This window comes from Ursus arctos, unplaced genomic scaffold, assembly GCF_023065955.2.
Source record: "Ursus arctos isolate Adak ecotype North America unplaced genomic scaffold, UrsArc2.0 scaffold_13, whole genome shotgun sequence".
Classification (NCBI taxonomy): Eukaryota; Metazoa; Chordata; class Mammalia; order Carnivora; family Ursidae; genus Ursus; species Ursus arctos.
The window spans coordinates 3,458,853-4,035,568 of record NW_026622797.1 but is presented as its reverse complement, the minus strand read 5'-3'; the positions used below and the strand labels follow the sequence as shown (position 1 = coordinate 4,035,568).

General features: G+C 42.3%; 2 protein-coding genes, 1 long non-coding RNA gene and 1 pseudogene across 4 annotated transcripts; all 4 read right to left on the bottom strand.

Moving 5' to 3' along the window:
- Positions 1-66,555: 66,555 nt before the first annotated feature.
- LOC123001371 (uncharacterized) lies at positions 66,556-69,917 on the bottom strand. Its single transcript, XR_006410187.3, has 5 exons — positions 69,802-69,917; positions 69,601-69,723; positions 69,267-69,492; positions 68,704-68,800; positions 66,556-67,294 (listed from the first exon to the last, which is right to left on the bottom strand). It is a non-coding gene; the product is annotated as an uncharacterized LOC123001371 (long non-coding RNA).
- Positions 69,918-111,310: 41,393 nt separating this feature from the next.
- CUNH6orf118 (chromosome unknown C6orf118 homolog) lies at positions 111,311-137,210 on the bottom strand. Its single transcript, XM_026504664.2, has 9 exons — positions 137,153-137,210; positions 134,287-134,960; positions 133,322-133,444; positions 132,454-132,513; positions 122,588-122,712; positions 119,934-119,992; positions 115,250-115,431; positions 111,986-112,039; positions 111,311-111,376 (listed from the first exon to the last, which is right to left on the bottom strand). The coding sequence occupies exons 1-9, from the start codon at positions 137,208-137,210 to the stop codon at positions 111,311-111,313; spliced, it is 1,401 nt and encodes a 466-aa protein (XP_026360449.2).
- A 22,084-nt stretch (positions 137,211-159,294) lies between these two features.
- On the bottom strand, positions 159,295-446,206 carry PDE10A (phosphodiesterase 10A). 2 transcript variants are annotated; one of them, XM_057310905.1, is made up of 23 exons: positions 445,339-445,406; positions 380,344-380,471; positions 331,045-331,173; positions 272,678-272,706; positions 246,809-246,929; positions 245,745-245,794; positions 234,512-234,652; positions 232,246-232,401; positions 230,945-230,995; positions 229,828-229,886; positions 227,933-227,984; positions 220,853-220,995; positions 218,295-218,387; positions 215,494-215,680; positions 209,098-209,240; positions 206,524-206,607; positions 204,801-204,951; positions 200,734-200,889; positions 191,039-191,211; positions 170,616-170,727; positions 167,104-167,184; positions 164,647-164,735; positions 159,295-162,311 (listed from the first exon to the last, which is right to left on the bottom strand). In XM_057310905.1, the coding sequence occupies exons 2-23, from the start codon at positions 380,378-380,380 to the stop codon at positions 162,194-162,196; spliced, it is 2,355 nt and encodes a 784-aa protein (XP_057166888.1). In that variant the 5' UTR covers positions 380,381-380,471; positions 445,339-445,406; the 3' UTR covers positions 159,295-162,193. The 2 variants fall into 2 exon arrangements, with proteins under 2 accessions (XP_057166888.1, XP_026360970.2); XM_026505185.4 differs by lacking the exon at positions 380,344-380,471 and having other exon boundaries at positions 445,339-446,206.
- Positions 446,207-532,964: 86,758 nt separating this feature from the next.
- On the bottom strand, positions 532,965-533,529 carry LOC125283650 (glutathione S-transferase kappa 1-like; annotated as a pseudogene).
- Positions 533,530-576,716: the final 43,187 nt, after the last annotated feature.

Genomic DNA, 576,716 nt, shown 5'->3' with positions numbered 1-576,716 from the left:
CATTATTATTTCAGCTATTTGCACTTTGAATAAGAGTTTCCCATGCATGTGAAATGGTTTCTCCATCTGCTTGATCTTCTGGAGATAAAAAGGAAATGCCCTGCCATAGATTTAAGAGCAGAACTTCAGCGTGGGGTCCATATGGCTCATGTGTGTCCTCGGCTGGGAAATAATGAGGCTGCTTCCGTTGTATTTTGTTTTCGTTATTGCTGATTTAACACAAATGGATCCAAACGGAAATGGGAGGCAAAAGAAGGAAATGCAGGTCAAAGAGAATTGGAAGCTTATTTTATGAGATGGTGTATTTTTAAGCCCTTTTCCCAAGCTGGCGTTATTGTTGGGGTCTGTTTGGCTAAAAAGCAAAAAATCATGAAATAATAAAAATAGAGTTAAATTGATTTAAATTATCTGCCCATCAGTTGAGACTTTGGAAAGGGTTCCCAGGACTTTTTATTTACTAAAGATTTTAAAATTTCAATATGTTGCCCATGAAGACAAGTTATTTCATGAATTAATCTTTCTAGAACATGACACTTCTTAGGAATGCCAGATTTTTCAGGTTTCCACTAAAGAAATTAAGCAAGGGTCAGAACAGAGTAAGCAGAAAGGAAGATATTTATGCATCACCGCAAAGAATATCCAAAAGCCGAAGGGCCTGTTTTCCAGCTGGGACTTAGTTTTGCAATCTGAATTTTATCAACACGCTCAGCAGTTTTCGGCTGCCAACAGAGATATTCTGAAAGCAGAAGGAGACCAAAGTCTGCAGGGGAAGAAACCCAAACTCCAAAGTAAAATCTCCAACTATCTCCAGCTTTGTCCTTTTCTTTTGAGTTTGAGAAAGGGTCAAAGAAGCAGGACCACGCCGTCTTCCCGTAAGTGCCTGAGGCTTGCCATCACTGACCTCAGTGGGTGGCTACTGTGTTTCTTACAGACAGCTGCATGTGTCACCCCCTAGCAGGAAAGAGGACCTTTGTCATTATCTCATAGATGACCGGGGGGGGGGGGGGGGGGGGCTGGGGCAGACCAATATGCCAACGCTTCAGTACTGTCACCTGAGCCTTCTCAGCTTTCAAGCTCTGTGCCTGTGACTAGGTTTAAAGCAAGAGAGGGACAGAGAGACAGAGATGGACAGAGAGAGACCCAAGCATGTCACTGGCATTCAGTCAGTAGGAAATTTAAAACTTTATCTTAAAAAAAAAAAAAGAGGGCCCCCTGAGCAGTTCAGTCTATTGGGTGCCTGACTCTTGGTTTCAGCTCAGGTCATGCTCTCAGGGTTTGGAATGGAGGCCTGCATTGTGCTCCACGTTCTGTGGAAAGCCTGCTTGAGATTCTCTCTCCTTCTCTCTCTGCCCCCATCCCTCTCTGTAAAATAAATAAATAAATATTTTAAAAAGCAACAACGACTTTGATTGTCACCTCTTACAGCCTCCGCTGGGGAAGACCCTTAAAAAGGAGGCTTTTGGGATTTGGAGTTAAGATGGCAGAGGAGTAGGGGACCCCTTTTTCAGCCGGTCCCCTGAGTCGAGCTGGAGAAGTACCAGACCAGCCTGAACATCCACGGAACCAGCCTGAGACACAGGAAGATGCATCTGGATCTCTACAAATGAACATCTCCAGCGCTGAGTATTGAGGTACGAAGCAGGGAGCCGTGAAACCACGCACAGATATGGGAAGATAAATGGAAAGGGGAGGGAACCGCCGCATTCGGGCGCTGGGAAGCGGTAGCCACCTGCACGGGGGAGCGGGCGGGCTCGCGGAGAGCAGACTGAGACCGTGAGCCGGGGAACATGTGCGACCAGACTGAAGCGGAGCTCGATGCGCTCACTGGAACCAGACTGAGACCGGGAGATCCGGGAGCGGCTGGCGGCGTTAGAAACACAAAGGACAGAGACGCGCCGGCTCTGGAAGTGAGGGCTGGGATGCCGGGTGTGGGGCACACATCCAAGGATGCTGCAGGGTTCAGCAGCACCGACAGTAACAGAGTTAAAGTGGCCGGAACATCAGTGGAGAACGGTCCGCGATCCCTCTGTTCTGAGACAGAGGCTGAGATTCGGCCACTGCTGCTCTGACTCTCAGAAGAGGCACAGCAAACCGCCAGGGAAAGCCGCCAGAGAACAAAAGCCTGGAAATACCGGCTCAGAGAGTGCCCATCCCCATCCCCCCTCGCAGGGGACACGGAGACTCTACCCAAACAGGGTTGCCTGAGTATCGCCGTGGCAGGCCCCTCCCCCAGAAGGCAGCCTGAAAAATCAAGAAGCCCACATCCCTAAGATCCCTATAAAACAAGGGCGCACGGCCTGGGTCCCGGTCAATAATTTGGGCTCTGGACAACCCCGCAACCTCTTCTCATCAGAATGACGAGAAAGAGAAATCCCCCCAGCAAAGAAAAGAAAATGGGTCTGTGGCCTCTGCCACAGAACTAATGGATATGGATATAACCAAATTATCAGAAATGGAATTCAGAGTAACAATGGTCAAGATGATGTGTAGACTTGAAAAAAGTATTAACGAAAATGTTAATGAGAATATAGAATCTCTAAGGGCGGAACTGAGAGTGAATCTGGCAGAAATTAAAAATTCTATGAGCCAAATGCAGTCAAAACTAGAGGCTCTGACGGCCAGGGTGAATGAGGCAGAAGAACATATCAGCGAATTGGAGGATGGGTTAGTAGAAGACAAACCTAAAATAGAATCTGTACTTTAAAAAATCCACACTCAGGAATGTAGGTTACAGGAGATTACTGACTCAATGAAACATTCCAATGTCAGAATCATTGGCATCCCCGAGGGGGTGGAGAAAAACAGAGGTCTAGAAGAGATATTTGAACAAATTGTAGCTGAAAACTTCCCTAATCTAGCAAGGGAAACAAGCATTCGTGTCCAAGAGTCAGAGAGGACCCTTCCCAAGCTCAACCATGACAAACCTATGCCACGTCACATCATAGTGCAATTCGCAAATATTAGATACAAGGATACAGTATTGAAAGCGGCCAGGGCAAAGAAATCTCTCACATACCAAGGCAAAGGTATCACAATTATGTCAGACCTGTCTACACAGACTTGGAATGAGAGAAAGGGTGGGGGGGGGGGGCATTTCTAAAGCTCTTTCAGAGAAAAACATGCAGCCAAGGGCCCTTTATCCAGCAAGGCTGTCATTCAGAATTGATGGAGAGATAAAGACCTTCCAGAATCGCCAGTCATTGACCAATTTCGTAACCACGAAACCAGCCCTACAGGAGATATTAAGGGGGTTCTATAAAGGTAAAAGATCCCAAGAGTGATACAGAACAGAAAGTCACAATCGATATAAACAAAGACTTTACTGGCAACATGGCATCATTAAAATCATATCTCTCAATATTCAGTCTCAATGTAAATGGCCTAAATGCTCCCATAACGCCACAGGGTTGCAGATTGGATAAAAAGACATGACCCATCCATTTGTTGTCTACAAGAGACTCATTTTGAACCTAAAGATACATTCAGACCGAAAGTAAAGGGATGGAATACCATCTTTCACGCCAATGGACCTCAAAAGAATGCTGGGGTAGCAATTCTCATATCAGACAGATTGGATTTTAAACTAAAGACTACAGTTAGAGACACAGAAGGGCACTATATTATTCTTAAAGGATGTATTCAACAAGTGGATATGACAATTATAAATATATATGCCCCCAACAGGGGAGCAGCAGGATACACAAGTCAACTCTTAACCAGAATAAAGAGACATATAGATAAAAATACCTTAATTGTAGGGGACCTCTACACCCCACTATCAGAAATAGACAGAACACCCATGCAAAAAATTGACAAAGAAGCAAAGGCTTTGAATGCCATACTCAATGAGTTGGACCTCATAGATATGTATAGAACACTACACCCAGAACCAAAGAATACTCATTCTATTCTAATGCCCATGGAACATTCTCAAGAATAGACCATGTTCTGGGACACAAAACAGGTCTCAACCAATACCAAAAGACTGAAATTATTCCCTGCATATTCTCAGACCACAAAGCTTTGAAATTGGAACTCAACCACAAGGAAAAATTTGGAAGAAACTCAAACACTTGGAGACTAAGAACCATCCTGCTCAGGAATGATTCAATAAACTAGGAAATCAAAAATCAATTTAAACAATTTATGGAGACCAACGAGAATGAAAACACAACGGTCCAAAACCTATGGGATACTGCAAAGGCAGTCCTAAGGGGGAAATACATAGCCATCCAAGCCTCACTCAAAAGAATAGAAAAATCTAAAATGCAGTTTTTATATTCTCACCTCAAGAAGCTGGAACAGCAACAGAGGGACAGGCCTAATCCATTCACGAGGAAGCAGTTGACCAAGATCAGAGCAGAAATCAACAAATTAGAATTAGTAGAGCAGATCAACAGAACTAGAAGCTGGTTCTTTGAGAGAATTAATAAAATTGACAGACCACTGGCAAGACCTATCCAAAAGAAAAGAGAAAGGACCCAAATTAATAAAATTATGAATGAAAAAGGAGAGGTCACAATGAACAACAATGAAATTGGAAGGATTATTAGAAACTTTTATCAACAGCTTTATGCCAATAAATTAAGCAATCTGGAAGAGATGGAGGCCTTCCTGGAAACCTATAAACTACCAAGACTGAAACAGGAAGACATTGATTTTTTAAACAGGCCAATTAATTATGAAGAGATTGAGTCAGTGATAAACAACTTTCCAAAAAACAAAACTCCAGGCCCGGATGGTTTTCCTGGGGAATTCTACCAAACATTCAAAGAAGAAACAATACCTATTCTCCTAAAGCTATTTCAAAAAATAGAAACGGAAGGAAAGCTACCAAACTCATTCTATGAGGCCAATATTACCTTGATCCCCAAACCAGGCAAAGACCCCATCAAAAAGGAGAATTACAGACCGATTTCCCTAATGAATATGGACGCCAAAATCCTCAACAAGATCCTGGCTAATAGAATCCAACAGTACATTAAAAGGATTATCCATCATGACCAAGTGGGATTCATCCCTGGGATGCAAGGGTGGTTCAACATTCGCAAATCTAGCAGTGTCTTAGATTTTATCCAGAAGGAAAAATTTGAAAATCATATGATTCTCTCAATAGATGCAGAAAAAGCATTTGACAAAATACAGCATCCTTTCCTGATTAAAACCCTTCAGAGTGTAGGGATAGAGGGTACATTCCTCAATCTCATAAAAACCATCTGTGAAAAGCCTACAGTAAATATCATTCTCAATGGGGAAAAGCTGGAAGCCTTTCCCTTAAGATCAGGAACACGACAAAGATGCCCACTCTCGCCACTATTATTCAACATAGTATTAGAAGTCCTTGCAACAGCAATCAGGCAACAAAAAGGGATAAAAAGTATCCAAATCAGCAAAGAAAAAGTCAAAATGTCTCTCTTCGCAGATGACATGATACTCTATATGGAAAACCCAAAAGACTCTACTCCCAAACTATTAGAAGTTATAGAGCAATGCAGTAATGTGGCGGGACACAAAATCAATGCTCAGAAATCAGTTGCATTTCTATACACGAATAATGAGACTGAAGAAAGAGAAATTAGGGAATCCATCCCATTTACAATAGCACCAAAAACCATACGTTACCTTGGAATTAACTTAACCAGAGACGTAAAGGACCTATATTCTAGAAACTATAAATCACTCTTGAAAGACATTGAGGAAGACACAAAAAGATGGAAAAATATTCCATGTTCATGGATCGGAAGAAGTAACATAGTTAAAATGTCCATGCTACCCAGAGCAATCTACACTTTCAATGCTATCCCGATCAAAATACCGATGACATTTTTCAAAGAACTGGAACAAATAGTCCTTAAATTTGTATGGAACCAGAAAAGGCCCCGAATCTCCAAGGAACTGTTGAAAAGGAAAAACAAAGCTGGGGGCATCACAATGCCGGATTTCGAGCTGTACTACAAAGCTGTGATCACAAAGACAGCATGGTACTGGCACAAAAACAGACACATAGACCAATGGAACAGAATAGAGAACCCAGAAATGGACCCTCGGCTCTTTGGGCAACTAATCTTTGATAAAGCAGGAAAAAACATCCGGTGGAAAAAAGACAGTCTCTTCAATAAATGGTGCTGGGAAAATTGGACAGCTACATGCAAAAGAATGAAACTTGACCACTATCTCACACCATACACAAAAATAAACTCCAAATGGATGAAAGACCTCAATGTGAGACAGGAATCCATCAAAATCCTAGAGGAGAACATAAGCAGCAACCTCTACGACATCGGCCAATGCAACCTTTTTCATGACACATCTCCAAAGGCAAGAGAAACAAAAGATAAAATGAACTTGTGGGACTTCATCAAGATAAAAAACTTCTGCACAGCCAAGGAAACAGTCAAAAAAACTAAGAGGCAGCCCACGGAATGGGAGAATACATTTGCAAATGATGCTACGGATAAAAGACTGGTATCCAAGATCTACAAAGAACTTCTCAAACTCAATATGCGAGAAACAAATAAACAAATCATAAAATGGGCAGAAGATATGAACGGACACTTTTCCAATGATGACATACAAATGGCTAACAGACACATGAAAAAATGTTCAAAATCATTAGCTGTCAGGGAAATTCAAATCAAAACCACACTAAGATACCACCTTATGCCAGTTAGAATGGCAAAAATTGACAAGGCAAGAAACAACACTTGCTGGAGAGGATGTGGAGAAAGGGGATCCCTCCTACATTGTTGGTGGGAATGCAAGTTGGTACAGCCACTCTGGAAAACAGTGTGGAGGTCCCTCAAAAAGTGAAAAATTGAGCTACCCTATGACCCAGCCATTGCACTACTGGGTATTTACCCCAAAGAGACAGACGTAGTGAAGAGAAGGGCCATAGGCACCCCAACGTTCATAGCAGCAATGTCCACAATAGCTAAATCGTAGAAGGAACTGAGATGCCCTTCAACAGATGACTGGATTAAGAAGTTGTGGTCCATATATACAATGGAATATTACTCAGCTGTCAGAAAGAACGAGTTCTCAACATTTGCTGCAACATGGATGGCACTGGAGGAGATAATGCTAAGTGAAATAAGTCAAGCAGAGAAAGACAACATATGATTTCTCTCATCTATGGAACATAAGAACTAAGAAGATCAGTAGGGGAAGAAAGGGATAAAGAAAGGGGGGTAACCAGAAGGGGGAATGAAGCATGAGAGACTATGGACTCTGAGAAACAAACTGAGGGCTTCAGAGGGGAAGGGGGTGGGGGAATGGGATAGACTGGTGATGGGTAATAAGGAGGGCACGTATTGCATGGTGCACTGGGTGTTATACGCAACTAATGAATCATTGAACTTTACATCAGAAACCAGGGATGTACTGCATGGTGGCTAACATAATATAATAAAAAAAATTTAAAAAATTAAAAATAAAAAATTAAAAATTAAAAAAATAAATAAATAAATAAGAAGAGGCTTTAAATAGATACTAACTTAATCCATAAATGTTTGTCTTATAAGCACTTCGTTATTGGCCATCCGTCAGAACGGTGATCTCAATTCTATTATAATAGATTCTTTAGAGTATTCAAAAGAATTTCATTTGTTACTCATGCTATCTTTTTTCTATGCCTATTAAATTTTGCATTAGTTATTATCTAAATATATGTCCTGTCTCTACCAACAAAAATGATATTATATGAGAAATTTAGAAGTTAAAATCATTCAGGAAAAAAAAAACTAGGGGAATCATCCAAATTATTGGGCTAGAAAACAATACATCCAAAAAAAATGTTTAATGTTAATACGAACTTAACATTCTAATCTATAGCTAATTCCCATATTCGTTGAGAATTTACTTTGTGCAAGACCCTGCGAAAAATGTAATGGATAAATAAAGATAAATAAAACTCACTATTTGCCCTCAAGGAACTCCCATTTGAATAGTAAATGTAAGACAAAGACATTATTCATCCTAACATGTGGTAGAATACAGTAAGAGCAAGGGGTGTGGTCAGCATGTGGTGAGTGGAAGTGGGAAATTGAGTAAGGAATGGTCTGAAGAGTATTTTACATCAGGACTTGAAAGGCCACAGTCAGAGCTGGTACAGAGTTCAGTGATGCAAACAGAAAACCCAAGAGCAGGTGACTGCTGTCCCAAAGGAATTCTCTAGTAGGACAGATAGAGAAGGATTGTGGCTAGCTTAGTAACAAAAAACCTTACTCTCTTCACCTCAACATGCAAAGAATAGGTTCTTTACATGGAACAACATGAACATAATTTTTAATTTATTTCTAATTAACATTTCTAATGAACATTTTTAAAATGCAAAAAATCAGATAAAGTGGTACAATGAACCTTCAATCACCCAGTTTCAATAATGTCTGTGGTTTTTTTTTTAAGATTTTATTTATTTATGTGACAGAGAGACAGCCAGTGAGAGAGGGAACACAAGCAGGGGGAGTGGGAGAGGAAGAAGCAGGCTCATAGCAGAGGAGCCCGATATGGGACTCGATCCCGGAACGCTGGGATCACGCCCTGAGCCGAAGGCAGACGCTTAACGACTGCGCTACCCAGGTGCCCCAATAATGTCTGTGTTTTTACCTTCAGTCTTTCATCAATACACTTTCCACTTTTCTGGTAGGAGAGAACATGTCTGAGCTATGTTACAATAAATCCCAGACATCAATATCATTTTACCCACATATGCTCAGAACCTATTCTCATATAAGAACATTTTTATAAAAATAAAACCACTATTAATGCACTTAACAAAATTAAAACATATTTCTTGATATCTTGTAATACCCAGTCTGAATTTAGATTTCTTGATTCACTCAAAAATAACTTTCAAATTTTTTTTTTAAGATTTTATTTATTTATTCGACAGAGATAGAGACAGGCAGCAAGAGAGGGAACACAAGCAGGGGGAGTGGGAGAGGAAGAAGCAGGCTCATAGCGGAGGAGCCTGATGTGGGGCTCGATCCCATAACGCCGGGATCACGCCCTGAGCCGAAGGCAGGCGCCTAACCGCTGTGCCACCCAGGCGCCCCAATAACTTTCAATAATTGATTTGCTTGGATTAAGATCTAGAAAGTCCCATATCTTACACTGTGTTGGTGTTTTTTAATCTATAACAGGTTCCCCTCCCCTCTCCCTGTTTGGACTGGCATTAAATTGTATTCCCTCAAAACTCATATTTGAAACTTTCATCCTCTGTACCTCAGAATGTGACTGTATTTGGAGAAAGAGCCTTAAAAGAGGTAATTGAGTTAAAATGAGGACATTGGGGTGGGACTTAGTTTAATCTGACTAGTGTCTTTATAAGAAGAGGAGATGAGAACTCAGGTATACAGAGGAAAGACCATGTGAGCACACAGGTGGCCACCCACAAGCCAAGGACGGAGGCCTAAGGAGAACCCAGGCCTGCCAACCCCTTGATTTCTGACTTACTGCTTCCAGAACTGTAAGAAAATAAAGTTCTGTGGTTTAAACCATCCCGTATGGTATTTTGTTATGTCTCCCTAACAAATTAATACACCCATATTCTGGACTTAACATGTGTCTCTATGCCCCATACTTTTAGTTGACTAGCTGTTGATGGTGCCGTGATGGTCCGCCAGGTCACCTCTACTGGTCCAGCAAACTCATCCCCCAGGAGCTGTGAGTGCAGCTGCTAAAGGCTCGCAGTTGTTCCCCTCAACACCTCTGGTCTGGTTTCTGCTGCAGTGCTCTCCCTCTGCGGGTCAGGCCACAGGAAGGACACTTGACCTGAGACCAGCTTGCTCAGCTTCTTCCCTGCCCTTCCGGGCTTCACGACCTGCAGCTCTTTCCTGGGGCACATTCCCTCAAAAAATCACACCCACTGAACACTGGAGTGGGAACTGCTATTAGGGAACTTGGTCTAATGTGGCTGGTGACAGTCGAGGTCCTAAGAAGGGATTCTGGATGGAATGGGATTCTGGAATTAGATGCCTGGCTGCCCTGAGACAATGAAATGGCTATGACTGGCGGTAGCAGGTATATTGAGAGGACCCATCAGGTGCATAGAAGTATGAGTGCTAAGGCCTCTGCCTGTATAAACTAGAAAAGGATAAACATCGAGGGAAATACACCAGCTCTTGCAGTATCTCCAGCATGTTGGGGGGGGGGGGACAAGGGGGAGGGGAAGTGGAAATTATAAGGACTGTAATTTGGGTGGATACTCCTAAGTGCCATTCCTTAAAGAGAGAAATGACAGACTCAGATCCATTAGTCACAATTTAGAGCACAATGTGAAGGTCAGTAAACTTCTTCGGCAGTATGTAAACGGATACTCATATCCTGCAGCCAGAGGCAAACAGAGCTAAACATCAGCACAGAACTTAATTTTAACAATGGAAAACTTCAAAGAAGGCTACTCTTGTAGTCTCCAAGAGCTTCTTTGCTTTCCAGCCAACAAAATGTCTAAAGCTTACACTGCCACAGACCCAGAACCGTCATTTCTCTAAGCATTCATTATTCCTTTCTGTGGGAAATAGTATTTAAGTTCCTCACTCAAAGTAAAGGTGCTCTGAATATGGATGGAAGTGTCAAATGCAATAAAGTCACACTAAAATCGGGCTTTTTAAAAAATGCATGTTGATGTAGAATTAGAACTACAGATCAAGTTTGAGGATTTTCAGTTTCAATATTTCATTTTTTTCCAAAACACAATTTTCAGAATCGAGTAGCTTAATACGATACCAAGTGACTTCCAGTAACCAGGTAAATTTAAGGGCATAATTAAATTGGAAATTCGAAAGAAATCTATTCCTTATTAATCCTTCATAAAATACTTAAAACTCTATGCATCCATGGAAAATGAATTTCGAAAGGAATAATAAAAGGTGTAAGAGACACGATGGTATAAACTGAAGTAACAGGACTGATGATGCAGGCGATCCCATTTACAGATGATGTGAGGTAAAATATAGTTCTTCATTCACCCTTTCTTCATTACCCTTACTATGTCTAGTATTTTCCTTAGAAATTGATACAGAAAAATCGATCATGATCAATACATTAGGACATAACCTCAGTAGGAAAGAGAAAGACTAAACATAAATTATAAAAGTCTCAGCATTGAAAGAAAGTGTAAATACAGCTACTGTGTTGGCAGTTGTCCATGGTTCTGATTGCACATGGCGGAGAAGCTGGGGGTAGGGAAACAGAGAGGGTCACAACATAGCCCCCACTCCAACCATGCACTATAACAGCTTAGAATCCCAATACTTAAGAAAAGAGTATGTACATTTATTGAAAATATGACAGAATATAAAATAGGATAGTATATGAAATCAGCTCAGTAAGTTGTACAATGCAAGTGACTACTTCATTTGTCCTATGAAAGTATAAACTTTATAAATATTATCATCAAGATGAAAAAATATCAATAAAGATAAAAGTGCAAACTTATGGACTAATGTCCCATTCCCAGATCAGATGGTGTCCCCAAGCAACCTCATAAATCCACTATCTAGTCAGAGCATCCTATATAACAAAGCTTTTTAGTGTCTTCCAGGGGTCACCCATTTTTAGTTTCAATATATGTGAAACAGTTTGAGGTATAGGAGCTTTTTCCCCTAACAAGATTTATTTTTCTAGTCAAACATTCAAAGTTTGCTCAGGTTTTAATTTGTCCCTTTTTGTGAGAAAATAAATGTATCAAATCATATGAGCTGTCTGTAGTAAATGGACTGTTCCTTAGGTACTATTTGGCACCACTTTTCCCCTTTCTTTTAGCTACAGGTTAGTCACATGTCTCCATGTTCTCATGAGCCATGGGAGGTGGGGGACAAGATCATTCTTAGACTTTTAACTAATGCATGAAAGCTAAAAAGCTGACACCAAAATCCAAGTCCTAGATTAGAGTCCAGTGACATAAAACATGAGGAAAGCCTTGAGAAACTAGCTCTAGTTGAAGTATAAAAAATATTCAATGTCTTCAAGTGAAAGCAATGACACTCAATTTAAAGGTGCAACAGTAATTCACTTGGGTGACCTGGCTGTGCATATGTGTGTGTCTGTGCATGCTTGTGTGTGTGTAAGTGTGTCTGAGTGTGAGTATGTATGTGTGTGTGTGTACAGATAACTATAAGAACAAAATACTCTAAATGTACAAAAATATTTCTGTACACAACTTAATTTGTGTTGCATATAATGACCAAATGTTATGTAAGAAAGCCCTAGTAGGAAGCTCTTCATTTATGTAATTAAGTTTATAGTTTCTGTGTTTATTTCAAGGTGAATTTCCTTAAGATTCATTTCCTAATTTGAGGCATTAGCACATTCAAACAGTGGTTGAGTTTCACACTTAATAAGAAATACAGTATGTGTGAAATGTGTATAGAAATACACTCTTTCTACCAGGAGAGGCTAATGAGAGGCATCAGGACGGGGCCCATTGTTTAAACACACAATTTACACTCATAAATGAACTGCTTTGAACCATTTCATCCATCAGTGGATGACTGAGACTGGTAACAGAAATATTCACTCGTGATTTTTTAATACTCTTGGCTCCATTACTCTTCTATTTTGAAATCTTGTTGCTTTCTTTATTCTAGCTCAAACCTATTCATTGAAGACTTGATTAGGACCTACTATACGCTTCAGTGTACTAAGGGTTTGAGGAAAATTCATATAAAATTAGGTCCCTTTACTCAGGGAGTTTTTTACAAATTACTCTCCTACAAGACACATGTAATATGTGCTCGAATGGAAGTACATACACGATCATAAGAGAATAAATGCAGAGAGAGTTCTGTCCCAGACTTCCTACGAGGATTAGTACGGGCAGGTTCACTGTGGCTCAGGGAGAAAGGAAGGCTTCTGGACGATTTTACGTGTGAGCTGGACCCTCCAGCTAGAGTGGAATTGGAGTCTTATTCATCAGTAAAAGAAGCTACTGATACAAAACACAGCAGGGTAGATCCCAAAAACATGACCGTGAGAGCAAGGTGGACAAGAAGGAACAGTGAAGTCCTAATGACAGGAAGGACATCAGCAGCGGCCATGGGCTGGGGTGAGGGACATGGGTGACTGTAAAGGTGTACAAGGGAACATTCTGAAGGGAAGGAAACGTTCCATGTCATGATTGTGGTGGGGGTGGGTACACAACTGTTAGTGCTTCACAAAACTCATTGAGGGCACCTGGGGGCTCAGTCAGTGAAGCGGCTGCCTTTGGCTCAGGTCATGATCTCAGGGTCCTAGGATCAAGTCCCGCACCAGGCTCCTTGCTCAGCGGGGAGCCTCTTCTCCCTCTGCCTGCCGCTTCCCCTGCTTGCACACTCCCTCTCACACTCTCTCTCTCTCAAATAAACAAATAAATCCTTTAAAAAAAATCATTTGATTTAAAACTCACTGAATTGTACCTAAAAATTGGTGTATTTTATTATGTGTGTAAATTAGACCTCACTAAATCTTAGTTTAAAAAATTAAAGAACAGGGGCGCCTGGGTGGCTCAGTCGTTAAGTGTCTGTCTTCGGCTCAGGGCGTGATCCTGGTGTTAGGGGATCTAGCCCCACATCAGGCTCCTCTGCTGGGAGCCTGCTTCTTCCTCTCCACTCCCCCTGCTTGTGTTCCCTCTCTCGCTGGCTGTCTCTCTCTCTGTCAAATAAATAAATAAAATCTTTAAAAAAAATAAAAATAAAAAATAAATTAAAAAAATAAAGAACAAAGACAGAAGCGTGCGCGCGCGCGCGCACACACACACACACACACACACACACAGATCTTCACCTGAAGCTCAAAGGGAGGTATGCATTCAAACATAAGTTAATAAGGTTTTCTCAGCATGTTAATATGATCTGATCTGCACACTGAGTTTATCTAAAATCACATAGTCCAGTACAGTAACCACTAATACCTTGGGTCCATTTAAATTTAAATTGATTAACAACAAAAAATATATAAAATTTCCTCAGTCACACCAAAAACATGTCGGGCGTTCAGTGGCCACTGCAGAAAGTTCTATTGGACAGCACTCATCCACAATTATGCACAAGGAAGACACACAATTTTGAGATCCAAATGGAGAAAGTTGTTATTTCTCCATTTTGTCCAGACCTATACTGATACTTACTAAGTAAAAATCCTTAGAGCATGTATGGAGGCTGTGTAATGGAAACTTAAAGCTTGCATTATTTTTGTTTTGTGCAAAAAAATGATGATTTCGGAAGGTTCTCAGAGCACAAGGCAGGTAATCATGGGAAGTAACCATTTCTTCCATGAAAGCAAGAGCCTGTAAGCAAAGACCTGTGGAGTTGCAAGCTGATTAAACATCGAGGGAGACACAGGAAAGCAGACGGGGGCAGATTCTGAAGGAAACATGCACCACGCTCACACGCCACATTTTACTGTCCACGTGGGCAAGGGATTAATTCCTCTCAACCTATTTTCTTGCTTTTTCTTTTTTAAATATATACCTGAGAGGGATGATATGCTCCCACCAGAAAGAATGTGTTTTTACTGATTCTCGTTTGCGGTAAGTTCATGGACAGAAATATTAATAACATGAAAATAACATTTCATAAGGACCTTCCATGGATTAAACATAAGCCCAGGCCAGAGTTAGGATAAATCCCTGTTGGGGGGAAGTGGGGAGCAGGGTCTAATAGTTACTGTCACATACAGCTCAGGTAAACTTCATGGGTGCTCAGGATTTGTATGTTAGTCGGCTCTCCAGACCTGTTTTCCATACGTCTCATGATACAAAGACTAGCCATTCCCATATTTTCCTTTTCTACCTGGAAGGGCTCTTACTAGAAATTGTTCACTTACAATGAAATTGTTTTGCTTTAAAGAGACATATAAGATTATTGTCATGGAGAAATTCTGTGAAACAATAGTATGTTACTGGGAAGAATTTAAATTAAATCTTTTATGCATTTTCTTGCCCATCAGTTCACACTTGTGGAGTGGCCCTCCTCATTAGGCCTTCCATCATGTATAAGAGGAAGCTGCCCTAGGAAAACCGGCACTTCTCAAGAGGTATTTATCAAGCCGTAGGATGAGTTTTCCATTTTTATTGCTGGTCATGCTCTAATGTGTTTGTAGAAGCGATAGCGAAATTGAAATTGGGCCTGTCCTATCTCTCCATGCCAGCTGAGAGCTAGCAGCCTGGAAAAATCGTGGTGTGTAGCTCTCACTCTTTTAAAGCAAAAGCTGGAGGTATCTTTAAGGGGATTTTTCTTAACTTCTGGAAAAAGATAGACTCCATCACCTATTCGCATATGTTAGAAGGGCCAAACTCCTTAACACACCACAGAAGGCCCTCTGGTGTCTGACTGAAAGTAGCTTTCTCAATCCAAATCCCTGCATAGAGCCCCATTTCTGCAGCATCCCCTTTGGTACCACCCCCTTCTCCACCTCCTTGCCATTCTCCATGCTCTACTCCTGACACTTTCCTCCTCCAGCCCTGCTCTGCCCATTGAGCTCCTTCAAGATAGTCTCCCATGGCTTTTTCCCTAGTAAATCCATTCATTAACTGATCACTAATTGTCATAAAAGGAGCATTTCTTAGTGATTCTATACTCAGCCATATATAATTGAGATTATCAACTAGTGTTCTTCAAAAATAATTTATTAAACAAGTGTTCTATGTCATATGCCATGTTGTGCTTGCATTCAGATATAAGTAACAGTAATAACAACCCCAAAAACCAAACAATGATTTTTAAAAAATAAAGATTAAGTCTTTCCCACACATAGGAATCCCAATGCAGAAATGATATGATGGTTCAACATTATAAAGAATTTAGGCTCTAGGACGCCTGGGTGGCTCAGTTGGATAAATGTCTGCCTTTGGCTCAGGTTAGCATCCCAGGATCCTGGGATCAAGCCCTGCATCAGGGTCCCTGCTCAGCAGGGGTCTGCTTCTCCCTCTCCCTCTGTGCTCTCTCTCTCTTTCTCAAGTAAATAAATAAAATCTTTAGAAAAAAAGAGTTTCAGCTCTATTTATAGTCCTGTTCCACTGTCCTTACTGTGGGACTGTCATGTTCATGGTAACGAGATTCTGCTCCAACTCCACATATGTCTTCGGCTTTCCTGTTAAGAAGAATGGAGAGAAGGGGAGGCAACACTCAAAATAGTGAAGTAAGAAAAACCTATGTTAATAAGAACCAATTATATTAAAATATGCTCCCCATAAAAGCAACCACAACACCAGCAAAAATGGCAAATCAACATTTTTAGAACTCTGGAAATTAAACAAAGGCTTGCAACAGTCCAAAGAGAATTTATTCCAAAGAAACAACATAGCTTCAGTAAAGGCAGGGGGGTTTTGGTGTTTAAATTGCCCTGTTGCTGTGTTCCTCACCGTACCTTTGTAGGAGCCTTGAAAACCAGCAACCTCAAGACTGCAGATCTGGAAACCAGCAGCCTGGGAAGGGAAGGAACTGGATTGGAGCCCCCCAGCCTCCATTCTCGGTGAATTGTCAGTATTCAACGGTATTCTACAAACTCTCTGGAAACCCCACTTTCGGAGCCTTTCTTTATTTGACCTTACTCAGAAGTAACATGCTCAGAGCTGCTTTCCTCCAGAGAGTTATTGAAAATAATCAGTGGTGATTATTTAACATTACAGCTGCCTGAAGAGGGGATAACAGTTATAAAACAAGAGGCTCACAATAAAAATGTTAAAAAGAAAATCTGAGGAATGAGACATCCATAGAAATCTTGGAAAATTCCAACATACTCCAGGATATCTAGAAACCCACATGTACGTGCAAAGCTACGTGCATTCCCAGGAAACAACTTGAAGGTCCGAAACACTCTCATCTTGTGAACCTTGAGGCTTCATGCAAGCGTGAGCTGAAGACAAGGCAGAGCTGGAAACGATGGAAGCACAGAAAGTGGGCCCCCAGCTCACACCCAGAGCCGTTCGCAGGCACTGGAGACTTTGCAGTTTGAAGTATTTAGAGAAATTTCTGTCTAGCCATAGCTGACCACCAAGGTAAATGAGGCAGAAGCTCCAGTGGTTTTACATAATAAACTTTACAAAATCAGTTCAGGCAAGTCATTAAAGGGAAAAAAAAAAAAAAACAGCAACAACAACAACAAAAAGCACCAATAACAAATTCTGAAGAGGGACAGGTGAAGAATCAGATTTCCAGAGCTGTCACATGGTATTCTGGCATGTTGGACTTACCGAGGATGTTAAATCAGCTATTATAAATATATTCAAAAATAAAATAAGCCATGTCTAAAGAACTAGAGGAAAATATGAGAAAAATGTCTCACCAAATAGAAAATATCAAAAGGAGAAAATTTTGAAAGGTACCGAATAGAAATTCTGGAGTCAAAAATACTTGACTGAAAAGTTCACTGGAGCAGTTTAACATAGATTTGAGCTGGCAGAAGAAAAAGTCAGTAAACTTTAAAATCAGTCAATTGATACTATCCAGCCTGAAGCACAGAAATAAAAAATAATGAAAAAAAATAACAGAGCCTCAGAGACCTATGGGACCATCAACTGGGCCAACATATACATAATGGGAGTCCCAGAAAGAGAAGGGAGAAAGAAATGGGCAAACAGAATATTTAAATAATGTCCGAAAACTTCCCAAATTTGACTTGTTAAAAATGTTAATCTACACATTCAAGAAGCTTAATCAACTCCAAGTTGGAAAAATTCAAAGAGGTCTAGACCAAAATACATCATAAAACTTCAAAGACAAAGAGACTTCAATCAGCAAGAAAGAAACAAGTTGTCACTTATCCTCAAAAATATTAACATCTGAGTTCTCCTAGGTGGCTCAGTCGGTTAAGTGTCTGCCTTTGGCTCAGGTCATGATCCCAGGGTCCTGGGATTGAGTCCCACATCAGGTTCCCTGCTCAGCAGGGAGTCTGCCTCTCCCTCTCCCTCTGCCCCTCCCATGCTTGTATTCCCTCTCTCTCTCTCAAATAAGTAAATAAAAATCTTTAAAATACCTATATATTAACATCTAATTTCTCATGGTGACCAGAAAGCAGTGGAATAACATATTCAAATGCTAAAAGGAAAAGAATGTCAAACAAGAATTCTATATCCAACAGAACTACCCTTCAAAAATGAAGGAGAAACGAAGATCCCCCCAGAAGGATAAAAACAAAACAAAACTGAGAACATTTGTCAGTAGCAGGCATCCCCAAGAAGTACTAAAGAGTCCTTAAGGCTGAAATGCAAGGACAACGGACAGTAACTCAATCCACGTGGTGAAAGAGAGAGTGCTGGTACAGGTGACTATGTAGGTAAATGTAAAAACAGCATAAACAGTCCTTGTTTGTAATTATTTCATCCTCCTAGCTGAACAAAAACTGCATAAAGCAATACCAGGAGAATTGTGCTGATGGATTATACGTGTGTAAAGCTGTGATTTGTACAATAATAACACAGTGGAAGGGAAAAAGTAAAGCTGAAAAGGAGCAAAAATTTTGTGTACTACTGAGATTAAATTGATACTAATAAAAACCAGATGGTTATAAATTAAAGTATTAATTGTAATTCCAGGGAAACTGATAAAGTTAGTTCATGAAATATAGTAGAAGAAATAAGGGAAATAAAATGGTACACCAGAAAATAATGAACGCAAAAAAGACCTTAAAAGATTCTCTTCCCCTGTTATATAGCTATTCATATTTTTCTTCCTTCAAGACCCCTTTTGATAGTCCATATCTTTCTGGAAATGACACTGTCATCTAGGTTTTATAATTCCTTGGCACACAATTGTTCATAGTATTTCCTATAGTCCTTTTTACTTCTGTAAAGTTGGTAGTGATGTCCCCTTTTTCATTCCTTTTTTTTTTTTTTTTAAGATTTTATTTATTCGACAGAGATAGAGACAGCCAGCGAGAGAGGGAGCACAAGCAGGGGGAGTGGGAGAGGAAGAAGCAGGCTCATAGCAGAGGAGCCTGACGTGGGGCTCGATCCCATAACGTCGGGATCATGCCCTGAGCCGAAGGCAGACGCTTAACCGCTGTGCCACCCAGGCGCCCCCCCTTTTTCATTCCTGATTTTAGTAATTTGAGTACTGTCTCTCTTTTCCTCTTGGTCAGTCTAGCTAAAGGTTTGTCAAAGAACAAAATTTTGTTTAGTTGATTTTTCTCTATTGCTTTCTATTCCTTATTTCACTATTTCCACACTAATCTTTGCTATATTCTTCCTACTGCTTGCTTTTTTTTTTTTTTTTTTTTACTTTTCTCATATTTTTCTAGTTTCTTCAGGTGGAAGGCTAGGTTAGTGATATGAGATCTTTCTTCCTTTTATTTATTTTTTATTTTTAAAAAATATTTATTTATTTGAGAGAAAGAAAAAAGTTAGAGCAAGGGGAGAGGCAGAGAGAGAGAGAGAGAGAATCCCCAAGCAGACTTCCTGCTGAGCACAGAGGCTGACATGAGGCTCAATCCCAGGACCCTGAGATCATGATCTGAGCCCAAGGCAGACACTTAAGCAACTGAGCCACCCAGGTGCCCCTAGATGTTAATATTTTTGAGAATAGGCGACAACTTGCTTTTTTCTTGCTGCTTTAAGTTTCTCTTTGTCTTTGATGGTTTATGATGTGTCTTGGTCTAGATATCTTTGATTCAAAGATGGGGGTCATGTTTGCTTTTACCATCATTTTATCCGCAGTGCCCAGACCAAGAACTTGTCACAAAACAATCAGTAAATAAATACATGTTGAAAGAATCCTAAATTAATGAACCTTGAGAATATTTTGATTGTCAGTAAAGGAGAGATTTTAAATAACCCCAGGGATGAAATTAAGAAAATGGAGAATCTATGATAGAAATAGCATTATACACTTCGAAATAGATTCTGTTGTTGACTTTTTAATTCTCTATTCTCAGAGTCCAAACAAGGGAACTATTGTACCAAAATTAAGTTTGAATAGAGAAAAATAGCAACCGTATTAAGTGCCCGTGAAGCTAAGCAGAAGATTGTTTCTGTGAGGGGTGTGGCTGGGATAGGGGTCTCCTTGTGAGAAGAGCAGTCAGGTGTGTGCCCATTAAGGGAAGCGTGGGTCCACCTGCAGTGCCTGCCAGCACACGCAGCTCCACTAGATGCCAGGATCTGCAGTAAAAACCAGTAAGGGAAGCCTTGCCAGCCCTTTTAATCCATGAATATTTTGCTCTTAAAGTCATAACTTCAATACATCTTGGTATGTTTTCAAAGTATTCTTTTTATGCCTAAGAAGAGCAAATTTACAGTATATTTTTACAGTTCTTATATATCTAAACATGATTTAAATGCCTTTTTGCATAAAAGACAACTTCTCTGGGCACACATTTTTTGGGTAACAGGCATTTAGCTCAAAACTGGTTGACTATGGCACAACTGTCTTCAAAACTGGGTACAGAGAGGATGATGGAGGGCAAGTTAAGTTTTTTCACCTTTGAATGTCAACTATTCATACTTCAATACTTCCAGAATCTTTTCAAGCTCTTGTAACTGAAAAGAAAAATAGCATAGTGGGAAAGCTGGGCACGTGTGGGGGCAGGGAACATGTAGGACCTCTTGGCACTTTCTGCACAATTTTGCTATGAACCTAAAACTGCTCTAAGAAATAAAGTCTATTTTTTAAAGGAAAGAAAAACACCTGTGTGGATTGAGGAATGAATCTCTTCTCACTTCTAACTCCAAAATACAGTCATCATTTTGTAGACGAATCTTTCACATTGACTTAAGTATACTATTATGCTTTTTAAATTTCACTACAGTCCTTTCTTCCCTCATGCATCTCTATATTTATTCTACCCTGTTGAGTTTTTATCCTCTCTCTTCTCTTCTTATGTGTTTCTTAGAGTTCATTCTGCCTTACAACCTATTAAGGATGTCAGGCAGTTTTCTACATTTTTCTTTTTTTTCCTGTAATAAAGAAATTGAAAGTTATGTTAAATTCTCTCTATGACTCAAGATGTTACTCACATTCCCTTTTGGTATTCCACAGAATACTTTGTTTATTTGTTGTTAAAATAAGTCAAGCTCTAAGCAGAAACTTTTTTTTTTTTTTAACCAATAGGCAGGGTTTGTATGTGCCTTGCTTTGGACCCATTCCCCATCCACTTGGATGACAATCAAAATTCCTCCTTGGATGTTCTGTTGCAGGACAACTTGATGGACCTAATTTCTATCCCACTGTCCTAGTGTTCAGTAGACATTCATCCAGTTGGGCTCTGTTGGGTCTTCTACAGTGGGTTCTCCTAATAGTCCCAACCAATGAAGCACAAGACCGACCACAAATCCCAGCATGCACTGACACAGAGTCTTCCCGATTCTCTCCCTCCCTGTGGCCCTTGACTTGTGAAGTCCGTGTGTTGCTATCAATTCTCCTCCTCCACCCCACCTACCTTCTGCCTTGTTCTTTTCTACCAGTGTAAAGAAATACAAATGTCTGATAAAAATACAGACAGCAACCTCTTCGACCTCAGCCACAGCAACTTCTTACCGGACACATTGCCAAAGGCGAGGGAAACAAAGGCAAAAATGAACTATTGGGACTTCATCTAGATAAAAAGCTTTAACACGGCAGAGGAAACAGTCAACAAAACCAAAAGACAACCGACAGAATGGGAGAAGATATTTGCAAATGACATATCAGATAAAGGGCTAGTATCAAAGATCTATAAAGAATTTATCAAACTCAATAGCCAGAAAATAAATAATCCAGTCAAGAAATGGGCAGAAGACATGAACAGACATTTCTCCAAAGAAGACATACAAATGGCCAACAGACACATGAAAAAGTGCTCAACATCACTCAGCATCAGGGAGATACAAATCAAAACCACAATGAAATATCTCATCACACCTGTCAGAATGGCTAAAATTAACAAGTCAGAAAATGACAGATGTTGGCGAGGATGCAGAGAAAGGGGAACCCTCCTACATGGTTGGTGGGAATGAAAGCTGGTGAGGCCACTCTGGAAAACTGTATGGAGGTTCCACAAAAAGTTGAAAATAGAGCTACCCTACAGTGAACCAGGGGCTAAAACTCAAATATCTTGTCTTGGTACTGCCACTGACTATTCTGTGCCCTTGAAAAATTACTTATTTTTCTAAGGCTTAAATTTTCTAATCTTTTTTTTTTTTTTTTAATGATGACCTATGGTCCCACAGCAGTAGGTTGCAAACATTTTTTACTGTGATCTACAGTAAGAAATTTAAGTCAGAACTCAATATTCGCACATATACATACTCAGAAAAAATTTCAAAAAACAATGCTTATCCTATGTGATATTTTCTATTCGGTTCCAATTCCCCCCACACACACACAGTGCTGCCTGAGACCTACACCAAATTGGTTTCATGACCCACTACCAGTCACAATTGCACTACTGGGTATTTACGCCAAAAATACAAATGTAGTGATCCGAAGGGGCACCTGCACCCCAAAGTTTATAGCAGCAGTGTCCACAACAGCAAAACTATGGAAAGAGCCCAGATGTCCATCAACAGATGAATGGATAAAGAGGGTGTGATTTATATTTACAATGGAATATTTTTCAGCCATCAAAACAAATGAAAGCTTGCCATTTGCAATGACATGGATGGAACCAAAAGGTATTATGCTAACCGAAATAAGTCAATCAGAGAAAGACAATAATCATTTGATCTCACTGATATGTGGAATTTAAGAAACAAGGCAGAGGATTACAGAGGAAGAGAGGAAAAAATGAAACAAGACAAAACCAGACAGGGAGACAAATCATAAGAGACTCTTAATCTCAGGAAACAAACTGAGGGTTGCTGGAGTGGAGGGGGTTGGAGGGATGGGGTGGCTGGGTGATGGACATTGGGGAGGGTATGTGTCATGGTGAGCACCGTGTATTGTGTAAGACTGATGAATCACAGACCTGAAACAAATAATACATCATATGTTAATAATTTTAAAAAGGAAACTAATTACTATAGATAGGACCCAAATATACTCGTAAATGCATAAAACATCTCAAAGATAATACATAAAAACTAATAAGAGTAGTTACTTCTGGAAAGAAGAACTGAATGGCTGAGGGACAAGTGTGAAAGGAAAACTAACTTTCCACTATTATTTTCTTTTAAATTATGTAGTGTGTACATTTATTTCCTCTTCACAAACAAAATAAAAAGTAGTATAATTTTAAAAAATATAGGAAAATTCCATCTTATCAGAAATTATAGAACTACAACTTGAAACAATGATACATTACAGTATATTTATCTCTAATCTTAGTAAAGATTTTAAAGCAGTTGCTTTGGGAATATGCATTATTGGTGACAATGTAAATCAGTGCAGGTTTTTTAAAAAGATTGTACTCTTTAAATCAGTAATTCTACTTCCAGAAATGTGTTACAAAGAAACTATAATAATATGTATCATTCACAGCATTATTTCTAACAGAAAACCAAAGCCCCAGTAATGGGAGAATGGTGAAAATACAAATCTATGCTGAGATTTTAGGCAGTTCTTTTAGGTTATTTTTAAAAATATATTTACTAACAGGGGTGCCTGGCTGGCTCAGTGGGTTAAGCATCTGCCTTCGGCTCAGGTCATGATGCCAGGGTCCTGGGATCGAGCCCCGCATCAGACTCCCTGCTTGGTGGGGAGCCTGCTTCTCCCCCTGCCCCTGCCTCTCTCTCTCTCTCTCTCTCATGAATAAATAAATAAAATCTTTAAATATATATATATAATATAAATCTTTAAATATATATATTTACTAAGATCTAAAAATGCTCATTGTATCATGTTAAGTCAAAAATATTTCATAACTCTGTCACACAATGTATCACATAGAGGGGTACCCCAATTTTGCTCTCTACATCCATATTTATATAAGCAAATCCTTTCAGCATATAAACAGTTTATATATGTGTATTTGCATAGAAGAAAACTGTTAAAAACAAATATAAATATATATCAGTAATTATTTTTAGGTAACAATTTATAAAGTTTTCCTCAATTTTTCCTATTTCTAATAGATTCTACTATGAGACTAAATTCCTTTTAAAATTATTATAGAAACAAGTAATATCATAAAAATATTTGTATTACTGTGAAAGAAAGTGATGAGTTAATGTCCTGATACAAAATTTGTATTTCTGGCTTGCATTTAATTGTTACTCAGACCTCAAAACATTATTGGGTGCATGGCACAGAATTAGACATAACCATGTTACCACAATAACAGAATGACCGCCCAAATAATGATAAGAAAAGAGGTTCAACAATTGATTTTCTCCAACAGTGAGACATATTTAGACACTGCTCAAAGCAAACTGTACTCAATGTGCTGTGAACAAACTTACAGAAGACTTTCTGGAACCATCTATAGTGCCAAAAGCAGCACTTTATGAAGCAGTACCCATTCGCACGTTAGAAATGATGAGTGCTTCCCAACATTTACTAAAACAAAAGATGATAGATGACTGATTGAGAGAGAGAGAGAAACATAAAAACAATACAAACTAGAAAGGGAACAAAATACAGTTCCAGGTGGAAGTCTCACTTACTTGATTTGTCCTTTTGTCACTATTATGCTCTCTCTTCTGGGAAGAGAACCAAGAATCAGAGTTTCTGAAAATGCATTCTCTGCTGGTCGATGGGCACATATCATGAAAGGCATCCAGAAAAAACAGCACATTGTTGAGTACTAGATTCTCAGCCTCAAACCTCCATAAACACTCCTAATGTGCTATCAGCAGGAAGTTCGGTTTTTCCTCCAGTGAAGCTCAGACAAAATGAGAGCTCCCATAGCCTATTCCAGGCTTACTCCCTCCTGGGTCCCCTGGGTTGACACCAGCTGGCTTTGTAACTCAGAGCTGGTAGAAGGTGGGTTGGAAGAAGTACTGTCTCCCATTTTGGAGGAAATCTTGGCCCACACCTCGTCATCATCTCAACAGAAGAGGGATACCGTAAAAGATGATTCTAAGTGGTAAAGAAATCGAGAAGGAACGTGGAAAAAATCTCTTCTAACCACTCAGGGTTTCCATCCAGAAGCTCTACTTACTGTATTTATGAAACGGTAAAAGTCTTCCTTGCTGGAAGACCACTTTCCCCATATTCACTGGCCTGACTCATCCCTGTGGGTGAAGGGGTTTGGGAAACTTCACGCCCCATAGACGTTATGCCGTAGCCACAATCACCCACTCCTTGGACCTTTCTTTAAAAATGAATAAAGTAGCAATTACTGTGTATTATGTTATATCCTAGGCACTCTGCTTATGCTGTCCATATATTATTGTACCTAATTCTATCAAACCTGTACAAAATCAGTCGTGTGATTGCTGCATTTTAAAGATGGGGAACTAGACACTCCAAGAGGGTCTCCCAGCTGGAGAGGCAGATCTGGGATTCTCACCCAAATGTGCCTGAAGCCAGAGCCTCCATTCTTCCCATCTCACCAGACCTCCTGGAGAACTGATCAACCTAACTAAATCAGCTTACTTTATATGGCGTAGAGATAGTTTTAATGGGCTCATGCTTTACTTCATCCCACATGTTCAGTGTAGACTTTAAGATCAGAGATATTCTAGGTAATTAGATGTCACCTGCTCTCTGCTTTTCTTTGTGAAACCAATGGAACTTGGGCATTTGTTTTTATAGCAATCGGCCTACAGTAACCAATACAGAAATTGTCATCTTGAAGTGGGGTGCTGCCCTAATTAAACCCTAAGATACATGGCACTGTTTTAGCGGCAGGCAGCAGGCAGCCAGGAGTAGTGGAGAGTCTGTTCGTGCCACGGCAAAACATTTGGTGAAACTGTGTCCTGAGCTAACGTGGTCGGCAGAGCACCGTGGGTCAGGAGGGAGTCACTGAGTTTGGGGTGTTTTGGTCTGCCCTCAGCAAGGTAGGATATTAGCTTGGGCAACACATTGATGGTTTTCAAGAAGAAATTAAAGGAAACACAGAACATTTGAACCAAAGGAAGTTTGGTTAGAAAAGCCAAGTGCTTCTGGACTGAAACGGAAGAGAATAAAACCAACTAGAGCTTTGGGCAACAAAGGCTAATAAGACTCGTTGGTTGACCAGTGACCTGGACGATCATTCAACACCAGACTTCACCCCTGAGCCTCTTGTTTAAGGCAGCTTTGAAATGGCCACCAGGAAGCACGGCCAGAGGAAGCAAGGATAAAAGGCATGTCCCGGAATGAACTGGGGTATGGTCATTCCCCCACACAGCCGACCAAAAATAAACAGGTCAGAAGCCCAGTTTCCGAGGGAAGAGTGCTGCCCAAGAAACCATGATCCTGGTCTAAAAAATCCATGATTATTAGGTAGGGCTTGAAAAAGTTTTCAGGAGCCAAACTTTGCATAAGCAGGAAGTAAAATGCATGTTATTCGGTCATAGTCCACACACCCTACTTCAACTGTAGCCAGGAAAAGGAAAGCAAGCTCCCAAACAGGAATCCATTTGGTATTAGTGTATAACAAGTTACCCCCAAAACTTAGCAGCTCAAAGAAATAAACTTAGTATTGCACACAATGTCTGTGGGGCAGGAATCCGGGGTCAGGAGTTTGCAGCCAAGATGCCGCAGGGGCTGCAATCATCTGGTCTCGACTGGGGCTGGGAGGTCTGCTTCAGGGGGGTCTGTCCTCAGATCCAGCAAGTCTGTGCTGGTGGTCACTGAGGCTGCACGAACCTCTCCACCGGGCTGTGTATGTGTCCTCAGACACAGCGGACAGCTTTCCCCAGAGAGCAGCATGCATGAGACAGCAAGATGGGAGCCATGTGTGGTCATTCCAGCAGTGTCCCCTTGGTCAGGCAGGCCAGCCCTGTCCAGCATGAGAGAAGACTGCACAGCACAAGTCAGGTGGCTTAAAACAACATTTTATCTCTGCTCTGGAGGCAAGAAGTCCAAAATCAAGATGTCAGTAGGGTTGCTTCCTCTTGGAAGGGAGAATCTCTTCCTCGCCTCTCTCCTAGCTTCTGGTGGTTGTTGTCAATTCTTGGCCATCACTGGTCTGTAGACACATTGTCCAATCTCTGAACCCATCTTCACATGGCCTTCTATGCTCTGCGTCTACAAACCTCCCTCTCCTAACATGGAGACCCACCCAATCCAGTATGACCTCATCTCAACTCAATTACATCTGCCAAACCCTATTTCCAAAAAACTCACATTCTGTGATACTGATGGACATGATTGGAGGGGGTGGGGAGACACTATTCAACCCAGCATAGACATGAATGCCAGGGGCTAAGAATCGTTTGGGGCCATGCTAGAAGCTCGCTACCATAGCCATTGATAGTGGGATTGTATTGGTGTTGCTGTTGACGTTGTTATAGCTGTTACTCACCTTACTACTCACCCTCTTCCCTTTCCACCCCACAAATCCTCCCTCGGCGATGTGTCGTACCCTCGTGGCTTCAGGCGCCACCACACTGGTGACGTGCAGACCCCGCCTGCTGCTCTGGCCTATCTGATGTGCTGCAAAACCACATTTGGATTTGTCTGATTAACATCTTGACGTGAGATTTTCCAAACCTTCAAAAACAGCCATCGCTAAGGAGGATTACCACATAGTCCCCACAGACCTATAAAACATGACTCCTATGCAGATATGTCACTAAAGCCCCTCAGACACCGCTCTAAACAATAATGAAGTCCCTTTCCTCACATCCATTCCTATGGGACTGCTGCCCACATTTGCAGCTGAACCAAGAGCCCCTCTCCTACCATCTTGCCTTTTCCAAATCCACGCTATTCACAGTCACGACCATCATGTTTTCATACATACGGAGCAAAGAACAGCACTCCTTTGTTATAAAATCTTCGGTAATTTTCTATTCAAACTTTTCACCCTGGCTTTAAAAGCCCCACAAGTTGATGAAGTTCTATTCCCCTTAACATAATTAGTCCTTTGTCTTTCTTGATGTAAGTTGTTTCTTCTGCATGAAGTATCCTTCTTTTTTTTATAATAATATTTTTATTATATTATGTTATTCACCATACAGTACATCCCTGGTTTTTGATGTCAAGTTTGATGATTCATTAGTTGAGTATGAAGTATCCTTCTTAATTTCATACATCTTCCGAGTGATCTCTCCAATTCCTCTTTCTTCAAGAAGCTATTCCACCAACTAATACACACACACACACACACACACACACACACACACGATAGAGAGAGAGAGATCTCCACAGATAAAACTGGCCTCTCCCTTTCTTGACCTTCCTTCGGATATCTGCATTGGAATAAATGCATTTACAGATGTGCCTGGCTCCCTGATTGGATGTTGAGACTGTAGAGAAGAGGGACAGACACTTGGTCATCTTGTTAATCTGAGGGCCTGACCAGGGGCACCTCCCCAGTTATAGGAGTTTGGTAAGTGCTGGCTGACTGCACGTTCAATAAAGTACTACTGAATTATTTTAGGTCCTGAAGTTATATGCATTGAAAACAAGTATTCAATTAAACACAGTTTTGCCACCAAAATCCAATTCAGCCATATTTATCTATCCCTTTCATTGTAAAGAATTTAAATGATCGTCACCTAAGTTGAAAATGTCAACACCCAACTCCATGATGTGAGAGAGAAAAATAGAAAGAGAGAAGGAGGAGGGGGCGGAGAGAAGAGAAGCCCAGCTGACTTACTGTCCTGTAATCAGAGGAAGACACTGATTCCAAATATTGGTGTTTAAAAAGTGCTATCCCTCAAGAGCAGCTCAGAACACCTGCACAGGTTGGGTCTTCACCAGACTGATCTCTTTTCTTCCAGAATAACAGTTGGGAGGTGCTGTTGTGGCGGTGATGCAAGCGTTTTCATTAGGTCCCTCTCGCAGATTTCGCCCCTTTCAGTCCTCCCTGTCTTTCTTTTCTTTTTTTTTTTTTTTTTAAGATTTTATTTATTTATTTGACAGAGAGAGACAGCCAGCGAGAGAGGGAACACAGGCAGGGGGAGTGGGAGAGGAAGAAGCAGGCTCCCAGAGGAGGAGCCTGATGTGGGGCTCGATCCCATAACGCCGGGATCACGCCCTGAGCGGAAGGCAGACGCTTAACCGCTGTGCCACCCAGGTGCCCCCTCCCTGTCTTTCCCACAGTGCGAGGTGCTCTTCCCTTCAGCCAACAATGGCATCCCAGAAAACACAGCTTCAATGTGTGTCAGACACTTGTCTTGAGCAGATCAGAGAGACTTTATCCAGTTTCCTGCTACATGTCTCCAGAAAAATCTATTTTTGTCCGAGTTAAAAATCACCAGCCTAGATCTGAACGAGCGATTAGAAAGGTGCTGTTTGTAATCCACATAAATGCCTGATGCACTGACGTATTATATGTGCAAACTCTATTTTCTGAAACCAGGAGAAACATTATCAATTCATTAATTCACCCTCTTCCTTGAAGGACAGAACTCATAAAGCACAAGCTCACCGTTAGGAACAAGCAAAAAGAGAGCCCCAGGCGTTGGAAGAAGGATTTCCTACAGAAAATGAGAGGGCTCGGCACACAGCTCTAGCGAGAGGCTCGCGGCTGCCTCATCCACGCTTGACTTACGGCCTCAGCTTCCTGTGTGTGATGCTGGTTCTTACTCCTCGTTCCCCCAACACCAGAGCGGCTCTGGGCAAAACAGTGAAGAGGCAGGACGGTGACTATGGTCTTCCGTCCTGCCACGGAACTGACCACGCTGCCCACTTCCCCGAGCGTCCAGGACCCTCACTGTCCCTTGCCTTGGCTTCCCAGCCTGTCCACCACTCCGCACTGTGCTCCACACACTGGGTGCTTAGTCCCAGTACTACAGAAGGCTGTCAGGGTGGGGGTCATGGTCTACACCCTCACTGGTGCGTCCCAAGCCCCCGAGGAGTGCCCCAGCCACGACAGGTGCACGAGCACATGCCTCCTTTTGAATGGACGGCACATCAGGAGCCCCAGACATCAGGGTGAGACACAAGAGTGAGGGAAGAGGTTCCCTTCTGGGTTTGCTGAGGAGCAAGAGGCAGCAGCAGCGGCCGTAGAAGGGGGCGGAGGCCACAGTGATGGTGGAGGCCCCCGGCCTTCGAGGGCCCGCGCACTTCAGCAGGTCCTGGACACGGCGGCAGAGGGAGGCCTGGGCCGCAGCAGACAGCACGCGACTGGGATCCTCTGTGTGGCTTCTTGGCTCCCCGTAGCGTTGGAACCCTGAAGGCTTCCAAGCCCAGAGAAACGCGGTAACCACGTGCCTTCGTAAAACAGAAAGAAGCAAAGATCCTCTTCTGTATAAAAACTACCTAGACAGTCTTCAAAGGAAGGCCCATTAATTTTTATCAACAATGAGTCCAGAAGATTCACCATCAGTGAATGAAAACAGTCCACAGTCTCTGCCAACGTAGAGCATTCGCTCTTTTACTTCTAAAAGCTGCCATATGATCGTGGCGTTTTAAAGGCAGTGAGCCATCCGTAAAAAAAAGCTTACACCACTTTCTAAACACGACCTCCCTCCCCTGAACATTTCGAGAGAGGGCTGTCTTTGCTCTGGGAAGTTTTCTTTCTTCCTTCCTCTTTAAAGAAATATGGGTACTATTTTTCTTCTTAAAAAGGAAGGGGTTTGGCGCTTGGAGACCAAAATTGTAGGGAGAGAAAACATCAGAAGGCGCTGAGTGAAACACAGTCCGCCACCTGACATCCCCATTCGAGCAGCTGCTATGTAAAATCACAATGTAGCAGAGAGAACGGCTGACCCCTCCAGCGAGCACAGTTAGACCGGAGCCCCTGTAAGGAACAGCACAGGGAGAAATTCTGAAGCACTGGCCCTAATACTTAAAATACAGAATATGACGGTCTCCTGGAGGGCACAGTTCTTAAGAAAGTCAATGAATTTCTCAGCACTTCTGAAAAATCTACTGAGGATCACCCAATAGAAATCTATATGCTCTGAATAAGCCCAGCAATAATCCTATTTAATGTGCATGGAAACCCTGTTCTCTCTGAAGAGCTGTATAGTTTCTCGTCTGCAGCTACACCAGCATTCAAATCAGTGGTGCAGTCGATTTTCAGAGAAATTGCTGGACCATGTGCTCCTTACTGTAGGCACAACCCACCCCCATGTCCACAGTGATCGTCACATCCCAGGACAGCAGGTGGTATGTTTATTGAATTAATAAATTGATTTGAAGTTTAATTGGAAATTTGAAATCTTACACCATGGGGTTATGAATTAAGTAGATGATTTTATTAAATATTTTATTCTTTTTTTAATTAATTAGTTTACTTTTTGGACTCTAACTGCCATCTGATCCCACTTCCCAATTGATGGAAGAGTATCCAGTATAAACCAGGGCCAGCCACTTTCAGCAGACACTCCAAGAACACAATAATTTGGTCTCCAACTGTCAGTATGACCACTGGTCGAACAAAGAGACCACCTCCTAAGTCAAAAAGCAGCATTTCAGAATAGGTCGGATATTCCAACAGAGAGGGGAACCAGGGCTGGCGTTCCTGTTTATCTCCCCTTTTCCTTTTCTCTGTGCTGTATAATTTTGTAATTGCTTTTTTGACCTGAAAAAAAAATAAAATGTAAAAGTTTCATTTAAAATTCTTTTCTTGGGGCACCTGGGTGGCTCAGTCGGTTGAGCATCTGCCTTCAGCTTGCGTCGTGATCCCTGGGTCCTGGGATCAAGCCCCACATCGGGCTCCCACCTCAGCAGGGAGCCTGCTTCTCCGTCTCCCTCTGCCTGCCACTCCCCCTGCTTGTGCTCTCTCTCTCTCTCTGTCAAATAAATAAATAAATAAAATCTTTTTTAAAAAATAAAATTTTTTTCTTTATAATTCTAAATGTGATCCTTACACAGTGAACTTGAGATGTCAACCCAAGAAAACACAAACATAATGCCTCTCTGCCTATCTATGGAAGAGCGAGCATAAATGAGAGCTGAGCGCATTAGTCGACCGTGCTGGACTGGACCACACCAGGCTTTATGTTCTTTACTCTTTCATGTAATCTGCTTTGCTCAAATACAAGGGGAGATATCAAGTGGCAATAAGAGTAAACTCACTGAGCAGCAAAGCAATCAATCAGTTAATCCATTGTTCCTGAGCTTAAGTCCCTTGGAAGGCAATGTGCTAAAGGTGGGAATGAACAGGCGGAATTGCTCCTCCTCAAGGAGAAACCATCGCTAACAGGGATGGAAGAAAACATACAGAAAAATGCAGAGAAGGAAACAAAGCCATGAAGGGGTGCACGGCCCCTGAGCTGCCTCACCCCACTGGGAGGTCCAGCCAGGCATCCAGGGCACTGCCCACAGCGGCCTCCAAATCCACCCCAACTTCAGCTGTGCTTTCAGCTCCTCGCGGCCGCCGTCCACCTTCCTTACCAACGGAGAGAATTTTGAGTCTTCTGGTTGGCTAGGACTTAAAGGCAGTGGGGAGACCCCAGAAATTTTCCTAGGGTTTGGCGCCTCCTTCCTTAGCCAATCTGGGGAACTTGGAGCAAGAGGATACAGAGACTATGGGCTCCCCATGCTCCCTGCACTCTTGGAGGGGGTCCTGCTGGGTGTCTCAGGGTCTTCAGGAAGGAGCTGGGCTGCGGGTGGGAGCTGGATGTGAACAGGCAACCAACCACAGTTGTGCTTCGCAGTGACAGGTGTGGTTCAACCTCTCTGAACAGTGCCTGGCACCTCACAAGGACTCGGTAAATGCATACATTATCACGCTGCAAATGTTCGAAGGAGCCTTATGGTCATAACTATGTGGACTTTATAAAAGTGTTTTGATACAAACTTTTCTTTTAGAGAGATCGTACCAATTAAAATTCCAACCAGCAGTGGGTGAGCATAAACTCATACCTGGTCAATGCTGAGTAGGACAGCTTTTCAAAATAGCTTCCAACCTAGTATTTGAAAACATGGTTTTCATTGTCCACGTCCTTGAACACGACTGGGGTGACCTTTATTTTTATCAAATGTTTACTGGTTGATTGCTGTTCTTGTCGTGAATTATTTGTGCTTGTCCTTTGGCAATTCTTCTCTCAAGGAGTCCTTTTCAACCCCGGGGGTAGACGAATCAGAGCGATTTGCAAGAAATGAACAGGAGAGCGAAGAAACAGTCCCATCTTAGGGCTTCTTCAGGAGGAAAAGCTGTTAGAGCTGCCGAGACTGCTGACAGTTATCATTTACTGAGACCACCGTGCTCCAAGCACTGGGCATTGTTTTACCAAACAGCGCAGGTTTGAACTGCACGAGTTCATTGCAACACGGAATATATATTGTACTGTATATATATGTACTGAATATATATATGTACTGTAAATGTGTGTTTTCTTCTGATTTTTGATGAGGGAAACAAAGGCAAGAAAAATGTAGCTTCAATTAAATCTCCTTGCAGCTTGCAGCCCCCTTCATGCTGCCGGAAACACGCCGAGCAGGACCTTCCTCAAGAACTCACGGCCGCCTTCACGCTGGTGTTTTGCTAGAGACTAAAAGTAACCTCAGCTTCACAGTACCGAGCCCCTGAAGGTCCTGAAAGCCTTGCTTCCAAATTCCTTCAAGACTTGAGACTTCCGCTGATTCTAACCACCACTAATGACAAAGTGCATAATGAGTCACTCCTCCAATCCCAGGGCAGCTCTTTCTGCCCACAGGTCCTGTCCCCATGCTATAATAAAATCACCTTTTTGCACCAAAAATGTCTCAAGAATTCTTGGCTGTTTGCTCTCAAACCCAAATTTCAAATCACATCAATGTTAATAACAGTTCCTCTCTAGTTTACTTTATTGTAAGACGACAGTATATGATATAGAAACTCCAGAAAGGTGTTCTCGACTGTTCATGTCATCAGTAAGGCTCCCACTCACAGTACGTTACTAGTAGTTAAGTTTGGGGGATCAAAAATTATATGTGAATATTCAGTTACGTGGGGGCAGGGGGGTTATCACCCCAACCCTGCATTTTTCAAGGGTCAGCTGTATTTTACAAATGGTAAGCTAAGAACCCAAGTCATGCAAGTAAGCTATTTTAAGGTAAGTTAAGGTCACAGCTAATCCACTAGGTCTTTCCTTCCACCTACAGAGCTAAAGCACACAGGTTCTGGGGCCAGATTGCCAAGTGTTGATTTCTGGGTCCACCACTTATTAGCTGTGTGTCCTTGGGCAAGTTACTTAACTACTCTGTGCCCCCAGTTTCCTCCACGGGAGATAAATTCCTATCCACCTCATAGGATTATCATGGGAACTAAAGGATTCAATTTATGCAATGGGCCAATTATCTATCCATTTCTTCTATAAGTTTATTAAAATACCTGCTATGTAGATAGATTTGTCGTGAGTTTAATAATCCACACTTTTCTGTTGCTTAAAATATTTTGAGGCCACAGGGTTAGGTGGGAAAGGACAGGATTTTCATATCTTCTTGACTAATTATTGCATTTATCATTAAGACTTTTTCTTCTTTATCCTTCTTCATGCGTTTCCCCTACCTCTTTTCTGAGGTAGCTAATATAGCTCTCTTTAAAATAATACCTTTGAGAGGCGCCTGGGTGGTGCTGTCGTTAAGCGTCTGCCTTCAGCTCAGGGCGTGATCCCGGCATTCTGGGATCGAGCCCCACATCGGGCTCCTCCGCTAGGAGCCTGCTTCTTCCTCTCCCATTCCCCCTGCTTGTGTTCCCTCTCTCGCTGGCTGTCTCTGTTAAATAAATAAATAAATAAATAAATAAATAAATAAATAAATCTTTAAAAAAAATAAAATAAAATAAAATAATGCCTTTGTGGTTTCTCTTTTGCCCTTTCCGTGTTTTTGACCCTTCTACATCCTCATGTTTTAGGTACATAGCTCTTGTAAATGGCATGTAGCTAGATTTTCTTTATTCTGAGAAAATTTATCTTTTAATAGGTGCATTTAACCCACTTAAATTAGTAAGTTGATTCCTAAACATATTATCTGCTTTGCTCCTGTTATGAATGGTGTTTTCGCCTTCATTATTCTGTAATTAGTTACTTTTCCTATATAGGAGTGTAATTGATTTTTGTGTGTAAAGTTCAGATCCTACCACCCCGATGGATTCTTTTCTGGTTTGAGTCAGTTCTATTATTGCTTCTCCAGGGCATGCCAGGCGTGCTATCATAGCAGCTGTTAGGAATGGTTTCCCTTTTGTTCCATGTTTATGCCCTAATTGTGGTCCCTTGCTTACTCGCATCAGATTTCGTAACCAGCTTAATATCCTTGCCTTGCTCCTGACGGTGAAGACAATGCCTCTCATCTCCCCAGCAAGAGTCCAGCCTTAATGCTGAGGTATTTATATGTCACAGTGTTAAAAATGTATCCATCCATACGTATTTTCTTGGAAGTTGTTAGTAGGACAGATGTTGAAATTTGCCAAAGTGTTTTTAAATTCATTTAGAAACAATCATAAGATTTTTTTTTTCTTAGACCCAGTAGCATGGAGAATTATATTTATAGATTTCCTAATGCTAATCAGATTTGATTCATGGTATAAATTCCACTTAGTCATGGTGTCCTTCTTTTCTTAATGTGTTTTTTCAATATTTACTAATACTAGTGTTTTGCATTGGTATTAATAAGCAACAATGATCTATATTTCCTTTTGGTGTATTTGTTTGTATCTAATCTTGATTCATAAAATGAATTAAATTTCTTGATTCATTTTCTATGGTCTGAAACAATGTTTTTAACTTTGAGATTATCTGGTCTTCTAATATTTGGTAGAACTCTTCTGTGACAGCGTTTGAATTTTGTGGGCTGGTGCCTTGATAACTTTCTACTTCTGTGGGAACTCGTGAAAGTTTTTTATTTGTAATGGGATCAACTTGGGTCAGTTTTATTTTTCTAAGAGACCATTAATTTCCCTGAGGTTCTCAAATGCATTTGCACAGTCCTGTAAAAATGGGGTTATTTCAAATTTTCCCCGAATCAGTAGATATTTTGTATATTTGTGTTTTCTCCTTTATCTTGGTGAAACTGGCTAGTGGATTTTCTTTTTTCTTTCTTTTTTAAAAATACTTTCAAAAAATATCTTCAAAGAACCAAGATTTTGAATTATTAATTTGATCTAATATTTTTTCTGTTCTGTACCTCATTAGGGTCTTTTTTTAATTTTTATTATTTTCTTGTGCTTTGCTCTATTCACTTGGTGCTTTGAATAACATTTCAAATTCCTAATTCAATCCATTTATTTTCACTCTTGTGCTTTTATTGCTACAGCTACTTTTTTAAGACTATGAATTTTCCTCTAGTCACTGCTTTAAATGTATTCCATTGATTCTGAGATGTAAATTCTTTTTTCCCAGAAATTCTTAAATTTCAATCCGTATTTCCCTTTTCTTCCTAAAGTTGCTTAATAGAAGGCTTTAATTTTCCAAATGAAAAGAATTTGGGGAGTTTTCATTTTTATAATTTTTTTTAAGTTTTAGGTTTTTTCATATTTTGATCAGAGTTTGTATTTATTACATGAGATTTACTAATGCTCTTTTGATGATCTAATATATGATCAAGATATAATTTTTGAATGGTTTATATGCAACTGTGAAGGAGGTGTCTTCTTGATTTTCAGGATGTAGTTACATATATACATTATATACTTTATTTCAGATACTTTCTAGATTCTTTATATTCTTACCTATTAATGCACTTGACCTATCTCATACTGAATGTTACAGTTTTCTACTATTTCAACATTAATAGTGGCCATTTGGTGAACAGATATTTGTATCTTCATTATGAGTTTTGACTCGTAGGATTATAAAATAGCCTCCTTTAATGCTCTTTTGCCTGAATTCTCCTTTATCTAAAATCAGAATTATATTGCCGATCTTCTCATTGTTTCCATCTGCCTGGTATACTTTTCTTATCCCTTTACTTTTAGCCTTTTGAATCAATGAATTTTATGTATGTCTTTCTTTACCACGTAGAGTTGGGTTTTATTTTGTGTGCCACTGTGGAAATAGTTCTGTTTTAATAGGTGAGTTAAGCCCGTTCATCTTGTATTGATATGACTGATTTGTTGGTTTACAACCTGCCATAAAATTTTCTGTTATAATAATTCTACATATTAGGTCATATTAATTGTGTTTCTTTCTTTACATGGTGAATCTTCTCGGTTCGTATTTTTCAAATTCTTTTGGTACTTTTGGAATTGCTAACCTTTTCCTCTAGTTGTTAAATGTGTATTTATAGCTCTTACAGCAGTTCTAAGTTACTATCTTAGTGAGGTTTAACTAGCAGTGTCATCTGTCTCACACCTATTTTGTATAGATTAGTTGATGATCTCATTCTACTTTTCCTTCTGTCTCTTTCTTTACTTGCACTTTCTATATGACAACATAGAACGTTCTTAGTTTAATCTTGGGTTAGCAGTTCAAGTATTGAATTACCAACACTCGTTGGTCCTTTGATCCTGTCACTGGCTGGAAGTCGGTCACCCTCTAGCCAGCGTCTCCTGAGCGCACACGCACTGTGCTTTCTGAGCTCAACACGTGCACGCTCTGTTCCCAAAGCCTTGCACTTCGAGGACAGCTTGGTCTCGAGCTCCTTCAACCATTTAAGTAAGTTTGTTTTGGAAAGTCTCAGCGTATACTTTGTATAGGCTAGGTCTCAGATTTAACAATTTTGGTTCAGTTTTCCCGGAAAAACAACAGCCCCTCTCACTATATACATTTATGCCTTTTCTCTTTTTTTCCAGAAGATTGCCTTAGAGTAGTATTTTAAATATTCATCCTTTCCTTTTATTTTATTTCTTCAAGAATTCCGATTATATCTATTTCCAGTCTTCCATTTCAACTGCTTTCCCTCTAATCATTTTTACTTTGGTTTATGTAATGTTCATCTTCTTGGTTGTTTTTCTGTCTTCCTTTAATGGTTCTTATTAAATTTTCATTCTAGTTGATTCACCCTAGGACATCCAATACTTTTTTCTTCACTTCTGTGATGGATTTTTGTCTTTTTCTTCCTCTATTTTCCTGATTTCTAGTAACTCTGGTTACACACACACACAGATTATATATGTTCAAATTATACCTATCCAGATTATATGTATACATATGTATATCAAGATTGTATACACACACACACATATTCAGATTACATACATATATATAATTAGATTATATATTCAGAATTTTGTATATATATTTGTTATCTATATATGTAAAATCTCAAAGGCTTGTTTGGAGGGTTTTTTTTTTAGAGATGGGGGAGGGGCAGACGAAGAGGGAGAGCCCTAAGCAGGAACCACACCCAGCACAGAGCTGGAGGCAGGGCTCCATCTCACCACCTTGAGATCATAACCTGAACCAAAATCAAGAGTCAGACGCTTAACTGACCGTCACCCAGGCGCCCCAGGAGCGTTTGTTTCTGTTTAGAGTGTTCTATCAGTTTTCTTTTGCCTCATGGTTGTTTTGAAGGGGAGACTTTTTACCAGTAGGAAGGTTATGATTTGCATTTTCTCTGTTTTAGAGAAGCTCTCTATGAAGCTGCTCTGAATTTGTTTTTTCCATTTCCAGACATTTATGGCGAGGGTTCGTCACCGGAAACTTCCTCCTCCATCAGGTTAGTAAAGCCAAGTTTATTACATGGAGACTTGGGTCTTGGTAGGACAGGGGGTGGTGCATCTTGTTTCTTTGTTTCTGCAAATTCTTTATTTTCCTTCTTTCTCTCTGACACATCTCTGAGAGGCACCCTTCTTACAGATCTCCTTCTCCCCAAGAGGCAGTGTTTCCCTGAAGCTACAAAACCCAGGGCTGCACATTTTCAAATCCCTATCCCTGGAGCAAGTCTCTGGCCAAGGCTGAGCAGTTTAGACTCAGTGTCAGACTTTCTCTGAGAGTGATTGCACCTATATGTCATTTTGGTTCCCACTCTCCTCTCCAATTGTTCACGGGTCTCTGGAGCCTCCCTTCCCCGTGTTCTGCACCTAATGCTTTGTAATTGTGATGGAAACTCTTTTGGAATTTGACATTTACTTCTTTAGGTAATTGGAATTTTTGGCATTCTCTACCTCGCTGCAATTAGGGTGCTGGGGCTTGTGCGTGACTTTACTTACGCTCCCTTATGATTCCTGTTTCTGGGAAGATGCGTGAAGTGCTTCTGATTCAAGTCATTCCCATTATTCACCTAACACGATAGCTCACCCATTTCGTTATTTTATGACATGTATTTCCCCTCAAGAGGAGACATTTCCATTGTCACTCCTTTGTAGACATTCTGTCTTTTCTCTTTGGTAGCTGTTTAGATACTTGTCTCTATATTTGATGGTCCACAGTTTTCCAAATAATGTACCTATGACTGAGTTTGGTTTTATGTGTTACAATTGAGACTTATTGTGTTTTTTCATACTCAAGATTCATCTCTGCTTTCAATTCCAGGAAATTATTTTCGGTGTTACTTTATAATCTCGTTCTAGAGCCCTTCCTTATTTGATACATGTTCAAACTCGATTTCTACCCAGTGTCCATTTTCCTTTCTTGTTATTAACAAAATCTCAAGTTTTGTTTTTTTTTTTTTTTTTTTTTTTTGTATACTGGGACCATAGCCATGTCAGTAAATTCTGGCCAATAAGCAGGGAACTTGAAAAACTTTCATTTCTGTTGCCAGTTTTACTGATTTATTGTGAGGAGTTAATAATGCAGGCTGATTAGATCGTACTTACTTCCGAAATAGTCATTCTGTATATAATTTCAAGTATCAGTAGCAAACATTCTATCAGCATCTCTTCAAATAGTAGCACATATTACCTTCTGTTTTACATGTAGAACAATTAATTGGGATAACATGAATTAGTATGACTGTAATCTAGAGGACAATACCACGCAAAGTCACGGAGCTGGGGAAACAGCTTTGCATCTGGAAAGACAGCAGATCCTAGTTCCATCCCAGCTCTGCCGTTCACTGCTTGCGTGACCTTGGCAAATTCAGTCAAAGTCTCTCTTAGTTTCTTCAGTTGTTAATTGGGGCTGTTTTAAAAGAATCAATAATGAAAATGCTTAGCATAGTTCCTGAAACAATTTTTTTCATCTGAAGAACTGCATCAGGCAAATTAAACATTGGTTCTGTGTGATTCTTCTCGTCCTATAGGTCATCAAGCTTCTAAATTCCCTCCCCACGACAAGATACGCAAACATCTCAAAGCAACGCCAAAGCTCTGAGAGCTTGACGGCATCCAGCGCGACACACTTGGTTTCCCAAGGAACAAATGAGCCGGTTCGTAGCCGAAAAAATAGGCAACACGCCTCGCTCTCCCAACTTCCTTCCCCGTGCTTTCCTTTGCCCTGCACTGGCACAGCTCCCACAGGCTCGGGACATGTACTCACCTATTTCATTTTTTTAAAGATTTATTTATTTATTTATTTATTTATTTGAGAGAGAGGGGAGGGGCAAGGTACAGGGAGAGGAAAAGAGAGATTCCTCAGGCAGACTCCCTGCTGAGTGCAGAGCCCCGAAGCAGGGCTCGATCTCACAACCCTGAGATCATGACCTGAACCGAAACCAAGAGTTGGATGCTTAACCGCCTGAGCCACCCAGGCGCCCCTAAAGACCTGGTATTTTAAACATGATTTTCCCACATCTGTTGTATTTTAAATAGCACACGGGTTTCATTCTTCAGTTATCCTGTTGTGCTTTATGAAATCAACATAGGAAACATCTATAAATGCCCGATGTATATAATTATATATACATCATGATATTTAACATATATACATACGTATACATTAAAGAGTCTCATTCACATCAGCAATGGGTGTTTACATAACTCGCTCCAAGAAAAGAAGGAAGCCAAGGTCTCCATTAACATTAAGGATTGAATATGTTCACATGTTCATTTTATTACATCAAACTCAATGTTGCTGCCCAACTTAGATGTTACTTTGAAACCCCAGCATCCTCCTGTAAACAGCCCAGCTGCCGCGGGGTCTTCAAGAGACACCGCGATACAGACAAGGAGATACAGACAAGGAGACGGGGTGGAAACAGTGAGCGTGGCTGTGCTCTTGTTGGCCAGAGCATCGCAAGTTTTTATCGTTACTCCCCTTCCTGTTTTAGAATCTCTTGGGCAGCTCCCCTCTCATTCCAAAACGGACACATCACAAATGGGAAATTAGGGGGCACCAGATAAGGACTTGCTAATGATGTGACTACTAGGTGGTAAGATGAGGAGCCTGTAATTTAAAGCAATCACTGACGAAGCTTTCCAATTCATAAAGGGCGGAAAAAAGAGTGCATTTGTGCTGACGAAATTGGTTTCTGTCCTCATCTGCAGTTATCCATAGACAACGCAGTTTCCTTTGCACATGTGTCTTGACTATTAAAACGTGCAAATGTATTTGGCTGAGAATTAGTCATTAGTATAAAACTAGAACACAGAGAGAGAGCGTGCACGCAAAACACCACAATTTGATAACATAATTATCTTATTATAAACAGTGTTGCTGTGGAACGTTAGATTTTTCTGACCAGGAATGACCCTGAAAACACCTTAGCTCAACCTTCATCTGCCCCAGCCATAATTCATTTTGTAGCACCATCTTGCTTCTGACCTATGCTATGAAATGTTCCTTTTATTCTCGATTCTGGAGGATGAAGAGCGTAGAACAAAAGCTCCAGGGAACTGATTTAAACTAACCCAGCCTTCCGGAGGCCAGGCCAGCAGATTACAACACAGAATGCCAATGTATTGGTTTATAAAGATGAGAAAACAGACAACTTTCTGACGACAAGCATACGTGTGCTCCGGTCCAAGAAACGTCCTGTCCCAGAAGCAGGCTTAGAAGACAGAATTGAACGCATTCCTCAACAAGCACCAGTGAGAGATGAAGATGATAAATACATTGAAATCTGCATTTTAAGGCATTTTTAATGGCATTCAAAGGGCATTTTTCAGCATGTTATGAAAACACTGCTATATAAAAAGAGACACTGTAAGAAACACTGGTGTTAAAGCCCATGATTAGACATGCATTTGGTTTGCATTAAAAAATAAAATATCTAAAAATCAAGTAAAAAGAGATTCCTTAGTAAATTTCATGGACTTCCCACAAAAATTAAAACCAAACAAAAAACATGATATTTTTTCTCTTTGATCTTTGTGTCCTACTTCCCCGACATCTGTGCCACCAGAGTCATGCACGATGGTATAGTTCTGAAAATTTGACAGAAACCTGCAATAATATATTTTTCCTGAAATCTCTGTATTCTTGGCATCTTATTGCAATATTACCATCAGAAGAGTCCCTAAGCTACCAAGAGGTAAAATTAAAGGTCAGTCCTATCATACAATAGAAATGATTGCTCCAAGAAAACAATAAATGCATAGAACATACTGAGATAGAAGTTATTGAACGGTTCATCCCTTCCTCACTGATATGCAGCAGCAATTTTAATATGTATTTCACTCTCGTATTGGTCTAGATCCTCACCAGCCCACGGGGTGTTAAATACTGTAGCTTTAGAGCACGTCTTGGAACCGTGTGAGAGCAGGGCTATCTCAGAGCCGGGCTGGGACATTCCATGCTCACCTCTGGGGACGCTCAGAGGGTTGTCCTGGCCGTTGGCCAAAGGAAGGCTAGGTGGGTTGGCTAACGGTTTGTCATGTGCTGTTTAAGGTTTGAAACTTCCCTGGAGACACCCTGTGTTCGTGTGTTTGTCTTGTTTAGGGGTGTACAGATTGATGCCGTGCACCTGCCTTACCCGGCTACACATTCTAGCTTCAGCTACGTGCCCCTGGATATGAAAGATGCCTTTAGAGGGGACCCTGGGTGGTTCTGTCAGTTGAGTGTCCAACTCTTGATTTCAGCTCCGGTCATGAGATCGGGCCCCACATCAGGCTCCACGCTCAGCCGGAATCTGCTTGAGGATTCTCTCTCTCTCCGTCTCCCCTCCCTCCACTCATGCATGCACTCGCATGTGTCCACTCTCTCTCTCTCACCCTAAAATAAATAAATAAATCTTAAAAAAAAAAAAGACGCCTTCAGTGCACTTCTACCTGGTCTCCTCTGACGTCGGGCGATATTTCTCAGTGGTTCACAAAGCACATCCTGTGAAAGCGGGAACAGGGTGGGGGAAGGAGCGTAGCTGCCCCTGGACAGTCTTCTCTGCTCTATGGTTATGCGCACCAGCACTTTCTCTGGTTTGTGGCGTCCTTTATCTTCCCGTGTGAGTGTACCCCACAGAGGCTGTAGTCTTTCCAGTTATCCTACCCAGGGTAATCAGCGCACAGTCTCATATGGCAAGGGACCCCGTTATTAATTTACGGATACATCTTTATTTGCATGCGTTTCCATATTATGAACTTCAGACAAAGTCTTGTCCAGTTCCAAAAGAAAATACGTTAAAATTTTGGTTGGAGTTTTGTTAAATATACAGGTCTACTTATTGAGTTGGAACCAACAATTTTACAATTTTTCCAACTGTCTTTCCTGCCTTTCAGTACAAGAGGGAGGAACACACACACAACAGTTAAAGATAAAAGAAACACAGCAGGGCATATAAGCAAGCGAGAAAAATGGAGAGGGAAAATATTGGTTTCTATAATGGGCAATTTTAAGGGCACCATAGACAATTTTAAAAGCTAACATCTATTATTTACTAGGCACTATTCTAAGCACTTTGCATGTAATAACTTGTTTAATTCTCACAACAACCTGTGAGGTACAGACGGATGATTGATGACGATAGATAGGTAGATAGACAGATAGGTAATAGATGATAGATAGATGGCAGATATCCACTTTTCAGAGAAGGAAACAGCCATAAAGCAGTTAAGTAAGTCGCTCAAGGTCAAACACGGAGGAGAGACAGTCTTCAGACACAGGGAGTGTGACCCCAGCGCTGGAGTTCTTAACCACTACACTAGACTTGCAGGCAAACAAGCGAAGAGTAGTCTAGGACAGACAGAGTCAGCATGAAGTAGTTACCCCTGCCTCTACAGTGTGTGTGTCTGTGTGCGCACACTTTCTTGCAGTAGGAGGAAGCACAAGATTTCCGGAGAGAAGTATTTCACGTGGTTGCAAAGGCCCAGTTTTGCTCGCAGAGTCCCCATCAGGACAGGGCTCCTCTCCACACCCCCTGTGAGGCCCCATGTGGGGGAGAATCCAGAGCATAAACCGGCAGCATTCAGAGAGGGGAACCCGAGGACACTGCCCTAGATGAGTATTCCTGGGGGATATAGAGCCAGGCCGCTCAGCACATACTGGAATATTCAAACCTCGACAGGAACCAGTCCCTAAACCTGCAGAGCCAAGGAAGCTTGAACACGCACCTAAGCAGAGGCTAAGGATTGTCTGCAAGGCTGTAAGGGCCTGAGACACGCAGCCTCCAGCACATCCACATCGGGCAAAACCCCGGGAGGGTGGAGGAAAGTTCGGGAGAACTTGGAATAACTGATCTTAAGAGAGGGGATGATTCCCTGACGATTGTTAAGCATCGGCCTTACGTCAGGTGGGACCTGAAGACCATCAAGACCTCCGCGTATCACCGTCAGGAGCAGTGGCACTTGAGCGCTCTGCACGTCTGCAAAGAAACACCTGTGCCTTTCTCACCCAGAAAGGGGTTGAACTGTATTCATACACGCTTGCCGCCTTCAGTGTTCTGATGGAAAGTGGCCACATTTGATCTGGACGGGGTGGACCCCGTCTGAACAATTACAGTCCAACCATCGAAATCCTAATGATCTCAGTGGATAAGTCCCAGTGTTTGTAGACGGTTGCTCTGTTCACACTGGATTGAGTATCCTCAGCTAAAACCTTGACCACTTAAGGATTTAAACAAGCACCAGCCACAGGCACACGTAAGCTGCTTTGTAATTCAGCAAACTGGTCCAAGTGTTCTCATCTCTGCTTCTGGAATTCAGATCTCTCAGGTTTGGAGGGGTCCTAATTAGCTGAAGTTAATACCATTTACTCAGATCTCCACCGCTGCGTAAGCCTCTTACAGCCTGAGGACAGACATGATCTCACGGAGTCACTAATCCTACCCTGCAAGGCTCTCCGTCTCATCCAATGCATTCGCGTTGGATCGGTCACCTGGCGGAGGCCTGCGGTGCGCCTGGACAGTGGCCAGAGCGGGAAGTATTTAGCCGGTGAAACGGTGTTTTGGGAAAACAACAAAAAGAACAACTCTCACAATATTTTACCCAGACTCACCCACTCAAGTCGATGTCAATTTACTGAAGAGCATGTTTCGGACCCATTTTCTCCTTGGTTTCCTTGTAAATCTTCTAGACAACTCCACGCAAGGGTCTTTCTGTCCACACCCGCCTGGACCCCCTACTTGCTTTGCTTCACCATCTGCACTGTCAGGACTCAGAGTTCAACGCTCCATGACGAGGGTAGTCTCGGCATTACTAGGATTCTGATCTCCTGCTTTGTCTCCGCAAAGGTGTTCCAGTCCTAGCCTCCAGCTTCGAGGGAGACATTCATAGTCCCACCAAGCTCTAGCAGTCCTCATATTCGGGGGGCTATGAGGGCCATAGACAAAGAGGTCCAAGTTTAAAAAATATATTCCATTTCATTATGAGGATTAAAAGGCATTTTGGGCATTGATCATTTATTTACTTCTCCATAAAAAAGAAGTATATTACTGCCTTTCTTACTTCCATTTCATGGAGCCAAAGAGGAAAAGAAGATGGGTCTCATTTTCCAAATACATTCTTTCATCAAATAGTCAGAGGACTAGAAGGATGTTGGTAGCTCTAAGAAGGTCCTGGTAGCTCGAAGGTGGCCCCAGTGAGCTCACCTCCGGTTGTACTGGGCTGGGCCCCTGTGACTAACAGAATACGGCACACGTGATGGTGTGTCACTTCTGAGATGATGGGATGAAAGACACTGCTTCCATCCTGCACATTCATTCTCTCTCTCTATCTGTGCCCTCCCAACACCCCCATCACTCACTCTGTGGGAAGCCAGCTGTCAGTCTGGAGCAGCCCACGTGGAGAGGAGATGAGGCCTCCCACCAGCAGCCATGTGAGGAACATCAGAAGCCGATCTCCCACCCCAGGCTGGCCTTCGGGTGACTGAAGCCCCGGCCAGGAGCTTCGCTGTGACCGCACAAGAACCCTGAGCCAGAAGCATCCCGCTAAGCCGCTCCTGGAACCCTGACCCTCACAAACCGTGAGAGGTAATGTATGCTTGCTGTCTTCATCCGTAGGTTTTAGAGTTATTCGTTATGTGGGAGCACACGTCGGCTACACAAGGTTGCTGGAGACGGTGAGAAGTCACCACAGCTTCCCACTCCACCTTTACCCCCTCACTCGTTCCTGGCTGCCCAAGTCCAGAGCTTCTGGGGCTGCCGCATTAACAACCATTACAAATGTGCGTTCTCCAGATGGCTACGATTACTTCAAAAACGTACCGAATTGCTAAGTTAAAATGTTCTTTATAACTTATATGCTTCTCTGAATAGGATACCTTGCATTTCAAAATAACCCTCATTGAGAAGGTTTAGTTAAACACTGAACAAAATCAACAAGAATGGCGTTTGTCATCTAAATAAAATTCCTGATAATAGGAATTCTTGGGTTCACCATGACATGGGCCTCAATCACAGTGAGGACTGCTGCCTCCATCCTGGCCTATTCCGCCTCTGCAGGTCGTACTAGGAAGGGCTTCCCCCAGGGACCTGCCTCGCACCCAAATTACCATGTTTACACTTAACCCTACCTGATATTCTCCTCCCTGAGAACCAAACTGATACGCCAAGATATCCGACAATTTGGGATGAACGATAACCACATTGAGTCTTCGCTCAAGAAATAACGCTCCATCCCTCATTTAAAAACATAAAATCAAACTAAATCCTGCCAAAATGCTTCCAGGCAACCCTGGAACAGAAAATGAGGTCACGTGGGAGGGTGGCGAGGACGACAGTGTAGTACTAGGTGTGGAGCCCCCTCTCTTCGTGTCCATCTGCTTTTCCTCCATTGCTGCTGTCACGCTGTGCCCTAGGAGCGCTCTCATTACCAAGCCTGTCTAGGTCCACATGCACGAAAACCCTCACCCCCCTGGTTCCCCGGGATCTTCATTCTGCCACAGAAGAGAGAGCAGGTTAATGTGATAAAGTTTCCTCTTCACAAAGCCCGTAAGAGTTAAGATTGCTCAGAGCCTCATCAGTGCAATACTCGTGTTTACAGACACAGGAGTTCACCAACTTCGTGACGAATATACAAACTCTAAGACATAGCAAAGATGTTCCTTTCATGCGGCTAATACAGGGACCACGTGATCTCTAAACATTTTCCAGTTTGATGTCTAGGCTAAGAATGAGAGATAATAGATTATTCTAAGGTAAGGTTTTCTTCTCAAAGTATGATGACCTGCATCAGAATCCTATTCTTGAGCCCCATTTCAGCATCTGGGGGGTGTATGTGTTGGGGGGCATCATTTTCCTGGTTCTGGAGCTGTCACGTTTGAAAACATGATACCCAAAGAGGTGACCCACATGGGGCATTGAAGGAAAAACACGTTTTCTACATATTCTGACATGATCTCAAGTTTAAATACGGTGAGTGGAGAAAGTAGCAGGAGATCTACATTGCATATTTTCAGAGCCTCTTAAAAAGAATTAGGATCTCCCCAGCCTTGGGCGTAAGGCTCATCTGTATCCTACTCACCTTGGCGGTCCCCATAGCTCCTAACAGAGCTCCTTGCACATGGCAGGTGTTCAAGATACAGGTGACGTATCAGCCCTTGCAGGAGGGATGCTGGGACCTTCTCCTTGTTCACTTGCCCCAAGTTACACCCAAGAATACCGTAATACCGACAGTATAACTGCAAGACGCAACAGACCAACACAAAAGTCTACAAAGGAAGAAATGCTTTCCCTCAGAAAATGCCACAAAGACCTCACCATCCCCGCCTGCCACCTGGAGAGGGAACTCCCACCCCGACCTCATCTCCAACCTGACCTGCTCTGACACTGGGATAGCACAGCACCCCCTTTCCCACCAATTCGTAATCAAGAGCTAACACTGACTGTTTCATGATCACAAGGTTTATTCAAATTCTGTCCCAAAGCCAGAATCCTCTTTCTCTTTCCAGGAATGAAAAACATATGAAATGGGGAATGGAAAATCGTAATTTCATCTGTCTCACTGTAGCCAGTCTGACACATTTAACCTGCTTAATGAGAAAAGAAAAAAAAAAAAAAGAACAACAAGAGCATGTATTTCTGGGCCCCTCTATTTTCCACAGTGACCACTAATTTGGTCCCCAGAGCCTCCACCATGAATTAGCAAGATCTGCATCACATGATGGAAACTCGGCACATATTAACTGGCTTACAGCAACTAAACATTTTGCTGTTTACTGTACAAAACTAGGGTTCCAGACTCAATCTCAGTCCACGTCTCAGGGTTTTTCTCCCAATGCTCTCGATTTAAAATTGGATAATCCCTGTATCCTTCCAGAAATGCATATTTGAATGAATTATGGGATGCTCCTTCATATTAGGACTTTCCTTGTCTCTGAGTCCCTTGTGGTTCCATGTCAACCATACTTTGCAAAGCTCACGTCACCAATCTTTGCTCTGTTTCAGAAATCCACAGAGTCACTGGCATGCATGTCACTTTTGATAAGCAGGTAGGGAAATGGTTTACAAGAAGATAATGCATTTAATGCATAAATTAGAAAATCATCAGATATTACATAAACTTATGACATGACAGCTAGGAAATGAAAAAGTAGTACTTTCACAGAGTTGGGAATTGACAGGATGTATCACGTTACTATTTTCACAATGTAAATGATTTCATATTTTTGGATCCATTGTCAACTAGCTGTGTTATCTTAGAAAAATCACTTCACATCTCTGAAATGCATCTTTCTCATTTTTGCAGTAAGGGGATTTGACTAGATAAACTGCCCCTAAATCATCCCCTACCTAAATCCTGTATGGGGCGAACAGTAGCTGGAGGGCGGCTCTGAGAGCGGACAACGAACAGTTGATAATCTATCTCTTGTCCTTTCATGAACAATAAAAAAAGCAGTGAATTCCCTTTCTTCTCACTTTTAGGGCTCCCCACCCCATGACTGCCGCCTCCGTAAGGTCTGCCTCACTGGCCCTGAAACGAGCTTGGACGGTCACGACACTGTTAACAGCACAGCAGTTCTCTGCGGGTGAGCACAGCCCACTGACAAAGCACACGTGGGGTTGCTCCAAGGCATCACATCAAAAATCCTATTTATGCAAATTGGCAAGCTGCGGATTGACAAGACACTTTGTCTGAAAGAGTCTTTATTCCCGTCTGGGAGCAGCCGGCTGACAGGTTGCATTGTCGGAGCTCCACTGTGAGGCCCCAGGCTCCTAGGCGTGGGCAACTTTTGTTCCTTCAGGAAGCACCACGCACAGATGAGTAATGAGTGATCTTAAGGAAACTAAATGGGGCCGTGTTCACAGCAACCCAGATCGGGCAACTGCTGCTGAACCCACGGACTGCATGTCACCTCCAACCCCAAGCGAAATGGACCGGTCTCTCATTATCGCCCCACCTGGAGTCTTCCAATTAACAGTGAGGGTAGAAGCAGGATGCCACGCTCTGCGTGCAACAGGCTGCAGGTGCAGTATCTCTGAACAGTTTGGAAAATCTTCTACATAAAAACGTAGAAGAGGGGCACCTGGGTGGCACAGCGGCTGAGCGTCTGCCTTCCGCTCAGGGTGTGATCCCGGCGATCTGGGATCAAGCCCCACATCAGGCTCTTCTGCTATGAGCCTGCTTCTTCCTCTCCCGCTCCCCCTGCTTGTGTTCCCTCTCTCGCTGGCTGTCTCTATCTCTGTCGAATAAATAAATAAAATCTTTAAAAAACATAAATAAAAAATAAAAACGTAGAAGATGATATTGGGTATGGTGTGATTAGTGGCATACAAAGGAGGAGACAGAAAATGTGATCCCTCAGTTGGCGATGTCAGGGAACCGTGGATTCGCAAAGTGGAAGAGACCGTCGCTTCCTGAGCTGCTGATTCAATCCAGAGGGAAGCATTGCACACAAGTGACTTCTGGCTCAGAATCTTTGGGACACAACGCAGGGCCAGCTCTTGAGTAAGTGTGGTCTACAGGTTTAGGGAGCAAAGCCTTAGAGGAGCAGAAGCTCGCCAGATGTCCACTGACTTGTCCCAAATCCTTTATCAAGCAATACAGGTTAAACTACAATACAGGTTTCCTAATTCCCAAACGAGTGGCTCTTCTGACGGCTTGCTAGCCAACAAAAGGAACTCAAGGCCATTCAGATCATCCTCTCTTTTCTAGACATTCAAAATAAATTCCTAGATCTAGAAAATCCCACAAAATATGGTACCCAAATTAAGTTTGTACACTGTAGAATTATTTCTACTAAATTTCATTTTCTTTGTATGGCATCAGCTTACATTGATTATCTTTAAAATAAACAACTCTGTCAAAATTATTGCATTTCTAGGGGTCCGTAAGTAGACAACCCTTGGCCATGAAAGCACAGAGCCAATTGAGAAATATGCAAACAAGCAAATAAGTGGAAATCCGATATATCATCCTTTGGCTGATGTACTAATATTAAAGGATCTTCAGGCAATAGGATTACTAGGATTAATTCTCAGAGCCAGGAGATGAGCCCACTGGTCATAAGCAATAATGAACTGGCATCTCTTTCCATCATACTTGGTGACAGTAAGAGTTCCTGCACAAGAGGTAATAGCTTAGAGGAGCAAAGGAAAGCCCATATCCCAGCAGGCACCTCACCCCCGAGGACAGGGAGAAGCAGCTTGCTATGCATGCCAAGTTTTTCTTTCCACCACGTCACAAAGAAAATAAAAGGGTGGAGAGAAGCCAGGAGTGTTTCTTTAATACAGCATCCTCCACATGGAGGGAAATTTCAGGTGTGGGGAAAAGCATCCCCTTGTAACAAAATTACTGCCATAAAGATACAATTAAAGATTTTGTTATATTACATAGAATGTAATTCTTTATTCTGAAGTCTGAATTCTTACCGTATATTAGCCCCAGATTAGTTCCAATTCCAAATATAGAAAATGTACATGTACATATTGTAAATATATAAATAAGTAAGAAATACAAGTAAATATGTTAAAATGTATGAGAGATATACATATAGATTTTTGTCACATGAGCTAGCACAATGTCTTAGGACTCACTCCTAGAGCACAAGCAGGCTTTAACAGGACACGTGGTTACCATTATCCTTGTCTTCAATTTGTTCCCATCTTTCTTCCCTCCCTCTCCTCTCCTCTCATCTTCTTCTTTTTCCTCCTCCTCCTCCTTCTTCACCTCATTGTCATCCAATCACTTAATATTCTCATACATTATCCATCCTTGAAAGCTACCTGAAGTACGTTTAGTAACCAGGTGAGGTACAAAATAAACGGATACTGGGTTTACCCCATAAAGCAGCTCTAGCCTGACAAATGATACATCAAAGTGGCATTTTCTACAACGACAGTGCATTCCATCTTGAGAGTTCTGATTTCCTGTCAAAATCAAAACAAAACACTGTGGTTTTCTTTCCATATTGGAACAACAATTCCACAAAAGCAATCACTCTTCTCTCTCCACTCTCAAGGTACATGAGTCTTAAATATATTTCTCCAGCTCAGATATATTTGGGTGCCAAATATCTATAATATATTTACAGCTGGGTGTCCACAGGCATTTCAAAGACAACATATCCTCAAATGAACTGACTGCCTCCCTTCCAAATCTCTCCCCAAAAAATTACCTTTTCAATGATCATGGACACTCCAAAGACACTTGAGCACCATCCCAGAATCTTCCAGATCCTTTACCCTTAAATGCTGTAAGTCAGCATAAGTAAACATGCTTACATCAACATTACCTGAGACTATAGAAGGCTCCCCTTCCTCACACCTCAGCATCACATGACTGAGGTCTTATTTACAGCAGTTCCTTTAGCTAGGCACATCATGTCCAGCTCTGAAGGAAAAGTTACAAAACACAGCAAAAGTCAATTGGAAGAGACAAGCAAGTATCAGAACTAGACATGGCAGGGATATTGGAATTATCAGACCAAAAATTTAAAACAGCCATAATTAATATGGTAAAGGCTCTAGGGGAATATAAGCAGAGGGACAGAAATCCTAAGATAGAACCCAAAAAGATATGCCAGAACAAAAATGAAAAATGCCTCTGATGGGCTCATTAATAGACTTGACACAGTAGAGGAAAGAATCTCTGAGCTAGATGATACATCAACAGAATCTTTAAAAGCTGAAAAGCAAAGAGAATGAAGACTGAAAATAAGACAAACTATTTCTAAGGATTGTGGGACAACAACAAAAGATGGAGCATATGCATAATGGGAAAAACATGAGAAGGAAGAGAGAAACAGGAAAAAATATTTGAAACAAAAATGACTGAGAATTTTCCCCCAAATTCATGTCAGACACTAATCCACAGATCCAGGAAGCTAGAGAATACCAAGCAGTATAAATGCCAAAAACAAAAACACACTACACCCAGGCATATAATTTTCAAGATACAAAAAAACAAAGATAAAGAAAAAGTCCTGAAAGAAGCCAGAGGAAAAACCACTTTCCCTGGAGAGGAGCAAAGGTAAGAATTATATCAACTTTCCCACAGAGACCATGCAAGCAAGAGGAGAAAGGGGTGAAATATTTGGTGTTCAGAGAATAAAATCACCCACCTAGAATTCTGTACCCTGAGAAATTGTACTTTAAAAGTGAAAGGAAGGGGCACCTGCGTGGCTCAGTCGGTTAAGCAGCTGCCTTCGGCTCAAGTCATGATCTCAGGGTCCTGAGGTCAAGCTCTGCATCCGGCTCCCTGCTCAGCAGGGAGTCTGCTTCTCTCTTTCCCTCTTCCTGCCACTCCCTCAGCTTGTGCTCTCTCTCTGTCTCTCAAATAAGTAAATACAATCTTTAAAAATAATAATAATAGGGGCGCCTGGGTGGCACAGCGGTTAAGCGTCTGCCTTCGGCTCAGGGCGTGATCCTGGCGTTCTGGGATCGAGCCCCACATCAGGCTCCTCCGCTGGGAGCCTGCTTCTTCCTCTCCCACTCCCCCTGCTTGTGTTCCCTCTCTCGCTGGCTGTCTCTATCTCTGTCGAATAAATAAATAAAATCTTAAAAAAAATAATAATAAATAAATAAATAAATAAATAAGAGAAGTAAAGACTTTCTCAGACAAACAAAAATTGAAGGAATTTGTTGTCAGTAGACCCTTCTTGCAAGAAACATTAAAAGAAGTTCCTTAGAGAGGAGGATAACGCTACAGGTCAGAAAGCCGGATCTACATAGAGTATAAAAGAAGGAGTAAGGGAAGTTAAGATAAAAACTTTTTTTTAACTTTCATTTTTCTTATTCTTAATTGATCTAATCAAACAGCTTGTTCAAAACAATAGTAGCAGTATATTCAATGATGTATGCCCATACATGTGTGTACATATGTACATACGTGTACTTATGTCCCCGTATTCTTATGTATGTTGACATATAAGTGAAATAAATGACAAGAATGATACAAGGGATAGGGGTGGAATGAGGATCATTTTGTTACCATAAGGTACTCACATAACACAGGAAGTGGGATAGTGTTATTTGAAAGTGGACTTGGAATAGTTGTAAATGTATATTGTAACTCTAGGGTAAGCACTTTAAAAAAGTAAAAAAAAAAAAAAAGTGATATAACTGATATGCTAAGATAGGAGAGAAAATGAAATCACATAAGAGACTCAGTGGAAACCATAAAAGGCAGAAAAAGAGTGAAAGAGACAAAAATAAGAACAAAGACAATAAAGAGAAAACAGTAACAATATGATAGATATTATTTCAAGTATATCAATAATCACTTTGCATGTCAATGGTCTCAATGCACCAATTAAAAGATTGTCAAAGTGGATGAAAAAATTATATGTTGTCTACCCCAAAAAACCCACTTTCAATATAAAGATACATACAGATTAAAAGTAAATAAAGAAAAGCGTGGCATGCTGACATGCATCAAGAGAAAGCAGAAGTAGCTGTATTGATTTCGGACACGGCGCGGAAGTTATCAGACGAAAGGGGGCATTACATAATGATCGAGGGGTCAATTCTCCAACAAGACATTATAAACGACTTCTAAGAAAAAGAAAAGCAAGCTGAAGGAAAAAGAAAATATTTCCAAAATGTATATCTGAAGAAGGCCTTATCACCAAAATATAAAAAGAAGCCTTAGGATTCCATAATAAAAAAATAAAATACCGGATAAAGAAATAAGCTAAAGATTTGAACAGACCTGTCCCCGAAGAAGAGCTATATGGGGACAGCAAACACGCTGACGTCATCAGTTATGAGGTCGATCTAACCTAACTGCAACCTGGTACCACTACAGAGCTGCAGGAGTGACCCACGCCTTTGAAACGGATGCCACCGAGTGCGGGCGTGGATGTGGGGCGGTCACCGCTGCGGACGGGAGTGCGCAGTGCGGCAGCCGCTTCGGAAAACACACCCCTCTTGGGTATTTACCCGGGAGAAACGAAAACACACGTCTGCACAGAGACCTGTCCGAAATGTTTCTAGTAGCTTGATTCAAATTCACCAAAAATCAAAACAACTCAAATGTCCATCAGCTGGCGAACAGATACACAAATTGTGGCCTATGATACAATGAAATACAATTCGGAGGGAAAAAAAGGAACAGCGCTCAGTACAAGCTACATCACAAATCTCAAATTGATCACGATGAGCGAAATAAGCTGAATGATTAAGAGACAAATAAACCAATTAAGACTTTGAGGAAAGGATTTGAATAGACCTTTCCCCAAAGAAGGTGTATGTGGCCAACAGCCCATGACAAGATGCTCAATATTGTCAGTCGTCAGGGAAATGCAAATCAAAACAGAGATGTCGGTCCAGAGAGCTGTAGGCACATAATGGTATATATTTCTATGCAGATGAAAAAATAAAATTTAAATAATTTTGTTTCCTCTTCACTGTCCTCAGGTTGACATCCATTCTTCACGTTGCGGCATTTGTGCCCCAAAAACTACGTCACCGCTCCACCCATTCAGACGTAGAACTTGGCTCATCTTCAGATTTGCCCTTAAAATGCATCCGTACGAAAGCACTGGTGAACGAGAAAATGTTGCCACAAACTTAGTCAGGAAGCAAGAGGGCAGCATGAATGACAAAAGGAGAAAACAGTAGAAACAAACCCAAAAAAGCCTTAAATATTTCTTTTGATCCACCAATGTCGCTTTCTCCAGAATGTCATGTAAGGGAAAGGGACAAAAATGATGAAGGAACTTCCTGCCTAATCATTCTTCTGCAGAGCTTCCCTAATGTTTTCCCCATTTTTAGACTTTTTCCCTTGAAAAGTTACAGTTTATTATTACTTTGTTTGAAATTCAACTTTCCCGTTCCTTTGGAATCCAGATGACAGGTGACATCTTGACAGTAGGTTCTTTTTTTTTTTTTTAAGATTTTATTTATTTATTTGACAGAGAGAGAGAGACAACCAGCGAGAGAGGGAACACAAGCAGGGGGAGGGGGAGAGGAAGAAGCAGGCTCCCAGCGGAGCAGGGAGCCCGATGCAGGGCTCGATTCCAGAACCCTGGGACCACTCCCTGAGCGGAAGGCAGACTCTTAATGACTGAGCCACCCAGGTGCCCTTGACAGTGGGTTCTTGATTTCATTCTTATTTATCATCACTGTTCTTTAGATGCCAATATATACCAGGAACACTCATTACTTACCATTTATTAACATGGTCCAATAGATCATTAAATGTTCACTGAATGAATAAGTGAATGAGTGGGTGGGTGGGTGGAAGGAAGGACTGTCTAATCTTAAAATCTGTATGAAGTAATCACTCTAGACCGGAGAGGTGAGTAGTAACTAATGCTATATTGCCATTTCTCCTGGGTCAACTGCACTGGACAAGCGGTATCATCACCGGCAGTGAACACGTATGCAGCATGTCTTGGACGTAGGGACCCATTATCACTCCGTTTCTTCAGCACCCACTACAGGGTCTGGCCTACAGCAAGCGCTCCATAAATGCTCTTGAGGACAAGCCAGTGAAACAGTCATCATTTCAGCTTCATTAAAATCACAAAAATATGAGCATTCATATTTTTCATTCATTCGAATGGCTGAGTTATCAATACTTGTTGAGGAAGCTCCAAATGTTGTTGATAAAATGCCCTTTGCTAAGATTTGAATTCTTTCTTGAGAATGACGCAGACGATCTTAGGTCCGAAAGGGGGTAGATAGTTATTTGTTGTCCTATAATAATGTTTACTTGTATTTTTAAAGCATCATACTCCCAACTGATGAAGGTGATTTAGCTAAACATAAGATGGACATTAAACATTTTTTAAAATACAATTTGTAGATTCTGACAGTACTCTCTGTGTAGTGGTTTTCAAGATTGGTGGATCGTATATCAAGAAACTAAAAATGCGTCATTATAGAAAGACAATCCAATGAAAAATGAGCAAAGGATCCGAGTAGATGCTTTCCCAGAAAAGATTCACAAATGCTCAGTAAGCACACGGGAAGATGCTCAGTAATGAGGGAAATGCAAATCCGATGCGCAGTGAAATACTGCTCCCTACCCACTAGGAGAGCTAAAATAAAGGGAGCAGGATGTGGCGGAAGGGGAGCCCTCACGCGTGGCTCGTGCGCCAGTGCACCCACGTGGGGGCGCCACTAAGCCAGCTCTCCTCCCTCTGGCCTCCAAACAGCAGGCGATCGTTCCCACTTCCTGTTGTTTTCCAACTTGCTCATCCTCTGTCACGCTGCTGCGGGATCTTCCAGGACCACTCTGCTTTCCAAAGTGATAGCTAACTTATTGTGTGTGTGTTAAGAGGTCTTTTGAGGGGGCACCTCAAAAGAGGTGATCAAGGTGATCAGGTCATGATCTCATGGGTCATGGTATAGAGCCCTGCACTGGGCTCCGCAGTCAGCGAGGAGTCTGCTGGACAGTCTCTCCCTTTGCCCCTCCCTTGGCTCTCTCTCAAATAAATGGGGTGGGGGGGGGGAAGAGGTCTTTGGAGAAGGGTAGCCCGTCTGCCATTACGAGATCTAGGTAAACACATTAAGTAGGGGTGATACTTTTAACCAAAGAAACAGTGTGAGCAATAGCGTGAACCACCAGTGATGCCTCGCACTCTCTTAAATCACGTTCCTCCTCCTTCCTTCTGAGCTGGTCCAGTGGCAAAAGGAAAAAAACTAGAGACAGAGAAATACTCTTAAAAGGATTGTCTGATACACTCTTCTTAAATGTTCTCTGGCCCATGCCGTGGTCAATTTCTAATGTTTTGGTTTTTTTTTTTTTAAGATTTTATTTATTTATGACAGAGAGACAGCCAGCGAGAGAGGGAACACAGCAGGGGGAGTGGGAGAGGAAGAAGCAGGCTCCCAGCAGAGGAGCCTGATGTGGGACTCGATCCCAGAACGCCGGGATCACGTCCTGAGCCGAAGGCAGACACTTAACGACTGCGCTACCCAGGCGCCCCAATTTCTAATGTTTTACATGGGCCTCAGAGCAGTGGTCACTCTAAGAAACTTTTTAATATATGTCTCGGGCAATAGATATAAAGAAGTTGAATCAAAATTATTATCTGCACTAAAAACCGCCCAGGGTGAGGAGGGTTTTGTAAGCTGGTGCACATGGCAGCTGCTCGAGTGAGCATGTAGGATGGAAAATTCTTTAGAGGCCTCCTGACACACTCTTGTAAGATATGGAGCATTTGTTCTTGTGACCGGGTCGGTTTTCAGTTCACGTCATTATATTTTGTGGACCTCATGATGCCATTTCAATTTTAGAATTTACTCTCGGCATCTTCACCTTGAGCAAAAATCGTAACAGACAGCGGCGTTGTACCGCTGACCCGGCGGGCTTTCTGCTCCGCACCGGCCGTGGCTGACCGCCGTCACTGCAGCCTGCAGACAAGGACACGCGAGCCGCTTTTTTGGTCAGTCGCACACGTGGAAAGTATTAATAATTGTCCCACAATTTGTCTTATTCCTGCGCCTACAATTTTTCTGCGCCTTTATCTTTCAGTGTTAGCGCATCTGTGGGCATTTAATGTTTACTGTACTAAAGCAGACCGGCCCATAGCACGGGGGAAATGAACTAATTGATAGAGATTTCAGCGTGGCTTCCACCATCCTAAAATCTTAACTCATACAGACATTTCATTTTTCTAAACTGGACATTCTGCAGAGATAAATGAAGACAGATGGCATCACCCGGGAGCTGGTTATCCTGATGAAAGATCTCAGGGACTCACAGCTGTAAGCAACTGTGACCTCTGACTTCACGCATGCAGACAGGTTCGGGGAGAGAGACAGCAGCATGTTCGCACAGCTGCTCCTGTGATGGGATCACGGACGGGGCTGCTGGGATTATTTTCTGTTTAAGTTCTGCAAACCATTAGTTCAGATGTGAAAGGCGGATCGTGTGACTCTAATGTATTCACATCTCTCCGAGGCGTCAGCAGAAGCCAGACTCTGGTGCAGCAATGCTAGAATCCAGCACGGTGCAGTCCGAATTGTCTGAGACCTAAGCCCTTATCATGCCATGCCATGTATTTTAAGAACCCAGTCAAGTTTGTTGTGTCAAGAAGTTTATGATCAACAGACAGTAAAGGTAATGAAAATGGGGAGATCTTAAAAAATACAAACCACTTGGCCCCTCTGTCTGTCAGGCTATTCAAGTAGAAAATCAATGTCTGGGGCCATTTTCCTGACACAGGAAAAACATTCCAATGGGCAATGAAAAATTGGAAGGTGAGAACAAAGTCCCTTATCTCTACATAGACTAAGAAGTACTTGACAAGGATGCTTACATTCTCTGTGTGTGTTCAGATAAGGAGAGCGTGACTGGTGTCCCTTGGAACGCTCCGCTGAGTGTTTTTGCTCACTCTGAATGAATATTTGCTCAGAATCCAGATACCACAGATTAACCTCATAGAAACAGATGTACAGAAAGTGCTAGAGTTGACGAGAGTGAGGTCGTGTTAGAAGGGTCTGAGAGAGGAGTGGGAGAAACAGAGCACATTGAGATGTCTGTATGAATTTTTATTTTTTAATGGCCCAGACTGGTAAAAACGTTAAATGCATCAGGATGGGAATTAACTAGAGTGGTCAGTTCCCTTTGATACTGAAAGAATGTATCCATCACCTGGCAGATGAGAATTCAGTGTGAAATGAAACATGAAAGTTAAAACAATTAACACGTGGGACATTAGAGTTAATTGCCATTCTACTCATTTAGAGTGCAGATAATGAACAAAGCAGTGTAGCTAAAATTATTTATCAAATTGAACACAGACAATAAAATACATATTTACTGGGTGATAATATTTTCATCAATGTTACCAACTAAAATATTTGTCCTCTTTTACCTAGAAAACAGTAAAAATAATATAACTGGTGAAGCTTCTGCTTCCTCATCTGTAAAATGAGAATAACAGTATCACAGACCATTGTTGTGAAAATTAGACTAATTATATGTGTTCTGGGCACATACTTGGTGCCCTGTTGTGGGCTTTCTTTGCCTAGCCCCCACCAGCGGACAGCACCCCTCCCACATTCTGAGACCTTCTTGTTAGCATGCTGCCTAGCCGTGACATGTTCAGGCCACCCCCTCAACCTCTCCCACCCCTGATTTGCTCGGCAATCAGATCTGAGCTACCCTTCAAGGAACTAAGTTGTTAAATGTTGAATTGGGCCTTTCCAGTCTGAATTTCTGCAAAGTAGTGTAGGTTTTAAGGATCCCCGTGTCCTAAAGAGATATGTTAGCCAAGACAAACAAGTCATGTGCAAGGTGAGAAAGCCCTTTGGAGAGCCTTCCCATCCAGGCAAAGGGTGTATTTCCTCTCACTCGAGCCAGGTAAAGGGGAGCATGACATTTACCCTGTAACCTTTAAGACACACAGAGACTGGGTGCTCAACCTTTATCCAGAAATGTTCTGCAAGCAAGAGGTTGGCTGAAGTTATGCATGATAGATGAGCTTCCTGGAGAGTGGCCTGCCGGGAGCTTTCCATGGGCCAGACTGGTCACCGTGGGTGACCACGGAAGAGCTTGGTGGAGGGGACATCAAAGGAAAGAGTATATGAGGTACACCCCAGGACAAAATTGCTTCATTTTCACAGTAGAAGCATCAACACGGGATTGCAAAGCCACCAGTCAAGCAGACCCTTAACTCTCCCGCCCCTCTCCTCTCTCCACTCACCGCAGAAAAACCAGAGGAAACAGCTAAGAGAAGAAAAAGGGCAAAGAGGAAAAAAGCAAACTATATTTTCTTCCTCACTATAGGCACATGGGTCAGGCCAGAAGATATGTGAAAAAGAGACAAAGTTTCAGTTGCATGAGAAGCTGAAGCTTTGATTTAGTTGGAGTGCATGAAATGCCATCAATGTGTGAAATCGACTAGAAATTTGCCGGAGCTTTTGTTTCCTGGGGGGAAGGGCCATGTGGCAGGAGCCAGGAAGAGCTGCTTCCTTCTTCACTATTCAGAGCCCAGAACATTCAATAAGCCTGTTGTGAGCATTCGTTTTTCATGTTTCCTTAATATATTTCCTCCCCCACTAGGTTCTCAACGCTAAAAACGAATGCTTGGAAGGGTTCTTCAGAAATGCTTTGCCCCTGTCCGGCAGCCCCAAAAGAAGGCTGTTTCTTCTGTATTTCTGCCACGTGTTTGCTTTATACATTCATTTATGCACAATTTCATTTAACACATATTTATTAATATCTTACGATGCATACATAAAGGGAGGGAAATGGCACAGCAGTTAAAAGCATGGGCTCTTGAAATCATCATTTTCCTCGTTTGAGCCCCAGTCCCCACCCCACCCCCCACCTGTGAAAACTCCACAGGGTACTTAACCTTTTGGTACTTGCGTCTATCTATCTGGAAAATGTGAATAATAATGCTGTTAGCATCAAATGAGATAACCCATGCAAAAAATATGTATATATATGGTAAATGTTCTCTCTGATCACGGGAACTCAGAAGCAGTTAAAACCAAAGAGAGCTGAAAGAAAAGTTTTCTAGACAGAGAGAACAGCAAGTTCAACCATCCGGATGAGGGAGCTGATTTGCCTATTAGAGGAACAGGAAGAGGGCTGGTGTTGAGGTCTATCAACCCACCCCAAAATTTGTTAATGTTTTTAAACAGCAACTATTAACGTGGTTTGCCTTTGCTGTGAGTCAACAACTTGAACAATTCGAGATGGACGGTACCTTTCCAGTCTCAGCCAGGCTCACTCTCGCGTCAGGGGTCAACTACCGGGTCTGCCTGGGGCTCCTTGCTCTCGGGCTGGCTCGGTAACCACAGCGTGTCTCTGCTCCACGTGGTGTCCCACCTCCAGCCGGCAGCCCTCGACATCTCTCCCACCACGTTCCTTTATTCAAGCTGGTCACAAGGCCAACCCAGTTTCATGGAGTAGAGAAACAGCCTTCGTCTCTTGATGAAAGAAGCTTCCAAGTCACATTGCAAAGAGTCACAGATCTGGGAAGGTCATATTCGGGGCTCTGGTTGCCATCTGGACCACAGTGGCCAATGCAGTGGGTGCAGAGAGAGAGATGGGCAGCCGCTGGGTGGGTCGGAGCATGCGGGCCATAGTAAAGGAATGGGGTCTTCTACTGAGCGCAGTGTAAGTCACTGGAAGCTCATGTGATGTGTGTTTCTGACGTATTACTTAGGAATCTTGTATAGGTAATAGGCTGCACAGGGTAAGAACACAGCAGAGTGATCATTGACAAGTAATTGCAGTAATACAGACAATATTTGGTGGTATCTTGGATGTGCGGCTGGAGAGCTGGAGAAATTTCAACTAATCTGAAATGCCTTATAAATAGGGCTGCTAGGGCTTGCTGATACGTGGACTGTAGGCATATGGAAGCAGACGGATCAAGCAGGACACCTAGAGCTTTAGGTGCTGGGAGGTCACAGTACTCTTTACAGAGAAGGGGGAAAGTGGAGAAGGGACGAATTCAGTGAAGCAATTCAAATGTCTCTTTGCACTCAGGGAGTTTCACACGGTGACATCAAGGAAGCAATTAGATAGGAGTCTGGAGGTCATCAGGTGTTCGGAGCTGGGGTCATCAGCACACTATGGTATTCTAAACCATGGAAACATATTTGATCATTCTTGGAAGGAATATAGGTAGAGAATGGGGTCCAGGACCAAATCTCATAAAAATCAAATATTTAGAAGTTATCTGGAACGTGAGAAGACAGCAAGTGAGACAGGAGTATCCCAGGCAATCATCAGGTATTTAGAAACAAAAGGTCATCTCAGCACCTTGGCACTTGGTGTTGACATGTTGGGCTGGGTAACTCGTTGTTATGGGGGGTTTGCTGGTCTCTACCTCCTGGACGCCAACAGTACCTCCCCCCATTTGTGACCAAAAAAAATGTCTCTAGACATTACCCAGGAACACCCTGAGGGCAAAAATCACCCCTGCTGAGAACCACTGCTCCAGAAAAACAGACAAAGAAAAGCTGTGAGCCGCATCAGGTCAGACTCAACAGCCCAGGGCACTGCGGAGAGGAGTGAACAGCGGGTTTGTCAAAGGGAGGTCATGGTGACCCTGCTGGCGTGGGTCTGGTCCTGAGGCTGGCAGGCTCGAGACAGGAAGAGCGAATATTTCAGTCTGTGAGATAAACGTAAACTTTGTGTGGTGACAGACAGCAACTGACTACCGTGGTGAGCACTGCGCGATGTAGAGAATGTTCGAATCACTGTGTTGTGCCCCTGAAACTAATATAACATTGTGTGTCAAAAGTACACCGATTTAAAATTTTTATAATTGAATATATATTTAAATATATAATTAATAATTATATATGAATATACTTAATAATTAATTATAATTAATTATTATATATAATATAATAATTAAATATATATATATATGTATACAGGTCTGTGCCTCCAGTTTGTGGCCCAGACCTCCTGAAACCCTTCTAACTTCCTCAGGGATAAGAGCACTGGGAGCATCTTTTGCTCTACTGAGGCGACGCTAGGTGGCCACCTGGACAAGCACTGGGCACCACAAAGAGCAGCCCTGACGTGAAGGCTGGACCGTCTGGCTGCACCCACACACACACACACCACACTCCTCCCGAGAGGACGGGGCTGGAAATGGCGTGAATAACTGACCGTGTCTACATGAGGAGGCCTCCGTGAAAGCCCGAGTATGGGGTTGGGTGACGTTCCAGGCCGGCAGCACCCATGCACACGGGGGGGTGCCGCCCCCGCCTCCATGGGGACAGAGCCTCGCGCTCGGCCCCTCCCAGACCTCATCCTGTGTGTCTCTCCGTCCGGCTGTTCCTCTCTACCAACCGGTAAGCACAAGGAGGCATCTCCCTGAGCTCTGTGAGCGGCTCTAGCAAATTAAGCAAACCCGAGGAAGGGCTCCCTGGAACCTCCGTCCTCGAGCCAGTTGGTCAGAAGCTTATGGCTGGAGTCTCAAGTGGGGAGGGGAGCAGTGCTGGGGGGCCGAGCCCTCGCCTGCGGGATCCGATGCTACCTCCGGGTAGACGGAGTCAGAACCGAGCTGAGCTGCGGACGCCAGCTGGGGTCCCAAAGACTTGCTCACTGGGGTGACCAGACTGTCAGTAGGGAAGTGTTTCCTGTGACAAAATCCTGTGAGGACAAAATCCCCTGGTTTTTTTCCATTAGACAGTTCAAGCCTAAAAGCAAGAGAAAAACAATTTCTTACCTGAAGACAGTCAGGCAGGAGGAATTCCCTCTTCTCGGCAGGCCAGTCCATTCTTCTACTGCACTCAGCTCTTCGGCTGATTGGAGGGAGCCCACCCACAGGGTTGGAGGCCACCTGCATTGCTCAGCCTCCAGCGTCAAATACTAATCTCATCCAGAAACCCGCTTGCAGACACACCAGAAGGATGTAGGACCAAAGACCCACATTATGGGGACCGCATTGCCCAGTCATGTTGACACATAAAATTAACCACCACAGGCATCATGGGAGAAAAAAAAAAAAAAGCCCAAGAGCCTCGTCTTTAGTCTCTCCTATTTAGCCATTGGTTCAGCTGGCTGAGAGCTTCACGATATGGGATCCAGGGACAGGACAGTGTGAGGACAGTCACCACTCATCCGACCTTCATTCTTGACTAATTGCTCCAACCCAAATATTCAAGTGACTGGCTATTAGTAATATTATTACAATTACATGAGCTTCTCAGCTGCTGTAATGTCAGACTTACCCAGCAGACACATGCTTCTACTCCGGGACATGTGCCAGTTGGTAACTCTGATATGGACAATTCCCCAAAGTTACAGGCATCTAAAACTATGCCATCCAGAATAAATCAAAGGAGGTGAGAGAGTCTCTCCAGGATCTACTCCACTTGAAGCTTTTACCATTATGCAGTCATCATCTGAGCGTGCATGTGCCCCGCCATTGCTCCCTATCTCTGGGGTTGACCAGATTTCCTTTCTGTCCACTTGCTTCCCTTGCTCTCACTGCCCCTGTGAGAGTTCTTGCCTCTCCCCACTCTGGTTTCACTTAGCAAGCTCAGACTCAGCTTTCCATTGGAAATAGTGCCCCAAGTAATTAATGTCAGCCCACAATAAGCTTATCTCAAATTAAGTATCCCTCCAGGTCATAAATATAAGCCTGAGAGCCAAAACTGTTCCTCCTACCCATCCAGGTCCACTGGGACTTACAACCACCAGGTCAACCTTGCCAGGCTTCCCACCAGGGAGGGAGACTCAGAAAATCAATAATATACTTGTTTCCAGCTGAAGATAGTTTCTCCCACCTTGTCCATACTTTTTGCCCACTTGGTTTTGTAATCAGCTTATAGTTTCAGTAGGTGGATTCAGGCTGCAAACCTTTCTCTGTAAGAAACAAGCTGGCCCATATTAGATGTGGACTGATGGTCATGGCATTGTTAGCCCATGTCTTACCCCCAGAGAGTTCACACCCTAAAAACAGTGCGAAAAATGTGTTTGTTTCACACTGACCTTGCACTGAGTTGTTCATAACCAAACCTACTCACCCTGACTCCTCTTTCTCATTCCCTACATTCTGTCCACCCTACCCTCCTGTTCATGTGTTTCTTCTCATAAGACTTATCGTCTTCTGACAAAGTACAACTTAAATATAGCATGTTCTGTTACTTTCTGTCTTCAAATCCCCACCACCTCCATTAGAATACGAACTCCAGTGGGCGAGAATCTTTGTTGTGTTTCCTGATGAATCCCATGTGCCAAGAACCGTGCCTGGAACACAGCTGGTATTCAGTTTAGGTCACATAAATGAATCAGAATTCTCCCCACAGGCAGTTTGGGGGAAGAGAGGAAAGAAACAGGCCAACCCAGGTTCCTGGATTCTCTTTCCTCTTAGAGAAAAGCAGGAAAGCCAAGGAACTTCTCCTACGCCTTTCCTTCCATCTGACTTCACCTTCACTTCCAATTCTAATTTGATTAACTGGCTTTAATCCAACTTTCTCCCCAAAATCTGTTTGCTGTTTGTTCATACTCGAGTGACAATCAACCATGTTGCATTTTTTAGATTACAGTTTCTATCTTTATACTTTCATTTCTAACTTGTCTCAAATCTCCTTAGCTATGTTACCTTTTTAATTCTCAATTTATGACACTGGGCTCTGATACCCTGTTCACATATGTCTTGATTAGAAGAAATCACACAGGCTGCTCAGGGTAACAGTGGGTTACGTCACTCTACCAGTCAAACCAGAGCCAAACCACAAAGCTGTTTGGATCAATTTCAGAACTTTTTTCTCCAACAGTGGGGGACACCACACTGGTTTTGAGCGTGTCTTTGCCACGCCCACATCACCACCTGATTGCAGTGCCACGAACTCGGTTTGCAGTGACCTTACCACAGGCACACACAAGCACCCCCACCTCTGCGTGTAGACTGTGCTGTACTTTGCAGTCAGAATACTCATTTGAGGGACACCTGGGTGGCTTAGTCGGTTAAGCATCTGCCTTCAGCTCAGGTCATGATCTCAGGGTCCTGGGATCGAGTCCCACCTCAAGCTCCCTGCTCAGTGGAGAGCCTGCTTCTCCCTCTGCCTGCTGCTCCCCAGGCTTGTGCGCGCTCTCTCTCTCTCACAAATAAATAAAATCCTTAAAAAAAAGAGAAAATGAATACTCATTTGAGAACCTCTTTTGATCCAAAACTGGCAACAGTCTGGTTCCCTGACTTCCATTCATTGATTTTCTTGGGTAAGTAGTTTCTCACACTACCTGAGAGATTGTTTTTTTTAAAAAAGTAAGAATTCTTCTCAAAGATGGAGCAGTGAGGATAGATGACACCACTTTCTTGTCTACCATGTTATCCCATATTTGTCCCACCCGCTGAAGTAGAATGCATATCATTTGTTGTTTCAAAATATTCTATTTTTTTTTTTCAACACAGTTCCGGGAAATGTTGGAGCAAAGTAGATACAGATGGGAGAGTCACCGGTACTCACTCACTTGATTCATCTCAATGAAAGTTTGAACACTAAGTAGGTCGGCTTAAGTCTTCCTTTTCAAATCTACCAGTGAATCACTACAGTGCTAAGGAGCTCCAGGAAATGGAAAAGATAGTATACACGGTTTTTGTTGTCAAGACGCCTCATCCAGTGAAAAGCATAAAGCATGTCTTCACGAAAAATTACCTTTTTATTTTTATTTTTTTTTTTAAAGATTTTATTTATTTGACACAGAGAGAGACAGCCAGCGAGAGAGGGAACACAAGCAGGGGGAGTGGGAGAGGAAGAAGCAGGCTCATAGCGGAGGAGCCTGACGTGGGGCTCGATCCCATAACGCCGGGATCTCGCCCTGAGCCGAAGGCAGACGCCCAACTGCTGTGCCACCCAGGCGCCCCCGAAAAGTTACCTTTTTCAAAAAGTTAACAGCCAAGGTTAACTATAACTCAGAGAGAAGGGAACAACTGTCGTCTACACAGGTTAGGACTGGGGTCATCTGAATGGAAGGGATGGGGGTCTGTGTCTCAAAAATTAGCTCTGCTTGATCGATGCCACGGAGGAGAGTGAGTGCTCACAGAGTAAGAGCAGAAGAACAGAGGCAGCGGGACTCCACGGACAAAGGTCTGCACAGACGGCTGCCCGGGGTCCTGGGGCTCATTAGCTCAGCCGTTCATTTATGAAGCCGCTAGTTCAGTGAGCGTTTCACTGAATGGTTTAACATGCAAGACCCTGCGTGGAGGGGGTCCACAGAATAAAAGGCCGAGCCAAACAGAGAGAATTGCTGCCCTCAGGGAGCCTGGGTGGCTCAGTTGGTGAAGCGTCCGACTTTGGCTTAAGTCATGATCTCAGGGTGGTGGGATCGAGTCCCACGTTGCGCCCCCGCTCATCGGGAAGTCTTTTTGTCTCTCTCCCTCCTCTCTTCCCCCTGCTTGTGCCGTCTCTGTTTCTCGTTCAAATAAATAAATAAAATCCTTAAAGAAAAAAAAAGAAAGAAAGAATTCGTGGCCTCCCGGAGCTTACACTTTAGTGCAGGAGACAGGGCTAAACCAGTCTGCTAGTACGTGCTGTGTGAGTGCGGGAGAGGAGAGAAGCGGGCGATGGGGCAGGGCGCCTCGGGGAGAGCCGGGAGAGCCTTCCAGGGCCAGCGAAGGTGCACGAAGCCTCTGCGGCACGAGGAGCGCACTGTGTTCTGACGACAACGTCGACGGAGTGGCCGCAGGCGGGCGAGCAAGGGTGAAGCAGCACAGAGCCAGGCACGGTGCCCGCAGGGCTTCGCCTTCTGCGGTTGGGGCTTGCCCAACACTGCAAGGAGCGCCAGGAGCGGGACTTTACCCGAGAGTCCTCGGAACCCTGCGGACCGTTCTAAGCCGGAAATGGACGTAATGAACCTATTAGTGCTCATGTGTGGGGAAAGAACGGAGGGGGCCTAAACGGAGGCCAAGAAACCCAGAGGAGAGATGCTGACTCTCCGAAGTGGTTTCCAGGGAAAGGGCCATGATTTTGGTGCTAAGAGGGATCCTTGATGATATTCCAGGAGAATGTTTAGCCATTTTTAGTCTTATGGGAAATATCTATATCTTATGGGAAATATCTTCTCTGTGTTTAAGTCACAGAGAAGGAGCAGAGGGAGGGAGAAAGTTGAGATAAAAGACAAAAGGAAAAATTAAAAGACTAAAATCCAAAAGGACATGTTGATGCCAAGTGGAAGGGTTTGCCTGGAAAGGAGGATTCTTCTTACTCTGAGATGGATGGAAGGGAAGACAGCCAACTGGCTGAGGACAGAAAGCATGAGCTGTGGTGCATGCAGGAAGCAGAACGCAGCGAGTGTCGTGTTCCAGGAAGACCCTCCATCTCTAGCCGGCACTGTGGGCCCTGTGACATGGCAGACAGGCTGGCCACGGTCCCCAAAGACGTGTCCAAATATGCTGAAGGTCAGGGGACCGGAACCATCGGGAATTTGAAGAGGGCAACATAATCAGATGGTGAGGATCTGAAGGGAAGGGACTGTTACGGAATCGTGGTGGGATAACCTTCTAGAAGCACAGAGGAGAGCCGAGAGCCTGACAGCTCGTCTCCTTTCTCAGAGCACCCAGATATGTGGAAAGGAGACACTCGATGAGAGGGATGCTCTAAAGAGTGAGGTCAGCACGGCCTGGCCAGTGTGGGATTGGACTGGAGCCAAGAACTAGCAAGTTCCAGACCTGAGACAAAGTCAGGGCTTCTAAGGCCAAGCCCAGTCTCCTTCCACAAGGAGAAAGCTGAGGCCAGAGTTGATGCCACTAGCGGGAATTGTATGCGTTGGGACTGAGTGGGTTAGAACATTTGTAAATAAAGTAGTGTTAGCTTGAGGGGGTCACAGGAGGAATAACAACGAATTTACCCTCTGGAGCTCACGGAGTTGACCAATCCTAAATTCCCTTTGCAAAATGGCCATAATGGGCTCCATAGGACTCCAACTTAGACTGTAGTCGGTCTCCCTGGCAAGAAAAAAACGAGCCAAACAAAATAGGGGTTTCCAAATTGTACTCCCCTGTTCATCTTTACCACACCTGGCTTCTTCTGAACCCTCTCTCCCCTTTCTCTCTCTCACCAAATTTTCAAGCCCTGTTTCTTCCATATCTGTCCCCAAATGTGCTACTCCCTAACAATCTGGAACTAGCACATCTCTCTGGAGAGAAGCCAGACCCCCCCCCCCCAAGTGCTCCTTGCTGGACCACTGTCTTAGAAAAAGAGCACCATCTATACTCGACTGAATTTCCTTGCCCCAAAACTACAGTGATGTGGGGAGGAAAGGGGTTTTACTACAGCCTTAGCTGATGATCGCTCTCAATAAGGGGAAATCAGTTGGCTCCATAAAGATTTTTGAGTTAAAATCTTGCTAGGCTGGTTCAGGCTCGACATTAGGACGTAACCCCTCAAGCCACTGTCAGGACACCCTCTTACCCTCCAGCTGGGTTTTACAGGGTCAGAGAACCATTTCAGCCTGGTTTAGACTACGTGTAATTCTTCTGCCACCCTGGGGAGCCTGGGTGGTGGCTCAGTCCATCGGGCGTCTGCCTTCCGCTCGGGTTGTGGTCCCCGAGTCCTGGGGTGGAGCCCTGAGTCCGGCTCTCTGCTCTGTGGCACGTCTGCTTCCTCTCCCTCTGTATTCTCTCTCACTTTCGCTCTCCTTCAAATGAATAAATAAAAATCTTTTAAAAGATAATAAAATCTCTTTAAAAAAATTATTCTGCCATCTCTTTGAAACTCAGTCATTCTTACAACATTGCTATCTCACCTTGGTTCAATCTAAAACTGGGGCTTTCTGGAAACGGTACACGACAGGTACCAATCCGAATGCCACACGGGCGCTGTGGTGGGTCTGGCGGCATGCGCTCTGTGAAGTAGAGTCCACTTAGTGCTGGAACAAGGAAAGGACTAAATTAGAATCGCGGTTGGCAGAAATAGTCCCCCATCTGGCACTGTAATTCCATACTACCTTGACCTGCCACAGTCCTTGCTGTTCCGAGCGCTGATTTAACAGATGTATTATTCAGAATATCTTCTTTACCTTTTTGAGAAACCAACTGTATAAAAATGTGTGTAATATGGCTCTCTCTGTCACGGTGAAGAGAAACTTTCAGTCGCCGATAAACATGATCACTTTACGGCTGGGATCAGCCAACAGGCTCCTTATGCCTATTTTCACCCATGACATCAGACATGATTTCAAGTAGGACACTATTTCAGTACCATCTTCTGTGACCTCGTTCCTGAGCCTTTTTTTTTTTAAGGGTCAGTCTTAGTTGCTGCTGACATGCGGCATTTTCAAAGACTCGAAGTGGTCTTTATTACAACCCTTGACTTCACCTTCTCTGCCAACAGGAAATTTTATACAACTCTCATCTCCCCATTACAGCAGTGCCGGGAAGCCGCGTCCAGGCACGGTTTCATACTGCCACCTACCGGCAAAGAAGGATTCTGTTCCCCTTCTCCTTTCATTTATTTGTTTCTGTTCTAACTGTTCTGTTTCCTTTAAAGCCAAAAAGATTTAGCCTTTAACTTTCTACTTAAAACTACGAATTGGGTTTATAATTCAATTAAAATCACCGTTTCAATCTCAGCTAGTCAAAATCTATAAGCTCTTGCCACTGAGGGGCACAAATCAGTGAGGCAAGCCTGGAGCTCTTTTTATTTCAAATGCAACATTGTAGCCATTTTTCAGTGTTTTCTCAGGGCCTGCCCTCCCGTTCATCCAAACCAGCTCCCCCCAGCCTTCCCTCTGTCCTCCTGTCCCAGACCCCACATTGTCCCAGCTGTAACCTAGACCCTGAACCAACCTTTAATTCACCTCAAAGGGCTACTGCACTCACCCGCAACCAAATAATCGGATTGCTCTGAAACAGACATTGACACTGATTGTCACTAAATATAACAAGTGCCTTATGTACATTTCATTGGAACCACAAGCTCAAATTAGCCTGTCAGAATTTCACTATTCCTCATGCCAGTGTGTCAAGTGACACAATTAGCTCAAGAGAATAAAGAAAAGGCTTGTCAGAGCCCTCAGCACATTTCTCTTCTCCGAGATCCTTCCCTTTCCGAGGTGCCTGATTTAATTCAAATTCTTTTCATGCCTGAAGCGTGTGTGTGTGTGTGTGTGTGTGTGTGTGTGTGTCTGTGTTACCCTTCAAACTTCAAAACGATCACACAGTAAAGAGTTGGGGTAAAATGGGTGTGTTTCACAAGGGCCCAAATGCAAGTTCCCCCTCTTACTTACCTTTTGCAAATGAGAATTGATCAAAGGCTGAATCCTAGCCCTTTGTGAGAAAACCAAAGGATGCTGAAAAGAAGGATGTGAACCTGGAAAGATCACAGCTTGAGGAATACCGGCCAACCCTACGTGATTAATACCCAGCAAACCCGAAGGCTTTGGGACCATCAAGAAGCAGCAAGAAAACAGAAATAAGTTAGTATTTAATGCTGACTCATAAGAAGGGTCCCTTTGGACCGGCCAAGGCAAGCAGAGAGGCGGGTGGTGCGGCTCACTGTGGCTTACACCCAAGAGGTCCCCCCCCCCATCCTCATCCTCAAGGCTTCTCAGAGGACACCTACGGTGGGCTGCAGGGGACTGCCACCAAGACAGAACCCTGTTCCCTGGCCCCCAGCTGGGACGGAGTGTGGTGCCATCGCTCCCGTGTCCATAACCCGTTCACTTGGCAAGTGCTCTTTAAAGGATCAATGGCGTGTGGCTCCAGGACACCAAAATCTAAGAGGTCTTGTGAATGGTCTTCTAGAAGCGGGCCGCCGGAGACAGCAGCAGGTAGGATGTGGTCCCTTCAGCCTAGCGACCGCCGTCCACAGGCCTGTCCGGACACGGCGCGGCGAGGCGGAATACTGCCCCGGGTGACAGGTGTTGCTCAAAGCACTCACAAAACCCCTGAAGTTCGGGATGCAAACGAGTGTGCACACTGGCTGAGGAGAAAGGACGACCGTGCGAGTCACACGTGCCGAAGGAACAGAGAATTCAGAACTTCTGACTTGGCTCAGAGAGCAAAGTAAGACCGGCCGTCGACCCTGACATGAGAATCAGTGTCCACGAACAGTCGGTCAGGAGAGCCAGGCTTCACACCCGGGCAGGACAGCTGGGGGAGCTAAGCCCGGGCAGCCGTGGGCCTAACTTCTAGGAAACAGATCGCTCCAGGTGAGCAAAATAGGGCATCGTGCCATTAAAATTTCTAAAATAGTAATTAGTCTTTGTCAGGTAGCTAGACCATGTTCTCTAGAGTATTTCTGTTTTTACTACTTTTATTTTTGGCCTGTATTTCTAACAGCCTTGTTGAGATATGCTTCATATTAACGTGCAGAGTTGGAGGATTTTGACAAGTGTCTATACCACAGTCAAGCTTATATAAAGCTTGTTTCTGCACCTTTGAAACCCCTTCTTCCTACCCCTCCCGCTTCACCTTCATCCGAAGAACCACTGGTCCACTTTCAATCATTACAGATAAATTTGGATTTTATAGAATTTTACAAAAGTGAAACCATGCAATTTATACCATTTTCTGTTCTGCTTCTTTTGTCCGGCATCGCTGTTTTGGAATGTAACCATTTGTGGCCTGTATCAATAGTGTATTCCTTTTTTACTATTGGCTAATATCCTCTTTATACGGATAGGCCACATTTTGTTTATTCATTCATCAACTGATGGACATTTGGGTTTTCATTGTTGTTGTTGTTTTCCAGTTTGCAGCTATCGTAACTAAAATAGCCAGGAACATTTGTGTAGAAATCTTTGCACGGACGTGTGTTCTCATTTCTCTACAGTGAATGCCAAGAGCAAGATGCTTGAGTCCTGTAAAGGTGTTTGTTTAAGTTGTTGAGAAACTGCCCAACTCTGTCCCTGGTGATGCACCATTCTGCCGTCACGCCCGCGGAAAATGAGAGTTCCAAGCCCTCCACAGCCCGCTCGTTCCTTTCAAAGTAGTAGGTGTGGCCAATGGTGGTTTTAGACTGCATTTCCCTGAAGTCTAGCCAGGTTAAGCATCTTTTCATGTACTTATTTGTCATGGGTTTATTGATTTTTTTCATTGATCGATGTCATCATCAACTATTAATAACATTTCTGGCTTTACTATCACAATTTGTAATTCAATTCGCATAGATGCCCAAGGTGCAATTTCCTTCCGATCTCTATTATTTACTTGTGGACCACACAGCATGACATTAATAGTCCATCAATTGTAAGACAGGTCTTCTAGGTAAAAATGAACCAAAACAGATGCTTAGAGCTTTATACCCAAATCCATCTGAGAGATAAACTTTCCATACATCAATTTATCAAAGAAAAAGATGTACTTTCCTTCAAGAAATGGGTTTATTTTCTTAATTTATATTTAATAAGTATTAGTTTCCAATCATTTGGAGAAGATGGGGAACTCTTATAGCTAACTTGACAACTTATTTTCTTAAGTATACTTTCAAAGTTCAAGGGCTTTTTATACAGATTTTTAGAAATAGTTTTCTGCCAATGTCTATGCTTTATCTCACCACAGTTACTACTTTTACAACATTTAAATACTCCATACTTACTCTTCTTTTTAATCTCGAAGTTTTCCAAAGGAAACAGAGTGTAAACAGAATAAATAAGCAAACTCTGTTGGCTAAATATTTAAATACATGTATCCCTTATATATGTGTTTGAACATGTGAGAGGAAAAAATAAAGAACTTATGCTTCCTTTTAAAAATATCATTAAACAGTATACACATCCAGGGGATGCCTCAGTGGCTGAGTTGGGTAAGCGTCTGCCTTCAGCTCCCGTCATGATCTCAGGGTCCTGGGATCCAGCCCCAAGTCCAGCTCCCTGCTCAGTGGGGAGCCTGCTTCTCCCTCTGCCTGCCGCTCCCCCTGCTTGTGCTCAAGCTCTCTCTCTCTGTGTCAAATAAATAAATAAAATCTTAAAAAACAAAACAAGTTTACACACCCAGTAAATGAGACGTTACCCATGTTGAATTCTCTACTAGTACACTATCCCCCCCCCAAAAAATTCCCAGATATATAAAAGCTCAAGTAAACTTTCATAATTGCAAAACATCTCAGCTACACCAATGATCTAACCAGCGGTGAACGGTCACATTTCTGCAATATGCCTTCCCCTGCTCAGCGATGGGCTGTCCTGTCTCTCATTGCATCACGTGGCTTAAAACAGAGGCGTGCGCTGAGAAGCGCCTGGGATGTCGGCTTGCTGTCGCTTACTGCTTTCACTAGAATAGTGCAAACTTGTCTGGCAAAGAAGAGAAATGAATTGTTCACCAGGGAAATGAAGTCTTGAAGCGGCGAGACATGGTGTGGAGGAAGAGGGAAAATCAGAGAAAACCATCAACAGCGAAAAAGGCGTCAGAACGTGAGAAAAGGGTTTAGTTAGTTGAAAATAAGTCTGTGGGAGAGAAACATAAGAAGAAAAGTGTCCAAGTATATTTTGAAAATGAGGCCAACACGGACTATTGAAGAGAATTTCCATCACCCAGCCGTGTGCTGGGGGTCCCCGCCCAGAGCCCGCCCAGCAGCCCCCTGCGCAGGGTCCTCTAGAAGCCACCTACGTCCTCACAGACCCCAATCCTTTGGGGACAGCCCAGGAACCCATTTTTTCACTTGAATTACCAAAGGCAAGACAGTTCCCCAAAACAAAAGAAAATGCACTGAGAATACGTCAACCACTAAATGTCTATGATGTGTGAGTGAACCGTGGGAATACAAGAGGAAATACTACGGGTGACGTCAGCGTGCGTCATTGCACGTGATGAAGTGCGTCATCGACAGGTAGGCCTGGTCTAATTGAGAAAATAAAGTATTTTATTGCCATGAGCTGAAATAATTAAAAGACATAATTAATATCTTGGTAGAACATACAGAGAATCCTTTCATACACTAATATGCTCTGAAGATCATCCAGGAAGAAAAGCTGGGACTGTCTTTAAGCAGGAAGTGTTAAGCAGCTGGAACCCGTTTTCTTAGCCATATTTAATCTGACCGTGTTTTTGTCTTTTGGAGTCAACTCAGAATTACAGAAAGCTTAAGTCTTGATTTCTTGGCCTTGTACACTAAAGATCAAATTTTGTCTAACAGCACTTGAGATTTTTGCTAAAATCTTATTTTAAAATTGCAGCGAATTTGCAAAATAGAGAAAAGTGGGAAGAAAGAAAAACTCACCTCTTCAGATGCGAGTCTTACTTTTCCAGTTATTACATAGTCTCCAAAAACATGATTTTTAATTGTTTCCCAATAGTGTATTATGTGAAAAATAGGATTTCTTGATACATACCTTTTTATTTATTTTTAAAGATTTTGTTTATTTATTTAGAGAATGAGCAGGGGGAGGGGCAGAGGAAGAGAGAAAATCTCAAGCAGGCTCCCAGTTGACTGCGGAGCCAGACACAGGGCTTGATCTCAAGACGGTGAGATCATGACTTGAGCCAAAATCAGAAGTCGGACCCTTAACTGACTAAGCCACCCAGGTTGCCCCAATACATCTCTTTTAAAAAAAAAAGACTTTTTTTACTTTAACATCATCCTTGCAAGGTAAGTGTGCCCCTCTGCAGTCATTTCATCAGAGATACTCCTAGAAGTGAATTTACCAAGTCAAAACCGCACACACGTTCAAGCTGCGAATCTACACTACAAATTGCTCTCCGGAATATTCGCGCTAATTTACATGGTTACCAGCAATATTTGGGCATGCCCTTTCTCAGCCCCTTACTAGTTTGCTTAATACAGATCATATACACTTATATCTGCTGTAGCTCCGAGCTAAGTGTATTTATAGCATGCTTGCAGTGGCAAAGGCATACCACACGGGCCACTCACCGTCCCACTCCCGCGCTAAGGGAGTCATTTCTAAGAAGCACAAACAAAATTCTTTTGTCCAAGTGGGATTTGCCTTGTAAGCCCCTCCAAGGATAATTCTCCAGGCAGCCCCTGCCAGTGGATGAGAACTGGGGCTCCGGGCACCCTGGGACCTGGTTCTTCTCCAGGACTCCCTGCAATGTGCACTCTCACCACTTCTACCAAAGACAGAGCTGGGAAGTTTCTGAAGCATGAATTGAGCTGTTCTTGTCCCGGAACACACTTTCCAGTGTGTCACCTTTCCTTCCCCTGAAACCTAGACCGCCTGTGATTTCAGGTTTTTCATGACGCTGCCCATTTAGACCTGGCCCCCTTGGTCAGCACCCCATGCCTCAGCTCTGTTCCATTAGATGACACATGTCCCCTGACTTGTGACTCTCCCTACAGGTCCTTGTACTTTGATGTGGCCATCACCTCTGCCACTTCACGCTCGGTATATGAACGACCAATGGCCTCAAGTGTTTATATTTTGGCGGAGGACTCCAAGAGCATATAGAAATAATAATGAATGACCAATTCTCTAATTTCTGGCCCCTTCGTGTGTGTGGACGCCACATTAGGCCAACGCAGGAGATAGGAATGTGGAACCCAAGGCGTTCTTTGTCTGACTTCAGACCCACCACTGAAATGCCTCCTGCCCACCTGGTCTGTGCGCTCTGGAACTTTCCTGTGATAGTCGGATGTGTTTTCCTGTTTCAGGTGCATCTCCTGGCTCAGGTAGACAGACAGACAGACAAACTGCACTATTTGCATATAAATACACACACATATACACTTAACTTACTGTATGTATTATACAATATATGTTTCTAATATATTTTCATAATTATATCGATAACTGATGAGGGAGCAGAGGGCTGGCTGAAGACAAAGCATGAGCTACACCTGCAACCCCCCCCACCCCCCCCACCCCCGGGTGGGACATGTGTGACATTCTTCCGGGAAGCCCTCAACCATCTCAATGCTAATGCCTTGTTGGAGGGAAAAACAACCTTCCCTTGACAATGGCAGGGCCTCAGGTATCCTGTGAGTCTTCTTTAACATATGAAAGTACTTTCTCAACCTCCCTGTTTCCTTACCTCCCCCAACCCCATAGCATATAATCAGCCACCCCGCACAACCCCAGGCAGCAGCTCTTTCTGCCCATGGGTCCTGTCCCTGTGCTTTCATAAACCACCATTTTGCACCACAGATGCCTCAAGAGTTCTTTCTTGGTCGTCGGCTCTGGACTCCACCCCACTGAACCTCACCTATATTCCAAAACCACATCAACAACCATGGAAGCATAATCACTCCATCATGGAATATTCTGGCATTGCTACTGATGTTTTCCTACACGAATCAAAAGTAAAAGCTAGGGGCGCCTGGGTGGCACAGCGGTTAAGCGTCTGCCTTCGGCTCAGGGAGCGATCCCGGTGTTCTGGGATTGAGCCCCACGTCAGGCTCCTCCGCTATGAGCCTGCTTCTTCCTCTCCCACTCCCCCTGCTTGTGTTCCCTCTCTTGCTGGCTGTCTCTATCCTGTCGAATAAATAAATAAAATCTTTAAAAAAAAAAAAAAAAAAGTAAAAGCTAGAACTCAGAGGCCTGAAGGGTTATGGTTCGGGTTCTCTTTCTGGGTGATGCTTCTGGTTCCAAACCATCCTTTGGTTCTCCATTAGCTCTGACTCCTTTTGGGCTCCTGCCGCCAAACACCGCCCTCTGCTGATCCACACCAGTGCCGGGCAAGTCACTGTCTCATGCTGGTAGGAATAAAACTCTAGAAAGCCTTCAAGCATCCTGTAATTGGCATGCCCGCTCTGTAACCTTGGGGTATATATACACTAACGTTTCTCTCCACTTTTTCACTTCATTTCTCAGGACCATGTTTCTTAACTGCAGGAAGTTTGGAAGCTGCAAGTGCTGGTCCACCTCCAAAGGACAGGGGCGGGAGAGGGGAGATACGGGTTCTTTCTGCACGAGGCTTAGACAAAGTGCTGCTAATACTGTTGCTCCTTGAGTCTTGCCGGTGACGCTGGATTTGGCATAATCCACAACACTCCTCAGTCTGGGATAATCCTGCTTGGCCATGGGATTTCTCAGGGGATGAAGCCCCCATTCCTTAAGACTCTTAACCTCAGATCTCACTAGTTGAGCCCAAGATCACGGCTCTGGAAGTTGCTCTTCCTGGTTGCACGCAGAGAAAGAATTTCTCAAGGTGAAAGCCAGCCCCGGAAGGACTGGCTCAGGGATGTCCAACACCTCAAAGAGCCCAAGCTGGCTTCCCTTTTCTCTCTGGAAACACCCTCCAAGGGGTACATCATCTTTCCTTTAAGTCCTCAAAAACCAAAGTATTTGGCTGTCCACCTTTCCGCAGACATTAGTTAGCTTACCCTTCCCTTCTAAGAAAATTGTCCTCATAATTCATGGGCGATTTCATCCAGCCTGCATATCAAAGACCTGGCATTCTCTATGCAGTTAACTCGTGGAAAGGCACCCCTTGTGTCAGCGAGGCCACGACATTAGCATCATGAAAACTGTCTTTCAGATACAAATGTAATTATTTTTACTCCCTATTGCTTTTGCTAATTCACTTCTCCTCTGTTACCCCCACATTTGGAAACTATGGCCCTTCAGGAGGTCTGGGAAAATCTCCAGAGGAAAGGAACGCTGGAGAATTTTTTCTACAAATCACCGTGGCTCTATTTGGAGATGTGTTGCTGTTGTTTAAATGTCTCTGACTCAAAGTGACATCAAGAACAACTTCTTCGCGGAATATTGCAGTTTCTCTTACTGTATGTTATCAATACCTATTTCCCCGGCTGCAAAAGCTAGGGGTATTTTTTGCTTGTTGTTGTGCGTTATTGATGAGGGAACAGAAGGCAAGCTGAGGACAAAGGAGAAACTGACACCCCGCACCCCTCCCCACCCCGGGATGTAGGTGACATTCCTCAGGCACTCCCGGCTGCTCTAAAGGAAAAAGAAATAGTTAACCTATAGAGACCACAATCCTGCAAGACTTGAGTCTCCCTCGGTTTACAAATGTCTTAGCCATCTACAAGAACAAAGCATTTCTATCAATAACCTAGCCTCTAGAAGGAAATGTAGATATAATTCAATGTCCTTATAACCTGCAGCCTCCAGGAAGTTCCCAACTATCTTAATGTTAATGCCTTACTAGAGGGGAAAACAACCTTCACTTGACAAAGGCAAGGCCTCCATACCTGTGAATCTTCTTTAACATATGAAAGTACTTTCTCAACCTCCCTGTTTCCTTACCTCCCCCAACCCCATAGCATACAATCAGCCACCCCCCACAACCCGGGGCAGCCGCTCTTTCTGCCCATGGGTCCTGTCCCCTGCTTTCATAAACCACCAGTTTTGCACCAAAGACATCTCAAGAATTCTTTCCTGGTCGTGGGCTCCGGACTCCACCCCACCGAACCTCACCGATATCCCACAGCCTCCTCATTATTGTTGTCGCTGTTTTCTCTTTAAAGATTTCATTCCCTCTTACATATGGGCTGGGGATGACTGACCGACCACCATGCAAAATAACTTCTGGTGCGGCGACAGCAAGGCTCTGTTCCGGTGCCAGAGGAGGAATAAGGCGCTACTATAGTCCCCCCGGCCCTCCCTTCCGCTGCCCGCCCCCGCCTCCTCCTGGAGGCAGCAGGTGTGAAGGAAGGAGCTTTGGGAACGGCAAGCCAGGGATCGAAGCATTCCAAGATAGAGTTTCGATTGTACCTCAGCCTCTTGACCCGGCTGCGGAAGACCTTGTGGTAACAGCAGCTCAGTGTGTATTGAATCAAGTTATTATTACATGCCTCCCCCAAATTCTGACTTTCTGAACAAGTGAAAGCCTCTGCTAAGCGCTGCCCAGCCATGGTAAGGTCTGCGCGTCTCCCCTGTCCATGCCTTCCGAGGCATTTGCTCAGCATTTGCAGGGAATAAAAATACAAGCACGACAGAAAGTCTCTGCGCACAGCTCTTCAAGTGGACAAGGCATGGCCGGAGACCCTGGCTGAATGCAGAGCTCTCTCCCTCAGCCTGCAGCCTGCTAGAGAAGTTTGCCATCCAAAACGTCAAGTAAACAGAATCCTTACCAGTTGTCTAAACACAGCTTTGCTGGGACCGCGGCGCGGTTTAAAATGGCATAAAGCAGGCTACCCTGCCATCTTGTGGCCAATACTAAGAAAAACACTCAATTATATCTGAAACTAATAATATGCTATGTTCATTGAATTGAATTTATATTAAAAAATTTTTTTAAAAAGAAAAGAAAACAGGCTATTTAAAATTGACACTCAAAACTTGATCCTTATCATTTGAAATGATAATGTCCATATTTCATATGGAATGTTCCAGAGAACTGAAATAAGAAAAGGGGCCCAACTTGGCCCAACTTCAATCACCCCTCTGGAGCTCACCGAACACTTATTTGGAACTTTGAATGAAAATTCATGAGTTAACAGTTGCTAATCAAATTTATTGATTCACATATTTTGAATGTATAGTTGAATACATTTTGACAAACATAAACAAAAGTGTTACCACCACTACATATAAAAATTTCCATCCCCCCCAAAATTTTCCTCTAGCCATCTTGCCAAACCACACTCCATACCAGCCTAACCACTGATCTTTTTTCTTCCATGTTATGCCAGTTCTAGAATTCTCAACCGAATAATACAATGTCTTCTCTTGACTTCCTGACTTCTTTTCACTCAACATGATTTTGAAATTTATCCATGTTTGCATGCAGGTAAAAGGAATTCAATCTTTTTTTTTTTTTTCTGAGTGGCATTTCAGTGGACAGATATATCACAATTTGTTTATTCATTCATTAGCTGGTACATATCAAGGCTGTTCCAGGTTGGGGCAATTACAGATAAATCAGTCTGAACATTTGTACACAAGCCTTGTGTGGACATACGGTTTTCATTTGTCTTGGTAAACATCTAGGAGTAAATTCTAGTGTTTATGATATGCATCTTTATTTAATCACCATCTACCTTCAAATGATGTCATAGCTCTTCACGCACCTGTAAAATATGTAAAGCAATGTACTTTCATTTCCTCTCCATTCTTTGTAATTGTGTGCTTTTGAACTTCAGCACGCTATAACCTCCACAGTGCATTGTCATTAAGTGCTTTCAACAATCAAATATCTTTGAAATAGATGAAAAAATGTAAAAAAACAAAGTGTTTTCTATTTGCACAACATTTACCATTTCCAGTGTTCCTCATTCTTTTGCATAAATCCAAGTTTCTGTCTAGTGTCATTTTCTTTGGCCTAAAGAATTCTGTTCAACGTTCCCAGCAGCCAGTGAGTATTCCCAGCTTTTGTTTTTATGCACAAGGCTTCACTTGAAAATATTTTGACTTTATATAGATACTAGAGTGACAGGGGTCTCCTGCTTCCCCCCAACTGTCAACATTTTTAAGAAGCTCCACTATTTTCAGGCTTGCATAGTTTCTATCAAGAAGTCTGTAAAAATTCTTACATTTGGTCTACCATACATAATGTCTTTTTTTTCCTCCAGCTACTTATATTTTCTTAACATTACTTATGTTAAGCAATTAGATTATGAAGTGCCTTTTTAAAAATACTTCTTAGGATATTTTTAGCTTCTTAAATAATGTGTATTTGTATCTTATCATTTTGAACAACTTTTGACCATTATTTCTTCAATAACTACCCTTTCTTCTCCCATTTCTTCTGGTCCTACAATTTCATGTATGTTAGACTACTTGAATTTTCCCACATCAGTGAGGTTCTATTAAGTTTTTTCAACCCCTTTTTTTTGTCCCTGTGCTTCAGTTTGAATCTTTCCATTCCAGTGTTTTCAAGTTTACTAGTTTTTATCTGCTATGCTGTCATTCCATCCAGCAAGATGGTATTTTGCACTTTTAGAAGTGACATTCAGTTCATTCCATGTTTCGCTTCTTTCCTCAATGTATTCCTGTTTTCCCTCAATTATATGAACATATTTGTAATATTTACAGTAGCTGTTTTAAGATCCTTGTCATTTCTGGATCTGTTTGTATTGACTGATTTTCTTCCTGATAATAGGTCAAAATTTCCTGTCCCTTTACATGTTGATAATTTTTTTTTATAAGAACCTGGATATTTTGGATGTTACATTCTTAAGGGTTTGGATTGTCTTTTGTCCCTTTAAAGAAGTATTGAATTTTTTTTTTTTCAGACAAACAGTGGTAATCCAGCTGATCCTTTTAAACTTTACGTTCAAGCAAGACCAACTCTAAAGCAGTCTTTCCTCTAAGGCTAATTTAGCCCTACTAGTAAGAAGTGGCCCTTCCATTATCTCTTCTGGTTGCTGCAAGAGCTCAAAATGTCTCTCACTCTGGCTGAGTGAAATTTAAATGTTTCCTGGCCCTATTTGGGGTGAACTCTCTTATAACCCCCAGCTGTTGTTGTTTTCGTAGCTTCATGGAGTTTCACACTACACATGTGCAGATGGGTACCTAGCAAAGGTTCAAAGAATCCATTAAGCAGGTTTCTGGAGTTTGTTCTCTGCGAGGCTCCCAGCTCTTCTGTACTTTGTGAATTTCAGCACCTTTGTCTCTCCACCTACTGTGTCTGCTTCTCCACTCGGTCAGTTCACTCACTGTAACTTCCCTCCTGCTCCAAGGGGCACCTCATCTGTTCTCTTCTCTCGGGGAACACAGTACAGCACTGTTGGTTGTCCAGTATCTGAAAGCAATTGTTTCATTATTTTGTCCAGTTTTCTAATTTTTTATAAGAGGAAGGTCTTTCTAATTCTACACAATCCACCAATTGATAGAATAAGAATTCCCGGGAAGTTTCTTTTGACACCCAGTGAAAACCATGGTGTATTAGCTCCCTGTGGTCACCATAACAAACTGCCACAAACTTGACAGTTTAAAATGACCAAAAGTTATTCTCTCACAGCTCTGGAAGCCAGAATCTGAAACTGGGGTGTTGTCAGGGCTGTATTCCCTACAGAGATGTTAGGAGAAAGTCTGTTCTTTGTTTCTTTCAGCTTCTGATGACTGTTAGCCTTCCCTGACTTGTGTCTACATCACATGGGGAAAGTTGAGAACCAGATTGCATTCTAATCCCCTGGTTTAAAAATATGGAAACTGGGGGCACCTGGGTGGCACAGTTGAGCGTCTGCCTTCGGCTCAGGGCGTGATCCTGGCGTTCTGGGATCGAGCCCCACATCAGGCTCCTCCGCTGGGAGCCTGCTTCTTCCTCTCCCACTCGCCCTGCTTGTGTTCCCTCTCTCGCTGGCTGTCTCTCTCTCTCTGTCAAATAAATAAATAAATAAAATCTTTAAAAAATAAAAAAAAAATATATGGAAACTGAGGCCCCAAACCATGACATAGATGAAATGCAAGACCCCCAGGCCTCACCCTCAGAGATCCGGAGTTAGTGGATTTGGACTAGGAACAGGGGGCCTAAATTTTCCAAAAAAAAAAAAAAAAAAAATCCTGATGCAGGTGGACAGTGGACCACACTGAGAAACACCATTCAAAGGGCTCTCACCTGACCAGAAATGAAGTAAATAAGAAAGCCCACAAGCCAAAGGAACAGAGTACAACACCAGAGCAGACAGCTGATTAAAGTTGCAACCTCAGAACCAATTCTAGATTGTGCTACTTTTCTTAGGCTCAAAGAGCTAGAGCTGATATTGTATTTTCCATAATAAAAATGATCTCTAGTTTCCCTTGAAACATTATCACTAGACATTTTAACTTGAATTTATGCTGAAACAGATTCCCTTCTTCTCTAAATCTGGACCTCTAACAAGCTGATCATAACAGAAAGGCGTTGCCATATTTGAGGGTGTTTTGCACCTATGAATTCACCAGGGAATGAGAAAACCCTAGAACACAAGTTCCCGATGAGTCCTCTAGAGCAAATTCCCATCTTTAGGCTAAAAAGTTATCCCCCAAAATGAACATGTTCCTACATTCCCTATGAATGACAGCTATAAAGTTGACCCCAGAACATATCCTAACCAGGGACTCCACAGCAAATATTTTCAGCTATTCTAATAGCTTTAAAGAAAAGGCACAAATGAAATTCACAATGGGCTTAATTTAGAAATTTGCCCTTGAAACCATTTCAGTATCCATAGATCAACAGGAAACAGGGTAAAGATTTTTAAAGTGGTCTGCAATGATGTTTTCAAACGTTAGAGAATAACGTCTACATGAAAGTTTACATGACTGGCGTGTTTAGCTAAGGATCAGCTTGAAAGTGATTTTTGTCTATGTGTTCTCACCGCCAAACCACCAGTCCATTCAATCCACCCAAATAAATTCAGAAGTCGCACTGGTTAGGAAAACAAAACAAAACAAAACAACCCTAGTGACGACTGAAGTTTCCACTTAAACAAGTTAAATATTATTTTTTTTAAAAGACACTAATGTTATAAGAGTTAGTACACAATGGCATAAGAACTTTTCTTTATATCCATTGAAAGAAATGAATAATTCAGCTTGAACCCTTGGCATTTACATTAGAAGGTAAACCAATAGATGATTTGGGCTGAGCCTCATTCATCACAGCCTGCAGCATAGAGAAGGGACTTAATAAATACTTGGGCCATTCTATAGGTATTCCTATGGAATAGACATGTTCTTCTGGAATAAAAAGATCTTAAGTTTTAATCAAAGGATTTTATTATTATCATTACAAAATTAAGAATGTAAAAAAATACATGAATTTCAAAATGAGATGCCGAGTGAAATGTAATATTTCTTTCTGCTAAATTCTCGTACTCCTGACCTGACAAATTAAACAGCAATAAATATCCTTTCTCCCTCATACGTCATGTACACGTGAGACTTAAGCCAATTTAAATAAAATAACATGGCTTTTCAAAGGTAAGCAATTACTTAAGAAAAAACACCTGTAAAATACTTTGAATGTAGTTTACAAACCTTCCAATAACAGCTATAGATATTTGACCTTTTAAAAATCCCCTATTCCATTCCATTCAAACAGTTACCACATAGTTACTGCTATTACCCATTCCCTCCATGGGGGACACTCAAGCAGGTGACCGCAAAGGGATCACACGCCATACTGAATAGAGAAAGTGAGATCTGGGCTGAATATTTCACCCTTTCACTATAAAGATTTCTGTATGTTTTTCAACTGAAGTGTCTCCATTGAAAGTCTTGAGTGAAAAAGGACGTGCAAATGGAATGCAAAACAGAAAATATTTTCAGCCATTTTAAATGACTTACTATGAGACTAAGACCACGCAGCCGGGGGCAAGGGGCAGGCAGCAGGAGGCATGGGGATGGGGATGATCCGTGGTCAAACGGCAGGAGAGTAAGCCCCAGAGTACACGCCAACGTTCTCAACAGCAATGATTTTCAGGAGCACATCGGCCCAGACTATTAGTGGAGATCCCTTGGCTCACTGTTTCCAGGGATAGGGTCTCCCCTCAAGTTCTAGAGGATGTTCCGCCAGCCCAAGGAGGGGGTCTGGAGGCTCGCTGTTCACGGAGGCTTCGCCCTGCAAGTACAACCAAGTTCCAACGAATCAGACATCTGTAAGTGACATAACTCCAAAGCGATGCCTGATAATGTTTAGGCTCTCACATGATTCGAAGGGCCTGTCAAGATTTCTAGATGCTTTAGGATTCGTTTTGCAAAAATGAATTACTCTATTCACAAAGGATATCAGAAGCCATTAGTGCAGGTTCATGGTGGGAGGGGAGTTTCACCTCCACCTAGCACGCGGAACACTGGAAAGAGGATTCCTCCTACCCTAGCCAGAAGAAAAGCCTACAGAACTGCAAAAGCCATGGCTTTTTTTTTAACCCATCAGAGAGCTGAGGTCACAGAGCAAATAAGTGGCCCGAAATCGAGAAAGAGAAGGCACGGTGGGGAAAGGCAGGGGGGCGGTGGCTCACCTGCAGCCGAGCGCGGGAGGGAGAGGCGCTGGAAAGCCAGCAGCAGACAGAGGACCTGAGCAAATGAACAGCCTCAAGGCCAGTGTTGGTGAGCCTGTGTCAGCTCTGGGAGCCAGAGACACAGGGGCCTCTCTACACACCTGCCTTAGGTGCTCACGGGAAAGCAGGACGTTGAAAGCCCTGTGCCCGATGCAGCCTGGAGCAGGGTGGCTCACTCCTGCAGACAAGGCACGAGGTGTCTCCTGGACTCTCCTCTCCCAGGAAAATAAAGCTCTAAGCCACTCGGAGAGGTGCAAACTCCGCCTTTCCCAGTGTGCGTTAGATGTCCCACAGCAGCTGGGGACAGGGTAAACCAGAGAAAGCTCTCTCTCTGCCTTTGGAAAGGCGAAGGAAACTCCTGGAGCCAGGATCCTAAACCACGAGAGTGGGACACTCCATCGCTGGGGGAGGAAAAGACCATCTACTCCACGCAAGACCTCTGAGAATCACCGAGAAAAAAACCCATGAGCCAGATACGTAGGGGCTGCCTAAGACGGAGGCTAACCGGGCACCACAGAGAAATATCCCCTCCCCAGGTCCCGCCACAGGCCAGTTGCTTAAGAAACAAATGACAGCAGCTCCCACTGGAAACCCCCTGCTGCGGGCTGAATTGTGCCCCCTCCAGAGACACGTGTCAGTCTTAACCGCTGGTACCTGTGAATTGTGACCTCATTGGGAAATAGGATCTTTGGAGATGGAATCAAGTTAATGGAATAATTGCAATCAAATAATTGAAATTGCTCTTGTCTTATATTAGTTGCCCTATATTCCATCTCAAACTTTCCCTTCCTTATTCGATCTTTTCATGAGTATCTAAGCACGTCCTATTTGTGTTCATTTCATTTCCAAACTGAAGTAATCTAAGTTCTCCAGTAAGTTCGTTTTTTAATTAGAAAAGAGTACACAATTTTTTTTAAGTAGTCAAAACTTCAGAAAGATTGACAGCTTTACGAGGAAAATCAGGTCTCACATTTCAATGTATATCATTCAATTCTGGTCTTTTGCATAAGGGGCTTATAATTCAGTTATACTAACCAGCCCCCTCAGAAAATCTTAGCTGAAGCTCCTACAATTGGCACAGTCTGGAGTCCACATGTCAGAGAAATACTTGTTGGTAAGTCTGAGAATACTTTTAAAAAATTCGATTTGGTCAAGGTTAGGACTTTTTTTTTTTTTAAGATTTTATTTATTTATTTCAGAGAGAGCGCGCAAGCATGGGGAAGCGGGGGGCGGGGGCAGAGGGAAAGGGAGACTTCCCACTGAGCGGGGAGCTTGATGCAGGGCTCGATCCCAGGACCCTGGGATCAGACCTGAGCTGAAAGCAGACATTTCACTGACTGAGCCACCCAGGCGCCCCTAGAAAAGGCCTTTAAATGAAATGTTACTGGAAATAAAGATCAAGCACATTTGACAACTAATTCATTCATTCATTAAATAGTATTAAATGCCCACTATATGCCAGGTATTTTCCAAGGCATTTGAGATACAGCAATGAACAAACAAAACAAAACAAAAATACCCATGCCTTCAAGGAGCTTACATTTTGGCCGAAAGAGACTAAGAGAGAGGTAAGTCAATGATGCAGCATGTTGGAAGGTGGTAAACATTCCGGGGGAAAAAAGCACACAAAAGGGAAAGTAGAAGGAGCAGGTCACACTGCAGGATGAAAACAGAAAAACCGAGCAGAGCAAAGTATGGAATTTGGGGAGGAAACACAATCAACAGATCAAATTAAATAATCCGTATTAACAAATCTGTTAAAATGTGGCTATTTCATCTATTTGATTTTTTTAAGTATTATTGACTGTGCTCACACTCGATGCTTATTGAGGCTTCAGCTATCACACTCAATAACCATCTACAATCAAATACTTGCCCTTACACAAAGTTCTACTGTGCATAAAAGTACGGACGAAGATCTTGCCAAGGTGGCAAGAATTTCAGCTGCTAGGATATATGGAATCCGGCCGTCTCTTCCTGGAGATCATTAGAGAAAGAGCAAACTGGGGGCTGGGCACAGAAATGTAACAGGGAGCAAATGAAAGCCAGAGTGAAGGCTTTTTACAATGAAGTCCTAGAAATAAAGGATGTTTAGAGGCTATGAGTCCAGGACTTAGAGTTGGGGGTGACCTCTTAGATCCGTCAAGAAGAAGGATGGTAAGAAATGCGTCAGAGGGACACGCACGCGTCTTATTTTAAATGTCTCTACATACGTGTGTTTCTGGAGCAAACTCACCCCTGGTGCATGTCCAGCGATGGAGACAGAACCAGACCTGAGCGGCGGACCGAGGCCCGGCCAGACTCCGAGGCTACAAGCCCAGCAGAAGCAGCATGGACTGGACGGCGGGAACTAAGTGGGGAGCCCCACGTCTTGAGGGGGAGTAGGGGGGTTGCGGACGTGCACTCTGCAGCCAGCTGCCTGCCCTGAGTACCAACGCCACGACCTCGGCTCAGCGTGAGGCCCCGCGGGGCTGCTTCAACTCTCTCCTGATAAACGGAGGGTAAGAACCGCACCCGCTGTCACTGCGGCATGAGGAGTGAACGAATGAATGCACGACAGGCGCACAGAGCGTCGAGGTACGTGCTTACAAGTTCCTCCGGCCCATCAGTGGTTTAGGCTGGGGGTGGGGGGCGGGGAGTAGACAAAACCAGCTTACACCCTGCGACTCTTGGAGCGGACATTCAGGCTGAGGGCAACAGGCAATAAAACAAATAAGTGACTTAATTCGGATATCACGTAGCATACACGTTTTGGAGAAGAATTCAGCAGAGAAGGGGCAGTTGTAACTTTGAGTAAGGGAGTCATGGAAGGCTGCACCAAGGCACCCTTGAGCAAAGGCTCAGTCCCCGGAGAGGGCCCTGACGATGCCAGGCCGACGGGAGGGTGCACGCCTGCAGGCCTGAGCGTCCCAGGGTGTTCTGGGTGGAATGACCCAGGAGAGGAGCCTGTAGGAGGAGGGGTCATAGAACAAGGGCTGGGAGGAGCCCAGGGGAGGCTGATGGCACCAGCACTAGGAACACTGGCATCCACTCTGAGGGACTGTGGCGCCAGGGAGGTCCCTGTGAGCAGGAGCGCTTGCCTCGGGTTTTAGAAGAACCCCTCTGGCTGTGGAGCTGGGGGCCGGAGTGAGGGGGGAGACCAAGGGGAGAAGCAAGGGGACCAGTAGGCAGTGCCCACTGTAATGCAGGCGGAATACGCCCTCGGCTGAGCGTAACGTGGTACCCAGGTGGCTTCGGCAGGTGAGAGTCCTGTGACTCCGGGTCTCCTCTGAGGATAAAGCGAGCAGAGTTATTTTTAACAGGGGATGTGACACTCAGTCCCTGTCATCGCTGTCCTGGTGAGTTCTTGTCACAGCAGACGAGCAAAGGTGGTGGGGGCAGAGAGCTAGAAACTGAAACGCTTTTCATCGTGCCTTTAAAATATTTTGCCAACTCAGATGTTCAGTCTCTGATTCTGCAGGTGTAGACGGTCTGCATGTCAAAAGCCCATGATGCTGCGTACACGTGGCAAAAGTAAGTTCAAAGTTTAATTGACATTTTTTATAGAGATCGCAAAGTATTCATATTTGCTACTATTAGGCTGAGGAAAGTGCGGTGAGTCAATAAGATAAAATCTTTGAATGCGAAGGCTGGAAACACAGTGGGTGCTGGGTGTCAGTCAATACTGGGCATGTCCCCATCCCAGCCAGCCAGACACTGGGGCAGAGACGAAATCTGCCCGGAAACCGCAACACGTGATTTGGGTGATCGCATCATTAGTCACAGTAGGGAAGGAAAATCACTTCCTCTACCCTTCAAGGTCTTCCAGCTGGACTAAGAATTAAATTTACATGAGACCGATTCACAGGAAAAAAACCCAAAGTCCTATTACCTGCACACAGAGTCCCAATAATGAAAAGGACCAGGAGAAGCAGTTTTTATACATTTTAGACAAAAACACAATATGTTTCTGAGGAATTGACAGGATAAAGAGAACAGTTGATGGGAAGCTTTAATTAGTAGGGAATACTACGGGGATTTGGGGCTGAGGTAATAGACTAGGAAAAAAGGAACAAAGCTTGTTTTTAGGGCTTTCTCAGCTTTGAAGTCCAGATCTCTGACAATAACGATGTCTTTTAACTTCTTAGTAAAAAGAAAATACTTTTCATGAGTTATTTGTTTCCTGTTTTCCTGCTCAGGGGACGGAGGAGGCTCTGAGTGTCCTTGTAACAGCTGCTGCCCAAGTAACTTTTATTTAAAACGATCACTATACCAAAGTGGCACCTTTTGGGGCAGCCTGTTCTTGGCCCCTACACAGGGGTGTAGCATTTGTCTCCCATTCTAGGCTCATCCTTTCACTGAAATATACAGAAATGGGAGCGGCTCCAAAGTTAGCAATACTATCAGAATTGCTAGACAGCTTTCTGCTGTCAACATCCACAGAGACTATTAAAAACAGAAATTCACATCAACTGCAGTATATGTGCTTTAGGTTAGATACTCAAAACAAGGTTTCTTTGGAGAGAGAATTATATCTACAAAAAGAAAGTCATCTTTCTCTGTGAAATTTAAGGATTTCTGGGCGCATGGTGCGGGGAGAGACGAAAGTACCAAAAGCAGAACAGTTTTTGGAGAGTTTCAGGGCGGACCCACCAGGATACAGAAGAGGCACCAAGAACCACCACCACCCCCCCATAGAGTGACGGAGACATTGCCCAACCCCCAGCCCGTAGCAAGCATGTGACAAGGCCAAGCCGAACCACACCAATGAGCTCTTCTCAATCTCAGTTACCAGTGTTGTGCTTTGTTGAGCAATAGATACATTTTTCTCCAGATGTGCTCCTTTTCAAGGAACTGAATATATAAATCTGAATTCCAAGCATATATTAAAACTCTTCTTTGTATATTAGCATCTCATAGTCCTTTTTTCAGGAATAATAACCAGTTTCAGTTTAAACAGCTCTGCAAGGTGTAAGTGACTCCGGACAATGTTATTAAGCTGTGTTTCCGCAGCGCTGGCCAGCACAGACTCAGGACTCAATCAAGGGTTAGGAATAAATGCTTGGATGCATGAAATCATAAGGACTCCCTGACCCGAGCTCTGTAGGGAAGAGAAATGTAGTCGAGCTGGCAAAGGAGAGGTTTTATGAGGCTGCCGCAGCCCAGAACTCCGACACACAAGGCCAGCATTCCTGGAGGAAGCAGGGAGCAGCTCTCAGCCCCCCGGGGCCACATCTGATCTCAGCCTCTGTGTGCATGTTACAGGATTTTCATTCCCCTAGTGCCTGAGGTTCTTGGTCACGCGGCTCCGAAGAATGAAGAGGTAGACCAGATGAAGAGTGGTGGGCAGCAAAGCGAAGTTTACTGAGCGACAGTATAAAGCTCCCGGAGAGGCAGGGCACCAGAGAGGGAGGCCGCGCTGGCATTCAAATCTACGGGTTTTTATAGCTCTTTCGCGGAACTCTCATGAGCATCCTGAGTGTGGGCCCCCGTGGACTGGCCGCTAAGATGTGCAGTCAGGGCTCTGATCGTGCCCCCATCTACCTAGCCGGTTACTGTTCACGTCTTGCTGGTCTTTTGGGCTGACATCTGGACACTAACTGCCTCGGCCTGTGCTAGTGACCGATGTTTTGGGGTTCACTGTTGTGTGAGGGATGTTCTGCAAAAGTCACTTCTGCAGAGCCTGCCAGACAGGATGCTCTGCGGTCTTGTCTAAGCTGTCAAACAGGATGCTAGTGCGGTTTCATCTTAGCTGTCCCAGCTCCCGTTTCCTTGCTGGGGACCCTGGCCCTGATGACCTAAGTGTCCAGTTAACTCCTAACGCACACACACACACACGCACCGCGTCTTCTCTGTCCTGCTTCTGGTGGGCTCTCTCTCTTCACTGTGCCAGTGTTACTGTCGCCGCCACCCACGACCCCTCCCCCCACACTGGACATCACCTGCGGCTTGACATCCAAGTCCCTGTGCCTCTCTCCTGATCTTCCTTTGGCCAGAGAGGCCGGCTGGCTCATGCAGTCAAAGATGGGACTGAACAAGTCACTTCCCCAGCATCCACACTCCTAGGTGGGGTCATTCAGAGCCTAGGTCTCCCCAAGCGTCCCAGCTGCCCCCAGCAGGCCTGCAAAGTGCTTTCCATTGGGCAACCACTCTAGGGCCCAGGGGCCCATCGGCGACATTGAGGGCTGGCACTTCCTAACCGGCCGCCCACCCCTGGCAGGAGTGGGGGTCCCTCAGAGGGGGATTGCCGTGGTGATGGGCATCTCCAAAGCGTGTGTCTCATGGGACTTGATTATCTCAATAGTTATCATGGATTGTGATCACCTCTCATTTTGAAAGAGGGAAACCAGAGGAAGTCAAGGCACTAAACAACTTCCACGACCCTCCGATCCCTGCCTGGTCCCACCAGGACGCACAGCAGGGACCAAAAGATCACCTGTCTCAACTTCTCCTTCAGCGACTGGACACTCCCAGTGGCAAATACTTGGGGTTCTTTGAAATATTGTGGATAATGCGCCAATGAGAGCTCCCAAAGTCATGGTTCTGTACACACTAAGGGGACTGAAAGTGCACGATTTAGACGAGGGGGAGCTGAAAAGCCATGCTCTACACTTTCCACACGAAAAGGAAGCACAGTAGCCCCTAGACTTCCCACAGTGTGGACAGGGGTGCCCTCAGACAGAATAAGCTAATAGTTCCGTTGCTGAAACAATTAGATTAATAAATGTTCAGCCATTTTACAAGAGCATAAACCAATTTTATTTGTGTGCAAAGTCCTTGAGATTAGAAAAATCAATAGAGGCTGTTTCACTTTACTACGTCAAGAGAATTTTAGCACATTTTGTCATTTCTGCCAAGAATTGTGAGTTCCGTATGTATTGAACGTATAGGAAAATGTGTAGCAAAGCATTGTCCGGAGAGAGGGAAAATCTGAATTACTTTCAATGAACCAAGAGGATTTGAAATGGAAAATACAGTGAAGCAAATAATTACTTTGAAACAGGTCTTAAATATGCAATCACTTATGAGAGTAATCACTTAAAAGAGCAGACAATAAGAAATCCAGGTGATGTGGTTCAAAGATAATTTTCTTAACTAAAAATGAAGGGTCTGAATTCACATATAAAAAAACCAGAGCCAGGGCGCCTGGGTGGCAAAGTCGGCTGAGCGTCCAACTCTTGGTTTTGACCCAAGTTGTGATCTCAGCGTCGTGGGATCAAGCCCCGAGTCAGGCTATGCACTCGGTATGGACTCTGCTTGAGTTTCTCCCTCTCCCTCTGCCCCCCTCCCAGCCCTGATCACTCTGTCTCGCAAATAAATTAGAAAAAAAAAATGTTACCCAATATTTATGCTATTTTGAGCAAGAGGGGCCTAGATTTGAACCCCCCACATAGTCCTCCGTGAAGCATGCTGCCCCTGCCCTTCGAGTGTCCCTGGCACTGGGGCTGGAGCTCACTGCCGTGGTTAAGGTAACTGCAGCAGACACACAGGGAGTCCTCGCTGCATTTCCCTAGGACGGCTGCCATAGCAACACAGACCGGCTTACACAGCAGAAACTTACCGCCTCGGGTCCTGGAGGCTGTAGGTCCGGGATGTGGGCATCACTGGGCCGGTGCATCCTCTGACGGAGCTGGGAAGATCCCAGCCTCCCTCCCAGCTCCCGGCGGTTCCCTGGCTTGTAGCAGCAGAACTCGCGTCTCCCACGGTGTTCTCCCTGTGCCCATCTGTGTCCACAGTCTCCTTCTCTAAGGACACCAGCTGCAGCGGGTTGGGGCCCACAACTCCAGTATGATCTCAGCTTCATCAGCTACAAAGACCTGATGTCCAAGGAAGGTCACTTCTGAGATCCTGGCCCTCAGAATGCCAACATCTTTTGGGAGGACACAGTTCTACCCATAACAGTCATTAAAACACATCAAGCATTATGAAGATTTTGAAGGTGCTGCAATGGTACTTGCCCTCAAGAATCAAACCCCTCTTCTGGGGGACACTGACCCATAAACAGCACATTACCGTATCTGTGATGATATATGCCCAGGAGGGGCTACAAGCCCACTCTGTGATGGCAAAGGACAGCTTCCTGGACACCGTGAACATCTGAGCTGGTTCTTAAAAATGAATCCTACTTAATGCAGCAAGAAGGAAGGGCAGGTGCTCTAGGCTGGGAAACCCTTCCCTGTCGTCCCTGGAGACGGCATGATGCTGGGGAGGGCCAGGGCCGTGGGTGCTCGCGAAGGCGGCAGTCACGTAGGATGGACGGGGGTTAATCGGAAAGGATCGCCCACTCTAGCAACGACAGCGCCTGCCGAGTGCCAGGGCAGAGGCCCAAGAGCAGCCCCTCTGGCTGGAAGTAGGAAGGCGGAAGGAAGGCAATGACCGTAAACTCCTTTTTCACGGAAGTTTGGAAGCGAGGAGAAAAGCAGCAAATGAAGGAGGCTCCAGCACAAGACAACCTGGCGCCGTGGCTCTGATGCGGCCTCTTCCAGGTGGAGGAGAGCCTTGGGGCAGGACCAGGGCCGGCAGCACGGGGCGCATCCCCCGGGACGGCTCCTCCCTGGGCCACGGGTGGGTCCGCCTTGTCTCTCAGCGCCCCTTCTCAGCGCTGTCCCCGTGGGCCTCCAGAAGCTGCAGGAGCCTGCTCCCAACTGCCCAGGAACATCCGTCCCTGTCATCTGGGCGGCGGTACGTTTCAGTCCTGATCCCACCCCAGGCCAGTAAGAGCCCCTGAGTTCCTAACCAAGCAGCACCAGCTCCCAGAGTCGAACAACTCCGGGAACTCATTAAAATGTCAATTGCGCAGGTGCCACTACTCTCTGACTTAATTGGTCTCAGCTGAAGCTCAGGCACCCAGTTTTTTAAAAATTTCCCCCAGTGGCACCTGAGAAGCATCTGCCTTCGACTCAGGTCACGATCCCAGGGTCCTGGGATTTAGTCCCACATGGGGCTCCCTGCTCAGTGGGGAGTCTGCTTCTGCCTGCCACTCCCCCCTGCTTCTGCGCCCTCTCCCTCTCTCTCTCAAATAAATAAAATCTTAAAAAAAAAAAAAAAAGAATTTCCCCCATATGAGTTAATCTGCAGACAACATTGATTTAGACAAATTTGGGATCCACTCTTGGAGCTTGAAGGAAGGTCGGGGCTGTGGCGTTACAAAGGCTACCATGCAGGAGAGGTAGGTGTTATGAAAAAAATAAAGAATGGAACACAATTTTAAAAACCCATTCTTCTGGAAGGCAGAAGTGGGTAATGGTTGCTGTGTCGGCAGCCAACACAGTAGAAGAATAAAACCAACGGAGGTCTTCTGTTTTGTCTCCCCCATGTTTGGAATGTGGCTCCCTTGGCATGTTCACAGGTTAAGGGAAAAGACCCATGGGGCACCTGGGGGGCTCAGTCCGTTAAGTGGCTTGCTCTTGGTTTCCATTCAGGTCATGATTTCGGGGTCATGATATCAAGCCCCGAGTTGGGCTCCCAGTGGGTCTCTATGCTGGGCATGAAGTCTGCTTGAGATCTTCTCCCTCTCCCTCCACCCCTCCTCTAATCCCCCTTCTGTCACTCTGTCTCTCTCTCTCTCAAAAAAAAGACCAGGAAAAAGGTGGGATTGAAGATAAAGGATAGAGGGCATACTCATAATGAAGTGAGGTCTGTCTCTCTCTCTCTCAAAAAAAAGACCAGGAAAAAGGTGGGATTGAAGATAAAGGATAGAGGGCATACTCATAATGAAGTGAGGTCAGTGAAGGCTATGTCTGCAGACTCAGGGTTCGCAACAAGTTAAATGGGCATAGAAGTTAGTGACGTACCTTGGGGCTCCCGCTCCTAAGAGTAGAGTCTGAGATGCAGAACAAGCTTCTCCTTAGCAACAGGAAGTCATGAGACAAGGTGGACAGGAGGTAGTGAGTCTCAGAGAGCAGTTCTGTGAGGCCCCGCAAACCAGTGGTTACCTCCATGGCCTTGGAGAGGGCAGCGCCCTTAACCCGATGACCTCTGCCCACTCGGGAACACGCTCAACTATTCAGAGTGCCCCGACTCCCTCACTGTTCCCAGCAGGAAGGAGACAAGAGCGAATCTACAACACATCCGACGGCAGAGTCTGCAAACTCCTCCTGGAATTTAAAATTCTCCTCCTAAACTTTGCCAGCAGAAAACATGGGAGAAACGACACGTCCGTGGAGCAGATCCAATAGTTCTTGAGGTAATTCACATTTTAAATGAATTAGATCCTAGGGATTTATACACACTTGAACATAAAACCTAATACTCATTTAAATATAATAACTGAAGCTGAGCAAACTCGGTTGATAAAGTAGTAATTTTAGAGCCAGTCTCTACAATAACAATAAATGGAGACTATGAAAAATTATAGCTTAGTCTTGCAAAAATATTCCTCTTCAGAATTTATTTTTACATTTATGAATGAATCTAAAGCCAATTAGAATATGGGACCAAATCCAAGTTAAGATATTCAGCATTCTGAAGATAAAGACATTTTCTAAATAAGTTTAAATGTGCTCACTAACTACCCAAAAAAATGTGCTCATTAACTACAAGTTCAAGTTAATTAAGATTATAAAAATAGTTCACAAAAAAAGCCAGTGGTGTTTGATTAAAGTTATTGCTGTTTCACTCCTTCTGTTGATTTGGTCAATGTCCTTTATTAGTGTTATGAATAGGGATATATATATATATAAATCAATGATTATCTTTCACAATTCTTTAATAGAAATACATAGTAACTGGGTACATTTGATTTAGTGGCAAATTATCCTTTGTGATAAAACATTATTGTAATCTTCTGAGATTCCATGCAACTCTAAACATCATCTAGAATTATTTTGGTGTTAAGACATTTCTATTCTGCTACTATTAATGCCTTATCCTTGAACATTTTCCCAGTTTCTTCCACTGCTGATTTCTCCTGTTCTTTACATGTTTCCCACATCACAGAGACAGGAGAGAAACCCTCAGGCCAAGGCTTCACTATGTCTATATACACACAAGACCCACTAGATGCTCAAAAAAAGAAAATGAGTTATTTTTGGAAAATGCTGCTCGGTACACTCCTTCCTAGAGACGGACAGTGTGCTGAAAGAATGGTCTAGAAGATGAGGTGATCTCAGACTTCGTTCTAATCTTGGACAAATCCCTTCATCTAATTGCTTTTTCGTTCTTAATCTGTAAATTAGGGCCTGGATTTAGAACTCACAGATGTGTAGAATTGGAAGGGAAGTTGAAAGTCATCTGGTCTGATCAAACACGTATTTCTATTTTATATGTGTGCATGTAATGTTATGAAAAGCTATATTTTTATTCTTAAAAAAGGATTATCTAATAAATGGTGCTAAAAAGTTGCCCACTATGGGAAAGCGGTAGCATGAGAAGACATTAAGCAATAATGTCAGTGAAAAAGGCTGCATAATTTATTTTTGTAAAAGAATGTGTAAAAAAACTAGGAAAAAAAAAAAAAACAGTGGCAGGAGTAAGTAAATATGCCCAAAGTATGAACATGGATAGCCTCTGGGTATACAGAATTATAGACAGTTTCCTACTTTTTTCCATTGTTGAGTATTGTCCAAAATTCCTAAGAGGTCAACATTACATTTAGAAGAGCAATACACCATTTTCAGAAAATACTATATACTGAAGTTTTATCCTTCTCCCCCCAGAGAAGCTCAACTTCCTAATTTCCAAACTAGGGGAATGTGGAGTAAGTGAAAATTATGTTAGTTGTTGAATCCATTTTTCGAAGATTTTCAAGATAGTTTAATTTTATATGAAAAGTGAATGAGTGTCAAGAGAAGGAGAAGGCAAGCCGCTGACTGAGACAGAATTTTTGCAAAAGACATAACTGATGAAGGACTGTTATCCAAAATATACAAAGAGCTCTTAAAACTCAACAACGACGACATGAACAATCCAATTTAGAAAATGGGCCAAAGATCTAAACAGACGCCTCCCCAGAGAAGTCATACAGATGGCAATAGCAGGTGAAAACACGCTCCACGTCACGCGCCGTGAGGGACATGCGGTGAAACAGTGAGGTAGCCGCAGCGCTGTCAGCACGAGCAAACGCCAGAGCTCGGAGCACAGCAAAGGCGAGGGTGTGGAGCAACAGGAACGCCCGCTGACTGCTGGTGCGAATGCACGTGGCGACATGGTGCGACCACGTTGGAAGATAGTCTGGCAGTTCCCTACAAAAAGAAATACACTCTTACCAAATGATCCAGCCACTGCGCTCTTTAGTATTTGCCGATGAGCTGAATACTTGCACCCGCACGAACCCCTGCATAGCAATGTTGATACAGCAGCTTTGCTCACGATTGCCAGAACTGTGGTACCCCCAACAATGCAATGTTATTCAGCACTGAAAAGAAACGAGCTATCAGTTCAAGAAAAGACATCCAGGAAACTTAAATGTGTATGACTGAGTGAAAGAAGTCAGTCTGTAAAAGCTACAGACAGTATGATCCCAACTATATGACATATTGGAAAAGATGAAACTATGGAGACGGTGAGAAGACCCGTGGTTGCTGGAGGTGGCTGGGGCAGGGATGGCTATGCGGAGCACAGAAGATTTTTAGGGCAGTGAATCTATTCTGTTTGATATTAAAATGGTGACCTGTCCTTATACACTTGTGGGGGCAGGGGTTACATGGGGAATCTCTGTACTTTCCGCTCAATTTTGGTGTAACCTAAAGCTGCTCTCAAAAACAAAGTCTATTAAAAAACTGAAAAGTCTATTTATAAATATAAATAAACTGCCTCTGCCCTTGGGATTTTAAATCATTGCTTTTAATGCAAAGAATAATGTGGAGATAGAGGAGAAGCCTGGGGAATAATCTTGAGGATCTATAAAGAGAACATTGCTGAAGCCATTGGATCCCCAACCCCCGCAACCATCCCCACCTCCCGCCCCCCACCCCCCACCGGATGCCTCACCCACCACTCCTGCCAGCATCCCGGGGGCCAAATACCTGCCTGGATTTATCTCTAAAACAGGCCAATAAGAGATCCTTTTTTTTTTTTAAACGATACTAATTTAAGTTGCTTGCTGTCCCTGGAAAAGAGGTCTGTACTTTAAAGAGTCCTAATGGGTTATTCTCACAAACACAAATTATCATAAAAGCCAAGTAACCTAGCAACTGAAACTAAGCTCATTGGTAGATGGGCTTTCAGCCTTTATATAAACTTAGTGCTCGCTCCAGGTCCACCATGTGGACACGGGGGAGACGGGGCTGCACCTGTGTTTGCGACAGACGAAACATTTCTTTTATGAGCTTGAAATGCCTACAAAACAGGCCCTTGCAATACTTACGATATTTTTATTTATAATTAGAGTTTGCATTTTATGTAAGTTGATCCGTAAACTTTGTTCTAATGTAAATCAAAAATTCACTGACTTCCTTAGAAAATCCATTCTCCCCTTTTCCTCGGGGCAGGGCGCAGGCGGTGCTCTTGCACAGACGGCTGAGGGGGCGGGGGAGCAGGTTTAGTTCCCAACCTCGGCACCCCTCCTTCACTTCCAGAACAAAAAACCAAGAGAGGGCAAGTCGGATGATGTCTTAACGGAATACACTGCAACGTGGACTAGGAACATCGTTCTCCAGGGGCACTCCCGGCTTTGAGCCACCGCTTCCGCGACGCCTCCACGCACCGGGTGAGGGTGCCGGCATCCCGGTGACACCTGCCCTCCTGTGTGGACACGTCCCGCCTCCTCACACTTTCTCCCAGGGACTCTGGGACTTTGGGGGAGTTCCTCTCCCCCAGTAGGTTTGGGGCTCCCCAAGGATTTTTGGCTGTGTCCCCGAGTCTGATTTCATCCCAGCGCCCCTGTCACCACATACAGGGAACATGCCTTCTACAGTTGAGCTACGTTCGGAACATCGAAGCCCCCCCCCCCCCGCCCCCCAGTGTCACCTCTGCCTGAGGCCGGCCACCTCTTGCTGTGCCTGGGGAGCACGCCTGGAGAGTCAGACACAGGCTTCTTCAGGGCTTATGAACGCACACCATGGGGCCCCATCCCCGATTCCATAGGTTGGAACCCAGAATGTGAATTCCCAACAAGTTCCCAGTGATGCCCATGTGGCTGGTCCAGAACCCCCGGTACAGGTTGCTGGCACATCCCAAGGCAATGAGGATGCCAAGCTGAGGGCACAGAAATGGGGAATGGGTTAGGAAGGAGACATAAAAAATAGTAATGCTGACACTAGCTGACACTGTTTAGTCCAGGCAGTATGTTAAGGGTTTAACCATTATTTTCCCATTTAATCCCCAATGATTAGATGAAGGGGGGATTAGCATCGTTGCCGGTTCACAGATGGAGACACACAGGGAGATGGAGAGCCCCTCGTGCAGGCTGTGGCTGGGACCCTGCTTGCCTGCGGGGCACCTGCTGCCCGCTGGCACTCCCCAGCTCCCGTGTCTGGGCTAGAAATACCAGATTCTCAGTTTCCCAGTTGTGCCCCATACCCTCCTGTGGGCCCTTTCCGACCCACTCACCTTCCTTCTCTGCCTTGCCCTGGAAAGACGGAGAAGCCCTGCCTGTGTTCTTCCTGCGGGCATCTGCTGCCGACTGCCGGCCGTGCTGGCGGGCCCAGCATGAGCGCAGGGCCGCAGCGTCCGCTGACCCTTCTCCTCGGATATCAGCCTGGGCTGCCTGTACCTCTGCTCCTCGCTAGGTCGTCTCTACTACATGACCCCTCCTCGGGGTCCAGTAACTGCTCTTTCCCCTCATCCCTTTGGCCTGGGTGTGCTGGCTCTCCAGAAGTACCAGCTGTGGGTACTGCCCTATGTGGGTCCCCACCCCAGCACCTCGGGAAACAGTTCTCTGTAAATACACTGCTCTGAGATGACCCTAATTTGAGAGTGCCTCCCTCCTGTAAGGACCCTGACTGTTGCACGAGGCTGTCTTGCTGTTTGGCCATCTACCACTCTGTTCTATGAGATCTGCTAGGAAGTCTGAGGACGGCTCCTGGGAAAGTTCTCTCCCTGATAAGAGCAAGGAATTACACAAAATGCCTCTCTTCTCTGGCCATGTACCATGAGAGAATAAATCTAAATATCAAGCCAAAATACGAGGAGGATAGCAGAACCAGGGAAGGAGCCTGGATACCTGACGCCGCCGGTCAACTCTGGAACTGCCTACCTCCAGGCTTCTTGACCTCTGTGGCTAAGGACACAGAGAAGGTCTTCCTTTTGAGTCACTGGCCCACGTCGAGGTCTTTTGTCTGTGAAAGGCACAGCGCTGAACTTCACGGTGATGCCTGTTGCTTGATTTCCAGTAGTAGGTTAAGGACATGGATTCCTCTAGTGCACCACTTTTTTTCCCCCTAAGTTTTTTACTTTAATTCCAGTGTACTGAACATGCAGTGCTGTCTTACTTTCAGGAGTACAATACAGCGAGTCAACAATCCTATACACCACTCGGTGCTCGTGGTGAGCGCGAGCGAGTCAACAATCCTATACACCACTCGGTGCTCGTGGTAAGTGTGCTCTTTATAGTGCATCACTCTTGACACCTGGGCCCTTAGCTCAGGCTGAGCCTCAGTAGTCTTACCAGTAAAATGGGGACAAATCATGATTTTCTTGAAAGAGGGGCTCACCAGATGCTTTCATGAAGGTCTAATCAGGGGCACCTGGGTGGCTCAGTCAGTTGAGTGTCCAACTCTTGATTTCAGCTCAGGTCACGATCTCTGGGTCATGAGATCGAGCCCCCCGTTGGGCTTTATGCTGAGCGTGGAGCCTGCTTGAGATTTTCTCTCTCTCTCTCCCTCTGACCCTCCCTAGCCCCACTCGCACATGCTCTCTCTCTCTCTCTAAACAAATAGATTAATCTTTAAAAAACAAAGACATTCTAATCAGCTCTGAGAATAATGACAGGTTGACACGCTCATTCCTCCTTCAGAGTCGGGCACCTATTTACAAGTTGGCGGTCCCCAAATTAAAGATTCAATCAATCATCATTCAACAACTAATTTGGACAAAAGGACTGATTTCTTGTGGTAAAAACCAGCACATCCAGACATACCTCATAACCCTACTCAAGCAGGCACGTGCCTTAGAAAAAACTAGGACCTTCTTTTTATTACAAATAACACAACTTCGACTTTCTTGTTGTTTTAATTAAAGAAACAAAGTAGCACGAATAGTATACAACTTGTATATTATTGACAGGTGAATAGATTCGTGATTACTTAGAACCTTGAATCCAATTGTCTCAATTGCTCTAATCCAAACAGAAATCAATGCTTTGTTTTGACGAATGCAACACAAGGTAGCAACTGCACAGAATTAAGATGAAAAACCCATAAAACAAACGGGTGTGATACAAATGGGTAGTCAATAAGGTATTAAAAATAGTTACTGAATATTTACTACATGCCAGAAAACACACAGAAGGGGGGAAAGAAAAGAGCTAATAAGTATATTTTAAGATGCTCGATCTTGTTAATAAGCAAAGAAATTAAAATGTTTTTAAAAGCATGAGTAAGAATCTTAACAAACAGAAGCTCATTATTCTCTCCCGCCCCCACTTTCATTTTTTTATTTGTTGTATTGAAGCCCAAGTTAGGGCAGCTGCCAGGATACACGGATCTTCACAAAGAAGAGAGTGCTCCAGGGAAGGAACATTTGGGGCAGGATTATACACATTTTTTTACATTAAAAAGTTACAAATCAAAACAAAGGACGTTTCAGAAAGTGGCAGACCTTATCTTAAGCCTCTAGTATATGCAGGGCTGTATGACTTTAATCTTATGGGAACCAGGGAGGTTTCTTCCTTTTTCTTATCTTGTATGTTCAGAATGCTCCTTTTTGTTGTTTTCTTTAACAAAGCAGACATGTAATGTATGCCCTGGGGCAGAAATAGAGCCCGGCTTTGAGGTTTTGCCAAGTCATTCTGACCTTGGTAAACATTGAAGAACAGCTTCCCTGGGAGCCCAGGAGCAGGATCCACAGACATGAAAAGCTGAAAAGTTCCTTTATCAGCTACAAAACTATAATCAAACAGTATGATACTGGCATCAAAATAGACACAGAGACCAATGGAAAGAATCAAGATCCCAGAAATAAATCCCCGCATACTCAGTAGTCAACTAATACTTGACAAGGCAGCCACGAAGACTCAATAGAGAAAGGATAGTCTCTTCAATAAACGGTGTCAGGAAAATGGAAAACCACATGCGGAAGAATGAGATTGGATCCTATCTTACATAACTCAAAAGAATTAGCTCAACATGGTCTAAAGACTTAAAGAACTGATACCATAAAACTCCTGGAAGAAAACAGGGGAAAAGCAACTTGACTTCGGTGTTGGCAGTGATTTTTTTTGGATAAGACATCAAAAGCATAAGCCACAGAAGTAAAAATTAATAAGTGGGATTACATCAAACTAAGAAACTTCTGCACAGTAAAAGAAACCATCAACACAAAGAAAAGGCAACCTGAATGAGAAAAAATACCCTCAAATCATATATCAGATAAGGGTTGATATCAAAAATACATAAAGAACTCAATAGCAAAATAACGAACAATCCAATTAAAAAATGGGCAGAGTTCTGAATGCTGCAGGAGGCATAGAAGTGCATCCATATTTTCAAATTACTGTTTCTGTTTTGAACACCATATGATTTTACTCACATGTGAAATCTAAGAAACAAAAGAAAAAAGCAGATGGAAAACCAGAAACACACTCATAAATACAGATAACAAACTGGTGGCTGCGAGAAGGAAAGGGGGTGCGTATGGGCAAAATAAGTGAAGGGCTTCAAAATGTACAAACTTTTCATTATAAAATAAATGAGTCACAGAAATGAAAAGTACAGCATAGGGCATAGAGTCAATAATATTGTCATAACATTGTCTGGTGACTACACTTAACCTGGTGAGCATTGAGTAATATATAGAATTGTCCAATCACTGTGTTGCACACCTGAAACTAATATAACATTGAATGTCAATTACACTCCAAAGGCGGGGGGAGACATAAGTGTTGGCAAGAAAGTGGAAAAACTGTTGGTAGGAATGTAAATTGGTACAGAAATGGAATGTAGGGGCACCTGGGTGGCTTGGTCGGTTAAGCGTCTGCCTTCCGCTCAGGTCATAGCCTCAGGGTCCTGGGATCGAGCCCCACATTGGGCTCTCTGCTCGGTGAGGAGCCTGCTTCTCCCCCTGCTTGTGCTTTCTCTCTCGCTCTCTCTCTCAAATAAATAAAATAAGATAGAATAAAATAAAATAAAATAAAATAAAATAAAATAATAGTGCAGAAATGGAATGTAAATTGGTATACAAAACAGTATGGACGTTCCTCAAAAAAATTAAACACTGGGGGCGCCCGGCTGGCTCAGTCAGTGGACTGTGTGACTCTTGATCTTGGGGTTGTGAGTTTGAGCCCCACATTAGGCATAGAGATTACTTAAAAATAAAATCTTAAAAAAACAAACATTGAACTACCATATGATCCAGAAATTCCACTTCTGGGTATAAATCCAAAAAATTTGAAATTAGTATGTCTAAGAGATATCTGTACTCCCATGTCATTGAAGCATTATTCAAAATAGCTAAGAAATGGAAACAAACTGTCAGTCAACAAATGAGTGGAATGAATGGAGATCTATATATATATGTATATATATGTATATATCACATCTTCTTATGTATATGTATATATATAATACATACAAAATAAAAATATATATAAAATACACATTTTCTTTATATATTCCATTATATATAATATACACATGTTTACATAATATATATCATATATAAATATATATACATACATAATATATATATTTTATGTTCCATGTGTGTGTGTGTGTGTATGTGTATATATACATATATATATCCCACAGTGGAATATTGTTAACCACGAGAAAGAAGGAAATCCTGCCATTTGCAACAACATGGATGGACCTTAAGGGCATATGCTAAGTAAAACAAGTCAGGTAGAGAAAGACAAATACTTCACGATCTCTCTTATATGTGGAATCTAGAAAAGCTGAACTCATACAGAGAACAGAATGATGGCTACCATCGTGGGGGTGGGGTGACGGAAAAGGGGAGATGTTGGTCTAAGGGTACAAACTTCTAGTTATAAAATGAGTAAGCTCCGGGTATAACGCACAACACGATGCTTACAGTTAATGATACTGTATTATATACTTGAAAGCAGCGGCAAGTGAACCTCACATGGGCTCGCCCCACAAGGATGGCAGTCACGTGGTGTGTGAGTCACAGCCGACTCCGTGGTGGGGATCATTTCCCAGGACCACATGTTGGACACTTTAAAGTTACACAATGTTATATGTCAAATGCAGGCATAAAATCTCAGCTCCCAAGTGTGTTGCCTGTGGCTCACTTAAACTCGTGCCCACCTCCACCTGCCCTCCTGCATGCACGGGCATGGGAGTCTGTCCTCTTCTCACTCGTCCCCCCTCCCTTGGTCCTGACTCTCAGGGCTCAAGGCTCTGGGCTCTAGCCCTGTTCGCCTGCTCTTCCCTCTAGAGACCCTCCACAGTGATTTCCCTCCTCCCCCGGTTTTCGCTCCCACCCGGTGCTGCTGACTCCCAAATGTCTCTTTCCAGCACCAGTCCACAGACTCAGCTCCACCAGACACCTCCCTATGGATGTAACTCCCTAGAGACATTAAGCTTCAGAATGTCCCCAAATGAACTAATCTTTGCCCTCAAAATCTACTCCTCTTCTGTGTTCCCTATTTTAGTGAATAACCACACGATCTGAGCTGTCATCCAAGCCAGAAACTGGGGAGTCAACCTAGACTCCCGCACCCCTTATATCTTCATCCAGCCCCTCACGCTGACTTAGACTCCCTTGCATTTGGTCCTTCTTGCTTCCTTACTGAGTTCCCCATAGCTCAAACATCACCTCCAGCCCGGTCACCCACAGCAGTCTCTTACTTGGCATTCCTCTCTCCAGTCTGACAATACTTTTTTTTTTTTTAACAATGATGTTAGAGTGAGTTTTCTAAATATTAAATTCGATCCCTTTACTGCTTAAAAACCTTCAACCTTATCTGACTCCATCCTTTCATTTTCCAGCACCACCAGCATCTGAAGACACACACACACACACACACACACACACACACACACACCAACACCACCATCATCACCATTATCACCACCATCACTATCATCACCATTACCACCACCACCAGCACCATCACCACCGCCATCATCATTACCATCACCACTACCACCATCACCACCATCACTATCATAACCATCACTGCCACCACCGTCACCACTGCCATTACCACCATCATCACCATCACTACCACCATCACCACCATCACCACCATCACTATCATAACCATCACCACCACCACCATCACCATTGCCATTACCACCATCATCATCACTACCACCATCACCGCCATCACCAACACCAGCACCACCACCATCATGACCACCATCAGCACCATCACTATCACCACCACCACCACCATCACCAATGTCTGGACCAATGCCAGTCTACTTGTTCTTTCACTCACATGGTTCCCTCTACTTCGAATCACCACTCCCCTCATGGGAATGTAATGGTAAAGAATAACTCACAAATTTATTTGGCTTTTCTGTCCTTTCTCCCCCACAGATAGTATTGAGTTCTGTGAGCTTATCTTTGTACTTTCCTTATACCATTTACAAATACTTACACCACATCTCCATGGTAAATTATTGCATTCATTACTTCTTAAAATATATTTAAATTGGAATTAAATTTTTTTATTAAATGTTTAATTTTATATTTATATTAATAATACTACCATGTATGTACTCTCCTGAAACTTACTTTTTTCACCCAACATACGTTTTTGATATTTACTCATGTGGACATATTTTGGTCTATTTCTTTTATCTGCTTTATAGTGTTCCATTTAAAGACTTGATTCCCAGGACCGTTACTACCCTACTCAGAAACAGTTATACTGCTTCTATTTTCTAGTATCAGAGTTATTCAGTGAACATCAATAGATTAAATTGAAAGAAGAAAGAAAGAAAGAAAGAAAGAAAGAAAGAAAGAAAGAAAGAAAGAAAGACAAAAGAAAGAAAGAAAGAAAGAAAGAAAAGAAAGAAAGAGAGAGAGAGAGAAAGAAAGAAAGAAAGAAAGAGAAAGAAAGAAAGAAAGAAAGAAAGAAAGAAAGAAAGAAAGAAAGAAAGAAAGAAAGAAAAATGGATGATGGATGATAGATGATAGATAGATGATAGATGATAGATGATAGATAGATAGATAATAGACACACAGACAGGACAAGATAGAGAACAAAAGAAAATGAGAAAGAGAAATCTCCTTAGGTTCCTGAACATGAGTTTCTTTATGGTAAACAGAGTAAATCAACATAGAATAGTTTATGCTGCAATAGCAAGTTAACCCTAACATCCACTGGCCTGATCCGACAGTTTGTCTTACACATGTCCTGTGTCCAAAATGGTGGGCTCTGCTTAAGAACTAGGTACACAGAAGATCCAGGGTCCCCATAGCCTGGAAGGAATACAAGCCTTCACAACTTCTACAACAAAGAAATATCTCTTTCACAGTCCACACTCTAACAATTCTCTTTGCTCACTTATTTCTTTGCATAAAACACAGTGCCATCCTCTCTAAGGGTGACAAATCCCACACAGTCACCAAGATCCCTAAAGGATACACAGCGCTTTCTCCATCTGTTGAGAACCAGGATAATTGCAATAAATTTATGAATGGATATCGTACAAAGGGTGAGGACACACACAGAGCAGTCCATGGTCTACAGCATTTCTGAAGCCCTACAGAGAAGACCAAGGAGCAGGGTGAAGTCTGCATTGGGACAGAGCTCTCATTATTGTCCTTGTCACTGGTTTGGCCCTCCTTTATCCTCCTCGGGCACATCAGAAGTGGGCTTTGGGGAATATGTTCTCTTAGGGGATAGACGGTTTCCTCAGCTTCCTTCTTGCTCCCCTCCATGGTTGTTCAGGGGACCCAGGGCTGCTAATGCTTTTGAGCAGCAATGGACTTACTTACCTTGGGTTCCTGATTGCCTGTAATAGCCAAACTCTCTCAAAAACTCAGTGCACATCCAATCCATTTGCTTCCAGTCAGTTCCATGTGCCCATGGTTTGCTTAGAGTTGCTCTCAGATCTCTTTCCTTCCTCCTCCACATGGCTCATCCCTAATTGTCCATTCAGACAGGAGGCTGTGGGCCACACCCATAATATATTCTTTACTTTCAGACGTATAATCTGGTTGTAGATTTTTAAAAATCTCGAATCTGTAAACTGAAATCAGTCAGCATTTCCCACACTGAGAAATCACATTTCTGATTCTCTATATTCCCCTTTACTTTTTACAAATAAGCTGATCTTTCCAGAGCGCACCCTTCTTGACATATGTTATCACAACCATCTCACATCGGCTCAAACAAGTTACATGGCCCTCATGCCAGTAGGCATGATTCTGCAGGATTCTGGGAACACATGGGTATTTGGTGAGCTTGTTGCCAAGTTACAGCCCAAACTGTTCACGTTGAATTACCCTTGCTCCAGCAGCGGGTAAGAGCGTGCCTCCCCACATCCTTGTAAGCCTTTAGTTTTATCAGGCTCTCTTTTTTGCTGTTGGTATTCTTTCCACAGGTCTGTACAAACTCTCAACTCCTTGAGGATTGGGGCCATGTCTTCGTTTCCATACTTCCGGCAACTAACAACTGTCTGAAATGTACCTGAAGGTTGATCTAATGAATGTTGCTTGAATACACGAATGAGTGGTAGGATTACTTAAATTGCTTTTTAAATGAAAAATGTACCCGTCCAAAGAATACCCATAACAAAGTGCCTGCTACAAGAATTTGATCTTGACGACGGTTGATTACAAGCGATGTCATATCTCTTCAAAAACAGTGCTTTTGTGACACCAGAATAAAGACCAAACAACCAAAGGACCTTCCAGCCCCCATCCCGCTCCCCAGAAAATCCACTCAGTCCTTAATGTCTGAAGTCCTCTTAAACAGAACAGGACACCCTTTTGCCTCTATATCAGGCCACCTCTGCTTTCTAATTGGGTCATCCCTGCATCTTGCCTCTTGAGTGAGTGGCTGTCCCTTGTTTGGCAAGCAAGTAAATTCAGCTTTGATTGTTGGTCTGTTTCTCCTTACTTCTAATGGTCTTTATGTCACGGACAATGTATAAAAGTGTTTCCCTCTATCTTGACCAGTGATATATATACAAATGCCACAGCATAATGCAGTGGTAAGAGTTTAGGAATTGAGCAAACCAAATCTGGAATTGGATCCCTGCTCTATTTTTCACAGTGTAGTTTAAACAAATCAATTCATCGCTTCACATTTTCATTCTCTCCCCCGTATAATGGGAAATAATGGTGCCTACTTAATAAGATTCTAGTGAACATAAATAACCAACAGAAGGCAACTTGAATGTAGAGAATTCAACAAACATTAATAAAGCCCAATTTATTTCTATATATGGTGAACATTTGCAGTTTCAGCTGCCACTATTTTATCTCTAAAAGCAGAATGAATCACACCCCAGGAAGAGCTACTGAATTTAAACAGAGCTGTCACGAACACACCGCCCTGACATTGACCTCCTGGTCCATTGGGAGCAAACCCTGCTCATCTCTCTCTCCCTCTCTCTCTCTTTCCCCGACCTCAAACTCTACTCTTTCAGGTTAGGATCAAATCCCTCATGTCTTCACCCTTACATTTGATCCTCACCACAGCCGCACACACAGCTGTCCAAAGAAGCTGGACTCGTATTACTCTAAGTGCTCAGACCAGATTACAGGCAAAGAGGGCATTAAAAAAATCCAAGTCACAATGCTGTCATGAAGCTCACAGTCAAGACACAAGTGTTGCCCAGCACCGTGGCACTGCTGTAACATTTCAGAGCACTGCATCAGTACAATCGGTAAAGTTTACTTAATTAGGTGAATGTTAATTATATGATTACTACATTTTAGTAAATGTTTATAAACTTGCACTGGCAAATAAGAAACATATTTGATCTGTGTTGTAGCAGTGCTGAATTTCTCATTTCTATCAAATAATTGAAAGTATTTCTCCTTGGAGAAAATTACTGAAGGAAAGCAGAAGATACTCTAAGAGCGGCTACTGTTACGGATATGTATACAAAAGTACAACTAATCACACGCATACATGTATTTATTCCAATATTTTGAGTAGAACACATATACTGCATTAACTTTATTAGCGACTAAAACCGACAAAAAGAGATGTATCTTCATGAATTTATACATCTGTAAACGTTCGTGCTATGCACATGGCAGCTGTGAATTTTCATGGGTCATTTTCCAGTCACTTGAGTTACTGTCTGTTTCCTTCCAGTTTACAAATTCTTTAATAAAATCCCAAAGGTTCCTTAAACGCAACAAATGAACACAATGGATTAGAAAAAAGTGCCTTAAGCACACGAGAAAATTTTAAAACAAGCATTTATTTTAGGACAGATTTACTCAAAAACATAAAATGAGACTTTGTAATCTTCCACTTCCATTTTAAAGGATTTCTAGTAGCATTTTGGCCTTGAATGCAGCAAAGACTCTCCCCGTATGTGGACACAGTCCAGACTAAGTAGAGTGTGGCCGCAGACACAGATTCACCCCGGAGATAATGATGTTTACCCTTTAGGTCCATTCGCTCTCTTGCCGAAACTATGGAAGGAACCTTCCCAATCTTGTATTGCTAATTCTATAAGCTTTTCTTTGAGGACACCCAACATAATGTCATCTACCTGTGGTTCACTCAGCCATTCTAACACCTTTCTCCGGAGACTTTCTCCACCATGTGAGCTGGAAAGTAGAGGGTGCTATTTCCTAGACTCCTTCATGGCTAAGGATGGTCTTGGGACACGGTGCTGGGCAATGAGATATGAGTGTAAGTCCCTGGAAGCACTTCCTCTTCTAAATAAAGCAGAAAAGCCTCCCGAGAAGCTCTTCGTCTTTTGTCCTTTCCTTCCCCCTTTATTCCCCTGTGGGATGTGGACCCATGCCTGGAGATAGCCACATTTCGGCCTCCAGGAGGAAAACCATACTCAAGGAAAAGAGAGAAGAAAGATAAAAGAACATTGGTTCCTTGATATTATCATTGAACTGAGACCACCTACAACTAAATGTCTTTTTACTGTTGTTACAAATTAGCACTATCCATACTTAAATCAGCAATGGTTTTCTGCTGCTCCTAGTCTTAACAAATCCTGAAATTTGAACTGTAGTACCAATTCTAAGAAAATTAACTACATAAAGCTAAATTTATGTAATCGATAATATAAATCAGCCATTTCATTTTTAAATTAAAATTGTCAGAGTAATACACGCACAGCATTCTTCAAAAATTTAAAATCACTAAAAGCCATATAATTTGAGAAAAGAAAGCCACCACAGTCACCTGTCTCCCCACCTTCCTGATCCCTGCCATGAGAATTTACCCTCAATCCTTCAGTTCTTTCCAAAGAATTTATTTCTACAATGCTAAGTAATATACATGGACTGAGATGTAAATCTTGGTCTAAGTATTCTTGAGCACAGGAAGGGATGTAACATATATTTAAAGTTAACACTCATGAATATAAACATTCCAGAAGCACCGTCTCATCGAATGTAGATTTGAGTGGATGGTTTTGAGAAGAGCATGAGATTATCCCACTGTTTTATCACATCATCAATACTCACTGCTGCTCTTCCTCACTCCTCTTGCTCTTCTCCACGATCTGCTTCACCTGGTTTTCAATAACCTACAAGAATAAAAAATCCTTTGGTCATGTATAATGGCATGAGACTGATCTTATAGGATAAGAAGACTGAATCAAAATGGAATGCCATTTCTAGAATCAGGCGTAACATACTAATGTATACTGTATATAATACAGAGGGATATATATCTAGATAGATAGATATAGATATAGATATAGATATAGATATAGATATAGATATAGATAGATATCTAATTGAAGCAGAATTACAATCTGTTAAGCAGCAAATTGTTAGTATGTATTCTGGAAGGATATCCTGAAAGTCATGAGAGGAACCAGTTCATTATAGTCCTTGTCACCAAATAAACTCATTACAATGCATTGTTACATATGCAAGGGTTAGAGAAATCAATTCTGATTGGCCACTCAACTATTAAAAAAGGATGTTTATTTTTTTTACTAATACATTAGCTTACACCTGTCCAGTTTTAAGCTAATGTCTGCATACTGAGATATTCTCAGCATTACAGAGAGTTATCGTTTAGAAAGATAATGCATATATTCTTATTTTGTTTAGGACACGGTACGAGAAGCACACCTTTCTCTAAAGGAAATATTTCTATTGAAAAACACGGAATCACAGAAACTTACATGCATTTTCTTCTTTAAAATTCTATTTGCTGTTTCCAACTTTATAGCTTCAGTCTGAAGAAGAAATGGTTTTAAAAGTCAGATGCTTGGTTAAGAATATTTGTTAAATACTTTTCCCCATTTATGGAACAAAAAGTATTATGTAAATGACGTTATCTAATTTCAAAACTACCCAATAGCACGCCATTTAAAAACAGATGAGTAAACAAAGCATGATTTGAAGGACATGGGGTAAAGACAGAAAGATCAATAGTCTCCTAGGTCAAAAACTAGAGGCAATAAGGGTCGATATTAGAAAAACCCAGAGAATTTTAGGGAAATTCTAGAGCAGTTCCTCAATTTTCATAATTAATAACAATTTGTTAAGGTGGCTGGATACAATATAAAATACCAATAATGCGGGAACCTGGGCTCAGTCAGTGAAGCGTCCAACTCTTGATTTCAGCTCAGGTCGTGATCTCAGGGTCATGGGATCGAGCCTCAGGTCGGGCTCCGGGCTCAGCGGGGAGTCAGCCTGAGATTTTCTCTCCCTCTGCCCCTCCCACCATGCTGGCTCGCATGCTCTCTCTCTAATAAATAAATCTAAAACCCCCCACATATCAGTGTTACATATATACCAGCAATAACTGATTATAAACTATAATATAAAATGTTTTAAAAGTTTCTATTAACAATAGTAACAGATGCCATAAAGTCACAATAACAAACATAAAAAATTAAGACCAGTGCATACAAATAAATTAAATAAACATAAAATGATCCTTGATGGGAGTGTTAATATGGTAAAGCTGTAACTTCTTCCCAAATTTATCTATAAATTCATTGTAAACACAATCAAAATATTAAGAATATTATTACTGAAACTTGAAAAGTTATTTAATGTGAACGAGAATATCCAAGATAATTGTGAGCAAAATAATGATGGGCAGGGGGTATAAAGATTTCCTCTTCCAGATATTCAACATATTGAAAATTATTAGCAATTATATCAGTGAAGCTGGATAATGCATAATTAAGAACCAAATGGAATTTTAATCTCACTTCTACTGCCTTCTCACTGTGACCTTAATCAAATTATTTAGCATAACTGTGCTGTGGTTTCCTTAGCAGAAAAAGAGGGTTAATTATATATAATAATAGCTATTATATATATCATATATATTATAAATATATAACATTATAATAACCATTTCTTAGGGTTGTTGGGAATTATATGTGCTGCGGTTAACGTAGAGCATGAAATCAGCCATAATACCCGGCTTGCTACAATGTAACACGTCCAAATTAGCATAACGTATCTTTCCCGTAAACAGATCCTCCCAGGGTCAGTAAGACCCCTTGTCACACATCATGTGCTTGGGGAACAGTGACAAGGATTTGTGGTTATCTTGAAGGACCAATAAAAGCGGCAGCAAAGAAGAGCAAAGGGTCTTCCTCTCTGAGCGCGTTGACCCCCTTGCCCTTTTCCTCTCTCATGGCAAAGTTTGGAGTAATCCTTCATCCATCGGTACAGGGATTGCTGGCCATGCCCGGCAATATGGAATAGTATTTTTTAACTGTTCACAGTAGTATCTGGCATATTATAAATCCTTGATACATTTAGTTATTTTTTATTCTGGTTAGAAGTCACATACTTCAAATCCAAAACCAGAAATCAATTACTTAATAGGATAATAAATGCAATTCAGTTGTACCTTCTAGTATTTGATTCCAGGAGCAAATAACAAATAATAAAGTAATATAAATTAGTGATACCGAACCCTTACAGGGATCTTCTATTTCCTAGATTCAGTCCACTTAAAGAAGTTTTAATTATGAAAGAAGTTTACATGGTTTTACATTAATATCATGCTCACAAGATTTAAAGCTACAACATGTTATTTTCAATGTTTAAAAATTCGACTGCAAATTAGTGTTCATTCTCGGGTCATTATCTCATTTAAAAAGGAACAGACTGGGGGTGCCTGGGTGGCTCAGTCAGGTTAAGCATCTGCCTTCAGCTCAGGTCATGATCGCAGGGTCCTGGGATCGAGTCCCACTGTGTCGTCAGGCTCCCCGCTCAGTGGGGAGTCTGCTTCTCCTTCTCCCTCCGCCCCTCCCCGCTGCTTGTGCACCCGCACACTCTCTCTCAAATAAAATCTTAAAATAAATACGAACAGACTGTAAACAAAAACACAGAAGGAAATCTGACATATTATTTTAAAAAGAGAAGTCAAAACAAGTTTAAACCACCACCACCATCCTATACACTGTATAATTCTGCTTTAAAAAAAAAAAGATTTTAGGGGCGCGTGGGTAGCGCAGTCATTAAGCGTCTGCCTTCGGCTCAGGGCGTGATCCTGGCGGCGTTCCGGGATCAAGTCCCACATCGGGCTCCTCTGCCGGGAGCCTGCTTCTTCCTCTCCCACTCCCCCTGCTTGTGTTCCCTCTCTCGCTGGCTGTCTGTCACATAAATAAATAAAATCTTTAAAAAAAAAAAGATTTTAAAAAGGTAGTGCTGGGAAAGTATACGTAACTAACCATGAGAAAAAGAACAATTGCACATCACTTATAAACTCTAACTAAGTGGTAACATTGAGTCAGATTCTGCACAAATAAAAATCAGTTTATAACATATAAAAAGTAGGGCAGCATAACATTTCAAAACACAGATTACAATCTACATTATATTGGTCATCAAAAAATGGGGTAGTAATAATTGTTAAAGACAATATAGCGGACTCTCCTTTCAATGGCAGTAACTAATTTCTATCTTCTAACATAATTGTACAACTCCCTGAAAATCTAACTGGAGTTCCAATGTGACACAATGAAAATAATGAGGGCTTTGGAGCCCAAAAGAATTAAGCTTGAATCCCAGCTTTGCTACCTGCAAACTGTGTCAAATTGGGCGGGTTACTCAAACCGTCTGAGCTTCAGCTCAAGCTAATTAGTACATATTGGATACTAAACATTGGCTGTCACTACTTTTATGACAAGCATTTTCTGTACAAAATTGTTAAACTGAGACATCAACTGACCTGAAAGAGATCCAATTTGAACCTTAACAGAGCTCGACAGAATTTTTATCACCTTTATTTTTGTTGTTTTGACTAGATCTCTTAATTATTCTACCATTTGCTACAAATGCTTTGTAATGAAAATATATTTGGACCAATTTTTCCATTATTGTTTACCCAGCTGCAAAATGAAATTGCTTCTTGTGTTTGCCAACATCTTCAAGCAAAAGAACAATGTAAACATTCATACAAATAAATTATATACCTCTATGCTTTTAATCCTATTTTCAGTGATTTGTGAAATTCCAGTATGAATCAAAGTTGTCTTAATTTCTCTTTCGAGAGCTTGAATTTCATCCCATTTATTAAGTATTTCACACCTCTTCTTTTCAACTTTCTCAATAAGAGTAAGGTGATCCTCGTCCATTACATCTTTCTTAGATAATTCTGGAAATATTTTTAAAAGCAAAGTATTACTGTTTAATATGCCATCTCTTATTAACGGTATCATGCATGACTAACAGTATTACGTATGACATATATAGCTACAAGATATAATGTAACTCAAGCTCCAAGCACATCAATAAAAAATTATCCGATCCAAGAATGGGGATATTCCTCCCCTATTTTATTTCTATAATCAAGTATTTATTGAGTTCCCAATCTGAGCACCTAACACAGTGTGGGGAAGGTACAAGGAGGACTTTGCAGGAGTGTGGTGAAGTTGACACCCGAAGGATGAAAAGGAGTTAGACAAGCGGGAGGGAGTAATGAAGGGGCAGAAGAGCACAACTTGGCACATTTGGGTAAAAAAGTTATACTGTAGGGTGAGAACATTGAGGGCCGGGGAGTGACATCACTGAATACTAGAGAGGAAGCAGGGGGAAGGTCTGGAAAGGTCTTATAACCTACGTTAGGAAATCAAAGCTGTTGAAGGCTTTTATTTTTTTTATTTTTTTATAATAATTTTTTATTATGTTAGTCATTGAAGAAGACACAAAAAGATGGAAAAACATTCCATCCTCATGGATCAGAAGAATAAACATAGTTAAAATGTCTATGCTACCCAGAGCAGTCTACACTTTCAATGCCATCCCGATCAAAACACCAATGACATTTTTCAAAGAACTGGAACAAACAGCCCTTAAATTTGTGTGGAACCAGAAAAGGCCACAAATCGCCAAGGAATTGTTGAAAAGGAAAAACAAAGCTGGGGGCATCACAATGCCGGATTTCAAGCTGTACTACAAAGCTGTGATCACAAAGACAGCATGGTACTGGCACAAAAACAGACACATAGACCAATGGAACAGAATGGAGAACCCAGAAATGGACCCTCGGCTCTGTGGGCAACTAATACTTGACAAAGCAGGAAAAAACATCCAGTGTTGAAGGCTTGTAGGCTGGGATCAGCACACACAATGGGCACTCTGTCTACAGTACCAAAAGTGGATGAGAAAGTGTGACGCTGGAACAGGATGACCAGTCAGAAAGCTACTACAATCATTCAAACAAGATCAGATCAGGATAGTACTGTGGCATAAAGAGAAGTGGGGAAATACAAAAACGATTTCGGGAACAGAAACAAGGAGGGCTTGGTAACTGACTGGATTTGGATGTAGAAGACAGGCAGGTATCAAAATAACCCCTAGGTTTCAGCTTTGCTACACCCGGGAACAGGTGCAGCAGGAAGGAAGGGAGTTCACGGCAGCAGAGAGGTAAGAGAGCTGGGGTCGAATCCCACCTGGGCCACTACCTACAAGCTGCGTTGAAGTGACTGATAGGGCGGGGAGGGAAAGATTTCTGCCACAGGCTTTCTGACTCGACTTCGATGTGTTTGGTGATGCCGTTCATTGAAACCGTTTAATCTTGGATGTGTTGAGTTGGGGCACCTATGGGATACTCAAGTGGCCTTATCCAGGAGACAGTTGGGCATAGGGATCTCAAGCCTAAAAAAGAGATGTGGGCAGGAAAGAGATTTGGAATCAAAGATGAGTGCATTGAACCAAAGACATGCTGGTCTCCAACGAACGTCAATATTTAAGGATTCGGAAAGGAGATGGAGACACCGAGAGTAACTCACTGCTAAAGGAACTTGATCATCAAACAGCACAGTTAGAGTCTGACTACAGTGGTAGGACAATTTTTTGAGAAAGAATGACTAATCCTTTTTGATAGGAAAGCAATTCAAAAGAGTCTCATACTACCCGTACCTGGTGAACGACACAGAAACCATTGCCAGCATTCGAACTTCCAAATTTGGAAGAAGGGAAAACTTCTGAAGATGACTTTTGAAATTTGGGGGAATTAGCTAAGCAGATACACAATGAACTAACCGAGGAGGCAGAAACAGCCAGATTAAGCTTCTACACAAACAGAAACTGTGAAGTCTGATCCCCACCTGAACCGAAGCTGAAGGTTTCAACCTACGACAATTAACCGGGGATGCAGAAGCCAAAAGGAGTGTAAGGACACTCCAATGAGCCAACTGTTGTTGCCTCTTTTCTACCTAAAGAGGAAGACTGAAGGGGCACCTGGGTGGCTCAGTCAATTAAGCATCTGCCTTTGGCTCAGGCCATGATCCCAGGGTCCTGGGATCAAGCCCCGCATCAGGTTCCCTGCTCAGCGGGGAGTCTGCTTCTCCTCCTCCCTTTCCTACCACTTGTGCTAACTGTCAAATAAATGAAATCTTAAAGAGAGTGTGAAAAAGACTGAGATACCAGACAGGAGAAATTCCCCAGAAAATACATATGTTTGGCGGAGAGGCTCCTGAATGGGAAAGTTTTAGGAAAAGAACAGAGGAGGATAAACACAAGCCCCCAGATTTCTTCGGTAGCACTGGAAAAGTGTCAGAAACAGCTAGAATCAACTATTAAGAAACGTTTACTACAGTTCTAGAAATTGGTAATATCCCCTTGTTTAGTTTTTCATCCCTGGTGTTTTATTCTATTAGCATTTAGCAACGAAGCCCTTAAAGAAAAGTGGGATAAATACCATATGATTCCACTCATAAACGGAACCTTAAGAACAAAAAGAATCACCTATGACTACAGAGAACAAATTGATGGTTGCCAGCGGAAGGGGGGGTCGAGAGAGGGGGAAAATGAGTGAATAGGAGACGAAGACTCAGGCCTCCAGTTACAGAACGAGTAAGTCCCAGGAGTAAAGAGCAGAGCATAAGGAACACAGTCAATGATACTGTAACAGCGATTTACGGGGACAGGTGGTAGCTACACTTGTGACGAGCGTCCCATAATGCGCAAATGTGTCAAATCACCGCGTCATACACCTGAAATTAATGTAACGTTGTGTGTCCATTATACTCAAATTTAAAAAAAGAAAAAGAAAAAATGGTGGGCCTGCCTTCGGAAACAGCAAGGGAACAGGAAACAGTGAGCCGGAGTCCCATCCATGACTTTCCTATAAGAGGAACCCAAGAATACGCAAAGTGGATGCAGGAGAAGGATGGACCCAACCTCCCTGTAAGTCCTGACATGGGGTCAGAAGACAAGCACTGGGCCAGCCTGGGACAAAAGAGAGGCCAGGACTCAGGCCACAAGAACCCCTTGGAAGATACCCAGCAGGTAAATCACACAGGGGTTGCTCGCAAGGAGGAAAGAAGGAACAGAAGGAAGCAAAAGACCCTAGTAAGAACTTTTGAAGCCAAGTTCCGCTAAGGAGTTAAAATAGGTTAGATCTGTGAGTATACCCTAAAGGCTGCTGGGAGGGGAGGGGTGATTCCAGTATGAGTTAGTATTTTAACAAACTTGGAGGAAAAATGGCATTTGGTTGAATCATTGCATTAACAGTATAGAACTTATTTTGATTACTTAATCATATTCTAAATTGTGTATCTAATTATAAAATAATTTGAATATTTAATGCATAAGTATTCATAAATGTATTAGATTCCCATAAACTGTATATTCTTCCTCACAAGCAGCCATGAGGAGGAGGAGGAATGGGCCGGGCCACTCCCCTGAGCCAGGCTCCCTGCTCCTACTTCCGTGGATTCTCACATTTAATCTCTCAGTGCACCTGAGAGGGAAGTACCATCATTATCCCCACTTAACAGGCAGGCAGCTGAGACTAATGGAGTCTGGGTGAACCACCAGCCCCGTGGCCTGCCAGGGAGAAGCGTCCAGCCCTGGCAGCCCTCCACCACCCGCACACCATGGGAGTGGGGCTGAACCCAACAGAGAATGCGTCTGTAAGACAGAGGACATCACAAACTCGGACACCCTGGGAAACGTATCGTTTGTAAATGCTGACTTCTTTGAGCTGGGAAAGGAGATGCAGGGGTTCTAGAATCCAGAATGGACTGTCTTCATCGCTGTTACCCTGGAAACCACAAGAGGCCACAGCCCTGCGTCCTCTGGTTCAGGCCCATGTGGGGCGCAGCCCTCTCTAAAGCCTGTAAGGTACTATTAGTCCTTCAGCACCCGGCACTACAGAACTGTTCCATATTTATATCACTTGCTCAATTTCTTAGGATCTATTCCAAATGTCTTGGTCAAAACTTGACATAATTCTTTCTACATGAGGTCTTGACTTAATTCACTATTCCGCTAAAAACCACAAAGATCTTAGAGAGGAATAACGTGGTGTACATGTATCGGGTTCCAGAGAAACTGAAAAACCAAAGGTGCCCGAAGCAACAGACACTGGAGTAGTAATCTCCACCCCGACAGGATCTATTAAGGAGATGAACTGTTTCCTGCACATTTAAGGTATTTCATTTAAACCACTTCAGAGCAAATGAAAACCTGCTGTATTTCTAAAGAACTTGATGGAAAAAATGTAAATGAATAAAACTGAATAAGCTCCCTGAAAAAAAACAAAACCCTTTCAAACAAATAATAACAGGAGGCCATAAATCATAATCATAGACGAGGACATGGAGATTCTTCACCCAAAGGTCAGAAGAACAACATGACGCAATTACTCGCCTGACTTCTCCTTGGCGGACTGCAGCAGCACGTGCTCCATGTCTAGCTCACTTCTGAGTCTACGGGTTTGGTGATAAAAAACAGTAAAATGTCAGAACTCCATGCATACCTTTCTTCTTTTGTCTATTTTATGCCTTAAGTCTTTCTTAAAAATTGAGAAATAGTGATCTCAGTTCTATCAAGAAAGGTAATTTGAAACTCTATATAAAATGAAAGCCTAAGTCAGTCAAATTAAATAAACTCTAGAATACTTTCTTCCCGAGATTGCATAAACCACTACTTGAAAAAGCTGGTTCACATAAAATAAATGATTTCCTATAGAGTTTATGGATATTATTTTGTTACTTGAAATTCTACAAGGGAGGCAAAGAAACTAGCATTTACGCTCAGAGATAAACAACAGATGAGGGGCAGTGGAGGCCCATTACTGCAGCTAGAATGGCACTGTGTGTTCCCTGGGCCTCGTGATTTCCTCCCACAGATGCAATTCACAAATCCCACTAGGTTTACACTAAAAATAAAATACGAGACGTTTTAAAAGAAGGAAATGAAAACATCTATCTCTTTGTATCCTCTCCCTGGTTAAAAAACAACAACTAAATCAACTGTCTTATTTCTAATACATTGGGGGGGGGGGAGGGAGTCTAATGCATATCGCTTGTACAGAGAAATCCTGTGATTTGGTTAAAAACATGAGCACCACAAATGCGTCTATGTTGCCTGTCCACAGGGACGTAATGGTTAAATAGCTTCACATACATTAGCTTATTTTATCAGAGATGAAAAGAAACAAAAGTATTCTGACTACCAATTTTAAGAAATTGAGATTAAATGAATTAATAATAACAATAACAGCCTTGTCAGTGTGCAGATTCAGGGCATTTAGTTTCCAGAAATGTTAAATGTGTTTAGTTTCAAATATTATGTTCTGTTCCATTGCTTTTTCTTCTTCTTCTGAGATTTTAATTATATGTAAATTGGATCTTCTTTGCCTGTCTTCCACTTCAACCAGTTTTTTTCTGTCTTTTATTTCTTTTGTTATATCATTTTCATTCTCTGGCTTGTTGTTTTTCTCCAGTGCTCCTTATTGTGCCATCACTCAAGACTATCCCTCCTTGGGTGTGTCATAATTTTGTCTGGACCTATGACATAATTTTGACTTTTTCAACTATCTTTCCTTAGTGGTCAAATCTTGCTTCACATCTTCCTTTTTATCCCTGTTGATTGCTGGGCTTAGTGTTTACATTTCTAACTCAAGGTCATTTCCATAGCTAGAAATGCTCTTTTTAGAATATTTAATTAAGTTTGGAGTGCTGTGGTATAGTTTTCTTCTCCAACTTTTTGTCGTTGTTAGATGGCAGGGATTTTCATCAGCTAAATTGTTTGGGTCCTCATTTTATGAAGAGAGACAGTCGTTTGTGCAGAGATCATTTGCACCTCTGCATTTTTGTGGGTAGGGATAGCAGCTAGGGTAATGTGAGGTTCCTAATTCAAGAGGACACGTTTTTGTCAGAATAGCAAAGTATGCTTTTGTTGTTGTTTTAGGGTATTTTTTATTTTTATTTTTTTTTACTGGATAACTTTTTTTTTTTTTTTTTTTTTTTTTTGGAGGAAAGAAAGATCAGTAGTGAAAAGGTCATGTGCCCTTCAATTTTCTCTTTTATGGGATTCTAAACTCCCCTCCCTTGCTTCTTTTTCTCTTCAATGCACAGTTCTAAAGGATGCTGATAACTTCCTTTCAAAGCTCTTCCCACCATATCATTATCATTTCAGCACTGGTTCCTTGCTTCCATGCTCACTTCAAGTCCTTTTCCTTCTAAGTCAGTGCTCTGATAGACCAGTAAACTCTGTGGTATTATTTGGGGAAGCTGCTCTTTCTCCCTCCCTCCCTTCCCCCACCTTCCACCCTCCCTTCCTTTCTCTCTCTCCTTCTCCCCTCCCTTCCCACGTCTCCCTCCCTCCCTCTCACTACTTCCTCCTCTCTCCCTCCCTCATCTCTCTCTTTCCATCCCCCCTCTTCCTCTCTCTCTCTCTCTCTCTCTCTGTGGCACTGGTTTTAGAACATGATAGGCCTTCTACCAGCTCCATTCTTCTCTCTCCCCCCACTGCCTTTGCTCTCACCAAGATTTGCAGAAGGAGAGTAGATAATGATTCACTGGCATTTGGTGTGTATTCTTCTATTTTCAAGTATTTTGAAGTTTTGATGTTTTTGCCTTGTACTTATACTGAAGGCATGGTTTTGTTTTTTGTTTTGTTTTCTTGGTCTTCTTTAAATTCTCTACAAAACATATGCCCTATCCAACTGTGATTTCATCTGAAAGACTACACAGAAAAGTTAAGAGATTTTTTTAAGTTAAAAACACAACAAGACCATTCACAAAAGGTGTCTTGACTTTGCAGCAGTGTCACCTATCCGTAGGTCCCCGGGGACCACTAAAGAAGATGAGATGCCTTCAGAAACCATCCCAAGCCACCCCCAGATTTGGTTGAATTTCCCAGTCACAGACGTGATGGCTTGTGAGAGGCCACACAGAAGGGTATTAGTAAAGGCAGCGTGCCTCACCCAACAGTGCAGAATAAATATAAATATATATGCTTGTCACATGGTTTTAAAATATTATCCCAACATATCAAATCAGACTGTTAACTCTCACTTGTCATTATGCTCCAGGGCTGCTTTGGTGGCCGTCACCATCTCCCTGAGCTCCTCCCTGGCCTGCTTGACATCTGCAGTCTTCACAGACCTCTTCTCCAGCCCCTTGGCATTAGCCAGCAAAGTCTAGGAAGGACAAGGCAGGCTATAATGGGTAAGACACACACAGGAAGGGTGAACATTTTCTTTTTTTGTTATTACAGTGTATTCAAGATATCCTGAGTCAAAACAGAAATTCTAGGTAAAATAGGTAAATAAAGAGGATAAAAGGGAGGAGAAAATATTGGAGAAGGGATAACTAGTCATGTAAAGACCTGGGTAAATATCATTTTTAAAATTTTAAGGTTTTATTTTCTTAAGAAAGTTAAAAAGTGGTAGGGGTTTCACTGTGGGTTTGTGTGGGAAAAAGAAATGCTGAATTAAATGCCCCAAGTACATTATCATGAGCACCAGAATTACTTCCAAAGTGGTGAGAAACCATTTGACTATTCTACATGGATATAAAGCAATGCTGAACTCAAACGTGGAGACAAAGATCTCTGCCTCATTAGGTGACAGGCTGCCACATTTCCAGAAACAGAAAGAAGGAAATGATGCCCTGTTGGCTCGGGAAGCTTTCATGCCAATATTTGTTTGGGATAAAGGTACATATGTTCCTTTTGGACTCAACCTCAAAAACTAAGGAACAGGGTAGACCCCCAACTAGAGCCTTTGTTTATTCCTGTCCAAAAAAAAAGCTTATTTTTCTGCAGCATGAAAAGCTCAAAACAAGGAAAACTTTGCACACATCCAAGTTTGAATTAAGCAGTAAGTCAGAGATAGGGAACATGGCAATGGAGTAGGACAACACCAGGCTCACCTCATCCCTCAAATACAACTACCTAACTATCAAATCCCTAAACACCCCCCAGAAATCGACCTGAACACTGGCAGAACAAACTCCACAACTAAAGGGAGACAAAAGCCCACATCAAAGAAGGTAGGAAGTGTGGAGACATGGTTTGGGAGAGAAACAGTTGGTGGCCAATGTGGTGGGGAGAGAGCTGTAGTCACAAAGAAGGGTGAGAGACAGACTAGCACATAGGGGAGCCCACACGGGGAACACGAATCCCCGTAACAACTGGCTTAGAAAACAAGAGGGGCTGAATTCCGTGAGTTCTGGCAACTAGTGGGGCTTAAAGCCTAGAGTTTTAAAGGTCAGCGTGCCAGGCTCAGAGAGAGCCCTGAGGGCTTTGGGGCTACAGCAGGAGAGAAGGTGGGGCAGGCAGACTGCAGACATACAGCACGGAAACAGCAATCTGAAGAGCACCTGGTGCACACAGTGGGGAGGTTATCTGCTCATCGTGGAGTGTGTCCTAGAGAGGAAGTGTTCACAAAGACCCCCCCCGGGAATGAAGGAACAGGCAGGCACCATTTCCTTTGCCAACCCTCAACACAAGCACGGGCCACATGTAGGAACCAGTGCCACTTGTCCAAATGGAACCCACTCTCTCGGCCACGTTTGCCTCGGTCCCAACACAGTGGGTCCTCTCCCCCAGAAGAATGGCCCAAACTGCACCAACACCACATCTCCCAACCTGGGAGTTTTCCAGGGCCTCAGTTCCAGTGGTGGTGGTGACTGGTCTCATTTCAAAAGCAGAGCACACCTAGTTAAAGTGCCCCACATTCAGGCGAGGGACCAAACACTGCCTGCAATGGCAAAGAAAGCCTCTGCAGACAACTGTCCTGAAGGATATAGTGGCCAGGATAAAACAGCAGAGTGCATGCAGCACACATTGGAGACACTCCCTGAAGTGCCAGGCCCTGCGGAACAGGGGGCACTACACTGCAGGGCACTACAGGACCTCTTCTTCATAAGGCCATTACCCTCAAGAACAGGAGACATAGCTGACTTTCTAAACACACAGAGAAACAGGCACTCTTAGATAAAATGAGAAGACAGATGAATTTGTCCCAAATGACAGAACAGGACAAGACCACAGCCAGAGATCTAAGTGAAACAGATATAAGTAACATTCCTGATGGATGATTTAAAGTAATGATCATAAAGAGACTCACTGGACTTAAGAAAAGAGTAGAAGACACCAGTGAGACCTTTAACTCAGAGATAAGGAATAAAACATAGCAGAGATAAAGGGTTCAATGAATGAAATGAGAAACATGCTTGATGGAATGAACAGCAGGCTGGAGAAGCAGAGGAATAAATTACTGATCTAGAAACCAGAGTGATGGGAAGTAATCAAGCTGGACAGAAGAGAGTAAAAGGAATTATGCAAAATGAGAACAGACCTAGGGAACTCAGTGACTCCATCAAACATAATAACATTCATATTATAGGGATCCCAGAAGAGAGAGAGAAAAGGGGGCAGAAAATTTATTTGAAGAAATCATAGCTGAAAAGTTCCCTAATCTGGGGAAGGAAACAGATACCCAAATCCAGTAGGCACAGAGAACTTCCAACAAAATTTTTTTAAAAAAGCAGATCCACACCAAGACATATTGTAACAAAAATGGGCAAAATGTAGTGATAAAGAAAAAAAGTTTAAAGCACCAAGACAAAAGTAAACAGTTACAGGGGAAACCCCATAATGCTATCAGCGGATTTTTCAGTAGAGACTGTGTAAGCCAAAAAGGGGTGGCATAGGGGCGCCTGGGTGGCACAGCGGTTAAGCATCTGCCTTCGGCTCAGGGCGTGATCCCGGCGTTATGGGATCGAGCCCCACATCAGGCTCCTCCGCTATGAGCCTGCTTCTCCCTCTCCCACTCCCCCTGCTGTGTTCCCTCTCTCGCTGGCTGTCTCTCTCTCTGTCTAATAAAAAAAAAAAAAAATCTTAAAAAAAAAAAGGGGTGGCATAAAATATTCAAAGTGCTGAATGGGGAACATCTGTAACCAAGAACACTCTATCCAGCAAGGCTATTATTCAGAATAGAAGGAGAGATAAAGAGTTTCCCAGAAAAAAAACTAAAGGAGTTCATGACCACTAAACCAGCCCTACAAGAAATATTAAAGGGGAAACTCTGAGTGGAAAGAAAAGACCAAAAGTGACAATATGAAGGTAGAAAACAGAAAAGCAGTAAAAATGAATATTTCCATAAAAAATCAATCAAGGAATTCACAAAATAAAAGGATGTAAATTATGATACCATATACCTAAAATGTGGGGAGGAGAGGACTAAAAAAAGGGTTCAAACTTAAAGGGCCATCAACTTAATATAGACTGCTATACGTAGATGTTATATACAAACCCAATCGTAACCACAAATTGAAAACCAGTAATAGATACACAAAGAACAATGAAATCCAAATATATCACCAAGAAAACCAACAAACCATGAAAGAAGAATCAGAAAAAAACTTCAGAAACAAAGACAAAATAAGAAACAAAATGGCAATAAATACATATCTATCAATAATTACTTTGAATATAAGTGGACTAAATACTCCAATCAAAGACATAGGATAACAGCATGGATAAAAAATAAGACCCATCTATATGCTGCTTACAGGAGATTCATTTCAGACCAAGAGACACCTGCAGATTGAAAGTGAGGGGACGGAGGAACTTTATCATGCAAATGAATGTCAGAATAAAGCTGGAGTAGCAATACTTGCATCAGACAAAATAGATTTTAAAACAAAGACAGGAACAAGAGACAAAGGACAATATATAGTAATGAAGGGGACAATCCAATAAGAAGATATAACAACTGTAAATATTTATGCACCCAACATGGGAGCATGCAAATACATAAAACAGTTAATAACAAACATAAAGGAACTAATTAATAGTAATACAATAATAATAGGGAACTTTAACACCCCACTTACATCAATGGACAGATCATCCAAACAGACGATCAACAAGGAAACAATGGCAGTGAATGACACATTGGTTCAGGTGGATTTAACGGATATATTTAGAACATTCTATCCTAAAACATCAGAATACACATTCTTCTCGGGTATGCATGGAACATTCTCCAGAATAGATCACATATTGGGCCACAAAACGAGTATCAAGAATTCAAAAAGATCAAAGTCATACTATTCGACTTTTCCGACCACATTGGTATGAAACCAGAAATCAACCACAAGAAAAAATCTGGAAAGACCACAAATACATGGAGGTTAAATAACATGTTACTAAACAATGAATGGGTTAATTAAGAAATCAAAGAAGTCCAAAAGTACATGGAAACAAGTGAAAATGAAAACACACAGTCCAAAACCTCTGGGATGCAGCAAAAGCTGTTCTAAGAGGCCAGTTTATAGCAATGCAGGCCCACCTCAAGAGGCAAAAATAATAATAATAAAAATAAAAACCCTCAAATAAACAACCTAACCTTAAACCTAAAGGAGCTAGAAAAAGAACAACAAACAAAACCAAAAACCAGCAGAAGGAAGGAAATAATAAAGATTAGAGCAGAAATAAATGATACAGAAACTAAAAAAAAAAAAAAAGAACAGATCAATGAAATCAGCCTCCAGCTCTTTTTTTTTTTTTTAACAAAATACCCATTTATTTGAGAAAGAGTGAGAGAGCGAGAGAGAGATTAAGAGAACAAATTGGGGGGAGGGGCAGAGGGAGAAGCAGACTCCCCACACAGTAGGGAGCCCAACATGGGATTCCATCCCAGGACCATGGGATCATGACCTGAGCCAATGGCAGATGCTTAACTGACTGAGCCACCCAGGCGCCCCCTTTTCCTTTTTCTCTTTCTTTCTTTCTTTCTTTCTTTCTTTCTTTCTTTTTTTAGACTCCAACTCTTGATTTTGGCTTGGGTCATGATCTCAGGATCTTGAGATTGAGCCCCATGTCAGGCTTTGTGCTCAGTGGGGAGTCTGCTCTAGATTCTCTCTTTCCCTCTCTCTCTCAAAACAAATAAATAAATCTTAAATAAATAAATAACAAATGAAAGAGGAGGAAGAACCACCAACATCACAGAAATACAAACAATTATAAACAACAAGAATATTATGAAAAACTATATGCCAAAAATTGGACAACCTAAAAGAAATGGTTAAATTCCTAGAAACATATAACCTACCAAAACCGAAGCAGGAAGACATAGAAAATTTGAACAGACTAAGTACCAGAAAGGAACTCTCCACAAACAAAAGAGCAGGATTGGTTGGCTTCACGGCTGAATTCTACCAAACTTTTAAAGAAGAGTTAATACTATTTTCTCAAACTATTCCAAAAAATAGAAGAGGAGGGAAATTTTCCAAATTTATTCTATGAGGCCAGCATTACACTGATACCCAAAGCAGGTAAAGACACCATCAAAAAAAACCAACCAAACAAACAAAAACAAACAAACAAACAAAAACGCAAAACAAAAAAAACTACAGGTCAGTATCTTTGATGAACATAGATGTAAAAATCCTCAACAGGGACGCCTACGTGGCTCAGTTTGTTAGGCGTCTGCCTTCAGCTCAGGTCATGATCCCAGGGTCCTGGGATCAAGTCCCACATGGGGCTCCCACTGAGGGAGACTGCTTCTCCCTCTGCTCCTCCCCCACCCCTGCTCGTTCTCTCCCTCTCTGACAAATAAATAAATAAATTCTTAAAAAAGAAATCCTCAACAAAATGCTAGCAAACCAAATCCAACAGTACATTTAAAAAAATCATTCACCACAATCAAGAGGGATTTATTCCCAGGATGCAAGAGTGGTTCCATATTTGCAAATCAATCAATCTGGCACATTACATTGATAAAAGAAAGGATAAAAACCGTAAGATTATTTCAATAGATGCAGAGAAAGCATTTGACAAAGTATAACATCCATTCATGATAAAAGGCCCTCAAGTAGGTTTATAGGGAACATATCTCAACATAATAAAGGCCATATACAAAAATACATACAGTGAACATCATACTCAATGGGAAAAAACTAGAGCTTCCCCTCTAACATCAGGAACAAGACAAAAATGTCCACTCTCACCACTTCTATTCAAAATAGTACTAGAATCCCTAGCCACAGCAATGAGACAACAAAAAAATAAAGGCATCCAAACTGGAGAAGTAAAACTCCCACTATTTGTAGACGCCATGATACTCTATGTAGAAAACCCTAAAGACCACCAAAGAACTGCTAGAACAGATAAAGGAATTCAATAAAGTTGCAGGATACAAAATCAATGTGCAGAAATCTGTTGCATTTCTATATACTAATAATGAAGCAGCAGAAAAAGAAATTAAGAAGACAATCCCATTTACAATTGCACCAAAAACAATAAGACACCTAGAACAAACCTAACCAAAGAGGTAAAAGACCTGTACTTTGAAAACGACAATACTGATGAAAGAAATTGAAGATGACATAAAGAAATGGAAAGACACTTCAGGCTCATAGATTGGAAGAACAAATATTGTTAAAATGTCTATACTACCCAAAGCAATCTACAGATTTAATGCAATCCCTATCAAAATACCAATAACATTTTCCACAGACCTAGAATTTTTTAAATCCTAAAATTTATACGGAACCACAAAGAAAACCAAATTGCCAAATCAATCTTAAAAAAGAAAAGCAAAGCTGGAGGCATCATAATTCCAGACTTCAAGTTACATTACAAAGCTGTAGTGATCAGAACAGTCTGGTACTGGCACAAAAATAGACACATAGATCAATGGAACAAATTAGAAAGCCCAGAAATCAACCCACAATTACATGGTCAATTAATCTTTGACAAAGCAGGAAAGAATATCCAATGGGAAAAGGACAGTCTCTTCAACAAATGATGTTGGGAAAACTGGACAGCTACATTGAAAAGAAGGAAACTGGACCACATTCTTACACCATATACAAAAATAAACTCAAAATATATTAAAGACCTAAATATGAGACCTGAAGTCATAAAAGTCCTAGAAGAGAGCACAGGCAGTAAGGTCTCTGACATCAGCCCTAGCAATATTTTTCTAAATACGTTTCCTGAGGCAAGGGAAATAAAAGCAAAAATAAACTATTGGCACTATATCAAAGTAAAGCTTCTGTATAGTGAAGGAAACAATCAACAAAAATAAAGACAATCTACAGAATGGGAGAAGATACTTGCAAATGACATATCCAACAAGGGGTTAGTATCCAAAATATATAAAGAACTTATACAACACAACACTAAAAAAAAATTGAATAGTCCAATTAAAAATGGGCAGAAGGGGAGTGCCTGGGTGGGGCAGTCAGTTAGGCATCAGACTCTTGGTTTCACCTTAGGTCGTGATGTCAGGGTCGTGGAATCGAGGCCCACATCAGGCTCCGCGCGTGGCGTGGAGAATGCTTGAGATTCTCTCTCTCTCTCCCTCTGCCCCTCCTGCTCATGTTCTCTCTCTCTAAAATAAATAAATAAATCTTTTTTAAAAATGGGCAGAAGAAATGAATGACATTTCTCCAAAGAAGCCATCCAGACGGCCAACAGACACGAAAAGACGCTCAACATCACTCAGCATCAGGGAAATGCAAAGTCAGAAGTACAATGAGATGTCACCTCACACCTGTCACAACAGCTAAAATCAACAACACAAGAAACAACAGATTTTGGGGGGGTTGTGGAGAAAGGGGAACCCTGCTACACTGTTGGTAGGAGGGCCAACTGGTGCAGCCACTCTGGAGAACACTACGGCCGTTCCTTCAAAAAGTTAAAAATAGAACTACCCTACAATTCAGTAATCGAGATACTGGGTATTTACCCAAAGAACACAACACATTAATTTAAAGAGATACATGCACCCTGATGTTTATAGCAGCATTATTTACGATAGCCAAATTCTGGAAGTAGCCCAAGTGTCCGTAGACTTATTAAGGGATAAAGAAGATACGCACACACACACACACACACACACACAATGGAGTATTATTCAGCCACAAAAAAAGAATGAAATCTTGCCATTTGCAACAATATGGATGGATCTAGAGGGTATTAGGCTAAGTGAAATAAGTCAGTCAGAGAAAGACAAATACCCTATGATTTCACTCATATGTGGAACTTCACAAACAAAACAAACAAGCAAAGGGGGCAAAAGAGAGAGATAAGCCAAGAAACAGACTCTTACCTACAGAGAACAAACCGACAGTTACCAGAGGGGACAGGGATGGGGAGCTGGGAGAAACAGGGGATGATGGGGATGAAGGAGCACACTTGTCCTGAGGACCACCGCGTGTTGTATGGAAGTGACATAATCACTCTATTGTACGCCTGACACTAGTATTACACTGTATTTAACTAACTGGAATTAAAATTAAAAATAAAATAATTCAAGATAAAAAGAAAAGAATTAAGGAGTAAATCAGAACTGACCTTGTAATGCTGTGAGTTTTTTCAAATACAAAGAAACTATACTTTCCAATTTATAAGATAGGATTTTTAAACTTCATCGAATTCAGAAAGTCAGAAGTAGTTTTAGCAGTGTTACATTCACTTAGTTTTCGGGACTACTACAGTTAATCCCGCAGGCTATTTTCCTTACTAGAACCTAGTGACCTACGCCCGGAGGGACTGCTGGGGGCTGTCAGTCAGGTGAGGATACGCTTCATGCTCTCCCTGAGGGTAACGACGCTCCTGCTCTCTGGCAGTCCCTGACCGAGCACCATTTACGTTCCCAAACTGTTTCTACGCGGTTACGTCAGTGCTTTGGGAATACAGTCAGCATGTCAGTCTGTGCCCCACTCCCATCTCTGCCTCCCACTTCTGTGTCTGGGACTAAATTCCCCTTTTCTTATAAGGACACCAGACACTGGATCAGGAAATCCCCCCAACGACCTCATCCTCATTTGATCATATTTGCACTGACTCTATTTCCCAGGAAGGTCACACTCACAGCTTCCAAGTGGACATAATGTTCTGGGGGACACTATTCCGCCCAGCACAGCTGCCTCATGGGGCAAATGCAGGCAAGGTGGTGATCCAGGCCACCGTGGGGCACCGGTGAGACGAGGACCTCACACACACACTAAGTAGCCAAAGTTCAATGAAGGACAGACTAAAAACAGCGTTGGAAACTCTATTTTGAGATATTAACAGGGCATTTTCTGAGTTTTATATTGTCATCATAACAAATTAACAACGACTTTGTGGCTTAACACAAACTTATCATCTCTATTCTTTGGGACACCAGTCTGGGTTCACTCTGCGGGGCCCTGCCAGGGTCTCACTGGGCTGAAATCAGGGTGCCAGCTGGCTACCTTCTTTTCCCAAGGCTCTGGGGCAGAATCTCCTCCAGGATCACTCAGGTCGTTGGCAGGACCCGTTTCTTTGCAGCTGTAGGATGACTGAGGTCCCGTCCTTGCTGGCCGTCAGCTTCTGGACACCTCTCTCTAGTCCCTGTACGTGGGTCCTCCAACCCAGTGCCCCCAACGGCCATGGAATCCTCCTCTCACTCAGAATCTCTCTGACTCCCCTTCCACCACTTCTCCCTTCTGACCCCAGCCAGAGAAGGTTCTCTTCTGTGAGGGACCCATGCGATCACATTGGGCCCACCCAGGTAATTCAGGATAATCTCCCTATTTGTAGGTCTGTAACCTGCCTGCCCTGGACACCGAAGTGTCCATGTCCAGCAGGAAGCCGGAAACAGGTACAATCTGGAACTCCCAGGAAATATCTGGGTGACATATACAGAGCTGGGGGTCATCGATGGAGGAGTCTGCAAGTGTATCTCACAACCAAGGGAGAGAGGGAGAAAAGAGACGGCCAAGGCTGAGGAAAACAGGAGAGGACTGGATTACACAGGGATGAGCCAGAGAGATCACTGACAGTGGGCGGCCAGAGACAAATGGGGCTTCTTGGATTCAGGATGCTTTCTCCTGCTCATGAAATAAGAAAATGAAGAAATAGGCTTTATTTACACATCTGGAGGATCAGCTGTTACCTTATACTGTGACGGGGACTGGGGGTGCAGAAGTATTGCCACGTAGAGTTCATATGCATCCTGCACAAAAAAAATCCATTGAAAATGTGTTGTATCACTACAATGTAAGTTTCTTTGCAGGGATAAATAATATGGAAGCTGAGGATGTCAGTTTAGATCATTTCTAAATGATATAGCTATAACATGTTCCTTCAGTATATAAACCAGTAATACACACAATGAAGTGTATAAAATCTCACCAACTTTAAAGCACATTTGAGTGTTAACTGTTGGTCACCTCAGAACAGCATCCTAAAATACCCTGACACACATACAACGTATGATCTCCTGCCATACAGATGCTCTGCGGGGCCCGCTGAGCTGCCAGGGATGAGCTCCCTCGGGATGGGGACATCCTCTGGAGAACAGGCCACTCTGCGGCTGCTCTTAAGTACTCCTTGTCTTTAGGACTTAGGCAAGAGCAAGATCTGGAAGCAACCTCATTTCAACTCAGCTTTGATATAAAGGTCACTCTCATCACAAAACCACAGCAAACTTATAATTCCATAAGAATGTAAATAAAATAATTATGCATAATTATAAACATTTATATGTTACATATGTACAATTTAGAAAAGCCTATAAATAACTGGGAAGCTTAAGTGGGGGAAATGGCCTTCAGGAGTGAGCTAGCTGGCTGTTTATTCCCACGGCCCATGTGTGATTTATGCGGCTCTGTGCACGTAACTTTGCGTCTGCGAGTGATTTTCGTCATCTCTAGGAGGGAGGCCATGATACTGGCAGAATTTCTGCGAGAACTGCGATCCTGTGTGCAGAACATCATGTGTGGCTTTCAGTGGTTGTGTGGGAAATAAACATTTTTTATTACCTTAACTTCCTTCAAGATATCACCAAATATCAGAGAACTATTGCAAATATCGTCAAAGACTTCTCTCAAGACGTGGAGCCTATTGAACTGCTGAGGGTCACATACGCACACTTTCTGGAGCTCCTGGTGGAAAAAAAGAACGAGCTATTTCAGGGTGTCTTCATTTTCCTTTCCAAACAGCTTCTCGGGTAGAGGAATGAGAATTGCCACGGGGCTTTCTATCAGAGGGTCCAGCTCCCCCCGAGTTGGGTCTAGGCAGAGCCAGGCAGCAAACCAAGGTGCACCTGATTCCCTCCAAGCAGTGTGAGGAGGTCAGATTGCACGGTTGTCAAAGGTGTTGGTCTATGTTCTCTTTATTCACTCCCTTCCACCCTGTCCTCGAGGATTCACTGCGTCCACAGTGTCCCCCAGGGTCTTCCTCTTTCCATTAGTCCTCTCAGCCAAAACCCTCATCAGGTTTGGTTCTTTCTCAGGTACGCTGCTATTTCTTCCCTTCCTGCATTCTCACCCTTGCATCACATCCAAGTCCCTATGCACGGCTCACAGCTCCTCCCATCACGCTAACCACCTTCCACAGACAGGGATGACTCCAGGCAGATTGTACCTACGTTACCTAACTGTCTACTCCCGCCTCACTCTCCCCGCACATGCTTCCATGGTGAGTTAGGCAAACCTTTTCTCAGATGTGTCTGCTATCCATGAACATAGTATGTACCACAGCTGCCAGGCAGCATCTGACGCTCTGCCTATGAAGTCACCTCCAACTGACCTGGTTCCAGACTTAGCCTTCCTTTACTTCTCCCTGTTATCATCTACATCATGTCAGATGTTCTCAGCAACTGGTAGGTACACTACTCTCTACCTGGAAATGTAAAGGAGGTGCCTGAATGTGGGTCTCCACCCAGCATTTAGACACCTGGAACTACAGCAGTGGGCCCACAGCACTGCAAAATTACCCTCCTTACCTGCTCCAACTTCTTTTCATGGTTTATCGCTGCCTTGCTCCCCGTGAAATCGTGCTTCATGAGATCTTGCTTTGCAAGAACTTCTTTTTGGAAACACAGGAACTTCTTATACTTGTCTGCCTTCGTTATGCCGGCTAAGTAGGAGCTGACGTACCGGTACTCATCCTTGGGTCGGGGAGACATCACACACTGACGGCTCGACTCCACTGTTCTGTACTTGAGAACCTTCATCTCTGGCAATCTCAGCTCTTCTCTCCTCCGTAGTTCTGGAGACGCCTCTTTTCCCGGAGCCTTCCTTGGAATGAAGTCCTCTTCTGAAGTCCGGGAAATATGCTCCAGAGGGTTCAAATACCTGAATAGTGGTGTGGTCTGGGCATCTTTAGGACTCAGAGCTGTATTGATGGTAAAATAAGCCAAAGCATCTTTCATCTTTGCAATCTTCTTATCAGGTGGTTTTTCTACTTTGAAGATTTTTTCCCCTTTTGGTCTGTTGGCATTGGGCCAGTGATAGAGGACTGTCTCAGGAGGCCTGTAGAGCTTATTGGAATTCAAGTGCCCAGAGGTGTAGAGACAGATGTCATCTCTGTGATCTTTCTGAAGTTTGTTCAGAAGTTTTGTTAGATTGCATAAATTCCTATCACCTTGCACCTCGCAGTGCTTCCACCTCACGTAAACTGGTCAGAAAAGATAACCAGATTATTGAATATTAGTTCCATAATAAGACAATAAGACAGCTGTGTGCATTTGCTGAGCTGACATAGCCCATTCCCAGAGGAGGAGCCGACAGACACAGACGGAAAACAGCGCACAGCCCATGCCTGGCTGCAAACGGGGGGCTGCTAGATATGCATGGTGTGCAGCTCTGGTCGGGAAGCCCAGGGCCCTGCAGGGATGCCTGGCCTGCTCGGGCCACAGAGCATGCAACTCTTGATCTTGGGGTTATAGGTTCAAACCCCATGTTGGGTGTGGAGATTACTTAAAAATAAAATCTGGAAGGGAGGAAAAGAGGGAGGGAGGGAGGGAGGGAGGGAGGGAGGGAGGGAGGGAGTGAGTCCAGGGCCCTTCAAAGCCAGGAAGGAGGAGGAAGAGATTTTTGATTTAACACAGGTTTCTTACCATAGTAGCAAAGGTTCTGAAAGGAAAGCTTAACTGTGTAATTACGATTCGTAACGATGGCGCTTAGAGCCATTCACCCCTAGGAAGTAAAGACAGGTGTTTTTCTTTCTCTCTTAGTACTGACATGTCCCAGAGTCCCTGACCAAAGTCCTCAGTGACTGCTGAGCCAGTCACCCCTTCTCCTCCCATGCCCACTTGTAGGAAGATAAGGAGCCACAGAGTAAAACTTGTGGGTACGCTGATGGGGAACCCAGCTCCTTCCACAAAGAGCCCTGCTTCTCATATGTCCTGGTGGTAAGGCTCCACTTGGGCACATGGTCCAGGACATAAAACTGTAAAAACCTGGCTTTTTGAGTCTGTCCTAACCATGTGCTCTCAAAGAGCTTACATAATCTCTCCGAATCATCGTTTCTTCCTCTGCAAGATCAGGATAACCACCCTACTCAAAAGGATTGATTGACAGCTAAATGGAATCACATTTGGCAAAGGAGCCCTTGGCCTGGAACAGAGACTCCATAAATGGCATCTATTTTCAGGAAAGGACTCTAGGACAGGTAACTCCTTATGAAATGCTTCTGGTAGAACGTGAGTTGTCCCTGACTTCAACATGAGGAGGCCACAGAGTAGCTAGCCCACAGCATCACCGTCCCAGAGAACCCTGGAGGAATGAATAAGCAGATCTTCTGTCCCCATGTGTCACGTGAGCTGGGAAGGGCACTGGCAGAAGAGTGGTAAAGCAGGCCCATTGGAGCCCTCGAGGGCCCATTCTTTTTTTTTTTTTTTAATGATTTTTTATTATATTATGTTAGTCACCTTACAGTACATCCCCGGTTTCCAATGTAAAGTTCGATGATTCATTAGTTGCGTATAACACCCAGTGCACCATGCAATACGTGCCCTCCTTACTACCCATCACCGGTCTATCCCATTCCCCCACCCCCTCGAGGGCCATTCTGAACTCCCACAGACCGGGCATTACCCAGGCCCATAGCCCTGTCACACCTGCTGGTCCTCACAATGATTCCACCTATAACCAGTTTTGTCCCCATTTTGTAAAAGGGAAGCCGAGAAGGAGTTATGGGGACCCGCTCAAGTCCAGACACCTCACAAGTGGCAGAATTTGTTCCTAAATACAACATTTTTACCCAAACTGCTGGATCATCTCTCTCATTCCATTAGCAGGGAAGCACTTTCTGGGACCCATGCCACATCCAAACCAATTTCCCTGACCAATCCATGTCTGAAGTAATGACAATAAATCAGGACACGTGATTTCCTCTGTTTTCACCTAAGAAAAGAAAGGCCCAGAGAATATGAAGACGTAAAACAGCTTCTATTTCTGTGTAACAAATTATCACAAACTAAGTAGCTTCAAACCCATGTATTAGCTCACTGTTCTATGGGTCCAAACCCCAGCATGAAGGGGTTGGGTTCTCCACTCAGGATATTATAGCATGGATACCAAAAGGTGGGCCTGGTGAGGTCTTGGAAGCTGTGGGAGAAAACCTGCTTCCAGGCTTATTTCTGTGGTTGACATACTCCAACTCCCTGTGGTTGTAGGACTGAGGTCCCCACTTCCTGGTTGGCTGTTGGTAGGGGTCACTCTAAGCTCCCAGTGGCTGTCCTCATCCCTGAACACACGCACCCCATTATCCCTGAGTCCCCTTCACATACTTCTCGTGCCCCCAACCTCTGACCCTCCTCTATGACCAGCTTCATGTGATTAGGTCAGGCCCACCCAACATGCTACCTGTCTTGAAGTCACTGGTGCCGTGGGACACAGCACAATCACAGAGCACTCTCTTCATGTTCAAAGTCTCGGGGACTATGCCAAGTATACACCAGAGGTCAGGGGAACTTGGGCCATCCCAGAGTTCTCTCCATCTCAGGGATGTTGCCAAGCCCAGAGCACAGTCTCTCCTTGCATGGTCCCATGAAGAGACAAATCATCCTTTCCCATCTGTGTGGTCAGATATTAGAGAAAATACTTCCAGCAGTGGGATTCTTGAGAATTTCTCCCTATTGATCAGCTTACTGCTTCAAAGAAACCACTTATAAAATGTTAATATATTAATGGAACCATTTTTCAAGACAGTTAATCATTATAATTCATCAAAGGCACAAACACTTAACAAAGGGACTAAATACACTCTGTATTTGTTGGGCTTCTCCAAAGGAAAGAACCAATAGGGTATATATAGAGAGAATATATAAAGAAATTTGTTATAAGGAATTGGCTCACATGGTTATGACCTCTGGCAAGTCCAAAATAGGCACGGTAGGCCAGCATGCTGGATACCCACTTTCTGCCCAAGGCTTTCTGCTACAGAATGCCCTCTTGCTCTGGGGAGGCCAGTTTTAGTCTACCAAGGCCTTCAACTGATTAGATGAGGTCCACCCACCTTGCAGAGAGCAATCTGCTTTACTCAAAAAGTCTATTGACATAAATGTTAATTTCGCCCAACAAACATCCTCAACAGAAATATCCAGAATGAAATGTGACCAAATATCTGGGCACTGTGGCCTGGCTAAGGTGACACCTAAAATTCACTATCACATGCATTATTCCAACTCTCTTTGAAACGTGGGAGGAGACAGCTCATTTATTGTGTTATCTTTTGTTTATTTTATTTATAAAAAAGATTTGAAACCATCAGAAAATTAGCAAAATAATTTTCCTACTTAGAATACTTTTCCTTAAATTGCAACAAGACTTGTTTCACTAGATTTAGAGAATCTGGATTCCATTTCTCTCTGCCAAGTTCTTACAATATGTATCAGGGATCCCATACTGGCAATAAGTAATTTAATTTTTTTTCTACCTGAAAACATTGTTTGTTATCTGCATATCCCACCATCTCAAGCAGAAAAAGAACAGAAAAGTTCAAAATAATTCATTGGAAAATGTGATTATCAAATAATTGGGAAACAAATTTGTTTTAAGTTGAACTAAACCAATGTTGAATAGATATTGATAAGACATAGTAACAAGTTTTTTGGACTAGGTTTAAATTAACAAAAATTTCAAACATCAGCATTTGACATTTTTAAACACAGGGTATTGTTTTTAGTGGCTCATCTTTTCCAGGACAGAAGCAGTAGGTCTTTAATGAATTATTACAAGTCACTCTCCCATGTTATGTGATCTCAGGGAACCTTGGAATCCCACGGACATTTTCTTGGGCTGTCTCCCTCACCTCCGGACTTCCGTCAGCAAACAACCCTGTGGCATGTGTTAGAGGCAAGAAAAGAGCAGGATAATCCCCGGCCCCACAGACTCCTTGCCCTGTGGGGCAGGTGTGGCCACAGGAGAGCCCCAGAGCCTTGGGGAGCAGGGCAGCCAGGCTGGGTGCTTGAATTCCTAATAGAATCCACACGGGGTGCCTTCTGTCTGTGCAGATCCTCTGGCTGCTTGGCCCTCCCCCATGTTAATCACCTGTAGGATGCTGAAAACTCTTCTCAAGATTGTAAGCTCTCTTTCCTGAACTCTGCAGATGGCCTTGTACTGGCTACCAACTGTAATACTCTTCCCCTGTGATTTCTACTTTTTCTCAAGGGAAGAAACAGTGTTTTATTAACATCAGCATCTTCAAAAAAAGACCAAGAGTAACTGTTTTGTTTCATGAATAAATGTGGAAAAGAAGTCATATTTTTAGAATTTTAAATAATAAGGGAAATTTTTACTCTGTACCACACTGCTGTCTCCCTCGGAGGATTCCCCAGTAGCAATGTGAAAGTCCAGTAGGGAATGAGCTACGTGATAGAGAGAACGTAGGAGCCGTGGGAGAAGCACACATCTATGATGCTCTTTGAGAAGGGAAAACACACCTTACCTTAATTATCTTAAAGTGGCTGGACATGGAAAGCAGATTAATGGGTCCACCTAATTCTATGTTCCTGGCAAAGGGACTTTGCAGATTTCATTAAAGTTATGACCTTAGAATAAAGAGATTTTGCAGAATTACCTGGGTGGGCCCAATCTAATCACATGGATCCCCCACAGCAGAGAAACTTCTCTGGCTGGGGTCAGAAGGGAGAAGTGGCAGAAGGGGAGTCAGAGAGATTCTGAGTGAGAGGAGGATTCCATGGCCATTAGGGGCTCTGGGATAGAGGACCCACGTACAGGGACTAGAGAGAGGCATCCAGAAGCTGACAGCCACAAGGACAGGACCTCAGTCCTATAGCTGCAAGGAAATGGGTCCTGCCAACGACCTGAGTGATCCTGGAGGAGATTTTGTCCCAGAGGCTTGGGAAAGGAAGGTTGCCAGCTGGCACCCTGATTTCAGCCCAGTGAGACCCTGGCAGGGCCCCGCAGAGTCAACCCAGACTCTTGCCCTACAGAACGGCAATGATAAGTTTGGTTTGCTTTGAGTCACTAAATCCGTGGTCATCTGCGATAGCAGCAGAAGAAAACAAATACAGCGTGTGGAACTAGGCGCGGTGCTTCCCAGGACTGGAAGGGCGGACGATGATGACAGTGAGGGGAGGGCTCGCGGTCCGCAGAAGAGGCAGGAAATCGGCTAAGTAGACTTAACTCAGGGAGAGCCAGCCCTGCAGCGAGGGCGGGGTGGGGGGACACAGCACACTACGACCCCCTCCCCCAGGGATCCCACATGGAAGAATGCAGTGATACCTCCCAACATCACAGACCAGAGGCTCATTTCTTTACTTGCATATTAAAGAAAGAGCAACCTCCCAAGGCTGGAAGACTGTAAAAGTATTCCGCCGACCGCTGCATAGCTGGGGTGCGGGTGCGTGGGCCCCGCGGCTGCGCGGTGCTTACCTTCGCACTGCACCCGATGTACTTGTTAGGGATTTATTCGGCAACTGAGGTTTCCTCCTGCTTTTTAATTTACAGAATATGTACTTATTACGAAATAGCAAAAGAAGACGAGACCCTTTTCTGTTTTCCAACCACCCTGTTGCACTCTGGGCCTAGGGCGCGCAGTCACCTCAGTTCTGGAGAGCTGAGTACCACGAACAAAGACGTCGCAAGGCAGAAATGGGCCGAGCTGTTCTGTGCACACAGGACCAGGTCTGTGAGCGCCCCCCGCTCACCTCCCGCTACCCAAACGCCACTCGGCACAGAGAGAAACAAGTGTTCTGCGCAACACTGAGGAATGGATGACATGCACGGCCCGAGAAAGACCTCACCGCGCAGGGGAAGCCACCGGGAGCCGAGAGGAACTTCGAAAGCGCTAGAACAGCATGATTGGAAAATCAATTAGACCACATGCCCGGAGACCAGACAGACGTGAGCATTCAGAGCCTTTGCAGAAAAGGGGTTTCCATACACACCGGCAGCAAGTGGAGTCACTGCAGGAGGAACAGGAGCCATGGTTGAGAAGTCACGGGAGAGGAGTGCCCTCAGCACCCTCACTTCACCGAGGGGGGACTGAGTCAGGGCTCCGGGGTCAGTCTAGGCCGGGCTCTCACCTGCCCAGTAAGCAAGGCGCGCAGGACAGTGCGCGATGCACTCGCAGGTAATGGAATTTCTTTCAAAATATGTTATAATTCAGACTATATTGCTTAATCCAATAAGCCTCTCAACTCAAAATTCCTCTGCACCAACAATCCCGTTTGCAGGCCACGGAGTGGTGGGAAAGCGACGGCTTCGGGGTCAAAAGAGCCGGGTGAAGTCCCCCTGCCTCGGGTTCGCCTTCGCGGGCCGGAAGCTAAATAAAGGCGACAGCTGTCCTGTGGCTGGCGTCTCCGGGAGGACTGCGGGGTGGCGGCGTGCCAGCGAGCGAGCCCCCCAGTAGGCGGCGTTTTAGAAAGAACACTCGCAACAGCGTCTGGAAAGCTCCCCTTCATCCCTCCTCCTCCCAGAGGACATACACGCATGCCCGCGCTCACGCACGCGTGCACACACACACACACACACGTGCGTACACACGTGTGAACACGCGACCTGGTTCCTTTGAGTGTGACTAGTAGGTTTTCATAGGCGGCACCGCATCCCCAGACCTAGACCCTGGTAACCCGAGGCTGAGGTGCAGCCCCCAGAAAGGTTTTCCTTATCCACACTGGGTTCGGAGCCACTGGGGTTCTGCGCAATCGCACATCCAACAGACCTCAGACGGCAAACACAGAGCGCTCAGCGCGCACTTACGCTCGGGCTCCGAGCGCCCCGCCATCGCCTCCGAGCCGCGGCGCAGACTGAGGCCGCAGTTACCGCGGAGACCAACAAACATTCGAGGCCCCTCCCCCGCTGGGGCGGGGTCCTCCGCTGCTGGGCAACCCCCACCCGGCCCCGCCCTCCGCCCCGCCCCCTCCGGCGCGCCTTCCTGAATGGGGACTACCAGGTTTCCTGGCTTATTTTACTTATTTATTTATTTATTTATTTATTTATTTATTTATTTATTTATTTAAAATCTTCCTAGTTTTTTTTTTTAAGATTTTTAAAATTTATTTATTCGACAGAGATAGAGACAGCCAGCGAGAGAGGGAACACAAGCAGGGGGAGTGGGAGAGGAAGAAGCAGGCTCATAGTGGAGGAGCCTGATGTGGGGCTTGATCCCAGAACGCCGGGATCACGCCCTGAGCCGAAGGCAGGCGCTTAACCGCTGTGCCACCCAGGCGCCCCTATTTTACTTTTTAAATTAAAACACTTTCTGTCATTTGAGAAACATCAAAATACCCTCATACTCGAATACTTTGCCAAAGCCTGGGGAGCAAAAAAGGCAACTGGTCTTTGGCTGGGCATCTTCTAGAGACATTCAGGTTGTACTCTGAACGCCTCGCGCGTTCTAGCGCATAGTAGGTGCCAGTCACTAAATTATCGTTTAGTTATTTTCCTTGTAGGGAGATGAGATCACGTGAGGTAAAATAACTTGGCCATGATCAGTTAGTTAGCAGAGTAGAAGAATGTAAATGCGTATCCGTTTGCAGTCTGTGCTCTTTCCTCAGGCTATGCCATGTGTCAAGGGAAGAGAAGCTAAAAATCTCTAAGTTTCCTATCTTTGAAAACTGTAATTCTATTTAAATTTCTTCCAGCCAGGGAGGATTTGAGTGTCCTGGCATGGTGGCTGCGATTCTCAGACGTGACTTCAGACAGCCCCTCACTGTTGCCCAGCTCAGGGATGAAGTGATAATAAGGCTAGACAGTGTGTGGGAGAAATTTGAGCACACAACCTTTCATGTCCACTGATGCTGGTCAGACACTTTGTAGGGCGAATGCTTTGGAAAGCATGAAGTTGCCCTGACTCCAGCATTGTTCAGGTGGGTCTGTAAATAGAAGCATTTGGATTTGACCTGGAAAAAAAATAACAAATGTTCCCTGGTTTTCTCTCTCCAACATTCACAGTATTTAGGCATCTGACCATAACTAGAAATGTTGACATGAAAATGCCCACACTGCCTAAGGATATCAAAGCATTGACCCAGGACTGGAAAAGCATTCCCCACATTCCCTTAATTATAAATTAGAGGCAGATGTGTGGCAATCCAGGTTTTGGTATTACCAACTATTAGAGATGAAGCAACAAGCCCTTCTGCTCCAAAGTGTTTAGTGATTGGGTGGCAGGCAGACAGGTGACAGAGGTATTCTCCTCTCTCCTTCCACAGATGGGCTTAGGGGACAGGGCTCCCTGGCCCTGGGAGAGATGACCAGGGGAACTGTGGGCCCCCAGGACCAGTGGGGCACCTCCTCGGGTTCAGCCAATGCCGTCCTCACACTGCTGAATTGGCAGGAGAATGGATCTCATTCTACATGGAATTACAGATCAGAAAGAAAATAATGTATTTTTTCCCAAGACCTAAGTTTCTCCCAAGTCATCCCTTATGGTAGGACACATATACAGCTAAATTCAACCATCTCATACACTAAAGATCAGGAAGTCAAAGGTCAAATCACTTCCAAACATTAAAACCCACTGCAGCTCTCCCCAGCTGCTAAATATTTCCACAAATTGAGGCAGAAAGACATTATTATCAGTGAAATGAACTGATCTGCTAAAAACAGGAGATGCTCCTTGAGGCCAGATTTCTATGCAGGAATCCCCAAGAACTGCTCACCCTACGCGGGAGCAGATATTTGAATTCGTATTATGCTATTTTGTTTTTCAGCTCTAGGTGGCGCTGTAACACACCTTAAAACACTTGACAGAGTTCACGAAAGCTGCCCAAGGATGAGAGGCGCTCATCCCAGCGAATTCACTCGTCTGCACACATCCTTTCACCCTGCTAGCATTCAAAGAGGAAACAAGTGTTGTGCTCTTTGCCACTTTGCTAAGAAGCAGAAACGCACGATTTATTCCCCGCTCTAAAGATGCTCAGTGGAGACAAACCACTTTAGGGCAAGACGCGGGGGGAGGAAGCAGGGGGAGACAGGTGCAAACTAGCGCAGAGGTGGGGGTGGCTGGGGGCGGTGCTCCGGGAGGACCCCACGTTCACGGTGCCCACGACCGGCCAGCAGCGGGAGGGGAGAGCCTCCCGTGCGCTCACAACAACCAAAGCATTGGAACCGTAACTGGACAAAAATAAACATTTAGTTACCGCCTTCCAGCCGTTAGAATGTGTGTAAAAATAGACAAAGTGAAGACAACTTTTAAAGCACCGTTGTGCTTTCTAAGCTCTAGAGTGACACCGAGTGACGCGTTTAAGGAAGTCCAGGTAGACTATAGACTGAAATCATTCGCCAGCCCGACAGGGAGACGCGGGATGTGACGGGAGTCGGCAGCTGCGAATGCGCACGGGGCCGAGTCCGGAGGGAACGTCGGGTCGGTCCTGCAGACGGCAAGGAGTTCATGAGGAACTCTAAACACACACACAGACCGCAAGTTCCCATTTTAGAAAGATAACCCTGTGGTTCACACCGTAGACGGTGAACGCGGGCGGTGATGAGAGGGAAGAATTGTATTTCGAGCTCTACACGCAGTTACACCCCAAACCCTCCTCCCTGCGTCCTGACGCGATGGAAGCAAAGTCTCCCTCCACCGAAGGCCCGGAGTGCCGAGGTCCCCACCCCGTGCCCTCCTGCTCCCGGAGGTCCGCACCCACTGGGAAGCGTCTGCCCCAGGCTCCCCCTTCCCTCCCGCTCTTCTTTCTCCCTCCACCTGACGGCACATTTCCCTGGCAACGAACGTGCTCTTGTTTTTCCAACCTTAAAAATGCATAAAAACCCAACCTTTGCTTTGACTCTGCGTCTCTCTAAGGCAAAGGCACCCTCACATTTACGTGACACCGCAGATCCTAGTCCGAGACCCGCGGAGTGCACGCGGCGGGTCTGCGCAGGTGGGCAACTTCCCGCAGCTTTGCCGGCGCCCCCGAGGCTGGCGGAGGGTCTCCCGCCACGCCCGCGTCTGCCGCAAGGGGCGCTGCCTCCGCTGGTCTCTAACCCCGGGCGCAGCCTCGATCTTGCCCGAAAGGTGCTATTCTGCCATTAACTTTCGTTTTAAGCGGCATTTGAGGACAAAATAACTACAAGGCGCAAGAAGGTTGAAAATGGGATGAAGAAAATGGTGTAGAAAGAACACAACTTCCCCCAGAAGGGCCCTCACGGCTCTCCCCACCCGTGTCCTCCCCGAGCCCCCTCTTCCTCCTTCCGAAAGTAAAATAAACCTTCATCCCCTCACAATTGTAGGTAAAACCGCATTTCTTTACCTCCAAACTGCCATTTACTACTTGTCTAAAACATTTCAACTGTGAAAATTGCTATCAGGTCAGGGTCAGGATGTTTCATTAAAAACAATGAAAATATCTTTGATGTAATGGCTTCTGGAAAACCGGAAGAATTTAAGCCATTAAATGAGGGATAAGTGGGTAATGAAAACTCCTCTTGCTAACCCCCCTCCCCAAAGCCTCTAGCTTCACTCCCCAAAAACAAACCACATCTGGTTTCTTAGCCTCCAAGAGGCAGGCCACCCACAGACAGGGGTCCCTAACCCACCCCCCCATGCCCCCATGCAGCCATGCCTTCCCTTGCACAGAGCATGGCCCACCACTCACCAGTTCCTGCACCCGGATTCTTTCTCTTAAAAAAAACATCTTGGGAATCATTCCACACCAGTACCTAAAGAGCCTGGCTTTTATTTATTTTTTTTAGATTTTTATTTGTTTATTTGAGAGAGAGTGTGCGTGCTAGAGAGGATGAAGGGCGGAGCGAGAAGCACCTCCCTGCGGGGCAGGGAGCCCAGCGCTGGGCTGGATCCTGGGACTCCCAGAGCCGAAGGCAGACGCTTAACCCAGGTGCCCCAGCCTGATTTTTTAAATAAATGTATTGCATTTCATTTTTATGTATAATCAACAGACAACTGACCAACATTTATTCTTTCCCAATCTTTTGTATTAAACTCCTGTGCTGACAGGTCACTTCTCAGGTGTGAGAGGAGCCAGGTGGCACCTGAGAAGCCAGATGAGCTCAAAGCGTTTGTGACCGGTGGCTATGCTGATTCACCCAGTACCCGCCGCAGTGAGGGACACGTGGGGCTGGGAGTGGACAGTCCAGGAAGATCTCTTGAGATGTTTTGGGTGCAGAAAAGGTGTTTTTATTGAAGCACAGGGATGGGACCCACAGGCAGGTAGAGGTGCACTGGGACTGTGAGGAGAGACTGATTATATACTTGAGTTTAGGGGCGCCTGGGTGGCTCAGTCGTTAAGCGTCTGCCTTCACGCTCAGGGAGTGATCCCCGCATTCTGGGATCGAGTCCCACATAGGGCTCTTCTCCCGGTTCTTCCTCTCCCACTTCCCCTGCCTGTGTTCCCTCTCTCGCTGGCTGTCTCTCTGTCAAATAAATAAATAAAATCTTAAATATATATATATATACTTGAGTTTATAAACTATATCATTTATCCTTATATAAATATATAAGTAAATAAATTTAAATACATAAACTTATGTATATGTTTGCATATACTTGCGTACATTTATAATTTAGTTAGTGGGTTAGGAGGGCGCAAGCAGCAGAGGAACTGGGAAGCAAGGCTTCCAGGGCCTTGAGGCTCGGGCTACTGTGACAATGAGGTCATTTACTACCGGCCAGGAAAACCCAGGTCTTGAGAGCCGTCACGTGTAGGCACCATAGGTTTGAAAGACGATTGCTAACAGATGCCTGGGGGGCGGGCTGGTGTTTACAGTGGTCAGAGGGAAGCAACACTATCAGGAGCAAAGCTCTAGTGGTAAAACATTAAAGAAAGGCCTTTCGGGGAGCGGGGAGCGGTAGGAGTGTGAAGTGCGCAGGCCTCGAGAATCCTGCCTGGAGACCTTGAGCCACAGCGAAGCCCGGCCCGTGCTCATTTCCCTCCCATCAGGGGTGCCTGTCCCCACTTCCTCAGCAGCAAACGTGTGGCACCCATCAATACGTTACCATACCCCTGATCTTGCCAAATATGAAGTTGCAAACTCTTTGGTGAGAGAGGGAAAATCCATAATTAAACAGTGGAAATAAATAGGATGTGATAATGTTTAAAGCAGTGGCAGGATTACTGTTTTAGGTGGACGGTCAGAGAGGCCTCTCCGTGTTTCCTGCGGCTGCTATAACAACCACAGATTTAGTAGCTTAAAACAATACGAATGTGTTATCCGAGAGTTCCATAGTTCAGAAGTTCCGAACAGACCTCACTGGGTAAAGTCCAGGTGTCCGCAGGACCGCATACCCTCTGAAGGCTGTGGGGAGAGTCTGCTCCTTGCCTGTCCCAGGTCTGGAGGCGCCTGCACACCGGGGCTCCGGGCCCCTTCCTCCACCTTAGGAGCGAGTGATGAGCCAAGGCTGCTCTTTCCATGTCACAGACGCTCTTGAGCCTCTCTCTCCCACGTGTGAAGACCCTGGGGACTGTGCTGGGCCCGCCCGGACAATGAAGGCCGCTCTCCTGACCCTAAAGTCAGCTGAGCCGCAGCCTCTGTCCACCTGCTGCCTCGGTTTCCCTCTCTCTCGCTTAAGCTGATATATCTACCTGCTCTGGGCATCAGGCCATGGACCTTTTTGGGGACCACTATTCTGCCAACTGCAGTCCCCCCCCCCCCCAAGAGGGAGACACTTAGGCTGCAGTCTGACGTGCGGCGCCCAGAGCCCAGGAGGAGACTGCTGGCTTCCAGGAGGCGCTGAGCTGGAGCTGACGTAGGGACCCACTGCCCCCAAACTTGTCGCTGACAGGATAGGAGACGTCAGGACTCTCTCCAGCAGCGGACCATGGATTATCGCAGACTTGGCTGGTTGAGTTTTGTTTGATTTGTTATGATTGGAGAGGTCTGATCATGTTGAAGGAACCAGGCCAGGGGAGTAGGGAGGGCTGAGGATCCACAAAACAGGGGCACGGGTTTCTAGACCGGGGCACCTCAAAAACATGCAGGCAACCAAATTCTCTGTCCCCGCAGGAAACAGAACTAAAATCAGACTTGTACTGGGCCTAGTTTGCCAGGCATTTCCCAGCCATTCTGATGTTCACGCAATTCTTGGGAAAAGTACAAATAAAAGTGAGCTGCACTCTCGTGCAGGTGCTTAAGGACACTAACATCTGGGATTATGTGGACGCAGTAACTTTAAGGCACAAAACCCTTTCCAGGATGACTTTTTGCAGCAACTGGAGACCCTGGCATTATGGCCTTTTAATTTCCCCAGGGTAAGGCACTGAGCCAGCCAAGGTCACAGAGATCACAGCATGAACCCTGCACCAGCCCAGCCCCCCACTGCAAATGAGGGGGGGTCGCGCCAGAGGACGTGTGATTTTCCCCCGCTTGTTTAAAACCTACTCGGCGTTGCTTTGCGTTGCTTGTATTTTCATTGGAAACAGTTGCTCACATTACTACTACTACTACTACTACTACTACTACTACTACTACTAATAGTGGCCTATTCGTCCCTGAAAGCAAGAGCAGGCAGGCGTGATCCCGGCTCGCTGGAGCTGTAGGTGTCATCGTCCCACTCCGCCAGCCCCACAACGAAGGCGGCTTTCCTCCCGTCCCCGCGAGCTGATGCTTCCTTGGGGGCAGATGTGGCGGCCGCGCAGGGAGACGCGTGAAGAGAAGGGGAGTTCTCGTGTTGTCTTTCCAGGGGGTATTTTCCTGGCAATGTGGCAGCGAAAGGATGATTTTCCTGAGGTGGGGGGAACACTGTTACTGCGATAAGAAAGCAAGCCAGAGTTTAAGTCCCTGTAAGAAGGAAAGGCGTGTAAGGGAGGCAGAAGGAAGCCAGGTCCGCGGTGCGGGGCCCTGCCGCCGAGCCTTGTAGTGGAGGCGGAGCCGCGGGGGGGGGGGGGGGCGGCGCTGAGAACCGTGCCCTGCTGGGCGCTCTGCACCACCCCCCTCCCCGCTAACCGCCCCCCCCCCCCCCGTGCAGGGCCCCCTCTGCCCTCACCGCTAAATACCCCCCCCCCCCGCGCTGGACACCCCCGCTGGGCGTCTGCTGCACCCCCCCCCCCCACGATGGCACGCACCTGCCCTCCGGTTGCCGCCCCGCCCCGCAGAGGCGAGAGAGAGGGACGCGTTACACCTGTTCTCAGAACACGCTAAGAAGAGTTCACACTCAGCACCGTGAAGATGTTGAGAATCTTAATAATTCTTTCTAGCGGCCCCAAACTTATTTGATGGCAGGGATTTCTTGTCTTCTTTTTCAAGGTACAACTCTGATGGGGCAACATGCTTTAAGAAGAGCTGAATTCGTTTGAGTCCCCTTCTAAGCCTCTTTGTCCTTAAAGGACACCAGCATGGTTGCTTTTGGGGGGATTCCAGGGTAAGGTAAAGCCATGTGATGTTTGCTCTGTCTTCTGGAGACTTCCCTTGCCCTCTCCCACTTCTGGGGAGAGTCGTGCTGCAGGCAGGGGACAGACGTTGTTTGCAATGACTCTCTTCTCTGGAGCTTGGCTTTTGTTTTGGAAAACAATGGCTTGGGAGGAAGTACGCTTGGGTGAAGGAAAGAGCCTCCGCAGGGGAGAAGCAGAACAGGAGAGAAAGCTGGGAAGAAACTTGAGACCAGATGGGGGTCGTGGGCTCTCCCAGACCCAGAGCCGAGCAGGAGATCCGAGCGGACACCGAATATCCAGGGGGCCCCCTCAGAATGCCCCGCATTGTTCCCTCTCCTGGCTGTCCTGGACATGGGGCACATCGTGGGGAACCCGGCTGGAGCCAAGCAGAGAGGCCTGCCCTGCCCTCACACCAGCTCGGAGTCCCTGCTGATACATGAGAGGAAGCTGCCCGCCAGCCAGCGGGAAGGGACTTACAGTGTGATCTGAGCTGTGAACGTTTACCATTTTTATCTTCCTGTGTTATAGAGTAAAACTCGCACCCGGCACATGCCGCTCTTTCCAACAAGAGCAGGAGAACGAACAAGCAACCACCCAGATTCGAAACCTCACATTCTGACGTATTTGCTCTATCGCTCTGTCCATCCTTTTGCGGAAACTCTGGAGTCAGTACGGGACATCGTGAGCCTGTGTCGCTGCCTGCTCGAGCGCACATCTGAAATAAAGTCCTTCTCCAGAACCACGGGCCGTTCTTACCCCTAAAATCAAGTCCTTACCCATTGTCTGCTAATACCCAGTCCAATACTCAAAGTTCCCAAATCATCCACAAAATATTGATGACAGCTCTATTTTCAAACAAAAATCCATACATTTAGCTGTCACGTCTTTAAACAGCTCTAAAGACACACAGTTTACACACCACACAGCTCACCCATCTAATCGTACGGCTCGGCGGATCTTAGTAGCACCACAGTCGTGCTCTTTTCATCGACAACAGCCCCACTTCTTCATCTTTTTTAAGGACACTAACATCTGGAGACCAGGCCATTTGTCTTGTCAACCACCCACTTTGGGGGTTTGTCTGGCTATTTCCTTTGTGCTGTGGTTGAACTTGCCCGCTGGCCGGGGCGTCTGTAACGGGGAGGTTGGGCGTCTGTTTAGTGGGCCGCGATGGGCCGCGATCTGTACCTCCCGTTATCAGGAATGTGAGATGGGCTCCCTTCATCACAGGAGGGGGGTTCCCACAGGTCTTATGCCACGAGGGTAGCTTCTTCCCTTTGCGACTGGGGAGTCCGCTGTGAGGTGACACTCGGTGCCCCAGGAACGTCCCCTCCGCGGGCACTGGCTGCCTGGGTCGGCTCCCGCGCCTTTCACGGCGATGAGATCATCCCGTGGAAAGAGCTTTCCCGCACCCATTTGGGACTCGTCTCCCAAGGAGGGACCTACTTTATTTTTTCCCCTTTCGTTGGTGTGGGAGTCCCCTCCAAAACTACCTAATGAATTCAGTCCTTTGTACTTCGATCTCATTACGGACATGGAGTTTTATCTCTGAACGTCATCAGCGGCGCTCGCTGCGCCCTTCATGAGACAGAACCAGTTAACATCCGCGAGACGCTCTTAGAGTGTGTCTCCAGGGGTCGATGGCACATTCACAATCGAACGGCTTGGGAGACGCTCACACAGGTGCCCATCACCACTCTGCCCGGGGACGACGTCGTTCTGGAACGCAGCCCCACGCAGGAGCAGTGATCTCTGCCCCCCCCCCCCCCCCAGCCCTGGCGGCCGCTGACCTGTTCTTCTGTCTCTGGTTTTGCCGGCTCCAGACATTTCGTGTAAAGGGAATCATGGAATATGCCATCTTGTGTGACGTTTCAGGGCTTCCTTCCTTTTTATGACCGAGTGATGGTCCATGGCGGGGACAGAACGCTCTGGAGTATCCGTTCGCCACGGACGGATGCTTGGGGTGTGTCTGCTTTCTGGATATTACGAGTACTGCTGCTATGAATGTGCACAACTTTTTCGTAAATACAGGCTTTCGTGTCTCTCGGACGTGGAACCGGGGGCGGAATGCTGGTTATAGGCGGACTTCCTGGGCAACACGTTGAGGAGCTGCCGAACTTTCCCCAAGTGGCCGCACTGTCTCCCGGTCCCGCGAGAAGCTCGTGCTGGTCGCGGTCTCTCCGCACCTTCCCCCACGCCTGCTATGCTCTTTTTTGTTTTAGTCGTTCCCGCGGATGCGAACGCGGTACGGCATCGTGGTTTGGGTTTGCATTTCCCTAATAACTACTGATGTTGAAGACCTTTTCCTGTGCTTATTGGCCATTTATATGTCTTCTTTGGAGAAATGTCTTTTCAAATCCTTTGTCTATTTTTAATTGGGTTATTTGTCTTTTTATTGCCTTTTTTTAAAAAAAGATTTTATGTATTTGAGAGAGAGCACACAGGAGCAGGGGAGAGGGGCAGAGCAGGCAGAAGGGGCAGACAGAGGGGAGAAGCAGGCTCCCCAATGAGCAGGGAGCCCAACTGAGGGCAGGGAGGGTGGGCGCTGGATCCCAGGACCCCGGGATCATGTCCTGAACTGAAGGCAAATGCTTAACCTACTGAGCCACCCAGACGCCCCTGTTGTTGAGTTTTAAAAAATTCTTTAGCTATGTTGGGTCATATCATATATACGATTTGCAAATATTTTCTTCCATTTTGTGCATTGAATTTTTACTCTTTTGATGGTGTCCTCTGAAGCAAAAATGTGTTTATTGTAGTGAAGTCTGATTTCTTTGTTTCTTCCGTCGTCGGTAGTTTTGGTGTCATATCTAAGACGCTGTTGCCTACCCCGAGGTCACTTTGATGCTAGGCCACCTCCTGAGCCTTGTTCACCTCTGTCCGTCACTCTCTCCTGTTTTCCGTCCCTGCAGCTGTCCCTGTCTGACACACCATGTACGTATCAACTGGCCTGCTCGTCGCTTGTCTTCCCACACAGTAGACTGTACTTTCCTTGAAAGTAGAACTTCTCGTTTTTATTTAGGGCTGGATGCCCGGTGTCTGGAGCAGAGCCAGGCTGGCGGTGGGAAGTCACACAGCCGAGGAAATGACGGCCAGGCAGAGGACCAGGCCACTGGCCCCATGCCAGGGTCAGCACCGCCGGCCAAAGGCTTCAGAGCAAAGCCCCTGGGCAGCTGGAATTCTGCAGAGCCCTATTGGAGGGAGGCAAAGGAGCCAAACCAAACCAAACCAAAAAATCACGAACACAGTTAAAGAGCAGAGAATATCTGGGAGGACCCTATGAGTTGGAGAACGTTGTACGAACAACAGTAAGTACCCTGGTGGGGAGAGCAACATCCTGGCGTGACTGTTGCTCCTACGGGTCAGCTGGCCAGGGGTCTGGCCGAGCCGTCGTCTGGGGGTGGCTGTGGGGTGCTGCCGGGTGATACCAGCATTCGAATCGCTGCGCTGGGCGAGGCCCACTGCCCTCCCATCCAGTCTGTTGGAGGCCTGACTAGAACAAAAGGTGGAGTAAGGGGACCTCATGCTTTCTCCTGTGTTGTTGTCCCTCCTAGGTCTAGGTGTGGCCACAGAAAGGTTGGGTCAGCTGGGGTGGGTGTCCTAACGTGAGCAGGGCGCTAGTCAGGTCCCTCATGGTGCTGCCCTGCCCAGTTGGGCTCACTAACTCTTGACGTTGGCCACCTGACCTCAGTGATGTTCCTGAACTGCGCTTCTGTGAGTTGGGTCTCACGGAGGCAGCGTGACCCCATTTGCCCCCAGCCACATAGCAGTGTTGCCATCCATCCATCGGCAGAGCGGAGGTGCGGGCTTAGACGACCTGGTCACCTTGGGCGGCCCATGCTCATTTTTGTCTCCTTGTCATGCCAGATGTGGCTTGAGACTTCCTGAGGGGTGCGCCACTCTCTCCAAGCTCCGGGAAGCAGAAGGCACGAGGACCCTCTTGATCAGATTCCCAAAACTGACCGGGGGCTTCCTCCCCTGCCCACCTCCCGCCCACCAAGGCTCTCCCCTCGTGGACAGCACGCGGCCCCTCCGGGGAGCGCACATTCACACCTCAACTGCTTTCTTTTCTGCATTCCTGCCTTCCCCAGCCCAGGCCACCCTTGTGCTGGGCACAGAAACCTGAAAACATCGTGTTTCACTAGACCGTCGGCTTATAAATAGCCTTAAAAGCTTCTTTTTCTCCCTCAAGATTTCATCTGCTACGAGTTTCTGAATCTCACTGTGAAACGACGTACCTGTGTTGGTCAAGATGCACCCGTTGTGAACAGATCCTGGAGAAGGTGCATTTCAGGGCAGCATGAGGCTTATGCAGGAGTCTCCGGACGCTGGCTGGCCTTTCTTATGTACCAGCTACTTCACCTGATTTTCGTGGTCCTCATCTGAAAATGGGGGTGATAACGTGCATCATTCAGAGAGTCGTTGGGAGCACTGAATTGGTAGGAGGGCCAGGCAAACCTAGATGCCCAATGCCTGCTAACGCCGGTCGTCTTGATTTGGGCGTGGCTCGGCGTTGCAGCCCGGTTCCCAGAGTAGGGGATCAGAGGGAACCCATTCGGGAGGGAGCAGATTACTGACTGAGAGGAATGAGATTCTCAAACACAGGAGGTAACATCTGAGCTTCCAAGGATGAGCTGATGAAGCAGAGAACAGAGTACGAGGTTAGGGACGTGGGCGCTCAAAGGACAGATGTACGTTCATGTGACTGAGCCACAGGAGATGGGGACACTGTAGGAGACATGCCCACCCTGCCAACTGAGGAACTTAATTTAACAATTTATTCTCAACTAAGTAAGGGCCCAGCAGAAGGTCACTGGCAAATTTCTAGGGGAGAATTGTTAAGAATAACTAGGCTCCAAAGCCAGTTTACATTTTTAGAAACTCAAAAAAGACTTGGTTGGGCATAAGGAGGAAGGATAGCTTTCTTCAAAAAATTGAGTTTGTCAGATAAAAGAGGGAGCGGACTTACCCATGTGCTATAAGCCAGTATCTTGGAATAGAAATTATAAACCTACAGATTTCAGGACAACTTCAGATAGAAGCTTCTGGCAACCAGAGCTGTCAAACAGTAGTCTGGTTTGCTCACAGTGGCATGTCCTCCACCCCGGACCATGACGGCAGAGGACCGTCTATCAGAAATGGCAAGTAAAAGATCTCATGTTGCAGCTACCAGGTTGAACCAACGCCCCAACAGTGAAACCAATGATTTTACATGGACAAAACTCAGAAACCCAGAAGGCTTAGGAAATGGGGTGTTTTGATGCATGCTTTTTTTTTTTTTTTTTTTTTTAGTTAATGCAAGGGTAATCAGGTAAATATTATTTCCTTTTTTTTAAAAAAAGGATTCTATTTATTTATTTGAGACAGAGAGAGAATGTGAGGGAGAGAGTGCACAAGCTGGGGAGAGGGGCAGAAGGAGAAGCAGATGCCTTACTGACCAGGGAGCCCGACGTGGGGCTCGATCCCAGGATCCTGGGCTCATGACCTGAGCTGAAGGCAGATGTTGAACCGACGGAGCCACCCAGGTGCCCCAGCAAATGTTATTTTCTTAATGTATATTAATTGTATTCACATGTCTTAGTTTTTCCGTATGCTTAAATGTTTGAATCGTTTTTTCCCTAATGACTTAGCATTCACTGTCCACTAAGAGCATTGTTCTGAGCAAGACTTCTACCTAATTAGTGATAATGAGTGAAACAGACATCAGAAAGACTAGACATTATCTGATCATGTATAATTACCAACTAAAAATTTGGAAGCTTATGTTTCAAATATGTTCCTGATTTTCTTTTCTGGTCAGTTTCCTTTTTCTCCACAACGTCAATCAAGGAAAAGTCTAAATCTGTGTGCAATGGGTGGGAGGCTTCTTTTTTATTTCCGACGGTGGGAGAAGGGTGTGGGGAGAGGAGGAAAGCAGAGTTCACAGAACAGCCCTTCTGTGTGGTTTCTGTTGCATCAGGCTTTGGTATTCTTATGAGAACGACAGCAAGTGTGTATTACTCGGAAAATGTTTAAGAATCGTCTTGTTAAACGTGTGAGACTTTCAGGTCTGCAAGTGTGTAGTTGCATCTGTCTGGGAGCCGTGACGGGGCAGCAGCAATCGCAGAGCAGGTGCTCGACAGCAACGGCAAAGCGGCAGAGGCTTCGGGGAGATGAAGCAGACGATTCCAAGCCCACGGAAGCGCCGTGTCCTGCCTTCTGCTCCCAGTTCCCTCCTTCCGCCTTCCACGCAGGAAGTGCCCGATAGGTACACTGAATGCATGTTTGCTTGGTAAGTGTTGCTTTTCAGGGTTCCTTTTGCTTCAGGACATAGACACGATGGAGAAATACGCCTTCTCCTCAAAGCTCTCGAGTCACAGGTTGATGGAAAAATCAGATGTGTGCATAAATAAGGGTTCGAATTAAGATTAAGTCTACAGAGTACCAATCTGCAACTCGAGTTACCAGGTAAGTTTACGGATATATTAATTCATGAAATTCATTTTAACACAGTCAACATTTTATTCGGTTTCACAGGAAATGAATATTTTAACAAAAATCCTGTCTCTAACACATACCGTGCTATGCAGTTTGAGGGCGTTCCATTAGTGAGAGTTGGTGGTGCAGAATTCCATTTTAGGGGCTGACTATACTTTTGTCTAATGAACAAGGCTGTGGACTCTCATATTTAACAATGTAACAGGTCTTTATTTTAGGAAACATTTATCTTGCTTACTCCCAAATTTAGTTCTAATACTTTTTTTGGTGAAGGAAGATCTGTGGATACAAATGAACTTCTAACTTTTTGGTCTTAAATATTTATCATTTGCCCGCCCACCTAGTGGTAAATAGGGATAGAGAAATAAACACCATTTCTTTAAGCTGAGTTGTCAAGATAAAGCCATGAGTATACTTGTCACGGTACACAGATGATGTGAGGTTTAACCCAGAACGTTTTCTTTACTACAACAGAGAGAATCCCAACACTTAGACACGTAAGCATGCATACAACGGGAGTCCTTCCTGCTCTTGGCCGGGTGAATCTGGACGGTGCCGGGGCCCCTGGTGGCCACGGGAGCTATTTCAGGAGTCTTAGAGTCAGCACTTCGGGCCACCAGCTTCGGAATCTGAAGCACTCGTTCTAAAAGACCAGTTTCTCCCAAATAGTCTTCGAACCTTTAAAATTAGACAATGGAGTTAATAAATCACGTGACACAATGTAACATCTCAGGTCGTCTCATCCTTTCTGCTAGGAAGTGGCTGACGCAGACACACCGCATCGCGCCACCGTGAACGAGGGGTCTTCTACGCAGACGGGGTCTGCAGTGTCAGCAGACACACTTGGATGGAGCCGCCGACCGCCTCCTCTACAGACAGAACATCTCTCACCTTCCCCGCAAACGAGAGCAAATGATAAACGTGAAAAATGATATTTTAAAAACTCTGTATTCAATTATTCACACCAAAGGATATGCATTAAAATTATGAACATCTCTACATATATTTCATGTATCATACATATATATATATACTTTGTATGTATAGTTACATATCAACAACAAATTCCTTGCTGCCCTAAGCATCTAAGTAGAACGAAGCTCGAGTTCGCAGTGTAACACCCACATATGCATATATACCGGCAGTCTGAATTATGACCTTATTTACAACTTGCCTCGGTTATAATAAATGATTGCTGTTCTATTATACAAACAACGGTAAAGGTTTCTTTTAAATACAAAGACTGCAAATGAATACATGAAAAATTACACACATGTACAATATTTATAATTTATAAATGCAGTTAAGACCTCTTTAAATTATTGCACTTGTGCATTTTACGATTTTTATATGTCATACATATAAAATAATTGTTTTAAGTTTGCTAACTCATCAACTATAAAGAAGTCGGATATTATTAACTTGGAAATTCCTTCTCCTTCCAAAAGAGAGCCCACTTAGACTTTGGATACAGATCCATCAACTTTACAAATTGGTCTATTAAGCACATTGTATTTTGGACAGCTTATAACCCATCTTATGCCCTAGCAGTCTGGGGTCAGCAAGATCACAGCTGGCGAACTCGTGGCTACCTTATCTAGGTAGGGATACAGGATCTTTTTTGTTCCTACGGACTTGTAAAGAAAGCCACCTTTTCTTTCCAGAAAGATTCAAGATGCTGCATATCTATAAATTTCGGTAACTTTCACAGTGTTTGGGCAAGCACATTATTTCACGTGGGTCACTGGGTTGGGTCTGGCAAATAGGTCGGGGCGTTGTAGAGAAACACTTTCTCCAGATCAATCTGTTGAACTTTCAACGTGCCCACCAACAGTGTGCGTGGAACATACACCACACGACAGATGGAGTGGGAAATGACACTCCCCTGCGGCATTTACATTACATCTCTGTTGGCGAGATGGCCAGGACTGGGTATGACTCAAGTGGCTAAAGGAAAACAAAGGTTGCAACACCCATGGTCTAACAATATTCCAGGTGAGCCGGACGACCAGATGATACACTTTGCAACTTTCGCTTGCAGAAGGGTTAGAAACTTTCCATTTACATGTCTGTAAATACACAGGACCTCAAGATTATCACTGACACCAGACATGCATAGACTGACTTGTCACATGGATTCAGCTCTTAACTTGCAGGCTAGGTCCTCGGATGACACCGACCCACACCCAGCAGAGGCACACCTGCGTCTGCACGCATTCAGTTACCGATCGCTCACACTTGCTGTGAAGCGAGGTCCAACTATGCACGAGGCAAACAGCACTGCTGTCCACTGTGGGGTCGGAGAGGGGAAAGCTTAGCAGGTTAGTGAAGATAGTAATGCTTCTTTGAATTTGAAATATTGTGTCTTGGGAAACATTAATGTCTTTCTCTTCATCCCACCCCTTTCACTTAGGACCAGACCACCACTGAAACTTCTTTCTTTTTCGCTATTTTTACTATCACAGAAATGCATCTAGTGCTTCAGACAACCAAAATATCCAGGACAAAAAGAGACAAAAACCAGAAAAGGTAGAGTACTGCATTGGGAATCACTAACTTGAACTTAAGATTAAGTGCTGAAAGAAATGGGCAGAATGTGTATCAGGGTAGATGCCTGTGCAAAGGTAAATTAGAACAGCCATGCACTGGCGACAAGCAGGGGCTGGGGAGGGGGGGACAGGAACTGACAGCATACTCGGCTAGTTTACATTTATAGAGATTTTAAAGTCAGGCAATAAAAGGGATACATTAACGTGACTGAGTCTTTAAAGAATTAAACCCTAAATAAAATCAGCGAAGTGTAGAAAGCAAACACATGTCTGAAATAGATAAAGGTTAGAAGCGATTTTCAAAATCTAAATCATGCATATGCACCTGAAACCCAACAAGATCACACCCACCATAACTGTGTCACAGTTCTCGGAAGTTCTTGCAGAAAAGACCGCATCTGAACAGCTCGCTGGCTATAGTCATAAGGGTGTGTGTGAATGACATCAAAGAAAGGATAGAAGTGTGATGAGGAGAGAATGGTCCTATCCATTCAATTTGATCCAATTAACCATGGATATATCCCTTTAAATGTTTTTAATTCTAGTTAAGCAAGAAAGGCAAAATAATAAATATATGAACAAAGAACTAAAATTACAGTATTTAAAATAAAGGCACAGGCCAAGGCATGGTGAATAATTTAGTCCTATTAAAGCTCAAACCTTAATTTTGAGTTAAAAGACCAGAAACATAATATTCAAACCAAATCTATTAAAAAATCCAGTAGCTAAGGATTTATGCATCTATGTGTATCCTGTACGAACATATCTAGTGTGCCCGAACATACCGATAAAGCAAAGTCACTGAGATTGACTGTACAAAATTAAAAAAGTCTCAAGCTACCTAGAACGCATGCTAAGAAGAGGAAACCTACACTGAACAGACCCAGTTTCAAAGAAGTTCTGTTTGTGTCGCTGTGAGAACAAGTCACCTCCGGTGGCACTGTATCATCTGCACTGATGCCTTCCCACGGTGGGAGGAGCTCAGCGCGAGCACGGCCTGGCCGTGCTAGGTAACCCCGCCCGGTCTCCCTTTTGTGACCAGTTTCTGATGAGCCCCGCAGACATCAGGAGAGCCGGGAAGTGGCTCTCAACCCTGCCCCAGGGAAAGGGCCGTTTCGAGAATTACTTTCCACGTCCATTTTATTTAAGTTTTCCTAATTAATTAAATCAAAGTCAAGTATTAATAAGATGCTTGCAATTTTTAGAGTTTTATTCTGCTGCCTAAGTTCAGTATTTCATGTTATTGGCATGCATTTCCAAGAAAATTTCTAGTTAAAAAATATATTCACTACCTCTGGGAGGATAATGGAATAACTGCATTTGACAATAACACTGTGTCCATTATAAATCAGCACAACCAGTAAAAACTTCCACAAACTGAACAGCCTACATATACTCACAGCTGGCTACCAAATTTATACCAGACAGGGTAATCTTGGCTCAATGTAAAATACCGCCATAATGAGAAACTCGTCAAAACTTTCGATAATAAAAACCACCTGCCCTTTCAAGAAAAGATCTGGGAGAAAGATGAGAACAGAACTCAAAAGTTTGTCTGCTAAGTATATCTGCCCCAAGATAAAAATACTCCTAATGCATTTTTTCCCAAAGCAGATTATTGACTAAATATCACTGCATCTTGGGCCCATTTTAGGTAAATGTATGATTCCTAAGTAGATCTTAAGAATATGAACAGTTTACAGGAGAATACAGTCCTTCCTTTGTTCAAACTGTGCTTTATGACAATATTTTAAGAGAAATCGACCAACCAATAAACCCATGTACGTTTCTTTGGAAAACTGTTCAAAGTACAACGTCAATAATATAAGACATCTGGCTCTATCAAAAGAAGAGAATTTTCTGTAGTAATCTTAGAAAAGCAATCTTAAAAAGCAAAAATAGCCATAAGATTCCCTCCCCTCAGCACTGTTTTCTATATCAAAAAGCAAAATTCATGCATTCTTTTAAGATCTTTTTAATTAAGCAATCCCCAGTGGTATTTCCTCCCCACCGCCTTGCGATTCAGTGGAACTCCATCACATGACTATACTAACTCCTGGGACTGAGGTTTGATTTGATGGGTCCAGTTTCATAAATCTGGGTGCAGAAAAACATGCAACATTTTAGAATTCAATTCTATAAATGCACTAACATGAAAAAGGACATTTTCTGCTCACATTCTTCCAACACACAAAAAATCAGGTTTTGAAGAATGGAGCCGATTTTTCTTTCTATAGATGTGTTTGCATCTCGATTCCTTATATGTATGTCCTTTTGTTCCGTGTCTATCTAGCCACACTGGTGTTTCTCTCTTTAGATACTTCCTTTCACCTCATATTGTATAATTACAAGAGCAAATGGAGCGCCAGGGAGGGAAGATGGCAACTTTCAGAAGCCCATAGGGAAATTGAACACATAGTGTTAATTTTAAAAGAACAACAATGTTTATATATAGCTAACTCTGCTACAACTTAAATCATGTTGTAGGAACATCTGATTTCTTTTTGCAAAAACCATATGAATAACAATGTGTACAGTATTGAATATGTAAAAGAATATTTTAAAAAATTTATTTTATCAAAAGTAATATTCCAGCTTCCTGCCAAGTGCTTAGCAGATAAGCTGTTTGTTAGGGATCCGCCGATCACTTCTTGAGACTCTAGTTCTCTCATTCTTTCAGGTCAGGACTAACCACAGCTCTGGGGGTGACCTCGCCATCATGCTAAGAATCTCGACAGCTTTAATGTGCACCAGAAGTGACTGGCTTGTAATCCTTGTAGGAAGGGGTCCAGACTACGACTTTTGTGTATTGTTTTCAAAACACTTACATTGTAGAGTAGTACTAGTCTACCAAAAATTGTACAGACGACTGTCCAAACCACAGGTTTGGATGCAGACACGTGACATCGGAGCAGAGGAGAGAGAACAGAAGTGCGCCCCGCTGCACTCTCCTACTTCCCGTCGTGGGCAGAGCGCTTAGGAAATGTGACCGGGGAACACAAAGCAGGGGGCAAACCGGGGGATGGGTGCAGCAGAGCAAAGTAAAAATTACACAAGACTTAAATTTTATGGTTTAATTTGATTTTAAAAGAAATGTATGGTATTTTAATTAAATAATTCATAGAATAAACCTCTCATTTTGAATGTGAGTCTAAAATTTTGCAATGACACCAAGTGAAAATATAAAGAAATCATTATTAAAATTCACATTTGACATCCCGTAAGACCTGTCTGTTAAGAAAAATTCATATGCCTTGCTTTTGTTTTGCTCTTTATGCAAAGGGTTTAGAAAATTTGCCTACAATGAAGAAAAAAAATAAAAACTAATCTTTGACATTTTTTGAATCGACGCTTGGAGTTCTCAGATTTATTCTGAGTATATCTGCATCTCTTCTCAAGAGGATAGAAAGTCTACCTCCTTTAGTGTTAAATCTATTCATCCAAGCCCTTTAGTATAAACTTAAAGAATACACTTTTGGTCCACCCGACTTTTAATTCATGAGGCTCTGAGACAAGAATCTAATTTTCCATCACTGATTGCAGAAAGACACTTCTTACTGTCACCTCAATGACACCTGTCCTGAGGCTGTCTGCTACAATTCACTCTAATTACGAGCAGGTCACACACGAACATTCACAATAGCAATGTGTAAAAATGCCTATTTATAACCAACAACATCAAAGCAACATCGGTGTTAAAGCCAAAGTACAATATCATCATAGTACCATTTTAACCCCTCACTAGAAAGATACAACGGAAAAGTACCCCCTTCTGAATAATTCTTGTCCATTCCCACTAAGGCCTCAGCAACGGGAGCCTGTTAGAAAGGCCAGTTCACAAGTCACACGGAGTCCCTTGGACGGCTGATTTCTGGTCACGGGGTGGTCCTGGTTGATCACTGTCTCTGACGCGTCACAGAGGAGACTGGCGGGGAGTTATCAGCTTAACATGCTTCCTTGATGTCACCTTCTTCGAGAGGCTTGCGTCCTAGTTACCAGGTGTAGGTTTCCCCCCACGAAAATAAAAGGAAGAAAAGTCAAAGAAGCAGGACGAGCACGTTTAGGTGGGACAGCTCATCGAGTTGCCATCAGTCATCGATCTTCACAGGCAGCTTCTCGGAGGGCCCGTGGGCCCCTGGCTGGGATGAGATCCACACCGCGCTCTCCTCCCCTCGGATCACCTTCTCCCACTGGCTGAGGTTATTCCTAAGGATAAAAGATGCAGGGATAAGGGTGTTTAAAAAAGGATTTCTGGGCTCGGTCTCAAACATTAACCACACCCCCCTAAGGCGTAGCCGAGCACGATGGCCCTTTCTGGTACCCTTCTGATGCCGACAATGACCAGCCCATTGTGGCTGGGCAGGGTCCTGCAGCTCATTTCTGCAGCAGAGCCTGCGGCCAGCAAGTCTCCGGGGGGCACCTTGTCCCAGGAGCTCCAGGCGACAGGGGTGACAGGAGAACTCAGCTCAGGACATACCATCCTGTAATCAGTGAGAAAGGACGACCTGGAAAGGGGCACAAGCCACATGATGTCCTCCCCAGGAGCACAGAGGTACATGGAGAGGAAGGGAGGCCTGGGCGGCAAGAACGTTCGGCCACAGCCCCGATAGCCAGGAGCTCCCGCTCTGTGGGTGGAGACAGTGTGCCACTTGGGGTCCCTGCCACTGGGGAGCAGCCTTCTACTGAACACTGTCCTATATAAACAGTCACCTAAGTTACACAAGGTACCAGTGTTGGAAACTTCTTTGTTACGGTAAAGCTGTCTTTGTGTTCTGGCAACCTGTGGTCTCAGATGCAGGCTGCTCGTCCCCGCTCCATGGGCCTCTCTCTCTCCAAATCTGCACTTCAAATGCTGCGGGCATCGGGCATCCCCATCTCCTTGACCAGTGTGACCACCACCTCGCCCCACGTGGCTGACCAGGCAGAGATCTTATCAACACTTGCCACCTTGCACCTTACTGTCTTAGCTACAAAGCCAAACTTGGAAGGGAACCTTGCACCAGCAAACACAAAATTCACACGAAGCCCACACAGTGCAGACGCCTCTGGACAAAGGAATCTCTAAGACGTTACAACCTGAAACTGACACTTTTAGCTTCTGTGCCATATGACCACATATTATTTGCCCAGAACCTAAACAGATTTTTGATATATTGGAAAAAAGACCTACGCTAATTTTGCCATGTTTCCTTGGACACCAATGATAACAAATTTTTGTTAAGTGTTCCTAAGATTAAAATGGCCTTGAGGAGATGGTGTGGTTTAGCCAAGTCCAATGAAGCAAGAGTGCGTCAAAGCCGCTGAGACCGAGGAATCCCTATCCCTGTGCTCGATAATGACGGCAAGCGCTCATTCTTCTGGGTCCAGATAGTTAACAGAAAATACAGATAATTTTTGGATAGGAAAGGACTTTTGACTGTTACCTAGGAATTTTTTTTTTTTTGTAATGACATGGATTTTGATTGATATTGCCATTTCTCTTCGGTGGGGCACTGACTTTTCCAACCCGATTCTGTCAGGAATGAGTCCCAGCTCATACTCCATATTGTCCACATGGCTTAGCCCTTATGTAATAAGATAATGTTTTAATGAACTAACTGCTGATTAAGGTCAGTGATGGTGCAACAAAATCAGCTGAGATGTTATGTTCACCTCCCCAAGAGCAGAGAAGAAAGAGAAACCATCACTTACGTAGGAAAAAACAGGACCTTTTCTTCCCCATCTCCCTCCTTGTTGGTTTTCTTTGTTTTCCTTACAAAAATTCATTCATGAAATGAGTTTCAACAGCAGAGGGTGGGAGTATACCAAAGGCTCTGGTTTTGTTTAAAACCCTGTGTCTGTCCTCTGTCCCCCACAGTGTGCCCGCCCAACCCCCAAGGGTGCTCCATAGCTAAATAGTTAGAAAAACCAGCGGGACACCAGTTCTCTTGCAGAAAATCAACATATATGGCTGCTCTGCTCATTGTCCTTTGACTTCCCCAGAGGGAACTTCTTTCCAAAGTAACACGAAAATCTTTAAAAAATGGCAATGTTCTTAGCTGAGGACATCCCTCAAAAGCAATGAGAAAAGGGTGCAGAGGAGTCTGAAGCTGGGACGGATGACAGAGGGACAGAGGGCTCGGATCTCTTTTGGGAAGAAACTGAAACTCACAGAGAAAGAAGATCGCAGTCAAGTCTCCCCCTCCTCATTTACACAATGAACTGTGGAGTTAAGCTGAGCCCCTAGCAGTCTCAAATATACTTTCCGGTCCTGCCTTTCTAAAAACAGTCCTGCCTTTTTAAAAAAGCACTGGGCGTGGATCCCTGGGTCCTAACAAAACCCAAACCCACGCCAGATAACTTCTTGCTCCTTTTTGGTGAATGAAGGACTTTATGAATACTCTTAACATATACTTGTTACCTAGGCAGACACATGGCCCATAAAATGACATTTGCTGTAAACTGTAATAAGACACAGCACACGCATTGACAGAGAGGAGAATCCCACCCGGAGTCTTCACCTTTTCGTGCCATCACAGCCGGCCCGGGCCGCGGTACGTACCTGCACGCTTGGAGGAGAGGCTCTGTGGGCGGGAAGATCTGGGTGAGGGTGGTGTAGCAGGGGATGGCCACGGCGTTGTAGAAGCCCAGCTGCCCCGTGCAGAGCCGCGCACAGCGAGACACAAAAGTGCACGTTAGCAACAACCTCTCGGCTGGGTGCCTACTTCTCAAGCCCAACTATAAAAGTAAATGTCCTGATTTGCTCCCTGATATGTGGGCTCAATGAATACGGCCGCAGAGTGCGTTTAAAAATGCCTTAAAATACGTCCTTGAACGAACACACATAAAAAGAAGTTCATCCCAAACCCAAGTTCAACATTCAGTGAACTCCATTTATAGATCAGTCAAGTCATAATTCAGGCACTGCTCTTGCTGCTGGTCAAAGTTCGTTTTCTACCACAGACATTTCAAAGTGGACCCTGCTATTCTACAAGCGGCCTCTTCTCCAACTTAGTATTCGGGATTCGGGGCAGGTGTTTCGTGGGCTTGCTACCCTTGGGTGTTGGTGCCTTGTTTGGTCTCCTGAGACTTTCTCCCGCTGCCTCCCTTTTTTTGACCTACAACAAATCTCACAGACCGTATTCTAGTTCTTTCACATTACAGTTCTCTTAATATGCCTCATTTCACAGTTTTTCATCTATAGCACTTAAAAAAAATTAAATGGCATTTTATTAGGAATTTCAGGCTACAGTACAAATAAATGCTGCTGGCCCAGACTGGCCTAGGGAAGGCTGGAAGGCAGATGGCCTAGCTACAGACAACTGCCCGAGTGGCTGACACCGCGGACAAGAGAGGACGGGCTCTCTGGATGAGGGGACCCCCAAACCAGGGCTTACCAACTTCTCTAAAAAACTGAACTTCAGTGAGATGCACCAAAGGATACAGAAGAATGGAATCTACTTGGTCCCTTTCTGCTTTCTCCTGATGCGCTGTCTATTGTCACAGTGGCCTTATTAGAGTAGTGCCTACGCACTCCTATCTTTGACTCTGTGAGTCAACACAGAGACTTCCCTTATCTTAATATCTTAGCGGGTGTCATGGAGCAGAAGATCTCGAGAAAGAAATCTTGGAAAGAAGAGCATTTTATTATTATGGCCAAGAATAATTTAATGGTAATCACAATTCAGAAGCAATAAAGTTGATAAAATATCAGCCGATCACAGAGATATTTTATTTAAAACTCTCTCATACTATAAACGGATCTGCAATTTTGGCAAAAACCCAAACTCTTCTCTTAATTAAATGGCGCTACAACAGAGCGCGTTCTCCGATGGCACTTTCAGCTCTCCTATGCACTGTGTTGGGATGACAGCTTAACTATCTAGAAAGAACTGTGTTAGATCCCTATCTTAAGCCATATGGCAAGATAAGTTTCAAAGGAATTAACAAATCAAATATAAAGTGATGAAAGAAAGTAACTAAGGAAAAGAGGGGTGAACGTTTATATTAAATCACACAGTGAGACAGGACCTTTACAACAGGACGTGAAAAGCAGACGCCAGACAGGGAAGCTAGATCCCTGTGAGCTCACATACGGGAAAGTTCCCTAAACTGTATCACAAGGGGATGAAACTGCAGGAACCACATGCAACAGGCCCGTGGGGCCAGGCACGTCGGCGCGTGCTCAGCAGGGAGCAGTGAGCGCCCGTCAGACACAGTGGGGGCGCACACGAACGCACCGAACCGAGGACCACAAGGACGAGAAAACCACGTGGCTCTTCTCTATGCCGACGTTTCCGAAAAACTGCGGACTCGCCTCAACTTTGGTTTGAATAGTAATAAATTAACTTTAAGTGAAATAGGAACACTTGACCAAAACCATCATCCTGAGTTTTCTGAAATGTTTTCTAAACAAAATTCTATATTATAATTATTTGTCCATAACTCACTTCCCTGTTACGGTGTTAGAAGATTGGTAGTTTAAGAAGACTACAGTCTGAGAAATAGATTGCACCACACGTGCAAAACTGACAGGCATAACAGCTGTCAGAACATCAAAACATTGACATAAATCATGTGGGAAGGCCTGAAAAAGTAATAATTAATGTCAACTGATGGTAAGACGAAACTCAAAATACACTAAAATACTATGCACTATTTGTTAGGAAAAGTGGGCCTGATGAAAATCTATAATGTTACTCTCTAAAAATTACCTTTGCACATTCGATGACAAAAGTTTTCTGCTTGCTAAAAATATTAACAACTCAAACTCATCTATCCCTCCATTTCAAGCCATTGGTTACCGTGATTCCATCCGTGGAAGCAGCTGACGGCACGGGTAGTCGTGGCTTCTTTAAACCCAACTACGATTTCCTAATCCTGGCCTTCCCGCCCCGAAGCCCACCTAGGTGCAGGAGGTTTCAAGCAGTGCTGGGTTCTACAAGATGGCATATACCTCTAATGCACGGGTGACTTCATGACTACCTTAAACTTTTCGACCTTTCAACAGAATTCATACCTGGCCTTGCGGGACCTCATCCTTCTTGTCTCTGTCCATCATGGGAATAGGCTGTATTCCCAACTTCTTCATCTCATCGCCCTAAGAGAAACAGGAAAAACCAAGCATTCTCAACTTAAAAGGTTATAAAGTCTTGTTATTAACGAGTTATTCCCTTTAGTCACTAATTTTCTTCACAATGGATAACGCCTCAGGCCACTGAGTCAAACAAGTGTCACAACAATAAAAACTTAACGTTATCGTTGTTTGGCTCTTGTCCTGATGTTCTTCTCGGCTGAATGACCAGGAATGCAGCCATCTCTCCCGGTCTCACTTGCAGAATTTAGTGAAAGTTATAACAAGAGGAGACCCAGATCACAGTGAGGAGGAATGACAAAAACAGGGCATGGAATAACTTCACGGCCTTTTTCTCACTTAGTTTTCAAATGAATTTTTCCATGTGCTGAACGGATGAAGCGAGGCTTCAGAGAAAAATACTGTGTATCAGGAATGGTCTGCTAAAATGTGTTAGTAAGATACAGTACAATTGGCTACACATCACCATAAAGGTTAGCGTCACAGATATTTACTAAAGATTTTCTATTTTGTAGGCTCTGAGAAAGTAACATGTAAATATTATTTCATTTAATCTTCATGAAATACTAGGAGTTAGATATTCCTGTCCCCATTTTATAGATTTTAAAAATTATCTTCCCCTTTATAGTTATTTGTTAAAGATTGTTATAATCTTCTTTCTTAACATACCCCAACTTTTTCCTACTGCCCCACTATTCCCTCACCATCTTCTTCATTATTCCATTATTTTAATTATTCTGCAATCATGCTTATTTTCAGAAATCAGAAGTGCAGAACTAGAAACATCATAGATTTGCTAAGGTTGGTCTAAGAACAAATGACGAGAGCCCCACGAAGGGTCTACTGCAGGACACAGGCCAAGCACAAATGACAAGAGCCCCACGAAGGGTTCCATGTGCCAGACAGAGGCCAAGCACAAATGATTAGAGCTCCATGAAGGGTTCCATGTGCCAGACAGAGGCCAAGCACAAATGACGAGAGCCCCACGAAGGGTTCCATGTACAGGACAGAGGCCAAGCACAAATGATTAGAGCCCCACAAAGGGTCTACTGGAGGACAGAGGCCAAGCACAAATGATGAGAACCCCACAAAGGGTCTACAGCAGGACAGAGGCCAAGCACAAATGACGAGAGCCCCACGAAGGGTTCCACGTACAGGACAGAGGCCAAGCACAAATGACAAGAGCCCCACAAAGGGTTCCACGTGCAGGACAGAGGCCAAGCACAAATAACGAGAGCCCCACGAAGGGTCCAAGGCAGGACAGAGGCCAAGCACAAATGATGAGAGCCCCACAAAGGGTTCCATGTGCAGGACAGAGGCCGAGCATGAATGACGAGAGCCCCACGAAGGGTCTACGGCAGGACAGAGGCCAAGCACAAATGATGAGAGCCCCGTGAAGGGTCTACGGCAGGTCAGAGCCACTTGAGCACAGCTTCTGCTCCAGTGTTACCATTTTAAATATTAATTCAGTGGTTTTCAAACTTTTTCCTTTCATGTTCTGCGTGAGTGAAACTAACCAGGCCCCTTGCTCAAGGACATTACAAGTCTAGTAAGTAAAAAGACAGTGAGTAAACAATGATTTGACTATGTACAGTACTCACAAATAAGGATCAATGCTACACAGGAAAACAACAGAGTACTGCAGAGTATGTGTCCCAGGGAGAACTGGCCCAGCGTCGGGCTTGCAGAGGAAGCTACAGAGGGCGGGTTGGGGGAAGCGAAGCTGACCTAGATGGCTGTGAGAAGGACTTGAGTCAGGGAATCCAGAGGAGCTGAGGCATGTAATCACTGGCGAGGCAGTGGCCTCTGGAGATCCAGTTTGTGATTTCTGACTTTATCACAACAGCATGGAGAGACAGACTGGGAACAGTATTAGAGTCATCCCTAGCCTGCAGATGTCACAACTAAGGCACAGAGGAGAGTCACAAAGTTGGCCTGAGGTTTGATCCCACGTGCTACGGCAGGATGCCCGTCTCCAGCACCAGGACTCAAACACCTCACTTCATGTGACTGTTACGCTGACTCTTAAGGAAAAGGCAGGACCTTGGTCAGAACGCTGCAGTGATTCAGGTACCAGGTGGCCAAGTCCTACGGCAGGGAGAGGGGATGGGTGGTGGAAAGAGATGGGACCTAGCGAACATCTGGGAGGTGAGCCAGCAAGACACAGTGATGACCACTGCTTCCCCCCATGGACTGCGAGGCCCCTGAAGACAGCATCCATAAGCACTTTGGGAGCTTAATCAATCTTGGTGGGCTGTTTAATCAGTACAGAATAGAGAGGGGAAAAAATCTACCTACCTGTCACATTTTCATTCGTATTTTAGAATACAAATACAGTTATGAAAGTATGAATTACATCAGTTAAATAAAATTATTTGCAAAACAGTAAGCTAGCTTCAGACCAGTTTTCCTTATGTGATCTTTACAGAATGTGCTTCTGCTTACTACTTTTAGACACGTATGCAAATTAAGCTAACGGATAATAAAGTCAGGGATACAGTTCAGACATGTATATCTAAAACAACCTTCTTGAGTCTGATAGAAACTAGATTCTGGGATACACACTATAATACAAAAAACCATGGAAGAGTTTGCATGCACAACGTGTAGGCACTCTGGAGAAATAACACTGCGAGTACAATCAACTCCAGGCCTGTGATTCTCACCCAACAAACATTTACGGCTTTGCCATTGTGAACAAATTTAACGTTATAAATTATTTCTACTGAAATATCAACTGAATGATGGCTGGTTTTTACTTTTTACCTCCATTCTTTAATACAGGTGAGGCTGAATGGTCTGAATCAGCCACGACCAGGCTCTCCGCCCTCCCAATTTACTTTTACTTCTTCAAACCGAATGAGGTACACAAACATCTTATTTCACTTGTTTCCCTGAAGTACTCTTCGACCACGCAGGGGGCCGGGTATTTGTGGGTTCATCGGAACAAGAGAGTGCTCTACTGCGTCACAGACAATTCAGAAATCAAACTGAGAGATAAAACACGCATTTTTGATAATTCAGATAATTCAGTCAAGAAAAGTTATTAATGAAAGTAAGTTCCATGGTTGCCTCACATGTCAGGAGTATCACGAGTGAAAAGCCCGCACATTCTGTGGAACTCATAATTTGCAGTTGAACTATCTGGAATAGTTACAGAATCTTGTAGGTCTATGGTACAAGGTAATTATGTCCCCAATTTCCAGCTGCAGAAGTATACAGCCCATGACAATGAGGGACCCACAATATCACGGGCTGTATGTCTGTATAAATGTCCTTACATCTGTGTAGAAATGCTAATTCTTCTATTACAAGGGACTGACGGTAGTTTTTTGAAGTAACTAGCAACCTGAGCTACTAAGACATTGTTGCCCACACATTTACTTTCTCATCAGACTTTCTCATTTTTAATGTTCATATAAAAATAAAAAACATACCTCAGCCCAGAACTCTGCATATATATCATTTGCCGTCAATTTTGTAACAGGCCATAGTTTTGTTACAGAACAAAGATCACAGGCAGTCATCATCAAACCAATGACACGATCTCTAGAACACAACAACACAAAATGGGTCAGTGTGGCATTTGCACTCTTGCAATAAACGCTAGAAAGACTCGTGCATTTTCAGGAATAAGGTTTAAATAGTAGGCATTACGTGGCAACCGGGAGGAGAGTAGGCAGGGAAGTAAGTGGAACGAAAGAGCAGTGTTGCTTCACCTGGAAAGACAGGGGTCGCCTCTGTCACTGCCCCCTGAAGGGTTACCGGGCGCCCCTGCTGCCTGGTTTTACTGCTATCATCAAAACAGTGTGGGCACGGCTCTGCGGGCACCTAAATCCTCAGGGAGTTCTGCCAACGTACAGGGTGAAGAAACCTTGAAGAAACAATCTGCCCCATCCTTTTGTTTATGTAAGAAAAATGCGAGGGGCAGAGAAATGAATGACCTCCCCAAGGCAAAAGCAGCTGGAGACAAGGCCAGGGCAGACACAGGTTCTCCGCGCGCTCTCCCCTCCAAGCGCGGAGGACGGGTGTCGGGAGCTGCCTCCACTCCCTCTGCAAACTCTAACCCCCAAATGGAATGAGTTCTCTTTTTCAGTTGCTTTGCATTCACATTTTGACTTCTTTCTTCTAAATGTGGTTTGGTTTAATTTTTCCTCTTGAAGAAAAAGATAAAACTGCTTGAAGACTTCAAACGGACATACCCCTACAATTTTAATGGATTTGGTCTAGTGACATGTGGTTGCCCTAATGAAATCCATGCTTAATGGTGGCACAAACTGCTAATTAGTAAGGAATTTTAATATACTGACTTAGACTTTTATGAAGCAAATTACATACTTTAAAAGGCAAATTATCAAGACAGATACAAAACCATGTAACGAATGAGATGTGACCATTTCCAGCTCATATGTACATTCCAACAAGTCTCAGGAATCCGCCGCTGCTAAAGGCTGCCTCACTGCTTGTAGCCCCACAGATGGTCCCCATCGGGGGGCACGGTCCTGCCCTGGGTCCTGAGCCTCTCCCCACCAAGGCAGACGGCGTATTAAGAACGCCTATCATCGCTTTGGCAGTTTCGGATATAGTGGCACTCCTGCACACCAACTCCTGTGTATCGCGGGGACCCTGCTTGGTCTGTTACCGTGTCTTGGATGCCGATCACTTGCAAGGCTCTTTGATTTCCCATGCGCCCACTTCCTTTAGGCCGTTTCCCTGATTAAGGGTCACTTCCACAACCTTGCTCTTCTTAAGAGCACGTCTCTATTGGGGCAGACTAAGCAGCTGATGAGAGCCCCGAACAGACGCCGTGTGAAGACCCAAATCACTTGACGCGAGCAGGAAATTCCGTATCTTCTTGATGAGGGAGTTTCCTAAGCACTTTGTGGTTTAAAGGAAGAATATTTCTGGATTTGGGCTTCTAAAAGAACAAGTTTGTTATCTGTTTTTCAACAGGTGAATTCATTAAACAGAAACAACATGAAATAAAACTATGACTCTGTTTCATAAGATTCATAATTATTTCATTGAAATAATTCAATCTCGTTTAATCCATATTCACATCTATATCTCAACATTTACTTCTGTTGGCTAAACATTCTAACAAGCTTTACCTCAAAAAAACTTCTTAATCTCGTAAATCCACAAAACAAGAAATGTTAACAGAACTGGGCACTGTAGGACACAAGGAACCAATTTTCTCCCTGGATGGGACTTCACAGGTAGCATGGTTACAATTAGGGTTAAAAAGATTATGACCCGGTTGTCGTTCAAACTTCAGTGTCAAAATTTCTTAGACAAAACAATTCAACAGTAATTATTTTACTGGTAACCAAAACAGTAGGAATAAATAGGTAAGAAGGTTTTTATTAAATGCCTTTAATAAGTTACTTATCTTTTACTCTTAATGACAAATCAGGTAGGTGGTCATGGTTGTCTGGAAATAGTAATGTAAATTGGAATCATTTTATTTCTTTCCATGAATGCAATGCAGGTCTAACTGGGATAGACGCTTAATTCATCTTGCGTTCTAATAACCAACAGTGAAAGGGACGGCGTGTATGCTAACTAAACTCTAGGTCCGATCTTGTATAACCTAGTCAGCAAAAACAGCACAGAGCCCAAGGCAATGCCTATGTCATAGATGATTCTCTGGTAAGTAATTTCAGGGAGTTTGACCACATCCATTTATTCCAGAGGTTTCTGAATACCTCCATGTATCAGGCACAGCTACAGTAAGGCATCAAGTAACCCTGCTCTTACAGAACTGACATTCTAATATGGACACGCAGAAAATAAAGGTAAAAAATTTCATTGAACAAGCTTGTAAAAATTATTGTAGGAGGGTCAGAACCATGAAGATCGGTGAGAGTCCCAGGAGAGATGAGCAGGTGTGGAAGTCCTAATGTGTCAATAAGAAGCATGGGGTGCTTGAGGACAGCGGCCGGCCTGGCTCCCATGCAGGGGGGAGGCACAGCATGGGGTGCTGCCCGGTCTGGAGACGAGGCGGGAGTCTGCCATTCCAAGTCAGACGGTCAGACAGCGGAGGCTGTGAGCAGAGGAGTGACATGCTCCACGTTGTAGAGAGATCTTGGTGGAGAACGACTTGTGCAATTGTAGGGGCAAGGGAGGATGGGGAGAGGTCACTTAGGAGACCACGGTAGTGCAATGAGAGAGGACAGCAGCATGATTCAGATGGCAGCAGGGGAGACAGGGGCAGGAGGAGGGTGTCAGGTAGAGCCAAAGTGAAGCACAGTGACATCTGCAGGAGTTAAGGTGACAAAGCCCCTCCCCCCTGCTCCCCCTTCTTCTCCCTTCTCCTCAAACCCCATGCATAATCCCAGACCAGGTGGCGGAACTAAAGACTCGGGATCTATCAGGGTGTGCAGACATTCTGACTTCTCACCAGGGCCGTCCTATCTTACAACTCTCCGCCCACATCAGGGATCACAGAATCACAGAACTTTACCAAACGAGAGGAAACCACACAGCATGCAGGATTTCAGGTGGGTTAACTCCCATTATGCACCCCCCCACAAAAGTTCATCAGCCACGGATACGATGTCCTATTGAAAGAAAAGCAGAAACATGCAGCTGGACCAGATGACATGTAAGTAACTTTACAAAAGATTGGAGGTAGAGATATGAAGATTATATATTATATATTTACATATGTGTATACACACACACACATAAGGAATGAATTCTCATATGATTATTATTACAAGTCCTCATTTGTGTCATCATCTGGAATTCAAAAAGACTGAATGACAGGCTAATTCCCACTGAGCTCAAAAAGGAAGATTTCTCTACCCTCACTGTTCACTAGGCTCTGACCTCATTCCAGCCTCCCAAATAATGTGGCCCAGTTTTAAAACACAGTAACGTTACCTACTTCAATCCAAGGTTATCAGCCAGGGTCCTAATGTGAAAGAGACAGCATACCCAGGGGGACGGGAGGATCGACTGATGGGCTGAAGGGAGGCCAAGGACGGAGAGGCACCGAGGGTCGGTGGCAGCAGGCAGGCTCCACCCTGGGCCCGAAGGGGCAAGGATACATAGGTTTCCCCAGAAGCGCTGTGAAGCCAGGGGCCCAGCGGGTGAAGCCAGGGGAGCAAACGTACCAACCCTTTCTCCTCCCACCCTCTCTTGTCAATGCCACCAGTCTCTGAATCTAGACAGAAGCTGGAGGGAGGGAAAGGAAGCTGGGTGACCCAGCCTCTACAGGTCAAAGTGGAAAAATGGTCAGTGGACCTGGAGGCCAAACAGAGGCTACTCAGATGACAGGAGTACCCCAGAGGGGAGAGCGAGAAAGCTGTCATTCACACTGAAAAATATATATGAAACTCAACTTAAATATCAAATTACACCTCTTCATTCATGTATCAATAGAAGAATGGGTTTAAAGTCAAACTTTCTACTAACCTAACAACATCTGTTCCATTAGCGTTTGGGGACCCAGGTTAAAGTGTCTGGACAGTCCAGCACAAAACTGTCACAGAAAACAGAAAAAAGAAAAAGGAAAAGGAAAATAAATCCAGGCCTGCTCATCTTAGAACGCTTGTCCACAAAGAGCTAATTGAAGACCAGGTTTCTATTACGAGGTGGTCTTCATTACAATTGTGGCGGAGATGGGTAAACTAGGGCCAGTGGTTAAGTAAAGAGCAAGCTTTTGGGGTATGTATTAGCGGATGCTTTGTTTAGAAACTACTATCTAGCCTTATTTTAAATCTTCTGTTTCACTACAAAATCCCATCATGCATAATATTTGAAAAGAGACTAGGTTAAATCATTTCCCCCCTTAAATTATCATTTCAATGATCTTGTTTTTAAACTCATCTTCAAAGAATTTTAAATCACAGTATTAAGTAACTTAAAAAAATCATGTTTATGATAACTACTTCTCTGATAATACAAACCACTGTGGCTATTTTTGAAACATTAAGCCAGACTCAGGATTCTCTGAAAATATTTGAACAGCTGCAGAGCCCAAACCATAGAAGAGATGTTAGACTCCCACTGTTGCAAATGACACAAATAATAACAAATAACTCTTTGACATAAGCATAAGCATGGTACAGTGATGAGCTCATAAAGTAAACTTGAAATTCAAGTTCTCAATTTTACAGAATCCTATGTTGTTATTCTTCACAAAATATCAAGAGAAAAATGATTACATGTCAAAGGGGAATCACTCTTGAGCAAATGTGTGTCACAGAGGGATTTGCTAGTAAAAATCAAAATCATTGTATTAGGTTCTAGAATTGGGAGCCCTTACATAGCAACATGCGCTACCGTGTGTAACTTTAAATCAAGTGAGGACATTAGCAATTTCACGTTAGAACTTAGTTTCCCTACATTTCCAGTTCTTCAGATGAAACATAAAACCTACCTAGCAGAATGAGGCCCTCATGCATTTACTGCGGCAGGTAGACAGAAATTCTTAATTTAAATAAAGGATGCACTTCTCTAGACATTAGGTAACTTTATTCTTGCCAAAGTCTGCCACTGATCTCCTCAGATGAGTATCATCTTTTCATGATTTAGTATTAATTCTAGGTATAAAGAGAGAAGCCACTGTCTGTCGTTTATCAACTATGCAACAGAGTAATTATAATTGATAACTACAAAAATTATCACCTAATTTTATCATATATTTAAGTACAGACATTGCAGCAATATCAGATAAATTGATGTATTAGAAGTAAAAAAGAGGTTCTCTAAAAGAGAACAATTCATAATCAAAAAAAGATACTACACTGATAAGCAAAGGTAAAAAGTAAAATAACAGAAACAACAAAATTTATTTAAAAATATATTTCCAGGGGCGCCTGGGTGGCACAGCGGTTAAGCGTCTGCCTTCGGCTCAGGGCGTGATCCTGGCGTTATGGGATCGAGCCCCACATCAGGCTCCTCTGCTATGAGCCTGCCTCTTCCTCTCCCACTCCCCCTGCTTGTGTTCCCTCTCTCGCTGGCTGTCTCTATCTCTGTCGAATAAATAAAAATAAAAATCTTTAATATATCTATATAGATATATATATCTATATCTATATATCTATATCTATATATATCTATATATATCTATATAGATATATTTCCAGCTTATAGACTACCCATTAACTAATAGAAAAAAATAGCTTTGGAGAAGCACCCTTTTGTAAGCAGTCTGCAGAGAGCCCCTGGCTGCTGTGAATACGCACCGGCTAGCAAGGGAGAAACGTGCCCCTTGCACGGCAGCAGTGCTAATGGCCAGGGGAATCAGGGAAGGGGGCAGTTGCTCATGTTTCTTTTGGACAGAGAACTACGTGAGCAAGACAACTAGGAGTGAGACACAAAAGCTAGCGACATTTGGAGTTGAGAGCTGTCCCTTCTGTACAGTGCCCAGCGGAGCTATCTTCTACCACCGAGGTGAACTGTGTCCACAAACTGCAGGCCTTCCGGAGAAACAGGTGATGCCCTCCGGGGAGTGTCAGGAGCAAACGCACGTCCAAGACAAGGATGGCGGGTGGAATGTACACCTAGTCATAGGGAAATGACGTCTGAGTAAACGCGAGCGTAAGAAGGGGCTCTAGAAGATGGAGAGAAGGGTTTGCAACAACAGCCACGAGGGCAGCTCTGAACCTGCAGAAAGTCACCTGAACAACGCCTGCCATCTTGAAGGACAGCATGAAACGGCTCCAAATGTGCGATTTCTTACATACATCGATACAGAGTCCCCACAGAGACGTCTACGGAAGGCCACCAAAGACACGTCGAATGTGCGACTATTTCATGCACTAATAATTCTAAACTGGGTGAAAAGCTTACTCATCACTACGCATATTCTATGGGCTGTTCTATGAGCTCATCAACTCCTAATTCCCTCAGAAAGGAGATGTGATTTCATCTGGTGAGTTAAAGACCATTCTATTTATTTTTTTAATGATTTCATCTAAAGACTTACTGATAGAATGGACATACTCTATCTTGTTTAAGGACAAAACACATGAAAAAAAGATGGTTATCACATAATCATATTTCTGGATGGTATATTTTTGTTTCTCATACTTAAGGTGTAATTTATATAGAATAAAATGCATACATTTGAAGGATAAAGTTCAAGGAGTATGAAATGTATACAGTCTCAAACTACCACACCAGCGAAGACAAGGAGCGTCTTCATCACCCAGAAACCCCTCCTACGCATTTCCCAATCAGTGTCCCTCCGCCGATGCCCACAGCTGCCAGTTCTATCACCATCACTAGAACCATGAACTCATCTGGCCTATTCTAGGGCATCACAGACATGTTTCCATGTACTACGCTATTTTACTCAGCGAAATGTCTGTGTGACCATCCATGTTGTTGCATGAGTCAGCAGTTCCTAACTTTTTAAATAGCAGAACAGAACAGTATTCCATTGAAGAAAAGCCAGAACCTGTCTATCCAGGCACCTGCTGTTGGACATTTGGGTTCCATCCAGTTTAGATATGCTATGAATGAGGCTGCATTAACACTGTGTCCGAGTTTTTGTATGAACAATATGCTTTTACTTCTCTTGAGTAACCTGAGAATGGAGTCACGAAGCAAGCATATCTTTAGCTAGGTAAGAAACTTCCAAAGTTCTTTCCAAAGCAGTTGTACGTTTCATCCTCCCACCAGCAGTATGTTAATATTTTAGTAGCTTCACATCCTCGCCATCACCTGGGTATTGTTGGTCTTTTAAAGTCCAGCCATTCTACTGAACATGTAGTGGTATATTATGGTTTTAATTTGGTTTTCCTTACATCTAAGTATGTTGAGCAAAACTTCATGTTCTTTTTGGCTTTAGGATCTGAAAAAAATCTTTCATTCTAGGGCAACCATTAAAACAAAGTAAAAAAAAAAAAAGAAATATAGATGATATGTTAAGAAAGGAGAGAAAATGGAATCATAAAATAATCAATTAAAGCTACAAAAGGTAGAAAAAGAGTGGAAGGCAAAAATAGGAACAAAAACAACTGCGAAGAATAGAAAAGAGTAACGAGCATGGCATATATTAATGCAACTATATCAATAATCACATCAAATGTTAGTAGTCTAAATAGACCAATTTAAAAAGGTCATCAGAATGGACCAAAGAACAAGACCCAACCCAAATATATGTTGTCTACAAGAAACCCAGTTTAAATATAGAGACACATAGAGATCAAAAGTCAATGAATGGAGAAAGATATCAGGATAACATTATTCACAAGCAAATGGGAACAGCTATATTAATTTCAGACAGGACAGACTTCAGAGCAAAATTATCAGCAGTAAAGAAAACCATTTCATAATAATGAAGGGCTCAGTTCTCCAAGAAGATGTAACAATCCTCAACTTGTCTGTGCCTAACAGTAGAACATCAAAATATGTGAGGCAAAAACTGACAGAACTGCCAAGGAGAAATAGATAAATCCACAATTATAGTTGGAGATTTCAACACCCTTCTATCAGAAATGGGCAGATCCAGACAGCAGAAAATCAGTGAGGACATGTTTGAATTCAATAAGTCCATCAAACTATTGTATATAATTGACATCTGTAGATGACTTAAACTGTCAAAAACACATTCTTTTCAAGCACACGTGGAACATTCACCAAGACAGACCATGTTCCAGGCCACAAAATACACCTTAACAAATTTAAAAGAATAGAAATCATACAGTGCATGCTTTTTAGACAACAATGGAATTAACTAGATAGCAATAACAGAAAGATAGCTGGGAAATCTCCCAAATACCTGTTGATTAAACAAAGCACTTCCAAGTAACATACAGGTCATAGAAGAAATCAAGAAAAATTTTAAAATATTTATGACTAAGTGAAAATGAAAACACAACACAACTTGTGGGAGGTAAGGAAAGCAGTGTTTAGAGGGAAATTTATAACATTAAATGTATACAATAGAAAAGAATAAAGATATAAACTAAAAAATCTAAGCTTCTATTTCAGGAAACTAGAAAAAAAAAAAAAGAGCAAATTAAATCCAAATGGAGAAGAAAAAGAAATAATAAGAATTACAGCAGGGGCGCCCGGGTGGCTCAGTTGGTTAAGCACCTGCCTTCAGCTCAGGTCATGATCCAAGGGTCATGGGATTGAGTCCGTGAGAAGCCTGCTTCTCACTCTCCCTCTGCCTGCCACTCCCCCTGCTTGTGTGCTCTCTCTCTGTCAAAGAAATATGTAAAATCTTAAAAAAAAAAAAAAAAAAAAAGAATTAGAGCAGAAATCAATGAACTTGAAAACAGGAAATCGATAGAGAAAATCTAAATCAAAAGCTGGTTCTCTGAAAAGATCAATAAAAACAATAAGCCTCTCTAGCCTGTCTAACTAAGAAAAAAAGAGAATACAAACAACTAGCATCAGAAGTGAGAGAGAGAATGTCACTACAGATGCCAAGGACATTGAACGGATAATGAAGGAATACTCTTAACAATCCTATGCCCACAAATTTGATAACCTCCATGAAACAGACCAATTTCTTGAATGATACAATCTGTTGAAACAAACAAAAAGAAACAGATAATCCAAATTGGCCTATATCTGTTAATAAGTTGAATCAATAATTAATCATCTTCAGGGGTCACCTGTGTGGCTCAGTCGTTAAGCATCTGCCTTTGGCTAGTCATGATCCCAGGGCCCTGGGATCGAGCCCCGCATTGGGCTCCTTGCTCAGCGGGAAGCCTGCTTCTCCCTCTCCCACTCTCCCTGCTTGTGTTTCCTCTCTCACTGTCTCACTCTCTGTCAAATAAATAAATAAAATATTAAAAAAAATAAAAATTAAAAAAAAAATAATTATCTTCCCAAACAGAAAGTACCAGGCCCAGATGTGTTCAGATGGTGAATCCTACCAAACATTTAAGGAAGAAATTATACCAATTCTCTATAATCTCTTTTAGAGGACAGAAGCAGAGGAAACACTTCCTCTCATCCCACGAGGCCAGCATTACCCTGATACCAAAACTGTGCAAAGACATTCCAAGAAAACTACAGACTCATACCTCTCATAGCATAAATGCAAAAATCTTCAATAAAATATTAGCAAATCTAATATAAAACTGTATAAAAAGAATTATACATGTCCAATTATGATTTATTCCAGGTATATAAGTCAAGTTCAGTACTAAAAAGTCAGTTAGTGTAACCCATCGTATCAAGAGACTAAAAAAAAAAATCACATTATCCTGTCAGTAGATGCAATAAAAGCATTTGACAAAATCCAACAGTCACTCATGATAAAAGCTTTCAGTGAACTAGGCATGGGGGAGCGTCCTCACCTTGATAAATATCTACAAAACCCTATTGCTAACACCATACTTAATGATGGGAAACTCAGAGCTTTCCCACTAAGATTAGGAAAAAGGCAAGGATGTTCTCCTTCATCACTCCTTTTCAACACTACTTACTGGAAGTCCTCGTTAATGCAATAAGACAAGAAAAAGAAATAAATGGTATACTGATTTCAAAAGAAATAAAACTGTTCACACATAGCATGACTGTCAATGTAGACAGTTTGAAAGAACCAATAAAAATGCTTCTGGAACTAATAAATTTTTATAGCAAGGTCACAGATACAAAGTCAACATACTAAAGGCAGTCATTTCCTATATACCAGCAATGAACAAGTGAAATTTGAAATTAAAAACAAATTACTATTTACATGAGAATCCCCCCTCCCCAGAATGAAATATGTGTTTATAGGAAGAGGCAAAAGACCCAGCATAGCCAACAGAATACTGAAGGAGAAGAATGAAGTTGGAGGACTGACACTACCTGACTCCAAGATTTACTATAAAGTTACAGTAATCAAGATAGTGAGGTAGTGTAGAAAGAATAGACAGACATATCAATGGAACAGAACAGAGCCCAAAATAGACCCACATAAATATAGGTAAATCAACTGTGACAGAGGCAAAAGCAATACAATGGAACAAAGATGGGTCTTTTCAACAAAGGGTGCTGGAACAACTGGACATCCACATATTAAAAAAAAAAAAAAGAATCTATACACAGACCTTAAACTCTTCCCCCAAAATTGACTCAAAATGGATCACAGACCTAAATGTAAAATACCAACTTAAAATACTCCTGCATATGGATAACAAAGAATAATCTGTTACTATCCTGAAGCTCTCCTCATCTGCTGGCATTACACTTTATAAACACTCGGTACTCAGTGTTAGCATACAGATGGAAAGGCTGATGTGCCTGAAAGTACTGAATGCTTGGCCCGTAAGCACAGGGTGATGGTTGAGTTCTCCCAGCTTCTGACTCTTGGTATGATGCATAAGCCCCTGGCCAAGCCTCAACCCTCCACGAGGCATCAATTGACCTCCTGAAGTCTATGGTAGAGCCTGTTTTCCTTCTTGCCGTCCCCTCCCCCCATTGGTCTGGGACTTCCTAAATGCCACCTGTCCCTTTCTGCTGCAAAAGGTGTTTGCTCCAGCCTATAAAGAGTGGGAGTGGAAAAGTATTCAGTTCTAGGCATGTCTACAAATTCTTCACCTTCCCAATAGCCCGGCCGGTTTCTTCTTACCAGGACACAGTGAGTCTCATTCTCAGAATCTTTGAGTCTGGCTAGCTGAAGGGGCACAGACCAGCTCTGATGATGTCCTCACTGAAAAGGCAGACAACTATGGGATTGCAAGGGTCCAAGAAATGGAAAAGAAGGATGATGGCCTTTTCTGGTGAAGCTCAAAGGCTCCCACCCTGTATACAGGCCTATATGCCTACATGTGCCCAGCTTGAGTCAGGACACAGAGCTCACCCTGTCCTGCTGGTTTGGGTATTAGTTCATGGCAGCTCTGATTACAAACAGGATCAAATCATGCAGAGTTTCTGGTTTTATGTAATGCTATTGTGAAAATAAGCTGGACTCTCTTAACTTCCCTTCTCCATGATACCTTGCATAAGTCATGGCTGGAGAATATCACTATACCCCACCATACTGAGAAGCTAAAAGGTGAGATTCCTGGGGTTTGTTTTCCCAGCAATGAACCCAAGTCCTTCCTGCAGGACTGTTATTCCTGATCCAAGGTTAGAAGATCAGGAGACCATGACCTGGTAGATGTCTCCTTACCTAATCACTCCCCATTCAAGAGGGAAGACAGGTGTCTGTGCAAATTTACCTGGATGGGGATGAGAGAGGACAAGGAGGCCAAACAGGCACAGAGTGGGGCTGCCCCCTACCCAGGAAGGCCCAGTGAAGTCTTTAGGCCTGGCCAGGATCTTCCATCCCCAAAGTCAAGTCTATCTGCCTCCAGGGGCAGTTGCGCAATTTTGATTGCAGAAGACACAAAATCACGTAGGCCTCTGTATTAGTTTGCTAGCGCTGCTGTAACAAAGTACCACAAGTTTCGTGGCTTAAACAGAAATTTATTGTCTCACGGTTCTGGAGGCCGGAAGGCTGAAATCAAGGTGTCGGCAAGGTTGGTTCCTACCGAACACCATGAGGCCTCGCTTCTTGGCTTGCAGATGGCCATCTTCTCCCTGTGTCTTCACACGGTCTTCCACCTGTCATGCTGCATCTAAATTTCTTCTTCTAAAGATATCAGTCATACAGGATTAGGACCCACCCATATAGTCTCATTTTATCTAATTACTCTTTCAAGGCTATCTCTCCAAAAACTGGGAAGTAGGATTTCAACACAGGAATTTTTTAGGGGATGCAATTCAAACCATAACAGTTCCTAGAACACAATTTTATTTTGAGGATATTCATGGCCCAGAGCTAAGCTGGGCCAATGCAGATAGCTGTTCCTTTCCCAATCTCTCTCCACAACCTTTCCACTCCGTCAGATGAAGTCAAACACCCCTTTGCGTCCTTACAGAACTTGCCACAGCTATAATTAAACTGTGCATTGTGAAGTTATTTCACTGACGTGTCAATCTCCCCATTAGACTGGAAGCATCGGGTGGTAGCAGGGCAAGTGGCTGTCTTGTACTTTGTTGCACATCCCACACCTGGCCCAGGCTCGGCTTGTAACAATCCGTAGTCGTGGAGCTGTGGGTCTCTGTGTGCTTCTGCTCACTTCTCTGACTCCTCGCTGGCCAATCCCTCAGGAGCCTCTGGTCCAAAGTACTCACATTTCAGAGAGACATTCCATACACTGTATTTCACTTTATATCATTTGTATTAACATTTAACCTCCTTTAAGGTCATTCACATTTTAATTTAAAATGTAAAAGGTAAATCCTTCATGTAATTTTTACTGTCTTATTATTGAGTTGTTAAGAGTTATGGAAGACCTAAATACAGAGAATATTTTTCACATTGCGTGGCTTTTCACTTCCTTAAAGGTTGAAGATTATAAGTTCTTAATGTGATAAGGTCCAATCTATTATTTGTTTGTTTGAAGGTTAGTGCTTCCATTTTGCTTCTGCCAGCTTCACTAAGACTGATAAACGAGACTTGTACATATTTAGGTGGTACGATGTGATGATTTCATACACATATACACTGTGAAATGATTACGACAACCAAATTAACACATCCATCAGATCATATAGTTACTTTTTGTATGTGTGTATGATAAGAACACTTACGATCTAGTCCCTTAGCAAACTGCAAGGATAATATACACTATAATTAACTATAATTGTCATGCTATCCACTAGATTCCCAGACCTTATTCATCTTACAACTGAATTCATGTAGCCTTTGACCAACATCTCTGAAAGTTAGTGCTTTCTGTGTGCTACGGAATCTCTGCCTACCCAAGATCATGAAGACTGTATCCTATGTTTTACTCTAGAAATTTTTACAATTTTACCTTTTACATTTAGGTCTATCATCCAACGGAAACCTCAGTAATTCAAGGAGCCATGTGTTGAAAAGACTATCCTATCCATTCCTCCATTGAGTTTTCTTGACACCTTGGTTGAAAATCAACAGGCTACATAGTGTGTCTCCTGCAATCTGTTCACCCTCACACCAATACACACTGTCTTAATTACTGGTACTTTATAGTAAACCTTGAAATCAGGTAGTGTTAAGTCCTCCAGTTGGGCTTTTGTTTGACAGAATTATTTTGACTATTTTATTTTTAAAATTTTATTTATTTAAGAGAGTGAGCGAGGGAGCACAAGCAGGGGGAGCAGAAGAAGGAGAGGGAGAAGCAGGCTCCCTGCTAAGCAGGGAGACCAATGTGGGGCTTGATCCTAGGACCCCAAGATCATGACCCTAGCTGAAGGCTGACACCCAACTGACTGAGCCACCTAGGTGCCCCTTGTTTTGACTGTTTTAGATCTCTTTTATCTCTATATAACTCTGAGGTTAGCTTGTCAATGTCTACAAAGAAGCCTGCTAAGGTTTCAATTGGGATTACACATTTGGAGGAATATTTGCGGAGAATCGATATCTTAGCAATGCTGATTTTTGCCATTCATAATCACGACATATCACTCTATTCATATGTTTCACATTTTTAGTACAGAGACTTATATATCATGTTAAATATCATGTTAAACTTATATATCATATTCAAGTATGTTTTAAAAAATGACACAGCAAGTAAAATTGCTTTATTCAATTTCAAAGTTATTCATATATGAAAATAAATGATTTTTTAAAATATTGATCACGTATCCTATAAATTTGCTAAATTCACTTTTTAAGTCTAGCAGACTTTTTGGAGATTTCTTAGGATTTTTTTTTAGTAGATGGCACGTCATTTAAAAATAAGGACAGATTTACTTTTTCAACTCTTATGCTTTTTCCTTCTTTCTCAATGTGATGCACTGGCTAGGGCTTCCAGCTCAAAGTAGATTAGAAGTGGTCATTGTGGGCATCCTTCATTTGCTTCTAGACTTGGAGGGGAAGATCTTAATATATCACCTATCATCATAATGGCTACAGAGTTTTCAAAGATGCTCTCTAAGAAATTAAAGAAGTCTTGTATTCCTAGTTTGCTCAGATATCTTCCCCCATCAAGAGACGTTTTCGTCAAAAGCTTTTTCTGTATCTTTTGAAATGATCACATAGTGTTCCTTCTTTATTCTATTCCTGTGAATTAATTAGCAAATGCTATTCCTGAGATAAAATCCACTTGTTATGCTTTATTATGTTTTTTATATGTGATTGAATTTGTTATACTTAGTTATAATTAATTTTGCATCTATGTCCATGAGGAATATTGATTGATCTTTAATTTACTACTTTTGTAAGGTATCTGTCAGATGCTGGTATCAAGATTATGCAGGCTTCATGAAATAAGGTGGTAAGTGGTTCTGATTCCCATTTTCAGAAACATTTTGTGTAAGATCGATAGTATTTCTTCTATAAATATTTGATAGAATTCACAAGTGAAACCAAGAGAGAGCCACAGTGATGGTGGTCCCCAAATCTACATTCATATTCCCCTCACACCCTTGGTGACCCAAGGACCAAGGTCAAAACAGAAACAGAACCACCCTAAAAATGCTTAGAGGCACATATTCCCTTATGTGCAGGGTGATCCATGAGAAATTTAACAGGCCACCAGGATAAAGGTCAGTTAGTTATTTTTAGAGAAAGGTAACATAATCCAGAAAGATGACAGAGCATATTATCCACAATGTAATATATAAATAAAATAAAGAAATAGAAAAATGTATTCCATGATCCAGAGGAAAAAACACTCAACTAAACAGATTCACAGAAAACTCAGATGGTGGAAATGTGGACAAGAATTTTTAAATAACTGATGTGTCAAAGAATCTTCAGAAAAAATATATATTTGAATACAAAGAGTGAAGCGATAGAGAATTTTAAGAGAGTCATAAAAGCTATAAAAATGAACCAAAAATAAATCTCAGAACTGAAAAACACACTACATAAAATAAAATACATCACTGGATGGAGTTAACAACAGACTGGGAAGAACACTGGGATTAAAGACACAGGATAGCCACTTGCCCAAACTGAGGTACAGGGAAGAAAAAGACTGAAAAAAACAATACAGAGCTTTCACAGCCGATAGGCGGCATTAAGTAATCTATCACGTTTGTGTAGCTGGAGCTGAAGAAGAAGAGTAACAAGTGAGACAGAAAAAAATATTTGAAGAAAAATAATGGTGGCAACTGTTCTACATTTCACTGAAATCAGCAGCCCATAGTCCCAGAAACCTCAGAGGAAGGACCTCAAGCAGGATCCACAACCAGAAGACCACTCTTAGGCACATTACAGACAAAGAGCTAGAAACCAAAGAGAGAGAGAAAATATTCAGAGCAGCCAGAATAAAAAGACATGTTATATACAGAATAACAATAGGAATGACCACTGACTCCGGAACTGCTCGAATGAATGTGAAGCACTGGAATGGTATATATGTGAGAAAATACAAGAGATTATTTTTCTCTTAAAAAAATTCTTTGGTAACCAATTGACTATTTAATTTTTAAATATTCACAACCTATAGGATATAGAACAAATTTATCGGTATCATACTTAACAAGAGCATAAAAGACAAAAAGGGGTATAAATGGACTGGTTTTTAAGGTTTTTACATTGTATGGAAATAGAATGATATTAACTCAAAGCAAATGATAAACGTGAAGACTGTAAACTCAAGAGCAACCACCTAAAATAGAAAGAGGTGTAACAATGGAAGACAGTAGGAGATACAGAACAAAGTGCTGAAGGAAACACCCAATTACCTCAGATGAAGGCAGGAAAGGAGGGACAAAGAACAAGGGGTCAAGAGAACACAAGTAAGATAATGAGACAACCAATCAAATATAGTAACATTAAAAGGGAACAGACTGAACAGTCCATTAGGAAGTTAGTGATTTCAGGTTTCAACTACTGCTGGTTACAAGACCCACTCTAAATATAAAGACACAGAATGACAGTAAAGGACTGGAAACAATGTGACATGTCACTAGTGAGCATAAAGAACCTGGTGTGGCTATTAACACAGAAAACTTTAAAGACAGAAGTATTACAGACAAAAAAAGAGGATTAATTTCACATTGATAAGATGGTAAATCATGGAGAAGATATAACAAATATAAATGTGTAAGCATCTAATAAAGTTTCTAAACACATCAAGAAAATTAAAAAAATATTTATACTGGAAACTGTATTTCCAATTAAAAATGGAGAAAAATATACTCACAAGTGATAAAATCTGTAAAACGACTATATACTTTTACCAAGAAAGCGACAGGACCTGTGTAGACAAACTATAAAATCTTGTCAGGATTAAAGACTCATGCCAATGCCTTTGAAGACAATATACTTCCATTTTCAAGTGAAGAAATAAGCAGAGCTACAATCAAAGTGCCAGTGTGGCTATGTTTAACTGACAGCAGAGTATTTTTTTCTTTTTTAAGTATTCATGATGAGGGGCAGAAAAGTCATGATGTCTACAATTTACATTCAAGTGGCACACTGAAAAAAGAAAGGCAGAAATACATGGGAAGATGTTAACAATTCTTGAGAGCAGGTAGTGGTGTAAGTTGTACATCTCAATATGTAAGTTCTAAAATTGTTGTAAGTTTGAAAATTTTTTAATAAAAAATATTTTAAAATGCATTTATTAAGTAACAATTTCCATAAAATTTTTGAAAGGTAAATGAAAGATGAAGGTTATCTTACCAGGTATGTATGATAAATTTCAACACAGTTACAGTAATCAAAACAGTATGACCACAGTCGAGGATTAGTTAATTAGCATTTAAATAGCTTAAGGAACCCAAACAATTATCCAAGTTTATATGAAAACTTCAAGCAGTGGAAAAAATGGATTATTAATTAAATGGCATTGATTCAACCCACCAGGAATAAATTAAAGATGTAACTCCAGAAGAACTAAGATCTAACTATGAAAATCAAAACTATAAAAATACACAGAATGAATTTGAAGTACTATTTATATTACTGTGAGGACAGGGGAGGTCATCTTAAGCAAGACAGCCAGATTTGATAAAAACAAGTAAGAGATCTGACCTCATGAAATTAAATTTCTTTATAGTCAAAAGAAAATCTGAATAAAGTTTTGCAAATCACCTGAAGAAAATATTTGTAACACATAACAGAGAAACTTTTAGTACTCTTAATAAAATATACAATACAAACTGATTTATAAAAAAAAGTAAACAATTCAACAAAAAATATGCGAAAGCTCTGAACAGGCATACACCTAGAAGTCGGAACAATGACTAGTTAACAAACATGAAGCCGTCCGTAAAGCGGGCAGCTATCAGAAAACGGCACATTTAACGAGCAACAGTTTTCACCTGCATGTCAGGAGGAGTGTGAATTTCCACAATCCTTTTAGAAAATTTACTGTGTTTATATGTTTATAAATTTCTAGCATCATGCAGTACACAGTATATATTTTTAGAGGACCAGTAGGTAAGACTAAATAAGCAAAGTTATTGCAGCTTTATTTATACTGCAAAATTCTAGAAATATCTTACCATCAGGGGAGAGCTTTAACAAGCTTTTATATAGTATGGGGTATATACTACTCCATACTACAAGATGTTATATAACTCTTAGAAAAAAGGAATGCATCTGGTATAATCACATTTTTATTTAAAAAAGAGGACACTATATTTGTGTATATATATTGTGTACACACACACACACAGACACACACCCCAACACAGAGCTTTGAATAAACACAGAAAAGTGTATAGGATGATAGTATACTCAACAGATTGCTGGCATGGAGTGCAGAACAGAATATTCTTCTTCTTGTATACACTTCTGCATTCTTTGAATTAAGACAAACATGCATTATCTTTAAAATTATTAACTGTCCAAAAATTAATTAATCATCCATAATGAAGACAGTATATACCACTAATACACACACATATATGCATTAAGCACCACATACACTATTTGAAATTAGATTCTTAAATTTTCTATCTTAAAATTATTATTATTGTAATCATTTTGCTAAAAAATATATGCAAGAAACATGATACTAATTACATGACTCTTACTTAAAACCTACTATATATATATATATAGGCACATGGGTTTCAGCAAGCCAAAGGCTACTTTCATCCAGGGTATATTTTCTCAATCTTATAACTGCCATAAGAAAGAGAACTGTAAGCAAACACCTGTTTCTACAAGAACTACACACAAAACCTGCTGCAGGCACAGACATATGACGATTGTAAGTCATGGGCATCCCATGGGCTACAGAAAGAGGAAGGTGTGCTAGGAAGAACCCTTGTGGCCCTTCACGACACTGACCCGTTCCATGATCCTGGGAGGCCCTGGCAATGTGTTCAGACCACCCTAGGTGAAAATAAGGTAGCTCTGTTTTCCTTAAACAGGGTTTCCAAAATTGTATAAGTTTCAGGCTCTGCAAAATCTGGACCTGCCCCTGTTTGAATATAAACTGAATCACACACAACAGTAGCTTAATCAAAGGAACGGATACCATTATATTATATGTATGTAATGTTCTTCAAGAGGCAAACTTTATTACATATCTGTAGTCATTTGTAATCCTAAGGTTTTGTGTTTGTGGTACCTGAGTGAATTGCTTCTAAAAACTTGAAAACAGACTCTTCTAAAAAGAAATGTTATGATCTGTACTTAATGGATCATGGAGGAAGAATGCAAAGCACCTGAACAAGAGAGTATCGCCCCAAGTTCAGCAAGACTAGAAGAGGCCAGTAAACGAATGTTCACAAATCTAAAGATAAAGATGGCATCACTTAAGACGGGCTTGGTCAGATGTGGAAACAGCAAAGGGAAAGTCCTAGTAAAAGCTGGTGGTCACACCTACAAACTGACAAAAGGAATAGGCAGGTTAGCCAATGGACTGAGCTCTAATACATAGATGGCGGACAGATTCACAGTGAACACACCTGATATATTTCTTTTTTTTTTTTTTTAAAGATTTTATTTATTTATTTGACAGGGAGAGACAGACAGAGAGGGAACACAAGCAGGGGGAGTGGGAGAGGAGGAAGTAGGCTCCCAGCGGAAGAGCCTGATGTGGGGCTCGATCCCAGAACACCGGGATCACACCCTGAGCCGAAGGCAGATGCTCAGCGACTGAGCCACCCAGGCGCCCCACACCTGATATAGACATGCCTTCCCAGAAAAGATAAAGCGATGATGCATTGGAACACCTACGTAATCTAATTCTCCTTGTTCTGACTCCATGTCCATGAAACAAACTTTTGGTTGTCACTTGTTTTCCTAAATGATCTGACCACACTGAATGTCAATACTCTGACGCTTGTAACTAGAATCTACGTTCGTAGGTGAATAAAATGGAATTCAGTTTTATCCATCTATCATGTTAGCTTGGTCAATAAGATCTGGATTCTGAAAAATGAACTGATCTTCATCTGCTTTTGATTCTGTGGAGCCAATTACCAAATCCTGGCCTGAAATGAACTCAAGGACGGGCTTCTCGGAAAATGACATCTCCTTAAAAGTACCCATTCCTGGGGTACCAGGTGGCTCAGACAGTTATGGGTCCACCTTCGGCTCAGGTCATGATCTCCAGGTCCTAGGATCGAGTCCCATGTCGGGCTCCCAGCTCAGTGGGGAGTCTGTTTCTCCCTCTGCCCCTTCCCCTCCTTGTGCTCTGTCTCTCTCTCTCTCAAAAGGATAAATAAAATCTTAAAAAAAAAAAGTACCCATTCCTGTGTGAGCAGTTTAAATTGCAATTCATATTTTAATTAATATATACCCATAATTGACTCTCAGTAATTTTGTCAAATAAGGAAATATGCAAAGCAAATATAAATACAGTACACGTAAACCAAAAAGAAAACACAAATATTTTTACATTTTTTCTTTCAAATATAAATTTATGCTAAATTACATTTCTGTTTGTAAGTATAAGTTTATTCCAGATAATATTTCCTAAGCTTCTAGACTTTTAAAAATGATTTTTACCTATGTGATTGATTATTAAGGTTTAGCGATCCAGTCTGGTACATCTCTTCCAACTGTTTCCTGTTTCCAAAGTATAAAGCAAGGTCTGTGGCAATGATGGCTTTGCGGATGATCTCAAGCACCTGTTCGTACTCACTGGAGCTCAGGGTGGAGAAGATATTGTGCCCTTCCAACTACAGAAAAAACACAAATAAACACCACCAATAACAAGCACAAGCTCTAATCTTATGACATTTGCAGGTACCTGAAACAATACAGTCAGTCAGTGGCATTTGGCACACAAATGACAGGTTTGGGGGAAACAAAAGAATCGTTTGTAACGATTAATGGAAATTAACGTCCCAGTTTCTCTTTAAGCTACAACAGTGAAGCTACCACTTAAATGATCTATCTCCTACGGTGGCATCATTTGCTACCACAAAATCCCAGGTATTTAAATACATAGCTAATTTTTGGATATTTCCAGGAAGCAATTGAAGGACTAGAAAATGTAAAATATTTAAGACATTTCTTCTTAAACTAATTTAAAACTTTGGTAATTTTTATATTAGACTGGATATTAATGGGTTAAAAAATCATGGATATCTTTGTCCACTTCAACAAGTCTAATGAATGAAACTACTTTCTCCATGTCATAGAAGAAAATGTCCCACAACCTCAAAATAAAATTTAGTCAGGCATATTACAATTGCCCCCTACAGGTAACAACCCTTTTCCATAAAACGCAAATCGCTGAGGTGCAAACACCGTAGGGCCATACTCTCTCCTTCTGTCCTCATGGGACGGGGGACAGCAGACCATCACCCTGGACAAGACCAGAGCACTGGGCATTTGAACTCTGTTACCTCAGAATTATTCTTCTGCATATGAATCTGTTAAATCTTTTTACAATAACTGAGACTCTAAGTCTTTATTTGTAACCGAGATAAAAATGGGTCGTTCTTGTTCAAACAAAAAAGACTGATATAATAAAAACGTATTCAATCTGTGGGCTCATGAATTATTGTAAAATTATTCATTATTAGTCAACACAGTCCTACTGTAATTGATTGTTTTCACTTGCTCTAATCTATATTTACTGGCTGATAAAATACATTAAAAACCTGAAATTATTAAAATATACTTTTTTTTTAAACAAAATCAGACCTCTCGCTAAGACACTGCCTCCTTCCTAGTACTCTGAAATAAGGCTGTACACACACATTTGTTTTCAATCACCAGAATCTTTATTACCGACTCTTAAACCTTTATAAATATTTAAATTATCCTATGATAAACTCAGCAAATGGAGTTAGTTCTAGTTGGTTATTTTCCTGACAATAGTAACAGGAAGGCCTTCTATTTGTAGGACGCTCTAAATTCACAAAACATTTTCCAAACACCTGATTTCACTTCCGAATTATAAAATTTGAATAACTCTTTGATGTCTAATTGAAATGAAGTTACTTGCTGAAGCATCAACAAGATTTTTCTTTGAAGAGCAAGCGCAGAGCTGATATAAACTGGTCATTTCGGTCATTTTTAGTAATGCAAGCTCATTTGAAGCAGCTTTCATGAATACAATAGGGCCAAAGGGTAGACGTGATGACAGACTTGAACTCAACACAAGGAAGAACCCCCTGAAGTTCAGCTACCATGGCGACAGAATGGGGACGACGCAGGAGCTGCTGTTCTGGGGGGGGGGGGAGGTGTCAAGCACAGGCCGGTTAGTAACTGAGGGGACAAGGGGAGGGGATTCAAGCTCTGGGAAGGTGGCTGAACTCAAACTCTCCAAAATTTTAGTGCAGGAAGATAAAAGAACTCTTTTTCTCTGACTCCTGCTACGAAATCCTAACTCAAGTAAAGCAGCAGCATCCGTTTCAACACTTAATGCCTTGTCACCTACGCTCCCAAATCATAAACACGTTTCACACTGGTAGGTCCGCTGGTACTCACACACACATCGGCCATCGGCACATCGTCTGGAGAGCAATCGCATGTCATACACATTCATATGCTTTATCCTATTACCAAGAAACCAGCAAGTTTTAGTGTATAAAAACATTCTATCATACTGTTGAGAAAATTTTTTAATCTCTCTAAAATGGGAACTTCTTGGCCTGGGTTCTAGAAATTCCCTCTGGGACCACAGAGTTATAAACTCACTGCATCTATCTATCTATAAAATATGTGTTGAGTGTGTCATCCATAAGCACATTATTTTATCAATTCTCGGAAGTGTCCATGATCTCTGGCAATGGAGACCCGTTTTAGAGGATCTCTATATTCTGTTGGCTACTTTGGATTTATTATTTCTTTTATTACTTTTCTTTCTTTAAAATTTTTATTTAAATTCTAGTTAGTTAACATAAAGTGCAATATTGGTTTCAGGTACTTTTCGATAGTAAAGGCAACTAGGTGGAGAAGTTCAGCAGAGGACCTTCATAAGGGGAAGTTGTAACCAGAACCCTTTTACCGCCTCCTGCAATACTCTGCAAGAGCAAAGGAACAGATGAATACTGAAACAGTATCCCTTCAAGAGGACCAAGTATGTATTTTTTAGCACTTTGCTCCTACCAAAGGAAAAGAAAATAAGGGAGATACAGCAACCAAACACAGCAGATAAATAGCTTAAAATCTTTTAAAAGCTCCAATTTCGCATTAGTTAACATCAAAATCTCATAGTATAATACTTTTATATACCAACTGGTGAGTTTATTATAGTTAATGTCCCAGGTTATAGTGGTCGAAGTTTATGTCAATTCAAGACAGTTCATCCCATTTTGTATCAATCAGGCATAAAATAACCTGCATTTTATATCAGGAAATGTTCCTAAAATCCAGAGATGGCTGATCTGCATACAGCCCCAGGCCTGGGACAGCACTCTTGGGCTCTGTTGCAGGTGCTCTGAGCAGCCGAGGTCTGGGAGCTACTGCAGAACACTGCGATGCTGGGATCAGCCCTGCGCTGGATGTGCTGGAAGCCCCCCACGACCCACTCCCTGGGTAGGTGATCTCTCGGGCCCTCCAGCTCTCAAACACGGTGAGCCTGCGGACCCTCAGCTGTCTACTGCACTGCTGGGGTGCTTCCGCCTCTGTCCTTCCCATAAGATGAAGAACATATGCCTTTGCTGACCTGGCAGATATTGTCTGTGCCATGTTTTACTTTGTGTAAGGGTGTTCGTAGGACAGTAGCTATTCTGCCCACCGCCCCCAAAAACGTGAGTTCATCTGTGAGGGGTTCACAGCTTAGTGGGAGAGAAGCGAATAAGCACACAATAAAACGGATGGAGCGGTCTCCGTGACAGAGTGAAGTGAAGGGCTCCAGAAGAGCACGGGCAGGGCCATGGATTCTGCAGGACAAGGAGGGGCCGCAAGAGACCACATGTGTTCAGTGGGAGCCACACAATTTCAGTATGGCTCAAGCACATCGTCTGCATGGAAAAACGGTGACACCGTGACAGAGTTCATCAAAGGCCTTGTGTCAGAACAGAAATGATCACTGGAAGGTAGGTAACAAGGAGGGTCATGAGACATGAGACCCGTTTTTAGACAATCACTCCAGCAACTATGTGGGATGTGGGGAGGTTAGAACCGAAGTGGAAGGACACACTGATCCATCCATCTTTCCTTAGCAAGCTTTTAAAATATTATTATTAACCATAAATAATTCTTTCCAAAACCCCATGCTGCTTAGCTCTATGAATGAGATTCTTGAGGAAGGCTTTGGAGCTCAGATTTCAATACCTGCCTGCCAGCTAGCCCAAGCTTCCCCAGGTGGGTGTAAGTCACCACCACAGGAAGCCACAGGCATGGGCTGAATCATTCAGGGGATCTGAGATGACAAAAGTCAGTTGCATTGAGCATTCACAACAGCAATGGCTTGGTATTTATTTAATACTTAATCGCCTTCTGCATCAAACCACAGGCTAGGACGCATGGTAGTACTGTAATTAAGAACTCAGGGCTTGGAGTCAAACAATTCTAGTTTTTAATCCTGTTCTATCACTTACTAGCTGTATGACAATGGACAAGTTACTTAACCTCTTTGATGCACATTACTCTTATTCGTAAAATGGAAATAAACTGATACCTATCTCATAGAATATCATAAAAATGAATGTGTTACTATGTGCAAAATTCTTTTTTTTTTTAAAGATTTTATTTATTTATTCAACAGAGATAGAGACAGCCAGTGAGAGAGGGTACACAAGCAGGGGGAGTGGGAGAGGAAGAAGCAGGCTCACAGCGGAGGAGCCTGATGTGGGGCTCAATCCCATAACTCTGGGATCACGCCCTGAGCCGAAGGCAGATGCCCAACCGCTGTGCCACCCAGGTGCCCCTATGTGCAAAATTCTTAAGTTTCTGATTTATTTATAGTATTAACTCATAAGTACTACAATATTTATAATGAGTACCTAACAAATGATGAAATGATTACTATGATGATGGTGGTGACGAAGAGGCCAAAATCTACCAGTATAACTTCTGCAGCTGGAGCTAAGAGACAGAAAGGAGAATCAAACAAACAAATACCACACATATGCCCAGAAAGAAATATGGTAGCCAAAGATCACCTCTATCCATTCAGAATACATCTGCAGAAAAGGACAGGTTTAACCTAAAAGAAGTAATGAAAATGTCACAGGATCCCAAAATGTTGGGTATAAAGACAATTCTCTTAACAGCTAAACATATTTCAAAAGCACCACTCAATTCAAGATTAATGGAATATTGAGAAAATTTTCTTAATAACAAAAAAGATTATTCCTAATTGGTCTTTTTTTAAATTTTGATGTGTTAGCACTTAACATGGGATATTCACAGAAGGTAAAATACAGAAAAAGGGTGGCTTCAATAGTTAAAGTAATCACTGACACCTCATTAGGAAAGAGAATAAGTAGATTTAATATTCCAACACTAATGGTTCTACCACAATTACTAAAATATGTGGGTAAGCTGTGGGTAAGCAAACAAAGCTTCCCTGCTTCCCTGGGTGTCACTGTCCACATAAATTGTCTCCTTACTTGAAGGCATTCCACTTTTTGTTTCAGTACCAAGCCACCCTTTGTCCTAAGGAGACTCACTGACTCACTCTCCCTTAAATAAAACTCGGCGGTTTTCAGTCTCCAACTTTGCACTCACTGTTTTGCGTCCCCGGAACTCTCTTGCATCTACATTCCACACCTTCACATGACCGCTGCCAGCCATGTCAGGAGACCCAGTGATGGGTGGGCAGGGACAGGGATGAGGTGCAGTCACTGTCCTCATTGGGCTTATAAGCTGAGCTCGCCAACAGAAAATTTCAATGCAATGTGAAAAAAACTAAGATACGTGTCTGTTTGCGGGCTCAGGGGCCAAGTAAAGGGGCACATGGCTGTGCTCCAGCTGTGTGGGGAAGTCATGGGATAATTCCACTGGAGGAGGTAACACCTAAGCTGAGCCTTGAAGATAAGTAGTTGGCCAAAAAGGCAGTGGGAGACGGAATGGGAGAATATATTTGCAAATGACACTACAGATAAAGGACTGGTATCCAAGATCTACAAAGAACTTCTCAAACTCAATACACGAGAAACAAATAAACAAATCAAAAAATGGGCAGAAGATATGAACAGACACTTTTCCAATGAAGACATACAAATGGCTAACAGACACATGAAAAAATGTTCAAAATCATTAGCCATCAAGGAAATTCAAATCAAAACCACACTGAGATACCACCTTACGCCAGTTAGAATGGCAAAAATAGACAAGGCAAGAAACAACAATTGTTGGAGAGGATGTGGAGAAAGGGGATCCCTCCTACATTGTTGGTGGGAATGCAAGTTGGTACAGCCACTCTGGAAAACAGTGTGGAGGTCCCTTAAAAAGTTAAAAATTGAGCTACCCTATGATCCAGCCATCGCACTACTGGGTATTTACCCCAAAGATACAGACGTAGTGAAGAGAAGGGCCATATGCACCCCAATGTTCATAGCAGCAATGTCCACAATAGCTAAATCGTGGAAGGAGCCGAGATGCCCTTCAACAGATGACTGGATTAAGAAGTTGTGGTCCATATATACAACGGAATATTACTCAGCTATCAGAAAGAACGAGTTCTCAACATTTGCTACAACATGGACAGCACTGGAGGAGATAATGCTAAGTGAAATAAGTCAAGCAGAGAAAGACAACTATCATATGATTTCTCTCATCTATGGAACATAAGAACTAGGATGATCGGTAGGGGAAGAAAGGGATAAAGAAAGGGGGGTAATCAGAAAGGGGAATGAAACATGAGAGACTATGGACTATGAGAAACAAACTGAGGACTTCAGAGGGGAGGGGGGTGGGGGAATGGGATAGACCGGTGATGGGTAGTAAGGAGGGCACGTATTGCATGGTGCACTGGGTGTTATACACAACTAATGAATCATCGAGCCTTACATCGGAAACCGGGGATGTACTGTATGGTGACTAACATAATATAATAAAAAATCATTAAAAAAAAAAAAAAAAAAAAGGCAGTGGGAGAATTACAAGTAGGAAGGATGCAGGCAATGACACAGAAGTAAGAAATAATCTGCAATGAAGAAGTACAGTAGACACAACAGTCCTAGAACACCCATAGGCCATTCACGAAAGACCTGAATATCAGTTTAGAAATGGAATTTATTCGGGCGCCTGGGTGGCTCAGTCGGTTAAGCAGCTGCCTTCGACTCAGGTCATGATCCCAGGGTCCTGGGATGGAGCCCCGCATCGGGCTCCCTGCTCAGTGGGGAGTCTGCTTCTCCCTCTGCCTGCTGCTCCCCCTGCTTGTGCTTTCCCTCTCTCTCTTGAATAAATAAAATCTTAAAAAAAAAAAAAAGAAATTGACACCACAGGACCCATAGATGACTTTTAAACAGGAGAATAACATGTTCAGACATGTGTTTGGAAGACGGACTTGAGAGAGGCAAGCTTGGAGAAACGGTGGTCAATGAGGGAAAAAAGGTAGCTAACAGATGATGAAGGCTGAATGCGGGCTGTCAAAGAAGCAAGGTCACTGAGGTATTCACGTGCTATAACCATATATTGCTGTCTCTTAGTTTAGTGACCGGAAGTTGGAATTTTTACTATTACTCTAGACTATCACCTTAAATTGGTCAAGTCTGGAGTTGTCATCATAATGGCAGGCCCTGGCACCCGGATGTGGGGTCGGGAGATGGAGGCCACTGCCAGGAGATGTACAGTAACAGGCACAATTTTGGTGACACCGAATGCTGAGTTCAGGTGTCTGGAAGCGGAAGTCCCCCTGTGCCCCAGGCTGAGACACAGGTGTGAGAGCCACAGCCGATGGTGACAGGAGGACTCCAGGGAGCAGCCTGGTGGAGCACTAAGACAAGGAGCATGATGGCAGGGATTGGGCTCTGCTGTTATTACACCCCCTGAACCTAAAGTGGGTGTTGGCAGCTGGGAGGAGCTCAAGAAATGTTTGCTATTAAAATGAAATTCAAGGGGCAGTTAGAAATGGATCTGAGAAGAAATATTCCGAGAAGTATCATGAGCATAAATGTCAAATCAGCAGAGAGTACAGAAATTTCCAGAAAAAGGAGGAAACCTTTCCTGAATGCTCCTGCCCACAGTGATGGGCCATCTGTTTATGATCCTGATACATTTCTCCCTGTTCCAACTCACACAGGAGGCTTTAGGTCAGCTCAGCATAGGGATTCGGTTTTTAAAATGGTGGGTTTTTCTCCTGGATATATGGCAATGCCCAGTGCTTCTTTCTGGCTTCTTGTTCTTGGGATCTTGAGGAAGACTGTAAGCACGCCGAGTAACTGATCTTCTCTAGAAATGGAGAACAGATGTGCCCTTCTATGGCCTCCTCACTGACTGAAACCCCATCTCCAATACTTGGAATCTAACAATTCTTTGACTACCTTCTTGCCAAGAGCTTGCCTGAGCTGAATTTGCTGCGCTGGGGGCTGCCTTCTATGTTCTGATCGTTCTAGGAACACTGCACTGTGTCACGTGGAGCCCCCACACTGCTGAGGGCTTGCTCAAAATGAGACAGACCATTCTGAACCCCCATTGTTGATGGCAGCAAATGGGGCAAGTCTCCCAGCACTGGGGGGTCCAGGCCTCTCCATCCCTACACGGTTGGAATCACTGCTATGTCACAGGGTTTAATTTTTTATTCTACCCACCAGCAGTGTACTTTGTGCACTCACTATTTCAAAATGAATCCGATTATATTTAAAATAGGTTTTCCAAAGAAACCTTATAAAGGCTATTACAATTATTGGCAGATTACATTACTAAACTATCGTCATAGTCAAATGTATGAATTAGGACATGGGATGCTAACGCAGTGAATCTGAATTATCTCTAAATGAAGGCATCCTGATGTCATTTCTGGCGTTTACCCTTCTTCCTATACAAATAGCCTCGTACCGTGAGTAAGATCAGAGTACATACAAAAACTGTCATGACGTTCTATGTCTGTCATTTACAGAAAGTGCATTTCTGTGCACACGCACAGGTACGTACATACCCACACACAACTTCTATCCTGCTTAAATTACTCGGTGTGTTTGTATCTACCTACCCATACATACATATATCATTTTAAAAATAAAGAAAGGATTGGTGCCATGAGAACATCAGGAGTGTGATTTCCTACTGCTTTCAGGGACCAGCTGCAAACAAGTGGAGTAATCCGCTACCCGCCGGATATGGCTTGCAAGTGCCTGAAGGAGCCCCTCTCTGAAAGCCCTCCAAGTTACCAGCAGGTAGTCGAATGACACATCAGTGAGGTCATCACTTACCTTCGCGGTCCTGAGGAAAAAGGAGCCATTCGGGTACATTCTGCCGGGTTTGGAAAAGGCCTGGGCATGTAAAACTACCTACCGACCCCTGGGACGACGAGCACGGCCTGTTAGGAGCAGCTGAAGGGAGAGAACCGAAGCCCAGGTGCTCGGGGGGAGGCCCGGGCCGCACAAGGGCCGGAGACTGCAGCAGGCAGCAAAGAGCCCCCGCTCTGCAGCTCACCCCGCCAGTCCGGCCGGAGTTGCCGCTGGGCTTTACCGCGCAGCCCTGCGGAGCCCACGTCCTTCCTTAGACGCAGCACCGGAAGACCGAATGGGATTTCTCTTCCTACGCTGGCGCTGACAACGAGAGGAAAACCCAGAGTCCACTCCTCTGAAGTCGAAGCACATGAAGAAATTGTCTAGGAGGGGAATCAAACCATCATGAGGTAGTAGCTACCTTGTGAAAGTGAATTTGAGGACGAACGTTTAAAGTGAAGACAGAGCATATGTATCAGACGGTGAAGTGAGGTCTGCCCGTGTCTAGATCAAGCACCAAGAACATCTTAAAGGCAATAAAATACGAAATAGAACACACACAAGAAAACTAAAAGGACTTTAGTGCACTTAAAACCTTGATTTGCCTAACTCTCAAGATTTATTGTTCAATACGTTTGGGTTTAAGAAGATGGTAATCCATGTAAATATGCGAAAGACCTTGCAGATCACGTACTTACAAATCAAAGCAAAATATATATATATATTAAAATCTTCACCAAGGAGCCATCATCCAAAACCCCACGACTATCTAATGATGACCACACACAGTGTTCTACAACGGAAGGCGGCCGCTCTTGTCAGGAAGTCACACCGACATCTCTCGTTTACGTATAAACCCTTGGAACCTCTCCGGGGCGGGGGCGGGGGCCGTGGTGCGGGGCTCACCTGAAGGATGGACACGGTCTGAGAGAAGTGATGCTGCTCCATGGTCGAAGTGGAGTAGAGAGCTGCCAGAGGGTGATCGAATTTCTGCAGGTAGCTGTTACTGAAGCCCCGGTGGTCCAGGTCGTGACACAGACACGCGATTAGCAGTCCTTTGCGCTTCAAAAAAATAACACAGTGCACAGATGTTCAAAACAAAGAAATGGGTATGAAGAGAGTCACAGCTTATCACTCCTACCATAGGGATAGGCTCCTGCCATTGCAACAGCCCACATCCTTAGGAATTGTTGAAATTCCAGATAATCTACCTTCTTTTTTATCCTCTTTCTTTGTTTTTCTGTTTATGAACATGACAATCGAATTATTCTTGAGTTTTCTGGCTCAACTCTGGGGAAAAGTGTAGGTGGTATCAGATTAATGCAAATGTTCCCAAGAATTACAGATAAAACAAATCTGCACAAGGAGAGGACAGTTTCAGTCCTTCATTCAAAAATCATTCAACGTTAAATTTCCAATGCTATTGCTACTATAGATAAATAAAGACTACAACAGGTAAATCATAGAGCTGTGACAAAATGGCAAATTGTACAGAGAAAGAGAAAAAGCAGAGCAGGCGGCAGCAGGTGAAGTGTTCAAGCAAAGAGGGCCACAGAGAGTCCATGTGAGCAGACCGGAAGGTGAAGGAGAGAAGCCGAGGAGGCTGGGGCGGGGGGAGGGGAGAGGCAGCACTAGCCCCTGCAGGTGAGCCTGGCCCAACTGGCAGGGGATCAGAGGGTGGCGGGGGCTGTGGGTCGAGGACGGGTCACAATGGCAGAAATGGGAGCTGACGATCTTCGAGGCCTTATTTTCTGTGGGAACCGGGGAAGGACTACAACAGGGTTTTAGCAGAGCAGTGATACCTTCTAACTTACATTTTTAAACAAGATTAGCACGCACCCAATTGTACTGAGAACAGACTCCAGGAGGGAAGAGAGAGTGGTGAGGAGGCTTTTGCAGTAATTCAGGCAAAAGCTTAGACCAGAGGCAGCCCTGGAGGCTCAGAAGACTTGATTAAATCTGGCTGAGTTTTACAGGCAGGGTCAACAGGATTTTCTGACAGTCTGGGTATGAGCCAAAGGGAGACCAAGGAAGGGAGGGAAGGGAAGACAGGAGTCAAGCATGGCTACAAGGTGTTTTGCCTTGGAAAGTGTAGGACCGTCATCAACTGAGATGGGGACAGTTGTAGGTGAAAGAGGTTGAAGGAAAGGGGTCAAGAGTTCAGTTTTAGATTGAGGGGTTCAGGGGAGATCCTGAGGTAATGGTTGTCTATTTTAGCCTAACCTTCTTGGGGGGGGCAGGTCTCAGCTGAAGAAAGAGAGGTGTCTGTGTATATGGCATTTTGGGCCACAAGACTGAGCCCACTAAAGTTGTTGGTTGAGGTTGGAGGAGGCCAAAGGTCTGAGCCCTGAAGTATTCCAACTTTTAGAAGTCTGAGGGAAGAGGAACAGCAACCCCCCCCCCCCAATAACAACCCCCAAACCTGTGTGACCAGAAGAAACCAACAGTGTTGGGTGTCCTGGAGCCACGTGGAGACAGTGACTAAAAGAGCTGAAATGCAAGCACTGACCCTCAGTGGGCAAGGTGCAGGGCACTGGCGACCTGGCCCAGGGCATTTTTGGGAGGTGGGGGAGGAGACTGATCCAAGTTGGTTGCAGAGAAAAAGAGAGGAGAGGAATTGGAGCCAGCCAGTAGGGCAGCTCTTCCTTGGGTTTGTGGCAAGGGACGGCTGAGAAGTCAGGAGAGAGCTGAGTGGAGAGGCAGATCAAGGGGGTGTGTTATGATGGGGGGAACAACAGGACCCTCCATGCAGACAAGACAGTCCAGCAGAGAACATGTTGATGGAGGAGAGGGAGGGGAGACCTGCTAGGGCAGGTCCTCTGAGGGGTGGAGGCAGTGCACAAGGTCAGGTGAGAGGTCAGCTCTTGGGGGGAGCCTGGTGAATGTTCTGGTGAGTGTGTGAGGGCAGAGCCCACAGAGGGAGATGCTGACAGGCAGGACAGGCTCTGCAGAAACCTCACAAGTTTAACTGGATGCTGTGCCCTGAACCTTTCCGATCCTCACTGAGCAGAATCCGTTTCTCCTGCAAACCTAATGGGCAGGGAGGCCTCCCAGGCCACCAGCACCCGTTGGCTGCTGGTGTTTGCACGGGAACTGTCCTGCAGGCTTGGTGGACTGAGGATAACTGAATTAGCTACGTTCTGAGTATTCTTTTGGTTTGGGTTGTTCCCATATTTTCTGCTGTTGTATTAACCATGATGAATCTGGTAAGAAATTTCAAGGTTTTAAAATCTTGCACAATAGGTAAAAGCTATTATGTACATATCTTTCCAATCTTTTTTACCTATTTTATTTTTATTGACATGATGTTCAATTGTTTTATTAAAAGTATGCCAGAATCAAGCATGTGAAAATAATTTACGATGTGAAGAATTATCTTTGTTAATATACCCCTTTAGCAAGATCAAATCATAATTTTTTTTCAAAAAAATATTTTATTCATTTGAAAGAGAGAGAGAGACAGAGAGAGACAGAGAGAGCACGAGTGGGGGGGAGCGACAGAGAGAGAGGAAGAACCAGACTCCCTGCTGAGCAGGGAGTCTAACATGGGGCTGGAGCCCAGGACCCTGGGACCATGACCTGAGCCGAAAACAGATGCTTAACCGACTGAGCCACCCAGGTGCCCCTCAAATGATAATTTCTAATAGCTCTCTCAGAGATTCAATATCCTGTTTAAAAATTTTATTTTAAATTTTTACACATATTATTTTGGGATTATTTTTAGCCAAAAGGACCTGAGTTTTTGTGAAAACACCATGATATAATTCTAAAGATGACTTAGGAACTTAAATGAGAGTTAATTTGTAGCCACAAAATTTTCTCACTTATCTTAAAATTTTCCATTTTTGAATGTATATTTCAATGTAATTTGAAAGTATGATTTCCATAGCTGTCAAAGTCACACGCTATCCTATGGCAAATAAGACAATGAAACTGCTTTCTTAAAAGGAACTAAATGGAAAAAATGCTGAATGTCTCAAAAATATGGGATTCAATGGAATGGAAAATCAGAATAATTTATATGAAAAAAGAACACACTTCATCTTTTTTTGGTAATAAATAAGAAGTTGTTAGGCTAACTCAGCCCTACCAAGAGACTATTCATAAAAGAAGGAAAAATTTCGACTTTTTAAAATAGTACTTTTGTTTTTCCTACAATGCACCTTCCGAGTTTCCTGCCCAAACTGTGAATTTGGTCTGATGGGATGGAAGAGGCACAAGACTGGCCCTGAGGAGCGCTGGGTTCTAGTGCAAACACGCCCTTAAGAGAAGCACAGCTTCCTCATCTCGGTGATGAGGAAGCCCCTTCTCTGCACGGTCAACACGTCCTCTGAAGCAGTATACCAGATGTAGGGAGGAGAAGAGGGGGGATTCAGGTCGGCTTTTTGGGAGGCATCGCTGGGACCATGTGGGGGAGAAGACACGCTTGGCAGTGGGCATCACTGAGTGCTGGGCTGGACATGGTGGGCCCAAATCTCTGAGTGTGTTACCAGCTCTGGGTACGTCAAGGCGGAGAAGTCAGGGAAGCCTCAGAGCCCACTTGCTCATGGGACAAGAGATCAAATACACATATATGTCTTAACTGTACTTAATGATTCAATGCTGTGGTTTCTCAAATCAGCAGGATATGTCTACATTACCCAGGGCACAGAGCAAGGAGAAAAGTAGATTTTGTTTACCTAACAAAGACTTTCAGAAGGCAAAAGTTTTCACAGGGAAAAGACACTATTAAACTAGTGTTTCCTTGGGGGAATATTTTGGTGAAGTTGGGATTTCTGTATCGACGTTTCTTATACAGAATGATATGACAAATACACGGGCACAGCAACTTTAAACGTGTGCTTCTACTAAATGTCTGACCTGTCCTGGAATCACACGTCACGTATCTGCATCGGGAAGGTGCTGCAGACACAGAGCATTTCAATCCACTCAGCTTATTTGAAATGGACAAAAAAAAGTGTGTGCACACCCACCTCAAGGTCGGTGAAGAGCCCGTGGTTGTTCTGGAGAATGGCGTACATGCAGTGTGCCACAGTGACGGCGTGTTTCCAGTTGTGATAAGGAACCCGCCGATAGTTTTTCTTCACAGACATAATGAAACGACACAACTTTTCAAGATCAAAGCTGTGTGGAAAAGAACGTGTTATGACAGAAACTGGTAAAGGCTCCAAACGTTCTAGCTAGCGCTCTGGTCTAAACGCATACGTCTGTACCCACACATACGTGTGCAGAGACAGAGTCCTGCAGCGCTGGGCCCACTCACCACTTCCCTTCTATTCCTCTAGCCCGTGCAGAGAGGAAGGCTCTCGCGGAGCTTCAGATCTGAGGTGCTAACTGGCCTCCCAGGGGGCACACACCACAATCGGCGTGCGGTTGCCCGTCACTAACTCCATCACCGTCCGCACCTTTCAAGCATTCCCCACATCCCACCACGCTCAACAGACAACAACACTTCATCACCCTGTTCAAGGGTGTTTTGAGCTCAGGTTTTCCCAAAAGCACACTGAGATTCACGAGCTGCAGGTACGTATACCACAAGAATTTCCTGGATGAGTGACTATCCTTTCAAAATGGATCCGAAGTACTGTGACACACTCAAAATATGAAGTGGCAAATGGCCACACCACGATCCTGACACGTATGTGAAACAGCAGGACACGTCCGTACTACGCAACATTGGCACTGTGTTTTATTTTTATATTATCCTGTATTTCCACTCATTTAAGGCCCCCAGCAACTCTCTCAGGGAACTTAAGGCTGCTTAAAACAAAGGTACATCAGTATAAAATAGGGCTCTTTGAAATACCAAGGAGATGAGAGTTCATAGAACTTCTAAAGATAAAGAATCTTTTTTTCTCCCACTGAAAATTTTCAAATGTCCTTGAAATATAAGGTATGTCATTTTAAGAGTTCCAACTGGTCAAACTCGTGACTGGTATCTAGGAAATAAGTGGAGTTAATCATCCTGTGTACATCCTTTCGAAGGAGCAATTCATAAAAGTCGCCGATAGAAGTAAGAGAAGACACAGAACTCAACAGCAAAGAATGACAATTTAGTTCCAGAGCAACTAAGAGCCTCTACAAGCCACTTAATGATTCAATGAGTGAAAAAGGGAAAAAGAAAATTATTCCTTGCATTTTCAGTATGTGTGCTGAAGCTGTAAAAGGTTCAGCAGAAAGTCCCGAGAGGCCCCTAGGGCAGGCCACAGAAGGGAAGGCCCCACAGGGGAAGGGAGCTTCAGTGGAGCCACTAGTAGGAGGCCGTTTCCTTCACACCTGTCCTAACAGATACACAATGTAGGCTGAAAGCTGATGCTAAATTCAACGCATGTTTTCCAAAATGCACTTTCGGATGGTATGTAATTATGTGGAGCAGTAAGCCCTGCCTCTTTCTATTACACAGCCTAAGGTAATTTCCACCTGTGTTTTTGCCATCACCTGGTAGACACATGGTTGTTCGCCAAGGGACAGCCACCCTGGCAAAAAGCTCGGCAGGCTGGAAGGGAAATCCAAGAAGGCTATCAATCTGTCCAATAATCTCAGCCTTTTTTTATTTAAATATTTTGAAAAAATTATTTATATATGGCATATTTCCAGATAATTATCAAACAAGAAAGTGACAAGGCATTTAGGCAGGGGGAGGAAGAGGTCATCTCACTCAACAGCTTCAGAAGGAACTTTTTAGGTCATTCATACCAGGATGTCCCACAGGACCGATGGACCATGTACACAAAAATTCCAGGCCACATGTTTTCAAAAGGACCAATGTCAAAGTGGAATCTGAAATGAAAAGAACACAAGGTTGAATAGTAAATACAATTAGCACAAACATAAAAACAAAGTAATTAAACTTTTTGTTGATTAAGACACTAAAAAAACACTGGGAGTTCAGCCATCCCTTTCCCTGTCTTCTCAGTCACATCTTTGTTGTATTTAAATGTTTCCAGGAGGAAATTCCACACATTCCCTTAGGAACTTAGCCCAATATTTAAGCCATTGCTTAATTTTCTATTAAACAATCTGTAAAAAATGATGTTGCGGTTGTTATCAAAGCAATGAAAGGGTACAAAATAACTTTCTTATGAATACTACACGTTTTACACGACTCATAGAAGGGGTGGGGAGACAGAATCTTTTTAGAGTTGAAAATTATTCTATCTACTATTTAAGTCCAGAGGAAAAACTTCAAAAATACAATCATCCAAAGTTATTACCTATTCTTCATTTGCTAATTTAATTACTAACATTTAACCCAAATTAACACAATGGTAAAATATTAAAAGAAACCATGTTCCAGGGCGCCTGGGTGGCTCAGTCAGTGAAGTGTCTGCCTTCAACTCGGGTCATGATCCCAGGGTCCTGGGATCGAGCCCTGCACTGGGCCCGCTGCTTGGCACGGGAGCCTGCTTCTCCCTCCTCTCCCACTCCCCTTGCTTGTGTGCTCTCACACACTCTCTCTCTCTCCTCTCTGTCAAATAAATAATAAAATCTTAAGAAAGAAAGAAAGAAAGAAAGAAAGAAAGAAAGAAAGAAAGAAAGAAAGAAAGAAAGGGGAGAGAAACCATGTTTCTCTAGTCATACTTCAGAGACCAAATGTGTGAGCTTCCATACCAAGCAATTCTCCAACCCTCTGCAGACTCCAACAGATGCCCTAAGTTCAGTTTACTTCTGACACTACCTGCAGCCAGTGCAGACCACATAGGTTAAGGGCTCTGTCCCACGAGATGCTCCCCTGCCCCTCAATTTTAGATGCCAATAGCAAGTCCTGGCCACCCATGCTTCTGACCCTCGGCTATAAGTCAGAGGTTTCCACAAAGCCCACCTCTGCGTTTATGATGCACTGGAATAGCTCACAGAACTCCGGGCACACTTTACTTACTACTGCCAGTTTATTATTAGGGCTACAACTCAAGAGGCAAATGCAGGAGATGCAGAGGGCGAGCCGTGTGGGAAGAAGGGTGAAGGAGCTTTCATGCCTCTGTAGGGCAACCACCCTCCCAGCAGTGAATGTGCTCACCAACCTAAAAGCTCTCTGAACCCCTTGTTTAGGGTTTTTGGAGGTTCCACTGCATAGGAACAGTTGATTAAATCACTGGTCACTGGTGATTAACTCAACCCCCAGTCCCTGTCCCCTCCCAGGAGGTCTGAGGGTGGCTGAAAATTACAACCCCTAAACCACACGGTTGGTTCCTTGGGCAACCAGCCCCCATCCTCCTACAGTCCTTCAATAGCATAACTCAAGTGTGGTTGAAAGAGGTTTGTGATGAATGAGAAAAGACACCTCCATCGCTCCAATCACTCAGGAAATTCAAGGGTTTTAGGAGCTGTGAGCCAGAAACTAGTTACAAAGACCAAATATTTATATTTCTTATTATATGACGATATGTACTATATATAAACAATCTGAAGATAAACTGAAGCAAATAAAAAAAGTCTTAAGCGTTTATTTGAGCAAAAATCCATTCGAATAGGGCAGTAACAAAGCATTAGTGTTTAGGAGCTCTGCTGAAGGAGAGAGCCTTGCACAGAGAGGGGGCAAGGGCACGGATGGGCAATCACTGACCGACTGAGGCTTCCAGGCCGGCCGGCTGTCTGTGCCCGCCCGGCTCTAGTGCTTCCGTGACATAACCTGGGGCATTCAGCCTCAGGTTTTGGTTTGCTCACGGGGACTGCTCCAGCATCAGAGTCGCCTCTGTCTGACCGCCTCCTTGGTTAATTAATACTTCCAATTATAAGGCAAATATCAGCTCTGGGTTATTCCTGCAGAGCTGTAGTATGGAGTTAAATAGCGTTGGCTCGAACTTATAATGAACACGCAACCATCACAGGTCCCACCACCAGGAACTCACATATACGAGCACGGGATTTGAAAACAAAGTATGAAAGCTGCGCTCATTATTACTAAATTCTAAAATTCAGTCTGTAAATTTAAGATTACATGGAAATGAAATCTTTCAGATCTCGGATATTCAACGCCACTTTCAGCTTTAAATGCCATATCCATGGTGTAAAGTACACAGACTAACGAGGAAAGCTAACATTTAACTCATTTCAAAATGGTGTTGAGATTTTTTTTCTGATGATAGAGAGATGTGGCCTTCCCGTCCACGATCTCTCAGGAGATGTGGCGTCACCCGGGAAGGGACAATGGCAACAATGGAACCACACATGTGATATGGTGCTTGCAATTCTACTTCTGTACCCATGTCACTTAGGCTCAATCAAATGAAAGATCTGTTCCTGGAGAGATAGACAGGACAAGATCCTCACAATTCGATTTCCTTGCAGAGGCGCACGGGGAGGTTGAAGTGCATGAGGCCCTGCCACTCCTCCGCCGTACAAATGCTATGGTAGGACAGCTTCTCCATCGTCACCCGGTAAATGCACTCAGAATGACGGATTCTGTGATACATCTGGAAGGCAAATCCAAAAAACAAAACGTAAAATGAAATGAGTGTTTAAAGTAGTTAGGTCACTAAGAATCAGAACTAGAACTGAAAGCACTGCTTGGACCCATTAACTACTAGTACTATGATTTCCATATACGCAGAGGATGTTCACACATGTGCCTTTGAAGACACAAAATATGTAAGTTAAAAAAAATTGTATCTCCATTAAAAAAGACTTATTGACTTCTGCACCCAGACTCTGTCTCTGGATCATGAGATTCCTTGGTATTTATCCACTAGTCCCTTCTTCTTAGACTCGCAACCTCCAGAACCGTGAGAAATCGGTGTCTGCTGTTTCTAGGCCACGCGGTCTGTGGCACCCTGTTCCCACAGCCCAAACACATGGAGAGAGACTCCATCAGTCAGGAGTTAAGTTTTTTTCTATGTCTCCTTTTAAAAATATTTATCTTAATTCTTGGTGATGTCAGAGTCCTTTAGTCCACAGAGTCTCAGCAATGCTTGACCATGAAGTCCTTTATCAGTAAAAGAACTTTTGAGGCATGCCCGATAAATGTACAGTCCTTTAGCAATTACATGCACATGCACTGTGCGGATATGCTGCTTATATTAAAATAGAAACAGAAAAAGATAAAAATACGAAGTACTTTTAATATTTTCTTACTGAGCAAGATTCTTTATTCTTATTAGACAATTACCTATTTTATAACGAAAGCGCTAATTAAATGTATGTTATCAGCTGTCAGGTTTTTTCTTTAATAATTTGTGGGATGGTGATGTTAAGGTCTGGGTTCAGTTTGATTTATTTCAAGACTTAGAGATTCTCAGTTACACTATTTGAGAAAAGATACGACAAAAACTATGTGGATCCAAACGGAATAAAGGACTGGCTATTCTTAAACATCACGCTTATAGTTTTGTTCCCTAGCCACTAATGTTTTTGGCTTAAATTCACATAACTTTCCATTTCCCCTGATGCCAATCAGTTAATCCTGCAAATGAATTAGCTGCATCTTTATATATTATCCACCAGGTTCAAAACCAATGAAACTTAATGAAACTCTTCATGAGGAAGATTTTAGTAAGTTAAAAGCTGTTCCACAGAGTCAAGTCATAACAAAGATTCCTTTTTAAAGGAAGAAAGAGGTAAAAGGGAATAAAGAACAGATTTTAAAGCAAAGACTATTACCAGGGATAAAGAAGGATTATTTCAAATGATAAAGGGATGCATATGTCAAGGGGACATAATGTTCCTAAACATCAGTTGGTTTTCAACAGGTGTGCAGAGGCAAGATGGTGGAGAAAGGATAGCAAATGTAACAAACAGTGTTGGACCAACTGGATACTCACATGCAAATAAACAAACGCATGATGACCCTTACCTTGAACCATATGCAAAAATTTACTCACAATGGATCACAGACCTACATGTAAAACCTAAACTTCTAGAAGAAAACACAGGAGAAAATCTTCGTAACCTCAGGTTAGGCAAACATATATTTGATACAATGCTAACAGCATGATCATAAGAAGAAAAAAACTAATAAACTGGACTTCTTCAAGATTAATAACTGCTCTTAGAAAGAAACCATTAAGAAAATGACAAGACAAGACAAACACTGGGAGCAAATATTTGCAAATAACTTCTCTGATAAATGTCTCATATCTAGAATACACGAAGAACTATCAAAACTCAGTAAGAAAACAAACAATTGCAAACAAAAATGAGCAATTTGAGAAGACACTTTACCAAAGAAGACACAGAGACGGCAAACGCAGGGGAACTGGAACACACATAGGGATGCTGGGAATGTACAGGGTTCAGTCACTTTGCAAAACAGTTTGGCAGTTTTCTAAACATCCCCCTAGCACCTGACCCAGCCACTCCATGTCTAGTTATTTACTCTATGGAAATGAAAGCATACACCATACAAAGACTTGTGCACAGATGCTCACTGCAGCTTTATTTGTAATAGCCAAAACCTAGAAACAGCTCAAATGCCCAACAACAGGTGACTAAATAGTTTATAGTATATCCGTTCAAGGGAATATACAATAATAAAAGGGAATGAACTATTTACCCATGCGATGCTAGGGATGAATCTCAAAATAACTGCGCTGAGTGAAAGAACCCAGACGAAAAGGAATACAGATTTTATGATTCCATTTATATAAGATTATTCTAGAAAATGCAAAGTAATTTATTATGGTGATGCAAAGCAGATCAGTGGTTCCCTCAGACTGGGGGGTAAAGATGAGGAGGGTCAGGAGGGAGGTATCTGAGGGGCACCCTGGAACCCGTGACACAGGGGATGCATCGTGTCTCGATGGCAGTGATGGTTTCCTGGGCTGTGTGTACATGCACTTGTCCAACTGTAGACTCTAGACACACGTCGTGTACCATGTATTTCTAAACCTCAGGAAAGCTGCTTAGACATGTTCTGCTCCCAGTCTCTTAAAGGCCTGTGATAATGTGTATATGGGAATCACATGACAACGTGACAGCGACAAGGAGAATACTTGCAGACATCTGTTTTCCACGTGCTCTCTTCACAGGACGAGTTTATTTGGAAAAGCAGCTGTTTTCTTATTCAGTGTGAATGTCACTTGTGATTCCAAAATCAGATTAAATACTGTTTATTTGAATATATCTTCCAAATAATGAAATATTGACTGTACTTTGTCATCAGAAAAGACTGGCACACTTGGAACATTTACCTTTTTTGTGAAAGATGAAATGTGTAACAATGTATGAATTCAACAACTATTCCGAGTACTTTGCCACAAGCAGCAAATGCGTGGGCAGCACAATGTAAACAGAAACCCATTTCAAAGCTACCTTCGTAACTGTGAATTGTGTGGGCCAACTGGTACACAATCCCTCTTCTCATATGGTTGAAGAACACCTGGATCAGGTTAAAAATGTCAAGACGGAATTCCTGTTAACTTATTCATGACTTTTCAGGGGTGCTATTTTTCTTGTTTAAATTTGGGTTTCGTTTGGTACAAACATTTAATCTAGTTTGCATCCAGGTTCTGTGATGTGACACTCAGCAGGTTAGAAGAGTTTTGGACCCACGGAGCCAGCTCCTCTGAGCCAGACTGAGTTAACTCAAGAGTGTCTACACTGACAGTTATGCATTCTTCAAGGGACACATGGAGACCTAGATGGATTTTAAGAGGACCGATTTCTACCTCCTTAACTTTCACACATACTCGGACCTAAAAAATGACTTTTGTCCCCCTCCCATTTCAACATAAACCCTTCCTCAAATTGCTCTAGAACAAAAACCTCTTGAAACAAAGGGAAATATAAAATATGGTATCAATGAGGTTTAACAGTGGATTCTAAAGTTTTGATAAAATATTGAAGGTGATGAATCTAAATAAATCTTCAGCTGGCAGATCATTTAAAATAACTTTTGATGACAGACTTATCAATACTTTCTGGCATCTTAGCTCAGGTGGAGTTTGAATTAAGAGAAATTGTTATAATAAAATTCTTTCGGCTATTTACTCATTAATGAAAGCAATTTTTAGGGCTTCCTCAAAAATCACTCAATGAGTAGGAATAACATTGTTGCTGACAGTGGGAATCCAATTCCTCAATGTCAAAGAACAAAGTTCCAAGGATGGAAAGGAGATGGCCAGAAGGAGTTCAGTGGTGTGAGACAGGGGGTGTCAGTATATATCTCCAGGAGAGAGAGAAAAGAATGATGGCAGAGGCGTACAGACAAACTTTCTTCCAAAATAGTGAAAAAAAGAGGGAAAGCACTTCAGAGGAGAAACCTGGCAGACACCGCCTTAACCAAGTGATGAAGCTAACGTCACCAGTGAAAGGATGTGTGCCTGCTAACGGGACATGATGGGATACACCACTCTGCCATTTTCCTGTCAAAAATTATAACCTCAATATAATCATGTGGAAATACCAGACAAGTCGAAATTAAGAAGCATTCTACAAAACAACTGGTCTATACAGTTCAAAAATACTCAGGTCATGCAAGGCAAAGAGTAAGGAATGCTTCCAAATTAAAGGACACTAAAGAACTTCTCAGTTTAGCTAACAGTACCTGGTACCTGTTCGGGGCTGAATTATGTTCCCCACAATTCGTATGTTGAAACCTTAAAGCCCCAGCACCTCAGAATGTGACACATCTGCACACAGGGCCTTGAAGGAAGAGATTAAGGTAAAATGAGGTCACCAAGGTGGGCCCGCATTGAATATGACCAGTGTCCTTACAAGAAAAGGAGATTAGGATGCAGACAGGCACAGAGGGAAGACAATATGAAGACACAGGGAGCCGAAGGCCATCTACAGACCAAGGAGAGAGGCCTCAGAAGAAACCAAACCTACTGACATCTTGGACTTCGGGTTGCCAGAACTGTGGCAAAATAGCTTTCCGTTCTTCAAGCCACCCAGTCTGGGGTGCTGCTGATGGCAGTCCTCACACACTAATACAGTACCAATGTGAATTTCTGGACTCTTAAGTTATGCAGTGGAGAATAAGATGATGTACCTGTCTTGAGAAAGTACAAGGTGAAGTATTTAGGGGTTATGAGACATCTTGTCTAAAACCTACTCTCAAACGGATCAGAGAAATATGACATCTATGAATGAGACAGGGAGAGAGAAGAAAGAAAGAATATCAAAGTAAAAAGGGTAACATATCAATACTGGGGAGCATGGGGAAAGCTATAAGGGAATCTTCATATTACTTTTGCAACTTTGCTTTCTGTCCGAAGTTATTTCAAAACGGAGAGTGTAAAAAACTTACACTAAACTTAGTTTCATTCTAAAGTAGGTAAAACATACGCACGGGTATATTAACCATTTTTATTTTAAGCCACAGACATCTCATTAGGACATAATAATTTCCAATAATTTGTATTTATTTTTGATAATTACTCATCAAAATTTCCTAACATGGTTGCTTTGACCACATGTATCCTAATAATGACATATAATATACCACCACAAGCCAAAATTAGTTTTTAACACTTATACATGCTTTAGATTATCTTAATTAATAAAACACACTTAAGAATAAAATACATTAGATCAAACTTTTGTGGGGTAACAGAAATACACATTCCGAGAGAGAAAAGAGCCTGCTGCTGTGTTCTTAGATGGACTGTCCTCAAGGGCACTCAAGCTGCTTCAGTAGTTAGATTCCACTGGACACACTTAAAACTCGATGAAAATCAATATTCAGGATATATCTGAAGTTACGTTCTCTGCAACTTTTAAACTAAACAAATGTAAGCTGTCAATATTTTTATTTATGAGCGAGAAACACAGGTATGGAAAATGTTTGAAGGAGAAAGTATGTGACAGCTGCATGAAGTAACAAGAAAGGTGTGTATGTGAGGGCACGCCGTGACACGGCGGGGGGGGGGGGGTTCCTACGGAGCAGCACCAGCCCAGCTGTGCACCGTTACCCCCAGTCATCAGAGCATTATTTTTTGCCATTTTTCTTCTGATCCTCTCTCAGCTGTTTCCATTAGCTACGTGGTTGCTCCTACGTAATTGGAGGTTCTGTTTCCAAAAAGGCCGTTTTTCTACATTAGGAAGGTGTTAACTCCCATTTATGTTGGTTTAGCTTTAAAAAAAAGGTGAATAAAATTTTCCCTGAGTTCAGAATACCAGTAATATCACTACAGGATTACTAGAGTTTATAGAATACTAGATGTTTTACTCAACTCTCTGAAAGTGCGGCTTCATAAGACAGATGGAACTTCACGTATGAGGCGGTGACCAGGGCAGACGTGCCGCCAGTCCAGCGAGCGGACACCTAGAGCGCGTCCGACCCGCGTGCCGAGCGGCTGCCTGGCTCGGGCTCACCCGTGAGGCCGTCCTGGGCGGTGTTCACACAGGAGTCACTGCTCCCTTTGTACAAGGCTCTCAAACGCACTGATATGACAAACAATAAGGGTTTAGGTCACGTTTTCCTTACTCATTCCAGCAGACACCATGAGACACAAACCTTCTGTTCCAACATTTTACCTTTATATTAACCTCATTCTTCTTTTTAACAAATTCACACCTTGAAACAAATGCTAGTATATTAGAAGATATTTTTCCCCCAAGCATTTTAAGACATTTCCTAAAATACGTACCACCAGGAATCACTATTTCTGGTGTATGAGGAAAAAATGAAAACAAACAAACAAAACCCACCCTTTCAACTACTTTATTTAAAAAGTTTCAAAGCTGATACTGAGTATTAAAAAAGATATTTAAAAAAGCATCACTTACATTGGCACAGTGTAAGGCGAGAGCACAAAAGACGGCGAACATTTTGAAGTTGTTTTCGTCCGTTTTCGAGAAGGCACTGCCGCTTATTTTGTTAACCATCTGCACCACCCCGATCACGCTGCCTCGGCTCACGATGGGCATGCACAGGATATTCCGGGTGGTGTAGCCCGTGTACAAGTCCACCTCTCTGTGGCCACGTGCAGGACACACAGCAACACACACACACACACACACACACACACACACACACACAAGAAAATAAACGATACATTCTACCAGAAATCTCAACTTAGTTTTGGCATTTACATGCTTCTATTACCAATAACTGTAAGGGAACTGTTGAGCTTCTAAATTCAAGGACAATGTGACATTTGAAAGTGTTTCATCAAAATTTCTTCAAAAATATTCTAACTAATTTGTTCTTTTATTTGCAAGAGTTTTTCAGAACAGTCTCTTGGAGGCTTTCAGCTTCTCATTCGGGTTTTATGTATCCACAGCATTATTAAGTAAACACAAACTGGATGCAGAGGAAAAATATAATAAATTTGATAAAGTAACATGTTCCTTTGAACTTGGTCATATGTTATGAGAGATGTAACTTGTTACTAAACACATTTAACAGGAGTTGTCACTTTGGGAATTTAGAGCAGGGGTCAGCACAGGACAGCCTCTGGGCCAAACCAGCCCTCTCCTGTTTTGTAAACAGTTTTAACGGAATACAAGGGCACCATGCTTGAATTGACTGTCGCCACCCTACAACACAGCGAGGACTTGTGACAGAGACGTTATGGCCCCAAATACTTACTATCTGATCCTTAATAGAAAATCGTGCTGACTCCTGATTTAGAGAAAATATTTTTTGCAAATAGGACTCAGTTCCATAGCCACAGCTATGTACCTAAAGGCAGCTGGTGAGACGGTGGTCATTTCTGCCTGGTCTTGAAGTGTTTTGAGACCATCCATCCTGTAGCAGGTATCAGCGGTTCAGCCCTTTCCACTGTAGAGTGGATTCTGGGGTATGCACAGACCACATTTTATTTATCCACTCACCAGTTAATAGATATTATTGTTTTGTTAATAGCCAGTTTTTGGCAACTGTCAATAATGCTGTTTTGAAGATCTGCATACAGATTTTTGTGTGGACAGATGTTGTTTTTCTTGATACCAGGAGTGGGGCTGACTGAGTACAGTAAGTATATGCTTAGCTTTACAAGAAATTGGGCAACCCTGTTTTCCAAAGTGGTTGTACCATTACACACTTCCATCAGCGAAGTGTGTGAGTCCAAGTTTCTCCACATCCTTGCCAACACTTGCTAATGCCACTTTTTGTTTTTTTTAAATTTATTTATCTGTTTGGGGAGTGGGGAGCGGCAGAGGGAGAGGGAGTGGGAGAGAATCCCAAGCAGACTTCATACTCAATGAGAAGCCTGACGTGGGGCTCGATCCTACGACCCTGAGCCACCCAGGAGCCCTGCTAATGCCACTTTTTAAAAACTGTATCCATTCAAATTATTGTGTAGTGAGATCTCATTGTCAACTTTCTGTCTCCCCCCACATCAAACATCTGTTTGTGTGTTTAATGGCCATTCATGTATCTTCTTCTGTGAAATGTCTGCTAAAATGTTGGGTCCTATTTATTAAATTAGGTTATCTCATTATGTTAGGAGAGTTGTTTACATCTTCTGGATCCAAGTATTTTGTCAGACACATGTTTTGCAAATACTTTCTCACAATCTGTTGCTTGCCTTTTCATGTTCTTAAAAGTTGACCCATAAAATTTTTACATTAGAGTTTTAAATGATATATAATAGTTTCAATATTTAAGCACTAAAATAACAAGTTTGTTTTTTGGGAAAAGAAACCTGAGACTTTCTGCATACTCTTAATTTACTGATAAGGTGTATCACTGGGATATGTGTTTACATACAAGTTGCACATATTTGACACTAATCAAATTTCTGAAAAAACTTCTTATTGTTTATGCTATTTAACTGCGTCTTAAAGTAAACCAAATGTTTGAATTAATGGAACAGTACTGTCACAATATCTGAACTACTACTCCCTACCAGTTACAGCATCAGTCTTGAGACTTCCAATTTCTAGAGATTTATTAAGATCAGATTATATAATTCAGTTCCTAGTTCTCCAAAGAAACTCAAAACAAAACAAAAAATCTTTATAAGCCATCTAATATGCAACTTTAACAATATCCAGTAAAAGCAGCAACTTCATGTCAGATAAAGTTGCCAGATCTCTTATGAGTATTTTCTCTAATCTTATCAAAACAAAACAAAAACAAACAAAACAAAAAGCACCCTAGGCATTATTGTACCATTTTAAAGATGAGGAGACAGCAGCTCAGTGAGACTAAGTAACTCACTCCAGGTCACTCTAGGCTAACAAATGACAGAACTGGAATTCACAAGTAGGTACTTTCATCAGGAGGTGTTACTGCTTGGTGGGGTAAGTCTGATGGAGAACGTGCCCAGGACAGAATGATTAACAATATAACCAAAACAAAAGCAGCCTTGCAAACTTAAACTCTTCCTGTATAGATGTTTTTATAACATTTAATGTCTTATAGCTGGATACCATTAATGGTTTAGAGCCTATCATTTTAGAAATAGCTAGAAACACCGAGTACTGATAATAGATTTGGTTCAAGGACAGTGTAAGCGAGCGCCCAGGAGGAAGGTGCTAACGGACCTGGCACGTGCGCAGCTGGGGCTCCAGCACAGAGCCTGCAGCCAGACGGGACATGACGTCAGTCTCTACTGATGGGGGCACAAACGATTTCTTACCTGTTAAAGCGTGGGTCTGCATAGGCATCTGGAATGTTCAGGACTTCCCCTGTTCTTGCTACCTGACCGGCGATTCCTTTCTCAATTGAAAATCTGCAGATATAAAAGACAGGGACATGCTGATTAAAATACAGATGTTGTAAAATTACTTGAAACATTTCATTACAACTAAATATTAAAGAAAAACTTTGTTTTGTTTTAAATACTTGAATATTATTCGAAATCCTCTTATTACTATATAACATGTAAAGGTAAAACAGAGAAACACTGCACGGTAATCACTGGAGAAGCTTGTTTTAAGATATAATCCACAATACATTAAGTTATACTGGATCACAAACTGAAGTTGAGAAATTAACTAGCACTCTCCTCTACTGACTAATGATAATCCTTTGTATTTGCAAAGTACCTTATAATTTACAATATGCTTCAACATAAATTTTTATTATTTATTTTTATATTTTTATTATTTATTTATTTCTCCACGCCCAACATGGGGCTTGAACTCATGACCCTGAGATCAAGAGTCCCATGCTCTAACGACTAAGCCAGACAGGTGCCTCTCAACATAAATTTTCTTAATTAACTCTCATTGTGGTGGGAACAGAAGCCCATACGGGTTCAGTAACCTGCCAACATTCCTAAAAAGTTAGTGGCACAATAAAAACAAGGATGCAGGTCTACACTAGTATATTTTCCACCACACATATAACCAAACTTACAGGTTATGTCTGATCTGAGATACTAGGCAGGACTGGGACTTTAAGTCTTTGGCAACACAAGGACTATATAAAAATAACACAATTTACAACTTCTAGTATCTTTGCCTTCTCTAATTCATTAAATTTAGAAACAGTCAAAATATGAGCATTATTTGATTATACTTAATTATGCTTTGATATCTGATATCAGCACTTTCTTTTATAAATATATTCTCATTTTGTAAATAGTTTTCTCATTACAACATCATCATAGTACACGCACTCATTACAAAATTAGTTAAGAAAGAGGTCTACAGTCCACAATATCTACAGTTTTCAATAGCTTGAAAATGATTTCCAAAATATTACATTTTCAACATTATAGGAAATAACTATTATTGAAATAAAGCTCAACTTTAAAGAAAAAAAACCAAAAGATGGTTGACACAAAAAGAATTAACTTTCCTAAAACGCCAGAAAGTGAACCCAACATTGCATAAAAAGCAAGCTTGTTTCGTCCTGTTTTTCTTGCGCTTTGAACAACATGAAGAGAACAAATTAGACTGCTGTAAGCAAGGAGTAACAGAAAGCATTTCAGGGTTTATGCTTGATCTTCTTGGTCTGCTACCTCCAGTCAAGAGATAATGAAGAGGCAGGCCCTTACAGAAGCGGCTGACTTCAACTGGACAATTGTGAGAGCTGCAGTCAACCATGACCCCCTCACTGTTTCTCCCACACTTGTCAACACAAACTTCAAGTTACTGTCTCCAAACGAGATCAATACCAGCACTGGTAAGGAACACCTGAACCTTCAGCAAGAGAAATTACTTTACCTAATGACTATATCCAGACTGATTTACTGAGGTCTAAAAAACAAACGAACCAAAAATAAAACAAGTAAAAAAAAAGAAAAGTAAGTAGTGCCTCTAATTCAGAGATCTGTGAGTGTGAAACACAGGATCCGTCACCCTAGGGCCACAGAATGGGGAGTCCTCCGTGGCAGGCAGGGGTGAGGCTAGGCTCAGGGACTCACTCCTGTTTCTTGGACGCCTGCTTAGCTCTCTTATGTGACAGGCCAATGAACAGCAATTCGTAATTAATAAGGAATAGTGTTTTACTACAATGTTGTAACTACCGAAGGAAAAATAGTTAAACAAGATACGTAAGCAAAATGGATGCAAATGTCTAAAAACAAGGTCAATTTCTGAATGTTAAGCTTGCTTCTCAGTGAGAGTGCTCCTTGTAGATGTTCAGATTGTGATATGGTTGAACAAGCAAGCCTCTACCAGTCAAACTCCACTCTGTTCATTAAGTGACAGAAGCTGCCATTTAAAGAACAAAGATGGCTTTAGTTTCTAGATGCAACAAAAGTGTGCTGTGTGACTGACTAAACCAACTTGTCACTTATAGAATAATGTGTTTAAGTTATTAAATATACCAGGTCAATTTCCACTATGGTCTGGACTTTGAGACAGCCCCGTAGTATGGGAAGGGGTAGGGGCAATAGTTTTTAAGTATACCCTGCTCCAAGACATAAGGAAAACCTGCAGACTCCAGGTGGGATGCACCTTTACCTACCTGGGAGCACTAGTAAGTTTTTCCAACATGATTTCCAAAAGGACCGCCTCCGGAAGACGGCATTTCCAGGAGTGACGCTAAAGCTTCCTAGGCGCGGTTTCGCTGGCACTGCAATGTCATTCCCAGAAGTACTACCTTCAGGAGGCGGGTCCTGGTGGGAATGATATCACAGTATGACAAGTACTGTCAGCACACCTGTGAATAGGCACAGAAAAGTGGGTAATAGGACACCTGCACAGAGGCAGTCACAGCGTATGGACGTTCTACTTCCAGCTGTACCTTATTTCTTTGGTCTTCTTGAAGATAGGTTTTCCTTCCTTTTCCTCTCCAATATCAAAAAGGTCTGAATATAACTCCTTATTCTTATGGTCTACCTGGAAAAGTGCACAACGATCGGCATTCACCAGATTTTTTGCATATATCTAAAGACAAACAATAAAACAAGAGTAATAAGCCAATGAGAAATTCAGAGTTTAAAGGCAAACTTTATCAGAAATAAATATACATTTCAGCTGCTCTATATCTAACCGCATGGAAAATTAGCACTATAACTCAATAAATATAGGTATACGAATACAAAACTCTTTATGTCCCTGTTAATGTGCTGACACTTGGCAGACCCAACACGAACACACGAACAGCTGCTCTGCACCCAGGCCATGGGGCTGGGTGCTGAAATACTAGAGAACTTTCATATGGGCTGGAAAGCAGCTGCTGCCTCACTCCCTCAGAGCCCTGTATCACCCTGGCCCCTCTTCCAGAACCTCTAGGGCTTTGCCCTCATGCCGCGTGCCAGCCTCTGTCAGCTCTAAGGCCAGTGTCCATTCTGACTGGCTGGCCTTTGTGATATGGCAGTCGTGAAAAAAAAATGAAATACAACTTCTAATGAGGTTCATAGTCACATTTGTTGCGTTTTACTTGCTGCACTACTAATAATGTGTAACAATTATTAAGTGTTTACTAGGAGACGACACTCTCACACCCTTTAGGTGTCTTCCTTCACTTAATCCCCACAGTCACAATATTAAGTCAGGGAATATTGTTACCTGCACTTTACATGTCAGGATAATTGAGGCAGAGAGGTAACTGGACTTGTCCACTACCATCTACTACGGCTAGTAGATGGCAGACTGGGTATTTGAACCTACGCTAGCTGTTCTCATGGCCTGTGCTCTTACGACAAACAGGCTTTTCCATTTCTAATCGGAAAACTGTGTATTCATTTTGTCATTCACTTGTTCATCAACTTCCTTCCACAATTATTTCTTTAATGCCTAAAACATCCCATTGTCCCTTGTGGGTTGAGACCACAGTTACGATGCAATTAGCATATTTACCTCAACTGAGAATTCTTGCAACCGCAACGCTCCAGATTTTAGACATGAAATTATTCGTCAGAGTAAAAGAGTTGATTCTCAGAGAAAAACACAAATCTATGTGATTTCTCAGAGGAATCACAGTCTATGCAAGAGGGACATGGGCCACCTTGTGGCCAGAGGAAAATATAAAATCTCATGAAAAACTACTTTACTACTTCCCAGCACGCGTTAGGTGCCCTGGCTCATCCTCACAGTACATACTGGTCTTTCTAAACTGTACTCGCTCACTCAAGAAATACTGGCTATGCCGGAGACTGAGTATATTGGGTATTATCAGTATAAGAACTTAGATTTTGTCTCTTTCCATTATCCTGTGAGTTCTGTGACAGCAGTAACTGCTTCTTTTTCCCCCCACAGTATTCCAAAAACCCAGCACAACGCCTAGAGTACAAGTCAGCTAACTAAAGTCCATCTGCCAAATCTAGTCCATTGTCTGTTTTTATAAATAAAGTTTTATTGGGAAAGAACTATGTTCATTCCTTTACGTCTTGTTTGAGGCTGCTACAACAGCAGAGTTGAGTGATGCAATAGAGTATGGCTCATGAAACATAAAACTTTACTATCTGACCCTTAACAAAAAATGTTTGCCAACCCTTAGTTTAGAACATGTAAGATCTCCATAACCTAAGAACCCTCAATAAATATTTGAGGAAGGATGAATGACGTCAAGTTAGGGAGACAGTAATGGGACTACGCTGTTGGCCAACAGAAGAATCACCCATCTATTCTGCAAACTCATGGGATCTTGAATTATTAAATAACAATAATGATCCTACGCTATTAGAGATTATAGCATGAAAAGAGGAATTTGCATCCCTAGTACCTAGGTCATGTTAATTGTCTAATACTTTGGCACATATTTATGTTAATATTTATAAAGATCTGAATGCAATGGACAATTTTCTAGAAAAAGGAAATGAATCGAGAAGGAGTTGGAAAATCTGAATAGAACAGAATCATAAAGACAACTGTACAACTGTCAGAGAGTTGAGTTGCCCACAGTTGAGAACTGATGTCATAAATAATGATAAAAAGCTGAAAGCTTTTCCTCTAAGATCAGGAATAAGACAAGGATACCCACTCTCACCACTTCTGTTCAACACAGTATTGGAAGTTCTAGCCAGAGCAGTGAGGCAAGAAAAAGAAATAAAAGGCATCCAAATTTGATAAAAAGAAGTAAAACTAACATGATTTTACATATAGAAAACCTTAAAAACTCCACCAAAAAAACTGTTCAAATTAATGAACAAATTCAGTACAAAGTTGCAGGGTACAAAATGAAATACAAAAACCTGTTACATTTCTTCCTTCTTAAAAAAGATTTTATTTATTTATTTTGGGGGGGGATGGGCAAAGGGAGAGGATCTTTAAGCAGACCCCCTGCTGAGTGTGGAGCCCAAGGCTTCCGGGCTTGATCTCACGACCACCCATGAGATCATGCCCTGAGCTGAAACCAAAAGTAGGATGCTCAAGCTGACTGAGCCACCCAGGCGCTCCCTGCTGCATTTCTATACACCAACAGCGAACTATCAGAAAGAGAAATTAAGAAAACAATCCCATTACAATTGTATCAAAAGAATAAAATACCTAGGAATAAATTTAATCAAGGAAGTGAAAGACCTGCACACTGAAAATTTTAAGACACTGATAAAAAAAATGGAAGACACAAATAAATGGAAAGACTCCATGCCCATGGATCAGAAGAATTAATATTGTTAAATGTCCTTATTACCCAAAGCAATCTACAGATTTGATGCAATCTCTATCAAAATCCCAATGGAATTTTTCACAGAACTAGAATAAAGAATCCTAAAATTAGTATGTAACCACAAAATACCTCAAACAGGCAAAGCGATTTTGAGAAAGAACAAAGGTAGAAGTATCATGTCCCCTGATTTCAAACTATATTACAAAGCTATAGAAATCAAAACAGAATGTTTTGGGATAAAAACAGAAATGCGAAATGTAGATCGCCTGAACAGAACAGAGGGTCAGCACATATATGGTCAATTGCTTTATGACAAAGGAGGCAAGAATATAAACGGAGAAAGGACAGTCTCTTCAAACAATGGTGCCAGGAAAACTAGACAGCCACAATGGAAAAGAATGAAACTGGACTAGTATTTTATAACATACAAAAAATTAACTCAAGATGGATTAAAGACTTGAATGGAAGACCTGAAGCCATAAAACTCCAAGAACAAAACATAAGCAGTAAGCTCTTTGACACTGGTCTTGGCAATGTTTTTGTTGGTTTGTTTTTGTTTTTGGATCTGATTCCAAAAGCAACGGCAACAAAAGCAAAAATAAGTGGGACTACTCAAACTAGAAAAGCTTCTGCACAGCAAAGGAAACCGTCAACAAAATGAGGAGGTAACCTACCGAATGAGAGAAAATATTTACAAATCATATATCCAGTAAGGGGCTAATATCCAAAATATATTAAAAAATGCACACAACTCAGTAGCAAAAAATAAACAATCCAATTAATAAATGGGCAGAGGATCTCTGAACATTTTTCCAAAGACTTGCAGATGGCCAACAGGTACATGGAAAGATGCTCAGCATCACTCATGATCAGGGAAATGCAAATGCAAACCACAATGAGGTACCACCTAGAACCTGTTACAAGGACCAGTATCAAAAAGATAAGAAATACCAAGTGCAGGAAAGGATGTGGAAAAATGGGAATTCTTGTGCACTGTCGGTGGGAATGTAAATTAGCGTAGCTACTATGGAAAACAGTACAGAGGTACATTAAAAACAGACCTACCATATGACCCAGGAATTCCACTTTCAGGTATTTATCCTAAGAAAACGAAAACCCTAACTCGAAAAGATACCCCTGCACCGCCACGTTCTTTGCAGCATTATTCACAATAGTCAACCTAAGTGTCCACCAGTGGATGAATGGATACTACTCAGCCATAGAAAAGAATGAAATCTTGCCTTTTGTGACAACACAGATGGATCTGAAGGCTATCATGCTAAGTAAAATAAGTCAGACAGAGAAAGACAAATACTATTTGGTCTCACTCACATCTGGCACCTAAAAGACAAACAAACAAAACAAAACACAGTTCACGGATAGAGAACAGAGTGGTGGTTGCCAGCGGGGAGGGGGATGTGGACAAAATGGATGATGAGTGTGGAAGAGGGTGGAAGATACAGACTTCTGGCTGTGCAAAGAACAGGTCGCGCAGGTGTGGTGTGCAGCATGATGACGACACGCAGTGGTATTGCAGCACCTATTTGAAGGATGCTGGCAGAGTAGATCTTGGAAGTTCTTACCACAAGACAAGAAATTTGGGGGAGTAACACTTTATGGTGACTAGACTTATTATGGTGATCATTTTGCCACATACACAAGTGTCGAATCGTTATGTTGTACACTTGAAGCTAATACAATACTGTTTGTCAATTACACCTCAATTAAAAAAAACACAATTAGGTAAGAAAAAGATGAGTATACATATTTGATAAGACAACATTTTACTGTTCAGTGAAAATGTTATTATGTCGAAAAATCAACTGAAGAACAATTACAGGTAGTAATAAAGGCTTCTGTTTGAAGATCTGTGATTCTGAACATATGTTTACATTTTCATTCTCTCCAAATATTAGGGTTTCAGTTTGAAACAGTGCTCTTACATGCACAAAAAGAAGTAGAGAAATCCTAGACACATTTTGGGAGTATTTATGAACTCCAAGCATCTGAAGGTCATTCTAAAAGCCACCCACCTCTCCCATATAGGCACGCACATGCATACATACGCCCGTGTGCGCACAGATGTACACACAGAGGTTAACTTGTAAGTGGAAAACAATTTTGGATAACAAGAATGGATTTAAAGTTCAGTGAAAACAAGAACACTGTTGGATGGGAGCAGTGAGAGTAACAAATTTTCCTCAGTGTGTACACTTCTTCTCTCTAATTGTTAAGTATGTCTGTTGTAGGTCCCCAGCAGGTACTATTTAACTTTTCCTTCTATTCCTAATTTGCTGTGAGTTTGCATCTACTGGGTGTTGAGCATTATTAAATTTTTGTATGCCATTATTAAAATGATGTACTTTTTCTTCCTTTACTTAATTAGAATAAGGAATTGTATTACTTTATTACTTACTGTTGAACCATTCTTGCATTCCTGGGGTGAATGCTGTTTAGCTTTACTCCTGGATTTGTTGTTATTACATACTTCTGACTTTTGCATCGCTATTTTGCTCAATGGCTTTCCTTTTTTCTATCCTTTGATATACTGGCATTAGGTTGAAAAGCCAGATGGTAGCCAGCGTTGGTGAGAACGTGGGGAAACCAGAACCTATGTGCAGTGCTGATGGGAATGTAACATGGTACAACTGCACAGAAGACAGTCTGGCAGTTCCTCAAAAAGTGAAACACACACTTTCCATACGACCCAGCAATTCCACTCTTAAGTATATACCCAAAACAATTGAAAACAGGTATTCAAATAAAAAAAAATGTATATACATATTCAAAGCAGCACTTTTCACATTAGCCAAAATGTGGAAACAATCCAAATGTTTATCAGCCGACGAAAGGATAAAAAATGTAGTACGTCTGCCCACACAACGGAAGATCACTCAGCCATGAAAAGGCACGAAGTTTTCGTACTTGCTACAGCCTGGGTGGACTTTGAAAACAGTATGCTAAGTGAGAAAAGCCAGGCACAAAAGGCCACACATTACACGATCTCTTTTATGCGAGATGTCTAGAATAGGTAAATCCATAGAATAAGAAGGCAGATTAGTGGTTGCTTAGGACTGGGAGGGGGTGGAGGGAGGGAGGAGGATGGGGGCATAAGTAGGTGAAGCTAAAATGATATGGAGTGTCATTTTAAGGTAATGAAAATGTTCCTAATTGACTGATGATGGTTGCACATATCTTTGAATATACTAAAAACTACTGAATTGAACACTTTAAATGGATGAACAGTGTGGCATGATTATCAATAAAACTGTTTTTTAAAAAGATAATACTAGTAATACAAGTCAATGAGTGTTTTTGATATTCCCAGTCAAGCTATGTCAATCCATATATTTATATTTTTATAGTTTTCTTTATATTTTTCACTTCTTTACAAACTCCTTAAATTTTATCATTACCCAAATTATTTTTTACTATGCAATTAAGTACTCTTTTTTCATCCAAATAAAACCATCAATATAACTAATTATGTAAGGATTGGGTTGAAAGAAATAACCCCTAATGTTACTAATTCCCTTCATAAACTTTCTGTCTCTACAAGATACTGAGCATATCACACTCCATACTCACCTGCCATGATATCAAAGAGAAACCTATCAGTGTGTATCATGAAGCCTGGAAATAAGCCTATAAGCCTAATAACTTACTACACAGGAAAAGACCAGGAAAATGGGAAGGAGAAAGAACCCCTATCAAAATACAGAACAGAGCAAGAATGGTACCAAGCAAGCCTGACTACCGGTGCTGTGCACATACGGGTCACTCTGGCCGGAAGCCACTTCTCTAAAGGAGTCTCTCCAGAGGCCTAAAGCAGCAACACAAGAAAATACGGATAAATCTCTACTTCCTATGGCTTTCAGCTCCAAGTGTATTAGTCTTCCAAACAGAGAGGAATAATTAAGATTAAAACTAAATAGAATGGACCTTAAGATCAGGAAGAGTCAGTTGGGAATTCCTAATGTAGTTTATGCAAAAGGTATTTTGGAGAGTATAAAAAGGAACTAAATGTTTTTTCAAAGTATAGCTCCCCACTAAATAATGAAAAACTCAGATTTTCCCAAAAGTTATTCAAAATGCCTCCAAAATTAATCAAAAGTGACAAATAAATCAAAGCAATACCTCCACTAAGCACCATCTTTTCATGGTATTTAAAACAGCTTATTATACACCTAATACGTGAAAATATCCCACCACGCACTAGGACCTGAGTGTAAGGGTTAAATACAATCGTTTCCAAAATAAAAAGCAACCTACCATTATGTGTTCAAGTAGAGAGTCTATTGCAACTATGTTATCGAAATATGTCCTGAAAAAAGGAACATAAAACTGGTAATTAATCTAAATAACAACATAGAACATATTAAACTGAATACATTTCCCATTTTTGTGAACATTTAAGCAAAAAACGTAAAGATACATGTTGATTTCTGTCCTTTTGTGAAAGCAACTAATAACATTACTTTAGAGAGATAAATGAAACCTTATCATTAACTTTGGAATGAAGTCTCTAATTTCAGAGGATGAATTAAGTAATTATTTTATAGCTAAGTACCTATTTTGAGAGAAAGTTTGTAGCATCTACCTAAAACCAAGAAGGGATAAAATTGAGCTCACCATGTTTAGTATTTTCATGAATATCTGAAATAAAAATATTTACATTTGCTAAATCTCATTAATATAGATAACATGTAAATTATCGGTGAAAAACTGGAAAGTTAAAATGTTAGTTTAACTGTACTGAGAAAGCAATGTAATTCATTTGAGAAGAAATATCAGAATACAAGCAATGATAAGAGCCTAGTGACTCTGCACAAGTAAATTATCTATTCATTATTACAAACACAAGTCAATTTTTTGGAGACGTACGGCACCTACATTAAAATGTCAACCTGATAAACACATGAATCTGCAGGCATGTAATTCAGGGAATATGTTATCTAGGACCTACTGGCAAGCTACTGCTTCCACTTTAGGTTCCTGTGAATTCAGCAATACACTCAGAATTAAGCTAACTTAATAGTGATGAAAAATGCCTTTTGTTGAAAAGACAAATCATTCGGCTTGGAGCCGGCAAGACTTAGCACACGCTTGATCACGCTGTGCACCGAGGAACCTACAGCAGGGAAGATGGTGAAGTCAAATGGGTTTCCCCTAGGGGAGAGACTTACAGGGACCTAACCGGACCGTGGAAGCCTCGCGAGAGATTCAAGTACACTAGCAGAGGAAGGCACACAGCTTCCCTCTCTGTGTTCTCACGTGTCCCAGAGACACTGTGTAATTCTCTCTCAGAGACATAGCGGGCCCACGGATCACATGAGAGCACTCTCACTCCCATGCTTCTCTAATGTCATATTTCAAGAAGTACATGTAACACAAAGCAGCAACTCCAGACTGACTAGTGTGGGGATTACAACACTTGTGAATGAGTGAGCTCTTCTGGGCTGCCAAAGTGATCTACGAGAGAGAGCAGGCTCAGAGCTGCTGCCGGTGGAAGAGCAGGTATGTTATTCCTCTATCAACTTGCCAGAGGACGTGAGCCCGAAGTGACCACAACCTGGGGCATTATTTTAGATTTCAGCAATTCAGTAGATAGGTCAGATCTATAGACAGTCTTCCCCGTAGCAGGAAAAACCAGTTATGAACCTCGAATGTAATAAATATCTACAACTGCTTCCACTGCCAGCCCGAGGAGGTTTTTCTAGGTCAGACTTTAGGCAAATGGGACATTTTCTCTAAAATGATATCTGAACTATGATACATGGGAAAATTAAAATAATAATGTTGGTAATATGGTTTAATTTACTGACATTTGTAGAAAATGCCAGAGAGAACTTTTTGGAAAGTAATAAACTAAAGCATTTTCTCTTCTACTGCTCTTAGTTTTCTCCTACAAAAATAGAGATACTTAGCGTCTTTAACATGTTCTAGTGAGTCTATTTGCAAATTAACATGATCACATATACATCCGCAGTCCTTCACTTGGAAAGTGAAGACGGATGAGCATGTCTCTCTACGGTCTGAACGATGAGCCCTTCTTACCAGACTACTTCCTGACTGCAGTGGACAGCAGTCTGTCACTGTGTGAGCCTGCACTTAACTTAAACCACTGATCAAGAAGACCCACCGCAACCCTAGAAACGAACACTTACTTTGATACATCAAGTAGGAAGTCATTCAATTCAGTCTGTTTAGCAAGGCCTCTGCATACCTGCCATAGATAATAATGGCTGTTAATCATAGAGATTTCTGCTTATTTAAAATAACAATTCCTGAATACTATTTACCTTATTTTATCTTAAAAGACATAACACAATCACTGTTTACAAGGCAGTAATACTATTAGTAACAAGTCATATTTATTGAATGCTTAAATGTGCTAAGCTTGGTTCTAGGCACTTTAGAGTTACTGTCTCATTTAATCATCACAAAACACCACAGATTTGGGATTTACTTCTACAACTGAAGCATAAAGAAGTTCAGAACCAAGTTCCTGCTCCAGAGTTACTAAGTGATGGAGTCAGCATTCAGATCTATGCAGTCTACCTCCAGAGCTGCTCTTTAAAACTACTTTACGCTTTGAAAAATGACACTTGGGCACATATTCCACTTATACTTGATATGGTCTGACCTGAGAGGTCCTTGCCACTCATACTATTATCCTGTAACTATATACTTTATCTCCTCCCATCACACAACCTGAGTGTGCTGAAACGGATTTAAAAAACAAAACAACAACGAAAAGAAGTGGAGGATACAAAGCAGAATTATATTGCTATTGTGTCCCTGAACCTTGAAGTCTAGTTGCCAGGAAACTCAATAAAGTTTGTGATCTTTTAAATTAGACCATATTTTCAAGAGAACCAGTTATCTTAAATTTGAGATGAAAGTTTTTGTATACCATTTAGTTTAAAGGATGCTTTAATTTAGGAAATGGAGTCATAAAAATATAGTATCAATGTTACTGCCAGTAGGAGTCCATTCCTTTGCTTTCAGTGGAAAACAAAAACCATAATAGAACATATACCATTTATGGCATATATGATTTACAATTTCATATAAATATATAAAAATAACTGCAAGATATTTAAGGCAGGGAATAAGTAAATAAAGTGAACAGAGACAAAATTTTAGAAATAACAAAATACCTAATATCCAAAAATAACACATTAGGGTCACTTATTAACCCCCACCCCGTCCCCCAGTGGCTGCACTTTAAACAACTCTTCTCTCTAAGGGAGCCCCCGTAAAAACACCCCAAAGGCACACCTGCACCTGATGTATTGCTACTGAAGCCCAGGCAAGATTTGCTGTTGCAACCTGAAGAAAGAGGATGAAACACGTTTTGATTAGTCACATGCAGACGTCCGTTGTAACAAAGGACTCCAGCACACATGTAGATGAAGAATTTCCTGAGGCCCCTGAGTATTTGACTATTTTGCCAAACACAGAGAATCAAATATGTACAAGAATTTTCTTTTACATTTCCCGCTCCTTTATAACTGAGTTTAGTTTCTTGTTCTTCTTGACTTTGCGTAAAAAGCAAGATGAATTGCTTAAGAGACTTATCATCCAATGATTTTCACATAAAATAATTATTTTTCAGTTTAACAAAGATACTATTAAAATGGCCTCAACCACCACTATACAATGATGAGATATTTCTAAAATTTGCTGACAAGTTCTCCAATTACTAGCTATTCTACTTCTTTTATTAATCATTCACTTCCCAACAGTCACTGGTGCCTCGTGGGTACCAGGCAGTACTCTAGGTGCTGGAGACACGGCACCACCACCACGCACCAGCACAGCCTACACTGGCCTGGGGGAGAGAGAAGACAAGAAAGAGAGTAAGAGAAGTGCACGGGGTCTTAGCTGGTGACAAAGGGCTACAGAGAAACAGAGGCACAACATGGAGATCCATGCAGTGTTCAGGAAAGGCCTCCTTCCTGACACGGCAACATGTGCGGACACTCCTGAAGGAGGTGGCTGAGGTGGGGACAAGGAGGACACGCACAAGCCGGGCAGAGGGACAGCAGACACAGAGCTCTGAAGTAGGAGCAGCTCAGCCTTGCTCAAGGGCCCAGCGTGGCTGGAGGGAGAGGGCAGGAGAGGAGGACAGGCACAGGCAGAGATGGAGGCGTCTGGGTACTGGGAGTGACAGGTCACCGCAGTATCTGGTTTAGGATTAATGAGCCAATTCTGATTCAGGGAATAGTGCATGAAACTCAGTCTTTCCAAATGTGATGCTGGAATCTTTGTTCAGGATATCCTCTAGGAAGAGGACATTTTTAAGAAAATATAGACAACCAGAATGTGAAAACTCTCCAAAGTCATCCTCCTACTTCATTTGATTCACAATATGGCATACTTCTATTTTTATTGTTAGAACGGATTCTTACTAAAATAAGTTACTATATTTCTAATTTAATCAGTTTTCTCTCCAAGTAACTACAAAACAAAGGTTTTTAAAAACCATCAAAACATTGTTAAGCAAACTGCAGTTTTAAATATTCATTCATTTATTAACGGAACAATATTAATGAGTACCCTCAACGGGCCAGCCTCACCTCCTGATGACTCATACAGAAGGCTTCTTTGCCCCAGTGCCGATACAGCTCGAGGATACCAATCAAATCACCAATTGCAGTGACGATCGGTAAACAAAGAACAGACTGGATGCGAGTCCCTGACTCCAGTCCAGTACCTCTTGGAAATCGTTCATCCTGAAAAATCAAAGGAAAAAAGATATAAACTCAGTAAAAGAAATGGAATCATTATGGTAAGATTCTTATTTCGGTCAGAAATTGCCTAACACTTGTAATAAAACATAGGCAGTCCTTTTCAAAGGAAAACCAAATGATGATGGACACTAAAAACTATATTTAAGAAAATGCTTATCTTTAGCAGCACGTCACCTATACACAGATATGGCTTTAATGTTTCTTTATCCCTGTGCAGTAGAATTTAGTTAATCAATGAATATATATTAATTTCATGCAATAATAAAAATACCTATGATGGCTGACACATATTTAAGCATGACCTTCTATGTGCCGGAACTCTTCCAAGGGCTTTATTGGCATATAAATAACACATGAAGGAAAGTACATATAAAAAATTGTTTCTCTTCTATTTTGAAGGTTAGAATAACACAGGAGTGTAGGTTAATGACAGTCATTTTGAGTGAATCGCAAAGGCTCACATTAAGTATTCAAATCACCCAATAATTACCAATTACTTGTGAAAAATGCAATTGGTTCTTTGACTTTAATAACTTTCTAGCTTAGCAAATCACTCAAAGGAATACAGGGAAATCGAATGAATTGATACCAAAGCATCAATTCCATTTATTCAATTTCTGCTGTCTGTAGGAAGCTTTTCATAAATCAAGAACAGGACAAATATGTATTTGTAATTTACAGATCTTTTGAAAGCCTGCACATACAACAGAACATTTTCAAATGACAACTTGTATAGTATCTACTTTTAACACTTTTTAAAACTGAAATATATTTGACATATGACATTATGTAAGTTTAAAGTATAAAACTGCTGATCTGATATATTTATATATTGTAATATGACTGCCATTGTAGTGGTAGTTAGCACCTCTATCATGTCACATAATTATCTTTTTAAAAAAAATTATTTACTTATTTTAGAGAGAGACAGAGAGAGAGCGCACACAAGTGGGGGGCAGAGAGAGAGAGGGAGAGAATCTCAAGCAGACTCCAGACTGAGCGTAGAGCCCGACATGGGGCTCAATGTCACGACCCTGAGATCATGGCCTGAGGTGAAGCCAGGAGTCAGAGGCTTAACTGACTGAGCCACCCAAGTGCCCCACATAATTATCTTATAATGATGATCTAGTCTTTCAGCAACTTTATCTGTATCTCTAACTATACAGATAATTAGTGGCAAAAACAGAATTAAAACCCAGATCTCATGACTCCAACTTAGCATTTTTTCAGAGCAATTTCATTACACTTCTATAGTTGTTTGCATACTTGTCAATTTTAAAGTCTAAGCTCATGTAGTGCCATTTCATCACAATGTTCACATACAGTGTGGAAGACTGCACCAAGGGCTCCCTTTTGTGACATTCCCCACACCCGTATCCTTCTGTCAATATCTTCCAATACTGATCTGGTCTTGCTTATGTGATTTACTTTAGCTAATGTAACGGTAGTAAATTTGATGAAAGCAGAGGCTTGAAAACTCACTTGCATGTTTCACTTATTCTCTGGAACCTCTACACCATCATGAGAACATTCCAGGCCAGCTTTACTTAGGGGTGCAGTGGGGAGGTGGGGGAGTGACAAACACAGAGAACTGAGGCCCTCTGAAGCCAGCCAGCTGCTAAGTGACAGCCGGTTGATCTCAGATGCATAAGCAAGCCCAGCTGAATACAGCCCAATCAGCAAAATGGCCCAATCCACAGACTCCTGAGAAGTCACAGGTGGTTGTCGTAGGACGTCACTAAAACCTGGGGTAGCATGGTACACAGCATTAGCTAACTCATTCATATCCATCTTGCTAGGATATACAACACAGAACACTGATCATTTAGTTTACATAAATGTAAACATACATTTTATGCTTAACTATACCAGTATGTATTGAAATAAGAACTATTTAAATCTAGCTCTCAGTGGGTATATAAGATACGATTTTCTGAGGATAAATTTTAGTTTACATACAAATTCATTTATTGATCGTATCTTGCTCTAATGCTTTTATAAAATGGTTTGAATCATGACATCAAAATGATAGGTCATCTTTATGAAATAAACACTTCACGTTACAAATGTCACAAAGTAAAAAGCCATTTACCCCAAGGATGTCTTCCACTAGCAACGTTTTTCTGGACTTGGCCACGTAGGCAGAGATGGTGGTGCCCTGAGCAATGGGCCCAGCAGGGATGAGCCGGGGTTTTCCTTCCTTGATTCCAGGTGGAGTGAACACGCACAGACTCTAGCAAGAGGAAAGAACATGTTTTATAGACCTCCCTGTACTTCGGCACTACAGAAAGACTCCAAGATACTACTTATCGGTCATGAGGAATCTGTGAGCCAACTAAGAGAGACAGAAAATGAGGAAAAGCGCTTTGGTCAAACTGGGGTATGTGAGGTGAAATTCTCTCTCGTATTCCCGATAGGACACAAAATACAGGACTAGATATAGGACTTCAATGTATGCCTAGGCAGGAAATAACTCTTAAAATAGCCTCCTATTTTGATATATAGAAAACAATAAAATGGAAAAAAAAAAAAAAGGTGTCCTTGGGGTCAAGGTACTGTCGAGAAACAGACAGACATCAGGCCCAACCTCCAGAGAGTGGACTTACAGATCTGGAGACAGGATCAGGGACTACAAGGCAAATTGATTTGTAATCATTGATTTGGTTGTATTTTTTCATTTTCATTAAAAATCCTTTTAAGATTAGATAATCCTCTTAAGCTACACATGTTCCTACTAATACTTGCAATTACTAAGCAAATTCTAGTTGAAGATATGGAGTTGGATGTAATTATACACTGACTAGGTACGTGATTTTCAAGCTCTGTCATGTCAGAGAACACTTTCTTCCTATAACATTTTACTATCACACGAGAACAAAGCCTATAAACGAGCTCCTTCAATCAACTGGGAGGGGGGAGGGAAGCAGAGCATAGGTGCACCCCCAGCTGCTTTAAGTAAATCATCACTACCTACAGATTAGAAGCTAAGTTCTAAGTATTTTATTCGCATATGTATCTATATCAGGACAGTGCTTACATAGGATTTGTAATTAAGTACAATCAATGCCTGTGAGAAATACATTTTAAATGATTCTTTTTAAGAGATTAAGTTAAAAATGTTTATTATGCTTTAAAAAAACTTTTAAAATTTACGTATAAGACAGCAAACGACAATTCCACATTATTGATTTTTAAAGAGGCTGGAATTCGTGTCACCAGTTTAAAGGTCACTGGTTGTACTACACACCAGTATGCGTACGGCACAGCTGAGGACTTCAATTAGACTCAGTAGCTACCACTGCCATAGTGAGTCAGGTGCCACCCTCTCTGTGACTGAGAGAAGAGTAGAGGAATTATCCAAGAACAGGAAGAAGGGATGACTATAAGAAAAAATTGTAAAGGACGTGGGGTATTTAGCCTGAAGAACAATCAGAACTGATAATGATTTTTCTCAAACTGTGAGAAAGTTAATCACAAAAAGGATGCTGAGCAACGTTCTCTTTCTTTACCAAAGACAGAACGCAGGAAGTGAACCTGAACGGAACTGAGGGGTTTGCCTCACTCCTATAGAACTTCCCGGGGCTGTGACAGAAGGTAAACTCTGGAGCAAGCTCCCAACAGTAGCTTTGGATTTTTTTTTTTTTTTTAAAGATTTTGTTTATTTGACAGAGTGAGCACAAGCAGGGGGAGCAGCAGGCAGAGGGAGAATCAGACTCCCCGCTGAGTGGGGAGCCTGATGCGGGACTCGATCCCAGGACCCTGGGATCATGACCTGAACCGAAAGCAGACGCTTAACAGACTGAGCCACCCAGGTGCCCTGGATGTTTTTTTTATTTTTAAATAGTCTTTGGCTTTTTTTGTTGTTTGAAGATCTACAACAGACATCTTTTTTGGATGACTTTGCTATATGCTTTTTAAGGCTAGATTTAATAATGTTACAAGTTATAATTAACCTTCAAAAATCAATAATGAAAGAATAGCTTATACAATCCTATATTATTAGGAGGTCATTTATGTAATGTTACAAAATACTTATTCCCTGTATGTACAGTTTCTATGAGGCACGAAAAACGGATAAGCAAATACTGCACCAAGGGTGTATGGAAAGCTATTCTATGTATTAGGCTTGCTGACAATAAGAGGTTTGGAAATCTTTCAACTACTTGACAGAATCTGAAAAACTTGTGGATAGTAAACAGCTACCAAAATATTAAATAATTCTTTACCATGGAAACTTTATCTTTGTTTTACCAATTACCTTATAATTTTTGTTCATATTTATCAAATAGAAATGTCTCCAAATGCGAGCTGGAGGCGAGTGCTAACAGTACGAATAAATCGTCAGATGAAGGCCAAACGCTCAGGCAGGCAGGGAAAATGAGGACCGACCCAGGACTGACAGCTCTTTCTGACATGGTTTCCCCTTCTTCCCTCTGCATTAGTGCCTTCCCATTCTTTTTTGTTTCTGCGTTTTATTCCACACGATTCCCTGAGCAAAGGTTCCCCTCATAGCATCCGTTTCTGACGGAAGATCAACCACTGGTTTGAATTCTGTGTTCAGTAACAGCACGTTCTTTACGTTCTTCGTGATCTTTGCAGTTGAACACACTAATCGGCAGCTATGATTGCAAGCAGAAGACATCAGTAACAAACCTCTAAATCAGCGGCTGACCTTTACATGTACTCAAGGGACGCGGAAGATCCATTAAGCCGACCTTTACATACTCTCCAGAAAGAATCGAACGGACAGCTGTGTACTGAACAGTCACTCCCCAGCGGTGAAGCTGCCACCTCCACCAAATACTCAGCCTCCGAGAGTCCTTGGTCTGTGTGATTCCCAGTTCCTTATCGGGCGGCTGATCGGTCCACCGCACTGCCTGAATGACTATCAACCTGTCGTACATTTGGTGACCTGACAAGGCAAGTCTTGCTTCAGGTCTTAGTGTTTCAAAAGTAACCACAGTTTATTTGATAAGATAGTCTTTGCATCTTTCATTGGCAAAGGGGCTGCATTACTGAATTAACCAATAATGGGTGTAAGTAAGTTCTAGGGACACTTGTAAAGGAAATAGTAACTTTATTTTTATTTTTTTTAATTTATTTAAATTCAAGTAATTAACATATAGTGTATTATGAGTTTCTGAGCTAGAGTTCAGTGATTCATCAGAGTAGCTTTATTTAAAAAATCATTATGATTTTTGACATAAGGGTTTGACTGGGATGTTCAGATTATTAAGATAAAAAATATACTATTTTACAGGAGGGTGAATGGGAACTGCTCTTTATCAAACATCACCACACAGTATATAGAGTGTATTAAGACATAGAGTGTACTATGCATGTACATACAATGTACCATCGATGTATAAAATCCAATGAACTGAGTCTCTAAAATTAATTCCTGCTCTAACACTGTATCTATGAAAACTTGTATTAGCACAACATATTTTAGGGGCTAGAGATAAAAACTAAAAACAAGGAAAATGTGCCAAGTTGCAAGCCTCAACCACCTCTACTCTTTCCAGAGAAGAAATGACCTGCCTTCAGAACAAGCAACTTGACAAATCCTGCTGTTGGTCTTCCTTTCCTTCGATGACTCTCACACGGGCCGACTGTTAGTCCTCCTCCCAGGACCATCAGAGACTGGCCATGTGGTGGGAGGGGACAAATTAACTTCCCCAATTTTCCAAAGAAACCCACTACGAGCTAATATTTCTGGAATAACAGCAATTTTTAATACTTATTTCTACGGTTAGGTAGTTGAAAGTAGATTAAGATTGGTAACAGTAGTCATGACCAATAGGTTGACCCAATGAAGCCATAAAAAAGCATTCAAATTATAAAAAAGCAAATTAGGAAAAACAGATTTGGTGGAAAACGAGCAATAGAAAAGACTATCACAATTTATTGAAAAAAAAGCATGGTTTTTTGATGAAATGGGAAAATTTGGTTCATTGACATCAGTTAAATAGATATGTCAGGTGGTAGACATTGTTCTCATCTTCTCTCCCATACACAATTCAAAGACCACTTTACTCATGAAATTCATTTTTTATATGTTAAAGTTTCAACTCACAATCAGTTAAATTTTAGAGATACTTTCAAAGCATATTATTCAGGCTTACCATTGAGTTATTTTTCTCACAAGACACTAGATGGCAGTGGACAGTAAATGAATTTAGATCTATGCAGATGGCCGGAGCAACTGGCCCCCACGTTCACCTGGAACTTTAAAGAGAGAACTAACTCTGCATAATTCTTAAAATTAACCTACTGAAGATCATTGTGCAGTTGAAGAAAGTCATGCAATTACTTTAAAATACTTGCTATAAACTCTTTTTAAACACTAATATATGAAAAGCTATCTATGAACTTATTTTAGGAGTCAAAAAATTTGAGTTCAAAACATTTTCAGCTTTTACAAACAACTCTTATAGGTAACACAAGAAAAACTGTAATGATAATATTATAAAGTATGCTATGTACCAGAGTAAAAGACCAGGTATGAAAGAGAAAAACTGTAAAAACAGTAGAAGTTTAATTAACAACAACAACAAAAAAGTTTCCTTCCAACAAATATTTCAAGAGGACCCTATACACGCCATTATGTCAGTCTCTGCTACGGGTCAGGACATACAAATACACTACTTCCTAACTCCGGATTTCTCACAGACTGCTGCGTCTGCCTAAGAAAGCCCTTTATTTCCCCTTCTTATCTACTAGATGAGAGGTCTTCCAAGCCCTGCTTCAACAGAGCTAATCATCCGAGTTGCCTGTAATGCGATCCACCCCAGCACCCCCACCGAATTTAGTACCCCAGAACACCGTGGCTTCCTCTCTGTTTGCACTCGAGAGCTTATGTCACACTTAACTGTGGATTTCTCCATTTCCTCTGCTGGTTGTACATTTGTTGATGACAGGAATGGTGGTTTGTTTTGTTTTTTATTATCTTTGTATGCTCAGCAATTTAGCATAGATTGTTGGTACACAGCAGGTATTTTAAGTGGTTTGCTGAATGAATAACCTTCATGACATAACATTTAACCAATGGAAGTTAAACTAAGATTTAGAAAGTTTAAACATCTTGTCAAAGTCACAAAGTGGTGAGCTGGAACTCACATGGGCCAACTCCAGAACCATGATTTTTTTGGGAAGCTGTCCTTCTTCCAAGCTCTGAAACAATGTGTATAGCACAGGAATTCTCTCTCCTGAAGGACCATCCCAGGGGACCCGGTGTAGCGTGAACAAGAAAAGCACAGGGAAGGTGTAATGATGGAAGCTATCCTGGTTCATCACTGTTCCCAGGGGCAGCAAACGGCCTGACCAAGGTTTGTACTCATAAGACAGTCTGGAATTTATGTCCTAGTGGCTTTAGAAAAGCTGTATTTTAACACTGTTTTTAGTCTCTTCCACTTACTGGATCTATTAGGTTCTTATCATCATTTGCATTAAATGGGACAATTTCTATTTTCCTCAGAAACTGTCCATTTTGTCTAGATTTCCATATTTATTAGTGCAAGCATCTTCTCATAATTAATCATTTTCATTCTATCTATTGTTGTATCTTCTAAATTTTTAAAGAAAACAATTGTGTTTTCTTTTTATTAATTAGGTTAGCAAATAGCTTATATCTGTATAGTCTTCTTTAAAAAAAAGATTTAATTTATTTAAGAGAGAGAGGGGGTGGGGGAGAGCGGGGTGGAGGGGCAGAGGGAGAGAGAGAATCCTCAAGCAGACATGGGGCTTGATCCCATGACCTGAGCCAAAAGTCAGACACTCAACTGACTGCACCACGCAGATGCCCCTAGATCTGTATAGTCTTTAGATTCTATTGTTTGTACGGGTTTTCTTTTTCTAAGTTCATAGGTTAAGTTGGCAAATCCCAAGAGGACAGAGATTTTTTCTACTACCGTGTCTCTAGTACCTGGAACACTACCATGCAGTTGTACCCAGTAAGAATGTGTTGAATTAATGAATTTTCTTTTGTCTCTTATTTATTAATGCCTCAAAAATGTATACAAGATGTTTAATACTTCAAAGGACATGGATCTTCCACTGCGAACAACTTTGCCCAGAACTTTAGCAATACTACAATTCATTTTCGTAAATATTGTACTCTATCAATATCCCAATAACTGTATTTTCCCCCCAAAGAGTCACATTACACATTATTTATAATTTCCTTGTTTTTAGCCATTATGGGGATCTGAATTCTTAAATGGGGGCTAAGTGCATCAAAGTAGGGTCTAACCCAAAGAAGAAAGGGAAACCCACGTTGGTAAATCCTAAAATTTTATATATATATATATATATATATATATATATTTTGATAAACCTACTTATTGATACTACAAACATTCTCTAAATTGTATTTCTGATCTATCAATCACTAAAAACACTATTGTATTCTTCTGTTTTTTTTGTGTGTGTGTTTTGCTTTACAAATTTTGATGCATCAAATATTTATAGCGTAACCTTCATAACAGCTCTGCCTTCCCTGCAGACTAAACCCTTCAGAAATCCCAAGTGACCTCCTGTTCCAATTTAATGCTTTTATTCCCCAAACTCAACTTCATCATTGATCCTGCGGCACTTGCTCTCCTTTTGTTTTCATTTTTCTGGAATAGGTTTGCTCCATCTAAAATTACCTTTTTATTTATTTATTTGAGAGAGAGAGAACACAGGACGGGGTGAGGAAGGGGCAGAGGGAGAGGGAGAAGCAGACTCCCCCTGAGCAGGGAGCCTGATGCGGGACTCGATCCCCGGACCCTGAGAGCATGACCTGAGCCGAAGGCAGACACTTCACCGACTGATCCACCCAGGCGCCCCTAAAATTACCTTTTTATTTGCAACCACTCCTGAGTCCTTTGTTTATACGCATCTCTATAAAACAGAAGACAGTTGTGGCATTTTTCAATCTAATCTGAGACTTTTTTCTTTTGATAGCTGGGCCCATTCTACTTACAACTTTGTTGTGACATGTTTTTGTAAGGAGTTCCATGATCTATTTTATGTTTTATTTTTTGTGTTTTAATACTACTTACTTTGTCTTCTATCTTTTCCTTAACTTCCCATGTTTTCTTTGAATGTTTTCCTCTCTGGTAATATTGATGTGAGTTTTTGATTCTACTAGTGGAACTTTTGATATATTTAAATATTATTTAAATTATATTTCTTAATGTATCAATTTTGGAAATTATTTCTGCTGATTCTTATTTATGAAAAAAGAAATTAATACTTTTATAAGAATTTTATAATTCCTCCCATCTCTATCTTAATCCTTGGTATTTTTGATATAGACTAAAAATTTTATCTCAGTCTATTTGGGTTACATTATTATAATTTTTTCACTAAATCATATACATTCTAAGTGTGAGTTATTTAAGGCTTTATAACTATGATTCAAAATCCTGAGGGAATTTTTAAAAAAAGATTTATAAATACCTATAAAATGCTACCTTGTATTAAGAAAATACACGTGTCTGCTCACCCAAGGCGGGGGGGGGGGGGGGGCGGAGAAAGCTTTATTTTATTTAATATGGTTAGCTTACATTTTAGAAGTATGTCAACATCTGTTCAAGCAATAGGGCAGATTAGATAATATGATACTCCTGAGAAAACAATTTTAAAATTATTTAAGGCTGGATAAAGTACATTTTACAATCCTTTCCAATGCATTGCTGGACTGAGAAGAACGGAAGAAATCCACGGGAATCTAAAAAGAAGTCAACAAAGGAACCTTCAGGGCAAGCAAATCCTGAGCTGGATTGTTCTTGAGAGCAACAAAGCCTAGGCATACTGACCTCCCCTCAGGAAGTCACTGTGGCAAGCAGGAGAACCCCTACAAGGAGCCAGGACCCGCAAAGGGCTAACGCCTCATTTTAGCTGGAAGGGTAAATACACTTAGAGCTGCAAGGAGATTACTAGGACCCCAGATTATCTTGAATTTACTGTTAGAGGGAAAATCAAAATCTCTTCTGAGAAATCGTAACTGTGTATCACGTGGGTGTGAGGCTTGAATCCATACTAGTTTGTAGTCTGAAAAAAGTCTCATGAGAGAATTTAAAATAGTCCTGGATTAGTAGTGCCTTAGGTGACTGGCAAAAACAAATACGTTTCCTGTCTCCAGGAAAGGAACTTAAACACAGCCCTTAAGAACAGCCACTTAAAAAGGCCCAAGGAAGAATATGATTCACAGTTAAAACGTAAAAGAAAATAAAACACACAAGCAAATAAGTGACCATCCATCAGAGATGGATGGAACAAAAGCCAAGAAATGTAAATTCAGAAAGAATATAAAACAATATTAAAGAGGTATAGCTAATGTTATATATAGTTATGTCCCAAGAAATAAATAAGTTTATCTACTTAAAAAATATCCAGGCAATGAAAAACTATACTGAGGAACTGAGAAAAATAAAAAAAGAACCCAAAAGTAACTATGTTCAAGTCAATATACAGAGAGATAATTTTTATCAGTCTGAACGCTCTATCCAGCAAAGGTATATTTTTTCAAGAAAATGATGATATAAAGACATACTCAGATAGACAAAAAACTGAGAGTTTCCCACCAGCACACTCTCACTAAGGGAAATTCTACAGGTCAGAAGAAAAGTGATTCCAAATGGAAGACTTGAGATGCAAGAAAAATGACAAGCAAAGAAAGCGGTAATGACGTAGATACATCTGAAGGAACACTTTGGGGGCACCTGGGAGGCTCAGTTGGTTAAGTGTCTGAGTCTTGATCAGCTTAGGTCTTGAACTCAGGGTCGTGAGTTCAAGGCCCATGTTGGGCTCCATGCTGGGTGTAGAGCCTACTTAAAAAAAAAAAAAAAAAGACAGAAAGAAAAAAAAAGAAAAAAACACTTCAGTAAATTTAAGACTTCACAGGCAGTGTCTTCTTCCTACCCACAGAAATCCCCAGGGCAGGGAAATATTAAGGGTGTAGCTGCCTGTGCCGAACACATACAAAGAAAAATGTGGTGAACAAAATGCAGTAATTATCTCCTCAAAGTATCCTCCCGGCAAAACAAAGTCTCTGCCTTCATGAAGATTACATTCTAGTGAGAAAGCCAGATAAACAATCACACAAATCACAGATAAATACATAATTACAGAATCGGCTAAATTCTCTGAAGGAGAAGCACATGACATGAACACACAAGAGAGTGAGATGGACTTCGGAAGGTCAGAAGAGGCTACAATTTTCGTGAGGTACTCTGCTGTTCCTAGGGACATGCTGTTGAGCAAGACAGGACCCAGGAAGCAGGGACCCCAGAGAGAGCCACGCAGAGTGAAATCAAATGATGTCAGGAGCATATAGGATCAAGAGCTGACCAAAGCCTGCCAGGGATATAGTGTCATCCCCTCAATTAAGTTACAAAAGTGAAAGAATTAGAACTGATATACATAGAATACAGTTTGCACATTGTGGACACAAAAGCTTTTTCTAAATCACATATTCCAGGAACCTACTTCATGAAGGTCAACGTATAAACAAGCTTGCAAAAATAAAGCAAAAAACAACAACAGAACAAAACAAAACAGCCAAATGACTAAGAATATGGGATTTGGGATCTAAATCCAGGCCCTAAAAGTTGAGCACTTCCTGAGCCTCACACACCCTGCAGACCCCTGGCCTCTTGTTGCCTGCCCTTCCTGACCTCTGCAAACCACTTCCCCCCATTCTCTTTCACACAGAGCAGAAGAGGGTCATCCCATGGGGCCGTCTCAGTTCCAGGGTTCACTCACTTCTATTCATATAAACAGCTAGAAATGCTGAGTCCAGGATCCAGGCTTCAGCAGAGAACTGGACTGGTCTGAGTTTGGGTCACAAATAGCTGTGATTGACGGGAAAGGGTCACATGGTATATACTCAGCTGCCAAGGCCAAGCCCTGTGAGTTGTTTGCAGATCCCAGGGATGTCATAAGGAGATGTGCACTCGCAGGATCACCCTGAGCTAACATACACACCAGGACATTTTAAATATCATTGCAAATTATATACTAGTTTTTTGAAAGGCAAAATTTTAGAAATAAATATTTAGAATGAACAGGAAAGAATGAGATTTGTTATTTTAGTAGCTTAGCCATTAGCCTGAAATATCATTTAAAGTTTTTAGAAGTAGTAGTGATAGCTGAATAATTCAATTTAATAAACATTCTTGTTCTGTACATGGAAGGCACTAGGAGAGATGCTGGGTGAATGCGAAGATGAGTAAGAAAAGGTCCTTGCCCTAAAGAGCTTTTAATCCTGTAACATAAATTTTTACTGTGCAAGCAAAAAGAAGGGCTGCAGAAACGAAGATGATCAATCATGGGTTCAGTAAATCAGCCAAGAAATATTTTTGTGCAACTAACTGTTCGTCCGTTGCACTGCTGTATTATTCAAGAGTACTATCAAACACCTCAGAACACTTGCATCTCCACTCCTATTAACATTTTATATAATATAAATAGCACACATTTTGATTACTCACGAATACAAGTATTACATTGCAAAAATACTTTCCAAATATCAATTAACGATGCCTAACACATAAGAAATACATAGTAAAAATTTTCCAAATATATTTATAAGTGATTTCTATATATTTTAACTATGAATATAATTCTTACTTGCTCAGAATATTATTCTAAAATGTTATATATGTGGTTTTAATATCATAACAAAAATCAAATGCCAGTAGTTGAACATCTTGAAGTACTTTTGACAGTGCTTTCTATACACTGCATTTGATGGTGGGCTGTGCTTTGAGTAAGTTAAACCAGAAACACAGGGTCCAGCCTGTTGCACAGAAGACTGGAGCAGGTGCCCAAGAAGCCCTGTGCCGTGGATAGTCTGAGCTATGGCCACCAGAGCTCAGGGACCCCCACTTAGTAACTCTGTCCCAGCACTGCTGGAGTTGCCTTAAAGAAATCTAAAAAATCTCATAAAAATGCTAAACTTTTGTTCTCACTCTACCCTACTGCAGACTGTGTAGACTGTGTGTTGCAAGGGCATGCACCGTCCACGATGCCCCAGCCCACAGTGCTGAAAGAGCGTCTGTACAAAACAGTAAGTCTAGAAATGCCATTCCTAAGATAGGATACCATAAACCAAAACTAAAACAATAAATAAATTGTAAGATTTTATGCCCAAATGTTGCCACACTGGTAAACTTTACAGCTGGCAATAACTGTATATGGAAACGGAACACAAAAATGAGTTTCAAGTACCTAATTCCCATGCATCTGTTAAGTTGTTTGTAACACAGTGTATCTTTTTAAAAAAGCTTATGACATTTTCTTATCTAGAGCACCAAAATCTAAATTTAGATACTTACATTATTGCACTCTCCAAGGAAATACAGTGCAAATCCATCAGCTTTTGTGGCTGCCAAAGTAATAAAAAAGGGAAGAAACTAATCTCAATGGAAGAACAGACCACGAATAGACCACGTACGAACTCTTTAAGGTGAGACCTCAGATAGGAGTCTTTGTGAAAGGACTGTTAACATAATTAATGGTCATGCAGTCAACTGAGCAGATTAACTTATGGCTTTACTCAATCACATAATTAGAGCATTTTCATTCATTATTTATCAGCTATTGCAAATTTTAAGATGTGACATCCTCAAATGCATATAGCAACCAATGTACTATGTAATAATATCTCTGTGAAACTTTAAATATCATACTTATTGGAAATATTAAGAACTGCACTTAATTTTTAAAGTATGAAACATACCAGATGTGATATCCATAACAATGAATAATCAATATTAGCATCAACCAAAAAGGATGATATATATATATCCACATATCATCACTGTAGAGAACAGAATTTAACTTTCCTAAAACTGCTTCAGGGCCATCATAGCAGATAACAGACATTATCATCAGAGGATTGCCCGACTGCAGACTACTGCTTCACTCCTTTTTACTCGGGTGGCCTTGGGTAAAATACGTGGCCTGTCTTTGCCACAGCTTCCTCATCAGTAAAATGGCGTTAACAGTATATAAATCTGTGATCTCCCCAAATAAATTAAAGATGGCTTTTTTTCCTTAAAAACTAATGATTTCCTTCACAAAGATGTGATTTAATTCAATAAAAGTATATTTTCCAAAGAAAACTAGGTTTTATTTAGAAAGCATAGTACATTCCATTTATGTATCTGGCAGATAGATACTTTTTTTGGATTAGATAATTATGGAACTTTTAGGTTTGACTCATTCTGGTAGTTTCATAATAAAATATTTTCATTCCAAATTTAGCCCAAGAATAGAAGTAAATAAATGACTTGCATTTGCCTTGTAGTAAGTATATTACTTTTTCCATTTTCTGCAACCGAATAAAAGAAACTTCGGTTCAAATTTTCTACCAGGAGGAATACAAAACATTTCTTACCTATTTTAATGATGCTACTCAATTCATAGAGGAGTAGCTGGTTGTCTCCTCCTGTATCCAACCGCTGTTCTATGTAGCTGTTTAGTTCATATACAACTCCCTGCATATTCGTGTCTTGGTACTTTTTAATTACAAAAAAAAAAGGAAGAAAGAAAGAAAAGACATAATTAAATATAATAAAATAAAAATCCCTTAGTTTATAAAATATACTATTAACATATAATTTTATATACTTCCTTTTATGCTTTTACATATTATGCTTGTAAAGAGCATTATTTAAATATTAAAATCTACTATAAAATAGACTGACAAAATTGCTAGGACTTAGAATGATAGATTCCACATATACTTATTTATATTAAAATATTAAATTTTACAAATTACCATTTTATTTCTTAAGTTTTATATATAACCAGTAAAAGTAGTACAAAAGTTTGCTAACAGAATGAAACACTGTAAGATGCTAGAAAAGTGAACTGATACGCATTGCACTGAGGGAAGCAGAGTTGATTACTCTCCATTCATATGCACCAATGGGGCCCCCACCCTGGTTGGATCTCAACTCTTCCCTAGACAGGAGGCAGCGGCTCTCACGGTTGCTGTCACGGCAGTCCCAGCTGCCCCACTGCAAGTCCAAAGCCCTGGGCTTCACTGTGGTAGCAGGGACAACAGCAGGTGGACGGGGTTTGGGAAAAAGGTGGAAGCTAAATCGTAGCTACTTCGGCACAAGCTAGCACCGCGTCTTCTCTAAAAGTACTGAAAAACTGCTTCCCTTCGTAAGCCTATTCTCCAAACAATAGCCATGGTAAATTTTATAAACAAAATAAAATTCTGTCATTCCCTGGCTTAAAATACTCCTGAGCCTTCCCACTGGACTTAGAATAACAGACTCCTCACAGGACTGCCTTCCACATTCTACAAAATGCGGTCACTGTCGCCTACAACACTGTCTCAAGCCACCTTTCTCTTCCTTGACCATTTGGATATCTTTCACTCCTAAAGGTTTATTACTTGCCATTATTCTTTTTTCAAAATTCCAATATAGTTAACATACAGTGCTATATTAGTGTCAGGTGTACAAGATAGTGATTCCTCACTTCCATGCATCACCTGGTGCTCATCACAACAAGTGCCCTCCTTCGTCCCCGTCACCTGTTTCCCCTATCTCCCCACCCACCTCCCCTCTGTAACCAGCATGTGTTCTCTAGAGTCAAGAGTCTGCTTCTTGGTTTGTTTCTTTCCTCTCTCCCTTGTCTTTCCATTTGTTTTGTTTCTTAAGTTCCACATAGGAGTGAAAGCATACGGTATTTGTCCTTCTCTGACTTATTTTGTTTAGCGTTATACTCTCCAGCTGCAACCACATCGTTGCAAACACTTGCCATTATTCTTGACCACTGTTCTCAATGAATGTCTGGGGAATGAGTGAATGTGAATAAATACATGAAAGAATGCATGAATCAATCATTCCACACATAGGCACTGGCAATCCTGACAATCCACTACACATAGGCACTCTTCTACACAGAAGAGATGCTAAGGAATTCACAGAATAAAGTTCCAGTCTTCAAGGAACTTACATTCTAGGTGGAAGAAAATAAATAAGTGAATATTATAGTGTGATAGGTGGTGATAGGTGCTATGCAGAAAAGGGAGCAGGCAAGGCTAACAGCCAAGACCTTTGGCAGGAGAAAGTTAGCTGAGATGCCCTTCAACAGACGAATGGATAAAGAAGATGTGGCCCATATATAGAACGGAATATTACTCAGCCATCAGAAAGAACGATTACCCAACATTTGCAGCAACATGGATGGGACTGGAGGAGATTATGCTAAGTGAAATAAGTCAAGCAGAGAAAGACAATTATCATATGATTTCACTCATTTATGGAACATAAGGAATAGCAGGAAGATCAGTAGGAGAAGGAAGGGAAGAATGAAGGGGGGGTAAACAGAAGGGGGAATGAACCATGAGAGACTGTGGACTCTGGGAAACAAACTGAAGGCTTCAGAGGGGAGGAGGGTGGGGGAATGGGATAGGCCGGTGATGGGTATTAAGGAGGGCACATATTGCATGGAGCACTGGGTGTTATACGCAAACAATGAATCATGGAACACTACATCAAAAACTAAGGATGTACTGTATGGTGACTAACATAACATAATAAAAAAAGAAAAGAAAAGAAAGTTACCCTTTTAAATAGGAGGGACAGGGAGGGAAGGCTTCACTGGCATGAGACATCTGAACAGACACCATCGGAGCCTAATACCTTTTCCCCTGGAATCAGCCTACCCTCCCCCACCTTCCATATCGGGGACTGCTGATTATCCACCACCTCTCTCTGCTTCTGACCTATAAGCAGACTCTAGTTCACGCAGGCCCCAGAAAATGAAGTTTGAAGGATGACTTGTCTCAAGATGCAATACATACCAAAAAAAATAAGACACTACTTTTTAGAGATCCAAACACCATTATGGGTCCCAGTGAGAGGGCAGTGGACATCAGGTGAGCAATGGAGCTGGAGCTCAGGTCTGACTCAGAAGTGAGCCCCAGTGGGTTTTCAAACACCTGTGGTAACTACAGTTTTAGAATGCACTTTTGGAAAGGCATCCTCAGAAACTGACAGAATTCCACCCTGAAGGATCCCCACTGAACAGGAATGAAGATGTGAGACTTCCAGAAATCTAGAGCAAGAGCTTCCCCAGCGGAGAGAACAACAGAAATAAACTAACGAACATGGCCCCAAAGTGTCAAAATAGACACCTACCAAGCATTCTTATGCTCTAGCACCAAGTTTGAGAAAGACCATATCCTTAGACTCTTACCTACTGCTGCCTCTCCCTGCATCCTCTCCAAAATCAGCTTCTCTGCTGTGTGCTCTGCTCCCACATCTGCTGACCCTGAGGAGCCTGGGGTCGGCCCCTGGAACCTGTGCATCCTACCTGCTTTGCTGTACACTCCACCATGGTAAACCACTGGCCTCCTAATCAGGCTTTGTGACTCTTTTTGCTAAAAGTTTATCTGGTTAGCAGTTAGTCATAACTTCCCAGTTACTCTCTAGCTGCAGATATTCTCCAGGTCCTACTCTTGTGCAGATACCACTGTGGGAGCGAAAGCCTACACAAGAAAATCCCAAACACTCTGAAATTCTAATGCCTACCAAGCACAATAGCATTGTATGGGGCCACAAAAGCTCATGCTGCTCCTTTATCATCTGTAAACAAGATCCTGTTTGATGACTGCCAGTTTTGAAGAACTCCAGAGAAAAGATTCTACTCTAACATACCCTCTCTCTCCCTCACCACTAATTAGAACCATTCGTTTTGTATTTTTTCCCCAAAGTCCTGGGAAAGTGCTTATCTGAGACTGAAGCTAACCCAAAGAAAAGCTAGGCTAAGAGAAATAAAAAGACTGTCATAATGACAGAGTTTGAACCCCTAGATCCAGACACACAGAAACCATCACGCCCAAAACCCTATCCCTAGACACAGACTGTTCACGAACCAATACATCTCTGAACACGTCCTTCTCTTCTGGGGAGGGGCACGTTAGCTAGCCTCGGGTGGGCTCCTAGTCACCCCCTGGAGGAGGCCCTATAAAAATGACACACAGGCAGACGCCTTCCTCTGACAATGCGATCCTGAGAGTCCACCCTCATGGGACCCGTGCGCAGTGCTGAGAGTGAAAAACAGCTGCTCACCGTCTCCTCTGGAAGGACTGGGTTGTCACGTAAGTGAGAATGAGAGGGCATGCCTCAATATGGGCAGTTCATTCCGGGGTTTCCTTTCTCAGTGCCTCTGAGCTTTCCTTTTCTCATTTGTAGAACAAGGAGGCTGAAGCACACTGCCTTTAAAATACCTTTCAACACTCACTGTCTATGATAATCTATGACCTAGGATTTTCATTTTGTCATTAAGCTTCAAATTCTAATAGATGGGTTAGTACACCCTGCTTCCTTTGATTGCCAATGACAACCGCATCATAAGAGCAAAATGTTTTATTATGGTTACTATTACATATTAATGTACTATTAACTCTCAAATATTAAAGCCTTATCTATATAGTGAATCATTCAAACCATAATATACTGTAAAACTTAAAATAGTAAATAAATGTGAAGTAGTAAGCATAAGGATTGTTGGATTGTTGGCCTCCGGCCATCTTGCTCCTCAGGACCAGCATCACATAAGGAAAGGCAGAGGAAACCCGTGGAGGTGAACATCAAATCACACCCTTCCAAGGCGCTCTTTGGAAACACTGTGATGAAGGAGGCTTACTAAGGGATTAGTTCAAGTCAATGAAATCAACTTTCAAGATTCTAGCTTCACTGAAAGAAACTCACAAGAGTATATTAATGAAGTTGCTCAGAACTGGTATTTATACAGCATTTTAACTTCACAAAGTCATTTCATCGCCTTTATTCTACGTAAGAACCCATCCAAAGCATATACTGAGTATCACTGAGACTTTCATAATCCAGGAAGTTAGAATTCTCAGGTAGAATGAGCTCGGCAATGTGTAACTTCTCCAACCTTAGAATCCAACTGGATCCTGTCACCCTCCTTTTCTATTCCACATTGATTTTCATGTAGAGCTTGCTTTCCATTAGAGCAACTTCTGAAAACATGGGTTTGCAAAGATGTGACTTCACTGAAAGGATTGCAGTGACCTAACACCGAAACTGTGTACTCTGTCAAGCTCTGTCTGACAGACATCGTTGTGTTTCTCACAGAACTTTAACAGGCCCTGAACCACTGCTGTGAGTCTGCTGTGATGGCTAAGAGCACTTGGAACAGTTTGGGAACTAGGGAAATAGCCACTCCAGCACCTGCAGGGAAATGACGTTTTATGAGATATGATGAGAACGAGTGGAGCAGTATTGATCCTTGGTGACAGCTGGTTTAGTCCAGAGAACAACTGCTCCCAGACTTGCTAACGTGAATTAGGTGTTTAAACACAGATGGGAAAACAACTTCACCAGGAGAGGTTAGAGGCAATTCAAGAATGAAATGAGAGCTTGAACGGTGTGAGGTCTGTGATCCCTGCTGGCCTGAGAGCCCATGAGTCTATGAGGGATCACGGGCCTGTCCTGAAGGGCTAGGACCATTCACTAGAAAACATGATGAGACAGGTGTTAGATAAACACTAAAGAAGGTGCAAAAACAGCTTTTAGTTTTTAGCATAATCCTCAATAACTGAATAATATCTTCTCATTCTTTAATTTTTTCTGATTTCTTTTTTATCTTTTTTATAACTTATTTTTGACATAATTTCAAACTTATAAAAAACTGCAAGAATACAAAAAACTCCTTGATACCATTGATATTGACATTTTGTCCTATTTGCTTTCTCATTCTCAGTTAATTCTGCTTCCTTCCTTCCTTCTTTCCTTCCTATTTACCTATTATCTATTATTCTATCTACATACACACACACACCATAGTCATTTTGTTTTATTTTTTTCTATGTGAGATCGTATTGGTGTGCTCCTTTACCCCACAACTTCACTGTCTATTTCCTAAGAAATAGAATATTGTCCTACATAGTTATAACACAGTTACAATGATCAGAAATTGTAACATTGCCACAGCAATATTAGCTAATTAAACTCCACATTCAAATGCCATACGGTGTCCCAATAATACCCTTATAGTTCTCCATCCCGCTGGGCCAGGGCCAAATCCCAGATCACATGTGGCATTTGGTTTCATGCCTATTTGGTATACTTTAATGTCGAACAATTCCACATTCTTTCTCTTGTGTTTCTTGAACTTGATGCTCTGTACAATGTGGGCCAATTGTTTTCTCAAGATTAGAATCCGGTTTTGCATTTTTGGCAACCGTACAGTGAAGTGCTGGGGCCAGAACTCTATCGCCCCTCCTGTAGGTGGTATCTGGCATCCTACTGGGAAGAAGAGCTTTCCATTCTCCTCATTCATTCACTGATATGAGTCTGGACTCAAAGATTCTTCTTTCATTCCATCGGTTGCCATCTATTACTATTGTCATATATGCATTTTGATTCTCCATTTATCCCAGATTTGACCAACAGGAATCCCCTCAAGATAGCTCCTATATCGCTCTGACATTCTTCAGGAGTCTTTCAACACTTTCTTACTTTCTCATCACATATTTTGCCAGCCCTAGTATTAGCCATTTCTGTTTCTCAAAGAAATACAAGTTTCTTTTAATGGAGAAGGTATTTACAATTTAAGTATGGCACTTATATGTGCCACTGCCATCAATTTATGTGAATAATGTATGGATGAGAGGGCCTCATAAAAATATACATACATATATACAAATGTGTAACTCTGCATTTATCTACTTATATATACATACAGGGATATTAAAAACTATGAATTCATACTAATACCTCCCGTTCCAGCAGCTAAACAATTCAGTGTGCATTCCAACACTCCCCATTTCCACATTTGTAATTCCCTCATGCAACCGTGAGAAGTCTTACTGACAATAGCCTTAATATATTTATATAGTTTCTGAGGCCTAGAATATACAGAAGCAGTTTCAGAAATGCTAAGCCGTACCAGTGAAAACAGCAAACCTAAGGTGTCAATACTTTTTTAGATTATTAGGTAAATTTAAGAAACACTGAAATGTACAATTCATTAAAATCTGACAACTAGATAAATCCTTATACCATATATACTTATTAAGACATACAAAATCAACATACATAAATCAATGCCATTTCTATGCACTAACAACAAGCTATTTACAACAACATCAAAAAAGAATAAAATATTTATGAATAAATTTAACCAAGGAGATGTAAGATATGTAGACTGAAACTTATAAAAAATTGAAAAATGAAATAGAGGAAGACACAAAATAAATGGTAAGAAATTCCATGTTCAGGGATTGGAAGAATTAATATAGTTAAAATGTCAATAATATTCAGGGGCGCCTGGGTGGCACAGTGGTTGGGCGTCTGCCTTCGGCTCAGGGCGTGATCCCGGCGTTCTGGGATCGAGCCCCACATTGGGCTCCTCCCCTGGGAGCCTGCTTCTTCCTCTCCCACTCCCCCTGCTTGTGTTCCCTCTCTCGCTGGCTGTCTCTCTATGTCAAATAAACAAATAAAATCTTTAAAAAAAATGTCAATAATATTCAAAGTGATCTACTCATTCAATGCAATCCCTATCAAAATTCCAAGTTTTTTTTTCACAGAAAGAAAAAACAACCCTTAGATTTGTATGGAACCACAAAAGACCCTGAAAAATCAAAGCAATCTTGAGAAAGAAGACCAAAGCTAGAAGCATCACTATTCTTGATTTCAAACTATATCTTTATGAGGCTTTAATAATCAAAATAATACAGTACTGGTATAAAAAGAGGCACACAGATGAATGGAATAGAACACAGAACTCAGAAATATACCCATAAGTACACAGTCCACTTATCTTTAATAAGGACACCAAGATTAAACAATGTGGAAAGGACAGTCTCTTCAACAAATGGTGCTGGAAAAACTGGATATCCACATGCGGAAGAATGAAACTGGAGGACCCTTATCTTTCAGCATACACAAAATCAACTCAAATGAATTAAAAACTTACATTTAAGACCTGAAACTGTAAAACTCCTAGAGGAAATCACAAGGAAAACATAGTTCTTTGACACTGGTTTTGGCAATAATTTTTTGGATATGATGTCAAAAGCACAGGCAACAAAGGCAGAAATAAACAAGTGGGACTACATCAAACTAAAAAGCTTCTGCACAGCAAAGGAAACCATCACCAAAATGAAAAGGCAAACCATGGAATGGGAGAAAATATTTGCAAACCATTTATCTGATAAAGAAGTAATATCTAAGATATATAAAAAAAACCAATTCATACAACTAAATAGCAAAATAATCCCAAATAACTCAACTAAAAAATGGGCAGAGGAGCTGAACATTTTCTAAAGACATACAAATGGCCAAAAGGTGCAGGAAAAGGTGTTTAATATCACTAATCATCAGGGAAATGCAAATCAAAATTACAATGAGATACCACCTCACACCTGTTAGGATGGCTATCATCAAAAAGATGAGAGATAACAAGTGTCCGTGAGGGTGTGGAGAAAAGGGAGCGCTTCCGCACCAGGGGCGGGAATACAAACTGGTGCTGTTACTATGGAAAACAGTACGGAGGTTTCTCAAAAAATTAAGACCAGAACTATCAAATGATCCAACAATCTTTTTTCTGGGTATATATTTGAGGGAAATGAAATCACCGTCTCAAAGAGATATCTATCTGCACCTATGTTCACTGCAGCATTTTTCACAATAGCCAAGATATGGAAATAACTTAAGTGTCTGTCAACAGATGAATGTATAAAGAAAATGTCACACACACACACACACACGCACACAGAATGTGTATGTGTGTGTGTATATATATATATATAGAGAGAGAGAGAGAGAGCATTAGAATATTATTCAGCCCTAAAAAAGGAGGAAATCCTGCTATTCGTGGTAACAAGGATGGACCTAGAGGGCATTATGCTAAGTAAAATAATCTAGACACAGAAAGACAAACACTGTATTATCTCACTTACATGTGGAATCTAAAAAGCCAGACTTACAGAAGTATACATTAGATTGGCAGGTAGCAGGGGCTGGGGTGTGGAGAAAATGGGGAGAAGTCGGTCAAAGGTTACAAACCTTTCTGGTGGGAATGCAAACTGGTGCAGCTACTGTGGAAAACAATATGGAGGTTTCTCAAAAATTTAAAAATACAATTACATATAATCCAGTAATTCCATTACTGAGTATTTACCTAAAGGTTATGAAAACACTAATTTGAAAAGCTATATGCATCCTTCTATTTACTGCAGCATTATTTACAACAGCCAAACCATGGAAGCAGCCCAAGTGTCCATGAATAGATGAATGGACAAAGAAAGTGTGTGTGTGTGTGTGTGTGTGTGTGTGTGTGTAATATTGCTCAACCATGAAAATGAATGAAATCTTGCCATTTGCAACAATATGGATGGATCTAGAGGGTATTAGGCTAAGTGAAATAAGTCAGTCAGAGAAAGACAAATACCCTATGATTTCACCCATATGTGGAACTTAAGAAACAAAACAAACAAGCAAAGAAAACAGGAGACTCTTACATACAGAGAACAAACTGATGGTTACCAGAGGAAAGGTGGGTGGGGGAGGATGGGTGAAATAGATGATGGAGATTAAAGAGGACACTTACTGTGATGAGTACAAGGTGATGTACAGAACTGCTGGATTACTATACTCTACACCTGAAACTAACATAACACTGTATGATAATTATACTGGAATTAAAATTTTTTAAAAAGATTACCAGTTAAAAAAAGAGAGAGGACCTTAGAATTTAAAACAGACATAGAGACATACTAATCCAAATGCCACATGTACCCTTTCAAGGATCCTAATTCGAATAAAACAATTGTAAAAAGAATCTTTTCAGAGAGTTGAGGAAAACTAGATCTGGCCCAAGTATTAAGATATTGTTAAGTGTGATTATTGTCAGGCATGAAAACGGCCCGTAATCGAGGTTTGTTTGTTTTTAATGTCATTTCCTATTAGAAATCTATACCAGAGTCTTTATGGGTAAAATTACATGAGGACTGAGATTTGCTTTGAACCATACCAGCAAGCTAAAAAAGGGTGGGGGAGGGGAGCGTAGTTGTAATAGGAACAGCAAAATGACCATCACTGAAGCTTGGTGACAGGTACATGGTAGTCAACATGCAATTCTCTCTACTTGGATGCAGAGAACATGTCTACGTACAAAAGTTAAAATGGAAAGAAAGGAAGAAAGCAATAAGAGGCTCATTTACTGAGCAGCTTTTCTGTGTCCAATAATGACTGAAACGATCTACCCTGTGTGGGTTTAAGAAAGCAAAGCACTCAAAGGCTGCAAGGACATTCAGTGGTTAAGTGACAATACCAGACAATGACAGGAGGTCACTTCATATTTGTGATTAACTTCTACACGAATTACTGTGGAATAACAAATATATATATATTGGGGAAAAAAGCTTACAAACTTTCAGTTGTAAGATGAAAAAGTTCTAAGAACTGATATACAACTAAAAATACCATAGTGTATACCCGAAAACCGCTGAGCTAGATCTTCAATGTTCTCACCACACGCACACCCCCAACACACACACCCCAACCGTGTGAGGGGACGATGTGTTCATTAATGTGATTGCGGTAATCACTTCACAGTGCACACCTATATCACATGGTGTACCCTAAAATGGACACTTTACTATATACAATTATTATTTGTCAAAAAAAATAATTTTTAAAAGAAATTTTTAATAAACATCTCAGTAATAATAATAATAAAGGACACAGAACATTTAATCTCTTTATAAAATCTCTCCCATGATCCTTCTTAATCAATCCCTGCCCCCAAGGCAACCAACCATCTGACTCGTTTCCACCACAGATTAGCCTTGCTTTTGTTTTGAGAATTCTATGGAAATGGACTCATATAATATATCCTGTTTTGAGCCCTGCTTTATTTGCCTGACAGTATCACCGATACTCATGCACGCTGCGGCGCGCTCCAGCAGTTTGCTCCGTTCTACTGCTAGCTGCATTCTGGTGCATGAATAAAGACAAATGATATGTTTATCTATTCTACCACTGTTAATCATTTGGGATGTTTATGTTTTCCAGCTCTGGGCTATTAAGAATAAAGCTACTATGAACATCTTTCTGTTTTCTGTAAAAACACAGGTTTTCAGTTATCTCAGGCAAATACGTAAGAGTAAAATTCGTGGGTCAAAAAGTAAATGTACGCTTAACTGCCAAACTTTTTACAATGCTACATATTAAGGACAACATTACCAAAATGATTTAGATATTTTAGATTAAAATAAATTATAAATAGAGGTCATTTATGTTATACAAACACCACTGGTGGAAAAATTCTAACTACTCTAAGAATGAGCGATCACAAGGAAGAGTTATGGAAGGCTGTGAACCTCAAAGACAGACAAAGAGAATGGGGGTATGTAGCAAAAAGAGTGCCGCTGACCCTTTTACAAATGCTTATTTTAAAAAGTTTTAAAATCCTAAATATCAGCCAAGGGACTGGTACACTCATCCTGAGCTTATCCTAACACTGGGGGGTGGCAGGGGGAAGAACAAAGAAAAGCAGTAGCTGCCTTTACTTGTCCTGCTATGTAACTGAGCAGATACGAAATGCTACACATAGAGTTGTTTCAAAGTGTGGTACACGGTAGGAAGGCAGGTGCACCAGCAGCTCAGGGTGGAACCATCTCACAGAAAGCTAGAAAGGATACAGAGCCCTGGAGACCACGGGAGAGCAACACAGCAGGATACAAGTGAGCCCACGAATCCCAGTTACAAGTGGTGGAGGCGAGCAGGCTGGGATTCTGAAAGTGAGATACTCTTAAAAACAGGTTAGCTCAACACAAGGAAACAGAAATAATAAAAACTTAATATTCCTAAAGAACATTATTGTAAGTTTTCAAAGGGCTTTCTGTAATGATAACTAATATTAACTAATTTAATTTAGGATGAAAAAGGTCCATGAGACGCAAGGGCTTTTCTTGATAATAATTCAGGAAAATGGAGCCCATGAGATAAAACACTTTTAAATCACTGAAGGAAACAGCAAGCATTTCTAGTAAGTTTAAGGCTGCTAGCAGAAAAGGATTCACTTATCAGGGCAGATGAATAATAAAGATGTATCTAAGTGCTTAACCCAACAGATACATTTCTGAATGTCAGTATGTAATTAAGTCGTTTTTAAGCAAATATTTCCTCAGCAGTGTGTCAAGCGCTATTACAGGTATCAGATAAAGCTCCTACTCTCAGGGAGTTTAAATGCTAGTTGGGGAAAACAGGTAAAAAGGTATCAGCTCGTGATAACATCTATGACAAAATTAAAACATTTTTACGACTTTGTTGCCATTTTAATTTAATAAACTGTAATCCAGGAGTAACTGAATTTTATCTGCAGCAACTCTATGACTAGACCATTAGTATATTCTTTTTCATACAATAAAGAAACGTGCCTTTAACCAGCCTTTGATTCTGTGGACTAAGACCAGCTATGTGTTCGGGCTTGATACAGTCCCTCTGTAGTTAGTACTTCTCAAAGTCTATCCTCTAAAACAGAGCTGTGGTTGCCAAGAACTGTCTGACAACATAGGTACTAATTTAACATCTTGCAAAAGAGGAATGTGTTTAGTTTCCACTTAAAATTCTTTTTTTCGTAACGATTTGATAACTGCTTTTTTAGATGAAACATCACCTTGCCTACTGCCATACTGATTAATAGGCTGGGTCAGCAAAAGCTTTCACAGGCAGATGATCCATACGTTTAATCTATTGTTAAGATTATCGCTTCATCTTAAGTACAAGCAAACAAAACTCACTGTCTTTAAATGGTCAGTATGAAATATTTCCATATGGCAGAATGATGTACTTCCGTTATATACATTAGTATTCTGCAACTAAGATGCTTAGAACTGATATTCCACACAGGTTTCTGAGGTTTCTGTGGCTACTGTTAATAACCAACAGCAAAATCTCTGAAATGAAATTTAGGGTAAAACTAACCATACCACGCTTTTTAAGAAAACTTCTTTTGGGTTTCCACCAAACTCAGGTTGGCTAAACTGTTTTGGCCTGTGTAATAAGGAAAACATGGACTTTGCTTGTAGGCACCCCATATTCCTCACTAAGGTGGGATGATTTTCCAATGGAATAAGAAATACTTGGGCTCTATGATACTCAAAATTCAAAGCGCCAAAATTTCATTTTACCTGATGGGAACATTACATCTATTGTCTGTTCCTCTGGTTTCTCACTCTTGCTGATTTGCTGATAATCAATAGGGACAGGTTACCTGCCTGCCCTCCAGGTCCCTGTTCATAAGTATCATTGTTCACTGTCCAAAGCCCACCTCTTTGCCAAAGTCTGATTAAAGGTAATTACACTTAGGAAGATTTTAAAGACATGCTTTCTGTCTGCTTCTCCACATGTTCTAACTTCTATCCTTGGGCCACAGCACCTTAGCCTGAGATTATCTACAAAGGGAGGATATAGGTAACATGAGAAATTACTCCAGAAAATTGTAACATGTGTCTACCCTACTCCAGCCACCTGTATATCACTTCATTTACTTAACATTGAACCACATTTTAATATTACACCTTTGAAACTAATGATTGATGTAAAATCAGATCTATAAACAGATTGGCATTTTTATGAACTTCAATAATAATAATAATAATACAAACTTTGTCCTGAAAAAAAGTGGATTGGCACTCTTCTCCTAGAGAATAAGTGAAGTGACTTCCCTTGGGTCATGCTTCACGTGCCCGGAAGTTGAAAGCCACGTCTTCTGCTTATTCAGAGAAAAGTACTGACTACTCAAAAATGTTTTCTACTTCTTCCACTGTTTTTTTGTTGTTATACTCATTTTTCTGATAACCAATTTAAAGTCTTTTATACATGATACGGTATGAAAAGAAATGGAAAATGAGTAAATGGGGCTCAGTTCTAAAGGAAAAGACTGATCTGCCACAAGGAGGCTCCAAAGGTGGGCAAGGCACTGTCCTTCCAGTGTTCCTCCCTCCCTGTCCTGCATCAGCACATTTCCTCTCTCTTGGATCACTCCCAGAAATACACATACATGTTGTCATTCCCCCCCACCTTTTTTTTTTAAAGAAAAAAACCTTTAAAAACCAAACATCCGAGGAATTGAGGGGTGGGCAAAATGAACAAAGAAGGTCAGAAGGTACACATGTCTACTTATAAAATAAGCAAATCCTAAGATGTCACGTACAGCATGGCAACTACAGTTAACAGTACAGTTAACTTTATCATGTGTTTGAAAGCTGATAGAGAGTAGATCTTAAAGGGCCTCATCACAAGAAAAGAATGTGACTGTGTGGTGATGGACGTTCACTAGACTCACGGGGGTGGTCACTTCGCAGCATTACAGATATCAAATCGCTGTGCGTTGTGTTGTATACTTGGAACTAATAAAATGTCACATGTTGATTACAGCTCAGTAAAAAGAATCTCTATTCCCTTCCTATCTAGCTCCCCCACCTCCCTTTCTCCTCTCCCTTTTAAGGTAAGACTCCGTAAAACGACTGTCTATATTTGCCGTCTTCAATTTCTCTTTTCTCTTTCTCAAACTCACTCTAATCATTCCAATGAAGCAGCTCTTATTAAGATCACCCACGACTTCCACACTGCCAAATCCACAGGGTAACTCAGCTCCCCTGAAATATGGGCAGCACTTTACGCAGTTGACTACCGTCTTTTACTTGACAGAATGTCTCCAGCACTGCTGCACACATGCCCCCGTGGTTCTCCCCTGCCTCCTGGATACTTCTTTTCAGTCTTTGTAAGCCTTCCTCCTATCTCAGACTCCTAAATGTCCTGGCCCTGGGTTGGTCTTTACATTTCCTTCTCTACTCAAACCACACTCACTTCCTAGGTGATCTCATCCAGCCCTGTATCATTACTTCCCATTATATACTGGTGGTTCTTATATCACCCATATTACTAAATATCAAACTCGTATCTTTAATTCACTTCATTCACCTAAACTCCAGACTCATATATCCAACTACCGCCTCCTTAACATCTCTATTTAGAAATCAGTTAGGTATCTCAAATAGCACATCCAAGCCTGAGCACCTGATGACCTCCCTACCCTACGCTGACTTCCTGCAAACACTCCCATCCACGTAATGGCAACCCATCTTCTCATTTGCTCAGGCAACACCAAAATGCCATCATTTCTCCTTTCTTGTTTTATACCACGTATCTGAATTAATCAGCAACTCTTGTTAGCTCTACCTTCCAAATGTATCTAGAACTGCATCACTCAATCCAAGCACTGCCCCCCACCTCCATTACCCACTATCGGGGTCCAAATCATCTTCATCTCTTACAGGATTACTATACTAACCTACTTGCCACCACCTGGCAATGAAAACTATTAAAGAGCTGCTGAATTTATTTACTTAGGATTTCCACACTTATGGTGGCACTAGTAAAAATGGTTGGTAGTTTTTTCTGTTTTGTATAATGCTCTAACTTTTGTGTCAGGAATAAACTTCCCTCCTAGAATGAGCTCTTTCCCTAACTTCTGAAATACATACTTTATGTTATGTAGGAGTTATCTCCTCTTTAATGTTTGGTAGAATTATCTAGTAAAGTTTTTGGACATCATGCCATTTCAGGTGGTTTTCACTACTTTTTCAGATTTTTCATTCGTTAATAGTATGTTTAGGTTTCTTAACTCTTCTTCAGCTTTGGTAATTTAGAATTTCCTCAAAATTGGCCATTATATTCAAATTTTCAAATGTATTAGTATACAGTATTCCCTTTTAAATTATTCATAATCTCCATGTTTATAGTTATATTCCCTTTCTCATTCCTTAACATCTGTATTTTACTTCTTCAACAGGTTGCCAGTAATAGTCTATTTTACTGATCCATTTAAGAAATGGATCTATATTTTAAAGTGTGGATCATTAATTTCTTCTCTTATTAATTCCTCCCCCCTCTGCTTTTTTAAAGTTTATTTTTGGTGTTCTAATTAATGAATATAAGAACACAGATTTTCATCCTGTTTTAGCTGCATCCTGTTAAGTTTGGTAGATTTTATCTCCATTTTACATTTGAGGCTTTGAAAAGTTATTTTATTAAAAGGTCACCCAGGTAAATAGTGGCAAAGTAGGATTTCAAATCTAAGTGCAATTTACACTGTATCAGACAAGCTCTTTTAAATGTATTATAATAAAAGGCACAAAGATGCAATTCACACAAGAGGAAATACACCTATTTACGCATGGCAAGATTCTTATTTGCTTCTTTTTTTTTTTTTAAGATTTTTACTGGGGCTCTTGGGTGGCTCAGATGGTTAAGTGTCTGCTTTCTGCTCAAGTCATGATCCCAGAGCCCTGGGATCCAGTACCGCATCAGCTCCCTGCTCAGGGGGGAGTCTGCTTCTCCCTCTGCCACTCCCTGCGGCTTGTGCTCTCTCTCTCTCTGTCAAATAAATATTATTTATTTGACAGAGAGAGAGAGTGTATGTGCGCGCGGGCGTACACAAACAGGGGGAGGTGCAGAGGGAGAGGGAGAAGGACTCCCCGCTGAGCAGGGAGCGTGGAGGGGGTGGGGAGAGTGTGTGTGGCTCACCCCCCAACCCCAGGACCCTGAGATCATGACCTGAGCCGAAGTCAGACGCTTAACCAACTGAGCCACCCAGGCGTGCTGCTTATTTGCTTTAAATAAAAATATTAAAACAACGTCACTGCTATTTATACACAGGAAGATGTATAATTGCTAATTTAGTCTGATTAAAATGAAAGTATAAACTACAACAGTAAGTTGATAAATGTGTATTAAATGCCATAAAATATTTATGTCCTTGGGCCTATTAACCTCAGATCCTAATATTTTCTTTAGGAAATATTTCACAAGAATAAAATTGCCATATTCATAAAGATAATCAGTCTATGAAAAACAAAAACAATCTAATGATCCAACAATCCAACCAAGAGAAAGTAAAATACCACCACAGAGAAATTTAATGAAATATTTTTGTCATTGAAGATAGTATTAGATGGCATAACAACATGAACTACTTATGGCATAATGCAAACTAAAAAAACCCAGAAATCAAACTTGCACATGCACTGTAATGACTACTATGCAAATATGTGCATGCGAAGAAAACACCAGAAGGAAATATCTAACAGCTATCACTGGCTGCATTACGGTGATCTTAATATTGTTTCAGATGCACAGTTCTGATTTAAAAAAATATATACAAGTATAAATAATTTTAAGTGAATGAAAGAAGGTCTGGGTAAAGTGGATGGGAACAGAATCAAAAGCACAGCTGTGGGAAGAGCCTTTGCAAAGAAAGTGAAAGCATGATATTCAACCTCAAATACGGAATAAGAGACGTACTGGAGAGACATTTTGACACACAAACTAGCAAAGAAAAGGGGCTCATATCAGACAGCCTCAGTCTTCTCATAAATACAGAGTTAGCTATAATTTAAGAATGATGGCAGGGCACCTGGGTGGCTCAGCCAGTTAAATGTCAGACTCATGGTTTCCACTCAGGTCATGATCTCAGGGTCATTGAGATTGAGCCTGTGCTCAGCTCAGAGTCTGCTTGAGATTCTCTTTCTCTCTTCCTCTGCCCCCCACCCCAAATAAATAAATCTCAAAAAAAAAAAAAAATGATGGAGACATTCAGAGGAAAGGAAAAATCGTGAACCCCTGCCACATAAAAGAGACTGCATCAAGTTTACATTACCAAACCAAGCGAAGCGAAGGCAAACAGTACACCCAATTAGCAAAAGCAGCTCATACTTAACAGAAACAAATAACACAAATAACCAAACAGAAATGGAGACATTCAGAACTATGTATCCGCAGTGTTTTTTCTGATATCGCTGCAATCTGCTCTACAAAAATCCCACGCACAGAACAATCACACACCTGCATCATAATTATCTGGTCAGCGTTTTAATGACTTTCACAGGGCTCAGATACTCCTAATTTCCAGCTCATTCATTCATTTCACATGAAGGTATAATGCCATGCTCAAATAGATTCCTACAGAAATCCTGGAAATCCTGAATTCTCACTGGGTGACTGACTAGTCATGGAGCAAAAATCAGGCGGTGGCCAAGGTTTACTTCCGGTCACATGATGCAGCTGATTATGCTAATCCCCTTTTTCACACTTGCTTTTTGAGAGAAGATGTGTTTAAATCATCCACCCTAGATTTTATGCAGCACCAAAAGAGCAGTAGATTAAGGAAATCCTACCATCCAACCCTCAGGGTCGGACACTCTTTATGCAAAATGTTGAGCAAAAACAATTTTAAGTTGCAAAGAAGAAAGAATAAAGATAACACAAATAAATACAAAGGATTTGAACAGCAGGGAGAAAACTCCTTGTGTGAAATTACCAAAATAGTCCTCAAAGCAAATGCTCAATTTTATATAAACTCTTTCCCTTCTAATGTGAAACTGAGCACTGCTCTTACAATTTAAATTTGGAGTAAATGCATTTAGAAGTAAAATAATCTATCTTACTCAAAATTCTGTTAAACTGAATGAGGTCCTAATACCACTGCTACTGTCCATCGGTATTCAGACACACATCTTACACCTGAACTTCTGACTATTACAAAGCAGTATGACTTCAATCAAATAAAACTAGATTCTAGAAAGAAAAAGCTTAAATAAATCTCTGACAGTGAAATGAACAAATAGAAACAAAACAAAACAAAAGCAAGGGATGCAGGAGAAAGAGAGAGGGAAGTTTGCAAATGTCTGAAGGCTGGTCTTCAGTGCTTCCATCACATCCTAGAAAGCTCCAGTCCTAAAAATGGCCCACAATCACTTGGACCCCCCATCCCAGGCTATTCCAGGTATCTACTAACCTGACTCCCTTTCCCGTCCTCCCTCCCTGCTGACAAAATCCCTCCGCTGAGCCCTGGAACTCAGTCTATCATCAGCAAACCCTCTCTTCTCAACTCCCCTGAGAGGAACAACCGTGCACCTTTTTGCCCTAACTGAAACCTTCCTGCTCTCCTGACCAAGCTACTTCTATACTAAAGCTGATTATCATATAATCTAAAATTACTCTGTGGAATGTATGATCATAGGTATTAAATGGATAATGCAGAAATTTCTTAATAAATGCAGTAACAGATATTTTATAAATACGAGCAAAGGAGGGCACCTGGGTGGCTCAGTCAGCTAAGCATCGGACTCTGTATTTCCACTCAGTCATGATCTCAGGGTTGTGAGACTGAGCCCTGTGCCAGGCTCCATGCTGGGCAGCCTGCTTGGGATTCTCTCTTTCCCTCTCCCTCTGCCTCTCCCTACCCCCGCTCCTAATTAAATAAATCAATAAGAGCAAAAGACTATCCCAGGAAAAACAATCATGTCAAAGTTGTCATTCTAGGGACACCCGGCTGGCTCAGTCGGTGGAGTGTGTGGCTCTTGCTCATGGGGTTGTGGGTTCAAGCCACACGTTGGTTGTAGAGATAACTTAAAAATAAAATCTTAAAAAAAAAAAGTTGCCCATCTACAATCTTTCCCCTCTCACTTTGTTAAAGAACTAAAGAAGATAAAAACAGAGAAACCAGGCAATTGTGGCAGCCACGTGTCACCGATTTCAAGGCAACATAATACCAGGGAAACCAAATTAAAAAGAGTCACCAAGGGCTTACTTAAAATTCCCGTCCCAAGAAATGTCACTGTTGCATGAAGTTAGTAACAAATGCTCTGGGGAAATTAATGACCTAGGATCCCAAATGCATATGGTGAGGAGTATTTATGAGTTCTCTCTGTTTATGCAGCAGGGCCCTGTATTCACAAATACACTGAGAAATTCAAGGAAACCAGGATTCACTAACAGAATTGAGCATTCTTTCAATTTTACGAAATCACTAAACAGAGTGCATGTAGTCATACTGTTTACCAGGCCAGGTTAAAATGAAAACATTGCAAAGAAATCTTGATTCCAATACAGCAATTTGTTTCGGTCAACCTACAGACAAGTGACACGGGTAAATTTCTCCCGTGGGAATGTCCACCACTCTGTTCCCTTGGTCACCTCCTACCAAATCAGTATTGTTGAGCCTCACTAGCTAGCCTTCCAACACAGCCTCTAGCCGGAGAATTCTAACACAATTTACATGTACAGTATGCAGAGACAAGGAAATTCTACCCATGAACACCAAACCTAACATCATTCGAAGATAAAAAACATAAAAAAGAAGCCGACAAATAACCTTTCAACATATATAACAACATTAGAAAAAGAAGAAAAACTACCCAAAATACGCAAGGTGCGAGTATTATACTAGTATTACCCAGGATAAGGCTACTCTGAGATGTGAGAGGAAGAATATGTACAAAATGAATTTTAGGAAAGCAACTGCTTTCAAAAAAAATTAAAGGATAAGAATCTACCAATGATCTCAAAAGACTCACTGAAATGAAGAAAAAGCACCAAAATACAGAAGTAACTTCAATTTAAAAGAGCCACTGTAAATTTACACAGAATTAGGAACAGTACAGAACAGAATTATGTTGCTGAAGTTCCTGTCAATGATACAGAGTGATTCTGAGCGGTTCTTCTAGAATACATTAGGAGAACGGGAGAAGAGAAAGACTGGATATTTGGTGATCTTGAAGAGAACCAAACAAAAAGGATGGAAGTGATGGACCAAGAGACAAGCAAACAAAATATCTTGAACTAAAGAAAGACTTGAAAATGACTGAGAAAGCTCATCATATGCCAGACTAAATTAACAAAAGCTAAAACATTTACATATAACCCAGTAAAAGTAATGAATTCCAATAGCAAATGACAGTTTGCTAAATATTCAGAAAAGAAAAAAGAAACATTTACAAAGAAACAGATCAGGATATAATGGAGCATATCTACAGCATTTTGAGGGACAAAGGCACTATCCAAGACTTCTAGACCAAGCTAGAATCTGGTATGTCCTAGCAACTCAGCATCCAAACGGACGTCTTATCTTAATATTTTCTTTCTCTCTTCTTTTTGAAATCTTTTTGACTTATAAGCTGGAACCGCTTCAACAATAGCAACAATAGTAATAGTAAGAGCAGAAGAAAAGATTAATCGTGCCCATGAGATGAAAACAAGTGACAGATATGGCTGACAGCACATCCTTTCCCCTTGAGCAGAGATGTCCCCCCTGCTCAACCTCTGTGACCAGGGCTTTCCCGCACTCGCCCAGCTCTAGCCTCATGGCCCCCCTGCCCTGCACACTGTGGGCAGGCTCCTGTCTCAGGCCTCTGCTCCTGCTGTGCCCTCTGCCTGGAATGTTCTTCCCCCAGCTCTCAGCAAGGTTCAGAGCTTCATGTCCCTTCTGTCTTCCCCAGTCACCTTCCTCGTGAGCCGCGCCTGGCCGCACACACGCACACACCCAGCCTGACACCACGCACCTTGGCTCTGTCTCTCCAGTGTTCACTACCACTGACCCAGTGCACATGTTATTTACTGACTGTGTTTACCGCCTCTACCCCGCCACACTAACTGAAATACTGTGATGGGAGAAGCTCTGTCTAGTGTCTTCCTTGATGAGCCTAGAGGAGTGGGGATCAACTACTATGTGGGGACTGAATGATGATGTGTAATCAGAAAAATATCGCATACTGCTCAGATATGCTGCTTTGTTTTGTTTTGTTCTGTTTTGTTTTGCTTTGAGTAGATTCCACGCCCAGTGTGGAGCTCAAAGAGGGGCTTGAACTCATGACGTTGAGATCAAGACCTGAGCTGAGATCATGAGTTGGATGCTTAACCGACTGAGCCACACAGGCGTCCCAGGATATGCTGCTTTTAACAAGGCATTTCTTATATATATATACACACACACAGAATCTCACATTATGATAATAGGTGAAATTTCCACGTGTAGCACTGTCCTATTTATTTAATAAACTGAAAACGGGCATAGTCAAAGAACTTGGAAAAATCACTCAAATCTGTAGCTTCAAAAAGAAACAGAATGTTAGGTAACAGAAGTTAAGACTGAGGCTTTCCTTAAAGTGTTGGGATGGTTTGAAACAAGATAAAGTGGAGCTTCAATACATAATTTATTTTAAATTATGTTAAATTTATTTTAAAAAATCTGTTTACAAAGGAGTTTTCTTGGTTTTCCTCGCGTTACTGACTTTTCCTTCTGAATGTCCTCTGTGAACTTTTCCATGCCTTCAGGAAAGCAACTGGTGTGTCCAGAGCTCGGCGCTCAGAACTCTTCTCTCCATACGCGAACGCCCTGCATGATGCTGTTCCTTCCCGTGGCACTGTGTATATGCCACAGACCCCAAATATATCTACATCTCCAGCTACGGCCTTTCCTCTTGGCTCGACAGTATAAGCGCTAGCTTTCTAAATATCTCCAATTTGACGTCTGATAACTCCAATTTCACTTGTTCAAGACTAATGTACTGAGTTCCCAGCCTCACTCCCCCACGTTCATCCTGCTGTCTCCCCATAGTAGTAAAGAGAAACTTCATTCTGCCAGGTGCTCAGACCAAACAACCTGGGAGTCATGACTGATCCCTGTCCTCTCACACACCACAGACAACCCAGTGTGAGCTCTTCCTTCTTAGTACGCCCGACTTCCAATCACACTTCACCATTACAGCCCTCACTCTGGCCATCGCCATCCCCTGCCTGCACACCCCAGACTACCACTGGGTCCTGAGCCCATGCTTACCTCCCTGTGTATCCTCTCAGTCCAGCAGCTACAGTGACTTGTCTAACATTCAAGTTAGACTGTGACCTAATGGTTTCCAGTTGTTCTCAGAATTCAACGCACAGCCCGTGCAGTGAATTACTAGGCCTTGGGCTCCCCTCTTCTACTCCAGCCCCATCCCTTGCCGCTCCCCATTACTCGGTCTGCTCCAGGCACACTGGTCTACCTCAGGGCCTTTGTAGCAGCTGTCTCCTCCTTCTGGATGGTTTTCTTATTCCCTTAGGTCCTTGCTTAAATGTCAACTTATCAAATAAATTCCCCTGACCACCCTATGTGTACAATAATCCAGTAAGTCCACTCTACACCCAACACCACTCTCTAGACCCTTATCTAGCTTGATTTTTCTATACATTTATCATAGAATGTAGCATTGCCTGATATGTATAAATCAAAAGGGTCTCCACCACCCCCTTGCATACTGTGAGAACCAGAATACTATTTTGCTCACCACTATATCCCCAGCACACAGGACAATGTCTGGCACACAAATGCTCAGTTAATATCTGTTGACTGAATGGCAGGTAAGTAAGTAGATAGGGAGAGAGAAAGGGACAGAGGAGAAGAAGAGGAAGAGAGGGGAAAGGTATAAGACTTGACAGAGTTGACTTCACGTTAAAAAAAAAAAAAAGAATCTTGCTTAGTAAAAGATTAGTAACCAAAAATGTTGTATAATTTCTTGAAAAAGTTAATTCTCCCTTAAAACTGTATTATGGATATATTGTTTCCAAGGAGTTATCTGTCCTCCCTCATGTTATTAGGGTCAGGCCACAATGGGTCTGTAATATCATGTCACAGCTGCCACCTGCTAAAAACATACTGATATGTACACTTGGTCCAGAGAATGTCAATATAGATGCTAAGGAGGCATTTTGGGGAAAATGTTTTAAAAGTAGGTACGCTTCACTGGGAAAAAGAGAACATAATTCTTCTATTCAGAGAGTTCTCATATGGAGTATGGTGTACAGCTTTTTTTTGTTTTTTTTTTTTTTGAGTTGCTACAAGAGTCAAAAAACATACTAACTGAAGGAAAAAAAAAAGGAAAAACCCATACTAATAGGTGACAATTAAGGAGAGGTGGTTTGGCTTTAAATGAGAAAGTATCTCATAAAACTTGGAACTGTCCGTGCATACAACAATCACCCTCATGAGGAATAGGATTTTTGACAACAGATGTTCCCAAACAAGCCCTGTGGCCAATCACTATCTATCAAAAGGCTGCACTATGCATTTTTAAACCCTTTTTTTTTTTTAAGATTTTATTTATTTGACACAGAGAGAGAGAGCACAAGCAAGGGTAGAAGCAGAAAGAGAGGGAGAAGCAGACTCCCTGCCAAGCAGGGAGCCCGATGTGGGATTTGATTCCATCACGATCTGAGCCAAAGGCAGATGCTCAACTGACTGAGCCACCCAGGCACCTGCATTTCTAAACCTTAACTTTAATTTAAAACAATGGTGTACTATTATAGAAAGCAAATTCTGAGCATCAGTCATAAACCCTGACCTGATGAGATGGGTTATATTCAGGAAAAAAAAATAAAGATCTTGGCAACTGATACTATCCCATTATCTATCTGTTCTATTATTATCTATTATCCATCTATTCTATTCTATTCTATTCTATTCTATTCTATTCTATTCTATTCTATTATCAGCTCATATATTTAGTATTTTCAACTAGAGATAAGCTTTCTCAAAATGTGGCATAAAATAAGAGAACCTTAGAAAATAACAGCAAAGAATAATCTCTGTATAGTTTTGTCATCATTTCTAATGGCCTTAAAAATAGTCCATGGTGCTGTCTGGACACACAACATCTCTTCTCTCTTCAGCCAGAAAGAAGGTGCTGGCATACTGAGCATGATGCAACAATGTCGTTACCCAAATCCAAGATGTCTTGCAGCAATATTTTGTATAACTAAAATACACAGAAACGTAGTGTAAAAAAGTCCACTCTTCATCTATACAACTGTTCTACCCGAATACAACCTAGTTTATATTTAAAGCAGAGCAATGCAATCACAAAATGTTGTAACACTGTGGTACAAAATCTTTGTATATGGAGACACTGGAGGCAAAGAAAGTGCTCTGGCATACAGGTGAACAGAACGAACACACTGACATAAGCAAGGTGTCAGAGGTACAATTCTAATCTTTGTTGTCAACAGAACAGAATGTCAGGAAAACATACGGATTGTTTAAAACCAACCTCTTGGGGCATTCCTTTTCCATCTCCCTCAAAAACAACAACAAAATCTAAAATTTCTTCAGAATTGTCAGTGTTAATTTGAGGTTAGGCATTTCTTACCGTTTGGGTTACAAAACCAAAGGGACTATTGACGAGCAAATCGCAGATTCTCCCCACCACCCGTGATTTATAAAGTGCACGGTGCTACTTCAGAGATCTGAGACGGCAGTTTTGCTGATATCAACATCCCAATATCTTGTGACTCTGCCTGTGTTTGCTTGTCAGAATACCCTCTTTACCCTCAAACATACCTTTTTAGCCTTTGCTCCTGCTCCCAGTGGCTGCAAAAATACCAGGCTGACCCCTCGAGCCCCTGATATACCCTAAAGCACCCATCTGTGAGCTTTGTTAATAGTGAAGGTCTCCAGTAAAACCCTGAGATTTATAGAAACCTTAAGAGTCGGTAAAGGTTGCTACGGACAGAGGGAATTCTGCCCAGTCTCCAGCAATGAGAGAAATTCCTTTTCTTCAGATAGTCAAAAATAAAGGAATATACCTGTATATGTGATCCTATGAAAAACACTTCAGTTTATATTTTATAATAGTGATGTCTTACCTAACACTGTGTCCGATGCAATTCAAACTGATTATTTTCAATATTTAATCCACATTTATGATCTTTATGGTATATGGAATATATAATTAAAATATTTTTCATATGTAATTAGTTATAACTTTGTAGTACTAAGCACAGTTTGCTAAATGCTTTCAGTACTCATGCCTCATAAGCTTTTCAGTTTGGTACGTCTCTTATTAACACTAAGTAATTCCTCTGGACATGAAAGCAGTGCGTTTAATATTTCCAAAAGTACTGAGGAATGCCATGTCTTGAAACGCATTCGCCCACAAACATTCACCCACAAACAAGGTGCAAGAACTAATGGCAGAGTAAAGATGCCCACTGGGGGAGCGTGAGGCAGAGGCTTCCGATCCTCGGCTGTAGCAGCCTGCAGCCACGTTGGGAAGGCTTGTGTCGGTGTTGGCTTCTCTTATGGTTTTTCAGGAGAAGCCAGAAATCCAGTCTTTACATGCAGTCTCTCCATTTCTAATGTTGGCAACTCATTCAGAAAACCCCATAAGCATGTGCAGGCCAGACAAAACGCAGCTGTGAGCTGTACTCACTTTGGGGGCCTCCAATTTGCAACTGCTCTCCCGACTGACTTTACCCCATATTAATGAGTGATGCTCTGGTTTTGCCATTATTTTTCTAATACTTTAACATGTGGAGCACTGATAAAATGTATGAAAGTTATTTATTTCCTATACTGTGGTGGGAGAAATTATATTCACATTACTCACCCTGCTGACTTCCTTAGGAGCCGATTCATCTGGTGGAAGGAAAAGGAAGAGAAGAACACAATTAGAAACTCTGAGTAGGTTCTGAAATACAGAATATGTCATTCACTCTCCATAAACTAGAAGGCTGTTTCGCTATGTTTTCTCTTACAAAATCTAAGAGTCTAAACATGTATCAACTAAAGGTTAAACATAACAGAGTTGGACGTACAAATAAAGTGTGGAGGGAAATGAAATACCACAATTCACAGGCCATTTTCCAGATCGCCTTGTTCGATGTTCTGAAATGGAAGCATCCGCAAATAATATCCTAAATGACACAACCACATGACTATCACAGTGGCCGTGAACATCTGTGCTGCTGGGTTAATGACAGCATTTCTTATTTGTTGGTCAGACACGACCCCGCAGAGTGCCCGGGCCAAGGCATAAGAACACCTGTCTGTCCACAGGGCAGCTTTGTCCCGTGGGTCCTGGGCGTTGGGGGTGCCCTCTGTACCAGCTTGTCAGCAGTGCTTCCCATAAAGAGAGACCGACGGAGGGATGGCACGTGTAGGTGCGACCCTCTGAGGGGATCTCCCCGTGGGGCTGGCCATAGGACAACAGCATGCCCATGTGACCAACAGGGTACAAGAAACAAATTGGCTAAGACTCCATTCTAGGTCACTGGTTCTGACCCAAAGTATGTTTGTGTGACCCTTACAGACAGCGGCTGGGCTGGGCCTCTCCAGAGCCCTCACTGGGAGGCAGCCTTTAATTTAATGCCACCACCATCTTGTGTCTTCCTCATCAATCAAATTCTGTCTGACTACCATCCTTAGTGCACAGGTAACACACCTCAAACATCCTGGATTCTATGTTACTCCAAAGCACAGTCTCATTTATCTCGACACTGACAAAAACATGTCTGTCTCACAAGTTCAAACAGAGTTGGGATTCTCCTTCCTCCTTCAATATTTCCTAAGTAAACTGCTGAGGCCTGTTGTTTTGTTTTTCCCAATCTTTCTCCAATTTGCTGTTGGCCACCACAGATAATACCAAGTCTAGTGCCAAATCAACCAGCAGCCTCCTAACTGGTCGCCGAATCCAGTATCTGTTCTGGCAACCACGCCACACACATGTGCACACACACATGCGCACACAGGCGTGCACACACACGTGCATATGCACACATCTACCCCATCCCTCGGATGCTCCAGAATGTAAAGGAAACTAGATTTCAATGCTGGCTGCATCAGTGATTTTACCTGGAGACTTTCAGAAATTACCAAGCTTGGGACTATTGGAGAATAGACGTTCAGTCCCTATTTTGGGGCATTATTGTATTAATACACGCTCGCTTAGATATTTTCTTCTAATTGTTCCTAGTGACTCGAGGACTGCATTTGATTCCCAGGAACGTCCCTGAGCATGCTGGAGGAGAAGCACCAAACTTTGCCCTCCACACTGGAGTGCATCGGAGCAGAATTTCATCCACTCCTCAATTCCCAACCCCTAACCTCTCCCAAACTGCCCCCAGAGATGGGACTATCAACAGATTCTAAACTCGCAGAGGCTTATATGTTTTTAACTTTTATCTAGAAATGCAGTGAGCATGGTCACATGTCCCAGTGGATTAAGCAGCACGTGATGAGAAGCAGTTGTACAAGGAGGTTTACTCTCAGGACTGAATGGCGCTCAGGACTGTGGCACTTTGGGACCTCCCCCTCTCCACAGCCATCCTCAGATCCGAATGCTGGCTCAAGGGAAGAAGAATGTGAATGTCCAGGCATCTATAAACACATGTAACCTTGGCATTCTCCTTTCGTTTTGCTTGATACTTCTCAAACTTGGGCGTCCGTCCGCTACTCCACCACCACATACTTATACATCCGGACGGTGTACTTACTATGTAATCCTCCGAGGGGTCTTTCCCCCATGAGCTGTCCTTCCTAAGGCTTTTAAAAATCATTAAAAATGATGTTGAGATTAAAGATGCTCTCTTTTTTTTCCTCTTCTTTTAAATAAATTTCTCTTTAACAGGCATAGATATTCTCTCTCTGAAATTAGTTTCTGTTTTCTTGTTTATTCATCCCACTGGCTTCTTGAGAACAGGGATACATGCCTGGCATATAATGATCCCGTAGTACGTATGTGTTGAATAAACAAATGTTAATTGAACCCCTAAAGCTGCATAAAAATTAGCGTCTGCTGTTGTGAACATTTTTGTTACTAATTTGATGCTCATGAATTATTCAAAATCTTGCATCCATGGCAATTTCTTACTTTGCCATGATCCCTAACACCTTTCATTTTAAAGCAAGGTTTATTGCTGAGCTGTGTGAAATGTGGTTGCAACAATTCAGTCCTGAGTGTGTGCGGGAAGCATGGAGACCTTCCAGTCATACGTTCTTAGAAGGAGACATTCTAAGCCCTGGGTGCTTAACTTGGAATTGCTAGATGATTGGAAGGAGTTATGAACTGCATGAGGAGGATGGGATGATCTTTCTGCTTTGTTATTTTGAAAATGTTTTTGTGGAAAAAACATTTTCAAAATCAAATTATATTGTCAGGATATTCTTTAAGTGAAAATTAACATACATTTGTGGAAAAAAACATTTTCAAAATCAAATTATATTGTCAGGATATTCTTTAAGTGAAAATTAACATACATTTGTGGAAAAAAACATTTTCAAAATCAAATTATATTGTCGGGATATTCTTTAAGTGAAAATTAAGTACTTATAAATCTTTAAAACCGTGCATGCATTTGTACTTTTACTTTTGGGATCACTTTTGACAGTTCTTTGATATGAAATGGGATTTCAGGAATGAATCCAAATGTAATCAGACATAAAGGAATTTATCCTCTGACGGCTGATTTGAAGTTCCGTGGCTGCTTATCATGTTCGTCTTTACTCTGTGTTTAGCTCTGTGGCTTTATTACTCTATGTCCCCAGAATGTGTTTTGAACCATTTCTACTTTTTAAATTGATCACAGTCATTTCCTTAAGTTTAACATACATTTTTACCACATCTTCCATGGACAAGTTTAATTTCAGTGCTTGTTCCGTAGGATAAGAAGAGAAGTTCAAGATTTTGAACTTGAAGATACTGATACTATGCATACAAAGAAAAAAACACAGTGATCAGAAGTGACAGGAATTGGTGGTATCTGGAAGGACTTCACTGTGCCTCTGTCTGGTAAGCCTGTCCACTCACTTCATCTTGTAGGCTTTGCAGGGATTCTAATATTCCTAAATAGAACATATCTGTCTTCTCATTATAGAAAATACTTATTTTCCATAAAAATTAACATATACAACTGACTGTTGAACAACATGGGTTTGAACTGAACGGGTCCACTTACACATGGATTTTTTGGACAAATATACTACAGTGCTATAAATGTATTTTCTCTTATGATTTTCTTAATATTCTCTGATCTCTAGTTTAGTTTATTCTAAGACATTACATACAAAATGTGTTAATCTACTGTTTATGTTATTAGTAAGGTTTCTTCTGGTCAACAGTAGGCTATTAGTAGCTAAGTTTTGGGGAGTCAAAAGTTACATGCAGATTTTCAACTGTGGTGGGGGGCTGGTCAGCACCCCGAAGCTCCACGTTGTTCAAGAGCCAACTGTGCTTCCAGCTCCTGGGAGCTGGTGCAGCTCCAGTCAGCCTCCTCCAGCCATTCCTGCATTCTGCTGGAGCTGTGGAGCTTGTCTGAGGACAGCTGTCTTCTTACAACAATGCACTCTTAATGGTTCAATCCCCAAATCTTTATCAAACATGTAATACGTGCCAGACACTGAGTAAATATCTCAGTTGGCCCAATCAGACTGAAGGGAAGGACTTCTATTTCATGGCTTTGAGAGAACCACAAGCAAAATGACTGGCCCAAGTGGGTGCAATCGTGAGGGGAGTCAACCTGAAATCAGCTGACCTTTAAGCCTGCTTTACCTAGGGGCTCCTACGTACATGACAGCTAATTCCCCTATTTACTCAAGCCAATTTTACGAGGTAAAACTCAGAACACTTCAAAAAAGCATGAAGGAAAGTAACAATATGTTACTAGGGTATTACTTTTATATCACTGAATTAATACAGTGTTACGTAAAAGCTCCAGAAGGCTCTTCTATTCCTACCAAAAAAAATAAATTCCTTTGTTTAGGATTTAAGTCCTCACAGTTTGGTTCTGTTTCTTCCAACTGGAATATGAAACACATGGGATTCCTTTGCCACTCAGTAAAACCAGTCTTTCTAGAGCCTCCAACATGTTTTGCTAACTCTTAACTCAAAATCTTTATACCTTCAAACAATAATTATAGAGTACCTACTAAGTGCCTACAATACATCTCAAACAAAAGAAAAAGACAGTAATCCCTGTCTTCGGGAAGCTTTATACTAAAGACAGAAGGGGGTCCATAAACATGATAAAACACTAAATTATATAGCAAGTTCCCGGTGGTAAGTGCCTTAAAGTGGGAAACAAAGTGGGGCGGGTAGGGAGCCTCAGAGAGCGGTGGTGGAAGGGGTGGTCAGAGGGGGTCTGTTCCAGGTGCTGAGCTACCAAAGCAGCTCCCTGAGGGCAGTGCATTCCAGCAGAAGGATTAGCCTGAGCAAAGACCCTGAGACTTGAGTGTCCCTGCTGTTTCTTGCCAAAGTTGATTCCTCCTCCTTTTCAGGAATTAGCTCAACTTCCATTTTGCCCGTGAGGCCCTCTCAAAGGCACCCCCGGCACACTTAGAAGTCTCATACGCCACTCTCCCGTTGGGAAAGCAGAGCGCTACAGAAAAAAGAAGGTAAGCGTGGAGTCCAAACAGATCTATTCTCAAATCTCAGCTTCACTGACAAGCCATACCTGGGTTCCTTGACCTTTCCAGACCTGGAAACATCATACTTACAAGCAGCGGTCAGGTGGGACGAGTAAATGGGGTAATGTACATAAGGTTCTTGCACTCAGTGAGCTGTCAGCAAACCGCAGTTTTGATCCTCCCCATTCAATCTGGCATGAATTACATTCTGCCTTCTGCTGATAGCTAGATACATGCGGGTGACTTAACTTCCTGACGAAGAGAAGTTCTTGAAGACAAGAGACAACATCTAATATTTCTTTTCCATTACTTAACAAAAACGCATTCCAAAAAAGATTCTTGAATGATTAAGATACAGATAAGGATGCTTTTGCGCGCAGAGTATTTTCCTTCAGACATCAACAGAGTGGTAAAACACTGAAAGACGGTCACTTTTGCCAGTGGTCTAAAACTTCTTAGTGTAACTTGTAAATAGCAATCACTTTGTTTTGTTCTCTCTCTTAATTTTTTAACATTAAAACCAGGCACAAATGGGAGAACATAAGCCACGTAATCAAGAACTTAAGCACCTGGTTAGTTGGTTGGTGCCAGTAAACCCTTTACTTTGCAGAGTCGCTAATGGGGAAAAATGAAATAAACTATAAATTGCTAGGTAACTGAAAGGTATAAAGAACTATATACTTGTGATATTCGTGGTCAGAAAAAAAGGGGGAGAGGATATAGATAAGTTCACAAGCTACATCATAAAACAGGTAAAGCTATTATTTTTTCCCTGAAGGACTATCATGATTTTTAATAACCTGGAGAATCACATTTTCTAGCATATGCTATTGTAGTCTCTTCTTTTGTACTTAATTCTATGTAAACAGAACAAGACCATTCTTAGTGAGAGTTAGTTCATGAAGCTTTCCAAATCTATACATGAAAAGTGATGGCTTAAAATGGTGTAGTGAGAACTACAGGTCTTTTTCTGTACATATGAAATGTAACAATTTACCAAGTAGTTCCCTTATATTTTGTAGATATGAGGGCTAGGAATATATATGGTAGATAAGTGCTGTATATACAATATGATACAGTTTCTCTCTTGTAGTTAACAGAAAACTCTCTCTCTCTCTATATATATACACACACATAATGTTGGATTTCACTTATCAAGGCCACAGAAGCAAAGCTGAAAAAAGGCATCATGACGCAATCACGTTTTTTTTCTTCCCCTTTGTACATACTGTGGAAATCACTGGTTATCTCTAAGTGGCCTAGACCTGTGTTGAGTCTATAGTTGAACTGTATGTATCCTAATCATTATCTGGATTGGCATCATGCCTGTGAGCAAAGGTGACTAACTTTAAAGCTCACCATGAGAAAAACCCGAGCAAACCCATGCCAGACAGGCTCATACAGAGAAACACTTTAAGATGATTTTGATTTCCCAATTGATACTGTATGAGCTATTAAAGTATGTTAACGATCTATCGCCCGGACAGGAGACTGGAGTTATTAAATGTAAACTCTGTTAACACTTGGGAAATTATGCAGTCTTAACATGGAAAATTCTGTATTTAATAATGCCTTCTGAAATTCATAGTTGCAAGTGGCAATTTGGAAACTGCTAAGAAATTTTAGGAATTATAAATAAAAAATTATTGAGCTTTCCTAAAACTCTTACACTGTTTATGCATTTTAGGAATGCTCTTTATTATGTTGCTTCAATACTGAGGATGTGGGAAAATGAGAAATCCAAAGCTTACCTGTCTTATTCATAAAAGTGATAAACAAGGAAGGGCTTAGTATCAAAGTCTATATGGTTTGAAAGTTTTCTGAGGATGGAAATTGTCCTGAATGTACCGTTCATCTCCCGATTCCCAAGATTCTCTGGAGTACATGAGATTCCATGAAATTTGCCTAATCACACACTACTATGTTAGCAGAGATCTTAACTGAAAACTGATCCTGGCACTAAATAGATTATAAACCTTAAGAACTCAGAAAAAGGTTTAAATCTTACTGACTCAATCATATTTTGAATTGCAGTAACAATAATATTAATAAGTAAGTTGTGAAGTGTTGCCCAAGTTTTTAGTTGTCTGCAAAACTTCACTTTTAAAATTGTGGTTATGTTACTCTTGGGTCTGCGGTAGCCCACTTACTACTAACTTCATTTTCACATATTTGGACTTCTCAAAAGCTGTTCAAAGGAAAAAATAAAGTAAGGCCTTTATTATGTTTCTACCAAGTTGCTTTGTGTTCACTCCACCTACCCAGCAAAACGTCAAGCATGCAGGAGATGGAGGGAGTTTAGAATTCTGCCTTTCTTTTTAGTTTTCATATGCAAGGAAAACAGCAAGACTTTTAGTCTCACATTAAAAAAAAAAATTCTCAAGGTCTGAAGAAAGGTGAGGATTGTGACCAGCTGAATGGGCAGCACAGGAACCCCGTTCGGGGACAAAGTCTGCTCAGGCCAATGGGAGCAAAGCGGTCTCAGCGGAGAGAGGGCAGCAGGCCGCCCGGGAGTGAGGGTAGCCCTGTGTGCGGTGCTCTCTCACCAGAGAGTTGCTTATCCTCTAGGAATATGTTCACTTACACTGGACATGTTTTATTTAGTATCGATGTCCTCCAAAGGAATAAATCAAACCAGGCAGATGCTTAGTGTTCCTGAGACACTAACACAAAATACTAGAACTGAAAAAAGAATTTAGTTGTCTGCAACTTTCAGCAAATCGGCTCTTTCTTGTTACCACAATTCTGTTCCTTCCACATTTCTGATATCAGTTAAGAAATTATGACTTCTAGATAATTCTGTATTAAAAGACTTTTTAGTTTAAAAGTAACAGCAGTTTACAACAATGAATCATTGAATGCTTCTTTCTCTTTGTCTGAGGTTTGATATGGGTAACATTCCCTACGGTATGAAAATAATATGCCACTTTTGCTCAGAAAGGATTAACTGCTACAGAAACTGTCTTCCAGTCATAAACAAGTAGAAAACCAGACAAAATACATGAAACAAAAGCTTTTAGACACTGGTCACCAGGCAGCTCAACACTGTAATCCCGGAGATAAAACATTTGAAAAGAACTTCGACACTCATTCAGGATAAAAGCTCACAGAAAATTAGGAATTTAAGGGGATTTCACTACCCCGATAAAGGGCATCTATGAGAAACCTACAGGTGCCAGCACACCCGAGGGTGAAAGATGAAACGCTTCCCCCTAAGACGTGGAGCGAGATAAGAATATTTACTCTCACCGCTCCTACGGAACATTGTACTAGAGGTTCCAGCCAGCAAAGCAAGACAAAAAATTGTGTCCGGTATGTGTGTGTGTATCTATCTAGCTATACACACATTAAACTTACAAGTTAAATAAAATTATATTACATATAATATAAATATTATGTATGTGGTGTAGACTGGATTGGAAAGAAAAAAATAACACTCTTTATTCACAGATGACATGATTACTCAGGCAGGAAGTCCTAAGGAATTTACCAAAAAACCCACTAGAATGAGTAAGTGAATTCAGTAAGGTTGTAAGATGCACGATCAGAAAAATCCAAGTACCACATAGAGAAGTATACTGTTATATGATACAGCAAATGTCCCAGAAAAGTCAAGTCAATTCTGAAAACTACAGAAATTGTAGAAGTTACGCTAAATTATACCAAGAGTCTCTACAGTGACATCAATCAAAGCTGGTGGAACTTTTCTCCACACCCTCAGCAGCACTAGTCCCTTGTCTATCTGATGACAGGCATTCTGACAGGTGTGAGGTCACACCACACTGTAGTTCCTGTTCACACTTCCCTGGTGGTGAGTGACATTAATGTTCTATACTTTATACTCGATTTTATTTGTCAATTATACCTCAATAGAGCTGAAACAAAAATAAAATACCTTGATGGCACCAATACAAGGACAGATACACAGTTCCATGAGCCCAAATAGAGAATCCAAAAATAGACATACACACACATGTGATTTTTCAACAATGGTACCAAAGTTAGTTCACAGAGGTAGGGGTTATCTTTCTAATAAACAGTGTTGGAAAAAAATGGATATTCATACAGGAAAAAAAAAACCCCAAAATTCAACCCTTACGTCACACCACATATAAAAGTTTACTTGAAATGAATCATAGGCTTATATAAAAGGGTGAAAACTATAAAACATAAGAGAAAATCTTGAGTTAAGCATATTTTTTGGATTAAAGTAGAAAACTATAAAGGAAAAAATGATAAAACAGAGTATCAAAATTAAGTAAACTGGCTCCTCAAAAGACACTGTTAAGGAAACAAAAAGAAACACCATAAACTGAGGACTATAGAGTATTACATATCTTATAGAAAACTTGTATCCAAAATCTATAAAGTAATTTTACAACTCAATATTAAAATAACAAATATCTCCGATTTTAAAATGGGCAAAATATTTGACTAGATGCCTCACAAAAGAAAATCTAGGAATGGCAAACAAATTCTTTAAAAAATGGTCAACCTCCTCAGATATGTGGGAAATGTAAACTGCAGCCACAATGAGCTACAACCCACACCCATTAGAATGTAAAGGGAAAAGGGGAAAAAGTGAAGCAACTGGCTCTGTATGAATTGCTGAAGTATGCTCTATCCAAATGACAAAACATTCCCGAGAAACAGAAATGAACAAAGCACAACATAGGTGAACCTGAGAAGTGTTCTGCTAAGTGAGAGAAACCAGACACACTGTATAGATTCCATTTACATGAAATTGTATAAGCAGGACGAAAGGCAGATCGGAGGTTGCCAGGGACTAGAGGCGGGTGATAGAGGGGAGATTAGCTGCGAAGAGGCATATGAGAATATTCTAGAATGGCAGAAATGTTGATGTGATAGTGGTTACTTGACAGTATGCATTCATGAAAACTCACTAACTATATACTTAAAATTGCTCAGATTTATTATACATAAATTATGCCTAATAACCTGATTAAACAAAAAGCTTTGTCTTGCTCAATGTGAAGAAAGCACCAGCACTTCTTCACTCCATTCTTGGTTTGTGTTTCCATTCAAGATACCATCTTGACTAGAGTGTGCTCTTGGCCCCACACTCCAATGCCAGCTAGGGGCACTGGCGAGAAGTGGGGTTAACATGTCCTGCACCCCCCTCCATTCTTCCTACTATCACCAACCTTGAAGTCATTCCTCCATATTTACTAAGAACCTTACAACCTGGGACACCTGGGTGGCTCTGTCAGTTAAGCATCTGTCTTTGGTTCAGGTCCTGATCCAGGGGTCCTGGGATCGAGTCCCACATCCAGCTCCTTGCTCAGCGGGGGTCCTGCTTCTTCCTCTGCCTGCCACTCTGCCTGCTCTCTCTCTCTCTCTCTCTCTAACAAATGGAAAACAAAACAAAACAAAACAAAACCCCCAAAACCTACAACCTGACCAATTTCATTCCTTCCCCTCAGAACTGCCTCAAATCAGGGCTTTAGTGTCCACATGGAAGACCACCTGGAGCAGAAGGCAAGCAAACTAAAGGAATTTCACAGGGAAAGGTGAAGCTGCCCTAGCAACAGGCTATCTGGGATTTAAGAGAGTTTCAGGCAAGACAGTAAGGGATGGCAGCACCAGCAAGAGTCCACATGGAGACCTGGTAGACAGATGAGAGCCCCCGTCCCCCCCCATCACAAATTAAAAGGCTTTGAGTCATGTTAGCCTTAGAAGCCTGAGCAGTGGGTTCAACAGATTCCAGAGGGCAGTGTTAAAAGGCCAAAGGCTACCTACCATCACTACCAGAACGTTTTCTAACTAAGTGTTCCTATGTGACCAATTATCTGATGGAAGAAAGGAACTAGGAAGAAGCTGTCCAAGACTAGAACTCTTATATAAACACTTTGGAAAACAGTTTGGCACCTTCTGGGAAGCCAGTCCTAGGTATTGATCTAAGTATGCAAAACACCAAGTGTCCAAGAAACACCAAGTTAATGCAAAAAAAAAAAAAAAAAAAAAAGTAGGTTTTTAAAGTAGAAGTAACTGAGACCTTTAATTGCCAAGATCATATGTTTTCTACTATCACTAGAAAATGCAATCCAGGAGCAAGAGGAGATCAGAGAAATAAAATCATGTTCTTTTACATATCCAAGTCAATCTTACTGCTGTATTTAGACAAAGAAGACTAAAGAATCATTATGAAATTCATTATTCTTTAGCATCTCTTCATTATAATCAATTATAAAAGTGAATTAAACGTTCATTTTCAGAAAAGTGTGTTGACTTAAAAAACACTGTGACTGTGTTTTCCTGGAAACTAGTAAAAGAACTAATAATGGAATAATTCCAGAACTGTACCAAGTAGAGAGATTGGTAGAATAAGTATAGCTCAGAATGAAACAATTTTTTAGAACGTTATTTTGGAAAATTTGAGAAAATTACCACTGAACAGAGACAAAAAGTTATATTCTTAAGTTAAAATGTATTAAAGACCAATATTATGATGTCTTTCTACTAACACTATAAAAGTTAACCAAACATAGCTATAGTATTAAGTATCTAGAATTTAAAAATAAATTACAGCATTATCTGAGATAAATGATTACATATTCTTCATCTCCACTAAGACCCTGGGCCAATAAACCTGAGGTCTCTAATCAAACTGGCAATGGTTCTGAAGCACAGGCAGAATGATGACCAGTTTGTTGGGGCTTCAAATCCAGCAGAGCTATTCCCTTGTTACCAGAAGATCTGCAATTTTTTTTTGGGGGGGGGGGTTGTTTTAAGTAGGCTCCATCGAGCCACGCAGGCAGCCCAGATCTATGGTTTTTGGTACTGAGTACCATGATCTAAATTTTGGAGCTTCCAGTACTTTCCAGACTTTTTCTAACAGGGCAAGTTTTTATTTTCAAATAAAATCTCATACGGAATAAACCAATAGATTAAATAGGTTAAAAGAAATACAGTGGCAGTGGCTTAATATCAATTCCAACCACCTGTAAGATCTCCTTCCTGTCCTGGAAATTAAAAATGACATTGTCCAACCTCCTGATCAGATGCACCTGACGAGATATGCTAGTCATGTGAGACTGAGTCCAGAACCGAGTTAAGTGGGAAGACAGAGGTGTGAGGTCCCCCCCCCCCCCGCCCCCGTTTCTGGGAGGATCAAAGCAGAGACAATGTGGATCTGCAGGATTCCTGCCTCCCTGGGCTTCCTGGAGCCAAGGGAGCAGCTCTGCCAATCCCAGAGGAGGAGCTGAAATTCCGCAGCATGGAAGTTTCCTCGATCACTCTGCCTACAGTTGACCCTCCAGCCCTTCTAATAATTTTTAAGTGGCCCAATACATTTCTCTTTGTTTAAACTAGCTTAGATTGGTTTCTATTATCTATAACCAAATCCCAATGTGTTTTATGAGTAAAAATTTACTCTCAAAGTTAAAAATCATTACCTATCTCATTATAAAGTCAACAAATGAGAACAAAGAAGCTGTTCTGATTTACATAAAATTTTGAAACAGGTGTTACGGAAGACATCTGTAGTCTTACATCAGTCTCAGACTTGGATTCATTTCTGGGTTTTTCTTTCAGAGATCCATAATGGTTCACGCAGATATCAAGATACAAAAGATAAAACATTGTTTTGGAAGGTTTGTTGCTTGTTTGTTTTATAGACTTCCTTATAAATTCAAAGCCTCTTGATTAAAATGACTCAGAAACTTAAAAGAGACATATCTCCAAATTTTTCTTTCAAAGGTAATCACTAAATATACAACAAATGCAAATACAAATTTCTTATAACAAGAAACACCCAAACACACAGTAAACCAACTCTAGCATATGTTCTTGTGATCAAATATGTTCTGAATTAAGCTTTTTGAAAAACATTAGGACCGAGCCAAAACTGTTACTAGTATGACACATTTATGAGAAGTTCAAACAAATGCACAGATAGGTTACTCTAAGTTTTAGCTGAGTTTTGCATAAAAATGAATGACACCAACAACACAAAATCAATCTCCAGGCAGTCTCTAAGATTAAAACTTGGTACACTTCAATACTCCTGTTATTTTAATATAGTTTTAAATAGTTACAACAAATTTAAATCAAACATTCCTGGAACCCCTGAAGCACGTCTGGAGAAGGATGGAATTCTAACGAACGCAGCAGCCAAAAACCACTACTACATGATACCATTTCCTGTAACTTTCCTTTTTGTTTTATGCCACAATTAAAAAGAAAAGAGAACACTGCCAATCACAGGTCTGTGAATGACTTATAATATATTCAAATACGATGAGCACAGGTGGTTCAGGTGTGAGGCACCTGGCCTAGATAATCATGTGTTAAATCCAACTCCAAGTACATCAAGATTTACATAAGTTCAGGGTGAATAAGCTTGAACTCCCCAAATATTTCCCTTGGATAGAAATTTTAGCATTTTATTTTTTCCATTTATTACTGCATAAACACTTAAATGTGTTTCTCTTTTAGTTCTAAAATAACGTTCGTTGGGATTCCCTGCTGTACGGAGCTATCATCTGTCTGAGCAGTCCCACCTACCTAGGGAATAAGGCAAGCCCTACGCCTGTGCGCCCCTACCAGAAAGCACAGCACCCCTCCCCACACTTCCCTGTCCCTGCACTGGCTTTTTGCTTTCTCCGTGATATTTAGGACCTCAGACAGAATACATAATGTGCTAATTTATTATTTTATTGCTTGTTTTCCCTCCACCCCTCCTTTGTTCAATGAGGGCAATTCTATCTGTTCAGTGCCTAGAACTGTGTGTGACACAAAGTAGATGATTCAGTAAATCTCTGTTAAATGAATGGCCATACATATATAATAACTACTTGATCATATTTATCTGTGGGTATAAATAAGGTAAATAAATTTACTGATGATAATTATGAATATTCATTCAATGCCTACTATGTTCTTAGCTTGAAATATCAAAAGATATATCATTTTCTAGCAATGAACTGACTTGCTTTAATTTAATAATGGCATATATCCCACAGCACCAAAAGCACAGAGGAAATAAAATCAATAACATATAATAGACCTGAAGCCATTATACTGGATAGAAAATTCTATACAACCGTCTGATACAGGTCAAAGAATTTATCCATATATGACATTATAAACACTTCTAATCTACTAGAAAATATTTGCAAAAAATGCTGATAAAATAATGATTTAAAATCAGCAGACAACTCAAATGAAATTTTAAAATATAAAACCATAAAACCATGCATTTCAGAGGGTTCAATGCTGCAGAAATGGGAGCAGAGATCTTAATATAAAAATAACCCAGAGGTTTAGGATAAAATGACACCTAATATTATGATAATCTTCTTATCACAACCTTAGAAAGAAAACATAATGTTCACTAATGTTATAGGAAGAAGAAAAAAGTGACAAGGGGCTTTGATGGGTGGTTTTATTTTAATACTGTGAAACAGAATACTAAGTCCTGATATTTGTAGACAAACAAATCTGATAGATATAAAAGAACATCTCCCCAGGACTGTATACGGAAGTGAAAGGATTTTATTTCCTGTTAGATGATTATAGTTCTTTTATCCCATGGCTATCCTCCACAGGTGAATGAGAACAGTGAGTAGCACCACTGTTTCTCTAAAACCTTCTGGTCATCTTAAATCCTTAAGCAAATAAGGAGAAATTAAATACAGATCAGTGGACCAAACTATGCTCTCAACAAAACAAAAATACTTCATATTTGTAAATTTGCTTAGAGTGGCAATGTAAACAGTTTTAGTCTAGCTTCTTTTACTTTAGTGTAATCTAGGCTTCTTACATGATAAAGCGAGGCATGACCTTCCCTGGGCCATCACCCCATCTCCCATGTCACAGAGAATCTTCAGAAACAACTATGGACTGAGTGCAGGAAAATCAGGCTATCGCCAGCACAGGTGTGGAGGACCACGGGGCACGGAGAAAACATACAGGTGAGTAGACTGTGGCAGCAGGAAGTCTTGTGAACAGAGACCATCATCACGGCGTCAACAGCACTGGGGAATCCAGGAACAATGGTTGACAAGACCCTTTAAACACATGTGAGATAAGAAACTAGAAATTCTGCCAACGCAATTGTTCCTCCCATTATATACTCCCAGGTTTTGCACGTACTCTCCAGAGTAACAAATGCTCTCCGCCCCAGACATAGCCTTTCTGTAATCATTTCTAATATGTGTAGGGTAAAAATTTTCAAAAATTGTTTAAACTATTCTACCTTCTATGATCCTTGTAAAAATAAATTCTATTTCCTAATAGATCTGTCATAATAATGTTGAGATTCAGTGACCTGAATGTTCACAGCAAAAAGGTCCATGTACATAAATTATTTCTAAAAATAAGAAAAATCAAAAGAAAACAACATAAAGAAAAAGTTAATGGGGAAAATTATGTTTCTGTAGTGTAGTAAGTTCAACATCTATTTGGAATGGTTCAAACAACCCTTCCTAGGCATATCTATTCTTTTTATATGTATAACATTGTGATGAGTACACTGCAAATACCTGAAGAAATCAAATAATAATAATCTAAAGATTTCAGTCATGTTCATAAATGTGAACTCTCATTATTTCGTTCTTATTATATATGTTAAAGGTAGAAAAACTAGAAAATACAAATAAATGAAGACAAAATTTAAATCAGTAAATATAATATAAAAATCAGAGTTATACATCATAAAAATTTTAGGTGTCTCCTATACTTTTGCTGTGTCTCAATATGCATGTAAATACAATTTGCATTTCATAAAATAGTGTCATTCTATTTTTTTATTTTATTTAAATTCAAGTTAGTTAACATATAGTGTATTATTAGTTTCAGGGATAGAATTGAGCGATTCATCAGTTGCATATAACACCCAGTGCTCATTACTATCAAGTGCCCTCCTGAATGCCCATCACCTAGTTATTCCCTCCCTCCTAACCCCCTCTCCTCCGGCAACCCCCAGTTTGTTCCCTATAGTTTAGTGTCATTCTATATTAAGCTATATTTGCTTTTTAAAAACTAAAAATACCGACATCTTTAGATGTAAGCAAATACAGGTACAACAGTCCTTCTGTGATTATGCTACGGCTACGCTACATAGACAATGCTGCATATACACGTACAAGGGAGCATTCCATGGGCCAAATTATATTAATTGATTTGACTAATCTCTCTCTCACACATGTACACACGCGCGCGCGCGCGCACACACACACACACACACACACACACACACTTGCAGGTGCACCTGGAAAGATTCCCATTGTCATACATAATGCTAAAAGAAAGCAATCTTGCCTGCACACCTATGTGTATGTGTGTATATTTTTCATGCTAATAAATTTAAGTATTAAATCTTTGATTCCAATTGACATCATTGTTGCTTTTGTAAGTGTTTAAAAAGCATAGCTTTTTCTCAATAGGATATTTGACTTAAATTAATAATATTTTACTACCTAGCTAGAAATCTTGCATTTAAACATTTTTAATACACAAAAGGTAAAATTTAGGGCTAAACGACACCTCAGAGAGTGTGTAGTCTGACCTCATGACACCAGAGCCTTACAACCTATTGAAAGACTACCTGACCTCTGTGCCCCACCCCCTTCCACAACACTCCCAATTATTCCGCCTGTCTCAAGTTAAACAATCTTTTTCCTTGCTAAAATGAACTAAGTTACACAAGACAAATGGCTATCTCTATTTTGTTCAGTGCTGTATCTCCTGTGCCTTGCTTCCTTCCTGTGACATCCTTATCTATTTGTTGAATAAAATTAATCAGTCAATACTAGAGTCTCCCCCATTATTGCTGGTCAAAATGCTCACCTGGGTCACCATTCTTCCTGGCTATGTGTTCCTACTGCTACATAAAGGCTTGCTCCTGGCAAGTGACTAGGATATTGCATACATCTGCACTTATCACTTGGTATATGGGAACAGCAACTTCCCAGGGCTGTGGGGAGACCAGGTCACGACCTGGTTAATCACAAAAAATGCTAGAGTCAGTCCATTTCACAGAGAGTACTCAGGAACCAAAGAAAGGTCATCATCAGGGAAATTCTGGAGGGGGCTCAAGTTTCAAAGGGCAAAGATGGGACTTCCAGATAAAAGGCAAAGTTATTTCAAAGATTCCACCACACAAGGGGACAGGTAGTCACAAGCCCTGAAGACACAGAGCTCTGGCAGAACTGCCAGCCGTAGGCAGTTGAGTTGGGAAGTACAAGACTGGAAAACATCTTTGAAGGAGTCAAAGAAGCCAGCAGTTTAAGTGAGGGGACAGTAAAAGAGAACCAAGGATGGAGCCAGATGGGGGGGGAGGCTGGTCAGATTGACCCAGGCAGGGTGCAGCCAGCCCTCCTTTATTCCCTATCATATCTGAAGTGCTTATGCTTTAAACCTAAGTCTTAGCATGGAGGTTTGTGGGAGGATTTAGCTCACATTTTCTCTAAGAAATGTTTTCAACTAATTGGCAGGACCTAAACTCCTTTGAGGAAAACCACAGATCTTCTATCAGAAAATTAAATGTACATTAACAAATTCTGCATATGATGTCAGCGGAGCTATAGGAACTCCAGGTTGATTTTGTAATTGTGTAGCAAAAAATTGGTTGCATTCAAAAGTTGATCCAAAACCATTTTAAATTATGAATTCTAAAAAATTTTTTATAAAGTTGTTTAAATATTCTCTTTTTAAAAAAATATTTTATTTATTCGAGACAGAGAGAGAGAGCATGAGCGGCGCAGGGGGAGGCAGAGGAGGAGAGAAAAGCAGACTCCCTACTGAGCCCAACATGGGGAGACCCATCCCAGGACCTGGAGATCATGACCTGAGCCAAAGGCAGATGCTTAACCATATGAGCCAGCAAACATCCCAAGTTGTTTAAATATTCTGAAGGTAGCCCACATTCACACGATATGGGTACAACAAATAAAATGATACCAAAATACAGAGTGAAAACAGGCATAATCTTACTGCTCCCAATTTCCAATTCCACACCCTCCCTCATGGGGACCAATGTGGACTCTCTGGGAGGCACCCCTTCCCACCTTTGTCCTTTCTCATATAAGCACAGCCGTGTAATAAAAGCACTTTGGGTTTTCTCACTAACATGCCATTGATGTGTACACGTTACACTGCAGCTTACTTCTGTCCCTTAGAATTTCGTGGATATTCTCTAGACAAGAGACCTTTCAATATGTGCACAACCAACGTTTCATAAAGTAACTACATCACAATATACTCACTATTCCCTAATGACGGTCAATGAGGTTGATTTCAGTCTTTTGCATCTACAGTAATGCTGTGATAAATACTCCGGTATACACATCTTCAACATTCTCCCTACTTTAGAAATACTGAATGTTCCTTCAAAGCAGAAAGTTCCTGTACTCTGGAGTCTCTGTGGTGGAAACAGCCTCTATTCTGGTTTTTTTCTAACCAGTGATCATCTGCTCAGCAGGTGTTTATCAGCAGCCTTAGTCCCATAGGCCTCAGTTGGGGTCTAGAACGTATGCTGCTGACAATACCATTTGATGACCCTGGAATGAGTTCTGGCTGAAACTGCCTTGTCTATTTCCCTATCTAGCACTTCTGTTTCACGCTGGGGCTAAAATGTCATTCTGTATCTGCAACATGTGTGGGTGAGCACCACCCAGGCAGGCTGAGCAGTTAATCCCGCAACACTCCTGATTTGGGCAGGAGCTTTGTGGAGAGGAACTGCTCCTGCAGCCCAGGAGAGCCGCAGCTCTCGGAGCAGACTGATTTCCCTGCACTCCAGCGCTCCGTGTCCTTGAACTGAGAAGGCACAGTACTACAGTGGGAAAAGGAAGTTGGAAACCAACAGATAAGGCTCGCTGACTTCCTATCCCTTACAAATATTGAAGATTAAATAACACAGTATTTGTCGACTAATGTTCACCGCTTATACGCAGGTGTCATTACACTTTTCATATTATGCTCCACCTAAAAAACAGACATACAGGCATCAACGTCCGTCTACACTGAGTCCACATTCAGCAAGTCCTCTGGGACATTCTGCATTCTGCATTTTGCAGGATTTCAGTCCATCTCCTCCCAGATTCGTCCAGATCCCTGCACCTGGATGTGAACTGCTAAGGCCTCTGCAGGCCACCTGTCAACCCAGCCAATGTGGAGCAGGAATGCTCCCGCTCTAATCCCTGTGTGGGGTCATCTCACTGCCTAAGTGGATTTCTGACTATTAGTCTTCCAATCCTATAATGAAAGCAAAACATAACAAAAATAGCAGACATTGTTCACAGAACAACATTTCTGTGGGGAACGGTCATCCTTGAGAAAGCTCTGGATTAAGATAAAACACACCATGGAAAAGAGAATGATGTTCACGAAGCATAAAATCACAGCTGAATGGTTCTCAGCCGCTTGTTTTCTTTATCCTTCCTACTTCGCTTTTCAATTAAACATTTAACAACACACTTCTTGAGAACAAGTTCTATTAAAAGCTCCTATTATCTGGGTGTCTTCTAGGGTAATAAAAACATTTGTAAACATTTTCTGAGTACAGGTGACACACCATGCACGTGACATTCGTTTCAGGCGTACGACACTGTGGTTCAGCTCCTTCATCCAGTACGCTGCACTCACCACCACGGTGGCTACCACCTGTCACCACACAGCACCACCACGGTAGCACCGACTCTACTCCCGATTCCGTGCATTTTATCCCTGTGACTTACTCATTCCGTAGCTGGAAGTCTGAGTCCCCCACTCCCCTTCGCCCATTGTGCTGATCCCTCCACCTCCCTTCCCTCTGGCGACCATCACTTTGTCTCTGTATTTATAGGCCTGATTGTCCTTCTTGTTTATTCATTTTTATTAGGTTCCACATATGAATGAAACCATATAGTATTTGATTTTTCCCAGTCTAACTTACCTCACGTAGCATAATACCCTCTAGGTCCGTCCATGTTGGCAAGATGGCAAGTCTCATCTCGGCTTAATATTCCACTGCGTGTGTGTGTGTCTGTGTGTGCGCCCACACATGCTTATTTATGTAAGTATCAAATCTTCCTTATCCATTCATGTATCCATGGACACTTAGGTTGCTTCCATGTCTTGACAGTGTAAATAATGCCGTCATAAACACATGGGTGCATGTATCTTTTTAAATTAGTGTTTTCATTTTCTTTGGGTAAACATGAAGGAAACCATTAACAAAATAAAAAGGCAACCTACTGAATGGGAGAAGATATTTGCAAATGATATATCCAATAAAGAGTTAGTATCAAAAACATATAAAGAATTTATACAACTCAACATCAAAACACCTAAATAATCCAATTAAAAAATGAGCAGAAGACCTGAATTGACACTTATTCAAAAAAGACATACAGATGGCCAACAGACGTGTAAAGATGCTCAATATCCCTAATTATCAAGGAAATGCAGATCAAAACCACAATGATGTAACACTTTCTACCTGTCAGAATGTCTACAATCAAAAAGATAAGAAATAACAAGTGCCGGAGAAGACGTGGAGAAGAGGAACCCTCATACACTGTTGATGGGAATGGCAAATTGGTAACTCACTGTGGGAAAACAGTATGGCAGCTCCTCAGAAAATTAAAAATAGTAATACCATTTGATCCATATTTAAAATTTATTTGGTCCCTTAAAAGCGCTTTGAAAATCAAGGGGCCTCTGAGTGGCTCAGTCGGTTGAGTGTCCAACTCTTAGTTTTGGCTCAGGTCATGATCTCAGGGTCCTGGGATTGAGCCCTGCATTGGGCTCCACGCTCTGCAGGGATCTTGCTTGGGATTCTCTCTCAACCTCTTCCTCTGACCCTCTGCTCCTCCCCCGACTCACGCTCGTGCTCTCTCTCTCTCATATAAATAAATCTTTAAAAATGCTTTGAAAATCTTACACAGATTTTTAAACTGTCTTATCAACAAATTCTGTGCTACTTACAAAATGTCATCTAAGATGAAACAATGTCATGTCAAAAAACCACATCAAAAACAATACACACACACACACACACACACACACACTTAAAAAAAAACAAACACTTAAGCAACTGTTTCAAAGATGACATCTAAATAGCTACCAGAAGTAAGGAAGAGACTTTTCTCAAATTGGAAAGTAGCATTTTAAAAAGTCATTACTTACATATTTTTTAAGTTTTATTAATGTATAATTGACATACAATAAACTGCCCACATTGAAAGTGAAAAAATGGGTAAGTCTGGACATATGTATACAGACACGAAGCCATCACCACCACTAAAACAATTACACATAAATCACTTCCACAGACCTTTATAGTCCCTCCCAACCCCCATCTCCAAGTGACCACTGATCTGCTGTTGGCTCCACAGACAGCTTTGCTCTCCCAGAGTTCCACATAAGTGGAACAGTGTAGTGCGCAGTCCTGGCTTGTGTCCGGCCTCTTTCACTCAGCGTAACTGGTTTGGGATTTATCCACATTGCTGTCTGTATAAATAACGTAGTCCTTTTATTGAAGAAACATTATTACCACAATGTGTTTATGCACTCACTTACTGATCTGAGGCCATTACAGATGAAGATCTGAGTATCTGTGTGTAAGTTTTTGCATGGACAAAGGCTTTCATTTGCCTTTGGTAAACAGCCAGGAAGGGAAGGGCTGGCTCATATGGTAGGTGTACGTTTAACTTTTAAGCAACTGCCAAACCGTATCCAAGGTGGTTTTACCCTTTCACATTCCCTCAGGCAGAGTGGGGGAGATCCAGTTCCTCCACATCCTCCAAAGCAGCTCGTACGGTCAGCACGTTTAATTTTAGCCACTCTGAGAAGCGGGCAGTGATACTGTTTTCTCATTAGCACGTTTGCAATATTATATTCCGTTAACTGAAGTCTAACTTACACGCCATTAAATTCACCCATGATGAGTATACAATTCAGTGATTTCAGCAAATTTGTACAGGTGTGAAACCATTACAACAATCCAGTTTAGAATGCTTCTATCACCCCAACAAGTTCCCTTATGCCCATTTCCATTGAATCCCTGCTCCCACCCACAGTCCAGCCACATCAGGCATGCTATGTGCTCTGATTTTTACAGATGTGCCTTTTCTGGGCATTTCATATAAATGGAATCCGGACACACTGCTGATTGCATCTGGCTTCTCTTGCTTATTAGTACAGTGTTACTGAGGTCCATCCACATTAGAAAATGTTATCACTACTTCATTCCTTTGCACGGTCAAACATGTTTTAAACATTTACCAGCTGATGGACATTTTGTTTCCAGTTTAGAGTTATTCTAAATAATGCTCCTATGAATACTTGAATACATGTCTTGTGTGGGCATATTGTCCTTTCCTAAGAGTGGATTGGAGAATATGGTAAGTTTAACCTTTTAAGGAACTGGCAAATTGTTTTCCAAAATACTTATACCATTTTATTTTCCCAAAAGCAAATCAGAAGGATTCCAGTTTATCCACATTTTCAGCAATACTTGATACTATATTTGTTTTATTATACTTCCTTTAATGTGAGCGTAGAATAGTATCTCACTGCATTTCCCTAATAATTAACAATGTTGAGTAGGCTTTACTGGTCACTTGTGTATCTTCCTTAGGATAATCATATTTGAATCTATTGCCTATTTTAAATTGAGGTATTTTCTTATAAAGTTTAAGAATTCTTTATACATTCTAGCTACAAGTCTTTAATGAAGTCCAGTTTACCTTTGTTTTTAAATTTTATGAATCATGCTTTAGGTGTTGTATGAAATAACTCTTTGCTCCACCCAAGGTCATGAATATTTTTTTCCAATTTTTTCCTAAATATTTCAGAATTTTAGCTCTTATGTTAGGTATGTGATCCATATTAAATTTAGTTTATGATGTGAGAAAAGGATATGCTGTTTTTGTTTTGCTTTGGCATGTGGATATCCAATTGTTCCTTAACAACCATCCTTTCTCAAAATGAAATGCTGTCGCATCTTTGTGAACAATCAGTTGACCACGTACGGACTTACTTCTGGACTCAGAAATCTGCTGCGCTGATCTACATACTTGTATTTGTGTCGGTACTGCAGGGTCTGAAGTATTTCATTTGTATAGTAAGTTTGGAAATCAAGTAATTTGAGTCCTTAATATTTACCTTCATTTTCAGAATTATGGCTTTTCCAGGTCCTTTGCATTTTACAATCAGGTACTCAATTTCTGCAAAAAGGTCTCAAGAATCCTGACAGGGATCGCACTGAGTTTATAGCTCAGTTTGGGGAGCGCTATTATTCTGACAGGACGGAATCCTCCAATCCATGAACATGGAACCTGTCTCCATTTATTCAGATGCTCTTTAATCTCTCTCAGCATGCTTCCTAGATCTCAGTGTACCAAGTTTGCCTGTCTTTTGGTAGATTTATTCCTCAGCTTATTTTTTGCTCCTACATGAATGGAATGATTTTCTTAATTTCTTTCAAATTGTTCCTTTCTAGTATATACAAATGGAATTTATTTTATATTTTATATATTATATATTTTATATATTGATTTTTATTTTTTGGTATACTGATCCTTATATTCTGAATCCTTGCTAACTCATTCATTGGTTTTAGAAGTTTTTTGTGCCATATTTGGAATTTTCTACATATAAGACCATGTCATCTTTGAGAAAAAGAGAATTTAGTTCTTCCATTCAAATCTGGATACTTTTTGTTCCTTATTGCTCAAGTTAACAAGTTCTATTCTCCTGCTTAGAGTTTTTATTATGAATGGATATCAGATTCTGTCAAATGCTTTTTCTGTATTCATTGAGATAATCGTGTGTGTTTTCAACTTTAATAGATTAATTTAAATAACTGATTTACTGATATTAAACCAACCCGATATTACCATATGGTCCTACTGTATCATCTTTTCATATGCTACTGGATATGGCTCCCTAATTTTGTTTAAAGATTATTCATCTATACTCCTCTGCAGTTTTCTTGTGATGTCTTATGTGGCCTTCACAGGGTAACACAGGACTCAGAACAAGCTGGAAGTTTTCCTCCTCCTCTATTTTCTGAGAGAGTGTGTAAAGGATTGGTATTATTCCATTTTAAAGATCTGAAACAATTTCCCATTATAGTCATCAGGGAACAAGTTTTTTGTTGTGTTGAGGTGTTTAATTATTATAGGCCTGTTCAGATTTTCTATTTGTTGTTGAGTCAGTTTTGGTGATTTGCACCTTTCCAGGAATCTGTCTCATTCAAGTTGTCTAAATTTGGGCATAAGGTCATTCATCCTCCATCCACTGTTGATGGGTCTGTCCATCAGAAGGGGAGCACATCTAAAATTTAGATCATTTTCAGGTCTGCTCGAATTTTACGTAGCACCCAGGAGTTTCCCAAGAGTTGACCAGCAGAAGCTGGGAAGATTTCTCCACCACAGGAACAGGTTTGCCTCAATCTTGACTGAAATCTCAGGCTGGAGCAACTAGGTCACTGGCAAACCCCTCCTCACTCACCAGCCCCCAAACTGCCAGTGGGTGCGAGGAAAAGGAGGTTGTCCAACACACCAAGTTGAGTAAACCCCTTTAACTATAGCAGAGAAGCTGTCAGCACCTCTGCACCAGCCCACAAGGGGACCAGGGGTAAAGGAAGCAACTACCGGACATAACACAACAAACGCCCATAAGTTCTTACCTGAAGGTCACGGTTTTCAAATCATAAACGCCTCTCTCATTGTTGTATGCCTTTGATTGATATCTAGAGACTAAAATGACTGTTTTTGTTCATTACCATTTCGGGGGAAAAGGACTGGCTGCTTTCTTGACTTAGTCATAGCTAGAAGTCCAACTTTGCATTCAAACTCATTGTTTTTACTACTTAGCAGCAATTATCAGTGTGTGGTTCCAAGACTTCTGGGCCCCCAGAGACTATTTCAGATGGCTTGCAGGTAAAAACTATTTTTATAATAATATTAAAACATTTTTTGCCTATTTCTCATTTTCTCACAAGTGTACATTGTACTTTCAGAAGCTACATGACACACTTATAATTCATGGGCTGCATCCTTTCTTTTCTAATATTTTCTAAGATGTTTTAAGGCCATAGGTTTAGGATATAAATTTGTGAGTTTTCAGAGATTAACTCATGTTCTCAGTTCTTCCACAATGGTTTTATTTAGTATCTTCGGTTATACCTGCTATAGTCTCTGCAACTTTCATTAATATCCAACAACAGTTAATCCCAAGTTTTCTTTGCACCTACACAGAAACATAAAAAGTACTAAGAGGTAAACACTTGCCACTTTATATAAAATAAACAAGTCATGGGAATGAAAAGTACAGAATAGGGAATATGGTCAAAATTAATGTAATAACTTTGTAGGGTGACAGATGGTAACTACACTTGTCATGGTGAACATTGCATGCTGTATAGACTTGCTGAATAACCATTGTACACCTAAAACTAATACAGCATTGTATGTCAACTATAATTCAATTAGAAAGTATACTTTATCTAGAACTACTATTATTTAGAATTTAATGTTTTAATTATTTTATCCTAAAATAAAATATATTTAGGGATGCCTGATGGGCTCAGTCCATTAAGCGTCTACCTTTGGCTCAGGTCATGATCCCGGGGGTCCTGGGATCGAGTCCCGCATCAGGCTCCTTGCTCTGCAGGGAGCCTGCTTCTCCCTCTGCCTGCCTCTCCCCCCTGCTTGTGTTCTCTCTCTCTCTCTTTCTCTGTCTGACAAATAAATAAAATCTTTTAAAAATCTTAAAAATACAATACATTCATAGTATATTTTTTTGTCTTTAGTGATAGATCATGGGCTTTAAAAAGGGAATCTCATTTTCTCAACCTTCAGCTGCGCTAGTTCCGTTTAACGACACTTAAAAAGATTAAACTGAACTATCAGAAGACTGGCTCATGGAAGGGAGGGATCTACTCCAAAGAAACAGGGTGAAACTGTAAATAACAAACAAAAGTATGATAAAATGTCACTCTCTTGGGCTGTAATAATTCACCTTATCCTGTCTTATACAACAGAACATTTTCAAATTGTATTGTGCTACCAGTTAAGGTGCAAGTTTATTTTGAGACCAATCATTCAGTGTATCAAGAAAAAGGAACCGAATATTTTAAACGTAGACATCATGCACTCTTTACAAGCCCTAAAAATTGTTTGTTACAGCTTTTCAAACCAGAAATGTCAAAACCACTGGCTTCAGGGTAAGTTTATGATTTTGTATTGACTAGAGAAACACACACAACAGCTAAGAAAGTAATAAAGTGTTGTACAGCTGGCACTGCTGAATGCCTGCTGCATGAAACGTCAGCGAAGAATTCACAATGTTGTCACTTTTCCACTGATACAGTAACTCATTGAAGAGTTAGCTGCAACATAAAGATTGGATTAATGACTGCAACTCTGTAATTTTGCCTTATAATGAATGAATCTATTGATTGGTTCCACTACATTTGTCTGAAGTCAGCTCAGAACAATCATTGAAGAGCTTTGATTTGGTGATTGGACAACAAATACAAGAGGTGCTGAAATATTCAAAGTGCAGAACAACTTTTTCAAGTATTCCAGTTTATCCGGGAACAACTGTGCTGACATCTGTTTTGGTAAAACTGCTGGAGGCTAGCACAAATCATGGTAATGATGTCAGGCAGTGCCAGCAGTCACTATATTTTTCTATGCCACACACTAGCAAAAATTATAAATATCTTATATAAATATTAGGCAACAACCATACACAGTAACGAAATATTCTAAGGTTGTCTAACTTTTTTGATCTCTCACACACTTGTAGAAAAAGCAATTCCAGTTTCATTTGAGGACGTCCTTGAAGTAGGAGGCCATTACCGCTGAACTGGCCCACTTACCGGTCAATGGAAGGTGGGAGTCACCAACAGGCACCCAAGTGGCTCACGTCAGGGCCAGCATCTCCTCCCTGACCCTCTGGGTAGCACAGCTGTCCTGTCTACCACAGGTGTGTGGAGTCATACGGCACCAGGGGCAGAGTCACTTGCACTGCAGCCTGGATGTGCTGCCGGTGGCCTGCTTGCTCTGAGGCCCAGTCAAAGCCCAGCCTTTTGAGTTATTCAGTATATAGGACAGAAAATGTTTTCAGGTATGGAATATGCCTCCAGAGCCTGAACAGGCTACCAGGAGTATGCTAACTGCTTTGCAGTAAAAGGTTCAAGATGCAGTAATTTACTCTGCAGGCAATGACCCAGGACCACCAAAGACCTAAAAAAATTGCTGATTTTAAGAGGACTTCCTAATCAAGGTAGGGTTTCACAATGACTGATTTTAAGCTACCAACTGGAAGATCAACTGGATCATAAAATTCCAGAAAACTTACCAGCTGTCTGAGGTTAATACAAGCCATTCCAGCACACCACTATGTATAACTGTCATTAATTTACAGTCATCGGTTAACTGTAAAATTTTTATTTTCAACATATTATGTGAAGGTTCACTAAGTTATTACAGTAATTTGTGTGGACCTACAGCTACATCTTTGATAAACTCTTCACAGTTATTTAAAAAAAAAAACATTTGTTTCGCAGATTCACTTTGAAGAGACTGGGAAAGTGGTGATGGAGTTTGTGAAGGTCCAAACCTCAGAACTTTAAAATGTGGAGAAGAGTTCACTTTATGGGAGAAATAAGCACTACTTTTATCTTTTTAAAATTGATATATGTAAGAATGGATTCAGATTAGGTAGCAAAATATTAAAAATCTAGTTTTGTTGTAAACAGTCTTTCAAAACAATAAAAATTATCAGTATGGATAAAATTCAGAATATACAATACAACCGATGTTCTTTTTTTTTTTTTTTTTTTGTGTGTAAAAGGATGTTTAATGAATGAGGAGTTTTGGTTCTATATCTTATAAGACAAGGAAATACAATCTAATGGGAGAAAATAGATTACAAGATTGTGTAAGGGGGAGAAAGAATTCTGAGAAGATGGCAGAGTAGGAAGCACCAGGAATTGGTCTCCCCATCTAGACAACAATTGCACTGGCAGAAACTGTATAATACAACTATTTTGGAACTCAAGTCTATTAAAGGCTTGAAACTTTCAGGGAAAACTAGGATGGTAAATTACAGTTAAGTTTGGTTAATTTCAGCTCTTAGGACAGTAGCAGCTCCCCACCGTCACCCCCATGGCAGGGAGCTGTGCACAGTATTCCTGGAGTAGCCTGCATACTGCCTATGGGAGTCAGACTGGGCAAAAAGGGCCCTGTCCTCCAAATCTCAAGCATCTCTGCTCTGATCGTTGATTGCAACTTCTGATGTCAGAGGTGCAAAGAGACAAGCAACCATTATTACTGCACTTCCCCCAATTATTGCAAAGTCCTCCCTTCCGGCTAAAGAGACTTTGGGGGGATTTACGGGGCTGGTCGTCTTTTTACGCACCCTTCATTTCTTCATTTTCCCCTCTGGAAGCCAGGAATTAAAGCCACTAAGGACATTCAAAAGTAACTGCACAGACCATGCAGACCTAAGGAAAGACAGAGACTCAGAAAAGATCTGAAAACACTTGAAGCTCACATCTTAGGCTGATCCTCAGCAAGAAATAGCCCCCAGGAACTGAAAAACCAAAAGCAAAAAAAATCACAAACCCTATAGGAGGGGTGAACCTGATTTCCAGAATTATGTTACATTCAAATATCTAATTCTAAATAACAACAACAAAATCAAAGGCACACAAAGAGTATAGCTCATTCAAAGGAAAAAATAAATCAACACAAACAGTCCCTAAAGAAGAATTAATGGCAGATCTATAAACAAAGACTTTTATTTTTTTAAAGAATTATTTGAGAGCGTGAGATTTATTTTTACATATTATATATACACAATATATGCCTATTTATATATTATATATATATATATATATTACTTAAGATTTTATTTATTTATTTGAGAGAGAATAAGTGAGAGGTATCACAGGCGGAGGGGAAGAGGGAGAAGCAGACTCACCACTGAGCAGGGAGCCTAACATGGGACTCGATCCCAGAACCTTGAGATCATGACCTGAACCAAAGGCAGACTGAGCCACTGAGGTGCCCCTATAAACAAAGACTTTTAAAAGACTGTTTTAAACATGCTCAAGGTGAAGAGAATCTAAAGGACCTATGGGACACTACCAAGTGGATCAATATACACATTGTGGGAGTTCCAGAAAAAGAGAAAATATTTAAAGAAATAATGTCTGAAAACTTCCCAAATTTGATGAAAGACATGAATGTAAACATCCGAGAAACTTAACACTTAGAGACCCACACAACATGTATTATAATCAAACTTTCAAAAGACAAAGAGAGAATCTTAAAAGCAGAAAGAGACATGATTCATCACATAAAAGGGATCCTCAGTAAGATTATGAGCAGATTTCTCATCAGAAAAATTGGAGGCTAGAAGGCTTTGGGCCACCATAGTTAAAGTACTGAAAGAAAAAAAAAACCTGTCAACAAAGAATCCAATATCCAGTAAAACTATCCTTCACAAGTGAAAGAAAAATTAAGACATTCTCAGACAATCAAAAGCTCGGGGAATGAATTCATTGCCATTAACCCTGCCCTCCAAGAAATGTTAAAGGGAATCCTGCAAGTTGAAATGAAAGGATATCAGATAGCAACCCAAAGCCATATGAAGAAATAAAGATCTCAATAAAAGCAAACAGAATGGCATTTATAAAAAACTAGTATTATTTCAACAGTTTGTAATTCTAGTTTTTGTTTTTTACATCATTTAAGAGACGAATGCATTTAAAAAAATTATTAGTCTACAAGTTAGTATTACTGTAACTTTGGTTTGTAACCCCACATACTGTTCCCAACATAATTTAAGAAACTAGTGAATTTAAAATAATTATAGTTTATGTTTTGGAGCATACAATGTATAAAGATGTAATTTTGTGACACAAATGACTGAAAAGGGTTGGGAGAGAACTTAAAGGAGTAGAGTTTTTGTACGTTATTGAAGTTAAACCAACAGACCAACAAAGGAATCACTTCTCCCTTTACCTATTCACACGCTTTTTAGATTTGCTTCCAGTATGTCAAATCCAAATATGTCAGTCAAGATGGAATGTTAATGAATTTGAGCAAATAAAAATATCACTAATAGAGTAAACTGGTTTTTAATTAACAAAAAAGCCCTAGCTATTAGTAAGACAAACACACATTTTATATGTCCAACTATATCAGAAAACAAATGTTAGTATATTATAAATTATATTACAAAATTAAAGAAATTAAATGAATGTATATATTATGAACAAGTCTACTGATATTGTACTTACATAGAGCATGCAGAATTCTGCATTTAATTTCTTGTGATCTGTTATTTTGGTTGAACTATATGAAGAAAATCGGACCTCACAAACATACATAGTTGGGAGAAAGGAGGAGTATTTTTAAAGGCTTCTCAAAATTGTACATATTCTTCTTGGAAATGAACCCCAAATTTAGCAAGTAATATTTTCCTAAAGATTGGCTGAAATGTGAATTCTGACCATGCTGACCTTTTTACTAGGTTTGTATAGTGGATGCTGTGATTTATCATCCAGATCCCCGCTTGGAACACTGTTGGCAAAAAACCTCATTCTCTGCCAGGATTGCCTCAGCTGAAAAAGCCAGCTCACTCAAGGTCACGCCCACTGCAAGGTCAGCCTACCCAGCACCTGGGCCAAGTGGTCCATTCAGGCCACCGAGCTTCGGAACTACATGTAGGGCCGGCTGCTGTCTGTAGAGAACCTACCCACTGTCCAACTCCTCGCTCGGCCAGACCGTTTCCTTTCTTTCCTATTTTCATCTTCTTCCCAATCTCTCCTCTATAGGTGTGGATCTCACAAAAATTCTGACAAACTTCCTCCACACAGAAACTCCACTTCAGAGTCAGCTTCCCAAGAAAACCACCTGTGACAAGAGGCCCAGATGTGCCTCGGGCGTTGAGGTGATAGGGGAGCACAGTGTGAGTGCAGACGAGCCAGTTGTTCAAAAATATTTCAATTATTCAAAGACTCAGGAGGAGCACAGCTGTGTCAGTGAGGTGAGTAACAGGCCTACCTAGAGTCCACAAATCCAGTCACTTTCTCACTGGCTCCTTCTGTCTGAATGCCCTCCCTTCCTAATTTATACAGCTTAAATTCCACATTATAACCCTTCCCTCACCTACACTCTACTCTACATTCACGAGGCAAAACCACAATCCTGATCACGTTCAACTCTGTCTACTTGGCAGCCGAACACATGCAACTGAACTTGGCTGGAGAAAGCCCCACATCAAGCTGACTGCCACCCATTTCAGTTTATGAAATTCAGTCCTCAGGGGGTCCTTAATGCTTCCATATCATAACACAGATACGGGACATTCATGGCCCTACCTGGCCAGCTCTCCACCTTCTGCTCTGTTCTCAAACTTCCTATGCCTCTTCCCCCATCTCACCATTTTAAATTGACAACTTGGAAGGCATCTAGGAAAACTCCCATCTTCCACCACCATGTGTGTCTACCCATCACCATCTGTATCAATACCTTCAGCTTTCTCTCCTGTGATGAGGAGTGCATTGTCTGTCCTTGTTCCTTGGCCTGTGTGCTATATCCTGTCCTCTCATCTAGTAGGACATGGCTCCAGTGATCTCCTCCCCCCCTCCCCAGCATTAACAGTTTTTTCTCCCTAGTGAAACATTCTCCATCACCATAGGATCTCCTTATTTTACCCGGTTTAAAAAAAAAAGAAAGAAAGAAAAAGGAAAGGCATCACCCTCCAGATACCACTCCCCTTTCTCCTCTCCTTTACAATGAACCTTAAGACTTGCACACATGCTTCATCTCCGAACCCTCTCCTCCATTCTCTCTTAAACCCATCCCAATCAACTCCACCACTTCACCAAAACCACTTCACAAAATCACTAATACATCCACAGTTCTGAAGTTAGTGCTCAGTTCTGCGTCCTCATCTCATTCGACTGGCAAGCAGCCCGACACAACTGCTCACACTCTGCTACAGGTTTTTTGCCCTTGGCTCCCACGACACCATGTTCTCTTGGTTATCTTCCTAGCTCATTGGACACTCCCCTTCTGTTTCCACTGTTAGTTTCTTTCCCCCAAAACCCTATGTTGAAGTGTTACAAGGCCCCGTCTTTGGACTCTATCTACACTTATTCCCTTGGGGATCTCAACTAATCCCATCGCTCTAAATACCATTTATATGCTCATGATTCTCAAATTTGTATCTTCATTCTAACCACACTCAGAACTTCAGACTCAAATATTCAACTGCCTACCTGACTCTACGTGTGTGTCTAAGAAACAGCTCACACTTACTATGTCCAAAACCAAACTCCTGATACCTTCCCAGATATGCTCTTCTCATATTCCTCCTGCCTTCAAATTTATATTTTTTTTAAGACTTTATTCATTCATTTGAGAGAGAGAGAGAGAGAGAGTGAGCAGGGGGAGAGCAGAGGTAGAGGGACAAGAAGACTCCCCACTGTGCAGGGAGCCCAATACGGGGCTTGATCCCAGGACTCAGAGAACGCAACCTGAACTGGAGTCTGATGCCCAACCAACTGGGCCACCCAGGTGCACCCCAAATTGCTATTTCTAAAATCAAGATCAAAGAGATGCTTTCAAGTTAAAAACTGGTATTAAAATAGGTTCAGTATATCTGTCACTATGAAGTAATTACATGTCTATTAAGTCATGAATTACTTATGGGTATAAATTCAAACATGGAGAAATGGGAATCTTCAACATCAGTTTAAGCCACCCTTATAAATGTAAAAAACACTGTCCTGCTTTTTTAAATTTTTAAATTTTCTAAATTATCTTGCAGAAAAAACCATGTTGCTGTTAGGCAAAGCTAACTTAACCTATATTAAATAACGGATATATCCCAGGACTCAAATTTTTTAAATTTAATTTAATTTAATTCAACTCAATTTTATTTTATTTTATTTTATTTTATTTTATTTTATTTTAAGTAGGCTCCACACCCAATGTGGGCTTGAATTCATGACCCTGAGATCAAGAGTTGCATGCTCTACCGACTGAGCCAGCCAGGCGCCCCCCAGGACTCAAATCTTATTTGATAATTAAGCATAATACAATCTCAACTGGATCAGGCAAAAGGAGAGGATAATACAAAATTTCAGCACTGGCTTTATAGGTTAGTAGGTTGAAATGAAAAAAGCATTTGCTTTCTCTACACAATTTAATTTCTTTAGCAAATACACATTTCCAAATTTGGTTCCATTAGAACATCTACTAAAATTGCAATGTGAAGAATCTGACTGCGTAGTTTTGTTTCCTAAGAAAGTAAGGAAAGAATAAACGTGTTTTAAATGACAATAAATTACAAAAGGTGACATACTTCAACTTTTCATCTAACACTGATGGACTGACAGACCAGACGGCCTGATCATACATCCCACGGCTTCATTTGGTTAGAACCAGTTTGACCAGCGTGTAGTAAATGAATGAAGAGAAGAAACACACCAACCATACGAGTGTATACACTGAGTGTCAACCTATCAGTTAAGCTACACACTCTGAAGACGGTGTGACCAATTCTAATGAAAGTCCACTGTGCTGTGGCAGGAAATAACAGCCTAGCCTCTTTGGGCCTGAAAACTGAGTCCACCTATGTGCTATTATTAAGAAATAAGACTATAATCAATTACAATAATACTGAAATTAAGTATAAATCTTTGTAACTCCATAAATTTTTCAGAAATAATTTTTAGAGTTAACAAATAATATCCCAATTGATTTCTTTAAAAATATACTTCCAGGGGCACCTGGGTGGCTCAGTTGGTTAAGCATCTGCCTTCAGCTCAGGTCACGATCCCAGGGCCTTGGGATCTAGCCCCACACTGGGCTCCCTGCTCTGTGGGGAGCCTGCTTCTCCCTCTGCCTGCCGCTCCCCGTGCTTGTGCTCACTCTGTCAAATAAAAAAAAAAATATTAAAAAAAAAAAGAGGTAAAGTACAAAGTTTAAAAAAATAAAATAAAATATATTTCCAATAATACCACAGACATACAAGTGCAGTCAAATTAACAATTTCCAACTAAGTTACTATCTCAAAAAGCATGAAAGCATAGTAGGAATAAAAGGTGAATATGTAATCATTCTAATGTTACAACAATCTTAAGAGCAGAATTGCAGCAAATTGCCTGAATACTGTAATTTTAATTATATTTTCTGACTGCAATTACCTATAACCATACTGCTTTCCTAGTCTAACCCTGATATTCAAAAGTATCATATAAAACTCCTGAAAAGATTCACATTAATGATTACCTAATTTTGAGTTACATTATTCTCAAAAATCTACACGCATCAAGAAGAAATTCTTTTTCTACTTTTATTGACCTAGATCAAAGAATCTTCTACGACCATCATACATAAAACCTTCCTTGATGGCAGTGTTTCTGATGACAATGTAAAATCACTTAGCAGCCTAACACCACTTCACATTTTAAGAATGCAAGGACAAATTATAAGCAACTTTTACATTTCCAAAGTAATTTCTCATCTTCCAAGAGTGAGGTTAATATGAGAGCTTCTCGGAATTTACATGCTTCTAGGCTTTCATTTATCAAAATAAATCGTTAAGGAAAAACTTTAAAAATTGAAAAAATATTTAAAATAATCATAAATATCATATTCACTTTGAATTACATAATTATTCCCTTAGCCATGTTCAAAAGCAACAGGGCCATAGGAGAATAAAATAATAGCTACCTTTAGATAGCTGTTTGTATCCAACTTCATTCATTCAATCTTTTATTCATTAAATGAGTATTTAATATACCTCCATTCTATCAAACATTGCATAAGATACTAGAAGCCTGGTCAATGCATGGAGAGCTCTGCCATGATATGATTTCTCCTTATAACTGAAAACTAGTAAAGAAAATATATCTCTATGAAATTTAAGCTAGTAGGATAAGTATGAAGTGGATGACATCCTTCACATATTTAAACACACCTTATGATAGGTCTTAAACGGACTCAGAAGACTCACAGATCTCTCCTATCAAAGAAATGAGATTCAAATCTCATCAAAGAGACAAAAACATAAGATTAGTCAACACATAAAAACACTCCAGTAAAAGCATAATGACCCAGCATTTCCCATGAGATCTCTCATTCTAATGAATTATTTATTTTTTTAGCATTAAAATTACCCACAATTCCCCCAAACTGGAAATAATTAAATGTGCTTTAGCGGATGAATGGATAAGCAAACTGTGGTCCGTCTACACAACAGAACATTACTCAGCAATAACAAGCAACAAACAAGTGATCTGTGCAATGATGTGGATGAGCCCCAAGGCCGTAATGCTGAGTGACAGAAGACACTGTATGACTCCCTTCACAGGACATTCAGAAAAAGACACAACTACAGTGACAGTGAACAGAGAAGTTGTTGCCAGGGTTGGGTGGACAGAGGGTATGATTATGAGGGGATAACATGAGGCAGCTCTTTGGGGTGATGGAACTTCTGCATCTTGAGTGCAGCAGTGGTTATACAAATCTACACATTGTTTTATAATTCACAGAATAAGCACCAGAAAAATAAAAAGTCAATTTTTCTAAAAAAGCACTGACATATACAGCTATCATTTTGTGACTAATTAGCATGTATCAGGTGAGGATCTCTACATCTGCTCTGGGAGGTAAGCTTTACCTCATTTCATTTTTTATTTCTGTTTATTGAGGTATAATTGACATACAACATTATATTAACTTCAGATGTACAATATAATGGTTCAATATGTGCATATTTTGCAAAATCATCACCATTAATAAGTCAGGTTAATATCTGTCACCATACATAGTTAGAATTTCTTTAATCTCATTTTAGAGATGAGGAAACAACTTGGTAAAGTTGAAGTACAGAAATTAAATGAGGTCAGTCAGCTAAATATTAAGTGACGGACCCCCAACTGAAACTCAGAGTTGTCTGATTCCAAAGCCTATATGAAATATGTTTGCTGAATGCTATGATGTTGCTGGAAAACACTGTCTTCTAAAAATCACAGCTTTATACATCCACAAATTATGAAAGGAGAGTAAATTACTGACAGTAAATACAGGACACAATTAACAGCAGCTGGGTCAAATGAAGAAAAATCTTTTCTTATTGGAAAAAATTTAAAAATTAGAGACAGTATTTAGTAAATTTCTGCAATTTATCATGAGGCCATAATTTCACTTGGTTATGTGAAAATTTAGAGAATATAACATTTTTACGTTGGCATCCGTGTCACTTAAGAACTAGAATAGGCAGCAAGAATTTCTTCATTCAATGGGTGAAAATGGATCCTTAGCTTCAGTGAAGGCATTCAATAGATAATAATGAAAGCTAGAACTTAAGATACAGCACTGACTACCCATAAGGAAAAAGAAGTCGATTCATGGACAGTACAGTTTTGGACAAAGGAGTTCTCTAGTACTGGCTATGGCGTCTGTTGGAAGTTATTACTACCTACGGCTCTTCCTCAGAAGTAGTTGCAACTATAGAAGTGACTAAAATGTTTATTCACAATGATTAAAATAACAAAAATTAATTTTTTTGAAATAAAGTAATATTTTAACACGTGCTTACTATATTTAAAGCTCTAGTAAAACTCAAGAGGCTAGCGAGAAAACTACTTTAAATGAGTAAAATAAAATTCAGACATCATTAAAGCAAGATGTAAAATAAAGTCAAGAATATGAAACTAGAAAGCAGTTATAGGAATTATAATTTCTTTCATTTTTTTAAAGATGTATTTTTTTGACAGAGAGTGCACAAGCAGGGGGAGCAGCAGAAGCAGAAGGAAAGGGAGAAGCAGACTCCCCACTGAGCATGGAGCCCGACATGGGACTCCATCCCAGGACCCTGAGATCATGACCTGAGCCGATGGCAGACGCTTCACCGACTGAGCCACCCAGGCACCCCTGGAAATTATAATTTCTAACACTAAAGACATCGTTCTGTTTAAACAGACAAACAAATGCGAGAACATCTGTATCACGGAGGCTAATACCTGAGACACCCCAGGGGAGTCTGGAACCTCAGGGCAGAGGGACAGGACCAAGCTCTTATCCCCCTGTTCCAGCCTGGCACCACCAGACTTGGCTTCCTGCTGCTCAACTGAATTGCTATCCACCTGCTTCACAGAAATCATGTCTGGTTTCATGTTAAAGGTATCCCTGGATGTAAGAAGAGTTGAATGGAAAATAGGGAAAAAAGAACTCTGTCCTCAGCTTTCTTATAACCTGCAGAACTGATGGATTTCTAAGAACTCCTGAGGTGCTTATGTTACAGCTGTGACTGTTGTTAAAAATATTATTTTCCTTCAAGTTAAGGGTAGAAAATTCTGTGACACGGCTTTTCCCCCTTTTTCTTTTTAATACTCTCACCACTGGCTGGCTGGGTTAGGGACCAAGTACTATCACGGTAACCTTTTTCAAAATGTTCATTTACTTCTTATATTTTGGGCTCTGTAGCAGTATCACATGGTCCTGGAAAAGTTTTAAGTCTATTTCACAAAATCAAAAAAGGGACAGGATCTCAGTGGTCCTCACTTTGTCTCATAACTAAACCACGTGAGCGCTGTGCTGCTTTTGGAGTTATAGAAGTCTATGCAGAATGAAAATCTGAGGTTCCCCTGAGCCCAGATCAGTGATGAATGATAATTTCTGTCAAGTTCTTTCTGAAGAATAACTAAATTACCTCCTTCTTCAAATGTAATTTTTTTTCTTTCTCACAGGAGGTGAACAGATTCAGTTTGAAGCATATTCTACCAAAAAACCTCAACAGACTTACTGTGATCTGAATTTTTTATAACTTCCAAGATGTAAGTCACATGATCAACTTAATATGCCCCCTTTACTTCTCAAAAGACCCCTAATTCTATCACCTAGAATCACAGAGGGTCATTTGATAGATCCCGAGAAAACAATTCTTCAGATTAGCGGTATGCACATGAAATGAGCAGCAGGACGTGGCTCAGCTCACTACTTTATGGACAAGCACTAAGAGCCCCCTATTCTCTGGACTCAGACCCAGTCACCGGATCACAGTGCAAGGAGACACATGTACGGTCCTTTACTTAGAGCAGTCGTCAGTCAGCCACCGGATTCATTCATTTAGCAGACTTGCACTGAGTGGGCTAGGGATTAAGAAAGAACGTGACAGGACACACACGCACCCAGGAGCCTGCGGGTCACAGAGAACTGGACAAGAGGCTCGGCCAAGTCATCGTCAGCGGGAGGGCCCAGGAGGAAAATGAGCTGACTTCAAAACCTCTCAGGCTCTACAACACCATTGTTTGTGTGGTTGTTTATAAAATTTGCAAAAATCAGGCATTTTCACCACAGCTGGTGAACACTACTGTCTTTTTAATCTGACCTCTCTGTCACATTTGGGGCATGCTGCAAGGCTGTGGACAGGTACAGCCTTTTCAGGATCCTCCTAAAGGGAAACTGAGTTGGGGGCATATTTAACTTGGTTTTAGTGGGATATATTTATGAGCTTCCTGGTCACTTCCATGATGGTTAAAAATTACTTATCCTCCCAGGAATACCCCTAACATGCCCTGTGCCACCTAACTAGCGTAGGAACACTGGGTACCAGTGACAAACTGGTTAGCGTGTGCTGTCAATCCAAAGAAAACATTCCAAACAAAAACTTGAAAAGACCTAAAATATTATAGCTTACATATGAAACAAGTTTGAGGCAGATTTTCCCAAATTTGTCAACAATCCTAAAAATACTGACACAACATTATCAATAATGAGTCATAAAGCTAAAAGAAAATTTTCTAAATTAGCAAAATAATTTTTAATTCTCTCAATCATAACAGCAGAAGACTGCATTATTTTTCTATCCTATGTAAAATGAATTTACAAAACTGTCATACAGAGATCCAAGAGTGTATAGCAAAAAAAAAAAAAAAGTACTATAGGGATGTTTGAAGGAATAAATTAATATCATGTTATATTAATATTCTACATTTGTGTGATATTTGTGATATTTTTTAACTTTTCCAAATTCGTAACTTAGGATATTCCTTTCCTCAATCCAAAGAAATATTCAATTTTATGCCAAATTTTAGGAAGGTCTCTCTCTCTCCAGTTTCAAAAACATGAATCTACTCCCTATGTACAGTGTCACTGAAGATATGAAAGCAAGCCGGGGATGCTGTGGGCCGCATATGGGCACATCCAAGTCAATCTGGGAATATCCCCTATAGACTCCCAGGAAGATGTGATACTTGAATTAAAAATTTTTTAATTTTAAAAAATTTTAAATTGTATAAAATATACATAATATAAAATTACCATTTTATCCATTTCTAAGTTTATAGTTCAGTGATATTTAATATTTCACATTATTGTACCATCTCCAGAGATTTTTCATCTTGCAAAACTGAAAGTCTGTATCCATTAAACACTAACTCCCCATCCTCCCGCCCCCAGCTCCTGACGCCCATCATTTCACTTCTGTCTTTAAGAATCTGACTACTCTAGTCACCTCATGTAAGTGGAAACATACAGTATTTGTCCTTTCCTAAGTAGTTTATTTCATTTGGCGTAATTCCTCGAGGTTCACCCATGTTGCAGCGTGTGCCAGGATCCCCTCCCTTTTCAAGGCTGAGTAACATTGCACTGCACACCACATTTGGTATCCATCCATCCATCAGTGCACTCTCGGGCTGCTTACACCATCTGGCTGTTGCAAAGAATGTGACTACGCACATCGACGCATAAATACTTCTTCCAGTACCTTCTTTCAACTCTTTTGGGGATAGACCCAAGAAGTGGAACTGCTGAATCACATGGTAATGTTATCTTTAATCTTCTGAGAAACCACAACACTGTTTGCATTGCAGCTGCTCCATGTTGCATTCCTACCAGCAGGGCGTAAGGGTTCCAACTGCTCCACGGCCTTGCCAACACTTGCTACTTTCTGGGTTTTGTTCATTTTTTTTTTATGGCCATCCTAATGGGTATGAGGTAGTTTCTCACTGTGGTTTTGATTTGCATTTCCCTATTAGTGATGTTGAACATCTTTTCATGTACTAACCTGGCAATCTGTAACTTCCTTGGAGAAACATCTATTCAAGTCCTTTGTTCATTTTAAAATCCAGGGTTTTTTGTTGTTAAGTAGTATGACTTTTTTTAGATATTCTTACCAGATGCATGTTTTACAGATATTTTCTTTTCCATGGGTTGCCTTTTCACTCTGTTGACTAACTCCTGAGATGCATAAATTGAATTTTCAGGACAAATATGGATAATTAAAACAAGGGGGGAAAGGGCATCATTAGTTGTGCTAGTATGGGAGCATAAAACAAAAACCTTGCTGGTATTCTGTGGAGATTAAGTGAAGGGTTTGTGTGGAGAAACACAAATGTAGATGAAAGGTCAGCTTCTAAGCTGGACGGACTGAGCTTCAGCCCACAGTTCTGCACCAAGGCGGGATTTCAGTCATGGGATTAATATGGGAAGATAGTAAGGACGAATGCACCCGCTTTGACATCAGTACAGAAGACTGATTTCAGAAGGGTTTCTTTGCAAAGACCCCATTTACACCTTAGCCAGGCCCGCGCCTGAAACTAGGTGAACTGGTTATCCCGCCCCTCCTCTACGAAAGCTCCGAGCCAGAGCCACAACCGGAGCACATCCGCCCCGCCACTTCTTTGCTGTTAGTTATCTTTGGGAAAACCCATCTCATAAAACTAATGAAATAAAGACATCAACATCCAGGAACACTTTAACATGTAAAACCTCTAAGACGTATCGGCAGTTTGAAAACTGACTAGCTGGATAAGAAAATGTCTTAAATCAATGGTGAGCTCCTTTTCCCTCAGATAGCTAAAACAAAAATAATTTTAAACATATATAAAGTCCTAGGGCGCCTGAGTGGCTCAGTCGGTTGAGCCTCTGCCTAAGGCTCAGGTCATGATCCCAGGGTCCTGGGATTGAGCCCCATGTTGTCGGGCTCCCTGCTCAGTGGGGAGTCTGCTTCTCCTTCTCTTGCTGCATACCCCCGCCCCGACTTGAGCACATGTGCTCTCTTTCTCTGTCTCTCAAATAAATAAAATCTTCAAAAATATTTTAAATGAATAAATTAATAAATAAATAAATGTAAATGCTATTCTACACAAATATACTTGTGGAAATATTAGGGGAAATATTTTTACTATAAATCTTAGGGAAGAAGGATTTATCATAAATATAAACTATTAAAGTCACTTTTAAAATATTAAAAATATACATAGATCTATAAAGCCTTCATTTTATTGCAAAATGAAAAAACCTTTAATGTGATTATAGAAATACTTCTTCATGAGAACACTGGCTCTACTTTGCAGGCCTCAAAATATTAATATCTTGGCATATTTGTATAGTAGCCAGATGAAGGTATCTCTTTATATCTTTGTCTTGAGACGAGATCATGAAACAAGTGGCAGACTTTGTTGCCTTACCAATAACCATTTCTTCTTCCTCACCAAAAGGTGTCACAAGTTATTAAAATGATTTTCTTCTGGTAGCTCTGTGCTCAGGGAAGGAGTAATTTTCCCAACCTAGTCAAGGGAATTTTAATCGTTAAGCCAATCATGAGAATTCTGTTTTCCTGGTGAGTGACGTGACAGACAGACAGTGCAAATCAGGCAGGTGGCGTACATAAAGATGCCCTTCTTCCCACTTTCCGTACCTGCAAATGCCTGCATGTGATGGAATGTCAGGAGCATTCTGAGTAAATACGTCATAGGACAACATATACAGGCCAGCTCTTCACCCAGTCAAAGCAGCTATTTGCTTGATTCCAAAAGCTTTGTAAGGTCATACCATACAACCAAATGAACAGTGTGAGCTCCATTCCTGTGATGCTTAACCTACACATTTCAAATAAAGAATCTGGGCGGCATTAGGGAAAGGACATTTTCCTTTCTACGTTCAAGCAGATACTAGGCCAGACCAGGCAAGAAGGGAGTAAAACTGTTATCATACCCCATTTTCCCCACAGATGACCTAACTAATCAAAGATGACATCACTCTTTCCTACTGAATACAGACATAGCCTCTGAGTCCTAATCTCTCCCCTACCTACTACTGCCAATCACTAAGCAGCTGTCAATTTATTACCTATTTGCTATCCTGCACCTTGAGAACGCTCGCCAGATACCAAGCATGGAGACTCAGGGTTACAGGACTGTCACAAAGGAATGACCTCTTTAGAGTATCACTTGCATTGCAAATGTCTCTATATCCTTGTAAAAGGCCCCTAAGGGTGACTCTGGAAATAGGGAATACACCAGACCTTTCAGAGGAAATGTCTAGAGCACACAGGTACAGAGCTGGTCTCGTTACTGTAAAGTCCAGCTCACATTCTGCCATGTGTTGACCTAAGAAAGGGAAAATAGTGTGATGGTTAAGAGTGCAGCTTCTAGAATAAAAACACTGTGTTCATATCCCAGCTCTGACGCTTAACAGCCCTATTTCAGTTTCCTCATCTGTAAAATGGGGATGATAACGATATCCTTCTCCTAACACTGTTGTAAGGATTACCTGAATTATTACAAGCACTTAGAATAGTAGTTCACATATATGCATGTATTTGCTATTATATTTTGGAAAATTTAAACTTTTATACAAATTTATAACTCTTTACTGAGATCTTTGTGGGTTTTTTCCTTTAAACTATTCGAGTAGGTTAATACAGTGTTTTTTTTAAATCCATAGACATAAAAGCTCCTTTACCTGCTCTTTCCTGTTAAATTCTTGGTTTTTTTCCTCTTAAAAGCATAAAAATAATTTTTTAAAACTTCTTTTTATGGGGCGCCTGGGTGGCACAGTCGTTAAGCATCTGCCTTTGGCTCAGGGCATGATCCCAGCGTTCTGGGATCGAGCCCTGCATCGGGCTCCTCCGCTGGGACCTGCTTCTTCCTCTCCCACTCTCCCTGCTTGTGTTCCCTCTCTCGCTGGCTGTCTCTGTCAAATAAATAAATAAAATCTTCAAAAAAAAAAAAAAAAAACCAAAAACTTTTTATAAAAAAAAATTTTTAAAAACTTTTTATAAAAAGTATGGTGAGTTTCTGCAATCTTATGGGCTTTGCTACATTCACTCATTCTTTCTATAAATGCTTACTTGTCAGGAATTAATTTCATCTCATAATGCTTTAGTTTTATTAGTAATCTCCAGTTCTACTTAAACTCTGCATGCCCATATATAACTTCAGTGTATCCCTTCATTCAATAAATATTTAGAGCAAGAATTCTACCTAATGGGATACTGTTGCAGGCAATGGATTTGCAATTCTTTTTTTTTTTTTTTAAAGATTTTATTTATTTATTCAACAGAGATAGAGACAGCCAGCGAGAGAGGGAACACAAGCAGGGGGAGTGGGAGAGGAAGAAGCAGGCTCATAGTGGAAGAGCCTGATGTGGGGCTCTATCCCAGAACGCCGGGATCACGCCCTGAGCCGAAGGCTGACGCTTAACCGCTTTGCCACCCAGGCGCCCCTGGATTTGCAATTCTTAAAGCAAAAATTAAATATATGCTGCATGTTACGTTTTAAAATGTGTAAGGGAAATATAATAAGTATTTTTAATGTGAAAAAATATTAAAAAATATTTTGCATCAAAAATCGCTTCCCCTTCTAACCTCCTCTTTAAAGCATCACACACACTATAAAAACTAAAGTTATATATCTTAGAAATTGCCAATAATTTAACATATTCTAAGTATCTTACATATTAGAATTTCATGTAAATAGTTTCTGAAGAAAGTTTTAATAGGACTTACTCTAGAACTTAATTTTCTCAGCCCCACTGTAAAATGACGTACAAAAAGCTGAACAGGTAATACAGTATGAGGATAATCAGAGGCCAAACTGAAATCTGAGTACCTCCAATGACAGTTAAAGAAATATTTCAAGGCTGTGAGAAATATTATTAAATTCATCTCCAATAATTCTCATACATATGTAACTATGAAATAAATTTGGTTAATTTACATGTTTTAGATAAAATCTTCAAGCAAAAAATATATAAATTCCAAAGTAAGGAGTTTTGACTATGGTTGATCTAAGGACCCTTGACTTTTTTTCTTTTTTTTTAAGATTTTATTTATTTGACAGCAAGAGACAGTGAGAGAGGGAACACAAGCAGGGGGGAGTTGGAGAGGGAGAAGCAGGCTCCTGGCCGAGCAGGGAGCCCGAGGCAGGGCTGGATCCCAGGATGCTGGGATCCTGATCTGAGCCAAAGGCAGATTCTTAATGACTGCGCCACCCAGGTGCCTCAGGACCCTTGACTTTTAAAACGCTTAGCCTGAGATCAATTTTTCAAACATCCCTAGAATTAATGGTTCCTTAATGATTATAAGCTTTTGGTGTTTATAATCGGTCAAAGATAAAGCATTCCTTTTGTCATTTTTATCATTTCCTTTTCAATTTGTTTTGGAAGTGTGAGAACTGTCCTGACGTTTTTGGGTCTCTGCTCAACGTTCTGTGCTTTATGAGTCATTCTTGATAATGTTTCATGTTTTACACAGATGAGATAGATGAACGCTTTCCCTGCTCCTGAAGCTGGGCGTGAAACCTACTTAATAAACAAACAAAAAACAAAACAAACAAAAACAGTGGAAAATGTAAAAGTTGTGCAAGGTTCTATAAAAAGTTTCCAGCAAACTTTATTCCTTGATGTTTCACAAACATACAGATACACTTTTTGCTTCAATTTCAAAAGACTGAGCCACTGCATTAAGGAATCTACAAGTGACTGATACTGACATGACAAACCACAAACAAGTGCACAACTGATCAGAGACTGAAACTTCACTGCATTGGTTTTTTTCATACTGAACAAGATACTACAGACTGTGAAAACCCACTGAAAAAATACCTTATCAAGTTTTCTTCAAACCTTTACACAAGTTCACATTGCTCTTAAGATAAACTCCAAAGCCCTTACATACAGCCTCAAAGGTCCTGCACAGCTGATCTCTGCTCACGTCTGCATCCACTCCCCTCAGATGCTACACAGAGCTCTTCCCCCGTTACGCGCTCCCGACGCATGCTCCCTCTTTTCTAACCAGCAAACTCACACTCTACTGTCCCACAGAACCCTTTCCTGGTTCCAACAAAGTAAGGTCCTCTTGTTACATTAACCCATTAAAAAACGACCTTCTTTTTAGCAGGTTCTTCCTAATTTTGTCCAGTTTTCTTGAAATATAATTGACATACTGCACCATACAAGTTTAGGGTGTACAGCATGATTTGACAATAGGTCAAGAAATGATGACTATAATAAGTTAACATCCATCATCCACACAGATACAAAAAATATATATATTTTCTTGTGATGAAAATGTCCAGGAGCTACTCTTAACGACTCTCCTCTATATCCTACTTCAGCGTTAGCTACAGTCCTCATGCTGTACATTATGTCCCTAGTACATATTTATCTTACAAACAGAAGTTTGTCCCTTTTGTCCACCTTCCTCCAATTCTCCCTCAAACCAACGTCACCTCTTGTAACCACAAATTCGATCCCTTTTTGAGGCCTTTTTTTTTTTTAATTCCACAAAAAAGTGAGATCAAACAGTATTTGCTTTTTTTCTGTCTCACTTATAGCACTTAGCGTAATGTCCATCCATGTTGCCACAAGTGGCAGGATTTCTCCCCTTTTTATGGCTGAATAGTATTCCATTGCATACATATGTATATCAATTCTTCTTTATCCGTTCATATGTTAATGGACACTTAGGTTGTATCCATATCTGGGCTGTTGTGAATAATGCTGCAGTGAAGATAAAGGAGCAGACATTTCTTCAACATAGTATTGTCTTTTCCCTCAGATATATTCTCAGCAGTGCAACTGCTGGGTCGTAGGGTGGTTCTATTTTTAAGTTTTTGAGGAGCCTCCATATTGTTTTTCACAGTGGCTGCACCAGTTTGCATTCCCACCAACAGCTCATGGGGGTTCCCTTTTCTCCACATCCTAGCCAACAAATTGTTATCTCATCTTTTTAAAAATTTTATTATTTTAATTCCAGGATAGTGAACATACAATGTTACATTAATCTAAGTTGTACAATATAGTGACTTAACACTTTCATGCATCACTGTGTGCTCATCTAGACAAGTGCCGTCCTTCATCCCCATCACTTATTTCCCCATCTCCCACCCACCTCCCCTCTGGTAACCATCAGTTTGTTCTCTATAGCTCAGAGTTTGTTTCTTTCTTTTTTTCTTCCCTTTGTTTCTTAAATTCCATATATGAGTGAGATCATATGGTATGTCTTTCTCTGACTTATTTTGCTTAGTATATAAAACTCCATTATGTATACGTACACACACATACACACACACACATATATATACGCGACATCTTTATCCATTCATCTATCGATGGACACTTGGGCTGCTTCCACAATTTCGCTATTTTGATAATGCTGCGATAAACATACGGGTGCATGTATCCCTTTGAAATTTTTTTTTGTATTATTTGGGTAAATACTCAGTAATGCAATTACTGGATCGTAGTATAGTTCTACTTTTAAGTTTTTGATGAACCTCCATACTGTTTTCCACCGTGGCTGCATCAGTTTGCATTCCCCCCAACAGAACAAAAGGGTTCCTCTTTCTCCACATCTTTGCCAACATTTGTTTCTTTGTTGTTGACTTTAGCCATTCTGACAGATGTGAGGTGGTATCTCACTGTAGTTTTGATTTGTATTTCCCTGATCATCAGTGGTGTTGAACATCCTTTCAAGTGTCTGTTGGCCATCTGTATGTCTTCTTTGGGAAAATCTCTGTTCATCTCTTCTGCCCATTTTTTAAATTGGATTATTTGTTTCAAAAGCGTTGAATTCTGTAAGTTTTTAAAATATATTTTGGATACTATCCCTTTATTGGATATGTCATTTGCAAATATCTTCCCCCACTCAGGTAGGTTGCCTTTTAGTTTTGTTATTTCCTTTGCTGTGCAAAAGGTTTTTATTTTGATATAGTCCCAATAGTTTATTTTTGCTTTATTTCCCTTGCCTCAGGAGGCATATCTAGAAAAATGTTGCTACAGCCGATGTCAAACCTTACTGCCTATGTTCTCTTCTAGGATTTTTATGGTTTCTGGTCTCCCATTTAGGTCTTTAATCCATTTTGAGTTTATTCTTTGTGTATGGTGTAAGAAAGTGGTTCAGTTTTCCCAACGCCATTTGTTAAGAGACTTTTCCCATTGGATATTGTTTCCTACTTTGTCAAAGATTAACTGACCATACAGCTGTGGGTTCATTTCTGAGCTCTATCTTGTTCTATTGATATATTGTCTATTTTTGTGCCAGTACCATACATACTGTTTAGGTTACTACAGCTTTGCAATATGACTTGAAGTCTGGAATTGTGATACCTCTGGCTTTTTCTTTTTCAAGATTGTTTTGGCAATTTGGGGTTTTCTGTGGTTCCATATAAATTTTTAGATATTTTTATTCTAGTTATGTGGAAAACGCTATTGGTTATTTTGGGAGGGATTGCGTTAAATCTGTAGGTTGCTTTTAACATTATCTTAACAATATTTGTTCTTTGTGTCTTCTTCATTTTCTTTCATCAATGCTTTCGTTTTCAGAGTATAGGTCTTTCACCTCTTTGGTCAGGTTTATTCCTAGGTGTCTTGTTATTTTTGGTGCAATTGTAAAGGGGATTCTTTTTTTAATCTCTTTTTCTGCTGCTTCATTATTAATATATAGAAATGCAACAGATTTCTGCGCATAGATTTTGCATCCTGCAACTTTACTGAATTTCTTTATCAGTTCTAGTAGTTTTTTGGTGGTGTCTTTCATGTCATTGGCAAATAGTAAAAGTTTTACTTCTTCCTTACCAATCTGGATGCCTTTTATTTCTTTTTGTTGTCTCACTGCTGTGGCTAGGGCTTCCAGTATTATGTTGAATAAAAGTGGTGAGAGTGGACATACTTGTCCTGTTCCTGATTAGAGGGTAAGCTCTCAGTTTTTCACTACTGAGTATGAAGTCAAGTTGTGGGGTTTTTATATATGGCCTTTATTACATTGAGGCATATTCCCCTCTAAATCTACTTTGTTGAGGGTTTTTATCATGAATGGATGGTGTGGGGCGCCTGGGTGGCTCAGTCGTTAAGCGTCTGCCTTCGGCTCAGGGTGTGATCCCAGAGTCCTGGGATCAAGCTCCGCATCAGGCTCCCTGCTCCGCTGGGAGCCTGCTTCTTCCTCTCCCACTCCCCTGCTTGTGTTCCCTCTCTCGCTGGCTGTCTCTCTGTGTCAAATAAATAAATAAAATCTTTAAAAAAAAAAACCCAAAAAACACGAATGGATGGTGTACTTTGTCAAATGCTTTTTCTGCGTCTACTGAAATGTTTATTTTTTTTTGTCCTTTCTCTTATTGATGTGATGTATGATGTTGTTTGATTCGCAAATATTGAACCATCCTTGCATCCTGGCAATAAAGCCCACTTGATATTTTTAATGTATTGTTGGATTCAGTTTGCTAATATTTTGTTGAGGATTTTTGCATCTATGCTCATCAGAAATATTGGCCTTTAGTTCTTTTTCGTGGTGTCTTTTTCTGGTTTTGATATCAGGGTAATACAGGTCTTGTAGAATGAATTCGGAAGTTTTTCCTCCTCTTCCAGTTTTAGGAATAGTTTCGGAAGAACAGATACTACTCTTTACATGCTTGGTAGAATTTACCATTTCGTCCTGAACTTTTGTTTGCTGGCAGTTTTTTGATTACTGATTTAATTTCATTGCTGGTAATTGGTCTGCTCAAGTTTTCTGTTTCTTCCTGATTCAATTTTGGAAGGTTATAGGTTTCTAGAACTTTATCCACTTCTTCTAGGTTGTCCAAATTGTTGCATATAATTTTTCATAATATCCTCCTATAATCCTTTGTATTTCTGTGGTGTCAGTTATTTCTCCTCTTTCATTTCTGATTTTGTTTATTTGAGCCCTCATTTTTCTTTGATGAGTGGCTAAAAATTTATCAATTTTGTTGATCTTTTCAAGAACCAGCTCCTGGTTTCACTGATCTGTTTTTTTTTGTTTTTTGGGTTTTTTTTAGTTTCTATTTGTTTATTTCTGCTCTAATCTTTATTATTTTCTTCTTTCTACTAGGTTTGGGGCTTGGTTTGTTCTTTTTCTAGCTCCATTAGGTGTGAGGTTGTTTGAGATTTTTCTTGCTTCTTGAGGTAGGCCTATACTGTTATAAATTTCCCTCTTAGACCTGTTTTTGTTGCATACCAAAGATTTTGTTGCATCCTATCTCTTGTCTTTTTTGATGCTAGCCATTCTAATAGGCAAGATATGACACCTTAATGTTGTTTATTTTCATTTCCCTAATTGGTGACGTTGAGTATCTTTTCATGTACCCGTTGGCCTTTCCTATATATTCATTGTAAAAATGTCTACTTAGGTTCTTTTGCCCATTTTTAATTGAATTATTGTTTAATGTTCTTGTTTTAGGTTTTGGTTTTTTGGGTTTTTGTTGCTGTTGTTATTGTTGTTGTTGTTGTTGTTTTGCTATTGGGTTATATGAATTCCTTATATATTTTGGATATTAACCCCATATCAGATAGATGGTTTTCCCATTCCATAGGTTGTCTTTTCACTGTAGAGTTTTTCTTTTGAAGTGCAAAAGCTTTCCTAGCTTAATGTAGTCCCACTTATTTATGTTTGCTTTCGTTGCTGTGGGTTAGGCGTCCCATCCAATAAACTGCTGCCAAGATCCATGTCAAGGAGCTTTTATCCTATGTTTTCTTCTAGAAGTATTATGGTTTCAGGTCTTACATTTAAATCTTTGACCCATTTTGAGTTAATTTTTGTGAATCGTAAAAGACAGAGGTCGAATTTCATTCCTTTACATGTCAATGTCCAATTTTCTCAGCACCATTTAATGAAAAGACTGTCTTTTCTCCATTGAGTATAAGTGACTCCAATGTCAAATATCAGTTGACCGTATACGCTTATTTATTTCTGGGCTCTCAATTCTGTTCCTCTGGCCTATTTGTCTGTTTTTATGCCAGTATCATACTGCTTTGTTTAACAGATCCTGAAACAGAAAGTGCGATTCCTCCTGCTCTGTTCTTTTTCAGGATTGCTTTGGCTATTCACAGCCTTTTGTGGTTCCATATAAATTTTAGGATCGTGTTTTCTACTTCTGTGAAAACATGCCATGGGAATCTTCATAGAAAATGCACTGAATCTATAGATGGCTTTTGGTAGTATTGACATTTTAACAATATTAATTCTTCCAACCTGTGAATATAGGATACCTCTCCATTTACTTGTGCTTTCTTCAATTTCTTTCATCCTTGTCCTGTACTTTTCCGACTAGCGATCTTTCACCTCCTTGAGTAAATGTATTCCTAAGTATTGTATTCCTAATGTATTCCTAATTTTATTGTTTTTGATACTACTCTAAATGAAACCACTTTATTTCTTTATAATTTATTGTTTGTGTATAGAAACAGTACTGATTTTTGTATGTTAATTTTGTATCCTGCAACTATACTGAATTCACTGATAAGACCTAACAATTTTTTGGTGGAGGTCTTTAGCATCTTTTGTATGTAAAATTATGTCATCTGCAAATAGAGACATTTTACTTCTTTGTTTCCAATTCTGATGCCTTTTATTTCTTTTTCTTCCCTGATTGCTCAGGCTAGGACTTTCAGTACCATGTCAAATAGGAGTGGTGAGAGTGGGCACCCTTGTCTTCTTCCTGATCTTAGAGGAAATGCTTTCAACCTTAGCATATTATATAATTTATTTAGGGTGGGGAGACTGGGTAAAGTCGGTCAAAAGTTATAAACTTCACATTATAAGACAAGTACGTACCGAGGATATAATGTACAACATGGTGACTATAGTTAACATTGCTATATGGTATAACTGAAAGTCAGTAAGAGAATAAATCTTAAAACTTCTTACTCTTTTTTGCCACCTTTAGAAACACTAAGTTCCATTACAACTGAATTCATGTCCAATACTTAACATATGTTAAACACATAGTAGATAGCTGGCAAATTTTAGTAAAATGAATTAACTTTAAACCTAAAATGATGACTCTGGGTCAGAAATTGAGCTGCATACTTTTCTAGACCCCATTTCAGCCACCAACTTCCTATGTTACAATATAAATGAACAACAATAAGATATTATGAGGGGAGAAGCAAAATGCAGAAAAAAGCCAATAAGGGATTAGTGAATATACATTGTTTATTACCTCTTGCAATGGAAAAGTAGCCAAACAAGCAGAGGATAATGGTTGAAACTGAATCGGAATTACGGAAACCTGGGGAAAATGTTCCATTCAAGAAAAACTCCAGAAGTTTCTTTAAATGTTTACTCTATTTTTTTTAATTAAAAAAGCAACATATATAAGAATATAAACTTCCCTATAAATCCCCCAAATCCAGAAACAACCACAATGATACACATTTTACTAGCTCTTTGTTGACACAATTATAAATGATTATTATCTTGTAAAAGATGGTAATATATCCTGTTCTGCAAATCACCATACTTTAATGAAGCTATCAATTAAAACACCTATTTTGGAGAGGGTTCCAAAATCTAGTTTCCCCCCCACTTTTCCTGTTACAGTCAATGCAGAACATGAATAACCAGTTAAAATGAGAGAAGACAGAAAAAAATTTAATACTATCTTCTCCCATTCTTAAAACAAGAAAAATATTTTCTAGATGTAAAATCCATAGCAGAACTATTCTCCAGTATATCAAAATTGCCAGCACATCAAAAGCAAACAAAAAAATCTGAAAACTTAAAAAAAGGTGGGGGGTGTGACTGAGCACATTCATCTTAACCAACTGCTGCTTGCATTGACCTGTTGTGTTCGCCCCTTGCTTTCAACCACCCTGCCCTCTATCAAATTGTTTCTATGCAGAATTTCCCGTGCCAAACTCTCCCTCCTCTCCAGGCTATCCCAGAAATAATTCACAGCAAGCCCTGCGGCTCTGCTTTTGATCCTATTGCTCTCCCAGCCAACACCAGCTTCGCATTTGCTCTTCCATAGGCCTCCAATGCCCAGGACAGTGGTTCTCAAAGGTGAGTTTGTACTAGAATTCCCTGGGAGGGCTTGTCAAAACAGACAGTAGGCCCCACTGGAGGAGTTTCTGATTCCACGGGTCTTAAGTGAGATAAGGCCTTCAGCATTTCTGACTAGTTCCCAAGTGATGTCCATGTTGGTATGGGGAATCAGACTTTGAGAATCAGTGGCCTAGATGAAGAACCAATTCCTACAAAAAGCTGTCTCAATTTTCATACCTCTTAGTGTCCTCAGTTCTCCCAGCATTGTCTTGAAAACCCACACTGCACCACCCAATATTGGATTATATAGCCTCGCATGCTGTACTCTCACTTCTCACCTTCTTTCCACAAGAAATACAGCTCCTGTGACTCACAAGGAGCCCAGGACACAGCAAATAGACAGGCATATGTGCTTAATACTGAGGCCCCAACGTGAATCTTAAAATCTCAAGCCAATTTAATTCTACTAAAATTTCAGTTTGCTACGTTATGGTAGATGTTTTCAAATATACCAGCAACAAATCCTGAAATAACCTTATTCCTTGATAATGTGTTTATTATCTGTCTTCTCCTAACAGAAAGTGGACTTCAAGGGAACAAGTTTATACTCCTTGTTCTCCAATTATATTCCCGGAGTAGGGGGACTCAAGATATATTTGTTAATCAGCATACTGAATGACTAGCTAGAGAAATGAGTAGTATCTGCTCATATTCCAGCTACAACTTGGCCACTCAACTGGATGTTCCTAGAAATTATTATTCAGTCTTTAATCAAATAATCTGGATCACTGTTAAACCTTCAGAAGCTTTTATGAAGTAGATTTAAAAAAAAAACAGAAATGGTTATACCACTCATCTTATAGGTTTTCATTTCAGTTTTAAAATCTGTGTTAAGTGAAACAAAATTTTAAATGCTGAAAAGAATTCTATTAAATAGATTCAATGATTTTAAACATCTTTTTCTACTACATGTGCAATTAGAAAATACAACTTGTATAAAAAGAAACACCAATGAAAACAAAGTATTTTTAAAAATCCATTAGCTCATAACATGTTCATTCATTAGAATCCCTTATAAACAAAAATTTTACTAGGAAATGTAGTTATGACGTTGAATGTACAAATAATAGCTACCACTGATAGGAAATTTATAGATACTACAAAAACTGCTTCAGAAATCAATCTAGCTTGTAACAAAGCTATTAAAATTCTTTGGATTAGTTTCATAATCACTAACAACATTTGTGATGATCTAAATTAATCTTTAAAGTTATCAAAATCCCAATCAACTTGATTAGATTGCTACAGAGCCCAAACACTCTCAAGAAAGAATATATTATGATACACCTTTGCAATAATATGAACAATTAACAGAATTAACAGAATACATCAAGTAACTCTTTGCAAATAAACTTTATTCCCCTTCTAGTTACCGGATTGAGAACTTAACGTTTATTTATAATTCAAACAAGGCATTCAACACATTTTGTTTCCATTCCAAAAAAACCAAAAAAAACAAAACAAAAAAACAAAACAAAAAAATGAAAGAAAAGAGAGAGATATGAACTTTCTATGTGAAAATGTAATTTCCATATTTGAGACAAAGCAATTTCAAGAAAAAGAAAGTGCCCAAAATGAAGTTCCAGTAAACCATTTCAATGATATGGGTTTTTTTTTGCTTATTCATGATAAATATTAATAGTTAACACATAATTTATTAGTGTCCTACTTACTAAAATCTTCTAACACTGCATGCATTGGCAAAATAATTCATGCCCCATTATTTAAAATCTCACCACATTATAAATACAAGCACAGAAACCATCTGTTGTATACTAAGGAGACAAATGCTATTTAATCTGCATTTCAGGCTACATACAGTAGGTTTAGGGGGCATGATTTAAATCTCACTAATTCTAGGTATGAAATATTTAGTAGTTTTATATGATGAAAATTGTTCCATCTCTATAATCATGGAGAGGTGAAAAATACGTAGTAACTACATTCTTTGAGTAAAAAAAATAATTCATGTATTTGTTGAAAATATTTAAGGCTGTAGCACCATTAGTTTCATTATTCATTATCTGGCATTTAAAAGTACACTGATAGTGATATGATCTGCTATTTAATATTTTAGACATATAAACACAATAATAATAGAAATCATTAGACATAAAAGTCTACACTGCTACTCATAATTTTTAAATGATCTGAGTTCAATCAATCACCCTTGAATACCAAACAGCTTCCCTTTAGAATATGAGTACCACAGTTACATTTTGGGCATTTTGAAAAAAAATCCATGTATTTTAAATATTCTAATACCAGAAGATGCCAAATATAGTCATACTGACTTCCAATGTTCTCACTCCTTTATGCACCCGTTCCTATATCACCAGCATTGTCAACTAATAGTTTTTTACATTAGAAGCCGAAAGGGGACATTGCTCATAGTCAAGGTGATTTGTGACTCTTCCTGAACATAACTGAAGTACTGAAATGTCATTAGGGATGCAAAACTATATTCCATCTTAGAATGTTACCACAAGATTCATCACCTCCTAATATTTATTTATTAATTTTATATTTATACCTTGATACTTGTATAGATGTTACTTTAGTAATCTAAGTCTTGACGCGTACCAGCTGGGCCTGTCAAATGTAACTTGCATAAAAATCAACATAAAATATAAAACTTAGTAGAACAATTCATGACCTAGATCATTTTTTTCTTCCTGAGGTTTTTCCCAAATGGAAGTACGGCCGTGAGTGTGTACAGACCTCAATACTTCCAGGGAATATTTATACATTCTCTAAATGAGAACATCAGATTATAAAAGAAACAAACGCTACCTCCAATTCCCAAACATCACTTGAAAATCAATTGTTTAGAATTCAGGATCAGAGGTCCACCTTCAAAAGGCAATCTGCCTCACAACTACAGCTAGAACTTTATGCATTTAAAATGCAAGTGGTATAAAGGCAATAAAATTAAACCTAAAACACTAACAGTAAAGACTTCGGAAATTTACATCTCTGAAGACATGTGGTGGTTCGCCTTTCCCAACCCCCTTTCTCTTTAACACAAAGCAGAGTGATCCACTGTGATGTGGATCCCCACAGCCCACTCTGGCTCACACACTCCAGCCTGGACTGCGCTCGACCTCACCGTCAGACTAACCAGAAGGAGGGAGAAACTTACTACTCTCTTCTGTTTGTCTGACTGCGAGCTCCTCAGAACGTCATCACCCAGTACCTCAACCGTGCTTCGCACATAGTTTGCTGAATAAATGAAAAGACAAGGTACCTTGATGGATTTAAGAATATGTACTATATAATCCCTCCCGTCAAGAAGCTTTAAATGAGTAGTGGGGAGATTAGAAGAGCATACGAATAGTTCCGATATCAGGCACAATCGGAAAACCAAGTGTAGTGACAAACAGAGGCTCACCTGGAGGTTGATAATCTAACCTTCCTTCCATTTATTTATTCGTTCACTCAAAAACGTTACAGAACCCCTCCACCAGGCATCGGGCGTGTTGTTGGTAAGGGATGCAAACACGACCACGACCCCCACAGACTATGCCCTCAAGCAGCTCACAGAGTTACTGTCTGGAGACTACAAGAACTAGACGCTGGACCTCCAGCGATCCTTCAGCTCCCCTTGGCGCAGTTTCAAAATCTGCCAGATGAACACGACTGCCTAATCTTCACTCGGTGTAATCAGATGTAAAGGGTCAATATATGTGAAATTCCTTGGAAATTACACTGCTCTATGGTCACACACTATCGATGCATTGCAAACACTGCGACAGTTTAACTACAACAGGCCATGCATTCTCCATCTCTTCAGCATTTTGCCTCTGTGCACTAAGCGAGTAGGTGCTCAATAAAATACTAAATGAATGAAGAAAAACCAGCGTTTTTGACAGTATGAAGTCATCATTAAAAAAACACTTGCAAGCAGTATGAAAGCTGGCGATTTTAAGAGCAAACATAATTTTGTAATGTAACTAATCATCCCATTATTCATTTGCTTTAAAAATCTGAATTTTCAAACACGATCTTTCTCTAAACAGAATATACCTTTACACAATTTCCTCCACAGTGAAGGTCATTTCCACAGGAGGCTGGTTTTTCAGTGGTTAAAAAATAAAATAAACGTTTCGTGAGTATTTATAGCATATAAAGCATTGTGCAAGTTATTTACTCCAGCACAGTTTTCCTTCGTTCATTTTCTTTTACTAAACTGACGCAAAATGAAATAATCTTCATAGGCCTGTTCCACTCATTTTCAACAAACTATTCTCCCAGAACCTCTAGCTGTCACACTTTGTTCCTGGGTCCGCCATGGAAACGGAAGCACTCCTTAAAAACCCTGTCCTCAAAAATGCCCTTCCTCAAAACATTTTCAATGAAGCAATTTGGAAGGAGAATAAGGCCTAGTTGAGGAGAACATAAAATTTTTAAAAATACTGAGGAGGGAGCAAGGGAAAAGAAACAAATTACTTCGACTGATCACTATGTTAATCCATAATTACATAGATGAAATAAAGATATTTAGCTGGCTTTCTGTACTTCAAAAACTGGGTGATGCCATTCACACATGATCCGTGCTGCACTGGCTCCCACGCCGTCGGCAAGGCTGCGCTACGGAATCGCACTGGACATGAAGTGGACGGCCTGAGATGCATTCTCGCGATAAACTCCCTGGGAGGAAGGGGCGCAAGGTCCCACCAGGCCGCAGTGGTAAAATGAAAGTCTCCCGTTTGCACTTCCACTGCAAGGGGTCTGCTTGCATTCCGCTGTGTCCCCACCACTAGATGGGAAGCCCCGAGTCACACCTCATTCAACCTCTTTTTGTTCCTGATCCCCGCAATAGTCTGCAGCCCCCACAGGGGCCACCAGCAAGATCCTCTCCACCCAATGACAAGTTTTTCTTCAGTTATAACTGAGCATTGCTTCAGTGACACTTGGCTGTTCTTAATCATCATTTAACTCTGGAGTATATGTACTCAACAGTTTACAGTATTATTTGATTAACTAACATAGAAAACAGATTCGAAATATAAGGAATGCCACATTCTAATACTTAGAAAAATCTAAGAGTTAACTATCATTGTAACCCTAAAAATTACGCAAAATTTTCATTTTCTAGGACCTATCCTTAGTTTCCTATCTCACGAATATCATTTATTCTTACACTACATTATTACCCACCATATACTGTATGATGTGCCTAAAGCACAACTCAGTCATACTTTTGAAAGCGTCAAACATCTCAAATTGTTTTCATATGTTTGAGGTTTGTAATAGCTGAGATATGCCATGTCCAGCTTTGCTTTTAATATTAAACGTTATAGTTGTTTTGAAAAGAATACATCTGTCTGGCATATTTATATTTCTCTCTCCCTCTCCCTGAACCTTCCCTCTCAATCCACACACACACACAGACACACACACACACACACACACACACACACACACTCACGCACGTGTACTCTATTTTAGTGGACGCGTAGAGCCCAACATGGGACTCAAATGCACGACTCTGAGATCAAGACCTGAGCTGAGATCAAGAGTTGGATGTTTAAACACGGCGCCCCTACATGTACTTTAAAATCTATTTTGTGCCAAAAGCTCTCTTCTGGAAAGGTTTATCTCTTTAATATAAAAATTATGTTAGAAAACCACAGACACTTTGAAAACTGGAGGAAAGTCAGCTCCAAGGAGCATATTAGTACCACAGTTCTAACAGCATAACATTTTAATAGTGATCATTTTTAAACTACTGGCATTTTTAAACTTTATAGCATTTTGTTACACTAAATAAATTTCCAGAAAAATAGCATGTATTTTTGTTTTTAACATAAAAGTTCTTCATATAGTTAAAATCATGTAACATAAATTTCTACTATAAGAAGAATATTCACAGAAATAAGAAGTCCTATTTAGCCAAATATAAATTCATTTAAAATTGAAATTATACTACAATATTCAAATCCAATCAAATCCAATACATTAATACATATTCAACTTGGGGGGAAATTTATTTCACTTCTCATCCCCTTCAAGCCCACATTTCTTTTTTTATAAATATAACAGCATCTTAAGTTCATGAGTGTGAACAAAACATCTAATGCAAAGTCAAGAGTTCTTTTCCTACTGCGTCCATAGAAAAATTGTTTAAAGAAATGTAATAATATAAATATATTTTTGCAATATAAAGAACATTTATATAATCATTAATAACAATCATTGAATAAAATCAAGTCTATTATTGATCTCTGCATTTTTCAATATGGTCGGGTCTAAATAAATTTGCCAGAGTTCTTTGCAAGCTTTTTTGAGTCAAGGATCTTATTTATTTCCCCTCATTCTAATTCATTTTATCTTTTTAAACAGAATAAAACTTACAGAATTAAAATGCTAATTTTGTCTACTTTATATGTTACTTTCCAGCAGTTTTCCTGTCACCACAAACTAGAAAATAATCCGTACTCAATCTGAATGAGATCTTACCTTCTGGTTTGTTGTTTTTCCTCTTCAGCCATTTTTCTACAGTCTCTGCACTAACACTTTCAGATACAAACTCGTCTAACACCTGGGGATGAAGAGAAAGATATGCCTTCACTTTTTCATCTGTCAAACCTGTAAAAGAATTAGAAAGAATAAAATTAACCTAGATGACACCTTCGTAAGCATCAAAAATATAGAAAAACGACACATTATGCTAAGATTGATTTAAGATACAAAATGAATGTAAAGATGTAAACACATACAATGGAATATTATTCATCCATGAAGAGGATTTAAATTCGGATACATGTTACAACATGGAGGAACCTTGAAAACAATATGGTAAGCAAAAAAAGGCAGACACAAAGGATGATTATTGTGTGATTCCACTTACATGAAATATCTAGAATAGGCAACTTCATAGAGACAGAGTAGATTAGGATTTACGAAGAGCTGAAGCGGGGGAGCATGGGAAATTATGACTTAATAAGTACAGAATTCTGTTTTGGGTGAAGGCAAGTTTTAGAAGTGGACAGAGGTAATGGTTACAGTACATGTTGTGAGTATAATTACTGCCACTGAATAATATACTTGAATCGGTTAAAATGGCAAATTTTATGTTATGTATATTTTGCCACTATGAAAAAACATAGTAAAAAAGACAAAGGTTAAAACTTTAGCAATTTTAAACTATAGACATTATATCATGTGACACAGGTATTTTCCAAGAGCAAATCCCAGTGTTGTCCCGGAGCCAATGGTGCACTCCAGTGCTGTAGAGGTAAGCCTCACAGAGTTCTTAGATCTTCCTGTAAGGAGTTAGCATAGCTTGAATTCGCAAGGTAAGTGAAACTCTAGCCAGAGAAGCAAACAGGAGAATATAGTACTGGTACATTTTAGGTACTAAAACAATGTTTACTGAATAGATTCTTATCTTTCGTTGTTTACAGCACAAATTCTCCTTTCTCTCAGGGGCACTGAATCCAATGATATAACTAGGAATCAGCTCAGAGCAATCGACATTTGTTCATTGGTATTCCATGTATGTAGTCAGCTTCACTGAAATAATTTTTCAGTCTAATAACAACTGTTGAATATACATAGGATTTTCAAACAAAGTACTTTTTTTTACATATTTTCATGTTGAACATATAAAATTATATGTTTTGAAATTGGCACTTCCTGTTGGTATGCCAGTCATTAAACAACTCCAAATCACGAAGAGGCGATCAATAATTATTACTCTGTGATGGCAATTATTTTTACTGTTACATCCTCTCTGTGAATTATTCAGTAAATTACTACCATCTTTAGGGATAGTCAGGTAAAAAAGGAAGTAGAAAATTGTCCTTTCCGAGGTAGAAAAGAAGAAAAGAAAGCATAGCTTTATGACTCCAGGGAGCAAGCTTCATGCTCCCACCACCAGACAAGCCACAGAATTAACACGTGTTAATTAATTCTGCTCGGGACTAAAGTCATAACTGCTCTGATTCTTCAACAGAATGGTACAGATGGGAAGGCAAATATTTTTTTCAATGAATTTAGTACTTCCACAGTCAATTCAAACTATAGATAGACAGATATGGATAATTATGTAGTTGTATTAGATAAAAGAAAAATAAGATCCTGTCTGTGCTCATGTGGCAAAAGAGCTCCAGTGATGTAAAATTCAATTTGAGAAATTCTACAAGGTGCTAAAGATAAAAGCCTGAACAAAGTAAGAGTTCTCCTGACAGAGTAAATTACAGTCCTTAGATACAAAAGGCACAGGATATTGAAGTAAACTAATAGCTGATTTGACCTTCAAGACAGACAATGCAAATTTCACATTCTCTCCAATCATGTCCTTCAGTCTTTCGAAACAGTTCATGGTTGACATTTGATTCCTTCCTAAAACTTCTGTGACACAACACTGCACTGTTCTTATCCTAACTTCCAATTTGCTCTTTACCTCTGCTTTCTCTTCAATAATCTATAATGATGACAGCAAAATCTGAATCAGGAATAGTAATATATTTTTGATCTCCAGTCCTTGGATATCCTTCCATCTTGACCCAAAACTAAATGAGTCATCTCTATCTCACTTACACCCAAAGTGATTTCAAGTCTCAGCTTTACTCCCTCTGTTATCAGTACTCTCCATTTTCCCAGAGACCCAGGCCAGAAACAAAAAGTCATAATTGGCTCATCCCCCTTGTCATCTCATTTCATCTTAGTGCACAATTACACAAGCCCTAGTTGCCATATTACATATCAGATTAAAGGACTTGTGTCTAAAATATACAAAGAACACTTAAAACTCAACAAGAAGATAACCCAATTAAAAGTGAGTCAAAGATCTGAACAGACATTTCATCAAAGAAGATACAGATATGATAAATAAGCATACAAAAAGATGTTCATCTGTCATCAGTGAACTGAAGTTAAAACAAAAATAAGACTCCACTACATACCTATTAGAATGGCTAAAATTCAAAAACGGTCAATTTTGGCAAGGATATGGAGCACCAAAAATTCTCATTCACTGCTAATAAGAATGCAAAATGGCAGTCACTTTGGAAGACTGTTTGGCAGTTTCTAATAAAGCTAACTATAATCTTATGATACGACCTAAAAATCACACTACTAAGCATTTACTCAACTGACTTAAAGACTTATGTCCACACAAAAACCTGCATGTCAATGTTTACAGTGGCTTTATTCCTTACCATCCAAAACTGAAATTACCAAAAATGTCCTGCAATAGGCAAGTGGATACATAAGTTGTGGGATAACCATACAATTAAATATTAATTAGCAATAAAGAGAAATAAGCTAATGATGGGCACCTGGGCAGCTCAGTCTGTTAAACATCTGCCTTAGGCTCAGGTCATGATCCCGGGGTCCTTGGGATAGAGCCCCACATTGGGCTCCCTGCTCAGCGGAGAGCCTGTTTCTCCCTCTTCCTTTGCCCTCCCCGCCCCCGCTCGTGCACGCTCTCTCTCTGATAAATAAATAAAAATCTTTTTTAAAAAAAGAGAAATGAGCTAACAAGCCATGAAAAACATGGATTAGGCTTAAATGCATATTGCTAAGTGCAAAGAGCGAGTATGAAAAGGCTGTATATTGTGTAATTGTAATTACACAACATTCTGGAAAAGGCAAAACTATAGCAAGAGAGAGTAAAAAGATCATTGGTTGCTAGGTATTCGAGGGGAAGGGAGAAAGACTGAATGGGTGAAGCACAGCACATCTTTTAGGGTGGTCAAACTATTCCATATGATACTATAATGGTGAATAAATGACATTATATATTTTTCAAAACCCACAGATGCTGTAAAATTTTAAGAAATCATTTAGAAAGTCAGGCTATCCCAGAATGGAAGGCAGGATATGGCAAAAGAATCTGAATGCATTATAAATGTATAAAACAACCCCACTGAGGGAGGCGGGGGATAAGGTGCTGACCCGAGTAACTTTAGAAATGAGTGGAATCTATAAGACTAAAAACGAAAGAAACTCCGCGGAATCACTGTACTCTGGTTGATAAAGTTATCTCACAGCAGGGAGAGTTTAACAATTCTCACACGACTGTTCATTTATACTGAAACTGAACAATTAAATAAGTAGATGGTGGGAATGAGGCTTCTCTATGGTAGAGCGGGATGTTCTAGATAAGCAAAAGGAGTCTAGAATAGTCTTTAGGGTAACGGATTAGAGCTTGACAAGTCAGTATGAACTCGTATTTAGCTTAATACAGATACAGGTGGCTACACACTGAAATACTGGTAGAGACACTCTGTACATGCTCAGGTCAGTACACACACATACACTTCCGCGCTCTGTTAGCTGAGAGAACCGATAAGCAACAATACACCAGTACCAACAAGTAAACCTAGCACCCAAATTTTGGTTTCTAATACCACCCTCCAATAAAAGGAACCATAGCTACTTGGAGAAATGGCTGAGTGTAGGACAAGTACACAAAATATGTAAGATGAGCTTGGAGCATCTTGTTTCCACAAAGTAAGGAAATGCCAAGCGTGTGTACATGTGAAACACACAAAATGATGGGGTATGTCAAAAAGATACAGAAGTTGATTGACAGAGCTCCCAATGATTTGCACATGGAATCATTTGAGTAACAAAAGAAAGCAGCACTGGATTATAATCGAAAGAATAAAACAATATCCATGCTATGGTCTGAATGTTTGTGTCCTGCCCCTCCCAATTCAGATGTTAAATCCTAATTTCCAAAAGTGATGGCATTAGTAGGAAGAACCTCTGGGAAATGCTTAAATCATGAGGGTGGAACTCTTATCAAGGGCTTTATAAAAGAGCGTCTAGATATCCCTAGACCCTTTCTGCCATGCGAGGATACGAACAGTCTGTGACCTAAAAGAAGGCGCTCACCCAATCAAGCAAGTGCCATGACCTTAGACCTCCCATCCTCAGCAATATGAGAAATAAATGTCTGTTGTTTACGAGCCCCCAGCCTGTGGTGTTTTGTTACAGCAGCCTGAGCGGACTAAAATAATCCAGGGGTCCGCACTTACATAAATAAAGGACTGAATAAAGAAACAGAGAAGACAAATATTCCACTCAGGAGAATTCCAAATAATGTATACAGATACTCTGCCCTCCGGAAGGCAGAGCATAACTCCCCATTCCTTGACACTTACATTGTATAAATTACTCAAAACTAAATTTTTAAAGATCAATTGAGTCATAAATGACTTATGATGTCTAAGTAAACTTCTAGACTAAAAAAATTTAATTAAATCCTCGATATAAGTATGTAGAAGAGAATGAAATGCCAAACACACCACTTTGGTTGTAAACTCCATTTAGAATTCCAAAGAGTATCACATAGCTTTGTATCTCAAATGTCTCAAAAGATCTAAGTATAAATTTCTTCCCAAATTACCACTTATATTTCAAGAAAGTCACTACCCTCTTCAACAAGAGAATGGTAGAGGGGCATTCTGGTCTGGTGATTAAAAGTGCAGGCAAAAGTGAGTTTCCTCATCTTACCTACTGACCTGGGCATGAACCTGGGCAAAGCACCTCATCTCTCTCAGCTGGCTTCTTATTTGTATGGGAATGAGACCTGAATAGGAATGTGAACAGTAACATTATCTACCACAGAGTCATTAGAATAATTCAATAAGGTAATCCATAGACAGCATTTTTGCCTGGTACTTTTAATAATAGTACCAAAATGCCATTTTTTACCTGTATGAAGCCAATACTTGAATTTGTCTAGAGGCTCAAATCATAGGTTTGTAACTTTCATTTCTTTAAATCTCCAAATTTTCTAACTTCCATTTTTGAAACCTTTCTCAAAAGGTTTAATTTTTAAGTAATCTCTATACCCAACATGGGGCTCAAACTCACAACCCCAAGATCAAGAGCTGCTCGCTCCACCAACTGAGCCAGACAGGCATCCCTAAAACTTCCATTTTTATTTCAGCATTTAATGTATGCGCAGTGTCCTCAGCCATCAAAAGCAATCCCTCTCACTTTTTTTCTAGCATGTCATCCACTTTTACTTCTCATTAACATCCAGTTTTGCAAAGAACCTTTGTGCCAATACAGGATCAACCCAGAATAAGATAATGAAATAACAATCATCCACACTCTTGGAAAATGGTACATGCATGGATGATGAAACATGCGTCTTTTGTTTTTGTCTGACTTTGGTTTAATGCTTCCATCGCTTCCCATGGCCTATACATCTTGTTTATGTCAAAAAAACACAAAACACAAGAAACAAAAACAAAAACTTAGCAGTTTTTTTGAGAATAAAACCAATGAAAGCAGTAAGGTCAGACCAGACTTGTCATTAGCACACACTAGCATCCAATGATTAAAAATTTGCCACTAAAAATCCATACAATGAATCATACAGATTCCAAGGTAACATGTACTTTTGAAACAATGTATTTTAAAATACTTCATTTCTACTAATAAGCTACATTCTCTCATCTATGTAACATCTATTTATCTCATTTTCCCACATCTGGCAGGGATGCTGAGGAGCAGGGGCTAGGTCAAAGTCGCAGATGACAGAAGGGACGCACAGGCTACCGACAGACTGAACGAGCAGACGGAGTTAGAGACAGTTGGATGAATTTCATTATTTTCACAACGCCCACTGAAAACGCCATGAAGGATTACAGTCTAAACAAAACCAAAGCAAAAACAGCAGAGCGGCACACGTCATGGATAGATTTAGCACTGGAGCTGAAGGCATATAACAAAGGGCAAAATAAAGACTGATGAGTATTTTTGTAAAGACAGTTGTGTGTCTAGTAACTAAGTTGACACCCTGCGGAACAGATAAGGAACAGCTCATGTTGATGCTGAGTAACTCTCTTCAAGAAACAGACAAATAGATAAAAGCCACAGCAATATCTCCTACTTCAATATCTTATTACTGGACCATAATGAAAAGGATTAGCTCCATTTGTGTTTCAATCCATGGTAATGCAAAATATCAGCGACAAAGTACTACTATCAATGATCATTCACTTTTCATCTTTTGTGTAACCTAGGAACATAAGGCTATTTTCTCCCAACTCAGCAGAAAGCTCGCAAGCTTCTGATAACGTAACACAAACATTCAGTTTTTTCCGATGGAGACTGTGTGTGTGTGTGTGTGTGTGTGTGTGTGTGTGTACACATACACATATATATGTATATAAATTTAAACTTTTTGTAAAACCACACAAACATAATGAGCTCCATGTCCTCTACACCCAGCTTCAACAATAATCAACTCATAGCCAACATTTTCCATTTGTACCCCCCACCCCATCCACTCTCCTCTAATTTTGAAACAATTTCATACATCATTTCAATACATTCATATATGTTAATGTTTATCTCTAAAAAACAAGAACTATCCTAACCACAAATGTCAGTATTACATCCACAAAGAAACTAATCATTAGTTTTAATACTATCAACATCCAAATGTTGAAATTTCTATTATTCAATGTATTTTTAATAGGTTAAATGAACCTGGACGCAGCTAAGTTCTATATGCTGCAGTTGGAGTTGTGTAGCATTTTTCCTAGGTCTCTTTTATCCTATAAGTTCCCCTCCATCTCTTTTGTTTTCCCCATTATTATTTATTATTGAAGAAAACACATCTTTTGTTCTATACTTTTCTACAGTCTGTATTTTTCTGACTGAATCCCTGTGGTGGTGTTTACCATGTTTATCTGCTCTTTGCATTTCCTGAAGACTGAAATTAGATCTAGAGACCTGAACAAATTGAGGTTGAATCTGGAGGTGGGTAGGCAAGGTTTAAAGCGGTACTGTGTTCTTCAGTCAAAAGGTTTATACCATCTGGCTGTCTCTCTGTTTGTGACATTAGCAGCATCTGTGATCCAACAGTTACTAATTCATTAGGGCTTGAACAGAGTGGTTTCCTAATTCTGTAATGCCACCTGCATTTATTAGCTGAAATATTACAAAGAGAAACTTTGCTTCAGACTATTTAGTCACATAAACGAGACAGAATAAGTGCTTAATTTGTTTCCCTTTATTTACCAGTTTTCACAGTTAGTTGGTTCAGCAGCATTCCCCTGTAGGTGAGCAACTAAAAATAATTAGTATCATTCTGAAATCACAGATTTGGAAAAAAATTGATCTGTTTCTTTAATTGTAATTACAGGCCTAAGTTGGAGATATCGTGGGTTTGGTTCCAGACCATCACAACAAAGCAAATACCGCAATAAAGAGAATCAAATGAATTTTTTTTACTTCCCAGTACATGTAAAAGTTATGTTTACACTTTACATAACCTACAGTTATGTTACACGATACTGTAGGCTATTAGAGTGCAATTAGCATTATGTCTAAAAACATAACGTATGTGCCTTAATTAAAAAATGCTTTATTGCTAAAAAATGCTAACCATTATCTGGGCTTTCAGTGAGTCAATCTTTTTCCTGGCAGAGGGTCTTCTTGCCTCGACGTTGATGGCTACTGACTGATCGGAATGGCTGCTGAAGGCTAGGGCAGTTGTGTCATTTTTAAAAAAATAAGACAATGAAGTTTGCTGCACTGACTGACTCTTCCTTTCACAGATGATTTTCCGCAGTACACAGTTCTGTATAATAGCAACCTACCCACAGAAGGACTTCTTTCAAAACTCGAGCCAATCCTCTCGAACCCTCCTGGTGCTTTATCAACCAAGTTGATATCATATTCTAAGTAAGTTCTTTGTTGTCATTTCAACAATCTTCACAGCATCTTCACCAGAACAGATCTTGTCTTCAGAAACCCCATTCTTTGCTCATTCATAAGAAGCAATTCCTCATCCATTAAAGTTTTATTATGACATCGCAGCAATTCACCCCCATCTTCAGGCTTCTCTTCTAGTCCTCGTTTTCTTCCTGTTTTCACCACATCCGTGGTTACTTCCTCCACTGAAGTCTTGAACTTCTCAAAGTCATCCAAGAGGGTTTGAATCTACTTCTTCCAAACTCCCATTAATGTTGGTATTTTGGCCTCTTCTCGTGAATCACAAATATTCTTAATGGCACCTAGAACGGTGACCCTTTACATAAGGTTTTCAATTCACGTCGTCCACATCCATCAGAGGAATCACACATCCATGGCAGCTGTAGCCTTAGGGAATGGTTTTCTTAAATAGTGACTTGAAAGTCAAAATCACTCCTTGATCCATGGGCTGCAGAATGGATGCTGTGTTAGCCGCATGTAAGCAACAGTAATCTTATAATACATCTCCAGCAGAGCCCTTGGGTGACCAGCTACATTATCAATGAGAAGTAGTATTTTTTTAAAAAATCTTTTTTCTCTGAGCAGGAGGTCTCACCAGTGGGCTTAAAATACTTAGTAAACCATGTTGTAAACAGATTTGCTGTCATCCGGGTTTTGCTTTTCCCTTTACAGAACACAGGCAAAGTAGATTTAGCACAATTCTGAAGGGCCACATTGATGGGGGAATAAAAAGCAGAAAAATGTCCACCTATAGCCTAGAAGGCTGACCTGTAGCCTGCACAGTTCCAAGCAACCCGCTGGTCGCTACATTCTTAAAGGGTCTCCTGACTGCCTGTAAATCTCACCAAGAGTTAATATTGAAATGAATGATAAATACCAGAGAAATCTTATGAGAGAAGTTTTATAAGTAGAAATTCAAGAAAACATTAATGAGCTACTGCTCCCTGCACATCCCCGCCCCCTTGAGCACTAAGCACATAACCACCAGCTTCCTACAGCAGAAGTGCAGCTCTTTCTGCCCACAGGTCCTGTCCTCCTGCTGCTCAAATAAACTTACTCATTTGCACTGTAAAACGTCTCAAGAATTCTTTCCTGACCGTCACGTTCAAGAATACCACAACACTATGATTTGGGAACAGCACTTCAACTTAAAATCATCAGCTTCATCAGCCCCTAACAAGAGAGCCCGCCTTCCCTTTGAAGCTTTGAAGCCAGGCACTGACTTCCCTCAGCTACGACAATCCAAGATGGCTTCTTCTTTCAGGCTGTTTCATTTACACTGAAAGTCTGTTGCTTAATGTAGCCACCTTCATTAATCACCCCAGCTAGGTCTTCTAGAGAACGTGATGCAGTTTCTACGTCAGCCCCTGCTGCTTTGATGTTAGGAAGATGGCTTCTGTCCTTAAACCTCCAGAACCCACCTCTGCCAGCTTTAGACTCTTCCCCTGCAGCTTCCTCACCTCTCTCAGCCTTCACAGAAGTGAAGAGAATTAAGGCCTTGCTCTGGACTGGCTTTGGCCCAAGGGAATGCTGTGACTAACTGGATCTGTACAGACTACTAGAACTTTTCTCCGTTTCAGCAACAAGGCTGTTTCACTTTCTTATCATTTGCATGTTTACTGGAATAGCACTTTTAATTTCATTCAAGAACTTTTCTATTGATTTCACAACTTGGCTAACTGGTGCAAAAGGCCTAGCTTTTGACCCGTGTTGGCTTTCAACATGCTTTGCTCAGGAAGCTTAATCACTTCTACCTTTTTTGATTTCAAGTGAGAGACATGTGGCTCTTTCTTTCACTTGAGCACTTAGAGGCCATTGTAGGATTATTAATTGGCCTGATTTCAGTATTGCTATGTCTCAGGGAATAGGGAGGCCCAAAGACAGGGAAAGAGAAAGGCAATGGCTGGCTGGTGAAGCAGTCAGAAAACACACATTTATCAAGTAAGTTTGCCATTTCATATGGGCACAGTTCATGATCCCCCAAAACAATTACAATAGTAACATCACAGGTCACCATAACAAATATATTAATAAACAAAAAGTCTGAAATACTCCAAGAATTACCAAAATGTGACACAGGGACACAAAGTGAGCAAATGCTGTTGGAAAAATGGTGCCAGTAAAACTTGCTTGATGCGGGGTTGCCGCAAACCTTCAATTTGTAAAACAAACAAATGCATTATCTGTGAAGAGCAATGAAGTGAAGGACAATAAAACAAGGTGTGCCTGAAAATAAATTATAATCCTCAGACTCTAAAAAGGAAAATGAGCAGAGACAAGTTATTGGCTTAGTTTTCTACTGGCCACAGAAGCAATAATTAAGGTGGGAACAAAGATAACAAGCCTAAACACTCACTTCTTAAAGCCAAATTACCCTTCCTTCTGACCCTTTCTCCTGTCTGATCTTAGTATTCTTTAACGGGATCACCACCGACTAGTGTCACCTCCCAATTGGGAACTGTACTATACATTTTAACTCAAATTATAAATTGAAAAACCTGAATGCTCAATCTGAGACTATGACAAGAAGGTGGGAAGACATCTTTGGAGCAGAAATGGCCTGAGTCATGTGCTAGCCCTGAAAAGAAGTGTAATTTGAGAGTCCACTCCCCCCCATGCTTCCGTCCTTCATTTCCTCAAATGTGCCAAGCCCAATCCCCATCCATGGACTTTGCTGCTGTTTTCCCTGACTCTTCCCCACTCTTCCCTTGGCTGAGTGAGACATTCAGCCAATTTAAAAACACCTGGCCCACTAAGCACGTTCTATATTCACTGCCCTGTCCCATCATGCTCTCATTATAGTCGACTCTGACTCTCCAAATCCCACGGTGACATCTTCCACTCAGTCAGTGTCACCTTATTAAACTTCAGCCTCCCCGAGGAGACTACAAGTTCCATGAGGGCAATAACTGATCTTTCACCTCTGTCCATGTAGCACAAGCCGTGGCTCCGTGCAGAAAAGACCTCCCACAGGGGCCTGAGGCTGCTCTCCTCTGAGAGGCTGCTTGCTTGCAAGGCTGGCCCTTGGCTGGCACCTGGGAACTCAGCTCTGAAGTAGTCCAGTGGGCCCCTGTGCTAGGCTGCTTGTGCAGACAGTGTGGTTTATGCCAAACACCTGCTTTCCTTCTAGAAGTCTGCAGTTTGGGACAGTGACAGGCAGAGGGTGCCTATGTAACCAGCCGCAGTAAAAGCACGGAATATGAAGTCTCTAATGAGTTTTCCTGGTAGACAGCACTTCACACGTGTTGTCACAATTGTTGCTGGAGGAATTAAGAGCTTCCTGTGTGGCTTCACTGAAAGAGGACTACCGGATGTATGCGCCAGGTTCCCCTGGTCTTTGCCTCATGTGCCTTTCCCTTTGCCGATTTTGCATTGCCTCCTCTTTTGCTGTAAGAAATCTTAACCGAGAGTATGACTATATGCTGTGTCCTGGAGTCATCCTAGCGAATCACCAAACTTTAAAATAGTGTTGCGAACCCCCAACACAGGACCATCATTAGATGAATTAATCAATGAGTCAGTCTTTGTCTTAATATGATTTCACAGATATCTAGATGTGTCTGCTGGAAACTGCACAGTCCTGCATGATTGCAGATGCATCCAAGCTGGAAAAGTGTCTAATCAAAGACTCTTCCTCTCAGTAGCCCACTGCTCCTACTCAAATTCCCAATCTTCCTTGAGATCAGATGGGATTTATTTCTTTTTCTAACACTAAACATGGGATTTATTTCTTTCTCTGACCTTCAGGTTTCTTTTTCTATCCAAACAGTTTAATGTCTATATTGTTTCCTGAAAAATTAGAATTTCTTTACATTTTGAATATGCTTTCCTAATTCTGACATCCTTCAATCCACCCACAATATAGCACCAGTTCCAGAAATATATCCTTGTGTGTAGTATAATATGGAACACTTTTTATCAAAGTTTTTCTCCTAATGTGCTGGTAGACATGAGTTTGGGAACATAAGGCTTCATATAGCAGCTTCTTCTAATCATTTCTCAAAAACAGGGAAGGGATTAATGGGCTCTAAAGGTAGTTTCTTTTTTGGATCCTTTATGTAAAAAGGCAAAATCTTTTCTATGCAATAAACGGAGGTTATCACATGACAGATATAAATGGTTTCCAACATCATTAAAATGCCTCCAAAGTTGTAACAAAAACAAAGAGATAAGATGCTTCTTTGGATTTTGTCAAGCCCACAGCCAATGACAGCACTATTTTCAATCAAGGAGGAAAAACAGGGATGAAATTAAGAACAAATACTTTATTATTTTTCACAGAAACAGAAAAACAATCCTAAAATTCATGTGAACCCACAAAAGACCCTGACAAGGATAAGGGAATCCTGAGAAAGTACAACGGTGACTGATTTCAAACTTTACTGCAAAGCTACAGTAATCAAAACAGTATGGTACTGGTATTAAAACAGATACGCAGACCAATGGAACAGAACTGAGAGCCCAGAAATAAATACTCACATATAGACCTCAGTGAAGAATTGACAAGGGAGCCTTATATTAAGACCCAATGACAAGACAGTCTCTTCAATAAACAGTGCTGGGAAAACTGAAGAACCACATACAGAAGAATAAAACTAGACCCTTACTTTACACCACTAACAAAAATTAACTCAAAATGGATTAAAGAGTTAAGACCTGAAACTCCTAAAAGAAAACACATGGAAAAAGCTCCTTGACGTTGGTCCTGGCAATGATTTTTTTTGGATAGTACACTAACAGCACAAGCAACAAAAGCAAAAATAAACAAGTGGGACTACGTCAAACCAAAAAGCTTCTGCATATCAAAAGAAGCAATCAGCAAAATAAAAAGACAACCTATGGAAAAAGGGAAAATATTTACCAACTAGTTGATAAGGGATTAATACCCAAAATATGTAAGGAATTCATATAACTCAAAAGCAAAAAAAATAAATAAATAAACAATCCAATTAAAAAATGAGTAAAGGACCTGAATAGATATTTTTCCAAAGAACATATAAAATTGGTAGTCAGATACATGAAAAGAGGTTCAGAGAAAGACAAATACCATAGGATTTCAGTCATATGTGGAATTTAAGTAACAAACAAAGAAAAAAAAAAGACAAACAAAAAACAGACTCCTAAATACAGAGAACAAACTGGTGGTCTGGGGATGGGGGAGGGTGGGGAATTAATGGGAGTAAGAGAACACTTATGGTGATGAGCACTGAGAAACATATAGAATTGTTCAATCACTGTACTGTACACCTGACACTAATACAACACCGTGTATTAATTATACTTGAATTAAAAAAAAAAAAGGATGCTCAGGGGCGCCTGGGTGGCTCAGTCGTTAAGGGTTTGTTTTCAGCCCAGGGTGATCCCAGAGTCCTGGGATCGAGCCCCACATCAGGCTCCTCCACTGGGAGCCTGCTTCTTCCTCTCCCACTCCCCCTGCTTGTGCTCTCTCTTGCTGGCTGTCTCTCTCTCTGTCAAATAAATAAATAAAATCTTTAGAAAAAAAAAAAAGGACACTCAAACATCACTAAATCATCAGGGAAATGCAAATCAAAATCATATGAGATGTCACCTCATACATGTTAGAATGACTATCATCAAAACAAGAAGTAACAAGTGTTGGCATTTTTGTAGAAAGAAAGGAAGCCGCATGCACTGTTGGGAACGTACACTGATGCAGCCACTATGAAAAACACCATGGAGTTCTTAGCATGATCCAGCAATCCTACCTCTGGGTATATATCCAAAGGAAATTAAATCACTACCTTGAAGAGATATTTGCATCCCCTATTTTCACTACAGCATTATTCACAACAGCCAAGACATGGAAACAACCTAAGTGTCCATCGAGAAGGAGGGATGAAGGAATCGAGATGTATTGTATATGGGCATGTGCATACACACACATACACACAGGAATATTATTCAGCCATTAAAAAAAAAAGAAGGATCTTGCCTTTTGTGACAACACAGATGGACCTTGAGGACATTATGCTAACTTAAATAAGTTAGAGGAAGACAAATACTATATGATGTCATTTATATGCAGAATCTTAAAAAGCCAAGCTCAAAGAAATAGAGAATAGAATGGTGGTTGCCAGAAGTTGGGGGGAGGGGAGTAATGGGAGATGTTAGTTGGAGTACAAACTTCTAGTTATAAGATGAATAAGCTCTGGGAATCTAATGTACAGCCTGGTGAGTATAATTAACAATACTGTATTATATACCTGCAAGTTGTTAAGAGTATAAGATCTTAAAAGTTATCACCACACACAAAAAAGGTGGGGGTAATCATTTCTCAATATATGCATGTATGAAATCATCAAGTTGTACACTCACAATTACACATAAGTCAATATCTCAATAAAGTTGAAAAAATTGTAATGCCTTATAATTATCCCTGCCTTCTGTCTATCTCACCTAAATAATTTCTTCCCATCCAAGTACATTCCCACTAAAAGAAGATTTGTCTATGACTTAAAAAGAGATCATTTAATGAAACTTGATTGAATATACTGCCAGGATTCTGACCTACATAAATGATTATTCCACATGAATTAGCAGCTGAGGGGTGCTTTGGTTGCAAAGAAGACATTGTTTCTAACATCCGTAATTTGCATTTATCAGAAGGCAAATCCCGCAGTGCTATATTTCTAATCCAAAATAAAATTAAGTATGTGTTTTCCCTTGGCTGAGAACATCAGTGGAAGTTTAACTGAGAAAGCCAAATAAAAACCTAAGCTGCTCAAAGTGATAAGGATGAGAACAATGATTTTTCAAGTAGAACTGAAAGAATTAGCTTAAGTGCACCACAGTTCACCCTTTCCATGACTTAGAAAACTATACCGCCACAGTAAAGTCTAAGATGGAAAGTTATGCAGTATAAAGGATTGGACACTCTCACATCTTTAACTCAAATTCAGTTGTAAACCCAAGGTAACCTGTTGGGAGACAGTACGTCCTGGTTCTCCAGGCTCTGAGTTAGCAGACACAAGCTCAAATACTGGCTATGTTCCTTAAGAAAGTCACTTACCCCTCCAAGACTCCTTGTCCTCACAAACAAAAGATGGGGCCAATAATCGTACTACTCCGTAGGAGAGAGTAGGGATATAGGGATAGTTACAGGAATACATGCAAACATACACATACTAAGTGATTGGCGAATTAATTATTTAATAACATCCATCCAAAATAGTAAGCACTTTCATATCAAGAAATACTAGGATTTAAAATTTTGACAGAAATCCAATCATGCTGTTTTAATGTAATCTGACTTTACAAAACCTATATTGAGCAAATATTTCATCTGGTGTTATTTCAGAAATAGTAATATTTTAGATATACCCATGAGTGTTTAAATTGAGAATAACAAGCTGCCTAGCTAACCACCATATTAACAAGAATGTGTACTTGGCCACTCACTGCACAGGAACCCAGGCAGGTCTAAATTCAGTAGCTTGCAGGCAGGACCACAAAGGGATGGGCACCAAAGGCTGGATGAAGGCAGTTACTACTGGAAAGAGCCAGAGGAATGTGGTGCTCAAAGGCACATACATAAGGCCACTCCGGAGTGCAGAGGGTGAAGTCAGCTGAAGGCAAATCTGCAAGTGAACTCGAGAGCTGTCTCGAAGAAGTAATCAGTGAATGAGAAGATGGGTAAAAACAGGAAAGGAGTAAGCAGCTTAGAGGTAAAGACGGAAGTAATCCAAGACAGTTCAAGGTTTTGGCCTTGAAGACAGTTGGGATGGATGAAACTCCCGTTTTTGGATGATGGTGACATGACTGAAATGGTTCGAGAGTTGGGATGGTTGATTAAAGCACAAGGACTGAGTAGCCATCAACTTTGAAAAGTGGGAAGTAGATTCAGTGTTATTAACGTGATCCACAGGGTAACGTTAACCAAACGACTGAGTTCAAACTCCGTCCCCTGAAAGTGAAAGTGGTTTCTCAAATGTTGGACAACAGCCACTAAATACAGATGAGACTAATGCTAAACAAATATACTCTGCACCTCAGCCACAAAATATACAATGAATCCATGGACAGACACTTCAGCTGCCAAAGGGTAAGTACAAGCTACATATTTAAAGTAATAACAACCAGAAAAAATTTAAATCTAGTAAAGCATTTCATAAAATGCTAAAAAAAAAAAAAAACTAATGATAAATACTGCCATAGAAATAAACCTTCTAGTAGTATACAGTGTTTTAAGAAGGCTTTTTAAAAATACTTGATAAAAGGGGCGCCTGGGTGGCACAGCTGTTAAGCGTCTGCCTTCGGCTCAGGGCGTGATCCCGGCGATCTAGGATCGAGCCCCACATCAGGCTCTTCTGCTATGAGCCTGCTTCTTCCTCTCACACTCCCCCTGCTTGTGTTTCCTCTCTCGCTGGCTGTCTCTATCTCTGTCAAATAAATAAATTAAATATAAAAAAAAAAAAAAAAGAAATCTGTTTAAAAAAAAATACTTTATAAAGGAAAGAAAATAGGTTTCATATGATGCAATTTAGTACGGTGAAATAGAACAGAAAAATGGAGAAAAGAGAAACACACAAAAAGAGACTAATGTACAAAATACACAGACAGACTTTCAATCACTAAGCTCGGTGTTCACTGTTTCACAACCAGGACTGAGATCACACAAGCAGGAAAACAGCAGTCATTTCTTATGGCCATTTAATACCCTGGTGGTATGTTCTTTTAGTATTCACATCAGCATTTTTACTTATCGAAGTTTAAAAGAATCACACCCTAAAAGTGAAAGTATACAAGTCCCATATGTTAGGCATTTCTATAAACCATTTCTTTTCACTTGTCAAAAGGAATTTAAAAAGTCATGTACTCATACACAAATTTGAAATGAAGAAAATGATAGGATAGACATTTTCTCAAAATGACTAAAAGTCATATTGTCCTTCTTTACTAGAAAATATACCTTCTTAAAAATTTTTATTATAACTTGATCCAGAAACTGTATTTTTCTAGAATTCCTCTATAAAAGTATATTAATTACTATTTTACACTTCTGCATTCAATGTAATTCGTTTAAAAATATTATCAAAGTCTTACTATATCAGGTATGAAACTGTGTTTTAGGATGAATCAGGGAACTTAAAAAACAGCAGGAAGATGAGCAGTCGGACAGATAACCACGCTCCAAGGTTGATAAAGTACATCAACTGAATACAAAATGTGTCTGACACAATCAATTCTAAACACTGAGCTTCATTTATTCACTCAGGAAATGTTTATTGAATGCCTTCTAAGAACAAAGCATATCTACGTGCTTGACATACAATAAATAATATCCTTAAGCTTATAGAGTTTTAAAGTTGTCTTTAATACTGATAAGGCTAGCCAACAAGAATGAGTGACAAATTTAAAAAGACAATGAAGGAGTAGGAAACATCAAAGGTGACTCTCCCATTTCCAGCTTAGGTAACTGACAGTGACATGAACCACAGGAGGTAATGAGCAATTCATGGAAAAGAAAGTGGTTTTGGTTTGAGATCTGTGGAACTGCAGTTGCCTACAAGATTATCTATATGGTGATTTCTTGTGAGCAGTAGGAAATACAAATCTGTAGCCCAGAAGAAAGCAGGGACTAAGAGGTATATACTGGGAAGTCATCATACTGCTAACAGGTTTACAGATGAATTAGATTTCCCAGGAATACTGCACTGCATCCTAGATGGCAAAAGAAAATGTTAATTTCCATCTTTGCCCTATGCTATTTTTTTAAATCATGGGAGAAAATTGTAGTATACCCTGTCTCATTAAAAAGATTATGCCATTCTACATGAACAGACATTTCTCCAAAGACACCCAGGTGGCCAAGAGACACATGAAAAGATACTCGACATCACTCATCTTTAGGAAAATGCAAATCAAAACCACAATGAGATATCACCTCACACCTGTCAGAAAGACTAACATCAAAAACACAAGAGGGGCGCCTAGGTGGCTCAGTAGGTTAAGTGTCTGACTCTTGGTTTCAGCTCAGGTCATAATCTCATAGTCCTGGGATGGAGCCCTGTGTTAGGCTCCATGCTCGGTGGGGAGTCTGCTTGAGGATTCTCTCTCCTCTGTTCCTCTGCCCCTCCTGCCCCGCTCTCTTGTCTGGCTAAAACATAAAACACACACACAAGAAACAATAAGTGTTGGCAAAAATGTGGAGAAAAAGGAATCCTCATGTACTGTTGGTGGGAATGCAAACTGGTGCAGCCACTGTGGAAAACAGTACGGAGGTTCCTCAAAAAATTAAAAATAGAATTACCATATAATCCAGTAATTCCACTACTGGGTATTTACCCAAAGATGATGAAAACACTAATTTGAAGGGAGATGTGCACCCCTATGTTTATTGTAGCATTATTCACAACAGCCAAATTATGGAAGCAGCCCAAGTGTCCGACAGATGAACGGATAAAGAAGAGGTGGGGGGCACCTGAGTGGCTCGGTTGGTTAAGTGCCTGCCTTCTCAGGGTTCTGGGACTGAGTCCTACTTCGGACTCCCTGCTCAGCAGGGAGCCTGCTTCTCCCCCTCCCTCTGATGCTCCCCCGCTCATGCTCTCTCTCTCTCACACACACACACATTGTTTCTCTCAAATAAAATAAAAAATTAAAAATAAAATTAAAAGAAGATGTGGTATACACACACACACACACACACACACACACACACACACACACACAGGAATATTACTAAACCACAAAAAAGAATGAGATCTTGCCATTTGTAATGACATGAATGGATCTAGAGAGTATAATGCTAAGTGAGGTAAGTCAGAGAAAGACAAGTACCATTATGATTTCACTCATATGTGCAATTTAAGAAACAAACAAGCAAAGGGGGGAAAAGAGAGAAATAAGGCAAGAAACAGACTCCTAACTACAGAGCACAAACTGGTGGTCCCGGACGGGAGGTGGGTGAGGGGAGGGGTAAAACAGGTGGTGGGGATTAGGGCGTGCACTTATCGCCACGAGCACTGAGTAATGTATAGAATTGTTGACTCACAATACTGTACACTTGAAACTAAATATAACACCGTATTGCTAACTATATTGGAATTAAAAATTTTAATAATGATAATAAAAATTATAACATCATTCTAGAAAAATGCAAAGTATACATTTTTTCAGTTGGACTGTATAGTAAATCTTTTGCTCAATCCCCTCTTTATCCAAATCATCCAGACTCAAAACCACAGTCACTTACACAAAAGCGTTTTGTGACAAGCAGTACCCTAAGATGTCCCCAGCATTTTCTTCTGGTGTACACACCCTGCGTAAGATGCAGGACTGTGAATATGATGGGTTTTGCTCTCATCATTAGGTTATGTTACATTGTAAACTGGCCTTAAAATAAGGAGATTATCCAGTTGGGTCTGACCTAATCCCATGAGCCACTTTAAGAACAAATAATTTTCTCCTGCTGGTGGCAGAAGAGGAAGGCCAAGATTCAAAGCACAAGGAGATTCAAAGCGCCCCTACTGACTGGAACATGGAGAGCCCTGTGTCCAGGAATGCAGACAGCTGCTGGGAGCTGAGAGAGGCCCCAAGCTAACAGCTGGCAAGGAAATGGAGACCCCAGTGCCACAATCACAAGGAACTGAATTCTGTCAATGACAAGAACGAGTTTGGAGGCAGAGGTTTCCCCAGAGCCTTCCCCAGAACCTCTAGATGAGAATTTAGTATGGTAAACACCTTCATGCTAGTCTTGTGATAATGTGAACAAAAGAAGAAGTCACACAGTGCCAAACTATACTAGTCTATAGAACTGTGAGCTAATCAATGGGCATTGTTTTAAGCCACTAAATTTGTGGTTATTTGTTATGCAAAAATAGAAAACTTATATACTTTTGGAAGTTGGATTATTTTTATTTTTATTCCAGCTAAGTAAATAGAAATTTTTAATACAATTCCCAAACTATGTTACCCATAACCAATTTAACAAATCGTATCACTGCCAGCAGTTGTTAAAAATGTAGACATTTTGTTCCTTAATGTAAGTACAAACTCAGAAGAGTGTACCTCTCTACTTTCCCAATCTCATATTAGCACCAAGAGGCTGAGAGATACAAGCACAAAAGTTCTGCAGGAGTATGTGCATGGCTATGAGGGAACACACCAACTGGTAGTGAAACATTCCTGAAAGGTTATAATTTGTGGAAACAAGTATTTATTAAACCAGCTACTGTAGCACTCTCAGCAAAGCAAGCATCCAATCCAGGATTCCCTGAAGAGCAGAGGCAAAAGACCCTATTAGGTTCTCAGTTATGTGACAGCACGATTAGGAAAACACATTCCAAAGAGAACAGCATAAAGGAGATGTATTAGTCAGCTTGCAATGTCACAACAAAATACCACAGACTGGGAGACCTAAAGAACAGAAATTTGTTTTCTCATGGTTCTGGAGGCTGGGAAGTCCAAGATCAAGGTTCTACCAGGGTTTGATTCCTGGAGAGGCCTCTCTCCTGGCTGTCCTGACACAGTAGGGAGAACAGTAGTTCTCTGCTATCTCTTCTTAGCAGGACACTAATCTCATGGGATTAGGAGCCCACTCATATGATATTATTTAGCCTTAATTACTTCCTTACTCCAAATACGGTCACACTGGAGGCTAAAGTTTCAACATATGAATTTGGGGGGAACACAGGTCAGTCCATAGCAGCAGAGATTTCTAATCTAAGTATCTTATATCATTTCAGTTGGTGATACAATATTCTCAAAAAAGGTATTTTACATTTGCTTAAATTTTAAAATAGCAATGAATGCAAAGAAGTGGGCAGATGTCATAAATTTAAGGGTTAGAGTGTTAAATAAATACCTCGCTGAGTGAGAGTAAGTGGTTAAAAGATATTAACATCAAAGACTCACTTAACAGACACAGCAGGTACATAGATGAACAGCCCAAGAAGGGGATGAAGAATAAGCCTATGAAAAGTTAGAGTCAGCAATATTACTGAAAATCAGCTTTTTTAAAAAAGCATATGGTTTCACTAGTGAATTATCTCAAATATTTAATTAGAAAATAACACCAATTCCACAGAGTTGAGAGGGTAGATGTCCCTACTTTCACTATGAGGCATTTTACCCTGATATCAAACACCGATACATGTGAACATGAGCAAGAATCCTTAGCAAAATATTAGCAAATTAAATCTAACAACATAGATAATAAGGAATAAGCAGCACAGTCGAGAGGGTCTTATCTTAGGAATCTGAGGTTTAAGATCCAAAAAGCAATTAACATGATACATCCAGTTAATAAAGGACAAAAGCCATATCATCATGTAAGTGGACACAAGGAAAGTTATATGACAAAATCTAATATCTATTCATGACATAAACTCCCAACAAAAACAGAGACTTTCCGAACCAAATAAAAGGCATCTATGAAAAATCTATAGCCAACATCAAAGTTCATCGTGAAAAACCGAACGCTTTTCTCAGACAGGAGATAAGGCAAAGACGCCTGCTCTCACCTGTTTCCATTACACATTGTACTAGGGGCTCTAGCCCCATAATGACACCAGAAAACAAAGAAAGGAAGCAAAAGCATACAGATTAGAAAGGAAGAAGTAAAGCAGTGTTTATTTACAAATCACATACATAATCTTGTGGGAAGAAAATCCTAAAGAATCTATAAAAAATTATTAGAATAAGCATACTTAGTGAGGTCACAGGATACAAGTAAATATTTAAAAATTTTATTTTTCTAAATACCAGTAATAGTAAAAAATGAACATAAACGATAGCATCAAAGACAATAAAATATGTAGAAATAGTAACTAACAAAATACGTTTATCCACTCCCTGAAAACTAAAAACACTGCAAATACAAACTAAAGAAGATTTACATGGGGAGATATACCATGTGCATGGATTAGAAAACTCAGCATCAATAAGATGCCTATCCTCTCCAGAATGATCTGTAGCTTTTTACAAAAAATCAATAAGCTGATCCAAAAACTCACCTGGATTCAGAAGACCTAACGTAACCAGAACAATTTTGAGAAAGAGAGAGAGAAGACTTACATATCTGACATTGACACCGACTATAAAGCTAGGTTAGGACATCTTACAAACAAATAAATTAATCACATACTTTTATGGTATGACACTCTACCTAAAGTGGTTTAATCATGCATTTCCAAACTAAAACTCCAAACCTTCTCCTTAATAGTCTCTGTCATCTCTATAAATGACAAAACCGCTTGAGTCATCCTTGACCCTCTGTCTCATTCACTAGGTCCAACTGGTTCTAAATTGAGAATCCAACCAGTCAAAACCTTGACTCCTACTCACTAGGTTCTATTCACATCCTGGCTCACCTATACATTTCAGTACTTTTCCGAATCTTAAATAGTTTCTGCGCTAACACCTTTACCCTCCTTCATTCTATTCTTTACACAGCAACAGAGGGATCCTGTGAAAATTTAAGTCAGACCACGTCACCCCACAGCCCAAATGGCTTCCCATACCATCAGAGTAATAGCCCCAAATGACCCCTTTGGCCCTCACTTCTCTATTTTCCCTCTTGCTCCCTTCACTCCAGCCACCTTAGTCAAACACCCCAGAAGTACTGCCTCAGGGCATTTGCATGTGGGTGTCCTTGCCTGGGAAGCTCTTGGCCCAGTTGTCCCAAGGACCCACTCTCTCACCTCCTTCAGGTCTCGACCCACAGTCATTTTCTCAACCAGGGCTCCCTGGCTGCCTTTTCCAAAACTGCCAATGATTCCACTTGAAACAAATGAATGCACAAAAAGTCTCTTCTCTGCTTTACTTCTTCCTTTGGTATATACAGCCAACATACCAGTTTTAATTTTCTTCACTACTTCATTCCCAGCCTAGAACAGTGTCTCGCAAATAATAAATACGTAACACATTATCTACTGAATGAATGAACGTGTATATCTTTTGACAACTCCTAATTTTAAAAGTCAGCAAGCTAACTTCTTAAATAAATAAGTGTATGGCTCAAAAAAAGACTTGGTTAAATCATGTAATAAGACTGGAATTCGGACAGAAGAGTGTGAAAGAAAACACCAGAAAACAGAATACAGAAATTGCTACGAAAGTAGCGTTACTTATTTTCTAGTGTAACAAATTAAGGTGTTTCAGATGTTTTGGAAATAAATCTTTGAGAAGAATCATGACACCTACCTTTCACCGTAAATTGAAATAACTGAAATTACTGGCAGATTGTCAAAATTCATTTAACTCAGGCATGTTATCCATAAAAAAATTACGGAATCTAAAAAACCATAGGGGCACCTGGGTGGTGTAGTCAGTTAAGTCCAATTCTTGGTTTTGGCTCAGGTTGTGATCTCGAGGATGTGAGATCCAGCCCTACACCCGGCTCAGTGCTCAGGGTGGAGTCTGCTTGGGATTCTCTCTCCCTCTCCCTCTGCCCCTGTGTGCGTGTGCACACTCTCTTTCTCTCTCTCTCTCTCTCTAACAAAGAAATAAATCTTTAAAAAAAAAAAACTGAAAAACCATAGTCACAGAATTTGGGCATTATTTTTAATTGCCATCAAATTATAACCATTATTTACTAAATGCTGCTCCAGAAAAATGCTGTAGGAGAAGCATTTTTTAAGTCAGTGAATTTTTACTGCATAAATAACTAATAGTTCTGGGGATAAAAATGAAATCTAATAAAAGTTGACAAGCTGGTCTTTGACAATTAAAATAGAAATATGCATTTGGGAAAAAATATTAAAAATATACCTTACACTGCTGCACAATATGATCTTTATAATGTCTCTTAAAATAGGGAGAGAGAGAACTAGATTCCTATCCCCCACAGGGGGAGAAATTGTGAGCAACTGTTCTTGCAGAAAAGTAAAAGAAAAAAACTTCTCTAACAAATAAAAGGTCTCAGTTTTAGTCTTCTAAAAGGATCATTTAAAAAAATCTAAGAGGCATCATTCATCAAGGAGATCACCAAAGACTACCACTCTGACAAGATGATGTCTTTATCCTGCTCTCCAAATCCTGACTTTGCTGCTCATCAAGTTTGGACTCCATCAACACAGCATCAAGCCCATCTGTGCGCCCAGGACACCAGGGCCCTCTGCTCCACAGGATGCTTCCACATTTCAGAACCTTCCCCGTCTGCAGGAACAGAGCAAGCTGCCCATGAGCTGTAACACTGTGATGTCTGCAAATTCAGCAGAAAATCAATACAAAAAATCACTAGGTCCACTCAGGGTAAGTAAGGTCAAGATGCCTCTGACTTCAATGCTGAAAGAGCTTCCAATATTTACAAATAGCATGGTCCTAACTCTTCTCAGATACGGTTGACAACTGATACATAAAATTAGGCCAATAATCATGAATATGAAGTCATAGAAGACCAACCATATTAACTTCAATTCTATATTTAAGCCCAGGAAATCCCTCCCTCAACATACAAAATTCCATCAAGTATTAAAATTAGTTTCAGGGCGCCTGGGTGACTCAGTCAGTTAAGCGTCCAATTCTTCACTTCAGCTCAGGTCATGATCTCAGCATCATGAAACTGAGCCTGTCAGGCTCTGTGCTGGGCATGGAGTCTGCTTGAGATTCTCTCTCTCCCTCTGCCCCCTCCCAACTTGTGCTCTCAAAAAAAAGAAAAAAAAAAGTTCCTATGTGTCACATCTGAAGTTTTTTCATTACTTGTCATTTTATTTGTTTCAAAATTCTGTTAGAAATTTAAACAACTTAAACATTATAATGCAATTCAATTATATCAGATAAAAAGATTTACAAAAATAAAACATATTTTCTAATGTAATTGCAGTAAAAAATAAACTAACACTGATATGATCTCTTTGAGGCTCCTGTCAGAAAAAGCAACTATATTCTCTCAAATCTGTTCCTCAGCAACAGAACTAAATAACTAAAGCAGCATGGCAATCATTGATTTACTAGGCACACAATAGCTGTTTATTTCAATAATAAAAACAATTACAATGCTTAAAATATTTCAAAAGCTAGAAATCAAATGTATATTCACATTCAAATGTGGGGTGTAGTAACATGAAGAAATACAGTGTGTTATTAAATCTATATTCATGAAGAAAAATAATGAATCTGACCTTTTCAAATCAACACATGAAAGGTCTGGATTCTCCCAACTATTTTGTATTGAAACGGATGCTAGTATTAGCTCTTCTTCAAGATAACTTTCAGATAAATATTTTTAAAACTACAATTTAAAACAAAGATGAAAGAAATCTAGAGAATATAAAAGAAAATTCCTTGTCATTCTTAACCATTAAGAATGTGACCAGTTTCAGTAACCTGAGTCACGTGACAACAAGAGTTTGCCACAGTCAAATGCTCGGATTCCCCATTACCTGGCCTGGCACAGGGTAAGTTTAAGTCAGTTGTTCTCAACCAGGGCTGATCTTGTTCCCAGGAGGACATGGGGCAGTGTCTGGAGATACTCTGTATTGTAAAGGCAGTACAGGAGCGCTGGGGGGATGGGCACCAGCATCTAGCTGGTATAAGCCGGGGACGCCGCTACGCATCCTACCACGCTCAGGATGGCCCCACAACAAAGAGCTGGCCACACAAAGTGCCAATGGTGTTGAGGTTGGTTTCAGTAACTTTTGCTGATAGAACTGATACTATAGCTTCCCCTCATGTAGAGGTTTTAGAAGAACATAAACAGATGAGAAAGAAATGGGGGGGGGCAGTTGAGGGACAGGGAGGGGGAAAGTAAAGAGGAAGACAGTCAGATGTTAAAAGAGCAGCCTAGTGACTCCTGTGAAGATGTGTTACAAGAAATGTAACTGAGGGGCACCTGGATGGCTCAGTCGTTAACCCCCTTGCCTTTGGCCCAGGGTGTGATCCCAGGGTCCTGGGATCGAGCCCCACATAGGGCTCCCTGCCTCGCTAGGAGACTGCTTCTTCCTCTCCCACTCTGCCTGCTTGTGTCCCCTCTCTCGCTGGCTGTCTCTCTATCGAATAAATAAATAAAATCTTTTTTAAAAATGTAACTGAAGACATCAATATAATGCTGATTTCAATGTCTTGGCATCTGTAATTTACTACTCTTAGTAATCATCTCAAACAGAAGGGCCTATGAAATTATGGCAATTAAAAATCACTTAGGGGAGGTTATAGATTGAATTGTATCCCCCCAAATTCAAATATTCAAGTTCTAGCCCCAGGGTTAGGGGAGATGGAATTAGTTGAAATGAGGTCCTGCTGGAATCGCGTGGGCCCTGATCCAGTATGACTGGTGTCCTCATACAAATAATGCCACACACACAAGGGAACACCACGTGAAAACAGAAGCAGGGATCAGGGTGATGGTACTACAAGCCCAGGAACACCAAACGTGGCCAGCAACCCACCAGAAGCTAGGAGAGCAGCCTGGAACAGATTCTCCCTCACATCCTCAGCAGAAACCCACCCCGCCAATACTCTGCTCTCGGCTCCTGTCGTCCAGAACAGTGAGAATGAATTTCTGTTGTTCAGCCACACACAGTTTGCGGTACTGTGCATGTCAAAACAGAACAAAGACAGGTCTCTAGGACCTGCACAGTCCCCTATGGGCCTCACTTCAGCTTCCTGACTCCTTCAGTCGCGGCTTCGGCAGTGGGCACAGCAGTGGACACTCCCCCTTCTCACAGCAGGGAGCACCGAGGGCACCAGAAGACTAATCATGATTTCTTTGTTGCTAAACTAATTTATTTAACACTCTGGTAATAAACTCATGATTATTTGCCTAAAACAGAGATACGAAATATCCTAGTTCAAAATACCATTTGGAGTTTATTAGGCTTTCTTGAGAGTATTTTCCACTTCAAGTAGACAAAGTATTATTTATAATTAAAAAAACAAAAACAAAAACAAAAACAGAAAGAAAAAAAAAAAAAAAAAGCACCGGGAAGTGATCTACATTGAGAAGTGCTGCCAGAGTTTTCCAGAAACCTAGAGTAGTTTCTCAGCCTGGGGTCCATCAACTCTGTGTAGATGAGCTCCATGGGCCCCAGGAGGTGTCCATGGATTTTGCATTCTTGAACAAATGCACATTTTCCTGGGGAAGGGTCAACATGCTTATCTCAGACTCTCAAAGAATTCTACGGTCCCATCAACTAAACTAGAACCTACTCGTTTGGCTTAAGTAATGTCCTAAAGTTCATATACCATATATGCTTACTCTACTGAGGTGAGACTTTGGATTGATTTTCTTTTTTTAAGATTTTATTTATTCATTTGACAGAGAGATAGAGAGCACAAGTAGGCAGAGTGGCAGGCAGAGGGAGAAACAGGTTCCCCACTGAGCAGGGAGCCTGACGCAGGGCTTGATCCTGGGACTCTGGGATCATGACCTGAGCCGAAGGCAGAGGCTTAACTGACTGAGCCACCCAGGAGCCCCTTGGATTGATTTTTTTAACCAAGTAAACCATTTCTGTGCAAAGGTCACCAAATCTGATAAACTGTATCACATTCTCACAGAAGACTGATTTTTTTTTTTTTTTTTTGCTTTAACATCTGAAACATTGTATTAACTGGAAGTTCCCTGAAAGGGGTCTATTTTCTTTCACTGTATGATAATGGTATACTATCTCCAACTCTCTACAGCTGTAAATTACACATTGGGAAAAGAAGTCAACTTGAAATGCAAGTTAAATTATGTTTCAGAAATTCAGGATTTTTTTTTAATTCATCCAAATATGGAGTTTCTCCTCCTGTAATATGGACTTCAAAAAGACAAGTGTGTAAAATATTACTGTCAAAATAATTTCAGTACTGACTATAAAGAATGGTATTTAGAAATTAAATATCCCAAACCAAAATACAACAAGAACTTCTTCATAAGATACATGTGTATGCAGCAATGAGGTCTAGATGTTAATTTCCTACAGCACTGTAGGTAAACAAACATAAGCGATGTGCTTCTAAATCCTAAATATATTAGGAACAATGGCACAAAGAAGTATCAATGCTCAGTACCAACAGGGCAGAGTCAGTACAGACATCCTCGTGCAGCCGGCTGAGCAGCAGGTAACCTGTTAGAAGCCCAGCCGGGATCTGCTGCTCCTCAGGGAGCCCCCACATCCCCTTGAAGCCTGAACCCAAAAGAAAAAAAAATCCTCTCACTACACCCAGATACGAAGGGGATGCCCCGCCACCACAGCAGAGAGACAGAGAGAAAATGAATGAGAGGAACAGCTCATTCAGAAAGTACTGCTGTAGAGAAAAGGCTGTGTAAGGAATTACAGAGAAAGTTATTAGGGCCCAAGTTGAGTAACACTCAATAAAGCTGATTTAATCCCGAATGGAGTTTTAACAAATAGGGAGGAGGAGAAGAAGAAACAAAATGAAAAGGGAGGTGAGGAGCAGGATAAGTATCTAAGAGAAGGAGAGTGAGCAGGACAACTCAAAGCCCACGAGCAGACAATTTGAGCGTCAGCTGTCCTGTACACTGAAGTTATAATTACAAACTTTCATTGAATGTTTCAGTGTGATGGCATGGAATTCTGCACTTCAGGCAATCGTTACAAACACAACTACTTCCATTTATGCCCATTCTAGAGATGGGAATACTAAGGCAAAGAGAAGTCATGTCACACAGTGGGTAGGTTCTTAATCCAGTGTTTGGTTCTTAATCGCTGTGTGATCTTTGTGTGTTGCCTAGGTACCTAAAAACTATATTTTCTATAGGAAAATTTGTATTTTCAGCTCCAAATATCATGATTAATTAAAGGTTCAATACCTACTGTATGCAGAGCTCTCACAAGAGGGAAAAAAGTTATTAAATAAGGCTTTTGTACCAAACAACCAATAATATATTTATGTAAAATTCTTATCATCCAGGCCGTTTTTAAATTATAATCTTTATTTATGATCACTACATTCATCAAACATTTCCTTTCAAATCTGAAGAAGCTAAAAAGTACGTAAGAAAGCATTTTTATTTTTTTTAAAAAAGGCATTTTCATTACATCTTTATTCATGCTAGAGTATTCCTACAAGCCCTCCCACACTGGCCTGCCGACCTCTCCACCCTCCTCTTCCAGTCTTGCTCTTCTGTGGCCGTGAGCACATTCCTGCCTGGGGAGTTCCCTTTGACTTCTCTGTTCTCTTTTCCTTCCTTCCTCTTCCTCTAGATTTAACAAGACTTCCTTCCCATTCCTCAGCTCTTAGCTGTCAGCTCACACTTGGCCTCTACAGAGGTCTGCCCTGCCGGCCCCGCCGAGGCTGGCCCCACCACACCCCACAGCCATTCTCAACCCCACAGCTGGTGCTGACTGGAAATTGTCTGAATCACTTATAAGATTATCTGCTCTCTGTCGACCCCAACTACAACATAAGCTTCACAAAAACAGGTATTTTACGTGTTTGACTCTTTTCTATACAACACCTGGAACAGTGTATGGTGCCTAAGGGATGCTCAAATATTTGTTGAATGAATGAACTTTTCCACAGTTCAGCTAGAAGACCTTACAAACTGATTACATTTCACGTTAAGAATAAAGCGCAGCAGTAAGACTAGGTCCAACCCTATCTTCAACAAGTGAATTTCACATTTAGAAACTGGAATAGTCTGTGATTCTTAAAACAGAATACAAAAACCTCACAGGGGACACAAAGAGGTATTCTGGTGGGTATATGAAAATCAAAAGATAAAGATGAGGTATTCTTAGAATGTCAACATCTATTTGGGGTTGGGAGTTGGGCAAGAATTAAACCCTGGAAGCAGAACGCAAGCACACTTTGACCCTCCATCTGACATCAGGAGTGCTTGGGACGCTCATCACAACCACCCGGGCCACAGGAAAGACAGGGTTATAGAGGAGACTACTGTTCCTCTGCACCTTGGGTAAACAGTACCATTAATGCATAGTCCTCATTTCTCAGCTGTACCACTGGTAAGTACTAGTTAGGGCCAAGTCTCTTCCTAAATTGGGCCAGTTTATCTTCAATTCAACCCAAGATCTGGGAGATAGTCTACATGTGCAAGCCATTTAAAAAATGAATACTTTACAAATTCAGTGCAAATCCATTATTACAGGAAATACAACCCTAAATATACAGCTCGCTGCCCAGAAGTCAAACGCATCAGTTCAAATACGAAGTACAGGATATACATACTGTTTTTGACAAAAAGTAACTCTATCTTACTATGGTGGGTATAATAAATATATACATACATACATATAAAATAAGATGGGTATGTGCATGTTTTTCAGAGAGAAAAATAATTTCAGATCTCGGTTCTGCCATAAACAGAGTATTCTGGCAAGTTAGGTAGACTTTCTAACGTGTTTTCTGATCTATAAAGTAATTATATAGCCATCTCATGGCTTTGATGAGAATTTCCTTTTATGTACATGTTAACTTTTAAAAAATAAATCTTTTAAAACCTAAAAATAAGTAAAAAATAACATATGTAAAGGATGTAAAACTTGGCTCAAAAAATGGGAGCTACAATGAAGACACACATGCATGTGGATACACAAACTTACTCCCCCCCTCACCTTCCCTCCCCCTCGACCACACAGGTTCGCAGTTGTACTCTCTTCTGGAAACTCTTGACTATTCAAATAGAAGGGACTATTTTTTGTGATTTTGTAAAAGAAACTAAAACTTAAAACCTCTTAGCCATAAAACACTTGTCTGAAATTTTTCTCCCCCAAAAATCCTTGAAAAAAAAAATCCTCAACTCAAATCCTTACCCTTCAGAATAAGTATTTACAGTCAAGACTTACACGGTGGACTTTCAAGCAAAGGTTTCCTGAGAAGCCCGACTGTTTTCCAAAGCAGGGCTGCTGAAAGAGCCAAGAGACACGAAAGCAGGTGCCTACTCCCTGCGGCACGAAGGACTGGCAGCTGAGCCACGAGGCAGCTCGGCTCTTCTCAGGTCCTGCTTCTGTTCAGCCCACATACAGTCAAGAGTGAGAACGCGACTGACGAGACTCCCTGACACTCCTGATTAGACAAGGAAAGGTTTTGACTAGAAATGTCTTTCTGATAACAGAGGTTAGACAGAAATGAATTTATTTTAACAATCTTTTCTCAACTAAGTCAGACTTGATAGTTAGAAATATCACCAGTGGCCGCGCACCTTGGACTCTTCCAGGCCTGTATGAGCTAGATGTGTGCACCGCAGTGGCATTATCACCTTGTCCAGTCAGCTCAGGAGGTGAGCCACTGCCCCAGAAAGGCTTCTATCCTGCACTCTCGTCGTACACTGAACACTTCCAGTGTGTTCAGTCATTACCTTTTTATTTAACGAACACCAAGATTAAATTCCATACAAGCTGTCCCTCATTTTCTCATGTATCCTTATAGGTTACTCTTAAGTAACTGCCTGACTAGGAGCTTCTCTGACACCTAATAGGTCTTACTTTAATCTAAACATTTTATCTTCCACTTACCAAATAGAAATGCAATAGATAAATCAGGGTTTCTTCATGTGAGAGAAAAACTATTCCTCCCCAACAATCTTTTTTTTTTTTTTTAAAGATTTTATTTATTTTGACAGAGAGAGACAGCCAGCGAGAGAGGGAACACAAGCAGGGGGAGTGGGAGAGGAAGAAGCAGGCTCCCAGCGGAGGAGCCTGATGTGGGACTCGATACTGGAACGCCAGGATCACGCCCTGAGCCGAAGGCAGCCGCCTAACGACTGAGCTACCCAGGCGCCCTCCTCCCCAACAATCTTAACTAAAGAGGAGAAGCAAAGGACTAAACTGGGCTTATACTAAAAATTTTCTTCAAAGTATGTAAAAAATTATGACATTATCATTGTAGTACATCACAGCAACAGGAGAGTTTATACTGTGGTATATATACACTGAGAAGTTAGGGATTTCCTTTAAGAAATAAAATGGATAACATTTCAGAAGAAATATGTAAAACTATGTATTAAAGGCATATAAGATTACAGACAAAAATATTCTTTGACAAGAATCATTTTATTGACTCAATCCTATTTCCAAGTTTTAAAAAGCAATGTATCTAAAATTTCTGAGAATATTTTATCAATGTATGACTTTACTTCTCAACAAGACATACAAAATTAGGATTGTTAAGAATCAGCATGGAATATAAAACCAAGGTCTCAGAAACAGAAGCAATCTGGAAGTCACCAAACGCCTCATTTTATGAATGAAGCAGCCAAGGCCAAGCTAAGTGGCCAAACAGGTGTGCTAGAGAAGTAAACCCCAGATGCCCCACACCATATTGGAACATCATTTCACCTAAAGAATTCTGAATGTTCGGATTTTTTCACTAAAAAAACAAAAACAAAACCCAAAAAAGGCATTCCTCCTGGCCCTTTTTTAAGTCTCTGGGAGGCTTTCAGATGGCATGCTGAGCTGCAAACTGTTGCTGGTGACACAGACATTGCCTGTCTCTGACGCTGCAACATACTGCCTAGTTCTTACTAACTTCTTAGTTCAAAAGACTGCAAAGGAAGTACTTTTAACAGGGCCAAGGGTATCTTTAAAAATAATGAACTGTTCACATCCCTCCAATAATATATAGGTACTGAGGGGAAAAATGATAGTGATTCTCACTGAAATACATTCGAGTCTCACAGAATAGGCACCAAGCATTCAACTCTATTTTTTACAGAATTTTTTTTTTTGGAGCAGTTTTAGGTTTCACTATAAAACTGAGAGGAAGTTCAAAGAATTTCCATACACCCACCCCCGTCTCACCCCATCCCACACATGCCTCCCCCACTATCAACTGTCCCCCACCAGAGCGGTACCTAAGGGACAATCAAGGAGCTTACTCTGACACAGCCTTCCCACTCAAAAGTCCATAGCGGACATCAGGGCTCACGTGTACATTCCATGGGTTTGGACAAACGTATAATGATACGCATCCACCATTATGGGATCACACACAGTATTCTCACTGACCTAAACATCCTCCGTGCTCCATCTATTTACCCCTCTCCACAGGGCCAACCCCCCATCTTTTTGCTGACTCCATAGTTTTGTCTCTTCCAGAATGTCATATAGTTAGAATCATACGGTACGTGATCTTCACAGATTTTCTCTCACTTAGTAATAATATGCATTTAAAGTTCTTCCGTTTCTCATCATGGCTTGATAGCTCTTTTTAGCACTGAATAGTAGTCCACTGCCTTGCCGTGCCACAGTTTATGTATCCATTCACCTACTGGAAGACAATTTGATTGCTTCCAAAGTTTGGAAATTATAAATAAACCTGCTATAAACACCCATTTTTATATGGACATAACGTCCACTCATTGGGGTAAATACCAAGGAGTGTGGCTGCTAGACTGTATGGTAAGTATATCCGGTATTGGGAGAAACTACTTAACTGTCTTCCAAAGAGGCTGTGCCATTCTGCATTCCCACAAGCAATGAACGAGCGTTCCCGCCGCTCCACATCCTCGCCGGCACGTGGTGCTCTCGGTGTTCCGGATTTGGTCATTCTCATCGGTGTGAAGTGCTATTTCACTGTTGCTTACATTTGCGTTTCCCTGATGACATGTGCTGTGGAGCAGGTTTCCATCTGCTTATTTGCCATCCACATATCTTCTTCGGTGAGGTGTCTCTTAAGGTCTCAGGCCCATTTTTTAATCAGGTTGTTTGTTTTCTTACTGTTGAGCTTTACGAGCCTTTTGTATATTTTAGATAATAGTCCCGCACCAGATGTGTCTTCTGCAAATATTTTCAACCAGTCCATAGTTTGTCTTCTCACTCTCTTTGACACTGTCTTTCACAGAAGTTTTTAATTTAATTATATCTACCTTACCAATTTTTCTTCATGGATCAATTTTTCTTTCAGGCTTTGGGGTGGTAACTAAAGAGCCACTGCTCAAAAACAAAGTCACGTAGCTTTTCTGCTGTGTTATCTTCTAGGTTTCCGTTCCACGTTTAGGTCTGTGATTCATTTTGAGTTAATTGGTTGGTGAAGGGTTAAGATCTGTGTCTAGATTCTTTTTGGTTGTTGTTTTGTTTGCATGTGAATGTCCAGTTGTTCCAGCAAGTCAAGATGTTGGGTAGAATCAGTCCTCCAACTCTGTATTCCTTCCAAACTGTGTTGGCTACTCTGGGTCTTTGTCTCTCCATATAAACTTTAAAATCAGTTTGTTAATATCCACAGAACAACTTGTGGGATTTTGATTGGGATTGCATTTAATAAATAGATCAAGCTGGAAAGAACTGACATCTTGACGACAGTGAATCTGTTCTTCCTATGCATGAACATGGAATATCTTTCCATTTATTTAGATCTTTGGTTTCACTCATCAGAGTTTTGTGGTTCCCCTCAGATTTTACATATATTTTCTCAGGTTTTTTCCTAAGTATTTTATTCTTGGGGGTGCTAATGCAAACGCTATCAGATTTTTAATTTAAAATCCCCTTGCTCATTGCTGGTACACAGGAAAGCAACTGATTTTCACATATTAACTTTATATTCTGCAACCTTGCTACGATAGCTTATTCATTCCAGTAGTTTTGTTGATTCTTTCAAGTTTTCTACATAGACATTCATGACATCTGTGACAGAAGACTTTTATTTCTTCCTTCCTAATCTGTGTACCTTTATTTCTCTTTCCTGTCTTATTGCATTAGCTAGAACTTCTAGTACTATGTTGAAAAGGAGTAGTGAGAGGGAACATCCTTATCTTGTATCTGATCTTAGCGAGAAAACAATCAACTTATCATTAAGTATGATGTTAGCTGTAGGGTTTTTGTAGATAGTGACATTAGCAAAAATGGCAGAGCAGGGAGTTCAAAGAGCCTGTCCCTCCACAGAAATTCCAAAAAATGATGAAAAACTGTCCAAATCAACTTTGTCAGAACTCTGAAAAATAGTCAAATGTTTACAGCAATGAGAGCTACTGAGAAATTCAACTTAACAAGAGAAGAAGAGTTTTGCACATTTTTACTTGCTTTTGCCCTGTCACCTCCCTTGCTCAGCAATGGTCTTGAGGATGGCAGCCCATTCCCAGTGTTGGACCCTGGTCCCTGGTTCCAGAGAAAGTAAAGCAGACCTAACTGCCAAGAATTTTGGTGGTCTGTTTTGACCTGTCTGGGGGCTAGCCAGAGGACTCACTTGAGGTATGTGCCTTTGTTTCACCTAAGTCAGAATTCTCTCAGGCAGAAAGTGGCTACTCAGAACACATTCCTGAAACCACCGAAAAGCAAAGGAATCACCCACTGCTGGGGAGGGGGGATGGCAGGGAGGATGGCAAAACACAACAGCTGAAACGGACAACAGACACACTGAAAGCCTAGGAGGAAAAGCTCGGGAGAGAGATTCTTTGGCGAAGTAGAACACTGAAAGTTTCCACTTACACCAGGGAATTAGAGAGCCACACATGTCCAGGACGGGACACATGCTGAGAAAAGAGCTGAGAAGACTCTAAAATGTCAAATTCTGACCTCTGACTGGTGTTCAGGCTCAACGCAAACAGAAAGCAAAGGCTAAGGCGAAGTTGTTAAACACAAGGCTAAGCATCAAAAAGTGCCCCAATACAGAGCCGATATTCAAAGATAGGGAAAGGGACACCTGGGTGGCTCAGTTGGTGACTGAGAGACACTGGGCAGCTCAGCAGAAAGCATCTGCCTTGGGCTCAGGTTGTGATCCCAGGGTCCTGGGATCGAGTCTGGCTTCGGGCTCCTTGCTCAGCGGGGAGCCTGTTTCTGCCTCTGCCTGCTGGTCCCCCTGTTGTGCACTTGCTTGCTCGCTCGCTCTCTCTCTGACAAATAAATAAAATCTTAAAAAAAAAAAAGATAGGGAGAGTTTTTCTTTTTTCTTATCTTTTTGGTTCTAGACACTCACTGAGATCTCTATCGACACACCAGCTGACCACATTTAAAGGAAAGGAGACTTCAGGGACTACACATGATAAATAGTAGTTTAGAAAAATAGTTTTCCCCCATTGCATCAAGAACTGGGGATGTACTATATGGTGACTAATAAAACAAAATAAATATTATTTAAAAAAAAAAGGGGAAAAAAAGAAAAATAGTTTCCCCTAAAGCAATAAAAATTTTTTTATGTTCATGCAAAAAATCTGCACATTAATGTTGAGTTAGCTGTATTCAAAATTTCCAAAAACTGGTAACAACCCACATGCCCTTCAATGGGTGAGTGGTTAAACTGTGGTACAACCATGCACAGAATTCTACTTGGTGATAAAAACATTAAAACAACCCCCCCCCGAAAAAAAAAACAAAAACAAAATGAAACAAAAAACCCAGAAAACCTACTGATTACACGCAACAACTTGGGAAGCCTCTCCAGGGCTTTATACTGAGTGAATGGTATAGAATCCCATATACGTGACATTCTGGAAAAGACAACACTATAGTGATGGAGAATAGACTGGGAGTCGCCATGGGTTAAGAATGGGAGAAAGGTTCCTCTCTAAAGAGGCAGCACAAGGGGTTTCATTGCAATGCTGGAATTGTGTATCATGACTGCGGTGGTGGTTCCATGAATCTATTTATGCTAAATTCGTGGAACACATGCACACAGAAAAACTCAAGTGTAGTCTCAGTCCTCCTCATGATCAAGAAACAAGAAAGTCTGAGTAACTCACATTTAATAAGCGGCGCTAACAGAAAGAGGAATAACTCTATGATAGATACGCTGGTCTCTTTTGAGGTATTCTTAGATGGTCAGGTATTATTCCCTGGATTTAGATAGGTCTACCTGAGCTATCTTTCCCAACTCTTCATAGCTTTTAGTTCTCAACTTTTTTAAAAAAAAGATGTATTTATTTTGAGAGAGAGAGAGAGCATGCATGTGCAAGCAGGGGGCGGGGGGGGGGGGCAGGAGCAGAGGGGAAGAGAGAATCTCAAGCAGACTCCCTGCTGAGCGTGGAGTCCAACATGGGGCTCCATCCCAGGACCCTGAGATCAGGACCTGAACCAAATCAACAGATGCTTAACCTCCTAAGCCACCCAGGTGCCCCTCGTTTGTAACTTCTCATTACCAAGCATTCTATCACCTGGTCTGTCACCAGGTAGGATTACTCGGTTTAGTAAACTTGAGCACCTGAGTAACTAGAGAGTTGTCTCTTCAAACTCAAATTAATCGATGAGTATTATCAGTAATGAACTGGGAGTCTTCTATAACTGAACAGGATCAACATGAATGAGAAACCTGGAATCTCCATCAAGTCGTGGCCACACCGTACGACAGCCAGATGTACACAGAAGCTTGAGCTAATCTAAATCTAACTAAATAGAATGACCAATAAAGGGCCAAGACTAGTGAAATAGAAATGATAAACTAAATTTATTTCATAAAAGAAAGAATGCAGGGCGCCTGGGTGGCTCCACTGGTAAAGTGTCTGCCTTTGGCTCAGGTCATGATCCTGGGGTCCTGGGATCGAGCCCCGCATCGGGCTCCCTGTTCAGCGGGGGGTCTGCTTCTCCCTCTGCCTCTACCACTCACCACTGCTTGTGTGTGCACGCTCTCTCTCTCTCTCTCTCAAATAAATTTAAAAAGTCTTTAGAAAAAAAGAATTACAGAATATTCTAAAAAGTTACCTATGAAGTGAGTAACTGTAAATCAAGTTCATTTTCCTAACCATTTCTATGATAAAAATAGATCCATGTTTTCCTGGAAATATTCTACAAAGAAAAAAAATGTAAAGCCACATATTTAAAGTGATTATGATTTTGTCATAAAATAATAACTATAATAAAGTCACACACAGTAGAAGTGCTAAGTAAACACTGACATTATTTTTAATTCTAGAGTCTACATCTTAAAAGGAAAATGCCAGTTTAACTGATCTATGAACTGAGAAAAATCACACGCGTACTCTCTAACAACTTCCCCAGCCCTCTCTGGTTGCACACATCTTCTCGATGATGTTGTGCAGATGTTTTATAAACATTACGTGTACTAATGTGAACTAAAAGGTAGGAAAAAGAAAGGTAAAAGTAGTGTTAACTCAAAACGTAGCAGCACTTCTGTCCATGAAAGGGCGCATTTACTGAAGCAGCACAGGAGGAGAAGAGCAAGCAGCGAAGACGCGAGCACTTGTGTGTGTCCAGCACTCCGCTAGGCACGGCAAACAAGATTAACGATACTGCCTCTGCTCTCAATTCAAAAATACAAGACAGAAACCATTAAATGCTAAATTCTATATTAGCAAGTAAAAGTGTAAAAGCCTTTCCGTGCTAACAAACTGGAACAGTTACTATTCATACAGCACTTAGAAGATGCCAGGTTCTACGTGCTGTTCCATGTACTAATCTTTCCCACATCCGATCCTCTCTCCCCTCTTGCCCCTCCTGTTCTTCTTCCTCTTTCTTTCCGTTTCCTTCATTTTATAAACAAAACAACTGAGGGTCAGATAGATTAAAAGATTTGTCCAAAGTCAAACAATTAGTAAACAGCAAAGGCAGAATTAAAACCCAGTGAGTTTGGCTTAAAGTAAAACAATAATATGGTCTTGTCTTTTCCTTTCCCACTCAGGATTTCCAAATCTAGTGAGAGAGTCACAAACACCTGTGGCAAGTGTACTGACAGGGAAGTCACACAGGGCTTCCAGGGAGAGGTGGTGTCTCAACTGGGTACTGAAGGACTAAGGGGAGTGGCCAGAAGGGACAGGGAAGGCCTCAGGCGAAGGAAACAGCACCTGTCAAAGTCTGGCTGAGTGCCAGGCATACTGCAAGTTAACACAATCACACCTGTAAAAAAAAAAACACCATCTTTAGCATGCAAAATACAGCAAAATGAGCAAGTCAAAATCCCATTCACATTCTCATCTACTGCTGGTGGGAGTGTAATTCAGTACAATCATGTTGGAAAAGTGAAGGTGAACATATGCACACCCGGTGATCCAACAATTCCACCCGACCACCAACACACACTACCAGAATACGCAAGGAAGCACTACTTCCGACAGCCGAAACTGAAGACAGCCAACACCCACTAACAGTAGAATCAACAAGTAAGTTGATGTATTACACACTGGAACACCACAGACAATGAGAACAAATAAGCTTGCAATAAAATGGGCGAAGTGTACAAACACAATGTTGAACCAAAGAAACAAGAGACCAAAGCGTAAGTACTGCGCAATTCTCCTACAAAAAGTTTCTATTTTTTAAATTACTATCTGTTAAAAGTCAGAAAAGTGGTCATCCTTAGGGGTAGAAACTGGAAGGGGACACAAGAGGAGCTTTGGGGTATTATTATTGCCCCCATTTTCAGTCAAAGATCCAGAGGTTACGTTAGTTACAATCAGCGAAGAGGTAGAATTGGCATTCGAATCCAGGTTTGCGAATTTTTTAAAAATATACAGCCAAGGGTTAAAAGCTTTTTCCCTTCCATGCAAACATCCATTACTTCTATGAAACCACTCCCAATCCCTCCCTACACTCTCAAGACTCAGGAACTAGCTTGTCTTAAAATTACTTTTAAAATACTTTTTCTTAATCATCGTTTATTGAGGGCCTACTAAGTGCCAGGCATTTCATCAGCCTTTTCTCAATAAGGCTATAGGGGGTTCAAGAGATAAATAATTCAGGATCACACAGCTAAAAAGTACTAAAACTCGGATCCAAACCCAAGACTTTCTGAATCCAAATCCAAAGCTCCACATACTATATTGTGTTCCCATCTTTCCGTTGATCTTATCGCCAGTGATCTATTTATCTGTTTTCACCCCAAGATTCTGGTTTCTTTGAAAGTCAGGATTCTCTAACTTATTCATGTTTGCATCATGTGCTCTAAATAAAGGGCCTAGCACACAACAGGCACTCAATGAAGGTTTTTAAAAGAACTAAGGAGTTAACGGGTATAATTTCCTCCGAAGATAAAAAATAAAGGTTCTATTATACTATGTAGGTGCTTATTAGATCCCTCGACAAATATTCACCAACTGCCTCCTGTGCCCTCAGAAACCTTGACATTTTCAGGGGAAAGAACTAAAACACACTATTCTCTTACAAACTTTATAGGGCTATGCTTGTCCAAAAGGGTAGCTATTAGTGACATGTGGTTCCTGAGCCCTTGGAAAGTCGCTACTCCAAAGTGAGATACGCTGTCACTGTAAAATACACACCGGCTTTCAACAACAACAGCACAAACGAAAGAACGTAAAAGATCTTATTAAATGCTCTTTCTACTGATTACACGTTAAAATTCATATATTTTGAATATATTAAGTTACATTAAGTGTATCACTGAAATTAATTTCAGCTATTTACTTTTTTCGTAAATTTGAACTTACATATATGGTTCACAATCTATTTCCACTGGACAGCACTGCCCTGAGGACCAACTTTTTTTCCTGCTTATTCAAGATCTTTCCCTTAACTTAGACTATTAAAATATACAGTGAGACTACCTGACAGCCCACGTACCCGCCATCCTTGGTCCTGGGCTCCACATGGAGCAGTGAACTATTTTTTCTTTTCTTGCAAAAGTGTTATTAGACTGTGTGAGTATTCAAAGGACATGTCCCAATTTTGCCAAACTTAAAAACTAATTTTGACTTTACTATTTTTAAGTGACTAAATATCACATGTAAAACAAATAACACTCTTGATTTATATACAGTGAGTGGTATCAATATGATATTTCTTTAATATTTTTAATATCAGTACATTATCTCATGTGACTATACTGAAAGCCTTGAGGTAGAAGGCCTGTTATTCTTATCATCTTTTCTGAGAAAAAAAACCTGAGACAAAGGTAGGTGATTTGCCCAAGAATATAAGGCTTGTCATTGGCCGAGTGCAGACATCAGCCAGATTTTTCAGACCCAACTTAGTGCTTCAGAGTAAGTGATTACTCTGTATCAGTGTCCTGGAGCCGCCATAACACACCGCCACAAACCCTGGGCCTCCAACAACAGAACTTCATTCTCTCACAGATGTGGAGGCCAGAACTCAGAACCAGGCAGGGCCGCACGCGCTCCCTCAGAGGGCCCTCCGGGGGAATGCTTCTAGCTGCCTCGCTGCCGGCATCTCCTGCCCACAGCCTCATCGCTTTCCTCTCTGCCTTTCCTGACACCCTCTCCCCATCCCACTGCCAACACCTCGTCTCTAGGCTGTGTCATCTCCCCCTGCCTCTCTCTTACAGAGACACTTGTCACTGGATTTAGTGCTCCTCCAAGTAATCCAGAAAGAACTCATCTCAAGATCCTTAACTTGATTACATCCGCAAAGACTCTTTTTCTGAATAAGGTCACAGCCGCAGGTTCTGGGTTCAGGACACAGATGCATTGGGGGTGGGAGGCAGAAATACCATTCAACCCACTACACCTACCTTTAACCACCGGGGCCTCTGGTCTGAACAGCAGCTTCGCTCTATCCTCTAGTTCAAAAATCCTGGCTTTTGTTCCCAGGAATGGTAAAAACAAAACACTCTGATGACTGATGAGGGAAAAAGTAAGAATTTAGAGTCAGGCAGACCTGGACCCAAAAAGTTGCCTCAACATTTGGTAATTGTGTGACTTTGAATAAACTATTTAATCTCCCAGGATCTCAGTTTTATCTTCTGTTTGATAAAATAACACCTGCCTGATGGGGTTTTATGATCATTAAATTAAAAAAAAAAAAAAAAAAGGAAACCACCAGCATTGTACAGTATCACCTTGGCTTCCCTGCCCCAACTTCTTTCTCAGATTTATGCTTTCAGTCAATTGATATCTGGGGTTACATCACAGAGTAAATGATATTTAGAAAGCCCAACACACATCTGTTATGTACAGCCTTAAGCAAATCTCTGGTGTAAAAATCTGAATTTACTAAAAGGACCGGTTATCATATGCTTTACAAAAGGCTCCTTTGCTTTACAAAAGAATTTAACATTTAGGTTTACCTTTAATACCAAATCAAATCTGCAAACTTCTGTTAAAGATTGACTTGCTCTGCAAATAGCTTATGCCCAATAAATATTTTATTTAAAAAAGTACACCTGCAGGGCACCTGGGTGGCACAGTCGGTTAAGTGCCCCACTCTTGGTTTCAGCTCAGGTCCTGATCCATGATTGCAGGGTTGTGAGACTGAGCCCCGCCCGGCTCCATGCGGGTGAGGGAGGAGCCTGCTTAAGATTCTCTCTCTCCCTCTCCCACGCTCACGCACTGTCTCGCTCTCTCTTTAAAAAAAGAATACACCTGTGTAAAAGACAAATTTGTGGTTTCTTACTAATCAAACCCTTTCTCCTACTATTAGTTGGTGCCACAAGTAAGAAGGAATACAGTTTGACTTGCCAAGCTGGAATCACAAACTTACAATATGGAAGAAAGTAGTTTTCTTCAAAGAAAACTGAACCAGACATAGCTTATGTGTGGGTGAACTTTATTTGCTGATGTAAATTAATTAGTTTTTCAAGATACTATTGGTCTTAAGATATTTTTCACCCACATATTCTGAAAATATTAAAGTGAAGTAGGGTGGAGAAAGGTGCCATCAGGAGAATATTTTTAAATGCAGTTTGGCTCAAGAAATAACACTGACAGCGACTCAGGACTACATTCTACATGCTGAGACCACTGAAAAGTAATAGGAGGTAATGTTAAAGGGTGTACAGTCCAAGGTGACTGTGTCCTATGGGACACAAAGTAATAAACTCTCCTTTCTGAACACCTTATACTTAGTTATAATTTTTTTAAAAGCAGAGTCTTTTTAATTACTGCATAAATGTATTGCTTAAAAAATGAACATGGAAAAATAGGACTATTAATCTGATCTGACATCTAAAACATGTGCATGTATGACTACACTCTTCCTAATGTTTAATCGTAGTTGCACCCACTAGAGGCACAATCAAGATAAATGGGAAAGTCCCTGGTATAAATTAATGTAATACATATAATGTGTATTACCATCCTCTTTTAAAAATACCTGCATGAAATCACAACTCCCATTATTTTGTTATTTTACTACCAGGAAAATAGCATACCTTATCTAAGATGAGTGATGTTTTCAGAATCAAAATCAATGTTCTCTCAAGTACTACTTAATTTTAAAATAGGAATAACTTAATTTTCTTTAATAAAAGTCATAAGCTGCCCTCTCAACCCAAAAGAGTCTTTAGAGTTTTTGCTGAAAGACCTAAGCTATGTGGGATCTTCAGTACATCAATTTTCCAAACACCGACTTCAGTCCCTCTCCACAATTAGCATGATCTTTGAAGGCAGAAACTACATCGTATTCATCTTCTTATCCCCAGAGCCTGTAATTACTGCTGATTCTTGTTAGTATAAAGTCAACACAAACAGTAAATTAGCGAATACTGAACCATTCATCACCCCCAAGGCGAAATACAGGGTTAGGTTCCTCTGAACTTCTAGTCACAACACTTTCATCAACTGATCAACACACAACCTTGTTTCATGTGTGGGTCTACTTAAAGGCACCTTATTTAATATATGTTGTTGATTCGTTAACATTGAGCTCACTGCCAACAGCATTCTAACATTTGCATTTTCTCCGTAAGGCGCATCGCAGCCTTTCTGTGCTTAATTGAGAATACCACATAGCACTTCAGGACTAGGCTCGGGGGCCATTTTAAACAGCCAAATCACAAATAAAAAGCAGCGAGAAAAACATGGCATCACATATACTGCAAAAAGGACTTGTTTACAGTCGAACTGAAACAAGAAGGCAGAGTGCTGCATTGTTGGACCTCAGCTTGGAATGCGCACGTAGGGTGAGTCGTATTTTCTGCTACTCTGCATATCCACATGTCTACGATTGACAGCAAAAGTATGAATACTGATTCTGGGGTCACAAATAAATTTTAGTCAGTAGACATCTGCAAATACAGACCCCACAAATAATGAGGATTGACTCTCTTCACACAGTAGGCATTTGACGAAGGTTTCAGAATTGAACGAGTAAATGCTCTGTTACTTCCAGTAACTTCATTACTAATAATAGTTATTATTAAAACAATGCTCTTCTTTTGATCCCATCTAGGACATGCCTGTTTTACACTGAACCCACTGGAGCAGAAAGCTACATACATCATGACCCAGGATTGTTGGCAGTCAAGCTAACACTCTGAGTCAGTGGGAACCAAGTCCTCTACGAACAGGTTACTTTCTCTGTTGCTTCTACTAGCTCTTCGCTGATAAATATGAAAACACTGAACAGCACATGCCATAAAATTCTGTTGGGAAATGAAGGGATCATGTCCTGCCAGTAGACTGGAACAAGAAAGTACACACCACTGAGATATTAAAAACATTCATTCCTATGCTTAAGCGTCAATCTCACTGCTATGAATAAAGTTATTACTGAGGGGAAAGTAAGGTCAGAATGCTGACAGAACATAAGTCCTTTTCACACTCTGTCCTTGGAAAGACAGTTCTCTAATTGGTGACTACAGCCATTTTTTAAACACTGAGATACCCCTGAGAAGCATGATACTTCATCTCTTAGACAAATTGATCTTACTGTTGATACAAGTTCTCATACACAAGTGTTCAGTACCAGCTGATGTGCCTACTACATTTGTCTCAAAATCCAGCCATACTACACGGAGCAGCAAATGCAAGAGTTTTCAATCACGTGCTCCCAGCACAGCTTTTCCACTTCAGATCATGTACATGCCCCTCAACTTTTTACCTCACTGTCAAAGTCCTGCCCCCTCAACAAAACAGCTGTGAGTTTTTAACAACCAGGGAGCCACCTTCTGCCTGGTGAGTAAGGAATGCCGGGATGAAGAATACGGCATCGAACTCTTCGCACTACTCACGCAAGCCCACTGCGCAGAAGCAGTAAATCACACTAGACCTGGCTGCTTCATCTTTTTATCACAGAAAGATTTAAATACAAACACAGCACATTGGATTTCTTGAAAGTTTCATGATTGTCACCTCTTAGTTCAAAAACTCTAATTCCTGCTTCATTTACAGGATAAAATGTCAACCATTAAAGACACCTGCCAGAGTTTGTCTCTGAGCTCTGCCACTTCCTGAGCTACTGAGAGAATTATTTAACCTTTCCGCATCTCAATTTCTCATCTGTAAAAGGGAGATGACAATAGTATCTATACCTATATCTGCTTTAAGGATTAAATAAGAATAACAGATGAAAACTGCTTATAACAGCACTCGGTAAATGTCAGCTATCACTAACACATAAATATAAAACATTAATTTATACAACAGTTAAAAGACAAAATACTGTGTTGCTGTTAAAGTGGATTCTGTAGAATATCAAAGCTTAAGAACGGAGGTGTAGAAATTCAGTGGCATTTCTAAATTCCCAAAACACTTTTTCAACTTCCTTGGTGACAAAAATATAGATGTTAGACGGATACTCATGGTTCTGATTGGTAGTACATGCCGATTATTGTGGTCTATAATTCTCATTGCCAACTTTATTTGGTTGGTGTGTATTTAGAAATGTAAGTTTAGGTGATAACGCAAAACTTGAATTTCACTAATCTGATCTCAGAATTAGTAATGAATAATTTTTGATATAAAACGAGCTAGGCTAATTAGGTTTACATATCTTTCATTTTGATATGAGCACCTTGGGCTCCCATTTTTAATAAGGCAAGCATAAAATTACAGCTTTGAATGTTATCTTTCCTCCTTAGGATTTCATAATGAGCCATCTGCATAGTTAAGCAGACATTTCACCGTATGACACACTGCTCAGACTTTAGCACTGTAACGACAATTTGGCTCTAGAACATGTTCTGTCTGGATTTTTTTTTTTTAATCAGTAGAAAGAATATGTTTGGCATATGCACCAATAGATTATCACCAGTCTTGAACAGTTAAATCTCATGAATCTAATATTTCTCCATATTTCAGTATCAACGCCAGTATGTTGAGACAAATGGCCTGCCAGATGTTAAGCGTTGCTGAATTGATCCCTATCCATGGTCAGTCTTTCCCCCTTCCCTATAGGTTCATAAAGATAGGGTGATATTGATGGCAGTGTATATAAGAGCTTTTTTATAAAAGACCACTGAACTACCCCATTCATCAAATTTGCCACACTTATTTTTTCACAAAAAAATACCAAGTGTGAAGCCCTGTAAGGGGTAACAAACATATCATAGAATATCATGCACAATGAATTAAACATTTTCACTAACAAACATTCACTTCTGCCAAACAATTCAGAAATAATGCTAAACTGTTTAAACAGACAGGAATCTGGCCTACAGTCAAGAAAAGCAATAATACACTTAAAAAAGAAATACATCAGTAGCGCTGCTTTTTTAGACAAAGAGCCTTTTCCCGCTCTGGCACAAAATGTGGGAAAGGAGCCAAGGTGCTACTTATCAGCTGTTTGACATCAGAGGAGGATTGTGTGCGTCAGCGGGCCCAGTAGGGACCCCTGGTTTATGGCAATGGCCCATGTGCTTCTTATCTTATCAGTTTATAGTGTCTGGCACTTCAACCACTGCTGTGTGAACCTAAGAGAAAGGGAGGTGTGTAATTGTGAGGGTAGGGTGTAGACTAAAGTTGTGAGCTAAGCAGGTTTGAGCCACTTATTAACATAAACAGTCCAACATATTACATTAATTATAATAAAAGTTTTGCCCTCAAACTCAACCTTTAAGGGAATTTTTTTTAGAGATTTTATTTATTTATTTATTTGAGAGACAGAGAGAGAGAGACAGGGCACAAGCAGGGGTGGGGGTGGGGGACCGACCAGACAGAGAAGCAGACTCCCCACTGAGCAGAGAGACGGACACAGGGCTGGATCCCAGGACCCCAAGATCCTGACCTAAGCAGAAGGCAGATGCTTTACTGACTGAGCCACTCAGGCGCCCCAAGAAAGTGAGTACTTTTTTTAAAAAAAGCTGCCCCAGCTCTACATGACAACTTCCTCTACTTATGCAACTATATCTCATAGTGATAGCTCCGGAGAGTAATTCCATCATATTCCACTTAGAAGAGTTAAAGAGAGAGCAATTTTTTAGAAAATGTACACGTAACACTTACATTAGCTCCATTAAAACGTGTTTGGGGGCCGAGAATGAGACTAAAACTGCTTTCAAGTGTTCATCAATGTTTTATCTCTAAAAACAAGATCTGAAAGGTGGGCAGAGGTCTACTCAATGTCCAGGTGGGGCTCAAACAGTCACATCACTCAAACCAGGATTAAGAAATTCCTGAAGAGAAACACTTCCTTATAAAAACTACCCACAGTTAATTTTTAAAAACAGTTGATTTAAAAATTACCTTAAATTTTAAATATTTAAAGAAACATCATATTTGCTAATTAAAAATTTTGTCAATGTAATAAACTTGTATTTGGAATATCCAAGACAAAACATGTTTATTTACTAGTTTCAATTCAGCTTGTATGTTAAATAGTTCTGTATTAAAAAATTATGATGCATTTATACCTGATTTACAGCTATCTCAAAATACTGTACTTCATAAACTACACCATCATCCTGGTTACACAGCTGAGAAAACAGACTTACAAAATTACATGAAACGTAATGTTTATTATTCCTTCAAGCTTGCCTGTTAAATTAAAATAAATATAATTAATTTGTACCCAGATACTCCTCTGTATGGGTTGGAAGTGACAATGTTATCAGCCATGAAGAAAACTTGCTCTCTCCTTCCAGAACAAAAATTCCTTCACTGACCACACCTTCTGCTATAGGCTGAAAGGTACCCCACAAAATTCAGGTTGAAGCCCTAAACTCTCCATATGATGCTATTTGGAGAAGGGAGGCTCTTGGGAAGTGATGAGGTCATGGGAGTGGGGCCCTCATGGTGGGATCAGTGGCCTTCTGAGAGGAGATGCCATGTGACGATGCAGCATGAAGAGGGCCATCTGCAAGCCAGGAAGAGAACTCTCACCAGGACCGGAAACAGCCAGGACTGTGAGAAATGAACATCTGTTGTTTCAGGCCCCCAGTCTAGGGCACTTTGTCACACCAGCCCAGCACACTAACACACCTTGTCCTATCCTCTCATTCCTACCGAGTCTGCTCTCTGCTCCCACTGGACACATCCATCCTGCTCACCTGCCTTCTCAGCCACCTGAACTGACGTCGGCCTCCCCACTGAGTTTGAAAACCTTTGCCAACTATTGCAACGATGCCTTAGCTACTACCACAGAATCCCTTGCTTATCCCTGCACGAGGTAAACCCAGTCATCCAATTCCTTCCACAGGCCTTTCCAATTGTTTGGACTAAAATGCAGAGCTGTGCCGATTCCTTTATTTCTCCCTAGATGACTCCCGGTCCCAGACATCCACACATATCATCATCTCCCTGAGACACAGCTTGACCTTTGCTTTCCTGAGAGCCTCCTTCACTTTTCCTCTCTGACATCTCTCTGAACCTTTACCCACTTTCTACGTTCTTCCTCGTTCTCCCTCGCCTCCGCCAGCTCTGCCCACGAGGTCAGGGGATCCGCATGCCCCTCCCACTCTCCGGTCTTCAAACTCTCTTTATCCCCTTCTCACAGACCACTAAGATGCTAGGCTGCCCTCCATCCTGTAACAACAGCAACACAACCTCCTGCAAGCGTGGTAAACTCATCACACATTCTAGTTTTCCTTCTTTCACCATCAAAGTGGAGCTAGCAGTCCAGTGCTTACTGTGGTGTCCTTCACTCTGATTCAGCCTTCATCACCACGCTGTGACATCAGTCCCCCAGCACGGCGCGGAAACTGCTTTGGGAAATACAAGCCAAACTTCCCTGGACAGTTAAATATCAGGAGCTCTGCCTTCATCTCCTTGGACTCGGCAATTTCAGGTCTTACTAACCCGTTCCTTGTTTTCTGGATACTTCCTCCTACGTAACACAGCAGAGAAGGTCAGTTAGCCAACAATCAACTTGCCTAAAGCAAACAAAGCATTAAATAGACCAACCATCCTAAGTCAAATGAAAAACAGCCAACTCCAACTTCATAGAAACCTTTAAAAGCTGTTAAAACTAACCTGTCCGATATTAATCACTGTAACCCTGACAACCATGCTGTGGGGAGTTGACAGAGGGCTGATGTCCAACAATTTCAGGGTATGAATGAAACAAGTTTTAATCAACTGATAATTTTGTGATAAACTGGTAGAGTAACACTTAGCGCTGCAAAGTACTAGTTTGCTATCTATCCTAAATGGCCCTTCCAAGTTTCTTTTGCTGACTTAGAAACTCTACTCACCTGTTAAAATGTTGGATTTCCTCTCTTCTATCCTCATTCTACATTCTTTTCCTTCAAAGTCTTCTCTACCCCCATGTCTTCAACTGTAACATCTCTGTGGATGACTTCTATATCTATACTCTTAGCTTCTAAACAAAAAACAAAAAAAATCAAATAACTATCAGATAATTGATACCTTCTTGAATCTCGTCCCTCTTGGGGACCCCATCTCTAAGTGAAGTCCCCCCACCCAGCTGTCTAAGCTCCACATCCAGCCATCCTGCAATCCGCTTTCTCCCTCAATGCTCGCTCGGGTCCATACAAACTGCTGACTCCTGCTCAGACGACTTCCATATCACTCCTGCATCCTTCCGGCCTCTCCCCTTCCCTCGGTCACTGCCTCTGATCAGGACCCCGGGAGATATCACCTGCCTCTCTTCACATCAGGGAAGGTCTCTGTGGCCACTTAGGGACACACCCTGCCTGGACAAATCAGTCAAGACAGTAATCTCATCCCCTGCCCGTGGTCTGGCGAGCCACTGCCGGGGGAAACGCCGCTCTCCTTCCCACGTGCTTACTGGGCGCCAGCGGAAGCATCTACCTCACCTCCCTCAGAGCAAAAGAGTGGCAAGAGCAAACAAGGGAATCCTTAAGAATGTCATGGAGGCGCTACATTCATCACACCCGGAGCTGCCCCACCTCAGAGCTTCCAGGTCTAGGACACACGTCTGCCTTACTGTTGAAGCAATTTGGGTTGCAGCCACAGGGTACCCCAAACAGACGCGGTCCTGTGAGGCAGCCCTGGTCTGGTCTTTCTGACTCCAGGTCAGTCTCTCTTCACATCACATTGCTGGGGACGGGGAAACAAACCCCACCGTCTGTGGCTGTGGGCCCCTGGGGCTGCGCACCAACCCTCGGGTAGGCAGGCCATTGCACCGCACGTTCCACGCGCCAGTGCCTCGAGGCATTCCTGCACGGCATCGAGCCACTAGGGAGCTGGGAGCCCGGCAGCACAGGTGTCCCCAGGCCAGCCAGCAACCCACGCAGGGACTCCTCGTCCCGCTCTCTGGGGGGCTGTGACAACCGGCCCGGCCGCCCCCCAAAACGAGGCCCACCCAGACCCTGCTGAGGTGCCCTTCACCACCCACCAGTCACCACGCTCCGGGGCCACGCAGGTGGCTGAGAGGCACTTCCGGTGACGTCACACGCACGCCGGAAGTGCAGCCATGCTGTCCGCGTGGACATGGACCTCACTGTCTGGGACTAAGATATGACACGGAGGAGTCTTCCTCCGACCGAAGTGGGCACGACGCCTCGAATCCGCCACCCTCAGCTAGAGAATGGGCTAAAGAAACAAAACCACCTATAAGACTATTTAAGGGTGCAACCCCCACAGCTCCTTGCACCTGCCAGCCTCCTCCCACCTCTTCTGGCTTCTCTCCCCTCACCCAGGCTGCGGAAAGCGTCCACGAGAACCTGCTTTGGGAAGCATGGGGGTTCCACTCCGAGGGCCGCGAATTGAGGGTGGAACGCGGGCGGTAATTCCGCTGGACCTAGTACTAACTGCTGGGTTCCCCCAAAGTGGCCGAGTCGCTGCGGGGCCGACAGCCCCAGGCCCCGCGGAAGCCCCCACCAAGGTCGTTTTTAAAGGGGGGTCTCCTGGCTCCTCCCCAAGCCCCTCTCGTCCCCGCAAGGATCCAGGAGTATCGCCAACTTTATGGAAGATTCTCTTTTGTAAATGCCACACCCCAGTTAAACAACTACCGTATTGTAGGATAGACGCAAAGTGCGTTTTAAGCCAAAGGACAATAATCTGTTTCAGATTTGTATTTAAAAATACAGCACTTAATCAGTTTTTTCACGGTATCAAAACAAAATGAAAAACTCTTGAGGTACGGAAGCACCTCCATGACCTGTGGCAAACACACCGTTGTCTCTGCTAACCTGGCCTCTGCTCTCTCAGGACTTCATGAAAACCGCACTTAGACCCCAGCTCTCTCCGACCCAATGCGCCTGCCCTTCACAGATAATGAACTTTTTCTGCTTTTGTTCTTAGATGCGTGATATAAAGTCACTGTCTCCAACTGACTTCAATCTACTTCTGCCTTAAAGTCAACCATGTTTGCGCATCGCGCTGTGCTGGATAATGTAAGATACTAGTACCACTCTGGCCTCAAGGTGTTCGTGGCAGTGTCAGAGACCACAAAGAGCAGAGTATTAGAACTGTGGAAGAGGCAAAAAGGTAAAAGGGGAAAAAGTGGCAGACTTAATAACTGACTAAAGAGAATGAAGATGAGCCCTAGTTTTCAAGCTTGAGAAGCTATGTGTATGGCATAACCACCTAATGAGAAAGAAAATGGTAAGTTCAAATTTGGAGGTGTTAAATTTTACAAAGTTTACTAAGTTAGAAAAATAAATTATGAAAATAAATTATTAATTTCCTTTTTAGATCCATTATGGGACAGTAAGGGAAGAAAACCAGGGGGAAAAGGCCTGTCAGCTATCCAGTTCTAACCTTCCATATCTCTTAGCACTCATAAAAATAGAAACATTGAGTTGTCTATTGAAGCCTTAGGATTGAGAAGAACAGCTTAGACCATTTAATACTAATTTGAGTTATCACCACTTTGACAAAGGGGCAGTGCTTTGGGCTCTCCAAAATTCATATACTTAAGTCCTAATCTCCAGTGTTGTAGTACTTGGAGGTAAGGCCCTTGGAGGTCATGAGGTCGCAGAGGCCTCATGATGGGGTCAGTGACCCAGAAGAGATAAGGAAGACTATCCTTCTCTCTGCCAGGTGAAGATAATGGAGGAAGGTGCTTTCATTAGGAACCCAATCAGCCTCCACCTCCAGAGCAGTGAAACATAAATGTCTGTTGTTTAGGCTGCCCAGCCTGTGGTATTTGTTACAGCAGCCAAAACTGACTAAGAAAGAGAGGAATAAGCATATCACTTAAAATTTATGATGAACAGAATAAACAAAACTGAATTTCTCATAATGTGCTGCTAAGTCATTCAAGCTTTGAAAATTTTCCTTTGATTATTTTGATGAGCAAAAGTGCTAAAATCCTACTTGGGCTCGGGATTAATTTATTCAATTTGGCACAAAGGATTTGAATAGCCCCAAGCTGATCTCATTTTTAAAGCAGAAAAAAGAATAAATCAGTCATTTTGAGAGGAGAAATGACTAGAAGTCCATGGACAAGGAATTTTGTTCTGTAATTTCATTTATTTGCCACATAAGCCTAGAAAAATCACTAACGGTAATTTTAGCGATTTTTCTTATTTCTTCCCCCAACTATACATTTATTTGTACGTTCAACAACTATTTTTGATCACCAACAATATGCTAGACACTAGAAATCTAGAGATGATAAAAACACCGTCCTTGCCTCTTACTCAAGCTAAGGAGACAAGCAAACAATAACACACAAAGATAAAAGACGATAGCTATGCCTAACCCACCTACTCCCTGGGGTTACTGTAAAACTTTAATAAACTAACTGGAAATTGTGTTCAAAACAAAAAGCGCCACACAAAGTAAGGTGCCAATATTTTAAGGCATATATACGTTCACAGCAAACAGATATCTTCATGCAGGCTGTCTGAGTTGTCATTACTGATCTTAATAAGGTATCTAGAGGTACAATAAAAAGTAAGTGAACTGCAGCAAAAGTGTTCATTTAAATTTAATGCAAAGTTAAAAAAAACAAAACCAATGGAAAAATAAAAACTTTATGATGAGATCTTCGTAAGTACACAGAAGCCTATGTTTTAAATTATTATACTTCATAATTCTCTGTCAGTTTAATAAGTTAAAGATCTGTATTTCAAATTAAGTATGTTTTTCTAAGGTGAGCTTAGATCTAATTAGATCAAATAATCTAACTATCAAGTCTTAATAAATCTACCTATGTTTAAAAGCACAATAAAAATATGAAATTAAACAAAAGGTTGTTGAGAAAGTATACTGAATATAAAAACTGGACTCAAGAGTGAAAATCACCATATATACCAAAGAAAACAACATGGATTCATGAATCATAGGAACAGCCACCAAAAAAACTCCAAATGTTATTCTTTGGGGATTTTTATTAGCTATATAATCAAGTATAGATGATCCTCTCTGAACTTTCATTTCTTGAACTTCCTTTAGTTGGTCTTTTCAAATTGTTGTACATTCAAAAATTAAAACAATATAAAAAAGGTATACACATTGAGAAGTCTCATTCCCAACAGAACCCCCCCCCCAACCAAAAGACACACAACTGTTTTCCTAGGTATCTTCCCACTGTCCCTTCATGTAGCAAATGAACTTTCATAAATACAAGCAAAGCACATCAAATGTATCCACCACCAAGTACCAGCCTTCACAGCTGCTTCGTTTATGCAAAACTTTTCTGAGCCAACTGCTTGTGATAATCGTCAGAATTTTTTATGTGCCTACTATGTACCAGGCACTATTCTAATGATTTTCCATCTATTAAATCATTTAATCTTCAAAATAATCCTATGATACATTTGCTATTATGTCTACATTTTACAGAAGAGGAAAAGAGGACTAAGAGATTAACTTGCTAGAGTTTACACAGCAAATAAGTAACTGAGCCATTTTCAAATGAGCCTTCAGATTCCATACTTTCTAATTACCACTCTCTTACTACCTCTCAAACCTTACTACTTTCAATAGTTTATAGGTAAAAACTCAAATACTGTGGTAGACCCAAAATGACCTGCCAAAAGATAGCCATATCTAATCCCTGGAACCTGTGAATGTCACTTTATGTGGCAAAACATGAAATTAAAGATTTTGAGAGAAAGAGCTTAGCCTGGATTATTCAGGTAGGCCCCAAATCTTATCACTGTCACAGTATTGCACATGGCACTACACCTGCTCCAGTAATTCGCTTCACAGGAAAATGGGAAGAAAAAGACAAGAGTACAAATTGTTTTTAAGTATATATGGGGAGAAAGCAATTAGAACAATTCAACATAGCAAACACTTGGCTCTCAAATTTTAGTTTAATAGTTAAATTGCTCGTCCTTAGCAGCAATTTAAGGAAAACAAAAGGAGGAATTTCGTTAGGCTCTCAGGTTTTATATTGGGATAAGTTGTTTTTGCTATAAACTTTTAGCATTTATTCCCTAAGATGATGAAGAAATTTCTCATTTAACTCACTACTTCATTTTATTAACACTAGCAGGACTGATGGAAAATTTAATCATTGCATGTTTCATCAAGTAAAAACTAGAGAAAACCTTCCTTCAAAAAGCCTTTCTCGTCCCAGTTTGTCAGATTATCATGTATGACCTTGGATGAGTCGACTTTAAATCCATCAACAAGTGTTGGAGGTTTCCCCAAATTTAACATATAAATTATTTATTTATTCTCCTCTTTACCGATACATATGACAGAAGAACTAAGGCATAAGTACTTTGGAAAAGTGCTGTTTAAAAACAAAACAAGGGGTGCCTGGGTGGCACAGCGGTTAAGCACCTGCCTTCGGCTCAGGGCGTGATCCCGGCGTTATGGGATCGAGCCCCACATCAGGCTCCTCCGCTATGAGCCTGCTTCTTCCTCTCCCACTCCCCCTGCTTGTGTTCCCTCTCTCGCTGGCTGTCTCTATCTCTGTCGAATAAATAAATAAAATCTTTAAAAAAAAAAAATAAATAATAAATAAATAAAAACAAAACAAGACATAATTTTCACATGTCTTCCGGGAAAGAGGGACGATTATTTCTGCCTCTTTAGAATTCCAGTTCGAACAACAAAGGTTACATGAAGGGAAGCATATCATAAAGGCCTCCGCACACAGAAACACCCAGAAGACATTGCTGCCAGATAACTGTCAGAGCCATGTAGGTCTCAGAGATCCAGCAACCAAAACAGAGTTTCATTACTCCAAATACAATGCTTTCTTTATATTTTGGTTTTGTTGCCACTCCTATAAAACTAAGTGACTCTATTCTATTTTAACTAATATTATTAGCCTTTATATTTTCATATTATCAACCAGAAATGTATCTTCTGTTCTTAAGATAATTTATGAAGTTGCTAAATACTGCTGTAAAAACTAGATGGCTTCATTTGTTACATTTTTTTAAAACTATACATTTCACACTAGGAGAAAAGACCTCCCCCATCCCCTCAACCTTGGCTTAATATTAGAGAAAGATCTTGGTGGTATTAAACTACTGCGGGGTGAGGAAAATAAAGTTAGCTTTATAATTTTACTGACTCCCCTGCCATCAAGTCAAATATATTCCAAGATAAATATGAAGTAAAATGCCTTCATTTAAGCTACGTTGGGGTATTTGCACAGACACTAAAAATGACTTAAAGCATTGTTTTTTTAAGAAAGTACAGACATTTAACTCAATTACAATAACCATGATGAAATCATAGATTTTTACAGTTATTTCCCCTCAATTAACAAAGTGTTCAAATCAAAATAAATTAGAAAATGAGACAGAATTGCTTTGCCCAGATACTTTCTCACTGCATCGTATTAGTCATCTGGATTATAAAAGCAGTAAAGCAAGAAAAGAGGTATTTTTATTGGGAAGAGAAGGAGGAGCAGAGGGTGGAGTGAAAGAGGGGAAAACTGAAAAATGCATAATTCATTATAAATTAGCATGGTCAAACAGAGAATTGCACTGCAACCTTCTTGTCTATAAATCTTAATAGCCAGCACAAAGGGGGCTTTTCTTTCCAAGCCCAAGAAATAGCTGAATACATTTCAAGCATTTTGCCTGACAAGTATTTTCAGCACGCCTTTGCTATTTTTTCAAGGCAGAACTTGGAATGAGATTTAAGTTTTATACTTGACATAAAAGTGGTGCAATTGTAGTCAGTGTCAATGTAGAAATTATTTGTTTATTGTTTTTGTTTTGCTTTGCTCTACTATAGTAAACCTGTCAGTCCTGGCTGCTGTCTCTCATTCAAAGCCCAAGGTTTCCAATAACAAGAACCACAGCTGTACAGAATGGGTTGCCAGAGATCTGAACCACCACAAGCATTACTCATCTGGTCCTGCCCTGCTCTGCAATGTTGGCCAAAAGGCAACGTCAAGTTCACCTCACACTTGGGACACACAGAAAGAAGAGCTTTAAACAGCTCTTCAAAAGATATTTTAAAATGTTAAAAGCAGCTGCTGAACATAAAGTAGCCTAACATAAATGAAGAATATTACCTACCTGAGATTGCTTTCAAGGGGTTTTATGCCGTTTGCCAGAAGAAAGGAACTTAATCCACAAAGCTGACCCATTCATTCATCAGTCTTTTTATGTAAAAGACTATATTATGTGTTCATAACAAAAAGATCTCAAATACCTATTTTAAAATACAAATAGACAAAAATGCTACTATCATAAAAAAACATTCATTATAGCCTAATCGGTTTTAATTGAAATCCTCACATATAAATGATAAAGTTCAAAAATGCCCTAATTAGGGAAGTTGATATGATTCAATATTCTAAAATGAGAAAAACCAGCACGAATGAGGTACCACAATAAAATAAAACATTTTAATAAGAAAACAATGCACGTATTGACTGTTGCATCAGCAAAATCTACAGCTAATATGAAGACATTACATTAGTTACATTCAGCATCTTTAAAGCCTTATTAGTAACTATTTGTTTTAATAGATTTTCATTATAACTAAAGAAATTTTAAAATGGCAAATGTACTCCTAAACTATTCATTTGTAAGGACACTAATATTATGAGTCATGCAGGTCATTCTGAGTAAGTTAAGGATGCAAAGAGTATCAAGTCAAAATTCCAGACACAATGAAAACCTTCCTCAGATTTCTTGCACTATTGTAGCTCACAAAACAAATTATTCTAAGGGAGCTAAATCTCCAGTAGTACTTGTAGTGTAAGATGAGATCCTTACCAAATTATACTAGGCTGTAATACATAAGCTTTCCATTAATTGCTTTCTACGCTGATTACTTGATACAATTTTTTTTCAATTCCTGGTATGGAAGAACCCTATGGCATTGGATTTCATTTGCAGATAGCATTGTTTAATAAATAATAAACTTATCGTGTACATATATATGTTTTTAGCTAATACACTAAAAACCCCTCAAAGAAATAACACCCGAGCTGCAGTGAGTACACCTAGTGCTCAAGTTTTGGACACCAAATACCATCATCACTAAACAGGACCAGGGCTCCTTGGAGAAACGGCTGATTCCCAGTCTGAGATAGGAAAGCACAAAGGAAATATGGAAAAATCTGCGCTAGAAGGGCAAGAAATATCTAAGGCTAATGGGAGATATGTGAAATGGACTAAGGAAAGGATTTGAAAGGATTCATACTGGCCAAATCTGGGGCAGTTTGAGGATCAGAAATAATATGTACAGCAATGGATTCTAACACATTAATATAAAAAGAAAAAGGATAACTATGATAATGTGTTATTATACATTGAATATAAAAGGAATTCATGAGTCCATATTAATACCCAAAGCAAGGACTGGGATGGAGGGGGTAGCTCTTATTTATAGGATAATTGAAAACATAAATGAGGAAGGAAGAGAATTTTTCAAAAATCATTCTGTAAACCTCAAAGTAATAATTCAAGCAAAGATAATCAATGAATGCTAAAACCACTTGAATGACTGAGTGTTGAGAAATATGATATTCACACCATTACAAAGGAGAAAAGATACCTTTACAGTGGAGACATCTGGCGGACACCTACTGAACCTAATGAGCAAATTTAGCATCACTAAAAATAGAACTGACATTATGTGACACAGTGAAAATCTGTGCTAAGCTGGAGAACCATACACTAAAAGAAAAGTAGCACATGAAGGGGTGGCAGGAGATAAGGCCGGAGCAGTAAACAAAATACAGATCATGAAGTTAGGATTATCCTCAATCTACGGATGAAGAAATTGAAATTCAGAGAAGTTAGATAACTTCCTCAAAATCAATCCAGTATCTTGTGATTGGCAAAGCTGAAATTTGAATGAAGTCCATCTAATTCTAAAAACCCAGATTCTTTTGACTACAGGAGCCTGGCAACCCCAACCTGATCCTCCATTCTCCCAAACTTTGCAAAGAAACTTGGCCAAAACTTTGATGCCATCATTCACAACTTTCTCTCCAACTCCACACCCAATCTGTCAGGAAATCCTGTTGGCTGTACCTTTAAACTATACTCACAATCCCACCATTGCTCATCCAGTCTACTGCCTCCACTGCGGCCCAGGCCACCATAATTTCTTGCCTGGCTTGGTCACTGGCCTCCTATCTTGTCTCCCTGTGTCAGCTTCTCAATGCAGAAGCCAGGGTGATTTTAGTAAGTCAGCAGGTCATTTCTCTCCTTAAAACTCTTTAATGGCTTTCTATCTTACCTAGAGAACAGACAAAACTTTTGATGGAGCTCTGAACACCCTATAAAGTCTTTGCTTTTCTCCCTATTCTCACACTGGCCTCTTTGCATTGTCTCCAAATAGTCCAGCCTTGCTCTCAGATCAGTCTTTTGCACTTGCTGTTTATTCTCCCTGAAAACCTTGTCACCAGCCATCTATCTGCATGGCTCACCTGCTTGTATCCCTGGCTCAGATTTTACCTTCTTGGTGTAGCCTTCAATTAAAAGTATAACTACACTCCATATCCCCCTTCACTGTTGCATTTTTCTCCATAGCACTCCAACCTGATGCACTATTTACTTACTTATTTCTATCTATCTCCCTCCTTAATGTAGGTATCCAGGAAAAAAAAGATTTTTAAAAAAGATTTGTTCACTGCTATATTCCAAATTCCTAAAACAATAGGTATCTAATAGCTGTTTCATAAATGAATATATGACAAACCCATACATAGAGATAATGGATTAAGAAAATTATCCTTGGGGATTTTTTTTTTTTTAAAGCCACTTTCTTCTAATATAGAGTACTGAATCCAAAGCAGGTTTTAGTGTTGACCTGGTAATGAAGGTATCTCAATTCTTAAAGTAAACTGTACATAGAAAAGTAAGCCAATGAATGAGTCTTTCATTGTATTTGTACCAAAGCATTTTCCTATACAGAACTCAGGTTTTAGCCACAAAAATATTTTTTCCCTTTAGGATGTCTGTGTTGATTACAAAATAGTGTTAAGGTAACTTATGTATGATATTAAGTATGACCAAATAATCATAGGAAAAAGTCCCTCAAGTAAGTGTGAAGGTAGCACAGAAACAAAGACAGGAAAATTTTGTAGGACAGAAACAAGTGCACTTTAGAAAAAGAATGCCTACATTACGTGTTCCAGTTAATTCTTTTTTTTTTTTTAAGATTTTATTTATTTATTTGACAGAGAGAGACAGCGAGAAAGAGAACACAAGCAGGGGAAGCGGGAGAGGGAAAAGCAGGTTCCGTCCCGAGCAGTGAGCCCGACATGGGGCTTGATCCCAGGACCTTGGGATCATGACCGGAGCCGAAGGCAGATGCTTAATGACTGAGCCACCCAGGCGCCCCCGTGTTCCAGTTAATTCTTTTCCAGACAGCTGAATGGATGTGGGCAAGATCTTAGACTGTCAGACTGCAGCAGAGAAGGGAAAACATGGATGATATTAGGTTTACTTCTGATTATGTCCCTTGTACACCTTTAAGCCCCACCTATTTCCTTTATTCCATTATAACGGAATGTAATCAGAAGCTAACAGAAAGAAGACTGGGAGGCTAGGTTCGTGGTAAAGAAAAGGCAGCTGAGATCTGCTGTGTGGGGTCCATCTGTAACAGTGATGCTGAGATCTGCTGTGTGGGGTCCATCTGTAACAGTGATGCTGAGATCTGCTGTGTGGGGTCCATCTGTAACAGTGATGCTGAGATCTGCTGTGTGGGGTCCATCTGTAACAGTGATGCTGAGATCTGCTGTGTGGGGTCCATCTGTAACAGTGATGCTGAGATCTGCTGTGTGGGATCCATCTGTAACAGTGATGCTGAGATCTGCTGTGTGGGGTCCATCTGTAACAGTGATGCTGAGATCTGCTGTGTGGGGTCCATCTGTAACAGTGATGCTGAGATCTGCTGTGTGGGATCCATCTGTAACAGTGATGCTGAGATCTGCTGTGTGGGATCCATCTGTAACAGTGATGCTGAGATCTGCTGTGTGGGGTCCATCTGTAACAGTGATGCTGAGATCTGCTGTGTGGGATCCATCTGTAACAGTGATGCTGAGATCTGCTGTGTGGGATCCATCTGTAACAGTGATGCTGAGATCTGCTGTGTGGGGTCCATCTGTAACAGTGATGCAGAGATCTGCTGTGTGGGATCCATCTGTAACAGTGATGCTGAGATCTGCTGTGTGGGATCCATCTGTAACAGTGATGCTGAGATCTGCTGTGTGGGGTCCATCTGTAACAGTGATGCTGAGATCTGCTGTGTGGGGTCCATCTGTAACAGTGATGCTGAGATCTGCTGTGTGGGGTCCATCTGTAACAGTGATGCTGAGATCTGCTGTGTGGGGTCCATCTGTAACAGTGATGCTGAGATCTGCTGTGTGGGATCCATCTGTAACAGTGATGCTGAGATCTGCTGTGTGGGGTCCATCTGTAACAGTGATGCTGAGATCTGCTGTGTGGGATCCATCTGTAACAGTGATGCTGAGATCTGCTGTGTGGGGTCCATCTGTAACAGTGATGCTGAGATCTGCTGTGTGGGGTCCATCTGTAACAGTGATGCTGAGATCTGCTGTGTGGGGTCCATCTGTAACAGTGATGCTGAGATCTGCTGTGTGGGGTCCATCTGTAACAGTGATGCTGAGATCTGCTGTGTGGGATCCATCTGTAACAGTGATGCTGAGATCTGCTGTGTGGGATCCATCTGTAACAGTGATGCTGAGATCTGCTGTGTGGGATCCATCTGTAACAGTGATGCTGAGATCTGCTGTGTGGGGTCCATCTGTAACAGTGATGCTGAGATCTGCTGTGTGGGGTCCATCTGTAACAGTGATGCTGAGATCTGCTGTGTGGGGTCCATCTGTAACAGTGATGCAGATGCTCCCTCCTGAACCACACACCACAACACGCTACACTCTCACAAGTAACATCTTGGTCCCTGGCCTCTTGGCCTCTTGGAGGTCATGACTCAGACCAACAAACCACTCACATGCCTAATTTAAAAAGACGTTTTCCACTTACAATTTCTTGAGGAAAAACCCCCAAACCTGTCGATTCACTGGTTATATCTAAAATACCAATACATATTTTGGCAATTCTGTAATTGCATCTGAGAATGGTAAAATTTAGTTTTGCACAATTTTGGAAGCAAACTCTACTACTCATATTGAATTTCTGTTCTTACTTCCACATTTTGGAGAGAGATCGCCCCATAAGACTAGCAATATCAAAGAGACTTTAAAAATTGAACTTTTAAGAGTTACAGGCAAGTGTATTGGCAACTTATTATCAAAGTATCAAACAGGAAAAACAAGTGACAAAATAATTTTTAGCAAAACTGTACTTAAAATTTTCCAAACCTAAAACATTTGTTCAGGAGTTGTTCTAGATGATGAAGAACAAAGTTCTTCCCCTGACGTGTATGTAATCGGGGGACAGATGGTATGACCCCCTACTGTGTGACCTTGGGCAATGGACTCATCCTAAGGTTTAGATCCGTAAAAAATGGTGGTAATAAGAGTAGCAATCTCGGGCGGCTGGATGGCTCAGTGGGTTAAGGTATGCCTTTGGCTCAGATCATGATCCCAAGGTCCTGGGGCTCCCCGCTCAGTAGGGACTCTGCCTAACCCTCTCCCTGTTTCTCTCCTCCCCCACGTTCGTGCTCTCTTTCTCTCTCAAATAAGTAAAATAAAATAAAGTCTTTTTTAAAAAAAAAGAGTAGCATCTTATAAGGATTATTATAAAGATTAATAAAGATAATGGATGTAAAATTCTTAATATGCTGTCTAGAACGTGATAATTGTTCAATAAATTGTTCCTTGGGTTCTTCTATTTTCTGTTAAGCTCATACAATGGGTAGAATCACAAATCCATTTTCAAAGGAAAAAAGTTCCATTATCTCTATACTCTTTTCAAATAAACTGGGAAAACTCTACTAATCCTGGACGAGGGGTTAGAAATTTGCTTTGCTATCAGCTAGGAGCATGGCTATGAACCTTAAAGACAAATCTATCATGACTACCTTTGCGTCCTCTCTCCTCTCTGGAAGAGATCTCCAGTTGTCTTTCTGGAATCCTTTCCTTCCATCCGCCATCCCCACCCAGGTGCGCCCCTCCAACCTTTCAGGGGTGAGATACAAGCCTTCCCCAAAGAACTTCCAGATCAGCCTGGACTCTAACCCAGTCAGCCTAACATATTCTAATGTCTTCTTCCCTCGGGTCGTTTCAGAACTGCTATATTATAAGACAATTAGGGATGAATTTAAAGGATACATAATGAATTGTATGCCGACCCTCCCCTACTGTGACCGCCAAGGATTCTGACATGTAACACATGTTCTCCCGAAAGCAAAGGCAGGCGAGACCAGGTGCACACAGAGGAGCGGCCATGGCAGCACCATAGCTCCCTCCTTCAGACGGCAACCGGACCTCTGTGTGCAGCCCTGCTCAGATGACCTCCCTCCCTTGCAGCTGGGCTGGATGGTTCTCCGCTGCACAAACGCACGGTGGCCCTGCAGTCCCACCTTCTCCAGCACTACCCTTCCTGCGCGGCTGTCAGAGGGGCTGCGTTACCATCAGTCCTGGGTTTGTTCCCGTTGGTCCGTCTCATGACCTCCGGCAATAATGAAAAGTCAGAGTAAACCTTTTAAAGTCACTGCATGTATCATTTAACCCACATTAATTAGGAAGATATTAGATGCGCCTCTGTTTCATTGTGGTATCATCAAAGAGCTACTCAGAGAGCCCCAGAGTCTTTCAAGGCTTAGCAGAACACCTGGTACACAGTAAGTGCTTAAAAAGCATTCATTTGAACAGGCCCCCTCCTCACCATATAATCTCGCCATACCACAGTTAGGCACTAACCGCCAGGGCCCAAAGGCAGGGGCAGGAACGCTTCTCAGGCCACCAGCTCAGAGCCTCTAAGCAGGCCTCCCTGGCCTCTTCGGCAGCCGGACTCCTAGGGTCGGCATCAGGCATGCGACTGTCCTGGGAACAGACACTTGCACAAGCCCTTAGATTACTTCCTCTCTACCTGGAGTCAAAGCTGACACCAGTGGGGTCTTCCATGGTCACATGTCATAGGCCAACGATTGACCAACCGCCCTCCAACAGATTCCAACTGCCGGACGCTGAGTACAAGCTTGTTCCCTTTGGTGCCGCTGACATCACAATCCAACTGTGGAATCTTCGCCTCACCACACTTCACACACCCCTCCCCAGCCAGAGGCTTTCGTCTCTCTCAATAAACACTTCCCACCCAAATGACAATTTGACACCTTACAATCAATCACCTTCACTCCTCAGGGATTCTAGGGAGGACTCCTGGGTTTTCAGCACTACGTGGGGACACGCTGCCCAGAGGGTCTGCGGCCTTTCCAGCACGCTAACCACCTCGTTGAGCGAGAGTGGCCAGCCAGTGCACAGTTCTACAGCACGACTGTCCATGAAAATGGCAGTGAATGAGTTCTCCGTAAGGTGAGGTTTTAAGATCAGGGTAAAACTTAATCCGATGAGAAAGTGTGTTGTCTTTTGAGGGTCTCTGCTTCTATTTAAAAAACCAAATTGTGTGTGTGTGTCCTAATGTATCCTTCAGTTTAGAGCATAGCAAATAGTTCTTGCTGGGCTCAATGTTACAAAAGCAGAGCTCCCTCTCTCCTCTCTTCCCCTCCAGGAGGATCCTGCCAGCCTCCCCGCTCTTCACTTGCTCACTCTGCCTTTCTCTCTGGATCCCACTGAGCTTCCCACTGGCAGACTTGCATCCATGTACTTCCTCATCACACCTTTCGCTCACACAACACATACTCGATAAAGGTCCTGAGACCACTTAATCAAGGACACGGAAGAGTACGTGCCCACAGAGGTAGCCACAGGGCCTACTACGCTGCCTCCAGCCACTCTGACAGGGTTGTATCATGCATAATCACACACTGGTATTTCAAATATTGCTCCTAGTCTCTTCCCTCCACTTTTGCCCCATAATAAGGAATTAATTTTTTAAACATACAGAGAGCAATAGTAGCCAAACCTAGTGTTCAAAGATTTATAGTAAGTATGATTTCCGTATTTCTTCCTCCGGCTACTCAAATGCAATAGCATTAACATTTTGTTTTGCAAACAGTTCTGTATTACACGTAATTTGTTAACTTTACTGAGTGTTTGCTATGTGCTATGCAGCGTTTAATGTCACTTAGTGGCATTATAATACGTAATGCTTACAACTGCCCTAGGTGATGGAAAGGAGGAAGCCAATGCACAGAAACTGGTAGACTCCAGGGGCGCCTGGGTGGCTCAGTCAGTTAAGCCTCTGCCTTCTGCTCAGGTCATGATCCCAGTGTCGAGCTCTCTGCTCAGCAGAGAGTCTGCTTCTCCCTCTGCCTGCCACTCCCCCTGCTAGCCCCCGCCCCCCGTCAAATAAATAAATAAAATCTTTAAAAAAAATTGGTTGACTCCAATACTTTAAGATCCCGTTGCCCTCTCCTTCAAATTCATTTAAGAAGAGTTATTACTTTTAAGATATCCTCATCTCCAGATGCCCCACTCCCTGACATTTTTACACTAAGAACTTGCTAATAGACAACTTCTTAGTCCTTCAAAGAATTTACATCAATTAGGCTGGCTCTTCTCCAGTGTTTTTATTTGCCCTCCCATGCATAAATAACTAGTACAGTCTCTCATGCCTGCCTAATATATTAATACTACTTTATGATGATACTGTTTCTTCTCAGTCTCTATAAATATAAAGAGTTCTATACTAAAGAGCCTTACCTACTTCTGCAGTATGGAATCCAACTTCATCCTGGGTGCAATAATTACTGTTATATGGTAGATGTCCAAAAATGAAGGAGAAAATTGCTTTTATAATCCATGTTTTTTGAAGTGGACACTAAGATTAGGATATACTGAGCAAAGCACATCCACGAGACCAGTCTGTACTTTCCCTGCTGCCTTTTCTCTCTGCACAACTTGTCTGGCCCAGCAGTCTCTATAGGCTTTTACAGGGACAGGAAAATAAATCACGGAAGCAACTCTAGCTCAGGCGTCAGGCGGTGATGACACAGACATTAAACCAGCCGCGGACCCACCCATCACTCCAACCGTGTCACACTCTTTCTCAACCAAACACTCAGAGATTCAGCTGCCACCCACAGGAGTTGTCCCAGGACAATAACCCTGCTGGCCCCTGTGGCCTAATGAATGAATGTACCACTGGAGTGTCCTTCCAAACATGCAATTTGGTCACTGAGGAAAGTATCTGGGAACAATATTCTGGAGTAGGGGAAGATTTACCAAGAAGCGAAGTTTCAAGGCCTAGCACTCGGACAGGCCCCTTCCAATGTCCTGGGAAAGACCTGAGTAAGGAGTTTTGGTGATATTTGCAAAAGTGAGATATTTTTATGTTCTTTTTCATAAAGAAGACATCCTTATGATATAAAGTTCAACCCCACAAAAATCCAGTGCTCCTGAATTGTACTTTATAAAATGCAAGGCTCTCACTGAAAGACAGATGGCTAAGTCTAAGGTAGTCTGTATTATATTTATTTATGTGAAATCAGAAGTTATTTTTCCTCCAATATGAAAATGAAATTAACTTTCAGAAGGGAGATAAATAAAAAACAAATTTCATGTTAAGAAGAATAAAATAATTATGTAATATGACATGCGTCCTTTTCAGATATATCTTGAAACACCTTTGATCATTTTTTTAAAAATGTATTGTCTGACGAGTCAGCATGAGTAAGTCTGGGACAGTGATCAAAGCTCTCCCACAGGATCCTGTTGTGAAGCCATGTTGAGGAAAAAGACACGTACCAAAAGGTTTATGGGCTTACATCCCATGGCAACTCCTTAAAAACTCACTGATACTTATTATAAACTAGTACCATACTTAAGGACCAAGGAAACTGTAACCCGCACTGTTATCAAGAAACAATTAAAACCTAAAATCAGAGAAATAAAAATTAAGTAGCAGAAATGACAGTTCTAACACCCCATGTTGTAGCTGAAAGGATTTTAGCGAAAACGGTGAATACCCGAAAGTGGGAAGGCTTTTGCGTAAGAAAGGGAAATCCTGGGGCGCCTGCGTGGCACAGCAGTTAAGCATCTGCCTTCGGCTCAGGGTGTGATCCTGGCGTTATGGGATCGAGCCCCACATCAGGCTCCTCCGCTATGAGCCTGCTTCTTCCTCTCCCACTCCCCCTGCTTGTGTTCCCTCTCTCGCTGGCTGTCTCTATCTCTGTCGAATAAATAAATAAAATCTTAAAAAAAAAAAAAAAAAAGAAAGGGAAATCCTCCTGCAGGCACTCAGTGCTCAGCGTTCCCTCCTAAGGCATTAGGATTTTAAGCCCCTCCCACACTGTTCAGATGATAGGCATTTGCAGGTCAGGGAGGGACTGTACACCTGCAGAGATGGGGGGTGCTCTCCAAGGAGCGACTTGGTGGCAGCCTTTGGCTCACTGACAACTGGAAACAGAAGCAGTACTAGAATGTAGAGAAAGAGGCAAGTCCGATTTTTGTTTGTGAAGTAGTAGTTCTTACCTCAATGTTTATCCACTGGGAAATGAATAAGTACAAAGTTGTATAAGCAAACAATGGAACACACTCCCCCACCTAGATGAAGCAGGCAATAAAACCACACCAATTACCATCCAAACTGGAAATACTGCTATTTGTTGAAGCCAATTCTTACAGAGCTGGCTCCTTCTGGGATACATGCAAAGTACAACTGTCAAGACATGTACATGAAGAAAAGAGTATTTAGGATTAGCAAAGAACATGTGACAAACAGGGAGGCTTTGCCCTAACACTGAATTAAAAATTAGGTTCCCTCCTAGCACCCAGTTCTTCTCTTTTGTAGCCTTTATCACAATTTTTAACATAAATTTACCACGTAACTATTCATATAATTGCCTTCTTCCTCACTCTGCAGTAAAGCTCGGTGAGGGCAGCGGTCATTATATCCCAAAGATAACACAGTACCTGATAAATACTAGGCACCAAATAACTATTTTCAGTAAGTAAATCATTATCTGTAGCTTCCAGCGCTGTTGACACTTTGACATCTTACACATACTTGACAGCAGTTCAGCTCTCTCCTAGATATCAGCCCCTTCTGACCCAACTGACGAGTTGACATATGCACCTGAACACCCGCTACCTGGCTACCGCAGAAGCTGCATTGCAAAACTGAACTTACCATCGAAAAAAATGGTTTCTGTACTGTCAAAAGCACGCAAAGATAGATACGCGGAGTGTCCTCTGTAGCATTACTCGCAAGTGCAAACGTAAAGAAATGAATGGAAGCATCCTAATGGAATGGGAGACTACTTACCTTCTTACACTAACGAAATGAAGGAGATCCGTGTCTGTGCACTTAAGTAGAACAAGCTGGAAAGCTGCTTGTCGTGGGTTATTAAATGACAAAAGAATGTTGGAAAGGTACCATTTCTGTTTGAGGTGATCATTACACATGTATGTGGTTGAAAACATGCAGGGAAAAAACTACCAGGTCATGCAGGGGACTGGAATTTCTCCTTTTACTTTGTACACTGTTCACATCATTGAGTTTTCTAAGTGAATCATCCCGACACACAAAAAATTCAACAGTTAAAAAGCATTCAGAAAACAACCCTTTTCTGCATTCCTCATCTTTAGTACAAATTTCTTGCTGAAGTCCACCAAATCCAAAACTCGCTAGCTCTCCCGGGCTTCTCCTTTCCCTCACTTCTGAAATTTTATGAACATACACATCTTTATCAATTTTAATTCCTTAGCATTGCTTCTATCTATCCTCTCCATCCCATCCCCTCTGCCTTAATTTGAGCCTTCATTATCTCTATAGCAGTCTACTAACTGGCTTCCTTTCCTTCATCTGTCACTCCCCCTCCACTCCACCTTTGACAATGCTTCCACACTTCTAGAACCCCCACTAAGAGGAGGAAACAAGCAAGCAGGCCACAGCACAGACTTACCCCTCCCAGTGGTTCCTTGCGGCCTACGCAATAGAGTTCACTCAACTTAGTCTGCCCAGGACACCTGCCAAAGTATCATCTCCCACCATTTCCCCCATTGAGCTCCATATTTTTCTAATAATAAACTTCTTGCAGTTCCCTAAATCTTCCATAATTTTGTTCATGCTATTTCCCTCAGTCTGGGATGTACTTCCATTTCCTACCCCTGGTGAGAGTAAGATGACTTTTGCTTAAGAACTCAAGCCAAGCATCATCTCCTCCATTAAACTCTCTGCTCCTTCTCCCTCAAATGGAATGCTCCTTCCTTTGTGCTCTCCCTACATCTTCCACTGAATAAAATCAAGTGGGAACTACTGTGTGTTGTCCACTGCTGAGGGCCAGGAACTTTAAAGGCTTCCTGCATTCCATGCTAATGCTAATTTGAGGCAGGTAGCCTTCTGCATTTTATAGCTTATAAAATGTTGAAACTTTTCCCATTTTAGGAATGACAAAATAGAAGTCAGAAGGGTCAGGTGGGCAGGCAGGGAGGGAGAACTTGTCCAGAACCTTACAGTAAAAGAGAGAGATTTTGATTCTAAATATTTCCAGCACCCACTACGCTGCATCACTTTTATTGACATTTCATTGTACTTACTTGCTGAAATGTCTCCTTTCCTGTGGACAGGGACTATTTCTGATTCATGCTTTGATCCTCAGACCTAGTACAGAGCCGGGCACACATCAGGAGCTCATAGATATACGCTGGACAGTGCAGCCAGAGAGAGCGCGGTCATTCCAGGCACAGGATTTAGTCACACAGCACGACCTTGAACAAACTATTACATCTCCAAACCTCAGTTTCCCTAAAAGTGTAATAGTGATGAAAAGAACTTTGTATGGGGCTACTAAAAAGATTTAACAAGATGACACAAATATTTTTTTTTTAATTTATTTGAGAGAGAAAGAAGGAGTATGGGGAAGGGGGAGAGGGAGAAGCAGGCTCCCTGCTGAGAAGGGAGCCCTACTCAGGGCTCCATCCCAGGACCCTGAGATCATGACCTGAGCCAAAGGCAGATGCTTAGCCAATTGAGCCACCCAGGTGTCCCACAAGATGACACAAATAAAGCACCTTCCACACAGCCTGGAACACAGTAAATTCTCAAAAATGCTGTCAATAGTTACAATATCAATGAGGAAAAAGAAATTCATTATAGGGGCAGGCATCAGCCTGTAAGGGCTAAGTTTTGTTGAAGTAAGAAACTATCTCAGAATCTCAGTAACTTAAAACACTAAGGGGGCACCTGAGTGGCTCGGTTGGTTGGTGACTGCCTTCGGCTCAGGTCATGATCCCAGGTCCTGATCAAGCCCCACACTGGGCTCCCTGCTCAGCGGGGAGCCTGCTTCTCCCTCTTCCTCTGTCCCTCCCCTTGCCTGTGCTCTCCTGCTCTCTCTCTGTCAAATAAATAAATAAAATCTTAAAAAAAAAAAAAAACAAACAAAAACAAAAAACAACAAGGATTTATTTGCACTCACTATACTCACCCACTGAAGTTCTCATGATTTACTTCTACTTTTTTCTCACTCAAGAATTCAAAATACAACTTCATCTGGAACATCACTGCCTACCCGAGCGGGGAAGGAACATGGGAAACTGTGGCTCTTAAAGACTTCCACTGTTGGGGCACCTGGGTGGCTCAGTAGGTTAAGCATCTGCCTTTGGCTCATGATCCCAGGGTCTTGGGATCAAACCCCACGTCAGGCTCTCTGCTCAGTGGGGAGCCTGCTTTTCCCTCTGCCTCCTGCTCCCCCTTCTTATGCTTTCTCTGTCAGATAAATAAATAAAATCTTAAAAAAAAAAAAAAAAAAGACTTCCACTGTAGCAGTTAGGAAAGAAAATGAAATAAAAGGCATCCAAATTGGAAGGAAGAAATGGGGCACCTGGCTGACTCAGTCAGTGGAGTATATGGCTCTTCATCTCAGTGCTATGGGTTCAAGCCCCACATTGTAGAGATTAGTTAAAAATAAAATTGGGGCACTGGGGTGGTAGAGTATGTTGGGCATCTGTCTCTTGCTTTTGGCACAGGTCGTGATCTCGGGGTCATGAGACTGAGTCCCGCATTAGGCTCTGTGCTCTGTGTGGAGTCAGCTTGGGTTTCTCTCTCCCTTTCCCTCTGCCCCTTGCCACCACCCAACCTCCCCCCCCAACCACCACTCACGCCCTCTCTCTCTAATAAATAAACCTTTTAAAAAGTTAAATAAAATCTTTAAAATAATTAAAAAATAAAAATAAATTTTTAAAAAGGAAAGGAAGAAGTAAAACTCACTATTTGCAGATGACATACTGTTATAAATAGAAAATCCTAAAGACTCTACCAAAAAACTGTTAGAACCAAGAAATGAATTCAGTAAAGTTGCAGGATACAAAATCAATATACGAAAATCAGCTGTGTTTCTGTACACTAATAACAAACTATCAGAGAGATTAAGAAAATGATCCCATTTACCACTGCATCAAAAAGAATAAAATACCTAATAAAGTTAACCAAGGAGGCAAAAGACCTGCATATTGAAACTACAAGACATCAGTGAAAGGAACTGAAGAGAACACAGACGGAAAGATACTCTGTGTTCACAGGTTAGAAAAATTAGTTTTGTTAAACTGTCCACACTACCCAAAGCAATATACAGAGTGGATGCAATCTCCTTCAATATTCCAATGGTATTTTTTCACAAAAATAAAACAATCCTGAAATGTGTATGGAACCACAAAAGACCCTGACTAGCCAAAGCAATCTTGAGGACAAAGAACAAAGCTGGAGTCGTCAAACTCCCTATATTGCAAACTATATTACAAAGCTGTAGTAATTAAAACAGTATGGTATTGGTGTAAAGACAGACACATACATCAATGGAACAGACTAGAGAGGCCATACATAAACCCATGCATACAAAGTCAACTGATTTGTGACAAAGGAGTCAAGAATATACAATGGGGAAAAGATAGTCTCTTCGATAAACGGTGCTAGGAAAATTGGACACCCACACGTATGCAAAAGAATGAAACTGGGCTATTATCTTACATCATACACAAAACTTAACTCAAGATGGAATAAAGACTTGAACATATAAGACCTGAAACCGTAAAACTCCTAGAAGAAAACAAGGCCCTAAGCTCCTTGACATCAGTCTCACTGAGGATTTTTTTAATCTGACACCAAAAGCAAGACAACAAAAGCAAAAATAAACAAGAGGGACTACATCGACTAAAATGGCTTCTGCACTGCAAGGAAACCATCAACAAAATGAAAAGGCAACCTACTGAGTGGGAGAAAATATCTGTAAATCATATATCCTATAAGGGGTTAATATCACAAATATATAAAGACCTACTACAACCGAAGAGCAGAAAACAATCTGATCAATAAATAGGCAGAAGAACAGGGTCACCCGGGTGACTCAGTCAGTTAAGTGACCAACTCTTGATTCCAGCTCAGCTCATGATATCAGGGTCATGAGATCGAGCCCTGCATCAGGCTCTGTGCTCAGCATGGGTCTGCCTGAGATTCTCTCTCCCTCCTTCTCCCCCGCCCATGTGCTCTCTTTCTCTGTCTAAATAAATAAAAGAATCTTTTAAAAATAAATAAATAGGCAGAAGATCTGAATAGACATTTTTCCAAAGAAGATGTATGGATGACCAGCAGGTATGTGAAAGATGCTCAACATCACTAGTCATCAGGGAAATGCAAACCAAACCACAATGAGATGTTACCTCACACACGTTAGAAGAGCTATTGTCAAAAAGACAAGAAATAACAACTGTTGGTGGGGACGCAGAGCGAAAGAAACCCTTGTGGGAATGTAAACTGGTGCAACCACTATGGAATACAGTATGGAAATTCCTCAACAAATTAAAAATAGAACCACCAGAGGATCCAGAAATTCTACTTGTGGGTTTTTATCCAAAGAAAATGAAAAATATAATCTGCACCCCCATGTTCACAGCAGCATTATTTACAACAGCCAAGATATGGAAACAACCTCAGTGTCCACTGATGGATGAATGGATCAAGAAATTGTGGTACATATACACAAGAGCCTTAAAAAAATGAAACCTTACCATTTGCAGTAACATGGATATTATACTGAGAGAATTAAATCAGACAGAAAAAGAGAAATACTCTATGGTCTCTCTTATACGTAGAATCTTAAAAACAAACAAACTCATAGATACAGAGAACAGATTAGAGGTTGCAAGAGGCAAGGTGTAGGGGTTAGAAATGCATGACCTGTTTTTTGTAGGTTTTTTAGCTTAAATAAATTGAATAAAAATTAAAAAAAATAAAGTGCATCTCTGATACATACAAAAATAAATAAATGATAATATGGTTTCTAAAATTCTGATCCCAAATCCCCTCTTCAGCTTCACCTCCCACCACTCAACTCCCTACTATAACTCCAAGCACATGGAGCTCCATGGACAGGTCATATGTGCGTCTCCATTCGTGCATCTCATGCCTGGCCTTGACCCTTGCAGGACACCCTCCCTCCCAACCTAACTCCATCCCAACCTGGGTAATGACTACTGATCTTCTAAGCCTCACTTGCAAGCCTCACTGCGACTGATTCTAGTAGGTTTTCCCCCAACAGACCAAGCCTGGGCCAGATGTTCTCTGAATTTCTCTCTGGAACACACACTAGTTTTATTTTGTTCTCTGTTGTGTTCCCCTCCCTGACAGGAGGCATTCAGTAAATATCTGAATGAAATGAACTGGAAATGGAGAAAAGATGTTAAAATCCCTGATTTAGTGAGTCTCCTGACCAAACAGAAATAAGAAATGCTAAGTGTGGGAACTGTTCACTGTAAAGAATGGGATAAAATAGGAATCTAAGCCAAGTGTTAAATTCATTGCACAGAATTTGCAAATACACATAAAATAAATAGTGTAATTCCATTATTTTAAGAAAAAGCAAATTTGATAAGGTAGCTAATTGTCATAACAATTATGTGAAACCTACCATTTTAAATGTCAGTTTCTAAAAACATGCTTTATTCAGATATTCTCAACAAATTCTGTTGAATATTTCTGATACCAAAGTGATGAAGGTAAGTTTAGATATTTTCCATCTGTGACAAACAGAAGCAAAAGACAGATTATCAGGCTCTGATAAAAGCAATGAGATAGTATCACTTTATTGGATTTTTAAAATTTTAAAAATGATAAAGCATTAGATCTGTGAGTCTGATATTCTTTTAAATATGATAGGTATCAAAATACTTAAAGTTTTAGCTTAAAACTCCTTTTAGCAAAGTACTATTTTACGCATAATAATGAGCTTTAATTCAGCTTAAGTTAATTTTATTAGGTGACTGCTCCGTTTATTTTACTACAATTCAAGTGTCTTTTCATCCACCACTGTGAGCTTACACCATTTCCCTGTTTGTGGTCACTTTCATTTTCTGGTTCCTGTGATCTAACCCCATGTTCTCGTCGGGTTTGCAGCATTGCAGGGGAATGTATGAATCACACCCTCAAGACCAAAACGGAGGGAAATACAGCAAACCGATTTCCATTGATTCACATTAGATACTTTAAAATCCTGCTTTTTGCCCACAAACTTCAATTTTCTTCCTTGAGTTTTATGCCTGATTTGCAGTTTGGAAATACTGGCTTTCTAGTAAGTTGCTTGGACTGAATGTCCTGTTTTTCTTTCCAACTACACACAAGGCATTTTCCAGGTCAGCTGTGCGCTATCTATCCCTATCCACACGACACAGGATGCAAGTTAACAGAACTAAATGTAAGCAGTGGCTTACTCAAAACCCTATCAGAAACCAATTTAGAAAATTATTCTGAAAATAAGTGCTGTCTTTAGCACAAAGCCCGGTTTCGAAGGGGCAAAACTTCCCTAACAGTATTTAGCAAGGAAGCAGCCTGAGGTCCCAGGGAACAGCCTTTGACAGACACAGCGTGACCTCAGGACACAGCTGCTCCTTGGCAGCTGTGGTAAACACTTTTTAAAAAATAATTCCATTTCTTCCCCAAGTGGCTTTCACTCATTTAAAGAAGCATTTTCTTTAGGCAGACAGCCGAAAGGAGGTGGATCTTTTGTAGGGTTTTCTAAAGTTTCTTTGTGTTAACAACTATTACAATATACAGGTAATGCATGCAGAAGAGCCAATGTCATTGCTACATGCACTTGGCTTGCGTGCCAAATTAATGCCCTACTAGCAAATTATTACACAGCCACTGAATGTCAAAGACTAGCTTCCTTCCAGCACAAATGAATTTCGTTAATAGACAACTTATTACAATGTTTCTTCTGAGTCCAACAATTCAAAATACACTACAGTTTCCTCCACAAATAAAAGAAAAACAGCTGATCTCTAAACAACAAAGAAAAAGGCACGCATGATATTGTGCACCACCAGCATGTAAAAATTCACAACTCTTTATACAAATATTTCAGAACAGATCATTTTTTCAGTGTATTTTATTGAAAAGGAGTATTTTATTTTTTTAATTGTACTAGCAGACATCTCTTGAATGTATGGTAGAATGGGCCAATGCTATTTTAGTATTAGATGCCTAGAATCAAGACTAGGGGCGTGACCTCAAGAAAACGTATCAAGGAAGGAAGGAAGGAAGGAAGGAAGGAAGGAAGGAAGGAAGGAAGGAAGGGAGAAAGAAAGGAAGAAAAAGACAGACAGACAATGTATCTTAGTACTAGAAGTACTTGTAATGACAAAAGATTGACATTTTCTCAAAAGCACTGGCAATCCTTTCTCAAGTGTGGTTACACTTCCATCAAACTGAAACACTGGGACAAGCACAGAAGCCCAAAAGGGTAAAGCTTCCTACAGAAGAAACAGTTCCTTCCCGTCATCTGACTCCGTAAGACAAGCGGACGCCCTGCAAAGGCAAAACACTCCAGGAAGCGGTTCCTTGAGATCAGGAAGGGGTCAGCTTTAGAACGACAGAATCTAATGCAGCGCCACACCTCTTCAATTCAATAGGAACAATTTAAAAGGAGCTTTTACATCTGTACTACAGTGGGGGGAGGACAGGAACAGGGAGTCCAGAGCCCTGCTTCTCGGAACTTCTGGTACCAGGAAACAGCCCTCCCGCTTGCTAGGAAGGAGGCTTTCTCAGGACACGGGATGAGCTGAGCTAAAACTGGCAAAGTCCCAGGTCAGCCAGGACCGATTGATCAGCTTTCCTAGTACAGATATGACGAGGGTATGTGATTTAGCCAAGATAAGGGTCAGCCAAACACAAAATCAATATTTTTTTATTAGTTAACAGACAGCGTTAAATATCAGGTGGACAATCTAGTAATTCAACAATTCATACATTACTCAGCTCATCAGGATAAGTGTCCTCTTAATCCCCTTCACCTACTTCACCCATCCCCCCACCCCCCTCTAACAACCACTAGTTGGTTCTCTATACTTAAAAGTCTGCTTTTTGGTTTGTCTCTCTTTACCCTTTGCTTATTTGTCTTGTTTCTTAAATTCCACATATAGTGAAATCACATGGTATTTGTCTTTCTCTGACTGACTTCACTTAGCCTTACATGCTCTAGTTCTACCAATCAGATTGCAAATGGCAAGATTTCATTCTTTTTTATGGCTGAATAAAACTCCATTGAGATGTGTATACACACACACACACACGCACGCACACACGCACACCACCTCTTCCTTGTCCATTCATCAGTCAACGGACACACTCTCTCGGCTGTTGTGAATAATGCTGCTGTACACATAGGGGTGCACATACCCCTTTGATTGTTTTCATATTCTTTGGGTAAATACCCAGTAATGCAATCACTAGATTGTATGGTAATTCTACTTTGAACATTTTGAGAAGCCTCCCTACCATTTTCCACAACATCTGCACCAGTTTGCATTCCCACCAACAGTCCAGGAGGGATCCTTTTTCTCCGCATCCTCGCCAACACCTGTTGTTTCCTGTGTTTTTGAGTTTAGCCATTCTGACAGGTGCTAGGTGACATCTCATTGTGGTCTGGATTTGCATTTCTCCGATGATGAGCGGTGCTGAACATCTGTTCATGTGTCTGTTGGCCATCTGGATGTCTTCTTTGGAAAAATATCTCTGTTCATGTCTTCTGCCCATTTTTAAATTGGACACTTTGTTTTGGAGCTATTGAGTAATTCCTTATATATTTTAGATATTAACCCTTTATTGGAATTGTCATTTGCAAATATCTTCTCCCATTCAATAGTTTCCCTTTTAGTTTTGTTGATTGTTTCCTTCGCTGCGCAGAACATTTTCATTTTGATGAGTCTCAATAGTTTATTTTTGCTTTTAATTCCCTTGTCTCAAAAGACACATCTAGAAAAGTTTTGCTATAGCCAATGTCAAAGACATTACTGCCAGTGGTCTCTTCTAGGACTTTTACGGTTTCAGTTCTCACATTTAGGTCTTTAATCAATTTTGAGTTTCTTTTTTGTGTATGGTGTAAGAAAGTGGTCCAGTTTCATTCTTCTGCATGTGGCTGTCCCATTTTCCCCATACCATTTGTTGAACAGACTGTCTTTTTGCCATTGGATATTCTTCCCTGCTTTGCTGAAGATTAATTGACCATATAATTGTGCGTTTATTTCTGGGTTTTCTATTCTGTTCCATTCATCTATGTGTCTATTTAGTACCACACTGTTTAGATTACTACCTCTTTGTAATATACCTTGAAGTCTGGAATTGTGATACCTCTGGCTTTGCTTTGCTTTTTCAAAATTGCTTACGAAATCAACCTTAAAAGCAGAATAAAGCCCACTGCCCTTCTGCCTTAAGGATCCACATGTATTTGCACAAATTCTCAGTACTGAAAAAAAGTGTCAACAGTGGAATGATCACACAGAAATTAAGACTCCTTCTCCCTAAAATAAATTATACACATAAATTAAATGTTAGAAAAGTGGCCAATAAAATAATCAGAGAATAATATAGTGACCTTGATTTTCTGATAGCAAAAAATAATATATAGATACATAGGTACACATTGTATGTGTGTTGTTAAATGTGTACTTGCTACATTGGTAGATCCAGTACAAAAAAAAACCCACCTGGACCAATATAACTGTGTCGTCATTTGGAGGTTTTCTTACTCTCTGATAGCATAACAAAAATGTACCTTACAAGTTACATGGGAAAGAAATGTGCAGAATACACACTGGTAGCAATTCTTGAGTCTAAAACCCAGATGCTGCATTGTGCCCAAAACCTGCCCTTCCCACAAAAATAGAAAAGGAGTTTGAGGATTCTCCAGAGGCGGTCCTGTGTTGCCAGTCTGTACCAACCTCTGTCTTCTCACACCAAATCACAGCTCACCTATGTCAGACATAAAAGCAGCTGTAATTCACGTGCGCAAAGCCTGCCATCTTGGAGGAGAGAACAGTCTACGTGGAGGAAGGAAGGAAGGGACACACAGGGAAGAAAGTCACTTGAGCCGGAAGATCCAAGAAGTACATGCTTGTTTTCCACATGGAGAGTCACAAAGAGAGCTCAAACATTTTTTAGGTCTCCTGCAAGGGCAGTTCTTACTGTTGTATATGCAACTAAGTTGGGCCCCCTTGACCATCCCCTCCCTGGGGCAAGATTGAGGTGATTTGTACTGGCTTCCCTCCTCTTGCAATAGCCTTGTTCATGTGAGCTTCACAGCTAGAAGTGCAAATCCTCCACTGAAACATGGAAGATGCAACGGGTTGGGTATCATTAACGAACAAGGAGTAGAAGCGCGGTGCCACGTGACTTACCATAGGAGCCCTCGGAGCCCAGCCCAGCCCAGCCATGGGCTCTTCCCCCGGTTAGCTCGAGAGAGGCATGCAGTGTACTCATCAAGTATAGAACCACCTCAAGAATCAGATGCATGAGTTCCAGCCCCTGGAGTCCCCTGGACGAATTCCGGAAACTCTGGCATATTGTAGCATCTGTAAACCCTAGATTACAGGGAGGTTGTAGAGATGACATGAGTGGATATATTTAATAAGCACCCAATCAATCTGACCTGTACTAACTTTCAAGGCCTCAACATACAATTCTACATACAAGCTACAATTCTAAAATGAAGAATCTGTTTCAAAGAAACTAAGAACACATTTCGATTTCTCCCTATTCATATCACTCCACTCCTCTCCGTTGTGTTATCTTCCTATTAATTCCTTTTCTCTAATTTAAAAACTTGATATGAAACTCAGTATTCTGGGCCATACTTTCCTTTTTTTAATACCATGGGCCAGTCTCTGTTCCCATGCAATAAAGACACCAAAAAAAAACAGCTTTCTGTTGTCTTTTTTGTTTCCTCTCCGACCCCCGCGCCACCCCAGCAGCATCTGAATACAGGGAGGTGCTGACAGGTAGTAGAAATGGAAGAGGAGATACATCTTGTAGATTTTCAAATGAAATGTCTCATGATACTTCAACCCAGAGCACCTGCCTGCTAGCCGTGCACTTACTGACGTCAGAAAGCTTGCCCGAGAGCCCTAATCAGGTAGTGGTGAGAACTTGGCTGTCCCGTCAGGAGCAGCCCGGGAACTGGTCAAGTGCTGAGCAGAGCTATTTAAGGCCAAAGAAGAGAGAACATGTCTAAATAAAAGAATGGATACAGTTTAAGGTGGGCTGGTCGAAGGCAGAGGATGAGGAGGGCAGGACATTGCTTCATATGGTGGCGAGTTTCACAGAAGCGTCCAGACCACTCTGGACTCAATTTTTGGTTCAGAACAGATGTCCTATCAGAACAAAAAAAGGTGGAGTAAGATACAATTGCTCACACTTTTATTCTTACCTCCAAATTTTATTCTATAGAGTGTACTAAATATTTGAGGGGAAAAAAAACTTTTTAAAAGACCTTAATCAAATTTATCTGTTGCTGATGGAAATTACACTGTGAAGCAAACTACGTATTTTCAAGATACATCATAACATTGACAGAACTAAAAAATGAAAAACCAGAACTGATATTCACCAAACTTAAGCTTAAAAAATGACTAAGCTTCTTAAAGTATGAACTGCCTATAATGCTCACAATGTAAAATTTAGAAGGTCAAAACTGATTCTTCTGGCACTGAAGAGACCTTTTCCCTTTCAGATTTGGCAGGCTGCGTATGATCGTCATCGGCAAAGGAATATGGCAGCTGGTAAAGAAGGGCAAACCCCAGACACAGAGAGGCCTCTCCTTCATTTTCTGTCATACCCATTGTTGCTAACTGATGGGTTCTTCTCCTGAACTGTTTTCCTTTCTTCCTGTGCGAGCTAAGCCATGGTGCCCAGCTGTTCAGCCAAACATTAGTCTAGACATTACTGTGAAGGTATTTTTTAGATGTGATTAGCATTGAAATCAGTCAACCTTCCATAATGTGGTAGGCCTGGTCCAATCGGTCCAAGGTCTCAAGAGCAATGACTGAGGTTTCCCCCAAGAAGGACTTCTCCTCAGGACTGCAACACAGAAACCCTGCCCCAGTTTCCAGCCTGCTGCCCTGCAAAATTTGGACTCAAGACTGCAAACACCAATTCCCGCCTGAACTTCCAGCCTGCCATACAAATTTCAGATTTGCCAGCCCCTACGATCACATGAGCCAACTCCTCAAATCAATCTCTCTCTGTTTCTCTTTCTCTCTGTACCCACACACTCATAATTGGTTCTGGTTGGGATTGATTCTGCTTCCCTGGACAACCTGAACTAACCCACTTCCTCTCCATCCCAAAATACCTGATAAAATCTGGTAAAACATGCACGCCTATGCACACACACGCACACATACACTGGAGCCATCAGAAAGCACCTGCTGCTGAGAAGTTCATGCCAGAAAGAAACCCTGTAAAGAAAGAAATTTCTTCATAATCACCTAGGATGCCAGGGGACTCAGTCCTGCTCTATGCCTTTGAGCCTTTGACGGAGGAACTGTGGAGAGAGGGAAGGGGAGGGAGAGAGGGAACCAGAGAAACCCAAACACTGGCAAAAAGCAAATGCCAGAAATGTTATCAAAAAAGCACATTTGAAACATAAGCTTTTAAAAATGGCATCAAATTATTAAAATATTTTAGGGGCGCCTGGGTGGCTCAGTCGTTAAGCGTCTGCCTTCGGCTCAGGGCGTGATCCCAGCGTTCTGGGATCGAGCCCCACATCAGGCTCCTCCGCTGGGAGCCTGCTTCTTCCTCTCCCACTCCCCCTGCTTGTGTTCCCTCTCTCGCTGACTGTCTCTCTGTAAATAAATAAATATTTTTTAAAAATTATTAAAATATTTTAAATTTACTTAAAGAAAGGAGTGGTAGCTGGGAAAACATCACAGAAGATAAACGCTCCAGAGCCCAGTGACTGAAATTAATAAGGTTGCCTGCCTCTCAATCTTCCCCTTGTAAGTGGCTTACTCTCCTTGCTGTAGACCTAGTGCCAAACCCTGCTCATCTGGATCGTAAACCGACGCCACGGCACATCAACACAGCAAACAAACATGGCTGAAATTATAAAACTCTTCAACCACCAGAAATTAGGAGAATAGTACCACTCCGGGATCCACTCTGCCCAGGTATTTGAAACGCCCTGTGCTCACAGGCCAGGTGAGTATCTCTCTGGCACTGGTTTCCTTCCATATTCACGGAGGATAATCACCAGTACCTCCCAGGGACGCCCTGAGGCTTCAGTACGACCACCAGGGGAAACCCTTAGCACAGTGCCTGACAGAGTAAGGGCGCACGGACGCCCACTTATTCTAGCCAGGAAATGTGAAGTGATCTTTGTGTGCCCCGATTTGGAAGTCACAGTAGCGCACATCAGTTTTAAGCAAAATTTAAAAAGCTTCTATAAAAAATGAAGTGGTGAAATTCACTAACCCACGAAGCTGGTCTAAACCTGCAGAACTACAGACTACAGAGGTTTTGCGATTGCATCTTCCTCACCGTAACAAGAAGTGCCATGCTCTGAATACCCAAAGTGTTGGCCTTTAAAAAAAAAATCCAGATATTGAAAAGACCCCTTACTTAACTGAGGGCAACACACCGATGGGTTTAAAAGGCCCAGACTTTTGTCTCAGTTATCAGAACCCCTGATACCACGATTTTCATGCCGTATGTGTTTTTGTAATCCAGAGATAAATGACTTTACACTATTTCAGGACTTCTGATGTGCAAGTGGGTAGACAGTGTGGGAAGACGTGATGAGTAAGCCTTGAGAGAACTCTTGCAGAGCTCCTGAGAGTGGATAAGTTAGTCTGTACAGTGTGTGAGAGACACAGGACCAAATCAGCTGGAACACAGAGAAACTTAATTACCAAGGGCCCACTGCATAGCATGTATTCTTTGCTCTCCTTAGATAACAAGGTGAAAACAGAATTAGGAGGAAAGAATTCCAGAAACCTGCATGCTACCCGAGGTGTGACCTCAACAGCTATAGTTGAGGTTTGACCTCAACCCAAAAGCGCTTCCCCTAACCCAGGTGTAAATGTCACGACCTTGCATTTGGAAAGCCAGGAAACAAGCCATCTGAATGAGGCGTTCAAATTGAAACTTTTTATTTTCTTAATTAGATATAAATTAATTTATAAACTGCCCAAGTAAAGCATGAAGAAATATTAAAAACTACTCTCAATTAGCCTAGTTTGAGTTATGAGGTTTCTCTTAATTCAAGCACACTTGAGAATTTTAATCAGCTGAGAAGCAGCAATTGCTTTCAATTTAAAAACTAACAAGAATAAATTGTTATCATATTAAATCATTTTTACTGTACTAGTTTCATTTTGGTTTCAATTAAACCCCTTTGTCTATATAAAGAACTCATTCGCAATTAGGAAAAATTGTACGTGAAACACTCATTATCTGAAACCACTTCACGTTTCTTGAAACCTTCGTAACTTCAGTACAAAAGCAGAGAATCCAAGCATGGCTATTTCGACATTGCTGTGAATGTACTTTAAACTGTAATTATGTAGAGAACGGATTTTAGTAATTCCATACAATTTAACGTATAATGACTAGCAGGAATCATACAGACTTGCTCTCCTCTTTCTCCCTCCCCCTGCCCTCTACGGAATAAACGATTAAGGGACGTGTGTGTGAATGGGATCGACACTTCAGGTAGCTCTCTGAAGCCACTTATGTAACTGGATGAACACTGAGCAAGAGCTTCCCACCACCTGTACTGCCCAGGAAGCAGGGCTGAGTGGGGAAGAGTACAAGTAGGGTCGGCGGCATTTATGACAGACATAAGCACATGATCATAAAATCAACTAGGTTGAAGGTCATAAAATCAACTAGGTCCATTGAAATATTCATATTATTTGGGCTTTTAAAAATCGCTATATTGAAATATAATTCACTGCCATATAACTAACTCATTTAAAGTGTACAATTCAATGGTTTGTGGTCCATTTTTTCAATTGTGGTAAAAAATATGTAACATAAAATTTGCCATTTTAACCATTTTTTAAGTGTATAATTCAATGGCAGTAATTACAGGTCACAGTGTTGTGCCTTTGTTTCAAAACTTTTTCAGGATCCCCAAACAGAAACTCTAGCCATTAAATAATCCTCTCCCATTCTCCCCTCCCCATCTGCCCCAGGATGGTAACCTCTTCTACTTTCTGTCTCTGCTGGATAATCTGTCTAAGTGGAATCACACAATATTTATCCCTTTGTATCTGGCACGCTGTCTTCAAGAATGGATGACCATGCTGTAGCATGTGTCAGAATTTCTTTTCTTTTTAAGGCTGAATAATATTCAATTGCATATATATACCATATTTTGTTTACCCCTTCCTCTGCTGATGCACCCCTGGGTTGTTTCCACCCTTGGCTGCTGTGAGTAAGGCTACAGTGGTCATTAGCATACAAGTGTTCGTTCTAATCCCTGGTTATGGTTCCTCTGGGCACACGCCTATGAGTGGAATTGCTGACTCACGTAGTAACTCTATGTTCCGCTTTTTGAAGACCCCCAAACTATTTTCCCTTATGGCTGCACTGTTTTACATCCCCACCAGCAGTGGGCGAGGGTCCTAACTTTTCCACATCCTCACCAACACGCATTTTCCCTTTTTTTTTTTTAACCTATAGCAAACGTAGCAGGTGGGAGATGCTGTCTATCGTCCTGATCTCCATTTTCCTAATGACTAACGACGAGCATCTTTTCAGGTCCTTACTGGCAATTTGTGCATCTTCTTTGAAGAAATATCTATTCAATTCTTTTGGTCATTTTTTAATTGAGTTGCCTGTCTTTTTGTTTTGGAGTTACAGAAGTTCTTTATATTTTCTGGATACTAAATCTTATCAGATATATGATTTCCAAATATGTTCTCCCACTCAGTAGGTCGTCTTTTCACTTCCTCAATAGTGTTCCCTTTGTACACAAAAGATCTGAATTTTGAAGAGGTATGATTTACCTATTTTTTTCTTTTGTTGCATGTGCTTTTGGTGTCCTATCTAGAACCGCTACCCACATGATTTATGAGGGAAGTCCCTCCTTTTCATTCTTTGTTCTCGTTCTTATTCTGCTTCACTCTGAGAACACTCCCATTCTGACCGCCATGACTAACCCCAGCAGCAGACACTTACAGAGCATATTTGGGAAAAAAAATTGTACTGTAGAAAAATTCAGAGAAATGTATACTTGACAACCCTGTTATTTTAGATAGACAAGGAGAAGGTGAAGTAATCTCACAAAAAGCATGATGCCTACAGCCTACAAAAAGATCTAAGGTGTAGGACCTTTCTACTTACTGAGAGTGAGTCTTCTCAGTGGAAAGGGTAAAGAATAAAAGAAATCTTGGAGAAACAGAACAAAAAGGACAGCTCTTCCAGAAGCAGCTGGATGGAGTCCTCACTTGCTCCAAGTCTAAAGCTCTGTCCAGCTCTCTTGCAGATCAGTCCAGTGTAACAAATTTTATTTTAACAATAAAATAAGTATCAGTATCAAAATAACTGGATTTATCGTTTTCCTGTGCAATGTATAAGAGGCCACTATTTTCTTCTGATCAGACAGAGGAAGGGTAATCCCAGCTCAACCACTTGGCATTTCATAAATGCACACATCCTCCTTAACACCTACCTGGGTGTAGGGGCGGAGGCGTAAAAAGTCCATCTTAGCAGTGGTTAAGGGAGACGGTTTGAACAGTAATAAACTGTCATCGGTCACATCCTTCCCAACACAGATGCTGCCTTATGTACATCACTCCAGATTTACTCGCTGCAGCATGTCTGAATTAAATAATCTCCTATATCTTTATTACATGATTACGTTTACTGTTACAGAATCACAGATAAATAATATTATACACATAATTAAAATCTCTTAGTAATTACCAAAAGTAAAAAGGGGAGAAAGGAGACCACCCCCCCAAAGCAGTGTGTGTGGTCTATGAAGTATCTGACAATGTCTGTCACATATTATATCTTATCTACAACCTGAGTTTAACAAAAGTAACCTCAGCCACGCAGAACTGGGATACAGGCAACCACCACCAAGAGACAGTGCCTAATAGTCAAGGTGACACTGACACAACTAATTTTTTTTTTTTAAAAAGGACATGAAGAGGCTGAGCTAACGAGGCCGGGGAGGAATGCCATCCCTCAGCAAGCAGGGAGCCACAGAAGACCTACAGCTTCCCAATAAAGGAAATGGAATTCCAGCTTGAGTAGAAAGCTCAGGTGGGAGACGAGAGGTCAAATGTCAGGTGAACAGCTAGTCTGAATGCCTTGCGACAAAAGACAGTGGGACCTCTCTCCCTAGAAAGAGCTTTCCACCGTGATTTTCACAACGTCTCCCACTTCAGAGAATTACTGTTTTGAGGATAAGAACTCAAAAGAAAATACAACTGTGCTCTCAACCTTGCCATCCCCTGTGAGGAGAGGGCTATCTCCATCACTGGATTTCCAAAATAACTTTGTGATTTCAAATTCAGAGCAAAAAAAAGAGGGATGCCTGGGTGGCTCAGTCAGTGAAGCATCTGCCTTCAGCCCAGGTCATGATGCCCGGGTCATGGGATGGAGTCTGGCATCGGTCTCCCTGCTCAGCGGGGAGCCGGCTTCTCCCTCTGCCCCTCCCCCTGCTTGTGCGTGTGCGCTCTCTAACAAATAAATAAAATCTTTAAAAAAAAAAAAAAAGAGCAAAAAAAGATGGACTCGGTCTGATGTTGATCCAAGGACCCTGGTAAATCCCACTCAGAGAACTTCCGCCCAGATGACGCAGGCCTTTGAGGGAAGCAGCGGCGGCCACAGCTGTCCTTGCCCTGGCCGGACACACGGGAGCACCGGCACGCGGGAGCACCGACACGCGGGAGCACATGCACGCTGGAGCACACGCACGCCGGAGCCCCGGCAGAAGGGAGCACGCGCACGCCAGAGCACACGCACGCCGGAGCACACGCACGCCGGAGCCCCGGCACGAGGGAGCACGCGCACGCCGGAGCACACGCACGCCGGAGCACACGCACGCCGGAGCCCCGGCAGGAGGGAGCACGCGCACGCCGGAGCACACGCACGCCGGAGCACGCGCACGCCGGCGGACTCCAATACCGTCAGTCACTTGGGTGGGAATGAGTGTCCCATCAGGCACATAAGTTCGAAATCCAAGGAGACCTCGGGGCTCGCGGAAGACCAGCTCCAGGACGTCCCAACCGATACGCTTCTGTCAAACATGCTCTGCTCCTCAGTGCTCTCCACCCAGGAGTCGCTCGGCTTTGCCCGGATGGGATCACAGTTCTGGCTGAAAGACACGGGGCGTCCTCCCATCTGAGGTCTGCAGGGGGACGGTCACAGCATCACCACCCCTTGTGTGACTGTCAGTCGGCCCATGGGCCACAAGAGATTCACAACCTCTGCCAAGAGCTGACCAGACTCATTCCTGAGAATGAAGACAGTCACCGTGTAGCAAACACAGCCTTGATCTCGGTCTAACACTCCAGAAGAAAGCAAATGCCTTTGGTTTCCACGTCTATACATTTATGAGCCACACCCTCACCACCCTAACTTCTCAAGGCCAAGCCGCTACAGAGACCGCACATGGGTGAAGCCTCCAAGCACCAGGAAGAAATTAAAGAATTAACGATAAACTCCACAAGCTGACATTCTCCAATAGCTTCATGTTCCGGACACGTGGCTCGGAAGTGGCCTCTCCACACCGTGTGCTGCCACAGAACGGACGCCCGGAGACCTCAGCAGCCCCGTGGCTTCTGTGCAGAGGAGGGTCAGGAGGGAGGGGAGGAGGAGACAGTGGCAGGGCCCCTCGTGGGCGCGGAAGGAGCATTGCAAATGAAGAGGCTCTGCCTCGGTATCTTCCGAGGGTAGGATCTCCTTAGGAAAGATACTATAAAATCTTTACTTACAGGCCAATTCTTTCTTTGTAGTTACAGAAATTGCAGGCTGGAAAAAAAACGGAAAAGTCCCCTTGGAAGAAAGAAAGAATGCAATAATTAACGGAAGTAACCAACAAACATTTTAAAACCCAGCATTTATATCTCCAAAGGAAACAGGGAATGGTAGTTTGAAGTATTGGAGAATAGGAATAATTTAGATCATTTTTATTTTTAAATTCCTTTTCCCAGAAGAGATATTTTCCTGTAGCTATGTATAAAAACTGAATCCTTATCAATTGAATTCAAATGTAAACAGACATGGTCTGTTATTTTAAAAAATTCTATCAGTAAAACAATTTTTTTTCTTTTTTTTTTTAAAAGATTTATTTATTTGACAGAGTGAGAGCGCGAGCACAAGCAGGGGGAACAGCAGGCTTAGGCAGAGAGAAGCAGACTCCCGGCTGAGGAGGGAGCCTGATGCGGAACTCGATCCCAGGACCCTGAGATCCTGACCTGAGCCGAAGGCAGAGGCTTCTCGGGCTGAACCACCCAGGTGTCCCTTGTTTTTTTCTAAAATGAATATTCTGAGTGGTTCTCAAAGTAAAGACTGGCATGAGCAGGTGCTGGGCCCCACTCTCCGAGTTCCTGATTCAGCAGCTCTGGGGGCGGGGGGGGGGGGGGGGGGGGGGGGGGGACCCAGTGCACTTCCACAACCTCTCAGGATCAGCTTTGCAAATCAGGATGTGTTTTTCGCTTGTGGTACGGATGGGTCTGCAGCAACCCCAGTGAGGTTCATTTGTGTTTGTGGAGTATCATGAGTTGTTACATTGCAGTTGTGGTACTCTTGATAAAGAACACGGGATGGGTGGTATAATGAGCCTGGGTTTTTTCAGAGAGAGACCTACAGCTGAACCTCAACCCTGCGTCCTTCGTGACCTTGAAACTGCTCATTCCTCTCATGTAGAGCGGGATAATACGCTCCACTGTCTTGGGGCTGTAGTGAGTAGTGAACAAATGAAGATTATTTCCCTTGCCTCGTTCCAGAGAGTATGCATTGCAAGTACACACTAAGTACAGGGAGAAAACAAGAAAACACACATTAAACTGGAATGAGAAAGAAAGCGAAAAGAATAAAGAAATAACATAGCGAAAAGAGGGAAAAGACAAAACATACAGCACAGAAAGTGACACACGCGCTACAGACAAGCCAGAAATTTGACTGTAAACTTTCAGCAGTTATGGCAAAAATGCAAACTGCTCGTTTACACGACTGTGTGTCCAGAGAAGAAAAGCAGACAGCTCATTCTGGAAAAACAGAACAACATGCCTGCTATTGGGGGAATGAGCACGTTGACAGGGTCCAGGTGAGTCCACGGGACTCCAGCCTGTCTTAACTCAAGCCTGTATGTGGCCATCACTGCTCTGTGGTACCTTCTGAAAGTGGGGGACTACAGCTCCCCCAGCTGCTAAGCAAGACCCACCTGCCTTCATCAAGAGTGCGGGGGGGGGGGGGGGGGCTGGGTAGCCAAGTCACTTGCCCAGTAGAGCCAGGCACCACGGCTGAGAAGCAGCCAGAGGCTTCTCCTGGGTGCGGGGGGCAGTCTTCTCCTTGGAAAGGTGTTTGGATTCACTCTAGTGGAGAGATGAACAGGCAAGCGAGATCCAAAATAGTGTCCTGGGTACACACCTAGCCTAGAGAATGGATTTATAAAAGGCATCGGAAGAAGGTAAGCTCCCCAAAGGGGTCTTCCTTGTTCCAATCTTTGCGAGAAGTGGTGCTTCTTAGTTCTCATCTCATGAGGCTGAATGCAGGCACCAATTTAGTCTTGGCATAAATACAGCATCACAGATTGGCTTTGCCTCCACAGCACAAAGTCAAGTGGCGTGTGTGTGTGTGTGTGTGTGTGTGTGTGTGTGTGTGTGTGTTCACTGTTGTTAGGAAGGAAGGCGAGTTCAATAATATACTGCTTCTTACTCCATGTGCACTCAGAGACAACCCATTACATCGGTGATCAGTTAAGGAAACTTGCAAAAATTCTTAGGTTCATATTTGTAGAAAATCAACTTAGGAAACGTCCTGGCCACAGAAAGCATCACACACCAGATGAGTAAGTACACCACGCAGTAAAACAAGCGGATGCTTTAGTTCTAGTATATTTACATCTATTTCAATTTACTCCAAAAGGGATTTGTGACAAATCTAAACATTTTCTTACCTGTGCATTTTGTAAACTTTTCTCAGAGATTTGGGACTACTTCTTAGAACAGTTTCGTTTGTATCCAAATAAATGAATAGATCTGATCAAATGAAAAATTCTAAAGATCATAATCTTTGGTGAGATATATAATCCGGGACATTCAAGAAAAGAAGATATCTTTAATAACCACCTGAGGAATAATTATAAACAAAAAATAAAGAGACAGAAATATCATATTCTAATTTAATAACCACAGATTCTGTTTTCTTAACTGAAAAATGTTACTGTACAATTACAGTAAGCTACCTGGATGCAATGTTCCAAAGAGTAAACATTCAGAATAACTGCAAATATCACAAGCTAAGTGTTATCATTATGTAAGCATCTCAATGTAATGCGAGCCATTCCCATGACCTCCAGGATGTCCCTTAGCATTTGTTCTTTATTTTTCTACAAATTCCAAATGCCTAATTCTATCTGTAGGCAGGCATTTACATTCGTGTGGTAAAGAAAAATCTCTTGTTCACCTAGGTCATACGATGCATCTTATGAAAAGAATCCCATCATTCTTCTCTTTGGGTTAGAATGCATCCTGGAAACCAGATCCCGTATGTTCACCCCCACACATTTTATCATACTAGCAAACATACAAGGGAGCACACTGGCTACTCGCAAAGAAAATCTTGACACACAACATACATATGCCTTCAAATACGCACCTCAAAACGAAATTATGGCAATTATTCTGAGGAGCAAAACTGAGGGTGAAAATACGGAAACATAATTTGATTAGTAATATTTATGAAATCCACAGTCTTTCCACCTATACAGAGTTATGAGGATTAAACATCAATCATGAAAAAGCACTCTAATCTTATTACAATTTACAGGTCTTTGGAAAATCTTCACAAGGAAGAGTGCAGGCAAAAGCAGGCCTTACAGGAAACCTCACATTCCAGACGTTCCAGGGCAAGGCTCGAAGTGAATCCCAGGAACAGCAGCTGTCTGTTCCCTGTTTACTTCCCACAATAAATGCAATACTCACTATTCACACTGGGAAATTTGCTACACAGGGAATAATTCTGCAAAAACTGGACAGACTGTTTATGCACCACACGAACACATTTGTGAAAAATTAACCAGAGGTACAGAAATGAGCCTCCTCCCGACACTGTGTGTGCTTAATCAGGCATCGTTCTATCTACTGTACAAACTTCCTGCCTCCCAGACCAGCCCCAGTCCTGGGCCCCTCACCTCAGAAGACAAGGCGGTCTGTGGAGAGGTCTATGGAGAGCGCAGGGCAGCCAGCCAGAACCTTCAGGGGGCTTAGTGACCATCACCAGGTCACTCGACACCTCAAAGCCAATTTTATGTAAAACAACAGCCTCCCTGAAGCAAGATGGCTATGACCACACTTGAGATGATTAATGTGGAAGTCCTCAATTAAAAAAAAAAAAGTAACAGCCGATTAAGTATTTGGTGCATTGTCCTACGCACCTATTATTTAACTAATTTAATCCTCTGAACAAGGTACTATTCATTCTATTTTATAGATGAGGTTAAGTGGGGCAAAACGAAGTTATGCAACTGATTTCTCGCAGACAGGAGGTGACGGGCCAGGGGTGGGGCCACAGGTGTGGTCCCACTCATTCAACCACCTTGCGCACTATGCCGCAAAGAAGGGGGGCAAAGAAGAGGGATGTAGCCTAAGCAAAAAAAGAGCCTTGCAAAGCACAGCCACCTGCCTCCAGCCCAGGCCTCCACAGCCTTGATGTCCTCAGTCGCTGCCCACTCAGGCCTGCCCAGCTGAGATGGCCACAGATCGTACCTGACTGTGAATGACTGAGTGCAACCTGCCCCATCTCCAAAAATTGAGCTTCATGGCGGACAGCGGTAACATACACAGATGTCGGAATTACCCACGTCTGCCACGAGAATCCAGTCAATACTCATTAAATACTTTTTGGCACACCTGTGCGTCAGGCAGCGCAACAGCATCAGAAAGACAAAGGCATCATTTTTAATGGCAGGTAAAAGGCTTCGTACCGATAGTACAAATTTCTTCTTATCCAAGGGTGGGGAAATGATGAGCCAGGACCGAGGCACCCTCAGATCCCGAGCGTGTGTTTCCCTGGCACGGGCAGGAGATCCTCCCAGATTTGTGCTAAAGCCTTTCGTGAGTTATCACTGAATTCTCCGGGGAATGATATTTACAACAAAGGCAGGGTGCCAAAGCAGAAGGCAAAATCTGGCTCGAATTGCCCTACAGCCGAAAGATAATTTCTAAAAATGTGCCTTGTCTCTACCTCTTGAAGTAAGAAAATGCTTTTTAGCAATTATTCTCCATAGTCCTATTTTCCCGTAAGGTTTTTACTCCAGTCTGCATCTCCTCATTTCTTCTGTCTAGTGCTCGCTATTTGTAAATACGGTAACATCTCTCCTAAAAATGGATTAGAATTTCCTTATGCTGGCTGAAAGGGTCCAACTCAAAATGGGTATCTAATCAGACCAAGACTGCATCTTATGTGAAATGCCTCAGTGTAAAGCCTCCTACTTCTTGAACCTCCCCCCCCAAAAAAAGAAAACTATTTTAACCTTTTCTATTTGGAAACAATTTTAATAATGCAGCACATCCACCCTTCCCTTTCATTTATAACCACATCACTGATTACTTAGGAGTCAAAACCAAATGCGAACAGAAGGAAGGAAGGAAGGAAGGAAGGAAGGAAGGAAGGAAGGAAGGAAGGAAGGGCTCAAGTCATTTTTGTATCAAAGAAAATCTAGCTTTATTTTTTTTTTTAAGATTTTATTTATTTGACAGAGAGCACAAGCAGGGGCAGAGGGAGAGGGAGAAGCAGACTCCCCGCAGAGCAGGGAGCCCAACTTGGGGCTCCATCCCAGGACCCTGGGATTATGACCCATGATCATGATACCTGAGCCGAAGGCAGACACTTAGTTGACTGAGCCACCCAGGTGCCAAAAATCTAGCTTTAAAAGAAACATAATCTCCTTACACCAATTATTGCCACTGTTGCATTGCATTCTGAAAGAATGCTCATAAGCCTTATTCTTGTGCTCAGATCAGCTAATCTGCACCAGTATCGGGATAGAACACTTACACTGTATTTTCTGCTGTTAACATAACTGCAAGATAAATGCAAAAATAAAACAAAAAAATTTTAAAGATATACTACGAAATCTTAAAACTTGATCATTTAAATATATACTAGTCAAAACTGGTAAAAGTTAAGTTCGTCATCCCAAGGTTAATTCACCCACACAACTCCCACACTGTATAATAAGGTATGTATTTAGTTGCCTACCTAGCAATCTAAAATAGAATATGTGAACAACAATGGCAAATTAAGTACTATGCTAAGGGAGAACTAGAGTCTCTGAGTACCCAGAACACACAATTGCCACTCAAACATTATATAACAATGAGAATTATTAACTTTTATGTTCCGTGTCCCCCAGATTTTGTAACAATGCCTTAACAGTGCATCACATTTGTGCTGAATTTTACAGCTTACAAAGCACTTTCACATTCATTATATCATCTTTATCCTGGCAAAAAAGTAAGGGAGGGAGAGAGGGAAAGAAGAGAGAAGGAAGCCTCAGGATAGTAAGAATCCCATTTTACAGAGTAGGGAAAGCATTCAGAAATGCAGCGCCTTGCCGGCACCCACGGCCCGTAGATAGAGGAGCTGACATCCACACTACTCAACATTCAGACTCCAGTCATTCGATTCCAAGTCTTATGTTCTTTACATGAAGCTCTAACATCATTATAGCTCGGACTTGCTGCTATATGACTTTTCATTCATGACCTTCGTTTGTACAACTGAAAACTCAGGGACTAATTTTATTTGTATAGGAAGCAGCACTCATGATAGTTCTCAACTGTAGTTAATGAGACAAAAACAAAGGGAGACATAAAGAACAATTTGTGCAGCATCAAACGAATCAAAGTCTTTAAAATGCATGCCTGTCCCTATTTTCCATTAGGGTACAAGAAATGCAGACTTAATGTGAAATTTTTAGATCTTGCAAATGTTTTTAAATTGCCAAGAGATTTTCCAAATCACAAAAATGCTGATGGCTTTTATTTACCAGGGCTTTTTAATCCTTTAAAAAGCGTATGCCTTTCTGTTTCTGTATTATTATACATGTAATATTAAAGTTTTACGCTGTTTTCAAACCACCAATCATAATACCTTACTTACTCAGTAAACATATATCAAACAAGTACATCTGTATTATTCTTGGTCTATAAAGGTGGTAGGAAAGTAAATTCTACCACTCCAAGATAAGCCTCTTTGGCTTACTGATCATTCTAAACTGGTTATTTTTAAGAAACTGCAACACAAGAAAAGCTCTGAAAACCAAGGAAAAGTTACCTTATTGTAAGAGGTATTTACATGTATAAGGGAAATCTCCATTTGTAAGGGGGTCTCCCTCAGCACCAGGAAGAGGAAGATGACTTTAAATCTCTAGAAGGCAATGACTTAAATCTGTATAACAATCACACCCTTGTTTACTGTGTTTTTCCTGGTCATCTCCAGTACTGACTCCCCACCCCAACATCTCTTGTCTTTACCTGGAAGTGGTATTTTAGGTGACAGCTTTGACCATTTTGGGGAGTACTTCAGTCTTCCTGGGTCTCTCCCATGTAGACAGAAGGTATACATGTAACTAACTTTTCATTTTCTCCCCTTAATCTGTCTGTCAATTTGATTCTTAGACCATCTAGAAAAATCTTGAAGGGCAGAGGAAAATTTTTTCCTCCCCAACAAGGTTTACAAGTAAAACTTCCATGTTACTGTATTAACTAATCGGATTGCCAAATTTAGACAAGCTGACTCCTGTAACCCCAAAATGGTAAGAAGAGCAGTTCATTACTTTACGACAAAGAAAATGTAAAGAACACAAAAACAAAGTAAAAACTGCGGAGAACTTTCATGTAATCATCTGCATCTTCTCTTGACTGCTAGGAACTGCTGTGGCTTTCCTCCACTGCCTGCCTTCTAAACCTTCTTGTTCAGAAGAGCTGAAACTAGACCATATACTTCTGTCTGGAAGGCAGGCATGTACAATAAAGTTTTGATAAACTATGCAAGGGTTTGCCTAAGCTACAGATTTAGATCACACACAGCTTGTGTAAATGATAGTTTACACATTTGTTTATAAAAGTGACTGATGGGAGTGTCCGGGTGGCTCAGTTAAGCGTCTACCTTCCACTCTGGTAACAATCTCGGGTATCTGGAATGGGTCCTGGGATCGAGCCCGCATCAGGCTCTCTGCTCAGCAAGGAGCCTGCTTCTCCCTCTCCCTCTGCCTGCCTCTTCCCCTTCCTGTGTGCACGCTCTCTCTGTCAAATAAACAAAATCTTTAAAAATATAGTGATTAAAAGTAGTCTATAAGTTTGCCAGAGAATGTAATTCCCGCAGTAAGAACACTAACTTTTTATTGGCTGTTACTTTGCCCTGCACCCTCCCAGGAAATACTGAGAACACACACACGAAATGACGATCACCCATCCGAGGTTCTGCGCACGCGGTCAGAAGGGGCGTCAGCAAGCAGGCTGTACTTCATCCGGAGGCGCGCCTGCGGTTCCCACGTGCAGGGCTCACAGCTTCCCCACAAATGTGGTCACCTGCTTTACATGACCAGAGGAGATGGGGGCCAACAAGCTGCCTAGGGGACAGAGGAGAGGTGGCTTTTGTGAGCAGCATGTGGGCACCTGACACAGGGTGACTGATGCCTATGGACCCAGAGAGAGAGGGGAAAAAAAAAAAACCCTTAAAAGTGGGAAGATAAGCAAAACTGCATAATTGTCTTAATTATGATTCGTGAAGTATTAACTACAGCAGCAAAGAGAACTATAAGCCTCAAGAGTTCTTTAAAAGGCATCTCCACACTATAAAACAATAATCAATGCTCAAAGACAGGAAAAATATAAGGTACCACACGTTTTTGAGAGGTTTCTATGTAAAATAAAATCATTAAAAGTGAGTGCTTTAAAAGTTACACTTGAGTAATCTGGAAAGCACTCTGGCCCCAGCAAAGCCAGATCAAGAGGCAAAGGGCGTCCACCACAGGGGATAATGCGTAAGGGCAGCGTCCGTTCTCTCCCTCAGCCCACATCTCCTAGGGCACAGGCAAGGCCCCAGGACTGCACGGTGTGGGGCCGAGGTCTTAGGTTCTGGGCCTTACTTTGCTTATGATTTGTCTTCTTTGGGCTTTCTTAAGAACCAAATGAGATCATAAGTATAAAACAATTTAGAAAATCGATGTCAAGTACGACTATCCACAGGACTGTCCAGCTCGCTGTGCCACCTGCCCAGCAGCCCAGCGGTACCTGCCTTCTGGAGCCCACCCCCCATCTCTGGGGCGTGCCTTCCTGTGAACTGGGTTTCCTTCCTTGTCTGTCAGGGAAGCCATCATAAACGCACATGTGCTTCCTCTGCTCCCTGTGTGGGTAACGCAACATGTTGCTTTGACCCTGGGAAGGCAGCAAACCATGACACCACTGGCCCAAGACTTGGGTTCAGGTCCCCACACCCTCTGCTCCTGTGCCAGAACACCTTCCCACCCACAACCCACTCTCCACCAAGTGGCTACACTGGTTGACCAGTCTTTCCCTCTTCTGACTCATCCTCAGGAAGCCCATCCCAAATTCCCAGACTGGTTCAGCCACCAGGTATACTCGGGTCTAGCAGACTATATGTGCGTAGGTGGCTTTGCCTGCCAGACCACAGGCTCCCGGGGGCCTTGAATGCCGCTGGCCATACTCCACCACTGCATCAACAACAATAGCCCCTCCAAAGCTTATTCACTGGAGTGAAGTGTGTTCTAATAGGGGAGAAAACTGCATAAACACAGAATTCTAAATAATAAATATAAACCACTACAGATCTAACCAAGGAGAGTGCTCTGCAAAGTGATGGACAGATGGATAGACAGGTGGATGGATGGACGGGTGATGGACGGATGGATGGATGGATGGATGGGTGGAGGGGTGGAGGGATGGACAATGGCCGGATGGATGGGTGGATGGATGGATGGACAGATGGACGGATGGATGGATGGATGGATGGATGGATGGATTGATGGACAGATGGGTGGATGGATGGATGGATGGACGGATGGATGGACAGACAGACGGACGGATGGGTGGATGGATGGATGGACGGACGGGTGGACAGGTGGATGGACAGACGGATGGATGGACAGACGGATAGATGGGTGGACGGGTGGGTGGATGGATGGACGGATGGATGGTTGGATGGATGGACAGGTGGGTGGGTGGATGGATGGATGGACGGACAGACGGATGGATGGGTGGATGGATGGACGGGTGGACGGATGGATGGATGGATGGTTGGATGGATGGATGGTTGGATGGATGGACAGGTGGATGGGTGGGTGGATGGATGGATGGATGGATAGACAGATGGACGGATGGATGGACACACAGGAGCTCTGCAGTCTGTAAACCTGGTGAAATAGTCTGCCTCATCCACAGAAGCTCTCCTTGCTTTGCTCTGCCTAGATTCGTCCCCAGAGCAGAACCTTCTCCGATTGTGCCCTGGTTTAGTACCCCACATTTACAACAAACCATGGTGAGATTCTGGGTAGGAAAGAGGGAAGGCTTTCTTCTTCTGGAAATGGGAGAAGAGCATGCGTGAAAGGGAAAGCAGACAAGCAGCACTAGCAGACTGCTGTCGGGCAGGCAGATGTTCTCAGGCAAATTCAGGTTTATAAGAGTCGATATGAACACTGAGGGCATAGAAATTGATTTCTCTAAAGTAATCTTTGCCCAATATGTTCTTGAAAGTGGGCACAGCAGTTTGAAGAGAGCTGTTAAGGAATTCTCATTTCAAGAAATCCTGTAAACCTGGAGTCTCCACATCATCGCCCCTGAGCGGAGGGCATTCCCAGTCACCCTGCCTGCTGAGGTTATCCCTGGCATCACACCCATGAAGAGAGACCCCCGTGTTTCCCATCAGGCTTCTCCTTTAATGTAACCACATTATTCATTCATTACTCCACGGCATCACTATATGAAGACGCACTGTACCATGACGTAATACGTGATCATAAATCATACATACAGCACACCACACACGCTTGGTACAGGGACCCTGCTGAGGTCTTCCTAACATACCTAAATACTAAGTAAGGCTGCATCACCCGTCTTCACTAGGATCAACAGTCAATACTTCGGGAAAAAGGAAAGACAGACGTATGCATGTCACACAGAGATTTCTTGAGAAATTGGCCATTCTGAGCACTATGCATCAACCTCTGTATAAATTAATCTACTTATCCACAAATAAGGACACAGCAATAGACATCAGTAGCATCTCTCCGAGCCAGCTCAACATACATACAGAGTTTAAAGCGTTCTGCCAAAAGAAAGTCCGCACACACCCTCTGGTTCTCAGAGATGAGTGCATATTTATGTGTGTGTCTCTTAATTTCTGCCTCATTCTTTGCAGTGACTTAGGACTACAAGATACTAAAAAAGTGAAAATCACTGATACAAATTCTAGGTGGAAAGCCCCCAAATTCCTTTTTCATGAAAATGCTGCCCTTACAACTTCCCCCAGAAGTGAAATTACTGGAAGCAGAGTGTCCTGCCCCATATAAAAAGGGCCAAAGCAGAAAAGAGCCAGCAAGTCACACTGGTTTGGGGTGGGTGTCCAAGTTCCCAAACTATGAACATGACCTTGGTGACAGGATACTCTTTCTATTGAAATACAGTGCCTTTCTAGGGACCCAAAAGGAGAAATTCGTGTTCATCACAAATAATATTCTTCTAACACAAGGAGGGGCCAGCAAGCTGGAGCCCACTGCCAGTTTTTATAAATAAAATGTATTGAAATACAACAGTGCAGCTCATTCACATGGGCACTGTCTGTGTTCTTCTGCTCCAAGGGCAGAGATGAGCAACTACCATATAGCCAAGAGTCTGAAACACGCACTACGTGGGCCTTTCCAGAAAAAGTCTGCCCTGGTCTAAGACAGTGGTTCCCTACAGACATTTTCATAGACTATGACTTAGTATTTATTTTAAAGTAGTCTCTTTATCATGAGGCTTATGCTCTCACCATATGGTGAATAATTAACAGCACTGATTAATAATTTAATCAGTTATTGTATATAATCTTCTAATTCAGAAAAATGCAATAATAAAGATACTCTTTTACTAAACTAAATCTCATCTGTGCCTAATTTATAAATAAAACTACATTCCCTACATAGTTTTAAAATACTATCTAGAACAATCACTTTTAAAAACCAAGGACTAGGAACATGAAAATGTGGAAACTTGATAATCCGAATGCTCTCTGAATCGAATGTTCTGGTTTATTTAACCTTTTCTTTGAGTGTTCATTAGAAAACCTTTTCTGTTCTCAAATATTTTGCTAAAACCCTTTCCAAAACATGTTCTGTCCACACCCCTGCCTTCCCATATAGCACACAAGAATATAAGTTAGCCGTTCTTTGACAATGAAACACTTCACCTCTGGATAAGCGTAATTTCACCTTGAGACAGAATATACATGTAGGACCAGCACAACTGTTTGAAATTCTACTGATCTGAAGAAAAATCTCAGAACTTATATAAATTAATACTTTTTAAAAAGTCAAAACACCTCCGACCAGAAATGGAATGAAGACAATAAATGTTGTCTACTCTGAGTGTTCTCTTGGCAGCAAAGGCCTCTGGGGTACCTGTCACATCCTCCCAGCTGCTTCTGGGTTCTGGCCCAGCAGGGGGCTTGCTCCCGGGAGGACACACTCACCTGAAGTGTCCACAGCCCAGCCTAACTCCTTTCAGGAGACATTTTCCAGCAAGAAAAGTCTGGAAGCGCTGGGCTAGCACTCCCCAAAACAGCCCTGCCCAGTGAGGGAGGAGGCCAGGGGTAGAAGCTACTGCCCCCCAGCCCCACCAGAGTCTGAGAGGGAGTCCCTGTGGGGATCAAGCCCTTTCTGCCCATACCTCAATGTGAATAACTCATCTTCTCCCTCCAGTTGGCTTTAACTCCTTGCCTGTGACCCTCACTTCACTGCCCCACTCCCTCCTACCCGAATCACCCCTCAAGCTCTGCTTTCAGGGGAGACCAAACCAGGAAACTGGAATTCTCCAAATCTCACTTCAGGGAAACTGAGAAACGAAGAGAAGCACTGAAGCCAGAGGTTTAACCTTCGAGTGATTTCGCAGACACACAACCACACTCAAATCTGGCGAAATCCATCGGTGTCATCAACTGAGAGCTCGCGAACAGTCCACTGACTTCAGGCCACCACGAATCTCTACCCAAAACAACTATGAAACACGCTGACAAGGTTTCACTGATGCTGCCATTCAAGGACATGCCTTACATAAGTTAGGAGAGCAAAGGAAGGCACAATCACCCAGCAAGCTAAGCAGCAGGTCAAATCCTAAAATAGGAGCCTGCTGGAGTCTTCTCCAGAAAACAGGCCAGGAGGGCACAGGCCAGGGAGCAGTTCTGCAGCAGTGCCAGGAGCGGGGCCTGGAGTACAGGAGCCCAGGAGCAGGACCTGGAAGGCCGGGCTGCGGCCACCCCGGGGCCACAAGCATGTTCACTGCAGACCCTCTCATGGAATCAGTTTCCTTTAAAAATAGAAAGCAGTATTCTGAGGATTTCTGAAAACTGCTTTATATTTTCTTTTGTCTTTTTTAAAATTTTTATTTATTTATTTATTTATTTATTTATTTATTTGACAGAGAGCGAGAGAGAGCATACAGCAGGCAGAGGGAGAGGGAGAAGCAGGCTCCCCACTGAGCAGGGAGCCTGATGCGGGACTCCATCCCAGGACCCCGGGATCATGACCTGAGCCGAAGGCAGACGCTTCACCGACTGAGCCACCCAGCTGCCCTGACTTTTTATAGTAAAAACCTAAGCTGAGCTTCTCATACTTAATGCAGAATCAAAACCAAAATATTACAATGTAAAATTTTTGCAATTCAAGGAAATCCCAAAGTATTATGACTTAAAAGAGATCTGCTACTTCTTCTTTGGAGGAAAATTATTGAAGGGAAACGAACATCTACCGAGCACCGGTTTTACAGAGCAGGAAACTGGTATTCTCAGAAATTAGGCAGAGTTGAGATATGAGCCCAAACTTGACTCCCAAATCCATGTTTCCAGGGCACCACACTGCTTCTTGGGACCGACCCTTCACTCCGTGTGTGACACGCTCCGTGAGTGATTCCTATTGAACACTCTGTTAGTCGTCGGAGATGCACAGATAGCAAACCTCAAGCTTACGATGTCGAGAGCAGACAGAAGAACTGGCCGTCAGTTCTGGTGTCAGGACACACTCACCCTCAACAAGTGCGCCGTACAAAGGACACAAGGAAGGAGCGCTCACCACCGAGGCACTGTTGAATGCCTGTCTGCAATTTCTTTAATGTTTATGAACCTACTGAAAAGCAGAAGCCAATTCAAAAAATTTTTTTAAAACATGTACATGTTTGGGTGGCTCAGTCAGTGAAGTGTCTGCCCTCAGCTCCGGTCACGATCCCAGGGTCCTGGGATGGAGCCCTGCAGTCCCTCTGCCTCTCCCCCCTGCTTAAGTGCATGCATGCACACGCTCTCTCTCTCTCAAAAATAAATAAATAAAATCTTTAAAAAAAAAATGTCCCCTATATAGTATTAAAGAATTCCAAAATATCATAACAGATAAAAGTGCAATTCCTCAAATTATTTGTGACGTTTTAAATTAAAATAACATAACTCACTAATAGTTTTGTTTCAGATAAATGCAAACCAGATGTAGAGTGTTTTTTAAAGGCATTTAAAATGGAGACTCACGGGGGTGCCTGGCTGGCTCGGTTGGTAGAGCATGTGACTCTTGGTATCGGGGTTGTGAGCTTGGGCCCCAGGTTGGGTGTAGAGATTACTGAAAAATAAAAATCTTTAAAAAATAATAAAATAAAATAAGATGTAGACTCAAAACCCACCCTTAAGGAGATAATTGCTAATGGGTACATTCTTACCTTTCCTCAAGTGAGACTGAATTAAGTTACAGAAGAAAAATGGAATACATGTATAGGCCTAAGACCACTCATGTAGTTAGTTAGGAATACAGACCAACAGTGGGGAGCCTGCTTCTCCCTCTCCCTCTGCCTGCTGCTCTGCCTGCTTGTGCTCTCTCTCTCTCTCTGTCAAATAAATAAAATCTTTGAAAAAATTTAAAATAAAGAACACAGACCAACAATCTACAGAATTCTACAGTGAATTAATAACCAGTTGCAAAGAAAAAAGCTAAACATACAAACCAAATCTGAGCTACAGTGTCCTCTGGACAACGGCCCAGAGACGGGCGCTGCGTCCTGGGGAGTCACACAGCTCACCTGAGTCCTTCCAGGGCCGCAGGAGGCTCCCACCCCACTCCAAGCAGCCGGGAGGCCCACCAGAAGCATTCCTCCTTAGTCAGGCCGAGTGAATGCAAACAATTCAGAGACACAAGAGAAGAGAGGTCACATCTGCTGGAGGTGCTGAGGATCCATAAATGGGGAAATGCTTGTAACAGCCACTCCAAAAACAGATTCCCCTAAATGGAAGAATTCTAATGACAATTGCTTTTTTTTTTTTTTTTTTTTTTTTTTTTTAGCTCTTTCTCTTTCCAAAAATTCTTCCCTTTTATTTTCAACACATTGTCCTTTAATTCCTTGCCAAGAAAGTGGAATTGCTCTAAGACTCCAGCCATTTCCTGGTATCAGTGTTTCCAGAAGCTGCACTTCCTGTAACTATAAAGAAACACCTCTACCAGCCAAAGGGATGCTTCTGGCGGTCTCATCCTTCATCTCCCGCCACCTGTGAAGTCCTCTCGGGGCCGCCATGCTGCCCTTCCAGGGGGCTCACTCGGAGTCCACGGTAGTGATGACGGCAAACGTGCCCTGGCACTTTGTTCAAGGCTCTCCTGTCCACACTCGACACACCCTATTTCGTGTCATCCTCATGGCAATCCTGCGGCTGCCAAAGAAACACCCCCAACATAGGCCTGCCTTACTCACCGACCACCATGTTAGCCTGTGTACCTAGGAGACACATACCCATTTCTCAACACATCAGACCACCTGCTTTTTCCTTCCGACAAGCTGCCAATCCCAGGGCACAAGGGAATGAATACAGAGAAGAGCCAACACTGTGTCAATAAGAACAAAATGAACAAGAGTCAAGTGCTGGCACCTCCTTCCACACACATAGCTCTCTCAGAGGCTTATCTCCATCTAGTAATGGCATCCGTAAACAGTTTAGGTCATCCCAAACCCCGGGACCGAATCCCTCACCGTACTGGCAATAGGAGGTACTTCCCAGCAGACTGCGCCCCGGACAGGAGAAGTCATGATACTTCTGACTCTCGAAGATTTGGGGAGGACACCTTTAATAATATTCCAAGGCAAAACAAAAAGAATTAAAAAGTCACTTAGAAAAAAAATGACAGATTCCCTCACGATGGCCCATTTGATCAAAAGAACAGGACAGTTACAAAACACAGAACTGTACAGCTACGGCAGAAATCTCCCGAGAAACTTCGTTCATCTGGAGCGCTCATACGAATCAGGAGCACCTTTAACATTCAGACGTCCCCAGTGACCTGACAAGGCCCCGACGGCATCTGCGGGGCTCAACCTCCCACTCCCCTTCCCCATCCGCATGGTGGGCAGGGGACAGCAGGAGTCATCAGGGATTTCCTTGAACACCCCAGGCTACTACGGGAAAATAGTGCCTTCAAGAAAGGGGCCCAAAGAAGTGCAAGCCGACACCTTGTACGTCCCCAAGGCCCAGGGTGTGAGATGGGTGAAGACCCGAGAAGCACGACTCTAGGGGTCAAAGAAGTTTGTTAGGGTGGAAGGCTGACATTTGAGGTTAGGAAAGGGTTTTCACAAAATCCAGTAACTAGGAAGGAAGTAGCAGCTAAAATAAAACCAATGGCTGGACTAGGAGGAAATAATATTAAGTGATAAGACAAAGAAAATGTCAGCGGTATAAAGCAGAACACAGGAAAATAGGCAGGGCTGATACCCAAACCAGGGAGGAAGGAAGAAACCCACTTAGATACTTAGCGAAACAGTGACTATTAACATTAAACCTGAAATAAAATCAGGGAAGAGATCAAATACGAGGATCCGAGGAATTCAGTGCTACCACCAAAGCCCAGCCAGAGGAGAGGTCTCGAGGTCAAGGACCGCCTTGCATCTGGTTGGCCCAGAGCAGCTCCCACAGCAGCTCTGCGAATGTCTGCCCAGGGATGAATGAATGCCTAAGTTCCCACTGTCCCTGCCCTAAATGAAAAGTCACAGCATTGCAACTCGGGAGTAAATTATAATAAGCCGTCATGGCCCCTGCAGACGGTGCTGACAAGACCGCTTGAGGCTCCGTTTCCATTCAGCTGGGGAGTGCTAGAATGTAAAGCCCACGTTTTCACAGGGAAGACACTCCGTTTCTTGCCAAAATGTAGTGATTTCTACCAGCTGAAGCTGGCTGGGCAGCTCTCCAACGGTTTCAACAATACTTCATATCTCACATGTGAACCATAGGCTGTTTCAGAGTCAGAAATCACATTAAAATAGAAGTGGGTTTTTCCCCCTTTCAAATTGGTTGGTGACGTTGAAAATGAGCCGATAAGATAAGCACGAGGGGTACTGATGCATGCGATTTTTTTTTTTTTTTAATATTCATGGTTTGACATTTTGGGATCTTGTGTAGAAGTAAGTGGGAGGCTAGAGGAAGACAAAAGCGAACAAACCTCAGGTCTGAAAAATGAAACTATGATCTCAATAGGAAGATGATAAAAAGCCCAACAACATGGGGCACCCGGGGGGCTCAGTCGGTGAAGCATCTGCCTTTGGCTCAGGTCATGATCCCGGGGTCCCCGGGATCGAGCCCCATGTCTGGCTCTCTGCTCATCGGGGAGTCAGCTTCTCTCTCCCTCTCACTCTGCCTGCCACTCTGCCTGCCTGTGCTCCCTCTGTCAAATAAATGAATAAAATCTAAAAAAAAAAAAAGCAACAACAAGGAAAGATCTCCTCAACCATAGAGCAGCTGACGAATAGTTAAATGGCATTTCCGTAAATTGTTGTTTGGAAATTTAATTTTCGAATAGGTAAATTATGTTATTCAAAACTCAACACATACAAAAAGGATATACCGGGAGTCTCTCTACAACTCTTGCTCCCCGCCCCCCCCACCCCCGTGCCACCGAGCAGGACTGGTCAGCGCGCAGTTTCCACATGCAAGTAGGAATACGGGTATTCGCGTCCGTTGTCCTTTCTAGCGCAAGAATGTGTACACACTGCTTTACGTGTTCCTTTCTTCACGCGGCAAGGTACCTGGAAGACCGGTCGTGCACTTGTATCACTGCTGCGAAGTTTATTTAGCCAGGCCCCTGCGGAGAGACCTTTGCATGGTTTTCAGTGCTCTCTTTCAAACGATGCTGCAGTATTTTAACCCCTCGCTAAGCCACTTTGCCCATGTGTGGGTGTATCTGAGTGATAAATTCCCAGAAGGAGAATTACCGCTTCACTGGGTACACGCATTTTTAACAGTGATCAATACTGCCAAATTGTCTGCCTCAAAGGCTGTACCAATTGCTACTCTCACCAGGAATGTAAGGGAGTATCTTTTTCCTCACAGACTTGCCAATGGTGTGTTAGCAAGACTGTTAATCTTTGTAAATCCGACAGGTGAAAATGCTACCTTGGTGTTATTTTAAATTGCATTTATTTTATCATGAATGAGGCTGAGAATCTTTTCATCTTTTTACATAGCCATTCACTTCCTTTTCTAGGAACTATCTGTTCATTTCGTTTGACTATTTTTTATTAGGTTCTTTTACTTAACCATTTCCAGGAGCTCTGTCAGTATCAGGAAGGTGAGCCCTATGCTGTGATAGGAGCAGTCAGTGCTTCCTTCTAGGGCGGATGGTCAAGAACTACAAGAAATTGATGCTGTGGGAGCTCAGAGGTGCCACCAGAAGCTAAAGGCCACGGGCAGAGTCCAGGGGCTCATGCGCAGCAGCTTTCCAGGAATCCAGCAGGACTTACTTATGGTACTGAGGGTTGTAAAAAGTCTCTGTAGATTCGTGAATCAATCTTATCTTCGACTATTTTGGAATTCTGGGAATGAGTCCTATTGAAGGGGTCTCCCCCCATGCCAAGGCTAGGAAGGAATCACCTCGTTTTTTTGTCTTTTTATGTTTCCTTTAAAAAAAAAAAAAAAACTATTTGACCATATGATCCATTTGGAATTTCTCCTGGAGGTGCAGTAAGAGGTATGACCTAATCTTGTTTTTGTCTACATGACTTCCTAGTTGTCCCAAAATCATTTTACTCAATAGTCTATTTTTACCCCTAGAAAAGACAACACTTTTAAAATATTCTAAATTCCTTCATGTGTCTGGGTCTGTTTTAAGACTTTTCTATCCTGTTGCATTGGTTTATCTACTCACATGCCAGGACCACACTGTTTTAATTGTTGAGGTTTTTCCTTAATCTGCCTTAAAATAACTGGATATGTTTAATCATGAGACACAAAGAGTTATTATCCTAAAAAGGCATGATGACCGATGAGACAAGAATGCTTGAAGAGTGAACTTCTGGTGTTGGGACAAAAAGAAAATCTAAAAATGGATATAACCCTGACAGCAATGATAAAATACATAATTACCAAATCTACGAAGCCATAGTAATCAAGCCTGTGGACATCATTTTAAATGTTTATTCTGGAAGCCGCTAAAACTACAACGCAGAAACACGTAATTACGTCATGTACAAATGGAGTCCAGGGGCTCATGCGCAGCAGCTTTCCACATACTCATGATAGTGGACCTGCTCTTCATGCAAAACTGCTTCTTCCTTACCAACTTTTAAAAGTCCAAATATGCTCGCATTTTTATAAATAATTCATGATATCCACACACATGGCACTGTTTCAATACCTTCATAAGCACCGCTTTCTCTTTGCTACTGTAGAAAATGTTTTTGTCAAAGTTAAAAGCTTTTTATCACTGCCTCAGGACACAAAACAGAGGCACCCAGAACGCTCTAAACACATATCTCCCTCCTTCCCATCAGCTCATGGAGCTTGCCCCATGCTGAGCTCAGCACCCCGGAGTGGGGCATACGGACACACTGCGTTCTCGGTAACTCAGAAGCCCTGGTCATTGGTGTCAAACAGTGTTTCTGGAGTACATGGAAACAAAAAAAAGTGAACCAAGGGATGTTTCAAGTTATGCTAAAATTCACCACGATGTTATTTATTTCATTACTGCCTTCCTCTTGGGAAAGCTAATATTCTTAAAGGACCATGTTGATCATATTCTCCCACCTAAACACCTTTGCTTACTTATTCGTTAGACTTCTTGTCTAATTGCTTGGCGATGTGCTAGGCATTGAGGTTAAGAAAATGAATAAAACATGCTTCCTGCCCACGGGAAGGAAGGGAGACACACACTAAGTGGAAAAGTACCAGCTCCAGGCACTGGGGGGATACAGATGAGGGGACAGGGAGCAAGCCCAGGGAGAAGGAGGGAATTCCCAGAGGCCAGCGGATGGCAACTGGGGGGAAAGGGCCCCCATCACAAGGCACACGGTGACAGCGGCAGAAGTTCTCCAACTGTAAGCAGTTTGGCACTGGAGCAAGCGGAGGGGAGACGGCAGCAGGCGGAGGGTGAATCACTGTGCAGAGAGCTTCCTCCGGGGGGCAATGGTGCCATTAAAGAGTGTTCTCTCCCCTCTGCACCCCTCTTCAACGGCCACGGCTAAAAGGTGTCATAATTGCCCTTGATCTTGTCTTGAAGGAGGACGTTTGTGTGGACATAGCTGTTGCCAATGAGTGGGTCAGCAACAAGAACACAGATGCTGGGTGCACATGTGCCTGTCACATGACCCGCCCCTCCCCAGTATACACATGGAATGACCTCCCTATGAAGACTCCACAGTCTTTCCTTGCTGCTCACACCGCCTTTATCTGCCGCGTGAAGCGCTCGCGCCGGACCCATCTGCTCTCTCTCCGACGTTCTCCCCACAGCTCCTCCCCTCAGGCCCCCCGCCAGCTCTGCACACCCCACACCCTGCCTCCTTCAAGATAGCACTCCAGTTTCATCCTGCTGGGCCACTTCATCAACATGTGTACTGAGAGCTTCCAAGTGTCCACACCGGCCACAGGTGTCCATGTGGCGAGCCGCGCGTCTACACCGGCACCGCTCTCTGCCCGCAGCTGGCAGGTGAGTCTTCCCAGGACTCGCCTTCTGCACAGCCCTCGCGCACTCCCATCACCGGCCACACTGCACAGGCCAGTGACTGACCCCCTGCGCCGGGCAGGACCCCTGTGGCCTGGCCCCTCGCCCCGCGCCACCACCCTGACTCTGCTCACGGCTGGCTACAGCGGCCTGCAGAAAGGGGCACGCGGTGGGGGCTCTCATGTCAGCCCCCCACTTTCCCACTGCACCCCTCCCTGCACCTGAAGCCCCCCAGCACCCACAGGGGCTTCCACAGCTGTTCCTGCAGAGAGGGCTCCCTTCCAGTGTCCCTGGCTTCCTTTCTCCACCTTCTCCAAGGCTTGCTCTGTTCTTTTGCTCCTCTTTCTTCAAATTCCTGCCCAGCGAGTAACAGTCTCAGGTCTGCCCCGCCTGCAGAAAAGCTAGCTCTCACCTCCCTGCAGCGGGAGGCCATGGGCCTCTCTCTCTCACCTCTCCTGCCCTGAGGACTACACCTGCCCTGTGCATCGGTCTCCAAGGAGCCTTTGCTCCACGGAAAGGGGGTCTGCATGTCTGCCACCACACCCAGAATCCCTGGACGGGGCCCTGCCGGCTCGCTGGCTCTGCAAACTTACTTGATCTCCGGGGCGTCTGGCTCCTTCCGTGCTGAGGTGCCCCGTCCCGATTCCAGGGCATGTTCTGTTCCATTTCCCCTCCTCTCTGCTCTCGGGCTCATTCTTCCTCCAGGTTCTCCATGGTTCTTCCTTTGGCTCCTGTCACACAGTCTTCTGTCTCTCCTGCTCCCATGGGTCACGGCAGGGTTCCATTCAGAACCGCGGCTTCTACTGCTACCGAGGAGTTGCAGAGCCTCATCTCCCACCCCGTTCCCTCTGCGGCTGCCCAGAGAGCCACCCTGTCATTCCACAGCCACAGCGGGGGAAGCCACCGCAGGGCACAGCGGTCCGGTAGCGACTCTATCAGGCTGCGCTTCGAGCCTCCCAGTGCACAGGGGCCCTGGACACGCTCACACTGGGGGCCCAACCCCGTGACTGTGAACACCGCGAGTACTCTTGGTTCCCCAGCCTCGCTCTGTGCACCCTCCGACTGCCAGATGTGACTTAGCCACCCGCCGTTTGAACACCTCCACTAAGCTGTGCAGACCTCACGCTACCAAACACAACACCGGATTCCTGCCACTCCCGGTAGGCCCCTTCCTTCCCAGGCTTCCCCCTCACACAGTCCGGCGCAGGCCCAAATGCTCCACTGAAAGCCGGGCACTGCTCTTGCCTCCTCCCCCCTTTATCCACATACCCAATCCACCTGCACGTGTTGCACTCTCTGCCTCCAAACTCCTCCTGAAGCCTCAGGTCATCACCACGCCGGTCACCCCTATCTCTTGTCCTGCCTACTACAGCGGCCCCCATATACTCCATCTCAACAGCCCCTACATTCACTCACCGAACTGCAGCCAGAATGAGGTTCTTGGATCACAAAGCTCATAATCCCCACTAGTCTGAAACCTTCCAGTAGCTTCCCCTTGCTCACGCAGTAGCACACAATTTTCCCCCAACTGACAAAGCCCCAACCTGGCCCGTTTGCTCTGTGGGCATCACTCCATGCCACTGCTCTGGTCCACACCCAGGCTGCAGCAAAAGGGGACTGCATTCTGTCCCCTAACCTGAGACTCCCTCTGCCTGGGGCACTCTGCACTATGGGCTGCATGGGCCATTCAGACCCCAGGCGAACTTCCACTACACAGAGAGACCCTCACAGGCCCGTCAACTCTTGGATTTTAACTCCATGCATAGCTCTTATGGCATTTGGTACTTCTGATTCTTGATGGGTTTTTTCCCTTTGTATGCTCGATTGGTTCGCATCTACCCCACAGAGTGCAGGCACCATACAATCAGAAATCCCCATTCGAACAACACTGCTGACCAAAGAGGTGTCAATTCCAGTATTTCCTGTTCTTTTACCCTTTTCTCTAGACAAGGAACCACGCCAGCCATGAACACAGGTTCGCACATGCACGCGCACACACACACACACACACACATACCCCCCTCTCCAATCCAGAAACCAGTCATCGGACCCCTGCCTTATCTAGTCACCCAGTCCTATTAATATTACCTGCTCCCTATGGCTCTGTCTCCCCTGCCTCTCAGGTGCATGCTCCCCGTCTCGGTTCAGCCTCCCACCTGTCCTCACCTGGCCCGACTGCTGCCCCTGATCACTCAGCAGCCCAACTCCACGGCCGGAGGCAGTGGTCTTCCCGCCTCTCTACCTTACCTCTCTGTGTGTAGTCCCTCAGAGGGGTTCACACTAACGGATAACCAGAAAATCCTGCGTGTTAGCCCAAGAGAATCCTCTCTCCTCACCACCCCTCACCCCAGCTAGCTTCCCACACAGCCTCTGGCTGTGCCCTCAGCCTCTTGAGCCCTCCGCTGGCCAGCAGGGCTTCCCCGAGGCTTCACTGGCCCGTGCTTGGACAGGAAGAAGCCCTCCACCTCAAGACTCCAACTGGCTCCTCTGTGAAATCCTTTCAGGGCCCTCCAATCAGATGGTGCTCAGTTTCCTGTCCCAGGAGCGCCCTGCACTGCCTCTGCCAGGCAGGGACCACGTGTGCAAGCTGCACCTGCCGTTCCCGCCAGCTGTGTGCCCCTGAGAGCTCGGACTCCGGCTCCCACGTGGCTGGACCCCGGCACACCGAGGCTGAGGCCGAGTCAGCTCCAGATGAGTGGCCTTCAATTTCTACGTTCCTTTTCCACAAGCACCACGTTGTTGTTTTTTGTTTCTTTTCACCTTTGATTTTCCGAAACAAATAAGAGAGCACCTTAGATACATACGTCAGCCACTGTAAGCAGGCCAGTAAATGAGCAAGAGAATCCCAGAAAGTGGTAAATGCTACAAATAAACTCCCAATGCTAGGCATCTTCTGTTGCCTTTGTAACATCCTGAGCTACCTCATCATTGTGGAGTTGTCCCTCAGACCCATTTAGACCAGCGGGAGGAGCTTGATTTACATTTTAAAAAAGAAATTAAAATGTTTTGAATTACAACTAAGAGCTTTCCTTTTAAGGGAGAAATATTCCTTTTTCATGAAAATTATTTTTTCTTTCCTTCTCAGACTGCCCGAGCTGTTTTTAAACAAACAAAAATTAACAATATATTAATTGATGACATGTTCATCACACCAGGTTTAACCCACTTTACAGTAAACAAAATCCTAACATTTACTTAGTTATCTAGTGCAGTGCATTTTTTCCCTTGTGATGAGAAAGGACTTTTAAGATCCACATTCTTAGCAAGTTTCAAATATGCAACAGTATTACCAGCCATAGTCACCACGTTGTACATTATATCCCCATGGCTTCCTTATCTTACTGCAATGCATTTCTTTTCCCAAGGGATAGAAAAAGTTTTACGTGCCAAATTATCCAAGGATAAGACATTAGATTGACATGAGAGAAGGCACTGTCCTCTGTTTCCACTGCCTCTGATTTAGATTTTTAGGGATTATCTTTGTTCATGCAGTTTTGAAAAAGAGGAGTTTTGTGAAATTTAAATTAACACACCTAAACAGTTCCAGCCAGTTTAAACAGCGTGGTCTGTGGATTTCAGCCCTTCTGACTACCCCAGTCAAAACAGACATGGACATCTCCATGGACACCGGTCTACCACAACCTGCACCCTGGCCCGGCAGGGAAAATTCACAACTCTGCTTTGCTGGGTATCTCAGTAGGTATCCAGATCCATATTTCAGGTCCTTTGAAGGGAACAGTCATCATTATTTTCATCTACCACAAACAATTTGCACTGAGTAGGGACTCAGTAATTACCTGTTGGTTGGCTGTTAATTGACTTGACCTCCATCTCTGCGGTCGTGCTTCTCGTCCCACACCCTCAGCAAACCCTGTCCCACCAACACCGTAAGAAGAAGCTACGTGTGAAGTGTAGTGTACCTTTCCTGTGTTACACACATTTGCTCTTAAAAGGAATCCTATTTATCTCAGTGTTCAAGTGCTGGCCACATAGTATCTTAAGTCTCAAGAAAAGACCAACAGTGGTTAGGGGTTGATGCTGAGCATATTTCCAACCTACCATTCCTGGAAACATACATGTTTCTGTTGCGAACATCTGAAAAAGACACAATCCACTGTAGTCTGAAGCAGCGTCTGTGTGGCGCATTCACAAATCTTTGCCACGTCCTTTTCCTTGCTCCCTCTGTCTCCTTTGTCCTGACCAACCAGCGCTTTCCTTTTTCTACAGCTCTGCCCCTTCGGAGTGGGCATCAATGCTAAACCTGGTTCCAGGAGGCTCTCTCCTACCATCTGGTGAAGTCCTCTTGGACCATGGCCAGGCCAGGCCAACACCTGGCAACCAGCAGTAACTTTTAATAAGTGTCTGCTCTGTGCATTACTGAGCGAACCAGTAAATCAGTGTGAACCAAAATGCAAAACCAAAATGGACAGGAATGGAACCAGGATATCCAACTTCCAACCCATGATTTGCTTTATGTGATGACAAAAATAAAACAAGCGTTTCTAGAAACAGGAATCGGACACAGCAGCCTTTATGTGATAACTTGATTGTTCAACCCAGGAAAGACCAAATGGAAACATAAAAAAGCGAATAAACATGCAACAATTAAGACACATCTGTATACATTTGGGCATTTTTACATTCTTACAGAATCCGGAAGTCATTTTTACTGACAAATATCAAAAAGTCTGCCAAGATTCTGGTACTTCACCAATTCAGACAGATGTGGCTTATCACGCAGTGAGACCGGAACAAAGACCCTAAAAGTGTCAGAGCAGAAACTTGGTACTGTCCTTTGAGCATCCATTCAGCCCTTTCCCACCTTTCCCTGATAACACATTGTGCTTAAGAGTACTTTCATACTCAGCACCTTAGTAATGTCCCAAAGAAGACCTTGTAGTCTCTTGTTCCTATTCAAACCCCAGGCTACTACTTGCTGACTTGGTTCAAGGGAAGAAAAGACACACAAAGACAAAAACCTGCAATTCTTGAGTGTGATTATCACTGGGCTTCTCCCAGCCAGAACTTTCTGCAGAGTGGGTCCCTTCTGACGGCTTTCTTCTCTAGGTCTTCTGTCCTTCCAAAGGGAAAGCCTGCTGGGTACTCCCTAGCTCAGCCTCATTCAACCTGGACTGTTCATCTTTATCCTGTCCCACAACATCCCTGGCAAGGTGCCCCCACCCCAAACTAACAAACCCCACTAACAGCAACATACAAACAGAAACCTCATCATTTTAGGAAACCCTGTTCCACCCAAATGCCCACACCCCTGTCTCCTTGCCACTGTCCCCTCCCCGAAATAGTGCTCCTCACTGGCAAGGCGTGGCGCCCTTCCATCCCCACACACACCCCAGCTGCCAAATGTGAAATGTAGATGCTTATTTAGAACGCACAAATGCACATAGAAGGGGACAGGCAGGAACCCCAGTTCTAGGCCCAAGTCTTCACCAACACACTTCAGAACTCCTTGGGAGCTCCATGCTCTCACTCCACCTTCAATTCGTGGCAAATCCGTGTCCGTTTCAGTAAATAAAAATGACCCCATCTAAGGGCAGCAGGTGTGTGGCCCCTCATGCCCAGACCACATCTCTCCCGAAATGCAGCACCTAAAAATCAACCAACACCTGCAGGTGGGGTCCTGAAGAAGCAGATAACTGGGAGCTGCGTCTGACTAGGAGAGACTACAGGATGGAGGGGTGGGGGTGGGGGGGGAGTCCGGGGACCATGCCTGGCGGTCCTATCAGATCCCCCGGCAAGTAGGGGCAGAAACAGCCGCGGGAAGCCGGGGTGCGTGCGGTGCGAGAGGCCTCTGGGCCACCCGGCCCCCGTGTATCCCCGCGCCCGGGAGGCGGGATCGCTGGGGGTTGTAGGGCCCGCACAGGACGCGCTCGCAGGCCCAGGGGCTGCAACCCAGCGGCGCTCAGGCGGGCAGTGTGCCCAGACAAGTACTAGCATCGAGGTAGGGCTGGACCCCAAGTGCCCAGAGGCAAAGACTGGCCAGGGCTTGGGAGCGAGCGGCAGATGGGAGCAGGAAGCCAAAACGCGACCCTGGAGAGTCAGCCGAGAGAAGGCGCCGCGGAAACGCGGTTCCCTAGCGAGCAGCAGACAAAGGCTCGGGTGCGCACGCGGTGGACGGTGGCGCCCGGGCTCCGCGCTTAGGGCCGGGAAGAACCGTGCCCAACCCGGCTCGCGCCGGAGTCGCCCGGTGCCCGGAGGATGCGACCTTCGCCACTCCCCACCCCTGGGTCTCCGTCCTCACCTTGCTCGCCCTCCATCCACAACAACGGCGATCCCCTCTTCTGCGCATCGGGCGCCTCTTCCCTTAACATCTCCCGCCTCCTGCCTTCTACCAAACCTCTGCCTTGACTATTCTGCTCAGCCTTGCCCCCCTCCCCCGCGACACGCCTTCTAACACCCCTGCTCCAGCGCGCTCTCAGCCCCGCACCCGGGACTGGGGAGGCGGGGCGGCCTTAGTCGGCCCGGGGGCCCGAACCCGCGGCGCCTTCCTCCTCCACCCTAACGCCCCATTGTCCTTCCCTTTACCAGCCCAAGCACCAGCTAAACCCCGAGATCTAGAGAAAGTGGACTCTTCGTGGAGGCGCACCCGTTTCACTCCGCTAGTCCACGCTCTGGAACAGGGTCACTACAGCGGGGGCAGGGGGGAAGCAGCCCGGGCACCGACACCGAACCCGGGAGACCGCGAGTGCCTGCACCTTTGGGAGCGCGGAGCTCCGGTGTCCTGGTCTGCCTCACCCGGCCAGGGGACCAGCGGGCGGGACCCCCAAGTGGAAGGAAGTGCATTTCTTCCAGCCTCACTGGTCCCAGGCTAAGGGGAGAGGAGCCTGGCGTGAGGGGGTCACAGAGTAGAGACTGCAAACACGGACCGGGCAAGTGTGGCCACGAACAGCACCAGGGAATCCGAGGCGGGCAGCGGGTCCGGTTCTCACCTCGCGGCGCCCGCCACCCTCCCGGGTCACCCTTCCCCCGCACGCACGCGGAGCCTGGGAAACCCCGGTGTCCCGGGGCTGACGGACGCTCCCGCGCGCCACCAATGTGCCTCGAGCCTCCCGTTCTTCAGGGAAGCCCACTGGGCGCCAAAAGCCCCGGCACAAGCACCCTGCGCGCCCCCGACCGCGGGGAATGAGGAGCTCGGCACTTACTGGGGCTTAGGAAACACTCCGTCAACCTTCGGAAGCAGCTCGCATTATTAGAAGGTCCATCTTCCATGTCGGAGCCGAAGAGCAGGGGGGACGCGGCGGCGAGGGCGAAGCCGGCGCCTCTGGGCCGCCGCGGAGTTCGGCCGCCGCCGCCTGGGCTGGGGCCGGGGCAGCCCCCGCCGGCACCCGGGAAGCCGGGGGAGCCCGCGCGGCGGGCGGCCGGGCCGAGCGGGAGCCGGAGCCCGGCGCGGGCTGGGAGCAGCAAACCCTGGAGCGCAGAGCAGAAGAAGAGCCGCCGCCGCCCGCCGCCGCTGCCACCGCCGCCGCGGGGACTACTGCTGGGAGGGACGCTCAAGGGAGCTGCCTCTTGTCCTCCTCCGCCGCCGCCGCCAGCATCGCCGCCGCCTCCTCGAGGCGCCGCCGCCGCCGCTGCGCCCTCCCTTCCTGGGAGACGCACGGGGAGGTGAAAGGCAGATGAGGAGGGGAGAAGAGAAGGAGGGGGCGGGGGGGGCGGCGGCCAGAAGTAAAAGGAAGATGGAGAGGAGGAGGGGACAGAGGAGGAGAGGGCGAGCGCGAAGGGAGCGCGGACCGAACCCCAGCCGCCGCTGCCGCGCGCACACTGGGCGCCCGGGCCCCCCGCGGGGCTGGCGCGGCCTGCGGGGGAGGGGGGCGGGCTCGGGGGCGCGGCGCGCTCGGCCCGGCCGCGGCCAGGCCGCTCGGGGGCCGGACCCGGGCCCACCGCGCTCCCCCCGCCGGCAGCGCCGCCCCAGGGCTCCGGGCGGAGTTTGCCGGGACCGGATCCGAGCTCGTCCCCGGCCGCTGGCAGGGGGGCCTGGGGGCGGGGAGCGAGCGGCTCTACGGGGCTGGCCATGGCCCTCCTCCCTGGGCCGCGGTGGGGCAGGCCGCCGGCGGGAGGGGCGCGCCGCGGGCCCGGACTCGGCGGGCTCCGCCCCCGCAGGACCTGCCTTCCCCGGCCGTTCGGCCCGAGCGCGGGGCTGGTTCTCCTCTCCGGTCTTCCGCGCCCCTCCCGGCCCAATCTTCACATCGCGTCCCGCTCTGGGTGCGGGAGGACGTGGGGCCGGGCGCGAGTCCCCGGCGGCGGCGCCTGGCTGCCGGCTGGCGCGCACAATCGGCGTGCTCCCGGCCGGGGCGAGGGGCTGCGGAGACGCTGCCTGCAAGCGTGGCGTGGTTTGTGCGCGCTCCGGTGGCTGAGCCTCGGCGACTGCTTGAAAGCAGCGGAGAAAAGCGCCGCAGTGCCGCTGCCCGTGGAGGAGGTGGCGGCGGCGGCTGCAGAAGACGCCCACTGGCGGAGCGGGCGCTCCCCACGCTGCCGCCGCCCTCGCCCACGTAGCGCGCCCCGGCGCCACTGGGCCCGGGGGCGCCAGGGCCCCGCACCCCCGCGGCCCTGTGGGGACGCTGGGCGCCCGGGCCCGGGGCGTGGGGGAGGGGCAGGGGAGCTCCTGCGTCTCTGCGGGGCGTCGTCACATCTAGGTCTGGTGTTCCGGATTCTAAATCCGCCGCCCAGCAGCTGCTCCAGCTGTGCGCTGCTGGGCAAGCCACGTCGGCCTGTCCCTTGCCCGAGCCAGGGAACCCTCCCGGTGGCTGGCCAGCAGTTCCAATCGCGCTGTGCTCAGAGCTCCCGGGAGAGGAGTTCAAACTCGGACGTTTGGTTGGAGTTTAAATCAACCCACAGTGTTTCCAATAAACCAAGATTTAGAAAGCCTATTCATCCCCAGGACTCCCTTTGCGAAACACACTTCAATACGAACTTCGTGCGCGCAGCCCAGTTTGCCCCGGTAAGGATGGAAAGGGCAACTATGGCTCAAAAAAGAAAAGCGGCGAGATCATCACCCCAAAGTCCTGAGGACCACCTCCTCACTTGCGGCTTTTTGGGACATCCTCCTCCCCATGCTCCCTCCTTCCCAGCCCTGAATCCAAACAGTTGCTACTGAACTGAAGAGAAATGTGCCGCCCAATGGGCGCCCAGAACAAGGAGCCTCCAGAAGTTTGGAAACTTGAAACGCCAGAGCGCACAGACGCGCAAATGCGTGCGTCCAGGCCGGCGCGCTGCGCGGGGTCACTACCGCACTCTGGGTCCGAGTCGGGGGCCGCAGTCCTGCTGCCACGCGGTGGGACGAGCTGTCCAGACTCCCTCAACTAGGTCACCTTTCCAGGACTGGAGCACGCGCACCAAAGCCCAACTTCCACGAGGGGCAAGGCGGTCACCTGAGCGCAAGGCGTGCGCGGCGGTGCAGCCGCTTGGCTGACACTGGGCGGGGGGCCCGGCGTGCGTCTGGCCCCGGGGCAGTTTCTCGCTTTCCACTCGCTTCGGTCCGTCCAGTTGTTAAGTGTTTTTATTTTGAAGCGTGCTCCAGATTCCTCCCTCACCTCCGTTTTTCCCCACTCCCATCTAAACAGCCCATAGTGGAAAAGAGCATATTTGTATTTGCACCAAACTGGGGAAGTTGGGCCCCTGGGACTTGGTGCGACTCCGCTCTCCTAGCAAAGCTGAGCGCGTTTCTGCAATTGCCGGGCGCACGCCGAGCGTCGCGCGTAAAGGGCGCCAGCCCTGGCTCTCACTAGGTCGTAATCCCTAAATTTGCGAAACAGGAAAAAGATTCCGGTGATTCTTACCTTACAGAGTGGGTATTTTGCCGTTGCCTTTGCATTTTTTCGACGAAGGAAAAACTGGACCGATCAGCCCCCCGGGCGACGCGTCTGAGAGGCGCAGACTCGGTCGTTGGGTACCTTCCCGGGCGTCGGGAGTTTGCACTGGCTGAGGACCTGGCCATGCGGGGAGGGTCTCGGGAGCTGCCCACGGGGCTAGAGGGCACCTGCTTCTCCTCGGACAGTTTGCTATTCATTATTTTACACGCAAAATGTTTCTCCTTGTCGTTTACGTCTCCTTTGTTGCCTTTTGGAGTGACTAAAGTGGCTTTCCAATTACAAGAAAATGTACATGTAATTCGAATATAAGTCTCCACATGGGCGCGGGAAGTGGGGCGGGAACCATCAAATATTTGTTCTCTGAGTCTGGGCTAAATCAGAAGGCAAACTTTAGATTCTCTTTTCTGGAATAAAACTTCTAGTTTTTCGTCCTTCTTTTCCCCAAACGCTTGCTGGAAGATACACGTTTCCTGGACAAATTAAAAATGACAAAGCATGACAACGGAAAAGGAGCACGTCGCGGAGGTGTTTACTGATTATCGATTACATTGGTTATGCGACTGCCTACTTCATCCTGGAGTTCACCTCTGTTAACATCAGCGGAGTAGGCATCCGGCCACTTTTCCTTTCTTGAGAAATACTGTTTAGTCAAAGATTTAAATTACAAACACACGGACGCAGAGGCTCCGTCACTCACCCCTGTGCTCAGGTGTTGTAACACCCGCAGAATGTGTCTCTTGTGGGTTCTTTTCCTTCTCTTTGAGCTTCTCTAGTGACATATCAGAAGAGGGAGAAGATTGTCACTAAATGTTTGTTACTCCAAACCTCTTATGAATAAACACACTGGCGCATAATTCAGGAAGCTGGCTTTCTGATCGTGCCCATAAAGTCTGCCCTGTAGTTATATGTCAGAATGTTATCAGATTGCAGTACAGTTTGCACACAACTGAAATTATTAGTTGTAGCTCCAGGAGCACGGGACGAGCAGTGGCGGGAAGTCACAGCAGTACAGTGCTCTCTGTGAAACAAACGGTGCTCCACACTCTCAGCTGAGAAAATGCCAGCCTACTGCAAAGGATAAAAACTAAAATAACGTCGAGAGGGCAGTGATCACTAGTAAAGCTGACAAAATTATGATGATCAATGTTAAATATAAAGGCATTTGTCTCTGCCCTTTCCCAAGAAAAATGATCAGGAAGGAAGTTTATCTGGGTAATGAAAACATGCTTCAGCGCCTACCTGATTATGCTCTCATTTGAATTATTTGTTCTTAAAAGCATTTTAAAACATGGGTGAAGGTAGAGTCTAAGATATTTTTAAATGATTTCCTCATAAATTTATGAAATTTCTTTACAATACTTTAACCATCCACCCTTTTAATAGCCTCAAGTTAAGTTTACAATAAATATGGTTAAATTTTATGAAATTTTGGTCAACATGCAGGCCTGTGTCTTAACTGATTTTGCAACTTTTGTTACTAGTGCTGACAGCTGTCCATTTCACATTGCTGACTGAGTCTTGATAATCTGTTTTCTCCTTTCAAATACTCTTAACCTTTCTTTATAAATATAGGAAACAAGTGTTGATTAACTATTAAACTCATCTACTCATACAGGTAAAGTCTGTTAAAAAGACACATTGTCTTTACCTTGACTTTAAATTTTGTGACTTGGAGAAATCTATAGCTAGCTGAGCAAAATAATTCATAAGCAAGTGGCTCTTGCTCCCAAGCTTCATAGAAATACGTGATTTTACATGCCCGATTTTCAATTTAATTGTTAGTAAATTATCAACTTAAATGTCACTCAGGTGTGAGATATCTTATCACACAGACCCTCTGCGTTCTAATGAAATAATTGATTAGTGATTATCCCGCACGCTGAAAATGGAGTCAGGTGCCGGCACTTACTCACACCCTCCCCAGGCCCCCAGATCCCTCCCTCCTGGTTCCAAGTCTGTCATTCCAGGAAGCCTCTTTCAATTTTTCTTATCCCTAGCCCATTATAGCTTCGTTGTCTAGCCTCCTGGAATTGATGGGTTTTAATCTGCACATATGAATATTTTGTATTAAATCTCCTGAGAAATGTAATGCAGGTGCAATTTGTGTTGACAATTCTATTTTAAATAGTTTGCTATCAGGGTCTTGCTACTCTTACCATTAATAAAGGCCAGCATACAATAGGCATTTAATGATTGCTCCCCTACCTGTCGCCTGCATGCCCACTGCTGACAAATTTCTATTAGTGTTGATGTTAATAAATCTTGACTAAAGTGAGGGATGCATTCCTACGGTATTGTAGTCAAGCCTAAAAAACAAAGGTCATTATAATTTAGTAAGAAAAGATTATAAAGTCAACACACTGTATGGCACAGTCTTGAAAAAGACTAATATGATTAAAAAAGCAATTCAATTTCTTCAGCTACCCTTAATATTCCTAGATCTTCAGGTTAAATTATTTTTATGAATTCAAACCAATTAACTATAAAACAAACTACAATTTTTATTGCTTTATGCTATAAAACATATAAAAACCAGGTTATTTTTCATTTTAAAAAATCAAAATAGTATTTAATTTTCAATGAGAATATTTTTGATAACAGGCAGATTATTAAAACATTAATATTCCAAATAATTCTTCTAAAGAATCCATAGTTTCTGAAAAGGGGGTTCAGTGTGTTTCTTGATAAATAATAAGATTCAAGTGAAATTTTTCATTAATTGAAAGCAAAACATTTAATTCCCTCCTAAAAATAAGCTCTGTTCAATGTGTAATGAGTATGCAGCCCTGAGGACACTGGTGTTAGAAAGTACTTCTGTGGTTATATACTCAATACTAAGTTCCTGTGATAACCATGTGAGCATTAACTCTTATATAACACTGTGTGTTATGACACAGAACTAAATTTTGAAGATGTTGCCATCACAAAAATATCAAATCACTTAGAGACCCATTGTGATTTGTAGAATGAAGTGCCTTTCATTTCTCCAAAACATACAAATCAGAGTATAACCATGTTGTGTTTAAATAACACACAGTGTTGTTTAAATAATCAACACTTTCACCAAACTTTTACAGGACAGAGATATCAATCACATTTGAGACTGTTTAAGAGCCCAATAGAAACAGTATGAGAGAATTATTTATATATACATATATATGTATATATGTGTTTGTATATGTATACTTTAAATAAATACTTTATATATATATACATATACACATATATATATATATATATATTTTTTTTTTTTTTTTAAAGAAATATAAGAAATACTTTAAGAGAGCCACAGCCCAATCAAAGCATTTAAGTAGGAAGTGACCACAGGGGGCATTCAGGATAAAAAGTGTGTACCAGGGAATGGATTAAATTCCTCCAGATGGTATGGCTTAGGAACCACAGGAACACCTTAGGGACAAATGAGCATAGAGTTTCATGAAAGGTCACCAAAATTCCTACTGAGTCTGTCCCACCACAATGAGATCCTTAGTGCCAACACAAATTACTGTGTGGATCGTTAAGTTTAAAATAAGCACGTCTTCATCTATGGCATGGGAATCCTTTTCTTGTAAACATTATTTTATTTTAATACCCATATTTTTACAAGGAGCCTTGCTACGTATACAAGGAGTCTGATGCGATTATGAGAAAAAGAAAAATTGTTGGCTCTTACAGATTTGTCTCAAAAATGAAGACCCAAATGGCTCATTCAATCCAGAGAATGTATTGCTTTCTGTTCACCTCAAAAAAAAAATTAAATAAAAGAAGCCAGGTATGGCCCGGAGCACAAGAGTTGTGTTCCAGTGTAGACCAGGATTGGATCGGTATTTAAGGGCATGCACAGGAGGCCAAGTGCATTCACCTGGGTGAATTGTTCTAACGTCAGGCCCTGACTTGTTAAGACCAGTTTCTCCCTGAGCGTCTCTTATTAAAGTGCTCACGGAAGAAGGAGAGTGTGAGAGTTTCACGCAGTGGTCAAAGCCCCGGGCTGCCCTCGTACATTACACAATGTTAGACATGCGGTTCCCAGGCCACTCTTCCAAGGACTTGGATTGACAAAGGCCCTCGTCTACACAGTGACTGCCGACTTGCTGGTCAGGCACGTCCAGTATCCGTAAAAGCATCACTTTACATGGGAACTGCACCTAGAACATTGTCTATTCCATCTTTTGAAGTGGACCCTTATGAAAAAATAAATAAATAAATAACCGCAGAAGCGAAAAGATAAGCAGCGCTGGTTTTCAGCCGCATGTCTTATCTATACGACTTGACCGAGAGCCAGAGAAATCTGCCAGCATCTATCAGATGGGTAATTGAAGAAAGAAGCTGAGAAAATGCATCTTCCATAATCTCTGTACACATTCATTTCCTTTGGTTCAGAAATTGGGGTTTAATAACTTTGTGTTCATGTGTCGAAGGTAAAGTCAAAAAGGCGGGATGTCCTCTCCAGGCAGCTCCTCTGCACACACACGAGACTCCCACGCGAAGCCGTTGTCTGACAGGGCGTCGCTGTTTCAAACAGAACAGCCAATGAATACAGGCACAAGTCAAGCGCGAGCTGTCCTGAATTCACAGCTGTCTTTCCGCTAATTTCAGGTCTCCAGTCAGTATTGCAACCCAGCGGTGTGCATGAAAGTTCACTGCTCTTCTTCCCCCTTCTAGCACTGCATTCTGGTAGAAATTTCCGCTAGAAGTTTCCAGAAATCTCTACCCAGGAGTCTTGCACCCTTGGCATATTATCCTGCACTATGACTGCTGGCGTTCAAAATAATCCTACATAAGGACATTTACCCCAAATAACTCCCCATCATGGCTATCAGTAATAAACAACAAGTACTTAGCTTATCAACCCAAGTTGAGAAAATATACCAAAAAGCCAAACATATCCTCCTGATGTGAAATCTCCATAATTCTCCGTTTCACTTTCTGCTTCTGCGATGTTTGTCGGTGGTACACTGACAGCCTTGGGCTGAGGGACATGACCATGGCAAAGAGGCAAGTGCTGAGTCCACGGAAGAACACACCAAGGGTAAGTAGCACTGGACAGTTTGCTGGTTATTTGTGAAAGGACTCAGCTGGCCCAAGCCCAAGTCTGCACGCTTGTGGTTGAACAGGGCGGGAAGGGAACATGGAGAGGCTGCTTTTGCACAAGTGTGCCACCTGGCAGGGGGCCAGGAAGAATAATCCCGCCACACGTGGAAGGGTAGCGTGGCTTGTGTGGAATCAGAGAGAAAACGCTGCAGACAGGCAAGCTATTCGCAAGTTCTGTGTAGACTGTGTCCATCCCGTCCTTCCAAAGGGTCTGAGGGCGGGCTTCTGGTCCTGAAATGAGCACGCTGATCCAAGGCCATGTGTCTTGTGCTGTACAGACGGACATACCCTGCATCCACTTCCTAACATGGGCCATCAGAAAATGCAGTTGAGTGAAATACAGAGGACGAGCGGCTGGAATGCACCTCTGTCGTGGCCGCCGTTCAGCCGCTGCTCTCCCACCCAAGGCGCCCAGGAGTCACCGCAAGCGCCCTGAGAGCTCTGCTGGACCGCCACGCACCCACATTCAACTCACGTGATGACGAAAACTTAGAAATGTTAACACGCTCATTCTGAAAGATTCTCCCACTTGGATAAAACAAAAAATGGGATTGAACAATTAAAACCAAGTTACAAATGATTGTGGTTTTATCGGATAATCTCGTATAATTGACAAATCCTGACATAATCGCCTTAATTTAAATGTGAATATTTCCTATGAAGTTCTTTTCCTTGTTTCTGGAGTCACCCAAAGCAGAGGCATTGTTTACGGGAAGCTGCTCGGGTTAGAGGCAGCAGAGAAGGCTGATACTTCCCCGGGCCCAAGAAGAGCCCACAAACGCCAGCATCACACGCTTTAGGTGAGGAGCAAGGATGGGAATACATGTGTTCAAACAAAACCAGAAGTGACAGTGGCATGGGCACCCTTTAGATGGGTTACGGCAGAGTCTCCACATACGGGAGGGAGACGTGGATCATATGATCTTATGGCTGCAAGGTGTCTATGGACCATATTCCAATGCCTTCTCGAGAGCTCCTGGCAACTGAAGAAAAGACGCTGTATGCATCCATGGCCTAGTTATCTGATCCACCTTTAAGAATAGGCTACACTGGTGAAGAGATGAATTTCATCAACATTCAATGTGTCAATGAGAAGTCACCATTTTTGAAGAATAAAGAGTGAAGGATCCTTGGTATAAATTCCCAAAGTCTACTTGTTTTTGTGAATATCATAACCCAGGGATAGGTGAGAGTGAAACCCTCTTCTGTTTTTAACGATTTTGATCAAATTGTCCTAATCCTCTTTCCCCAAGACTGGTAAACTTGGTAATTTTATTCTTTCAGGGATGCACTGAACACAGTAGCCCACGAGTGATCACAGAGTTAACCATAACCCCTGATGAGCATAAATACAGCCCAGGTACTTTTGCCCACTTAGTCTCGAGAGCTGAGCACTTGCACCGTTACACAGCCACTTGTGAGTTAAGTCAACCCAGGAGGAGGAAATAAATTGGTCATTCTGCCATCTTCACACTATTTTGTGCCTCTCTCTGTGAATGTGTTCATTATGACTGCGCTCAAAAGACTCAATTAATTTACTCCCATAACTGCTCATAACAGCACTTAGACGTAGCTTTTATAGCGAGGATTTAGGCCCATTTTGTAGATTTTGCACACATGGCATAAACCTGATGAAAAACGGGTATAGTGAGCCAATCAGCACTCTTGATTACCCCTCAGTTACACACTGTGTGCTTTATGCTCCAAGGCAAGATGTTAGCATTCGTATTTCCAGATTTCTCTTTATTAAGGTGAGATCATTTTAAACAGGGTTCAGTAAAAATGCTCTTCCCATATAAAAGCAAGCCTGCACATTAAATCACTCTAGTTTATAGCTGGGTTAGCACATATACTATGAAAGTCTATTCATCTGTTTCCTGCCAAATTCTATTTCTTAAGTAGCTCTAAAATACAGGTGAAGTCTGATTTTATTGTTTGAACTCTGATTTCAACAAGTCCAATACAAATTAGTTTTCAAAAGAGAGATCAATACAAGGAGATCACTAAAATATCCCTTTGAATCTTGCATTTAGAAACTGATTCTAGTTTAAAGAAAAAAGATTTCCACAAAGTTTAGCAGAAAACCCATTAACTGCATCAAGGTATGCCCTACTCACATATATCTAACTGGTCACTGGTATAAAGCAGCGTCCTCCAGCTCGACCACAGCTTTTAAAAGAATTCTGACAATTTACTGTGGCCCACGGCAGAGGTGAGTTTTTACTGGATATAAAAGAGTGCTTCCCCCCACCCTTTACGATAGATTAAAATAAGGTGGCAGCCGTGGGCCCAGCCCGCTCCTAGCAATTAAACGTGAAACAAACCAGTTAACGTGTCCCACAGCTGTCACTTCTACCTGAAGTCTCCCAGAAGACAACAGTCTCCGAGCACCCTGTCACTCTGAAGAAAATATAATTACTGAATTTTTAAAAGAATTTCTCACATCTCTTACTTGGCTTGTAAAATTCACACTTTATGGGAAAACACCGCAGGGTAGAAGAATGACAACGACAACCCCTTGGCACCGTGACCGCATTAACGTGTGGTACGGGCAGGACAAAGGGACGGGCGTGGACTCCATCCAGTGGGGGTTGATCTTCAGGGTATAGTAAAGGTGTAGGCTCACAATCACAAAATACAAATGGAAAGTTTTGTAACAGCAGAAGAGCCCAAAATTTATGTAAATGGTTTTAAACAAGAGTGCAAGCTAAATGGAGGGAGTTCTACTGCTATCGCAGAAGCTTCCAGAAAGCCTACCTTGGTGAAGATACATGAGTTTGGAACAGCAAAAAATTTAAAGGGGACAAAATCATGGTTTATTTGTTGAATAAGCAGTCACCAGGCACGGCATAGCTCTGAAGAAAACATAAGTAGTGAAAATTTGAGCTCTTCAACAGATAGACAAGATCGACGGAGCAGAAAAGGGCAGTGGCCAGGACAAGTGAGCTTCACACCAATTCCCCGTGAGTGTGCAAACCCAAAAGTTTGCTAGCGCAAGTACTCAGAACTGGATTTACGAAGTCAGCATCACATATCAGGGTCTGTAACTCCACTGTGATGCAGAAAGTTCTATTCCAAAAACAAGAAAAGCATAGCAGTTAAATATTATTTACCTATCTATCTTTATTTATGCATGTATTTAATCAATGTAGCTTCTCCAGGTCGCCTGGGGGGCTCACTCGTTAAGCGTCTGCCTTCAGCTCAGGTCATGATCCCAGGGTCCTGGGATTGAGTTCCACCCACATTGGGCTCCTTGCTCAGCAGAGAGCCTGCTTCTCCCTTTGCCTGCCCCTCCACCTGCTTGTGTTCTCTCTCTTTCTCTGACAAATAAATAAATAAATCTTTTTTTTAAAAAAAGTAGCTTCTCTGTTGGCTTTGGAAAGATGAGGGTTAAAACCTGGTTCCTCAGAGGGCCGGAGTGCCTGCCTGGGGTGGCCAGACACACCGCTCCAAGATCCTGGGACCCTCCACCCACAGCTCAGGCCTCTGCAGCCTCTTCTGGTTTCAAAGAATCCGCTTATGTATTTGCCTTTAGATTCTCTTATTTTACATATTAGCTTCAGTTGTTTAGGATTCTCTTTTTGTACTTTCATCTGTTTGTTTCCTAATTATTTATAATGTGTACGTGGTTCCTTTATTTCTAGCCTTTCCTCTTTCATATTGGAGGTATTTCTGTTCATACATTTTCCCTAAATCGAGCGTCTGAAGACCCCATACTCTTCAAAATAAAATATTCCCCCTTTCATATGTTTCTAGATGGTTCTTAGTTTCAGTTTTAATTCCTCCCTGATGCACACGTGATACAGAAGTCTGATTATCAATTTCCACGTAGTAAAGAGTATTTTCAGCTACATTATTATTTTATTTTATTTTGGATTATAGTTGAAGAATATGGCCTATAAACCTCTAATTTCAAACTTCAATTAAAGTGCTCTTGGTGTCCCCTTGAGTGTGGCAGACTCACACAGAAGCCGCCTCGGGTCTTCTGAAGGCACTGCCCAGGTTCACATCTTGTCTTTACCTCCTTCCAGCTCCGTGTCTCTTCAGAACACAGAATTTCTCTGGGCTTCATTTTCCATCTTAAAGTGGGAACAATGACGATACCCATCTCCTGGTGTTGTCATGAGAATGAGAGAAGGTTATTTGTATAAACATGCCTAGAACAGGGCCTGGCATGTCGTAAGCACTCAATAGATAGAAACATTACTGGGAAAAGAAACTGGTCGCTGGAGTCAGAACAGACTTGGTTTTGAGTCCTAGATCGGCCACACACTCGCAGCCCCCTGGCAAGTAATTTTAGACGTAACTGTGTGGATTCAGAGAGAAAACACATGGAAACCACTAGACCAATCCCTGGCACAGGGCCAATGCCCAGTGACTGGGACTTGGTACTTGCATTAGAGCTTGTCTGATGGACAACTTAAACTGGTTTGTGTTTTACCTGATGAGCTCTTAGCCTAACTGATGATTCTTGAGGCCAAAGTAAAGCCGGTGCCCTTGTCATCAAAGGACAGATGCCACCAGCAGTCAAAACACCCAAGAGGTTACTCTTCCAAACAAGACCCCAGAGCAGAGTGTAGCCTCCCATCTACAAACACTGGCACACTAACTTTCAAGACCAACGTTCAGTTGGGGATTATTTATGTGTTGTGTGCATATCCCTCATCCCAATTCTCAAAGCTTCCAAGAGGCAGCTTCATTCTGAGTGCCTCTTCCTCGTTCCCGTGTAGACCTCTCTCTCCTCCCGGAGGCCCTCTTCCTCCGTTCTGATGCCCACAGCGTGCACCAACCAGCCACCACCAGATCTTTCCTTTTGGGAAAAAAGATAAACATTTTTAAGGTTGAGCTTTTAGTATGAGTCATCTCATTGATGAGAATACAGTGAAGACATCAAAATACTTTGGTTTTCTTTTTTTTAAGAATTTTACTTACTTTTTTGAGAGACAGACAGAGAGACAGCATGAGCTGGGGTAAGGGGCAGAGAGAGACGGAGAAGCAAGCTCCCCACTAAGCTGGGAGCCCCACGCTCCGCAGGGCCCGATCTCAGGATCTCAAGATACCAGGACCCCGAGATTGTGACCCGAACTGAAGTCAGACGCTTAATCTACTGAGCCACCAAGGCGCCCCCAAAATAATTTGGTTTTAGAACATCAATGGTTTTCTCTATTCCTGTGTCTGCCCTTCAAATATGGCTAAATTTTTGTTCTTCTGCCAAGAAGCACCTCTTGATATGCTTTTAAGAGCCTGACATTTAAGTATCTGCTTTGTTCGCTTGTTTTTGTTTTGGACAACAAAACCCTAAACCTTCACATTTCATCCTTGGAAAGTGTAAGTAAAATACGACCGCATGCTGGCAAGTCATTCACACTCACATATGTATGCTTATATACATGTGTGGGTCTAAAATAAGGGTTTATTTTTATTTGATAAGAGTGAAGTATATTATTCTCTAAGTAGATGCTGTATATTGAAAAAAGGAAAGAAGCCTTTAAAATATTTAATTCAAATTTTTCTTGGATGATCTGCATTCTATGTTTAGTCAAAACAGGATAATTTTAAATCAGATGTGCAAAACTCTCAGGGGTGCCCACACGTGTGGACGCCCCCAGAGGAGACTGGCAAACTGAAAAGGAATCCCTTCTCTTCCCTGATTTACCCCAGTCTGGCCTGTGAGGAAAACCCAGCGTGCTGCGTGAGGATTCGGGCGCAGCCGCCTGCCGACCCTTGTAGCTGACGAGGAAATCACCCGTGTGTCCATGCAACAGACATCAACCGGGTGTCTTCTCCATGCCAGACGTTGTTCTGGGCGTTTGGGATACGTGCGTGAACCAAACAGACAAACCCCCCTGCCCTCGGGAAGCTTGTATTCTAGAATGGAAAAGAAGAAGCTATCGACATCATAAACGAGTCGCTTATGGAAGGTGGTGATGTGGTAAGCGCCGCGGACCGGCAGTAGAGAACGGGATTTGCAGAGTGTGGCCGGCGGGGCTCACTGACAAGCTGGTAGGCGAGGGTGAACCTGTGGGTATGTAGGGAAGAGGGCTCGGGGAGAGGGGCCAGCCTGCGTGAAGGGCATGAGGAGGGCACGTGAGACTTCCCAAGGAAGAACAGGGACACCAGGGTGCCTGGAGCAGATGAGAAGGGAGAGGGTCAGGAGTGGCCCGGAGTCAGGCAGGTGATGGAGACTAGCTCATGCGAGCTGTTTGGGCACTGACTTTCACTTCCCTTCTTCGTGAAATGGGGAAACATTGGTGGACTCACATGATCTGATTTTTGTTTTTTCAAAAAATCCTCTAAGGACACCAGAGTGGCTCAGTCGGTTGAACGACCAACTCTTGGTTTCTGATCTGGTCATGATCTTACAGTAGTGGGATCGAGCCCTATGTTGGGCTCCACTTTCTGAGCAGAGCCTGCTTGGGATTCTCTCTCTTCTTCTCTCTTTGCCCCTCCCCCCATGTTCTCTCTTTCTCTCTCTCTCAAATAAATAAATCTTAAAAAATGAATGGGTGTCTCAGTCGGTTAAGCATCTGCCCTGGGCTCAGGTCATGATTCTGGAGTCCTGGGATGGAGTCCCGCATCAGGCTATCAGGCTCCTTGCTCAGCAGGGAGTCTGCTCCTCCCTTTGTCTGCTGCTCCCCTGCTTGTGCTCTTTCTGTCAAATAAATAAATAAAATCTTAAAAAAAAAATCATCTACATTGTATGTATACATATTTTTCCTGAATTGCTCTATAGAAGGATGGGGTGCTACGAGATCCCACAAAGTCCACATTTGTTCCTCCCTTCCCGGGTGTCAGCGTGGCGTGTCCAGAGGGAGTGGAGGCTGGAGGGGACTAGGAGACATCAGAGCCACCTCCTTTGGCAGGACGGGAACTAACTCATTCCCCCAAAATGGAACTGTTCTGAGAACAACTTTCAAAGAAAAACTACAGAATCTTCCTTACATTATCAGCTGTCTTCAGTTCTGCGATGGTTCCTGTCGTGTGGCAGCTGGGCTGGGCTGCGCGCCCAAATGTTTGGTCAGTTACTGGTCTGGATGGTGCTGTGAAGGCACCGCTTAGATGAGATTAGCGTTTAAAGCAGTAGACTTTGAGTCTCTGTCCCTCTCTCTCTCTCCCCCGCTCTGCTCTGTTGGCTCTGTTGTTCGGCAGAACCTGACTAACACTCCTCCCTACAATTCCTTCCCTGCACCTTTGCATTCAGACCCTTCTCTCCTGCATTTCTGGGGGTGGGGGAGGGTTTCCTGTTTTCTCTTAAGAAACAATAACCTTGGTGCATTTTTTTTTTTTAATTTAAACCAGAAGTGTGAAAGCTTGATTCTCATCACCATTTCATTTGGACTACAGAATAAAGTTATTAAAAAAAAAACCCTCCCTGCCTTGTGGACGCAGTGGCTCTCTTGCGCTGGGTGTTCCCAGCCACCCCAGCCCCCGCCCCCGTGGCTGCAGCACCCATCTGAAACCCTCTCCCAGCACCACATCCCAACCCTCCTCCACCCACACTCGGCTTCTCCCTCTCATTCTGTCTTTGTACTAACAGGTTTTGTGCATTAGCTCCTACCAAAAAGGAAAAACAATCCCTTTGAATGATAAATTAGCATGCACGTTCTTTGTTACGCGGGGTGGAAATCCTATCCTAGCAACAGCCACCGGATCACCGTCATCCACAAGGATCTGGTCTGTTTTCTTCTAGAACGATTTAAAGCAGTCAGCCAGACTTTTCTAGATTCTTTTATGTTGAGGAGAGCATTATGAGATGAAAAAAATGGGAGACGCTATCTGGGAAAAAAAATCATGCCGAAAGGATCCATTTGGAGAGTCTGAATTTTCCTAAACGTATTTGATCATATATTACGTGTGAAAGACACGTGAAGTACGCAGCCTGTGGGCAGCTCAGGTAAGTGTCCAGGTGGCTAGTGTGAGGGGCTGTTTGTTTACAGCCCAGTACCCAAGGTGTACATAGCGATACCCAGCAGTGCCCAGCAGCACCCACCACAGGAGCCCACAGTCCTCAGGGTGTCCAGTGTGAGGGGCTGGCCTGTGGATCGTATCGGCTTATCTTCAGAACAACCTCACGGCTGGGGGGGGGGTGTACAGCTAGATGCGTGCATGCCAGGTGAAGGGATGCTAAAAGAGGGGTCAGGAATTTAGCTCTAGTTAAAAACTAATGTAGGCAGGTGGATCTTGGTTTATGCCCAGATGACCTGATCCTTACCTTGAAGTTCTTTTTTTTTTTTTTTAATGATTTTATTTATTTATTTCTCAGAGAAACCTAGAGAGAGAGTGGGGGGGAGCAGCAGGCAGAGGGAGAAGCAGACTCTGCTGAGCAAGGAGCCAGATGCAGGACTCAATCCCAGGACCCCGAGATCTTGACCTGAGCTGAAAGCAGACACTTAATGGACTGAGACACCAAGGCATCCCCTTAACGTTCTTTATGCCATAGGTACTGGCAGAAAAAAACATGGCGCATCAAAGTTGATTCAGAAAAGTTGTAGAGAACCTTCTACCAAGCTTCCTACCCAGCCTAGAGAAGGATACAGACAGGAGAGTCTATTTGGACAGGGTAAGTTCAGGTTCCGATGCTTTCTTTCCCCACCAACCTTTGTCCACTTCCTTCTGCTCCTCCTTCCTCCAGAGATGCCATCGACAGAGCGAGGCTGGGCTCCCAAAGCTGTCGAAGTACTGAATGCTCAGGAAACCCTTCATAGTCTCCTTAAGGATTAAGGCTATTTTATTTCACAGTTTGGGAAAATGAATATAGTGATGTTAGACCAACAAAATTGCTGGTGTTCAATTGTTTTTGACCTACAGAAGTGGTATTTCTATATGGCTCAGCCTCATACATAACTATGCCCACTGTCACTTTCCTTTTAGGACACAGAACCACAGGATTTCAGGTGTTCAGTTCAGGGTGCAGAGAGAAAACTTTCTTACTGGCACTCCAGAGTTGTCTCCATCTGTGGGCTGATGGGTAATGCTGGGTACCCATGGTAGGCACTTCGGGTACTCTTTGGATGCTGTTGGGGATTGAGTACTATTGGATACTCATCGTGGATACTATCAACTACTATTTGGTACACATGGTGGGTACTGTTGGGTGCTTTGGCGTACCTATAGTGGGCACTGTGGGGCATTCTTATATACACCATTGGTACTGGGATGTAAACAAAAACAATCATGGATCTTGTTACTTGGTTTTTCTCCTAAGGAGTGTAACATATAATTGGGAGAAGTGAAAAAACTCCATCATGAAATTTCTTCTCTAAGGTTTTGTGAGTAACATGGTAACGAGAGATTTAATGCCTACTATAAAATTTCGCAGGTCCTAAAATTTAAGTGAGTTACTGCCAAAAAAGCACAAAGGGTTAAAGTTCAGCTGTAGCAACTCCACCGAGCAAACAAGGTGAAAAATTACACTTCTCCATTCCAAAGACAAACTTCCAGCTATAATTTGAGATGCCTTCCCTAGAGATAGATGCCTTTCAAGAACAACAAGAAAAAGAGGAAAATGGAGTTTTGCTTACATAAATTGATCTTGAACTTGTCATAATCTGTGGCCAATCTTTAGATAAAGATATAAGAACCTTGAGAAATTTCTACCACAATGCAATACACAGACCCCAAAATGTTTCCTTTCAAAAAGACTCATTACCATATGCCTAAAAACATCTATTTCCTCCTCTGTATTTCCGGGTGGTCAACCTGAAGACAATGCTTTTATGTGCTAATATCTTTTCACACTGTGGAGCCTGTAATTCCGAAGGCTCTCAAGTTACTCTGTACATTGCATATGAAAGCGCCCACACAGGACATGGGACTGTCCATGTGAGGGTAGCAGGGACCGCCTGCGAACCTCTGTTATTAGAACAACATCTGTATTGACCGGACACTACAAGGACTTAGTTTACCTCGTCCAACAGGCCCATGTGAGGCTCTATGATTAAATCAGTTTCCAAATGGAGAACAGAGACATTGGCTACACACAAAGGAATACAAAGCCGGTTTCCCAACACTTAGGTCCATGTGGCTATGGACAGAGAGACAATTTTAAAAGAAAATTTCAAAATCACATATTTTAGGCATCAAAACTAATATCAATAATTGCTCTGGGAAGATGTGTGTGTGTGTGTGTGTGTGTGTGTGTGTGTGCGCGCGCGCGCGTGTGTGTGTGTTCCCTTAAAGTAGTGGCTCAGAATCATCTGGAGGATCTCAGAAAAACAGATTGCCACACCCCAGAGTTCCTGATTTACTCAAGGGTGGGGCTGAGGATGTGCATTTTTAACAGTTCCCAAGGGACACTGATGCTACTTCCTTAAAACTGTAAGGAAATCTCTAGTTACTTTATAGATTTCCCTCCTTCTAAGAAGAACAAATTGCATCCAGGATGTAGCCAGGATCTCTGAGTACGTGCTCTGAAATGCACTTGTGCTCACCCAGCCCTGGCTGAGCTGTGTCATCTTACACAAGGCATGGCCTTGCAGCCACGACTGTAGACAGAATGGGTCAGTCTCACAAAGGCCTTGGTCACCGCTGCTCATTCTGCCCCAGCAGAGCTGCTAGAGGACGATGAGAAGCTTAGAGAGGGTCACTGAGGTCCTAAAGCAACTTGATGATACTCAGGCCATTAATGGTCATGAGTTGAATTTTTCTGAAATCATTGCTCATCATCAAAGGAGAGTTTAACAGCTCACAGAACAGTGGGTGGAATTCCAGAAAATCTATTTCATGTGGCCGTGATGAAAGTGCTCTAAATTGTCCTCGATCCAGTTTTTGACTTGCTTATTTGCCACCAAACGATGAAAGTAGCCAAATTTATCTAACTACCGTATTTACCATCACCTGGAAATTAGATCAATAGCTATGGTCTGAAATCCAGCTGCCAGCTGGTGTGTCCCTGCTTCCAGAAAGCTGTAACTACACTTCAGGCCTGGGTTAGGTGCCCCTCCAATGTGTTCCAGTAGACACCTAAATTTCCCCCATTGTAGCACTTGTGTTAAAATTGTCTGCTTACTTGTCTGTTTCCGCCTTCACCCCTCACCCACCATCCAAAGGCACATGAGGGGCAGAGACCAGGTCCGCTTAGACCATCGTGTCTGACACGTCGCACAGCTGCTCGCATCCAGCGTGTATTCACAGAACATTTTTTGCATGATGGCCCAGCGGGCAGGAAGACGGAAGCCGTAGACAATGACTCACAGGGAGAGGTCTCTGAGGGACTGAGTGTCATCAGAGCACCGACACAGATTTCCAATGGCAGGCGGAAGGATGCAGCCTGGTCCAAAAGAACGTGACTTAGGACAATGAAGACCTTTGGGTGGGCAACACCCACACAGACTTCTAGAAAACAGTCCAATCAACTGGTATCCAGAGGGAAAAGTCAGACAAGGACTTGTTCAACAGCAACCAGAAGTGTGCACACGCACAACCCTACAAAGACTGCAGTAAACCAGCTTTCCAGTCACATTTGTCCACCCTTGCTCTGGATGCGTGCAAAACAGAAGGATTCATCTGAGCTGTGCTTAATTTGAGGCCCTGGTTAAATAATTTGAGGTGATTTGTATTCCAGATAGCTGAAGATTAAGCATCATCTTTTAATATAAATTTTCAAACAGGACACCTTCCCCAGTTGGTCACAGGCCTCCCTGATCGTGCGACTGAACACACCCAACATGTCCCCCTCTTCTCGGGGACACTAGGCTGCCAGGTGAGCCTGGTGCAGTGAGGTGCTGTGGGGCAGAACGGAGTGGGGATTGAGTACAGAGAAAATAGATCTGTCGAGCTTTTTGTGGTATTTCTGTCTCTAATTGTTCAGCATCTTTCCCCAAACCTCTTCTGCCCCATGCATGTCCCCGTGTTCGGTCTGTTCCAGCCATGCCGGCTTCCTTGTTGCTTCTCAAGCCAGTTGTCCAGACAGGGGCTCTGGGGCCCTCGCCCCTGCTGTCCCCTCTGTCTGAACTGCTCTTCGCCTACACATCCATGCTCTCTCCATCTCCTTCAGATTGTTCGCAAAGGTCACTTTCTCCGTTAGGCCTTCCCTGATCACTCTACTTAAAATTACAAGTCTCTCCCTCACCACGCTCCCCAACCCCTCTCCCACTTTGTCTCCTGATATACTCCATGCTTACTTAGTTCCTCACTGAGTCCCTCTCACGAGGGTCATCCGGGGCTGGGAGGTTTGCTCACAGCTGTGCCCCAGAACACAGGGCCACCTGGTACATGTGGGTGTTCAAGAAATAGTTGTTCCATGAGTGGGTACCCGCAACATGGATGGCCCCCAACTCTGCCACATACCAATCTGTCAATAAATATTTGCTGGAAGAAGTGAATGAATTAATGACTTCTCCTAGATTCACTGCTGAAGCAGCCCCTCCAGGGCAAGTCATCATCACCATTGCTGAGTTATGGCGTGCCCTAGCAACACCATCTATTGTTTCCAAATCAGGCACCGTACTCACTCCCACATGCCTGTGCTACTGTACTGAGTTTTCCAGATGCATGAGAAGAACCTTCAAGAACCCATGTCTGGGCTTCGTAGTGATGTTTTCCAGAGGCCACATTTGAAGGTTAAACAAATACAATGAATCATTGAGGTTTGATTTTTAGCAGAACTTAATTTGATGTTAGCATTACATTCAAAGTTCCATATACCCTTTGGTCATTTTAACTTCCTTTCAGGTCAATTTTGTCATAGTATGTCTTTGGAATAACCCTGGGATCAGCTGAATCAATGAAGTGATTGTGGAACTCAGACCACAATTTAACCTCCTTGAAGTTAAATCTGTGGCCATCTAGGAACAGAACACCTTTGTTAGCTCTAGGGAATGCATCTGCGATTTTTGAAATTATTTTTTTAGCTTAGGGCACTGACCAGTATCAGAAATAGGCTAAGAAAGTGCCCTATGTAACTATTACTTTGCTCTTTGAAATCCATAAGCACCTTTGAGAATCTCAAAACAGTTAATTTCCACTTCAGCAAAGGTTTATAATTGTGTGGAAGCCTGAAGCACAGCCCATGAAAGCACAGAGTAAACAATCTTGCTTCTGTTTAAATCTTACAGCAACTGACTCAACGACACCTGCTAACTTAGAATTTGGAAACTTCACCAAACGAGAACCACGTCACCGGTACCAGAAAACAGATCAAAACGACGGCCTTTCGCTTGCAGATAAGTCAAAGGATCCTTCTTCGAGGTAGCTTAGAGTGTGCGTTCTGTCTTCTTCAAAGGCTATATTTCAGTTGATAATTCCAAAGCTAACCAGGAGAAACTCAGAAGCAAGTGTTAACTGCAATTGCAAATTAAATTAGAAGGGCCTGCCTGTTCATCAGCATTGGTCAGATACAGACAACCTCTGCCTTTTCTTTGGAGAAAATGTATTATGTTCCTTCCCAAAAAGCTTCTCCACCAGTGCTACTGTTCTCTGCACCGTGCCTAACCATTCAAGGAGCAGCTCCCTCCTATGGGTGAGTATGCTCCGACAGAGGGTGAGCCCAGCACGCCTGGTGTGGGGGTTGGGCAGGTGGGGAGAAAGCAGGGCTTCATCCAGACACCGACTAATGCATTGACAGTCTTGGAGGACGACGGAGCTAGCAGAATGCTTCTCCAACGCATTCAGTGGGCAGAGCACCTGAAGGACACAGTGCACTTTGTGAACACTCCTAAGTTCTGATAATAAAGTGTAAAAGCAGAATTTATAATATGATATACTTGACTCACTGTAACAAAAGCCATTAAGAAAAAAAATAATAAGGGGATAATATGAAAATGAGGAAATATAATCTATGAGCCTAATTGTTTTTGTAAACAGGAGAAGAGGCAGCCATTCCTCAGTTTTAATAGCGGCTCATTAGAGGACTGGTTGGAAATGATTGCAGCAGGATTCAGAGCTGCCTCTTCACACTCTAAATGCGCAGGGACACGCTCACACACACAGGGACAGGCTGGCTGTGTCTTTAGCACTAAGTTGGGCATATCCACGAACACACTAACATGCGAATAAATGTGAGGCCTCTTTCCTTATCATTCCATGGGCGAGCCCTCTGAGATCCTGCAATATTATGTGTTTGCACTCTCAGCCGGCAGAACTCTTGAGTCCTTTGTGCTGGGCCCGTGCCTGATGACCAAATATTTCCTTATTTGATTTCCCTGCGAGTGTGACTCTCCTTAGATGGCTGCTGCTTTCAATCTCCCTGCTTCTCATCTTGGCAGCCATATTTGTAGTTTGAGGCCTCTTCGCCTTCAGGTGTGTGCAGCCCGTGGTGCTGCTCAGGGGGAACCTGTGGTCGCCCCCCTGGAGTCAGGCTTATTGGTTTTGTTTTGAACATGAGGGTGAGACCTGAATTCTTGGCAGTGGCAACATCAAACCTTACACAGAAAGAAGGCGAATGTAGCACCTTCCCAAATGGAAGACTGGAATATGGAAATCCTGCAGTGGGAGGAGAAGTAGCAGTTTTTTCAATCAAATCATCAACTATATTTGTCTTTGTTCTTTTTTTCATGTTTTGGTAAGTGCTTTTTAGAAAACTCTTAGAGAGTGCAATAGATGTCAGCAGTCTGGAGGAGAGCACAAATGTAAGCATACACGTAATCGACTCATTTGCTGGTTTTAATGGGCATTAGCACCTTCACACCACGGGATCTCCGCAGCTCATCACGGACATCAGCTCTGACCGAAACGCGTGTGGCCGCAGAATAACCGCCGTTAAGTGCTATTATGTATGCCTCAGGAAGGTTGGGGAAATGTAAAATAGTTTGATGTTAGCAGAGGGACATGAATAACGCGAGAACTAAAACAATGGTTCTTTTAATTGAATTTAAAAATTTTCTCTATTCAAAGTTTTAGCACACCAAAAATAACTCAGACTAGGGCTAATGCCCCCTTTCCTTTCTGTGCTCCCAAACCCCACATCCGCCTACACCTCCCTCCATCCTGCTGCTCTCATGAGCCTCTCCCCACCCCGCTCAGCTCCCCAGCATCCCCCAGAGGCAGGATGCCGGGGCTGGAGGCAGGTCTTCCATGCGGAAGTTATACAGCCACAATACCTAGAAAGATTTCTTCAGGGCAGAATCAAAGTACCAAACCAAGGGGCCCTGAAAGTGCTTCTTTAAAGATAAACAATCATGACTTAGCATTTCACTCTGATAAGAGAGAAGAACTGCAAAACTGAGAAGTTCAGGAAATAAAAGGTTTCTGCTCTGATCAATCATCCCATATCGTGAGACTAACTCGAAACACTGTGTTGTCTGACCAATCTGATTCTCCCATGGATTCCATCAACAAAGTGTAATTCTCAGCACTGACGTTCAGTAGTTGGGTAGTGATGGCAAGGGACTGACTTTAAAACAATTCTTTCCGTAAGTATAAAATGCAGAGACTAACCTTGCATAATGCATCAGGCTTTACCTTTTCTACCTCGCTCCTGTGGACTTCACCTACGATGCTCCTGGGAAGTGTGGTTACTGGCTCCACACCCTAGGGGTGCAGCCGGAGATCCAAAGAGGAAGGTTCCCAGAAAGTCATTATTTTTTAAATAAACGCTATGTGATGCTTATTCTTTGCCAGACATGATTTGAAGTGTTTCCCAAATATTCGTTCATTTAATCCTTCGACAGCCTTGCGAGGTAGGGACTAGAACACGGAGCCACGCAAAGGCAAGGAGCTGGCTGCGGGCACCGCTGGTGAGGGCAAGCTGGGATGTGAGCCGGGACTGTCTGCCTCCACAGTTCCTGCCCTAAACCACGGCCATGGCTCAGCCCGTGGACCCCACACACGTGACTGCGGGCTGGGCTTCACCCGAGACACTGAAAACACAGGACAGGCACCAAGTATGCGTAGGCATCTCACAAGAGCCGGACGTCAAGGAATGACACCTAGCTCATGTGTCCTCCTCCAGGGACGCACTTTAAACACCTAAAGAGACTGCTTTGTGAGCCTTTGAAAAGGTGGCTCAGTCGGTGAAGTGCCTGCCTTCAGCTCAGGTCCTGATCTCAGGGTCCTGGGATGGAGCCCTGTGTGGGGCTCCCTGCTTGGTGGGGAGTCTGCTTCTCCCTCTGCCTGCCCCCTGCTCATGCTCGCTCTCTCGCTCTCTTTCTCTCTGTCTCTCAAGATAGTCAAGAGACTATCTCTCCCTCAAATGAATAAATGAAATCTTAAAAAAAAAAGAAGTTAAGGGAAAGAAAATGCAAACTGAAGAATTAGCTTTAGCATAATATCAACGGGTTCTCACACCCTTGGGTTCATCCCAACCCCTTCTGATTTGGAGCAGGACTTGAGTGGTTTAGTGGCGTGACTGCCGAAGCCGCAGACTCTGCCGCTGACAACTCAGGGCATTTCCCTGGGCTGGAAGCTGAGGCAGGAGGCCCGGCTCAGAGCCGTCTCAGTGGTGCCAGTGGGCACTAGTTCAACTGCTCCTAAGTGCTGAATTCCAGTCCGATAACCGGACTGCAGCCAAGCAGTGGAATGGAATATTTACTGGTCTAGAAAGATCTCCAGGACATATTGCTATTTAGAGAAAGCAGGATGAAGATCAGTAAATGTAGAATGCTACCTTTGTGTAAGAAAAGAGAACAAATAACATGTAATCATATTTGATTATATAAAGAAACTCTGTAAAGCTATCCAAGAAATGAACAGACGTGGTGCTTGCTCTCTCCCTCCTTTGCTGTGTGCTAGTGCATGTGTGTGTGCGTGTGTGTGCACATGCACAGGTGAGTGAGTGTGAGCGTGTGCACAGGTATGCGAGTGTACGTGTGCACAGGTGTGTGCGTAGATTGGAAGAGTCAAAGGTGGTGGTGATAGGAGACTTCCCAAAGTATCTTTTTTAATACTGTTTTCATTTCAAATCATATGATTTTAAATTTAAAAATTTTTAAGTTATATGTTAAGCAAAAAACCAGAAACAAAGACCAAAACAACACCCCTCATGGGCAGTGTTTATGCAGGATACGTACGGATGTGTGTAGAATTGAAGAAAATTTATGTGTGGAATTCATGCAGGATTAATCTAAGCACTAAAACCTCTCAGACCTGGTTTTAAATGTGGGCTTTGCCACCTCCTCGCTGTGTGACTTTTTTTTTTTTTTTTTTAAAGATTGCATTCATTTATTTGTGAGAGAGACAGAGAGCACAAGTGAAGTGAGGGACAGAGGGAGAAGCAGGCTCCCCACTGAGCAGGAAGCCTGATGTGGGACTTGATCCCAGGACCCTGGGATCATGACCTGAGCTGAAGGCAGACGTTTCACCAACTGAGCCACCCAGGTGCCCCTGTGTGACTGTCTTCAGTGGAGCCCGTCACCTGCGTGGCAGTCCCTCTTGGGCACCCCGACAGACCCCTGTCCCCAGTGTTGTGGCAGGAGGGGGCATGGCGCGCCCAGCACTTGGGGTCCTTGGCACGTGGTAACCACATGGCAGACAGGGCTCACCCTCGGGCAGATCTCAGCTCTGCCGACGTAGAGGCAGGCATTGGTCAGGCATCCACGAGGCCATCCTGTCTTCCCTTAGTATGTAACGTGGCTTACTTTGCCTTTCTTTTTCTGGCCACTTTTATATGCCCTGCGTGACTATATTTGCTGGGTGTGTGAACTATGGCGTGTGGAGCACCTCCTCTTCTCGGGACCCTAGCGTTTTCCCTCGGTCATGGCAGAACCGGCAGAGACCAGCTCTGACAACAGGTCTGGTTCATGCCAAAGCTCATGAGTCTCCCACCACATGCCACCATCCCACTCCAGCCCCAAGCCCCCCTCTGCTGCTCCGCAGGGACCAATACTCACGTCCTCCTGGCTCTCTGCCCTCATCATATAACCTCCTGACTGGACAGGGTCTCACCCCCGGGGCAAAGGAACAGTCTCGGGCTTTGGGCTGTTCCGTGCCTTTCTCCTGGCATGTTTCTCCACCAGTTCTCCCATGAGATGTGTTTTGCAGATCACTGCCATTGCAACCTGCCTGGCTTCGGGTCTCCCAGCCCTCAGCCCGGCTCCTCTTCGATTCATTTCCTCTGTGAAGCTGGGGAGCTCCGCAAATGCCAAAATCTGATTGGGCCACCTGCTTGGCTCTTGGGGGTCTGTCCAAACTTGTAGGTGTGCCTGGAGGGTCTTCATGAGGCTTTCCAGCCTCACGTCCCACCACCTACAGGCTCCTGCAAGCGAAGAACTGCGTCTGGTTTCCTGAGCGCCTGCCCCTCCCGGGCACCTGCACAAGCTCTTCCGGTCTCCTCCACACCGTCCTGTCCTCCTCCGATGGCTCACGCCTGCTCGCTTCAGCCTGGGTGTCCTCAGCAGGCCTCCCCTGAGCCTCCAACCTCTATCAGGAGCCCGGCAGGGGCAGTTTCCACCTTCACCTCCCGGCTCAGCTCCCCACATGGCCTGAAGCACCTGGCTACTCGTCCTGTGTCCCTGCTGGGTTATTAGCTCTGAGTCAATCCTGTTTACCATTTAATCTTATGCTTTTAAAACAACCACTCAATAAGTACCTACTGGATTAATGGATTTTAATTATATCCTTGACAGTTTTTGAACGCACACCAAATGAATTGATAAGCAGGCAGCTTATGTCATCCCTTGAAGTCTTTACAATGAATCATCCCTTGCATAGGTCCTTCTTTGCTCCCTAATTTTAGGTTAAAATATGTGACTTTTTAAAGTACCTAATTAGTGGCAAGACTAACTGTCAAATATGGATCCAGCTCCCGGCCCAGTGAGAGCTCTGTTCACCAGAGTCCACTAATGCATAAGTGTGGGGTGGGGGGCAATGCTGTGAGGCAAGGAGGGGGTTTAGGTGCAGGAGGAGCAGACTCCCATCCGCCCGGCTCCAGATCTGCCTGCCCCGGGGGGACGCTGGTAGATCCCAGCCTCATGGAGCACTGTGAGCCCACAGGGGAGCCTGAGGCTGGGACAGCACCTGCTATGCTCCTGTGACAGTCACATCTGCATTCTGCTAAGAGCGGGATGGAAGGCACGTAGCTGTACTTTGGGCCTAATTTCATAGCGACCACTGTGCTGTGAAGAGGGACAGGTAGTCCCACATCTTTCAGACACCCACCCGGGGAAAGCGGACAGGACTCTCTGGGAGGTGTCTTGTGGGTCTGCTGTCATGATATTTGGCCATCCCGAAGACGTGTGCTCCCTCTGACAGCCATGGGCACCAGCTTCTGGGTCACTGGCCCAGGAAACCTGTCTGCCCCCTCTGGGCACACTTCCTGACACAGGCCCAGGAGCCCACATCCCTCCCCCCTCTGCCGGTCTTTCTACCTGCCTTGCAGCTGTTGTACACCTGGAGAAACGCTCCTCCTCGAACCCTTAGTCCAGAAAGTATTTTCTGGGCAGTAATACATACTGCCACAAGCAAGCCCTGCTAACCTTAGACAGATTTTGTCTTTAGGAGAAAATTCCCACCTAACAATTATGTAGGCATTTTTAGCACATAGTATCAATCCTTCCTTCTTTCCTGATAGAATTAAAACTCTCATAGGAAGTCAAAGTATTGTCTAACATAACCAGAAGTGGAATATGGCATTTTATTTCCAAATCCCAGCCCAGTCTGTAGCTGCAGAGATGTGCTGCAGCCTGTTTATATCTTGTAGGAAACCAGTCCTTCTCTTGTTAACATCCTGGAGAGGATAGACTAGGCCTAGATACCTATGGATAATCTGAAAAAGATAGTACTTCCAGGTGTCACACTGTAATTTACAAAAATCATTATGTCTTCTAATTTAAGTGTTGACTCTTCGGATCAGTGATTTCTTACTGGCTTTGGTGGATTCCAGTTTCGCTGTGGATCCCTACTCAGTGGTTAGTTCAGATTTTTATTGTTTCGGGGGAAGAGCATGTGAATTTATGAGGTAAGTGAAACACTTAAAACTGCAGTGAATTTTTTAGGAAACAAATAGCAGCCACGTCTACTCCTCCACATTACCATCATGGTTTCTCCTTACACTGTTACTTAAAAACCTGTACCTATTGTAAAAGTCATTTAGTGATCGGTTCTGAAGACCTGATTTGTTGGAACAATGCTCCTTGATTGAAAAGAACAGCTTTGTAATCTCCACATCTCTGCTGCGTTAACTAAATTCATTCTCAGGGTTAATTTTTTTCTGGGGCCAATTAACTTCAGGCAAGAAGGTAAACCAACACATCTACAGGGCCTTAGTTAAACAGTTTTCAGACTTCAAATAATGCCTGCTGTTCTCATAACACTCATAAAAGTTTTCAGAATTTTTTTCCCCCAGTTAACACACAATTATATGAAATAAGTTATTATATGATTTTTTCACAATGTACTCTGAATCTGATAAATCTAGTTTGAAGTCAATATTTTACTTTTAATGGATACAAGTTGAAACATTTCATAAAACCACACAACACTAGGTGCGATAATGGTAGATAATACATAACTCAAGGCACTATAATGTAATATAAACCAGAAAAAAGGTGACTCATGATACAATAGGCCTCCTGCCTTTGGGGGCAGTGCACAGGTACACCTCGCTGTAAGTTCGTTCAATACAGAGACAGACTTACAAAATCAGAGAGGTACAGAATCCTTTTCTTTTTTTTAAACATTACCCTCAACCTCATAACTAACCAATTGCCAGGCCACAGGCACCATGTCGAACGACAGCAGCCACAGGTAACGTGAGCCAGGGCGGGAGGCCAGCGCACTCCGTTGAGCATGCTGGGAAAGGGAGGAGGAGGGCGGGTCAGGCAGTGTGAAGGGGCCAGCAGTCATGTGCCACCGATGAAGCGGAAGGCAGGTCCATAAACAACAGTGTTGAGTCAAGCGGTGCCCGAGGTTAGAATTCACCGTCCTCAACCCCACACTGAGAAGTGTCTTGTAACAGCAGCAGGTGGAGAGGAGAGCGGAGGGCAGCCCAGGGGGCAGGAGAGCAGGACACTCAGCCGGGCCCTGACCGACCGTCCATCTTCATTTACAAGAAAGGAGGAGGCTGCACTCCGCATCTCTAAGCTGCCGTCCAGCTACATGCTTCTCTGAGTCAAAGATGCGCCCAGGGCGGTCTCATTTGGTTTGTTGTTAAAATACTGGGGACAGGATGGATGAGAACATAATACTGACTGTAAAGAGAAGATGTAAAATCAAGCTCCAGAACCAAACCAAACCAAACCAAACCGACTCACGGAGAATGTGAGCTCCCTAAAAGCACAATTTTAACAAATTGTGTTAAAGTTGGCAGCTTCTCCCTGCATTTGCCACAGCCTTCAATACGATCAATTATGGGATTTTCCCCCCAGGAATAAATCTCTTATTTGAAAATGAAGTCAATGAAAAATGATGTTTATTTTACAGCCCCATTTCTGTAACACATTTTCCCTTGCAGTGAACAGTGTTTCTGTATAGAGACATAAACAAGGGTTTTACCCACAAGAAAAACAATACGCATAAGACAGCGTGTCACTGAGGGTGCACGTCCAGCATGCCAGTGTGAGGAGCTCTGTGGCCTCCTTCCCAGTAAAACTGGTGAGGACTCTTACAAAACCCCAAACACTTCAAGCCTCTAGCAAAGGGCCTAAGGGCACACAGCAGATGAAGGAACATCTATTCAAGAAAATCTATGGAAATTCGTTAGGAAGGCCAGTGTCTGCGGTATTTGAGCAGAGGTAGCTTCTCAGTCCGGAGCTCAGCAGAGGGGAGAATTCACTCCAGGCAGCTCCTGCAGGAGCACAGGGCTCCCCTCCACCCCAGCTTCCAGTCACACCGCTTCTGTCCCCAGGGGTGGACTTCAGGGTTTCTCATTCTGCACCCAGCTGCCTGTGTCCCAGGTGAGTGCAGCTAAGATGTGGTCTCCCTCCTTCTGTCCACACCCTCCCATGGGACAGAGGCGTTGCCTTGCCCGTGGCAGGTTGAGAGCACTGGGCCCAGTTGCCCTCCCCTAGCTGGGAAAGGGCGGGAATCCACGCTAAGAAAGGCAAGCAAGGAGGATCCCTGCCTGCCCTCCCCCCCTCCTCTCCCACAAGCACTCAGCTGCTAGAGCTTCTTCTTGACAGAAGCTCATCACCATCCCACCCTCAGTCCCAGAGCCCTGGCTCAGAGATTTGACCTGGGGGGAGAAGCAGGCCTACCCCTCATAGCTCCTATTTCTGCGCCAGGCACTGACTTCATCTGCAGCAGAGCCTGGAGAAGTGTAAGCCTGGGGGCACTCTCAGGAACAGTGGGGGTTGTGGTGAGAGGTAACTGGGGGGACAGTCACGATTTTAATGACGACACAGCCTAGACTACAGCCGGCTAGCCTGCAGGAGGGAACCAGGAAATAAGGCAGCTGGCAGGAGCCCTCCTAGGGTCAGAATATCAAACATGACCTCAGAAACTTTTCCTTTAAAGGAGCCAGAATTTGATTGGATTAGTTTGTGAAGCAATTTATGCCCCAGGGCATTGTTGAAAACAACTGAGTAATCAGCCAGCAAGGCATTAGTGTAGTCGAACAGCTACGTGTGGACAGGAAAAGCAGGAAAAGGGCCCCACCAGCACCACTGCCCCCCAGGGTGACTGCACACCCAGAACCTTGCCGAGCCGTCTCTCCCTAAGGAGCCTTATCAGAGGCTTGTGCTATGTGTGTGTGTGTGTGTGTGTGTGTGTGTGTGTGTGTGTGAGAGAGAGAGAGAGAGAGAGAGAGAGAGAGTAGGTGTCACTAAAATAATCCAGACAATAACAGAACAAGAACAAATAAACAAACCAATATGATAACAAGCCCTGGGCAGAGGGAGGATCAGTATAGAATTACTATAATATATTATCTGAAATATCCAGTTCCCAACAAACAATTATGAGACATGTAGGAAAACAGGAAAGTATAACCCATATCCTGGGGGGTGGAGAAGGGGAAGGAAAGCAAAAAATATACAGGCAACAGAAACTGCTTGTAAGAATAATCAGATGTCAGATTTAATAAGATATTTCAAAGTACCCATAAGTATGTTCACAGAACTATAGGAAACCATGATTGAAGAAGTAGAGGAAGGTGTGATGATGTTGCATCACACAGAGCATCAATAAAGAAAGAGAAATTATGGAAAAGAAACAGGTGGAAATTATGAAGTTGAAAAGCACAATAAAAACTTGGCTAGGGGCTCAACAGTACATACGAACTAGCAGGAGGAAGAATTAGCAAACTCGAAATAGGCTGACAGAGATTTTGCAGGCTGAAGAACAGAGAGGGGAAAAAAGAATAAAGAAAAATGAACAAAACCTCGAAAAAAGTGAGATATCATTAAGCGCACCAACACACTTATAAAAGGAAGTACAGAACGAAAGAAAAGTGAAGAAAAAATATTCAAATTAATAATGGTTAAAACTTCCCCAATATATTGAAAAACAATAACCAATTATCTACACACCTAGAAAGCTCAATGAATTCCAAATCTGATAAACTCAGAGACTCACAAATAGACATATCATAGTAAAAATGCTAAATGGCAAAGACAAGGAGAAAATCTTGAAAAGAAGGAAAAACAATGCACATCCAAGGGAACTCCAACAAGTTAACAGCTGACTTGCCAGGAGAAATAATGGAGGCCAGAAGACAGTGGCTTGAAGGAAAAAGAAACTGTCAACAAAATTCTATTACCAGCAAAGGTATACTTCAAAAATAAAGGGGAAATAGAGACTTTTCCCAAGGCAAAAACTGAGATATTTGTTGCTACCAGACTCATTTAGTGAAAAATACTAAAGAAAGTTCTTGAGGCAGAATACTATAATTCTAATCCACATGAGCAAAGACCACTGGTAAAAGTCATCATATAATTGTAAAAGACACTTTAATGAATATTTTTCTTCTGTCTTGGCTCACCTAAAAAGCAGTTGCATAAATAACTTATAAAATAATTTTATAAAATAAAATTTATAAAAAACTTATAACAATGTAACTTTAAAAATAAATATTTATAAAATATATAAAATGCAAAATAAAAAATAAAGTAGTATAAAATAATACAATGTGTTGTTGGACCTATAACATACAGAAATACAAAAGAACCATAATATATTTGCCAACAGCACAAAGGAAATGAGTTGGGGCAGAGCTATAATTGCTAAGGAAATGATGACAGTAAAGTAATAGTTATAAGCATGTATGTTTGGGTTTGTAATACAATAGATGTAATACGTATAACAATACCATAAAAAAGGTGGAAAGGGAACAGAGCTCTATAGGAGTAACAGTCCTATATAACACTGGAGTTAAGCTAGCATAAATTTGAAGCTGCTCTGATCAGATGTATATGGTAAGCAGTAGAGCAACTATTAAAAAGTAACTCAAAAATAGAGAGTGACCATTTTTAACTAGTTAGGATGGCTATTATCAAACAAAACAAACAAAAACAACAAAAACAAAAACAAAACACAGAAGACAGTAACTGTTGACAAGGATGTGGAGAAATTGGAGCCTCTGGTCATGACTGGTGGAAATGTAAAATGATGCAACTACGCTGGAAAATGACATGGCAATTTCTCAAGACTTTAAACAGTCCTGCTTCCGCGTATATGTCCAAAAGAAACAGATGTATGGATTTAAACAGATAATTGTGCACCTATGCCTATAGCAGCATTCTCACTAGCCAAACGGTGGAAGCAACCCAAATGTCTGCAGATGGACGGATAAACAAATTGCAATGTACACTTACAATGGAACACTATTCAGAGTGGTTGAAATGGTCAATTTTATATTATGTACATTTTACCACAAAAAAAGAACTGTATCTACAGGGGAAAAGATCAAAAGAAAACATGCCAGTCTTACTCAAATCACCATTCCTGCTGAAAGCATTCAGTATTGGTTCCTACCAGTCCTTTGGAATAAGCACCTAAGAGAATTATTTTATTCTTCAGGTGTGGCTTTATATAATTAATCCCATGAAGTGAATCCCTCTTTTCCCCCTCAACCCTCCAACTTCCTATTTTTTTTTAAAGATTTTATTTATTTATTTGACAGAGAGAGAGACAGCCAACGAGAGAGGGAACACAAGCAGGGGGAGTGAGAGAGGAAGAAGCAGGCTCCCACCGAGGAGCCTGATGTGGGGCTCGATCCCAGAACGCCAGGATCACGCCCTGAGCCGAAGGCAGACGCTTAATGACTGAGCCACCCAGGCGCCCCCCAACTTCCTATTCTTAACCCCCCCACCCATGTTTCCTTATTATCTCACTGAATTTTAAGTGCTATGCGTGCCTCTCCTAAACACCAAGGAGATTATTTGATAATAACACTAGGTACTCAAGGCTCCTTTGGTTGAGCAGCCATAGGAGAATCAGGGGACTCCTTGGATCTAATCAGCAATCTCCTCTGTATGCAGAAACACTATGTTAAGGCTTCAATTCTGGTTGCTTTCCCGGTGTTCAAAAAAATGAAAACTGGAATAAATAACCTAATAATGGCTACTACCTAAGCAGAATGCTGGCAATCTAGACTGGGGCCATATAGAAAGAATACTACTTGTAATCATAAATGAGAGACAGAGCCTGATATAGTAGGAAAAGCAATAGGTTTGAAATCATAAAAACAAAAAATAGGGTAAAAATAATTATTAAAGAAATTAAAATTCTACATTAGAAAATATTCACTCAGAAGTGCCTAGGTGGCTCAGTCAGTTCAGCATCTGACTTCGGCTCAGGTCATGATCTCAGGGTCTTGGGTTCAAGTTCAGTGTCCAGCTCCCTGCTCAGTGGGGAGTCTGCTTCTCCTTCTCTCTCTGCCCCTCCCCTCCACTTGTGCTTTCTCTCTATAATAAATAAAATCATTAAAAAGAAAGAAAATATTCACTCAATGTCAAAGAGTATAGAAAAAGAGAAATAGACAAAAGAGACATGAGATATATGAAAACAAAAAGGAAAACGGTAGGCATAAATCCAACTATATTAATAATCACATTAAATGTAAATGGATTAAACAATCCAACCAAAAGTCAGAGATTATTAGAGTAGACAAAACAAACAAAACATGACCCAACTATTCACTGTCTACAGAAGACACACTTTAGATTCAGATACAAACAGGTTTAAAGTGTAAAACTAAAAAAGATGCATCAGGCAAACAGCAACCACAGGAGAGCAGAAGGGACTAGAATAATACCAGACAAAATATACTTTAAAACAGCAACAAAAAAATGTTCCTAAAGAGGGACATTTTATGATGGAAAGGTCAATCCATCAGAGAGCTATAACAATTACAAAGACATATGCACCAAACAACAGAGCTCCAAAATACATGAAGCAAAAACTGACAGAATTGAAGACAAAATGGAAAATTCAACAATAATAGTTAGAAACTTTGATACCCCAATTTCAGTAATGGATAGAACAAAGAGACAGAAGATCAACAAGGAAATAGAAGCATAACAATATAACCAACTAGCTCTAACAAATATGCACCGACACTCCACGTAACAGCAGCAGAGTACGGTCTTCTCAAGGACACTCAGACACTCTGCAGGATAAACCAACTGCTAGGCCATAAAACAACCCCCGTAAGTTCAAAAGAATAAAAATGATGGAAAGTATTTTCTTTGGCCACAATGGAATAAAATTAGAAATCAACAACATGGAGAAATTCTGAAAACCCACAAATAGGAGAAAAGTAAACAACACACTTCCAAACAACCAAGGAGTCAAAGAAGAAATAAAAGGGAAATCATAAAATACTTCCAGATGAGTGAAAATAAAGATACAACATATCAAAACTTATGGGTGCAGCTAATGCAGTGCTTGGAGGGAAATTTATGGCTCAAATGCCTAGATCAATAAAGCGGAAAGGTCTCAAATTAATAACCTAAGATACAAGAGAAAGAAGACCAACTGCACTTGAAGAAGGAAGGGGATCACAAGGATTCAAGCAGAGATTACTAAAATGGAGAACAGAAAGACAATACAGGAAATCAGTGAAGCCAAATACTGGAACATAAAGGTTCATAACAGCATTATTCACAATAGCCAAAAGGTGGAAATAACCCAAATGTCCCTCAGTTGTTGAAAGGACAGACAAAACACGACATATCCATAAAATGGGGAATTACTCATCCATAAAAGGGAGTGAAATGCTGCTACAGCATGGAAAACTGTGAAAGAAGCCAGACATAAAAGGCACACACAATGTCTTCCCAGTCACACGAAATTCCAGGACAGGAAAATCCATGGAGACAAAGCTGATTCATGGTTGTTCAGGGATGTGGGAGGGAGAGGGGCAGGGGGGCACGATATGGAACAAAAGAGAATCAACAGAGGGTTCTAAAGCATCGCTCTGCTCCAGGCAGACACGAGGAGTGGTATTTTGTTCAGACAAAGGTGCTGACTTCAGAAGCCTGGGACTGAATGCCTAGGAATACAGGGAAGCCACCTCAGTCCTGGGTGGCCCCCTGCTTTCTGCAGGTGTGTCTCCTTTGTCCTCTGAGGGTGTGCAGAACCAAAAAGCCAAAAACACAACAAGTCACTGTCACTGGTCTTTGCACTTTTTCTGGAGACTGCTGGGACTACTGGCCACTGGGCAGGTCTGCACCAATCCAAGCTTGGATGACGCAGTTTTCTTTGATTCTCCAAAGACCGTTTTGTTGAATTTCTAATATGTGTTGACACTATGCATGGCAGTGGGGATATGGAAGTAAACAAGATAGTTTCTGCCATCAGGAAAGTCATGGTCTGGAGAAGGGGGGAGACATAAATAGTTGCCGAATGCCGAGAGATGTACGGACGAAGTATCTGGTCAGGAGTGGAGAATGACCTCTTCCTGCATGTGTGTGCACTTGTGTGTGTGTGTGTGTGTGTGTGCATGTGCGTGTGGGGACATGTGTGTGCATGTGCACACATGTGTGCGCCTATACGTGCGTGTGTGTATAGAGTGAGATTTGGGAAGACTTCATGGACTGGAGGTGGGTCTTGAAGAGTGACTGCCAGAGAAACTACGGGAGAGAGACTGTACGGTGGAGGGTCCTCACCTGCCGTAAAGAAGATGCTGTGCGGGGGGCCTGGGAGCAGCCAGGCCGCAGGTCCTGTAGCCCAGGGCCGAGGGGGACGGCTGCAGGATGTGGCTGGGCGGCAGACCGGGCCAGATCAGCTGTGTCAGGAGAATATGTATACTTTCTATCGAGTGGCGAAAGGTATCTGAGCCCTGATGGGCGGAGCTACCTCAGGCCAGGGTCAGGTTGGGTGAATTCAGAACACGCCCTGAGGCAGAGTCAGCTTTGGGATAAGATCCCTGTGCAATTAAGTGCAAAGAAAAGCCATGCAAAGCAAAAAACAGGTACATTTTTAAAATGCAATTTTCCATGAACACCCTGCCCTTTCCCCATTTCCTTGTGACAGTGACCACGTTTCACTTACAATGAAGCCAGACCACGTTCCCCGGGTGCTGACGTCAATGGGCTTTTTGCCTGAGTAAGGACCTCACAGCCCACCCTAAGGGATTGATTCTAATCTCTGGCACGTGGGCTGGCAGCATCCCTCCACAACCTGGACGACTAGCAAGCACACACTTACGTGGAACAATGCTGTCCTTCTGGGGACACATGCACACACAAGCCGGGCAAAGAAGGGGGACCTTTTCAGGAACATTTTAGAAATCTATTCGAGCGTCAAGACATGGACTGTTAAGATCCTCTAATTCGCCGTGGGAGAGTGACAGCATGAGGCACGCTCGTGAATGTGCTAAGCTGACAAGCATTACAAAATTCAAAGGAGCGAAAAGCGAAACAAGACAAAGGCACCCATCAGTCATGCACTGGGAAACCGGAGCTGGCAGCCAGCCTCTCCCCCTCGAGATAGCTGCAGCCTCCACGTCATCCGGGGAAGGAGCACTGCCTCTCCTGCTCGCTGCAGTAACGCGCTCTCTTTATCTAATCTGTGCTAGAAACCCGTGAACCTAGGGACTCTGATATCCTCACTCCACAAGATCTAACTCCCAGGACGGGGACTTGCTCTGGGAAAGGTCAGACACGGAAAATAAACAGATTTATGATAACCCCCTGCGATGATCTTTGCTAACTCATAAACGCTGGGAAGCCCACTGCTCTTCAACGTGGCCACAGGACCTGAAATACTTCAGACAAATCCGGGGGAGTCTTTTAGAAGTGAAGTGCCCATCCTTCACTTACTCACAAAACGCCAACTCACTTTGGAGAAGGGAAGATTGTATTGTGCTGGAAAGGCCAAGTTCTTGGGTGGTTTGCAACCTTGCAGATAATGATTTCTAACCAGACAAAACTGCAACCCCTCCCCAAGTGTAACAGTGTAGCTCCAGCTTGCAGTCACGTTGTCTTACACCTGATGCGGGGTCCAGGACAACAGCGCCACGCACCCTTCTGTGGAAGGGCCATGCAGGTTCTGCACTTGGAATGTGGGGCTGTTGCAACTGTTGCTTTTGCTTCCTGCGGGCATGGCAGGCATGGTAAGTGGGACAAAACCACGCATGTCGTGACACCAAGTCTGAGAGCCATAAAAAGGCTGCGTGGGTAAAGCCATAAGAACACAAAGGTCGCACACACCTAGGTTGCCTTTTGTCACAGCCTTGCTGTTCGTTCGTTGTTTCCCCTTCGTGAGTTCCAAAGAAAGAAAATGCATAGTGGAGATTGTGTATCAGCTCAAAGCTTTCAAAAATGAGTTCAAGAGTTGTTGCAGACAAGAAGTTAAAGCCATACGGATGCTCTTTTGGGAACACAGACACAAAATATTACACATTTGAACACTCAGAAACCGTCCAATTAGCTGTTACTCCCAAGATCAGCCTGTACCTTGCTCTTTGCTCTGTAAATCTCGGGCTTAGGCCAAAAGCAATAAAATGTGATTTGACCTTCCACGGGACCTCCCATCTCCCTCTTCTGCACCTCCTGACCATCACTGCTTCCAGCAGCTGCCCCTCACTTCTGCTGAAGCCCTTTCCCGGACCCTTGTGCATGGCCATGTGATGGCGCGGGACTTGAGAAGCCAACTGGGGCCCGTTCAGCCCATCTCTCCTTGTTTTCAAATCCCTTGAGATTCTCTAAGGAGTGTCGGTGGCTAGTCCCACAGCAGTGAGGATGTGATTTCTCACACCGCAAAATGAGACCATCTAGAATGGATGGAGCCATCAGCTACAGGAGTAATCAAGTCACGGAAAACGCAGCTTCCAGCATTTTCTCTTACACCCAAACATACTCTAACACGCGCACCAAGGAGGGAGTAAACTCAGCTGCAGCAGTGTCACACACAACAATATGTTGTCCCTAACAGACAAATTCCGTGTATGTTTGGGAACGGACTCAAGTCCGCAGGCTTTGGGCCAGCAAACACTGTGGGTGTTGTTGGCTCTGGTCCTTGAGCAACACCCACTGCCAAATGAACAGACGCACACAATAGCAACAGCTTTGGAGGGACCTGCTTTGCTCCTTCAGAGAAAGGGGGAGTAGCATGGTGATCAGGAAAGGGGGTGGAGCCCAGGGGCAACCCTTCCGTTGTAAGCCAACCAACACCACCATTGCCCAGGTCAAAAAGGGAGCGGGTGTGTGTGGCCAGGGTAACTTTAAGGAAAGCTGGCAGCAAAAACAATAGGGATGGAAACTTCCCTGAAACCTTGGCTTTCCCTGAATGGGGTCCTTTCCAAGAAGAGTTCACATAGAGTTTACGCGCAGTACCCTATTTGTCACAACTAAAACCCCTCAGAGGCCTCTGTGTCCTCACCATCACACCTGCAAATTCACCAACGTGTTGACTGTTGAAGAGGGGAAGGAAATCAATATGATTTGATCAACAGCAAAAAACCTGTTGATTAGATTTTGTGAACAGGTTTCACAGAACAGGAAATACCCCTGTTTTCAGTCTCTACGAGAAGAGTCTGAGATTAGATAAATACACAAAGAGGTGCAAAACCAAGCAGATAAATAGAAACATCTTTCCTCATTATGTGCTTGACCATCCCATACTTGAGGTCAAGGAAGACGAACAGGCACACTGCAGAAAAATATAGCCAATTAGCCCCATCCCCCGTTGCAGGAAATCCATAGCCAAATACACGATTATGGTGTCTGTCCGCGGTCCCCTCGCTCTCCAGGTTAACCTGATTCTGTCTCTGGCCGTTAAATCCTCTCCTTTTAAAGGGCATCCCCGTTCTCCCGCAGACCTGTGTCCTCATGGCCACGTCTCAAGGGCAAACCTCCATCTCGAGGCGGGTAGCTGGCCCTGCATTCCCCAGCGCCCAGCACTACCCCAGCCCTGAGATGGTGCCCATGGGGACAGGACTTGGGATTCTTGTAAAGCTTTTGCAGACAAAACCTTCTAAATCAGGGATGCTGTTTTAGACTTCATTATGTTCCCCATAGCACTAGCGTGGCCACAAATGCAGTCTAGGTCTTCCAAAAATACTTCTTGCGGGGGCGGGGGGGGTTATGACAAACTCCATGAATCCAAGGGATTGTTCAAATAATTTTATACAAAATAATTATGTTATGTCAAATATAACCAACAGTAACTGGACCTTTAGCTGGAAAAGTATTCATATACAGCTCCTGGGTGTAATTCTTCTGAAATATAAGATGGCTATTATCACATAGGATATAGATAATTTTGATGAAAGGCAAGATTAGAGTCTATTTTTTAAAAAGATTCCCTAACTTAAAAAATATACCATTGCCTGTGCACAATTAATAACTAAAGCAATCACTTGCTAAATGATGAAAGCTTCATTTAAAGATTGCAAATTTTATTTATTTGGATTCAAACTGAGATTGCTTATAATAACACAGATAGTGATGAGAGAGAAGGAAGAGCAACAGGGCCATGCCCCTCCAAGAACCTGGAGGTAAAGGAAATGTTCCTGGTACAGAACCCTAATAACATCAGTGACGGAAACACATCCCAGGAAAATTCAGAGAGGGGGCTGATACGGTGTAGTGGTTTCAGAAAAGCACATTTTAGCAATGTGTGGCTCTGCAGAGAGGGTAAGAGATAGAGTTTGGGAAGCAAAAGCATTTCTATCACCAGAAAAATGGTCTCAACTGGGCAACAAGAGGATCTCAGTGATGTTAGCTGTGGTCTGCAAGAAACACCCTTTAGACAACTATTTCCCTTTGCCTTCATTCTGTGCCCCCCAAGCAACCTTCTGATGACGGTGTTGGCTTCTGAGAGGTCTCAGTATCAGGAAAGAATTTTCCATGGGTCCCAGGCAGGAGCATTCTGGCTCCTAGATGGCGCTTACTGCCCTTCTAAGTCAATAAATTAGTGTTCTAATAAGTATTTAAGGTCGCAGTCTGATGTCATGTAAGGTAATTGATAATTGATATAGTTTCTGATCCTGTTCAGCTAAATATAGAGCTTGAACTAGAGTCAAAGTCACTGTCCCATCCCCTCTATCCTGTCTCCCATCCTAATGATTCTCTTCATCCTCAGTGTTAACATTCCTCCCCATTAAAACTTCAAACTATAATTAAATCAATGCATTTGCTAGGAGCTTCCTAGCAGCCAAGATAAAAAGGGAAATATTGGAGGGTAATTAATTCTCATTATCTAATAACAGAATCCTTTGGGAACTAGTATTAGAGATATTAAAATCCTATCTTCATTTACCATCTAGACTTTAGGGGGCGAAAGACTTGTGAATAACAGTTTTACATGGTTTAATTCAAGGAAAAGCAGATTTTTCACAAGAGTTTTTATAAGATGACACATTCTTCTTAGACTTAACTCCAGGGCTCTTCCTATCAGAGCAGGTGATTTAGAATTTACTTAAGTCTTTGAAAAATGTTAACCCTGTCACCCTCTCTAGGGATGCTAGCATACAAAAGTTGTGATCTGAAAGCCAGTCGTTTAAAACACAGAAAATATTTCCCCATGGAAACAGCAGTCTTAAAATTATGGGAATTCCTGGGGAAAGTCCAGAAAATCCTATTTGATCCTGAATGTGGCGGAATCGGTGCTGACGGTAACCATGATCACCACCACGTTCGGGTTCCTGGACCTGAGCCAGGTATCTCCAGGCTGCTGCAGCGGCTCCCCTAGCCCTGTCCTGGTCCTGCTCCCAGATGGGGTTGGCACGGACCCCTCCTCTCTGCTCAGAACTAAGTCTCCAGGTGCTCAGACCCTAGTTAGCACCCCCCCCCCCAGGAGGTCCCAAGAGCACTGAACTGGGACTCAATGGACTTCCATGGCGTAGGAACCTAGCTTCCCTGAGCCTCAGAATTCACACCTCGAGGTGCTAATAGGGCAACTGTCCGGGGATGCTGTGGGGGGTGCAGAGCTCCTCTGTAAATTACCAGTCTTACTTTGAAGGGAATCCTGTTCAGGGCTGCAAAGAATTGAATCACAAAATTTTAAATGAAATTCTTGGAGCCGCCTCTACTGTATTTTTACTGATTCCTTCCTTCCTCCCTTCCTCCCTCCCTCCCCCCCTTTCTTTTTTGCTCTTACATGAAATCCTGGTTAGCAGTGGTCAGTTTGGTGTTCACCTCTTCCAGGTTCATGGGTGACCTAGGTTTAATGCTTCCTAATTCTTCAAATGCATGATCTTGCTTTCACCATGTTTCTGTTACAGTTCATTCAGAATTTTAGTCCTATCTCTTGCCAGTCTACTCTGTTCCCTTCTCCCATAAATACCTCCTCCTTGCCCACGCTAATCTTTCTTTAAAAACACCCTTTCCCTTAGGATGTGGAGCGGTGCTGCCCAGCGGAACGCGGTGGAAATCATCCACTTCTGTGCTCTCCTGTGAGCAGCCACTCGCCACATGTGGCTACCCAATAACGTAAGGACATTTGTATGGTTTCCACAGCAGAATTAAGTGTGACATTGGAATTGACGTGTGTGTGTGTGTGTGTGTGTGCGCGCGCGCGTGCCTCCGGCCCCTGCACTGAAGGGCTCTTGTCAAGGTGACCAGTCCCCGCGGGATCCACACCCCCCAAGTCCTGCCACCAGCTCTCCTGTGTGTTTGCCAGTTGTCGGCTTTCTCCTTGAAACACTTCCCCCTCTTGGTTTCTGGGCCACCTGACCCCCAGCCTCCCTCCTCCTCTCAGCCGATATTGGCAGCACCTTGCTCCCCCAGTGGGCCCATTTCTCAGGGGTCCCCTGGCAGTGCTCCCAAGGGGGTCTCAAGGAGCACACCGATTTCAAATGCCACACCCATTTCTGATCCCAAAGTATCTGCAGCCGCACGTGTCCCCCCGGGCACCGCAACCACGCATTCCACCAGCTCCTCAGCGGCTTTGGGGGAGCTACCCGGCTTCTCACTCTTAGCACATCCAAAACAAAGTCCCCAGTTTCTCCCACTGCTCACACTGCATCTTGCCTGCCCTGCCCATTAGGACAAACGGACCTAGGATGGAAAACCAAACCCAAACAGAGTAGTCAACCAGGACCATTCCTTCTCTCTCTCTCTCCTTATACTTTCCTCCAATCGGCCAGCTAGACTTGCCAACGGTGCCTTCCAAATGGCAGCCCCCACCACTTCCCCGTTCTAATGCTGTCCCCCTGCCCCAAGTCGCGCCAGCTGTGTGCCCTCATTCAGGCTCTGCCTCCCCACCTGCTCGTGGGTAGGCTCCTTCACGGAAGACCCAGCCGTCTTCCTAATTACAAATTGGATCATATCACTCTTCTGCTTCAAATTCTCTAATGCTTTCCCAACATGTGGGGACCCAACCTGTGGCCTCTGACCTTGTTCCTCTCTGCCCCTGCACCCTGCTCTTCCCCACATTGCCCTACCTTGTGCATTGGCCACCTTTGTGGATCAGACTTGCCTCTCCCTTCCCATGCCTGCTTCCTCCCAGTCCTCACGGGAGAGCAACACACGCTCACATGTCTCCGAGGTCACATGTCGTCTCCGAGAGGCCCTTCCAGCTGCTCCCATGGCAGCCAGCCCCTGCCTGCTTCACTCTTCCCCTCACCTGACTTCAGTGCATTCGCTTCCGGAAACGACAGCATTTGCTTGCTTACTGTCTGTTCTCCAACTAGAACAGGAGCCTGGGCAGATGGATTCCCGGGACCAGGAACCAAACTTGCACCCAGCAGGGGCTATAGAATATTTACAGAAGAAGGAATGGACATGGCCACTTGAGCCACACTTGCAGTGGAATGGAGTTCTCTATGGGCCTGATGCAAAGTCCTTTTGGTTTTATAAATATACAAAACCAGACAGCTAAGAAGTTATGAGGTTTCATGTTATAAACATGCCTAAACATACCAACTCATCTCTTTTCAAGATAGCCACCACCTTCTCTGCATTAGAAACAGAAAAAAGCATATTTGTTTTGTACTGAAGGAACTTTACCTCCAAGGTTCTCATAGTCCCATTTCATGAAAAATACCAAGTAAATTAGGAACTTTTTGCTGAATATTTTGTCTTGCTATAAAAACCATCAGATAAAAGTAATGTGAATGATTTTTGCATTGAAAATGCCTGTGCTTGATAGTGATTAGGGACGTTCTTCTTCATTGTAATATTAAAGTATTAACTTGGCAGTGGTATTAATCAACAAGGCGCCTGACTTAACTTCAAAAAATAAAAGAGCTAAAAAGCAAGTCAAAAGAAAACATCCTCAAAACAGAAAAAAGAAATAAAACAGAAAAAAGCCATGCAGGTGTTTGAGAAAACTCTGTAAGCCTGCTATTCCCAAGCACTAATCTAACTTCGAGAACCCCCATATCTTTCCCAGTCCTGGACCTGGACACTTCTCGTGGGCACTTTGTCGGGGAGACACCCTCCCCCCAGGGAGGAGGAGAGGATACAGAGGAAGGGTGAGAAGAGCCCTGAGGGCTGGTGCGTTGATGCCAGGCGCCCTCCCCCCCCCCCAAACCCCGTACCTGCTGCGTTGCAGGACTCCTCGCTGCCTTCTGCCGGGTCATTGCTCATCTGCTCCCAGGGGTCTGCACTGCTTCTCAGAGTCAGCAAAGCCGGTCCTCTGCTCCCACTTCTAAGTGTGAAGGGACGGCAGCTGGCTGGAAGGGACAACAGGATATGATATTGTCAACTACCCTTAAAACGTACCATTATAATCTGGAGCAGAGCTCCCCTTGGAAGTCTCCAGTAACAGGGCATTTGCGAGATAGGCGTGGTGTGACCAGGGCTTAAGCGATTGCCATCATGGTTCACCAGGTTTGAGAACCACTCTTCTAGATCCATACCCTCAGGGGATCGGCCTGGCAGTAAAACAATGAAGGAGCCCATCAAGAGCGCCCTTTGCACCAGATTCTGGGAAACCACACCTTCCTGGTAGACATCTGGCCCGAGGCACCCAGGATGTGAATTCACACTAACAATGGGATCTCCGCTGAACAATGGAGAGCATCTTCCCAGTTATTTACCATAAATCAGGAGCATCTTGTTCCCAGAGGGAGAAACCACAGCAGGCTGAGGTTTTGTAATTCTGACCAGAAGGAAAAAAAATCTGCAGGGATGATAGAGGTTTAATCCAGAAATGTGTGAAGCGGAGATGTGTGGCTTAGCCAGCCGCTTTTCACAAAGGTCATGGAGGTTTGCTCTCGTTAAGGAGAATGATTAGACCGGGGACCACTGAACATCGAAGGCGGAGGAGCCAGGGGAAGCGCAAGGGGCAAAGGCAGGGATTCGGGACCCAACAGAAGGTGGCTGAAAGATGGGGCTGGAAGGCAGAGATCACTGCAGCAAAGGAGACCAGAACCAAGGCAAACACTGGTGCTTTAAACTTTCAATCCAGTCGTCCCTGGGCCATGAACAGCAGGATGGAGAGGCAGGGAAGGACAGGGTATGGGTATTTGTGGGGGTACAGGTATGAGCTAGTGTCTGTGGGCCTCTGTCGTGGTCCGCACTTTTTATGCACGACTAACAGAAGCCAGATGAGGTCCCAGGTGAAGTGAACGGTCTCATGACAATCGATGGCAAGTCCTATGTACAGATGTCAGAATGCTTTATTGGTGGGAGGATGACTTTTGATATGTAATAAATATTTTGGACTGAAATGTCCCTTACCATAATGAGATATTTTCAGACAGCTTTACCAAAGTATGATTGACACATTAGTGGTTTGCGTCTAACCAGAGCACGTGGACAGACTGTGACACCCATGAAACCATCACCAGCACATTTTGAGTAATTACAGTTGTATGGAAACAAACATGCAGAAACAAAAGCAAAAGGAGTCGGACGCCTCGTGTCTTCGTATTGGTTTCCGTCCTCTCCCCACCAAGCACGGGACCAACTGCTGCATGGGCCACTCATGTCGGAGTCAAGCAGGCTCTAGGTGGAGGGACCTGATGATTTCCTACTCAGGCAGAGATCTGCGTGGAGCCTGCAGGATGGAGCGCTGGTCAGCTCAGCCTGGCTGCTATGGGGGGGGGGCGGGGGGGCAGTCATTGTAATATTAAGGCTTGCTGCTCCTGAGTCCCTGGCTGCCAGTCCTGGGAGTCAGATCTCCTGCATTCCTTTCAGACTGTGGGATGATGCTCTGACAGCCTCTGGGGCTAAAACACAGAGCCCAAGTTTCTTCCTAAAATAAGAGGAATAGATAGTGACTGAAAATCAACCATGAACACTGAAGATAAAGTAAATAAAAGGTCGGTCGGAGGTGTAGCTCGCCATGAAATCTGGGGCAGGTGGGGGACAATAGCTCCCTACTCCGACCCACAGAGCCTGAACAGTGGTCAGGTTCTGGAGTTCAGGCATTGACAGGCCTGTTGTCAGACCAGGGGAAACAGGAATTTCATCTCACAGGGGATTTTGCGGTCCTTGAGAGAAATCCATTACCTCCCCCGTTAATGAAATGGGAGTCTCTGGGACTAGCTGGAGGCAGGTCAGCAGCTAAAGCTGGGGGCAGTTCTCGTTCTGCAAACAAAGTGATGGCCCAGGCACACAACAGAATGTGTGTTGTGTGTGTGTGAACACAAAAGGTTCTGCTCAGGGGCTCCAGGGATTCCCCTGGCAGCAACTTGGCAAGAAGAAGGTCCAAGACGGGTTGTTCTTCCCATTCCACAGAGCTCTGACCACAGACAGACCCAGAGCTGAGAGCTCCGAGCAGGACGGCTGGAGGAGAGCAGCGGCTGCTCGTGGAGGAGGCCGGCAGCCCAGGCGGGGGAGCTGAGAGAGAACGGACACGGATGGAGCCAAGCGGCACCCCCCGTGAGCCTGTGGTGCTGGGAGCCGCTGACCCTCGCGTGGTCTCTGGGACTGTGCCCTTACTCATACTCAAAACTGGCAAGGCTTAGGGACGTACGGATTACTAAAGTTTTCAAGATAAGCAACCACATTTTTATACAGATGAAAATTAGAATCAAAAAGTTTTAAATAAGATGAAAAACACCCATGCTGGAACGGCGCTCTGCCCCTGCACTCAAACTCAGACAACAGAGGCTGCGCGTGCGTCAGATGCGCACCATCCAAATTCGCGCCAATGTTGTATCTAGACATTTCCCCCAAATCAACCATTCAGCAGATTCCAGGGATGCTGCATCCTGGGCCACTGAAAAGGCCAAGTTTCCCTGAAGGAGAAGAAACCTGTAGGAAAGTAATAGATTCCATGAGTGTGAAAGGGAGAAGCAGGGGAGGGAGGAGCAGTGGAGAGAGGACACACACACACACACACACACACACACACACACACAGAAGGTGCCTACACAGGTGCACACGCACACACAGGTACACATGCAGGTGCGCACGCACACATGGTGCCTACACAGGTGCACACACAGGTACACACGCGGGTGCGCACACACACACATGCACACACATAACACATGCTAAGCCTCTTTCAGTGTGTGAGGGGTTGGGAGGCATGAGAGACTAATCGGATGAATCAAGGCCCGGGAAAAGACGGCAGTATAAACCTGCCCGACAGGGAGGGAGGATTATGAAATCCTCGACAGTGGGGAGTCTCCTTCCTCTTTGCGGCTGTGCACTGTGTTTGGGAAGGTGTGAGGCTCCATCCTAATTTCCCAGTCATCGATGTCCTCCACTGGGGCTCCACACAATTCCTATTGCAAATCGCTTTCTCCCTGAGCCGCAGTCTATTCTACCAGAGCAGGTAGGTTTCCCTTTCTGCTGTACAGGGGACTGGGATTGAATGTAACATTAAATGCAGGCTCATTTACGGCGGAAGTCCTCCCCATTAGAGCCTGGCTCGCAGAGCAGCGTCACAGGCTGAGGGCAAATAATGGGAACAGAAGCCTCGCAGAAAGACCACTGAGTCATTCTCTCATCCAGACTAAGGAAGCCGAGACAGAGCCCTGCATTCCCGCCTGAGTGCTATATGCACCAAGAGTCAGGGAGTCCTACTGACATTTGGGGCCTGGGTTGTAAATTTCCACAACTGTGAAATTCACAGATTACTTAGAAGGGATTTGGTTTGTGAAATTCACAGTGGGGATCTCTTTATATAGATAGCAGCGCCTTCCTTTTCTTTTGTTCTCTGAATCTGCTCTTGCATATTGTAGGGCAAGGCAGAGGGGGAGCTTCAGGGTGGGACACAAGCCCCCTGGAGTCCCAGAGATGGGGGTTCTGAGGTGGGGTGAGCACCTGGCCTTTTAGAAAGAAGGTGGAGGCAATGCTATGGTTTGTTACAAGCAGGTTTCAGAGGATTAGGTCTGAGAACAAGATAGTGGGTTTGGAGACCAACACATTAGTGACCTTTGAGAACGGTTGTATGGGGAGGGGGCAAGCTGGTCTGAGAAGAGTGGACAGGACATGGTGACATTTGCAGGGAGATACAGAGCAGTGGAGCCTGGATGGTGGCCCATGTGGAGAGCACACAGAGGAGTTTCTCCTTAAGCTGGTGGAGGCCCACCCCAGCTTTAATACTGGGGGCAGGAGCTGATGGTGAAGGGGACTCACGTTCACAGACAAGACCACCCAGGACTCGGAGCCTGGCCACAGTGTGAGGGGGCTGCTGGAAGGATTAAGAGTGGTTAGTTAGTTCTAGGGAAGGATGGGAGAGTGACTTTCCTTTGCATTTAGGAAAAACGAAGAGACAGGTGAAGACAAGAGGATTCTGTCCCAAAGAAAAGTAAGAGCCAGGAGGTGCTCAAGATGGTTTTGGACATCTGAGTGAGATGAGTATCTGTGAACCAAAGTCTTTTTCATGATGATGCTTTATTTACATTTTTTTAAATTGTGGTAAATAGACATAACTTTTTCAGCCATTTTAAAGGGTTTGGGTCTATGGCATTAATCACATTGGCCTTGTGTAGACATCACCACCAATCGTCTCCAAGATGCCTTTCATTTTCTCCCACTGAACCTCTGTGCCCATGAAACCCTGATCCCCGCATGTCCTCCCCCCGCCTATGGAAACCACCACTACTTTCTGTTTCTACAGGTTTGCCTACTGCAGGAATTTCACAGAAATGGAATCATGCAATATTCCTTTGTCCTTCTGTGACTGGCTTCTTTCACTTAACAAAATGTCCAGGGTTCATCCGTGTTAGAGCAAGTGCCAGAATCTCCCTCCTTTGCAAGGCGGAGTAGTATTCCATTGTATGGAGAGACCCCAATGTGTTTATCCATCTGTCAGTGGACCCTTGGGTTGCTCCCACCTTTTGGCTTTGTGAATAAGAACATGTGTGTACGACTATCTCTTCCAACTCCCACGTTCACGTCTTCTGGGTGTACATCCCAAAGCCAAATTGCTGGATCAGATGATAATTCCATGCTTAAGGTTTTGAGGAGCTTCCACGCTGTTTTCCACAATCGCTGCACCACCTTACATCCCCATCGGCAATGCACAGTGTTCTCAGTTTTCCACATCTCATCAACACTGGTTATTTTATTTCTTCCTCCTAAAAAAATGATAACCATCCCAGTGGGTGTGAGGTGGTATCTCAGTGTGGTTTTGCTTTGCATTTCCCGAATGCTTATTCTTTGTGGAGCCTCCTTTCACATGCTCATTGCTCATGTGTCTGCCTTCTTTGGAGGGACGTCTATTCAAGTCCTCTGTCCCAACCAATTTTTCAATTGGGTTGTTGGTGTTTAGTTGATTGTAGGAGTTCTTTATATACTCTGGATATCGATCCCTAATCCGATACACGATTTGCAAATATTCTCTCCCATTCCATGAATTGCCTTTTCACTCTGTTAATTGTGTCCTTTGATGCACACAAATTTTTCATTTTGATGAAGGCCAATGTATCTCTTCTTTCTTTTCTTGCCTGTGTGTTAGGTGTCATATACCCAAGAAGTTCTCAGCAGATACAAGGTCATAAAGCTTTCCTCTGACATTTTCTCCTAAGAGATTTATAGTTTTAGTTCTTACATTTAGGTTTTTGGCCAACTTGGAGTTAATTCTTTTAAAATTGTGAAACATAGTGTGCATTTACTTGTTATTCCTGCACGGTCTCCTCTGTATAGTTGCAATTTTAGTGCACATCCTGCCAAAGCAAGTAATGAAACACAGTCTTTGGAAAAAATACATTACCATAAGCATGTGAAAATAAAACTGTTTATGACACACTTATAATAAGTGTTGTCAATTCCTAACTGGGGCATTCATTTCCTTATCCTGGACCCGCCAGATGCGCTGATTATTTAGGCATTTGTCGGCTGCCTTATGCCCCGTGAAGCCTTTCCTTAAGGTTCTGACCCTGACTCTCACACAGTTCTCTCCATGTCGGCCGATGTCTTTCCCGCTCTCAGTGCTGAACCAGGGGGAGCACAGCAAGATTTTTAGGTCATCTTGTCAATTTTCCACAATCTGCAGATGGACGCTGTGATGTGGATGTATTTCAAAGAGTTTGGATACCGATTTAAAACAAGGGGATTGGTTTGAAACCTGTACACGGAGATTCTAGATGCCCAGATACTTTCTCCCACCCCCAGAAGAAACAAAGGATTCATTCTTTGGAGAAACTAAACCAGGGAGTCTCTGGACTCAGACACACTGTGGAGGGATGAGGCTCTGGATGAGCAGGAACTCCATGAGAGTCAGCAGATCAGATTTCGAGGTGCCCCTACCACTGCTCCCACTTCCTCCCATTCTGCTCCAGAGTACCTGCCTCTAGGCATACACCCTCCCCCACCCTTTCCCCTGACAAGAACCAGGAGGGCTTTACCCTGGAAAGACTGAACTCTACCAAAGAAAAGACCTACAGGTACTGACATTGGGGGGTGGGGTCTCCCCATGCAATCACACTCTATCCAGTTCAATCGGCAACAATCCCTGACCAGAGTTTCCAACCCTTTCCCCAGATTCCAATCTGCTTTCTCATGCCTCACCCTTAAATAGGAAAGGGCGGTGAATGATATACAAACATATTTGAGGAAGGCTTCCAACACAGAAAACAGGCTAAAATAATACACAGTTAAAAGAACCTGAGATAGACGCATCTGGGTGGCTCAGTCAAAGCATCTGCCTTTAGCTCGGGTCATGATCTCAGGGTCCTGGGATCGAGCCCCACATCAGGCTCTCTGCTCAGCGAGGAGTCTGCTTCTCTCCCTCACTGTCCTCTGTGCTCTGTCTCTCTCCCTCTCAAATAAATAAATAAGTTCTTAAAAAAAAAAAAAAAAAAAGAACCTGGGATGGAGACTACACAGGGAGGGAAAATGTTCTTAACATTGTAGTATTCTCAGAAAGAGGAGAAAAGATACTACATCGATAGTAAAAAGAATGCTATAAAAGGAACACCTGGAGAACAGTAAAGAGTTTATGGGAATTAAAATAAAATATTAAAAATTATAAAAGTCAATGGGGAATTTGAAGAATAAAATTTTAAAAATCTCCCAGAAAGTAGAACAAAAATATCAATATATCAAAAGGAGAGAAAAGATAAGAAAATATGAGGATTAATTTAGCACAGAATTTTTAAAAAGCTGAGGATAAGAAATTATCAAAGAAATAATACAGAAAAATAACCCAGAACCGAAACACATAAGTCCGCATGCTTAGTGGCACACCACATCTGGGACAATGAAGTTGAAGAGACCAAGGCACAGCACAATGAAATGTATTATCAGGGCAGATCCAGCAAAGAGCCCAAGAGTTCCCAGAGAAGAAAAAAGGCCACAAAGCAAAGATGAGAAGAGAGCTTCATCGGACATTAGAAGATAGCAGAGTGGAGTGTCCAAAAGTCAGATGAAAAATGATTTTCAACCTGGAATTCTGTACTCATCGCAAATATTATGGAGGGAGGAACAAAGACATTTTTAGACATATGCAATCTCAAGACATGTACCTCCCAGGTGCCCTTTGTCAGGAAGCTACTAGGGTGTGCTCTGCTGAAATGAAGGAGTAAACCAGGAAAAAGTGAAGCCTGAGACAGTAGGGGCCATGAAAGTACATCCCAGGACAGTGATAGGACCCAGGACATCAAGCACACAACAGGTGTAGCCCATCCAGGAGGAGCAGAGCTAAGCATGGTGGGACAGAGGGCTCAGATGGACAAGACACAGGTGGAGTGGACAGACTGCTTTCAAACACATTTTGAATAAATTTGGAAACTGTGTTGTCAGCTCTGTGACAGATCTGTTAGGGCATCTGGCAAAAGAAATGTAAGGGACAGACAATAAACGAAGGTACAACTAAGGTATAAGCACATGATAAAACAAGGCTAGTATTAATTACAAGGAAAATAAAAGTTGTACGAGGGAACAAAAAATGGAATCCAGATACACTGGGTCAGGACCAAATAACACAAATGGCAGTGTTTCCACTGATAACTGCAATCTCAACACGCTGAGCTGGCAGGGTGTGCAGAGCATGTATATGGCAGCAAGTGCCTGTCAACATCAGCCCTCAGCTCTGTAAGAGGAACTCAGTAGATGATGTCTAAAAAACAATGAGATTATCAAGAAATAGCAGTATATTATTTAGTAAAAGAGAAATAAATAGCTAAAAAGCAGAAATAAGAGGCTTGGAAATGGAAGTAAGACATTTTGTTCCAAGCATTTCAGTTTTGCTTGATCTTTAAAAAATGATAGTATACAGTTTGGGGTGATTTTTTGACTTATCTATACTTTTCAGTACTTCAATGTGCTCACATTCAGTGTCCCTGCTAACTTATAAAATCCCCAATGTGTACAGTAGGAAAAGGTGCCCCTTTGGGGCAGAGCAGCCCCAGGCCACACGGGGCAGAATGGGGTGGATTTCAGCCCTATCTGCCACCTTACCAGGAGCAACTTACACAGAACAAACTGGAAACCACACAGCAGCCCTGCTCTAAAAACTATGCACTGCTATGAAAACCGTGTAAAGAAACAAAAAGGCATAAAAAATGGGACCAAAAAAAGTCCCTATCTGAAATTCTCCTAAAATCAAGCCTTGTATCCTAAATGTCCTATTATTTCTAAACTTCTCGTTTGAATGTGAATGCCAATAATAAACAAGACACAATGACTGAAATTAACACCAATCAATCTAACACTCTGCAAAATGCTCTTGAATAATATGGAATTTGGCTGACCTGTATAGTCATCCTCATGAAGGAAGACCTGGCTAGGCTTTTTAGGGGCTTTTTAGCTCATTGAACCAATGACTAGATGTGATTGCTAAGATGTCAGGCATTGTCAGGGTTAAGTAAAATACAAGTTGAGTCTCAAGAATCGGCAGATGGTCCCAACCACCATCTCTCTGGCTGGGCCACTTACTCAGTAGTGTTCTCAGTTCCAAGGTCTAGGGAGGGCACTGACTGCTCACGTGCTATTTTGAAAAGGGCAAAGAACCCACATGGAGCGTATGTATGGTTGTCCATAAATAGTCTTAAAAAGTAAGAGTCCATAAATAGTCTTAAAAAGTAAGAGTGTCATATAAAACAGTAATATCTTAGTTTTTTTTTTTCCAAAGTAGAGGGTTAAAAAGAGTTAAACGGACAGAGATTGACCAGATGAAAAGAAGGACTCCTGAATTCCAACCGTGCTATTTAGACATAAAATGTATGTTGCCTTGCATGGCTGGGATGAGAACCTGGTCCCTGTGGGGTGGGTCAGGACGGCCAGGTTGAAGGGCTTTCTCGCTCTGACTGAGACCAGCTTCCAGGGTGAAGTGTTTTTGACTTACTGCCTTTCATCACTTCCCCTGAACCTTGAGCCAGGAAAGTACACTTCAAAAATATTTGATCTGGGTGTTTGGTAAGGAATGATTTCACCCCCAATCCAATCATTACTTCTTAACATGAACACACTGTGTTGCTTTTTATTCACTTCAAGGTAAATGACACTTGGGGTATGAATGAAGACCCAGGAGAGTTTCCTCAGAAGAACGCTGGGCTTGAACTGCCCAACCGCCAGGAGAGAGAGCCCATTGTCATCTGGACTTCCTGTCCACGCTCTAAGTGCCACTTACAGATTCTGACATCATAAGTGCTTCCAGATTCCATCAGTGGTCCACAATGAATTAAAAAGCAATAGAATCCAGATGCTTTTTCTGGTAAACAGTTCCTTCGTAGGAAAAGTAAACAGAACAAGGATATTCATTGACTTCCCTGTGACATTCATTCATATCTGAGAGAGCTCTCTACACCTTTGTGTCCGGCAGGCAAGCTCTGTCCGCTGCACACCCACTGGTTTGCACACATCCCCCATCTCGTGTCACTGTGCTCCCTGTTTTTTAAAAATTAAGTCATTCATTATAATGTTTCAAATGGTATAAAGTGAAGACAGCCTATACAAAAGACATCAACATATAAATTAAGGGAAGCTAAGTCTAATTAAACTCCCAAAGCTGCTGAAAATTTCCTCTGAGAACTACTTCCTACAATCTTGCCTCAGCTAGCTATAAATCCTTGGTGCTGAAATTACACATTTCATGGCCTTTCACTATTTTCTAGACCTAGGGGTTCCAAAGTAATTTCTTAGATGAGCACTAAACCACAAATTTGTGTATGTGATCAGATACATTTTCCCCCCAATTTTTCAAGTGGTAGAGAATTATTTACATGATTATGTCAGGTAATTTCCTCTGATTAATCTCATCTTGACATTAGATAAACTTCATGGAAATCTATTTCTGAGGCATGTCGAGTGCCGTCATATAAAGTAAACACGATGGGTTTCCTTTGCTACGTTCACCATTATCAGTGGAAAGCAGAAGGTGGTTCTCTTTAACCTAATGCTGCTCCTTTTGCTTATAACGATGACACTAGTGCTAATATTAACTCATATTCATCCCAGGACAATACCAGGCAAAGTGAAGTCTACTATATATAAAGTCCAGAGTATCTACTTCTACTGAGCACCTTGAACGCTCAGAGCTAACAGCATGCTGTACCTTTGCAGGTCCCGAGACATGGGATAAATAAACTTGTTCCAAAATAAATACATTGTTTGCACTCAGAAGCTTACTTTGAACTGCATTTTTGTTTGAATTCAACATAATTCCTCTTGATTCAATATAACGCAAGTGTGAACACACTCTGATTAAAGAACACACCCTCTGCTTTAGAGAATAAAGCGAATGATTATCCCTCGCCCCCAAACCTCTGGTTACCCCCAGTCCATCTGGAGCCTGAGACCAACACACAGTTAACCACTTCAAAGCCGGCAGCGAAAGCCCGGGTCTGAGATAACCAGCCCTGATTCAGAGGAGGTCAGTGTCCCCCACCGAGGACGTGGAACTCTGACCTGGGTCGCAATTACAATTCTGAGATCTACTCTAGAGAATCCCTAATTACTTCCTGTGTCTCCTGTGACCGCTTCTGCCCCTGCCTTCCCTGCCCTTGCTTGTTTTCTTAGGAGACATGGAGGGTGCTTGCTACCTGGCGTACAGACATCTCTGAGTCCCTGAAATTTAACACATGACCTAGCCTACAAAAATAGTGACCTAGCCTACAAAAATAGTGCGGTTTCATTGTCATTTTTCCCATGAATGTCCAGTCACTCGCTCCCAGTGCAGGGACTTGCTCCTCGCTCCGGATGGCAGGGACAGGAAGCAGTAACCGGGAACACCAGCTCCTGGCTGTCCCGCTTCGAGGTCCCCATGGGGCCACGGGAATTCTGAACCCCGCAGAGTTCAAAGAAGAGCATATTTTGCTGCAGTTGCTAACAATCCTATACTTTAAATTCCATACTTCAGAAACAGCAGAGAGATGAATAACCTCCGCCTTCTCCGGAGAAGGAAGGTAGGACAAGAGTGTGAACTGTCTCATTTTGAGCTTTGTTTACGACATGAACGCCGTTTCTGATTAGCTGCCTCCGACTGGTTACTTAAACATTTTTAAACCAATTTTGAGGGTGTGGGAACAACCAAGGAATAAAATAAAGGTTTGATTATTTCTTTATTTTCCCTTGGAGGTCAGTCTATGAATTTTATTCAAATAATAAAATCTCTCTGTGAGATGCTGAAAAAAAAAAAAAGAAAGAAAGAAAAGGAACTATTTCAGTGAGGACTGCAGGCCATGAATTATGCAAGCGACTGCAGAAGAAAGGCCATTCGTGTTTTCCAGTATACGCCGCAGGCTTCAAGTACAAGCATGGAGCCCATCAAAATTAGGAAGAAAGCACTGCTGAGTGTTGGTCAGTGCGCCACGACGGTAAGGGACCTTCATCTGTGTGCAGACAGGGCTTCCCACCGGGAAGGGGAAGGCTGGGAAGCTGCCATACACTCACGATGCAAAATTGGAGACTTTATTTAAAATTGCAAAATTATAGTAAGACAGTAAATATCACCTAGTCTAATCTCCCAGGGGCTCAGAATTCACATGTATACAATGAGGTTATAAAGTCTTTCCTGTTCTCCTAAAGGCCGTTTTTGAGATGGAGTGTCACACATGTGAGAGGCGGCAGGGGAAGGTACAGGGACAGAGAGATGCGCAACCCACGATCACTCCCGTTACCACCACTCCCTCCGCGGTAGACAGCATGACTGCTGGCAAAGACCGGCGAAAGCTCCAGCCTGCCGTCTTGCCATCTTGCCTGGGCTAGCCTGGGAGTAGAAGCGCTCCTCTCTGATGTCCCTGGGAGACCCTCGGAGTGCTAGGCTTTGCATACGCCAAGTGCAATGTCAACGTTGCTTTTATCGTGCCCAGCCGGTCCTCATTGTTCTTCTAAGATAGGTTACAAGGGTAATTACCAGAACTTTGCTCACGTTTCCACACATGAGGTTGACTTGTACCACCAATACTCAGGAAATGCAGGTGCAGTCACAGGGCGCCGGGCGGCAGGTTAACCACCTGGAAGGTTGGGGGCTGCCGATCATCACGCAGACAACACCGCATCGGGCCACCTTTCCCACCAAAGCAGGTGAAGGTTCACTCTCCAGGGACACAGAGGACCAAGACGCGGGGGGCTGTTCGTGCAAGACGATTTCCTTGTGGTGAGTCATTTTCAGAATTCATGAGGCTTGGGCAGTCAGACGTGAGGCCTCAGTTAGTGTCCCTGAAAGTACACGGCTGTTTCTTGGCTCTTGTTCTTCATAAAGTAGTCGTTGCCTTTTGGATTCACTAGAAAAATCGACCATTTTCACTTTTCACTTATCCCTTCTTACTGCTGCATGGCGAGGCCTCCCCTGCGCCCACTGCCTCTGCCCCCTGCCCACCTGACACACGCTGCGAGAGCTGAGTCAGACCAGCACGAGCCACCCTCCTCAGAGACGTCCACTCACTGCTGAGAGAACATGGTCTTAGCAGTAACAGCTGTTTCTAGTTGATTGGACACAGATGCGTGTACGACGTACGCACTACTGGGCACGTGCAAGGCAGCGCAGGAAGAGCTAAGGAGCCACACAGTTTATAGGATAGGTTTCCGGGGTTTCAAAGAGCAGGGACAACTCACCCCACCAGAATGGTCGCACTCTGCGACATCCCAGCTCTTGGAGGAAGAGAGGGACTCCAGCCACTCTCTATTCTCTGACACAATCACATACACAAATTGAGAAATATTTTAGGGAACTGTAAAACACTGTCATGTCAGGAAAAATGAACATTTTTTTTTCCTGGGGAAAAGAATTATCCTCCACAGTTAGAAAGAAATCTTCAAAATTTTATGTTAGTAATAAGCATATGGTCTTATAAGTGAGCAAAATAAAGGACTACCCAGATGACGTAATTCAAGCAGTGTCAGCAAAAACTCATAGGGATGAACACAGGGCTGAGTATGAGGGGAAAGAGGGTGGGGGGAGGGTGGCAAATAGTCAGTGGTTCCAAGTTAGAAAAAGATTTGGGCCACTAACCTTTGCTGGTTCCTTTGTAAGAGCAGGGCGGTGGGGGGTCCTGTGGTCAGACCCACCCAGCCCTGAGAATCAGCTTCTTGGGGCAGACCCATCCCTCCCACCATCAGGGTGTAGAGTAACACAGGAAGTCCCTCGCTGAGCTAAGCATGGAGTACGGTATTTTACGAGAAGAGTTACCTACCAAAGGCAAACAAGCTGACATTTCCCTTTGGGGAAAACATTCTCCAGTTCACTTGTGACCCAACTGGAGATTACAGAGAAGCCCAGATGGGTTCCAAACCAACGAAATAAACAATAACCCCAAGGGCAGATGGGCAAGTCTGGGGAGAATAAAATATAACGCACCGTCGTGTGGATGGATAGTCCAAATGGAAGGGATTCTTCTGGAAGCACAGGAGGGGAGAGCGTCTGAAAGCATTTCTGCCCCCCACCCCACCCCCTCAGGGCAGACTCTGTGCTGTGTGCCTGCCCCCACAGGGAACATTTTCCCAGCTGTGATGACTGCACACCAGACCCCACCGCGGAGGAGCTGAGAGCTGACTTCACACAGAAAACTGGCCACACGAGCTCAGTGACTAACACAGAGGGGAGTTCTTGGGAACTGACGCGACTTTCCTTCTCAGAGTCACATACTGCAATTGTAGCCAAATTTTACTGACTCTTGTGTCATGACTCTTACTCAGGAGCCTTCATCAGAAGTCAGTGTGAGGGCTTGTCAGAGAAACCAAACCACCACCCAGTGAATCATGTGGAACCATGCTTGCTGAAGGCCAGGGGCCTTTCCAGGAGCCCAGAGATTTTTTTTTTTTTTAAGAGACCATTCTAGCTGCCTATTTTCTCTTCCAGCCTGTCCCTATAAGGGTGCAGGGTCTGGGAAGGACAGGAAGCTGACCCTGAATTGACAGACGGCCATGGGAGTGTCCCAAGAGGGGGCCAACTCCCTGCCTATTTTCCTCAGGCTGAGGCCACGTGGTGCACTCAAGAATCCAAAATGTCTATGGAAATTTGGGGGAAGCAATAGGAGGAAGATGGTCAGAAGATCAAAAATTATAAATGAAATGAATAAATCATTTGCTTTCTTGTCCAATCACTTGATTCACTGCGAGGAAAAGTCCTACTATGTTTGTTTACGTAATGAAACATAACTTGAATAATCCTTGTTTCCAGAGGAAAATGAAGACTTTTTTTTTTTTTGGTCCAGCTGCTTTTCATCTTATGCTGCTGAAAAGACCAAAATTCAAAGCCGCTTTGTGAGTCTGCAAAAAGGAAGAAGAGAAAGGGCTTTACATTTTTTCTCAGACAGACAACTCGGTCTTGGTCTTTAGCAGTAAACTAGTAAAAAATCCAAGTGCAAGGAACACCTCCTCACCCGACACGCATACGCTTTTCAGAAGGTATGACAGTGACGATGCGGGGTGGACGGCAGGATTGCTGTGTGCCCACGATCTGCCCTGACGCCCGGCACTCAGAGCAAGCGTGTCCCCCGGCAGAGCCTCTGACAGCCCCCGCAGCAGCTGCGGCTCCTTCCTGATGCTTCCCCGCCGGAACCCAGTCGGCACTCTCACGTGGTCAGCTACTCTTCTGTGCACCCTCAGACCAGCGTCTGGTGCGAAGCAAGAAACATGCAGATCTTCAGGGTGCGGGAGAGGAGGACACTGATGCAAGTCAGTTCCGAAGACTGGACCCACCCCTCCCTCTGGGAGTGACACGCAGGTGCCTGGCACTGGATCGGCTTTTCTGCTTCTACTTGGAGCTTCCCAGAAATCATACACATTTTGAGAAATGGGATGGTCCAAAGACAAAGGACCCATTTGCAATTCCAACATGCCGACTTTCCCCATGCACAACCTGCCCCGCAAGGCAGTCATAGGGTAACGTCTGAGAGCGTGGATGGGGTGGGATGTTGCAATGATACCATTTTCAAGCAAAACGCACTTGTAAGCCATCCAGAGTGTAGGTGGGATACATGAGAGCATACAATAGCCTGAATAACAGGACAGGGGATGGCGGCCTTGGCTTCAGACAGACTGCGTACCACATCCAGAGCCACCAACGTCCTCACAGGAAATTCAAACCATTTCTCAGGTCAAAGAGAACACATCTCTAGGCCATGAGTTAGTCCTTGAGCCCTTCATGTTTTCAGGCTCTGCTTTCTTTATTAGCTAATTTATATTATGTAAGAGTTATAGACATTTCATATAAAAGAAAGAATTGTCATTTAGGACAAAGCTGATTAGGGAGAGATTAGGAAAAAATGGATATATTCAAAGCAATGAAAATTCAATTTCAGTGAAATTAAATATCAACCTTCTTCAGATGGAAAATCCCAAAAATATAGCAGAGATATTTTCATCCTGATTTTATTCTCTTGACTCACAGACATGAAAAGATAAAAGGAAACAACAGAATATTTGGATGAATTACTTGAAGTAATCTCAGATACGGAGAGCTGGAAATCTATCCTAAAAAAGGATTAAATTGGAAGACATTTAAAGATAAATAAATATAATAAAATAATAAACAATCACCACGTGTTTCTACCCTGGGGTGGGTGGTAGTAACAAACAGTTACCTAACTTGGGAACTCAGACAGGTGACCAGGGGCCCAGACACATGGATCCGAAGTCCCTCGGGATCACTGTATTAATCCGATCAGAGTCTTAATAAACCTTTGGCTTAGATGTTTAGAACCACATGGTCAGCAAGGCTCAGCAAGTGATTACTTTAAAAAGGTGAGCCTTGGGGCGCCCGGGTGGCTCAGTCGGTGAAGCATCTGCTTTTCGTTCAGGTCATGATCCCGGGGTCCTGGGATCCGGCGCTGTGTCCTGCTCTCTGCTCAGCGGGGAGTCTGCTTCTCCCTCTGGTCCCCCCCACACACCCTTCCCCTGCTTGTGCTCGCTCTCTCTCAAATAAATAAATAAATAAAATCTTTAAAAAGAAAAAGATGAGCCTTTAAAAACAATTATAAAGGGTAGATCAAGTATTGACAGTTCTTTTTTTTTTTTTTTTTTTTAAGATTTTATTTATTTATTTGACAGAGATAGAGACAGCCAGCAAGAGAGGGAACACAAGCAGGGGGAGTGGGAGAGGAAGAAGCAGGCTCATAGCGGAGGAACCTGATGTGGGGCTCGATCCCATAATGCCAGGATTACGCCCTGAGCTGAAGGCAGGCGCTTAACCGCTGTGCCACCCAGGCGCCCCAAGTATTGACAGTTCTTGTAAGTCCTCCTATTTATTCTCAAATAACCATACCTACTGTGGACCTATTAGACAAAAAAAGAAGAAAAAAAACCTTTCCAGCTTACTTTAAAGGGCAAATGAGACTAGCTTCAGACTTCCGGGTAAAACCACAAGCCAGAAGATGGTGGGCACATTTCTGTTGTGATAGAAGAATGATTTATGCAGCCACGCTGTCTTTTGAAGGCAACTAATAGACTTTTATACATAATTAGAATCCTATATATGTAAATGTAAATGCATATATGAAAGTCATATATGTATGCATGTTTTCAATAAATGTGCCACCTGTATTTCCTGAAAAAAATTACTACAAGATGCATTCCAATTACGAGATGACAAAAAAAAAAAGCAAGCCCACCCAGAAATCAAGACTGGGTGAAAAAAACGAGGCAGGAAATCCTGAGACAAGTGAACAGAGCCACAGGGGTGTTTGAACAGAGCCGTGCAGGGAATGAGGGAGCGTTGATGAGTTTCTGAGGCAGAGGGCTGGGGTAGAGGCATCAGGAATAAAGTTCCTGAGGCAAGAGTGTGCCTGGTGTGGTGGACAAAGCACGAAGGCAAGTGCGGCTGGAGGGGAATTTGCAGAGAAGAAGGACTCCGGGGTTTTGCATTAGTAACAGCAGGCGGGGAAAACGAACGTGCTGCCATCAATATGTATTAACCTGATGGAAAGGAAACCTAATGGCCACTTTGAAACAGTAACAGCTAACCAATAAAAATGTCATGTGGTATCAAAACTGGAGTGTGTCTTACAGTTAATTCTTTGAACTCTGTTAAGCTTTATTGATCCAGAAAACACTGCAGAGCCCTGAAGTGCCCACGCTCTGAAGCAAAACTTCCAGCTTGAACCCTGGCTCTGCCCCTGTTTATCGTGTAGTCATGGGTGACTTCCCCAACCTTCCCGTGCCTCAGTTTCCCAATGCACCACGTGCAGAAACCGTGTGATGTCACTGTGAGATGGTACACGTGCAGGCATGAACACGTAGCACCATGTGCTCAAGAAGCCTCAGTTCTCGTCTTCACGGAAAGGGAGACACACAGAGAACTCACTGTTTTTTTTTTTTTTTAAAGATTTTATTTATTTATTTGACAGAGATAGACACAGTCAGCGAGAGAGGGAACACAAGCAGGGGGAGTGGGAGAGGAAGAAGCAGGCTCATAGCGGAGGAGCCTGATGTGGGGCTCGATCCCATAACACCGGGATCACGCCCTGAGCCGAAGGCAGATGCTCAACCGCTATGCCACCCAGGCGCCCTGAGAACTCACTGTTTTATATGAAGTTTTTACCTGGCATCAAGAGTCGGGGTGAGAAGTAGCCAGAAAGCATGTCTCTGTATTCTTTGCAAATCTGCTATTGAAGACGTGACCGTGGTTTTTAGATCTCTTTATGTAAAACTTACAAAATTAACCTTCCTGGTTTTAGTTTTGGCGTGGAATATCACTGTTCTTTTATCACAAAATTACAGCGCACCCCGCCCTCGTGCAGTATGGACTACATAGTGAATACCCCTCCGTTGTGGATGAATTAACTCATCCTGTTCTCCTGCTTGCTGTGAGTATCCGTGAATGTGAAGGAGACTAGTTCACTCCCCTGAAGCAACTAGACATGGCTTTCTGAGAAGAACTACCTTGTCTCTTCTGCTATTTCATGCTCCCCACCCCCCTCCCCGGCTTTACTATATAGGTTTTTCATGGTTTAAGCCAACCCAAAATGACACTCTGGCAGTCTTCCGTATTTTGACAACTCTTTCTTTTCTTTAGAGAGAGCACGCACGGGTTTGAGGGTGTGAGGAGGGGCAGAGGCAGAGAGAGAATCTCAAGCAGACTACGCACCCACTGCAGAGCCGGATACAGGGTTTGATCTCATGACCCTGAGATCACAACCAGAGCTGAAATCAAAAGTCGGACACTCAACCGACTGAGCCTCCCAGGTGCCCCGTGACAGCTCTCTTAAGGAGTCTGTTGGCATCTTGGTTCTCAGGTCCCTGTTTCCCACTGAGAGTTCTCTGGGATGCCAGTTCCTTGTCTGGATAATTAACTACCACCTGCTCCAAATTCCAAAGGCTCCCTTTGCCCACGAAGGCTGCATTGTTCCAGAAATGGCATGCCCCCACATGCCCAACACATGTCGTTCTGTGCTACAGATGCTCTGGTTTCTTTCCCATTACAAGGATCCTCGTGAGCCCTGTTCTCGTCCTGCAGAAAACCTCCCCAGCCATGCCCCATCAACACCTGGGATATAAAACAAAATCAAGCAAGACGCTATCATATGAAACCTCTTCCTTGAAGAATAGCCAGGATCATGATTTATTTTGTTATATATCATTAGGTTAAAAACAGCTTCCTTGGGCTGGGATGAAGGGGAGCGTTTCTTTCGATTTGTTTGATTGGACTTGTGTGCACTCATTCATGTATAATCTCATATTCTCTTTTCAACATGGTAGCATTGGGCTAGCTGGTCCTCATTTCCCACTAAACAGACTTTTCTATGAACTAACTAGCTTCCACAGTGTGCAAAGGTGTTGTCAGGATAAATGGCAATGTCTATAAAGTGCTTGGAGTTCTCTGAATAAAAAGCACAGAAGAATAAAGCATTAGCACGCTATTATTCTCATAAAGAGTGGGAGGAATTGCAAAGAGAAATCATGTCAAAGATGTAAGGAAACTTAAAAGTCTGAGACTTTAAAAGGCTGGGATTATTAAAACACCCAGTTGTTTGACAGGAGAAAATTAAACTGTTCTCCTGCCTCAAAAACTATAATGCCACTTTCTCATTACTTACTGTACCCCACCACCTCTTCCTCCTGCATCAAGCTTTCATGGAAGTCAAGAACACTCCATATATGAAAAATTAGTCTACAGCTCTACCATACAATGACAATCTGGTCTAGGAGGGAGGAAACTATGCCCTTTTGTCAACAGCAGCACCCACAGTTAGAGTTACATGTAGGATCCCAAATGCAACACCCATGTGCCCGGGCAATTTTAAATTTCTGTTCATGGATATGGCATGAGGTTGTGGGTCCATACAAGGTGAGGAGCTGGAGCTGAGCTATCAGCTTAAAACCAGGGCTCTTCATGGGCTACATCTCCATGGAGGAAGCAAACTAGAAGGATCGATCTGCTGGAAAAGAGAATGTAAGGACCACCTCTCTCCTGGTCTCTTGGTGAAAAGAAAGGTCTCTGAGAAATAAAACGTGATACATGCACACAGCATGAATTGTCATCTAAGATTATACGGTGTCTGTGTGCTGTGGGAACCCACATGCCGGGGAAGAGGCCCGAGGCTGGGTCTTTGAGAGAAGAGACTACTGGGATACCTTCCAGAAACAAAAGCAATTCCCTCTGGAAGGACATCGCCACCACCCAAGCCACACTCGCTTCCAGCAGAAATAGGTGTCAGAGTACAAACAACAGAAGAGGTGAGGGGGGGAAATTCGCACGGCAGGGACTCTGCACAACCAACACAGAGACCAGCACTCCCCCGTGTTTCAGAAGCTAGAACAAGAAAAAAGCTGTATGGCTATTTGAAATTCTTAGAAAAGGATTCAAAACCACAATAAAAAAATTAATTATTATGAGGAAAAGGTGAGGCAGATTTGGGAAAGAACCAAATAATAGTTTCTAGAAATGAAAATATAGTCACTGAACATAAACAGAGGAACACGCCGCCTACTGGCTAAGTGTATGGGAGCAAACGTGTGAAGCAGCAGGTAGAGTGGAGGGTTCCCTAGAATGCAGCAAGCCCACGAGCTAGGAAAGAGGAGAGGGGCGGGACGGGATGCGAAGCACAGGAGGGGAACCTCCAGCATGTCCTGCATCAGAGCACTGGAAGGAAAAAACAAAGAGGATGCCAGAGAAGATGTTTCAGAGGTAACAGCAGAGAATTCTCAAGACTGTTGAAAGCAGGAATTCTCAGAGGAGCAAAGCATGACAGTTCTAAGCAGGATAAATATCCACGCGAGGGAGTTCTGTGTCAGTCAGAGTTCTCCAGAGAAACCGAGTCAACAGGAGATACATACGGACACACAGAGCGAGGTCTAGCATAGGAAACTGGTCCATCTGATTATGGAAGCTGGCAAGTCCCAAATCGGCAGAAATGACATCCCAGTTGGAGCGCAGGCTAGAAGCTGCCATAGAACCATGAGGAGAGTGGGTGGGCCGGCTTGAAGGCCACCCAGCAGGAGAACTCTCTCTCACTCAGAGGAGGGTCAGTCTCTTATTCCAGTCAAGTCTTCCAGAGACGGGATGATGAGGCCAACCCACATTGTGGAGGACAATCTGATTTGCTCAGTCTACCAACTTAGTGTCACTCTCATCCCAAAATACCCTTACAGACACACCTGGGATCATCTTTGAGTACCTGGGGACCCAGTGGACCCATCAGATCGTCACATAAAACTAACCATCATGGGTTTCTCAGTAGTGAAGTTACAGAGCACCAAAGACAAAAGAAGAAATTCACAATAACCAGAGAAGGAAGATACTTGACCTACGAAGGAATGAGGCCCCTATAGGGCCTTCCTCACAGATCAGAAGGTATTCACATAATGTCTTCAGAGTGATGAGGAAAAGTAAGTGTTGGCGGAGAATTTCTTAGTCTCATTCAAGAGCGAAGGACAAAATGAAGATTATCACAGGAAGACAAGGATTAAGCATGGGGACATCCTGTAGGTCAGGATGCTGGAACCCTAACTCAGCAACAAGTGGCTGGTCAGGGTAACAGCAACTGACACGCGAGCAAATCCAAGGGAAATGCAGCTGTGGTGTGTCTGAAAAAGAATGACTGAAACATAATGATTACTCCTGCTTTGTCATTATAGCTGGCATCATTATTATAATATGGTTAGCTAAACCCAAACCAAGACAGTATTCTCTTCATTAGGTGGATACAAATTCAAAAGTCTGACAAACCTGAACGTTGAGAAAGATCAGGTCATCAGAAACTGTTGGTGGAAGTTTGAATTGATAACAATGAATTTCAAGAGTACTTGGCAGGAAGTAGTAAAGTTCATATAAGCATATCCTATTACTAGCAGTTTCACTCCATGGATGGTACTTTTTTTTTTAAAAAAGGTGTCATCTTACAACATGTAAAAGCATGTGCAGCAATATTACACAGTACACAGAAATATATACACACATAGTAAAAGTTTTTACGAGTTTTTAAATCATTGTAAAAGCATGTGACTAAAAGCTGCTAAATTTAGGTTACTGATTTCTTATGGAAAGGGAGGGAAGGAAATGGAATTGGTGACAGGTACACAGAAAGATTTATTTATACCTGTAATGATTCACTTTTTGAAAAAAATTCTGCAGAGCATGACTTCTAACTTTACAAGATCAAAAACCACAGACCAAGGGGTTTTCCTAGAGATTTTATTTCAATTTTTCTGTTATGTCATTTGCAAAGATGACCTACTGAGACCATACAATGCAGAATGCAGGTGGGGGGTGGCAGCAAGGTGTGGAAGAACAGCGGATGTAAACGAAGTCACCTATGTTTTGCTACAGGTCATGACAATCATCACAGCAAATGCCACTTGTGTGATGCCCGGTCTTAATTATGACACTCGCCCTGGGAGTGTCATTATCTCCATTTTAGAGAAGAAAGAACCGAGACTCAGAGAATTAATTAGCTGACAGACCTGAATGCCTTCAAGCTCGGAGCGACTTGTAACTGCTCCGTGGCACCCTGGCTCAGACGTGCGAGCCGCCCCCTTGCAGTCCTAGGACTGTGATGGTTAACGTCTTTCAAGTGCCTCTCTGTTCCAGGTCCTTCCCTGTCCGACGTCACTTAATATTACGATGGCAATCGCACAAATGGGGCTTTAGTCGTTACTCCTTTCATGGATAAAGAATGAATCACAAGGTTAAGCAATTTGCCCTTGAGCAGTGGCATCCCAATCCAAACCCAGACCACCTGATGCCAGAACCCACTCCCCACCCCTTAGCTATGTCTGTAGGGTCAGAGCCAGGGGGCCTCAAACAGCAGCAAGACCTGTGACTTGCCTCCGGCTCCCAACTGTTACCTTTAAGCTTACTGACAAGTGTCAGTAACTGGAATCGAGCGTGTATCTAACCGTGACAGCCAGCACAGACCTGACTTAAATCTCGGGCTACTGGCTGGCACTGGGGTGAGCACGACCCTTCTCAGGACGGGTCCCCTTGTGCACATGGCCAGGTCCTAGCTACCTGCTTCTATCTCTGCCTGTGCCATCCCACCTGCTGACTCGCGCACCATGACCCCCTGTGGAAGCAGGGCTGGCCCTCCTGGGTCACGGACGGGGGACAGACTCGGCTACCACCTGTTTGCGCTGACCGAGAATAAGTTAATCTACTGTGAGCGTCCAGCACGTGCGGGCAGGTGTTCACTTCACACCTGCCCTGACGTCTCCTTGTCTTCTTACAGAGGAAGAACAGGTGTTGCGAGTAACTTGTTGCGGAGCCCGGGGACCACCAGTCTGTGTTTTAGCTGGTATTTGTTATTAGCGGAATGAGTCACTCAGTCATTTCATAGGTAGTTACTGTGTATCTGTTCTGTGCTTGTGACTAGTCTAGGCACTTCCCATGAAGTACCTTATAGTCAAGTGGACCTACTGTCTAAGAGTTTCCAGATCTGTCACTTTTTAAACCTTCTTTACTTTGCAGTAATTTAAGATGTACAGAAAAGTTGCCGAAATAGTGGCCAGTGTCCCCCGTGCTGTCACCTGTTTCTCTACTGTTAACATCTCAGGAAGCCACAGCACTCTGACGAACATGAAGAAACGAGCATTGGTGCAAGACTCACTACACCCCGGATTCTATTTGGACTCGGCACTGCTGCACTTCTACTTGGAGGACGATGTGGAAAGTATTTCTTATGGTTGTCCCTGATTTATTGGACAAAGGCTGCCTGCGTGTCCCCTCTCTGTCTGTGGAATTGAAGCACAAGCCCTAGGAGAGTTCAGAGTTATCGGTTTAGTTGATGTTTGCAAGCCTCCACTTCTTGCTCCATACACTGGATTGATGTGTTTCTGCGGGTGGCACGGAGACACACGTGCTGCAGACCCGCCGTTAGCCCTGCTCTCTCCTGCCCTTCCCCTGAGCTAATACAGTAAACAACTAACCTCCTAATGCAGACTCATTGACTAAATGGGCCTCAATCACAGCCAATTAAGTGAAAAGTCAGGACTCAAATCAAGATGTTCTGACTCCCTCTTTAATCTTCAACAGGAATGTTAGTAAATGGCATTATCTTCATTTTATAGATGAAAGAATGGAGACGGTCTGTGATTTCACCCACTTTATTTTTATTTAAATGAGTATTCCATCGAGAACATTGAACAGGCTGCTTTACCTGTGTTTATCGACACAGGCAGATGGGATGCGTGGGGAATACGTAACCCGAGAGGTGACTGTGACCTCTGGATAGTGATTTATCACCTCCAGATATTGCCTTTGGGGTAAAATCGAAAGTTCCCAGGTAATCTATTTGAAAGGGCTAGCTTTTACAATGGTTTCAAACACTCTAAGACATTAATCCATTACATATTTCTAAAATAATCTCATGTTTATGGTAGTGATACCTACAGGAAGAAGATTTTTTTAAAAAAGATCTTATTTATTTATTTGAGAGAGAGAGACGGAGAGAGCATGAGCAGGGGGAGGGGCAGAGGGAGAGGGAGACGCAGACTCCCTGCTGAGCAGGGGGCCTGGTGCGGGACTCGATCCCAGGACCCTGTGATCAGGACCTGGCCAAAGGCAGACGTTCAACTGACTGAGCCACCCAGATGCCCCGACACCCCAGGAAAAAGATTTCTAAATTTGTCCAATTCTTACGGAACGCATAAGCCAAGAATGCTTGCATTTTGGTATCTACAATAATTAAGAATTGCGTAGTAAAGACTGAGCCAGTTTTTAAACATTTAAAAAACATTTTTACACATCGATACCTAATTACCTTAATTTTAATTTTAGTCCTCCTAGTTTTTCACTGAGCTGATCCATCATCATTTGCTTAAGACTTTCTATAATTATTTCCACTTTCTATCAATATATTTCCTTCCATAAATATTTAATTTAAAATTGTTTTATAGTTTGTTTATATTATTTGTGACATAAATAATGCTTTTAATAATCTATTTAAGGCAATGTGTTATTCACATTTATGAAATAAAAAAGCACTAAGCCTAAATTTTTCCGAAGTTTAAAAGCAAAACTAAATATTTTTCTTAAATTTGAACTCAAAATTCATTGAGTCATTATCTTGCTTCAGGTAGACACTGACATGCCCTACAGGAGAGAGGTCAATGTGTTTGAAGTTAGGTGTTGACTTAGACCCTCGGGGATGTTATGTGACATATAGTCGATGCACCATATCATCTTTTTATTTTTATTTTTTTTAAAGATTTTATTTATTTATTTGACAGAGAGAGAGACAGCCAGGGAGAGAGAGAACACAAGCAGGGGGAGTGGGAGACGAAGAAGCAGGCTCTCAGCGGAGGAGCCTGACGCGGGGCTCCATCCTAGAGCTCTGGGATCACGCCCTGAGCCAAAGGCAGACGCTTAACGACTGCGCCACCCAGGCGCCCCACCATATCATCTTTTTAAAGAATAATAAAATTCCTGAATTCTGAGACACATCAGGCCCGGGGCTTGGATCAGAGACTGTGGACCAATAAGAAGCCTTTTTAATATTTCAAGTTACTTATTTTTGTTAAATTTCCAGTCCTGAGACTCCCGGCTAACAGATACAATTATTTTTATTTAAAGGTGATATCCTGATTTACAGTATCGTTAGTCATTTTTCAGGATACCTCTTTCTGTGCAAACTCTCTGGCCCTCATTTTATTTTTAAAATAATGTTTGTGAGTTTTAGCAGGATTGAAATGATAGCCCATTGGTGTTTTAATTCAATTTTATACAGATGCTAGCTAATTTAATTTCTCTAAATGAGCGATAAAAGTCATCTCTTGACATCAAGCACTCAGAGTTGTGGGGAAGTTCATACCACAGTTTCTTTATGTAAAGTGTCCCTGAGGTTTCTTTACACATTTACACACAGTCTTTAATTATTTTTAGCACTCGGATATGTGCTACCTATATTCACCCTTGCCCATCGTATTTATCACAAATATTTCTCCATGGTTTTAAATATTTCTAGTTGTATTTTAGTTATACTGGTTTTCACGGCACAAAATGCAGTTCTTTCAGCTTTTACTCTGTAATCCCTGAATTGCTTCAATTATTAGAACACTGTCATTTTTGAATAGTTAACTAATATCCTTTCAAAACTAATAAAAATAATATCTTTACTATTTTCCCGACTTAAAAACAGATCAACTCCTGGTTCAGATATGATTAGAAAAGTTAGTTCGTTCCCTATAAACAACTACTTCACTATAGATACGTTTAATTCATCATAACAAATTTAGTCAAACAAGGTCAAAACTCCAATCTGGGTTACTGACTACACCAACACATAGCTTAGCTTTCTCTCACTGTTTTCATAGAGACTTCCACAGCGTTGAGCAGACTGCCTGACTGCACGCAGTCCTCTCTGCAATCTCTTTCAGCACAGTCTAGCATAAGGTCAAGGACGTTCTCGGTCACATAATGCTTCCTAACTTAGTGACTGTTGTGTGCACACCTCTTGGCTCCAAGTGGGTGGGAAGGCTGTATTAGGACTGATCCTCGCCCTCGAGTATGTTACAATTCACTGAGGAGGCCGGGAGACATTGCGAGTCAGGGCAGAAGGTCGTAAGCACCCGATGCGTGATCCAAACGCTAAACGTCTAGTTCAGAAAGACACAGCAGGGTGGATGCACGGATTAGGTGACTTGCCTCAGATTAGCTCTCCAAATATTATTTTTTCAACATGATTTTAAAAAACAACCAGTAAGACAGGCCAGGATAAATTAACACAAGAAGAAACTGGGATCTTAGGAGGTAAATTTGAGAATATTAAAGCCAGGGCCCATAACACAGATTATTTGCTATACTTTCTAGGAAATTGGCTGGAGGACCAGCACACATTTGAGCTTCCCAACAAATGAGGTCATGAGGGACATGTATACTAAACTCAAGTGTGCACATGATTAAAAATGACCATTTGCTAGAAGAAACCAAATGGGCCTGGTTGCTTGTGTTCCAAACCCAAACTTACGCTCGATAATTTCCTGAAGTACATAAAGCTCCTCTCACAGCGAGGCAGTCAAACAACTCAAGAGGACAACTCATCAAAGAGATTTTATGAGGAACAAAGTTAAGTGAAGGCCAGAAAGCCAAATTTCTGGTCATTTAGCTTAACTGCAGAACAATATTCAGAGTAGCTCATGTGTTGAGGGTGACTGCAAGAACCAAGGCATGATCATGACTGCTGGAAGCTGCCAGAGGGGATGGTGGGGAGGGATGGGTGAGACAGGTGATGGGGATGAAGAGGCACCAACTTCCGGTTATAGAATAAGCAAGTCCCAGGGATGAAGAGTACAGCATAGGGAATAGAGTCAGTGATGTTGTAATAATGTATGGTGACAGACGGGGACTAGGCTTATGAGCTGTGCATGTGTAAAACTAAGAGGCAGTCCACAGAATGGGAGAAGATATTTGCAAATGACACTACAGATAAAAGACTGGTATCCAAGATCTACAAAGAACTTCTCAAACTCAATACACAAGAAACAAATAAACAAATCAAAAAATGGGCAGACGGGGGGCCTGGGTGGCACAGCGGTTGAGCGTCTGCCTTCGGCTCAGAGTGTGATCCCGGCGTTATGGGATTGAGCCCCACATCAGGCTCCTCCGCTATGAGCCTGCTTCTTCCTCTCCCCCTCCCCCTGCTTGTGTTCCCTCTCTCGCTGGCTGTCTCTATCTCTGTCAAATAAATAAATAAAATCTTTAAAAAAAATGGGCAGAAAATATGAACAGACACTTTTCCAATGAAGACATACAAATGGCTAACAGACACATGAAAAAATGTTCAAAATCATTAGCCATCAGGGAAATTCAAATCAAAACCACATTGAGATACCACCTTACGCCAATTAGAATGGCAAAAATTGACAAGGCAAGAAACAACAAATGCTGGAGAGGATGTGGAGAAAGGGGATCCCTCTTACACTCTTGGTGGGAATGCAAGTTGGTACAGCCACTCTGGAAAACAGTGTGGAGGTCCCTTAAAAAGTTAAAAATTGAGCTGCCCTATGATCCAGCCATTGTACACTGGGTATTTACCCCAAAGATACAGACGTAGTGAAGAGAAGGGCCATATGCACCCCAACGTTCATAGCAGCATTGTCCACAATAGTTAAATCGTGGAAGGAGCCGAGATGCCCTTCAACAGATGACTGGATTAAGAAGATGTGGTCCATATATACCATGGAATATTACTCAGTCATCAAAAAGAACGATTTCTCATTTGTTGCAACATGGACGGGACTGGAGGAGATAATGGTAAGTGAAATAAGTCAAGCAGAGAAAGACAATTATCATATGGTTTCACTCACTTATGGAACATAAGAGGAAGATCGGTAGGAGAAGAAAGGGGGAGTAAACAGAAGGGGGAAGGAACCATGAGAGACTATGGACTCTGGGAAACAAACTGAGGGCTTCGGGGGCGGGATGGGATAGGCTGGTGATGGGTATTAAGGAGGGCACATATTGCATGGTGCACTGGGTGTTATATGCAAATAATAAATCATGGAACTTTACATCAAAAACTAGGTATGTACTGTATGGTGACTAACATAATATAATAAAAAATATTATTATTAAAAAAAAAGTTGAATCATTATGTTGCACACCTGAAACTAATATAACTTGTATGCCAACTACACTACAATTAAAAAATTAGATTTTCTAAGGTTTAAAAAAAATAAGCAGTAAATAAAATGGACTGAATACTTTCTTGCATCCATTAAGGTAATCATAGGGCTTTGATCTCTAATAGGTCGATGTGGTAGATTATACTGACAACTAGTCTAATGGGAAACTGTCCATGCAACTTGGTCGTAATTTTTAAGAAATTCAGTCAAATTCAATTTGCTCATTTATTCAGAATTATTGCTGATATATTCATGAGGGACTGGCTTATAATTTATTTCCCTATGTCTTTGTCTGGCATATCATACGATACCAGAAATGTCACACAGATGTCCCCCAGCACTGTCCATATGCAGTACAGTATTGGAGACAAGCGAAAGAAATCATGCGAATTATTGGGAAGGAAGATATAAAATTGTCACATTTACAGATAATAATGCTAAGTACATAGAACCCCAGGAAGCCTGAGGACAGATTGTTACAATTAATTCTAATTTGTTGGATAAAAGACCAAGTGCCTCCCTACAGCTAGTAACAACTATTTAGAAAATGTAGTTCAAATAACATGCTGCTTTGATAGCATCTACCAGTACAGACTAACTAGTGTTAAATCTAATAAAAGGTGTTAATTATCTTTAAGCAAAAAATTATAATCACATCACAGAAAAACATTTTTAAAAGATCTAAATATATGAAGCGATATCATAATCATAAGATGAGAAGGCTCATTATGATAGAGTCATCAGTTCTCCCCAGATTAGTCTTTCAAGTTCTACCCAATTCCAACATGATTCTCAACGGGGTGTTTCTGATAAGATGACTCTAAAATCACCGTGGAAGAGCAAAGGGCCCAAACTAGCCAAGGTCATTTTGAGGAGGAAATAGTTGGGGGGCACTTGCTTACCGGATATCAAGGCATTCTCATCTATGGTGACCAGACAAGGGGGATATTGTGCAGGAATGACAGACAGATGGGATAAAAGAACCTAGACGGCTCAGATATGTGTCAATGGAAATTAAAAATATGACAAATGTATGTTTTATTTTTTAAAATGATTTATTATTTAAGATTTAATTTATTTATTTGACAGAGAGAGAGAACAAGCAGGGGGAGCAGCAGAGGGAGAGCGGGGAGCAGACACCCTGCTGAGCAGGGAGCCCCAAGACACGAGGCTCAATCCCAGGACCCTGAGATCATGACCTGAGCTGAAGGCAGACACTTCACCGACTAAGCCACCCAGGCATCCCTGTACAATACATTTTAAAGTAAAGTGCTCGGACAATTGGTTTTCATATTGAACAAAATAGTAAAATTGGCTCTCTACTTTGTATTGTATACTGAAATCAACTCAGGTGGGAAAAGACCTTTAATATAAAACAAAAACTTCAACATGCTTAGAAGAAAATGTGGAAAAGTGTTGTTAGGCTGCAGGAGCATAAATCATACAAATAATGGTTGACCAAAGCGAGAACTTTAAAAATAAAAAACTTCTGTTCATCAAAAGGAACAACAAATAATGAAAATAAAACAAGACACAAACAGCAAGAAGATGCTTGTGAGTATAAACATAAATAGAAAAGGACAAGTATCTAGACTATTAAAGAACAACAAATCCATTAGAAAGGATGTCCAAAACCCAGTGGAAAATAAGCAGAAGAAATGAAAAAAAAAAAAAAAAGCAAATACTTAACAAACATGAAAATATGCTTAAATCCACTAGTAACAAAAATCATCATTAGGACCACCATGCACTATTTCTCATGAAGCAAAGTGGTAAAAAACTAAAACCTACAAGGACTAGAGAGAATGTGGATCCATTTCTAATCGGTTTAACGACTTTGGGGGGCAACTTGACAAGAGCTGGTAAAGGTGAAGCTGCATCTGCTCCATGACCAATTAATCACACTCCTAGATAACTTGTCTCCAAACACGCCTCACACACACACACAAGGAGGTATGTACCAAACACAGAAGCATTTTATAATAAAAAACAAAACAAAGCAAGAAGCAACTCAAACATTCTTCAAAAGAAAAACAAATCACATCAAAGCGTATCTGTACGACGGAATCTCACATGACATTGGAAAAATAAATGCACTTGAGCTATATATCAACGTCTGACAAGAGCAAGGTGCAGAAGGACTAATACAAAACTTCTTCTATGGGGCGCCTGGGTGGCACAGCGGTTAAGCGTCTGCCTTCGGCTCAGGACGTGATCCCGGCGTTATGGGATCGAGCCCCACATCAGGCTCCTCTGCTGTGAGCCTGCTTCTTCCTCTCCCACTCCCCCTGCTTGTGTTCCTTCTCTCGCTGGCTGTCTCTCTCTCTGTCAAATAAATAAATAAAATCTTTAAAAAACAAAAACAAAAACAAAACAAAACTTCTTGTATATAGTCTATAAATTGGCAGAATTTTACCAAACATTCTGTAGATATATGTGCACATTTCCGAAGCATGAAAGCATGCCAGAGAGTGACAAATGCCCAGTTTAGGACAAGGACTGACTGCCCGTGCTGCAGAAGGACAGCAATGAGACTAGGGAGAACATCATGTACTGGGGGTGGAGGGAAGGGAGAAGGAAAGTTTTTTACATGTTTAACTTGGTGGAGTGACGTGGTCGTTCGTTACACTGTTCTTTGCATCTTTCTGAATGCCTGAGATAATTGGCAATACATTCACAGTGATAATATAAATGCATGTGCACAGGTGAGCGTGTATTTTGTTTGGCCAAATATATTCTATATATTCACCCAATATATTCTATAAGCAGAGGCTGGGAATCTGCAGTTTTTAAAACATTTTTATTTATTAATTTGAGAGAGAGAGAGAGTGCACACGGGGAGGGGCTGAGGGAGAGGAAGAGAATCTCAAGCAGACTTCATGCGGAGTGTGCAGCCCAACCTGGTGCTCGATTCCACAACCCCAAGATCATGGCCTGAGTGGAAACCAAGAGTCAGAGGCTTAACTGACTGAGCCACTCAGGCACCCCAGGAATCTGCAGTTTTGAAAAGCACCGCAGAAGCCAGAGCAAGGAGCAACTTGAAAGTAACAAACACAGCACATGTCCTTGAAGACTTTTTAGCCTGATATGCATATATTAATAATGATCAGAGAGATTTAAGTGGCATAACAAAGATACCAAAAACAACAGAGACAGTAGTATGTATGTGGGTCAAGGCCAGGGACAGTTTTAGACTTGTGTGGGGTAAATTTATTCATTCAAGATTCTGTCAAAGGTTATTTTGCCCTAGGTGTTACACGGAATTCTGGGAACGGCGCATGGAACACAATGGGCAAAACTGCTGCCCACTATGGTTTCTATGCTTATGTGAACAAATGCTCAAGTAGGTAAGACACAGAGGAGCTGGTTCCCTCAAACTCCACCACGGGGGAGGGCTTTTCTAGCGAGACACGTGCATTTCTTCACTCTTTCAACAAACGGTCATTAAAGCAAACAAAGGGTGTGTGTCAGGATTGCCAGATGCAGCAAAGAGCAGCATCCTCGGACCCTGGGGTTTCGAGCACGGGCAAGGAGGTGCAGGCCAGCGGACACGGGGCCGAAGCAGAATGGCTGCTCGGGGCAGGCAGGTACCAGGCTGACTCCCAGATCGGCCAAGCTCACCCTCCACTTGATGTAAGAATACTTAGGCACTTGCCAAGGTACCCACCTACCTGATGGCCATCTTTCAGAGTAAGGACATACATACATACAGCTAAGACATTGCAAGAGATTGTTAAGTCTCTGACATATCGGTAACACTGTGAACTCTGAAAACTCCGGATGATGCTAGGATATATTAATAACTTGCTGAAAGAACTGACTTTTAAGAATGCTTCTGTAAAATTCAGTGTTTTTTTAAAAAAAGGTTAAATGTAAAAAACTTTTTTTTCAAAACCTTATTACAAATCTTGCTTCAAACATTTTCTGTTTTTTCTTCCTGATGAGAATACGGTATGTATTAATTACATAAGGTTTAGAAAATTTACAAAATCAAAAATCACCACAAATATACCACCTAGAGAAAGTGGTTGATTCTCCACTATTTCCTCAGTATCTTTTGCTTTAAAATAAATATTAAAAATTAAAAAAATCATCTAATCAAATACATTTTAAAATAAAAATGCTTAGAAATTAATATTTTTATTTTTATATATTTATTTTTATTTTTATTTTTTATTCTTTTTTAAAGATTTTATTTATTTATTTGACAGAGAGAGAGACAGCCAGCGAGAGAGGGAACACAAGCAGGGGGAGTGGGAGAGGAAGAAGCAGGCTCCCAGCAGGGGAGCCTGATGTGGGGCTCGATCCCAGAACGCCAGGATCACGCCCTGAGCTGAAGGGAGATGCTTAACCACTGAGCCACCCAGGCACCCCTATATATTTATTTTTAAAGATCATTTATTTGAGAGAGAGGGAGAGAGCATGACTGTGCACCTGTGTGCACACCAGTAAGGGGAGGGGCAGAGGGAGAGGATCTTCAAGCAGACTCCCCGCTGAGTGTGGAGTGGGTTCAGGGCTCCATCTCACGACCCCAAGTTCAGGACCCAAGCTGAAACCAAGAGCTGGATGCTTAACTGACTTTGCCTCCCAGGCACCCCTGTCCTTTTTAAATTATAAGAGAAACATAGGCTCTCATTCGAAGACGTCAGGCTAAGCACATGTATTCATCTCCACTCCCTCATGACACTGCATTAAATTTGCAAGCAGGGCACACTGTGTGTCAGATACTGTTCAAAATGTCTTGTCTACATTCACTCCATCTTCACATCAACCCTGTGAAGTGAGCAGTGATGCTACACCCATTTTACAGACAGGGAAATTGAGTTAAGATTACATTGTTAGTCAGTGTAGGAGCTGATCTTTGAACTCAGGTAATCCGCCTCAAGCCTGAGTGCCCTGAGTGCTCAAAATGATAAAAAGTAAAGTAATATTTTTTAATGTATGGGGTAAATGAATCCACAACAGCACAAAGAATGGAAGGAACAATCAACCAAGAGATGAGAGAGTTTGACAAATTTCCCAAAGGCAGAAAGAGATGAGACTGTTGGTAGATAAAACCCGAGAGGATGTGGCCGGTGGGCACAGGCAGGAGTTCTGCAGCCTGATATCCCTGTGACCCAGGCTGCGAGCCCAGGCAGGACTGGGGAAGGGGGGTTTGACAGACTGGCTCCTTCACCCCCGTCTGTTCTCTCCACTCCAGTAAAATAACACTGAGCTTGTGCGGCTCGGCATTTATCACGGGCGGAGAAGAGGAGAACATTTCCGTAAGGAAACAAAACTACCCACAGGGAGCCTGTGAGGCCGGCTGGAACATCCCAGCACTCAGGGCAATCCCTCTCACGTTGGCCCCTCCGGCTACCTGCCCACTTACCCCTGGGTAGGCCTCCGTCGTTCCACCCTCCACAGAACCTTCCACGGAGCCATCCTGCTCCCAGGAGAGACCCAGGGGGGAAACAGACCTACTCATCTCCTATTAGAGCAACAACGCCAGACACTCAGAGAAAACGTCCTATTCCTGCTTTCTTATATATGAATATTTTGTCTCCCAAAAAGTCCATTAGCATTTAGTTGTCAATTTCACTTTTTATTATTTATGCTGATTGGGTACTTGGAACATGGAAGTGTATAGATGGGTCTTGTCCTGCACATGGATACACAAACCATTAGAAAATATTAAGTGCTAAGTTACCTAAGGTTCTAGGAGAGAGGGAGACATGTAGTCTGGCTTCTGAACTTGCATTTTGTTGTGTGGTTTCTAACAGTGTAACGTGAGTGCGCCCAAGTGCTCTCCTTGCACGAGCTCCGTAAGGTTTGCACTCCCCCCCCACCCCGTTTGAAATATTTGCCTTCCAATGTACTTCAAAGTCGCTGGTTCCACTAACACCACCACTGTCATTTCAATGTTAAAGACATGATAGAAATATTTATGTTTTCTTGTCTGTGCCATAAAGTTTAATATATGGGCTGTTATCTGGCAAGGGGCAAAACTCACAACAGAAAATAGGTGTAGAGAAATGACACGATGCACAGAGGTTCAAGAAGTCCAGCGTTGAAACCTGAGCACCCACTTCACTTGTGTGTGTGTGTGACCTGACCCACCAGGGAAGAGGCACCATGATTAGGAAATAGAATTACATCATCCTGAGGGAGCAGCTGGAGAAGCAGCAGAGTGTGGCTCTATTCATGGACGCTGGTTTGGTCTTCTAATGTCTGCCATTGCCACTGGTGCAATGTAGGCAAGTTACTTATCTCCTCTCCGCCTCAGTTTTCTCATAGGTGAAGCGAGGATGATAATAGTACCAATCTTGTAGAGCTGCGATGAATAAATGAGTTAATGCACCTTAGAGCTAGTACACATGAGAACTGAATTTGGTACATACAAATCCTCACTAAAGACATAACTGTCACCATCGTTACCACCATCACCATCATCATCACCACCATTATCACCATTACCACCACCATCATCACCACCACTATCATCATCACCATCACCACCATCACATCATCACCTTCATCATCATCACCATTATCTTCATTGCTGTTATCATCATCACCATCATCACCACTACCACCATCATCCTCATCACCATTATCTTCACCATTATCGTCATCGTCATCATCATCATCATCATCATCATCCATGGACTATTTCTTTAAGTGAAGTTATTAAGAAACAATAAGTACAAAATGAACAACTGTAAAAGCTCCTAAAACCTTGGTCACACCCCAAATATTTCCTATTGGATGCACCTATGTATGCACATCCCTCCTGGTATACTTACAAATTCTGGCCACCACCCAAATCTAGTTTTTTAAAACTTTTATTGGTATATGAAAAAATTTCCTCTTCTAAATTCCTGCCTTTCAGTATTGACCATTTCTAATACTCAATGGCAAAGAGAAATAGCACTATTGAATCGGAACTACCTCCCATTTCCAACTCCAGTACAGGCTCATTCTTTCCTTAGCATTTTATTAGCCATTTCCGGAAGCTACCTGGACAAACTCGTGTCTGGTGTTCAGGAGCAGAATCTCACTTGGAGTTACTGGTCCTTATGGACCCATTTAGGGCTAAGTGTGATCTGAGTGGGGAGCCAGTGGGACTGAGGGATGGGAAATGCTGAAGGTGGGGCAGGCGGGAGGTGGCATGGTGTGGGGCCAGAGGAGGAAGGCGCTGGACAAGCCCTGTTCTAGAGGAGGGAGAAATGTTGGTGAAGGAGGCAGATGACCTGGTTTCCGTGGGAAACACAAAATGACCCTAAACAGAGTAGTCAAACATGGCAAGTGAAAAGTGAGGGGATTTTTGTCCCCAGGAACTTTCCTGGAATCTCTCAGAAGCAGCCTTTGAGGGAGAAGGAGGCTGGTGGGGGGGGGGGGAGGGGGCAGGGGGCAGGGGGCGGCTCTGGTGTCTGCACGTCTGGGCTGGGGGTGGCCTCATGGGTGAGCAGGGGTGCCCGCTGGCCTGGGTCTGGGCTTGGCTGGGGGGCTCACTGTCCTCACACAGGGAGCAGGTGCTCAAGTCACCCCCAGCCCCACCATCACTGTAGGCATTCACAGGAATGCCTCCGCGACAGAGCGGAGCGGACACCATCCACCCTCCCCCACCCCAGCTTCCATTTCCACTGAGGCCCTTGCCCCATCTGGAGGGTTTTTCTTTTCCTGAGGCAGTTCCCTTTGGCCTTCTTTCCTTCTGTCGGTTCCATTTCACATACTATCATCCTGAGACGGACACATTTCACCACTAGGATTTGGGGTCACTTGTTACACAGCACAAGATAGCCAATATAATTGGTTCTGTTATTTACGCCCAAAACGGTCTTAATAAATAGGCACTGCAGGCATATCTAAAATTAGCATATACTCATTCTTTAGACACTAAAGGGACCCGAGCAAGAGGAAACATCATTGTCCAATGGCCATGTCTGTAAGGAACTAACCTTTTAACAGATGCTACTTAACATAGGAGCTATATTACCTAGAGACTATGTGTTCTCGGATGCTTTTCTTTCATTCTTATGGGAAAGTCAATGCCGATTTATACCACATTAGGAGACGTTATGATCATTTCTTTGCTATATACACATATTAAAATATATGTATCCATGTGCAAATGTAAACTATTTTTACCAAAAAAAAAAAAAGACTTGTTATTAGCATTTGGGAGGAATTTTAATTACATTTGAGTTGATTATCAGTGAAATGCTTTTTGAACAATATGGGAAACTAAATTATCTGCATTTTAGGTCACCCTAACAAATCAGGATCGTTAGAAGCTTGACCAGTAAGTTGACGCCATTTTGGATTGACTTGGTAGCAAGTTAAATAATGTACTTCAAACATCAATCCAATTTAAAAAAAAAGAAAAAGAAAAAAAAATCTAAACATCAACCCGCAGGGAGTTTGTAGGTTAGGTGGACGGACTACGCTTCCCCAGAGCCTAGGGTACCTCAAGTGGAGACAGTACCACACTCTTGATGGGAGGGCACCTGATGGGACAGTCTTATCAGACACATTCTAGGAAGGAATTTTACTTCACGTTGTGGAAGCCTCATGTAAACAACTTTCCTTTACCTAAGCCATGTGCAGAATTTTGTTTTTGTTTTCAGTAAAACTAGAAGAGCTCTCAGGTTTCACTTCTTAAAGAATAGATCTGATTTTATTTTAGTGTTTAGTTTTTTTCTACCACAGATGCTAACTTGCTTAAATTTCAACTACATGAATTTCAACAATGTGTTACAGGCACATGAAACTTTTGGATAACTTCCTTTAAGTGACAAAATCCCATCTAATCCACAGTGTTCCTTGGGGTGTACAATCCTGCTGTACTGAGAAATGAAGAAATACTAATGGTCACGTACAACTTCCTCATATCGGGATAAGCATGGTAACAATTAACTAGAAATAAGAAAGCACAGACAATAATTCTTCTACAATAATTTACTTCATTTTCTTAAATTAGGCAAACCCCCAAATGTGAAACTAGTAAGGTACATAATTTAAATAGGCAGCCCCCAGTGGAGAGCCTGCTTCTCTCTCTCCCTCTGCCCACCATCCACCCTACTCGTGTCTGTGCTCTTTCTTGCTCTCTTTATCTCAAATAAATAAAAATTTGTAAAAAAATAAAATAAATAGGAAGCCGTTTTGTCAAATATGTCACATAAGATGTTTATCATTAAGTCTCCCTCTTTTTCTCACAACTACTATGAAATTTCCAGAACGGTCCATAGTGCATAAGATAGAGGTTCTAACGTGGTGCTGCTGTGAGAGAAAGCACGCCTGAGAACCATTTCCTGCATGGTTATGGACTGTGTGTAGGACCCCCCCCCGCCCCGCCGCACCTGCCCCCCCCCCCCCCCCCCCCCCCGCCGCAGCTGGCTGTCCCAGCCACCAGCCAACGCCATCCTCCTCTGGGTACTCCTAACTGGTCTCCCTCTCTGGGCTTCTGAAGGTGCCGCAGGTTGCTCACGTTTGTAACCCGGTGTCTGGTACACGGTGCTTACTAAGGGACTGTGGAACTAAGCCTCCAGTGCGTCTGAAACACAGAGTGAAAACATCTTCCCAGAAAACAAACCAGAACAGAACACTTTCCTGCTATAAAGAGAAGAGCTAGTATTCCTGAAACAAATACCAGCGTTAATCAGTATGCTGTTGGAGGCACACGTTGCTCTAGAAGTCGTTTTAGAGAAAAGTAAACTTAAATGTTAACACAACAGTTCTTATAGATGTCGGGCAACCAAAACCCACTTGAAATAAATATATATATATAATTCTTATAATAACTCTTATAATAAAATAAATAAATATATATATAAAATAAATAAATAAAATATATAATATAACTCTTATTTTGGTGGCTAAGCAGGTGGATTTTGGATGCAGAGCTCCACAGCCCCCATCCACCTACCATGTGAGTGCGGGCAGGCCACTTGTCCTCTGCAAGCCCCAGTTGGCTCACCCGTGGAGCGGCCATAGGAACGGTACTTTATTCATCCTCTTGGTTCAAGAATGAATTAAATGAAATATGTAAAGCACTTTACTGATCACTCTTTTGGGGTCAAGAATACAGATATTTTACTCCCATTTGAACATCTGCCTTACCTCAAATCATTTGATCAATCTAGAATTAGGATTTCTGGGCACAGTGAATAAGCTTCTCTCAGATGGCCTATGTCTTGAATTTTTTTTACTGAAATTATAAAAAGTAAATAAACAAAAGTTTATTTTTAAAATTGAACAGAAGCCCCGGGTAGTAAAATAGAGTTTTCTGTAGACAGAAATGCTTAGTTAATACACAGTATTTAAAGTTCCATAAAGACTGTGCTTTAACAAAACCACTGGGCAGTTTGTAACAAGTATAATTGACAATAAAAATTCACAGCTGTCGCAGAAGACTTGCTTCCTTGGAGCCATTATTAATGAGAATCAGCTCCAGGAGTGAGTGAGAAAAAAGTGATGTGAATTATATATCCAAGCTGCATTATGGCAATAAAGCAATTACTATCCATATCTTTGTTAACTAGGAACAGTGGGTAATCAAGGCTGATTTTTTAACTCGGTGAGGTATGAGGGAGCTATACTATGTTGCCTTAATAAAACAATATGTATTAATGGTCACTTAACAAAAAAATCCTCTATTTTCTTACAAATCACTTTTTAATTTAAATATTATACAATTTTATAGTTAATTATACCTTAATAAAACTGGAAATAAAAATAAAGATCCCCATGCCCTGTCAAAAAATAAAATCTAGGGGTGGCTGGGTGGCACAGCAGTTAAGCGTCTGCCTTCGGCTCAGGGTGTGATCCCGGCGTTCTGGGATCGAGCCCCGCATCAGGCTCTTCTGCTATGAGCCTGCTTCTTCCTCTCCCACTCCCCCTGCTTGTGTTCCCTCTCTCGCTGGCTGTCTCTGTCTCTGTCAAATAAATAAATAAAATCTTTAAAAAAATAAAATAAAATAAAATAAAATCTAACTGAAAATTTTTGTGTGATTTTTGTTGGTTTTAATGTGAACCCATAAGCTAGGAGCAGTAGAAGAAAAAGACCAGATCCATGTCTTGGGAATGTTCCTCCTCTACCTTAGATGAGAAAGAACATAAGGAAAAAGACATGGCCAGCTCCTGTTACCTTCACTCACCACTCTGGATGTGACAGGGCAAAACAGAAATAAATCCCTATAAGTATTTTTCTTTTTCTATGAAGCTTCTCTTAATATGTCCTCATGCCCGCCATTCACAGAAACCCAGATGAGGCTGGCGTGCAGTGCCCCCCACCCAAGGACCTGTGATCAGAAAGACCAAGCCCTGAGTCCTTCTGTGTTTGCTCATGAAAAGCTGTACTTTTCATGAAATCTCTTAGTAGCAATTATTATTTCATGCTAATGGGGTCCTGACTCTCACCATATTATAAAATAATAATTACAAGTTATCACCTTTCGAGTGCTTAATTAAGCTTGTAAGACTTGTAAAATAAACACCTGCCCTGGGGAAATAGGTCTTTAAAGTGACCACATAGCTGGGCATCTCAGCGACAAGCTCTGTGTGTTTAAACATGTCTTTCTTAGAAGACTTCTCTCCACAAATGTCATTCTACCATCCCTCGAAGACATTGCTGTTAGAATCACTCTTTCCTTGAAAATACAGCACAAAAAGCAGGGTGTCTAGTCTTCATTATCAAACAAGCTTCAAAGCTGTTCTTTACCTAGTAATTTGGAAGAATGGCTGAGAAATCACGGTTTAGACTCCGGAATGTGGGTAAAGGGAAACAATGGAGCGACCACAGGAGGGAAGAAGTGTCCCAAATCCCGAAGAGGGAGGAGGACAGAGACTGGGGGTCTCCAGAGCGCCACCCCTTAACGACCCCACTTATTTAGCACTTCGGGAGGGCACGGCAGAAGCAGAAACACGTGCACAGAGATGCTGGACCCTATTTTCCAACTACCCTCTTCGTGCTACTCCATCGCTGTGCACACGCAGGACTGACTTCGCGGTGTCGTCGGAGCTCTTGTCCTGAGGCAAATTCCAGAGAGGAACACAAGCCCCACATCCTAGAGAAATCAAGCCCTGGAGGGAACCCCAATGACTCAATGCCAGATGAACTAGCTCTGGGGGAAAACATGAAAATACTCTTTGACAAGAAGGTAATGCTAGTAATGTCAGGAAAATTATTTTTAAATTTCAACATCAAAAAGACTGGGAAAGTTCTTTTGGGAAGAGAGAGGTGTCCAGAAGCACTTTTCTCTGGCAGATATCCTACTTCAAAAATGTTTGCTTAGTTTTTGAGAAAGCTATGCATTCACAACGTTCAAAGGTAAAAAAACAAAGCAAAGCAAAACAAAACAAAACAAAACCTATAAAGAGTCATATATGAACAGCTCATCTCCTGTCCATTCACCATACTGGCCACCATCCCCGAACAGCCGAGCACAGCTACTGTTTTCCTTTTGCACCTTTCCAGATTTGTATGCAGATCTAAGCAAATGTGAATATGGGCTTCCCTGTATTCGAATACAAAGTTGTGCACTGTATATTTTTCTTTTAATAACATATCTTTGAGACCCTTCCAATTCAGTAGGTAGACTTCATTCTTTTTATAACAGCACAGAAGGCTAGGTGGATGGAAATAGCAAACTTTATTTCAGCATTTCCACACTGGTGGGCACTTAGGTTGCTTCTTGACTTTGCATCTGGGGACAATGCCAGAGGGAGTCGGCACACTGGCAGGCTGTTTAAAGCTATGCAGAGCGTATGTCTTTCTACTTCCGATGGATTTTACTAGACTGCTCTTTGTCAGCAATGTACGACTGTGCCTGTTTCCTTAAAATCTTGTTGTTTTCAAGTCTTACAGGAAAAATGGTACCTCAGTGGGTGAGAGTATTGTTCATGTGTGTATGGGTCACTATTATTTCCTTTTCTGTGAATTCAGTGTCCATCCTTTGTGGCCACCTCCCTTCTTCTATGAAGGTATTAGTCTTTTTTTCTGGTTGATTTGTGGGAGCTGCAGATTTCTTCTCCATACTTTTTCCCTTGCTGTTTTACTTTGTTTATAGCGTGTTGCAGAAGTTTTGTTTCTAAGCAAAGTTAAATGAATCAATCTTATCTTTTACAGCTTCTGAATTTTGAAATAGAATTAGGCCATTACTTCGCTGGGTTTATACGAGAATTCTTACATTTCTTCTAGTATTTTTATGACTTCATTTTGAAAAAATTTAAATCTTTTATTCATTTGGAATTTATCCTGGGCTACAGCATGAAATATTGATCCAGCTTTTTCTAAATGGCAACTATATTTCCTGACACCATTTATTAACTAGTCCTTTCAGGGGATACAAAATTCTCACCTGTCTTTGGGCCTATTTCTGGTCTTTCTACGCTCTTGCATTGATTTAGGTATATCATATGCCTTTATCATTGTTTTAATTGCTGAAGTTTTGTAATATGTTTTAATATCTGGTAGGTCAATTTTCAATGTATTTATTTGGCCATGTGACCTTTAGAATCACCTTATCTCATTAAAAACAATTTTCATCTCTTTATTGGAATACTGATTTATAAAATAATTTAGAGGGAAGTAACAACTTTACAAAGTTGATTTTTTTTCCCTGGGAAAAGGATATGTTCATTTTGATTTCTAATAATTTTCAGGCTCATCTGTAGTTCTCTAAAACATGGCAGGAAATTGAACTATCATATGCATTTTTTCTTTGCTAAGAATATGTTTGTCACCCAAATCATCATCAGGAACAATAACTGGAAGGTTATGACGGATGCCAAATTATCTTGAAATTAAACACTTAAGTTAGGTTTTTATGTTTTCCTGACTTAATTTTTTAAATTACAAAAATGCCCATGTATTAATAAGGCAACATTGTTGCAGTCTGGTTTGTTCAAAGTCTTCAGTTGTTTACTCTAGCGAGGCATGTTATTCGTTGCCTTGAAGTCTGATTCGACTTCTCATTAGCATGTCATGAAATTTTGAAAAACATTCATTTACTTATAGAAAAATAAAACGGTATCAGATAGGCTTAAATTACTGTAAATGCAGACATCTGAGGACATAACGTGATCTGATGCCCACAGGCTGTCAGCTGCTGGTGATCGTAAGGGGCGCTAGGAGCCCGGTGTCCTCTCAAGGCTGTGAACACCCCCGGGGGGACACCCACAGCAGAATCCAACAGCAGTTGTGAGACCTTGACATTAGAGCAGATCTGTCCAGGTGAAGGAGAGAAACTTTGCTGGGACATGTGCAAAAATACATTTTAAAAAGATGAGGGGCACCTGAGTGGCTCAGCTGGTTGAACATCCAACTCTTGGCTTCAGCTCAGGTCATGATCTCAGGGTCCTGTGTTCTAGCCTGACGTTGGGCTCTGCACTCAGTGGGGAGTCTGCTGGAGATTGTCTCTCTCCCTCTGCCTCTCCCCTGGCTCTCTCTCAAATAAATAAATCAATCTTTAATAACCTCAGATGGTATTCGTTTCCCAGGCTATCTCCTGACAGAGTTGAGCTTCATGACACATGAAAAACACAACGCCAAGGACAGCAGTGTGGCGACATCCTAAATCTCTTGGTCGATTCTCACTTGGCATGAGACGGGATCAGCGCAAGTGAGGACCTGCCTGCTTTTCAGGGCCAAACCATCACTTGCTGGGGTCCAGTACGTGGTGCTTTGCTTTTCTCTCCAGGAGCGAAAGGACGGCTAAGACCTTGGTTTCTTTGCTTCCACTCTGTGACAACATGGCCCCAAAGGCACAAACCCGCTCCTGATGTGAAGACAAGAATATTAAGGTTAGCGTGCCACAGTGCACAGCCTCGTTCATGGTCTCTGAAGACAGTTTCCAGCTGGCAGTGTTTTTCATCTATCAGACCAATCATGAAACAGCAATGTTTGGAAAGACTTTCCCTCAAGGGGAGCTCGTCCAATCTCCTCATTGAAAATGTGGAGAAAATTAGATCCAGAGCAGTGTGTGGCACGCCCAGGTCATGTAGGTCCCTGGCCCACACTTTGGGTTTAGTTATTTTCCTACTCTCACCTTTTTCACTTTTATTAAACTATACTTGATGTGGGTTGAAAAGTGAGTTCTAAACCACATCTGGGAAGTAGCATTGTCTTTGTTTCTCTTCTACTTCATCTCATGTACAATTATTTTGTGCTAAATTGCATGTATTGGTAAAAATGTGTTGAGCCAAGGCTAATATTAGTTTTATAATTTTGCACGTAAAGTGATTCTGATTCTAGAATAAGGCATATACGATTTAATCCCGTGACTCTTTTCCAGAAATATTTTCTTTTCTTTTTTAAAAAAAATTATTTAAATTCAATTTAGTTCCCATATAGTGTATTATTAGTTTCGGGGGTAGAGTTTAGCGACTCATCAGTTGCATACGACACCCATTCCATCAAGTGCCCTCTTCAATGTTCATCACCCAGTTACCCCAACCCCCATCCACTTTCCCTCCAGCAACCCCCAGTTTGTTCCCTAGAGTTAAGAGTTGCCTACGGTTTGCAGAAATGTTTTCCTTTTAAAGAGCAAGATCTCTCCTAAATTATTTCATGTTCTTCTCTTTCCGTGTTCACGTACTGCATCTAGAGTGCCCCGTCACAAAGACTTCTCATCTCGAATTGGAGCTTAATTGTGATTTTTAAAAATGCCTAATGGCCATAGGTTTATGCTGAGGGAGAGCAGAGTTTGGGGCTCTCGAAAGGCACCAGAGAAGCCTGAAAGTATGAGCAGCATGAGACGATTGGCAGACAATACACCAGGCAGCCCACGCCCCGCCTTCCCCCAGGGTCACAGAGGAGCCTCTGCCAGATGGGGAAACCAAGTCCTAATGTCACACTGTGGAAGAAGGGTAAGCAGGTGGTCTGCTTTTTTCCTCCACTAGTTTTGCTCCCTCTGGCCACCTTTTAAGTCTGGCATCTATGACTGGAGGCACAGGGTCCATCCCCTTCTCTCCCAGCAGGTGTGCCAACAACTCCAGAGCCCAACAGCATGTTGGTTTGGCCATCCTGATGGGCCACGGTGAGGGGCACCACAAAGGCCCCATATTCACAGGCTGCCTCAGTGGTGTCCTTGAGCTTGTTCTTCATCTTTGATGTTGAGATCTTTTCCAGAAGAGTCTGGGCTTGTTCCAGAAACAGGCCAGTCTTCTCTGCAGGGGCCAGGATGGTCTGGGGCTCCAAGATGTCTTCATCCCATGACCAGACACACATCCATAGTTCCCTGGACACTTTCTCCAGCATCTCCAGGTCCACAGGGGTGAGGAATCGCATGGCTGATAAGCTTCCTTTTTCAAGGATCACAGAGAAGAAGTCTTCAGGGAACTGGATGGGAACCTGGACATGCTGTCCCAGGGCTCTATGGGGAAGCAGAGATGGCGGCTTGTTTCTGTCTTCCATGACAGCTGCAGCGAGGCTCAGGTGCGGCTTCAGGCTGATGTTCCAGAAGTTCCTAGATCAGCACAGGACCTGGAGCCCAGCCAGGAGTGGGGGCAGCACATGGCAGGAGAGAGCCCGGGTGCGCAGGGGATCCCCAAGCTGCTGCACCACACGGTTCCTTTCCTGGGCCTAGAGTTTCATGGTGATTTAATTGATTCTTCCTCCACTACTGTCTCACAGCCTAGAACACGGTGAATTGAAGGCCAGCCGCTCTCCCACCACTCCCAGTTGGTTCAGTGCAGCCGCCAGAAAACGTGCACCTCCGCGTACTGGGCGTTACTTAAAACTCACTTCCAAGCTGATTTTTCCCAAACATGGAATTGGCTGCTCCGTCAATGCCGACATTAAAGAAAAAACATGCGTGATCAATGCATTTTCCCCTGGATATTCACATCATCCTTCAGTTTCTGATTACTCTTCCAGATCTGCTACTTACTCTACAAGATTTTCACCTATTTCTGTGCTATTTTGGTAGCCATTTTTATTTTAAAGATTTTATTTATTTATTCAACAGAGATAGAGACAGCCAGCGAGAGAGGGCACACAAGCAGGGGGAGTGGGAGAGGAAGAAGCAGGCTCATAGTGGAGTAGCCTGATGTGGGGCTCGATCCCATAACGCCAGGATCACGCCCTGAGCCAAAGGCAGATGCTTAACCGCTGTGCCACCCAGGCGCCCCTGGTAGTCATTTTTAATCTAATTCTCCACTGAAGTTGGAGTGAAGTTCTAAGTTTCCTACAAATATTGTTCTCTAATCAAACTTTATTTCCAGAAGGCATCTTATTACATGTAAAGGGGTAATTTACAATGTGTTGTGTATTTATTTAACAGCAGAATGATAGCATTAGTGTATCCTAGCCAATGATGCTAATAATAACTGATATTATAGTTATTAATATTGTTGTCAGAATGGACATTTTGTGAGCACTTGCAACATGCTGGATGCATTTCCCGGCTCAGGCCTGCTGTGAGCACAGTCAGCCTCATCTGTGGCTTTGCTCTCGTGCTGGACACGGCCACCGGACTTCCAAAGGGCATTGGTTTGAACCATTTTGACTGTTCCCTTTAGAAAAATGTGTTCTGAATTGTCTTTCCTTTATTTTGAAAGATGAAACTTAACTTAGAAGCACATGGTTCTCCTCTGTGGTCACACATTCTGGATCAGAAAAACAATTGGCTTTTGTCCTATCAGAACTCACAGTTCACAGAAAGCATTTCTTTCAAGCTTGGTGTTGTTGCCTTCCCTCCTCCTCTCCGTTCTTCCCTTTGTTCTTCCTTTCCAGCATCCCTCCCTTCCTACTTCAAACAATTATTCATTCAACTACCCCACTTTAAAGATGAGAAAGTCGAGGCCTCAGCAAGTGGCTCCTATACCCCATGGCTGCTCAGTGGCCTGGCCCAGGTTTGCTGAAGTCCTCCCCAGGCTTTTCCCATGATACCAGCTCGTGGGTTTTCAGTAAATATTGTTGAATGAAGGGCTGGGTGAAGTATGTGTGCTAAGCATTTTACTGGATGCGTTCAAAAGACTTAAGCAGAGGGGTCCTTCCTCCTGGAGTGGAGGGAGACTAAGGGCATGACATGTGTTGTGCCCTCACATCACCCCTCGTTTTATCTAAGCCTTTAATACAGGCACTCTCATGATCATTTTAGTGAGAACATCGAATTCACAGAAATTTAGGGACTTGTCCCAGGGCCCCCAGCTGGCAAGTGGCAGAGAGGCAACCAGGCTGTGGGCTTGGGATCTGCACGGTTCCAGCTGGCTTCACAGCCCCCTCCTGCTCTGCCCCTAAAAGAGGTTATGCTCAAGCTGGTCAAGACAACGAAGAGGCAAGAAGGGAATATGAAATGAAATTACGTTTCCCACTACAGCGAGAGGATGTAAAAGCGACAGGAATCTGCATGCGTGAAGGAAGTCAAGTGTGCCCTCAGGAAGCCGGGGCACCTAGGTCTGTGCTCGACAACAGGAATTCCTCGTTCCGCTCATTTTCTTTACTCTACAGCTGGTCACCTGCAACATCTCTACTGCGTCCATCGTAATTCTATAAGCATGTTTTTCATTTCCCCAACAGTTTTGCTGGATATATGAGCCTGGCTTTTTCTTTAAATTTGAAATGATCAACATGAGGTTAAGACATCAGGTCACAACGAGATTGAAAAAGCAGGTTCAGTTATTATAGATATAAAAAGCTTAGTGTTTCGATGCAAATAATTAATATGTATTAGAAACTAAATGCATATTTATTATGTCTGCTATAATTAATACAGCAGTTAGAGAAACACCACTTTTCAAAGAAAAACGAGATATATATTACAATATAATTATTTTAAAAATACATCCCCCGTGTGGCTAGAACTACCTTCTGTGATAAGAAGTAACTGTGTGCCTAGTGAATGACCACTGATGCAGTGACTCCTCATGGAAATCCATTGCATGGCCTTTCTAAGTAAAGCCTTTTTAGAGATTCGTTACAACTTACTATCAGTGCTCACCAGATCTTTAGATTTCAGGAACACTTTAAAGAAAAGATGGTGGGGGTAGAGGAGACACAAGGAACCAATTTCCAGTTTTGTAGGCCTGTTCTGTAATTATATTTTACAATCACATCATACGGTGGATCTTGACAAATTCAGTGAATGAGAACACAAATATGGAATGACTGCAAGTCAGTACATATAAGACTACAAAAATTTTACTACACCTTTTTTTTTCTTGTGTCACTTAGACAGGGAAAAACCTTGTCACTCACACATAATTGTTCTCAGACAAGTACTTAGCACCCCCTTTCTGCGTGGCATATATTCAGCTTTCTCAGCCAGCTCTGGGACAGTGTCTGTCCCTCTCCACCCAAACAGCAGGTGTCCCTCAGTACTGCTGCTAGCATGTCAAGCATGCAGACTCCCCAAACACACACATACCACATGAAAGAGAGTAAGAAGGAAAGAGGGAAAAGAAGAAAGAAAAGGGGGGAGGGAGGAAGGAAAACCAAAGAAAAATAAAAAAGAAACCTAATCCGGCAATGACAAAAACTTGTAAAGTCTGGGAATGAGAAAAAAGGAAATCGTTTATGCCAAGAATTGGCCACAGACTAATGGAAGGCTTGGTCCAAACACTGGTGACTCACTGACCCATATGTGATTAGGACTTGTAAGACACAGTCAGCGCTCATTAGCTGCTGGAAAGTTTCCACAGTTCCTGGAGGAGTGCCTGAAGCGCCCCCAGACCTCCGCGTTGGTGGACATGCACCCCCTCCCCCAACACTCTCCCAACTGCCATCAGCTCACCTAAATTTCTTCGCTCCTCAAAGATGTCTTCATCTTGTTTTCTCCCCGACAATCCTGCCATGCTATTTCTTTCGTTTGGGGGGTATTGTTTAAATCACTTTATAATCGTTTTATATCATTTGTCATTTCATATGTTTCTGCCCTGTCTAGCCAGCTAACAAGGTTCCAAACAGCAGCACCCAGCCATACTCGCGTGCTGTGTGTTACTCAGACTACTTGCACGACACAACTGTTTCAATATCTGCGCGTTCTACTCCGTCTGGCCATGAGCTGTAGGCACAGAAAACCTTTTGTACGCAGTAACAGCTGTCTCTTAATGAAGGCTTCCTATGATCCAAGTGCTGTTTGAGCCATGCACTGGTGGCAATTCATTTAATCTTAACAGCAGTCATAAGGTAGAATTAATCATTTCCATTTTATTATTCCGCATTCTATACGCGAGAAAGCTGAGGCCCAAGCTCCCTCAGCTAGTGAGCGGTGGGGTGAGTAGCATGTTTGCTACACTTGCGGCACGAAATGCTGCCTTTACATAACAAAATTCAATTCAGCATAGATTTAGGAAAAAATCCAGGAGAACCGCGAGGAGCTGCGAGGAACTGTGAGGTTTGCTTGTGGCCAGAGCATGCCTGACATGCAGAGGGTTTAAATGTTTGGGCTCTGCCACAGAAAGACCTGGGTCTCAATCCTTGCTCTGACACTTCGCTGCTGCCTTTGGGCATTTTACTTATTGTTTTGGATCTCAGTCCTACCACCTGGAAAATAAGGAATATTAGTACTTTCCTCATATGCACTCGAGAAATGAGAAATATGGTAAACCAATTTAGGAAAATCACCTTGGTTTTAATATGTTCTAGTGTTAAAAATCTGTTTGGGAAAAAATATCAAATGCTGTAGATGGGGTGAGGTTACTATGATTATTATTGTTTTTGGAAAAATCTGCAGTTTAGATATAGCCTTTGTTATATTCTGTAGCAATTAATTTAAACAGTGAAGTAATTTGTTGAAAACTTTCCATTTCTGGTTTTAAAAATCTAGTTTATTTTTCTAAAACATCTCCTCTGAAACTGCAAGAAAAATTTTTTTAAGGGCAGAGTCGGTAAAATATCAGTAGGGAAACAACGAACCTTTCTTAGTTCCTAACTGTGGAGCCTGTCCCTCCACCTTACTTACTGTCAGTCCCGGTCCCCTTGTCCCCTCCGTTGCCCTGTCCACAGTCATCCCTGGTGAGAAGCATAAGGGAACGTGTGTGTACAAGAAAGCACAGTCTCCGTCATTGATGGGTTAGGATGACTGGTACCATGAGAAAAGGGATTATTTCTAGCTGCTTTTGCATATCCTGTGCATGGTATGATAGCCACTAATATTTACCTGAAATAAAATGTTTAGCCCAGAAAGAGCATGCTTGCCTTGATAGCTTTGTCCTTATCTATGCTCACGTCACCTAGTTACACCCTGCTTACAAGGCCTTAGAAGAGTTTTGTTGGAAGTTTGATTTGTCTTGACCGCATTCTTAATTTGGCACTAAACTAAGGCAGAGTGCCCGGCTGCAAAGCCCCATGTGCAGTGTTGACCGTGGTCTGGAGACCCTAGCAGATAATCCTCAAGTGTTGGGCAATTAAGGTCAATTCTGCATGCTGCCGTTTTGTTTTGCAATCTAGTCAAGTTGTTTCTTTCTTATACCTGCATTTTTATTGTTTATTCGTCACATGGACAACACTTCCTGACGGCAGTCTGTCCAGGCGGGGATTTTCTCTAACCCAGGAAATGAAGTCACCCGACGACGGATGGACGTGCTCTCCCTGCAGTGACTCCACCTCTCCTTCCCGAGAGAAGCAGGCACTTGGGGAGTATTTCAAGACGATGCAAAGATGGTGACAAACAAATGGAAATAAATGTGCTTAATAGTGTGCCGGGGCATGCAGAATCATTCCATTCCTGCAGAACTTTGGAGACGTGTGAGAACGCAATGTGATTCAGGGCTCTTTTTATATAGCCATGGAAAGATTATATAACATGCAATTTTGACTGAAAAGGATGCTAACTACTTGAGTCTTTCAAACTTTTCATTGTTTTATAATTGATTTTCTGGCTCACAAACAACACGCTCTACTTCTAATTTATACTTAAAGCTAAAGTGAAAAGAGATGCCCTCTCATGTTTCTACATAAAAACACAGACTTGATCTTGCAATCATTTCATTCTGTACTTGCCCTTAGAGGCTTTTCCCTCTCAGTTTCCCTAGAAGACTGGGTCAGATGGCACTGAAAACAAATGACATATTCTTAGGGGCACCTGGCTGGCTCAGTGAGTTAAGAGTTTGCCTCTGGCTCAGGTCATGATCCCAGGGTTCTGGGACTGGTTTCCTGCTCAGTGAGGAATCTGCTTCTACCCCTCTCCCTGCTTCTCCCTCTCCCTGTGTCCCCCCTTGTTTCCCCATGCTCCTGCACTCTCTCTTTCTTTCTCTCAAATGAATAAACAAAAAAATCTTTAAAAAAAAAGACTTATTCTTAGATTAAGGAATTAAAAAGAGAAACCAAAAATTATGTTTATATAAATATATATTTATTTTTAAATATTTGATTGAGATATAATATATACCTACATACCATAAGATGCATCCTTTATTTTTTGTTTTTATTTTTTGAAGATTTTATTTATTTTAGAGAGACAGAGAGAGAGTGGGAGGAGGGGCAGGGGGAGAGGGAGTGAATCCCAAGAAGACTCTGTGCTGAGTATGGAGCCTGACAGGGGGCTCGATCTTACGACCCTGAGGTCATGACCTGAGCCAAAACCAGGAGTCGGTCACTTAACTGACTGAGCCACCCTGGTAGCCCATGATGCATCCTTCAGAAGTATACAGTGCAGTGGCGTTTGTACACTCACAAGGTTGTGTGACCATCACCACCGTCTACTTCCGGAAATGCATCACCCCCAAGGGAAACGACACACCTGTGAGAATTTACTGTCCTACCTTCTGTCCCCAGCTCCCGACAACCACCCATCTACTTTCTGTGTCTGTGGATTCGTCTATTCTGGACACTTCATGTAAGTGGAGTCGTACAACAGGTTGTCATGGTGACTGGCTTCCTCCCCTTGGCATAGAGTTCCTAAGGTTCATCCATGTTTTAACTTGTATCAGAACTTTATTCTTTTTTATGGCTGAGTAATATTCCACATTGTTTATGTGTCTATCAGTTTGGGTTGTCTTCGCTTTGGGGCTATTACTATATTGCTCCTATCGACACTCAGGAACACAAGTTTTTTTGTGACTATCCACTTTCAATTATCTTGGGTATAGATTTACTAGTGGCTTTCGTAGATCATGGGGTATCTCTATGTTTAATTTTCGAGAAACTGCCAAACCGTGTTCCGCAGTGGCTACACCATTTCTACTTTCCCACCAGCAATGCACAAGAATTTTCACTTCTCCACGTCCTCGCTGACATCCGATGTCTGCATGTTTTACGTGAACCATCCTAACAGGTGTGAAGGAGCATCTCCTTGTGATTTTGGTTTGCATTTACCTAATGACTAATGAGGTTGCGCATCTTTTCACGTGCCTGTTGGCCATTTATATGTTTTCTTCGGAGAAATATCTATTCACTTATAACTACCAATTGTTTGTCTTTTTATTGTTGACTTGAGGAGCTCTTTATATATTCTGGACAGTAGATCCTTATCATGTGTGATTTGCAAACATGTTCTTCCACCTGTGGGTTGGTCTTTTCACTTTGAGAGTGTCCTTTGAAGCACATGCATCTTTAATTTTGGTGACAGCTGGCTTATCTGTGTGTTCTCTTGTTGTCTGTCCTTTCAGCATCATAAGTAAGAAATTGTTGCTTATTCTAAGGCCACAGAGTTTACATCGATGTCCCTTCTAAGGGTTTTATAGTTTTAGCTCTTATGTTAAGGCCTTTGACCTATTTTGGGTTAATGTTGGTATGTGGTGTAAGGTAGTAATTCGTTCTAAGTGTGCCTCACTTAGCTCTCCAATGTTTCCGTACTTATAAGGAAGTGAAGATTATGCATTAATAGTATTAGAACATCTATGGAAAGAATCTTATCATGTAGGATTTCTAAACGCTTCTGAAGCTCAACATGCCATGAATAATTGATAAATATATAAATAATGGCATTGCAGGAAGTCAAGACCCATCTCTGAAATCACTTTTCCTTGAGTGTCAGTGAACAGCAGTGGACGTGCAAACTCTACCCCAAGCCATGCTGCATCCACGTCTAACCCAGATCTCTCGATATTAAACCAGAGAAACACTGTGACTGTCATCATTTGTGTTATTCTCACACTTTCCTCCCTTTGTCTAAAAGAAAGCCAAGCAAAACACACCAGACACGGACTTCCACAAAGACAAATACGTCCCACTCTAAGTGAAAACAGTACAAAGAAAACTGTAAAGTTTTTATGTGTATTTTATGTTGCGGTCTACAAAGAACCTGCATGAAACCACATCTTTTTCTTCACTACACTTTAAAAATTATTATAGAACCATTTCCATTCCCGCTGTGGATGACAATATCTGTTCTAGACCCATGCTGCCCAGGAGAACCTTCCATGATGATGGGATCTTGTAGCTCTGGTTGTCTATACAGTGGCCATCACTCGTAGGGGGCTACAGAGTGCTTGAAACGTGGCTCGTCCAGCTACGGAATCAAAATTTTAATGTTATCTAATTTTAACTAAGTTATATTTAAATAACCACAGGTCGCTGGTGGCTGCTCTAGTCTGCCCAAAAAACCCACCCACATGAATTTTAGAGTAGCCGGGATGGTCTACTGAGATTGTAACCTATTTCAAAAAAAAAAGGAGAAAGTCAAGATACAGCTCTTGTGGTAATATGTATTGGTTACTTTAAACAGTGATGCATTTTGCTAGAATCACTTCCTTTTTCTCTGCCAAAGGAAAGAATATATGCAGACTTCTGGCTGGATATAGCCTATATGCTGCCAAGCATGTAACTAAAATTAAGCAAAAGTTTAATTGCTAATAGTTTTTTTTATACCGTGTGGAAATCTTGGAAAGCACATAATCATAGAAATCACAGTGAGTTAGAAATGTGAAACATTAGTGAGTTTGTCTGTGAGCAGACAGTGTCCGGTATCCAAACAAAGATTATAAAGCATTTTCTAATATGGACTAGAGAAGAGGAAGGGGCCTTCGTGTTCTACTCTAAGGACTATCTGGCCCACTTGTTAGCGAGTTTGTGTGTGCAACGGAAATATAACAAATTATTCACGCAACATGCTATCTTAAGAATTGTCAGGGAGTCTACAGACACCAACTCCTTGTAGCTAAAAAGATCATCCCCAATCTATTATGTGAGTGAATTTTTCTTATAATGGAATTCCAGAAAATATTGACACATATATTAACATCTAAGAAAACAGTTTCTCTGCTCAAAAAGGAGTCGTAGCTATTGAATCATCATGTTGTACGCCTGAAACTAATATAATGCCATATGTCAATTAAGTCTTATAAAAATAAAAAGGTGTCCTGGCAAGATCCTAGTTTCAATCCCTACTCCTGAGCAAGCCACAGAAATGCAAACATTACAATAGAAATATTACCAAATAAAAGCAAACAAAAGCAAAGCTAAATGCAGAAGTACAAAAAAAAAAAAAAGGTAGGCTTTTCTTCTCAGGGCTAGAAAAGAGTTCTAGGAGGGCCCACTGACAGTGAATCGAGGGCCAGATCTACTGGTCATATTTCTGAGTGCTCAGGGACATAGGAATGGTCAAGTCACATCCACTCTGTTAAAAAAGAAAGCAAACATCCAGAAGGTGTTTCATGTAAAATGGGAGTCTCCCTACCAACACCCAATCTCCATATCCACTGCCTAGATAAAACGTTTTCTCTTGTATCCTTCCAGAATGTTCTCTGTGTAGATATTTATATGTAATAGGCAGCCTTCTATTTCAAGAAGTTATGTAAGTTTTAAGAGCTTGAAGATATGCTCTGAATTTCTGCCCCAGAAACAATGGAGTCACTTTGGACTCCTGTCCACACCACACACAGCCTGTCCTCCCAGGAGGGTGTCATGGTCAGGGCTCTGGATTCATCATCTCTGCTCTGAAGATGTTTACCAGCCTTGCAACTGTGCTCCACGCCGTCTTCCATGTCCCCCAACACAGGGATGTCACTTGGTTCTCTAACCACATGATGTCATGACTTCAGCACAAGGGAGGGGGGACAGTAAGGAGCAGACTCTGCCAGCCGAGCCGCCCCACTGCAGCACACACATCCCACGGGGCACGCATCCCTGCATGCCCCACTCACCCTGCCCATGTCCCTGTGGGCCCCTGTCCCCGTTCCCTGTCCCTCACTACTCACCCAAAGTCCACGGTCCCTGCGCGACAGAGCTCAGGGCGCAGAATCTGATTTACAGACTGAGGTTTCCGGGGCAGGGCTCGTGTTTTCATATTTCCATCTGTTGTGCCCAGTATAATCAATCTATGGTTGAAAGACACGCCCCCAGATATTTGCTGCCTCTGAACTGATGAAACTGTAGGGAGCCCCAGAGAGCCCAGAGCGGCCTGCTCTGGAATTACAGAGTCAAACCGGCCTCTTTCTGCGCACTTGCAGAGCCCGGGGGACGGGTCTGGCATCTAACCATACATGTACCAGCCGCCCAACCGGGGGGCCTCACAGCTGCTGGGGTCACCCCAACCCCCATGTCCTTTGGGCCTGCAGATGCCCATGGCCAGGTTCATGGGCACATCCTGGACCTCCCAGGTCCGACTGCCACCTTCTGATGTGGGGGGTGGCCTGACTCAGATCTCTGCTTACTCCTACGAAGTAAGAACATCCCACTCATTTCCTCCCAGCTTACGTTTGTTAACAATTCTGTAAATGAAACAAGTAATGGGTTTATGAAAGCGGCAAAAAATGTAATTTCAAGATCATGATCTCGCTCTGTCAAATCTCCAGTGTAAAAGGAAAGAAAAAAAAGCCAACAAAGCAAAAAGAAAATGCGGACAGCCCTGCTTCCCTCCCCTGCCTCATTTAGGCTCCAGGTCAGAAGCTGGTGGCAGCTTTGGGGGGTTTGTGGACCATTCAACCATGTCTACACTAGAGCACCATGGGGGCCTGACCTCAGCCACACCTGGGTTACCTGTCGTGTCTGCTGGTGGTGGACTGCGCCTGTGGGACCTGTGTGGGGCTGGGGCGGGGCGGACAGGCCCACAGAGCAGGCAGGTGGGTTCTGACCATAGCAGTATAAATATATGCATGGTTGTGTTTGAAATACTTCCTTAAAAGATCCACCTTAAATATTCCTATTTCTGTGAAACTAAAATAATGTTTAACCCTGATAATATCTTATTTAAACAATGCAAAATGCTTTTCGGCCCACTGACAAGGCGAACAATAAAGCATTGTATGGTCTGAAGCAAGTCTGACAAGGAAACGACACACGTTGCAAGGATTATGTTCAGAGTTCCAATGCGACACACTTCCGTTATTAAACGCAGTGTAGTTAGGCTACATGCCCCTTTTGCGGTCCGTAACAACCTGATGTCTGGTCTAGCAAAGCCCTAGAACACAGGGGGAGGAGCCCAGCAGGCTAACCTCTCGTCCAAACCCTCTGCTTCCCAGTGCTGAGAGCCCCCATTGCAGCCGAAGTTCTCGTGATGGCCCCCCACCCCTCAGCCTCTATGCTTTTCCCGTCCTTCTGCGCAGCCCAGCCTTGCCTGCACCCAGAAGCTGCTCCTCCCCTGGGGGCACTCTTTTCCCTCTCCAGGTCTCTGTGTCTCCACCTTCCTTCTCCAGCTTCTAATAATGATCCTCATTTCTTCATACATATTTTAACAGGAACTTCACCTTCCAAATGAATCTAGCTGGGAGAAGACCTTTGGTGGGGGGAGGCTCTGACTCTTTCTTTAGCATAGCAAGTGGGGCAGGCTCGTGCTCCATCTTGCTGGGGAGCAAGAATATGGGACAGAGTGAAAATCCGAAGGACAGGGTATTTCAGAAGAAGAAACATTCCAGTGTTTGGAGGTGCACAGCATGAAATGGGCCGACACCTTCCAGCCCCACCACGTGCAGACGCTCCGGGAGCACACCGGGGCCACAAAGCAGCCTTTTCACAGACATCAGTGCACTGAGTTCTTTATCCTCAGATGCACGATTCTGTCAACAAACTCGTTCTTGTCATTTCCCTTGGTCAAATCCCTGTTTACAGACTGGCAAAACGATCTGTGAAAGCATGTATCCAAACTCTGAATTTTCATTTTAAATTACTTCAGGTTCGAATTAGTGAGCTTTCACTTATTTCTCCTCGAACGGCACAAATGATTGTTTTCAAATATGCTCAGGCATATCGGGTCTCTTTCTTCCCTGGCTGAAGAAATAACTGTTTTTTTTTTTTTCTTGAAAACATCATTTCTCCTGCTTATTTGAGCAATGCATGTCGACATCACGCATCCACTTCGAAGTTTCCACATCTGAAATCATGTCCAGCAGAAAGTTTGCCTCTTGTTGGTATGAGAGAAATGTTTGAAAAGTTGTTCTTATATTCTGTGATGACAACTTGTTCCCTATTGCTTATTTTTTCCATATTCTCAACAGTATAAATTTTAAAAATTAGAAAATATTTCTAATTTCCAAATGTTTAATTTTTCTTTCTACAAATCAAATTCCAGAAAAGTTCAGATCTTCAAGTTTAGTTATTTTTGACCAGGACACAGCCAGGAACCAAGAATAAGAAAGAAAAAGGACTTCTGCACTAAGTGAGTCCCCCACTGATAAAAGGCGAGTGTGCTTAATTAGTTTATTTTCAAAATTCCCAGGTGACAGTGTATTAAGAAGCAGGTAAGAGAAGGAAGGAGAGGCTTTCCAGAATTGTAACCACGGGTGAGAGCAAAAGTAACTGTCAGTGTGACAGTAAGTAAAACCCAGAACTTCCAGATGTAAGAAGTCAGAACCACACAGGGCCATCTGCAACAGGGAAAAACCACAGAAAATCTTTAAAGAGATATTGTACTGCAACCAATCAAGTGATTCAATAAGCATGTTTAACATCTTTGGGTTTTTTCTTTTTTATTAAGGTTGAGATGTGTTTTTTTAACTTTAATTTAATTAACATATACTGTATTACTAGTTTCAGAGGTAGAATTTAATGATTCATCAGAGATGTGTGGTTTTTTTAAAGATTTACTTATTTGAGAGAGAGGGAGAGGGCGTGTGCATGAGCATGGGAGGGGAGGGCAGAGGGAGAGGGAAATTCAAGCCGACTCCAAGCTGAGCATAGAGCCTGACGCAGAGCTTGATCTCATGACCCTGAGATCATGACCTGAGCCGAAACCGAGAGTGGGATGCTCAACCGACTGCGCCCCCCAGGTGCTGCCCTGAGGCTGAGATATGTTTACCAGATCATTTCAGGAAGACTTCCTTCAAAACTTTTCAATTAAAAAAAGATCTGGCAATTGTCTAAGAAATTCACTTGTGTGTAACACCAGTGTCTTTAAGAATCTCCAGTGAGAGGCTTTTCAGACTTGAACGCTGTCTCCCTCTGAAAGCCAAAGAGAAAAACAGACACCACCACCACTAAAGTACAGTGTCAGTGTAAAGTGACGGAACTTCTAAAAGTGTAAATGTAGAATGCATGTGACTTGGACGTGACTATCTTTAACTTTTTAAAAAGATTTTATTTATCTACTTGTTAGAGTGAGAGAGAGAGAGAGAGAGCACAAGCAGGGGGAGTGGCAGGCAGAGGGAGAAGCAGGCTCCCCACTGAGCAGGGAGCCCGATGCGGGGCTCAATCCCAGGACCCTGGGATCATGACCTGAGCAGAAGGCAGACGCTCAACTGAGTGAGCCACCCAGGTAACCCTTCTTTAACTTTTATACGTTGCATTTCAATTCCACTTTGAAAGCAACTAGTAAATAGCAAGACTTTTAGGAATAGTCTTGCAATAATAGAAATTAGAAATACATATCTTTCAAGAGAATGTTAAGTGGAAAAAGCAAATTGTAGGGACATATAGCAATAATCATGTGTTTTTATGTGTATTTTAAAAGCGCACACGGAGACTCCATATTGCTCTTGAATATAAAAAAGTCAAATGAATGGCCTGGAGATGAACACACCAGGTTCCTGAGTGCCCTTGCTTCTGGGGGATCAGGAGGAGGCTGGGACTCAGGGTCAGGAAGAGATGCAATGTCACTGAAAATCTTTCCTTCTCGTGACTTGAAAGCTAATGTGACAAAATAGTAACTCTCCATTCTGGATGGTTGGAATACAGCTCTATGTTTTACTATTTATTTTTATTATATTTTTTTGTTTTCTTTGTTGTTATTGTTGTTGCTTCTTTAATAATTCTATTTAGAAAAAAGATTTCCCCTAGAGCTCAGCGGCGTGAAAGTGCTAGCTTGGGGCGGTGATTTTAAGGACTTTCAGGGGCCGGTAACTTTACATGGGGCATCTTTCTGAATCACCGCTTAGGAAAGAGCCGTGAAGACAAACACAAGCATCCTGTGGAATGCTGTTAGACTGAGCGACAGCAACTCGGATGGTTCTCATTGGTGCTCTTGTAAAACAATCCACATCCTATCAAACAGCAGGTCTTTCCAGCGAGCCAAGTGAATTTCCAGCCTTCTAGTTTATCTCCGTAATTTTATCACGTCAGTGGGGAACACAAAAGCAAACCCTTCAGAAACATGTCACAGGGATGGCTTGTTGCTACAACAAGAAGTCGGTGTGGTCGTCTCCGTGGGCAGCGGACGCCAGGTAGCGCCAGCCTCCCCAGAACAAGGGCGTCTGTCTTCCTACCGCCTCCAAAGGCCGAAGCTGCACTCTGTCTACACAATGGCATCCACCATAACACTTCCTTAGCAACCCGTTTCACACCCTAACTTTGAAATCATCCGCTATTTTGGCAACAGGATGAATATTTGCTGTTCATAAACTTTTAAAAGGTCATCGGCTGAAAACAAGCCTGTTTCCTTTGACTCACCCCCTCCTCTATTCGTGAAACCTACCCACCACGCTGCAGACAAAACCTAATTTGTTGAGGAAAAAGAACACAGTTTCTGCATTTTAAAAATGGGAATGTAAACCTTTATTTGAGGGATATTAGGAAAAAATGTCCTAGTGTTGATTGCCCACATTTTAGGACTCCACTGCTGATCAGCAGAAAGAATAAATCACTGAAAGCAAATCATTCTGTTGAAACGATTTTAAACTTTTGTGATTTATCTTTTCATGCCAATTATTAAAGTATACTTGTAAATCTCATAGTTTGCAAAAATACAACAGTAATTAACACTTACCTTTAAACTAGTATTAGAATTTAAGATTTATACTTGATTTTCAGCAAGAAAAAAATGACCAATGACTGTTTAACTTCCAGAAAGGTGCTGTTTCATATTCTTTCCTTTCCTTTCCTTTTCTTTCTTCCCCCTCCCCGCCCCTCCCCTCTCCTTTCTTCCTTCCTCCTCCCCTCTCCTCTCCTTTCTTGTTTTTTTTTTTTTGTTGTTGTTTTTGTTTTTTTTTTTTTTTAGTAGGCTCCACGCTCAACAAAGAGCCCAACCCAGGTCCTGAACCCACGACCTGAGATCAAGACCTAAGCTGAGACCAAGAGTCAGACCCCCAGCCAACTGAGCCACCCAGGCACCCCAGGATTGTTTCACATTCTTGAAAAACTCATTTAGTAACAAATTTAATCAGCTTCCACACTGCCAAAGTCTTCAAACAATTTTACCAGGTATATTTGAGAAGAAATAGGAGAAATCTGCTGAAAGTATTGAGCTGCTTTTCTTAATTATTTTCAAGACATCCTATGTGATGAGAAAAAAAAATACCAAAACTGTTTCTTGTCAAAGATTTTTAGCTGGGAAATTTACACTAATTAAAATAAACTTATTTTTAGATTGATCCTTGTTAATTCTATTAACCAAATAGCTTTTTCTTACTAACTATGTATATGTATAATACACATTTAAATTTTTCTAAAGTATAAAAAGGCTACAAAAATAAGAAAACTTAATGGGGCACCTAGTGGGCAACTGGGTGGCTCCGTTGGTGAAGTGCCTGCCTTCTGCTCAGGTCATGATCCCAAGGTCCTGGGATCGAGTCCTGCATCAGGCTCCCCACTCAGTGGGGAGCCTGTTTCTCCCTCTCTCTCTGCAGCTCCCCCTGCTTATGTTCTCTCTGTCTAATAAATAAATAAAATATTTTTTAAAAAATAAGAAAACCTGAGAACTCCTGTAAAATGTCTGTCTGCTAGTAAATTATAGTAATGTCCAAATAGACCCAAGAAGTTCAGAAGTTGAGGGGCGCCTGGTTGGTTCAGTCGGAAAAGCATGTGACTCTTGACCTTGGGGTCGTGAGTTCAAGCCCTATGTTGGGTGTAGACATTATTTAAATGAGTAAAACTTAAAAAAAAAAAAACGGAAGTTCAGAAGTTGATAAAATTGTGGGTCATTTTTGCACATTTCCATGAAAGCATCCTACTGCAGTAAAACACAGCAGGCAAATGAATGTTTTATAAATGCTTTCACTCTAACCTTTCATTTTTCTGGAATGTGCATTTATTTGAGGTGGCTTCGAGGGAGCACAGAGAAAGGTCGTGGGTTTCAGGGGATCCCGTGCACTGGGTTTTCTCCTGAGGCAGAAGGCTCCTATAGCTGCGGTTTTCCTGGTTTTCCCCAGGGGAGAATACAGCCAGGATCTCATCTTTGCAATTGGCGGCCGTCTGTTTCTAGGAAGGATGGACGGGGATTCTGAGCTACCCTAAGCAAGCCGGTGAAGCCAGGGGGCTTTCCACTGGACAGAGGCACGGGCTCTCCTGCTCCCTCCAAGGAGAAAGTGTCAGATGTGTGAAACTACTCTGAAGCCAATGAGATAAGACGGAGTGGGTTACCACCTCCCCCCGGGGCATTTAATACACACAAGAGAATATAGGTGTGAAGCACAGAGCTCGGTTACAAAGCAGGATGCTAACCCAGCGGCCGAGAACCAATCCTCAAGCACAGGAGAGGACGGGAATGTTTGCAGGGTCGATGCAGCGGCCCTGCTCCTCCGGCCTCCCTGCCTCCTTCCTGCCAGAGCAGGCTCCTAAATTCGTATTATTACCTCCTTAAAAAAGTCAGTGAAAGGAAAGTGTTACCACATATGCATGCATCTCTTGAACGCTGCGTTGTTTAGCTTCGTTTGGTTCGGGGTCTAAAGAAAAATGTCACCATACGGAAAGCGATCTTTTGCAATATGCTTGTTTTCACTCAGAATCGTGTTTCTAGGATTCCTCCACGTTACAGCACGTAGAAGATGCGGCCCTTTCCGCTCCGTGTAACGTTCTGTGAACAGTTTTCACTCAGCCGTGCTTCTGCTGATCAACTGCCGGGCTGTCTCCAAATCTGCTCCGGTGCAGGTGCTGGGGTTTCCCGAATGAACACGCCCAGCAGGCAGGTGCACCCCTCCACGTGGATGAGCCACTTCAGGACGAGTGTCGAGCTGTTCTCCAGAGCTCGCGGCCAAGTGACGTTCCCACCAGAAATGTATCAGAATTTCCACTGATCCATACCCTTGCCAACACTAGAAAATCTTTGTCTAACTAGCAGATATAAAGCACATCTCATTCACATTTGTTTGATTACTGATGAGGCTGAGCCTCTTTTTCTGTATTTATTGATCATTTGGGTTTCTTCTATGAATTTCTTGATTATATCTTTCACCCCTCAATGGGATTGTCAATTCTTAAAATTGATTTTAAGAGTCCTTTGTATACTCTCGATACTAATCTTCTGTGGATCGCTGGTGTTGCAAGTGTCTTGTCCCAATGTGTGCCTTGCACCTTCTCTTCCAGGCCATCTTCTGGGAGTACATGTTCCCAGTTCTAACATAGCCAAGCCTTATCTACACTTTCTTTCATGGGTAATGCTTTTAGTTTTTGTGGAAAATAGCCTTCCCTTCCCAGAGTCAGAAAGATACTTTCATATCTTTTTGAAGTTTTAAAATCTTGCCTTTTACATGTAACCCTTAAACCATCAGAAACTCATGGTGTGAGGGTGTGAGGTAAGGATTGGGTTTTTACTTTTTCCCCATCCATAACAAAGTTCCCAAACCATCTCTTAAATGGCTTCTCCTTTTTCAAGTGATATGCAAGGATCCTTTTCACTGTAACAGGAAAAGACTGTCATGTTTGGCTCACAACAACAGAAAGAAATTCTGTAGTGATGAGTATGTGTGTGTGTGTGTGTGTGTGTGTGTAAATAAAGGTCATTTTTTTTCAGGGTAAAGGGGAACTCCTCTTATTCCCAAAGTCACATCATTTTAGAGGTTTCTTACTAGATCTCCTTCAAGTCAAGTGCTAAGTGTGGTATTTGTTTTTGATTGCAGTAGTACACTGACTCAATTAATTTCTTCCCCAACAACTATACTGTAACAGTGAGTAAAAGAGACACAGGATTTGCTCTCTAAATATTGCTTGACTGCTGGGGATGGTGGCTATGAAGTTAATTCATTTTATTTTTTTGTTTGCATTTTCTGGAGCTTACTGTACAGATGCTGACATCGGGTAAGCTGGCAGACAAAACTCTGGGCCCCTAGCCGACCTGAGCTCATGTTCAACCATCAGGGTGCAGTCTGGGCACAGAGCCCACAGGTGTCCCTTTCACCCCCTGCCTCCTGCCTCCCCACCTTCCCATGTGGCCGCAGCAAGCTCCTTTACTAAGAAAGGAGCATTTGCTACCCTGCAATTCACTGCTGCCTCTCCACTCCACAGGGCACATTCACAGAGCACCTGCTGTGTGCCGTGCCCTGCCGGTCTCCTTGAGGACACAAAGCTTAATGAAGCTGTTTTCTGCTGCCTTCACTCCTATAACCTCCTCTTCGAGAGCTGACATCACTGATTCTCACTACCCCTCTCCCACCGTCGCCAGCACAGTGGGACACGCCCCCCCAGTGCCCTGCCGATTCTCCAGCCACCTCCAGGATGAGGTCAGGGCCTTCCTTGGAGTTTTCCACTCTGCCCTTCTTACTGACATCTTCCTGACCCTCAGCATCATTTCACTCACTCACTGATGAGTCAACACTCCAGCAGTGAATCACTGGTTTTTCACAACTCATAGGACCTTCATCTTGATAATCCAATTATACTGCCTTGGAGGACTTTATAAGCACCTGGGCCAGCACCAAGCCCAGCACTCAGAACATGGCACATTCTTGATTCACCTGCTTCCTATGGTGTCATGTCTACCAAACTGCCCTTGCGTTCCATCGACAAATAAATATATTTTAAGTGATGGTGACACACCACCGAATAAGATGCACGTCTTGTCCACGAGGGGCTCAGAGATGAGTGGGGCGCCTGGGAACATGGACGGGGAATTATGGACAGTCTGGTGATGGCCGAGACAGAGAAACAGATAAAGTGACTGCTATCCATAAGTCATTGTACATGGTCTCGGGTAAAGATCAATTCAAAGTCTAAGTTGACAAAGATGAAACCTACAATCAATATAAGAGTAGTAGAAAGGGCACTGCTTTTAAGTCCTGAGAGTTTCCACTTCCAGGTAAGGAGGAACAAACACAACTCCCCTTTTCTCTTTTGCTAAATGCAGTTATAAAACGTGGACAGACAATGGATAAACTATTTGAGGTCTCTGAAAATTATACCATAGCAGGTGGATTGGGAGAAAAGACCAGGATTTGAAGTACCTCTGAAGAGGCGGTGAGCTTACCCTTCCCCCCACCTGTACTCCCTATTTGAATACAACACACTAGATACCTAGACGAAGGTATCTGATGCCTGGTACGTGAAGAGTTTCACAGAGGGAGCACCAGGATTCCCTCGCTCTTGCTACGGGTTGGGAAAGCCTAACACACAGGGAGACTGTGGTGATGACATTGTTTTTTTCTCCTCTCTGTTCCCCACGCCCCAGACCCCCGGCGATCTAATGGTGTTGGTGTTGGTGGCAGCAGAGTTACAAGGCATTGAGAGCCCCCAGGAGTCAAAACTCTGAAGGCTGAGATTTCCCCTGCAATCAGTATAGTCGTGATCCCATGAGAGGGGGCAAACTTCCCCTGCCTTTTCTCTCTTCATCCCTTCACTGCTTGGCCCACCTGAGAAGCAATGTGCAGGATACAATCCAAAATTACTCGGCACACAAAACCCAGGAAAATCTCAACTTGCACGCGAAAAGACAGCCAACCAACGCCAAAGCAGGAATGACACAGATATTGCTATTCAAAGATGTCAGATGATCCAGAGAGACATCTGCTACATAGTAGTAACAGAGGATCTGGAAGACCATAGGGAATTTTTAATTTACCCTGTACAAGAGGTTCCACACTGGCTGGAATACATTTCCTTCCTTGGGACAGATGCCCATTCTTGACTCAAGTCTGAATGTTCTATTGTCTTTTCCATCCTCTCCCCACATTCCATTACTCCCTTCTCAGGTTATTCACATCTGCACGTCTAAGCAGCGCAAGTCTGCATTCAAGTGAAGTGCCTTGAGTTCTCCTAAGAAAACTAAAATTTAACAAATAGTAAAAATAACCATGTCTAGTAATTTTTTTTGCCTAAGCATTTGGCATGAAAATGCAATAAAATACAGTAGTCTTTAATATTCAAAAAGGCCAGTCACTTTTTTTCAAAATGTAATTGAAAATTTTCATGCTTAATGAATCCCAATATGTAAAATAATTAATAGAGATGCTGAATCTGGTAAAATGGCAAAAATGAGTTTATAACAATTATCTCCACGACAAACCAAAATGAGTATATCATACGAGAACAGTTATCAATCTCTAATGTGATTAGTTTGTAATGCTGTGCTTTCCGGGTGATACATCAAAGCCTGTGTTATCAAAACAAGAATACATGTAAAAGCAGTAAAGGAAAATGGTAAAGTAAAGAAGTAGAGTCATATGGATGACTGGCAAATGCCCCATCGGACTTTGGATTCCCAGAACTACTGAAAGTAAACTTGAGAGCTACTTGGCAAGTTGGGTGTTTAACAACGCCATGCTAAAAAAAAGCATTATCTATGAGAATTTATTTGGACCATTTTTGTGCTCTTTCTAGTTACCAAATCCTCACAATGAATAACTATTGAGCTCATATTGTGTGCAAAGTACAGCGCTGGGCTTTGTCTTCCTGATGGTTGGATTTGCCTGAAGTCTTGGACTCTCTTCTCTTGTACTTGATATAATTTCTCACTGTGACTGTGTCTATACTCAGCATTCGTCTCATGATTGTTTAACTTTCTTTTTCTTTCTTTCTTTCTTTCTTTCTCTCTTTCTTTCTTTCTCTCTCTCTCTCTCTCTCTCTCTCTCTTTCTTTCTTTCTTTTTCTTTCAGAGAGAATGGAGGGGAGGGGCAGAGGGAGAGAGAGAGAATCTTAAGAAGGCTCCACACCCAGTGCAGAGCCTGACGTGGGGTATGGTCTCACAACCCTGAGATCATGACCTGAGCTGAAATCAAGAGTCAGCTATGCTTAACCAACTGAGCCACCCAGGGGCCCTGATTGTTTAATTTTCTGTATCCATTTGGCATCTGACCACTGGCTGGTTCAACTCTAGTTTAAGTTTGCTACTCCTTATTTGGTATATTCAGCCTGAATTCTGGGTGTTGATAAATGAACCAAAGGGCAAAGAGATATAAAGGCAAGAAATGATATCCATTCAGGGATTGATGTGGTAGAAGAAATAAAGTATACACACACTAACCATCCCATTATGGTGAGAGCCTGTGGTTGGCGGAATAATACCTCTCTGCCAAGATGGCCATGTTCTAATCTCTGGAACCTATGAATGTTTCTTTCCTTGCTACAGGAAATGTGAAGATGTGATTAAGTTAAGGACCTTGATATGGGGAGATTATCATGGATTATCCAGGTGGGTCCAATGTAATCACAAGACTCCTCAAAAGTGAAAGGTGATGTCAGAAAAGGAAGCAGAGGGAGATTTGACTCCAGAAGAGGAGGTCAGGGTGATTTTATGGAGGGAAGACCCAACAGGACATCTCTGGCTTTGAAGATGAAGGAGCCACAAGACAAGGAACACTAGTGGTCTTTAGAAACTCAAAAAGTCAAGGAAACCAATTTTCCTCCAGAGGCTCTAGAAGGAACACAACCCACTAACGCCCTAATTTTAACCCAGTAAAATTATGTAAAATGTGTTGGACTTTTAATCTACAAAACTGTAAGATAATATATGTATGTTGTCTTAGACCACTGAATTTTTGGTTATTTGTTACATCAGCCATAAAAAAATAATAGAATGCCCCAAATATTAAGGGCAAAAAAGTTCAGATAGGGTAGAATGACTCCAGATTATGGAGTGAAGGTAGTTGATTTGTTGCCTAACCTAAATTTAATCCAAAATTTCTTTTTTTTAAATCTGAAAGTTCTAATTAAAGTATGTTCACTTTGAATTCTGTAAATCAAAGTTTCTTAATAATTCAAACTCTAATCACAAAGTTGGCATATAGCTCAGTAAAAGGACTAAGTCATGTGAATTGCTGACAAGTTAATTGTCCTCTGGGATTTTACTGTCATCGTCCTCATGAATTTGATTTATTGCTTCGGCAAAATCATATTACTAATTTAAGACTGCCTCACAGGCATTGCCATAGACATCCCACCTTACTTCAATTTATAGAAATTTATTTGGCCCTCCTAACTGAAAATCACTCTATAACCCAGTCAGAGGGTCCAAAGCAGGGCCAAGGTATGGGAAATCGGATTAAGTGTATTACAAGCTGCCTAAAAAAGGTTGAGCCCAAGGGCAGATCCGATGTGTAGAAGTTTTGCACTCCAAGTTGGAGATCAATATGGTTTCCCTATTTTTCACTTGACCTTCAGAGATGAACACTGGACTCAATTATCCAACCCTCCCTTGACATTTCCTGTGGAACTTGGACCTCTGCTAACCCAATTCATCATATTTCCCCTGGGTCCACATATAACGCAGTATCCATCATAAATGAATTTCGAAACTAACACGCCTATTCAGAAGAACATCAAGAACTACATCTTGCTGTGTGCCCAGTGACGCACTTACTGGTTCAACAGACCAGCTCTTGCAGATGCATCGTGACTTAATTGACACACTTCATGTGGAACAGGAAATCACACGCTCACATTCCAAAAGTCAAGTTCAATTTCTTTGTAGGGATTACGCACAATTTTTGAAATGCTCTTGAATACAAAGAGAAGAAGAAAATGATCCATACAAGTATAGACTTTTATGCTGTTTTCATACCACTGCAGCTCTGTAACACTAACTTTGTAGCATTCTCTGATGTTCCACACATAATTTCTTGCCTTATAAATTAATCAGTATATGACTTACATACTCTACAAAAGTATGTAGTCCTCCAAGGCAGTGACCATTTTACAGCTGCCTGGTGATCTGAAATCATGTTTGAAATATTTTATTCAGTTAGCATGTGTTTGTTGAGTTGATGCTCTGACTGAAACCCATTACTGAAGAGATTAAAGTCATCAAAGAAAGGGTCTTATCCCATTGGTCCAGCTGCACGTACCCAGGGAGCTGTTACAGAATATAATGGAAATTACTGGCACAGCCATAATTTTAGTCATGATTTCTTAATATATGTCTCATTAGCCTCGGATGCATCCTCTTTAAAGGTTGGGACCAGGTCTTTTAGGTTTTTATCCTCCACCACAGCACATAGCATGCCTCGCTTTTACTCATCCACACCATTTCTACAGAATGAATGAACAAAGTAAAAAACAGAAACGTATGCATTCAAAAGGAGGCCACTTCCTCAGGATGAGGATTTTTAGTAGTTTGGTGATTCTGTTTCAAGCATAGTTTCTAGAGTACCGATGGCCATGGATCACAGAAGAGAAGATTCTTTTCAAGAAGGAATGTTTCCTTCCCAGAAGCACAGAAGGAAATAAAGTGTGGTAGGATTTTTGGTTTAGAGAAATCTCACATTCAGAACTAAAAAGAATGTATGCTGTACAAAGCCTTGGCTGGCTGTAGATAGGCCAAGTATCTACCTGAGGACACAAAGGTGGAGAGCCAGGCGGGATGGAAAAACCCATCTAGCTCAACCCCATTCATGTTAGAACAGAGGTAACTGGAGTAAAGGAGGTTAAATGACTTGCAATTTCAGACTGCTAGTTAACGTAAACGCCAGGAGCAGCCCGGGTTGGATGATATGAGATGGGTGGGCTGGTGTCAGGAGAAAGTGAGAAGAGGCCATGCAAGTGGGCAGGTGTGTCTTCATTTGACTCGTGACGCTCCATTCCAGTGTTCAATAAAACTCTGTCTATTGGCCCTCTTGGCTATTTATCAAGAACCTACCTTGAATGTCCACCTTCTTGGAATTTACCTTCTCCTTTCTACTTTTCTACATTAACTTCGTGCTTGATCACTTACTAGTCTTTCTTTTGACAAGTAAATCCTTTCTTTTTGTTTCTAATTTTAGCCCTTTCCACAAAGGAAAGGAAGTTAGGACAATTGAAGACATTTAAATAATTCAAACTTCAAACTTTGAATACGATAGAATACAAAATAATAGACAAAACCACTCAATATTGTTCTTATTTTTAATGTATACAATAGCAAATAATGCCAAATCGCTTTCTTAAATGTGCATTTGAAAATCACCATTCAAACAGCAATCTGCTCAAATGTCTCCAATAATTTTGCTCTCTCCCATATAGGCAACGTTAGCTGGCTAGAGGGCAGGGATAACAGCGGATACAGGGAAAGCCAGAGGTATTGGGACAAGGTAGATTAAGTTTGAGGTGGGAAACTGTGTAGAGAGGAGATAGGATGAAGGCAAGTAAAGGGAACTGCTAGGATAAGATTGCCTTCCTCAGTCAGGTCCCATTAACAACAGATCAAACAAGATAAAGCAGAGCTGGGCTGAGACTTTTCAGTACCAGGGAGAGTTCCTGGTGGACTGGTAACTGTGGGGAAGACCTTAAGTAAATGTGACCTTTTACCCCCAAAAGTCTCAAAGACCCTCTTCCAATACAACGAGTCCTAATGCCAAAAGAGGGAAGATAAATTATCATCCAAACATCAAAATTTAAAACTTGGTGGGAGAATTCAGCCCTCTTGTAAATTTTAAAGAGACTAATTCCTTCATCTCTGCCTTAACTTTCATAAGTTACATGGCATTGGACAATTTATGCAACTGTGAGACCCCAGTCTCCTAATCTGTATGATACTTGCTTCCTAGGGTTGCCGTGAGAATGGAGGGAGGTCATTTACATTTAATGACTACCACACTGTTGACCATATATTTGCTCCTCAGTAAACAGTAATAATCACTCTCCCTCTCCCTCCCTTCCTCTTTCTCTTTGCCATCCACTTCTTTTCTAATTCAGAGGTAGAAATTCTGATAAAGCAGAGACTTTAAAATTAGCTTGCTCATTGGTTCAATGTTTACATCTAGTTGATAAAACAAAGTGTATATTCTAACTCAAGAGACTTCTTGATTAGTATCATAAATACCATCACAAAGACAACTAGACTTAATTTAAAAAGTCTTAGTAATTAAAAAAAGCATTATTGTCATTGTTATGCCTTTATTTATTAAACCAAATTCTCATCTGCTTGGCATTACCAAAATTAAACAGCCTCTAAATCCATTGCCTATAAGAAAATAATCCTTTGTCAAATTTCTGCACATTGTAAAAGAAGATTCATTTTAAATGAAAATACTTCCAACATCTTTCAAGAACAGACCTACTTATTAGAGGAAGAAAAAGAGAATTAAGGATGAAGCGAGACTTCTGGTCAGTGCTTCCCAAATACAGCTGCAATTAGCATCACCTGAGGGATTTCCAAAATACATATGCTAACACACCTATACACCTCCAGAGCTGATATTCTGGCACGGCGATCATGATGTGCAAACCATGTGGAAGCCACACATAGAGCTCAGGATAAGCACCTGTTCTCAAACCTGCTTCAGTAACTTTAACTAGTGGTCGCCATATTCCTCATACGAAGGGCATTCCTCAACATTCACAATGAATTGCAACCTCCTACGATACAGACTGGAAAGATATTCCAGAATAATGGTTTAGCCAAGTAACCAATGTACTGAGAATTTGCTACATGGAAGGAAGTAATTTAAGACATAATCCCGGACCCTAAGATAGTGCACATCTAGTTGCCGAGATAATTCCACGTGTCATTAAGTCTGAGTTGTGTGGTGAACTCTGTGGTGGTGCCCAGGGGTTCCCAGGAGGATGGCCCCAGGCGGGCAGAGATCTTCACCATGAGCGGCGACTGCACTTCCAAACCCTAGACTCTGGGGGAAAAGAATAATCGTGAAACCCAAGCCCAGTGTCTGTGCACAGCAGTGTCATTTTCCAAAACACGACTAATTCATTCTGAAGATAAACACTCAATCAAGTGAGCGTCCAAGTAATTTAAATTTGTATGTAAAGAATAAAGAAGCATTTCCCCCTCATATAAAGAAGACTTATTTTCCATGTGATTGTTTATTTTCCAGCAGCTTTTATTAAAAAAAATGAGGGCTATGAACCTCACCCGTAGCGCTTTCGGTTTTTGTTCCCAGACTTTAGTGACAGCCTATGGGCCAATATCGGGTTTCTCTTCATCCGAAAAAAGAGACAGAGGAACGCTTCTACATCTGACCTTAGAAGACCCAGACAACTCCAAATGGAAGTGCCTAGTGAGTCATAAAAGCTTGATTATAAAACTGGACATCTATAGATGTCTTTCTTTTTGAATACTTTTGATATCTGCTAATATTTCTCTATTTTAAACTAGGTTCCTCATTTCACATCTTCACATATAATAATAATAATGATGAGAATATTAGTAACTATTCCAAAGCTTGAATTAGTATATACTCACATTTTCTTGCTTCATCTTAGAAAATGTGTCTGAGTAATTAAATACATTATTCCTTCTTCTGCAAATTACTCTGAATGGATATATTTAATTGAATGAATAAGGCCTTAGAATTGATGTCATAAAAATACAAACATGAATAAAACATAAGCTGTATCCTAAAGAAGTAAGATTTAATAAATGCCCCCAACAGAAGTATCGGCAAAATGCTATGACCAGTAACGTACTGATAAAGAGCCATTAAAACTCATATGAAAACAAGAGAGTTTCTAAAACTAAAAGACCCAAACAGGGGTGGGGGGTGGGGGAATGGGACAGGCTGGTGATGGGTAGTGAGGAGGGCACGTATTGCATGGTGCACTGGGTGTTATACGCAACTAATGAATCATCGAGCCTTACATCGGAAACCAGGGATGTACTGTATGGTGACTAACATAATATAATAAAAAAATATGATTATTAAAAAAATAAATAAAAAACCCAAATGGTTTTGAGTATTAATAAATATTAAATTTCAAAAAGAAAGAAAATGAAACGATAATGTATGCTAGCATTAAGAACTGAAGACTAGGGATGACTGATGATGGCATTCCAGACAAAATGTGAGCCTGACCTGCCCAAGTGAGTTGCCCTCAACCTATCTCTGTGCCCCAGGCTAGCAGGGTACAGAGGAAATGCTCCGAAATTACCAAAAACAAGAAGAAATGAAATCATCGAAGATAAAGGGAGGGGCATCCTGTTTACCATTTCTCCATGACACTGACAGTTGGAAAACCTCCAGGATGAAGCAGAAAAGTAGCTTTCCGCACTGGTATGCGGGGTTGTGCAGAATTACACAGCACTCCTCAGATGGCTCCATCATAAGAGTAAGTCCCCAGCAAAGCTCATTTCAAGTTCCCTGTCTCCAGCCACTGTTACTGTCACTCTTCAGTCATTTAAACCCAGTCAATAAAAGCTGTTGCACGTACACGGCGCACCAGGTGACTTGCAGACGCGCGGCTCCGAGACGTGTGTGTGCCTCAGAAGACGCGCTAAGCCCTCCCCTCCACCTCAGTCAGGGTCCTGCTCTACACCCAGGGAACAAATATGCTACAAGTCATTCAGCACTCCTGACCAAGCAGTTGCAAATTTTGAATTTGTCCACTGAAGGTGCACAGCGAAGCAAATGAGAGACCACCTCTGCGCTCCTCAGGAAGTGATCAACTTACAACCACCCAAGATGACCATTTAGATGTGTGTGCATCAGTTATGTGACCTACCTTCACTAAGATGCAAAAATACCCTTGCCGTATTAACAGAAAATGCAGGTATGGCTGTATGGATTACTCCACTTTGGGTAGGAACATAAAACATATATACTATGATACCATGTGTCCACATACATAACATGTGGAAGGAAATATAGTAAAATGTTGGATTGGCTAGATTAATTTTGTTCTAAGTCCTTTTCTGACATTTTTGGAATGACTGTGATTATATGCATATCATGCAATCAGAAAAAGAGCTATTTGTTTTATTTTGAAAAGCAGAAAAATTAGAATACCCAATTTAACGTATAACTTAACAATCATATTTTGCTTGGCTGATCGAATGTTACATATTCCTTTTTGGAATGTGCCTCTTTCCTAAGCTTTCAGAGTATATTTTATCCAACAGTTCTCAAATTCATATCCTTGTGGGGCTTAAACTCTTCCCTCATATTTGAAGAAATAATTCAGGAATACTGCTGACTGATTCTAGAGGAAACAACTCAGTTTGGGGAATTAACATAAAGATGGTTATTTAAACACTATATTTAAAATTTTTAATCTCTAATTTAAACTGTCATTTACACGCAATGATCATTCTAGGTCTGAGACTCACATAGAGTCACTCGTATTCAGGGGACACAAAGGGGACAAATGGAAGCCTAGTTCCAGTGACACGCTCATGGAGACAAGGCAGGGAAAGGTTGCAGAGACAGGTTTATTTAGGGTTTTTTTGTGTGTATACTTAAAATACATACATAAATGGTTTTTTTTTTTTTAAACATTCACCAAAACCAAAACAGCATTTTATAACCATGGATAAGCCCATGTTTCCGGGATGCTATCATTTTTAGCAAGTTAAGAAATAAATTACTTAAACTGAAGTTTTTCCTGAAGACTTAACCTTTCAAATTTTGTAATCAATTGGGCAATTTAAATATAATGTAAACAATTTAAATCGGACAATTTAAAAGTAGCCATATCAGAATCTATATCCATATCTACAGTCATATAAAGGCAAGTTTATTTGCAAGATTCCCGAAAGAAAAATTTTATCACCACCACCAACCTCCCCACCCAAATGACAAAACTAAACAAGTCCTGGTATGTTTTAATTAGTTAAGCCAAACTTAGTTAAATGGACATTTAAAGGCTCCTTCTAGTGAACCATTCCTTTCCAAGAAGTTGAAATCTCTGTACTGTTGACTAAAAGATCACGATTCACGGAATGTCTGAGACTTCACTCCAGATGGTTAGAAATGTTGGCAATTTACCACCTGCTGGAATAAATGGGTGGATGGACTTCTGTAATCTAAATTCTTAACCTGCATGTTTTTTCTTTCCCCCAACTCATTCCTGACATGTAGGCTCAATCTTCTCAGTATTCGAATTACTGGTCCAGCAGAAACCAGGAAAAACAATAACTTTGTAGTCAAAATGTTACCCAAGCGTATACTGTTTACTTTACTGTAAATACTGGTAAACAGTGGTCAATAGTTTTATATTCCTTTATAAACAAACAAACAAATAAATAAATAAACAAACAGGACCCTGCTTAGCAGTGGTCACACAGCTACTATTCCTGTCCAGTAGGGAAGGGGTGAGAGGGGGAGGGCAGAGCATCTTCTGCAGAATTCAGGGGTCAGAGAGCCAGTGCAGACTTACTTCCCATAGGAATGGCGAAGCTGTAGGGTCTGGGGTTCAGAATGGGGCCGTGTCTGAGTATGTGTGTTGTCGTTTAAAACTCGTATCGAAACAAGAGAATTTCTGAAGCTAAAAGCCTCTAATATATAAAAACGCAATCCTATTTGTGCAAATGTCCTAGAACTTCACCAGTCTTGTACTTCACCGCAGACAACCAAGCTCACCAAACACTTTAATATGGAAGCACCTTTGGTCAATTCACAAAGCATGATTTAAATTCACATTTAGCCTTTGCAACCATTTCAGAAACGTACACATTCATACATTTGTTCATTGTGCCCCGGGGCCTTGATGTACAATGGAAAAGTTTATCATTCGAACACCCTATTCTTTTATTCTTGACCAATAATGATTTTAATCAAGATGCATTCCTTTAATCAAACCAAGTCATTACATTAGAAACTGGCCAATAGGAATCATCCTATTGTCTGAAACACATTCACCCAGATAGGCCAACAAGTGTGTTTTCTCCCACATTGGGGGCTCCCAAATCCAGAACTGCACTATGTGACGAGTTTGCTTTACTTCCACTCTGAAAAAATGAACAACTTGTATCTTTGTTATTTGCCACAGACTCCTGTTCTTCAGATCCACAGTTCGTTTGCATATATGAACGTACCTGTGTATGCGTATATGCTTTATTCTCACCACCACTAGAAGACTGATAACTTGACACTGGTAATTTAAGCCAATAATCAAATTGTGCGGGTTTTTGTGTATGAGAGACAGGGAGGGAGGGAGAGAAGGATGGGAAGCAGAGAGAGGAGGGAGGGGGGAGAGAGAGGGAGTGAAGAGGGAGGAGAGGGAGTGAAGGGAGGGAGGGGGAAAGGGACAGGGGAGAGGAAGGGGGCAGAGGTGGGGAGGGAGAGGGGGATGGGGGAGAGAGAGGAAGGGAAAGAGGAGGAAAGAGACGGAGGGGTTGGGGGGAGAATAGGAGAGAGAGGGCAGTGAGTTGGGGAGGGAGAGAAAGGCCACTCTGGGGCACTGTCAATGTGGAACCCGTGTGAGCTGCCGGCAAGGAGGGAGGAGAGAACTCTGCAGATGTGCGAACTCTGCAAACCAGTCTCTCTTGCCACTTCTGCCATCACAGGATTAAAATGTAGCTCTTAGCATGTTTTTATAAATACCCAGAAAGATCTTCTAACACCAAGTAAAATTGTTCTGTGGCTTAACATTTGTCTTTCTTCAATGGGAAGAAGGTAAGGATGACTGTTTTGGATGGAATGTTTGTGCCCCCCCCCACAATTCTTATGCTGAAACCTGCCCCCCCCCCCCCCCCCGGTGTGGTGGCATTAGGAGGTGTTAAGGGGGGGGGGGGGAGCCTCTGCCCCTGTCACTCAGATAGAAGACCAGTGTCGGGACCCAGAAGCAGGGCTCCCCAGACACGACTCGGCTAGCCCCCTGGTCTCAGACTTCCGGCCTCCAGAATTGTGACAAATAAAGATGTTCTGTTTAAGTCCCCAAGTTATGATACCCTGTTACCGCAGCCCAAACGGACTCAGACAATGGCAAACATTGGGAGCACAACATGTATTTTCATCATCATATTGGTACATTTTTTTTCTACTTAGATGCTCAAGAAGATTCAGGAGAAAGGAGGTGGAAAGAAAATACAAATTTGAAAAGATTTTCTAACTACTACATGGAGCACTGCTATGAAAACATCAGCACTCAGTTTAAATACTTGTCTGGGGAAGGAAGCACATTTTTAGGTTTTTTTTCTTCTCCTTTAATCTAGGCAAGTTTGAAAAAATATGAAATTATAATAATTAGCCATGAAGCATCCATAGCACTTTCAGCATTACACTGATGGCAGGGGGGCGCCTGGGTAGCTCGGTGGGTTGAGCGTCGGACTCGGTTTCAGCTCAGGTCGCGACCTCAGGGTCCTGCGATGGAGCCCAGAGTCAGGCTATGGGGGTTGTCCTACTATGCGTCCCACGCAGCCGGTATGTGTGACCAGCCAATTGTCCTGACACCGTTTTCCACCCTCCCTGCTTCCTGTCCACCCTTGCTAGGGCTGGCACCTCCGATGACGCCCTCTGCTTTGTCCCGATTCCCCACTGGTGTTTGGGAGAAGGTCAGAGCAAGGACGTGCAGGGTTTCCTGGTTCCTTAGGGGCGTGTCCCCCGCCCCTAGCTTTGCTCTGTCCCCTGCCAGGATGCCGAGGTTCTGGGGCTGTAACAGCACAGGCTGTAACAGCTCAGCACAGCTGAGCTCCCTGTCCACCCTCAGAGACTGGGAGAAGCACTGTTTTGCTTGGGCTTCGGCAGCTCGCAGGGACAGAGGGAGCAGCATCTCTGGGACTCCAGAGAAACATGAGCTTCCAGGGACGTCGTATTTGGGATCACCGTGTACGTGTTACTCTTCACTTCCCTAGGGTCCCTAGTCAGCCCCATGGGACAGAGGTCAAATGCTCCCATCCTGTGCTACAAACACCTCACTGACTTTCCAAGTGCCTCTTCCTGACACCGCGGCCCCAGCGCCTGGAGCTGGCCTGTGTGCCAGAGGCGGGCTCCTCCCCTGCACTCACGCACCGCACGTCAGGGCCACAGAAGAGCCACCTTCATCCACGTGCCCATCCCTGGCATGTGCGGATTCTCAGGCCTGGAATGCTGTCCCACTTGCCCCACATGCCTTAATCCAAGAAGGCAAATGTGACCTCTCAGCCAGCATCCGCCAGGCAGCCCAGGGTTTCAACCTCTGAGAAGAATCCATGAGTGAGACAGAAAGGTATCATCGAAGAACAGGAGACAGTGCCTCTGCTCAAAGGGCGTGGGAGAGGAAGCAAGCGTTTGTGAGCCCTGCCCCCACCCCAGTGAAAGTGCCCTCGCGGGGGTGAGCCTCCTTGTAGCCACGTCTGAGACCCCATCAGTGGCCCTCACCTGGCTCCTCCCCTGGGGCTCACTCTCCTTAAAATGTTTATTTGTTTGCCTCCAGGGGGGACCCTCCCTGGCTTTTTTTAGAAACTGGCACCTTTTCCCAGTCTTCAGTGCTGGATTCCTCACATGACCCCACGTTCCACAGGGTCAGTCCTGGGGCCACTGCTCGTCTCTGATTCTCCACCTCAGGGACCCCCCCCACCCCGACCCCGGCCCAAAATGCTGCCTCTCTGCCGACCACACCCGCGTCTATGTCTCAGTCCAGACCCCTCCCTGAATTCCAGGGCCGAGGACCCAGCTGCCTATTCCATTTCCACGTGGATGTAACACTCGTATCAGATTTAACACAGTCCAAAACTGACCTCTTGACAATCCCAGGACACCTCCTCCTCCCTCATCAGCGCCATCTACCTCCAGTGGCTCAGGCCAGAATCTGCAAGTCCACCTTGACATTTCTTCCTTCCACCAATATCTAATCTAGCAACAGATCTGACTGGCTCTGCCTGCAAAGTGGATTAAAAATGCATCATCTCCCCCGAGAACCTATTATCTGTTATGCTCGAATCCTGCAGTGGCTTTGCTCCAATACCCAGAATCCAAGCCAGCCGCCTGCCTTCCTTCCTTCCTTCCTTCCTTCCTTCCTTCCTTCCTTCCTTCCTTCCTTCTTTCCTTCCTTCCAGAGCCAACAAGGGTCTGTACAAGCTGGTTGCCTGCTGCCCATCCACTCCTCCTTGCTCCCTCCTCTCCAACCCCACTGTCCTCCGTGCTCATCCCCAAACACTCAGCACATTCCCGCTTCTGAGCTCTGATACTTTTTGCTCCTTCTGCCTGGAGTACTTGTCCCAGATTTCCACTTGGCTTAGTTCCTCTTTGCGTCTGAGCTTCTTTTAAATGTTGGCTTATCAGAGATGCTTTCCCTGACTCCTCTGAACTACTGTGGAAGGCAAAGCCCTTCCACAGTAGTTTTGCTTCTTGATACTCACTATTTCTGATGCATAATGGTAGGTTGTTTACTGACTGCCATCCCTAGCTGCACTGTTGGTTCCTTAAGTCCAGGGGTCTTGCCTTTGTTCACAGACACAGACTGAGGAGTAGAATCAACTGAAACACATTGCCCCCAGACAATGGAGACCCACCTATGTGCAAAGGTACCTGCAGAGTAGGGGAGAACAATGTTAATGGAAAAAGAATATCGTTGGAACCAGAAGAGACGTATTCAGGCACACCAGGGAAGGGATTGGCTTTGGGCAGGAAGCGCAGTATTCCTTATTTATTAGGGGTTGGACTAAGGCTAAGCCAAACAGACAGAGGTGGAACTAAGAATCCAGGAAGACTAGAGTTGCATAAGAGTTAAAAGTCTAAGTACCCACACAATATTGAAGAGCAACAAAGTCAATGAACTAATACTACACAACTTCAAGGTTTACTATAAAGCTGCAGTAATCAAGACAGTAAGGTATTGGCAAAAGAACAGACAGAGAGATCAATGGAGCAGAATAGAGAGCCCAGAAATAGACCCGTATAAATACAGTCGACTGATCTTTAACAAAGGAGTAAAGGCAATTCAACGGAGAGAGGAAGTCTTTTCAACACAAGATGATGGAACAAGTGGAAATTCACGTGTAAAATTATGAATCTGGACACCAACCTTATACGGCTCACAAAGATTAACTCAAAATGGATCATCTGACCTGAAGGTAAAATGCAAAACTATAAACCTTCTAGAAGATAACATAAGAGAAAATCTACATGACCTCGGATTTGGTGATGATTTTGTAGACACTACAACAAAGACACAATCCCTGAAACAAAGAATTGGTAAACTGGACTACATTAAAGTTAAAGTTTTCTGCTCTATGATAGATACTGTCTATAGAATGAGAAGATAAGCCACAGACTGGGAGAAAATATTTGCAAAACACACATCTGAAAAAGAACTTTATCTCAAATAGACAAAGAACATTTGAAACCCAACAACAAAAAGACACAACCCAAATAAAAACTGGCTAAAGAACTGAACAGACACCTCATCAAAGAAGATAACAAAGACTGAAAATATGCATGTGAAAAGATGTTCAATATCATACGTCATTAGTGAGATGCAAAAGAAAACAGTAATGAGATAAGTCACTACTCACTTAACAGAATGGAACAAAATTTGGAACACTAGAACACCAAATGCTGCTGTGGATGTGGGGCAATAGGAATGCTCATTCATTGCCAGGGGGTGCAGAATGGTGCTACCACTTTGGAACACAGTTTTGTGGTTTCTTACAAAACTAAACAGATCTTATTATATGATCCAGCAATCGCATTCCTTAGTGTTTACCAAGTGAGTTGAAAACTTATGTCCACACAAAAATCTCCTCAGAGATGTTTATAGCAGCTTTATTCATAATTGCCAAAACTTAGAAGCAACCAAGATGTCCTTTGGTAGATGAATGGATAAACAGTCCATCTAGACAATGGAATATCATTCACTGATAAAAAGAAATGCGATATCAAGTCACAAAATGACATGGAGGAACCTTAAATGCATATTACTACATGAAAGAAGTCAGTCTGAAAGGCTACATACTGCATGATTCCAACTCTATGACATTCTGGAAAAGGCAGCATAGTCAAAAACTATGAAGACAGTAAAAAGATCATAGTTTCTACGGACTGGGGGGAGGGAGGGATGAGTAGGTGGAGCACAAAGGATTTTTAGGACAGCAAACATATTTTGAATGATAGTATAAGGAGACGCATTTGCAAAACCCATGGAATGTACCATGACAAGAATGAAACTTACTGCCAACTGTATAGGCTTTACTTAGTAATATGTATCAATATTGGTTCATCAATTGTTACAAATATGTCACACTAATGCAAGATGTTACAAGTACGGGAAACTGGGTGGGGATTTATGGGAATACTCTCTACTTCCTGCTCAATTTTTCTGTAACCCTAAGACTGCTCTAAAAAAATAAAATCTATCAAAAAAAGAAAAAAAAACATGGGCGCTGACAGGAATATTTTATTTTAGGGCCAACAGTTCAAAAACTGACGTCATCCTTCTACAATCACTTAATGACTAAGATCTATGGCAGTGGGGTCACAGAGGAAGAAGGTGGCCGTGGCATGTCTTCTTCCCATTTGGAGAAATTGGATAAGCAAACACACCAAATGGGGGTGTGCGTGTGCTACTTTTAGGGAATTCTTGTGGCATCAAGCATTAACTCAGTCAAAGTATTTTACTGACAAACACATATTTAAAGGACTTAAGAATTTCTTTCTTTTCTAATTAACAGAAGTCGCATCGAAGGAAAATGTCTGCAAGTGTTTCCCATTTGGGAAGAAAGACCCCAGCAGGGACAGTGGAGGAAGGATGCCGCCCTCAGTACCTGTCTGTCCTGTTAAGAGTTATACCCAACTAATGAATCAGGAACACTACATCAAAAATTAATGATGTATTATATATTGGCTAATTGAACATAATAAAAAAAGAATTAGGTCTTAATTTCAGTGCAAATGTAAATGCTCAAAAATAACTATTAGAATATATGAAAAGACAACAGCAAAATGCTGGAGTTATTTTATACAAATAAGCCTACAGACTTTCTTGGGCCAAACATTAAAAATGGGCTTTCCATGGAAGTAATGAGTCCCATAAGACACTGAAGACCCCACTAAGAACTGGATGTCACCAAATCAGTGAGCACGTCACCATACCCTTTCTCTACCCTTCCCCCCCCCACCATGTTCACTGTACGAACTCAGGACCTGATAAGAAAAGTAAGAAGTCACTCCGTAGAGGATAAAATTCCATTCTGAAAACTCAGAATTCCTGTCATCAGAAATAAAACACGCAATGCAAGTCTTCTTAGAAGTCGTTCTGCCAGCAGGCAACGCTCCCCTTGATATTCCCTGTCGGCTACAGCACACGACAGGGCAGGAGTACCCCCAGACCGTGCGACAGCTCCTCCGTTAGCTAGGTGGGTCCCCAGCAATCCTGTCTGAGCAGCTCGACCAGGGAGGAGCCTGAGCCCCTCAGACGGCTATAAATCACTTGTCCCATCAGGCCTCTGGCCAACCTCTCCTTGGGCATCCCTGCATCCCACCCCAGCGTGACACACACATCCCGTTATGCGTGATTCTAGGGGAAGTGGCGGCCACTTCTGCACCGTCCCACTCAGTTGCAAACAGGGCCAACAGACGCACGCAGACCAATGGGCCAAAGGCTGGCATTCTGCATTTTTGCTTCTGTATAGGGCTCTCTGCTATCAAAAGAGAATAAAGACCATGTTTTAAAGATTTCTACATCAAAATACCACTAAGGAAAAAGAGACGTGCACAGAATAACAGTAACTGGCAAGTTTTTAGGCATTATTACGGGTCAGGCACTGGAATCGGGATTTTACTCACATTAGGCCATTTTATCTTCACAAAGATGGTTTACAATAGGTATGAGTTTTATTTTACAGATCCAAACACAGAGTCTCACAAAAATTAAAATCGGCCCAACCTCTCAAGACTGGAAGCAGACAGAATTCAAAACTCTCGCTGACTCCACATCCCAGGGTGGCTTAGGATTACACAGCTCCACTCTATACACTCACACACACACTCACACACTCACTTGTACACACACACACACACACGCATTCACGTACTCACAGTCAGGCATGCACACACAACACAGTGCTCGTGCACACTCACACCCACACACTCAATGCACATTCACACAAGCATACACACGCACTCACATGCACATTCATATAAACTCACACATACTCACACACGCACTTCCACACATGCTCATACCTCACATGCACGCCTGCATGTATTCGCACGCAAGCACTCACACCAACACACTAACATGCATATTCACACATACATGCACTCACACACAGCACACTCACATGCATGCTCACACTTCTCATGCACTTACATGCACACTCACATCCGCACACAAACACTCACACCCACACACATACACTCACACACTTGCACACACAGTCCCGTTCACTCACCCTCAGACACGTACATGGACAGTTTTCTCATTTAACGAAATGGTAACATAATACCGAAACAATAGATTCCCTGAGAACTGATCTCTCCCAGACACCACCATACTTCAGAGAGCAGTTCTAAAATGAAGTGATGATTTTATCATTGAATTTTATAAATAATTGGGAGTAAGTGAAACTTTCTAGAATAAGGAACTTACCGCACTGATGAAAAAGATCTACAAAATTATTAATGAATAAACATAAATGAGCCTATTGTTTTATGCAGCACGCAATCCCATAATAGAAAAAAATTAAAATTATATAGATACAGTATTATAAAAGAAAACCTCACGTGACACGGGCTTATTGTAGAGCTCTGTCAAAACAGAACTGTCATTTCACTGTCAAAAAGGGAGTTAATTTTTCTGCATCTACATACCCCACTCTTGCCAGCAATTGTTCCTGTCATCTCCCAGCACCTGAACTGAATTTTCTGGAGGTGGTTCTGAAGAGGCTGAGACAAGGCACCACCTCTGGAGGGTAACCTGCCAACGCCTTCGTCTTGCTCTGTTCTCTTCTCTACTGTTCTCTTGTTCTTCCTCCTGCAAGCTCTTCTGTCCTTTGCATGTCCCATTGCCATCAAGGGGTCTGAGGAGACGTACTTCCAGCAGTGACGACCGTAAACGACCCTCGTCAGCTGTCACACTGCAGCACCTGCTGTGGGCTGGGCTGCCTGCTCAAGGGTCTTCATGAAACGTCACTGGCCGGCGCCCTCGGCCGAGCTCAGTGACCTGCACCGATTCCTTGCTCTCCTGCCTGGAAATGGCACTGACCGTGACCCGGGTACACACACAAGGACAAAAAGAATGCCCCTTAGGGTCCTTTCCTCCCCCGCACCCATTCCGATTGGCCTTTGGATCAGGCCCTCATCTGTGATACACATTTTGGATTTTGTTTTTTGTTGACTTCCAGTTTTTATTTTCTCAGCGTTCATCCAAAGGCTTTGCTCTTACAAAGTTGCTGACTTCAGCACAGTCACAACAGAGCTCTTGACCGAGGAAATCCTACAACTAGAATGTACCTGCACGCCTCTCTTCAATTCACCTCAAATTTGGAAAAAAGATTTCCTCACATCTTGTTGCCCATTTTCCTACATATCGGCCAACAGAGCTTTTCCTCCAAATGCTAGAGTCAAGACCTACCCAGTAGTCCTGACCAGGTGTACGTGTAAACCCACATGGTTATGTGTGCGAATCAATTAAAATTGTGTAATATCATTTAGAATCAAATATCCCCAATTATTCCTTCATGCCTTCTATTATGGGGCTTATTTTTTGTTATCCCAAACCAAGATCGCTTCTTTCCCCTCGTGCTCCTGACTCTGAAGCTGTGAATAAACCAAGCCAACTCCTCTGTAGAGCGCTTCGCTTTCTGGACTTCACGCATGGTGCCATTCCATCTCCTAGTCCCTGAGATTCCTGCCTACTGGAAGTTAGGTATAAATAGGGTGGCCGAATACCTTGTCACCCACACTGCAGTACTTTTGTGAGTGAACAAGGGCTTTATTACTACCTGGACCTGGATAACAAGCATGAAATAGGAAATGGATGCAAATAGCAAATAAGCATATGGTGACCCTTGGTCTAAAGGCTTGAGATTGTCTGGGTGAACCCTGAGGAAACGCTTCTAAGGTGACACTGTGTACCTCACATTATCACAGCGCTGAGTTTGATTACCTGGTGACATGGTGATCTTTGGATCCTCTAGTATGCCTGCCTGGTTTTCCTACCTGCAGTGAATACCTAATTTGTGGGCTGATTATTTTATAAGTTAGCTGGAAGATACCTTGTCTCCAGCACCTTTCATGTAATTGTTTTAGGATCCACTGATGAGCCTTATTATCAATGCTATTATTTCCTTGGGGGTCGTGAAATGGCTTTTTCTAAGTCTGTCCTTTATCCTGGACTTACTGGAGTTTGCATCTTTTTCATAAAGAAGACCTTTCTCTCATTATCCAGGATAAACTACAGTCCCTTTTACAGAAACATGGTAAATTCCTCCCCTTTAGCTTCCCATGTTCAGAATGAGGACTGGGGTGACAGTGACCTCAAATGGGGGTGTATTTCTAATATGACCATAAGGTATATCACAGGCTAAAAATGTAGCAAATGACTAAAACGTTGTAGTCAGTTTCAAAATGAAAATAGATGTATTTAGAATATACTCCTCATATTTGCTCTTGAAATAATGAAAGCCAAACGCTATGTTCACACACCAAAGGTGTCTTGTTTCTGAGCAGAGAGCAGAATTGTGTACGCATTTGCTATGGTCTTCTGTGACTGTTCCTTCTACTCCGTTTGGTAGGATATAATCTAATTATTCTGAGCGTGTAGCAGAGAAAGTAGGTGAGGGCATCCGTAAATTCAGGCCACATTCTATTATCGGGAAACCTTGAAGTTAAAGATTTATAGAGTTAGTAATTTTCTCCTGTTTCCATTCAATTGAAGAAATAGTTATTGAAGTCCTGCAGTGTGCCAGACGTATGCAACTCTTTAGTCCATATTTGAAGATATATAATTAAAAAGGTCCATGCTTAGTTGGAAAATCTGGTTGCTCTCAAAGTTCACAATTTTGTTAACATATGTATCAAAAATATTCTAATTATTGAGACTGATTTTAAAAACATCATAAAGCTCCCAATTATATTCTGCCTGTTTGTTTCAAGGAGAAGTGAGGAGGGTATAGTTTGTGAAGTCGGGTCATTCTGGAAGAAAATTCAAGGTGAAACTGTGACAGAGACAGTGTGGGGGAGACCAGGTACGGACTCAGTAGAGCCTTTTGAAGGTTTGGTGTTTCTGCTGCCTGGGCGGCCCAGGGGGTCCCCAAGTTAAGGCCTTCTGTCCTGTGTGTGGCAGGCTGTGGCCATTTGGATCCCTTGCAGACCTTGCAAGGAGACAGAATCCACACATTCATGTGTTTGCAGAACCCACAACCATTGTTCAAAGTTTCAAAACAGCAGTCATCTCTTTAGATGGTGGCCAAAGGAGGGCATGGGGGTGGGGGTGGGGGAGAATCTAGAATCCGCCACAAAATGTGCCACTGCTTCAACATGGAGAGGAGCACTTGGAAACCTCCATATAAAAATATGGTATTTTAATGCTGTTAGTCATCAAAGTTAAATCTAAACTAGTAGCACATTAAGAGATGTTTGATTTGCTAGAACAAATGTGATTATTAACGACAAAATAATGACAACAGATTCCGTGGGAACATTAGCCATTTCAGTTCGAATTTTGGCAATATGAGACAAAACCAAAAAACAAACTAACAACAAAACCCAAAAAACCCAAAAAACTCCAAAGCTGGAATTTCCGCAGCAGCTGGCGAAGCCCACCTCTGATTCGGAGCCGCGATGCAGCTTCTGCAGTGAAGAGGAAAGGGAAAGAAAAAAGCCAGTGGCTGGACAGCCAGACGGAGAGAGTGGATCTGGGTCTCTGCCAATTGTTACCACTGCCTCCTGCTAGCTGCCAGGCGGGTCTGTCAGTCAGTCTGTGCACGTGTGTTTGTCTTGGTGGGAGGCTTACAATCCCACCAAACGAATGACTCTGTGTAAAATCTCTAAGCTGCAGAGAGGACCAGAGGTCAGAGGTAACCATTTCTTTTAACAACTTTTTTAAATATGTGCTTAGGAGCAATTTTTTTTTGTCCTGCTTCTTGTTGACTTACTTCATCTCATTTCTGCCTCCCCACTTAAAAAGCACGTAACAGGAAGGTTTTTTCCACCAGGGAGGGGCTTCCCTAGAAGAGGCTTGTCTACTGTATGGAATGTATCGCATCTCTGTCCACAAGGCAATGTTTCGCCCATCTGCCAATGAGGTCATCCACTCAAAAATGCACTGAGCATCCATGTGCATTATGCCATGCCCGATTTTAACAGAGTCCCCCCACACTGTCCCCTTATCTAGGAGATAACCCACTTCGTCATCAGCCATCTTCAGAAACGGATGGGGATTTTCTTTTAGACTTGTGACAAGTGAAATCAGTACTCGTCTGAGCCAGAACACCTCCTTCGCTCTTTTACGGATATTAATATTCTTCTCAATAGATCCTAACCCTGGGGAATGTCAGCACTAAAACCCTTTATGTGTGGACCGTACAAGACAGCTTGTGTTTGTTACTGCTCTTTGGCCCACGCTTTACATTGTTAACCGGGTCATCTGGACGGTGCGGCAGCTCCCCGGGGTGTCCGTCAGGCTAGTCCTGTTTTGTTCTTGTGAGCACATACTGAAGACAAATGCCAATGGCAGAGGTCCTGGAATTCTACATTTCCCCAGGAGTAGACTTCAGCCACTCCTTGTGTGAGAGTGAGAACCTCGGCACTTTCTTTCCGAGCAGATGTGCTCAGAATCCAGGATTAATGGTTCCCTAAAACGAGGCTAGGGAATTTTCAAAAAGCAAGGATCCTCGCATGGTTCCTCAAGCAGGGAGGTAGGATGCTGTGAGTTCTGAACTAGAGCAGGAGAAAAGAAGCCCATACTGTCATTTCTGGTATTTGCTAGGGGAAAAGGGATGCACAAAGCAGGCTCCTTCTTCTCGCGATGGACTGTATTATGTCACGGGAGCCTGGGGACCGTCTGCCTGTACAAGCGCAATGAAATTGGGAAATCGTACCCTGTGAGTCAGAACACAACCGTGGGAGGTGCGCACATCAGTGGGTGGGTATCAGAGGGCTGGGGTCATCAGCAGGAACCAGCTGCCCTGCCCGCGGGATTCTGGCCAAGAATCCCTCTGGTCTTAGTACAACAGCCTCAGCCCCAAAAGGAACTCGACAAGGTGTGGCCGGCTAAGCCTCAGAGCCCTTCCCAGAATCCAGTGGTGGCACTGACTGACCGACGTAGCTAGAGGGCCCTTGGAAGTCCCCACTTCCACTCCACCATTTTCAGGTTGCGATTTATGCTCTAATTACCATGCTGTCTAGCTTAATGTAATTCAGGGAAATGAAGTGACTTGCCCGTGGTTGTGCTGTCAATGATTGGCCAAGGTACAACTAAAGTTATGCCCCGTTTGGGACCCCTGGAGCAATAGATTAGAAGTGGTTAGTAATGATGATTTCCCACAACTGTACACTGTGTCACCATTTTAAATCCATTTGTAAAGCACCATCCAGGGTGAGAGGGCACAGGGGAGCCCCCACTGGCCCTATGGAAATGCTGAGATAACAGGCCGCTGAGAGGTGAAGTTACTCCTGGACTAGAGCTGGGCTTAGGGTCTCCATTTCCTGGATCCCGCTCTAGAACGGCAGCCACCACACCAGACCGGACGTTCACTATACAGACATTTCTAGCAGTCTGCTGCCTGCTTAGATCTTAGAAGCTACTTTGTACCATCAGTGCTTCCTGAATTGTTCTCTGAAATTCTTTAAACAGGTGCCTCTTTCTACAGAGAACTTAACTCATGTAAGGGTCCACAGTGGAGCCCCGACCACATCAGCACCAAGGAAATGGACAGCATTTCTAAAGCATCCCCTTCTTTTTCCATTCACTGGTTCCCTTTGACGTGGCTACGGAACTCAAAGACAACATTTTGTGTTGAGATAAAGGAACTGCTAAATTATTAGGACATAGTCATCATATTCTTTTGAAGATGCAAGCACCCACAAGTTTAGACACATTTTCAAGCCAAATCAACACTATATTCCTAGTTAATTCTGTTACATACTTTGTTACAGGGCTATGGGGACAACTGTATGGTTGAAATTTCAAGCTTTTCATGTTTTCTCCCATTAAAGATCAAACTAAGAGCATGTCTGGGTTAGGACAGGAGATAGGAGAACATTATTTCTGGTTTGGGTGGTCTGTCAGTGGTCACTTTGGGTCATGAATGAGATGGCCTCTCTCCCAAGGAACCAAATCAGTACTCAGGGTGGGTGGTCATGATACCAACACTGGAGAAGGGCATGCAGAGAAGGACTGGGTGAAGGGGATTCTTTTGGCTACTGATAATCACGTTGAGCAAAAAGACTTGTGCCATTCAAGTATGATCCAGGTGATAATGACTGCCACCCTTCAGCATGAGTCTCCCCTCTCCTCTCCCCTCCTTAGTCTCTCCTCCTGTAATCCATCTGCATCCTGCTGTGAGGTTCATTTTCCTCCCACAGAACTTCCACTCCACACGTAGCAATTCCAAGTGGCCACCTGCCTGCTCCGTCAGACCC

Bases quoted from the DNA above. Each gene is read 5' to 3' on its own strand.
- CUNH6orf118 (XM_026504664.2), bottom strand. From the start codon at position 137,210: ATGAAGAGAGTGCTCTGTGATTGTGCTGTGTCCCACGGCACCAGTGAC. The intron at 132,514-133,321 runs GTAATAAAAAAT...TTTTTTGTGCAG, and splicing joins ATATCTTGAAGGAAGTTAAG to GATGCATATGAACTCTACGT. The intron at 112,040-115,249 runs GTATATAATTTA...TTTCTTCTTCAG, and splicing joins ATAGGATTAAAAGCATAGAG to ACTGAAGCTATAAAGTTGGA.
- PDE10A (XM_026505185.4), bottom strand. From the start codon at position 446,206: ATGGCCAGCCCCGTAGAGCCGCTCGCTCCCCGCCCCCAGGCCCCCCTG. The intron at 227,985-229,827 runs GTAAGTGTTCGT...TCCTTTTTTCAG, and splicing joins TTCCTACTTGATGTATCAAA to GACATATTTCGATAACATAG. The intron at 206,608-209,097 runs GTGAGGATCTTG...TTTTCATTTCAG, and splicing joins CTCTGCAAGGAAATCGAATT to ATTCCACTTTGACATTGGTC.